Source organism: Sciurus vulgaris (genome assembly GCF_902686455.1).
Source record: "Sciurus vulgaris genome assembly, chromosome: 10".
Lineage (NCBI taxonomy): Eukaryota > Metazoa > Chordata > Mammalia > Rodentia > Sciuridae > Sciurus > Sciurus vulgaris.
In genome coordinates, this window is record NC_136470.1 from 83,712,737 (window position 1) to 84,261,117 (window position 548,381).

Below are 548,381 nucleotides of genomic sequence, written 5' to 3' on the forward strand. Positions count from 1 at the left end.
GTCTTTACAGATGAGATGATTCAATATTGCAGTTTCCATTTAATTTAATGTCATTCAGTGAATATTTTGTGGACAATTAAAATGTCTAAGGGAATCAGAGATGCATCACCCATGATCCTTCTTTTTGAGTGCTCAGAATATAGTCATGAAACCCTGCAGGGTAGAAGACATTAGTATGATAAAATTGGTTAACCCTTGACAACTTAATGAGACTAGGGTTTTTTCCAGGTAAGAGGAATCTGGAAAGCATACTGGAGAAGTCAATGATTAAATCAAATCTTACTTAAGACAAAAGGGCAAGATTTATAAGTCAGCACTAGAAAGGGAGAAAAACTTTAGGCAAGGAAAGGATGATGAATAGGAGCTTAAAGATGAGCAAGATCGGAGGGCAGCAGGGAACTGAAGAAAGCAAATGCACCAGAGAGGAACTTTGAAGAATGGTGCTCCAGATATCTGAAAAGGATAAACAGGAATTAAAGATTCTGGAAGCCGGACCATCTAACAATATCCTATTCAATAATCTGGTAGAGATGTAGTGAAGACATGAATTATACTGCTTTCAGTGAAAATAAAAAAGAGAAAATTTATCTCATAAATATCATGAAGGAAATGTTTATCAAGATTTGAGAACCCCTTCATTAAAGATGCATAAAAGTGGGGAAAATTGTAGGAGAAATGAAAGAGCAGGATGTAAAACAAATTTGGGTAGGAGACAGTTTGGGCTTAGGCACCATGAGGATTGTTTTATTATTATTATTATTATTATTATTATTATTATTATTATTATTACTTTAGTATTGATGGGAATTATAGCAGACCTCTAGCAGTGATTTGATACCATGGGACAGGAAACAAGGAGGAATTTAAGTTCTAAAGATACACTGCTGGAAGCCACACATAGAGCACAAGAGCTGACTCATTTTATATTCCTAATAAACGAATGTTAGCCAAAACTTTAAAAGTGGATGAGTTTCTCTAATGAAAAGTGTGGAAGGAGGAGAAAAGGGGGTTGAGTGGGGAGAAACACTTGTGTAACAAATTACTTTTAGGAAACTTTATTTTCAGGAAAGAAAAGATTAACAGGGAAGAAGGAGAAGGAGGGATGTGTCTTGGAAGCAAGGAGGGAAAGCCAGACCAGGGTTAGGGAAAGAAGTGCATGTGACTTGGTAAAGATGGTATGAAATAACTCCAAGACCACTGACTGTGGTTCTAAATCAGTTCATATCGAGACCCTAAAATTTCAATATTATAATACTCTCCCATAGTAAGCTGAGATGATTTTCTCAGAGATTTTCTGATAATCTTTACCAGCAACATAACATTTAAGAACCCGCATCATAACCTGGTATTTGTGCACACACATGATAGATGAGCACTTAAATTATTCCTTGTGAGTCCTAAAACAAGCCTTTGGGATAGATCCTTTAATCCCCATCTTCAAAGGTAAGAAAACTGGAAATCAAGGAAATTGAATTACTAATTGCATGGAGGAGAATAAATTGAAACTCTTCTGATAATCTAATTTACATACATCACATTAACATTATCTTTCACAATGGGGTGATATGGATATCTCAACACAGGAGGCATTCCCTTTTAGGTATTAGTACATTGGGACCTCTAAGAAACAGGATAATTGGGTAATATTTTTTTTATTTAGCTTTTAATTTTTTACAGACTCCATTTTGATTCATTGTACACAAATGGGGTATATCATTTCATTTCTACGGTTGTACACAATGTAGATTCATACCATTTGTGTAATCATACACGTACATAGGGCAATGATGTCTGTCTCATTCCACCATTTTGGGTAATATTTCAAATGAAGAAATATTTGGACATTCTGAGTTTCTGGCAAATGACAATATAATCTCATTTGCAATAGTTTTAGAATTTAGAAAGTGCTTTTTCACTTTAACATGATATTGACATCTTATACTTAATCAGAATTATTAGCCTCATTTTGCAGGCAAGGGAAATGAGGAAACCATATGTAAACTACTCATAGTCATATAGCTGGATCAAGACTACATGCAAATACAGCTCTTGACTTTCTTGGTATGGAATTAAATTTTAAGAGGATAAGGAAAAGAAAGCCATTATTTTATGATGTTGCGATGAGAATTAATGGTGGTGGCAGCAGTACTAATGTGTTGAAGATGTCTCCAAACTTATACATAGTCTGCCAAAATAATTAGGGGAGTAAATCATGTTTACCACAGTGCTGGTCAATATGATGGGGCTTTGAGCAATGTTGGAGGTTCAAACACTTTTGTAGATATTAGAAGGCTGGAGAGGGACAGATAAAGTCTCCTATCAAGTTATTTTGGTCCCATATGGTTTTTGAGTTACAGGAGGCCACTTCTTAATTTCAAGATGGAGTTGGGGATTAGGAACTGATCACTATCAGAAACAAACGACTGCCTCCTTTAAACCAAAATGAATCTTTTATGAGGTAAAGGACCTTATCTAGACCGATGCCTGAATAATTTAATGGTTTTCTGGACTAATGGTACCCAGAGGCATGTACATTGAATAAATTAAGCGAGATAAGCTCTCCTTATCCTTGTGTTGCTAATACATCTCTTCTTCCTACCATCTTCTTTTGCTGTCATCATTCTGAAAAAGTGACTCAGTCTCACCTGAAGGGAAAAGAAGCTAAGTGGTTGGTAAGGCTGATGACATGTGGTATGACTAAGTATTCCCAGAACTGAAGGGTTGATCTTTTCCCCTGCAGCAAGGCAAATGTGGCAGCTGTTTTCCTGAGACTCCCCTGACTTGGTTGCCAACTTCCTTAATCCAAATCCAGTCAGTATGTAGAAGATGCTGTGTTGAACAACAAGAAGAAAGTGGTCTGACAGTTCGCTCCTGTTCATCATAAAACACTGCTGATTTATGGTGAGAGTAGAGTTGATCACTTAATGAATTGACTTTCTGGCAGGGATTTATGAGGGTTTGGTTGTTTCTAATAAAACTGAACCATTTACCAGGGTAAAAATGTAAGGATTTGTCTAATCTGGCTCTGGAACTTGGCTGTACATTAAAATCACTGGGGGAATTTTCAAAAAAAATATTAATGCCTAGGCATCAGATATGTTCAAAGATCCCTAGTTCTAATATGAAAAGTAGTTTGAGAACGACTAATCTTATAAATACCCTTTTATTTGGGGATTTGGTGTTCAAAGCCTTCTCACTTTTATTATTCACTTCATTTCCATAACCACTTCCTGCACTGGTCCAGACAGGGTTCCTTCTCTCTGTTTTATTGTCCTGATTCCAGTTCAGCTTTCTTCAGACTTGATTATGTGAAAGTTAATCATTATGAAGAACACTTGAACTCTGGAGTTTTTTCATTGTTTGCTAAACATCCTACATTAAAATGTTAAAAAATTCTGCAGGGCTTCAGAGAATTGTTTCTAATAAGCACTTGCATCAAAATCATCAGGAGGTCTTGCTACAATGAAGAGTCTAAGCTCCAACCCCAGAGGATATGCTATGGTCAATCAAAGATGGAACTTGGGAGTCTGCATTTTAAAACTCTTCAGTGATCCTTAAGCCCATGATACTAAAGAAGCATTGCAGCGGAGCCCTCAGTGTTGCGGGTTGTCCCACTCTCAACATAGATTCCTGGGATGCTTTTCACTGAGATTTAAAATTAAGATTTAGGGAGCCATTAAGGTTTTTCTATCAATTCTGTTGCAAAGTGAGGACCTGAGAACCTTCAAAATCTGGTAGTTGAGGCATTAGAAATATTTTTTCTAGAATGTAACTAAGCCTGAGGGTTCAGCTAGACAAACCTGGTAAAAACCAGAATTGCAACAAAACCAAAATAAACTTTTGTATTAAAATCTAGTTATCAATTATGTATAGTCAAGAGATATCCTATACTTTTTATGCAGGATCATCAATAATGTTTCCTCTTATAGAAAAATTTGATGGGAGACCACAGTTCTAGTGGGAAGACCATTGATTGAACTTAGGGTCAGTGGAGTGGCATCTTGGTTGCACCACTAATTATCCAGGTGGCATTTGGTAAGTCACTTAACTTCTCGGATCTCAGTATTTTCATTTTTTTTAAAAATATTTTTGTAGATGTTGATAGGCCTTCACTTTATTCATTTATTATGTGGTGCTGAGAATTGAACCCAGAGCCTCTTGCATACTAGGTAAGTGCTCTACCACTGAGCCACAGCCTCAGCCCCAGTATTTTCGCTTTTAAAAAGCATTAGTGTCAGATATGTCAATGCAATAGTGATTTTGAGTTTCAAGAGGTATATTCAGTAGGAAAGGGAATTATAAATTAATCTATATGGATGCAATCATTTTATAGTAGATTCAATGAGGTCTTCTTTGCTGGCCCTGGTGGCTTATTTATTTATTTATTTATTTAGTAGAGATAGATATATAAATCTTAAGAGAAAATTCCCTTTATAGTATTTATCAATAGGGTGCAATGAGATATATTTGTTGTATTTTATTACATTCTCCATCTCCTTATTAACATAATAAAATAATATGAAGTCACTTAAAATGTATTTTCAAAGGTTTATCGATATGCTAACAGTGCTAAATGGAAAATATACTATATAACATATATATATCATCATGCCAATACTATAAAATATATGAAATATAAATTCATAAAATTTATGTACCAAACACAACAGTAAAATATGCCCACTGCTTTTGCTCATAAACACAATTATCAGATAAAAATTCTAATATATATTTATATCAGGATTTGATCCATCTCTCTTTTTTGGCTATTTTGGTTGTTCTCATGGTTGTTGTTATTATAGTGTGAGATTTCAGCAAAAAGCCTTATACACATCAGAGCTGCTGCTCAGGGTCTTTTGAGACTACACTGCACATTAAGCAATAAATATGAACTTTTGTGTATATGTGTTTGTGTGTCAAAAATGACAATATCCAGATTATAAATTGACACACAGATGTGTATATGCATACATATATCTATATGTGCTTCTGTGTGTGGGTGTATGTGCACATATGTGTATAAAGATAGAGAGGAATTATAAAATTGGCAAGTCATTTTTAGTTAATACGTTAGACATCTCTGGAAACAACCTAAGATGATGGAACGAAAATTATTGGATAAAAAGTGAGCTGCAACATATATGATTACATGAATGGTATGACTCTATATCGTGTACAACCATAGAAATGAAATGATATACCCCATTTGTGTACAATGTTTCAAAATGCAGTCTGTAAAAAAACAAAAAAGTAAATAAATTTTTAAAAAATGAGTTGCTAAATTGAGATCGTGCCTGGTGTCTGAAGAAGACGGATGAAATGAGCCCAAGAAGATACAAATAGAAAAGGACCCTGATCCCAACAAATAGTACACCATCTGAAACCTAGAACCTGGCTTATTGTTGGCACTTTCAAATCAACCCTGTGCAGAAGTGAGTGGATCAAATCTTCGGTCTACTGTTGGAAAAGTTTCACTGAAGTTTGTCCTCTTTGAAACTCCTTAAGGAACATAACTTTTTGTTGGTGTTCGTGCTTTCGGTGGGCTTTTATTTTGTGTGTTTGTTTTCCATTTATCTGCCTATGAGCTGAGAGCTTCCCTTACCAGTCCTGCCACAAATAGGGGACTACTTTCTTTGTTGGTTTAAAGAAAGGCAAAAAAACCAGTTGTATGTTTCTTTCTCTTGGTGGGAAAACTAGGGAACAATTTCATCTCCAAATAATTTGAAGGTAAATAAATAACTTTCTAGAATGAAAGTTAAGGAATCTTCATTATCAGTGTGTTAAAGTTTGATCTCATTTCATGGTTCTACAAATAAAAACAGATTATTGCGTGAACTTTCTTATACATAAATATTTACCCGTATCTTTGATAAGATCCTCTAGTAGATTCCAGAATATGAGTACTCTAGGTCAAAGGATATGGTAATTTTAAATCTCTTTGAATATGTTGTCCAGTTAATTTCCCGGAAGACTATACTAATATATATTCCTATTAAAATGAATAGATGGTTCACTTGACCTTGCCTGAACTTAATTGATCTCAATTAATAAGCAAGAATTAAAGAAATAGTTTTCTTATTTTCTTCAAGGCATTCTTTATAAGCAGTGCAGTTCTGTCAGATTATCTTCTACCATTATACAGGAAGTTAGCTTTTACTTCCATTGAATGCCCTTCATCAGGTTGAAGAGATTGCCTTCTGTTCCTAATTTAATGAAAATTGCTTTTTAATCATGATTGAGTATTGGATTTCAAATGCTATCTCTACATTTATTTAAATGGCAATCTCACATTTATTCCATTTATATTACAAATTCTTTTGATTATATGTCTAATCATCAACCATTCTTACATTCCAGGGATGAACCCCATTAGCATTGACTTTTATCTTTTTTTTTTTAATTTATCAACAAGTTCAAGTTGCTCATGTTTTGATAGAAATTTTACATTTGTTTTCCTGAAGAATATTGGTCTTTCCTATTCTTTTCTTGTAATGTTTTCATCTGGTTTTCATATCTCTATAACTTTGACCTCATAAAATAAATTAGCAAGTTTTCTGGCATATTTTATGCAAAAGTTTGTGTAAGATTGTTTAATTTTTCAAATTTATATAATGTAGAATTCACTAGTGAGGCCATGTGAGCACAGAATTTCATGTGGGCAAAGGTTTTAAATTACAAGTTAAATTTCTCTAATAGACATAGCTCTATTAAGGTTTTCTATTTCATTTTTGTTGGTTTTGATAATTTGTGTCACTTAGGAATGCTGTCCATGTCATCAGCTGAAAGATGAAGGAAATATACTAACTGGCATATATATACATATTTTCTATATGTAACCATCTGCATCTATGATTTAAGCTGAACATGAGTTCAAGCCAATGTCTCCAAATATAATTCATGACCATATGTATAATTTTAGCTTCCTTCCTTGCTAACTTGTTAATTCCCATTTCAACCTTAAGAAGCCAGGATCCAACCATCTACCACCCATTTACTTAATTGTTCAATTCCAGTGTGCATGTACAGCACTATTAATCACTTATTCCACCACCTTCCACTCTTCCTGAGCATGGTCAACCACTAATCTTTTCTTTTTATTTTCAGTTCTCTCTATAGTTTTGCCTGTCTGAAATATATAATAGGAATCATAATTTCAGCATTTTCAGACTTGCTCTTTTCACATAGCCGTCAATTTTTAAGGCTCTTCCATGCTTGTTTACCTTATGATTGAATAATATTCAGTTAAATGCCTGTATTACAATTTTTGTAACCCTTCACCTATTGAAGGATGATGTAGTAGCTTCCAGGATTGGCGAGTGTAAACAAAGTTGCTATAAAAATCGGCCTGCTGATTTTTGAGTTATAACTCTTCAAATCAATGAGGTAGATACCTAGGAATGCAGTTGCTATATCATATCACAAGACCAAGTTTCGTTTTGTGAGAATTGTACAATCCATCTTCTAAGGCGAACATGCCATTTTGCATTACCAGTAGAAATACATAAAATTTCCTGTTACTATGCATTTGCACAAGTAATCAGTATTGGTAATAATTTGTTTTGGTTTAGCCACACTAATAGATGGGTAGGGATACTTCATTGTTTCAGTTTTCAATTCCTAATGACAAATGCTTTTCATGTGTTTTCTGACATCTGTATATCCTCTTTGATGATATACAAATTCTTCACTTATTTTTATTGGTTTGCTTATTTTCTTTATTTTTTAGAGATCTTTCTACATTTTGAATATAAACCTTTTATATGATGAGTGTTTCAAAAACATATTATCTGAATCTGTAGCTTATATTTTTGCTTTCAACATTGTCCTCAGTAGAAATGCTCTTAATTTTTTTTTCATACTAGACAAAGGTGCCAAAAATATGCAATGGAGAAAAAATAGCCTCTTCAACAAATGATGCTGGGAAATGCAACAGAATGCAAACTAAACCCATATGCAACAGAATGAAACTAAACCCCTATCTCTCACCCTGCACAAAACTCAACTCAAAATGGATCAAGGACCTCAGAATCAGACCAGAGACCCTGCATCTTATAGAAGAAAAAGTAGGTCTAAATCTTCAACTTGTTGGCTTAGGATCAGACTTCCTTAACAGGACTCCCATAGCACAAGAAATAAAAGCAAGAATCAATAACTGGGATAGATTCAAACTAAATAGCTTTCTCTCAGCAAAGGAAACTATCAGCAATGTGAAGAGAGAGCCTACAGAGTGGGAGAATATCTTTGCCACTCATACTTCAGATAGAGCACTAATCTCCAGAATCTATAAAAAACTCAGAAAACTCTACATGAAGAATACAAATAACCCAATCAACAAATGGGCTAAGGATATGAACAGACACTTCACAGAAGAAGATCTATAAGCAATCAACAGACATATGAAAAAATGTTCACCATCTTTAGTAATAAGAGAAATGCAAATCAAATCTACATTAAGATTCCATCTCACCCCAATTAGAATGTCGATTATCAAGAATACATGCAACCATAGGTGTTGGAGAGGATGTGGGGAAAAAGGTACACTCATACATTGCTGGTGGGGCTGCAAATTAGTGCAGCCACTCTGGAAAGCAGTGTGGAGATTCCTCAGAAAACTTGGAATGGACCCACCATTTGACCCAGCTATCCCACTCCTTGGACTATACCCAAAGGACTTTTTTTTTTTTTTTTTTTTTTTTTTTGTGGCGCTGGGGATCAAACCCAGGGCCTTGTGCTTGCAAGGCAAGCACTCTATCAACTGTGCTATCTCCTCAGCCCCTCCAAAGGACTTAAAAGCAGCATACTACAGAGATACAGCCACATCAATGTTCATAGCTGTTCAATTCACAATAGCCAGATTGTGGAACCAACCTAGATGCCCTTCAATTGATGAATGGATAAAGAAACTGTGGTATATATATACAATGGAATATTACTCAGCTATAAAGAATAATAAAATTATGGCATTTGCAGGCAAATGGATGAAATTGGAGAATATGGTAAGTGAGATAAGCCAATCTCAAAAAACCAAAGGACGAATGATCTCGCTGATAAGTGGATGATGACACAAAATGGGGGGTGGGGGGACAAGAATGGAGGAAGGAAGGACTACATAGAAAAGAGGGGTGGGGGGGAGGAAGGAAAAAATAACAGAATGAATCAAACATCATTACCCTATGTAAATGTTTGATTATGCAAATGGCATGCTGTTACTCCATGTACAAAGAGAAACAACATGTATCCCATTTGTTTACAATAAAAATAAATTTTAAAAAAATGAGCCAAATGACCTGGAATACAAATAAAAAAAAAAATTCCAATTGATCTTTATGTTTTTATTTCATGAATTGTGCACATGTAATCTAAAAACTCTTCACATGCTTTTTCTTCTCTATTTTCTTTTTAAGTTTTGTACTTTTTTGTCTCTGATCCATTTTGACTTAATTTTTGTGAAAGGTATAAGTTTCATCTAGTTTACTTTTTTTTAGAACACGGATATCTAGCATGATTTGCTGAAAAGCTATACTTTCAACATTGAGTTGATTTTATACCTTTCTCAGTTGGTTTTATTTGCATGAAACTATTTCTAGCTCCTCTCTTCTGCTTCATTGGTTTTATTCCTGCAACTTACATTTACATTTTGTGGGGTTGGGGATTGAACTCAGGGCCTAGTGCATACTTGGAAAGTGTTCTATGACTGAGCCACATCCCTAGCCCTATTCTTCTTTCTTGAGTAATGCTAACTATTCTAAATCTCTAGCCTTTAAATAGATACTTAAGAATCATTTTAACTGATATCTACAAAATAATTTGCTGCAATTTGATTGAATTTTCATTGAATCTATAAATCAAATCGAGTACAGCTGACAACAATACTGAGTACAGTTGACATCTTGACAATTTTGAGTCTTTTTGTTCATAAATATGGACATCCCTATTTATTTACCTATTTGATTTGTTTCATTACAACTTTGTAATTTTCCACAATTATGTTAAATGCATATTTTGTTGTAGTTATACAAACTTACTATTTTTTCAATGTTACCGAAATGACATTGTTTTTATAAAAACAATTTCAAATTCCTAGTTATAGAATTTTTTCTTTAGCATTTTGATGTGGTGGATTAAAATGCTGAAACAACCTTGCATACCTGGAATAAATCCCATTTGGTCATGACATATATAATATTTTCTATACATTATTGAATTTAATTTGCTAATAGTTTGTTGAGATTGTTATACCTATTTTCATGTGAGGTATTACCTTGTAGTTTCTCTTTTTTTGTTTTCCTTTTTTTTTGTAATGTCTTTATCTAATTTTGATATCAGAATCACACTGGCTTCTAGAATGAAGGCATTTCTTCTGCTTTTATTTTCAGAAATTTTGTTGAGAATTGCTATAGTTTTATTCCTTAATATTTGGTGGAATTTACTATGAAATAATTTTGGTCTATTGTTTATTTTATTGGATATTAATTATTGCTTCAATTTATTTGATAGGCATAGGACTATTCAGACTATTTGCTTCTCTCTGTGGGAATTCTGTAAGATACTCTCATGGACTTTGTCATTTATCAAAGTTATTACATTTGTAGGCCTAGAGTTGCCATAACATTCCATTATCATTCTGTTAATGTCCATAGGGTCAAAAATGATGACCACTTTTATTTCTGGTATTAGTAGTTTGCCCCTCCCTCTCTTCTTAATTTCCTGGTCATAAGTTTTTCAATTTTTAATCTTACCAATGAAACAGTCTAATACTGTGTTTTCCTGTTTTTAATTCTATTGAGTTCTACTTAATTTTTTAGTACTTCTTTTCTTCTGTTTGCTTTCAGTTTATATTAAACGTTTTTATTTTAAGTTTCCTAAAGTGAGTAATTAGATTTCTGATTTTACATCTTTCTTATTTTCCAATACATGCTTTATAAATTTTTCAATATGTACTTTATAAATTTCTCTTTAAGCACTGCTTTTATGTAACTTTCCAATCTTGCTATCTTAGTTCCATTTTCATTTAGTTAAAAATATTCTAAATTTCTCTTGAGACTTTTTAGACTCAAATGCTATTTAGAATTGTGGTGTTTAATCTTCTCATACTTGCAGATTTTTCACCTTTTTGTTATTAGTTTCTGGTTTAAATCTGTTGTGGCTTGAGAGCACATTTTGTATAATTTCAGTTCCTTTAAAACGTGTGTTTTATGGCCCAGAGTGTGATCTTTCGTGGTGAATGATCCACGTGAGCTTGAGCAGTGCGTGAATCCTAGCATGGTTGGTGGAGTGTTTTGTAAAAGTCCATTAGATCACATTGATGGATAGAGCTATTCAGGCCTACTGTATCCTTATTGAACTTCCATCTATTTGATCTATCAATTTTCAAAAGAGTTTTGTTGAAATATCTCCCACTGTAATAGTGGATTTGTCTACTTTTATTTGTTGTTTTTTCAGTTTTACTTCATATATTTTGATGCTGTGTTTTAAGACACACACACATTAAAAATTGCCTCCTTAGAGAGTTGACCTATTTCATTAGGTAATATTTCTCATTATCTCTGATACTTATCTTTGTTCTGAAGCCTGCTTTGTCTGAAATTCACATATCTATGCAAGCTTTCTTTTAGTTAGCATTATCATAGTATATCTTTATTTTCAACCTGAGTTTTTATATTTAGAGTGGGTTCTTAGTAGAGGACATGTAGGTACATCTTACTTGTCTATATTCAGTCTGATGTTCTATCTTCCTTAGTGTTTTTAGACCTTTCATATTTAAAGTGATTGTTGACACATTTCGATTGGAATCCGATATGTTTTGAATGGTTTAGCATTTGTTGCTGTTTCTTTTCCCCATGTTTTCCTGACTTCTCTGATTATTTATATGATTACATTTGCCTCTTTTTTTGGCACCTCTAGTATGCTAATTTTAAATTATTTAGTGGTTTCCCTAATATTTTCAATATTACTTTAAAATTAATCAAGTCTACCTTCAAATAAAACTATACCACTTCTCATGTAGTACAGGTATTTTACAATAATTGGGTCTCAGTTCCTCCGTGTCATCCCTAATAACATTGTTGTCATCCATTTCACTTATCCATATGCTATACTCACCCAATACATTGTTATTATTATTAAAGTTATCTTTTAGATTAAGGATAAGAAAAATGTAAAGATCTTATTTTACATTTCTTTGCTCTTTCTGTGTGCTCTTCCTTTTACAAATGTTTAGGAAGATTTACTTTCAAAGTTGTCTTTGCCGGAAAATTTATCAGTGACAAGTTTTGAAACTAAAAACTTTTTTTTAATCTATAATCTCTGATTCTTTTATTATCTTTTTAAAAATTTTTTACAGACTGCATTTTGATTCATTCTACAAAATGAGGTACATTGTTTCGTTTCTATGGTTGTGCATGATATAGATTCATACCATTCATGTAATCATACATGTACATAGGGTAACTGTTTTCATACATATATGTTTCACAATGAATTTGTTCACTCCATTCCATTTAGAAATTTATTAGATGAAAATCACTCTTAACATTCTCTTGTCTTTCTAATATATGTTATCAATAATGAGGCATACTTTTACAACCTTAAATTGGTAATTGATCTTTTTTTACTTTCTTGATTACTATTGCAAAAAGACTTATTCATGTCATTATTATGTCAGAAACCAACTCTTGGCCTTTTAAAATCTTCTGTTGCACTTTTGCTTTTCAATCATTAATTTCTACTCTTATTTTATTTCTTGTTTTCTTTGTGTTGACACTGTTATTAATGTTTTAAAATAAAAACTTGTCATGAAATATAATCTTTCTTCATTTCTAGTACATGATTGTAAAGCAAAATCCTCCTTTGTGTCAGCTGCATACTAGAAATTTTACTGTCATAATTTTATTCGCATTATATTAAAAATATTTTGTAAATTACATTGATTTTCCCTTGATTTATAGATTATTTAAGAAATATAATTGCTACTATTTACATATTAATATTATAATATTAAAGTACTTAATATGTAAATCTTAAACATTTTTGTAAAAATACTGCAACATTTTTCTAGGGGACATACTATTAATATTTTTTATAAAACATTAAGATCAAATTTGTTAATTATATGGTTTAAATTTTCCCTATTTATCTGATTTTTATCTGCTTGTTCTATTAGCTATTGAAAGAAAACTTCAATTTATAAAATCTCAATTTATTTGTGTCACATTTTCTCATTATATATGGAGATTGCGTTATTAGGTAAAGACGTTTATAATTGATAAAAGTTGTTTTGCATATTATTTCTAATAATGCTTTTCATCTTAATGCCTACTTTCTCTGATATTAGAGTTACCTTCTATAAATTTTGATTAACATTTGCACATTATACCTTTTTCCATTCTTTTATTTTTAACCTCTCTGCATTTTTACATTTAGGTTGTGACTCATAAACTGAATGTGCATTTTTATTTTTACCAAGTCTGAAATGTGTACTGTTTAGAGATAATTATCACTGATATTTTATGTTGAAATCTACCCCCTTGCTATTTGATTTTTGCTTGCTCCAACAATTCCTTCTTTTCTCTTATTTCTTGCCTACTTTTCAATTAATCATTTTTAAATTATCATTTTATTTTTTTGTTTTCTTAGTAGTTTTATCTTTTCTTCCAGTGCTTACCTTGAAGATTATAGGAAGAATCATTGAATTATTAGTGTCTCCATAAATTAGTATTTTGCTCATTTCTCAGAAAGTACCAAGACTTGCTGACTCTTAAGTTTCATTTATCACGTGAAGAATTCAAACTTTTTTGGTATTATTGTCAGGTATTTTAATGTTACATATACTTTAAACACCATATTGTATTACCATTGATGTTTCGCACTATCAGTATTCATATCTATTTGTCAGTATGTTTACCCTTTCTAGTAATTTTTATTTTCCTACTTAGGTTTCTCTTTGGGATAATTTCATGCATTTCTATCTAGGATAATTTTTCTTCCATTCAAAGGACATCCTGACTATATATTTTAGTCAAAGCCTGCTGCTGCCACTGACTTTTCTCATTATTTGTCTGAAAAATTCAATTATATGTAATTTTGAAAGATATTTCAATATTTTAACATTATCAGTGTGCTGTCTTCTGTCTTTCATAATTTTTTTGAAGTTATCTTACTAGTTTTTTGTCATTGTTGCTGCTTCCCTGAAAGAAATGTCTATTTTATTGATTGCTTTAACATTTTTTCTTTTTGCCTTTGTTTTTTAGTAATTTTTATCTAATGTATCTGAGGGCAGTTTTATTTGTAGAAGTCTTTACTAAGGTACTTAGAGCTTTTGGAATCTGTAAATTAATTTATTTAGTCACTTTTGGGAAATTCTTTTCTGTATACATTTCACCCGTTGGGCTATTTCTAGGGCACTTTTCCCTCTCTTGGTCATTTTGTGTTATTCTAGAATAACTAGTACTTGGGAAGTGAATGCTTGACATTGAATATAAAAATTATACTATCTCTGAATATTTCTCCCTTTGGGAGATATTTTCTTTTCTTTTAGTACACAAATAGATTATTGTTTGATAATCATGATTCTATGATGGATTAGGCCAATCTGAAGCCAAATTTCAATCTTTGTGAGTACTGGTCTGTTTCGGGTTTCCCCTTACTCCTAACTAAGTCATAAGATTTATTTAGTCCATTCGTTACCTTTTTTCATGGGTCACTAGGAAGCTCCATGTCGCTTAATGCTCAGTTAAGGTATTGATCTTGGTTTGCATATTTGTTGTTTGTTTCTATAACAAATGTTTATTCTATTTACAGTTTGATTGTCTTATTATATTGAGATTTATTATTTTAAAGATTTCTTAAATACTTTTTAAAAATACTTTTTAAAAAATAATTCACTCTTTTATTACTAATAATTTGCATTATTTGGGGCTTCAAACTGGATTCTAACTAGGTCTATGTAGATGAATTCCATATTCTCTGACTTGCAATCTAATAATAAGATAATAGACAAGCAAATGGCTGGAAAAGGAGAAAGAAGAAAAACTCTGAAACAGTTGCACAAAGCTTGGGCAGCAGGAATGCAGATGGGGGAATGGTCCAGTTTGCCTAGAACAATGAGGCTTGGCATGGGGGTGCTGGCATAGCAGTAGATACTTAAAAGAATGAGTAGAATTGCCAGGAAAGGGGTGTTACTTCAGGCCGAGGACACAACGTGAATAGAGATAAAAGAAGAGAAAAATAGAGTATTCGGAGAAAAGAGTCTGCTCAAGGAAGGGATGAATGATGTGAGACATATTGTTGTGGGATGAAGGTAAGGAAAACTAGCCCCTGAGATTCTGAAGCCAGTCCTTCTCTGCTAGAAATATGACCAAATGTTATTGTTTATTATTTCTTTGTTGATCTTAATATTTGTGCAGGTTCTTTAATTACCTCCCAAGAGATTTGTTTACTAAGTAAAAGACAAGAAACAATTGCTGCCTTTAGGCCTAAGAGTAACCAAGGAAAAAGAAACACACCTGCCTTTTTGGTCACCAATACTAATATTTTACTTTCTTGCATCTTGAAGTTGAAGCCAGAGTTGGAACGGAATGCAGGCTGCTCTAGGGTGATGATTCAGGATGACTGTTAGACTTGCAAAACTGAATGTGGGTGGTTTTGTTGTGTAATCTTTGGCCTTAATCTTTTTGCCTTTAATGAAGTGCTTTGACTGTCTCTTTATGTGTGTACCTGTTAGAAGTGGGACACGCATGGCGTTTCTTAATGGAACCTCATCAAATTTAAAGTCATGATTGAAAAATTGTTTGCCTTAGGTTAAAGAAGTCCTCTTTAGTTAGTGTGTGTGTGTGTGTGTGTGTGTGTGTGTGTGAGAGAGAGAGAGAGAGAGAGAGAGAGAGAGAGAGAAAGAGAGAGAGGAGAGAGGAAATACAAATAATCAAAGCCAGACTTAGCAGTTGGTGCTATTTTATTTGGGGATTTAAATTCCACACAATAAAATAATTTGGTCAAATTTGCTTCCTATTTTAAGGACATTTTGGAGAAAGGATTTAATACGCGAATAGAACTAATGTCTATCTTGCACTGTTGGAGAGAAAATACGAATATAAAGGGCAAAAAAAATATTTTGACAGTAATTAAGTCACCAACAGAATATTTTGTTTACCACTTTGACAGATAAGAAAAAAAACAAGCATTTTTCCAATTAGTATGCTATCACTTCAACCGTTTCTTAATACATCATTTAGTCTTCCTTCAGCCAACACTTACTAATTGTATACTATATGCCAATTCTTTGCTAGTCTCTGGAGACCTTGATTACAGGCACCGTTCTTAATGCTTCAGAGATTAAAATTTAGTTAGAATCCTCAGATATTTGTCATATAATCCACATATGAAAGGATAATTCCAGATTAAGAAAATGCTTTGGAAAAAAAAGCACAATTTTATGAGCACCAATAATAAAGGGAATGTAAAAAAATAAACAAAAAGACCTCACTGTTTTCTGACTTCAGATTGAGAGGAATAGAGGGATTTGGAGTTATAAACTCATTGGTTTTGTGGGAAGAACAATAAACTTAGAGATAGATTCTTGTTCTCTAAATAATTATGTCTTTTCCATGAAGATCTGCAAGTCCAGCTTTCCCTAAGAGGTTCCTGAAGTTAGATTTGTCTTGCTCCTGTTGGACTAGTCCTTTGGTTTCTTCCAGTCTATATCCATGGTGCTTCCAGAGGGACATTTTTAAAACTTGGTTTCTAGACTGCCTCACTCCTCCTCCACACCTGAAATTTCTCCTGTACACGGTTACATTTCTGTGCTCCATGTCTATATAAAATCAGGCTCAATATCTTGGCAGCAGGCATGCCCTGATCTTCCCAGACTCCAACCAGCCTTACCAGATTTGTCTTTCATCACTCCTCTCCACACCCGATGCACCCTGAGTTAGAAACTCAGTTAATATTTTGTAGCAAAATTATTTACTTCCCTGAAAGAGGCATGTATGATTTCCTGTTCCTGGGAAGCATCTGTTCCCTTCTTTGACTGGAAAAAATCACAGTTCAGATCAAATGTGACTTTCTCACTGAAACTTTCTCCTACCCTCAAGATAGAGTTAGTTGCTTCCTTTGTGCTGTTCCTTCAGCACCGGTATCTTCAACAGTTATAGCTCTCTTCACATTCTACTGTTAATGACTTACTTTGGTTTTATTTCATGAATTAGCTCGTGAAATTTCTCAGGGTGAGGACTAAGGTCTGGTGTGCTTCTAGTTTGGGCTCCTGCTGGGAGGGTACTTAATACCATGCTTGCGTTTTTGATAACTTCTCCTGGGTTTATTGGAACACAGAAAGCTAGGAGGAGAGCCTTGGGAGACCTTTTTTCCAATGATTGATAGGCATAGGATTATGAAATCTCAAGCTCTCTGACCTCAGGTTGGGACCTTTTTGAGATAATTTCATCTTTCAGAATTCAGTTTAAAGTTTAGAATGAAGCACACTTTCTCCAGGTCTCTGGCTGACACCGTGCCATTGCTTGGATGGCTTTTTCCCCTCTGCTTTCCTGCTTCCCCCACTTACTGCTTTCCATTAAGCACTTTGTAAATAAATCAATTGTACATTATGATTTTTGTTTCTGATCCCATAGTGAATCAATTGGTTCCATTGATGCCAAGGAGAATAGTGCCTTCTCATGTGCACCCAGTCCTTTTTCTCCACTCACGTTCTTTCCAGATTTCTAAATGGGAGGTTATTGTTCACTGGTACCAAGTTGTAGGGGAGACTTACAGTAAATCAAGTGTATTTTGCAGGAAATGCACCCTGGTGTGTATAGATCCTGGTTCTTTGCTTCATGGAGCTCTCACATAGATTTGACCTAACTCATTTCCTCACCACATTTCTGGCTGGTAGACAAGGGCAGGGAGGAAGGAGGAGCTGAGTCATGGAAGCTTAATTCACTTGTCTATTTCTTGGCCCCTAGAGCTCGGTTTAATTGAAGAAGATTTCAGTGGGATTAACTTTGCTGCAAGAAAGCATGCTGGATCTCCTTTCAAGGCAGGCTTTGGCTGTATTGGAACAGCATGAATACTTAAGGTCTTTGAAGAATGCAGGTATTTTCTAATTCCGATGGGGCGGGCTCCCCAATTATGCCCACAGACATTACCCTCTCCTGTGCCACCTCTGCTCTGCATTAGAAATCTTTTAGGAAGATCAGCATACGGGTGCAGTGGCACAAGATAATCACATCAGGTGACCAGAACAGTCTGTCCTCCCTGAGGACCAGGTGAACATCCCAAACATTAGGGAGGTTTGGGAAGAACCGACTTGTCCTTATACCATATAAGACCCAAACAGAAGTTTCAGGACTCACTTAATAACCTAAAGGGTAAATGTCCCTCTCAGGATCTTGCTAGTGTGCTATTTGCTTCACTCAAGCTGAAATGGAACATGCTTTGCTCAAGAAATCAGGGAAATATTTGGGGATATAATTGTCAGGAGGGATGAAAAGAATATTGTAGAGTGTAAAGAAGAGACCTCGCAAATCATCCCAGCCCAATTATTGACTAGCTTCCTGGCCTTTGGGGATTAACTCAAATTTTCTGGGTAACAGTGTCCCCGTCTGTGTGGTGAGGGTTCACTCTTGTTAGTATTCTACAATTCACCACTCTCTCATTTACACCATTTTCTACTAAAATAAATGGTAAATGGGTCCTGTATCACCTAACCTTGCATAGAAGACTGGGAAACTTTCCATATGGCATTCACACCAACACATTGGAGTCTTTCTGATACTTGTCTTAGAGTTAAAACTGTAAGTTGCTTGCAGGGTAAAACTGAGCTGCTATCTGAATGATCTGAGGGGTGGCGAGTCCCACTAGAAATTTTTAGATGTTTAGCTGAGGTGTCAAACACGAGGAAAACAGTCTCTTCTAAAATTATGTAATCCTTTTAGAGGCAAAAGTCCCCAATCTAGATCCCGTTGTTTCTTTTTTCTGGGTTTAGCTGTATGGGAAGATACAGGTTCCCATTTATGTCTCAAGTCCAATGAAGCCACATACTAATGTGTTCACATTAACATACCATTACAGTGTCACTTGTGATGTTCATTACATTAGATAATTCTAAATGCTGCTTTTCTGTAGCATGACTCCATATCTCTCTAATCAAAAGCATCTTTTCTTCCTCTGGACTCTACCAATTAGTTCCTACTGCAGTCTTACTCTCAAAGACCTTACTGATATTTGTTTATGTGTCTGTATCTTCTACTACCTTCTCTTTGAACTTTAGACTATGTCACCTCAAGAGCAAATCTCCATTATTTCCTAGTTGGAAATTACGTGTCACCCCACTGCCACTGTTTTATCACTTCAGTGATAGACAGTAGCTTGAACCACAGACGCTGATACATACAGTGTGACTGAAAAGGCAATCTTCACAGAAAACAAAATAAATGCATGTGAAGATAAATTTTGAATATACCCCACTAGTATCTTTTCATCTGATTAGTTTTTTATACTGAAAGCTGTTCAGATAAAGAAAACCATATGTCCTGTTTGCCCATTATTTATTATAACTTGATAAAAGAATCCAGCAAACCTTTAAACACTTTGTATATTTGAGGCACTTTATTTAGGGGTTGGGATAGAAAACAGTATATTAAATGGTCAGGTCATTGTGCAGGAGGAACTTTTAAGATATATGGCCATAAAATGAAAAACACAAAGCAAATTGTGATGACATGCATAAGAACAGGAATTATATTCAAACTATTTAACAACTCACATGAAATGGGCATAGACAACTCAGATTACAGACATTAATCAGTCGCAGTGGGTACCTTATCCTGTGTCAAGGACCCCCTAGTATTTTGTAAGGCATTTTCAATGAGTATGAAGTATAATTGGAAGTAGCTAAGGGACATACATATTTTTTTCTTTTCGTTTTTATTTTCCTTCTATTTCTTCCTCCCTGGAAAATGGGGAAGGTTCTGTTCATGTTTTTCCTCACAACAGTGAAAATACTTATTATTCAGAAATAAGCCAAACTGAATGGTAGAGGTCTTCCATACTGTTCATGAAAACAGGAATAGAACTAAGTGCTACAGAGTCACTGCACTGGTAAATAATCAAAGAAGCGTTGTTATGGAGGTGTGTTTGAGTTTATTCTGGAAAGATGGGTAGAAAGAGGCAGATTGAGAAGAGAGAGGGTAGGGTCAAGGTACTCTGTTGAAAAGACTAGTATAACAAACCCACAGAAGGCTGAAGATCCAAGGGTTGTTTGTTCATTCTACAAATAGTTATTGGATGACTATTACATTGGGAGTCATCAGTGAACAACGCAAAGAATATTCTTTGCGTTGGATTCACATTCTAGCAGGGAATGTTGAGTAGTCAAAATTGGTTGGAGCATCTGAAGACATCAGACTTTGAGTAAATAATTGAAAGAGTTAGGCTTTATCTTGATGGCAATGGCCAGCTAGTGAATGATTATCTCAGTCACAAGGAACCTGAGGGACCTGCACTTGTCGGTTGTAATCTAAAGCAGACAGATTCTGAAAGAATTTCTCTGTCTTCATATAGCACAAGATGATAGCTTTAGATTCCTGTGGGTATATGTGTTCAGCTCAAGGGGGTGTACCATTGAAAAGTTATCTGCTGATTGAGAACAGTAGTGCCATGAAAAAGAAATCTACAAAGGCATGTTGCACCTGATTCTACCACCAACACACCTTATGAACTTGAACGTGCATGTTATTTCTCAGACACTGTGTTTGCTCAAGCTTTGTATCTGATAATATTCACTTTTTCTGTTTCATAGAGTTGTGAAGTCAAAAAGACTTTGTACAAAATTTCCTTAGAAAACTGAATCAGTATACACAAAGAATATAAAGATCGAGCATGTATTTTTGCAGTGTATGTAATTATTAGGCCTCTTACCAGATTTTCTTTAACTTTGTTTTTCTTGGTAATATTCTTTTTTGTAAAGATAATTTAGAGATTTGCCATTTCTTTTCCCCTGTGGTGACACTGTCTATTCAATTTTCTGAGAGATTAGTGTGAAGGGATATTGTCATGGAAAATGCCTAGAGTTGTTGCCTAGATCTTTGCTTTTCTCCCAGAAATTCCTATTAGCATTTACCACAATTTTTCCTTGGATGCTATTAATTCTTATGGCCTCTTGATTTTAGTGACCTAGTATCAGGATGTAAGCAAGCCCCTATTGTCTTCCTTAAATGGTGGACTACCCCACATAGAGCTACAAGTATCCAGAAGACTGAAGCTAGAAGAGAACTTTGAACTCTTCTACTCTGTCTTTCCTCTTAGAGACCAGAACACCAAGCCCCACATGTCTTGTTTGAGGATACATATGAGTTCAAAGGAGAGGGAGGAGGAGATCCTAGGCTCTGTGCTCTCCAGCCCATGTCCCGCCCACTCCTGCACACAGGTTTTCCCACTTCTGTACCCATTATATCCTCAATTGCTCACTTCGGTTTGCTCTTTGATGTTTCTGTAAAGGAAAAACAAAAACAAAAAAAAGATTGAAAAAAGAAAGCCTAATGCCTCTGTTGCAAATGTGGATACCATTTAAGGTGAGAAATGTACCAGGGAAAGATTGATTTCAGCAATACTATGCAAAAGGGGTCTTTCTCACCAAAAATCTTTGAAGCACAGCATAGGAGATTTCACTTGGTAGAGTGGCAGGATTCATCCAAGATATACAGAAGTCTTCCTCTTTAAAATAGAGTAAAATTGACATGAAGGAACTCTTGACAATATTTTAGTCCTGTTTAAAATGATTTGCAAGCTTATCTAGATCCCAGAGTGATGTTATAAGTTACATAATTGTCTTCATTATAAGGCAAGCCAGCCCATGAAAATTTAAATAATTTTTCCAAGATTACCAGCTGAAAACTAGGATAGAAACTTAGGGGGTCACACTGCAGAATCTTAACTCTCGATTACTGTTTATTCAACACATATTTCCTGCACTCTCTCTTCCATGTAAGCACTGACTGCCCTATAGCATGAGAGATATGATAAAAATCATGAAGCCCAAGTTCTTTTCAGGATTCAGCAAATTGCCCTAGTCCCTCTAAGGGGTTCCAGGTTCAAAAACGAATTGGTGTTTCTGTTCTTGTTTTTCTGACAGGCCATGTATAGGTATAGATATATGCACTATATATACATGTGTGTATGTGTGTGTGTTCATATATGTATATGTAGTTTTAAATATATGTAATATATATGCATATATATAAACTATATATATATATATCTAGTTTGTTTTATTTCATTGTAGCCAGAGATATTCATCATTAATCCAGCACCACAATGAACATTCTTTTCTTCACTCAAAAACAAAAGCAGAAAACCAAAATGTCAAGGCGAGTGGAAGATACAACAGGAGATGATTTACATAGCTCCAAGGTTTTACAATCCATAATTGGTTCAGATACCCCTATTATGTGGCTACCCGTGTTCTTCATGTCATGGGGGCTTGTGGGTAAAAACCAGCATGGGGGCAGAAAAAGTCAGCAGTAGGAACCCACTTGTAAGCAGGACTCCAAAGTATTCACTGACACATTCAGTTGAGAAAGAGAGAATGGGAGCAATGATAATAACACAGCTTTGTCATGGAAGAGGACTTTTCTAAATAGAGGTCAGGCTGGTTGCAGTAAGTGAGAAAGGAAGGTCTGGACTGGCTGCACCTTGCTTGCTATTGGCTAGTTGAATGCAGCCTTCCTGTGAGACTCCAGTTCCCTTTCCTGCCTGGATCTCAGTTTCCTACTCCATACAATGAAGAGTTTAAACTAAATGATTCCTCAATTCTTTCTTGGGTTATCCTTCCAAAGCCAGAGCTGCATCTTTCTCAACTCTGAATTTCCACAGTGCCTCACACATACCAGAGTATCAAAAGAAGCTGAGAAATCCTTTGGACTGGAAGCACAAAAAAAAACCTTTCAAAGCATCAAAACCCATGTGCCACCTCTGTGCAGACCTTTGCTGAGCTCCATCTACCCGATCAGTTTTCATACTTACCAACCTTTATCATACCTGGTTTCCTCACCATGAATGCACTCAATCCATCTAACATGAGGTAGAGAGGCTGGTATTACACAAGAGTACCATGGAAATAATTGGAATGAAGTTTATAAGAAAATAGTCTTCCAGCCAAGAGACTGGGAAGCTCTTTTCCTCAGGGAAGGAAAGAGCGCATTACAATCATGGGAGAGGAGACAGGCCTTCACCACTTCTGCCACCCTCACCAGGGGAGGTCAAAGTGTTACAGAGGCTGTGATGATGAGCAAAGGCTGTGGTATTGTACCGCAGGACAAGAAGTAATGAGGCTAAGGAGATGAAAGACAGAGGGAAAGCCAGCCAAGTGGCTTCTTATGAATAGGATATTATACCCGGGAAGAAGAAGGGCAGTATCTGAGAAGACAGAACTCTCATTGACTGCTAAATGCTGACTGAACACTAGCCAGCCATGGGACAGTGTGATGCCTTCTGGTGAGCCTTTGGCGAGACCAGGCTTAGACGTGACTTCCTGCCTTACATGTGACTCTTGAAAGCATCATAGGCCGGAGGGTAAGGGTCCATAAGAACGAGGGGACAGGCAACTGCCTCCAAAGAATAGTTTTAAATACCTGGCAAAATACAAAAATCCCTTGTGCCTTTCCATCATAAAAAGAATCTAGGAGTATAAGATTTGAGGAGAGAATGGAATACAATGTAGATGTCTTCTGCAGAGAGGAAAAAGGAAACAGGGAAATTAAATGATCCAAAGACAATTTTGACATGATTTTTCTGAGAATTTGTGCTGGTTTTGAGAAAATTACTTAGGGTGACAACACCATAGGGGACCCAAAACGCAAAGGGGAAAGGGTAAACCACACACACACACACACATACTTCCCAGTGGCCCAAGAACCCTTTTTAACAACGTGTGTTAGGTACATATTTTCTAGGGCTTCTACTGCATGGCTGAGTTCATGATAGTATTTCTTGAATTCTCTTGTGGATACTTACAAATGTCAGCATTTGTTTAATATATCAAATGTGTTGGTACCCTGATGCCACTATAATTCCAGAATTCTTGAGAACAAACTTTCTTAACATTTCCAAACTGTTTTTGGCAGGAGGCCCTATGGAATGACACAGCAGAATTTTCTATTCATTTTACAGCTCAGAATCTGACGGGGTAGATCTTTGTGTTTTCTCCTTTCACTTTCTTTTAAAATTTCAGCATTCTGTTCCCTAGGCATTGTGAGTGCTTTCGCGCGTTTTCTCCAACTCTTAATTATTAACGGGGCAGAGTCGCATTAGGAAGGCGTTGATAAATTGAAGAAATACTGGATATGAACTTAACTAAGAAATGGAAGAGCAGAATGCTCAGCTTATAGAAAGTGGTACCTGGAGTTCAGGAATATCCAACCATTATTTAAAATCATAATTATTTATCTTCCCAGATTATAGAGCAAATGTCAGCTGAGTTAAAGTGCTCATAAAATTGTTTTCTCTTGTTCCTGATTCCAAACTCTGTTAGTACTTTCTGTCTCTTGTCTCTCTATATCTAACTTTTATTTAAATTACAAAATGCTGGTCTTCCAGGGCCCTAGACCTAGAATTCTGATCAAAACCACAAACAGGAAGTTTGCCTGCTAGTACTTGCCACCCACTTGGCATATCCACAGACTCAGGATTAGTATGAGGAGTAACAAATCCCACAAATTTCAAAGACATACCCAATGTAACCCTAAAAGCACCAAACTAATGAACTACACATACCTGAAATATGTACATGTGTGTCTATAATGTTGAAGGCTCTAGGAAGTTCTCTAGAGAGGAAAGAAGTTTCCAGATTTGTATTTAATGTAGAGTGTAGCTTTAGACCATGATTTTGCTGTAAAATTATGACCTCTTTTCTATACTGGTAGAATATGTTTTATGCCACCATTCTGCTATTTTCCAAAGACTATTATTAAAATACAAGTTATTAGTCCAAATCCCTCATTTTATAGATATTATTCTGAGCTTCAGAAGACTGAATATCTGGCCCAAGTCACCAGATTTTGTTTTAGTCTACTGATCTTTCCACTGCCTATGTCCATGAAAATCTACAAATCAACATAACTTATTTGAAATAAATCTAAAGCACCAAGAAAAATTACATAGTGTCAATCAAGTTATTAAAAATGATAGTGGACACTGAGCCTTCTGTGGGTACAAATAAGATACTGGGAAGTCTATACTCAGGGTTCTAGTGCCCTGTGAACTTGCTACTTAGTAAGAGAACTTAGAATATTAATGAGGAAGAAGGACTCATGGGAAAATGGATACTGACCTTTGTTAGTCTGTGGAAGTACTGACTCAGAATTATGGCTATATTCCCAAGTCTGGGAAGACACCAGTGTGTACCCACTATTCTTATACAGTTCATTATTGCATACTTTTATTTTACTAATAGAAATGCCTTGTACATCAATGAGGATCCCTGTGTCACCTTCTTAGATAATGTAAAAGTGGAAATGTAGCTCCTGGATCTCAAATATTCTGTGCAAATTTTAGGTAAATGCAAGCATGTTTATTCAACATTAGGTCTTTGGTATTTCATAACTATTAATAGTAGTTAAGTTAGTCAAAAAGCTGTCATCATAATAGCATTGTCATCATCCATTATTTTCTGTGTCTAATTAACCATTTTCATTTTCCATATATCAGTAACTTTATGAATGAGATAGAATGAAGGGATAGCAAAAGACAGTTTCATAAGAATTTTTTTCCAAGATTTTTGAGGTCTATACACACAAAATGGGAAATATCCCCTGAATGCAACTAACTGCTCATGAACCGTTATGCAATGTGGGACATATCAATCTTATATTGATTTCAATTGCATCACTAACAGGCTCTAGCTTATCATTACTTCTCATTATTCATCTTGCATTTGCAATATCTGAATATAATACTTGAAATGTTTTTTGAACATTTGATGGCTCATAAATTTTTTGTGTGTGTTTGGTACTTGGGATCATATCCTGTGCCTCATGCATGCTAGGCAGGCCCTCTAGCACTGCGCTATGTCCCCATCCCTAGATGGTTCATAATTTTTTTGACAAAAGATGACTACGTTCTTTGCTCCTAAATTTCAATTTTTTTTTTTTAGATTTTAAGCACTAATTGGAATGGTCAGTTCCTGAGTTAAATTTTTACTTCATGTATTTACTTCCAACCATCTTCAATACATACGTACCATTAGCATCTTCCCATCTATGAAGCATATCATACATTTTGGGACACAAGAATCATTAGGGCTGAAAGAACAAGGTCATATATCCTTTTAGGAAAATACAGTGGCCAGTTTTTTGATGAAAAATACATTATATGGTCAAATTCTTCCTTTTGAATGACTAATCTGGATCAAAGTACCATATATCCTTTGAACCACATTGCTTATCCATTGAGCCTTGTGTTTGGAAAATTTATTTTAGGATACCATCAGATGAAGACTCAGTCTGAGACTTAAACAATAATTTCACCATCATCAGAGTCTACAGTGCCACTGTCTCTTTATATTCACTTCATAATTTAACCTCTTTAAAATATCTCATTGATTTTAATATTTTTGCCACTATGGGGAGAAGATGAAAAATTCTGAAAACAAAGATATCCTATATTCTTCTATATCTCCTTAAAAGATGATGCAATATTTATGGATAACAGTATGATAGTAAGTTGCCTTTTAAAAAAATTAGTCATTTAAAAAAAATTAGTCATTTTTTTCTCACTGGAATTGCTAAGTAAAGACAAAAAATAATTCCTAAAATGGGTGAAAGAAGAAAAAATTTTAAATGTCTCAAGATGTGTAAAACCAAGATCATTAACTTTCCATAATGTATTTTAGGTTTTTAAAAGGGATTAATAGAGCCTCTGATAATAGGAAGAAAATAAATTTTATTCTTATTTTTTAAACTTATTTTTCTTTGTACCTCTGAAGAACTGAGAGAATAAAATCAGTGAACACCAATCCATGCAAATGGTTAGCACTTCTCCAAAAATAAAAATAAAAAAACTAAAGTTGAGCTGCCTGAACATCTGTGATTATATATCAAGGATTGGTGATTTTCATAGATGTTTAGTTTTCCTTGCCTCACATGAATACCACCACATCAATCATTTTATTTTGGGCAATCTATCACCTAGGCTTCAAGAAATTAAAATTGGGGTATCACTAATTTTAGATTCACAATGTCTTCATAATGTGATTATATCTATAACTGAGAAAACAAATTGATATCACTAAATATTACATATACAACATGGAGTATGTGTATAATGTCTATACACATATATGTATATGTGCTATGTTTTTTCTGTAAAATTCTCTGTAAGTCTAAGTTAGCATATTGTTTTCATGCCATCTAATGTTAGCCAATGGTACAGTAGATAATTCATAACTGAATCTATGTACATAATTGAAAGTCAATATCCTTGAGTTTAAAAGGTAACATGGCCAAATCAGAGCCCACTGTCTGCAGTGTTTCCCATGTACAATCAGGGTGGGCTGCATCATATTAGGAAGTTCTGCATTTTAGTCCCTGCTAGATAGCAAACTCTTTCTGTCCGTAGTTAAATAAAGTCTACCTGTAAATATATTATGTATCAAATAAGGATACCTTTCTGGTATTTTCTATTTTATAGATTGGGAAATGAGAAAACAGTGATTATTTGTGCTGCAATGAGAAAACATCAATATTTGTACCTCTTTAATGCTTCCCTCAATGTCTCTTCCTCTATCCAATTGTATAAATAAGGATCAAGGTTGGAAATATGGAAGACCTAGTACACATACACACATACACCAATATAATTTCTCAATGCATTTTTATTTTTTTTAAATTTTATTGCATGTCTTGGCAAACATAGGTGGCTTATAGATTTGCCTATGGCTCACCAAAAGCTCAGAACACAAAAATACCAAAAGACAAGCAACTGAAGCTTAAAAAACAGTATCATGTCTATAAGAAACAAACTTTTGAAAACATTAATAAAGCATATAAAACTTTTGACATGTGCTTAGTTTTTGTATAATTATAAAAAATAATAAAAAAATCCCAATCTCTTTAACAGTCAACATCCCACATACTGTATTTTAGGGGAATATAAGAAACAAAAGTTAAATGAATTTAAGGAAAAGAATTCTACTCTCTGTTCCTCTTTATAACTTTTTCCCAGCAAAGACCATTCTGTTATTCAGCTAGCTGCACTGAGTTGAGGTCACAGAAGGCCACTGAACCTCCACTCCCAGCTGTATGTATGCCTTGCCTTTTTCCCCATCCTGGCTACTCATACACCCAAGGAATCAAAGTTGACACCTGTGTATGAGGCCAGTAATTGTGCCAAGGTATGGGTACACCAAACCCATGAGATACAGTACAGGCATTTCTGAGTCCCTAGTGCCACTTGAATAGCTCAGAAGTCCTAGGTTCATTAAAAACTCAGGACAGTAGAGGAAGTCATTTATCTTCCTAATACCCCTAAGGCGCAGCTTCAGTTTTCCCCTAATGAATTTTCAAAGTTGCAGCTTGTTCCAGAAATTAATAGTGCTTACAATCATTTAAGCACAAAATGTTGAAATCAAGGACTCTCTTTCTTTAACATGCAAAATAAAAAAAAAATAAAAAACAATAACTTTCCCTTCCCCCCATCTTACAATTATGGTGTTATTATTTGAGAACTGCCTTCTTACTGAATAGTATTTCCTTTAAAATGTAAAAAAAAAAAAAAAAAAAAAAAAAAAAAAAAATAAAAAAACGCTTTTAACTGTGGTTCTAGAAAACCCACTATCCCAAGAAGAAAATACAAAGTATGCAGTTTCACATACAAGTCTTATATACACTTCTCAGATGAAATTCATACATTTTAGAGCTCTATTAGCCCTTTTGCACTTTAAAATAAAAATGGAAGCTTCTGTGCAATGATAACCCTCTACCAGAATGCATGGGAAGATTTTAGAGCTCATTAGCATATATACAAAATATTTGTTTTATATTTTGAAAAAAATATATATATATTTGTTACAAAGTATGTTTCCAAAACATCTGGGGGAATACTGTCATTTACATGTTTCCCCAAAATTCTAAAACAAGTCTTTGTTGAAGCAACAGCTTCCATGAAAGGGTCACCCCTTGATCTTTGAAACATGTGTAAGTATGTGCACAGTCCCCAAGGGACTGAAGGGAAACTGGGTCCTCATGGTTACTTTCTAACAAACTCTTGTTGATAAAAAAAGAAAAGTAACACAGTGATGCAACCAATGCCATAGAAAAACTGATTTCACAATTCTGTATTATACAAATCACCATTCCTATTTTAAAAGTTGAAAAGAGAAAGATAAACATACCTGCATGTGCAGTTTTATAGAATAGTAAGGTCTTTAAAAGAAACATTTAACAAATATTATTTATGTTTCAAAAGACCATGAAGGAATTTCAATTTATTGCTTAATGATATATCTATTTATTAGAGACTCAATATTTCTGAATCATTCCTGTTATCCTGGATATTACTAATAGTGATTACAACCATGCTGTAAGAACTAGATAATTGCATTCATCCCAACTGAGTCAATCTGAATTGTAAAAAAGAGTAGCAAATGTGTACTGAGTTACTCAATTCAGAAGTAAAATTTAGTTTTAAGACTTCTGTGATGGCAGCTAACATTTCCCCAATAAAAAGTAGGGTATCTGGCAAGAAATCTGAGGAGGTTACTGATATATCCAGCTTTAACCTGGCTTCCACAAATCTTTAAAAAAATTTAGCTGTACCTACATTCCTTGTTCCCAAACAAAAGCAAAGGAGGAGATGGACTTTCCTGTAGTGCCTCACAAAGTGAATATAACCATCCCAAAGTGAACAACAGCCTTATACGGGATGCCACCAACAAAAAATAGGCCAACACAGAGAACCATGTACATATGTAGTCTTACCACATTAATAAGTAATGATAAAGATGACTGACTCTATCCAAAGTTTTGATATGGCATGTGTTGAGCATCCAAAGAAGTGGAAGGACCTACACACCATTGTCACTCACACACACAATCAAGCTCTAGATACCTATCACCATACGTGATACCCCTGAGAAAAGGGGCAAAGGTAAGCCATCCAAAACAAGTAAATTTTTAAAAGGTTGATAAGTGCAACTCAATATCCATTCCTTTAAGTTATATCTTAAACAATATTCAATGCCCCCACCCAAAAATATATATTGTATATTTATATATTTATATATATTTATATATGTATATATGTATATAGTCTTAGACTATAAGAGTGAAAATGCTTTATAAAAGTCAATGAGAGATCTCTGCAGCTTAAGGAGACACCCACTGCTTTTTGCTCACTTCTACCCAGCCCTGACAACTCAGTCCTGCAAGCAAGAGATTTGAAGGCTTAAAGCCAGAAGAAGAATCAGATGCCAGGTCAGATGTTAGCTAAGAGGTAGCCTCTTACTTAAGAAGTGAGACAGAGAAGAAGAAGGGGTGGAGCTAGGGAGAATGCTTGGAAGATCACGCGAGTGCCTTGGAGGGGTGGAGGTGGCGGGAGGAGCCCAGGAGAAGCCCACAAAACGGGGCTTACTCCCCCTCCTCCTTGATGCGCTGCTGCTTATTGCGACGAGCATCCATATCAAAGTTGAAGTCATTCCACTCATCGCGGGGTGGGAAGGAGATGGTCTGGCGGAGGGTAAAGCGCACGGCATCAATCACACGCTCGCCACGGGTCTCACTGGAGCCCACGCTGACCGTAGAGGCACCACTTGGGGTCCGCAGAAGATGGGGAGGGGAGGAGAAGTCATGGAGCTGCCGGTGGTCCAGAATGCCCTTCCAGATGGCATGTCGGAATTGCTCAGGGATTTTTAGACTTGCCAGATCCTGTGCCATACGGGAGTCCAGAAAAATGAGAACAGAGAAAAACTGACATTTATTCCATACCATTTTACCATTTTTATCTAATTGAACAGAATTTACTGATCTGTAACCTAGAAAATAAAATATCTTGCATTTGGTTTCAACACTGTATGTAGCTAAGGCACAGCCTTGAGGTACCACCTTAGCTTATGGTTAACGATTCATTTATTCTCTGCTAGCCCTAGTTTCTTCATTAGTAAATAGAGGAGAGAGCAGTAGGATGAGGGCAAAAATTTTAAACAGAAATATCAGGTACCTTCTCGCTTCCAAGTCTATTTGGCTCTAGCAATTAGGAGAAATATGTTAATGGGATGTCACTACCACTGGGGAGTAGATGAGAAGAAAAGATTACTAACAGAGATTGAGCACTTTCCATGTGCCAGGCACTGAAGTAATTATTTTATATGCATGATCTCATTTAATCCTCTGTTTCGAGCTGAATAGTCTTACACCTTTTTTATAGGCAGAAAATCTAAAGATCAGAGAGGATGACAAGTCTAACATTATACAGCTAGGCAAATAAATTGTGGACTCAGGATAGCTTCTGAATCTAAAATTGACCTATTGGCCAAAGGGGCTCTTGATATTTGCATAAAACCAGGGAATCAAAATAAAGCACTATTGTGTCCATGTTCTACAGATGTGGGTAGAAGTCATTTCAAATAGGGTCTTAGGTTAAATGTGGTTGCATCTCTTTCATTTGTCTGCATTACTCTGTTTCACTGATAGTTCCCATTTTTTATGGAGAAGCATGGTAGGTAGAAAGCATGCTGTTCTTGGAATCTGCAGACCATGGCATAGGTTTTTATTCTGCTACAGCAGCCCTGGTTTCAGTTTTTTCATTGGTAAAACAGGATATGATTAATTGCTCTTTTAAGGTCCACATACATTGTGGACTCAGGCAAGTATTCCTTTGAAAGTATTATATAAATTACTAAAGACTCTATAAAATGTTAACCATTTAAGTTATTATTGTATTATTAACTCAACTTTGTACCTCCTAGAAGATACTAATGAAGACCAATATTTTAATCTCGTTCCTCTTTCAGCAAAAGATGCTAAATAACTTGACTGATGTGAAGAGAAAAGCTGAAAAAGAGGTGATTATTCCAGAAATGAGCAGGAAGAAGCTGAGGCGAGGATGAGAAAATTCTATAGGTTTCCAACATTTGCCAATTCAGAAATTTGCAACATAGTGTTATATCTTCCCATGGTGTGAATTTCCAGGCCATTAGAAGTACTCAAACTTCCTACTGTAGCAGAGGAACAGTGTAATAAAAGGAATCCAAAAATAGATAAGCAAGTATGCTCTTAATGCTTCTTGTACTTTTTATACTTTTTAGACTCTCAATAAGTCCAATGCTTTTTGTAAACTAGACTCCATTAACTAGTCAAAACACCAGCAGAGATGGCCTTAGAGAGCATCTGCAGATCCAGTGGAGCCTCCTGCCATACTCTCAGTGGGAGCAGATAAGCAAGTGGTAAGCATGACTTTAAAAATATAGGAAAGAGCAGATTCCCTGTTTCCTCAGGGAGGGTTCTACTACAGAAGACTCTCAAATAGGACAGCTCTGTTGAGTGGATGGAGGTGATTATAAAGCGATGTGAATCCTGTTGGAATGTACTCTTTAAGTTCTCCCTACAATTTTCACTTATATTCTTTTGGGTAGCATCGGGGCGATGTATGGGATGGCTAGGGGTGGAGAAAAGGCAGCACAGTAGGTACTTGTCACCATGGGGCTGGGACTCTGATGCTATAGGGACATCTCTAGCATCGGTGCTCAAGGAGGGGGGTAAAGAGAGGTCCCAACTGTAGAAGCAGCGGCAGAGGCAGAGACTATCTTCTCCCAACAGTGCAAAGTGCCCTCTGGAAGCTAGAGAGAGTCCAGAGAACCCCAAAGAGAGCAGCAGCATGAAGAACAGCCTGGAAGAAAAATCAGATTGTTGGGCCCAGAATACCAGCTCCTGAGTGAGCAGTAATTCAGGAAATGAGGTAGGAAGCAAGTGAAAGTTCCCTCACATCCAGATTCTTTCGAAAGACAAATCAAAGTAGGGCAAGATTTTGAACTCAATTTGTTTAGCTGAGACCCAGAGAAGCAAAATGATAATCCTAAGTTTTCACTGCTACTAGAAAGCATGGCTAGAACTAACCCATAACCAGGGATCATTCTCTATGATCAATTAGGGATGGCTGGGCCTATTCAGATGAATTGATGAATGAAGTAACCTAGTTTGAACTGAGAGGAATGGCTGAATCTTCCTTAAGTCCTACTTTAAGGTGAGGGAGAGAAGGCCAGTTAATTGAGTTAGAGACTGGGCTTACGCTCCTGGCTCTGTTCCTGGTTCAGTCATTACTCACTGTTCCGTCCTATCTCCACTTCATGCTTTTAAGTGAGAATAACATGGCCTACTTTCTGCTATCCTCCCTGGGGACTTATATAGATTAATGAGAACATTTGAAAAGTTCTCTGAATTCTTCAGATTATAAATTTCTTCCTTTTTTTCCCCTTGTTTCTTAATTTTTTTTTTTTTTTTTTTTTTTTTTTTTTTTGGTTTAAAGTCAATCTTGCTATGTTGCCCAGGAAAGTCTTAAACTCCTGAGCTAAAGTGATCCTCCTGCCAAAGCCTCCCAAGTGCTGGGATTTATAGGTATGTACCATGACACCTGGCTTGAGATGGTCTCTTGATGGTGGGAATGATCTTTTTCCTATTTTGCATATAGTATGGGCACAGTAGCCAACTGTTGATGGATCAGACAAGCTGAGGAAGATTGATTGCTGAGTTTTACTATGTCTAGGTGGAGGCCTGGGAATCTTCCTACTGTGGTTATGTGTTCTTTCAGAATTGAGGATTAGGGCCATGACAAAAACAAAATTTAAAACTACCAAGGATTGAACTACAAGTCATATGTCACCAGAGGGAGAAAATGAAGAATTAAAACTCAAGAGAAAAGTCTAACAGTTACTTACATCCATGGAGTAATGCTCAATCTGATAGATGGTGGTCAGCCCCTGGGTCGTGAAATAGTCCAGACATGATGAACAGCCCAACCTCGCTAAGAAACTGCAGAGGGAGGAGGGAAGAGGAAGGAGGAAACAGAAAAAGAAAGTTCACCCCAACTGCATTGGCAAGATAAAGGAAAACCCAACATTTTGTCCTTGGATGCCCTACATAAGAGACTAGGGGCAGATAAAATATATGTGGGTCTTAGATTTGAGGTTTAGGAATTTTAACTTGAAATTTAGGTCTACAGAAAATAAAACCAACTATGTGGATTGCACAGATCGAGATTTTCAAATGGTGATCTGTGGTATTCTAGGGTTCTGAATGCCTTAGGAGCCATTGCAGGGGGTGAAATGAAGGAGTCTAGTGGTCAGGTTCCTAGCCCTCTTGCCTCCTGGCTCTTCACTTCAAAATGAGTATCTGTACATTGTCTTGTACTTGGAATTTCTGAGAATGGTTCATATGGTTAAAAAATTGTAGGCCACTATTTTAGAAAGTCATTAACACTTTTGGATATTCTTCCTCCACAGAAACACCAATCCTTCCCTTTGTGATGCTAAGAGTGATGTTGCCGACGTCATCACAGAACCAATGCCTGGGTGAGATCAGTCCTGCATTTTGCCATCTCTGTGATTGACACTGCATGGAGACTAACACATATCATTCTAGCAGCCACAAGGAAGAACCATTCTGCACAAGAAGCAGAGGCAGGAGACATGTACCGGCAGGAAATTTGGGAACTGACTCTTGCCACTGTGGGAAAACAGATCTTTCAGGCTTCATGCATTTCTATTTTCTGCAATTTGCACTCCCCTCGCCTGAAGGGAACCCGTGTTCTGTATGCAGAGCGGTAGAGCTGATCCACTTCTTGACTCTCTCATTTTCGTTAACATTTAATTATCTTACGGACATTCAACTCCAAAATAATGGTTTCATGGTGGCTGAGAGCTATGAGGCCTAGAGAGCAGGAAAGGGAGCAAGATAGCAAGTACTGCCCTTTTGGAAAACCCAGCCCTGAGCACCAATTTGGGGTCCACTGACAATGTACAAACAGGAGGGGGGAGAAGGGAGTAAGTGAAGATGAGGGAACAGGAATGAACCTGTACGCACAGAAACACACATTCACTTCCTCCCAGGCTGACTAAAGTAGCTCTCTTTGACTAAACTATGTTGATCGCTCCACAGATCAGAGAATAGTGGCTGACCTCAGCCACAGGGCTGCTTTCTTGCTTTTCAAATGTATTATCAACTTTGACAGTGTCCACCCTCCATCACCCAGATATGCTGAGGACAGGTCCCCAGGAGCACATGCTGTGGACTCACCTGACAATGCTGCAATCTGTGGGATACGGAGGTGGGGGGGTGCAGTGGGAGGTGGATGGCATGGACAGTGGGGGAGGGAGGGCCTGGGTGGGGCTGAGTCCATTCATGTCTCCAGCCATTGGCATGTGGGTGCCCATCATGGGAACTGAACAGAAGCAGGAGGAACAGAGAGGGTTACTGCTGTTATCATATACCAGCACCCCAGTGGTCCATCTTGCCTGGTTTTATGTTACCAAGGGCCAAAACTACCAGCCTTGTCTTTCTTTCTTACCTCTCCCTATACTTGTTCAAATACCCTATATCTAGTCAAACAGATTAGTCACCAGACTCCAAACTAACCACACACTTCTTCATTTTTGTTCTCCTAGGACAATCTCTTCCCATTCCTTTCTCTACTTAAATTCTCTGCCCAATGGCTAATTTCTCCAAATGTGGACAGATTCCTCCTTGTATGGGTCTTTATGGGTTATATTTCTGTTTCCCTCAATAGACTAATCTCAAGCAGAGAAATCAGGTCTTAGATATGCTTGCCTAGATCTCCACAGACCTTAGCACAGTGCCTGGCACAGTAAGATGCTCAATAAACTTAGGTTAAGTTAACAAATGAACAAATATGTGAGTAAGAGAGAGACCTTTGGAATATTCATTTGTGAATAGAAGGACATATTGAAATATTTGTAGGAAACCATATTCCTAATAAGGAAGGGAAGTAATTAAAGATTCTGTTTTCTAATGGTCTGTCAGCATTCTACACAAGAATACCACCAATATTTGCTGGCATTTTACTTAGCCATGAACTAAAGACATTCACTACTAGGGAATATTTAATATTTGTGAAACACAAAACAATAATATTTGTGAAACAAATATTACTTTCAGACCCCAAAAGAGCAAAATAATATATTTATAAAAAGATGAATGTAATTTGTTTCTACTTCAGTAAATGGAAGTGTACCCAAAGGGAAATGTCACTAACTAGCTAACTATAGCATATAGCCCTATTTCATTGCAGTCTGTTTCCCCTGTGACTTTCCTAAATACATCAAAGGATAACTGTGAACTATAAATAAGAAAAGGCAGGCAAACTGAAAGTTGTACTAATGTGAATCATCATTCCCAAACCCACTGTTTTATCTTTCCAAGATATAAGTTGGGACTGTCATAAGATGTAAAATAAATTAGGAAATGAATGTTTCCTATTCTTTTTGTTGTCACAGTAGCAGGTCAGGTTTTGACTCAGGATGTAGTTATCACTAGTGGGCAAGCAGTCTGGCTCTAAAGTCTGTGTTGCTGTTCTAGGCAATCACTCCACACACACCTCTCTCACTAAATATAAACACGGGCCACAATACCACATCTGGTCACAATCCAAGCCTCAGCTTTTTCAAAGGACAGTATAGGATACTTTTGCAGTGTTTGGTCTTCAGCATCCCTGAAGATATTCTCCATCCTTCTGTATTTTTACTATCATTTTTTCTTTCAAGTTTGTGTATCCATTTTACTATATTTAGTTCTAGTGGACAAGATAATTATACTTATAGCAAAGCCATATGCCAATCATTATCCAATTAGAGCCAAATTTTTTCATTGCCTTTTATATTTATACTCAGTTAATATGTGAATTTATGTGTGAATAAGGAAAAGTCAGCTCCTTCTGCAGATCAACTTCCTACTGACTGTGTTTGAGATGGAGATGAGTCGAGAAGGCTGATAATCAGAATACAGACTTATAACACATTGAATGTGCAGAATGATATTTTTGTGGATGCAAAGTTGAGTATTAGTGCAGAGAAGTGACTTGTCCATAATTTTGTAATAGACTCTAGACCAGAATCCATTTCTTTATATTTTAAGTCTACCACACCATGCCACTTCCCACATATTGGATACATTCCCTTCTGACTAGCTCAGAGGTGGCAGGAAGGTGGATTTCCATCCATGTTCGCAGGAAGTGCACTGTTTGCCTCACAAAACTCCTCATCAATATTGAAGGATCAGCCTCCTGCATCACTACCAGTGTGTTCTGTAATGAAATATACCTCTCCAAAGTGAGAGGTGAACTGTAAGAAAGCTAAGTCACTCAACTTTGGTCTGATCTGTCCCACTGTGCCCCTGGCTTGGCTTAGGAGAAAGACTTCCCCATCAGAGCAGTCTTCCCTACACTAGCCCTTTGGTCCTACAGCTGCAGCTACAGAAGATGCTTACTGTTGGCTCCCATGCCGTCAGGAATGGTGGTGGGGGTGAGGGCATTGCGCTGCTGGGGGTTGATCAGCTGGCTCACGGAAGGCAGCTTGTTCATGCTGTTCATTTTGTTCAGAGGTGGGGAGCTGTTACCATATGAAGACTGAGACTGCATCGAGCTCCTAGGAATACAAACATGGGAACCATGGTCAGCAGGGACACTAAGGAGTTGGGACTGGTCATTTCCAATAGGTCTCAGATTAAAATATGGCCTCCAACCTTATGTTGCCAATTATTCTCCCAGATTGATGATAAGAAGTTATTTGTGTTTCCAGCTGAGAATATTTCCAAGACTAGGGAGGGAGTGCAGAGCCCTCACCAAATCATATTTTCCCTGAATGTGCAGGGTACAAAGTGTAATATCTTTATCAGGTATCTCTTTGTGAAAGGGAAAATAACTGTATCCTCCTTTTGCCCATTGTGTTTCCCTCCATCCTCTTAGTCTTTCTCTCTTCAACTCAAACAAATTTGAAAAACAGTAAGGGAAAAGAATTCAGAAAAGACACAAAGGCTGATGAAAGACATGGAGATGCCATGCTCAGATTGTAGCTCAGTTGCTCCATCTGTAGCTTCCTAGGCCTATTGGGATATGCAGAATATAACTGCAAAGCCAATCAAACAGGACATTTGGCAGCACATCTACCAGCATACCCAGGCCCCAGGTTGGAAGCATGCTTTCTCAGCTGAGATGTTCATGGACCATGAGAGGACATGCTGCAATGCCAACAGCTTTTCTATGCTGGAGGTATAGAATGCGGGCCAGATAATCCAACTTTTAGCTCCCTCCAGAAACATTAGAAAGCTATAGTCCCTACACAAGTTGCTTATTAACAACCTGGACTTTTTTTTTTTTTTTTTCTTTAAGAGAAAGCTATATAAACCACAGCCACATATGTGTACCCTTGCTAACATCTAATGATGCATTAGATGTTAAAGCTAGGAAAGCCAAAGAGAAAGTCTCCAACTCTGAGATGCTCATAAAGTAGCAGTTACAATGGGGCTAATAATTCATCCCACCATGTAAGGCTATACAAAGAACTGAAAAAGAAGAGAAAAACAACTTTCTAGATTGCAGCATTTATGGCGAGTAATTATTTGGACCATGGCATGAAGATTTGAATTGAAGCATGTTTCTAGCCTGTAGTGGGGAAAGTTCCCCTTGAACATTCCTCAAACAATATATATTATTTGGTTCCTATTTTCCTCCTTTCTATTGCAGCCATATTTACATTAATTAAAGGACAAATTAAAAAAAAGTCTTTGAGGTATATTGCATAAGTATGTGATACAAATTTTAGAGGCTTTATCAATGAATTCAAGTTTCAAACAAGCAGAGCATAATGTTTGAAGAAATAATATTATAAAGTGACTCTCAGCACTTGAGTGTTAGAGTGGGGTGGTCTTTGAAGATCCCATCCTGTATCCTCCACAATTTATAACTGCCTGTATATGGGAAGCCTCCATTCCCTATTGCTGAAGAGTCACAGTAAGGGTAATGTAAACAATATGCTGTACATTCATTTGCATTAAATTAGCATGTTCATGAAAAATTAACAAATCCATTACATTGTAAAATCACTGCTTTTTAAGGTAAGAGATCACTGATTTTTCTCTTTATCTTTCTCATGTACTCACAATTATAGATCCAAATTGCATGAACAGTTCTTGATAAAATAAATCCTCTTAATTGCAGACTACTTCAGATTATTCTCTTTCACACATGTTCTTAAGGACTGTGACAACATCTGTGTGGACACACATCAAGTATAACAGAGCAGGGATGGACAGAGCTTATTATTACTATTAACAGAGAAGAGCAGGTGTGAAGATTTAAGAAAAAAAAATGTGGCAAAGGTTGCACATTGCTGAATAGATGGGTTTCAAGTACAAGTACAGCTCCTGGCACCTGGTTCAAGAGCTTTTGTCTGTCTGTTTTCATTCTGTGACACCTCCGCAAGAAATATGGGCAATAGGTTACAGGATCAAGAAATGGGTTAAGTGGTAAGAGAAATGTGGGAGACTAAGATAGGCAGGGACCGAAGAATGTATTAAAGAGTCACTCTGGCTGCCACCAAGCACTTCCTAATCCACTCCACGCCTGTGCAGGAGCCTGGTAGAAGAGCCAGCACATTTATACCTGTGTAAGAACGTCTGTAAGTCCACATTAAAGTACAGAAAAGCTCAGGGCAGGGAAGTGAAGAGATGCTTTGCCCCCTATAAATTACCCATTTTCCAGATGTGGGCTGGACCTCTCTAATCTAAAGAGAATTCCTACTGTCTCCCCTTCCCCAAGAGTTCTTGTTAAATGTACAGCAAGAACTTATGGAAACTTTGTTTGAACCATAATTAGGAAAATAAAAGTATATTTACAAGATTTGCATTTCCTCTGGGCCCTCAGTTGTAGTAAATGCCACCTTCTATATCCTGTTACAACTTCCTCTCCCTCATGGTCATTATCTTTTACGATTTTATTAGTTCATTTATGATTTATTGTCTTAATTCACTTAATTTGATGAAGATAGATCAGAAACCACAGGTTGAAAGGAAGGAACATGGATTTTGAAGCATGTTGAAATTTCTAGGTCACCTGGATCTGATGCAAATAAATTGACTTTGGAGGTTATACAAGTGTCTCCAAAAATTGCATTATTCTTAATCTTTAGAAGAGGCACGAAACTCACTCTGGAAGGTTCACTATTAAGACTGAAGGAGGTCAGGTAAGTTGTGCAGCAATATCTTGGTACTCAAGGAACACTGGTTCTTCTCACTCTTCCTCTCTGACCCCAAATGATGAATACTGTAGTGTTTGGCCGAGATGATGAAAGGGAACAATTTAGGAATTAATAGAAGTGGCCAGAGGTCACACAGATTCTTTTTAATTGAACAAATTCAGAAATTAGGGTGAATAGATGATTGATGGAAATTCTGAATGGCTTTCCCTATAACTCAGAAGTGAGCTTTAATGCCACAGATCATCAGGAGAGTCTGTTTATTACCAAACTCACAGTGTCTGAAATAGAAGGATCTCACTAATAACCTCTACACATTCATGAAAAAGGAGTGAGTCTGAATACATTCATGGTTAATTTATAGGGCATGAAGGAACAACCATATTTTTTTCCATTATAAATATAATGTCATGGTTCTTGCCAAACAGTCCCCCAAATATCTGGGAAAATTAAAGAGAAAGAAAAGCATTTGAGAAAACAGGCCCTGTGCAGTGTTAGTTTTCTTATATCCACTCCACTGTACTCCCATCATCCCGACGGCAAAACAAATAAATAAATAAATAAATAGATAAATGAATAAATACATAACACAACTCTGTCAGAAAAAATAACAAGGTTTACGCCTGAGGTTGTTTTCTCTGGAGTCTTACTAAATATTTCTAAGAACTCAGTGTTACGGAATATTGAAAGGCAAAACTCTTGTATTTCTGGTTTTGAGGAAAAATCCTAGTGAAAATTCACCCCAGTTCTTTACTCTAACAATATCAGCTTCTGTGCTAAGAAAAAAATTCAGAATTTCAGAACTTTCAGTTTTCCATTATCCAGGATTAGAAATCATGTTTCTACATTCCAGCTCTAGTGACTGTCTATGTTAAACATTATGTGAATGTTAAAACTCCTGATAAGACACAGCTACACTTTGTTTTAACTTCCAAAATAATTACACAAGATTTTTTTTCTTTTGACTTACATCTTCCATTACTAACAGGAAAAAAAAAAAAAAGAAAGAAAGAAAGAAAAAAAAGAAAAAGCAACTCTAGAAGAACTTGGGCGAAATTTATTTTTTCCAAACCATTTCTTAGAATGTGAGAAGCAAAGGGAATATTGAGTGTTGAGAAGAACACCCCATATAATACAAGAAGGTAGTGGGGAGACTGCCCTCAGAAAAGGAATGATCCCTCTTCCACATTTGCCCCAGTACTGCTCTCTCTGTGACCTTTCTAGCCCAGCAATCCTGCTACTACAGACAAGCGCAACATTGATTCTCTGGATGATCAACATTATTTTCAAATATGTTTCATGGTTTTAAATATGTGCATTTATATAAAATTTACTAAAAACATATCAAAATGTATATAAAAATTGTCTTAAAGTAAAACAACTCCTAAAAGAAAAAGAAAATGTTAAAAAGGCAAACATACTTGCCAATCTTTTAAGGGATTTGTGAATCAAAGTTATTAGACAAAGTGAAAACTCTTTCCAAATGTAACAAGACCATCTGATTTTACTAATATGTTTATCTTAAATGTAAAGATATATTTTCTTATAAATTTATCTAATCTACTAATTTTATTTCACTTAGAACAACTTTTGTAGTTTTAAGAGCAATTACTCAAACCAAGGACAATAGGCCCTACTACAGATTTCTGGTCAAATATTTGCTAATGCCTATGTCATGTTGGGATTTAATTTAAATTCATTTTAGAAAATTTGGCAATAAAAGACACAATTTGAGACTTATTCAGAGATGTCAATAAACAATACTATGGACCCACCAGGGTGAAATTAAACACTTGCAGGACCAAAATATTTTTAAGCTACTTGAGATGTTGTAATTAAATTTTCAGATTGGTGACCTTGAAACACAGAGTACCTTAAATAAAAACATCAAGTACATATATAAGAAATATAGACCAAAGTGATGGTTACATTACACTCATTCTTTAGACCTACCCATGGTACTTCATGCATTTCTGTGAAAATATTCTAGTATTTAAGAAAAATAAAAGCAAGAGAGACAGAAACGGAAACTGCAAGATAAACCAAGATGCAAAAGTTTATTGAAAATTAAAATCACACATCCATAAAGCAACAACCTCAATAACAAGAAATCATTGTCTTGGTGACAGACTGAAGTGCTGGTGACCTGTGGGAAGATGGGGGAGGGCGGGTAAAGCTTTTACACTGTATCTTAAAATGGAAAGAAACGGATTCTCAACTTTTTGAGTCAAAAAAAAAAAAAAAAAAAAAAAAAAGAAAGAAAAAAAGGCCAGAAATATTGATTTTAACATGTCTGCTTGGACAACAGTTAACCAAAACATCTCTCTCCTGGATAAATGCATTTGATCAAAATCAGTAACCTGGCTGGTTTTATGATGGGTAGGATTGAGGGTCAGGAGCCCCAATTAAACAAATTAATCATAGATTTGGTAAGAGGACTTTGAACTCCATTTTGGACACTGAAGAATGATAAACAAGTACTTGGGGCAATATTTATAGGTGGTTTTATCTTCCTATTAAAACCACAAAGTTAGTTTATGTGCCTTGGGGTCTAAACAACCATTTGCAGGGTAAGTCTCTAGGGTTTCGTATGCAAACAACACTATCATATCAGATGGTGACCTATGGTGCAGAAAAAGATCTGACAGAGCATTGATGAACTTTCTACTTGTACATGAAGAGAGAATACTAATAATGCAAGTTCCCAAAAAGAGGAAAAGAACACGCACCTTGCCCCCAATGTAGGCTACTCAGGATGATCATCACCTCTCTGCCCAGCAGTGTACATGGCGCCCTAGATTGTTACTATTTGCAATATAACTGCATGACCAGCATTAAAAGGCCCCGACTGAGTCCCTCAGCCGCCTACACGTTACCTATGTACAGACAATAACAACTTTTGTCTCCTTTTCTTAAAAAGACATCTTAAGTTTGAGACCTGCTCAAAAGCTTCTTTATGAGTTTGAGAAACACAAGGGAAGGGAACAGAAAAGGGTTCCAATAAACATCCAAATGTCCCCTTCTGGGCTTGACCCCTCCCTCCCTGGAAACAACAGAAATCTCACGGACATACACAGTAGTTCCTGTCTGACTAATGTCAGATCTAAGGATACACAATCTGCAGAAAGCATCCTTTCTTTAAAGTTTTGAGTCCCTTCAAAAGATTCTCTCACTACTGGCTGTGTGCCTTTGAGCAGTTGGGTCTCTGAGTCAAAGTGTCTTCAAGTTCTGTTTTCAAAGGCTGGATACACACACACACATACACACATGGAAACACAACAAACACACACTTGAAATACAGAGACGCAGCTCTATGGGTACACTGATCGGTTTGGGGGGTTGGAATGTCTAAAGAAGACGTCAGATTGTTTCGGAGTTTCTCTCCGGGGCTCCACAAGTTCATTCCTGAAGCAGGCTGAAAGGAGACTGCAGAGAGGAACCAGAGAAAAGAAAAGATGAAGGCTTGAGACTTCACATGTCCAAATCCAATGAATGCAGAAACACCCTCCTCACACCTTCATGATCATAGTATAAACAGGACAGAATGCCTGCAAAGTGATTTTTGTTCCTTCCTAATTTTCCTCCTTTATGTTACCCAGAGATTTCTTTTCAAGAATTTTATGAAGAAGAAATGAGGTAGGGTTGTAGTAGGTAGCCACACATATATATCAGAATCATCTGTGGAACTTAAAAAAATTGCATTTCTCAGATCCCTTCTGAGACCAGGTTGGGGCCCAGGCATATGTATTTTTTAACAAGTTCCACAAAGGGATTCATTTGAGGATTATGGAGACAGGGAAGGTCATGGTGCTTCATATAGTGCTTGGCATAAGGGTTACTTGACTCAATTAATTGAAAAAGGGAGTGCAAAAACAAGAACAAACTTTAAGCTTTCACAAAATGTCATCTGCCCAATTATTATACCTCATTACTGTTCATGTCTAGCCAAACGATGAAGTATGAAGAAATGTGATCTTATCTCAGTATGGGGGCTGTGTCGTCATGCGTTTGTGAACTATTAATGAGCATTTTGTATGTGCCCAGATTGAGATGGATAAACACCTTAATCCTTTCAGTCACAAACTTGGCCTATAAATGTGTATATCAAATTCATGAAGGCAACTTTTGCATAATTAAGAAATCAATTGTGCCACAAGGATGCCAGGACAAACCCTTTTATTTTGTTAAAGGTTGTGCAACTGCATGAACTGTTCGGGAACTGTTTCCCAGACTGGCTCTTTGAATCTTCCTTGTTTACTCCTTTCAAAGGAACAAAGCCATTTTTACTTGGTTAGTACTGGGATTTGGTGAACCATCAAAAATTGGTACCATCTCAACAAAATCTGACAAAATACAAATTGGTGTGGAAGTGTGGAAGCAACTTACTGCCAACTAAAGAACTAGAGCTTTGACTCCTTGTTTGGACATGAAGGTTTGGTGCTTCTCTCTCAGCAAACAGCATGAAGCAGCATGGGACAGCATGCAAGACTCAAAGAATTGTTCCAGTCATGATAAGAGAATACAGACCATAGGAGATCCAACCTGTAGACCTAGAACTGAGACCATCCTATGATGGGATATGCAATGCAGAGAAGTGATTTAATCTGAGTTTCATTAATCTTTGAGTTTATCCTTCATAACTGAGTTAGAGCTAATAAACCTCAGCCCTGAAGATGTACTAATAGAGCTATGAAATTCAAAGTAACATTGTATTCTGTAAAAACCTATGCATTTTCATGATAGCTATCAGGTTTGAACCATGTGAAACTGCCTGTATTTATGGTTTTTAATCAATAAAAGTGACAATTTCAAATAAATATTCTGTAAATGTGGTGGATTTCTGACCAAACATAGAAAAATAGCACTAATAACTTCTATAAGTTTGTATATTTATGTCTTTTACCTTCACTTATGTCATAGCCTTGAATATATTGCTCGCTTCTCAAATCAGATACATGAAGCTGTAGAAAAATATTAGCATTCTTGAAGATAACCATAAACAAATGAGATTAAAGAGATACACCTTTAAATCAAAACAGCAAGAATAAATGCCAACTGACAGGTAAAATGGGACTTGATACTTGCTTTAGTTTTAGTATTACAAGTTACTTAACTAATGAATCAGACCAGACCATTGTAAAGAGCTCTAGGTTCTAAATTTGATTCGTTCTGATCAATATTATGAACTGGCTATGAAATTCCAGGTGTAGTTCATTAGGCCTCAGTTTCCTCACCTGTGGTGCAAGGGGTTAAAACCGTGCTCTGGCCAATCCTGCTCTGTTGCAATATATTCTGGCTCCTGTTACTAATGAGGCACCAACATTGAGTGGCCCTGAGAGTGAAGGAACCTCAAAGTGCCCCTCAGGATGTCTCAGATTTATACTTAGATTTAAATGGAAACTAGAAAATTAATTTTCCAGAGGAAAGTAAGAGTTAGGCTAAGGAAAGGTCTAACAGTCACGTTGGCCTGAGAACAGAATGGAAGCTAAGAAGGAAAGTCAGCTACAGAAAAGAATGAAAAAGAAATAGCATGAGTCTGAGATATAAAAGTCAAAGGATTGCTGAATAGGTGTCAAGCAGCTTGTGCACAGCTGTGCTATGAGTTAATGCCCCTTAGAAATACAAAGGTAAGGAATCTAGCGTAAAAATGGGGTCCAATTTGTGCTCCCATTAGAATCAGTCTTTATAAACATAATGGTCTGTATTTATACCAATGTGGGCAAGTTAATGAAAATCAAATTTCCTCTTACAAAGCAGAAAGACTACTTTTATCTGTAACAATTTGACTCACAGCAACTCAGTATAAAATCCATCTTCCATAAAACCTATGATCATGAAGGTAATTGTGAAGGAATTTATAAAAAAGGAAAACCATGCACAAATGAAAAGCAAGCAGAGAGAAAATACACAGTGGGAAAGCAATAGATGTAATTAAAGTGGAAATATTTTACTGCCATCTTGTAGAAAGTATATTCCCTTTCCACCAATTTTCCTTCTACTATAAAGAAAAATGTAAAATTGGTTCCTTACCAGAATAAAATTAATGCTATGTTTTGGAAAGGAAATCATGAGCTATGATAGGCATTTTCCAAACTGATTTACTCTTTTCAAATTATTGCCAGAAAGTTAGATTTCCATTTTTCTTTGTCATTCACACTCTTCCTTGAAGATTTGTGTGAAAATAAAAGAGCTGAAAAAAATCAGCTGAAAATAAAGCAACTACAGATTTTATAATAGATGCTTATAAATCACTGGGACTCAAGTATATATAATGTTACAGAGGAATAATTAGACCAAATGTCTATATTTTGAAAGATTTCATTTTGTAGTCTGTTAGATATCCATGCCCAAGTTATCACAGCTGTAAGTTACCAACTCAAAAACATGCATATCATACTTTCAAATAAACAACTGGAAAAACTATGAAGCTACTAATTCCTCACTATCAATCTGTGGTCATGTGTGCAAAAAGGTAAAAATAAGTCCATACTCTCTACTGAACTAATTTTATGAACACAATTTTAAGATGCATTTTCTTCTCTGATGAAATAGATCATTTTATAAAACATAGATAATAAAAAATTCCCTTTAGAGCAAGCAAATCAGACACAAGCATGGGATAACTCATCGTATAGGGATACAGGCTAAGTATTTTCAAGTATACCATGTAAACAAATAATAGCACCTGTCCTTGATCGATGTCAATCCTACTGGCTTGACAGTCTCTAAAACAACACCACCAAACTACCCCTTCTCTTGTATAACCTACACAAGCTATTTAAAATTGCCCTATTATTTTATACAATGCTGAGAATGAATTTCCAGAGCTTTCTTCAAATTCAAGGAATTTTGGTTAGGAATGCACCACTGAATTGCAAACCACAGGAAGGCAGGAGCCCCATTTTTCTCATCTCTCTTTTAATGCTTTGACATAACAGATCTTCAGCAAGAACATGTGATCAAGTCAACTATTGTAGTCTTATCTGATAAAGGAGCTGGTGTCATTACACATTTTATATTTGGATAGACTTTCTAAGACAAGAGACCTCAGTTATAGGTTACTATAGGTTTTGTTAGATTAGGCGACGTCATTTTAAAACTCACTTTAGAATTTTCTAAATCCTTTAAATACCTGTCTGACAATATACATCTAGCTTTTGAATATACATATCCAAACAAAAGTTGCACTTCAAGAAACCGTGAAAGAGGGACTACTTATTTATTTATCAGAGTATTTGGCAAACTATAGTGACTGGGTCAAATCTGGCCCATAAGCTAATGATGGATTCTGCATTTTTCAATTGGGGAGTATTAAAAGGAGAATACTATTTCATGACATGTGGTAATGATATGCAATTTAAAATTCAGGACCCATAAATGGTATGGGTAACAGCCGTTCTCATTCATTTAGGTATTATCTGTAGCTGCTTTTCTGCTACAACAGCAAAACCAAGCAGTTGCAAGACACCATCTGAACTAAAAGCCTAAACTATCTCCTAACAGTGCTCTACATAAATAATGTTTACCAATCCCTGTGCTAAATGATCAGAACCTTTCCTGTTATCTGGAGAAACAAACAAACAAACAAAACAGTAGCACAAAACAACTAGTACAGCATGACATGTCACTAAACTCTTCCAGAGTGAACTGAAAGCAATTTGGGACGTTTCATAGTTCCATGAGGGACATGTCTTCGGGAAGGCACTTATCCCTCTGGGTCTTTAAACGATGTTTCAGTTCTCTGTTACTTTGATCCCTATTATATGATTTTATAAGAACTAAATTGATTTTGTACTTGAATATATTAACATATATTTCCATCTGAGACCAAAAAGAAAAAATCCATATGATTGCAATAGGAATTCTGTCTGCAACTCAGAGCTCTAATTCTCCTTTGCAATACAGTCTCCAAGAACCACCTGATTAAACTTTCTGTCAGCTTTATGTAAAACACCATATAGCTATGAAATGCAAAACTTTCATACTGGAAGTAAATGATGGAATCCCTTCCAGACAAAAAGCATATGAAGTGCTCAAATAGCTTAAAGCCCTTTGAAGAGAGAGCATGAATGTTTCTTATCTCCTTGCTGTTCCCCATCAACTGAAGACAACCAGTGCTCAACAAGTGCCTCCTGCCTATCAGGGCTACACTCCAGCCTCCTCAACCACATTCATGTTGATTAAAGAAGGAATAAGGAGTCCTTTTATTATACTTACCATATTCCTGTAGGAGTTAATAACACCAGAAAAAATATTATTGATTGTTCAATTACCTTTTATTTGAAAGGTCATCTTTGCCTTAAACAAGATAATTTTTGGTTTCATTTATTTTTGCCTGAAAGGTTAAATGTGCCCAGAATATATATGTTTTACATTTTACATTTATCTGAAGAGACTCTGTCAGTAATTCCAGCACACCTATAATATCTTAATTCAATTAACAAATGATGATTCTTAACCACAAAAAGGTAAGTGTAAACAGAATCCTGATTGGTCAACTTCTTATCCTTTTATGAGAGCTATTCTATTCTTGTTATTCATAAAACAATTAACATCATCAAAGATCCAAGAGTCAAGGTAAAACTTAACATATAAATAGGTTGTGTGTCTATGCTAATAGGCTGCAAAATCTCTCCTGCTCCTGTAAAACTATGTTGCAGAAAGGTAGTGTAGAACAGGGATGCTGAAACTTGGCCACATGGTGCTACATTGTCCTTCTGCACTGGGACATTTTCCCAAGGAACATATGGTGGGTCTCAGAATCCTTCTCAACAAAGCACTCAAACAAGTCATGATGTAGTAAAACCTCTTTACTCTCTACAGTCTATGGTAGTATTGCTAAACATGGATTGTGCATTTCAGGAGATGAATAAAAAAATCTATTAGGATGAAATAAGATTTTATGTTGTAAAATACACAGGTTATTACTATAATCAAGCATTAGTAACTGTTAGTATGAGTCTCTGTTTAATTTTAAAATAGATAAAACTCATCAAAGGGAAGGTTATGATAAGACACACAGAAAGTTGAAACTGAAAAACAAATGTCACGCCAACTCCTCTGAAGCCATTTATGCTCTGCTGTCTCACATCATCTTCTACACTGCCCATCGACATTCTGTTGCTGGTGTAAATAAGCAGTCACACTTGCCCATGCGTCCTTGAATGACAGATGGACACACTCACTGTTTCTGAAGTAAGTGCTGGTGCTGTTGCTGCTGCTGCTGCCTGTATGTTTCGATCGTGTGCTGAGGAAGGTACTGCATGAGCTCCAGGGACTCTTTGATCTTCAACAGCATTTCATAAGTCTCTCGGCCCCTCACCTATGTAAGGAAGCAGAAGGAAAGGGGACACTGAGAACTGCAGAACTGTTAGAAATGCAGTCAATCCTCATTATGAATGGATTCTGCATTTGTAACTTCACCTGCTTGTTGACATTTATGTGTAACATGAAAATCAATACCCCTGGCATTTGCATGGTCATTCACAGACATGCATGGTGATGAAAAGCTTGAGTCACCTGTGCCTGCTCCCAGCTGAGGGTGAGCAAGGAGAAGGTCTGCTTTCTTGTTGCTGCTCTCATGCTGTGAACAAGTGTCTTTTCATGGTCTGTTTCGTAGCACATATTCACATTTTTGTTATTTTTGTTGGAAATTTGGTGTACAAAATGTCCCCAGCACAATGCTAAAGGGCTGTTTTATGTCCCCATGTGCAAGACCATGCTCTGCCTTTTGGAGAAAATACTTGTGTTAGATAAACTTCACTCAAGGCATCAATTACATTGCTGGGGGCCAGAAATTCAATGTTAATGAATCAAAGCGTTTATTAAATAGGGTGTCTTTTATATAGAAATACGTGCAACACCTGGTTATGTACTGATTTACTGATGTAATGTTGGGACCAGAGACTCACAGGAACCTAATCTTTTATTTCCCCAAGGAGCAATGATTAGTATTCATGATTATGGTTTTCATAGCAGCTTTATAAAACATAAGTAATTACCATAAAAACTGAGAATCAACTCTGGGAGGACAGAAAGTTTTCAGCAGAGATGAAGTATGCTTCTTTTTTAAAAGAATTTCTCAAAAGCTTAAAAATGTAAGAGAAGGGCCAGGACCAGGGTGTGGCGAGCTACACACTGGGGAACTGCAGGCTCCTGAGAGTGAGTGCCTATTTAAATTCGCTTGCTAGACACTTCACCCGCTTCAACCCAGTCCCCAACCTCAGCACACAGTGCAGAATTGATCAACATTCAAAAATGAAAAGAAGCTCTCTCTCTTTTGCTGGGTTACACTCCAGCCCCAGGGACTCTTTACTGAGCAGTTTTGTCTGCCTTTCCTCCTTTGGTCTGCTATCTTACTCCTTCCTGTGCATCCACAGCTCCTGCCTTCCTCCAGGGAGGCATTTATTTCATTACTTTGTAACTGTCCATGTGCTCAGTAGAAGACAAGTTCTCTGAAGGCAAGAATGTGCCCTACTACTCTCTAATTACCCAGGGTCCAGCCCATTTGACCCTTAATGAACACCACAGAACACATGTTGAATTGATAGAGTTGTTTTTTCCCCACACATTTCAGTTTAGCTTACTTTTCACTAATTTCAAGATGTAACTCATGTCAGGGTACTTCCTTTTTTAGTTCAAACTAAAATTTCATTAACTTTTCAGAGAATTCCCAGCTTATAAGCTGAAAACATACTAAGTCTTTTGGGATATTTAATACATGGGGGTAATGTTTTACCTAAAGGTCACAAATCCATTGCCATAAGTTGCCTGAGAAACAAGACATTGAGAATCTCAGTTGATTTACTGTTTGATTGGTTGACCGGTTGTCTACTGCCCAAGGGCCAGGGCCCAGGGAAGGTGGGGAGCAAGATGTGGCACACCCAAACCTGTTGAGTGGCTTTAGCTTCGATCCTAGGGCGGTAGCCCACAGTGGCTCTCCTGGCCCAGCTTGCCTGTCTCATGTCACTGAGATGGCATTGAGAGCTCTACTGGGCACCAAACTTTATTGCCACTCTAGATGACAAAGACCTAAGACAGTAGGAATTCAATGAACTGCAACCATAATCTAATTAAGTAACCTTGTTAGTGACCCTGAGAATTGGCCAAGCCTCTGACTATTCACATATAATTGAAGATTCTGCCTTGCTTGGCTATTTTTTTTCCCCCAGTACTAGGGATTAAACTCAGGGATACTCTACCACTGAGCCATATCCCTGGGTTCTTTTCATTTTATTTTGAACAGTCTTGCTAAGTTGTCCAGACTGGTTTTGAACTCATGGTCCTCCTGCCTGAGCTTCCCCAGTAGCTGGGATTACAGGTGGGCACCCACTGTACTTGGCTGCTTTGCTTTCTATATTATACTCCCTAAAAGAAAATGAAAGTTCCTGACACCTAGAAATGACTAATGCTTGAGGAGATGGAGCACTTATCACCCTGATTTGATCATTATGCACTATACAGAATGTATCCATTTATACTGTACCCCATAAAGATGTACAAATATTATCTCTCAATAAAAAAGTAAATCACATTTGATCCTCTATAGCTGCCATATTATCAACTTTGTGAAATTTTTCTGACAAAATTTTCATCCTAAATTGTTATGTTTGTGCTGTGAATGATAATCTTATCATTCACAGATAATAAAGTACAAGTTTATTTTAAAAATCTGGGATACAAAAATATCATTAGGAGGGTAGCACTGTTTGGGTGGAAAGGTAAGTAGAGACACTCATGCTATTAAGATATTCCAAAACTGTAAAGAGGAAGACTAATTTCTTGAATTTTTAAAAAATATATATTCTTTTTTGCTTTATTTTGATACCTCTGTCTACTATTATGAACTGAATATTTATGTCCCCTCCCAAAAATGTCATAGGTTGAATCCCTAACTCTCAAAATGATATTAGGAGGTGGGGCTTTTGGTAGAATATACAGATCACTTAGGTGGAACTTTCACAAAGGAGATTAGTGCCTTCATGAAAGAGACCCTGGAGAGCTCTCTGGCCTTCTGTCCCCCTGTGGGTCATGAGAAGATGGCAGTTTGCAACTAAAGAGGGCCTTCTCCAGAGCCTGACCAGGCTGGCACTTTGATCTTAGACTTCTGATCTCCAGAACAGTGAAAAATAAATTTCTATTGTTCATAAGCCATCTCATCTATGTAACCTTGTTGCAACTCCAAATGACTAAGATAGATTCTATCTCACCACCACAGATAATTGGAAGATGACCATTTAGTAAAAGCTTGGTAGGAGATTGTTAAAATGAGGCAACCATGAACATCTACAGGAGACTCACTGGTAGATATAAGAGCTCATCATCTGGGGATCTTCGTTTCTTAATTGACGTCATCTGGATGCCATGTGTGTTCTGACGAAAAGCTGGTGGAAGAAAAATGCAAGTTTCATCCTGGGAACGTTTGTGAAGTAATGATATACGTTAATCATATTTACTTATTAAATATCAATATTCATAACATTTAATAACATGCTAAACAGACAGTAGCACTAGCATCACCTATGAGATTGAGGATTCTGGTCCTAAACATCCATTTAATTGGTGATGATTACTTTCATGTTAAATGCAATCTTAACAATAATGGGGCAGGGGAAAGGTTGGGAATAATAAGTGAAAGAAGGAAATTTGGGATGTTGGGAAATGTCCTTTAGCTTAAGTTACGAGGCAGAAAACCTCTGCCTTGCCAATTTGTGAGTATCTGTGAAGAGTTATTAAGAAAAAGAAGTTAACTCAGTTCTGCATTCCATATTTTAGGTCATTTATTTCCCAAGGAGGTAAATGCACATTACATAGGTTGTGTTGATAATAGTAAAGTGAGGGAATTAATGGGTAATCAATTTCTTAGATTTCAAAAATTAGACGTGACACCCAGCCAGGATCCAGTGTACACAGACTATCCTTTTAGCAAAAGTCAGACAATCTATTCTTACTAGAAGTCATTAGTTTATAGATAGATTACTCAGGAAAAGAGTTAAGAACTATACTATCAGGAACACTTAAGAGTAAAATTAGAATGGAAATATCTATCTATCTATATCACATATATGATCTTATTTTTTGAGGAATGATCAGAACAAGGGAGAGCTAAATAGAAAAAACATATCATACTAAACAGAAGTTGATGGTGATGGATTTGCTTGTAAAGCATAATGCAAATTTTATTTTTCTGGATACTAGTCAGTAATAATATTAAACCCCTTTTCATAAAATAAGTCATAGGCTGGTGTACTTTAAAATACTTGTAATGCTATCCAACTTAAGCAAGATACCTTCTAGAATCAAATTTCACCACAAGTTAGCACACAATGGATCAGTGGTTTTCAAACACTGTTATCTTGAGTTCTAGGACTCTATGGAAGTGGCTATGGGCAGACCTTGGAGCTAGAGACCATCCCTTCACCTGGAATAGCTCTGCTTTCATTGATTCTGTATTATAGGTTTCTTGAAATATTTCATTTTTTTAAAGCTTCCAATGATTAAAAACTAAGTTTGAAAACTTGTGAGGCAACTGAGGCTCCAACAAATGAAGTAAAAACTCCATGAGACTCAAATCTAAAGAGCCCCATGCTGTGCTTGGTAAAATTTGCCCACAAACCTCACTGTTCTCATAGAGTCATGACATGGGTGGTGCTATTTTAGGCTTCATGCTTAATAATAGGAAGATAAATTGATACCAACAGGCTAGATACTGGTTCTCAAGTTTTTGATATCATTAGAATCACTTGGATTGCCAGGTTGCACACCCAAAGTTACTGATACAGCAAGTTTCAGGCCTAGGAATTTGCATTTCTATCCAGTTTTCAGAGGATGTTGCTGCTACCTATGTGGTAGTCACATTCTGAGGACTCCTGTGCTAAGAAACGTGAACACCATGTTTGTAAAGCTGTAGTGTTATACTTTGAGGCCACTTCGGTGCCTCCATCAAGGCTAAGCCTTCTCCCACTGACTCTCAAGTCCTGCTTGCTGCTGAGATCTCATCCTGCACCTTCTCCAATGTCACCCCAACCCCTACAACTGGAGAAGACTCGCTGCTAGCCCACGGGCCACTACATCTACTTACGGCGCTTCGTACCATCACCGTTCTTTGTGCTGTCCGAAACTTGCTGCTTTCTGATGCTGTCTTCATCTGCCTTCCTGTCTCTTCCTGGGCAAGCACAGATCCGGGCCTCAAAGCAACGGCGGCCCAGGACTTGCCCACTAGGAATCAGAAAAGAGAAGAAGAGGTTCAAGTCAGAGAATTTTAAGGCCTCCTGAAGTTCTCCCATTCCTGTCCCCACTGCACCTGGGCACCATCACCACCCGTTCAGCATGGCTGCTCTGAGGAAGAACCCGAAAGCACTTGGCAGAACACTAAAGTGCTTCCACGCCACAAGCAATATTAGTGAATAACATTCCATTTGTTCTGCAAAGAACCTCCAAGCCATTAGCAGAACAGCTGTATTTAGCTACATATTTTGAAGGAAACTTGAGTTAAGCTAGTGCATGTCTCAGGATAAAATCCCCTCGGGCAGCTTAGACTTACTCATAGAAACTGTTAAATGCCTTGGGGCCACATGAAGACAAACACTGTCTAATCAAAAACAATTCCAGTCAAATGTCAAGAATTCAGGTATGAAGGGACTTATACACCTTCCCAGCTCTACTTTCCCTTCTGCTTTTACCCACCCTCTTCTGCCTCCACTTGCTTAGATCTTTCATGCTAGTGTTTACAGCAAGAATCTAGAGCACAAAGGACAAAATGAAGGACAGCCCTCCACCTGCACGCCAAGTTAACCATAAAACAGACTCAATTTCACTGTCCTCTGCCTGTGATTGTTTGTAGAATGATAGTTCTACACATGTCACTTACTCTCTGGTTTCCAGAGTAACAATGATTAAAATTGGACGGCGGTTCATCCCTCCAACACAACTGCTGTTACACATGAAATTGTACAAGACTGTCGTGAATTCAGTGCCAACCTGAGCACAGGAGAAAAAAAAAAAATCTGCATTAATGATAGTTTGAACTAATGTTCTTCTTTTTCAGGTTTTCCCTTTCTTGAAAGAACTCCACTTCTAAAGAAGCTTCCTTCTAGGAAGGAAAACTCTGAAATCCATTGCAAATTCCTTTAGGCTTTGCCTTCTGGAAAGCTTCAAGCTAATGTCTGCAACATTGGACAGGACATAGGTAAGGTAAGCTTTAACATCTCTTTGATCTTTAATCCTGTTCATATGCAAACGGAACCAAATCACCCGATTCAAATAGGCTATATCCAATACATTAATATCCCTGAAAGGGAAGAGCTAAAGAAAAAAAATCACCCAAAATAGCAGCTCTGCTCCAAGGATATTTTCCCTTTATAGATGAAACAGTATGACACAGATTTGATTATACAATTCCATAAATAAAAACCCTGGAGGTTCAAAGGTTCTCGGAAGTAAATAAAGTAGTCTAAAGTGCTCATTCATGGTTAAGGTAACTGAAGCCCAGAGTAGAAAATTACATGCCAAAGATCCTCACAGCAAACCAAAGAACTTGGGTCTAGTCACTCCTATATATTTTCTACTTCACTACTCTGCTTTACACAACAGATTTACAAACTTGCCGTCTGTTAGTTGAACTTCAGCTAAGAGATTCCTCTTAGGGCCTCCCATTTATAGCCTAGTGTGAGAACACTTGCATTCATTACTGGGGCACGTCCACTACAAATTACCAGTTGGATAAACCAACATCATTGATAAACCCAATTTCCTGTTCAATTATTATCTGGATGGGAACACGAATGGGAACATGGGTATAGAGCCATGTTTCCAAGTTAATTCAGTATGTATTTAGGAGTTATGAAGGGGAGGCACATAGAAAAGAGAGACAAAAGAAATATAAAAAGTCACATATTTGAAGATAAGGACCAACATAATGATAAGTGCCTGAAATACCCTGTCACCAAAACTAATGCTATCTCAGAACTAATGCTACCTCAGTCAGTAAGTCTATCTGTTTTTCTTTTCTTTTTTTACCTGGGGTGGTTCGTAAGGTACCAGCACGCTCTGTCTTCCTGTGATGGGGTCTTCTACATATTGGGCATGGCTGTTCCCTTCTACTCGAATCAAATGACTCGGAGGGGCTATCTGTCCTGCAGAACAACAAAGACAAAACGGTTAGTTTACTTACCCTCACAAGAAAGAAGACAAAATGAAACTGCATGGACAGAATTTTGGTGGTCAAAGAAACAGGAAAAATACATCCTTACAAAAGGAACAGATCCTATTGCTATATATTGAACACAGGAAGATATCCCAACATTTATAGCAACAGGAAGGGCTGCTGAGCTCTTCTCTAATTGAGGGAACAGTCCTTGCTTTGAAGTTTAAGGTTAACTACTCAAGCTGTTATGAAATTCTGTGACCACATCAATGACCTCATCCATGGAGGGAATTTTACCTGGAAGAAAACCAAGCAATGCTATCTGAAAGTTTGAGTAGCAAAGATAAGAAGTAAGGGATTGGGGATGTAGGTCAGTGGTAGAGCATCTACTTGGCATGTGCAAGGCCCAGGGTTCAATCTCCAGCATGGCCAAGAAAACAAACAAAAATACTAAATAAAAAGCAGAAGATCACAAGGACATGACCTTCACTTTGCTTATTCCTTTCTCCCTTTCCATCTTACACCTTCCTTTGGTTATAAAAGATAAGAAACTTGCTGGAGAGACTGTGTTGAAAGAGTCTCAGGCTGGAGACAAGAAAAGGCAAGCAAGTCTTAAAAGGAGCCTAGGTTTACAAAATTGTAATAGTTGACAGGGCTCCAAAAGAAAAACTGCTCCAAGAATTAGCCACCATAAAGCTGTTCTCACCCCTGCCTGTGCAGTCCCATTCTATGCAAAGTACTGAATGAAAGTAAAAAACTAAGTGTATGAAGATATTTGCTGCAGCATCATCTATCTTGATCAAAACAAGACAACTATTATGTGAAAAAGCAAGAAAGTAATTTTAGAAGTTAGTCATTTTGATGGAACACAAGCAGTTAGGTAAACATAATGAAGCCTATCTATATGGAATGTTCTTTATGCTAGTTGTCAAGCAAAAGGCAAGATATGAAGGTGTGGCTAATGCAGTCACGTGGGCAAGAGCTAGGAACTAATGTGCAAAGAAAAGTTGTGTGAAAGAAGATTTTGAGTTTATTTTCTTCGTTTAAATTTAGCCATTTTCTTTCTTCCTCCATTAATTTTCTCTACACTCTATTACCTGCTCTATATTGACACATTCTTACTACCTACCAATATTTGTTTCTAATATTTTTTCCATGAAATATCCAAACTCCCAACCCCTTCCCAGGCTTCGATGAGTCCTTATGTTTTCTCTTGTCTTTCTTTTCTACTTCTCAGCCTTCTCTACTAAGTTTTCCATAAAGCAGATCCAAGAGAACCCTTGGAAATAGTGACTTCTTCTCCAAAGCTGTGGAGCTCAGAAGATGGGGCCTGGTGCACGCATGGACACAGAGCTTAAATGGGGCCTCCAGAAACCTGTCCTTGACTCCTGATCCTCCATCTGACCATTTCATATTAGGTTCTAGATCTTCCATTTCCTCCCCTTACTCCTCTTTCCCATTATTTTCCTTCTTATTTCTTTTTCTTCTCCATTTTCTCTTTCATTGTGTTCATTATTTCTCTCCAACCTGCTACCCCCTGTTGCCGCTTCAGTTCTCGACTCAGCTAGACTTCAGAGTCCCTTGGGGAAAAACACAAATATTAAAGGACACTGTGTAGCATGGGCAAAGCAGAACAGCTATCACGCTGTTCTGCTTACACCCTCTCATAAAACAAAACAGCAAGAAAAACAAAACGGAACAAAATAAGAAAAAGGAAGGAAGCAGTAGGGAGTACAGAGACCAGTCCAGGTCATTCAGTAACCACTAATGTTAAATTAAGTAGTTTAAACACTGTAAAAGCCACAAATTTATTTGTCATTATGCTCAGATACTCAATCAATCACAAAGGAGATTGAGCTGACGTTGGATTGCAGAAGTCTAAACCAGGTAGACAGGAACCAAATAGAAGGTTCACAGGACCTTGACCTTCAAGGAGCGCATTTAAAGAGTTACAGACACTAATCGCCCTCACCCTCGTTGAATTCACGGCTCAGCTCATGGTTGGGGCACCGCTTCACCACTTCAGTGACATGTTCGGCTTTCTTGTAGACAGGCATGGCACGGATGACAGCGCCCTGAGGAGGTGGGGTCATCACCTTGATCTGGATGGGGCATGTCTTTGCTATTTGGCAGTACAGTTTCTTCAGCTCGGTGGAATACTGCTTAGAGACGGGGCCAGAGGTGCAGGGAAGGAGAGAGCCAACAGGAGATATTGTTACAATCCAAATCACAACAAAGTATATCCACTTTTTATAGACTTTACAGCTGCATGATATTACTGTTACTATATACATGACATTTGACAATCTTATTAGAGGAAGTTATATTCATTAATCAAATTACATTTTTTTCTCTTTTAAATAAAATCCTATCTTGCCCGAGGTACCATATTTGTGCCATTATTTTCTGTTACATTCTCTTTAGGATGAAGAAACTTAGGTTCAGAGGGGTTAAACAATAATGCCATGGGCTGGGGTTATAGCTCTGTGGTAGAGTCTTGCCTAGCACATGTGAGGCACTGGGTTCAATCCTCAGCACCACACAAAAATAAAGGTATTGTGTCTATGAATAAAAATATTATTAATAATAATAATAATGCCATGACAACTTCACTGATCACCCGAAAATGAACAGAAAAATAATACTTTCCCAAATGGCGTGATACCGAACAACAAACTATAAAGACAGCTTTGTGCTTAACAGATTATAATTAATTCGGCCCTTATACTCTAAAGAGATTCATAGGAATTCGGGTTTGTAGAATGTTTTTCAAGACAGAATATCTGACAGAGAATGAAGGTAATTTATCTGATGTCAACCAGTTAGAAAACTGTGAAGCATGAGAAAATCCCAAAATACTACACTTATCTTCTGATGTCATAAACAAAAGAGAATGCAGGAACTGGGAGAAGGCCTTCGTTTCTATGCTCCTCAAGATGACAGGCCTAGCCTAACAAGGCTGATCATGGCAATGAAAGGAGTCAGATGTAGCACTTTTCCCTCAGTGAATGAAGTTTCCTCCCCACTCTTACTTCTTCAGGGAGAGGATGTTCAGGGGAGGTTAGTTGATTGGAAAACAAAAAATTGGGGGCAGAAAGCACAAGACCTAGAACAACCGCAGCAAAAGTCCCATCCTGTGTTGCTGCCCTTTCCCACCTCTAAGGCAGAATAGAAAGCCTCCATTCTAATCCTTCACTGTACTAAACCTTGCTCTCTGGGTCTTCATTCTGACTCAGATGCTGGGATAAAACCACCCAGGCACTGGAAATCCTGGCCAAAAGTGGGGCACCTAGTAACATGTAACCAAACAAAGGATAAACACACTTACAGGTTGCTGTCATCAGTCGGCAGCAACAGCCTCCCAGGAAAGAGACTCAGGGGAGCCGTAGCCAGAGTGGCAAAAGGATTTGTTATTGACAGGTCTCACCCTAAGTCAACCTATAGGCAAACAGCCGAGCAAAAAGCACATTTAAAATGATCGATTTATCTCTTCCTTTTAAAACATAATGTTTATTTAAATAATAGTTCTTTCTCTCCCAAGTATTTCAGCATATGAATTTTCAGTTAAAAATTTCCCAGTGCTAGAAGAGTATTGCAAAATCAGTCCTTCATGCCCACAGGCTAAGGATTAAACACAGTATAAAGGGTTTTACATAGCTGGGAGAAATAGGAAACATTCCAAAAATCAACCACAAAAATAAAATTCTACTTGGGAAACACTGAATGAAATGTAAATGTATATGTTTTGCCCTTGTGTTTTTTAAATCATTACAAAGACATTGTTTTCAGGCATATTAAGAGTTCACTTTTATGGAAAAGTCCAAGGCAATAAAGTACATCCATCAGCATTTTAGTTAGGAGATAAAGAACACATAATTTTAACCATGAGTTTTATCAAATGAACCTTACAAAAGATGACTGAAAAATCAGTTTGACAACTAACACCTGAAGGCAAATAAGGCATTCTTTCAAGTATGTAAAGATTGCAAAAGAGAGTAAGTGTTCAGAGTAGGACAGTTTCTTAGGAGAAGCATTCCATAGCAATAATTAATATACTATAAATCAAATTTGACAGACTAAAGTACAAAAGTACCAAGAATAAGGTTAGGCATCATCAAATACAAACCCTTGCTCATTCTCAGGGATTGGTGGGGAATCTAACTTATAAGTTAACTAATTATCAATAACAGATTCACTGATTATTGAGTTGTGATTAGAAATTCAGTCCTCACACCACACCACGAGGAAGATATTACAGGTATACAATATCTTATCTGTAACTCTTTGGGTCAGAAGTTTCAGAATCCAGAATTGCTTAGCATTTAGAAAGGGAGTAAAGTTCATATGTCATATATGATAAACACCTCCAACAGGAATTAGGGTAGCACTCCATCATATACAATGTTAACATTTCTGCAGGATTCATAAATATTCACCTGGACAGGGAAACCATGATAAAACCTCACACACAGTTCAGGCTGGATTTCACTGCCAAATGACGGTGCCACAGAGTCAGAAAATTAAAACAAAACAAAACAATTTTGAGTTTTTGGAACTCTTTGAATTTCAGAATTGCAGATAACAGATAATGAACCTGTATTATTATCTCCCTTTTATAGATAAGAAAATCAAGGCATAGAGAAGACATGCCTGAGGTCACAAAGAAGACATGCTTGGTCTTTATCATGTAAACAGTAGGTCACCTCTCCATTCTTTTAGCTCAGCAGTGCAAAATTTTGTACTTGTACATTTTTCTAATTTACAACATTGTGGCTCTTTGAAGTTTGAACTTCAAACACTTATGATCTTCTCTAATGTTAAAAGTATCCTACCGAACATCAACAATTTTGCTCTATTTCTCAGTAAAACATTTACTTGCTTAATTTCAGGAAGAGGAAGTAAGTCACATAATTTAAAAAACCCTGGGGCAGGTAGAAGTCTACCTGGGTTCTAGTGATTTCTAGGTATAACTCTGGGGGATTCAAGCATAAGATCCTTCTTTTATCAAGGTTTAGTAAGGACTTTATAAAGTATCATAGTCCTTTCTATCTCTCATCCCCCCAACCCCTTCCCTTCCACTTTCCACTCCCTGGGCTACCCATACAAACTTCTCATTGCAAGTTTTTAAATCATATCCTATATTTGCCACCCACAATTCCAGTGTGCCACCTCTGTAGGGTACTCCTGTTTTCCCTCTGCTCTTTAGCCCTGACGGCATTGTAGATATTACACCTAGTGAGGACTACATCTCACACTCTAGACCACCATATTTTGCATTATTGGTGATGAGAGTTTCATATCTGACTAAATCAAAATACCTGACCAAGTACAAGATGCCTTACATGTGCTGCTATTGAGTAAACTAGAGGAGGTGAAGTGATCTGGTAGGATCTGTTCTTTACAAAATCGAGTCTCTGCCCCTCAATTTAGCAAGTCAGTTTTGTAATGACATTTTATATTTTTTCCAGTATGAAATTCAGTCTCCTTGATCTATACTATATTAATAACACCTAAGTCTTGACCACATCATTTATTCCTTAACCAATAGTCCTCCTCATCTTTTCCAATTTTCCAGACTACTGGAAGATTGCAAGAATCGGAAACTGATTTACGTCAAAATTTTTAAATAACTTGTTGATTCAAGTTGACAAAAGCTGCAAATTTGAACACCTATGGATTCTTTTAATATCTGTCTTTCTCTTTGGGATTTCTAAAATTCACCTCAAATTTGCTTCCCAAAGTTGACCTGAGATTCTTTATTTCTAAAGCCTAATTTGCTTTCTTGCAAATTCTACTTTCTTTCTGGTGGTTTTGTTTTAATCAATTTTACTGATGTATCATTTCCTATAAAAGACACCAATTTTTAAGTATACAAGTTGATGACTTTTGACAAAAGTGCACAGTTGTAGAATCACCACCACAATCAAGATTCATAATGTTTCCACCCTGTCCCCAATTATCCTTGCCTCTGAGTTAGCCTTCTTTCAACCCGTGGCCCCAAGCGACAGGTGCCTGCTTTTCACACTGTACTTTTACGTTTCTAGTAGCTTATATGATTGGAATAATACACTACATAATTTTAGTGATGATGCTTTTGAAATTGGTCCATGGTTTTGCATCTAGAGTCATTCTATTTTATCTTTCAGTAGAAATTTGTTAATTATCAATTTACCAATTATTTCCAGTTTTTCTCTATTATGAACATTCATGCCCAAATATTTGTGAAGACATACATTTTCTTTTTTCTTGACTAAGTACCTAGCTGTATGATTTCTGGGTAAGTACATACTTACTCAACTGTATAAGAAATTGCTGAAATGTTTTACAAAGAGACTGTGTCATTTTACATATTTCAAATCCTTACCAACATTTTGTAATGTCAGTTTTTTTTTAATTCAAGTCATTTTGTAACCTTGCTAAGTTTACTTATTTGTTGTAGAGGCTACTTGTAGATGCCTTAAGATTTTCTATATATCAATTGCAAATAGAGTTTTACTTCTTTCCAATCAATGTGCCTTTTAATTTTAAATCCTCACCTAACTGCAAGAATTGATCGAGGGTTCAATTTGCTATAAATTTATTTTTCATGGTAGAATCTTAGATCATTGATATCAGTTGCTCCTTTTTTTTAATATAAATATTTAATTCTATAAAATTCCTTCTAAGCACACTTTAGCTATATCCATAAAATTTTGATAGATCTAATTTTACATATTGAGGAGCATGTGAATTATTCCTTTTGGGTATTCTCATATTCAATATGTCAAGTGACAACACTTCACATTTTTTGAGAATTCTCTAAATCTCATGCTTGTATGATAGGTTCCATTTCTAACATATTTATTTTCCCCATTGCACTTTTCTTTAGCATTTAATACAGATTTTTCATTGCTATCCCCAGGGTTCTTATATCTCTAGATAGATTTTTCCTGCACACAGGAGAAATTAAGTAAAATATTCAGTTGATTTTATAACTGAAAAGAGAATATTTTAAAGCTAAAACCTTCTTTGGTTTCACAAGCCCATTATATTGAATTTCCAATAGCTCTTTGGATGGATATTAAACATTTCAAACCATATCTGCAGGCTGGAAGTAGCTCACCCTACAATGTTATCACTAAGAGAAGAGTTATGAAGGATTAAAGACTTTTATTAACCTCTTTCCAACTTCTCTTTCTACATTCTATCTGCTTTTTTTTTTTTAATTATAATGATGTGCACATAAAAACTCTGGCAAAAAATTATATTCCCTAACCTACAGTCATATACCATTATCATTTTACACTTTTCTCTATTTTATTACACATATACACACACAACACTCTTATATTAACTGGGAGCATAACATAAAAAATTGGGTCTTCTTTATTTAACATTGGATGAAAATGTTATAATTTAAAAATATAATATAAAGGGGTTGCTATTAAAGTACGTAATTATACTGTTGTTATACAGTATACCAGTTTAAAAATACCACCAGTTAGTACATTTTAATACATAAATCTTTGGTACATAAATAAGTTTTAGGTGGATCTCTTGAAATAAGGTAATTACAAAGACAGTGTTGCAGAAAAGTCTGAGACCAATCTAAATTCTCTTCTGTAAAACTGCTTGTTCTCCCTAGTTCCTTACAGAATCTGTTCATCTTTTTTGAAAAATGATAATGTTTTTCAAATGTGATAGTTTCAATTGGAAATTGGTGAGTTCTTTGAACTCATAAGCTTGAACTAAACTCAAGTTAATTTTTCTGTTTTTTAACTTAAACTTTTGTTCCATTTGTTCTTTTTAATTCCTAAGGACAGGTAAATCTTACTTCAGATTCTCATTTTCTATCTGTCATACATTTTTGTACTCACACCTTAATCATTAGCATATTTTCTTTTTGTTTGCATTCTGAGAAAGCTGAAGCATGGCCTCTAGATCAAGTACGTGGCTTTCCATCATTAATTCTCCTCTATTATACCATAAATACTACTTCCAACCCTTCTGCATGTCAAATCTCCTTCCTTATCCCATCTGTATCCATTTTAATAGTTGACCTTTTCATCTCAGCCTGCTATTCTAGGTTTATCATTTTCTTCTTCAACGTAATAGTACCTATCATCTTATACTGAAGCAACCTTCTAAATATTTCTTAGAGATCTCAGAACAATTTATTTGATTCTTTAAAATGATTCACTATGGTCCTTTTATGTGATTTATTTAAATACTGGCTCCTCATTTACTTTTGTGGTTTTCCAGAAATGTAGCATAGCATAGTCAGAGTTAGTGTTGCTTGCATTTTTTCAGGTCCATTTGACATTTTCCAATTCAATCCTATCAGGCTTCCCAGCCCTGGTTCTGCAGAATGGAACCCAGGACCTTGAGCATGCTAGGGAAATGCTCTAAAACACTGAACCACACCCTGGGCCCCATCAAGCTTTTAATTAATAAAACTGCTACAATAGTCTGTCCACAGCTTGAGTGCCCAATTTAGTCCAGCACTGTTCTGGATTTCATGTTATTTGAGTGGAAACTTGGGAGTGACAACACTAGAAGTTGCTAAACAGTCATCATTGTAAGCTGGAAATAAGGTCTAGTTCTTCTCTATTAGAAACAGAGCTAAAAGATTTTAAAACCCTGGAATGTAGGATCTTGTGCATCCTCACTGCCTAGGATGGTACTTGAGATGGAAAATAAGTTGAAAGAAAAAATTTCTCAATATTTGCATTCACATAGCTCACTGTCTAGATAGAGGCAGAATGAATCAAAACAAAATACACTGTGTATAGCAGAAGTATGTAGAAAGTGTTATTAGGCTACAAAAGATAGAGCAATTCACTACCACATAATAACTTTGATATTTATGTAGATTTTGTTTTAGGTTTGGAAGTTCAGCAAAAATGAGGTACATACTCTAAAAGTGCTGACATGTGGACCAAACGAATGCTGTGTCAGACAGGAATACCTGCCGTAAGTAAAAGTAAATCAAGGTACATTCAAGGGAGATAGAATTAAGATCTAGGAGTTCAGGTATCTAGTGTGAGGAGGATGTTATTTTATCCAGGCTTATCAGAGAAGAATTCTTTGCTATGATGATATTTAAGATCTGAAGACATACATACCTGTGGAAACAGTGTTCCAAGTACCAGAGAGAGCAGGTGCTAAGGTCCTGGGTGAGTATGTCTATCGTGGAGGCCAGGATACTTTGGAGAGCAGGATGCAAAGTCTACAGTGGTAGGGATAAGATCCAAGATGAGAGAGAACAGGGGGCCCAGATCATGCAAGACCTTATAGGCCAGAATAAGAGCTTGAGCCTTTGTCAGGTGAGACAGGAAACCACCAGAGAGTTTTGAACAGGTGATGTGATCTGATTTTCCTTCTAAAGACATCATTCTAAATGTCTTGTAAAGAATACTTTATGGGGCAAAGATGGAAGCAGGGAAGTTCCTACAAAAAATCCAAGTGAAAGATGAGAGTAACTTGAATCAGCAGTGGAGGTGGTGAGGAGAAGCTGGTTTCTAGGTATATTTTAACCAGATCTGCTGAAGGATAGGTTGGGATAGGACAGGAAGGGAAAAGAAAATGTATTCAACTAAAACAGAGAAGGAAAATGTCATAGTGGTAGTGATATTTAAACTAGGCCTTAAAAGACAAGTTATCATTCATCAACTGGATTATGTACCCCAAGAAGGGGAGATTGGAAGAACCAAGAGGCAGGCAGCAGGCTTTCCATGAGGAGAGCACATCATGAGTGAAAGTAAAGAAATATGTACTGTGGGGAAGTGTCAGGGGGCTGGGGAGAGAGACAGGAAAGCAAAGCAGATGACAGCGAGGCCAAGTGAAGAAGGCAGGTCCAGATTCTGAGGAGCCATGGATAGTTCAAGAAACTATGAAAAAAGTCAATGAAGACTGTAAGGTGGGGAAATAAAAAGCTGAAGTAAAGAAGCAGCAGGGAGACCAACATGAGCTAGACAGGCAAGAAATCAGCCTAACGAGGTTGGTGGGAAAGAATGAAAATGTGGAGAAATGGGAGAAAACTTTGGACTCAATAAAATTCAGTGTTCTGGTTATAAGATACGCATAGATGCACCAGAAACACACACACACACACACACACACACACACACACCCCACACAAAAAACTGTTATTATTTACAGTAAAAGCTGGTTACAAAAACAATGCCAGTTATTTGCTTCCCCCTTCTGTAAAACCAAAATGGAATGAATGAGTTCATTTTACCATAGGGCTCCTGATATTTAATAGTCAGCTAAGACCTGGCTTAGTCAATGGACTCATCAACAAATAGAAGAGAGTTTTAATTCTGGACAAACAGAATAACATAAGGTAGCCCTGTAATTAATAGATTGGTTTTGTTGTGAAGGAGGAAAGGGCTCAGTTCTCAAAGCCAGGAAAACCATAACCTATAACTGTGGGCAACATTTCCTAGATTAGGAGTCAAAAAACCAAATATAAATTCTGCCTTTTCTATTTATTCCCTGTGTCTTTATGCCATCACCTTGCCTTTCACAGATATGAAAAAATTATGATATATATCTCTTAAGGTACAAGAAAAAAGTAATGGATATGAATATCCTTAGTCAACTGAGAAGACCAACACAAGTCATGCATTTTTATTATGGAAGCCTCATATTTCTAAGACCCTACACGCAGAGTGTATAATGTAGCTTAAGTAATTATGAGAATATTATGAAAACATCATTTCTACCTGACAAGAATGTGGTTGTTGCCACATAATAAAAGTCTGTTGAAGTCTGAATATTAACCATTGATGATTTATTTGTTAGCAGTTATCAAGTTCTGAATCATGTCAAGAACTAGACTCATTGTTTTAAAAATGAATAAATTTGGTTTATTCACTTCTATACTTTTTACCACACATCCATATACCGACAAGCACATGTAATATAATTTTGTCTTTAAAATGTACCTAAATTACGTTTTTCTATATTTATCCTTAGCAAACTATTTTTGCTCCCCATGCTTTCAAGATTAATCCATTTCATATACACAGATACATTTCATTCATACTAATAGTTGGAAGGAGGGAGATAAATGAGATAAGATGGCAAGGAAACTTTTGCTTCAACTATATTTTATTTAATGAAAAGATTTGAAGTAATATACCAAAATACTAACAGTTTAGTATACTAAAGTGTTAATACTAACAGATACTCAAGTTAATACTAACAGATACTCAGTTAAACTATTAATACTAAGAGATACTACTTAGGTGTCTTCATTTACATACCTTTTTGTATGTGTTTAAAATATTTCCTAATTTAAATTTTAAATGAATAAATGCAGCACAAACAATGCCAACATCTAAAATTGTTGCCAACTCATGATTTCAGGGGATAAATATGATGTTAGAACCCAACAGGGACATGACAATATCTTGCCCAAGCCTTATTCTCCCCAATTTCCAGATGTAAACTTAAGGCTTACAGAAGTGAAATTGTTCATTAATTCAACAAATATTGACTGAGCTCATGTTTCATGCCAGACTTTGTCCTGGGTCCTAGGGAACCAGCAGTGCCCCTTTTCCTAGAGGAGTTGGTTTAAAGGAAGCGCTGACATTCAATGGATCACATCTAAAGCTGTGATATAAATTCTGGAGAAAAAGCAGATACAGAGAAGGTGACAAACGGAGGTCTATTTAATATGAGGGTCAAGAAGTCATCCCTGAAAAAATGTTTTCTAAAAACTGCACCACTAAATCCAGGCAATGAGGGGGTGGACTTCTGTAAAGGTACTGCTTCTGTACTATATCATAGTCTAATCACAGAGTTTCCACAGAAAACCAACCTGCATTTTAACCCAAGGCCTTGATTCTATGTTTCTATTATTGAGTCATCCTAATTCAAAGCTTTTTAGTTGAAGATACCTCCATTAAGATTTTCTTAAAAAGTGAAATCAGGAGAATTTGAGCTTCCAAATCATTTGGTTCAGATATTCCATTTACAGAAAGCTAAGCTCCAGAGAGGAGATGAGATTTGCTCCAAAACACTTGTTAACCAGGACCATCCTGACGTGCGACCAGTGTTCTTCCTTGTGTATTATGTGGTCTTAACATTCATAACATTGGGCCACAGCGGGCCTGGGATATTTTGTATCAGTGAATTTACACAAACACACAACTGGAAAAACATATGAATAGACAAACAAGTGTAAAGGTCAGAGGTCATCTTTAAAAAATATGATCACCAACTTTCTAAAACATTACAAAGGTACTGCTTTTTGCCTCAGGGTCACACTCATTTCCGTTTAATTAAAAAAGTCTGTCTAGGCATTGAGACTTTCTTCCTAAATGGTAAACTTATTCTCTGAATGGGAGCTCAAAAGTAAGTAGAACATAAAATATCCAATAATCATTTTAAGAACTAGCTCTACTCCATCAGACCTTGGGGTAAGATAAGTCCGCAGTGGGTTCCACTAATCTTTTTACGTACTTAGCTAAGACATCAGGTCCAGCTGTGACTCTTTAAACCACGCACCTATGAATGTGAAATTAGAAATAAAATGTTGTGATAAAGAAAAAAAAAAAAAAAAAAGCAAGCACATTTGGAAGAATTGCTTCTAATGATGAAAGTGATTAACCTCTCCAAAGAAGTCCTGAACATCTGACACTCACAGAGGAATTTCAGTCAACTCACACAACCCCTCGGGAATCTTGAGCTAATAATCCATAGGTTCAAAAATGAAAAAGCTATAGTGTTTATTCTACTTTGAATAGTTCATGATTTAGTGTAAACCACTTGAAGAACCCTGTTTCCAAGTTCACGATGCCCAGGTCACTCTTTAAAAATGAATGTGGAAATAGGAAAGACAGTAGAATAAATCTAACATAATTTTCCTATGAACACATATGAAAATACCTAAGTGAACTCACCATAGTGCCCACCCACAAGAATGTGGTCCTAATTAGTATAAGATATATTCTATGCTTGTATAACTTTATCAAAATGGATTCTACCATCATCTATAACTAAGGAGAACCAATAAAATTTAAAAAAATGGGAAAACAAAGAATGTGGAAGACAAAGTTGTAACAATCTTTCTGATCTCTGATGAGACATAAATAGAGTAGGAATTCATATATTTTCTTATGTACATGTGTGCATAATGTTGTTTATTCCAAGGAAGTGCTAACCCATGAGCAAGAATGAAGAACCTAATTTTTTGTTGCACTCAACCAAATTTCCTCATACAAGAATGACAGTTTTGAACATCAGCATGAACAAAATACTTCTTTAGTGGCATGGAAGAGAAGTGCCTGAAAACTAACAAATGAACTCAACTCTTTCTTGTTATCCAATATCCTTAACAAAATGGAAAAGCAAGCTCTGCCTAAGTTTTGTTTTGTTTTAGGAAGGAGGGGAGGAGGTTTGGCATACTGAGGAGTGAGCTGCTTAAAGCCAAATATCATGTTCAAATAAAATAATTCCAGGGGATTTTGGAAAACAAGAGCAAATTCTGCTCCTTTACTAATAATATGTTGCAAAGAGAAGGGAGGGGGAAAAAGCATTCCAGTGATTAGGACCCCACCATCACCACCTGCCTCAGTGACATACTATATTACACACTGCTGGCTGCCAGACTGGTAATTCAGTATCACAATTCATAGAGATGCCAGCTGATAGCAGCACACACCTGCATAATTTTTTAACAGCTCCCTTTCCTGAAACTACAAGACCCTACTCTCCCTCTCCACTATATTAAAACACACACACACACACACACACACACACACACACACACTTCTTTAAACCTCTTCCAGAAACACACACACACACACACACACACACACACACACACTTCTTTAAACCTCTTCCAGAAAAAGTACCATATTGTATGCAAATCTCAAACTAAATATGGATAAAATGAACTTTCAGGGAATGAATGAATCAATAATTATATAAAACACCATGTTACTCAACACTTCCCAGCAATTGTACAGGCCAATGCCAAAGCCTCATGCTACAATTCGAGATTGATCCACATCTGACATTCTATTATACTAAAAGAAACTGTTTTAATACTATGTACATTGTGGCCTATTGAAGTTAACCCACTGAATAAATAGCATTAGTCTATAAAACCAAATGTATTTGTGGACCATTAACACTTAGGGAAAATTAACTACCCAGAGAGAATGGTTGATCTGAAGAAGAGAGAAAAATTTGGATGTTCTTAAATACCTCAATAATCATATTAGTTTCATTTTCTTTCTGACCTTCTGATTGAATTTGAGTTCAATTAAAAAACAGGAAAGAAAAAAAAATAACAAGATTTGCCAATAATCTAAAAGATAACTACCATTCACTAACAGGAAATGCTAGATGTTCCTCTAATTTATGGTTCCTATTTTAAGAGAGTTCAAAAGAATGAAAGAAGTAAAATATGGTCTGTACTACTTCAAATAACCTAAAATACTTGGGAAAAATGTCAAACCCAAAAGCTGTCATGACAACTCCATGAATCCCAGTTTAGCAATTATGAAGTACAAAGCCTGTCCTAATGGATTTTAGTGTTATATTAAAACATTCAGGGACTTTTTTCTCTCTTCTCCACTGTATACCTGGGAATTGCTAAATTAAAATTTTCCTTTAAAAGATTATGAGGGCAGTAAAGTTAATAACTGTAATTGGTAAAGGAGGCTTTGGAAAATTAGCCCCAATATCTCCATTTAAATATAAAAAGAGTCCTATTCAGAAAAAGCTAGACACAGCTGCAGTTTGGTCTGCTTCTAACATACTCAATAACTATCACATTGAATTGTATTGAGCTGATTATATACCAAACTCTGGATTTGTTTTCTACAAATAAACATACTTGAGAAATACTACAAATTTCACATATGGAAAAATATAATTTTTAATTATAATGATAAAAAGTGCTCACTTCCAAGTTTAAGTATGTGTACTCTAAACAAACTTCAGGTCAATGCTCTGTAATGGACACTGTGCTGAAATACCAAAAATGAAAAGGGAGAGTGAATGGGTATATGTGGTTTGGGAATGAGACAAGAGTGTTCTCTTGATATGCAAGAGGCAATTGATTGTCCTTTCTGTGAACAGGACCATGGTTTTATCATCCTATTTCTAAACTGCATGCATCTAACTGGGCAATAATAGCCTGGTGTATTAGGAACAGGAAGTCAAGAGGACAGGATTCTATTTGTTGAGCTGCCCATGAATTGCTGCTTCTTCATGGACAAACCATTTCCCCTCTTGAGTCCCAGCTCCGTGATTCATGTACAAAGCATTCCACCTCAAGACTACATTCACATCAGAGGAGGGGTAATTTGCAAATGAACTTGCAAACAGGTACCAGACCACCATATCCTTTTGAATCTACAGTAAGGATCAGGCAGAAGCAGATCCCAATACTGGCCCCCAGAGTCATCTGGCAAGGTATTCTCCTCCCCACCTCCCTTCCTGCCACAGCCGTCTAGCTGCCAGACATGTACGAATTGTGCTCTTCATAGTTTAAAAAAAAATCCTTCCTCCAAGCACTTTTCCTGACAGCCCCAGCCAAAGGGCCGCCTGTTGCCACCTGTCAGTTGTGGGGATTAATTACCTGAGCCGAGGCTGGGAGCGGCACATTCTTCCTGGGGCCTCACCCACAGATGTTGACATCAAGCAGGTGGGCTGTCTGCTACCCGTTTACCGTGAAGACCAGCGGGGAGCTCAGGGGGCCTGGCAGGTGGGGGTTCCTAGGGGCACTTTCATTGTACCATAAAGCAGCACAACCTCTGCGGTTGAGGAATGTGCACTGGGGCCTCTCCAGGAGACCACAGCCAGTTCTGTGGTTGGTCCTGGGCATCAGCTGAGGAGGCAACTCTGGGCTCCCTGCTGGAGGGCAGCATGCTGGCACCAACCTTGGGAAGGGGAGGGGGTGGAGTCTGTCAGCCTCATTCTAGTTGCCTGAGGTTATGAATTTGGTAAGCCAGTTTAAAAAAATTTGACAGACTTGATTGGTAATTTTGCAACTTTATCTCCCCAGGAGAGTAAAACGACCTTTCAGGTAGTCTCCTGCCAGTGCTACCCCTGTTAACCCTGCCTGACCAGTAATATCATTCAGTGACCTCCATAAAGTAGACCCTGGAAGACATTTGTCAGAGTGACTGGTATACAGAAGGTGCTCAGTAAATATTAGCTTACCTTCACATGTCTCCTACAGTCATAACAACCATGAGGCTAAAGCCAGAGTGAGAAGACCGTTGTTTTACATGTGAAACAGAAAGAGAAGTTTGAAGTAACACTCCAATAAATGGTACAGTTAATTGAACTGTAGGGAGTTGTCTTCTCATTACTGATCAAACACCTTCACAACCCTTTCCTGACTACCTAACACACATGTAATTTATTACATTACATAGGTCTGTCCATATGTAAACAAACTTGGGGAGACACAAATATCTGTTGAAAAAAAACCTCTTCTAGCAGGAATCCTGACGAAACAAAGAAAATTTACCCCCTACCTTCATGGCGCTTACTTATTTAAACTCCCTATTAATGAGACCCAGGGAAAAGATCACACCAGAAGTTAGTAGGAAGATGGACTGAGACTTCTCAATTCACTGTAAATGTATCTGGACTTCTGCTCTTCAAAAGGATGCTCTCTGGGGGGCGTGGTGATGGGCAGATAAGAAAACTTTATGGATAGACATGTGTGCTTCTCTCTCTCACACAGCAGGAGACAGTACATGCTAACCCTCCAGCTACCCTTCCACCTTGGAAGCAGCACGTCCAACTAGGGGCACTGCTAAGCATTTTAGCAATCATTTGCCTTTAGGGTAGAGAAACTGTTATCCCTCCCCCTCAGGGTGACTCACTGCTCCCAAGAGCCTACAAAAAACATAGGCTACTACAACTACTGTTTCTGTTCCCTCTGGGCCCAAACTTGTTGCCCCTGCTCCTTCCTCAACTTCACCTTGGCAAACCAAGAAGATGGCTTTTGGTTTCAAAGGCAAGAGCTCTGCTCAGAGCTCAGGTCACCCACTGCCCATAAGGATATGTCTTATTCTCTGCTTTAAGATGAAGCCTTGCACTCAAACTAATAGGAGTCCCTCTGCCCTCACTTCCCCTGTAGCTGTCCTTCTTCAACCTCTAGATGCTAGAGATGAAGTCTACTGTCAATACTTCCACTCATTCTTTCGCTAACTTGTGAAATGACTCATGGTAAATATTCCTTCAATCTCTGGTCCCTAAATAGGGCCACATCATTCCTAATAGAAACATTCAGAAATCATTGCTGAAGGCATTTACAGTCTTATTCTTAAATCATGACCCACACATCCTTGGCAAGATAATACCAAACACACATGCTCTTTACTTTTAGATCTTTTGCTTGTTTTATATGTTCATTCTCAAAGTGAGCCCTCTGCTCAAATAATGTAATTTATTTTGTATCTGTGGGACACTTTTTACACAAAGGCTAGATAGGTTTAAGAAGAAATGGGACTGTATATATTGACAGTGTGGAAGATAACAGCATTTATTGATTTCTATAAATGACACTGTAACTCACCAATCTGTATCATCCTTAATAGTTCACAGAGCATTTTCATATATCCCATTCATTTGATTCTCAGATACTCTATGAGAAAATCTTTTTTTTTTTTTTTTTTTGTCAACAAAGAATCAGATTCAGAGGCTTAAGTAGGTAGACTAGTTTGCTCACAATAACACAACTGTAGAAGACCCGTTTAAACCTCTAATCTAGGTTTTAAATTCAAATCCAGGCCCGTAATGTACATACTTGCATAACGTACATGATGTTTCCCTGTGGAGTAATGGAGTCCTTGCTGTGTTCCAATTATTGTACCACATGCAAAGATGGGAAGAAGTGGGACCAAGTCTCTACCCTCCATTTGGAAAAGATCAACATATGCATATTTCTGGCCTATGCTAGAATATAAAATATAAAGAATTATGACACAGATAAAGCAGAGCTTGCAATTCAAAGTGCTTTCTGGTTTAAAATTCAAGATTGAGAGGACTTGAAAAACTTTTAACATTTCTCCTAGATGTCGGACTGCACACACTGCAATGAACACCTTCCATGCCCTTACTGTGTGTGTTCACCCTCCCTCATCTCTCCATCTCTCTCTCTTTCCTCATCTTTCCAAAAAGTGTGCACAGTTAAACAATTGTTCTAAAAAGAGCTTAACACGATTTGTCTGAATCTGGAGAAGAAAAAATAAACAGTTCAATTAATTCCTTAACTGTTTAGCTTCCCAATTCAAGTTTTAATTCATAAACTAAATCATGGATAGATACCTCATTTATGAGGATTATCGTTAAGATAATAAAAGCATTAAGATCTGCATCCTTTAACAAGTCTCAGCATCCCCCACCCCAGGGGCATCCTCAAGTACTCTGTTTACAAAGACAGATGTAGAAAATAGGAATCACGTTTGATATAACACATAAAAAGCTAACCCCCATTGAATATGAGGTGCAGTATCTGCACCTTGATAACTTCTTTATGTCTTATATGATTTTCATAGTTACCTGTGAGGTGAGATGCATCAACTCCCATTTGACAGTTATTTAAACTGAGAGGTCAACCGGTTAAAGACTTCCTGAACTTTCATAGCTACTGTGTGCCAGTGTGAGGTTTGAACCCAGAGCCTCCAGTTCACAATGCCCTTGTTCCTCATCTGTATAGGCAACATCCAAGGGTTCTGGGGAAGAGAATCCTCCTGCTGGCTGCAAGCCTCTATGTGACTTTAGCCAATTGATGTGCCTACTGAGCCTGAGTAGGCTAAGTAGCCTAAGATGGAGATCCTAGAATCAGCCATTACAATCTTGTTGCGTCAGCTCAGAGAAGTTCATGCCATCCTGACCTTACCCTGCTCGTTCAGGGTCACTGCTTGATGAACAGCAGCTATCATTCTTGCATCGTGTTGTTTAGTCTCAGTAGTTATTCCCACAATACATTTTTATTGCCAGGTCAGTAACTGGCAAAATTATTTCAAAACAAACTTCTAGGGATCCTTCTTTACCTAGGTAATAGCTAGTGTTACCATATGGGAGCATATGGTTCTGGGATGATTTAGAAAACTAAGAAAAGAAAATAGGGACAACGAAAAAAATCAGAAGATCAGTTCCAGTACTACAGATGAAATCAGTTAACTGGACTCTCCATTCTGTTTCTGCAGTTCCCATAATGCACTATGTTTCATTATTTTTTCCAGGGTAGGCGGAAATAGAGGTTCCACTCTCTGCTTCTACTTACGATATATCAACTCTAATCCTAATGCACTGTCCTTCTGACAGGAACTAAGACAGGCAAAGAGTTTTAAATCTCTCTATGAAAGAGTTCCAACAATAATTGTTGAGAATCACTATTACTCTGATATTTTATATCCTTTATTCTTTTTACCTCAGAGAAATGGCTGCCCAGGTGTAAATATAATAGGATTTAAAAATGAGGGAAATGAGTAGCAAATGCATTTCAAAACATAAACAGAGACAATGCTTGTTGATCTCCCTCAACTTACTGTATTTCTTTTCAAACTTAATGATATTGGGTGCTTTTTCATGTGCTATGAAAGTGAACTTACAAATGCTAAGAAAAGTTGAAGGGACCTTGAAGTCCCCAAGTTTCCATGTGAACAATGGTGAGGTAAATTTCTTTGAAGGCTACACCATCTTACAGGCAGATTGTTGAGTTTCTTTATTTCAGATAAGTACAGGAAGCTAACATGCTGAAATGTCTAGATCCTAAGGTTATTGTTAAGATATTGCCAAAAAGGAAAGGTGTAACTTAATAAATTAGATCAGATTTGCTCTTTAATGCTTTTAAGCCAACTCTTAAACTTTTGCTCTCCTCCCTCTTTTTAAATAAATCCTTAAGAACTAAAATGATTTGCGATGTCTATTTCCATGGTTGTTAATTAGGCACTATGTAGGCCACTATTATGTAAGTATCTGTGTGAGTTGCAGGTGGGGGTTGGGGTGGTGGAGCAGAGATTTAAACCAACCCTTTCCTCTGCTTGGAACACCTCTTAAAAGCTTATCATAATGTTACTTCCTACTTCTTTACAGTTCATTTGTTTAAGATGGAAACATGCTTCATCTTGCTCGCTATTTCTTTATTCTCTATAAACTTAATATTCTAATTGGCTCCAACAAGGAAAAGAAAGCAACATACCTGTTTTGATCATGGCATGCAGATACAGTATATTTATTGCAATATTTTAATAATAACAAGACAAATAATAAAGCAAACCTTTAAGGATCAGTTGCCTATGCCAATGAATTTGAAACATTGGACCAGGCAGAGTAGTGCACTCCTGTATACAGTTCTAGCTATTTGGGAGGCTGAGGAAGGAGGATCACTTGAGCCCAGGAGTTCAAGATCAGCCTAGACCATACACTGAGACACTATCCCCCAAAACAAAACAAAACAAAAAAGACAAAACGAAACAAAACAAAACAATAGAATGGAACATTATAAGGAAGGATAAGGGAGAAGGAAACAGAATAAAGGGGTTGCAATGAAAAAGGAAGGAAAGAGAGGTAGACCCATGAGGCTATGAAAAATGAAATAGCTTAGCTTATACTAAACTCATGTGCTAACTTTGCTCTCTGATGCTGAACCCAGGATGATGAGAGAAATAAAAAAAATTCCCTTATCCTTAGAGAATTGTTGCTTGAAATGGGAACGGGGATGCCAGAAAATATCTAGCACACCCAGTTACAGTTCAATTTTTTTTAAAAATGTGGATACTGATTTTACCCTAAGTACTAAATACTGCAAGAACTATACTTATGCTAAATACTTTTCTCATTGTTTAACTGAAATTAAACACTCAGGATTTTAACTTGCTAAATCTAGCAATACCAGGTTGAAAAAGATAAAAACTTTCTTAAATTTTTATTACCTGCATTGAAAATGTCAAATTTAATAAATTATATATATCTGTCATATATTCAATAATTGTAATATTTCCCATCCTATTTCCAGTAAAGGGGGTTCTTGGTCGAGAATGACAAGGGTAGGGGAGAGAGAGAGATTTCTGGCAGAGGCAACAGCAGGAGACCCTGCATGGGATGGGAAAACAAAATCTTGTGATGACTGTAAAATACCTCTTCTGTCCTTAAGCAGAGTATCTGGAAGCCCAGCACACTGTGAAGAACACAGTGCTCACATGGGCAGAAGCTCACACGCCTACTTTCCAAATGGATGTATAATCTCAAGAAAAGTTACATAACCCTCCATCTGAGAAGTGAGGGTAATACCTGCCAATATAGAAGGTTTGTTATAAGGATTAAATGTGATAATATATACATGTGTGTTTTGAAAACTATAAAGCATTTTACAAACAGAAAGGGATTAATTCATAGTGCGGGATTGGGTCAAAGAGGACTACTCTCATGGGAGTGTGATATCCTTAGAGGTCAGTATACAGTCACCAACAATGGTTAATATTTGATCTGAGTTGTGTTAAGAAGTTCCTTCAACCTGCCACTGTAGACAAAGAGTTGGGGAATAAAAGGTCCAGAAGCATTGATGGGGCTAATTTTACCAGTTGCATGAGAGGCAGGTGCACAGAAGGGCTAGATATGAACAGAGAGGGTGAGAACAGGATGAGAGATATTGCCAAAACCTACTGATCAGGATGCAATAATTCTGTTTCTTAGATGTGTGATAAGAGATGGCAGTATAATTTGGCTAATCAATGTCATTATTTCTACAAGTCACAGGGCAATAACGTTGGTTTGCCAGTCCTAGAAGAGTTATGCTTTCCAATGCTACAAAACATAGAAAATAGAAAACACAGACCTGATGCTAGAAGGTATCTGCTAAGTGAGTCCGTCTTCCCCAGGTGAAAATGATCATTACTAAGTGGTGATTGTTCCTGGGAGCCTCCAGCACTGCCTACATTCAGTTTTACATCTTATGCCAATGGTAAGAAAAGCCAACTCTTAAAATGGCTCTTTGACATTCTAACACATATATTAACTTCATTTCCTTAGAAAAATCAAGTAAAAATGATCTATTTTCCAGAATGGATGTTTTCTGGAATGTGGAATGCTGATAGAACCAAGAGCAAAATCTCTTGAAAATACCCAATACTCATGGACATAAACCACTCTCCATTCAATCAAAGGGACAGTAGCTCTGAGCACCTGCTTCAAAGACAAACCCAATGACAGCAGACCTGACCAGTGAGCCAGATCTTTCTTCACCTGCTTCTATGGAACTCCTTAGGATGGTTTAAACCCAACCTTGTTCTAGTAGTAGCCAAGTAGCTGCTGACAAGGTGGGGACTCCGCACATAGTTAAGAACAGACTGCAATGCTTTCATTATGTTAATTCCATCTGAGATACCAGAGGCTGGTACAAACACCAGAGTCAATTTTTCCACTTATTTTATCTTATTGGTCACCAGATTCCTTTCCAACTAGGATTCATCCAAAAAATAAAACAAACCAAAATAAAATAAAAAAAGAAAGAAAGAAAAAAAGAAAAGAAAAAGAATGAAAAAACTCAAAAAGTCAAAAATTTAGAAGAAGTAAATGGCAGAGCTTACTTGTTTTAAATGTCTTCATAATTTATAATTTATTTCCCCACTCATTTAGTCATTCAGCATTTGAGGTTTAAATTTTATCAAATATAACAAGCTATCTATGTGCTTTCAGGCTGTATAAGTCACTGTCTAGTTTAAAATATATATATATGTAGAATCTGAGAATATAAAGATGGAAGGAATTTAATCCTAAAAGCTTATAACTTTACATGTGAAGGATCCCACTGTAAGTACAGGATATGACTCCTTCGAGGTCACAGTAAACTAGGGACAGATTAAAACACAGATTTCAGTCTCACAGGCCTTTCATAGGACCAGGATACCCACCTCTATCCCAATGAAGATGAAAATATTTAGAAATGCCTGACCCTGTTCTAGAGATAGAAAGTAAAATATGTATCCTTTATCCTTTTAGAAAAAAAAAAAAAAAAGACAACAAAAGGAAGAGAAAAACTTATAAAATCAATTCCTATTATTCTATTTTAACAAAATATCAAATGTACTTGATGTTTTCTTCTAAACAGTGATATAGATATATCCAAGCAAAGATATAGATTCAGACAAGAATTGTGTTTCCCACAAACAGGGTGTGCCTGCTGTGTCTGAGGCAGCAAGTGCCTTCACCACACCAGAGGGTTCATGGTCAAAATCAGCACACAGAGGAAGCAACCCACAAGTTCAGGAAGCTACAGGCAAAGTGCTGGAACAGTGTGATCCGTGGAAACGACGCAGTGTGATGGCGGAGACCCATTGCACACAGAAGTACACAGAATGAACACCCATGGAGCTCATGTGTTTGTTGATGTTCAGTCAAAATTCCCTTTGGGAAATTTAGACTTCATGGAAAGGGGGGACAAACCCATGAATTTAAATGGTAACCCCCCTCCCCCCTTTTTTTGACTCTGATTGGCAGGAAGGCAAGCCTAAAAATCTATGTTGTCCAAACCATGCACTAGTCATCCCCCCGTCTCTCCTCCTAAAACTTAGAGAAAAAAAAAAAAAAATCTGTCAGACTATCAAAGCACGGCTAGTGCCAGTAAAACACATCATTAAGGTGAGTAATTTTCCTGTTTACTTCAAACACTTTTTTTCCCAAACTCCAACCTGGGCAGGTCTGATCAGGTAAGGCTTTGGAACGAGTAAAAGCGTCCCCAATTTCTACATAAACGCTGCAGGCCATGGGGCAAAGACAAGTCTCAACTGAGCACTCCACGGTAGTCAAGCTTCCCGGCGCCTCTGGTCTTGTCTCCCTCATACCTTACAAGTAGCGTCATGTCTCCCAACCTTCCAACTCGGCTTTATCGGCAGCACACATGCGCACAGACATCCCACTTATTTTCTTACTTTTACTTGCAATTAATATGTATGTACAACAAATCTGCTTTGTAACAACTGTTTCTTTCAAATTCAAATATTTTCAACTCTGAATTCATGAATTTTTCACATGAAGACAGCAGAGTGCAAAAGAAAGATCTTTTCTCATTGCTAAATTGCTCCCCTGTGAAATCCAGTACAGGCAAGAACTTAATAGAAACAGTTACTGTTGTCAATAAAATAAATGTTTTCAAGTTATACCTTTATGCAAATATATCTACCGTGTAATTTGTATTTTCCTTCTTAAAAGAAAGAAAAAAGAGAAAATTGCTACCCTTAAGGTAAGATTAGTCTTTCAGTGTGGTCTACCTTCAAGGAGACAGGAAGCCGGAGTTACAGTTTAGTCTCAGGTCTATTTTGTAAATCTAGTCAGATCAGTAGGTCTCCTTGAGTTTATTTCCCGATCTATAAAACAGAGCATTAAAAGTTTTGTCCCTCTGCTACACAGGGATTGTGAGTTCCAGTGTTTGCAAAGAGCCCTGCACTCTTTGGGTGAAAGGTGTTGGGTTTGTATGAAGACGCTCACTTACATAATCCTAGACATGCTTGCAAATCGGGAAGTCAGCTTTGGAGCCAAAGGCACAGGGAGTTTTACAATAGAGATCAGCTTACAAACTGGTCTGCAGTACTTACTTGCTCTTACACATTCTCCCTATTTCCTTCTTGGTGCCATCACTGTCATCACTGTTTCTTCCCCCACCATACATAATTTGTTTAGGTAGAACAGGAAAATGGCAAGGAAATTAAATAATGAGTGACACAGTCTTAAACTAAGCAGAAGCTCATGTTGCTTCCCAACTCTGGGGTGGTGAGGGCAGAGTAAAGGAAACAGGAAGTAGAGATGACCTTAGCAAAGTTGCTCAGTGGGGAGTAAGCGAAGATCCAGTCACACCTACACTCTTGCTCTGTCTCACTGTAAGTGCTTAAATTTGAACAGGCAAAAAAGAGAGCTACTGCATAGTCTTCGGTTGACACAATGAATGTCAGGATACTACCAGGAAAAGCCCTCATTCCAGGGTCATTCACTTCTGGACTTAAGCATAGTTCTGTATTTATTTGGAAGGTGACTTTATTCTAATAAGGTAAGTAATTCTGCAACAGTAAAATGGGAATATTAATTACCTAGCTTGGTGAATTATTGTATAAACCAGTTACCACAATGAAAAGTGCCTTATGGAGTTCCTTGCTTCACACTCAGTAGATGATGACTACCAATTGCAGTTCTACCATCTAAATTTCAGAGTCGGTCATGGGTTGCCAACTACTGATACAGGAATAATATATGCAGAAGAATAAACATACTTGATTTTAGTGTTAGAGGTTAAAAGTTAGGTCAAATATTACATGATATTAGAAAATGAAGGAAGGAGCAAAGAGCTTATTTTACCCTTTCTAACTATTGAACTTTTGGTTTTAGCTGGTGAGCTATCTCCACCTATAGCTATTGACCTTGAACTATACTGAAGCCATTCTACCTGGGTACTACATACTTAGAAAAGTTGGCCCCAAACTACCTAACAGTTATCCTACCAGTCCCTGGGGTTGATTATAAGAAGAAAAGGGTAGTTCATCAAGCGTTATGCAGAGGAGTCTCAGTTAACTTTCATGTTTTCCATTAGCCAGTCATTTAGCAAAACCCAGAGGGGTAAAGAAATTAAAACGCTCACATCATCTGAAGATTCATTTCCCTCTAATGAGAGCATGATAGTTTTCCTAGCACACTGAGTTCAAGGCCAAGAATTATAATGCTAGCCCTATATATTGTAAATCAAAACCTACTACTTATCAGCCAAATGCCGCTTCTTTAATTATAGTGCTCTTGTAATAGAGAAATAAGATTGGAGGGAAGGCTTGAACAGGGTAGACTGGAAAGAGTTTCATGCTGCTATTGTAAAATGAGCACCTGAAAAGAAAACCAGGATCCAAACTTCAACACCTGGTAGCCTCGAGACTCAGGTTAACACTTGACCTGTGTAATTCTGTGTCCCTATTCTCAACATGAGGACCATGAGAACAACACTAATACTGTGCTCAGAGTGTGTAAAGCTCAAGTGATTTGGAAGTGAGAATGTCCTGTGCATTATACATGTATAAACAGAACCATTACTTAAGAATAATCTGAGAAATACCCTCAAAAACAATTGGGAAATTTCCTGCCTATTTAATCTACCTCTATAAATACACACATTTCAATCAGCTGAATTGAAAATAAATAAATAAAAACAATCCATTCAAGTAGAAATATTTAACAGTCACAGAAAGAACTCAGAACCCAAGGAACCTCACCAGCAGATTATCCTCTCCACCAAACCCATTTCTGTTGTCACAGATGGGACAGCTTGATCTCAGCTCACTAGACTCTGAACCCCTGGTACTGGTTGGGTAGATGGCAGGTAGTTAGTACTGGGTTTAAAAGAAATATAGCTGCTCCTCTCAGGTAGCTTTTCAAGACCATCTCAAACAGCAAAGGTTGAGGTAGAATCTTTTTTTTTTTTTTTCATTTCTCTTATAATGTACATGAACATTTTTGAACATTTTAAAACCTCATGGAATTCTGTGTTGGAAGTACTCTAGACTTTATATGTGATGTTTATTTCACTTCATACACTCATTCCTTTATTCAATCAATATTTTCTGAGTGTATAGATACTCCTTTCTTCTTTCAAAGTCCCAGAGGAATTTATTCTTATTTTTTCCTATTGGCTTGTGTCTTTTTCTTTTTTTCCCCTCCTTACTCCATTCTTGCTCCCCTCTCACCCCCCATTATCTGTCATCATCCGCTTATCAGCGAGATCATTCATCCTTTGGTTTTTTGAGATTGACATCTCACTTAGCATGATATTCTCCAATTTCATCCATTTGCCTGCAAATGCCATAATTTTATTATTCTTTATAGCTGAGTAATATTCCATTGTATATACATATACCACATTTTCTTTATCCATTCACCAATTGTAGGACATCCAGGTTGGTTCCACAATCTGGCTATTGTGAATTGAGCAGCTATGAACATTGATGTGGCTGTATCTCTGTAGTATTCTGATTTTAAGTCCTTTAGGGGGCTGGGGATATAGCTCAGTTGGTAGAGTGCTTGCCTTGCAAGCACAAGGCCCTGAGTTCCATCCCCAGCACCACAAAAAAAAAAGAAAAAAAAAATGTCCTTTGGGTATAGGCCAAGGAGTGGGATAGCTGGGTCAAATGGTGGTTCCATTCCAAGCTTTCTGAGGAATCTACACACTGCTTGTCTCTTATTGTGACCTCTGGCCTTTATTTGTCTCCCCTGCCAAAACTGAATTTCTAGATGGCGACCTTACTTTATTCATCTTTCACTCAATGGTAGGCACAATAAATAATAGCAACAACAAAAGTTGTATGCATGCTATTTTTTCTACAACAGAAAAAATACATTCAGAATAACATCACTAAGATCTATGATTCAAACTCAAGAATATAATAGGAATCAAGATTTTCACCCCTGCTACTAAACTAGAAGTTATTCACTCTGGTGAGATAAATGCTGATATTCAACTTCCAATGTTCAATAGGTCATGGAAATGGCAGGGGGATAGAGGGTATCTCCACAAATCAAATAGTAGCCTAGATGGTTTTTGTTTTCTTTTTCAAAACTATAAGTTATTGATCCTTTGTATGGGGAATGGTGACAGACAGTTACAAGGGTAATTCATAACTACAATTTTTAAAAATATAGTTTTATTCAGCAACCAGATTTTCCTGGTCAGATCTAGAATCTGAATTCCAGATATGCTTCAACTATCTTTCTATAATCAATAGTTCAATAGTCTCTCAGTAAGGTCCCCTTCCCCTATCTTGTTATTGTCCCAGTAAATGGCCATGAGCTGAAGGTACAGCTAAAATTTAATCAGAATTAATAACTCCTAAATTGAATACCATTGTTATATATCTGGTGAGATGTGTCTATGAGATAAGTACAAATATACAAATTTACTTCAGAAAAAGTTTATCTTGGTTTAAAAAAATTGCTTAAATTTTTGGTTTTATGATTAAAGAATTACAGGACAAATTAAACAAAGCAATATAGAATTCTCTGAAGCTAAATTTAGTTAGAAGTGAGATGATCTAATTTCTAAAGGAGCTGTCCCAAAGACTGTCTAGCTATAACTGTAAAATAGCCATGGAAGCTCTTTTCCAGCTCTTCCATTCTCTCCTATAATACTGGGTCAAATAATTAGGTGAGGAAAGAGGAGAAGCTGATTTTCCTAAAATTAACAATGGACTCTAACTTATTTGCATGGATCTGACTTTGAGAATAAATGCTTAAAGCTCTTAATCATATTATATTTAGTGGCAATTAGAGCAAGCTCTATATTATATGTCTTGAAAATAATATATTTTAGGTACTTGGAAGAAAGATTTAACTGATTTCTTGAATTTTCTTTTCAAAACCTTGGGTCCCTAGTCGGATGATTTACAAAATCTCTCTTGGTCTGGCAATGATAGCTAGATTTAGTAATATGATATTTGTCAAGAATTCTAAATCCTTCTTTGGGAACTAGTAAAAATAAAAGTAGATTATTAATAGCAAATATCCTTTCTAATAAATTCATGATCTCTTAATAATTCATGATTATTCAGCAAAAAGGAAACATTTTATAATTCAACTTACTGAATATTCATTGGAACCCCACCATGGGTAGAAAGACAAATACAATTTTCCAGTGACTGATTTTATAAAATAGCACTGCTACTTAATATTGTGCATTTTTTTCGTTATGCCCCAAAGCTGAAGTGAAAGATGCTTCCATTTTCAAAACAATTACTAGAATTTTATTTTTGCCAGAAGTGTACATTCCTGTTAGGATAAGAAACAGGAAGAGGGCTTAAAGATTTTTAGCCTAATATATACTTTTATAGACAAGAAAACTGAAGCCCAAACTAGGAGAATGGCCTAGCAGAAGCCACTCAAGCCTGTCACTGGCTCTTTGGCCAGATCTCTCCCTTCCTTAATCAACAAAACTTCTTCCCAAACATTTCCAATGCATTCACAGTCCTAGATGTAAGGTGCTCTCTCCTTTGGCCAACTATACACACACGGGTCCTGTCATACACGAAGCAAAAGAATAAATAGCCAAGGTGAATCTTAAATGAAGACAGTAAAATATGACAATAAAGAAGTCCCCAAACACTTGAGGAAAATATCCTTTGACCTATTTGTTAGTGCAGTCCTGATAAGAAGCAGACCTAAAACAAATGTGCAGGAAATGCTACAATTGCGGGAGTCAAAACAGCTCCAGTCAGAAGTGGGTTTTGACCTATGAAATATACACAGCCATTCTCTCCCCAGCTGCACACTTACTCCTCCCTATGTTTTTTCTCCTCTGAATTCTACCACCACCTACCAGTCAGCCTACCTGCCCTCTGTCTTCCAGCCTCTGAATATCACTAGTTATCTTTCCTACAACCGAAGGTGACATCATTCCCCTACTCTTGTCTTCTCAATGCTTATGCCATCAGAGTCAAATGCCGTAGGATGGAATTCTGAGCCCTTCTCAGCCTAGCTCTGTGGACTTCTCTTCAGCCACATCTCCTCCCTCCACACATTCTGAGCTCCAGGTATCATAAGACGGCTTCCTACTCCTGGGTATATATGACATAGTCACATCTTCACACCTTTACTCCCTCTGATCCCTCACCTAGAATATCCTTTCTGTTTTCCCCAATGCAAAATCCTGTCTATCCTTCAAGAAACATCACTAAATGTTAAATCCTATGTGAAATTAGGTAAATTAGTCTGTTTTCTACCTGGCATCATGTTTTGTTCAACAACAAATATCATCTGACAACTGTTTGTTGTGACCAGCGGTAAGTGCCAGCACCGAGACAGGAAGGTGAAAAGACAAAGCTACCCTCTCTGAACTCCTGCATGTGTGTGTATATATGGTGGTAATGTTGGGAGTGTAGCCTGGGAAGTTTTTTATTCACAATTAATGTTTCCAGTGAGTTTAAATGCATGAGTAGGAGTCTGCATGGAGACAAAGGTAATAGTGGATAGAGGGATATTCCAGGCAGATTATAGATCCTGTCACACTGAATTACAGCTAGGTGTATCAGTTTGCCCAATTGACTGTGAGCTCTTTGAAGAAAGGCTAACATTATCTATTAATATGATTGCTCTATAGCATCTAGCTTTAATAATAACTAGCATGATTTATCGAGGCTGGCCCTGGACTATTTTCTTCCTATACTGAACTCTCAATAACCTCTAAGGGAGATTATTTCCATTTGAGCCAGGAGGAAATTGAACAATAGAGGGCTCTTGTCACTTGCTTATTATACCAGCTAATAAACTGTGGAGTTCTAACTGTTTTTCTTCAAAGTATACTTTCTGGAGCTCAAGAAATATACTTTAAAACTACCAGGTGCATGCCTGTAATCCCAGGGACCTGGAAGGCTAAGGTAGGAGGATCTCAAGTTCAAAGTCAGTTTCAGCAAAAGTGAGGGGCTAACCACCTCAGTGAGGCCCTGTCCCTAAATAAAAATATGATGTGGCTCAGTGATCAAGTTCATTCTCCCAGAACTCAAAAACAAAAACAAAAACAAATTTTAAATTGACGGTTCTATTCAGTGAACAGTGACAACTGAGAGCTAATAATACAGGACTTCAACTTAGCTTCAGCTAAGGCGTCACGGCATGGGTGTGCACATGCTTATGGTGTGAACCATTCAAGGTGGCAGTTGGGCAAATCCTGTGAGAACCATTGTGAATGTCCACTTGGTCATGTCAGTTGGGATGGCTAGGAATTTTAAGGTTTTTGAGAAGATTTAAATATTTCAGGCAAAAATTTTAACAGTGTCTTTTTTGTGTAATTATGGAGCTCTACGCATAGCTGTTATTTCTTGAAACTTACTGATATATTTTTAAAGGATTTTTATTGGGGAATTGCCCTTAGATCTAGACTTCAGTATAGTTGTTTCATACTGCATTTCATAAAATTTTCTCTCAAATAAAAGTTGTATGTGTTTTAGAATGCCAAAAATGTAAAAAATAAAATGGAAAATATGTATCATCTTGCTTGCTATAGAGACCCACTGCTAACATTTTGGTATCCATAAAATCATTTTCAAATTATGTATGAATGAAAGGGGAATTCAATTTCTGGTTGTGAACTAATAATGCCTTTTCCAAGAAGCTGATCAAATATAACCAACATGGCTTTACTTAAGTGACAAAATACTTCTAAATTTTCCAAGCCAGAGGACAGCATTTGTCCTTGATATATACAATACTAACAGTTAGCTCAGACAGTATGGAAAGATTTGGGTTTATGATCTAGAAAAATTTATTACAAGAACTCACCCTGTGGAAGTTTGATTCATTTTACTAAAAAGAACTACTGAACTTCAAGTTTCCTTAATATTTTAAGGAACAACGGGGAAGGGGAAAAGCAGCTTTTCTTATAAACTGGATATTTGTTACAAATTACAACGCATGCCTGTAATTTTCTTCTCAAAGTGTGTGTAGAGAAGTACATCACTGTCATAAAACATCACTGTTTATTAAAGCATGTAGATTTAAGAAGATACACAGCAACGTGTATTTAATAAAAACAACTAAGACCCTCCCCTCATTTTTCCCACAAGGTATCTGCTCTTACATATGATAAACAAAAGCACAAAGAGTGGTAGACAGAATGAAAAATCCTGTTATTTTATATTGATATTATTAAAGCTTATTCCCCCTGATTTTTGCTATTTTTTAAAATCAACTTTTGAGCAATACCTCAGTGTAACAGAGAGCAAAGATCCAGGTACTTCTGAGATTTTTTTTTTTCCTCCAAAATATCTACCATAAACATTTAAAAACCTGGAAAGCATAATATATCTTTGGCCTACTGCTGGATTAATAGGTAGATAAATGAACTACTCCTGATGTTTCTAATATTATATCCACTTCATACTGATAACCATTTTTTTGTACCACTTAGGTCAATGCTGGCACTGTCTGAATTTTATGAGGACATATATTTTAACCAGGCTATCAACACATATGCCTTTTACACAAGAAAAAAAATACTTTAAGAGGAATCCTCTAAAACTTTATAAATCATTTTTAAAATTAGACATGTTTGAACAGGCACTGAAGCACAAACAAGTCTTGGCCCTATCTCATACAGAATGGGTTAGTTACAGACGTTTTCCTGCAAGCTACATCTTGCCTATTACAAGAACATTCATCTCCCAAACACATCATTTCACCTACTTTGCCTGAAGCAAAACAACACACACATACACACACACAAATCACAGGGTTTTATTCTTCTTCTTCTTAACTTTTAACCTCTTCCATTCATACTACGTTCTGATAAAGAGGAACCAATACCATATTTTTAAAACATCAATATGTGATGATAGCTCAGCTTGCTTTCCCCCTGTACCAGCTAGTGCCAAGAGAGGAGTCTAACCTGCATTATTCTCTCCCTCTCCCTCTCTCTCTCTCTCTCTCTCTCTCTCTCTCCTTTTCTAACCTACAAAACCAATGCCTGGGCTAGCACTGACTCATAAAGCTGGAGACATTAGCTCATGGAAATGATTCAGTCGTGAGAATTCTGACCAGGCCGCTCCCCTCACCCGTGCTTCAGGAGGAAAATCAGTCCCTAGCAGCTATGGCTTCCAACTTAGGCATAGTCATGAATGTACCTGTGGCCAAATACTGTGGGATAAGGGGTCATGAGGAAACAGCTGTCTCTCTAGGGAAGCAGACAGCTTAATAGCCTCTGCAGCATACACCAGTTAGGAGAGTCTCACAAAAAGGCCCTTCTGTCCCTCAGCCAGCACTTCCAATCTGTTTAGGAGAAAAGTGTAAAATCTATCGTCTAGACTGCTTGTGATTCTACTTTGAGAGAGAGGAAAGGCAAAAGGGTCAAGTTTTTGGCAGTTGTAGGCTTTTGGCTTTTATTACCAGGGGTGAGAGAGAATGTGGTAGGAAGTTTTGAAATAGGTTGGATAAGAATCATCTTGTTCAACCACTACCCAGCCTGGACCCTGGGTGAAAGGATGTGAAGTTCATTTTGCAAGACAGGAAGCTACAAGGTTTACCTGCTGCTTGTATCCCAAGGCAGCAGAAGCAGTTTGCATGAGGACAGGCTTCCTAGTTCACAAACCACTTTCACCTCATTATCTCATTTGATCCTTAGAGCAACCCTGGAGGGTAGGCATCATTATCATCATTTTAAGATGAGAAAACTGAGGCACCAGGGAGGTAAAACAATCTGCCAAGGTCCCAGCTAGAGAATGCCAGTCCATTATTTTACTAGTAGCTCTGCTGGAAAGATGATCTAATCATTTTGCCTCTTTTCCTGGCTCTCAATTTCTCCTATGGTCTTATCCAGCCCCCAGAAGCAGTGACCTCAGCAGCTAACTCTTGCCCTCTCTAATCCGTCTTTCCCATGTCAGGGAGCCATGTCACAAGTGTGCTCAGCCCCTACACGGTGTACCTGCCCTACTGTGGCATTTTCCAAAGCACTCTCTTTTACTTCAGTCTCCCCCAATGACCTGCAGACACCATCAGATTAATCTGTTTTATATACAGATTTGAGCATAATAATTCCTGTGCTCAAAGAAGCTATTCAGATTCAGCACACTGCCCATAGGACATGGTCAAATATTTTAACCTACATAGGCTTGCCTAGTCCACACTGCCGCCAGTTCCCTATACTGTACCATGGCTTCAGGCAGAACAGTAGAGTAGCTTGGGAAAAGTATGGGTTTGTCCTGTGTTTTTTCTTTGGCTGTCTCCACTGTGCCTGTGGATAGTCTAGTCTCTTCTTCACTTTACCAACATCCATGCAAAACAGGTTGATTGCTGTCCTTCTGTCTTTCTGGCCACAAAAGACTCCTCTCATGATGTTCAGAACTCTAACTCAGATGGAACTTCAGGGATCACTTGATTCATTTCTCATCTAAATCTTGAGTCAAAGATCTCACCTCCATTTTCACACTCTCCAGAGACAGAGTGCTCACTACCCGAGCACTCCACCCCATGTGCCCTGACAAATCTTCACTTGGAGCCAGAATCTACCTCCCTGTGACTTCCCCTCTTATGTGGTCATTGTGTCCTTCACAGTCATCCCACACAAGTCCAGAATGTGGCTAGTTTCAGGAAAGCTGGTGATAAGGAAGGAGCTCTGCATAACAGATGGATAGGGTCACAATTCCTTAGCACAGAGCCTCCTCTGTTTGCATTTAAGGCTATAAAAATACCACCCCCACACTGTTTTCTTCCAGAACAGTTGAATTTATCTCAAAGTTGTGCTTCTTAAACAATTGCTGAAGGTACTAAAATGCAAAACTGAAATACAATTTACAGAAAAAAAAAAAGATTATATGTCTTCTATGGACCACTTCAGATTATACCCTCAGGATATACACTTTCATTTTACTGTGCTCTTAATTGAGGTAAAAATTAAAAGTACTGCTCTAATCTTGCCTCTACCACATAGTCAAAGGCTTGTCACCATAAGCTAGAGGTTCTCCATGGAGTGAATTCTCTGCATTGGTTCCCACCATATCTGTGAGTAAGGCATGACAGTGTTCTAATCCTAAATCCATGACCCATTCTGATGAAAGTCAGCATTTACTAGGCCCTGTGTTAAACACTTTCTATTCATTGTAAAATTCTACCAATAACACTGCAACCAAAAGGAGCATAATCCTATTTCATGGATAAGGAAACTGCCCTAAAGATAGTGTTGTGTACCACGCCAAATAAAGAGAGAGTGGTAGAATTCAATCCGAGGTCTATCTGACCACAAAGGTGAATTCTGTCCCCTACACAACCTGCCTCCTCAGACAATTTTTTTTTTTTTTTTTTTTGTCCATTGTTAAAGGAACTGAAGTCCCTGCTTTCACAAAAAGTAAAGGATATGCTGGATACAATATCTGTAATCTTCAGTCTTGCAAGATATAAAAAGATACACTGAAAGAATTTCCTATATTTTACAGGATTGCATACTTTATGAAATCTCATTGTAATTTAGGAGGGAGCATTTTTGTTTTGAATCAGGAATTTATGGAAGGAAGATCATTCAAATATTTCCTTTTCTGTTTCTGAAGACTAAATTCTAATGGCAAACAAATTAAGGAGGCAGTGAACTAAGGGTTAATCTAGGGCTGGGGAGATAGCTCAGCTGGTAGAGTGCTTGCCTCACAAGCACAAGGCCCTGAGTTCGATCCCCCATACCACAAAAACATAGAGTTAATCTATGCCCCACAACCATATGCTCAAGTGACAACTCCAAAACAAATTTTCAAACCTTTTGAAAAAGAAAATCTGCTAGCTTGAAATGCTCTTAAGCAAGTCTTAAAAGGATATAACCTCTAACTATTTGTATTATTGTGTGGGTAGTAACCAGGAGAAAAACATGTCCTTTCTCATTCCTCCTTTTCTATTTTACTTTGTCCAGTAAGATCCTCTATATGATGACCAAAGTTGACCCTCTATTGTGACCAGCATGGAAAGATGATGATATAGCTCTGGCCATTTCTTCTTTACCTGAGGACTCACTGTCTCTAGGAGGCAGATATCACTGTGGTCAAGAAGACCATCAAAAGCAGATAGCATAAGCCTAAGCACCAGATCTAAACTCTATGAGGTTGGGCTGTGTTCTGTCTGAGTCATTAGAAAGAAAAACCTATATTCCAAAATAATTATGATAAAATAATAGTGTTAAATATTTAAAGGTCATATAAATAAAAATATGATACATGAGAATACTGCTTCAATTATATAATGACATTAACTACTGAAGTAAAACTACCACTACATCTAATGGAGAAAGGGTTTTAAACAATTTATTATCTTATTTTCCCGATAAAATACAGGCAGATATTGATGGATATTGACAGAGCTCTTCTTTTTTAGAAATTTCAAAGCATTTTAGAAAAGCATACAGAATTTTGTATCTATTTATAAAGACTACCTAAAGTATATTTTGATGAAAATGAACAGTTCTCAAAAAGAAACAAGGTTTGCTAGGCAAAAGTAAGAAATGTCCCTTCCTCTGCTTTCCTGAAAGCAGCTGTCAACTCTCCCAGGAAGACAACTGAAGGAAACAAGAGGAGCTTGTCCTCACACACACCCAGGAGACTACAGAAAACAGCAATAAGGATGTCAAGAGTTTAGGCTCATTTCTGCATTCTTTTAAATTGGTTTGGGTCTCTTCCTCAAATTAGAAGTCTATATCTACAAAACTATATCATCAGAGCTACAAAAAGTTAGAAAACACCTCACTAGACAATTTAAAGCATTTTTTAAATATTTTTTGTAAAATGCTTGGCTAGAAGCTGCTATTAACTTTTCCCTTTCCCTCTTTCCTCCTCTTCTTTCTGGCTATCCTCTCCATCCCTACTTCTTATACCAAGGTATCTAAGCAGATGACTACTCTTGTGTTGGGGGTGAGAGAAAAGTCTATAAACACTTAAAAGACTGTTCCTAGCACAATTCTTTCTTTTTCTATTTTTAAAGTAGAAACACATTTATTTACTAACTAAAGGAATGATCTCAGTTAAACCACTACTTTGAAATAGCTGTATGTAAAATGTTTGGGATAAAGACAGTTGAACATAGTGCTGAAAAGAAAGGAGAATGGAAATTTGCTCATTAAACTCAGCTTGTTTATTCTTGAAGGGAGTTCTTCTCCAAAGCAAGGATGAAATTTTTATTCTACTTTTTCATAAATCGAAATACAGCACAATGCAGTATTCCGCTAGTTTCCCATCTTTCTCCTTTCTTGCTAATGTGCTTTCCTTCCATCCTGTTCCTGATGGTGAACCAATGCACCACTTGAAAGGTGCAGACGGAGTTTTTCTGCAGTTAGCTGTAGTTTCTTCAAATTTCTCTTCCAGGGAATAAGAAAGTTGTGTTCCAAAGTGTTCTCAATTTTCATGAGGAGGTTTTTGCCCTCACCAGTGTTGACACTATCTGGTTGGGCCACTGTACCTGTGTTCTACACTAGCCCACTCCTGCTTCCTTCATTTGTTCACTAGGTGCCATCTTCCTTCCCACTGCCCAGTGGTGGCCAGGGTGGGCAAGGGCAGATAAGCCCAGAGAGAAGAACAGGGCTCAGCACCAGAAGTATGCTAACTCAGCACAATTATTACACCTGTTAACACCTGTACCTACAAACTTGTGCAAAGAGAAGTATTATAACTGAAAATGATGTGCTAGAAAAATATCTACTCTGACACATGAATGTATTATAGAAACTTACACAAATGGCCATATATTTTTTCTAGAGTAGAAACTAGACAGGAAGTCTATAATTTCTTCTGGTTCTGATGCAGAATGAGCTGTCTTTCTCATCTACATCACTTCCTAGGCAATTTTTTTTTTTTAACAAAAAAGGTATACAGATGATTAATACTTAGTAAATATATGATTCTTCTCAAAATATGCCTTGTGACTTTTACACACAAGTATAAGTTGAATTCTTATACAATTCTTATATAAGTTGAATTCTTATAAGTTGAAGATACATAAAAATAAAATATAACCCCTTACCATGAGTATTATGGGAGAATAACAAAAATGTAAAGAATGAGTTTTCTTACGGTAACCGGTGAAAACTGACAATTCTATTTTTAAAAGACTGATTTGGGCAATATTAAAAAATAGCTATTTACTATGTATCATCCTAAACTCAAAGGGAACAAAGTTAAATAAAAGCCATTTTAAAACACTGTATATTTATTTACACTTGTATAATTTCAACACAGTCTGGGTATGAGATTAAGTAAAAGAGAAGGAGGTATTTTTGATGGTGGGTTAGTTCAAAAGAGATCCATTAATCATCACAATGGGGCACATTTTCTAAACATCCATTCTAACTGGGAAAGTATAGAAAAAGTTATTCCAAACTCTTATTAAGAAAAATATTGTTTTAACCTATTGATCAATCTGCTTTATCTAATGGTCAGCTACAAATCATTTCCAAAAGTTGTTATCTGCTAGCTCCATGATTTTTAAAAGAGGAAGTACAGGTGAATTTTAGTATACGATGGGTAAAACAATGGATCTAATCTATGTGTGGTTGCTTATATTTCCCCTCTATCATCATGGCAAAGGACTAGAAATCTCACTCATATTTCAAGCCCTTCTCAGATCCCTTGCCTTCTCAAGACCACTCTATGTTGGGAAGTGGCAGGCAGGAATAATAAATACACAAACTACCTTTTTGAATTCAGTAAGATACAGGTTTTTTTTTTTTTTTCTTTAAAGCTAAATCATTAGTAATATCATAAAAATAATTCAATTTCTTAGAATAAAGAACAGTCTACACTATGTAATTCTTTATTTTTTTCCTTAGTATCGTTCCCAGCAATAGGAATACACTATATAAGTATTCACCCTAATTTTCTGTAGAAAATTTGGAGAAATGTATACTTCTAAAATTATTCCATATTAAATGCGCCAAAATTATGACATATCAAAATGTCAGTTAAAATATTTATAATAGATACCAGCAATTCATTTCAGCTAAGTCAGTTTTACAAAAGCAACCACTGTAGTTTTGTTACAAATAAACGTATTTCAAGGAATACAAGATATTAAGCAAAGTTTATAGGACTATGAGAGTCATTCTGCTGTTTTAAGTGACTACAGGGGCTCACATTAGTACTAGTCTTGCATTCATAACATGTGGTTAATCATATCTATGACTTATTTCATGGTAATTCTTTGGTCAAAAGTATAATCCATAATTACATTGTTCTAATGATAAAATGCGATTCTCTCTCTCAAGAATACAGAATAGGAAAACAAAACAAAACAAAAAGAGCAGAGGCAATTTATATTATCTCCTCAGCTCTATATTCACTCAACATTCATAAACATGAAAATCCTAAATTAGTGTACAGAAGGAAAAAGTAAGAAGGGTGAAAGATGGAAGGTATATCTTTCTGACTCGTTATCAATTTATAACTAGTTTTAATTTCATTATTACTACATAGTAACTATATATATATGGATATTAATTTTTGTACTAAGAAAAAATAAATTTTTATTCTCATGATCCAGTAATAGTGATTTACATCTAATATCTTCTAAAATGTTACCAATAAAACACCAAGGAACTAAAAAATAGCTGATTAACAGGTAATAGGATCTAATTACTCATTTTTAAAGAAGTAACATTTTTACATTAGAAAAAAAATGTATTTTTTCATCCAATAGTTATGTCTAGGAACTTTTATATCTATATTGTTTAACATCCTCTTTTTGTATAAAAATGGAAAACCTCAGAAAACTGCCAGAACTATAAACATAAATATGATGCAGTATTTGAGAAGTTAAATCTACGCAACGAAAACCCAGGATGAGTTAATAACATATTAGGTTCTTAGATCTTCATCTCTCAGGCTCCTAAAGCACATTATAAACTTTAATTAGGCCTCCAGACATCATACAAAATAAATATTATAACACCCATTTAACAAATGCACAGAGACAAGACCACCTGCCCCAGTTCACACTGCCAATCAGTACCCAAAAGTGATCCTTCTGAATGCTGTGTTCTACTTACTGAGCCATACTCTTCAGGAGTATCCTCAAATTCAAACAAGAACCATTAAATAATCATTGTTCTTCCTATCTACTGAACTTTGGAAATGATTTAAAGAAAACTTCTTTTGTAAGTCTTCTCAACCTAGTCATTATATTTTTTTCACAAGACTTCACAACAAAACATTTATATTTTCACAGATGATATTGGTCAAACAGCATAAAAAGAAAATCAAAAATAAAAGTTGACAAGTAACCCAGGAAGGGAATTCCTATTTGATTGATGACTTCATATTTCAGTATTGACTCTGAATAAAGCATATAGAATTTATGTTACCTATGTTCAGACCATTCTGTTATAATAACAAGGTGGTAAGTTCAAGTGTTTTTACACATAAATCTTCATTAATAGATCAAACAAAAATGAGGAGGCTCATTCTATTTGTAAAGTAAGACTCCATTCCCTAATTTATCTCACAATAAATTAAATCTAGAGTCTATGTCTATTATCAAATTTTCTTTAAATTTCAGCCAAGAGGAGTCTGATACTGGTATCAAGATCTTTATTAATAGCAACAGGAGAGACATCTGCTAAAATCAGAACCTTTAGACCACTGTCTGCCTAATTACAGGACCCCTTATTCTGAAAACCATTCTGTATCTACAACACATCTGCAGGGCTTCAAAGTACGTAAGATTTACCTTTCTATTCTACAATAAACCCTTTAATCTAGAAGGATTGGAAGGTGTTGGGCAGAAAAGCTGTTATTTCAGGTCTCCTCTAAGTCACAGTGATCCAAGTAAATATACTAATTGCTGCAAGGTTTAACTTTATATGCAATTGCTTTTGCTCATTAAATGACAACTGAATGCTAAATAACTTCTGTGAGAATTGAACATTTGCCCTTCACCAGAAGAGGTGGGAACTCTTGCAGACTTGGCCACACTGTGGAAATGGTTAATTTTCGGGGGATGGAAACAGGAGAAGGTGCAAGCTCAGATATGAGAATGTACCAGGAGCAACAATCCCATAAATAAATGGCTCACAACATTCAGAAATGATTTAAGTACACATTCATTTTAAGGGATATCCGTTGACTTAATGATACATCATATTTTTCTTGAGTCATTAAAATCTCTTATGATACTGTTCTGTTTATACATTATTTTCAAGTGATTTTGTTATAGCACATTTTCTAGGTGCCAATAAAATAACAGTAAGCTGAGAAAATTGATTTGAAGCCTTTTAAATCTCAGTGCCCTTTGTGATTATAGCTTTGGTCAATTTTAGACTGTTAGATACAGAGTTCCATAAATTCCCAATGATAAGAATGAAAAAAAAATTTATGCAAGTATTCAACACTGCATAAATGACTTTTTATAAATAAAATTTTTAGGAATAAGAAAGTAGGGAGGACATTTACTGTAAGAATAAATTGAGAAAAATATATTCTGATAATGCATTGCTTAGTTAAATGTAGCAAGGGGTTAGTTCATATTTCTTTTGAAAGGAGTAAGAAATTATTATTTCTGAATGAAATATAACTCCTAGTAGGCCTTCCTAGGATGCTGGCTTTAGCTTGCAGTTATTTTGTTTGAACTTCAACCATCCTTAGTTACTGTTAACACATTGCACAGGATGGCATACAGTTTGCCTACTGTTTGTTACTCCTGGAGTGTTTTAGAACTTAAAGAATTCTTTATTGTTATTTGGAGATCTGGAGAAATCACACACATATCCAAGTTCTAAAAAAATCGATCCTTTAGAGCTAGGCCAACTTTTCCCTACACAATAGTCTGGAACTGTAAAGCTGATGACTCTAAAAAGCAGGTATGCAAGTTCCTCCTGCCACAGTCCTGTGAACTTACTTTGGCTCATTTTTGCTACCCTGCTTGCCCCTGTGGCATTTGAGCTTTCTACCTCTGAGCAGCCTATCATTAGTTAAAGTGATTTGTTGAATGCAAAGAGCCGGATGATCCAACTCCTGATCTTGGTGAAAATGTCCATGGTGATTAATTTATATGATGATCTCCTCCATATTAATCCACCTTCCAGGAAAGTGGAAAAACAAGATATCAAGTGGTTGATGATACCTACAAATACCAAATTGGCTACTACTAATAACATAAATGAGGAAAGAGGAGAAGGCAGGATGGAAACATGGAGGGAAGGAAGAAAGGATGGAGAACTTGGAGAAGGAAAGGGAAAAAAAACAAAAAGGACTTTTGTAGTAAACAAAAAAAATCAATAGCTTCATATAAATTTAAAAAAATTATTTCTGTTGAATCAGTAGTCAGTCATCATAATATTCATATGCAGTAACTCATATATTAAAGTTTTCTTTAAAAGAGAATCCCATGGTGCAATCAACAAATCACTCAGAACAATGGTGGTGGGGGGGTGGGTGAACATTAGGTGAAACTGACTTCTCACGAATACCTTAACTTCCAGTCAATCTAAATGAATTCAGGCAAGTGTGCCATAGTTATCTTGCTCTGGACCAGAAAATCAGTAGCCGGCTTTATCATCGACATTTATAAATGTGGATTTCTTTCTAACCCTAGAAACAACACCAAGAATCACTACTTAGACATTCTTTCTCAGTATTCTGTGAACTGAGAAATAGCATGGATACCAGATCAACATGTCAGTGTCACTATTTTCATCATTATAGTAGGGGTACATAAAAGCATCTCTGCACATATCTCAGGTTCATTACAAAACAGCTATGGCAAGAAGTGAAAATAACCTTATTATGAGCAAACTTATTACTGACATGAGTTACTGATTCCTCTCCTGTCCTGCACCAGTGCAATCTAATAGCCACTCAACTGGATTAGATCAAAGCCCTAATTAAGGCTCAGATTTTGAGGGGAGTAGTAGTCCTGTTTTCTTTCTCTTTATTTTTTTTTCTTTATTTGTTTATTAAATTTTTATTTATTTATTATTTATTTTGGTGGTACAAGGGATTGAACTCAGGGCCTCATACACGCTAAGCCTGCTCTCTATCACTGAGCTACATCCCCAGACCAGAAGTGCTTCCTTTGTGAAAGGAAGCTGATAATCATATTACCATTGAAAAGTCTGTATGTACATCATGTCCTTTGATGGGCTATTCTTAAGAGTCTACATTCCAGAGGACCATGCAATGTGCTGGCTTGCATTAGATTTCGGCAGAGCTGGCAGCCTTTCTCTAAAAGTCTTACATTACAGGTAACCTGATGACAGGGAGGGTGGGCCACACATCCCAGCAGCCTGTCTGCAGAGCCAAGGGGAGCAAGCTTGTGAGAATGCAACAATATGCTGGGATTGATGGAACTCTCCCAGGAACTGGCTGTTCCCCTTTCAAAGGACTAATCTCTCCACTTGCTCAAGGCAGATTCTTCAATGCTCTGAACTTGACAGGAGTCTGGCATCATTAGGAAATGCAAAGGGAGAATGCTCTCTATTAATCATGGGCAGAGGCAGAAGAGACCCAATTCATGGACAGTTAAGAGTCAGGGTCAGAATTGAAGGTTCCTGCTTGAAACTACATTTGTTTCCTCTAACCATGAAGAGAAAAAAGAAAGCTTTTAAATCTTCATTAAGGATCTATCCTATATCTGACATTATCTGGACTCTAGTCAGAGAATCTATCTTAAAGAACTTGAAGTTCAAGACAAGATAAAGACTGAAGAGCAAAAGTGATTTTTTAGCCCAAAGGCAGGTTCATTACCTCAGTCTGCACACAAAGACATAAAAAACACGAACTAATCTGAGGATTTCACAATGTGTACACGCAAAGAGCTCTGTGTGCTGTGGGCTGTGAAAAAAACAATTCTCATACTATTAAAGGTGGTGGGAGACCAATAATGAAGACAGACAGACTGACACAAAGCTTGTCACTAGGAGACCAAGACAAAGCACTTCTGCCCACAGGAGTAGGGTTCCCTCTTCACTGCTCTCAGATCTCGCATAGGGTACCACGGAAAGATCTTCCAGCTCCTCCCAAAGCATTCCAAATCAGTATGCTTCTGTTTATGGCCTCGCAGCACTTTGATATATGAATAGGCCACAGTTTATTGAGCTAGTCCTGCAATGGTGTTTAGGTTATTCTACAAGTTTGTCACTAATACACAGACTCTTCAATAATTGAGGCCTAGTTGTTCTCTTTATTTAATACAGAGAATGCAAAAGATTCCCTTAAATAAAGCAAAATTAAAATCAAAGAATAGATACTTTGAAGTCACAGGTCTTAAATCCGGGAAGGGCCCTTCTTGGTGCTGGCAAGGAGGACCTGCATCTGCTTGGGGCAGGGCTCAGAAGTCAGTGCAGCCAGTTTCAGCTCTGTTTCAGGAGAGCCTGTTATCACCCTATATCATCTAGCCATGTGTTTGTATAGTGGGATGGTATCACAGTTCTTTGGGGATGGAGTTTGCATATTAATGGCACAAAAGCATTTAGAAAAAAAAAAAAGATAGTGGACATTTTACTTTACATTCTCTCAGATTATCACCTGTTATACAACTGAACCCTCAGGAAAACTATAATAAATTCATGAAATAACAGGATTCAAATTCAGACTCAATGAATACTTGTATATCTGTGACTAGTCAAGCACTGAGAGGTAAATTTACTGGTTGTGAAATTGTCATGACAAAGAAAGCATTAACATATTCATTTGTAGGTGAGAAAATTAAGGTTTAGAGAGACTGAATTTGGAGGGAAAGTCTACCTGCTATTAGTAAATTTCAAAGTTGAAGTCTACACTTGTGTTTCTTGCCATCTCCGAATATCATTCTTTCAACTGTCCTGAAGCTGATGATTTCCAACTAAAATACGATCAGCAGGGCAATGTATTAAGTGATAGGCCTCTATGACTAGTGATAAACTGTGGAAAAATAAAAATCTGAAATTAAATCTTAAATTGAATGCTAGTTTGTAAGTATATGTACGTATAAAATTGAGAATATAGAAAATGTTATTGTTTTACTTTATTTCATTGAAGGAAGTTTAAGATAAACATATTTTCATAGAACTAGAACCATAAGCAAATGTATGATTCAAATCAGAAAAAAGCAAAGGAAAATGCATACATGCTTTAAATATGTCAGTTATATTTTGACAGTAATTCTGAGAGAAAAAACAGAAAATTCAACTGACAGGATAACAAGTGATAAAGGGTATTGGAAAGATTCTTCAGAATTATCAGAAGACTAAGCAAAAAGCATGGGGTCGCTCAAACGACAGCATGTGGGCAATTCCAAAATGTAATATTTTATTTTGAAAGTTTGCTTTAAAAATGCAGATGCCTAAGGAATAGGTGTGTAATGTGGCACAAAAAATGTCCTCCAAAGCTGGACTTAAGGACATAAGAAGTCAGATCCATACTACACAGGGCCTGTCTGCTCCAGTGTGTCCCCACCCTTCCATCAGTCAAAAAGAAAGTCCAGACAGAGACTGGAGAGGGAGACTTGAACTGGAGAGGTAGGCCTTGGGTTCATCTTCCTCCTTGGCTGGTGATTAGCCTTGCAACTGTTACTTCTTGAAGTTCCTCACTTATAAAACTGGGGATAAGAGGCAGGCATGGTGGCACACACCTGTAATCCCAATAGCTAGGGAGGCTGAGACAGGAGGATCACAAGTTCAAAGCCAGTCTTAGCAACAGTGAGGCACTAAGCAACTCAGTGAGACCCTGTCTCTAAAGAAAATACAAAAAAGGGCTGGGGATGTGGCTCAGTGGTTAAGTGCCCTTGAGTTCAATCCCTGGCAATCTTTCCCCTGTGCCCTCCACAAAAAAAAAAAAAAAAAAAAAAAAACCTAGGGATAAGAGACTTAGTCCCTAAGGCTCAGCTGAGATAAATATATATGAGAAAATATTTTCAACAATTTGGAGCCTTCGTATATAATGTAAGGATATATAATCTTGCTCAAAGGACTACAAGATGCTATGTACAAGATAGAGGTATTCATGACTAAGACTATAATATCTTCTTAGGTGCAGCTACGCAGACAAAGGTTCAAATGCCCTAGATTTAGAAGAAATTCAACTAAGCCTAAAATAAGCCTGCTTGTAAGCAAGAAAGAAACTTACTAAAAACATAAACACCATGCAATGTACTAGAAGGAAGCTTATTCTCTAGAATCTACAAAGTAGGCAGTAGAAACAGAAATCCAAAAGATGCAAAATTACTTAGCAAAGGCTGCTTGTGAATGGCAGACCAAACACATTATTAGAGTCAACTTCCTTTTAAGAACTTTGTGCTGATTATTAATACTATCAGAAAACAGAGTATATTCATTTTTCTCATACTCATCTGATGCACACATTGAATGCCAGAAAGATGAAGTGATTGATTAAGATCACATAGAAGATCAAGACTAGAATCCATGTTTTCCAGCTCTCTATCTGTACTCTTTCCCCATCACCCAAGTGCCTATGCCTTTTTTTTTTTTTTTTTTTTTTTCATGGTACTGACATTACTGCTGTCGTTTGGAAGGAAATTTTACCAATGCATTGCACCAAAATTGTTTACTTTCTTCCTAATATATTATTCAGGTGGAGATCCCCAATGCTTTCTTGCAGGACGATTTACTCTCTGAGGGGGGCTTTGAGTGAGGATGATTGGAGACTGTGCTGACTGCAAAAAGGACCCTAAGATTTCTATATGGAGGAATGGAATTGATCTGATGTACTTGCAGGCAGCTTCATCCCATGGTTCTTACATGATTTTAGAAGGGAAGCAGTTATTCTTTTAGTGACCTCAATATGTACCATCATCCCTCGACAAGCCCACTCCCTTTACAGTAGAGGTCCTGACTCAGTAAAACGCAGAGCAAGTGGCTGTTAGCTTTGAAAAACTGTGATTATAATGTCCAACTGGTGATCACAATCCTAAGCCACATGTGTCCCCTTTATTAAATGGTCATCCTAGTCCCTCAGGAAAAATCTTACATAGATCATCAATCATCTATGTGAGGCCTGTAACCCTCAAGTTACTCACCTGCAAGTATCCAGCTCCAGATTAGGAACACAAAAGAGTCTAAAGTTATCACACAATTGATTAGCAACATGTGGAGGAAAGACTGAGCTTTCAGCTACTATTTATTACTTTATGGTTGAAATATGAGTCATGCCAGAACTGACGTTTCACACCATGAAAGGGAAAGCACTAAAATAAAATTAATTTTAGGACAATTTTGTGACAGACATCCTGATGTAAAAATAGTGGAGAAAGGAAAGAAATACAGAATCCAGTGGAGAAGGGAAGACATTGGAAAATCCATCCAGCTACATAAAGACTAACTTCAGGAATCCTCAAACTTAATTTCTTGTTCTTCAGCTTTCTTCACATAGCTCAACGGAGTTATAAAACTGTCCAAACCAACTTCACAAAGGATGTGAGACTCAAAATGAGGGAATAGATGTGAAATTGTGCTGGAATGTCATCACATTGTGAGTACTGTATAATTTTAAAAAAAAGCTTGGTACCACGGGATTCAGTCTATGGTGAACTAGAACACTGTATGTGGATAAAAATGAAAATATTACCCAAAGATTCATATTTTCCAAAGAGAAAAAGACTGTGAAAATAATTCTAAAGCTATTTTCAATAAGATGATGATCTTGGAAGCATTTTTATAATCCTGTCAAACGTTAAATTGTTTGATAAACATCATGCCACTTTGGTCTTGGGCATTCTTTGATCAGCCTGTTAAAACCAGCTTTGTAGGTTGCTCCCTTATATTTGGGGCATTATTTGTGTTAGAATGATTATAAACTAAAATAGATAAAACATTTTTTTAATGTTGAAAAATGTCACGTATTCTCAGAAAAGTTATATATAGAAAGGTTTTCTTTCTTTTTCTTTCACATTTTACATCAGTATCCTATTTGGACTAACTCAGGGTGCTGATGTGCAGCTGCGGAGGTAGGTTTATTGGGCGGGGTGGTAAATGGAACAGGAAACCTCTCAACTTGAAATTGGGAGAAACCCCTGCGGGTGAAGACCTTGTACTGGGCAAGGCGAGATGGCAATGTGCGCCTGGGGCTCTTACCGTCCAGGTGGCCGACTTGGCGGTGCTCGACTGCTGGAAGGACACATCGAAGCTGTGCGGTCCTGGGTAGTCGGTGTTGGAGGGGGATGGCGGGCGACGGCGACAGGGCGTCGAAGGTGGAGCTAGGCTGCGCATAGGGCGAGGGCGCCGTCACGCTGTTCTGCGCGTGGTCTGTGTTGTAGGGGCTGGTGGACGAGGAGCCGTTCTGAATCTGCTGGTCCATGCTGTTCAGGAGCCCCAGATTCGTGTACTGTGGCTGCAAGGACACCCAGAAACCCTGACATCAGCCATCTAAGCCACAGATCACTGCTCTAAACAGGAGTCATTTGATGCGTGTATTCTACAGAAGTCCCCCTCAGGTATAGAAGGATTCACATGCAAGGTAAACCGGGCAATCTGTGTTACACAGAAACACTAAGAGGAGTTGGAGGCATGTGTTTGCAATGACCTTCACAGTTCCCAGGGCTCTTATGGCGCCTTTGGGTGTCCTCAAGGGTGTTGAAAATAGAATATACGCCTATCCACAGAGTAGGCAAAAAGGGCCCCTGCTCAGAAGCTGCTTAGGAATTCTTCAAAACAAAGAAGTACTATACTACAGCTGTTACTCTGTTTTTTTGTCCCCCTGGCCCCAGGGAGGAGGGATATAGTATTCAGAATGAGAAAGACCACTTGGTACATTTAAGAGGTTTAAGCATCATATTGTTATATATATATGGGCAAAATGAGACGATCTTCAAGTTTCTTCTTACTCTTGTATTTCCAAATGCTATCCCAGAGTACCAATAATGCTCCTCCTGATCCCAAACCAGAAACTTGTGTCACAAAGACTAGAGGGGAAAGGGTAGGTAGCAGGATGAGGGGAAAACTTATATAAATATTTTTTAGTTAGTTAAGCTTATTAACTATTAGATAGGAGGCTCTAGCTATGTTGCCCAGACTGGCCTGGAACTACTGGGCTAAGGGGATCCTCCTGCCTCAGCCTCCCCAGTATCTGGGACTAAAGGTCTGCACGCCCTATGCCCGAGCTTCAACTATATATTTGTAAAAGTAACATGCTATTTAAAAATTTTAAAAATTGCTTTGCAGGCACTTTTTTTTTTTTTTGTTGTTTTTTTTTTTTTTTTTTTTACAGTAGTAGACATGTACTAAAGAAATTGGGAAGAAAGATTGGGAAAGAAATCACAATGTAATCATGAATAAAATCTTCTGCTCCATATGGTTCAGAAGTACATCACTCAAGTCACTCCGATCTTCCATCTTCTTTCATGTCTTCTATGTGAATGGCTTGAGCACAGAGTCAAGTACTCAGTAAGATGTTTATGAAAAGAGCACATTAATTTCTTCCCATTTACTTGGCAAAACAACTTCACTATATGACTATCAGAGGGGGGGGGGGTGAGAGAAGCATCGGTTAATAAGTAGAGTAGAAATTTAGAGACGAAACTCTGCTTGGTTCTGAGTCCAGGGCTCTATCACATCAGGCTAACCACACCCAGAGGCCTGATCAGCTGAGTCAGGGTCCTAAGCCTAGTTTAATTGAGCGTGTTTCCAGAAGGAGCAACATTTTCCTTTGTAAAACCTTCTGACACATGGGAATCTCATATTTCCTTCAGTTATTGAAATAGGGGAGATCAAAGCAATAAGAAGGCCAGCCCTGTTGGCCACATTTGCTAAAGAGGTGAGGAGGCTGGCTCTTCAATTGAAATATCTCTTCAGCTTAGGGAAACCATGACAGCAAAACTTACTAAGAAACAGGGACTTGGATAGTTTTAAAATTTTAAACTTTAAGTAAATAAATTATTTATTCAACTTTATTCTTAAAGGGAGGAGAAACGAACTCAGTCATTCCAGTCAGTCCAGAGAGCATCTGTCTAAATGTTAATAGTTGCACGCCCATTCCATGACATTCATGCATTCACATTCCACTGCTGAATGCCACCTCCCCATTTGCTCTGCAAATAACTATTAATCTCTTTACACTTATCCCCATGCTGACAAGAGCAGCTGTTTGTCTCGCCTTCTCTCCCCTCTGACTTCTATAGCCCCTGCCCCTCTCCTATCCTCCATCTTGGGCTTCCCCTCCTGACAGGTGTGGCAGAACTACAGGTAAAGCAACTAGGAGAGGAAAATAAAACCTGAGGCCCAGGCTGGTACAGATGTGTCTTCCCACTGGCTGAAATAAAGCTCTTAGGTATCCAAGCCTGAGGCAACCGCCTGGGAAGGGGGTTGAAAAGATATTATTTGTGTTCAAGTTAAGGGTCAGTATACAAAGCACTCCCTAACGTCCTGTAGGAATCAGATAATGCACCCAAAGGCACGTGCTTCCCTACAGCAGTACAATTAGGGAGGCAGCCGTCCCTGACAAAAAAGGACACAAGAAAACGGCGGAGTCACTTTCTCGCAGGCAGTAAATGCTGTTGGGCCACCCCTTCCTCCGCCTCCTTGCTACAGGAAGGAACTCACAGCTAATTGTGGGCTTGGACGAGAACAAAGAAGCAGGGGCCCTTGGAGATGTTTTATTCCCCAAATATATATAAGAGAAAAGTTGGGGCCCAGCTTTAAAAGACAGTGATTAAACACTAACCCATTCTCCAAAGACTTAAGAGAAAGGTGAAATTCCATTTACCAAAGAGTCACAAAGAAGACCCCTGCCACCACGCAAACTGAACTTACTGGGTGGCACCAAAGAGGCAGAAATTGTATCCAAAGCTCAGTAAGAGCAGGTGTCGATGGGTCTACTATTAAATGCCATATTTTAAAAGTCTTTATAATTTCAGGTAACTTAAAAACAGTGGGACTTTTCCTAATGCCTAATGCTTCAATTCACATAATAAAGCGACATTTCTCAGTATTGCAAAAATTAGCTTATTATCCAAAATAAATGTGGGAAAGCACATTTCAATTTAAAATGTTTTCAAACTAACATTTTAAAAGACTGAACCTGGAGCATTATTCTCATTTTTTAAGCATTAAACTAGTACTCCTAATTTAGTTCAGAATTAACACAAACAGCAAACACATCAATAGTAAGAACTATATGATTGGAAATCTACTTGAATACTTTCTTATGTACTAAAATCAGTAAGTCAAAAGCCTGCCATAGGAAACAGTTCTTTGAAGTTAATCATTTAAATATCTAGTTTGTAGAAAGGTTTGTATTTGCTTGATATCTTTGATTAAAAGAGAGATTGCATGTTTTGACAAAGTATGATTATAGGCCAAGGGCCCAGCAACATAGCAAAGAATAACACGTGTTGCCTACATAGGCCCAAGAAATAACTTTAAGTGTTCAATGCAAAAGGAATACACAGGCTCTCTTGTTCATCAATTATTAAGAATGTTGAAACATGATAGCAGGGCTTTCAGCAAAGCATATCACTCTTTAGGGGACAGTCTCTGTGTGAGTAACTCCAAGGTTTGAATCCACATGAAGCTAGCCCTCACAGCCAGGTCAGTGTGAATAATAGCTACCTTTCATTTTTCACCAAAGCAAAGTTGGTAGCTGGAAGGCAGCACTACCTGGCCCCCTTCTTAACTGCTAATACTTTCATAAACACAGAGGGGGAGAAAATATCAACTTGGGATGTTAAGGCAATGCTTATTGACAATGACAATTAGAGTATCAGGATTCAAACATAACACTTTCATACCAGCCATAAAAAACTACCCTTGGAAGAACTCTGGCCCACATGTATTTCTGATCTAACAAAGTGTACTAGAACTTTGAAATGAAAAGGAAGTAATTCTCCCTTTCTATCGACAAGGTACCTTGATCTCAGAATAACCTAAGCACCCTCTGCGGCATACAAATAATGATGCTAGACAATGTAAGATGCCTATTCTATCATATCTGAAAAAGGAGGGCAATCTCTTCCACAAAGTATGGGAGACAAAAATGAGTACAATTTGTCTAATAGCTACTATAATCCCAAAAAAGTAAAAAAAAAAAAAATTCTCTGATTTCAAAAAGATGCTTTATTTGCTATTAAGAACTTAAAAATAAAACTTGTTGCCTGGCTCCTAGACTATCAAAAATATTTACTAACCAGAATATATTCAAGTTCATCATAGACGAGGTGGATCTTCATAGGGTATGGAAGCACACCTCGTCACAGGGGACTTAGCATATCCTAGGCCTCACAGAGCACCTCAGAGTGTTCTGAAAACATGGGTGTACCCAGGCCTGATCTCAAGCTGTTTGCTTTCACCATGAAAAAACATATAAGTATCAATTCCCTAACATAAGGAAGAGGGTTTTCTTCATTATTTATTTTGCACTCATATAGTGTTCTTTTCGCAATTCTACAGACTAATCTGTTCACTAAATTTCAACTCAGGATGCTGGGAATTAAAATAGCAATATAGAAGAACATGATTTTCTGTTTGATCTTTAAAGTATCCTATAAATATTGTTCCTCTAGTTTATTTTATTTATTGTTGTCACCATTATTATCATAATCAGTATTATTGTATGTAGTACTGGAAATTGAACCCAGGGTACTTTTACTGTGCCAAGCTACATCCCAACCCTTTACTTTTTCCTTTTTATTTTGAGACAGGGTCTTCCTAAAGTTGCCCAGGTCAGTCTCAAACTTGCAATCTTCCTATCTCAGCCTCTGGGGTCACTGGGATTACAGGTGTACTGCACTATACCCCGGCTCACTTATTTTTTTCCTGGACTATGCCTTTTATAATAAATTCTGAATATATTATAAGCCTGATTTTTCTTCTTATAAGTACCACCACAATGTGTTGGTGTATATCATTATAAACAAAATTCATATTAAATAACTAGATTTATTCTTCCTTAAAGCTGATGGTTTAATCACATTCTTATAAAAGAATTGAACATCAAAAAGGAAATCCAATCAAGCCATTTGAAGAATGTAGTAGAAACAGGGACTTAAGTACAATTGCATTCCTGAAAATCTCTCCACCAATTTATCTACATAGAGAAGAGACTATAAGTCCTCTATGACACCATATTACTATGTGCACTAGCTAGTTTACAACAACATGGCAACAAAGTGAACACAGAGGGGTGAAATAGTAAAGAGGTTAATTGAAATGGAGATGGGAACCAAAAGAGGGATAGGGGAGTTTACTGTTGGGATTTCCATTGTCATTTATCTCAATTCATAATGGACCCTTGATACAGAGAAACATACCTTGTACTAATCTCATTGGGAAGGAAACTGTATTTATAATCCTTGAGTGACGGTTAGATGAGACTAGGGAATGGAATAGTCTTCAGTAGTCTTACATTCCTCTACTGATCCTGGTAATGTGGAGAGAACTCTGAACTTAGACTTGGTGACATGGAGTCCAAGACCCGACATGGCACTATTGTGCTGTGTGCCCCAGGGCAATATAATTGAACCCCTTAGACCTCAGTTTCCTAAAAGGTAAAAATCAATGAAAAATTGAGGAGACTGAATCTGATGATAGAATGTAAATAATATATCAGTTATAATACACAGTTAGTTCATCTGTGAGGTTACTTAAAAACAAATGCCATGAGACCACTGTGTAAACAGGTTCATGAGATAACTTTTTTTTTTTTTCTTTATACACAAAATGTCCTGAACAAAACTAAAACTCTACATCTCAGGAAGCATGTATGGTTTCCTCAGCTGGTATGACCTTTTACCTCGGGCTTCATGGAGGAGCTTTTGTGAACATTCTGGAGCCCCTTCTGGGAAAAGAAAACAGCTTTCTTCATGACCCTGGCTTTACAAAGTGTTCATTTGATTACACTCTAGCAGACAGTCCCTACATTTCATTCCCTAATATTAGCAGGATAGTGATTTCAACAAGTACTGCCTAAGGGAGAAAATATTGTTCATTTTAAGTCTTCAACCACCTGCCCCACCTCAAAGAAAGATGGTTGTTTTATGCTAGAATTAAACACAATTAACTTGAAGCACTCCTTTGAGGTCAAGAAGATATTTGTATTCTGTCAAGTTAAAGCACCAACTTTCCACCTTAGAAAGGCATTTACATCACATTTTTCTCAAAACCAGATTTTGTTAAAAATGAAGTATTCTACCTCTTTGTCTTCTAAAATGATCCTACAAAGGTGAATGCTTAGAAGTTAAATAGATCCACACCCTATAATGAGCAAAATGTAAGAATAAAGCATTTAAGTACACAAACCTCTAGAAGAGAGTAGGCATAGGGGTTACAAGAATGTGTTATGTTTCTTATTAAAAAGTGTCAAGATTCCAAAAGGACTAAGATTCCATAACTTCGGAGAGAGTTCCCTAAAAGTCCTAACTGGCAGCCAGAAAAGTCAGCTAATCGTGTGGACAAGCATGTCAACAATTGAACTGGGATTGCAGCTCAGTGGTAAGCACTTGCATAGCCATAGTGTCAGGCATGGGTTTGATTCTCAGCACTATATACAAATAAATAAATAAAGGTTCATCAACAACTAATAAAAATATATTTAAAATGCTAATATTATTACACATAGCATTGAAAGACAGGAATTAGAGAAATCTATTGAAGACAAAGCATAACCCCAAATGTAGTTAAATTACAATGTATAGAGCTCAATTAAGGAAAAGTAAATTTTAAATTTAGGACTTTGGGAAATGCTCCCTCTATTCATCCATGATAAATGGACAAAATAAAGAACCTCAACTCTGACATACATCATTATTTAGCCAATCTAGTACAGTCTTAACGAAGCAGAAGTCTATTGTTTTAATATTTCAATAAATGTATTGATCCAGATTTAGAGAAAAATATTCAGTTTCTTGTTTACCTCAAGACAAAAGTATTTTCTTGAAACAAAAATACATTTCCCTATTTTGTCTTCTGAGCGCATTTTTCATCCATAGCCATCAATTATTTTACTGGCTTTATTTGTACCATGGTAATGTCAGAAGAAACCACATAGTAGCAAAACCTTTAGTGAAAGCTCAGCCTTCTATATGGAATAATATATTCCATGACTGTAGAAGCTCAGCAATAATGCTTATGCTCATATTTAAAGTGAGTTTTAAATTGCCCTAAAATTAATAATAACAATTTTGTTAGTGTATCTGTCCAATCCTATTTTCAGAAATCATGATTAACACAATATAAATGTGATTAACAGGTTTTCCTCACCATTACATGAAGCTGAAGACCTATCAATTCCAATGAAAATAATGACGAACATCAAGAATAAAAACCAAAAGTTGACACATACTTAGCATCCATATTCAACTTTTCTGTAAGAAGAATTTTAGCTTTTTTTAGCTGTTATAACTATGATTATCATTATTCGTACTGGGTCCTTACTGGGTGCCTTATAATATGAAGTGCACGCATTTTCAACTGTATTTACTTATTTAATACTCAGGAGATAGGGATCATTATCATCCATGTCTTACATATATTTTACAGATGAGGAAACTGAAGTACCACAAGATTAAGTAATTTGCCCAAGGTACTAACAAGAGGCAGAATGTGAAACCAGTAAATCTGGCTCAATTGCCCCGCTTTAGGCGCCTTCTTTCTGATTCATGTGAATGAGAGTCACTCAAAACGTCTGCCTGCAATTTTTATCTAAGAGTTATATTAAAGGAAAGCACAACCTCTTTATATGTAAGATTTTTTTTTCTGCCCATTGAAGACAGGGTATAAAACTTTAACTGGTGGTTAAAATGGGGTATATCTGCAGAGTTAGAGATCCAGCTCCTCCAAGCCACCACCTTCGAGAAGCACCCAACTTGGATCGTGTCACTCTCAAGCTGGAAGGCCTGTCTTTTAATGGTCTGGGAGGTGCAATTTGAAACTCCCCTTCAGCAAATAGGGCTTCCTTAAGTTTTCTGAAGGTAAACTACTTCCATCCTCAATTCTTGGCAGATCTTGACTGTTTTCAATTCTTCTTTAACTTGCTTCAGTGTCATCTCCCAGGAGCCTTCATTCCCTGCCCAGGTAGATTACGCTCTTGTGTTCACATTTTCATAGCACATTCCCTATGTATCACATAATCATAATTAAAATCAGCTATCTGTATAAATTGTTTCTGCATGTTTGTCCTCTCTCATGGACAATTTAAGGGGACCATATCTGGGCATATTTAGTGCTAAATCCCTAGTACCTGGACCCAATCTGAGATATAGTAGATGCTCAGGAAATAGTTCTAAAAAGAATAAAATGAAAAAACCCTAAAAAATAAAGTCACTTTCAGAAAAGTATCCCTTTTATTCTCGAACAAAATGGTGTTGCTTTTTTTAATCATGAAAAAAAAGTGTCTGTCCAAATTAGATTTATCTCTTCATATATTATTATTGCCAGGGTGAACATTACAGAGTATCCCCAAATAATCTCTAAGACATTTCCTTTGTGTTTTACTTTGTCTTGTTAGGTGGCAATGGTGCTTTTAGCTTTAGCTTTATGGGAACTAGTAGCAGAATAGCCAGTCTTGTCACTCACGATGCAGTGAGTAATACCTGGTAGCTCACACCTAGCTGAGAAGTTATTAATAAGCTTCTACTTCCTTAAAATGAACACATATGCACTTTTGTGCCAAGGTAGTGTTTTTTACCTGATGATCTAGATTTTGTTTCTAATGCATCTAGGTCAGCAATAAGAATCCAAAACATTGTGGTCATATCATTCTTCATTTCCTACCAATGGCAACTGTGGCAATGCAGGTTGCTTTGGAAAGAAATCACCTGGAAACACACTTAAGAGTGACATTAGTTCTTGTATATAGGCCACAAAATTGGGGCCCTCCCTGTCTAATTTCCATGATTTCTACCCAGTTAGCCAGAATTTAGCTTAGAATAATGAACATAATTAATGGCTTACAATGTATGTTTTGAGGAACTAAGATTATAGCTTTTCCAACTCACAAACCATTTCTCGGAAATGATATAAATTCATGACATCATTCCCAGACTTTAAAATACACATTCAGAGGCCAAAATGGGAGCTTTTCTTTGCAAGGATACTGAAGCATGAAACAAGGAGTATGCTACTCGGTGTTAGGATTCTAAGTGTATTCGATTGAGGAACGCAGGTTCAAGAGTTCTAATTTACTTTGGCTTGTCATTTCCTGTTTGATTATTTTTTATTATATTTGAGGCACAGTTCTCAATTATTTAATATGCTTTGTAATTAGACATGGAGACTAACATAACATTGGAGTGTTCCTTGAAGCTGTAACTTTTAACGCAAAATAAAACTGAGGTTTGTAGCTGTGTGGAAGACATACCTGACTCTGAAAAGACACTTGAGCATTCATTTCAATCTGTTTACCCCACTATAAAAGTAACAATCAATCAATCAGTTTAATAATCATAACAACTCATTAATGCCTTCAAGAAAAAAACAAAAGGCTGGGATACTATGTTTAAGAACAAACTCACTTCAATACTTCACAGGCATCCATCAGTAATAACACCAAAGAAAATAAGGGGAGAGTGTTTGCTAATCATCAAGCTTATTCACCCAGATCAAACCACCCACATCTCTGGTGATGATCGGGAGACATTCAGGGAACAAACTGAATCAAGTAAACACTTTTAAAAAGTGATTACAATGCACGATAAAAATCTGATCTGTTCCTTTTTTTTTTTTTTGTAAATCAAACACATTCTCTATCCTCATGGGTAATCAATTATGTGAAAGCAGCATACACTTCACATTCTTTACCTTTTAGAGTACAAGTTCTTTCTTACTCAGTAAACTATCCTGTATTTAATTTTTTTTTCCCACTTGAAGTATAATGAAAATAAGACTGGACTCATCAATAAGGGGGGAAAAAAATCTTGCAAGATGTTGATGAAAACCATATAATTTTAAAGATTTGTTCCAATTAGTTATAAATGATAGTAGAATGTATTTTGACATATTTTACACATATGGAATATAACTTCACATTCTTCTGGTTGTACATGATATAGAATTACATTGTTTGTGTGATCGTATAGGAACATAGGGAGTAATGTCTGATTCATTCTACTATCTTTTTATACCCAACCCCACCCTTCCCTTCGCTCCCCTCTGTCCAATCCAAAGTACTTCTTTCTTCCCCAGCTCCCCCCACCCCTTATTATGAATTAGCATCTGTATATCAGAAAAAGCATTCAGCCTTTGGAAAATCATATAATTCTGTTCTCTGCAAAACATGCAGGTGAACAAGGCTTATGTAATGTGTGGGAGCACTTTACTTCTTTTTACACAGGTTAGTTTATAGTCTCTCTTAGTATGTAACATATACCATATGATATATTCTTTCTGAAAATACCACTTCAAGTCACAACCCATGTTTGTCCTTAAGACATCCAGGGAACATTATAGGATACAGAGATAAATAGACATCCTCTACTCTCCAAGAGCCTTAGTCTAGGGACAGGGAGAAAGCATCTGGTATACAGAGAAGTAGAATGTGTACAGGGTAGAGATCTTATTATGAAGGGAGGGATCTGAGAAATCTTTAAGGCAGAACCTTAATGACTGGAAAGGACTTGACCTGGAGATAATATTTAGATGTGGCAATGTTGAAGGAGTGAAAAAGGCAGAAAAAGAGTCTTCCCTGAAATTTCACTATTCTGAGTTTGAGTTTGAAGCACTGGACATTGTTGAAGTAATTTCCCTAAGGCTTGTAAGAGCTATCCCTCAGTCAGTGTGGCCATTTCTCTCTGTGTGTCTTGGGGAGTCCTCCACCTTAGACTGGTGACAGTTTCATATGGTCTCTTTAAAAGTAATCAAGCCATTCCCCAATATCTGATGTCGCGCTTTTAGAGGGTAATGGTTTTCCTTTTAATTCTGATTCCATCAATACAGTGACACTAATCCAGACTGATTTGAGTAAACAGGACACATTCCCCATTGTCTCTGTGATCTGAGAAAGAATAAACTTGAGAAAGATCACTGCCTGGATTGGAAATGGCCCCTTTGGGTGTTTTGCGCAAGCTTAAAAGGAAAAAGAAAATGCCTGTGCAGAGTTCTGTCCAAAGCGAGCTCACTTTTGAGGGTGGTAATTCTCATAGAGGTATTATACTAAACTGCACCTATTAGTGGCTTTAGCACCAATAAGAAAGTAGAACTGTTTCTTTTGTAGTGTTTCCAGAATGGCTGACAAGAGTGTTTCATAAATTTCCGCCTCTGGCAACACACCATAGCTTGACTCAAAAATTCTCTCTTTCAGCTTTTATAAAGATTTTTTTTAAGAAACTCAGCAAGATGCTATCCTGATTACAAGTTTTGCATGAAATCTCAATTTATCCATTTATGTACACACATCCACTGACATTCCAAAAATGCTTTATTCTTGCCAGTTATTTCCTCACCTAGAACATGTGCTTTATCTTAGCACCAGTTGCTGAATTTTAAATGGACAGGTGAGCATTATCTGGTGAAGCCATCTCAGCTCAAATCTCTATGGCAGTCCAATTTTACATTGCCTTTAGTAAAGAAACTTGGACAATTTTATTTATAAATCACAGTGTAGAAAGTCATGCATTATCAAACTAAATATATTTAGAAACAGATTTCAAATATTTTTTTCTTCTTTTGTAGAAAGGAATGTGTTTTGAGTAGTGTAGATGTGTTACATTAGCACACTAAAAAAGAGAATCAGAGGTGGAAAAGTCTAAAGCACTGTTTCTGAAAAGTATAGACAATTCAATTTAACTACTTATTCAAATGAAGCTGAATAGCAATGTGGCATTTGGTAAAAATAATGGTTTCCATAATGTCTGCAAAGAGTGAAAAGCAGAACAATCATATACTAAGACTGGATACTTTTAGAATCTGTTTTGTTCAAGTGGAGGAACAGGTTGGTAAGGAAGAAAAAGAAATGAGATACAAGCTTGGATGTCTCCCTGTTTAATCAGCTTCCTCCTTCTACCCATTCTCTTTGGCTTTAAATCAAATCAGTGAACCCCAAAAACTACTGCTGCCACCTATCTGTGACCCTGGCCTCTGCCTTAGCCTATTAATGCCCTCTGGAATTGCCTGTTTTCTTCCTGGGTGAGTCCATGGAAATGAAGGAAGCTGTGCCAGGAGAGGATGCTAATGTGGGTAAAGACATGTGCTCTCCTGATATTTCCCTTCAAATATGAAGTCTTAAAAATTATTTATTGTTCCAAAATGATATTCTAAAAATTTTTGACAATGATTTTTCATTTGTGATACGGAGGGTCTTTGTTGCTGTTGATGACTTAATATGATGGGATTGTTTTTTGTTTTGTTTAAAGAGTCATTCATATTTCTGTCACAACATTACTTCCCAGTGGGGATTCTCTTTTGAACAAATGCCATACTTTACTCCGCATTACTACTTGCATTTAGAGCAGTGACCAGAGAAAAAGGTTTTTTTTATCCTATATCTAAGATGAATATTTAATGAATAAAATTAACTCCTAATTACAAGAGAATCAGCCGACTTTGTTCCTAATTTCAATTAACTTTAAAACATAAACAAGGCTTAAAAGGATAAGATGCCTTAATTGGTCTCTGGTAAAGTCTAAGAAACTGAGGCAGGAAATCCTCTAACTTCTCCCAGTCCAAGCAATCATTTGGGCTCATTAAGATCTTCATTCTCCCTTGTATTAGGCCCCTTTTTGTCCCTACAGAGTGCAACACAAGTTTAGAATCTTGAATTCTGAGTACCGTCCATGCTTTAAAAACACAAAGGTCCTAACTCTTAATAAGATAACAGCCCCTACCATCTTGTATTGCTGTTTTAATGGAAGCTTTCCTTTTTGCCATACATATTAAATGCATACCAGTGTTTAACTCAATACTTTCCCTTTTCAAATAATATACTATGTTCTTTCATCTGATCAGCTACAGTTTTTATTTGTAGTTGTGTGTGTGTGTTGTGTGTCTTCATTAATTTCTACCTGCTACACAGAATGGCCTTAATTCTCTCCATTCTCAGATGAATTCTGGTTCTCTAACCATATGAAATATGACCTTCATCATAGAGCTTAAACTCTGTTTCTCTGTTTACAACCTCTGGTGTCTCTTACTAGTCCTATTTTATACTGGAGTCATTTATGAGCATCTTACATCCTCCTTTGATTGGTGGATTCTCCAAGATTCAAGGCTAAAAGGCACACTTTTCTACTTTCCTCATCATGCCCATCACCCAGACTATTTCATGAGCTCTCCAGCAGTGTTGGGTTGTAAGCAAATGTTTCTTACAGGGGGAGAAATCATCTAAATGGTTCATGGCTGGTATATCAAAATCTTCATATTTGGTTACAGGCAAAGTTAGACTACTTTTTCATTTTGGAATGGTGTATTGGGGAAAAGAATGAAACAAAGAATGGCTCTTTATTTTTAAAGTAATCAAGTAATTTGTTTGAACTGGGATATTTTTGAAAGTGAAAAGAGATGTTACTAATAATTATGCTGGAACAGCAGGTGTAAATAAGTACAAACTAAGACCAACAGTTCCCAATTTATCTATGGGAGGGACCACAGTTAAAGAGAGCTATGGGCAGAAAACATGAGTTGTGTGAGTTCTTTGAAACAATCCATTCCTCCTTTTCTAAAAGTTCCAAAAAAGTAATGAATATTCCTGCAAAAAATGGCAGCCAAAGACCAAGTGGAGAAATGCATTTTTTATATTTCTAAGTAGTCCTAGAGTTAACTAATTTATCTTCCCCAAGAGCCCTCTAACAGAGCAAATCACACCACTCCCTCTCTGCAGAGTCCTTCTGTTGTGTCTTTGACACCGTATTAAACACATTCTCAGTATTGTAGTCCACACTGAACACTCTTATATTACATTTTTCTGACTTTATTTCCTAATTATTTTATATTTTCAAATTGGATTGGAGCTAGTTGACATTCTAAGTGCACAAGCCATCACTCAGCCCCTGTGCCTCTACTGTTTATTTCTTTACCTGAAACTCTCCTTCTCTCTCATATTTCAAGGAATCAGAAATTTCTACCTCTCCTTCCAAGTGCAGTGGCATCTTACATATTTATGTGGATTTTTTTTTTTATCTTCCTACTTAGAGACTTTCTTTCTTTCTTGCTTGCTTGCTTTATATGGCTCACACTTCTCACATGACACGATCTTCCCTGGGTTATAATTGTATGTATATGTATAATTGGCTTATTCCCACAATGAACTATAAACTTCTCAGTATAGAAGTATTTTTAATCATTTTTAGGACCAAACATCACATACATAACTGGTGTTAAACATTTATTTGAGAAGAATAAGCAGTTCTTCTAACTTGTGTTTCTTCTCAATACTACCTCAAATGAATAATGACAAAGCATGACTAAACTAAAAAGTATAAGTGAAAATTATAAAATATTCAGATAATGGACACATTAAAGAGTCATATTTTATTATTTTCTTGAGCCTCTGAAATGTGTTTGAAAAGATTAGAATTAAGATTAATTTTTAGACCAACTTTCTTCTCTTGACAATTCAACCTATTGCTTTCCAGACCAAAATGTTCAACCCTACTGAGAACATAGGCTCTCCTAAACTGACACTGAACAATGACACTGTTGTCAGATACCTGACCTTTTACTCATTACACATCAAATGAAAATTGGCAGTCCACTGGACTTGCAAATTTTTTAATCTTCAAAATAGTAAAGCTTTAATAGCAATTACAAGATAAGTTCTTTTTCACTGGGATATAATTTGGTTATCTCTGCTCATTCTTCCTTAACATAAAGAAGTTAAAAAAATATTTATTAGGAGAAAAAAGTTTGATTTGATCATCATAATCTGAAGGGAAGATTTTTTTACCTATATGTTTCTCCTACCAGCTCAGGTCCCACCCAAAGCAATCACATGAACATCAAAGAAAGCTAGAGTGCATTTGTGGCAACACATTTCTCAACCATTTGACCCAAATCCTTCCTTGATAAACAAATCTTGTGACCTTAGAGACATACACCCTTAAGCAGAGAACAGAATCTAAATTCTCTATATGCACATCATCTAAGAGGTTGACAAGTTTGTGTTCAGAAAATAAATAGGATAAAAAAGCAACCAGTACATATATACATATATATATATATAAATATAATTTTTTTTGGTTGTTACAGATGATCTGGCATTTATTCATGCTGTACTTTCTATACCTCCGTTGAGGATCACTGCCCTCCTAAAGAACAAACCAAACATACTTTCATTTATCTAGATAAAGAATAAGTGATTCATTATCACCAAATCATTTTTCCAATAGTAGTGAAGGAAGGTACGATCTATGATCTGCAATCTAAGATCTCTTTCTCCCAGTCCCCTCTCTGCTTGAGGGCACCCAATTGGAAAACAAGCAGTGTAATCTAATGCCACAGCCTGGAGTTAGGGATGCAGCCTGGTTGACACCTGAATTAAACCTGCAGTTTTTGCTTCTTGCCCACTGCTGTTTTTACGAGGAGGCTGAATATCTCAGGAGTACAACATGAGAAAGCTTAAGATAATGCATTTAGTTAGCAAACACAGTATTAAGAGAAAAATCACTCCCACTTAAAACAAGATGGTTCAGCCTGTATGAACAGTACTGGGGTAGGAAAGACTATCTCACTTGACCATGTAGGCCCAGAGGTCAATTAAATGACAATGACCTGGACTCAGAGCTCACATTGCTACCTCAGCACTTTTGCTCTGGCATTCAACTAGCTTTTCATAATGGGTTTTCCACAGAATCTATTTTGGAGCATCCACTATGAATTGCAACAGCCTTCTTTAGGGCCTTCAATTCTCCTTAATATTGTGGAGAGAAGTGTTAATAAGCAGAACTCAATCTATTCCTAGAGCATCTTTCAAATATAGAAAGAAAAATCACTAACTCCAATTTGTAAGAGGAAGTGTGTTGGTGTAGGAACCTTGAATTCTACTTAGGATCATAATTATTAGACAAAATGTCTTTCCTTCTTCATACAAAATTCCAGATGAGGACTTCTGGTAAAGATCTCTTCTAAAATGGAGTTTGGGTGTCTGTTGCTCACATTCACACATGTGTGTACACATATTCACACATGCACACACCAATCCAACCTAGGTTTTTTTTTTTTTTACTTTTTTTTGGCAAGAAAGTGGAACTAAAACTCAATCTGTGAAGAAACTCCTTTTTTTTGGAGCATGTCTTTCTCCAGGTCTGAGCTGGGTCCCAAAGCAGGCAGTGGGTAGCAGGGCCCACATTAGAACCTCTGTAACCCCAGGGTAGAACCTCAAGCCCAGCTTGTTACATCCTGCCCAGAGTTTCCTCCCTTCCAGACCTTTTCCTGCTCATTACAATTCCCCCCATCCAGCTCTGTTGGAGTGATAAAAACTGAAAAATTGTGAAAAAAGGGAGTAGAGGAAGAATACGGTTCTTATGTCACTTTTTACTCATCAACTCAAAGAAATTGCTTGCAAATTAAACCAAATAATTACTTGAAGTCAGAGAATACACTGTAGTTTTCAAGTAATTTTGACTCTTGTGGGACGTTCTAAGCCTCTTTTTATTCGTAACCTGCCAATTTTGTAGAAATTCTTATGGAATAATAGATTTATTTCTGTATTGATTGATGCTAGTAAATATGAATCCCCAAACAATATAACTTTTGCATTTAATTTCAGGATTCTCAGGACCATGAGGACCCAGGAATTCCGTATACTATTATGTAGAGTTGCATTTGTATAGAGGATTGGTTATGAAAGCACACTGTGCATGGAAAAAGAAAACTCCTCCTAAGAACTAGAACAGAACCTGTTCACAATACACTGGCGGAAAGATATGAAAATCATGAAGTAAATACACCAAAAGACGCAGGGAGGGAGGAAAAATTCAGCCATATTTTTTCATAGATTCCTCGGTGCACTTAAGCAGCATTCCAATAGGAAACAGATAAATGCTGCCTTTTGAGCTCCTGACCACACATTTACCTAAGCTTTTGAAAAACAAACTTTTGTAAAGGTATTTTCTTTCATCATAAGAATGCCATATTTTCATATACAAACAACACTTTGCCTCTACCTACAAATATCTTCTAATCACAGTGTTCATGTAGTTTTTTCATGACATTATATCTCATTTTAAAAATAGCATTTTCCCCACTTTCTACATCCTGAGCTTTTCTTATAGATATCTCTGAACCAACTTTTGCTTTTCTTTTATAAAACTTAGATACATAGTCAGGTCTTAGACTGATTTTAAATGCTATGTAAAATAGCTCATGAAGAAAGGCATATGTAATAGACGATCTTAATGATTGAAAGTGAGCAAAATTGGATCCAATAGAATACAAAATATCATAAAAGTTATCACCATTTTAAAAAAATTGTTGATGATTTTAAGCTTTCAACTAACTTTTAAGCTAACTTTCAATATTAAAGCAAAACAAGAAACTCAAGTTTCTCTACTGAGGACAAGTAAGACTGGCTTGAATGTTTTAAAGGAAATAGACACTTCCTTTTCCTTCTTCAGATAACTTGATATTTCCCCAGTTATATTTACACAGTTCAGGTGTCTAGACAATAGCATGGTCAACGTGATAGTGCCGGCCCTGCTCCGTTGCCCTCTGTTCACCTCTTCCCTTTGCGATCTGAGCTGGAGTACTATGCATTTTGTTTTTGATTTTTAAGGAGCTCGGTTTGAGTACTCTAGCCTACTTTTCCAAGCATTCACCTGCAAGCATTTTCATCGGAAACACTGAACTCGCCACAACCAGCACCCCCAATCTGATTAGTGTCAACACAGCTGCCCTATTCTGAGGAATGTAAACTAATATTGTTGTTAGACCTCCTTCAACCTTAGGAAACTTCCTCAAAGCCTTACAGTCTCTTCAGGGTTTTTTTTTTTTCCTCCTTATCCCTTTGCCGGGTGATTTAAATCCCTAAGTCAAACTTAAGAAATCAGAGAATCATCAATTCCTTAAATAAAATCTTGACTGCTATGATAAACATATACATGTATGCATGTGTAATATTTAATAATGCACTTGCTCTGAGAAAACTCTGTCATTACAAACAGTAAACAATCCAACTCAATCACAAGACAATAGGTACACTACTAAAAAACTCTTCAGGACTTAAGTGGTCTCTGGATTGATCAAATTAAAAATGAAGATGACTTTCAAAAAAAAATCTCATCTGATTATTTTGAAACAAGCAAACAAACTTCATTTGCTTTTAGGATGAACTCCGGCTATAGAACTAAGACATAGCCAACTAATTTATTTCCCTCATACATCAATATAAGCCAGAGCAGTCAATCCAGTGTATCTAATAGAGTGTGATCTGCTTTAGCAGTCTGTTCTTAAAAGGAGTGGTTTTCTAAATTCCTGAATATTGGATTTCTTCAAATACACAATGCTACCCAGAAATTTTTCTTTCCCTTTTCTCCTACAGTTCATCTCCTACTTAAAAGAAAAAAAAAAAAAAAAAATCTTACAGCCCCTACACAAAACATTAATCAAGAAAAGGAGATTCCCATATACAATCTGCAAAAGCATTACGTTGGGTGACCGAGAACCGCAAATATCTAAGTTTTTATATAAAAAAACTAAAAATAAAAAGCATCTCTAAATGAAGTGCTGAAATCTCAAATCCTTACCTCACTAAATTGAGTCTGGGCATTGTTTTCCAGGTACAACATGTTAGCTGTAAGATTGATCAGTGCTGCTGTCCTCTCTTCTGGTTCCAGGATTTTGCCAACCCCCCCCACCCCCTCTGAGACCCTTACAGTATGAATCTACTAAGAAGATAACAGAACTCAGGTCCCTCTCTCTCTTTCTCTCTCTCTACATACTTTTAGGTTCCCTAATATATACCCAACTATAGGCATGAGGGGCGGGACTCTTCTCTTTACCTGTCCAATCCATCAACTTCCACCTGGACTCCTCCACTCCAATGGAGTGAGGCCTCTCCCATCTCATTAAGTAGTTAGAATTCCTTATCACCAATCTTTTAAAAAGAAAAAGAAAGAAAGAAAAAAAAAAAAAAAAAAAAAAAAACAGGAAAGAGACCGACAGGTAAAACTTTCCCTGTCTCTTTCATAAGAAAGTGCACTCTCTCCCCAAAACAAACAAAATCTTCCAAAGAACCCGAACACCACCAGGACTTACGGGAGGCATTTCAGAAAGTTATTTTATACTTTACAACTGGAGAGTAAAATGTTAGGGGAAGTTTTTGAAGTTATTTTATTTTTTTTTTCCTTTCTCTTCTTTTCTTGACTTAAAGTCTAGATTTAGGGTTTTCAAGAATGACCAAACAAATTAGAAAGTCAGGGAAAAATACTAAAATCCACTGTTATATTTCCTAAATAAAAAAATCAAAATGTGCTGCCTGAAAACTGGAAATTTTCCACCTATTCTCTCCTGAGATGTCAGTGGTTTCATACCAAGCAATGCCAATAAAGCAAACTTCATTTTTCTGAGAATGTTTCAATCACAATTTAAACCATTGGTCCCATTGCCTTGTAAAAACAAATAATTATCCATATTACATGCAGGAAATAGAAATCCTTGGAGATAAGTCTAGTTTTCAAAAAGCTGCTCTATTTGAATATTTATTTTCTCTATTTTATTGTACTTAATTTTTATTAAGACCTCAGACAATATTATTTCATGTAAATAAATAAAATTGAGTATTTACATGATGCCTCTATTGAAATGATTAATAGAATATATCCTAAACATGACAGATCTATTAAACTTTTGCCTTAAAAATGTATTTACATAAATACATAGAAACGCTTATGTAGGATCTGGCCTTGGTCACCATGATTTAGTAAAGAGAAATATACACTATGTTATGTGAATTATTAAATACTCTTTCATTATGCTCAGTATTTGGATTCAGTTAGATTTATATCTATCCTTTACCCTCTAATCAGGAAGCCAATTCCCTCGGTTCTGTCTGACACTTACAAATGGCTAATATTATTTTTCCAAACTTAGAAGATAGAAAGATTAGAAGAAAATTAGTAATCAGAACAGATTAGTACATAGCTTTCAGAAATAAAGTTTGTAAATATGTTTATACTCTTGGATTTCCTTCTCCTTAATTGAACTTTGGCATCCATAAAATGCATGCATATAAAGGATGATATGGTCATTGGGATAAAAGTTATTTTAAGTTTCCTGAATTACTGTCAATAATACTGCTGCTGCTTTTTCTTTATGAAATATTTGCTTTTATATAATTTGATCTCCAGTATCCAAGAACATAAAAAATATATAAATATGGCTACACACATTATATGACATGAAACATTCATTTCTTCACTCAAATATTAAGAATGATCTCTCTTTTACCTGCAATTAAACAAATGAACACTAGCTAGAAAGAAAAAAAAAAACCTGCCAAATATTTGCACCATGTATTTTAAATTTATACCCATTGGCAGCTTAAGGGGCAATAGCAGAAAGCCGAAGCCCGCTTCCTTAAAACTGTGCTCTATTACAGAGTCTTGAAAACTTAGATGACCCAGAGAATCACCCAAGGTTCTTTTTTAAAATGGGTACTGGACCTAGCCCCCATCCAACTGAATCAAATTCTCCAGAGCTGCAGAACCCAAAATGGTGTTTTATATAGCTTGCTAGGCAGTCCTAAGTAAGTCAGGCTTTGGGGTCGGTGCTCTAGAGTAGATACTGTTAGCACAGCTGTCCAGAAGGTCATTATTTCATTGCCTTATTTTTATCCCTCATGGAATAGTGTAACCATTTCAACCCCTAAATTCAAGGTCTCTAGTGTTGATGATACACTATCAAATATTAAACTTCAGTTTTCACAAAGTCAAGATTCCCAGAAAGTGAAAAAGTCAAATTCCTTCTATGTATCAGCTCAGCAAGAACAAATCTGACTACAGTCTTGATCAAACATAAATCTACCAAGATTTCAGACAAACTCTCAGACGATATAGTACTGTGACTCCTTGAGGGACCACAGGTAGTTGAAGAGAAGAGCACTGGACTGGGAATTAGAAATATTGGCCGTGTTCCCAGTTCTGCCTTCAGCTAGGTCTATGCCCTAGGGGCAAGTTACTTAACCACTCTGGATTCAAATTCCTTATTTGCGAAATGAGGGGCAGAACTAAATTATTTCTTAAGATTATTACTAAGATAAGGGTCTATATCTTTGTCCCAAAATTCAAAGAAGTGACTTAGAGGATTACTTATGTTTCTCTTATTTTACTTTGATATTTACCCCTCAATTTGCTCATCTTCATATTGTATGAATAAAAATAGTCAAGTTGCATAGCTACTTAGATACTTAAATGCCATAAAGCAAAAGGAGCAATATATTGGTACAAATATTGTTGTTGTTGTTGTTGTCTGTTTTGATTGCTTTGCCTTAAAATGAAAAATTAGCTATAGGCTCTATAAATTTGAACTTAACACAAACATTTCTCATAAGACTTAATTAAACTACATCTTATAATGTATGGTTTCTGAATTAGTGTGAATACTTCATGGAAGTATCATGCATTTATTTGAGCATGAATTACAAATAAAATAACAATACTCTGTGCTCACCACACAACATGCTTATCCATGGATCTCAAAGATTTAGTATGTGTATTCATTTGCGCAACAACAGTGATGTAGGTCAAGTACTATTATCCACAATTTGCAAATACTTGAACAAAATAAATGTCCTTCTGTGAATGTCCCCAAACCCTCAGGAGTCAAACAACTCTCTTAAGAGTTTATAACTTTGCCATTCCTCAGCTATTTCTCCAGACGACTTAAAGATTCTTGGCCTCAGAATTAAGGGTCAGTAATGTTCCCTGGATGAAATATCATTGGTATAAATCCACAGCTTTGGAAACAGATTTCTTAGATGTGAGATTATCATGTATTTCCAGAAATAGCAAAATGTTAATATTTTACTGAGAATCCTTCTTAACAGTTTTTAGTTCTTTATCATAAATGTTACTAATATTTTTTCTTTCCGCATATATCTGACCTTTCTAGAACATGTTACGTGGTTTGCTTTTGGTACAGAAAATTTATAATTTTTTCAATAATCAGTTTATTATTTTTCTTTTTATATGACTTATTGGCTTTAAGACAGGTCCGTAAAGGCCTTTCCTAACCCACGGTTATAAAGTACTAAAAATATATACAGTGTTAGAGAATTGTTTTTTAAAATATTTTTACATGCCAATTTTCTAACTTGCCAGAATTCATATTTGTATGAGAAGCAAAGGAGGAAGCCTACTACCCATGAAATAAATGATTTTCATCATTTATGGCGTAATATGTATTTTTCCCTAATTTGAAATGCCATCTTCCTCAATATACCAATGTCAAGGGTTCCATATCATATTCCTCGGGTGAGAAAGCTAAGCAAGTATATGAGGCCCTTGGCACCCAAGGTATTTATCTGAAGCTCCTAATTCTACCTTTTAAGGTTGGATAGGGAACGACTTTAAACAAGCAACATTCTAGAAAGGGGGTGGATGTGATTTTGTTGCTCTTGTCTATGCCTGCATTCAGGTGGAGGAAGGGAAATGCTGAGGTTTCATGAATTCAAGTAATGTAGATAATGGGCTTCCTCGTGATGAGATTAGTTCTACTGAATTGAAAGAGAGGTGAGATTAGAAGAGGCCAAGGGTTTGGGTAAATTTGGCTAGGATCAGGTAGTTATTAAAAGAAACAAAAAATTGGTGACCTGCTTTTATAGCAACAGTTGAAACTCTAAGAAATAATGTGTAGCTAGGGCTAAATAAATCACTCCTTCTATGCTTAACCAAAAATCTACCTGAGGGAGGTAGAAGGAATACACCACATCATCTCCCCTGTCCTGCCTTCTAGAGCTCCCTCCTCATGACCTTGTCTTTCCTAAAGAGCAACTCTGATCATGTCCCTCCCCAGGATGCCCTGATACCAGTGGGAGGAAACCGAACTACTTAGACAAGGATTCAAATGCCTTCAAAATGTCACCCCAGACTACTCTCTGTTTCTATATTCCTTTCTGGGTACTACATGTTGACCCCAGCTGACTATTCCTGTCCCTCTGCTCAATTCTGGTTTCTTCTGTTTTAGATGCCTTCATTCTCTTTACCTGATGTAGTAAAACATTTTTTAAGTTCTTTTAATGCTACACTCATAAGGACTTTTTCAATTTCCTGGCTGAATTTAAATCTTAGTCTACATGAAGGTTTATAAAGCAGTAAATAATTTCTAACCTTCAGCACAAAAGATTGTATACTGTCGGTCCCCCTCATCAGACTATGAGCCTACTGAAGGGGAGGAGTGGATTTCTGTTTATATCACACTTAGCATCGTAAAGCTCAATGAATATAAGGTTTAATTAGAACAGTTTAATTTGTACAAGGAAGAACTAGAAAGTTAAATAGTACATTCTTTCCCAAAGTTTGTTATGGACAGATACTTCAGAGATGCCTTCCTTTAAGAAGCTAAGCATGGATCTAATTAAAATAGAAGAGAGAAAAATGATGCTTTCTATCCATTCCATGCTCAGTAATCCTCAAACTCAATAATTATTTTGTCAAAAGAGAAACTTGTCAGCAGGATAAACCTGTAATTGTCAAAAAGAGGTTGGGGTTTTTAGAGCATGTGTGAAAGAATCAGAATTGTGGGGACTTTCCAAGCTGCTGCAGAACAAAATCAATTAGATCCTCTTTAATGTCAGCTACCATTAAGTTAAAGGATGATCAGCAGAGCACACTGAGTAACGTTTTGAAGCTCTGATCTTCCCTGAGCTAAGTGATTTACTTTGCCTCTTACCTCACATGAGTGACAAAAATAAGCATTTGTGGGAAGCTACTGAAGGCAACTAAATTAATTCACCAAATCAATTTTTTCTGTAGTCCAAAGCTAAATTCCAAAACAAGATATAGTACCATGTTCATTTTTAGGATCACTGGCTAGGAAAGAAAAATGAGTTTGGTCCTCAGTCCTCACAGCTGTACTCAAGTTACAGCGTTTTATTTGTGTGAACGTTCAAGGAAAAGTAAAATAGTGGACAGGGTTTAGATTCTCTCTCTCTGAAGTTTTTATGAGTTGAATGCTCTTCAAAACACTTTACATATATTAAGCTCACTTAATTCTCATAAAAATTATGATTTAAGGGCTATTTTTATCATCCTTTCAGAGACACAGAGATGTAGGCTGATACCAAGTGGTGAAGTCAAGAAGAGAATCCACACACAGACTGTGCTGTTTGATTAGATAGCATCTTTCATATCCCCCCAATCCTGTCCATAGCAGCCTAGCAGCTCATTTCCAGAGAGCTCACGCTATGATTATAATAGTAACAATATTTTTACTTATATTTTTACTACTTCCATGGATTTAGATAATGCTTTGTTTTTAAAGGGTTCTAAAACAGCCCTGAAGTAAATAAATGCAGAAATATACAGAGACACACATTTCTCACATTGATTTCAATATGCATTTTTTTAAACTAAGATTACAAAATAATGTGATATTTAGAAGTAAAAAAAAAAGAGAAAAATTCAAATTAGAAATAAAAGCTAACTGTAAACCTACCACTCAGAATTATTGTGCAAAAGTTTCCATTGGCATCCTTCTATGTTTATGTATGAAACACATTAAGATCACTGCAATATAATTTTTTGTTAGTTTTCACAGTATTATGGCCACTTCCTTTTAAAAATATTCATGCAACTAAAGGTACTGGTTCAAATATTGGGGACTTCAATCACTAGATGGGTTCAATCCCAAGGTATTAAAAAAAAAACCAAAATACATTGAAGGAGGATAGCTATTATAGTACTGAGGATAATATTTTTCCAACTTTATAAATGAAAAGTCTTGTTTTATATTAACTCCTGATTGCTAGTGAGAATAACTGTGTTTCAATATATTCATTAGTTCTTTGCATGTCTTCAATAACTATCTATTAATATCCTTTGCCTTCCCCCCAACCTCTGTCCGCATTGGATTAGTACTGTCTTTCTTATTAAAAAATATTAGAGACTGAAAAGTTTGTCAAAACCTTCTAGGTTATTTTCTTTTTATTATAAATACAAATATGCACTCTGATTATTACATAAAAATGACTTTTTTAGGATTTAACACATGTATTATTGTATATAGCATAAGTATATTATTTCCAGCAGAAAAACATAAGAGTATGTGGAATATAGTACAGTCATATGTTCCAGAACCTGTAGGTACCACTATTAAAGTTTGATATATTCTCTGCCAGAGATGCATATATTATATACAATTATATATCTTTATAAACTGAATATATACTATTAATATTAAAGATATATTTTGTTAAATGTACATATATGTATTCATATACACAAATGTTTATTATTTATTTGTATATGTTCATGATACAACCTACTTTTAAAAAATTAACCTGCTAATATGAGTACCTTCTAGGTCACTAACCATATTTTCAAAAAACCAACATTAATGATTTTAAATTGCTACATAGTCTTATTGAATTAGCTATTTCCCATTAATTTGTCATTCAGTTTGCTTTCAGTTTTCTTAATACTCTAAAGGTAAAATAAAAAAGTACCATCTTACTAATTAATATTAATTATTCAATAAAGAGATAACTTCCAAAGTCTGATAGATAACATTACATTGATTTCCAGGACATTATATCAGTTTATGTTTAGATCAACAATCTATGCTGTTCATTACCTTACTACAATAGCACTAGTACATAGTATTATTTTAAAATAAGACTGATATTTTAGTAATAAAACTCATGAAAAAATTTACCTTCTGCCTATTGATGTTACATTTGTCATTTAAATAAACATCATCATCTCTACTTCTCCCATTGATTGATCAACTTTGGAAAAAGTAAGTCTTTAAAATCAAAACCCATTTATTATTTTAATACTGGTGTGTTTATTTTGCTTTTGTGAACCTTCATCTTGAAAATCAAAATATCACTCCCATATTATAATATTAAACTTTCCTAACCAACCCTTTTAGTAGTTATATATGACAGATTCCAAATAAATTTCAGTATACTTTGTTATTTTATTTATTCAAGTCTTTAATTACAAACTTGGCTATGAAACACCTTCCACAAATTATTTGTTAAACATTAGATTGTTTTGTGCTTAATGACTAATTCTCCACTGTATTTCTGTCGTTGGCCTTCCTACTTACTGCCACATTCTCTTGAAAGCTGCTCTATGGCGAGTGGTCATAGGGATGCCACAGTTCACTGCTAGCAAAGAATAGTGAAAAGCTCTGGAGTTGACAGTAGAACCCTAGGATCCAGGTCTCATTTACATAATTTTCAGTTCTTCCTTTTTGTTAAATGGACAACAAATATTTGTTCAAGCTAATTATATAACATATCATCTTTCCTTCTAGTTCCATACTGAGATGTTGCCCAATGCAATTCCCAGATTTTAATTATCTATTATACTACCTAAAACCACAGAAGAGGCAAACCCTTCTTGTCCTGTATAGATGGTACCATGAAAGGTCATTTGCCTTAAGAGTCATGGACTTAGGTTTAAGGTCTTGCTCTTAAATTGATAAATTGAAAGCACAGTACTGCAATGTTTTTGTCCATTGCCTCAGTTTTTCAATCTGTTAATTAGACTTAGTGGTGTTGTATATTTGGCATCCTATACAACTGTGATTCCAGTTTCTTGGACTTTTTCCTTGTCTATTTAACCCATGATCTGAATTTCATTATTGATGAAGATGACAACTTCCCTATTAGCTGATACCAGGACATCTGTCCCTTCTAAAGAGGGATAGATGTAATTTCCCTTCCTAAAGAGCCTGTGAAGCAGTTGATTCTGGGACCATCTTGATTTCTATCAAGTTTTTAGCCCTGACAACTTTAGGCTTCACTTGCAGTTCCTCAGAGAGTTCCAACATCCTTCTCCAGCTTCAGCTTCTGCTGGGCTACACCTTTCTTGTAGGCTATGTGTCTATGGGCAGCCACAGTTCAGCTCCCTAAAATAAGAGAAGTCACAGCCTTGTGACTTTGAGGATGCTTGAATAATCACATATGTGAATTTCCCATCTGGCATGCATAACACCTTTGCATTGTGGATTATAAGTGTCAAATTAATCCACTCTGAGACCTCTATTTCCACTTATGCACTCTGCTGTACTGTTCAGAACTGTACAACCTCTAGATACTAAATATCATTTTAAAATGATGTGCAAAGTGACTTGACTATTTTTTTCAAGTTATGCTTTACTCACTCACTAACTAACCCTCTGTCCTTGACATTGCTACCTAGCCTGTCTGTTTCCTAGCTCACTGTAAACATAACAAGGATTGGCTAAATCCCCTGTGATTTCTAGAGTCCTTATTGAGACTGACACTGTCAGTCTCTACACACTTCTGAGGGACACGACTTCCTTACTATGAGAATGCTTTCATAATGACTGTTGTAGCAGAAAACAACCTTTTGCCAGAAAATACACATGAAACAAAAAGATAGACAAAAAGAAGATAATCAAAATGATCAAAAAGAGAAAGACTGAAATCTTAGCTGGATCCAGGATAACTGACATCCCTACTACTCCAACAGAGGGATTGAGGTAAACTAGGCAGGACAAAACATGGTGTTTTTTACAATAGGGGAGAAAGTGTGCACTGGCTACTCTCCCAGGCACAAATATCACCAGACTGGTGTAATCTTCTGTTTGGGACAACAGATCATGGGAGGAAAAGCACCTGTCTCTAATAACCACTTCCACTCACTGTAAGTGTAGGTTAAAGGAAAACTTGGTCCAAAGATATAAAACTAAGTGACTTATCAATATCCTTTTTGTCTAAGGGACTCCAAGTGCAGAAGACAGTGAAATTTATGTAAAATTATAAAAAGGGGTGAATAATGTAAGCTTTGGAACTTACCACTGGACATTGTTTTCCCAAATGGTAAAGCAAATTCAACTTCAAGCATATATGAAAATGTTTCTGTAAGAATTCTGTGATTGATTCAAGCTTTAAAATATTCTATATTTCTCCCCAGAATAGTCTTAATTGAGTACTTCTATTGGAAAAGCCACATTAATGGGCAAAGAGGATGCAAAGATTTGGAGATGTATAATAGCATTAGGATGTGTATTGTGTATTAGGGCTTACAGAGCACACTTATCTTATATTTCACAATTTTGCAGCTTTGTATATACTAGTTCCTCTATTTTCTCCAACAGGCAAATTCAAGTGCATTCTTCAACACCCACATAACATATTATATCCTTTACTCAACACTTAGTGATTGCCTGCTATGTACTTAGCATTGTGCTCAGTTCTATCTTTTGTCTTTTTTCCCCCAACTCCTTGGTTATTTCTTGTCTTCTCTAGGCAACCAGTTGCTCTCTCCTCTAAATTTTCACCCAGTTCTTGGGATGCCTATATCATAGATCTCATCTCATTACTTTTAAACCATGTTTTCATGAGTTCCACATAAAATAGGAACTTGAGGGCAAAGGTAATGCCCAGTTTGGTTCTATTATTCCTGCAGCGTGGAAACTCTTCTGGTTTGATCCATACTGTAAGTCTGTGAAGCACACATGTCCTCATTACCTCAGTTCCCAAATAAGGAAATCAGGGTTCAGGGGGGTGAATATTATAATGACATTCACATAAATTATGCTTAAGGCTGGAACTTAGAACCCAGGTCTGCTGATTCTAAGCCACGTGCTTTCTGTGCACAAAAGTTGCTTGCCACAGAAGAGATTACTGTCTCATGCGTGCTCCAACAGTGAGTAGGAACTGAGTCTCAGAGTAAATCAATTTTTGGGTTTGCATGCTCTGCAAGGGGAAATGAAAGGCTTTGTTGCCACAAATGACTCCTACAGATAGTCTTTTTCCTTTAGCAACCTTTTTTCCTAAATGTTGGTCCCCTGAGTTTCCTACTGTTACAAAGACAATAACAGTTTAACTCCAGCTTCCCAATCCTGATTCACAACTCGATTAAAAAGTGGTGCAACCAAGTAGGTGTGTCTCTGTGACCCAAGTGGTTAAGCAAGATATTCTGGCCCATAGAAGCCGCTGGTTTGATTTTGTAAGAAAACATTATCTGCATTGATCAAACTGGACAACTCTGTCAGCAGAGATTTTAAAACATCATAAGAAAAGTGAAGCATATGAAAAATAGGTGATTTCCAGCAAAGATTGAAATTTACTGTAGGATTAATATATATGTCATTTGAAAGTAAAGGAAAATGAGGTAGAGAAGGCAATTCCGTGCCTAAGTTTTTGCTTAGCAAGTGTGAGACCAGGAATTTGATCCCCTTGCACCAAAGGGGGTAAAAAAAAAAGTACGGCAAAACTAAAGATTATATCTTCATATCCTCCTAATAGACAGTGAGATTAAATCATTTATTCAAAAGGAATCTATTATAGTGTGTTACAATTACAGAAAAAAACAAGTTGCCAAAGCAAGGCTTCCTTATATATAATCATATATATATATATATATATATATATATATAAAGATAGGTGTGCACTCACACACAAACAAATAGGAGCTAGTTGGCAGTTGGAGCTAACTAAGGGCTGGGCACATAGATCAGGGGCAGACCTCTTGCCTAGCATGCGCAGGGCTCCGGGTTTGATACTTTGCACCACCAAACAACAACAAAACAAAACAACAACAACAACAAAAACCCTTGAGGAATTATTTGTAATTCACTTGTTAAGCAGATAAAATGACAATATTGCTCTCATCTTAATTCAAAACTTATATTCTCTTCTCTACTTAATCCCATTTTATTCACTGGGCTTTGCAATTAAGACAGATGCTCCATGGGTTAAGGATTTGAAGCTACACTGTCAAAGGGCTAAGTGACAGGAGCATAAATGGTATGGCCTGAGGTTGCCAGATTATGACCAAACTAGGACACTAGGGCTTCATTCTTAGCATCTCTTTAAAAGACAGATTCAGCTTCTTCTCTCCTTACTCACTCCCCAAAATGTCATTTTGAGAATTTTTATTTAGCAACCATGATGAGTTCTTAGTCATGGTCAATAGCTAGAAGATGATTTTTGTAAACTAAAATTTCTGTGCTCTCCTCAAATATTTCTTGGTCATGGTCACTAGCTAGACAGAAAAATCAAAGTTAAGGTTAATGTAAATAGTAGCTGGATAAAATTAGCTGGTCTGATTTGATTCTGATATCAAACCATAGATGAGAGATATTATGACTGGAAAGTGTATTACAGATCACCAATTAGAGATTTCATTTCTCAGAATACACTTGTGCACATACATGTTTCCTTTCATCAATAACTGTATATTGTATGTAGTCCTGCACTAAGACCTATACAGCTAATGCAGGAGGTAAATACACATACAGGGAAGGTGAAGAAATCCAAGGACAGGTACAGAATTTATATCTATAGTTATAAAGTTATAGGTAGAGTTATCTATAGATACAGATTTTATGTTTATGAAATTTTTAAAAATATGTGAAATAGTGACCAAAATAAACCTTAAGTATTAAGTTATAAATTATAGTTCTTTGGGCAAACAGAGGAAGAATTAATTCCCCTTGGAGAGATAAGGAGTTAAATCTTTAAGACTGAGAGAATGATTTGGAAGGAAGAGGAAGGGAAAGAGCACTTTCCTAAATTAAAGCAACAGCACAGCAAAGACAGACATAAAACTGTGTATTGAGAACAAGAAGGTAGAATCAGGTGAGCACGGGGATACTGGGAGATGGAAGATAGGGTAGGAAAGACTTATGTTAGAATAAGATCGAATTTTCTGTATCTTCTGCAAGGTAACCTCAGGCTTCCAGAAGACTTTATGACTTAATTTTCCTGAATATAAAGTAAGGACTAGATTGACTCTTATTTCCTATAGTTAAGTTTCTAACACCTGGGGTTAGAAATGCAAAATCTTCATGTGAACTAAAAGAAGCTTAAAAAGACCCTAGAAATTTGGGAACTGTCTTCTGCTATTGTTATCTTCAAAGATCAACATCAACTCCTCTTTGCCCTCTCATCTTCCCCCAAAGAAGTGTGCCAAGCCCACCCAACTGTCACAACAGTGTTTGCCCTCTGACCTTTGGCAAACAATTACTCGGGATGCCTTTCTTACACTGCTGGATGCTATACTCTTGTTTCCTTAAAGACTGACCTGCAGGACTAATTAGAGAGGTAAACTCTGCCTATCTGGGACTAACATTTACATTTAGACCTGTAAAGCAAAACCAGGCCTCCTAATAGATCTCTGCCTTGGAGGATTCTAACTCAGTAGAGGCTAACCTATGTTCTTGGAATAAATTCAGATATTCAAATGCAAGGATCCATTTCTTCATTACTCTTCTGCAGGGCTATGAGTCTTTAGTATTAGTTTTCAATTAAACATTCACTCGTAAATTCTTTTTCCACTATTTCCTAGAACTAGACAGGGACACATCTATGATAGTTCCACTTTCTCTTCTTATACTCTACCAATAAGTGCAGGGAAGGCAGGAAGGGCTCTGACACCATCTCTGGAGGGAAATGTACAATTCCAAATATAAAAAATGAGAAAGAACATTTCATAGTGATAAAAATATGAGCAGCAATGCTAAGCACTGGTAAACAGTAGAACTAAGAGATTATTTCAGAGTTTTAAATCCTCAGATAAATGTTAACACCAATTTCCAGGTTTTTCCTCGAGGATTTTCCTAAATCCTTAAATTTTATTTAAGGATTTCAAAAATCTTATAACCAAACCTTTTCATTTTAGAAGCAAACAATATGAAACCCAAAGACGGAAAAAGGAATGTCTCAATGCTTTGTAACAATTTTATGCATGTCAAGTGGTTTTCCTTATCATCTCCTTAGTATTGCATGCCATATTTGAAAGAATTGCATGAAATTGCAAGAAATACATGGATTTCCATATGTGGCCTATGGCTGGTGTTCTAAGGACACTTCAACTGGTCATCACACACCCATTCAGATGCCTCAAGTTCTGTTTGAAAACCTGTTAAGTTTTCATGATGATAATAGGTTTCTAATAAGCACAGTCTAATAAAAGACAACCTCTGTTGCTCTCTGGTGAAAGTTTTTGTTTTTGTTTTTCCATTCTAAGTGTGGGCCATATAAAAGATAAGGGAAATATCTGAATCAAATGAAAGAGGGTAAGATGTGAGGAAAAAAAGATGACAAGATGCCTCAGTCAAAGGAGTGTAACAGAGCCCAAGCACATTGAAAGACACCTTATTAGAAAAACAGAAACAAAAAGTACCACCAAGCAAAAACATCAAATTAAGGGAAACAGGAAAGAAAATATATGGCACATTAGGTCCTAGATGGGTGTGTAGAAAGTAGTTTTCACCTTATACTGAAGGGATAGAACCTGAAATCTAGCAGGAAGAGCTAGAGTCTATGCTTGGGGTTAAGAAGGAAATGAGACTGATGGGAAGGATGATTTTGGAGTTGTAAAGACCTTATCAGAAGTGGACTCAGTCATGGCAAATGGAATCTTTATATGCAGTTTATAAGTTAATTTCCTCTCTGAAGGAAAGATAGGCACCCCAAATGGTCACTGAGTACCTAGGTCTTGAAGATATATTTGATAACAGTACTTACTAACATTTTGTACAGCACTTCATCTTAACAGATTTATTTGCTATAACTGATGCTATATTTGATAGCATATCTATCTTGGCTTGGAATAAAACAGGTCAGTCTGAAATTCTGGGTTCTGCCACATACTAGGTCTGCAGCCTTTAGGAAAAACCTGGAAATTGCTGTTTACATTTATCAAATGGGCATACCACCACCTCTACCACCTCACTTACAAGTAACCATGAGGGTTGTCAGATGAGAGATATACTGTTTTATAAATTATAAAGTGGAAGGGAAAAATAAAAATTAGAACTAGCAATGGTATACTGAGGTTGTCAAAGCAGAAAGGCCAGTGTTTTTTTATCCTCCAGATAAAGACACACCACACTTTCACATTTTGTTTGTTTGTTTTGTTTTTCCTTTGGATCTACTTGTGGTTTTTTTTCCCCTTCAAATATTCAGTGATTTCTTTTAATCCCATCAGGAGATAGACTAGATGAATGAGTGTCCTTTTACCTCCTAAGGGAACTAGAGGCGGGTAACTTCCATATTGTAATTATGGAGTTAAAGGCCAGACTGCTTGGGTGGTTAGATGGTGACCTTTTAGATCTCTCCTAAAGCAAAGATTTCTATGAGAAAAAGAAGAAAGAAAAAGCATAAAAACAAAAACACAACATAGTTAAAACAGAAAAAAAAAAAAAAACATAATGGAGAGGATGACTTAACAATATTTTTTAATGTCACTTAGTATTTATGTTTTATGGTTTAATGTCTAGAAAAGTCATTCTTGTCTCTGATAAATAAAGAGTCAAGTTACCTAAAACATGTGGCAGCCAGTATTGTTCTCTGTCTGAGGAACTGGCTCCTGAATTTTGAGTCATGGTCTGCTATAAGGAAACAATTTTGGCTTGGCAACTTACCCTCTTTTTCTAAATTAACATGATGTGTACAAAATTAATGGAAGGCATGCTCAAAGAGATCTCTAACAGGGTCCATCAACCTTATTAAACACAGATCCAGTTCACAATGGTTTCTTGAAGCCATAATGGCCTGAAGCTGTCTTTAAGATTTACTATCTAAGGACTTTGACCTAAAAGAAGATTTACAAGGGAAATTTTTGAGGAGTAAAATAAATGCAAGAATGAGGATTACTCTGAGGAACTGAGTCCCACACAATCAGAAGGGATTAAATAATACAGTAAATGCCTTACTTGGTAGAGTGGAAGTTTCTTTTTTCAGATGCAAACAGTGTAGGGGAAAGTGCATATAAAACATTGCATTAAGATCAAGATAACTTTTAGAGTGATTGCTTCACATCCTAGTGACTTAACTTCCCAGAGACGGGGGTGGGGGGGGGGGGGGGAGAAAAAGAAACAAAGAGAAAAATAACTCTTTACCAGGAATTATCTTTTGGAAATTTTCTCACTGTTTTATCAATCATAGAGGAGGACCACAGAGTAAAAGGAGAGATCCCCCATCCTCCCCTTACACATCCCCTTGATGTTTGAGGATACAGCTGCCTTCAGATGCTCAGATAAAAGACCCTGAGTGCAAAGTAGCAGTATTATCTACTTATTACCCCACTTATCTGCTTATTCCTTCCTTGAAGTCCTACTTCTGTCTGCAATATCAATCACTTCTCTGGCAGCTTGTCTTACTACAAAGGGAGGATTTGATCCCCTGCTGAGCCTTCTAGAAGTCAAAGACTTGTGCAAAACTAATTCATTACACCACCAAGGCTGTAGGTAGAGTCGCCCAGACAGAAATAGCACAATCTTACAGTCGATTCCTGAAAATGAGGCAGAAATTCAATCTGCTTTCTGGCCAAACACAACACAGTCTAGGCACTAAACTTGGCACTAAGTAGGCACCAAACATATCAGAAGAAAAGTCTTGATACCTTCTCCAAATAGTTAGGAGCCCCAGTTACACAAAATGACCATGTGAGGGCAACTGTAACTATACTGAAAAGTTCCGTAGTCTCAAGTTGGTATGTTTTGATTGATGAAATATAGTTAGTTTCCTGATATAATATTTAGGTACTTGATCTTTTAAAGGAAGCACACTATACTCAGACAACTTGGGTTCATAGCTGGCTCCTTCATACACTGGTTGTGTGATCTAGGGCTTATCACTTTAAGCCTCTCTATTTCAGTTTCCTTGTGGGTAAAGAAAAAAAAAAACTGGCCACTTGAGGATTTTTAAATCAGTTCCAGCACAGACCATCTAAATGAGTGAGTAGAACAGTAGGTTATGAAGAAAAACAAGTGGGCTTTCCATTAAATTTGAAATAAGTATGTATGTATGGAAAGATACACATGAATGTTTGAGCCAGGGACAAGAAACAAATTAGCAAAATGTCTGTATGAACTCCTAGACTCATTATAATGGTTTGTTTATTTAACTGTCTTCATTTAGTACTCTTACTACATCAAAGGAATGTGTCCAAACCCTCACAATTAGCCATGTAATAAAAGCACAATTTATCACTTTGTCATATTCAACAAACAAGGTTTCTGATATGCTATCAAATCCTACTGAGGATAATATTCATATTAAAACCATTAGGCTGGGCATAGACACACAAACCAGGGATTATACATAGAAAGTTCCAACACATTTTAAAAAGAAATGCATCAATCAAGAAATCTGCTGAATTTTGATCTGAATTGACCCATAATGAACCTTAACAGACATTGTCCAGACTTCTGCCACATGAGAGCCAGGGCCTCGCTCCCAGAAAACCAAGCAATCACCCAAACATACGCTGGTTCAGTCATTAGTTGTACTGCTACTACTAAATATGCGCAGCTATTCAACTAAGGAGGTCTACAAATGCTCTTGTAATATTACTGATGAGAAGGTAATCACCAGTAATTAAAGAAAGTGAAGCTATCTTCAAGGCTAGCCAGACAACTAATGCTAAAAATACCTTTCTCCCTCAATTTGCCTTTTTTTCTTTATAAATGTAGACTAATGTGACAAAATTGAAAAGCATGTTTTCTGTGAGATCCCAACCATTTAACTTGGAACTCTGGAATAAGAGCCATATTTTATTTGCTTAACATTAGTGTAAAATATGATAGATGCCTTTTACTTAGTCATACATACTAACCTGACATTAATGAAGTTAAGTGGCTTTTAATAACACTTAATTAAACCAAAAATCTAAAGAGTTAATGCCCTTGGAATAGTGTTGGACGTATATTGTATATTGTTGTGAAGATCAAGGGTAATAATAGATGTGAATAACTTAACTGTAGAAAGTTAGGCAAACATAGAATGTTTGTTTGTTTGGTTTTGATGAATAGGCATCATTTTAAAAATCCTTATTGCAATTAGCTTTGGTTGATTCAGTGGAAAATCTCCGACATATTACGACTTATACAGTGGAAGTGACTCATTAATTTCAAGAAAAAACTTGCAACATCAAACATTTTGTTCTAACAATCTGCAGGGATGACTTGGATCAGCCTTTTTAAATTTGCATAAACTCAGAGAAAAGTGTTCTTCAAAACAAAAAAAGAACAGCCTTCTAGGCACAATGCTTTTTGATAATTCCCCAAATGGCTCAACTTCTGCTGCTTGATTCTATTAAAAATTGCTTAATAGATGTCAAATAAGCATTTTAAATTAATATTTACACATTCCAGATGAACAGATAAGCAACAGATAGCATATGGGAGTGGCATAAAATCCAACAAGGATGGACAAGATGCACTGGAAGGATTGTCTAGTTTTCAAGACTTATGTCGAGATGATGTGGAGGGACTGAGGGTATAGCCTGATGGTAGAGCACACGCACACCACGTGCAAGTCTGTATGGGTTCAATCCCCAGCACCGAAAAAGAAAAAACAGAACACTCAGAATATACCACTTTCCTGAAGGAGTTAACAAATTTAAAGAGATGATCCTACTAACCCCACACCATTCAAGAAAACATTTGCTGAGCACTAATGGGTGCCAAGCTTTGTAATGTGTTTAATAAGAAAGAAAAGTATGATTTTTGCTTTCATGGAGCTGTAAGCCTGGGGAACAATCTGCTGGAATTTATGAATCAATCTGTGACTCATTATTGGAATATAATCAATGGTGACAAAATTTCATTCTTTAATATATGCCTTCAGTCACAGTCAGTGTATAAAATAAGTGATCAAATTGGGTAAGACAATTCTAATTCAGAAAAGTTTCTCATTAAAGTAAGGACACTTTTGTGTGTACCTAATAAGCTTCCCTGAAGGTCAGTGACAAGGAGAAAACTGAAGCAATGCAATTGCCCAAGCTGGACCCTTGCAAACATGTTTGAAATTCTAAAGGTATCCAGTCATTTAAAGTTTATTCATCTTTTGATGCATCTTTTCAGAGTGTTTAAACCATCTATAGTATATTTATTATAATGATAATCTTACTCGAAGATAATATTAATGCTCTATATTAGATAAATTATGAACAAATTATTGCTTGAAATGAATATCAACTGAAGAGAAGAATACCAAGTAAAGATAAAACAACTCCTCCATTTATTGAGCACATAATTTCTGATCCAAACAGATGGTGAAGCTGGCTTCTCTGGCATAAATCACAACAAAAATGTGTATAAATAATAAAATCTACAGTGCTATTATTATAGGAAATAAAATTTGACTTTCCTTTTGACGCCAAATAAATTTCTATTGTGTTATTCAGTTTGTTTATTAGATGGAATCAAAGTCTTAGAAGATAGCAGAATTTATTAATGTCCTTCATATTAAATATTTTTAAAATTATATATTTGCATCCAGTGAGGTGGTACATGCCTATAATCCCAGTGATCTGGGAGAGACTGAGACAGGAAAATCACAAGTTCAAATCCAGCCTCAGCCACTTAGTGAATGCCTAAACAACTTAATGAGACTCTGTCTCAAAATAAAAAAGTAAAAAAAAAAAACAAAAAACCAAAAAAAAAAACAAAACAAAAAAAAACGGACTGGAGATGTGGCTCAGCGGTTAAGATCCCCTGGGCTCAATCCCTGATACAAAAACAAAAAAAAAACTACATATTGCATAAATGCAATCAGGGAATAACAAATAGTGTTAAGTACTTCTTAAGGCAAGACATGATTCTTGGCATTTATATACATGGTCTGATTCAATACATCAGCCTGTGAAGGATGGAGAAGCAGCATAAAGAGATGAAATGATTTGCCTGATATTACACTACTAGTAAGTGGACAAGTCTTCTGCAGACACATTGACTTGCTTTTGAGATGACTTTCGAATGAAACAATGATTTCTTATAACAATGATTTTTTATCCATATGTTGATTTGTATCCATTACATGCATTAAAACCTGTATACAAAGTTTCACTATGACATCCATATGCCGCTGACAAACAATATGCTCTTGCCACAACCTAACATTAGGTCAAATTTATCCAATAATAAGTCAAACCTAGTGCACAGTGGGTGATATTACATCATGGGTAGTTTTAGTGCACATGCTAAGTTTTGGATGTTTTGGTCAGAATTGCTTATGATAAAGAAGGAAAAACAATTGTTTGATAACTGTGTTTGACTTTAAAATCATTTCTTACTCTTTGCCATTCAGGATTTAGGAGTAGTTTTCAATAATTATCCACAGATTGCAAATAAATTTTTAAAAAGCAATTTGCCAAGACTTACATTTGTGATTCAAGATATTTTAAAAGAGTACCTTTTGCTATTTCTCAATGATAGAAAATATTGCTACCAAAATAAAGGGGAATTGGAATTTGAGGCTTGTAAATCATTTTAACATCTATAAAAAATGCTCCTTAAATTGCGTTTGTTTAAAACCACCCACTCTGTTCAGTAACTGACCAAAGAAAAAGGATATCTGAAAGGAAAGGCAACTGTGGTTAGCTAGCTATTGTGATAATCTCTTTCTTTATTTCTCTTTCCTCTCTTTTCCACTCTCTCTCTTTCTCTCTCTCTTTTTTTTATTTTATTTTTTTTATTGAGATGGGGGTCTCACTCTATATTGCCAGACTGACTTCAAAATCCTGGGTTCCAGGAATCCTCTTGCTCTAACCTCTCACCACAGGTGCACACCATCACACATAGCAGTAATAAGCTCTTCATATTCATATCTCATTTAGTTTTCACAATAATTGTATTAATCCCATTTTAATAAAATAAAAAAAATTCTGAAGTTAGAAAGGGATAGTTGATAGTTACTCCTACATCTGGGGTACTTGAACACAGAGCCTAAAGTACTTAGCTTTTAAAGTAAATCTCTAACAGTACATTTGATTTTGCTTTATGTATTGGCATAGTATATGTAATTACATATTATGACTTATTCTATATAAAAAAAAAAACCTCATCTAGATTTGATATTAATTATGTGGATTATTTTATAACTGACAAAACTAAAACTAGAGAGGTTAATGATATGTGTCAGGTCACACAATTAAATGATACAGAATTTATGACCAGAATGTAGGTTCCAAAACATTTTTTTCATTTCTTTAAATTTATATATTTTTAAAATTTTTACAGACTGCATTTTGATTCATTATATACAAATGGGGTACATCTTCATTTCTATGGTTGTACGCAATGTAGATTCATACTATTTGTGTAATCATACAAGTACATAGGGTAATGATGTCTGTCTCATTCCAGTCCCAAAACTTTTAAAGCAACTCTTTCTCTATTACAACAATCTGCTCATAAGCATATGAATATCCTCTCTAGGTGTAATTCAGTCATGAGATGTTGGTTTGTTTCTATTGCCCAGCAACAATTAGTATACACAAGTGCACATAATTAGCCTGGATGCTAATGGTTTTCCAAATGTTAGCTACTATTTAGCTGAACTACTTCATAGATGAATGATACTGTTAGGGGAGGAGCTAGAAAGGAAAATCATACTTCATATTAATTCTGAGAATTTTTCCAAAAACTGAATCATTGAATAAAAGTCCAATTTCATCCTTTGCCATTCAGATATTAAGCAGAGAAAGCAAGAAATTCAACAATGAACTGTTCCTATTTGCCCTGTACAAATTGAGAGACTGACATCTTTTACTTTTTTCCTTCCCTGAATTCCAATCACAAACTATCCCTATTTAGTTAGAAACTATACATAACCAGAATAAGAAAATGTAATGAGTCATTACTACTCAGTTATTTTTTTTTGGTAGGACTGGATGAACAACTGGCTCAGAAAAGGAGAAGAAAATTTTGCTGACACCTCAGTTATTGCCTAAGATGCTATTATACACTGAAGATAAATTTTGAAGCATATACTTCATAATCATTAAATTTATCAGCACAGATTAAGAATGTTTTATATTTGCATGAAAATAAAACTTGTTATGTGGCAAGATTTTTGTCCAACTGCAATTCATATCTTTGCTTCACATTTTATAATTTGTTAATCTAAAGACACCAACAAAGACAACATATACTTAATATTTTCATAAAATCACCCTAGGCTGCAGGTAGAAGGATAGAAAGAGGTGTGTAAGAGGAGGAAAGATTACATCAAGAGAATTGAATCCTTGTTAACACCAAGAACAAATGCAACCAAGGAAAATAAGTTTTCTCTTTAAAAGGAATAAGGTAACAGATGTCCTAAATGATTTTGCTTTTGCTTTTGTTTTGTTCTTTCAAAGTAGTAGGTAGGTCTGGGCATTTTTTTTTTTTTTTTTAAGTCAAAGAAGAAATTTTGGTGTGCAACATTTACCACTTTTTTTTTTAAACATGATTTATGCTTTTAGGGAGGTTCATTTTCAGAACTCTGAATGAGGCGACAGTCTGAGAAAGACATTCCAATGAACTGGTTAGGCAAGAAGTTGTTTGGAAGGAACAGTGCCTGGGGCTTACCAGGTAGATGGAGGCAGCAGGTTGGGAGGAGGAGTGGGAGAGCAACAGAAGGAGTTGGTTACTTCTCCTTTCACTAGTCCCAGATAGTATTCAAGGTTGTGACTAATCTTCACTGGGATAATCCTTTGCCACCCACCCTGCCTCCACAAAAGGTACTGATGAGGAAGTGCTCATTTTCTCAGATATAAAACTGTTGCTTTTGTATTTAAGTTTTTGCAATACTCTTCCCACTCCCACCCCAAGAATAGGAAGAAAAGAACGACATAGTCACCAACTCTTTAGATTCCATGCTACAAAAGTCTTACTTAGAAGAGATTCTGTTTTACAATATTTCATACAGGTTACACTGGTTGACATGTCCATTTTTATTTTTGTTTCTTTTTGGATTGAGAATGGAACTCAGGGGTGTTTACCATCCCCGACCCTTTTAATTTTATAATTTGACACAAAGGTCTTGCTAGGTTACTTAGGATCTCACTAAATTGTGGAGGTTGAACTGGAGCTTGTGACCCTCTTGCCTCAGCCTCCTGAGTGTTGGGATTATGTTATTAATGATCCTGAAAATGCGTTTGGAATGGTCATCCTAGTCCCTCAGAAAATCTTACTTAGATCAATCAATCATCTATGTGAGGCCTGTAACCCTCAAGTTACTCACCTGCAGTATCCATCTCCAGGATTATGAACACAAAAGAGTCTAAAGATTATCACACAATTGATTAGCAACATGTGGAGGAAAGACTGAGCTTTCAGCTACTATTTATACTTTATGGTTGAAATATGAGTCATGCCAGAACTACTTTTCACACCATGAAAGGAAAGCACTAAAATAAAATTAATTTTAGGACAATTTTGTGACAGACATCCTGATGTAAAATAGTGGAAAAGGAAAGAATACAATCCAGTGGAGAAGGAAGACATTGGAAATCCATCCAGCTACATAAAAGACTAACTTTCAGGAATCCATCAAACTTAATTTCTTGTTCTTCAGCTTTCTTCACTAGCTCAACAGGAGTTATAAAACTGTCCAACCAACTTCACAAGGATGTGAGATCAAAATGAGGGAATAGATGTGAAATTGTGCTGGAATGTCATCAACATTGTGAGTACTGATAATTTTAAAAAAGCTTGGTACCACTGGATTCAAGTCTATGGTGAACTAGACACTGTATGTAGGATAAAAATGAAAATATTCCCAAAGATTCATATTTTCCAAAGAGAAAAAGAACTGTGAAAATAATTCTAAAGCTATTTTTCAATAAGATGATGATACTTGGAAGCATTTTTATAATCCATGCAAACGTTAAATTGTTTGATAAACATGCATGCCACTTTGGTCTTGGGCATTCTTTGATCAGCCTGTTAAAACCAGCTTTGTAGGTTTCTCCCTTATATTTGGGGCATTATTTGTGTTAGAATGTATTATAAACTAAAATAGAATAAACATTTTTTTTTAATGTTGAAAAATGTCACGTATTCTCAGAAAAGTTATATATAGAAAGGTTTTCTTTCTTTTTCTTTCAACATTTTACATCAGTATCCATTTGGACTAACTCAGGGTGCTGATGTGCAGCTGCGGAGGTAGGTTTATTGGGCGGGGTGGTAAATGGAACAGGAAACCTCTCAACTTGAAATTGGGAGAAACCCCTGCGGGTGAAGACCTTGTACTGGGCAAGGCGAGATGGCAATGTGCGCCTGGGGCTCTTACCGTCCAGGTGGCCGACTTGGCGGTGCTCGACTGCTGGAAGGACACATCGAAGCTGTGCGGTCCTGGGTAGTCGGTGTTGGAGGGGATGGCGGGCGACGGCGACAGGGCGTCGAAGGTGGAGCTAGGCTGCGCATAGGGCGAGGGCGCCGTCACGCTGTTCTGCGCGTGGTCTGTGTTGTAGGGGCTGGTGGACGAGGAGCCGTTCTGAATCTGCTGGTCCATGCTGTTCAGGAGCCCCAGATTCGTGTACTGTGGCTGCAAGGACACCCAGAAACCCTGACATCAGCCATCTAAGCCACAGATCACTGCTCTAAACAGGAGTCATTTGATGCGTGTATTCTACAGAAGTCCCCCTCAGGTATAGAAGGATTCACATGCAAGGTAAACCGGGCAATCTGTGTTACACAGAAACACTAAGAGGAGTTGGAGGCATGTGTTTGCAATGACCTTCACAGTTCCCAGGGCTCTTATGGCGCCTTTGGGTGTCCTCAAGGGTGTTGAAAATAGAATATACGCCTATCCACAGAGTAGGCAAAAAGGGCCCCTGCTCAGAAGCTGCTTAGGAATTCTTCAAAACAAAGAAGTACTATACAGCTGTTACTCTGTTTTTTTGTCCCCCTGGCCCCAGGGAGGAGGGATATAGTATTCAGAATGAGAAAGACCACTTGGTACATTTAAGAGGTTTAAGCATCATATTGTTATATATATATGGGCAAAATGAGACGATCTTCAAGTTTCTTCTTACTCTTGTATTTCCAAATGCTATCCCAGAGTACCAATAATGCTCCTCCTGATCCCAAACCAGAAACTTGTGTCACAAAGACTAGAGGGGAAAGGGTAGGTAGCAGGATGAGGGAAAACTTATATAAATATTTTTAGTTAGTTAACTTATTAACTATTAGATAGGAGGCTCTAGCTATGTTGCCCAGACTGGCCTGGAACTACTGGGCTAAGGGGATCCTCCTGCCTCAGCCTCCCCAGTATCTGGGACTAAAGGTCTGCACCCCTATGCCCAGCTTCAACTATATATTTTAAAGTAACATGCTATTTAAAAATTTTTAAAAATTTGCTTTGCAGCACTTTTTTTTTTTTTTTTTTTTTTTTTTTTTTTTTTTTTACTAGAGTAGAACATGTACAAAGAAATTGGGAAAGAAAGATTGGGAAAGAAATCACAATGTAATCATGAATAAAATCTTCTGCTCCATATGGTTCAGAAGTACATCAGCTCAAGTCACTCCATCTTCCATCTTCTTTCATGTCTTCTATGTGAATGGGCTTGAGCACAGAGTCAAGTACTCAGTAAGATGTTTATGAAAAGAGCACATTAATTTCTTCCCATTTACTTGCAAAACAACTTCACTATATGACTATCAGAGGGGGGGGGGTGAGAAGCATCGGTTAATAAGTAGAGTAGAAATTTAGAGACGAAACCTGCTTGGTTCTGAGTCCAGGGCTCTATCACATCAGGCTACCACACCCAGAGCCTGATCAGCTGAGTCAGGGTCCTAAGCCTAGTTTAATTGAGCGTGTTTCCAGAAGGAGCAACAGTTTTCCCTTTGTAAAACCTTCTGACACATGGGAATCTCATATTTCCTTCAGGTTATTGAAATAGGGGGAGATCAAAAGCAATAAGAAGGCAGCCCTGTTGGCACATTTTGCTAAAGAGGTGAGGAGGCTGGCTCTTCAATTGAAATATCTCTTCAAGCTTAGGAAAACCATGAGCAAACTTACTAAGAAACAGGGACTTGGAATATTTTTAAAATTTTAAACTTTAAGTATAATAAATTATTTTATTCAACTTTAATTCTTAAAGGAGGAGAAACGAACTCAGTCATTCCAGTCAGTCCAGAGAGCATCTGTCTAAATGTTAATAGTTGCACGCCCATTCCATGACATTCATGCATTCACATTCCACTGCTGAATGCCACCTCCCCATTTGCTCTGCAAATAACTATTAATCTCTTTACACTTATCCCATGCTGACAAGAGCAGCTGTTTGTCTCGCCTTCTCTCCCTCTGACTTCTATAGCCCCTGCCCCTCTCCTATCCTCCATCTTGGGCTTCCCCTCCTGACAGGTGTGGCAGAACTACAGGTAAAGCAACTAGGAGAGGAAAATAAAACCTGAGGCCCAGGCTGGTACAGATGTGTCTTCCCACTGGCTGAAATAAAGCTCTTAGGTATCCAAGCCTGAGGCAACCGCCTGGGAAGGGGGTTGAAAAGATATTATTTGTGTTCAAGTTAAGGGTCAGTATACAAAGCACTCCCTAACGTCCTGTAGGAATCAGATAATGCACCCAAAGGCACGTGCTTCCCTACAGCAGTACAATTAGGGAGGCAGCCGTCCCTGACAAAAAGGACAAAGAAACTGGCGGAGCACTTTCTCGCAGGCAGTAAATGACTGTTGGGCCACCCCTTCCTCCGCCTCCTTGCTACAGGAAGGAACTACAGCTAATTGTGGGCTTGGACGAGAACAAAGAAGCAGGGGCCCTTGGAATGTTTTTTCCCCAATATATATAAAGAGAAAAGTTTGGGGCCCAGCTTTAAAAGACAGTGAGTAAACACTAACCCATTCTCCAAAGACTTAAGAGAAAGGGAAATTCCATTTACCAAAGAGTCACAAAGAAGACCCCTGCCACCACAGCAAAACTGAACTTACTGGGTGGCACCAAAGAGGCAGAAATTGTATCCAAAGCTCAGTAAGAGCAGGTGTCGATGGGTCTACTATTAAATGCCATATTTTAAAGTTCTTTATAATTTCAGGTAACTTAAAAACAGTGGGACATTTTCCTAATGCTAATGCTTCAATTCACATAATAAAGCGACATTTCTCAGTATTGCAAAAATTAGCTTATTATCCAAAATAAATGTGGGAAAGCACATTTCAATTTAAATGTTTTCAAACTAACATTTTAAAGACTGAACCTGAGCATTATTCTCAATTTTTTTAAGCATTAAACTAGTACTCCTAATTTAGTTCAGAATTAACACAAACAGCAAACACATCAAAGTAAGAACTATATGATTGGAAATCTACTTGAATACTTTTCTTAATGTACTAAAAATCAGTAAGTCAAAAGCCTGCCATAGGAAACAGTTCTTTGGAAGTTAATCATTTAAATATCTAGTTTGTAGAAAGGTTTGTATTTGCTTATATCTTTGATTAAAAGAGAGATTGCATGTTTTGACAAAGTATGATTATAGGCCAAGGGCCCAGCAACATAGCAAAGAATAACACGTGTTACCTACATAGGCCCAAGAAATAACTTTAAGTGTTCAATGCAAAAGGAATACACAGGCTCTCTTGTTCATCAATTATTAAGAATGTTGAAACAGTGATAGCAGGGCTTTCAGCAAAGCATATCACTCTTTAGGGGACAGTCTCTGTGTGAGTAACTCCAAGGTTTGAATCCACATGAAGCTAGCCCTCACCCAGGTCAGTGTGAATAATATCTACCTTTCATTTTTCACCAAAGCAAAGTTGGTAGCTGGAAGGCAGCACTACCTGGCCCCCTTCTTAACTGCTAATAATTTCATAAACACAGAGGGGAGAAAATATCAACTTGGATGTTAAGGCAATGCTTATTGACAATGACAAGTAAGAGTATCAGGGATTCAAACATAACACTTTCATACCAGCCATAAAAACTACCCTTGGAAGAACTCTGGCCCCACATGTATTTCTTATCTAACAAAGTGTACTAGAACATTTGAAATGAAAAGGAAGTAAATTCTCCCTTTCTATCGACAAGGTACCTTGATCTCAGAATAACCTAAGCACCCTCTGCAGGCATACAAATAATGAATGCATGACAATGTAAGATGCCTATTCTATCATATCTGAAAAAGGAGGCAATCTTCTTCCACAAAGTATGGGAGACAAAAATGAGTACAATTTGTCTAATAGCTACTATAATCCCCAAAAAGTAAAAAAAAAAATTCTCTGATTTCAAAAGATGCTTTATTTGCTATTAAAGAACTTTAAAATAAACTTGTTGCCTGGTCCTAGACTATCAAAAATATTTATAACCAGAATATATTCAAGTTCATCATAGACGAGGTGATCTTCCATAGGGTGGAAGCACACCTCGGTCACAGGGACTTAGCATATCCTAGGCCTCACAGAGCACCCTCAGAGTGTTCTGAAACATGGGTGTACCCAGGCCTGAATCTCAAAGCTGTTTGCTTTCACCATGAAAAAACATATAAGTATCAATTCCCTAACATAAGGAAGAGGGTTTTCTTCATTATTTATTTTGCACTCATAAGTTCTTTTCCATCATCTACAGACTAATCTGTTCACTAAATTTCAACTCAGATGCTGGGAATTAAAATAGCAATATAGAAGACATGATTTTCTGTTTGATCTTTAAAAGTATCCTATAAATATTGTTCCTCTAGTTTTATTTTATTTATTGTTGTCACCATTATTATCATAATCAGTATTATTGTATGTAGTACTGGAAATTGAACCCAGGGGTACTTTTACTGCCAAGCTACATCCCAACCCTTTACTTTTTCCTTTTTTATTTTGAGACAGGGTCTTCCTAAAGTTGCCCAGGTCAGTCTCAAACTTGCAATCTTCCTATCTCAGCCTCTGGGGTCACTGGGATTACAGGTGTACTGCACTATACCCGGCTCACTTTATTTTTTTCCTGGACTATGCCTTTTTATAATAAATTCTGAATATATTATAAGCCTGATTTTTCTTCTTATAAGTACCACCACAATGTGTTGGTGTATATCATTATAAACAAAATTCAATATTAAATAACTAGATTTATTCTTCCTTAAAGCTGATGGTTTAATCACATTCTTATAAAAGAATTGAACATCAAAAAGGAATTCCAATCAAGCCATTTGAAGAATGTAGTAGAAACAGGGACTTAAGTACAATTTGCATTCCTGAAAATCTCTCCACCAATTTATCTACATAAGAGAGAGACTATAAGTCCTCTATGACACATATTACTATGTGCACTAGCTAGTTTACAACAACATGGCAACAAAGTGAACACAGAGGGGTGAAATAGTAAGAGGTTAATTGAAATGGGAATGGGAACCAAAAGAGGGATAGGGGAGTTTACTGTTGGGATTTCCAATTGTCATTTATCTCAATTCAAATGGACCCTTGATACAGGAAACAATACCTTGTACTAATCTCATTGGGAAGAAACTGTATTTATAATCCTTGAGTGACGGTTAGATGAGACTAGGGAATGGAATAGTCTTCAGTAGTCTTACATTCCTCTACTGATCCTGGTAATGTGAGAGAACTCTGAACTTAGACTTGGTGACATGGAGTCCAAGACCCGACATTGGCACTATTGTGCTGTGTGCCCCAGGGCAATATAATTGAACCCCTTAGACCTCAGTTTCCTAAAAGGTAAAATCAATGAAAAATTGAGGAGACTGAATCTGATGATAGAATGTAAATAATATATCAGTTATAATACACAGTTAGTTCATCTGTGAGGTTACTTTAAAAAAAATGCCATGAGACCACTGTGTAAACAGGTTCATGAGATAACTTTTTTTTTTTTCTTTATACACAAAATGTCCTGAACAAAACTAAAACTCTACATCTCAGGAAGCATGTATGGTTTCCTCAGCTGGTATGACCTTTTACCTCGGGCTTCATGGAGGAGCTTTTGTGAACATTCTGGAGCCCCTTCTGGGAAAAGAAAACAGCTTTCTTCATGACCCTGGCTTTACAAAGTGTTCATTTGATTACACTCTAGCAGACAGTCCTACATTTTCATTCCCTAATATTAGCAGGATAGTGATTTTCAACAAGTACTGCCTAAGGGAGAAATATTTGTCATTTTTAAGTCTTCAACCACCTGCCCCACCTCAAAGAAAGATGGTTTGTTTTATGCTAGAATTAAACACAATTAACTTGAAGCACTCCCTTTGAGGTCAAGAAGATATTTGTATTCTGTCAAGTTAAAGCACCAACTTTCCACCTTAGAAAGGCATTTACCATCACATTTTTCTCAAAACCAGATTTTGTTAAAAATGAAGTATTCTACCTCTTTTGTCTTCTAAAATGATCCTAAAAGGTGAATGCTTAGAAGTTAAATAGATCCACACCCTATAATGAGCAAAATGTAAGAATAAAGCATTTAAGTACACAAACCTCTAGAAAGAGAGTAGGCAGAGGGGTTACAAGAATGTGTTATGTTCTTATAAAAAGTGTCAAGATTCCAAAAGGACTAAGATTCCATAACTTCGGAGAGAGTTCCCTAAAAGTCCTAACTGGCAAGCCAGAAAAAGTCAGCTAATCGTGTGGACAAGCATGTCAACAATTGAACTGGGATTGCAGCTCAGTGGTAAAGCACTTGCCTAGCATGTGTCAGGCACTGGGTTTGATTCTCAGCACTATATACAAATAAATAAATAAAGGTTCATCAACAACTAATAAAAATATTTTTAAAATGCTAATAATTATTACACATAGCATTTGAAAAGACAGGAATTAGGAAATCTATTGAAGACAAAGCATAACCCAAATGTAGTTAAATTACAATGTATAGAGCTCAATTAAGGAAAAGTAAATTTTAAATTTTAGGACTTTGGGAAATGCTCCCTTTCATCCATGATAAATGGACAAAATAAAAGAACCTCAACTCTGACATACATCATTATTTGCCAATCTAGTACAGTCTTAACAGAAAGCAGAAGTCTATTGTTTTAATATTCAATAAATTATTGATCCAGATTTTAGAGAAAAATATTCAGTTTCTGTTTACTCAAACAAAAAGTTATTTCTTGAAACAAAAATACATTTTCCCTATTTTGTCTTCTGAGCGCATTTTTCATCACTAGCCATCAATTATTTACTGCTTTATTTTGTACACATGGTAATGTCAGAAGAAACCACATAGTAGCAAACCTTTAGTGAAAGCTCAGCCTTCATATGGAAAATATATTCCATGACTGTAGAAGCTCAGCAATAATGCTTAGCTCATATTTAAAGTGAGTTTTAAATTGCCCTAAAATTAATAATAACAATTTGTTAGTGTATCTGTCCAATCTATTTCAGACAATATGATATAACACAATATAATGTGATTAACAGGTTTTCCTCACCATTAATGAAGCTGAAGACATATCAATTCCAATAAAATAATGAAGAACATTCAAGAATAAAAACACAAAAGTTGACACATACTTAGCATCCATATTCAAACTTTTCTGTAAGAAGAATTTTAGCTTTTTTAGCTGTTATAACTATGATTATCATTATTCTTACTGGGTCCTTACTGTGTGCCTTATAATATTGAAGTGCACTGCATTTTCAACTGTATTTACTTATTTTAATACTCAGGAGATAGGGATCATTATATCCCATGTCTTACATATATTTACAGATGAGGAAACTGAAGTACCACAAGATTAAGTAATTTGCCCAAGGTACTAACAAGAGGCAGAATGTGAAACCAGTAAATCTGGCTCAATTGCCGCTTTAGCGGCCTTCTTTCTGATTTCATGTGAATGAGAGTCACTCAAACGTCTGCCTGCAATTTTTATCTAAGAGTTTATATTAAAGGAAAGCACACCTCTTTTATATGTAAGATTTTTTGTTTCTGCCCATTGAAGACAGGGTATAAACTTTAAACTGTGGTTAAAATGGGTATATCTGCAGAGTTAGAGATCCAGCTCCTCCAAGCACCCACCTTCGGAAGCACCCCACTTGGATCGTGTCACTCTCAAGCTGGAAGGCCGGTCTTTAATGGTCTGGGAGGTGCAATTTGAACTCCCCTTCAGCAAATAGGGCTTCCTTAAGTTTTCTGAAGGTAAACTACTTTCCATCCTCAATTCTTTGGCAGATCTTGACTGTTTCAATTCTTCTTTAACTTTGCTTCAGTGTCATCTCCAGGAGCCTTCATTTCCCTGCCCAGGTAGATTACGCTCTTGTGTTTCACATTTTCATAGCACATTCCCTATGTATCACATAATCATAATTAAATCAGCTATCTGTATAAATTGTTTTCTGATGTTTGTCCTCTCTCATGGACAATTTAAGGGGACCATATCTGGCATATTTAGTGCTAAATCCCTAGTACCTGGACCCAATCTGAGATATAGTAGATGCTCAGGAAATAGTTCTAAAAAGAATAAATGAAAAACCCTAAAAAATAAAAGTCACTTTCAGAAAAGTATCCCTTTTATTCTCGAACAAATAGGTGTTGCTTTTTTTTAATCATGAAAAAAAGTGTCTGTCCAAATTAGATTTATCTCTTCATATATTATTATTGCCAGGTGAACATTACAGAGTATCCCCAAATAATCTCTAAGACATTTCCTTTGTGTTTTACTTTGTCTTGTTAGGTGGCAATGGTGCTTTTAGCTTTAGCTTTTATGGGAACTAGTAGCAGAATAGCCAGTCTTGTCACTCACGATGCAGTGAGTAATACCTGGTAGCTCACACCTAGCTGAGAAGTTATTAATAAGCTTCTACTTCCTTAAAATGAACACATATGCACTTTTGTGCCAAGGTAGTGTTTTTTACCTGATGATCTAGATTTTGTTTCTAATGCATCTAGGTCAGCAATAAGAATCCAAAACATTGTGGTCATATCATTCTTCATTTCCTACCAATGGCAACTGTGGCCAATGCAGGTTGCTTTGGAAAGAAATCACCTGGAAACACACTTAAGAGTGACATTTAGTTTCTTGTATATAGGCCACAAAATTGGGCCCTCCCTGTCTAATTTCCATGATTTTCTACCCAGTTAGCCAGAATTTAGCTTAGAATAATGACATAATTAATGGCTTACAAATGTATGTTTTGAGGAACTAAGATTATAGCTTTTCCAACTCACAAACCATTTCTCGGAAATGATATAAATTCATGACATCATTTCCCAGACTTTAAAATACACATTCAGAGGCCAAAATGGGAGCTTTTCTTTGCAAGGATACTGAAGCATGAAACAAGGAGTATGCTACTCGGTGTTAGGATTCTAAGTGTATTCGATTGAGGAACGCAGGTCAAGAGTTCTAATTACTTTTGCTTGTCATTTCCTGTTTGATTTTTTTTATTATATTTGAGGCACAGTTCTCAATTATTTAATATGCTTTGTAATTAGACATGGAGACTAACATAACATTGGAGTGTTCCTTGAAGCTGTAACTTTTAACGCAAAATAAAACTGAGGTTTGTAGCTGTGTGGAAGACATACCTGACTCTGAAAAGACCTTGAGCATTCATTTCAATCTGTTTACCCCACTATAAAGTAACAATCATCATCAGTTTAATAATCATAACAACTCATTAATGCCTTCAAGAAAAAAACAAAGGCTGGGATACTATGTTTAAGAACAAAACTCACTTCAATACTTCACAGGCATCCATCAGTAATAACACCAAAGAAAATAAGGGGAGAGTGTTTGCTAATCATCAGCTTATTCACCCAGATCAAACCACCCACAGCTCTGGTGATGATCGGGAGACATTCAGGGAACAAACTGTAATCAAGTAAACACTTTTAAAAAGTGATTACAATGCACGATAAAAATCTGATCTGTTTCCTTTTTTTTTTTTTTTGTAAAGTCAAACACATTCTCTATCCTCATGGGTATCAATTATGTGAAAGCAGCATACCACTTCACATTCTTTACCTTTTAGAGTACAAGTTCTTTCTTACTCAGTAAACTTCCTGTATTAATTTTTTTTCCCACTTGAAGTATAATGAAAATAAGACTGACTCATCATAAGGGGGGAAAAAAATCTTGCAAGATGTTGATGAAAACCATATAATTTTAAAGATTTGTTCCAATTAGTTATAAATGATAGTAGAATGTATTTTGGACATATTTTACACATATGGAATATAACTTCACATTCTCTGGTTGTACATGATATAGAATTACATTGTTTTGTGTGATCGTATAGGAACATAGGAGTAATGTCTGATTCATTCTACTATCTTTTATACCAACCCCACCCTTCCCTTCGCTCCCCTCTGTCAATCCAAAGTACTTCTTTCTTCCCCAAGCTCCCCCCCCCCTTATTATGAATTAGCATCTGTATATCAGAAAAAGCATTCAGCCTTTGGAAAATCATATAATTCTGTTCTCTGCAAAACATGCAGGTGAACAAGGCTTATGTAATGTGTGGGAGCACTTTACTTCTTTTTACACAGGTTAGTTATAGTCTCTCTTTAGTATGTAACATATACCATATGATATATTTCTTTCTGAAAATACCACTTCAAGTCACAACCCATGTTTGTCCTTAAGACATCCAGGGAACATTATAGGATACAGAGATAAATAGACATCCTCTACTCTCCAAGAGCCTTAGTCTAGGGACAGGAGAAAGCATCTTGGTATACAGAGAAGTAGAATGTGTACAGGGTAGAGATCTTATTATGAAGGGAGGGATCTGAGAAATCTTTAAGGCAGAACCTTAAGACTGGAAAGGACTTGACCTGGAGATAAATATTTAGATGTGGCAATGTTGAAGGAGTGAAAAAGGCAGAAAAAGAGTCTTCCCTGAAATTTCACTATTCTGAGTTTGAGTTTTGAAGCACTGGACATTGTTGAAGTAATTTCCCCTAAAGGCTTGTAAGAGCTATCCCTCAGTCAGTGTGGCCATTTCTCTCTGTGTGTCTTGGGGAGTCCTCCACCTTAGACTGGTGACAGTTTCATATGGTCTCTTTAAAAGTAATCAAGCCATTCCCCAAATATCTGATGTCGCGCTTTTAGAGGGTAATGGTTTTCCTTTTAATTCTGATTCCATCAATACAGTGACACTAATCCAGACTGATTTGAGTAAACAGGACACATTCCCCATTGTCTCTGTGATCTGAGAAAGATAAACTTGAGAAAGATCACTGCCTGGATTGGAAATGGCCCCCTTTGGGTGTTTTGCGCAAGCTTAAAAGGAAAAAGAAAATGCCTGTGCAGAGTTCTGTCCAAAGCGAGCTCACTTTTGAGGGTGGTAATTCTCATAGAGGTATTATACTAACTGCACCTATTAGTGGCTTTAGCACCCAATAAGAAAGTAGAACTGTTTCTTTTGTAGTGTTTCCAGAATGGCTGACAAGAGTGTTTCATAAATTTCCGCCTCTGGCAACACACCATAGCTTGACTCAAAAATTCTCTCTTTCAGCTTTTATAAAGATTTTTTTTAAGAAACTCAGGCAAGATGCTATCCTGATTACAAGTTTTGCATTGAAATCTCAATTTATCCATTTATGTACACACATCCACTGACATTCCAAAAATGCTTTATTCTTGCCAGTTATTTCCTCACCCTAGAACATGTGCTTTATCTTAGCACCAGTTGCTGAATTTTAAATGGACAGGTGAGCATTATCTGGTGAAGCCATCTCAGCTCAAATCTCTATGGCAGTCCAATTTTACATTGCCTTTAGTAAAGAAACTTGGACAATTTTATTTATAAATCACAGTGTAGAAAGTCATGCATTATCAAACTAAATATATTTAGAAACAGATTTTCAAATATTTTTTTCTTCTTTTTGTAGAAAGGAATGTGTTTTGAGTAGTGTAGATGTGTTACATTAGCACACTAAAAAGAGAATCAGAGGTGGAAAAGTCTAAAGCACTGTTTCTGAAAAGTATAGACAATTCAATTTAACTACTTATTCAAATGAAGCTGAATAGCAATGTGGCATTTGTAAAAATAATGGTTTCCATAATGTCTGCAAAGAGTGAAAAGCAGAACAATCATATACTAAGACTGGATACTTTTAGAATCTGTTTTGTTCAAGTGGAGGAACAGGTTGGTAAGGAAGAAAAAGAAATGAGATACAAGCTTGGATGTCTCCCTGTTTAATCAGCTTCCTCCTTCTACCCATTCTCTTTGGCTTTAAATCAAATCAGTGACCCCAAAACTACTGCTGCCACCTATCTGTGACCCTGGCCTGCCTTAGCCTATTAATGCCCTCTGGAATTGCCTGTTTTCTTCCTGGGTGAGTCCATGGAAATGAAGGAAGCTGTGCCAGGAGAGGATGCTAATGTGGGTAAAGACATGTGCTCTCCTGATATTTCCCTTCAAATATGAAGTCTTAAAAATTATTTATTGTTCCAAAATGATATTCTAAAAATTTTTGACAATGATTTTTCATTTGTGATACGGAGGTCTTTGTTGCTGTTGATGACTTAATATGATGGGATTGTTTTTTGTTTGTTTAAAGAGTCATTCATATTTCTGTCACAACATTACTTCCCAGTGGGGATTCTCATTTTGAACAAATGCCATACTTTAGCTCCAGCATTACTACTTGCATTTAGAGCAGTGACCAGAGAAAAAGGTTTTTTTATCCTATATCTAAGATGAATATTTAATGAATAAAATTAACTCCTAATTAACAAGAGAATCAGCCGACTTTTGTTCCTAATTTCAATTAACTTTAAAACATAAACAAGGCTTAAAAAGGATAAGATGCCTTATTGGTCTCTGGTAAAGTCTAAGAAACTGGAGCAGGAAATCCTCTACTTCTCCCAGTCCAAGCAATCATTTGGGCTCATAAGATCTTCATTCTCCCTGTATTAGGCCCCTTTTTGTCCCTACAGAGTGCCAACACAAGTTTAGAATCTTGAATTCTGAGTACCGTCCATGCTTTAAAAACACAAAGGTCCTAACCTCTTAATAAGATAACAGCCCCTACCATCTTGTATTGCTGTTTTAATGGAAGCTTTCCTTTTTGCCATACATATTAAATGCATACCAGTGTTTAACTCAATACTTTCCCTTTTCAAATAAATATACTATGTTCTTTCATCTGATCAGCTACAGTTTTATTTGTAGTTGTGTGTGTGTGTGTGTGTCTTCATTAATTTCTACCTGCTACACAGAATGGCCTTAATTCTCTCCATTCTCAGATGAATTCTGGTTCTCTAACCATATGAAATATGACCTTCATCATAGAGCTTAAACTCTGTTTCTCTGTTTACAACCTCTGGTGTCTCTTACTAGTCCTATTTTATACTGGAGTCATTTATGAGCATCTTACATCCTCCTTTGATTGGTGGATTCTCCAAGATTCAAGGCTAAAAGGCACACTTTTCTACTTTCCTCATCATGCCCATCACCCAGACTATTTCATGAGCTCTCCAGCAGTGTTGGGTTGTAAGCAAATGTTTCTTACAGGGGAGAAGAATCATCTAAATGGTTCATGGCTGGTATATCAAAATCTTCATATTTGGTTACAGGCAAAGTTAGACTACTTTTTCATTTTGGAATGGTGTATTGGGGAAAAGAATGAAACAAAGAATGGCTCTTATTTTTAAAGTAATCAGTAATTTGTTTGAACTGGGATATTTTTGAAAGTGAAAAGAGATGTACTAATAATATGCTGGAACAGCAGGTGTAAATAAGTACAAACTAAGACCAACAGTTCCCAATTTATCTATGGGAGGGACCATCAGTTAAAGAGAGCTATGGGCAGAAAACATGAGTTGTGTGAGTTCTTTGAAACAATCCATTCCTCCTTTTCTAAAAGTTTCCAAAAAAGTAATGAATATTCCTGCAAAAAATGGCAGCCAAAGACCAAGTGGAGAAATGCATTTTTTATATTTCTAAGTAGTCCTAGAGTTAACTAATTTATCTTCCCCAAGAGCCCTCTAACAGAGCAAATCACACCACTCCTCTCTGCAGAGTCCTTCTGTTGTGTCTTTGACACCGTATTAAACACATTCTCAGTATTGTAGTCCACACTGAAACACTCTTATATTACATTTTTCTGACTTTATTTCCTAATTATTTTATATTTTCAAATTGGATTGGAGCTAGTTGACATTCTAAGTGCACAAGCCATCACTCAGCCCCTGTGCCTCTACTGTTTATTTCTTTACCTGAAACTCTCCTTCTCTCTCATATTTCAAGGAATCAGAAATTTCTACCTCTCCTTCCAAGTGCAGTGGCATCTTACATATTTATGTGGATTTTTTTTTTTTATCTTCCTACTTAGAGACTTTCTTCTTTTCTTGCTTGCTTGCTTTATATGGCTCACACTTCTCACATGACACGATCTTCCCTGGGTTATAATTGTATGTATATGTATAATTGGCTTATTCCCACAATGAACTATAAACTTCTCAGTATAGAAGTATTTTTAATCATTTTTAGGACCAAACATCACATACATAACTGGTGTTAAACATTTATTTGAGAAGAATAAGCAGTTCTTCTAACTTGTGTTTCTTCTCAATACTACCTCAAATGAATAATGACAAAGCATGACTAAACTAAAAAGTATAAGTGAAAATTATAAAATATTCAGATAATGGACACATTAAAGAGTCATATTTTATTATTTTCTTGAGCCTCTGAAATGTGTTTGAAAAGATTAGAATTAAGATTAATTTTTAGACCAACTTTCTTCTCTTGACAATTCAACCTATTGCTTTCCAGACCAAAATGTTCAACCCTACTGAGAACATAGGCTCTCCTAAACTGACACTGAACAATGACACTGTTGTCAGATACCTGACCTTTTACTCATTACACATCAAATGAAAATTGGCAGTCCACTGGACTTGCAAATTTTTTAATCTTCAAAATAGTAAAGCTTAATAGCAATTACAAGATAAGTTCTTTTTCACTGGGATATAATTTGGTTATCTCTGCTCATTCTTCCTTAACATAAGAAGTTAAAAAAATATTTATTAGGAGAAAAAGTTTGATTTGATCATCATAATCTGAAGGGAAGATTTTTTTACCTATATGTTTCTCCTACCAGCTCAGGTCCCACCCAAAGCAATCACATGAACATCAAAGAAAGCTAGAGTGCATTTGTGGCAACACATTTCTCAACCATTTGACCCAAATCCTTCCTTGATAAACAAATCTTGTGAACCTTAGAGACATACACCCTTAAGCAGAGAACAGAATCTAAATTCTCTATATGCACATCATCTAAGAGGTTGACAAGTTTGTGTTCAGAAATAAATAGGATAAAAAAGCAACCAGTACATATATACATATATATATATAAATATAATTTTTTTTGGTTGTTACAGATGATCTGGCATTTATTCATGCTGTACTTTCTATACCTCCGTTGAGGATCACTGCCCTCCTAAGAACAACCAAACATACTTTCATTTATCTAGATAAAGAATAAGTGATTCATTATCACCAAATCATTTTTCCAATAGTAGTGAAGGAAGGTACGATCTATGATCTGCAATCTAAGATCTCTTTCTCCCAGTCCCCTCTCTGCTTGAGGGCACCCAATTGGAAAACAAGCAGTGTAATCTAATGCCACAGCCTGGAGTTAGGGATGCAGCCTGGTTGACACCTGAATTAAACCTGCAGTTTTTGCTTCTTGCCCACTGCTGTTTTTACGAGGAGGCTGAATATCTCAGGAGTACAACATGAGAAAGCTTAAGATAATGCATTTAGTTAGCAAACACAGTATTAAGAGAAAAATCACTCCCACTTAAAACAAGATGGTTCAGCCTGTATGAACAGTACTGGGGGTAGGAAAGGACTATCTCACTTGACCATGTAGGCCCAGAGGTCAATTAAATGACAATGACCTGGACTCAGAGCTCACATTGCTACCTCAGCACTTTTGCTCTGGCATTCAACTAGCTTTTCATAATGGGTTTTCCACAGAATCTATTTTGGAGCATCCACTATGAATTGCAACAGCCTTCTTTAGGGCCTTCAATTTCTCCTTAATATTGTGGAGAGAAGTGTTAATAAGCAGAACTCAATCTATTCCTAGAGCATCTTTCAAATATAGAAAGAAAAATCACTAACTCCAATTTGTAAGAGGAAGTGTGTTGGTGTAGGAACCTTGAATTCTACTTAGGATCATAATTATTAGACAAAATGTCTTTCCTTCTTCATACAAAATCCAGATGAGGACTTCTGGTAAAGATCTCTTCTAAAATGGAGTTTGGGTGTCTGTTGCTCACATTCACACATGTGTGTACACATATTCACACATGCACACCACCAATCCAACCTAGGTTTTTTTTTTTTTTTACTTTTTTTTGGCAAGAAAGTGGAACTAAACTCAATCTGTGAAGAAACTCCTTTTTTTTGGAGCATGTCTTTCTCCAGGTCTGAGCTGGGTCCCAAAGCAGGCAGTGGGTAGCAGGGCCCACATTAGAACCTCTGTAACCCCAGGGTAGAACCTCAAGCCCAGCTTGTTACATCCTGCCCAGAGTTTCCTCCCTTCCAGACCTTTTCCTGCTCATTACAATTCCCCCCATCCAGCTCTGTTGGAGTGATAAAAACTGAAAAATTGTGAAAAAAGGGAAGTAGAGGAAGAATACGGTTCTTATGTCACTTTTTACTCATCAACTCAAAGAAATTGCTTGCAACTTAAACCAAATAATTACTTGAAGTCAGAGAATACACTGTAGTTTTCAAGTAATTTTGACTCTTGTGGGACGTTTCTAAGCCTCTTTTTATTCGTAACCTGCCAATTTTGTAGAAATTCTTATGGAATAATAGATTTATTTCTGTATTGATTGATGCTAGTAAATATGAATCCCCAAACAATATAACTTTTGCATTTAATTTCAGGATTCTCAGGACCATGAGGACCCAGGAATTCCGTATACTATTATGTAGAGTTGCATTTGTATAGAGGATTGGTTATGAAAGCACACTGTGCATGGAAAAGAAAACTCCTCCTAAGAACTAGAACAGAACCTGTTCACAATACACTGGCGGAAAGATATGAAAATCATGAAGTAAATACACCAAAAGACGCAGGGAGGGAGGAAAAATTCAGCCATATTTTTTCATAGATTCCTCGGTGCACTTAAGCTAGCATTCCAATAGGAACAGATAAATGCTGCCTTTTGAGCTCCTGACCACACATTTACCTAAGCTTTTGAAAACAAACTTTTGTAAAGGTATTTTCTTTCATCATAAGAATGCCATATTTTCATATACAAACAACACTTTGCCTCTACCTACAAATATCTTCTAATCACAGTGTTCATGTAGTTTTTTCATGACATTATATCTCATTTTAAAAATAGCATTTTCCCCACTTTCTACATCCTGAGCTTTTCTTATAGATATCTCTGAACCAATTTTGCTTTTCTTTTATAAAACTTAGATACATAGTCAGGTCTTAGACTGATTTTAAATGCTATGTAAAATAGCTCATGAAGAAAGGCATATGTAATAGACGATCTTAATGATTGAAAGTGAGCAAAATTGGATCCAATAGAATACAAAATAATCATAAAAGTTATCACCATTTTAAAAAAATTGTTGATGATTTTAAGCTTTCAACTAACTTTTAAGCTAACTTTCAATATTAAAGCAAACAAGAAACTCAAGTTTCTCTACTGAGGACAAGTAAGACTGCTTGAATGTTTTAAAGGAAAATAGACACTTCCTTTTCCTTCTTCAGATAACTTGATATTTCCCCAGTTATATTTACACAGTTCAGGTGTCTAGACAATAGCATGGTCAACGTGATAGTGCCGGCCCTGCTCCGTTGCCCTCTGTTCACCTCTTCCCTTTGCGATCTGAGCTGGAGTACTATGCATTTTGTTTTGATTTTTAAGGAGCTCGGTTTGAGTACTCTAGCCTACTTTTCCAAGCATTCACCTGCAAGCATTTTCATCGGAAACACTGAACTCGCCACAACCAGCACCCCCAATCTGATTAGTGTCAACACAGCTGCCCTATTCTGAGGAATGTAAACTAATATTGTTGTTAGACCTCCTTCAACCTTAGGAAAACTTCCTCAAAGCCTTACAGTCTCTTCAGGGTTTTTTTTTTTTCCTCCTATCCCTTTGCCGGGTGATTTAAATCCCTAAGTCAAACTTAAGAAATCAGAGAATCATCCAATTCCTTAAATAAATCTTGACTGCTATGATAAACATATACATGTATGCATGTGTAATATTTAATAATGCACTTGCTCTGAGAAAACTCTGTCATTACAAACAGTAAACATCCAACTCAATCACAAGACAATAGGTACACTACTAAAAACTCTTCAGGACTTAAGTGGTCTCTGGATTGATCAAATTAAAATGAAGATGACTTTCAAAAAAAAATCTCATCTGATTATTTGAAACAAGCAAACAAACTTTTCATTGCTTTTAGGATGAACTCCGGCTATAGAACTAAGACATAGCCAACTAATTTATTTCCCTCATACATCAATATAAGCCAGAGCAGTCAATCCAGTGTATCTAATAGAGTGTGATCTGCTTTAGCAGTCTGTCTTAAAAGGAGTGGTTTTCTAAATTCCTGAATATTGGATTTCTTCAAATACACAATGCTAACCCAGAAATTTTTCTTTCCCCTTTTGCTCCTACAGGTTCATCTCCTACTTAAAAGAAAAAAAAAAAAAAAATCTTACAGCCCCTACCACAAAACATTAATCAAGAAAAGGAGATTCCCATATACAATCTGCAAAAGCATTACGTTGGGTGACCGAGAACCGCAATATCTAAGTTTTTATATAAAAAAACTAAAAATAAAAAGCATCTCTAAATGAAGTGCTGAAATCTCAAATCCTTACCTCACTAAATTGAGTCTGGGCATTGTTTTCCAGGTACAACATGTTAGCTGTAAGATTGATCAGTGCTGCTGTCCTCTCTTCTGGTTCCAGGATTTTGCCAACCCCCCCACCCCCTCTGAGACCCTTACAGTATGAATCTACTAAAGAAGATAACAGAACTCAGGTCCCTCTCTCTCTTTCTCTCTCTCTACATACTTTTAGGTTCCCTAATATATACCCAACTATAGGCATGAGGGGCGGGACTCTTCTCTTTACCTGTCCAATCCATCAACTTCCACCTGGACTCCTCCACTCCAATGGAGTGAGGCCTCTCCCATCTCATTAAGTAGTTAGAATTCCTTATCACCAATCTTTAAAAGAAAAAGAAAGAAAGAAAAAAAAAAAAAAAAAAAAAAAAAACAGGAAAGAGACAGACAGGTAAAACTTTCCCTGTCTCTTTCATAAGAAAGTGCACTCTCTCCCCAAAACAAAACAAAATCTTCCAAAGAACCCGAACACCACCAGGACTTACGGGAGGCATTTCAGAAAGTTATTTTATACTTTACAACTGGAGAGTAAAATGTTAGGGGAAGTTTTTGAAGTTTATTTTATTTTTTTTTTCCTTTCTCTTCTTTTCTTGACTTTAAAGTCTAGATTTAGGGTTTTCAAGAATGACCAAACAAATTTAGAAATTCAGGGAAAATACTAAAATCCACTGTTATATTTCCTAAATAAAAAAATCAAAATGTGCTGCCTGAAAACTGGAAATTTTCCACCTATTCTCTCCTGAGATGTCAGTGGTTTCATACCAAGCAATGCCAATAAAGCAACTTCATTTTCTGAGAATGTTTCAATCACAATTTAAACCATTGGTCCCATTGCCTTGTAAAAACAATAATTATCCATATTACATGCAGGAAATAGAAATCCTTGGAGATAAGTCTAGTTTCAAAAAAGCTGCTCTATTTGAATATTTATTTTCTCTATTTTATTGTACTTAATTTTTATTAAGACTCAGACAATATTATTTCATGTAAATAAATAAATTGAGTATTTACATGATGCCTCTATTGAAATGATTAATAGAATATATCCTAAACATGACAGATCTATTAAACTTTTGCCTTAAAAATGTATTTACATAAATACATAGAAACGCTTATGTAGGATCTGGCCTTGGTCACCATGATTTAGTAAAGATGAAATATACACTAATGTTATGTGAATTATTAAAATACTCTTTCATTATGCTCAGTATTTGGATTCAGTTAGATTTATATCTATCCTTTACCCTCTAATCAGGAAGCCAATTCCCTCGGTTCTGTCTGAAACTTACAAATGGCTAATATTATTTTTTCCAAAACTTAGAAGATAGAAAGATTAGAAGAAAATTAGTAATCAGAACAGATTAGTACATAGCTTTCAGAAATAAAGTTTGTAAATATGTTTATACTCTTGGATTTCCTTCTCCTTAATTGAACTTTGGCATCCATAAAATGCATGCATATAAAGGATGATATGGTCATTGGGATAAAAGTTATTTTAAGTTTCCTGAATTACTGTCAATAATACTGCTGCTGCTTTTCTTTATGAAATATTTGCTTTTATATAATTTGATCTCCAGTATCCAAGAACATAAAAATATATAAATATGGCTACACACATTTATATGACATGAAACATTCATTTCTTCACTCAAATATTAAGAATGATCTCTCTTTTACCTGCAATTAAACAAATGAACACTAGCTAGAAAGAAAAAAAAAACCTGCCAAATATTTGCACCATGTATTTTAAATTTATACCCATTGGCAGCTTAAGGGGCAATAGCAGAAAGCCGAAGCCCGCTTCCTTAAAACTGTGCTCTATTACAGAGTCTTGAAAACTTAGATGACCCAGAGAATCACCCAAGGTTCTTTTTAAAATGGGTACTTGGACCTAGCCCCCATCCAACTGAATCAAATTCTCCAGAGCTGCAGAACCCAAAATGGTGTTTTATATAGCTTGCTAGGCAGTCCTAAGTAAGTCAGGCTTTGGGGTCGGTGCTCTAGAGTAGATACTGTTAGCACAGCTGTCCAGAAGGTCATTATTTCATTGCCTTATTTTTATCCCTCATGGAATAGTGTAACCATTTCAACCCCTAAATTCAAGGTCTCTAGTGTTGATGATACACTATCAAAATATTAAACTTCAGTTTTCACAAAGTCAAGATTCCCAGAAAGTGAAAAAGTCAAATTCCTTCTATGTATCAGCTCAGCAAGAACAAATCTGACTACAGTCTTGATCAAACATAAATCTACCAAGATTTCAGACAAACTCTCAGACGATATAGTACTGTGACTCCTTGAGGACCACAGGTAGTTGAAGAGAAGAGCACTGGACTGGGAATTAGAAAATATGGGCCGTGTTCCCAGTTCTGCCTTCAGCTAGGTCTATGCCCTAGGGGCAAGTTACTTAACCACTCTGGATTCAAATTCCTTATTTGCGAAATGAGGGGCAGAACTAAATTATTTCTTAAGATTATTACTAAGATAAGGGTCTATATCTTTGTCCAAAATTCAAAGAAGTGACTTAGAGGATTACTTATGTTTCTCTTATTTTACTTTGATATTTACCCCTCAATTTGCTCATCTTCATATTGTATGAATAAAATAGTCAAGTTGCATAGCTACTTAGATACTTAAATGCCATAAAGCAAAAAGGAGCAATATATTGGTACAAATATTGTTGTTGTTGTTGTTGTCTGTTTTGATTGCTTTGCCTTAAAATGAAAAATTAGCTAATAGGCTCTATAAATTTGAACTTAACACAAACATTCTCATAAGACTTAATTAAACTACATCTTATAATGTATGGTTTCTGAATTAGTGTGAATACTTCATGGAAGTATCATGCATTTATTTGAGCATGAATTTACAAATAAAATAACAATACTCTGTGCTCACCACACAACAATGCTTATCCATGGATCTCAAAGATTTAGTAATGTGTATTCATTTTCGCAACAACAGTGATGTAGGTAAGTACTATTATCCACAATTTGCAAATACTTGAACAAAATAAAATGTCTTCTGTGAATGTCCCAAACCCTCAGGAGTCAAAACAACTCTCTTAAGAGTTTATAACTTTCCATTCTCAGCTATTTCTCCAGACGACTTAAAGATTCTTGGCCTCAGAATTAAGGGTCAGTAATGTTCCCTGGATGAAAATATCATTGGTATAAATCCACAGCTTTGGAAACAGATTTCTTAGATGTGAGATTATCATGTATTTTCCAGAAATAGCAAAATGTTAATATTTTACTGAGAATCCTTCTTAACAGTTTTTAGTTCTTTATCATAAATGTTACTAATATTTTTTCTTTCCGCATATATCTGACCTTTCTAGAACATGTTACTGTGGTTTGCTTTTGGTACAGAAAATTTATAATTTTTTTCAATAATCAGTTTATTATTTTTCTTTTTATATGACTTATTGGCTTTAAGACAGGTCCGAAAGGCCTTTCCTAACCCACTGTTATAAAGTACTACAAATATATTACAGTGTTAGAGAATTGTTTTTTAAAATATTTTTACATGCCAATTTTCTAACTTGCCAGAATTCATATTTGTATGAGAAGCAAAGGAGGAAGCCTACTACCCATGAAATAAATGATTTTCATCATTTATGGAGTAATATGTATTTTTTCCCTAATTTGAAATGCCATCTTCCTCATATACCAATGTCAAGGGTTCCATATCATATTCCTCGGTGAGAAAGCTAAGCAAGTATATGAGCCCTTGGCACCCAAGGTATTTATCTGAAGCTCCTAATTCATACCATGTAAGGTTGGATAGGGAACGACTTTAAACAAGCAACATTCTAGAAAGGGGTGGATGTGATTTTGTGCTCTTGTCTATGCCTGCATTCAGGTGGAGGAAGGGAAATGCTGAGGTTTCATGAATTCAAGTAATGTAGATAATGGGCTTCCTCGTGATGAGATTAGTTCTACTGAATTGAAAGAGAGGTGAGATTAGAAGAGGCCAAGGGTTTGGGTAAATTTGGCTAGGATCAGGTAGTTATTAAAAGAAACAAAAAATTGGTGACCTGCTTTTATAGCAACAGTTGAAACTCTAAGAAATAATGTGTAGCTAGGGCTAAATAAATCACTCCTTCTATGCTTTAACCAAAAATCTACCTGAGGGAGGTAGAAGGAATACACCACATCATCTCCCCTGTCCTGCCTTCTAGAGCTCCCTCCTCATGACCTTGTCTTTCCTAAAGAGCAACTCTGATCATGTCCCTCCCCAGGATGCCCTGATACCAGTGGGAGGAAACCGACTACTTAGACAAGGATTCAAATGCCTTCAAAATGTCACCCCAGACTACTCTCTGTTTCCTATATTCCTTTCTGGGTACTACATGTTGACCCCAGCTGACTATTCCTGTCCCTCTGCTCAATCTGGTTTCTGTTTTAGATGCCTTCATTCTCTTTACCTGATGTAGTAAAACATTTTTTAAGTTCTTTTAATGCTACACTCATAAGGACTTTTTCAATTCCCTGGCTGAATTTAAATCTTAGTCTACATGAATGTTTATAAAAGCAGTAATAAATTTCTACCTTTCAGCACAAAAGATTGTATACTTGTCGGTCTCCCTCATCAGACTATGAGCCTACTGAAGGGAGAGTGGATTTCTGTTTATATCACACTTAGCATCTAAAGCTCAATGAATATAAGTTTAATTAGAACAGTTTAATTTGTACAAGGAAGAACTAGAAAGTTAAATAGTACATTCTTTCCCAAAGTTTGTTATGGACAGATACTTCAGAGATGCCTTTCCTTTAAGAAGCTAAGCATGGTATCTAATTAAAATAGAAGAGAGAAAAAATGATGCTTTCTATCCATCCATGCTCAGTATCTCAAAACTCAATAATTATTTGTCAAAAGAGAAACTTGTCAGCAGGATAAACCTGTAATTGTCAAAAAGAGGTTGGGGTTTTTAGAGCATGTGTGAAAGATCAGAATTGTGGGGACTTTCCAAGCTGCTGCAGAACAAAATCAATTAGATCCTCTTTAATGTCAGCTACCATTAAGTTAAAGGATGATCAGCAGAGCACACTGAGTAACTTTTGAAGCTCTGATCTTCCCTGAGCTAAGTGATTTACTTTGCCTCTTACCTCACATGAGTGACAAAAATAAGCATTTGTGGAAGCTACTGAAGGCAACTAAATTAATTCACCAAATCAATTTTTTCTGTAGTCCAAAGCTAAATTCCAAAACAAGATATAGTACCATGTTCATTTTTAGGATCACTGGCTAGGAAAGAAAAATGAGTTTGGTCCTCAGTCTCACAGCTGTACTCAAGTTACAGCGTTTTATTTGTGTGAACGTTCAAGGAAAAGTAAAATAGTGGACAGGGTTTAGATTCTCTCTCTCTGAAGTTTTTATGAGTTGAATGCTCTTCAAAACACTTTACATATATTAAGCTCACTTAATTCTCATAAAAATTATGATTTAAGGCTATTTTTATCATCCTTTCAGAGACACAGAGATGTAGGCTGATACCAAGTGGTGAAGTCAAGAAGAGAATCCACACACAGACTGTGCTGTTTGATTAGATAGCATCTTCATATCCCCCCAATCCTGTCCATAGCAGCCTAGCAGCTCATTTCCCAGAGAGCTCACGCTATGATTATAATAGTAACAATATTTTTACTTATATTTTTACTACTTCCATGGATTTAGATAATGCTTTGTTTTTAAAGGGTTCTAAAACAGCCTGAGTAAATAAATGCAGAAATATACAGAGACACACATTTCTTCACATTGATTTTCAATATGCATTTTTTTAAACTAGATTACAAAATAATGTGATATTTAGAAGTAAAAAAAAAGAGAAAAATTCAAATTAGAAATAAAAGCTAACTGTAAACCTACCACTCAGAATTATTGTCAAAAGTTTCCATTGGCATCCTTCTATGTTTATGTATGAAACACATTAAGATCACATGCAATATAATTTTTTGTTAGTTTTCACAGTATTATGGCCACTTCCTTTTAAAAATATTCATGCAACTAAAAGGTACTGGTTCAAATATTGGGGACTTCAATCACTAGATGGGTTCAATCCCAAGGTATTAAAAAAAAAAACCAAAATACATTTGAAGGAGGATAGCTATTATAGTACTGAGGATAATATTTTCCAACTTTATAAATGAAAAGTCTTGTTTTATATTAACTCCTGATTGCTAGTGAGAATAACTGTGTTTCAATATATTCATTAGTTCTTTGCATTTCTTCATTAAACTATCTATTAATATCCTTTGCCTTCCCCCCAACCTCTGTCCCATTGGATTAGTACTGCTTTCTTATTAAAAATATTAAGACTGAAAAGTTTGTCAAAACCTTCTAGGTTATTTTCTTTTTATTATAAATACAAATATGCACTCTGATTATTACATAAAAATGACTTTTTTTAGGATTTAACACATGTATTATTTGTATATAGCATAAGTATATTATTTCCAACAGAAAACATAAGAGTATGTGGAATATAGTACAGTCATATGTTCCAGAACCTGTAGGTAACCACTATTAAAAGTTTGATATATTCTCTGCCAGAGATGCATATATTATATACAATTATATATGCTTTATAAACTGAATATATACTATTAAATATTAAAGATATATTTTGTTAAATGTACATATATGTATTCATATACACAAATGTTTATTATTTATTTGTATATGTTCATGAATACACCTACTTTTAAAAATTAACCTGCTAATATGAGTACCTTTCTAGGTCACTAACCATATTTTCAAAACCAACATTATGATTTTAAATTGCTACATAGTCTTATTGAATTAGCTATTTCCCATTAATTTGTCATTCAGTTTGCTTTCAGTTTTCTTTAATACTCTAAAGGTAAAATAAAAAAGTACCATCTTACTAATTAATATTAATTATTCAATAAAGAGATAACTTCCAAAGTCTGATAGATAACATTACATTGATTTCCAGACATTATATCAGTTTATGTTTAGATCAACAATCTATGCTGTTCACCTTACTACAATAGCACTAGTACCTAGTATTATTTAAAATAAGACTGATATTTTAGTATAAAACTCATGAAAAAATTTACCTTCTGCCTATTGATGTTACATTTGTCATTTAAATAAACATCATCATCTCTACTCCCATTGATTGATCAACTTTGGAAAAAGTAAGTCTTTAAATCAAACCCATTTATTATTTTAATACTGGTGTGTTTATTTTGCTTTTGTGAACCTTCATCTTGAAAATCAAAATATCACTCCCATATTATAATATTAAACTTTCCTAACCAACCCTTTTAGTAGTTTATATGACAGATTCCAAATAAATTTCAGTATACTTTTTGTTATTTTATTTATTCAAGTCTTTAATTACAAACTTGGCTATGAAACACCTTCCACAAATTATTTGTTAAACATTAGATTGTTTTGTGCTTAATGACTAATTACCACTGTATTTCTGTCGTTGGCCTTCCTACTTACTGCCACATTCTCTTGAAAGCTGCTCTATGGCGAGTGGTCATAGATGCCACAGTTCACTGCTAGCAAAGAATAGTGAAAAGCTCTGGAGTTGACAGTAGAACCCTAGGATCCAGGTCTCATTTACATAATTTTCAGTTCTTCCTTTTTGTTAAATGGACAACAAATATTTGTTCAAGCTAATTATATAACATATCATCTTTCCTTCTAGTTCCATACTGAGATGTTGCCCAATGCAATTCCAGATTTTAATTATCTATATACTACCTAAAACCACAGAAGAGGCAACCCTTCTTGTCTGTATAGATGGTACATGAAAGGTCATTTGCCTTAAGAGTCATGGACTTAGGTTTAAGGTCTTGCTCTTAAATTGATAAATTGAAGCACAGTACTTCAATGTTTTTGTCCATGCCTCAGTTTTTCAATCTGTTAATTAGACTTAGTGGTGTTGTATATTTGGCATCCTATACAACTGTGATTCCAGTTTCTTGGACTTTTCCTTTGTCTATTTAACCATGATCTGAATTTCATTATTGATGAAGATGACAACTTCCCTATTAGCTGATACCAGACATCTGTCCCTTTCTAAAGAGGGATAGATGTAATTTCCTTCCTAAAGAGCCTGTGAAGCAGTTGATTCTGGGACCTCTTGATTTCTATCAAGTTTTTAGCCCTGACAACTTTAGGCTTCACTTGCAGTTCCTCAGAGAGTTCCAACATCCTTCTCCAGCTTCAGCTTCTGCTGGGCTACACCTTTCTTGTAGGCTATGTGTCTATGGGCAGCCACAGTTCAGCTCCCTAAAATAAGAGAAGTCACAGCCTTGTGACTTTGAGGATGCTTGAATAATCACATATGTGAATTTCCCATCTGGCATGCATAACACCTTTGCATTGTGGATTATAAGTGTCAAATTAATCCACTCTGAGACCTCTATTTCCACTTATGCACTCTGCTGTACTGTTCAGAACTGTACAACCTCTAGATACTAAATATCATTTTAAAATGATGTGCAAAGTGACTTGACTATTTTTTTCAAGTTATGCTTTACTCACTCACTAACTAACCCTCTGTCCTTGACATTGCTACCTAGCCTGTCTGTTTCCTAGCTCACTGTAAACATAACAAAGGATTGGCTAAATCCCCTGTGATTTCTAGAGTCCTTATTGAGACTGACACTGTCAGTCTCTACACACTTCTGAGGGACACGACTTCCTTACTATGAGAATGCTTTCATAATGACTGTTGTAGCAGAAAACAACCTTTTGCCAGAAAATACACATGAAACAAAAAGATAGACAAAAAAGAAGATAATCAAAATGATCAAAAAAGAGAAAGACTGAAATCTTAGCTGGATCCAGGATAACTGACATCCCTACTACCTCCAACAGAGGGATTGAGGTAAACTAGGCAGGACAAAACATGGTGTTTTTTACAATAGGGGAGAAAGTGTGCACTGGCTACTCTCCCAGGCACAAATATCACCAGACTGGTGTAATCTTCTGTTTGGGACAACAGATCATGGGAGGAAAAGCACCTGTCTCTAATAACCACTTCCACTCACTGTAAGTGTAGGTTAAAGGAAAACTTGGTCCAAAGATATAAAACTAAGTGACTTATCAATATCCTTTTTGTCTAAGGGACTCCAAGTGCAGAAGACAGTGAAATTTATGTAAAATTATAAAAAGGGGTGAATAATGTAAGCTTTGGAACTTACCACTGGACATTGTTTTCCCAAATGGTAAAGCAAATTCAACTTCAAGCATATATGAAAATGTTTCTGTAAGAATTCTGTGATTGATTCAAGCTTTAAAATATTCTATATTTCTCCCCAGAATAGTCTTAATTGAGTACTTCTATTGGAAAAGCCACATTAATGGGCAAAGAGGATGCAAAGATTTGGAGATGTATAATAGCATTAGGATGTGTATTGTGTATTAGGGCTTACAGAGCACACTTATCTTATATTTCACAATTTTGCAGCTTTGTATATACTAGTTCCTCTATTTTCTCCAACAGGCAAATTCAAGTGCATTCTTCAACACCCACATAACATATTATATCCTTTACTCAACACTTAGTGATTGCCTGCTATGTACTTAGCATTGTGCTCAGTTCTATCTTTTGTCTTTTTTCCCCCAACTCCTTGGTTATTTCTTGTCTTCTCTAGGCAACCAGTTGCTCTCTCCTCTAAATTTTCACCCAGTTCTTGGGATGCCTATATCATAGATCTCATCTCATTACTTTTAAACCATGTTTTCATGAGTTCCACATAAAATAGGAACTTGAGGGCAAAGGTAATGCCCAGTTTGGTTCTATTATTCCTGCAGCGTGGAAACTCTTCTGGTTTGATCCATACTGTAAGTCTGTGAAGCACACATGTCCTCATTACCTCAGTTCCCAAATAAGGAAATCAGGGTTCAGGGGGGTGAATATTATAATGACATTCACACATAAATTATGCTTAAGGCTGGAACTTAGAACCCAGGTCTGCTGATTCTAAGCCACGTGCTTTCTGTGCACAAAAGTTGCTTGCCACAGAAGAGATTACTGTCTCATGCGTGCTCCAACAGTGAGTAGGAACTGAGTCTCAGAGTAAATCAATTTTTGGGTTTGCATGCTCTGCAAGGGGAAATGAAAGGCTTTGTTGCCACAAATGACTCCTACAGATAGTCTTTTTCCTTTAGCAACCTTTTTTCCTAAATGTTGGTCCCCTGAGTTTCCTACTGTTACAAAGACAATAACAGTTTAACTCCAGCTTCCCAATCCTGATTCACAACTCGATTAAAAAGTGGTGCAACCAAGTAGGTGTGTCTCTGTGACCCAAGTGGTTAAGCAAGATATTCTGGCCCATAGAAGCCGCTGGTTTGATTTTGTAAGAAAACATTATCTGCATTGATCAAACTGGACAACTCTGTCAGCAGAGATTTTAAAACATCATAAGAAAAGTGAAGCATATGAAAAATAGGTGATTTCCAGCAAAGATTGAAATTTACTGTAGGATTAATATATATGTCATTTGAAAGTAAAGGAAAATGAGGTAGAGAAGGCAATTCCGTGCCTAAGTTTTTGCTTAGCAAGTGTGAGACCAGGAATTTGATCCCCTTGCACCAAAGGGGGTAAAAAAAAAAAGTACGGCAAAACTAAAGATTATATCTTCATATCCTCCTAATAGACAGTGAGATTAAATCATTTATTCAAAAGGAATCTATTATAGTGTGTTACAATTACAGAAAAAAACAAGTTGCCAAAGCAAGGCTTCCTTATATATAATCATATATATATATATATACATATATATATAAAGATAGGTGTGCACTCACACACAAACAAATAGGAGCTAGTTGGCAGTTGGAGCTAACTAAGGGCTGGGCACATAGATCAGGGGCAGACCTCTTGCCTAGCATGCGCAGGGCTCCGGGTTTGATACTTTGCACCACCAAACAACAACAAAACAAAACAACAACAACAACAAAAACCCTTGAGGAATTATTTGTAATTCACTTGTTAAGCAGATAAAATGACAATATTGCTCTCATCTTAATTCAAAACTTATATTCTCTTCTCTACTTAATCCCATTTTATTCACTGGGCTTTGCAATTAAGACAGATGCTCCATGGGTTAAGGATTTGAAGCTACACTGTCAAAGGGCTAAGTGACAGGAGCATAAATGGTATGGCCTGAGGTTGCCAGATTATGACCAAACTAGGACACTAGGGCTTCATTCTTAGCATCTCTTTAAAAGACAGATTCAGCTTCTTCTCTCCTTACTCACTCCCCAAAATGTCATTTTGAGAATTTTTATTTAGCAACCATGATGAGTTCTTAGTCATGGTCAATAGCTAGAAGATGATTTTTGTAAACTAAAATTTCTGTGCTCTCCTCAAATATTTCTTGGTCATGGTCACTAGCTAGACAGAAAAATCAAAGTTAAGGTTAATGTAAATAGTAGCTGGATAAAATTAGCTGGTCTGATTTGATTCTGATATCAAACCATAGATCTGAGAGATATTATGACTGGAAAGTGTATTACAGATCACCAATTAGAGATTTCATTTCTCAGAATACACTTGTGCACATACATGTTTCCTTTCATCAATAACTGTATATTGTATGTAGTCCTGCACTAAGACCTATACAGCTAATGCAGGAGGTAAATACACATACAGGGAAGGTGAAGAAATCCAAGGACAGGTACAGAATTTTATATCTATAGTTATAAAGTTATAGGTAGAGTTATCTATAGATACAGATTTTATGTTTATGAAATTTTTAAAAATATGTGAAATAGTGACCAAAATAAACCTTAAGTATTAAGTTATAAATTATAGTTCTTTGGGCAAACAGAGGAAGAATTAATTCCCCTTGGAGAGATAAGGAGTTAAATCTTTAAGACTGAGAGAATGATTTGGAAGGAAGAGGAAGGGAAAGAGCACTTTCCTAAATTAAAGCAACAGCACAGCAAAGACAGACATAAAACTGTGTATTGAGAACAAGAAGGTAGAATCAGGTGAGCACGGGGATACTGGGAGATGGAAGATAGGGTAGGAAAGACTTATGTTAGAATAAGATCGAATTTTCTGTATCTTCTGCAAGGTAACCTCAGGCTTCCAGAAGACTTTATGACTTAATTTTCCTGAATATAAAAGTAAGGACTAGATTGACTCTTATTTCCTATAGTTAAGTTTCTAACACCTGGGGTTAGAAATGCAAAATCTTCATGTGAACTAAAAGAAGCTTAAAAAGACCCTAGAAATTTGGGAACTGTCTTCTGCTATTGTTATCTTCAAAGATCAACATCAACTCCTCTTTGCCCTCTCATCTTCCCCCAAAGAAGTGTGCCAAGCCCACCCAACTGTCACAACAGTGTTTGCCCTCTGACCTTTGGCAAACAATTACTCGGGATGCCTTTCTTACACTGCTGGATGCTATACTCTTGTTTCCTTAAAGACTGACCTGCAGGACTAATTAGAGAGGTAAACTCTGCCTATCTGGGACTAACATTTACATTTAGACCTGTAAAGCAAAACCAGGCCTCCTAATAGATCTCTGCCTTGGAGGATTCTAACTCAGTAGAGGCTAACCTATGTTCTTGGAATAAATTCAGATATTCAAATGCAAGGATCCATTTCTTCATTACTCTTCTGCAGGGCTATGAGTCTTTAGTTATTAGTTTTCAATTAAACATTCACTCGTAAATTCTTTTTCCACTATTTCCTAGAACTAGACAGGGACACATCTATGATAGTTCCACTTTCTCTTCTTATACTCTACCAATAAGTGCAGGGAAGGCAGGAAGGGCTCTGACACCATCTCTGGAGGGAAATGTACAATTCCAAATATAAAAAATGAGAAAGAACATTTCATAGTGATAAAAATATGAGCAGCAATGCTAAGCACTGGTAAACAGTAGAACTAAAGAATATTATTTCAGAGTTTTAAATCCTCAGATAAATGTTAACACCAATTTCCAGGTTTTTCCTCGAGGATTTTCCTAAATCCTTAAATTTTATTTAAGGATTTCAAAAATCTTATAACCAAACCTTTTCATTTTAGAAGCAAACAATATGAAACCCAAAGACGGAAAAAGGAATGTCTCAATGCTTTGTAACAATTTTATGCATGTCAAGTGGTTTTCCTTATCATCTCCTTAGTATTGCATGCCATATTTGAAAGAATTGCATGAAATTGCAAGAAATACATGGATTTCCATATGTGGCCTATGGCTGGTGTTCTAAGGACACTTCAACTGGTCATCACACACCCATTCAGATGCCTCAAGTTCTGTTTGAAAACCTGTTAAGTTTTCATGATGATAATAGGTTTCTAATAAGCACAGTCTAATAAAAGACAACCTCTGTTGCTCTCTGGTGAAAAGTTTTTGTTTTTGTTTTTCCATTCTAAGTGTGGGCCATATAAAAGATAAGGGAAATATCTGAATCAAATGAAAGAGGGTAAGATGTGAGGAAAAAAAGATGACAAGATGCCTCAGTCAAAGGAGTGTAACAGAGCCCAAGCACATTGAAAGACACCTTATTAGAAAAACAGAAACAAAAAGTACCACCAAGCAAAAACATCAAATTAAGGGAAACAGGAAAGAAAATATATGGCACATTAGGTCCTAGATGGGTGTGTAGAAAGTAGTTTTCACCTTATACTGAAGGGATAGAACCTGAAATCTAGCAGGAAGAGCTAGAGTCTATGCTTGGGGTTAAGAAGGAAATGAGACTGATGGGAAGGATGATTTTGGAGTTGTAAAGACCTTATCAGAAGTGGACTCAGTCATGGCAAATGGAATCTTTATATGCAGTTTATAAGTTAATTTCCTCTCTGAAGGAAAGATAGGCACCCCAAATGGTCACTGAGTACCTAGGTCTTGAAGATATATTTGATAACAGTACTTACTAACATTTTGTACAGCACTTCATCTTAACAGATTTATTTGCTATAACTGATGCTATATTTGATAGCATATCTATCTTGGCTTGGAATAAAACAGGTCAGTCTGAAATTCTGGGTTCTGCCACATACTAGGTCTGCAGCCTTTAGGAAAAACCTGGAAATTGCTGTTTACATTTATCAAATGGGCATACCACCACCTCTACCACCTCACTTACAAGTAACCATGAGGGTTGTCAGATGAGAGATATACTGTTTTATAAATTATAAAGTGGAAGGGAAAAATAAAAATTAGAACTAGCAATGGTATACTGAGGTTGTCAAAGCAGAAAGGCCAGTGTTTTTTTATCCTCCAGATAAAGACACACCACACTTTCACATTTTGTTTGTTTGTTTTGTTTTTCCTTTGGATCTACTTGTGGTTTTTTTTCCCCTTCAAATATTCAGTGATTTCTTTTAATCCCATCAGGAGATAGACTAGATGAATGAGTGTCCTTTTACCTCCTAAGGGAACTAGAGGCGGGTAACTTCCATATTGTAATTATGGAGTTAAAGGCCAGACTGCTTGGGTGGTTAGATGGTGACCTTTTAGATCTCTCCTAAAGCAAAGATTTCTATGAGAAAAAGAAGAAAGAAAAAGCATAAAAACAAAAACACAACATAGTTAAAACAGAAAAAAAAAAAAAAAAACATAATGGAGAGGATGACTTAACAATATTTTTTAATGTCACTTAGTATTTATGTTTTATGGTTTAATGTCTAGAAAAGTCATTCTTGTCTCTGATAAATAAAGAGTCAAGTTACCTAAAAACATGTGGCAGCCAGTATTGTTCTCTGTCTGAGGAACTGGCTCCTGAATTTTGAGTCATGGTCTGCTATAAGGAAACAATTTTGGCTTGGCAACTTACCCTCTTTTTCTAAATTAACATGATGTGTACAAAATTAATGGAAGGCATGCTCAAAGAGATCTCTAACAGGGTCCATCAACCTTATTAAACACAGATCCAGTTCACAATGGTTTCTTGAAGCCATAATGGCCTGAAGCTGTCTTTAAGATTTACTATCTAAGGACTTTGACCTAAAAGAAGATTTACAAGGGAAATTTTTGAGGAGTAAAATAAATGCAAGAATGAGGATTACTCTGAGGAACTGAGTCCCACACAATCAGAAGGGATTAAATAATACAGTAAATGCCTTACTTGGTAGAGTGGAAGTTTCTTTTTTCAGATGCAAACAGTGTAGGGGAAAGTGCATATAAAACATTGCATTAAGATCAAGATAACTTTTAGAGTGATTGCTTCACATCCTAGTGACTTAACTTCCCAGAGACGGGGGTGGGGGGGTGGGGGGGGGGAGAAAAAGAAACAAAGAGAAAAATAACTCTTTACCAGGAATTATCTTTTGGAAATTTTCTCACTGTTTTATCAATCATAGAGGAGGACCACAGAGTAAAAGGAGAGATCCCCCATCCTCCCCTTACACATCCCCTTGATGTTTGAGGATACAGCTGCCTTCAGATGCTCAGATAAAAGACCCTGAGTGCAAAGTAGCAGTATTATCTACTTATTACCCCACTTATCTGCTTATTCCTTCCTTGAAGTCCTACTTCTGTCTGCAATATCAATCACTTCTCTGGCAGCTTGTCTTACTACAAAGGGAGGATTTGATCCCCTGCTGAGCCTTCTAGAAGTCAAAGACTTGTGCAAAACTAATTCATTACACCACCAAGGCTGTAGGTAGAGTCGCCCAGACAGAAATAGCACAATCTTACAGTCGATTCCTGAAAATGAGGCAGAAATTCAATCTGCTTTCTGGCCAAACACAACACAGTCTAGGCACTAAACTTGGCACTAAGTAGGCACCAAACATATCAGAAGAAAAGTCTTGATACCTTCTCCAAATAGTTAGGAGCCCCAGTTACACAAAATGACCATGTGAGGGCAACTGTAACTATACTGAAAAGTTCCGTAGTCTCAAGTTGGTATGTTTTGATTGATGAAATATAGTTAGTTTCCTGATATAATATTTAGGTACTTGATCTTTTAAAGGAAGCACACTATACTCAGACAACTTGGGTTCATAGCTGGCTCCTTCATACACTGGTTGTGTGATCTAGGGCTTATCACTTTAAGCCTCTCTATTTCAGTTTCCTTGTGGGTAAAGAAAAAAAAAAAACTTGGCCACTTGAGGATTTTTAAATCAGTTCCAGCACAGACCATCTAAATGAGTGAGTAGAACAGTAGGTTATGAAGAAAAACAAGTGGGCTTTCCATTAAATTTGAAATAAGTATGTATGTATGGAAAGATACACATGAATGTTTGAGCCAGGGACAAGAAACAAATTAGCAAAATGTCTGTATGAACTCCTAGACTCATTATAATGGTTTGTTTATTTAACTGTCTTCATTTAGTACTCTTACTACATCAAAGGAATGTGTCCAAACCCTCACAATTAGCCATGTAAATAAAAGCACAATTTATCACTTTGTCATATTCAACAAACAAGGTTTCTGATATGCTATCAAATCCTACTGAGGATAATATTCATATTAAAACCATTAGGCTGGGCATAGACACACAAACCAGGGATTATACATAGAAAGTTCCAACACATTTTAAAAAGAAATGCATCAATCAAGAAATCTGCTGAATTTTGATCTGAATTGACCCATAATGAACCTTAACAGACATTGTCCAGACTTCTGCCACATGAGAGCCAGGGCCTCGCTCCCAGAAAACCAAGCAATCACCCAAACATACGCTGGTTCAGTCATTAGTTGTACTGCTACTACTAAATATGCGCAGCTATTCAACTAAGGAGGTCTACAAATGCTCTTGTAATATTACTGATGAGAAGGTAATCACCAGTAATTAAAGAAAGTGAAGCTATCTTCAAGGCTAGCCAGACAACTAATGCTAAAAATACCTTTCTCCCTCAATTTGCCTTTTTTGTTTCTTTATAAATGTAGACTAATGTGACAAAATTGAAAAGCATGTTTTCTGTGAGATCCCAACCATTTAACTTGGAACTCTGGAATAAGAGCCATATTTTCATTTGCTTAACATTAGTGTAAAATATGATAGATGCCTTTTACTTAGTCATACATACTAACCTGACATTAATGAAGTTAAGTGGCTTTTAATAACACTTAATTAAACCAAAAATCTAAAGAGTTAATGCCCTTGGAATAGTGTTGGACGTATATTGTATATTGTTGTGAAGATCAAGGGTAATAATAGATGTGAATAACTTAACTGTAGAAAGTTAGGCAAACATAGAATGTTTGTTTGTTTGGTTTTGATGAATAGGCATCATTTTAAAAATCCTTATTGCAATTAGCTTTGGTTGATTCAGTGGAAAATCTCCGACATATTACGACTTATACAGTGGAAGTGACTCATTAATTTCAAGAAAAAACTTGCAACATCAAACATTTTGTTCTAACAATCTGCAGGGATGACTTGGATCAGCCTTTTTAAATTTGCATAAACTCAGAGAAAAGTGTTCTTCAAAACAAAAAAAGAACAGCCTTCTAGGCACAATGCTTTTTGATAATTCCCCAAATGGCTCAACTTCTGCTGCTTGATTCTATTAAAAATTGCTTAATAGATGTCAAATAAGCATTTTAAATTAATATTTACACATTCCAGATGAACAGATAAGCAACAGATAGCATATGGGAGTGGCATAAAATCCAACAAGGATGGACAAGATGCACTGGAAGGATTGTCTAGTTTTCAAGACTTATGTCGAGATGATGTGGAGGGACTGAGGGTATAGCCTGATGGTAGAGCACACGCACACCACGTGCAAGTCTGTATGGGTTCAATCCCCAGCACCGAAAAAGAAAAAACAGAACACTCAGAATATACCACTTTCCTGAAGGAGTTAACAAATTTAAAGAGATGATCCTACTAACCCCCACACCATTCAAGAAAACATTTGCTGAGCACTAATGGGTGCCAAGCTTTGTAATGTGTTTAATAAGAAAGAAAAGTATGATTTTTGCTTTCATGGAGCTGTAAGCCTGGGGAACAATCTGCTGGAATTTATGAATCAATCTGTGACTCATTATTGGAATATAATCAATGGTGACAAAATTTCATTCTTTAATATATGCCTTCAGTCACAGTCAGTGTATAAAATAAGTGATCAAATTGGGTAAGACAATTCTAATTCAGAAAAGTTTCTCATTAAAGTAAGGACACTTTTGTGTGTACCTAATAAGCTTCCCCTGAAGGTCAGTGACAAGGAGAAACTGAAGCAATGCAATTGCCCAAGCTGGACCCTTGCAAACATGTTTGAAATTCTAAAGGTATCCAGTCATTTAAAGTTTATTCATCTTTTGATGCATCTTTTCAGAGTGTTTAAACCATCTATAGTATATATTTATTATAATGATAATCTTACTCGAAGATAATATTAATGCTATATATTAGATAAATTATGAACAAATTATTGCTTGAAATGAATATCAACTGAAGAGAAGAATACCAAGTAAAGATAAAACAACTCCTCCATTTATTGAGCACATAATTTCTGATCCAAACAGATGGTGAAGCTGGCTTCTCTGGCATAAATCACAACAAAAATGTGTATAAATAATAAAATCTACAGTGCTATTATTATAGGAAATAAAATTTGACTTTCCTTTTGACGCCAAATAAATTTCTATTGTGTTATTCAGTTTGTTTATTAGATGGAATCAAAGTCTTAGAAGATAGCAGAATTTATTAATGTCCTTCATATTAAATATTTTTAAAATTATATATTTGCATCCAGTGAGGTGGTACATGCCTATAATCCCAGTGATCTGGGAGAGACTGAGACAGGAAAATCACAAGTTCAAATCCAGCCTCAGCCACTTAGTGAATGCCTAAACAACTTAATGAGACTCTGTCTCAAAATAAAAAAGAAAAAAAAAAAACAAAAAACCAAAAAAAAAAAACAAAAACAAAAACAAAACGGACTGGAGATGTGGCTCAGCGGTTAAGATCCCCTGGGCTCAATCCCTGATACAAAAACAAAAAAAAAAACTACATATTGCATAAATGCAATCAGGGAATAACAAATAGTGTTAAGTACTTCTTAAGGCAAGACATGATTCTTGGCATTTATATACATGGTCTGATTCAATACATCAGCCTGTGAAGGATGGAGAAGCAGCATAAAGAGATGAAATGATTTGCCTGATATTACACTACTAGTAAGTGGACAAGTCTTCTGCAGACACATTGACTTGCTTTTGAGATGACTTTCGAATGAAACAATGATTTCTTATAACAATGATTTTTTATCCATATGTTGATTTGTATCCATTACATGCATTAAAACCTGTATACAAAGTTTCACTATGACATCCATATGCCGCTGACAAACAATATGCTCTTGCCACAACCTAACATTAGGTCAAATTTATCCAATAATAAGTCAAACCTAGTGCACAGTGGGTGATATTACATCATGGGTAGTTTTAGTGCACATGCTAAGTTTTGGATGTTTTGGTCAGAATTGCTTATGATAAAGAAGGAAAAACAATTGTTTGATAACTGTGTTTGACTTTAAAATCATTTCTTACTCTTTGCCATTCAGGATTTAGGAGTAGTTTTCAATAATTATCCACAGATTGCAAATAAATTTTTAAAAAGCAATTTGCCAAGACTTACATTTGTGATTCAAGATATTTTAAAAGAGTACCTTTTGCTATTTCTCAATGATAGAAATAATATTGCTACCAAAATAAAGGGGAATTGGAATTTGAGGCTTGTAAATCATTTTAACATCTATAAAAAATGCTCCTTAAATTGCGTTTGTTTAAAACCACCCACTCTGTTCAGTAACTGACCAAAGAAAAAGGATATCTGAAAGGAAAGGCAACTGTGGTTAGCTAGCTATTGTGATAATCTCTTTCTTTATTTCTCTTTCCTCTCTTTTCCACTCTCTCTCTCTTTCTCTCTCTCTTTTTTTTATTTTATTTTTTTTATTGAGATGGGGGTCTCACTCTATATTGCCAGACTGACTTCAAAATCCTGGGTTCCAGGAATCCTCTTGCTCTAACCTCTCACCACAGGTGCACACCATCACACATAGCAGTAATAAGCTCTTCATATTCATATCTCATTTAGTTTTCACAATAATTGTATTAATCCCATTTTAATAAAATAAAAAAAATTCTGAAGTTAGAAAGGGATAGTTGATAGTTACTCCTACATCTGGGGTACTTGAACACAGAGCCTAAAGTACTTAGCTTTTAAAGTAAATCTCTAACAGTACATTTGATTTTGCTTTATGTATTGGCATAGTATATGTAATTACATATTATGACTTATTCTAAAAAAAAAAAACCTCATCTAGATTTGAATATTAATTATGTGGATTATTTTATAACTGACAAAACTAAAACTAGAGAGGTTAATGATATGTGTCAGGTCACACAATTAAATGATACAGAATTTATGACCAGAATGTAGGTTCCAAAACATTTTTTTCATTTCTTTAAATTTATATATTTTTAAAATTTTTACAGACTGCATTTTGATTCATTATATACAAATGGGGTACATCTTCATTTCTATGGTTGTACGCAATGTAGATTCATACTATTTGTGTAATCATACAAGTACATAGGGTAATGATGTCTGTCTCATTCCAGTCCCAAAACTTTTAAAGCAACTCTTTCTCTATTACAACAATCTGCTCATAAGCATATGAATATCCTCTCTAGGTGTAATTCAGTCATGAGATGTTGGTTTGTTTCTATTGCCCAGCAACAAATTAGTATACACAAGTGCACATAATTAGCCTGGATGCTAATGGTTTTCCAAATGTTAGCTACTATTTAGCTGAACTACTTCATAGATGAATGATACTGTTAGGGGAGGAGCTAGAAAGGAAAATCATACTTCATATTAATTCTGAGAATTTTTCCAAAAACTGAATCATTGAATAAAAGTCCAATTTCATCCTTTGCCATTCAGATATTAAGCAGAGAAAGCAAGAAATTCAACAATGAACTGTTCCTATTTGCCCTGTACAAATTGAGAGACTGACATGTTTTTACTTTTTTCCTTCCCTGAATTCCAATCACAAACTATCCCTATTTAGTTAGAAACTATACATAACCAGAATAAGAAAATGTAATGAGTCATTACTACTCAGTTATTTTTTTTTGGTAGGACTGGATGAACAACTGGCTCAGAAAAGGAGAAGAAAATTTTGCTGACACCTCAGTTATTGCCTAAGATGCTATTATACACTGAAGATAAATTTTGAAGCATATACTTCATAATCATTAAATTTATCAGCACAGATTAAGAATGTTTTATATTTGCATGAAAATAAAACTTGTTATGTGGCAAGATTTTTGTCCAACTGCAATTCATATCTTTGCTTCACATTTTATAATTTGTTAATCTAAAGACACCAACAAAGACAACATATACTTAATATTTTCATAAAATCACCCTAGGCTGCAGGTAGAAGGATAGAAAGAGGTGTGTAAGAGGAGGAAAGATTACATCAAGAGAATTGAATCCTTGTTAACACCAAGAACAAATGCAACCAAGGAAAATAAGTTTTCTCTTTAAAAGGAATAAGGTAACAGATGTCCTAAATGATTTTGCTTTTGCTTTTGTTTTGTTCTTTCAAAGTAGTAGGTAGGTCTGGGCATTTTTTTTTTTTTTTTTTTTAAGTCAAAGAAGAAATTTTGGTGTGCAACATTTACCACTTTTTTTTTTAAACATGATTTATGCTTTTAGGGAGGTTCATTTTCAGAACTCTGAATGAGGCGACAGTCTGTAGAAAGACATTCCAATGAACTGGTTAGGCAAGAAGTTGTTTGGAAGGAACAGTGCCTGGGGCTTACCAGGTAGATGGAGGCAGCAGGTTGGGAGGAGGAGTGGGAGAGCAACAGAAGGAGTTGGTTACTTCTCCTTTCACTAGTCCCAGATAGTATTCAAGGTTGTGACTAATCTTCACTGGGATAATCCTTTGCCACCCACCCTGCCTCCACAAAAGGTACTGATGAGGAAGTGCTCATTTTCTCAGATATAAAACTGTTGCTTTTGTATTTAAGTTTTTGCAATACTCTTCCCACTCCCACCCCAAGAATAGGAAGAAAAGAACGACATAGTCACCAACTCTTTAGATTCCATGCTACAAAAGTCTTACTTAGAAGAGATTCTGTTTTACAATATTTCATACAGGTTACACTGGTTGACATGTCCATTTTTATTTTTGTTTCTTTTTGGATTGAGAATGGAACTCAGGGGTGTTTACCATCCCCGACCCTTTTAATTTTATAATTTGACACAAAGGTCTTGCTAGGTTACTTAGGATCTCACTAAATTGTGGAGGTTGAACTGGAGCTTGTGACCCTCTTGCCTCAGCCTCCTGAGTTGTTGGGATTATGTTATTAATGATCCTTGAAAATGCGTTTGGAAGTATGAGGTACCAGTCACAGCCACACTGAGACACAGGAGGAATCCTAGAAAGGGAACTCTGAAGCAAGGGATGGATTGACAATTGATCATTACAGAGTAGAACTGAGTTTTCACCTAGCCCAAACTCCAATCTTTTACCCATAAGAAAAAAGAACAGAGGGAGAAAGTACCTGTCTATCAATAGAAAACCTGCTGTGGACAGCAGTGTGGAGACTGAAAGCCAGAAATCCTGCCTCCCAGGCCAGTGCTGTATCACTGTGCTTCATGACAATTTGGATTGATAATGTTTGAGTACTTTTAAAAACGCAGGGACAGTATATATCATAAAGATCCAAAGAGAAAGGGGAGAGGGAGGGAGGGAGGGAGAGGGGAAGAGGGGGAGGGAGGGAGAGGGGGAGAGAGGGGGAGAGGGAGGGAGAGGGAGGGAGAGGGAACGCGGGAGAGAGAGAGGGAAAGAGAGAGAGAGAGAGAGAGAGAGAGAGAGAGAGAGAGAGAGAGAGAGAGAGAGAGAGAGAGAGATCCAATTTTTCCCTTGCTAAAGGATCACCAAAGGACTTGATCTTACACATGATGTGTTAATCCTTAATTTCAAGAGAAGGAGATAACATACTGGGATATTTGTTTCCAGGAAGATTTTCCCCCTCCATATCCTTACATTCTTTTCCTATCAGGTTAAGTCCAAACAGCTGATTTTTTTTTTTTTTTTTTTTTTTTTTTTTTTTTTTTTTTTTGCTAAACAGACTTATTGTTGAAAAGCAAATAAAATATGTTCATTAAATAGGAAGTTGGTTGCACCTATTTAATGCAGTAGCAGAGATGGTTTATACTGATTCTGTTCATCAGTGTAGACAACATCACTAAATCTATAATGTGCCAATAAAGCTCTATCTAGTGAAAAATGGACTAATAACCCACCCAGACATTTAAAAGAGAGGTCCACTTTTAAAGTCACATGTTGTAAAGTCATGGACTCTTAATTTGAAGGAAAGCAGGTAGCAGCATTCACTGGAGCAAAGTGCAGTCCATTCCCAGATGAATCATATGGGTTTTATTTCTTATTTTCTATCTCATTATTCTGTACTACGGAATACAAAATTCAAATGTTAAAACATTTTCTTTCTTTCCACCTTTCTAAGATGGTGTGCCAAGAAATGACTTACATAATATCTATCAAGAGCTCTCAGCTTCTTGGGACAATGGTAAATAAACACAAGGAAATTAGCATTTTTGTTTTCTGTAAGTGAATTATATGTCTTTCCCAAACCCAAAGAAAAATTTGAAAGACAAAAAAGAATTAAGCTCACATCACTGCAGGCAAGATACTTCTGAGGGGCACTCCATGTCCACCAATGAGGTGCAGAACCAAGAGAGCATCTTCAGAATCCCTCCCAGTGAGAGGTGTACTGCACAGGGAAAAGTATGACATACATGTACCTGTGCGTGTTCTTAAATTTTTTCCTGTATCCTGATGATGACTTCTACAATCCTTCCAGTCAGAAATAATATCACAGCTGCTGGTTTCATCAGCCTTGTTTTAAATCTCTTTTAGCATTTTACAAATATGGTTATTGTTTTCTAGCTAATGAGATTCACACCTGTATCCTCAAGAGACTGAAAACCAAGAGAACTCTTGTTTTTGTTTCAGTTCCTACTCTAAGAAATGACCGTTGTCTATTCTAGACAAATGTTGGGGAAGAAAAAATAGACAATAGGGCCTTATCTGAAATGAACATCAGCCAGAGGGACTTAACCCTAATCCCAGGACACCCGCTACTTTTGTCTATAAAGCATGAGTGTGCAGAGTCAGATCAAATGCACACACAGGATCCTCCACACCTCTATTCACCCATCTTCCAGTTATTGATGATCAGCTCAGCAAGAAAATGTTACCATTTCCCTTAGGCTGACTCCCAACTCAACTATTTGTCTATGCCCACACTCAGTTCCCGTCAAACCAGGCTGATCCTCACTCCCTTACATAATTTACCATACTCATGTCTACTCATTGGCTGAGGTCTTAAACTGACAGCCCATATATATATTTTCTGTGTCCAGAAAACTTTAAAAAATAATTTAAAAGTGAGTCAAGTATTTTTCAGTTCTAAATATTCCTATTTCTTGTTATCTTACCCTCAGCTTTTCCTACAACCTTAAATGATTATCTCTCCCTAGAAGAACCTCTGTGCCTTCTTTTTCAAATGTCCAAAATTATTTACTGAATTTTCAAATAGAAATGATCATCAGAATTCCTGCTGAAGGTTGCACTTACATTTTCCTCTGATGCTTAGTACTTTTTATCTTGATAAATTGTTTCTATAATCTCCTGTCCCATTATAAACTAGGAGGATATTTAGGAGAATTTTCTCTTCACTCAATCATTTCCCAGATCATCTCAAGTATAGCAAGAATCAAATGCTAGCTGCATGCAAGGCCATTGAGCTGCATACTGCCAATAGGTACCATTCATATAAAATATAATGTGATTACTGTCCCCAAACTTAAGCAATTATCAGTTGTTATACATGACTGAACTCTGGTCTGTTGTTCGATGATGGATGCTCATTTCTTGTCTTTTCCATTCATCCCTTAATATTTAAGCAATAAATATTTTCCTGGGTACAATCACTTGAATAATAATAGTTAAGTTCATTAACTTCATATCTGTGCCCCTCCAACAACTCCGAGTTACAGAGAGAGAGATAGGCTCTGCTCTTTTATTTAAGCCTTGCACCCCCTACCAGAAGGTCTTGAACTTTGTAATCAGTAAATGCTAATTGAATTAACAAGAATGTAAGCTTGACATTTTAGCTTTTTACCAGGGGAGAGATTTTTATGGATCATTTCTCACTTCATTTCTAAGGAAATGAAGTTAAGAGAATTCATTTACTATCTTGCAGGCTCAGTAGTATAGTGCTTACCTAAGATGTTCAAGACCTGGGTTCAATCTCCTGCAGCACACAAAAATATCAAATCTTGCTTATACAGACACACATGCCCAAATACTTCTAACACTTAATAAACATATGTACATATTAAATATTTCTCCTCATTACACTTTACCTTTTAATTTTCTTTTCTTTTCTTTTTATTTATTTTGAGACAGGGGTCTTGTTATGTGGCCTAGGCTGGTCGTGAACTCCTGGGCTCAAGTGATTTCCCCTTCTCAGTCTCCTGAGTAGATGGCACTACAGGCGTTTGTCACCTAACTTTAGCTTTTATTGTCTAAATGGCATAACCCAGTGAGCCCTTGCACACGTTTTTTAAGCGAATCACAGCTAGAAATATTTAAAGTAGAGACTGGCCTAGAAGTTTCTTTTCTGTTATCACAGGTGCATGTGCTTGGTCTACTCACACGTCAAAGTCTGAGTATCCTTACATAAAAAAAGTTACACTAAATTATGATTGTTTTAGTGGTTCTGCAATACTATAATCACCTAAAGGGCTTGCAGAAAGACTGCTGCTCTACCCTTTCTCCAGTTTTTTATTCCAGTTCTGGCATAGTACCTGAGAGGACTAATTAATATTGATGCTGCTGATTCTGAGGCCACACTTTGATAACCACTGAATTAAACTGTGTTGAGGTCTATGCAACTTTGTCTTCATTATCATGCTAAGATTTAAACCTAGGTATATAGGTATATCCAATTCCAAAGTTTGTGCTCTTAATCAGAAAAAAAAAAATACTTCCTTATGTTAAGATGACAATAACAGTCAAATAACAATAATAATAATGATAATAATGTAAATTACACATAAGATTTTGTGAGTTCTATGAGACATGAACAAACACAAGATTACATTGATGTTTAAAAGAAGTGTCTACTTCAAAATTGATTGCAATTTGAAGAAAACTCAACTTCATCTTGTTTCAAATGGGAAAAGATGATCAAGTCCTATTTTATAGCAAGCCAAGACATCTTCGAATAGACCTTATCATTTACAAAATCCCAAATGCAAATCTATCAAAATTTCATTTTTATTCCTATGTTAGTAATTGTCATACTTAGGAGTAATCATTCACTGTTTCTAAATTTACCATATTCTAAAGAACAGCAACCACTACCACTGAGGACTTGGCTCCATCCAAGATACTGTGCTGCTGTACCAGACTTATCTCAATTTTCAAAATAGCTCTTCCACAGGACATAACTATCATCATCATTTTCATTTCGCAGAAGAGGAAACTGAGGCTCAGAAATGTCCTTTCATTTTTCCAATGGCAGCAAAACAATGAATGATAGAGTTGGATTCAGACATAGGCAGTCTGCTATCTACCTACAGAACACGAGCTTTTTATACTACTTCCAATCATAGATGGAAAAGCAGGTCTAGAAATCCAGACAACTGGGTTTAGCTCTTGTTTCCTTACAAATTTTATCAGAAGTGTTGGAGAACTCACCAGTAATCTTGATTTTCCTGACTTTAAAGAAAGGTTGGACTAGAAGCTCCGAAGTTCTTAAATATAATATTCTAGGGTTTTCCAAGTTTTGTAGATTGAAACTATATTTCCTTGCTGAAGAAAAGGACAGGTGACTAATAGGAGTAGTATTACTTTAAACAAATTGTATTCTTTTTAAATCCAGTGTGCTAGGATTTCAACCCGCTCAGTTTTTAAGAGGATGCAAGGTTAGAATCAGCGCCTGTATTTCTGCTGAAATCCCTTTCTGTTTATCTGCCCTCTTCAACTTTGTCATTCTGCATGCATATGCACTGAGCCCGGTGTCTTAAGTAACATTGCTGAGGTTACACTAGAGACAGGTGTTAGGGGAACTATTTCCCCCAGGCTATCATTTCCAATTCTCCCTCCTCAAAAAGAGAAGGAGGGGATAGAAGGAAAGGGGTTGCTTTTCAGATTAAACACAGGGACTGCAAACACCTTCCCCTAGGCAATAAATTCTCTGCCAGTGTGTGCTACAGTTTACCCAAACACCAAAGCAAAAAGCAAACAGCCCCTTTTGTATGGGAAGAGCTGTCACCTGTCAAGTGATATTTGTGAATTTCTAGAGAAGAGAAAAAAAGAAAGCCCTTTCCCTTATTTTATTAAGCAGTCTGTTTGTTCAAGGTTTGAAATGCATACCTGTGTTTAAGTTAAAGTCCCTGAGTTGGCACTCTTGAACAAAGTGATGCTTTTCTATTGGCTATGCTATACAAAGAACAGAACAGAAAAAGTCTGCTCTTAAGGAGACACTGAACTTAGTCTAAACAGTATATAGTGGGCTATCTCAGAAGGGGCATAGGAAATTACAAAAATAAGAGGGTTTTGCTATGTGGAAAATGTTTTTTTTTATTTTGTTTGAATGTGTTATTTATATTCATAGAATAATACACAAAGCCTACATACAAAGCCTACATACATCATATATGTTTAAATGATACTAGCCAAGGAGTAAAAATAGCAGGATGCTATAAACAAGGTTTAAGACGTGCTAGAAGGAAAAGGAGAAAATGTTATACCTATTCCATTGTTCAAGGTTACTCTGAGGTGAAAGCTGGAATATACACTTTGTCCCTTTCACCACTTCTTTCCTGATAAAGTTCCCACCCAGATGGGTCTGCTCATCCTACAACTAGATGCTCCATTGCCAAGAGATGCTTCTCATTTTTAGTCCAAATTACTATCCATACCAGTCCTTTAGAAACCTCTTTGATTTCAGTCAAAGGGGTGTCTAAAGGGATAATTTTATCTTGATGAGCAAATGACCAGGCATCATGCATTCAATCATTCATTGACCTAGAAGTATCTACCTTTTTCTTTTTTTGGTACTGGGGTTTGAACCAAAGGTGCTTTACCACTAAGCAACATTCCCAGCTCCTATTATTTTTCATCTGGAGACAGGATCTAAGTTGCTGACACTGGCCTCCAACTTGGTATCCTACTGCTGAGATTACAGGTGTGTACCATCACTTTTGGAGTATTTGCCTCTTTAAAAAAGACACTGGAAAACCAAAACTAATGGCATGTCTGTGAACACTGCTAAAGTTAGGGGAAGTGTAAATAGACAACAATTAATGAAGAAAAAAACTTATGGAAAGAAATTTGGTAAGATTGGTGTTCATAAAATTTTACCCAAAAATTATACCTTTAAGTATCCAGTGTAAGTAAACATTCTGTACTTAAATATTTCTCTTAAAATCTATGTAGAACAGTTAAAAATTATGGGATATCTATGCAATGATATATATATATAAAATATATACATATATATAACAGAAATTAACATTGATATGAAGAGTAGTAAATGAGAAAAAATATCTACCATATAATGCTAATAAAAAGGAGCATATTACAAAATTTATATAAGACATAATTCCAAATATGTTTTATAAAATTTCTTGCAGAAAAAATTCTGAAGAAAAACTAGTGTCCATAACTGTTTTCTTATAAGGATGTGAAAAATGCTTTTCATAATTCTAAAGTTTTTTTTAATTGTACTGCTTTTATAATCAGAGAAATTTATTAATTCATATTTTATTTAAAAAATCACCTCTTTACCTTCTTTAAAGAATTTGTACAGAATTAGCATTTGACAGAAAACTAATAACAAAAATAACAAATTTTTCTTTGACTATATATTTTATATTCCAGGAATTTTGAATGAAATAAATCAATAAAAAAATCAAAATTCTTTCATATATCTAAGATAGGTATTATGTTGATCTGTACAAATGAGGAAAGACAAGTTAATAAAGATCACCTAGGTCACACTGCTGAAACTGGGAAGCCAAAATTCTAGCTCCAGTGTGTCTAACAACAAATTCCATAAGCTTTATATTAAATATAAGGTATTCATCAAAATTTTTAGAAGCTTTTAATTAATTCTACCTACACTGAATTATAGTGGTTTCCTGCACAGTCAGAAATGTATGCAGGAATCATGGGGGAGAAATAAGAGAATGTGAACAGGAATGAGGGAAGGTACAGGAGGGTGAACTTCATGGTATGAGTAGCTCTGGAAGCTTGATGGACCAGTGTAGGAAGAGAAGGAAAACAGAGATGCCCTCCTGAGCCTGAGCTCTTGATTATGGTGTCAGACTTACAGCTGGTTAACACTGCACATCACAGAGAAGACTTATCACAGAAAATGGCTGTACATTTGGTATGTGGTGCAGCCAGGAGCAGATGTGTAGAGAAAGACTTAGAGTGTGTTAGTGACTCACATGGTAGTACTGTTAACTAGCTTCTTATAACTTGACTGTGGTTAAGTTAAAATAATGTTTAGTGAACTACTGAAAAATACTTTGTTCACAAAACATTTGCTTAATCTATATTTGAAGGCTACAATGTATCAAGTGAAGATTTATAACAATTTGCCTACCAGAAACTATCATGATCTGTATCCCTAATATTAGAATGTATCTATAGGTGTGGTTCAGTTGAGTTATAGGTAACTGAATGTGTGTGTACGTGTGTGTGCATGTGTGCACATACATGCAGACACAGGAAGAGAGGGAGGGTGTTTCAGTTAGCTCTTTTTCATTGCTGTGACTAGAAGACCCAACCAGAACAAATTTGGAAGAGGAAAAGTTTATTTGGGGGCTCATAGTTTCAGAGGTCTCAATCCAGACAGTTGGCTCCACTCCTCAGGGCTTGAGGTGAGGCAGAACTTTATGGCGGAAGAGTGTGGCAAAGGGAAATGATTCACCTGATGATCAGGCAGCAGAAAGAGAGATTCCTCTCACCAGATACAAAATATATACCCCAAAGGACACCCTCAGGGACCCACCTCCTCCAACCCTACCCTACCCGTCCTTAGTTGCCTCTCAGTTAATTCCTATCAGGTGATTAATTCACTGATTGGGTTAAGGTTCTTATAACCCAATCATTTCTCCTCTAAACCTTCTTACATTTTCTCACACATGAGTTTTTGTGGGGCACCTCACATCCAAACCATAACACAGGAAAGGAGGGGAGGTATGGAGGTAATGTGTGTAAAATTTGGATCAGTTCAAAATTCAGCAAGAAAGTTTTGACTTGGTTTATGGTCCTGTTGAGAAAATAGAGCATCATTTTCTTTGAAAAAAAATTCACTTTGATGAGCAAAAGAATGACTGAGGCTCCAAAGTTTTCCTGGTAATGCCCAGTGAAAATCAAAGCTTTGGTACAAGGAAAGAGCAATGGTACCGATAAATACTTTACTCAGTATAACAGACTATAATTCTTCTTTTGAGTTCCTTACTTTGACAGTGGAAAGTAAAAATTATAACATTCGCTGATGTGATTTTTCAATGTGTACAGATGTAATACGAATGACAGCTATAATACAAAGGAATGAAAATGATGAAACTGACATTATGCAAAAGTCTCTGCATTTCATTTGAAGTGGTAAGATACTAATTCTCAGTAGATTATGGAATATTGATTATAAATATTATGAAAGCACATCATGAGTCCGGAGATCACTATAGCAACCACTACAAATATGTAGTGATATAGCCAAACAAGGTAGATAAATTAAAATTGAATACTAAACACAGATCAAATAATCTAAAAAGGCAGAATAAACAGAAACAGAATAATAATGGAGGGGATTAATAGAAAACAAACAAATTATAGTACTAAAATACCAGTATTGATAATCACATTATATATAAATGATGTAAATACAGCAAATTAAAGGACAGGGATTGTCAGAATACATAAAAATGATCCAAGTCTATATTCTGCAAAGAAATCATTTTAAATATACTGATAACAGCACATATTAAAATTAAAAACAGACAAAATTTATCATGAAAAATGTCAAAAGAAAGATTTGCTGTATTAATTTTAATACAGACAAAGTCAACTTGCGAGAAAAGTACATTACCATAAATAAAAAGAAATACTATGTAATGGTGGCAGGGTCAATTCACCATGAAAATATAAGATTAAACATAATGTGTCCAACAACAAAGCTTTGACATACATGTAGAAAAACCTGATAGTTTTGAACAGAGAAAGAGACCATCCATAATTATATTCAAAAACTTCAACACTCTTTACTCAGTAGCTATTAAAAGGAATAGATGGAAAGTGAGAAAAGATATAGAAAAACTGCACAATGGCTAAACTAACTAAATCCAATTGACATTTATAGAACTTTCCACTCAACATAACCAAAGTATGGTCTTTTCAAGTGCCCATTATAATTTCCTAAAATAATCCGCATCCTGACTCCTGAAAAAAACTTTAATAAATTAAGAAATTGAAATCATACAAAGTATGCTTTCTGATCATAATGAAAGTAGAATTACAAGTTAGTATGGAAAAATAACAGAAAATATCCAAATGCTCAGAAATTAAACATGCTTCTAAATATTAATGGATCAAAGCAGAATTCTCAACAGAAATAATAAAATATTTTAAAATGGACAAAATTGAAAATTCAGAGTATCAATATTTATTAGAAGCATCTAAAGCAGTGTCTAATGAAAAATTTCTTGAAATTAATGCTAAGCTTTCCTGAAAAAGAAAATTCTCAAAAATATAGAATTCTAATCTAAGAAAGTTGAAAAAGAAGATCACAATAAATCCAAAGGAGAAGTTATGAAATCTGTCAGAAATAATGAAGTTGAAAAAAGGAAAATAATAGAGAAGAAAAGTAAAACCAAAGCATGAGGTTTGCTTGAAAGATAAATGAAAAAATTGATGAATCTCTGGTAAGACTGACAAAGAAAAGGAAGGTTACTAACATAAGAAATGAAAATGGATTATAATATCATTATAGATCTTACAGACATTAAAGGGATCAGAAAGGAAAATTCAAAATAATTCAGTGTATATACATTAACAACTTTGATTAATCAATTTCTCAAAAACCACAACTTTTCAAAACTCATCCAAGATAAATAATCTCAATATAGTCCTATACTATTAAAGAAACTGAATTCATGCCGGGCAAGGTGGAACATGCCTGTAATCCCCGCAATTTGGGAGGCTGAAGCAGGAGGATCGTGAATTCAAAGCCAGCCTCAACAGATTTGGGAGGCACTTAGCAACTCTAAGTCAGCAAGACCCTGACTCTAAATTAAAAAAAAAAAAAAAAAAGCTGGGGATGTGGTTCAGTGGTTAAGCACCCCTGGGTTCAATCCCCGGTATCAAAAAAACAAAGAACAAAAAACAAAACAAAACAAAACAAAACACACACACACACACACAAAAAAAAAAAAAAAAACAAGTCATAATTACAGAGCTCCCCAAAAAGAAATCTTAGGCCCAGACAGTTTTGTTGGTGAATTTCATCAAACTTGTGAAAAAAAACTTAATATATACAATATTTTCCTAAAACAGACACTTCACTCAAAATAGAAATACAGAAATCATACAGAAGAAAATGAATAGGATCATCAGGATTAAAATGACTATACATCATTACTAATATCTCTCAATGGTGGGATTGACACTTTGAACTGTGGTTTCTTTCCTATCTATCAAAGTCTGAAGTTCTGAAGTCTACAGAATTTTGTCTCATTGTTTGAGTTACTACAAATGGTGCTGCAGCAAAACCTTCATTTTTCCATCTGTGTGTGTGTGTGTGTGTGTGTGTGTGTGTGTGTGTGTATGTATGTGTGAAGTTCATTTGTGTCCATGCACATAAGGCTGTGGGTGTTTGTGTGTACCCTTTATATCTAAATTGTTTTATGGAATAAATACCTAGAACTGGAACTTAATGGCCAAAGGAAAGTTTCTTAAAAATTAAATAAATTAGAATGGGCAAATTAACCTCCAATATATCAATTTATGCTCCTGCCAACAGTGAAAATATTGTTTTTCAGCAATCTCACCAGCATTAACTATTATCAATCATTTAAACTCTTGCTGATTAGAGAGATATAAGTAATCTTATTGTTTCAACCTATAAAATTTGTATTTGTTAAGAAGTTGAAAAAAATTATGTCCATTGAACATTTGTATATTCTTCATGTGTTGAATACCTATTGCCCCTGGGGGAAATTCAACTTTCTTGTATTAATTTTTAAGCATTTATTTTATTAGGATTATTAAACCTTCATCATTAATTATAATTTTTAAAGTTTGTATTATTTTTTATATATAAAAATTTTAGTCAAATTTTTCAGTCTTATCTTTTAAAACTTCTAAGTTTCACATTATATTTTTATAACAACAGTTATCCAAACTTGGACTACTTTTTCCCTTCCCTGATTTGATCAATTTTAGTCATACTTCAAGGTGTCCATACAAATCACCTTCTCTTTAAACTACTGCCAGTCTTTCTCAGGTAGAAGAAATCAATACTTTTTAATGAATCTTTTCAAAATATATGTATATCTGAGTTGCTTTTGTAGGTAACTTTATGCACATTTGCCTTTAATGCTGTATTCCTGTCTTTGTAAAGTAAGAGACTGATTTTTTCATCTGCATCATAAAGATCACAGCATACAGTAGGTGCTAAATAATCATTGTGGTTATATCAGCATGCACGATCGAAAGCATGTAAATCTACATCATGTAAGAAGCAGGGTATTATGCTAGGTGCTACAGCCTATGCCTTTCCAGGTATCTTGATATTGACCTGTTGATATGTAGGGGTGGGACCCTTCACATATATCTGGGAGAGTGCAACAAGGATTTGCAAAAACAGATCACTAGGTAATTATCACTCAACTTCTTAGGGAAACATATAATGCAGCCTTAAAGGGTTTCCCTCCATGTTCAGGGAATATACAAATTAAGAGTGACGTGGCCAGTACCGATCATTTCAGGACATCTAAGTGTTAATATCATTGTTCACCTCTTGAAAATAGGACAGGCACACTTACACAGTTCACAAGTAATCCAAAGCTGAGATATAATTTATTATGTAACAAACTCAAAAACCAACAAGGTCTTGAAAAGATAAATTAAAACAGGATTTTTTGAGAAACTTCACTCACCTTCATTTACTGTTCCAAAGAACTACTTTCTCAGTGACATTAATTAAGAAGACACACAGACAATTCCCTGTAATTCATTTCAACTCTCCTTTGTTAATCAGAATAAAACACTTTGATTCCATTTCATGACTAGTTATTAAGGTAAAGGTTATATCAAAAATCAGCACAAAAGGGAATGAATTTCCCAGTTTCAATATTTCTGTCATTAATAATCTGACATGTCTTTTCATGTCCATAGAGTTATGTTTCTTGCATAGGAAGAAACATAACATGGTTGAGTTTCCCAACTTATTAAAAATATTATACTGAAGAGGAAAATAATTTATGAGCAGCCTTTGGAAACTGTTTAGCAATTAGGTTATACACACACACACAAAAAGAGAAAATCTGCTATTGAGTAATGGAAGAAAAACTCACACCATTTGTAGTAAGAGGGTAGAAGGACTAGGAATCTAAGAGGAGCCTTTTAATTTACAAACTGGAATGCTAATTAGTAACATCCTGAGCAGGTCTACCTTTTTGTTGCTTCTGCTGCCAAGGACTATTGTGGTCTAGCCTCATCTCTGTGACAGTCACATGTAGACACAAATGATATGAAGATATTGGAACAGTTCTAAGACAAGGGAAGACCTAGGATTCACATAGGAATGTAATTTATGAAGAAATGCCTCTCTTCTTTGGAGACAAAAACAGGGCCACCACAGATAGGCAAGCTTGTTTATTCAGTCAAGTTCATTCTCACTCTAGTTTCATATACCTTTCAATACCATTGCCCCAAGTGCCTTATTTTGTTTCTTTCACCCTATTTCATTTTTCCTAGCTGTTCCTGAATCCCTTATTATAGAGACCTAGTATATAACCTCAAGCACTAGGCATGATGAAATAGGGTCCCTGACCTTTGGAAACAGAGAAATAAACAATTCAGACTGGTGGGAAAGTGTATGGAAGGGATTCACAGAGAAGGAGGGCAAATAGGACGATGAGGGACAGATAAGAACTAGAGAGAGAGCAGAAAAAAAATGGAAATGGTATTTTCAGGAAGAACATTTCCAAGAATACAAAAAGTTAAAAACAGCATGATACTTTAAGAAGCCACATGACTCAGTATGTAAAAAGATAATAATGATAGAAAAAAAAACTTTAAAAGCTTGTAGTGTTAAGTCGTTTATTTGTTGATTTCTACTTCTTTTGTTGAATGCACCCCATGAACTACAGAACACTAAAGAAAGAAATTAAAGAAAACCTTAGAAGATGGAAAGATCTTTCATGTTCATGGATAGGCAGAATTAATATTGTCAAAATGGCCATACTACCAAAAGTGCTATACAGATTCAATGCAATTCCAATTCAAATCCCAATGATGTACCTTACAGAAATAGAGCAAGCAATTATGAAATTCATCTGGAAGAATAAGAAACCCAGAATAGCTAAAACAATCCTCAGTAGAAAGAGCGAAGCAGGGGGTATCGCAATACCAGATCTTCAACTCTATTACAAAGCAATAGTAACAAAAACGGCATGGTATTGGTACCAAAATAGACAGGTAGATCAATGGTACAGAATAGAGGACATGGACACAAACCCAAATAAATACAATTTTCTCATACTAGACAAAGGTTCCAAAAATATGCAATGGAGAAAAGATAGCTTCTTCAATAAATGGTGCTGGGAAAACTAGAAAACCATATGCAACAGAATGAAATTAAATCCCTATCTCTCACCCTGCACAAAACTCAACTCAAAATGGATCAAGGACCTCGGAATCAGACCAGAGACCCTGCATCTTATAGAAGAAAAGGTAGGTCCAAACCTTCAACTTGTTGGCTTAGGAGCAGACTTCCTTAACAGGACTCCCATAGCACAAGAAATAAAAGCTAGAATCAACCACTGGGATAGATTCAAACTAAAAAGCTTTCTCTCAGCAAAGGAAACTATCAGTAATGGGAAGAGAGAGCCTACAGAGTGGGAGAATATCTTTGCCACTCATACTTCAGATAGAGCGCTAATTTCCAGAATGTATAAAGAACTCAAAAAACTCTACACCAAGAATACAAATAATCCAGTCAACAAATGGGCTAAGGAAATGAACAGACACTTCACAGAAGAAGATGTACAAGCAATCAACAGATATATGAAAAAATGTTCACCATCTTTAGTAATAAGAGAAATGCAAATCAAAACTACACTAAGATTCCATCTCACCCCAATTAGAATGGCAATTATCAAGAACACAAGCAACAATAGGTGTTGGCGAGGATGTGGGGAAAAAGGTACACTCATACATTGCTGGTGGGGTTGCAAATTAGTGCAGCCACTCTGGAAAGCAGTATAGAGATTTCTCAGAAAGCTTGGGATGGAACCACCATTTGACCCAGCTATCCCATTCCTTGGCCTATACCCAAAGGACTTAAAATCAGCATACTACAGAGATACAGCCACATCAATGTTCATAGCTACTGAATTCACTATGGCCAGATTATGGAGCCAACCTAGATGCCCTTCAGTTGATGAATGGATAAGGAAACTGTAGCATATATATACAATGGAATATTACTCCACCATGAAGAATGATAAAATTATGGCATTTGCAGGCAAATGGATGAAATTGGAAGATGTCATGCTAAGTGAGATAAGCCAATCTCAAAAAACTAAAGGATGAATGATCTCGCTGATAAGCAGATGAGGACATATAAGGGGGGTGTAGGAGGAGTTAGTGTTAGGGTTAGGTTTAGGGTCAGGGATAAGGAGGGTGGTAAGAATGGAGAAAGGAAGGACTGTATAGAGGGAAAAGAGGGGTGGGGGGGAAGGGGAAAAAATAACAGAATGAATCAAACAACATTGCCCTATGTAAATTTATGTTTTTTAATTAAAATAAATTAAAAAAATTTAAAAAAAATATTTTCTCTGATAAGTGGATGACAATATATAATGAGGGTGGTGGCGGCCAGGGGGTGGGGGTAAGAGAAGAATGAAGGAACTTTGGATGGTGTAGAGGAAAATGGGGCAGGAGCAGGGGTGGGGGGGAGGAAAGATAGTAGACTGAGACAGATATCATTCCCCTACGTGTATGCATGGTTACATGAATGGTATGAATCTACATTGTGTACAACCATAGAAATGAAAAGTTGTACCTCATTTGTGTATAATGAATCAAAATGTAGTCTATAAAAATCAAAATTTAAATAAAAAATAAACTAAAAAAACTGTTAAAAAAAAGCTTGTGCTTCTTCACTTTAAACTTATAAATTTTTTTATCTACTGCTATGAATCCAAGAGTCATAACATAAAATATCTACAGAAAATACAAAGACAGTTTTGCCAAGGCATCTACTACCCATCAAAATGCAGTATTTTATGTGGACTGAGAATGTCCTAATTGTTAAGATACAGTCAGTCAAATAAGAGTTTACACATCTTCACGTTCACTTATAATATATCCCAAGACCTTGAATGGCCTAACACTGGGATTATCTGAGAACTTCAGTAATCCAAGGATAACTGGGAAGATCTGTATTGAAATTAAAGGGGCCAATGACATAATGTATTTTTCCTACATCAATTTAGTGACAAAATGTCACTGTATTTACAGAGGTTGTTTTCTCTTTCTTTTCCCACTTTACTTTCTCCCATATTAAGAAATATATTTTATGCCAAAAAGGGTTTTATTGTGAAAATAAATAAAATCTTATATCAAATAAGAAAGACAAGCCTTTTCTAAGAATTCTTATTAGTTATGTCAACAGGCATTCTAGAACACCCCACACGCTTCCTAGGTCTTTACCCCATTTTTATAGAATTTTTAATATAAAAAATAGCAAAATTTATAAAATGAATAAATGATTTTTTTAAAAAAGAAGAAAATCCGTCAACACTATCTACAGTATAAATAGTCAATTTCATCTAAGTCACCTACACATCTCAGAAAAGTATATTTGTTATCATTAACCCATTATGCTCCTTAGCTTATCTAGGAGGTATGTGACATATAAGGGAACCATTTCATAAATGAGAAACTGAGTTCGAAGGTCAAGAGTGACTCAGTAGTAAAGCCAGGAAAAGCTTATCTTTATCTCAGTTATCTTCTTTCTTCTTACTGTGTTACCAGGTTCTCAAATCTGTGTACGTGCATAGAATTGACTTTCTTCTTCATCAAAAGTGAGTTCAATGAGAAGGATTATTTGCCATAGTGAAAAGTGCTCTCAAATTAGATCTAGATGCTCTTTCTTTCCTTGTCTCTACCATTTGGAAAATCTTGAGTGGTATCATCTGCTCTAAGTTGGGATTGACATTAGAGAACTCATATAAAATATGCAAAAGATTCTTTCCAACCTCCTTCCCACACATTATAGAGAGTTAAGGCAAATCCAGAATCCATGAACTACTACTAATCATGCCTTGACTGAATAAATTTGTTCTTTCCAAAGGTCTTATCTATTCAGATCCATCTGCCTTTTTAGATACCTTTAATAAAAACAGGATTTATAGAGTTGAGTACAGCATGGCCTACTGATTAAAGAGTAAATTCAGGCCACTCACCCACATGGGGTCACTGAGGTCCGAGTCTTGCATACGGATACAGTCCATGCTAATCTCAATCTTGTTTGTTGCACCATTTTCTGATGGTTCATCCACAAAGTTCAAGTCAATAGGCTGAACTGAACATATAGGCCTAACATAATAGAAAGAAAAAATGTGCATTAGCCCTGGGAAAGGACTAAAATACACTCACCAGGTTGGTAACAATGAGTGCTTTCTATTTCAAAGTTTGCAAGGTCATTACTTGCTGAGAGTCAGAAGAGTTTGAATCCTGGCTCAGTCTTTACCAGATGTATAATTTGAAGCAGTTTAAATCTAAATCCTATTTGTTAAATGGGAATCATGACCCCTGTACTCTTCAAAGAATTGCTGGATGTAATGCAGGACAGGAGAGATGGATCAGTGATAAAGTATTTTATATCCTATCCTGCAGGATTCTCAGTGCGCTGATATTCTCTTCAACCATCTCCTTAATTTATTACTTATTCAAGCTAGCTTTAAATAAAGATCTAATAACATTTTTCATAGCAAGAGAAGAATGATCAACAAAATTGGGTGTTTTACCTTCTCAGGTGATAATTGCATTGTAACATTGGATAAGTCTTCAAGACAAAGGAGGAGTAGATTTTGAGTATCAGAGAGACACTTTAAAAGTGATTTTGGGTTGTTCAGGAGATCCTTATAGACTTTCCAAAATTTTATCTCTTTGGAATAATAATGAACTTTTGTGATTGGAAACTGAACAAATAACCACAAGATTTTGAACATAGAGATAATATTGGAGGCAAGAAATTTCCCTGACAACATTAATTTTTTACTAATTCTAGAAACATGCCCTAGTGAGTTATATTTTCACTATCCATATTTACCTATCTCTAATGGTTCAAATACAACATATTCTTGTTTTTTTGATACTTACTGTTCCAGAAAATCCCAGATATGCTGGAAAACCTCTGGACTGAGGAATTCACTCGTCTGTGTGCTCTGGGACATGGTGGATCTGTAATAACTTTCTTTCCAAGAGAAATGCGCTGGGGTTTCTACAAAGCTAAAAAGGACAAAAATGAAGCTAGGATTATATTTCTACAATTATGATACAGAATATTTAAATTAAAATGTTTTATCAAAACATTAAGGAAGTCTATAAAATCATACAGGTATACATAGTACATTTTTCAAGTTGCACAATGGTGTTTCTTTAGGAAGCACTGTGGATCCATTTGGCTATAAACTCAGACAGACTTCCCATGCTAGACAATCAACCCTTTTATCAAATTGGTCTTTCTTAATTAATAATGTTGTTATGTGCTATCATTTCCTGGTCCAACATCTGTGTTCTGCAGATCTCAAAAAGAAAATAAACATTCCCTCATTAAATTTGACAGCAAGTCTGACCTATTATTAAACCCATTTTATAAGTGTCTCAACTGCTTATCTGCACATTCTGCCTCTAGCAGGTAAGAAGTAGAATTAGGAAATAGAAATGAGCTCACAGAACTTCACCTTCAGGTTAATCACCCCTTCCATTACTACAATCTTAGCATCACACTCAGGGACAATAAACTCAAACCTCCAGACCCAAATTTAAATCACTAGCACCTTTGGGGGGTGTGTGTGTGTGTGTGTGTAAGTGGTTGTTCTTAATTAGAGTTTAGAATTCTATGTTAGACTAAGAGATAAGCAAGCAATTGAACACTGCGAATTAATAACATTTTTGTTTGCTTCATTTTGCTCCTAGATCTTCATATTTTTTACTTAAACATTTTTAAAACTCTGCTCCCCACATGCCTGAAGTGAAACACCAGCTTTCTCAGATGACACAGTCTCCAAATCTGAATATTATTATCCATGCAGATCATCTTAGTAGTGATTAACTACTAAGTGGACTTGTTTTACTCCAGGACAAAAATTGGCTAAGCTTTTAATCATTATTGCTCATATTATAACAATTAAATAAATAGTACCCCAAGATAATCAATCATCATCTTAAATTTTCAAATGTATGTTCTAGTCTAGTAACATAATAGTATTGGATTTATTAATAATAAATTTCTAAGCTACCTGAAATAGTGCATTCATTTGCTCAAATTACACATATAGAGAACACTTATTATTTTCCAGGATGCATAATGGCACTAGAAATAAAGAGTGAATAAGGACTGTCCCACACCTCGGGGAGGTCACAGTGTAGAAATAAGGCAGGAAAACAAGCCTCTGCTAGATATGATTAACAGTATAGCCAGTACTGTAAAAACAAAGATGAAACAGGTAACCTTATCTTCAGGACTAAGGAAATTAACAGATGATGAGATGAAACTAGCCCAGGCCAGGTAAGGACCAATGATACAGAGTGGGTGTTGTGAGGCAGTAGCATAAACAAAATACTAAAATAAAAAGTAGTTTGGTGCATGTAAGAAATTGCCAAGGGACTCTGTTAGTAAGGTATAAAATTTGGGACAGATAATATTGCGAGATGGAGCAGGAGAGAAAAATAGAAACTTAGATGCTATATTAAAAAGTGTTTGAGTACTTCAATACTTGTATTGAAAGGTATATTCAAAAGATATTTTTAAATTAACTTTTTGAGATAGCTGTAGATTCACATATAGTTGTAATAAATAAAAGCACAGAGAGGTGTCTTGTATCATTTACCCAGTTTTCCCAAGAGCTGTAAAAACTATTATACCTGTCACTATGTAATAATGACATTGATAAAATCCACTGCTCTTATTCAGAAATCCTTAGGCTTACTTATGCTCATTGTGTAGTGTGAATTTCATTCTCTACAATTACATCACATATTTAGGGTAGTAAATCTACCTCCATGCTATTAAAGGATTTGACACACGAGATGGACACATTTAGAATATGCTCTGCATTGATCAATATTGATCAATATGGAGGTTCTACGGAGGAAGGATTTATATTAACATGACAGTTCATGGCCAATGTGGGTTATTTAGGAGGCTGTTTCACCAGTCCAGCTAAGACAACAGTAGAATAGAATCAGTAGGAATGGAGAAGATGGAGACAAATGAAATCATTAGTGGAAAAGGTTAAATAAGTATGGGTTTGTTACTATTGGAGGGAAAAGAAAGAGTCAAACACATTTCTAGCTTGCTTGAACAGAGTGACTGATAATTCCACTGAAGACAGTTTGAAATTTGGCATGGAGAAGGAGGAGATTCTGAATTGCATATGAAGTTTGAAATACCTATGGGATATATAAAAAATAAAATTGACTATTGAATAAGTCTTAAACTTTAGTCGAAAAATGGACTTGGTGTTTGGAAACATAAATTCTTATCACAGGATGAAAATGAATCCATGCTAGTGGATACAATGATCAGGCAAAACATATAATGAGGAGAGGAGGGACCCCATTTGGAGAATCTGAGAACTAGCAAACTGAGAAGTATAGGGTATCTTAGAAACCAAGGTAAAAAACAGTAATAAAAATTATCATCACTACTAAGGGATTCAAGAAAATAAGACCCAAAAAACAGATTTGACATTAAAAAGTCATTAACCATCTTGATACTTGTACTTTCTATTTATTAATGATGGCACAAAAAAATTCAGTACTTTGAGGAATATCCAGAGGTATAAAGGGAATGTTCTTGGTATAGATGATTATGCCCAAAAAGGTAAAGAAGAACAAATGAAAAATTCAAGATATTGGAAAGAAAGGGAATGGTATGGAGAAAGATCCTGGAAGAGGCATGCAGGAAGGAGTCGAGGGCTTAAGTGGAGAATGTGTCTAGAATTGAAACCCCTTGACCCTTCATTCTAAGAGGAAGGAAAGAAGATGACATGTGCATTTCAATGTTTTCATTCACCATAGGACTTGTAACACAAGCTTTTTTTTTTTAAGAAGGATGTTTTTCTATACAAAATAATTTACTAATTTTGTCTCATCACAATGGCCTTCCCGTTTCAACAAGATGAGCAGAAAATGGCATAGGAAAACTAGTAATGGTAGTTGAAATATATTTATAGAATGTCTAGTCCTTTTGCAGATTCTCACTGTCACAGAAGCAGCTGATTCTCAAATGTAGCATAAAAACACACACACCTGATTTTACTATACTCAAGGGAAACTTACCACCCAAATACTCTGACAGCATCCCCAATCCTTAGATGAAAGCGGTTCAGGACTCTGAATATGACTTTAGCTTCTTCTATTCATTCACACATCCATCCATGTATTACCCATCCGTCCATCATCCACCCATCCATCAAATCTATCAACTCATTGAATTATTAGTTAAGCCTTTCTTACCAATCTCTCTAGATAAAATGTCTTTTAATTGGCCCTAGGCACATTCTAAACCACATAAATCCTTTACATTTTTAGTTCAGAAACCATTCACATCTTTGAATTTTCTCTGCTATTATAATCATTACTGATATTGTCAGATTGTGTTTTAAAGATGCCAAAGTATACCTTGATGTATTTCAGTACATTACCTCTTCATAGCACCCAATAGCTTCTAAGGGTCCTGGAGGACTAAATATATCCATGGGCTTGCTTTAAATCCACCTTCCCAAATCACTCACCTGCTCTAAATCAGACCTATTAATATCTTTCCTTCCTTTTATGGAAATTTTTCCATTTCAATTTCTTGTTGAAAAATGACCAGTTGGTTTTTTTTCTCTCTCCATCCATCCCAGCTCAAACCTTTATGTCAATCTCACTCTTGGCAAACAAAAAAGGTCAAAATGCATTTAGAGCACATCTTATGCCTTAATATTCCAATTTATCACAATTTAAACAACAAAGTATCATAGCCAACAAAGTCCTTTTTACATATCACTGAACTGTTAAATTCTTAAAAGAATCTCCATTTTTTACCTATTTCTCTTCTGTTCTACTGCCCCTCATAGTTAGTGGACTTCCTTTTCATCTTCAGAACACTTTTCCCTCACAATGACCTTTCTTAAGATTCGATTGCTCTCAGTTTGACTCTGTCATGACCCACATTTCTCTCTATTCAGAGAGAAATAGAACAACTCTATAATAAGTCTATAGCTTCCTTTTCTCATACTCTCCTTCCCACTAAGTCTTTTGTCAGAATTTTCTCCCAAACTATGTACCTATATGAGGACCGGTCTTCCCCAAACAGCATTTCTTTAGGTTACCCCTTCCCTGACTCAGAATTTACAGTCACTAACTTTGTGCCCTTGACAAAAATCTAGTAACGTCTTTGCGCCTTATTCCTTTAGGCAAATCCATTTGTCCAAATTATTCAGCCAGATTTATCCTACAGGTGTTTCTTTTCACCCTTTAGCTTTTCCAGATTGTGACCTCTTAACTTTACCAGCATTTCCAAATTCTTTACATTTGTCTGTGTCCAGTTCAAAACTCCGCTCACCAAGAAAAAGTACACAATTTTTATTTTTTTGTTGTTTGATTTCACTGCCTCAGTTAGGTATGCCTTAAGTAGTCTTGTTCTCAGTTAATTCTAATGTAATTTACCCATGTTGAAATGGTGCTTCCATTTTGTATATACAAGTCTATTGCTCTAACAAGTAAGGAACTAGGAGTGAAAAAACATTATTTTCCTGGGCCCTCATATGACAGAGCTGTAGAATGAAGAAAACTAGAAGACAGAACAGAATCCCTGACATAATAACAGGGCATTCATAAACACTTGTTGAATGAATGCTCTTAGAGTCATGTAGAATGGCCTTAGGGCTAGTATGGAAATACACATTCAATCAACTCCTACTCTCTTTGATTTTGGTGGTGCTGGGAATCGAACCTTGCTCATGCTAGGCAAGTGCTCTTTCATTCACCTAACTCCCCAACTTTCTTTTTGTTAAACATAACAACCTCAGGGAAAAAAATGCATATTTTGCAACAAAACAGAAAAGAAAAATGAAGACCAAACACAAGAACCAAGAGATAGGTACTTCTCAGAGATGCCTAAGGACTCAGGTATGACACCACGACCAGTGAGGACCTGAAGGAGATCCTGGGGGATCAAGAGAAATGTACTTAAACCTGCTGTTCTTGCTTCCAAAATGCAGGAAAGTATGCAGTGTTTTCAGAAGTATCTACCTTGCAGTACTTTAAAAAAGAAAGAAACTGCTACTTAAAAAGTTTATTTTCAAATTTCTAGAACACCTGGCTATCCAGAATGTCATATTTCCTAACAAGTCCTGGTAGAATAAGTTTTAATTTTACTAAATCATTATAGCACTTTTTGTTCCTTTCTGATCAGTGTCACATTTTGTCATGTGGTCTAGTTTTGTTTTTTGTTTTTCAATCTATACTATCCATAGGCCTGGTTGGTTCTCAGACGAAAAAACTATCATGAGTTTCTGTCCTTTGTGGTTTTACATTCTAGCATACTATCTGGCACAGAGTGGGTGTGAAATAGTTGCATGTTAAATAAAATATGTAAAAAAAAAAAAAAAAAAAAGAAGGGTACAAATAGCAAAATCAACATCTGTAGCAGAAACAATACTGCCTTCTGATTGCTTCCACAAACAGGGTACTTTGCAACCTGCCTGAGAGTCACTGTTTAATTTCACAACATCCTGTGAGGTGGATACCAAAATTATCTCATTATACAGAGGAGATAATGCTCAAGATCACAAAAGAACTGAGGAGAATGGAGACCTCTGTATAAGGATATAGCTTCAGAGTCCCTAATCTGCCATTTTCAAGGTTGATGACTTTGGGTAAGCTAGTTGACTTCTTTAAACCTTCATTTCCACATTGACATCAGTGAGGATATAAATAGCACCTTACCAAATAGGGGGAGAGAAAGTCTTGTATCATTACCTTAGAAGGTTACCCACTTCTCCAGTATGGGGTAATAGGCATCACACTTTATAGGTCAATAGAATCACTTCGAGTATATTTGGAAAATGCAAATCCCCTGTCCCTACCTCCTAGAGATTCTTTTTCTAATAATCTGGTGGTGTGAGACCCACGACTCTGCACTTTCAAAAATTACACTTGACTTCAGTATTTGCCTAAATTACAATATGTTCAGAATTGTTTATTTTTTTAAAAAATTAGAGTGCCTGATAAATCTGCATTGTCTCTAAATAACCATCAGCAAATAGAAAGGAATCAGTCTTGAATAAAAGAGTGCAGTGTAATAATTACAATATTATAAAACATATACCACATGCTGGACATTGTCCTAAATGCTTTGTGGATTAACTCATTTAATCCCTCCAACACCCCATCATAAAGTTTTACTATTACAATCTTCACTTTATAATAAAACCGTATGGCAAGAGAGCTAAATAACTTTCCCAACGCAATCAATCTACCTAGTTAATGGGAGGAGCGAAGACTCAAGCCTGGCAGACTGGCTACATAGCCTTTTTTTTTTTTTTTTGGTACAGGGATTGAACCCAGGGATACTTTGTTACTGTGCTACAACCCCACCTTTTAATTTAATTTTGAGAAAGGTTTTTGCTAAGTTGCCCAGATTGGCCTTGAACTTGCGATCCTCCTGCCTCAGCCTCTGGAGTTGCTGGAATTAGGGCATGTGACACTGTGGCCGGCTAGAGCCTGCATCTTTAACTGTCACGCTGTGCTCATTCTCCTAGGAATGGACATAGGTCAGAGAGGTCAGGGCTGTGGGCAGGGGTGAGAGTCCTGCCTCATGGGCCAGATACCATCGCTGGATGGGATCTTAGGCAAGTGCCTCCCCTTCTTCGGGGCTCAAATTCCTCCTCTGTGAAGTGAGGCGGTTGACTCTGATGAACTCTTAAGACCCTCTGGTCCAAAGATTCTATCATTCATTTTACAGGAGACTAAGGCCCAAGGGTTGCTATTAGCAAAAATATACTCCCTCTTCTAGTACGGCTCCATTATTTTTCCTTTACCTGCCAATTCAAAACACTTCCTTCTGAGTCATTCGTCCTTTGTCCTTCCTTCTTGCTGAGGAAACCGAGTGTACGGCAGCCTAGCGAGGGTAGTTCTGTCTTCCCTGATCGCCTTCTAAACTCTGTTTAATCTGGCTCCCAGTACTTCCACCTGAGTCTATTTGAGTCCCATGTCTCTCCTGGGGAGGTCCATCAGCTTTCAGCCCCTCCTTTCCCACTATCCTCTGCAGCAATGGCCTTTCCCGCGACTAATTCATCTTCAGTGATCTCTGCTCTATCTCGGCTTACCTCCCACTTTCTCGCTACAGTCCCATCCCAGGCTTGAGCTCCCAGGCTTCCCTTCACCCTGCATTTCTCAAACATGGCAATGCTTTAGAATACCTTGGATGCTTAAAATACAGATGGCTGAGCATGACCCCAGTGCAATTAAATCAGAATCTTAAAACGCAGAATCAGGGAACGAGTATTTTTGTAAAAGGTTGAAAGTTCCGCCAGGTTTTAAGGTGTGGTAAGGTAAAGAGTCATTGCTGTCTAGCTCTGGTGATTACCAAGTGGAGAAAAGAAACATCAAAATCACCTGGGCAGCCGAGTATACCTTACTCCAGTGAGAGAAGTCTGGGCATGTGAAGCCTAACACCTCCCAGGTGGTTTGAAGAAACTGCTTTAGGAAATAAGATTCTAGGCAGGCATGGTGGTGCACACCTGTAATCCCAGCAACATGGAAGGGTGAGGCAGGAGGATCACAAGTTTGAACACAGCCTTAGCAACTTAGTAAGACCCTGTTTCAAAATTAAAAATAATAATAATAATAATAATTGGGAATGTAGCTCAGTGGTGAAGCACCCCTGGGTTCAATCCCCAGGACAAAACAACAACAAAAAACACCACCGAGTTTCTAGCTGAACCTCTAAGTCCCTATGGTTCACAGTATCCCTCTTCTTAGCCGTGTTTGCAAAAAGCTCCAGGCTTCCCATTGTGTCCTGTGCCAAGTTAACCTTTCTAATCATGAAGAGCTGTGCAGAGATAAAAATACTTGACAGGAAGGGCCATATTCTCTGTCTGAGCCAGCTGGCCTGATAACTCTGGGGAATGTCTTCCTCTAGGTTTCTTCCCTCCTATGTCTAAAGGAAGGAATATCGGGCTACTATACAGTCACTAAACTTCCTTCCTATTTTATTATTCTATTATTTTGAGGTCCACAACCTATTGCTGCTAATGATTACACAAGCAGTCCCAATTCTTTCTACACTCAGCAGACAACAGGCAACTCATCTGGTCAAATCTTTCCCCACACCTGGGACAAAGGTCCACTGTAAGCTGATACATGGCCGGAGACTTCTTCAAACTTCTTTATGACACCAACTATGTCTGCCCAAACTTGAGTTCAGGTCTCTGAATCTCCTGGGAGATTTTCCCTGTCAGTGCTCTCTGAGGGTCCCATATGACGGCGATCACCTCTTTCATTTCTGGGCTTCCATCTCCTGCAGGCAGATACCTGCGAGGGTGGTTCCAGAACCTAAGGTGAACGAACACACACAGAGCCCTGGGCTCTTAGCCCTCCAACTGTCAGCCATGGGCAGGAGGTGGTTACCAGAGGGACTTCAGAGCGGCTGCCACAGCTTGGTCAGCTTTGTTTCACTGAGAGATGGCTCAATTTGTCAGGAGGGGCTGAGAGATGGCTCACTCTGTCAGGAGGGGCTGGGTGGCAGAGGTGAAGAAAAGGAGGAGTGGCAATGGTGGGGTCTTCTCTGCCCCCTCCTCCCAGCTTCCTGTCTCCCTTGACTTCAGATATACTACCTAAAAGGGCTAGAACAGGTTGACCTCTCAGGTCGTGTATCTTGCCCACATTCTACATACTGTGTATTTTTTCCACAAGTAAATAAAATATGCTTAAGCCAACAATGATAATAAAAATAATATTTAACAGGATAAAAAAAGTGAAACCAGGGGTGCTCAGGGAGTTTGGTCTTCCCACCAGTGATCTGTAATCTCCCTGCTTGGCCTGATGGCCTGATTTTGTATCTGAGAATGGAGGAGGGGAAAGAGGGAAGAACAAACAGATGAAGCAAGGGTATTTTAGTCCATCTACCAAATAAAGGGATCTGAGACAAAGGTGGAAGGGAAAAAATGAAAACCTTGTGGGCTAAATATGCGGGGGGTGGGAATTTGTGGCAGGGTTTAGAGGAGGAAAGATGAGTGGATTGTAGTTTATGAACACAGGAGAGAAAGATGAAGAAAAAGAAAGTGCTACCCGAGGTTATGAACTGGGTCTTTAATGTCCTGCAGACAGAGAACAAATGAAAATGTTAAAAGTAAAGAAAAAGAATTATACTTTTTTTTCACTTTCTTTTCTTGTATTTCTTTTATGTAATACTACTTAGAGGACAAACCCATGCTGGCCAGAGATTCAGTAGTGTACAAAGCATTTTGTATATACACACACCCTGGGCTTGAACCTAGGGTCTTGCACATGCTAGGCAAACACTCTGCCACTGAGCTACATTCCCAGTCCCCAAGACATTATATTATTTAAAAAATATATCTACATTACAGGAAAGGAGATTTTTTTGTTTTGTTTTGTCGTTTTGTTTCTTTTAAGTTCAGAAAGAAGAGAGATTATGATTCCATGGAAAAAGGTTCTTACAGAAAATTTGGTTCAAGAAAACATTCTATTTTAAAAAGAGTTCTAGCCACAAAAACAAACTTGTAAGATTTTAAAGCAATGCTCATTTGCATAGATACAGCTGGTGGCTTTCAATAGTTGTGACAGAGCCCAGCCTACAAAACTGAACATAAGCACTATGTGTTTTATGGAAAAGTTTGTTGACCCTGACTAAAAACTCAAATATTAACTATGTAATCATGAATATTTTGAATTATAAAGGAGGGACCTGGTACATGTGCTCACTGGTCACATAGAATATTTATAATAATGAATTGGGGGATATAAAAAGATTTCTGATAAATGGTATGCAAAAGGGTCAGCCACAAAGCAGAAAGGATGAGCAAACACAGAACAAGCAGAATATCATGATCTGCCAGAACGTATCATGAAGCTTATAGTTGAAGAGTGGGTTGAACTTTTCAAAAATGGTCACAGTTTATCTTTAGGTAGCTATGTATACATCTTATAAAAGAAAGTTGCAATTGCCAGGAGGGTCCTGGCTTCCTGAAGAACAAATCCTCTCACTTCCACCAAACTAAATGGGAGCACTGTTTTCCATGGACTGGTGGCTTTGTCTCGGCACTCTTTTCTTCTTACCGTGCATGCTCTTCAGTTTGGCAATGGAGAAGTCTCTGCTTTTTCTTGCTGTCATGCCTGAGGCCGAGAGACATCAGAACTTTTCACATAGACCACTTAACCTGGAGATATTCATGCATTCAAACACTTTATTCTTTATGTTCTTATTTTTGTTAAATATACCTTTCCTGGGCTGGTGACAGCGCATATGCACAAGGCCTGGGGTTGAATTCCAAGCATAAAAAAAAGAATGCTTTTCTCTTTATAAATAATTCTTAGAGTATTTTTGTTTTATTTTTTATAGGTAAATAATTAATAGTAAACTTCAAAAATTATTTGTGTCACCTTTTCCACCTCTCCAAACTCGTCTTCTGTTCCTAGTTTCTCTGCCCCCATGGCAAACTGAATCACTATGGTTCTTGGCTAACTTTAAAATGTTCTAGGCCTGTATATTTCTTTGACAATACAACACTCTTCCATAGTAACCATAAAATTTCTATATAACATGACAAGGGTCTTCACCCTTGGTCAGTTTAATGTTATTCATGTAATATTCTCAGGTTTATTTCTTCTCTTTAAAACATTCGTTCAAAAGATAAACACAGATCACTCCTGTCCCAGGAGCCTCATCCTCATTTCGTCATCACTCCCTGGTCATTGCAAAACCATCCCTGGGGATTGGCTACGGTCGCTTAGTGATCAAAGTCCATTACGCACAGATTCCTGTAGTTTATTCTCTTAAAAATGACCACTTTCTATTTTTCTTCTACTATATGTCCTTTGTCTACTGAAGTATCCTCTCAGTTGTTATCTGTCCTACTGATTTTCAGCGTCAGCTTTTTAGAGTCTGAAATAGCAGGTTTCATGGCAAACTTTCTTTTCCCAGGTGAACACATTTCTTTAATTCTATGCCCTGCATATATATTCCTATTACTACTAATTCTATGTCTTCCCTTCCTAAGCTCAAGGTAAAAACTGACTTTTGAAAACTGGATTTGATTTCAAGCTTAAAAGTAAATAAATATTTACCTAAAGGAAAGGGTTAATCTAGTACAGAGCAATTATTGTCCAGCCTAAATCTCAGATTTTACACAAACAATACACAGCTTAGGAATTGAAAAAGCATGATTAATTTTCATTAACAAGACCAACCTTATTTAAATAAGATGTCTGCAACACTGATTTTGGATTTTCTCTATAACCTGTAGGCTTGTGAGGTCATGTTACTAGGGCACAGAGCATAGAAGAATTAAAATTCAGTATAGCTGTGTAAAAATAGTACAGCTGTTCTCTCTTCCTATCCAGCTGCTTCTAGGAGCTGTTAGCTCCCCACATCTTAGTTATCAAATAAAACTTCATATCCATTTATTTTCAAAGGTGTTATGTTTGTCAAAAACAAGATGACTGGCTTTCTCAAACTGATCTCTTCATTGATGTGAATGATATTTCATATATGGTTTATTAAGTGATCTGTATGAATCCAGATGAACATTTGTGTTTGTGTGTTTGTGTGTTGCATTTAATGTCTACTATTTCAGATATGTTGAAATGTGGGAGCAGCTTTGGGACAGAAAACAGTGTGAATGTGTGTGTATCCACAGCTTAGTTTTGCACATGTGTACATTGACATTTTAGGAAGGTGTGCCAATCAATAGTATAGGTCTAAGACTCAAAGAGTTTCTGACAACCCTTCCTTGGAGGAGACACATGTTGTGATAGGAAGATGGACAGACTAAAAAATGCAGAAAGAGATGGGTGTTACAGAGGGAAAGGAATGTAGATGAGAGAACTGTTATTTTATTTGGGGTCCTTTAGAAAGATTGGGCTATAAAACTCAGGATATCATAAAATTCTTCACTCTTGTACAAATAGGAATCAGGAATTTCTTGCATCTTTGCTGTTTAGTGATGTGAGGCTGAAAAAGTTCCTTTTCATTGCAAGTCAGGAACTGAGTGAGAAAAAGGATTAGCAAATTCTATGTCTTTGAAAGGATCATGGGAGTATCTTTCCCAGAATTTTTTGAAACTGAAATTCCAAATACATAAAGGATAACATAAACTGTAAATTATCACCTTGTTTTCCATAATGTCCTCTAAGTCGAATGAAGAATAATCTCAAGAAACTTTTATAATGTAAATTAATTAAAACAAACTGGTCATAAGTAAATATGCTATTCCTTGGGGTGTGACCTTATTAAAACATAGTGGGCAGAAATATATTTTATAATAAAAAGGCATTATAAATAAAAGGGAGGTTTAATATGATTAAAAATATAGACTATTCAAGTCAATAACAGAACCACTGAGTACTGGTTAAGAACATGAACTTTAGAGTTCTAGTTTTGAGTCACTGCTAATGTCTGACTTTCAGCAAGTGACTTAAACTTTCTAAGTTTCTAAGTTTTTTCATATGGAGAAAGATAAAAATGCCTAATTCATTATGCTAAGAGTAAATGAGATGTATGTAAAGTGTCTAGAGTAGAAACTGGCAGGTACTGAACAAGTGGTCAGTAATGGTCATCACTCTTTTAAGCTGTGGTCCAGAGTTAAATGTTCATAGTCATGAGAATAGTGAGCCCTGGGAATTACAATGAAGAATGTGGTTCCACCTGGGAGCCTCAGTATTCTGTAGACTTAAAATTATTTCTCAAATAATCTTATGGTCTCTTGATTTTTTAAAAGATTTTTTATTTATTCTAACTAGTTGCACATGACAAAAATGCATTTATACATTTTGATAGATCATACATAAACGGAGTGTAATCTCTCTTTTTTTTTGATTATACATATTGGAGGATCACATTGGTCATGCAGTCATATATGTAATAGTGTCTGTTTCGCTCTACTACAATTCCTTCCCTGCACAGAAATTTATGCAGAGATAAGCCTTTCCTATTTCACAGTAAGATTCATTGCAGTTCATATATGGTATCTGAATTCTTCACATAGTTAGTTGCTCTAATTTTTTGGTATCTGATTCATATACCATAAACAACACCCCAAATGACCAAAGGTTTGGTCTCAGACTCAGTACCTGTGACCTAACAGTAAGTAAATAGATGCATTTACCATCACTGTCAGTATGTAATTAGAATCACATTTTGTTGGCATATATATGCCTAATAGGTCTTAGTATTTATTAAGACATATTCCCTAGAAGAACAGAATTTGTACATTCATAGAAAGACCAACTGTGCCAATCCTGCAGACTTCATCTTCTAGCAGATGAGAACATATCCTTAATGAGCCTGTTTTAAATTAAACACTAACTACAATAAAAAGTGAATGCTGTAATCCAAACAAATGTCGCCATCAAATTTTGCTTCTGTCTCACACCAAGTCTTATGAGGATGCTTCCCTGCTGGCAGCTTTTTTTTTTTTTAATTAATTTTCTCTTTAATTTTTACAGACTGCATTTTGATTCATTGTACATAAATGGGGTACATCTTTTGGTTTCTATAGTTGTACACAATGTAGATTCACACCATTCCTGTAATCACACATGAACATAGGGTAATAATGTCTGTCTCAGTCCAATACCTTTCCTTCCCCCACCTGCTCCCACTTTCTCGTTCAGTTTTATTGTAAGCAGTGGCTCAGAGATCTAGAATCCTTCCATCTAGTAGCTCAGCTCTCTCCTCCAGCATCAAAGACTTCCTCTGGGTCCTCTCTTTCCAGTCTACTAGTGAAGAGAGGAGGAAGGACAGAAAAGAGAACAGGTTGATGGGGAGAGGAGAGCAAACTAGAGAGCACATGGAGGATGTTAAGGTATTTTAAGGGACACGACTGAAAGGAGCATAAAGAACTCCTGTCCGTATTTCATTGGTCGTAACCAAGTCACATGGCCATGCCTGATTAAAGGAAACTCAAAAACATATGTAACTCTGACCAAGAGGAAATACAATAGTTTGTTGAACATACAGCATTGCCTCTCTTCCCATGCCTCTCCCACAGCAGAATTGAGTTCTTGGGTTTTTGCTTTGTTGTGTTATAGATTTTATATTTAGACTGAACTTTTTTTTTTTTAAAGATGCCTTTGAATGTGTGTGTGTGTGTGTATGTGTACGAATGTATGTTTGTGTGTATATAAAATGACTAAGAAGGATGATGAACTCTTTACGTCTTATTTATCTCTTTTCATATTCCTTTCTGAGAAACTACAGACCTTTCATTTTTGAGATAACCTTGGAGAGATACAAGGATGATTCCCAACCAAGGGTCTTGAAAACTTTGTAGAGAGGTTCCTAAGACACAACTAAGTGACCAAACATCACCAAAGTGCAGAGGAAGCTTCTCAGGATGTCCAGGCAATTGGTTATATGCATATACCTTAACACATCTCTGCCAAATGAGATTGTTTTCTGTACTGCCCTTGACATCTCTGCATTATTCTCTTTTCTGATCTATGCTTGGGTAGTGCTCCTGTACTACTTAAAGGAATGACTTCCGAGATCATTCTAAGTACTAATCTCTTTGTATTTTTCTCTGTAAAATTTCAGAACAAACACAACGCCAGGGTTAGCAGGGAGCACTGAACACATGGCCACCTCCCCAAAGGCCATGGAAGAGAGCGTTTAAGCCTGGACCTGAAGAGAGAACGTTTAAACTTGAATAGTGCTTTTTCCAAATTCCACCTGTGAGTTGCCTGAGTTTCATACATCACACACACACACACACACACACACACACACACACACACACACACTTCCATTCAAAGGGTGTCTTTAATTCAGGTGACAATCCTACACCACTGAGTACCTGTGAAAAAGCCATATGATATGGAGAGAGGGAAATCCAACCTTGTCCAAGTTGCTTTTGGTTGTCAGTGTTTCGGTGTTAAGGATAAATGAGAACTCTTAAAAACGTATCATGGAGAATGAAGACCCAGGTTAAACCACCCTAACCACAGTAGATAAAAAACCTTCTGCTTGATCAAACACTTTCTGATTTGTAATTTTAAAATTTCTCAAAAAACTTAGAAATTAATTTCTTTCTAATTATATTATTATCATTGGCTTGTTTATTAATCTAATAAGCAATTATAAGTGTTGAGAAAGCATCAAGCACAGTTAATATAACATTAAGATTTAAACATTGACTCAATCAATAATAGATACGAACTTGCAAGTTAATTGTTTAATTGTGATATATATGAGAGAATATTTTTGGAAAAAAGACTCTATTATTTTATGCAGTGTTTAATCTCTGGTCTTTTCACAATTCAAAGAATAAATAAATCAGGGTTATGCGAAGCTTCACTTTCTGAAGTTAACACTGGATCTATCCCCTGGGGGTGAAGTACCTTCAAGACTGCTCCCAAAGGTTTGGGTAGGATGGATATGTCTCAAATTAAGGGAACTCATCCCAGGAAGAGGAGCTATTTATTCAAGAACCAGAAGACCAAAGGGAAAGCATCAAAGGTTAGTTTTCTCTCCTGGGCAATACCTGATATTCATTTGTAAATTATTTACTCAAGTGCTAGTAATGATAGTCTTACCCACACTGGAAACAAGTTAGAAGTTGTCTGTCCATTCAGCTAACATTTGCTGAGTACTTCTGACTTTCCAGGCAGCATGTTATTTGTTAGAAATACAGAGAATAAGGAGAATGCTATCAGAGCCCAAGGGTGGCGGGTAGAGGTGGAGATGGAGGTGATTAGATCATAAGATTAGTGCCCTTATAAAACAGGCCCGGGAGAGCTGCTTTGTCCTATCACCATGTGAAGGCAAAATCAAGAATGTGCCATCTACACAAAAGAGAGCCCTCATCAGGCCGAGAATCTGCTGTTGCTTTGATCTTAAGACTTTCCAGCCTCCAGCTCTGTGAGAAATAAATTTTGTTGTTTATATCCACTCAAATATTTGGTATTTTGTTACAACAGCCTGCACGAGCTAAGATACTTATCAATAAGCAACATGAAACTTCAAGACTCCCCTCAATAGTATTTTTCAAAAACTTTCCTCCTGATCAAAATAAATTTCTTTCCCCACATTTCTATGACAAACTGCTAGCTCTTACTGAATTCAGCCCTGTGCAATAGTTAGTTGCTGATATCTCCCTTCCTCACAGTTGGGGAAATATATTGTATCACCTCCACCATTGTGCCCATAGTAGTTTGCTCGAAGTATGTGCTCAATAAAATACGCATGAGTTCACACTGTTCTGTTTTCCTTTTTTAGATTGAGAACCCAAACTCTCCAGAAAAGAGGTGCCTAGCAGCCACATACTACTTGTCTTCCAGGAGCCTCCAGATTCTCTCTGCTCTGATTCTTCACACCCTTGCTCTTCATCTGTTCATCTACCAACGAAAACTCAAAGTAACAGCTTCCAAGTGTGGAAGCTTCATCCGTTCACTTCTCTCTTCCTCTGATTCTTTACTTAAAACCTGACAAGTCATATAACATCAGTGTAAGAATCCAGCTGGTAGAAGATAATAAGAAGGGAGGAAGCTAACTGGAAAAAAATTGTACCCATTTGCAGGTTAACAGGTTATTTAATTTTTGTTAGTTGCCAGCCCAAAGGATGTTGGACTTGCAGTTAGCATGGTAGAACTTCAGTACAAGGCAGCACTGAGTTCTGACAATCCACCCACCTTCTCCCTTCTCTGTACCTTCCTTCCTGTCTTTTCCCCTCTACCTGGAGCCTCTCCACCTTTTCCTATTAAACTCCCCATCTTTCAAAGCCTGAAGCAAGTGTTACTTCCACTTTGAAATTTTTCTCATTCCTTCGGATGGAATTTGCATCCCCCAGCCTGTGTGTCCTATTGCATCTTTTAAGCAATTCTAGTATACCACTCGCCAGTGCCTCCCTCACATCAGCTCTGATAGTGAATGTGAGCCTTGTCTTTGCCAATCTTTACTTCATCCAGCACAGGACCTTGCACACAAAAACCCTCACTATATTCAATAAAATGCATATCCCTGTTGAATTTAATGCTCATCCCTGTTCTATCTTTCCTTCGCGATAACAACTGCACTCTTGACTCTGAGTTCTACAAAGAAGTTTCTGAAAAGCTAACTGTGAATGGGAAAAGGGTCTGCTTCCAACGATTAATGGTCCCTTGCTCAATCAGAAGAGCAGTGGCAACACCAAGACTTACCTCTGACAGCGCATGACCCAGGCCATGTGTGTTGTCCTAGACATGGGCACTGTTACCAATGTCTCTACATACTATTTCAAACTTCCAAAGACAGCAGAGAGGCAATACAATTGATGAAAACACTCTCGATATTGAACTTATTTATAGTTTTTGGAGGAGAGAGAGGCAGTTTGATGAGTGTGCTGTTAAAACTCTAGGAACTTGGCAGCAGCCAGTGTACAGGAATTCCCCCTGCTCTGCATTTTAACACTGCTGTGATTTGTAGACATCACTATTTAATGAAGCACACAGCTGTGCAAGAAGAGCAGGAGGCAGGGTTTGGCAATTAAGAGCCAGCAGGAAATCTGGCAATCCTTGTCATCTGGAATTTCCCTAACTCTGTCAAGCCACCCCTCCTTCCATGGCCCTCCTGTAGCTCAACCTTCAGGCACTCTCTGAGAAGACCATTTTAATAACACAGATAACTGAGCAGAGAGATTGCTATATAACTCCTTCCCTTTAACTCATCTTTAGCAAGTATATTTTTGTAAGTCCAGGAACTAGAGTTGGGCAAACCAGCAAGATAAAATAAGAAATGATCCAAATCTCCAGCTAAAACGGTAATGGAAACATTGAGGGAAGCCAAAAAAGAAATCTCTTTGGTTAATGTTATAAATTATGTCTTTTAATTAAATTAGCCCTGCCCTTTCCTATTTTAGCTGCAAACAGAAGTTTCTAAAGCAGCAATCTGAAAGCTGAGAAACTTTTTTGTGTCCTGTAAAGTTGAAGTTTGTAGCTGAGTTCGAATTCTAGCTTGGGAACTTACTGATTCTGAGAACTGGGCAAGTTATTTAGCTTCTTTGAGCTATATTTTCCTCTTCTGCCACATGGAGATAATAGCATATACTCCATAGGCTTTTTAGAAAGGACATTCAATTAAAGTATATTTTTTCTTTTTCTTTCCTCTCCCCACTTCCTCTCCCAACACATACACAGATCTTCACAACTTAATTGTAGAGTCTAAGTCCTAGTGAAAAATAAACTACTCTTGAAAATGTAATAGATTCAAATAAGTATGTGACAACTGGGGTGTCACATAGCACATTGGTTTTGCTATTACTAAGTAAATGATATAATTATAGTATCTTGATTTCAAATAACTCAAAGCATTTATTGATATATGTATATGTTTAATCATTTCCAGAGTATTATTATAAAGCATAAACAAGGTAAAATGTGTCTGTATTATGGATAGAGGAAATGGGAACAAAGGTTAAGCTGTATGACCCATGCCTTCAAGGAGAGCTACAACCTGAGTCCTGCAATCCCTTAGTGTAAATTTTCTCATGTTATACTGCCTTACACGTGTGCCTCCTCTTTGGGGTTATAAGTCAGAGAACAGGACTAATGCATGGGAACATTTATTAGATAGCATAAGTTTTAAAAACAACTGTAATCCTGTTTAACATTTTGGCTCCATAGTGGAAAAATAAAAGAAATAGGAAGGAATGATGAATGGGGTTAGCTAGAGAGAAGATCTTGATGTTTGTTAAACCTCTGTGAAGCAATCTACAATAAATTTGTGAATTCAATTATTGAAAAAAGGCTACTTAGAGTAAAAGCAGGAAAACATCAAAATAATTTGTTATAACAACAAATTTCAAATCATACCAAAAGAGATTGGTAATAGTTTATTTAATATCATATCTTCCTTGTTGTCAATAAAGTTGAGTATTAATTATTAAGGGAAAAAAATCCACATTTCAGTTGACATGCACTTAAATGATGATGAATAATATAATCAAATATGTTAATAATTTACTTATTAATGATGTTAGGGTAAGTTAATAGGTTAAGTGACGATAAATAGGAAAGAAAAAGAGATGAAATCTACATTATCACATAGGGTAAGTTGAGATATAGTATAGTAACGTACCTTTCAGACATATAAAAGGATTACTTTTTGTAGGGACCATGAAAAAATAAACAGGCACTCTAAAATTTCTTAAACAACATAATGGTTCTTAACACTACTATTCTATATGTGTCTCTGAACCATGGAGCAATCTGTGGGAATAAAGAGGTCTATGAAGAATAATCATACTTTAAGAATTATAGAAAGTGAAAGTTCTCCTTCCTTTGCCTATTATATTATTTTCTAGAAGTTTGGGCAATGTTCATTATTGAGTCTAGTAAAATAGTAGATGATAAAAGATCAGTGAGTGAAAGATCAGTGCTCTTGTGTGCCAGGTGACCTGGGGTGGTTAAACCCTCGTTTGTCTTTTCTAAACACATGTGTCTGTACTCACCTCCATAACCTGTTCCTGATCAGCAAACATGTATAATGGCCTCTGTTTACGTAAGGCACAACTAGACTCTTTGACAAGCTATTTCTCAACAATGATATGCCATTTGTATTCTTCCCTAGAAATTAGATTTATCTAGGACAGAGAAGAAATTAATCAACTAAACTAAATGCCATTGTATTCACCAGAATTTAGATTTGGGAATAAAGTGTACAAATGACAGAACCAAAAATCAGGCTCAGTTAATGAACTAAGGAAAGATAGATTGTGGTTTCTTTTACACTTTGTTTCAAAAAACAACAGGTTGGTTTCCTTAAGTGAATATATTTCTCATGACAACTACAACTGGCAGAGAAAATGTTTGCTGTAAGCGGATCCAAATTTGAAGTCAAAAGATAGTACATATAGCTATTTGGATTCAATGTTAGTAAACACTTTTTAAGCTCTGGATATTGTCAAGGCTGCTTTAGGATTCTTTCTCAATCTGCTGATCCAGATCATGAAAGCAACTCAGCAGTTTAAGCAAATAAAGAGGAACTAAAGAAAGAAATTATAGATGAGAATGAAATGGAATAAAATGAAATAGAACAAAATGGAATAGCTCACATCCCATTGTATGTAACATGGAAAAGCAATGTATAATAAGCTGTGCTCTTTAATTTATAATTATAGATATTTGCGTGGGGTTTTTTGTGTGTATGTGTGCATAGTGTATATAAGCTACATAAGCAGCATTTTATTATAGCTAGTGGTCAAAAATATTAAAAAGTCATTCTCGATAATAGTTAAATCTACTTGTAATTGACAATAAGTTTACTTAAGTAAAATTTTAAAAGTTCTAAATATGTGTTCTAAATTTGCCTTACCAACTTATAATTTATTATACTATGGTAGTAATACTTATAATAATATATTATATATATAATATATTAATATATAATATATATTATATATTATATTATTATAATATTATATTATTATTATAATATTATATTATTATTATAATTATATATTATATTATATATTATTATAATATATAATATATTAATATATAATATATATTATTATATTATATATTTATAATATTATTATGCTTTTTAAAGTAACCATTTCCTAGGATAATGATCTAAATTTCAAATCAATGGTTTCTGCTTAATAGGGTTATATTTTGAAATATGTAAAAGAATAAAAATTTGATTATGCTATAGCTATAAATACATACTTAGCCTCTGACACAGCAAACACTATGTCTAGAATTGTTGCTAAAGGTAAACTTTTAAAATTAAAATACACAAATGTACACAGATGCTGACTACAAATTTTTTAATAATAGTAGTAAAAATGTATAACTCACCTAAAATTGAACATTAAATACTGGTTTTAGTATATTCTGGCAAATCTACATAATATAATATTATTAAAGTGATCACACTGTCACAAATTAAGAAAAATGTGTATAGAGTGAATTTAAGAAATACAACTGTGCTGTGATTACTTATATACAAATATTGTGCAGGCATCTAGTTAGATTTTTGGAAGAGAACAGGAAATTAGAAATATTTAATTTGGGTTATAAAACTAACAGTAGATGCTTTAAAATAATAGATAATGTTATCATAAAATAGCATTAAAAGCATGATCATATGGTTCTGAATGTAATCAATGTTGAGAACAATTAGCAAAACTAAAATGGTTAATCTGCATGCATACTGTAAGAATCTTAAGTAAGCTAGTAAGAGAATGCTTTCAAAGAAACAAGCAAAATAAGAAAGTATATGCAAGAGGTTGAGGATGGTCCTCCCTGGATTCTCCATGCCTATTTGGTTCTCCACTGAAATATCAGGGGTGCAGAGTCAGAACTACTTCTGCATTAAGTTAGGTTGCAAGATTTCTCTCTGGTCCTTATCTACCAAGGCTGGTCTTAGAATTTTGTCTTTCACCTGGCTGATATGTAGGAACTAGCTAATTTTGGGCCTGATTTATTGGTTTGAATGGAGAATAGGTACCCCAGAGTCAGATGTATAGTTGAACATCACAAAATGCTGAAATCCCCCTGGCAGAAAAGAGGAATGGTCTCCAGTGCAGGACAAAGCAGAATTAAGGACTACGGTCTGCCAATCCATTTTCTCTAATATATGTATTATATACCTATATAACTGTTATCTGCTATCTAGCATTTAGCATCTTTTATAGTGTTATAAAATATATACATAAATATATACATATATTTTGTGCAAGATAATGCTTGCCATAATTGTCAACTTGAGTGCTATTTATAAGGGTGAGGGGACTGAGGAGCTGAAGCAAAGCAGCATTTGTGAAATATTACAGTGTTATATGATGGGAGAAGCCCATGCCTTGGCAGACATTATATCTGGATGAGCAATGCAAAATTAATAGATTCCTTTTCAGTTCTGTAAATCATAATGATCTTAGCCTTTCTTTTGGATGTTCTAAGACCCTGAAGTGTCATTGCTATTGTTAAAAAACTGCTAGTATTGTTAATTCATCATAGATGGGTATTTTCTCCCTAATATGAGCAATTTAAGGAGGCAATTGGTATCTTTTCAGGCTTAAACCAGTGATCTTTTCTACTTTTTGACATACAAAAAATCTGGATAATTCAATGTATTCCCAAAAGGATTTTTCTTTTACACAGCTTGAAAGCAACAAATCCCTTTTCAATTTTCCAAATGTAAAATTATATATTGTAATAAACATGTTTGTTAAAAGCTGCACATGCTTTCCCACCTACTAAGGTTCTGGTTTAACTTGGGAAAGAGAAGCATGCCCCTCCAGGAAAGAAAAGTAGCTCTGAGCTAAGGTATCATAATTCCAGGTGTAATGACATGTGGCAGGTTATCACCGACCATAGCTAAGAATGAAAAGTACTGAAATTTCAAAAAAGAGAAGAAACAACGTGATCACTATTTTTATAAGATCTAGTCATTTATCCTATAGCAATAACTTTTAAAATTACATGTATGTTTAAATATTTCCAATCATCTCACTGAACTATATTAGGCACTTCAGTGCTTCATCTTTAGATTCATACGGAAGGGTGGGGAGAAGGGATGTGTCAGAGAATGAGTTTAGCTTACTGAATGCATGTTAGATTCAACTGGAAAGCTGTTAAAAAAAAAAAAAATTTACCAGGGTACAGGCTGCAACCCAAACATTAAATTGGAATACTGAGGGGTTGGGTTAGAATATCAATATTTTTCACAAACTCCCTGCATGATTTCTAATAGGGAATCAAGAATGAAAACTCCCAGGCTAGCAGATCATAGAATGTTAAGAGGGAGAGAAGTCTTAGCAATAAGCTTGTTCCATGCCTTTCCCTTTCTCTCTCTCTCTTTTTTTTATCTACCCCCATCGAGAACAGCAGCCAGGTTTGTATTTATTTAAGCTGTCTCTGTTTCTTAGTAAAATTTTATTTGAAGCAAAACTTGGAAGTAAGGGGGAAGGAAGATGGAAAACTCAGACCAACTACCCTTCCTTTTCTAAGTAAGAAAACTAAGACTCACATAGAGTCATTTTCTTGCTATATTCCCTATGTTCCACTTCCTAGCAGTACCTTGATCTCTCTGTATCTGCAAAAATATGTAGCAATTCATAATTCCAACTACCTCGCAGTGATGATGTCACGGTGGTCCTGATATTCTTAATACAGATTAGGATTTTACAGTATGGAATAATTTATGGAATAACTTGGTATTTGGCATAATATTAATTATTTGAAGGAATATGTATTACATGCTGACTAGAATGAATATCCTTAACACCAGTCAAGATAGATGACTTACATCTATATGATATCATGGTTCCATATTTACCTGCTACAAAATTCTTAAAACACCACACAGTTTTAAATGCTTTCATTGTTGCTGGGTTTGTTTATTTATTTATTTATTTATGCATGCATGATGGGGGTTGAACCCAGGCCTTTGGGCTAACCACATACTCTACCACTAAGCTACACCAAGTCCTAAACTTTTAAAAAATATTTTAAAATATCTGCTACTGTGAGAATATTTTTTTTGAGAAACTCAGGTTATAAGATACTCATTTTTTGGTTTATTTTTAGTTTACAGTTACTCACCATTTACTAAACACATGCCAAACACCATGCTTTATCTCATTTAACCTTACATCCTATAAATGAAGTTTTATTATTATCCCCATTTGTCACATAAGGAAACTGAGACTCAGGCTAGCTTCCCTGAAGGACACATCTGGTAAGCGAAGCTGAGACCATAACTCATTCTGATAGAAAAGTCCAAGCTCTTGAGCCTATGCTTTCAGCTTCCCAAAAAGCTAGGGCATTGAAAAGTCTCTGCTGCTAATCATCAAATAAATTTTGTAATAATATCAATAGGTATAAAAATCATAATACATATGGAAAATACTTGGGGGAAGTCCTATTTCTTAGAAAATATTGTTTAAAAATCACAGTGTTTTACAACTATTTGGGACAGTACATTGATACAACTTTTATACTTTTTCTCTCAAGAAGTGATATCATCCCTAGGAAATCTTTTTTGCTAGTTGACCGGATTTTTCAGATTTTATGAAAGTTCTAATGGTCAAGGAATTTAGCATTTTTTATTCATTTTATCCCTTCGAACTTTTCTACATTTTTTTTTTTTTTTTTTTTTTTTTTAGCATTTTCTAGTTGTCCCCACCACTTTATTAAACTCTAAGGAAACAAAATTTTGTGAGGGTTCCCAAAGTGTGAGAAGTTATATATAATACAAAGTCATAAATGCAAAGTGACACACACTACTCATATAGTCAAGGAATATTTAACAAAAGTCTGTTCTGTGCTATGAGGAAATAGAGTTTCAGAAAAAAGGTCTTGTCCTTCCTTGGACTTGCAGCCTAGCAAGGCAGACAGACTTTGCTCAAGCACAGTAATTACCATCATGAAGTTCATGAGGAAAAAGAACAGAGGGTACAATGAAAGCATGGGTTAGGGGGGCCTAAGCCTGATATCAAGGTACATTTCCCTGAGAGGCCAACATTTAAACTGAGGTTGGAATAACAGGTAGATGTTATCTAAGCGTCAGACTCTCCAGAAATCGGCAGGAACCACTTTGCAAGTTATGGGTGGTTTCACAAGGGAAGTAATGGAAATTGAGGTTTGCAAAGACAATTCAATATTATCATGCAGAGAACCAGTAAAAGAACATTTGGTAAGGAAAAATAACATGAGCCAATCTGACCTCACCAGTCAGAGCCGGGCAGACACCCCATGAGGCACCCTGCATGTACAAACACACACACTGCTCTTCTGCCACCACTGTGACTTTCATCATCCAGCAGATTGTACAGACTGGAATGAAGTGTAAGGAAAATCCAGTTGGTAATTAGAAAGAGGATGAATATAGGATGTTTGTCCAAAGGTGAATCCAGAGAAATGTTCTCTGGGAGAGTTAACAACAAAATGCCGTTTATTCACAGTAAAGTGTAAGTGATTACTCTCAGGTCCTTTGCAGTAGATGGAGTTTCACTATAGATCTTGACGCTATCTCAGTGACTGCACTTCCTCCTTTGAGGCCAGGGTGAGGTTGCATAAGGTGTGGTGGACTGGGGCACCAGAGAATTGTGTCCTGACTCAGTTCTCCCCACAGCTCTTTCTGTGACTCTAGGTAAGTCATGACTGTTTTCTGGAGTTCTAGTCCCATCTCAGAGAAAAGTATAAAGTAGCACAGCTCTACATTCCCCTATGGAACAATGACAACGCAAGACCAAAATATGGAGTGTTAGTGAGCTTCCTGCCTTTTTGTATTAGGATTTAAGAATCTGGATTTTGAAAACTACTTTTGCTTAAAATCCTCAAAACCTGCCCTTGTTCACCTTTTCTTTCAAACCCATCATATGCAAACCCTAATGACTGGCAGCTGGTTGCCTTTTCTTTTATGTTCATCGAGGCAAAACTTCTGGACGAGTAGTCAGAACATGGCATCAGTGAGAAGGGCTTATGAACCTGGTCCCACTTCCCACTTTACTACTCATCAACTTCTTTGGAGCAAGTGACTTAGCCTCATCAAACCTAGTTTTCCTCATCTGCAAAATGGAAATGATAGTGACACCTACTGTATACATCTCTGGAGGAACATGATCTAATGCACGTGAAGTAGGAGCATGATGCCCAGCATGCATTGTCCGAGTCAGTTCCTAGCAGCTATCTTAATGATGTAATTTATTAGCTTCCTGCTATTTATACTTGCTTCATTTCCAATCAATAATAGTTTGATTCTCCACTTATCAGGGAAAACATTTAGCCTTTGGTTTTTTGGGATTGGCTTATTTCACTTAGTATGATATTCTCCAATTCTATCCATTTATTTGCAAATGCCATAATATTATTCTTCTTTATGGCTGAATAATATTCCATTGTGTATATATACACCACAGTTTCTTAATCCATTCATCTGTTGAAGGGCATCTAGATTGGGGTGGGGGGTGGAAAGGGAGAGAAGAATGGGGGAACTTTAGAATATGTAGAAGGAAATGAGAGGGGGGTATGAAAAATGGTGGAATGAGACAGACATCATTACCCTATGTACATGTATGATTACACGAATGGTATGAATCTACATCATGTACAACCATAGAAACGAAATGGTGTACCCCATTTGTGTACAATGAATCAAAATGTAGTCTGTAAAAAAATTCAAAGATAAATTAAAAAATAGTTTGAGATGGAAATTTCAGACATTTTACAGAAAAGACAAACAAACATCAGAGGGTTTTAGTAGGTTTCCCAAGATCACTTTGCAAATGACAGAGCTTAAGACTCAAATTCAAGTCTGTGCTTTTTGGTCCACTCAGTCCTGATATGTTACCTTGTTAAAGACCTTGTTAAAAACAGTGTAGCAGCCATAGTAACCTTCTGCACTGCTCAGCTGTGGCTTTCTCCTTTGGCTCTTTCCTGTGGCATCTGCCCTGCTCATCACACCCTTGGCAGGGCCCCCACTGGTTGCCTTGGGACCCAGGCAGGGCAGAAAGCTTTGTGGAATGCACTGTCAGAGTCCTACTTATCTTCTGAATGAGTAAAGAATTTCAGGCCTTAGGGAAGAGGCGACTTACCAATCAAACTTCCCCTTCTACAAGTCAAGAAACAATGGAGAGATAATCTATGACAGCCAGGAAAAAGCTCCCTAATGCCCTCAAGTTCCAGAGAGGCCCCTAGAGGGTTTCAAATCTGAATCATTTTGGCTTACAGGGAAGTTGGTTTCAAATGAACCTTTGGAAAGTTGAGATTCATTCAATAAATCTTCCCCACAGTTTCTGTCTGATGTTTCACATTCAGTTAAAACCTTTAATTCCCCCAGGGAAGCTACTAAAACAACAAGAGCCCACTGGAAGCTTAGTGAATAACCCACTAATGCAGCTCCAGAACTAAGGAACCCCCAAAGGCCAATTCAGCAAGTCCAAGTGTCAAGCACAGGACTTTCAGTGCTAATTTGAGGAGTTCTTTGACCAATTAAATACTATTAGGGATGCCCATGTCCCCCCAAAATAATGCATTTGACCTCAAAAATTTCAGACTTGCAAATTAGGCACACGGTTATTCAATCAATTAGTCTATTGAGGCTAAATTGTGTATGTGGTATTCATCTACATAGGAAAAGAAGAAGACAAGGGAACAAGCTAGAAACAAATTGGAGATACTTCAGATTCATGAGTGATTCAACTAATATTAATGAAAACAACTGAGTGTCAGACTTTATTGCCACTGCTTTCACAAAACAGGTGAGTATAGAGACAAGGAGCAAGCCATCCAGGGTCACTTAACTAGCGAATGACAGAAAAGGGGTTGAACTTTGTGCAAGTTCAGGTGTAGGCCTCTTTCCACAGGACCTGGTGAATCTGTGAACCTTTTGCTTCCATTTTCTTTGGAGTAAATATTATCCACATCATTTCTGTTTTGCATTCCTTCCACGTTTCTGCTGAGCTTAAAGATGATATATATCTTCAAGTTACAGCAGAACAGTTCTCATTTACCTTTATCTCCAGGTTCCTGAAAGGTGGTTTCCAATACTCAGTTGGACATTTTTGCTCATTCGTGGGGGTTACACCTCACTTAAATTCCGACTCTACTCTCTTTCCATCTATATGATCCTTAAAAACACCAAAAGAAGCATTTTCATAACCTTCACATCCTCACAAAATAGAAAAATTGCTGAATCCCTTTTGCTGCATATAATTGGTGAGGAGCAAGAACTGGAGTGATATCTCTGAAATACGAAGGTTTTCTTCAAATGTAATATAATAATGATAGCACTAATAGAAATCATAATATTCAATAACATTGACTGAAGCTAATTCTGTGCTAGACTCAAAATATTTTCATATACGTTTGATGATTTAATCTTCATATTCACCATGACACAGGTATAATTTATTTTCTCCTTTTTCAAATTAGGAAACTGAGACCTAGAGAGTTTTCAAAATTTACTCTAAGCAACCAATTAGCTAGTAGCAGAAGGATGCTTTAAACTGGACAATTTTCAAGGTCTCTTGTTATTCAAACTCCTTTATCATAAGCCTTGGAAAGATAATAGTCCCACATTTCATCTCATCTATATAAACATAATTCCGACTTCTAGTTTCAAAATCTTTGTATTAGAAAACTTGGAGACTAATATTACTTACCCCTTCAGAAATCACATATCACAGATATTCTAGTTTGGATAGGTTTTAGTAATCTGTCTACCCAGGATACTTTAACATCACTTCTGTGATATATTAACTGTCAAAAAGATTTGAATGATATTAATATGACTCAAAACTTCTAATGCTCCTAGTATGGGATGTTGGAATTGTTTACAGTACCACCATCACCTCTAAAACTGTCCCCTGTAATAGAAGATGTAAAAGAACTCACTATCTTGGCTTCAAGAAGTGGAGAAGGCAGTGCTACAATGTATGCCTGTTTCCAGTTCTCTGTGTATCACCTCTTGTCATTAGAGCACATTGGTATTATGATGAAAATGGAAGGTTTTACCTGCCACAACAAGGGACATAGACATGCCAGTGTGTCACAGCTGCCCAGGCAGTTGTTCCCATGTACTGTGATCCTGAATGTCAATGCTACTTTCTTGCTATGGTGTCTGTCTCATATTGAAGTTCCCTAACTTGCAACTAGGAATTTGACGTGTAATTTATTGGCCCTCATCCTATGGGCTTCCATTTCTTATCTGTAATTCTGAGATAATAATAAATACTTATAAGGCAGTATTAGAGTGAGAACCAAATGAGACAGAGTCCAGGGGAGCCCCAAACATTGGCCCTGGCTCACTGCGTGGTAGTCAAGAAACACCTGTTGAAATGAATCTCTGAAGGATGGCACCGTTTCTTCACAATCCCTAAACTACTTAAGATGGAGCCATATCAGAAAACCATCCTGCTAGTCTTCCTGCTCTTCACAGTGCTGCCCTACAGCTGTTGTTTAACAACGTCAATTAGAAAAATCAAAAGGATCATCTTCAGGAGCCTCTGGGAAGACATTTAACCTCAAGTTATTGCACAACCTGTCCATCTACCTTTTAGCGAGGCTCACTCCAGACACTTCAAATGTCCATGCAGATTAAGCGTCTAAGTCTTCTAAAAGGTACAAGGGGATTTATCTATTCAGCACCACAATCAGACAAGTGTTCCCTCGTCACCAAACAACGTCAGCACATATAACCTGTCTCTAAAACAAGATATGGCTAAAGCTGAGATAACCTAAAATCCATTCCTCTAGTAGCTAAAATCTGAATTGGTAAACATTTGTGTAAGGAATATTCACTAACTACTTAATATTATAATTTAAATATTAATGTTAGTTTCTTATTCTTTTCCTTTCAAGTCAAGGGATGAATTTAACTTCTCTATAATAACAGAGCCAACTTTCAACAAAAACCAATGCTCTTGGGAGATGTAGATTTATAGTTTTGCAAACTCTAGGAGTTTTCAAAAACATGTATATCTGATGCCATCATTTTCACCCAAAGACCTCAACTCTATGTTCATGAAGTACAGGTAAGTTCTATTTTCTAATATTTAGTCACTCTAGAATCTTTACATCATTGATTTGGACAAAAGAGTTGAGAAGATTATTAATTATTATTAATTGATTCATTCAAATTCAATGTTTTATAATCATTTGAATGCAGTCTCTAGATGCCTCTCCAACTCACTGCAAAGTAGCAAGGATATGTTTAAATTATTATTATTATTATTATTAGTGGTAGGGATTGAGTGCTCAGGATCCCACACATACCAATCACACGCACTGAGTTTCACACCCAGCCCCATGTCCAAACTTTTGAGTTTTTAGTTCAAATTTCATAGGTAAAAAGTTAATAAATAATTTTGCCAGATATCATGTTAGGGTGTAGAAGGTGGAGAATTGAACATAAAGAGCAATTGTTTTGAGTCAGGAGAAGTGAGTGTAAATCACTTGTTAATTTTGGGACCAAAGCAAATCTCAACTCATGTCTTAGTTTCCTCATCAGGAAAATGAGTGTTAGTAGCAACTTCTAGCTGTATGAGGTGGCAGACACCTGTAATCCCAGACACTCAGGAGGCTGAGGTAGCAGGATCCAGAGTTCAAAGCCAGCTACTGCAATTTAGTGAAGCCCTCTCTCAAAACAAAAATTTTAAAAAGGGCAAGATTTTGTCAGTGGTAGAGCACTTGCTTGGCATGTGCAAGGCCCTGGGTTCAATTCTCAGTACTGCTAGAGAAATAAAGGAATAAATAAATAAAAGCAACTTCCAAGGGTGGTTGTTAAGTGATAAAATGAGTCAGTGAATTTGCAGCAGCTGGGACAGAGGAGATGCATCTCACCTAGCTAGAAGTTACTACTAACACTCATTTTGGTGTGTTGCATGAAGGAGAGAATTGACAGAAAAATTGATGTATTTCATTCCCACAAGAATGTAAGCTCTGTGATTAAGAACTAGACTAGATACTGCATCATGGTGTGCTTGGGAGCTAAACATGGTTAGCACTTGGTAGGTGTTTTTGAACAGGTAGGGTGGTGCATGCCTGTAATCCCAGTGGCTGGGGAGGCTGAGGCAGGAGGATCTTGAGTTCAAAGCCAGCCTCAGCAAAAGTGAGGTGCTAAGCAACTCAGTGAGACCTTGTCTCTAAATAAAATACAAAATAGGGCTGGGCATGTGGCTCAGTGGTCGAGTGCCCCTGAGTTTAATCCCTGGTTACCACCCTGCCTAGCCCCCTCCCACCCACCCACCCCCCCCAAAAAAAAAAAGATTGGGACCAAGGAAAGAAAGTATTCAGACATCAATCCTATCCAACACTGCTCTGGAAACCCTAACAAATTGAATAGGACCAACAAAGCATAGAAAAAAGTAGAGATTTGAAAGAAAGAAATAAAGCTCATTATATTCATAAATGACTTGATTGTTTATGTAGAAAATCCCAAAGAATCTGCAAAAACTTCATTTAACTAATAGGCCACTACAATAAGATCATAAAATACCAAGCATATAAAAGTTGCTTCCCTTTGTATCAGCAATAAGCAAGAGAGAGTTAAAATTTATAAAATTCTACAATGGCACTAAAGAAAAGATATTTAAGTGCAAAACTAACAAAATACAGGATCCATATGCAACAAAATTCAAAAACTTATGAAAAAATTAAGAAAGATCTAAATCAATCTGGAGATTTTTGAGTTCATGAACTAAAAGATTCAATATATATTATCTCTATATTAGTTCTTCTTAGCTTGATATATATACTGAACATATTCTAAACTAAAATCCTGTAAAGTTATTTTTTAGATATTGGCACATTGATTCTAAAACATGTGAAAAGATGAAAGATCAATAACAGCCCACAAAATACTAAAGAAAAACAAAATTGGAGAATTCACTGTACTTGATTTCAAAACATTTTGTAAAGCTACAATAATTAAGATGGTGTGATCCTGGAAAAATAATTCACATATTAGATCAAAGTAGCAGAATAAAGGGTTCAAATATAGACTGACACAAATATCATTAATTAACTTTGGAGGAAGAAGTAGAAGGACTTTAGTGGGAAAATTATTATCTTCAGCAAATAGCATTGTAACATTTGACATCCATGTGCAAAAAAAAAAAAAAAGAAAACTTAAGCCTTACAACTTTCACAAAATTATCTCAAAAAGGATGATAGAACTAAAAGTAAATTTTTTTAAATATGTAAAAAATTTATAGAAGGAAATATAGGAAAAAAATGTAGATGACCTTGAGTTTGGAAATTAATTTTTAGATAAACTTCCAACAGTTATCTCTAAAAGAAAATAATTATAATGTGAACTTTACTAAAATTAAAACTGCTTTATGAAGGAAACTGCTAATAGTCACAGATTGAGAGAAAGTGCTTGCAAATAATACAGCGGATATCCCAGTGGCTTAGGCGGCTGAAGCAGGAGATTGAGAGTTCAAAGCCAGCCTCAGCAACTTAGCAAGGTCCTAAGCAACTCAGTGAGACACTGTCTCTAAATAAAATATAAAAAAGGACTGGGGATGTAGCTCAGTGGTAAAGCACCTCTGGGTTCAATCCCTGGTAAAAATAATAATAATAACTATACAGTGGATAAAAGACCTTTATCCAAATATACAAGTCAATATAGAACTAAACTCAACAATGAAAAGCCAAATTTTTAAATAGGCAAAAGATGAGAATAGATACTTCAACAGAGTCCACATACAGAAGGAAAATAAGCATATGAAAAGATGCTTAACATCTTTCCTCATTAGGAAAATGCAAAAACGGGAAGATACCACTGTCCACTTACTGTAATAGTTAAAATCTAAACAAAACAAAAACTGCCATCTGATTGCTGATGAAGATGTGAAGCAATAGGAACACTCATTCATTGGTGCTGGGAATGCAAAATGGTACATGCATTTTTGAAAACAGTTTGACGATTTTCTTAGAAAGCTAAACATTGCCTTACTATAAGATCTAGCCATTCTGCTTCTAAATATTACCCAACTGATTTGAAAAGTTATTTCTACATGAGAATGTGCATTAAAATGTTTGCAACAATTTTATTCCCCAAATTTGAAGCAACCAAGATGTCTTTCAATAGGTGAATAAGTGCCATATTCATTATGCTATTCATTCTACATAATATATTATAGTGCATTTTTCAGCAATAAAAAGAAACAAATGATCAAACCATAAAAAGATATGGAGAAATCTTAAATGTTTATTGCAAGTCCACATAACCAACCTGAAAAGAATATACAGTGTATGGTTATAATTTTATGAAATTCTGGAATGGAATATAGAATGTGACCAAACAATGTCACTGTATTACAAATGTATGAAACAACTTCAATGCAGAGATGGAAGGGGGAATGATGCTAACCTAAGAAACTCTGGAAATTAGTGGAGTCTATAAGACTTAAGGCAAAAAAGAATCGTACCTAAGCACAATATTTAGTTGATAAAATTGTTTCTCACAGGTTTCCTTTTAACAATTCTGAACCACTATACAGGTACACTGGAAGTAAGTAAATGAATGACAGATGACTGGGGTCCAAATTTCTCACTGTTAGAGGTGGAAGATCCAGATAAACAAGGTGAGGAGGCTGGAAGGATCCATGTGGTATTGGATAAAAGTGGGAGAAATCAGTCTGAACTCATACTACATATACAAGTGGTTCCATATTGAAATATTTGTAGATATGTGCATGTGCATGGGTAAGTGTATATCTATATTTTTCCTTGTTCTGTGAGCTGAGAAAACCTAGAAGCACAATCCTCCTGCAACAACAAGACCACCCAGAGCCCTAATCTTGGGTTCTAATACTCTTCCCCAGTAAATGGAACCAGGGTTCATTGCATAAATATCTTATTCTATGAATGAGGAGAGAAACATACAAGATGAGTCTGGAACATCTTGTAACATTACAAATATACAATATCTGAACAGCACTCCTTAAAACAATCAAGGTCATCAAAAGCAAGAGAAGTCTGAGAAAACATCACAGCAAGGAGGAACTTCGGGCAACATGATGATGAAATATAATGTTGAATTCTGGATAGAGCTCTGGAACAGCAATAACATTAGGTAAAAATTTAGGGAAACTGAATAAAATGGACTTTAGTTGAAATAGTATATCAGTATTAGTTCATTAGGCAAATGCACAATAATAATGTATGATATTTGTAATGGAGGAAATTGATATGGAGTAGGCGGGGACTCCCTGTACTATCTTTGAAATTTTCCTGGAATCTCATACTATTTTAATATTCAAAGTTCATAAAAAAATGAAATAAAATAAAAGAACTAAAGGTTTTACTATTGAGTTGCTCTTATTTAATTCCTTAGTCACATTTCTGTTGCTTGCTTCAGTAGTCTGGAAGGAAAAAGATTTATGGATTCAGAGTCTTAGGCATACTGAATAAACCTTTTTAAAATCTTCTGTAAAGATTATATACTTTTATGTATATATTGTGCATGTTTAAAGCAATTTAATCATATGATAAGAACACACCTAAATGATGTTGCTTAGATGTCAGAAACTCTTCTGAATGATCTTCATCTATTCACTCAGTGGACCTTCCCAACAACCTTGTGGGTCTAGAGGTATATATTATCCATATCTGTCACCAATATTTTATATATGAGAACACCATCATTGGGAGAAAAATCAATCTGGCCAAGATTACACAGCTAAGGACCTGAGAACTATCAATTACATTCTGTGCTCTTTATTGCTACCTTGTATGGCTTTCCACTTTACTATGACTTTATCCATTCAAATAACCCAAAAGCAAAAACCTAATTTCTATCACAATTCTCTTACCTTTTAGATTAGTACAAATACAAAACAATTGCCTCTTTCCAAATTCATTCAATGATTCCTTTTTAGCAGACATGATATTCTATGCTTATGCAATAAGTTGTTGGTTACTAATGCAAAACCACATGTGGATTTAGCTATTCTCATTCCCCAAAGACTCATACTTCAGGTATTTTATCATGTTTACTTCATTCAGAAAAATGGTCACACCTTGTTCTTCTCTCCCTTGTTTTTGATTAACATGTCCTTTGAGGGAAAACAGTCCCTAGGTGTCCATTCTAAGGACCTTGAATGTAGGGATGAGTGACTAACATTCAATAGATTATTACAAGGAATTGAAGAGTTAGTTCAAATCCTAAAATGCAAACATTTAGAGCTTCACTTTATTTGTTTTACTTTATCACCTTTCTTTAAACAGCAGTAAGATATAAATTTCTGGAGTCAGAGGAACCATAATCCTGCCTATTCCTGTTACTTTATCCATGAAGTCTTACAGGAAGAGAATTTTTCAGATAGGCTATAAATCAAAGATGGGATGTAATGAATCCCTGTGACGTAGTTACTCTGAAAATAATGAGTTTTTTTTTTTTTTTTTTTTAAAGGGGGAGGAATAGTTCAAATATGTTCTTTTCTGAAATTTTTCCTGAATCTTTTCCATTTACAGGAAGGACATTGATCTTTTGTATTGGTCTTGAGACCATATTAAATAGAGTACAATTCACTTGCTAATGGTTCTAATGGTTATCTCCAGGGCGATTTAATCCACATTCTATCTGCCTAAAGGAGGTGGAGAGGATACACACTGAGCTGGATTTCAGCAGAAAGATCAGTCACTCAGCTTGAGTGCCTTTAGGGGTCATTGCTCCCAGCATCTCAGTATCTTTCTCTCTCACAGTTATAAATGGGGTCTGAATCAAAGATTCTGTAGACACCACCCTTCTGCCCCCACAGCTCTATTTCTCCTCTCAAGTTCAGCAATGAAGTGCATGCACATATCACTGTTTATAGTTTTCTTACTTTGCATTTTAAAATAATGCAGAATTCGCTTTCACCTACAGAATGAGGAAATGCTCTGTTTTCTAGCTATGCCTATCTGTTTTTAGCTATTTAGTGTAAGCTATATCACATTTCTTTTGGAATGAGATATAACCTATATGTAAAATAAAAGGAAGGAGAGGAAGAAGAAAGGAAAAATAAGGTGGGGGGGGTACGAGAAGGAAAGAAAGGAAAGGATAAATAAATAGAGAACAGAGGGTGGGAAACGAGAAAAAGGAAAACCAAGAGGCATGTAGTATGAAAGCAAAATCCATAGAAGCTTCAAAAGCATTTTGTATTTGTTGAAATCCCTAAGGAAACAGCCCTTAAGAAGATAATACTAGTATGTGAAATGAACTGAGGTGACTTTGAATAATCAGCCACATTGGAATCAACGCGCAACTGCGGTATGTATGTAAAATGGGGCTAGACATATGCTTCTAAGATAAGATTATAGTTGCTTTCAGAAATCAGTCCACATAATACCAGGATTTGAATTGTGGCAGAAAGAGTTAAAAATTATGTGGTTTTGTCCTTGTATTCATTACTTTGATCTTGAGCAGCTCACTTTCTGTCACTTCTTGAATGTTAGTGTCTAGGACCAGATGATCTGACAATCTGGTTTGGTTCTAGCTATGATGGTCTGTGCTTTTATTAGTCACCAATTAAAACAACAACAACAACAAAAAAAAACACTGGTCAGTTTATATTTTAAATAGTAATAAAAACCCTAAGGGCAATAAGAGCGGAACAAAATTTTACCAGACAAAATAATGATTTTCTATTACATTAACAAAGTAGGAGGAATCTTTCTGGCACTGTAGACATCAGAAGACAGCGATTAGGACCCTTAGACACCTAGAGTGGGACACAAGTTTTCCTCTTCCAGACAGGAACCATGAAACTTAAATAGAAAAGGGGATTATTTAAGGTAGTGTTTTTTAAAATTAGAATTGACTCTGTCCCTTTGGGGATATTTGGAAATGTGTAGAGGCATTTTTGTTTGAATCAGCTTGGGTAAAAAGGATGGTACTGGCATCCAGCTGCAGAGGCCAGAGATGGTGCTAAATGTCTAAAAGTGCACAGGAGTGTTCCCCACCTCCACAACAAAGAATAGACCATCCCCAATGCCAGTAGCCAAAGTCAAGCAACGCAGTTGCCACTTACAATGAATTACCTTTCTGTATGTCTGTCAGTAATGGAAAAAAAAAATGCTACTAAATATACCATGAATAATTTAAGTCACTTTGTATCTGGCTTGTCATGATGACACAAAGACTAAAAACTCATGATAGTGACAACTTCAGCTAATCTTCTATTCTATAAACACACACTGGGGTCAAGGGTCCAATCAAATAAGCACTTTCAGGATAAACTTCAAACACATGAGAAAAAGTTATTGCAACTCTAGTTGAAAATGCAAGGGTCAGGTAGAAGAATTAAATAAGCTTCTACAAACAGTTCTGTAATTATCAGAAACTGCATCAATAGAGAGATTTCACAAAAATGATTCATACCCACATAGAGCTGCTCAGGATAAAAGCCAGGAGTAGATAACAAAACAGTGAAGCATGACAATCAGGGTCCAACTCATCATTCCTTAGAACCCCTCATTCGAGTTGGGATTGGGTTCCTTCTAAAACAAAAACAGCAACAACAACAAAATAACTCAGTTCTTGGCCTGTGAGAGTTTCACTTAAGATTAATCAAAAGAACTGTGCAGAAAGTTCTTCAAGGTATTGCTGTGGGGGAATCATGGAATGACAATGATTTCAACGGATCCCAATGAGATCTCAGAGACGGGTCAATGTCAAAGCTAGAAACACAAGAGCATGGACTCATTTTAACTACCTCAAGTTTCAGACAAGAGAAAGAGAGATCCTGAGATGGGAGCAGAGGAGGCTTCCTGGTTCAATACCAAACAGCAAGTTAATATCAGAACCAGAATCCTGGTCCCCAAAGAAGCTGCACAACTGAAAAGAGCTGTATAGATTAAGTAAATATATACTGTACCTTCTTTATATTTTCTTTGTTGAGTTCTTTCATAGCATAGATGACTTAAACCCACAATACTAGAAAACATTTTATTAAACTCTACTGAGAAGGTTTTCTAGGAGATTAGGGTTTGGAAAGAAAAAGCAACCTTACCCAGGTCACAAAACTAACAAGTGGCAAAGTATGAATTTAAGCCCATGTCATCTCACATCTGTTCCCCAAATTAAACTCTTTGGGACTCTATGTGGCAGAGAAAGTGATGAGAAGAAGGGAGGCAAGCATTCTCTTATGCTGGAGATAAACAACCCAAGGTCTTTTCCTGCTAAAAATATCAAGATACAACACATAAAAAATCAGAAGAGTAAACTACTTTACCTAGTCTCAATATCCACCCTCCTCTCCTTCCATTCTCTGCCCCATAAAGTGACTGACAACATCACAAGTGGAGTCTTTCATATAAATATTACTTTCTTAAGGAAAATTTTCCCAACAATTCAAGACACTCCTTCTGTGTAGGCTATTAAGACATTGATAAAATATGTTATGACTGCCCTGAGGAGCAAGGAAATTGGAAAAGAGAGCAAAGTCCTTTATTTGGGTCATGACCTTTTTGAAAATCTAATGAAAAATGTCAACACTTGGAACACTGCACACCTTTGCATACAACCTGGATGTACTATTCACGTATACATGATTCACGAAGATCTCAGACCACAAATCCATTAGGTGACAATTTTTTGTCCACAAATAGGTGATTGTCAAGCATATGTGTGACCCTGAACAAGTTAAATGAACCCCAGGTCTCAGTTTCCCCACTCACAGGAAGGTGGACTTGGACATTGCCAACTCATCTTATGTTGCTAATGGAAGTGGCAGAGAATGGAGGAAGGTATTCCAGGACTCAGAAAACTCCACCTGCCACCGCCTTGTGGTGCAATTTAACTTCTCTCTGGAGCCTCATGTCTACAGTTGTGAAGTGAGGAACAAATACAAGATGATTTGTGAGTTCCTTTTGGCATTAGTATTTTGAGATTCTTAATTTAAGGAAGAGTAAATGGTAAAGGAAACAATTTTATCTCCCTAATAAGCAGTTAGGGTTAGATTCACCTGCTCTGACGGGGCCTCTCAAACCACACTTCCATAGACGAGACACCACACTGCTCCTGGCAAAGTCCCAGGGTGTGGCAGACCAGGAGGGATGCGGTAGCAGAGGCTATCGGGTTTTTCCATCAGCTCCCTTACTAAGGTTAGTGACCGTAAACCTTTGAAGGGTTGAACCCTATCAGCAGCCCCATCTTCACTTGCAATAGAGCACAGTGATAAGGACTCAATTGGATTTTGAGAGAATGAGTCAGGAAGCAGCTTAAGAACCAGGGGAGACTGAACAGCTGTTTCTGGGACACGGGGGCGTTGTAGTCAATTCTCCCAGTGTCAGAAGTGTGTGTGAACTGCATCCTCTTAAGCAGCTGAGTGTCTGTTTGTAATCAGGGAGCTCTCCCCAGGCACCAAAGGACTGGAATAAATCTTCCTTATCTTAGGAAAGATCACACCCTGTAGTCCCATTCACTGATAGTTTCTGAATTTTTTGTGACATGGTGATCTGGAGATTTGAGTTAAATTGTATCCTTTGTGTGGGTTTCAAGTTACTCCTCTCTAAAAAAGTGTATACCACGGGGATTAGACAAGATTATCTCTAAGGCATTTTATAGTATGAAGACTTTAATTTGAGTGCATTTTTCTCCCAACTAAAATATTTCTTTAAACTCAGTTCTCTCAACCCCCAGATCAGTGTTGAGAGTCATGCACTGCACCTTATTTCTGAACTTGTTGATATAATCATTGATTCCTTTTCCCTCTACTAGACTTATAGTGCTATAGTAGAAGAGGTAAGTTGTTAGGTTTTGTCCGGAGCACATTATATGGAGGGTTTCTTTGAAATGAAAGGGAAATAAAGAGCCATAACACAATCTAGTCTTGATGGATGTCCTGCAAAGAGATCTCCAACTGACTGCTTCACAGTTGTTATGCTTATTCAGTTATTTAACAGGTATTTATTGAACATCTGCTGCATTCCAGAGCATTGTGAATCAGACATTATTTTTGCTCATGGTGGAAGAGACAGTAGGGTGATGATACACAGTGCCCATAGTCACTCACCACAGAGTTGTAGAATTAGGTGGGAGCTTACAGGGGTATCTCATCCAAGCACTGATCTGAAGCTTGATATTTCTTTATAGTGGACTTCCATGTGATTGTCTTGCTGCCCTTTAATCAACCTAGATTACTGGGAGTCCCTGTTCCTTGTAGCAGCCCATTTCATTTTCATTTATAACTCTACATTCCTTTGAAATTACACGGAGCAAAGCCAGGTTCCCACAATACGAAGGAAGTACAGACTTCAATGAAGGAAGAGTTCAGGGTCACTGAGGGCATGCAACATGCTGGCATCAAGGGTCAAATAAGAGCTGATTTCTGACACAGATGAGATTGTCCAACAGGCAAGTGTTTACCCATTTCTTGCTTGGTTCTCCCATTTCTAAAAGGAAGAGGTTGGATTATATAAAAGGAAAGCTTTGTGTTTATGTGAACACTGGCCTAGGAAATATAAAATCTATCTAATGTTTCATCTAACTGAGTCATTGAATCAAGTGATACTGATCAGGGACCATGGACTTTGAGTGATCCTGGTATGCCAGATTCTAATGAATCTTTAGACTCCTTCCTGACCAATGAATAAGGAGACTTATTCTATGCAACTGTGCTCATCTGTAGACTACTCCATTGTACAGAGTGCTAATTTCATTTCTTCATTAGCCCAACCACTATAAAACTACTCTTTCTACTATAAAAGCCCCGATTCTTTTCTCTCAGTCAACTTCCCCCCCCTCCCCCCAGGCAACTTCTCAATGCAATGTTTCACTGATATTGTCTACCCTTGCCTGGAAAGTTAGTAAACTTTATTATTTTATTTCTTGGATATTTTTAAAACTTATTCTTATCAAGCTCAAGTAGTCCAGGCATCTATGTTCCTGAGGAAGCCACAGTAAACAGCCGTCTGCCATTCAATCTTTGAGGGCCATGATGCGGAGGTCTTTGGACCTAAAGAACTGAGGATACTATGCTGTGCCATATCTCACTTCCGTGGACAACATGACCACCCTGCCTCTGAGACAGTTGGGTTCCTAGCCATTATGTTCAGAACATTTCTCACTCATTCACTGTTTGTATTCGTAGCCTCAGTATTGAGGAGAAGAAGCTACGAGACTCGTTCTAAACATTTTCTTTTTGACTCATTAAAGAAACATGCAAAAGTTCAGGGGACAAACCAAGAAATCAGTGCCCAGGATGGAGGCCTGGCCCTGGCCTTAGAGCACGCATTCCTCCTCCTCTTCCTTTCCTTTCCTGGAACGATGAGTCACAGCTTTGCTCCCTTTCCTTGTCCCTCTACCACAAAGTCAAACAATTTAGAGAACTTCTAGCCAAGCTCCTCAGCTTGCAGGGGAAGAAGCTGCCACTCAGAAGTGTGAGGTACAGTAATCAAAGGGCACAGCTGCTTGGTGCCTGGTCACCATAGGCACACCAGATGTCCACTTCCAAAAGCATTGATCTCAATGCTCAGTCTTCCTCCCTGTGCATTTATTTTTCAACTAGTTTTTAAGCTCACATTCTCTCAGGGTTGTTGTTTTATGAAGGAGAAATGCATGACCTCTGACTCACCTGTTATCCCTTTAAAGGTAAGACTCCTGGGAAGATACGAATGCATTAAATCTCATCAGAATGCTATAGAAAAACCAGCTGAAATAGAATGAGAATTCTTTTCCTTTCCCCCATCCTACCCTTCTTCTTTTCTTTCACTGAATACACACTTACTGGAGACTTACTGTGAACCAGCTCTGCAAATTCACAGATAAATCTGGAGCTCACAGGAAACCATGCACTATGAGTGTTATGAGTAACATATCTTTCTTTACCTTGTTTTGGTATACTTTACTATATGGAATATTATATGAATAATGTAGTGTTATGTGTGACTGTGCAAAATCCAGTGATGTAACTCTAAAAAAGTGTAACCAATTAGAGAGCCCCACAAAAAGGACTAACCAATTAGAGATAGTTTAGAACAACCACACCCGACACCCCCAGTGCGATCCACCTTATCAAGCCATGGCAGACACAAGAAGAACTATAAGAAGACCGGCCAGAAAGCAGGAGACCGGACGGTGGAGAACGGAGACAAGGGTCAGACAGTATGTCAGAGAGCTGAGGACACCAGAAAGCTGAGAACCTGGATGAGCTGAGCTGAGAGCCAGACAAGACCCTGGAGAAGTTGGCTGCCAGACCCTGATTCCCCACTGCGGTGAATTCTCCATATGCCTGCCCTCTGGGTTGGATCAACTCCCAGAGAAGCTGGACTTAAGACACGTCACATGGAATATTATTCAGTCATAAAGAAAAATAAAATTATGGCATTTGCAGGTAAATGGATGGAGTTGGAGAATATCATGCTAAGTGAAATAAGCCAATCCCAAAAAACCAAAGGCGAAATGATTTCTCTGATAATGTATCTCTGATGATGATACATAATGGGAGATGAAGGAGGTAAGGGAAGAATGGAAGAAGGATGGATTGTGTAGAGGGAAATGAGGGTGGGGAGGGGGCAGGGGGAAAGAAAGATAATAGAATGAGACAAACATTATTACCTTATGTACATGTACGATTACACAAATGCTATGACTCTACTTCATGTACAACCAGAGAAACGATAGTTGTACACCATTTGTGTATAATGAATAAAATTTTAAAAAAAGATGTCCCTGGTGAGCACTGGGATGCTTGCGTGAGACTAGGGTTAGGCTAAGACCAGAATTAGATCAAGTTCAGTGTGTGACTGTGTACAGTGAATAAACCAGCATTGAGAAGCTACCTGCTCACGTCTCATACTTTAACCGCTGGTGACAATGAGAGGGATTCAAAGCAAGCACTACAGGAATGCAGAGGAAGGAGACCTAAAACCAATGCCTTGAGACTAGGAGGAGCTGGAGCAAAATGAGGAAATGAAAGGAGAGACTGAAGACAAAGAAGGAAAATGCTGGAAGTTTTTAAAAACACAAGTGAATCCTGGGAAAAGACAAGAAGCAGGGACAAAAACAAGAAGAAAAGACTCAAGCAAAAACAAAAGCCAGCATCTCCAATCACTTGACTCTTGGTCTTTAAAAACTCCAACTCTTCCAAGCATCAGCATCCCTTCTACCCCCTCTTCATGGGCCACCTCCTTGCAATCTCCTCTCCTTTCTGAAGTCCTTCCTGCACCGTGACAATCTACTCACTATTCATATCTTTGGTTACTTAAAATGATCTTATACGTTTTTTTTTTGTTTGTTTGTTTTTGGGTGCTTATACGTTTTGAGAATTCTTGTTTCTCGTTTCCCTGGGACCTGTTATACTTTCACGGTCTTCTTTATTTTCTTCTACTTTCTCCAAAATTATTCTATTCTCTATTATTTGGTTAATTGTCTCTACTACAGATATATGAGTACACTCTCCTTATAAAAATTATAAAAATGTGGATGATTACAGAAGAAGTCATGAGAATCTTCCATTTTCTCACACTCCCAAATTAGCATTGTTAATAAATGTTTCTATTTTTACCTTTACATGTACATTTCTTTATAATTCCATTTCCTCAGAGTAGATAATTGTGTAATGTCTTAGAAAGGCACAGATTAATTCTATACCCCTTACCATGGCCCACATTTTCCTTCTGCCCTACTCTGTTCCTACTTCCTGTTCTCACTTTCAGAAACACTAAAGTGTCACAGTTTTGAAAAGACTGCCTTATTAATGTTTTTATGCCTCCATGAATTTCTCCCTTTCAGAAATTCCCTTTTGTACCCTTTTCTTGACTTTGTAATGTAAAATTAGTCACTCTTTGAGCTCAACCTCAAATATTCTGTTGTCTACTACAATATTTATAAGATGTCTGACAATTTATAAGTATCTCTCTTCCTCACAGGATGTTAAGTTTTGAAACAATGAAAGTATCTTGCTGAGCTAAGTATTCCTGGTACCCAGCAAAGTACCCAGCAATACCATAGATACCAAATAAATGTTGAATTATGGAAAGGAAGAATAAAGGATGAAAGGAAGATTTTTGAGGGAAAATATAACTCCATAATCTTGAGGTGTGGTCATAAGTCTACAGAAAGTCTACGCCATATTAGGGGTTTTCTTCCACCCAGTGACACCTTGTTTTGCAATCAGAATGATATTTCACCAACTGCTTTCCTGCAGTTGCTGCAGCTGCAGATGTCTAGGACGTAATCAAATCTTGTTAGACTCAAACTTTGTAAAACTTTACTAAACCTATTTTTCATCCTAGGTGACATGTCTGAATTCTACAGATTTCCGTCTGGTGAGAACATTGGGCGCTTTAACACTTCGAGAGCAGGTGCTGAGTTGTTGTTATTCCAGGTCATGCAAGACAGAGATTCTATAAATTCAGAAGTAGTGAGCAGGGGGTATGGCTGGCAGCCTACTGCGATGACTTCATGTTCAAGTATAAAGAGGAGACCAAGTTCCCAACAAAGGAACAGAGGATGAAATCATCATCTTGGCTGTGTTTGAGAACTGAGATTGTCCAACTATATGGTGGGACATTCAATATGCTAAATATGATAGGGGATGGAACTGACTCACCGGATGCTAGGGAAGAAATACAGCTCTTCATGTTTTGGAGATGGCATTTTTTTCCCCTACTGCCTACTGTGTCTGCTTCTCTGGCATCTTGTATTTCAACAACTGAGTTGTCAAAGAATGATTTGTTTCTAAAAGGAAGTGAATAAATCAAACATGTGCTATAAATTGTTTTCAGAACATCACATAGATAACAGGGACTTCACAAAGCACTAAAGGCTAATGCATGTGACTTCACTTGAGCTCTGCCCTTAGTGGACAAAGGCCATGGGCAATGTACATAGTTGCTTTGTGTTGATTTTCTCATCGGTACAATGGGGATAACAATAGTATATCTCTCACAGAGTTGTTGCAAACTTTAAATGAATAGGTACATAGAAAGCACTTATAATGATGCCTAACACATAGTTCAAGTGTTAGATATTGCTGTTTACTATGGTAATGGCCTTATAATCATTAAGAGTTTGAGTCATGGAAAAATATAAACCTCGGCTTATGTCTCAACCTCATCACTTAATAGCTATGTGGACCTGGCAAGTTCATTAACGACTAATCCCATTCTTTCTCATCTGTACATGTAGATCATTAAAGTCTCTAAATCATTAGATTTTCATGAATATCAAATGAAATAACATATGGAAACTGCCTAGAATGATCCCTGGTGCATTTAAATGTTCCCCAGTATCATTTCTAATTCTCCTGAGTCATCTAGTAACTGAGGCTCCAGAGATCCAAGGATTCCATCTCTTAACAGTCTCAGTATAGGGTAGGAAGTACACCCATGATTTGGGAACAAGAGGGTAAAGAAACTTCTAGCAGTATAGAGAGAAGACCCTTGGTCACAGAGAGGGGAGTAGGAATTTTAAGAGCAGGGGAAAAAAAAAAAAAGAGTTTAAGAAGCTTTCTAGGTGAAGCAAAATAGCTAAAAATCATTATTCATTTCCTTGGGTTATTTTTGGCTACTAAAATATATACTTCAACCTTACACATAATCTATACTGATTTTTTTTCCTCCTTAGGGCCAGTTGCCAGAAGTGAAACTGCTAGGACAAATGGTGAACATTCTTTAGTTTTTTCCAAAATATTATCCTAGTTTCCCCCAGGATGATGTGACAATTGTAAACTAGCCGTCTAGTATTGATACCCACTTTCTAGAAGCCTCTACAACACCAGGTATCACCTTTAAAACAGAAAATAAAGTGTCCAATCATTTATCAGAAAATGGTATCTTGTTCTTAATTTTTCTCTTTTCTTTCTAGCAAAACTAAGCATTATTCACATATGCCTTGGGCATCTGCAGTCTTTCTTTAGGGAATTACCTATTAATGCTTTTGTTAGTTTTCTTGAGACAACTTCTGTTTTGCATTGGTATGTGGATATATGCATTAAGAACATCAACACTGTCATATATTAAAATATTTTTCCTAGTAAGCCTTTTCATGTTAAATTTACATGATAGCATTATTTCAAATTATAGGCAATTTGAATTTTATACGACCAAATCAATTATTTCTTTTTTTACGACTTGTATATTTGCTTTTTTGTTGTTGTTGTTATTAGAGATTGAACCTAGCAGCACCTAACCACTGAGCAACATTCCAAGCACGTTTTTATGTATTTTTTTTTTTTTTTTTTTTGAAAAAGGGTCTTGCTAAGTTGCTTATATCCTTGCTATATTGCTGAGGCTGGCTTTGAACTTGTTATCCTCCTGACTCAGTCTCCCCAGCTACTGGGATTATAGGGACATGCCACTGTGCCTGGCCTCCCTTTGCTTTTATACCTAAAGAACACTTCAAAGTTTGAAAAATGTACAACTATAGGGAATGGTTTTTAGTGTGTTTGGTTTTGGTTCGTGACTGTTTAAACTTTCCTTCTAACCAGAAATGAGAACCAATAATCTTTTAGTAGCATTCTGATTTATAAAACCAAATAGCATAATTCACCCCTTAGATTCCTATCATATTTGACCAATTTGCTTGTCTAGTCTTTCACTCTCATTTACTATACAATTATATTATTATAATGCTGTAATATGTTTTCATATCTGGTCATAAAAATCTAATTTCTATTTTTCAAATTGTTTTCTAGGCCAATTATATCTCTAGATTATTTTATTCACACTCTAACAACAAAATTAAATTTGTTAGAATTGGAATTCCATTTTATTAAATAGAAGTGGCAGGGAATAAAAACTGAAGTCTTTACACTATCAAGTATTTCAATTCAGAAAAGACTATCTACATTTGTTCAGGTGCTCTTAGGTTTCTCTGTGAGAACTTCCTCATATGTATCTGGTACTTTTCTTGTAAACTTATTTTCAAGTAATTCATGTTCATGTTATTGTTCTAAATAAGATATTTTCCCATTAAAAATTCCATGTAATTTTTATGACATCTGAGAAAACAGTTAATGTATAAATATTTAAGTAGTGTTTACCTAAATAATTTTTAACTTCAAAATTCATACTAATGGGAGTGACAATCCGTAAGGTGGTGAAACAGGAGATTCTGGCTCTGTCCCTCACAATTTGAACAATATCATATAGGAAAATACCTTCATAGGGTCTGATGAATCCAGGTGATAGATTATAGCAATTTAGTGAAGTACAAAAATAAAAAATAAAAAAAATGCATTCTAAAGGTTAGAAAGGGCAGTTTCACAATACCAGTATCCCCTCTGCCTAAGCCTGGGCAAGGCAGTGTGAAAAGAGATAATATCCACATAACGGAAGGATAGTGAAGCCAGCATTCAACTTTGCTGTGGACCCAAGTACCAGGCCTGCCCCATTATGGCCTAGCACCAGGCCACCCACTGAAGGCTCAAGGTACCAGGCCCACTCTAAGGACAGAGGCTACAAGATTAACTCAGCACCAGTCTGGCTGTACAGACTCAGGTCAAAAGGCTACAAGTTGGATCCCCTGGACTTAGGGTTCATAATATCCCCCAAAACAAAAATCTCCAGGACTACCTTAAAAATATGCAATCACCAGGCCCACTGCAGTAAACCCCAGCTCCAGGTCAGCCATGATGGAAACGGGGTACAAGTCTTTCCCTGTGGAACAAGACCAGATCCCAGACCTGCCTGCTCCTCTGAACTCAGACACTAGGAAGATCCCTGTGGGCCCAGGAACCAGGACTTGTCTACCTTCTGACATACTCGCCAAGCAAGTCTGTCTGAAGACTCCAATAGTAAGCCTAATGCAAACCCCACCAGCATTCCCATTCATAGACTCTGATTGGTGAAGGGCTTTTCCTTGCAAAATCAATCCATAAAATCTGGAAAAGGTGCCCACATCTCAAATGTGTAGACACCAATAATCACAAATTATCAGAAGAACTTGATACCACCAAAGTAACAAAGTATAGCACCAGTATCTGATCTAAAAGAAGAAAACCACCACCAACAGTAAAAAAACAAAGATAAAAAAAATGAACTGATTGACAAAAATCCCAAATAATCATTGTAAAGAAACTTAGTGAGCTACCAAGAAAACAGATAAACAGCTAAATGATGTCAGAAAAACAAAACACAAATTACAAAGTTCAACAAAGAGATTGAAAAAAAATAAATAAAAAATAACCAGAGACTCTAGAACTGAAGAATACAATGATTGGACTGAAAAATCCCAGAGAATTTCAATACTAGACATAACCAATCAGAACCAATGGGGAACTTAGAGGAAAAATAAATAAATAAAATAGGGTAAAGAAATCCAGTGGAATCTTAAGAACTCAATGAAGGGAACCAATATAAGTTAAGTATATGAAGTACCAGAAGGAACTAAAAAGAGGAAAGAGGCAGAAAGCATACAGAAAGAAATAATTACAGAAAACTCTCCCAAATCTGGAAATGGAAATGAGTCAGATGAATCCCAAAGGCAGAGTAAATGTAAAGATATCTTCACTAATATACATCATAATCAAATTCCTGAAAGTTAAGGGGATATAAAAAAATTTGAAAGCTGCAAGAGAAAAGCAACTTGTCACATAAGGAAATGCCTCTCCTCCATAGTACTATGATAAAAATGTCTTTCAAGATTAAGGAAAGACATTTCCAGGAAAAAAATAAATAAACAAACCAACCTAGTGAGTTCATTACTACTGGCACAACTGGCTTTGTTTTACATAAAATGTTAGAAGGAGTCTTCAAGTTGAAAGGAAAGATATTAACTAACAGCATAGGAACTTACAAAAGTTTATATTCACCATACAGGTAAGAATACAGTCAAATTCAGAATATTTTAATACTGTAATGGTGGTGCCTAAATCACTTGTAATTACCTTGCAAAAGCTAAAAAGTATTAAAATAATTGTAATTACAATAATTTGTTCATGTATACCAAATATATGAGCTGACACATCCAGAGTACTATATTAAATAGAACTGGTAAAGAGGTCATCCTTGACTTGTTCCCTATTTTCAAGAAAAAGCTTTCAGCTTTTCACCAAGTAAGATGTTATCTATGGATCTGAAATATACAGGCTCTTATTATGCTGAGGTATATTCCTTCTATACCCAAATTTGTTGAAAGGTTTTTATCATAAAAGGATGTTTATTGTCAAATGCTTTCACTTCTTCAGTTAATTATATTATTTTATCCTTCATTCTGTTAATGTAGTATATCATGTTTATTGATTCATATATGTTGAACCATACTTACATTTTAGAGATAAATCCACTAAATCATGATTTATTATTCTCTTAACATAGTGTTGAATTTGTTATTTTGTTGAGGATTTCAGTAACTAAATGCAACAGGAATATTGGTTTGTAGTTTAATTTTCTTTTAATATCTTTGCCTTGGTTTATTAGCATAACGCTGGTATACTAAAATGAGTAATCTACAAGTAAAGACAATTTTATTTATTCCCTTCTGTTTAGGTTTCTTCTATTTCTTTCATGGTTGGGCTAGTTTCTTCTGATAATTTAATAACCCCTTTCAAATTAAAAGGGGGTTATTGGGACATAAGCCCCGATAACTTGAGGAGCATCTGTGTATAAGAAATTAAAACAATTCAATATCATGGAAACAAACACCCTGTTTAAAAAAAATGGAGAAAGGTTCTAAATAGACTTTATTTTAACAGGAAATTTGCAAATGGTCACTAGGTACATAAAAAAATGTTAAGAATCCCTAATCATTAAGAAAATGAAAAGAAAACCCACAATGAGTTATCCTACACCTTACAGAATTTCTAGTATAAAAAATATAAAAGATAGCAAGTTTTGGAAAGGATATGAAGAAAAGGCAGCCCTTATACAGGTTAATGTGAGTGTAAATTGGCATAGCCATTAAGGAAAATAGTACAGAGAAGGACATTGAATCTGCTGGTGCCTCCTGAACTGAGAAAAAAATTCTGTTGTCTATACAAAATCATATATATATGTGTATTATATATATATATTCCCTTAAAAAGAAGGAGACCCTGTCATTTGGCAACATCATGGGTGGAACTGGAGAACAGTATGATAAGTGATACAAACCAGGCACCTAAAGATACTAGTGCTTGACAAGGGATGGGGGGAATGGGGAGATGCTGACAAAAGGCTATGAAGGTTCAGTTATGCAGGATGAATAAGTACAGAAGATTTGAGGTACAGCATAGTGGTCATAGCTAATAATTCTCTATTGTATCCCTGAAATTTCCGAAGGGAGTAAATCTTAGGTGTTCTTACCACACACACACAAATAGTAACTATGTAAAGTGAGGGATATTTTATTTTGATTGTGGTACTCATTTAATAATGTATACTCACATGAAACATCATGTTGTATACCAGAAATATGTATAGTTTTTATTTTTCAATTACACTAATAAATCTGGAAAAATATAATAAAATCAAATTTTGTATTTTTTCATAATAAAATAATGAATTTTGAAAAGATACAGAGTTCTTTTGGATACATGTGTTAATGGCCACAGGCAAGTCTGGCTGCACTGGACATGAAGAATTCTGGATTTGCCAATTTTGTTCCTCCGAAGAACTAGTTTCAGTTAGTGGAGCCACTAAAGCTCTGTCTTCAGCCTCTTAAATGGGGTGACGTTTAAGAGATTAGAAGGCACAGGCCGTGGTTGCAGTTTTTTTAAAGATTGCAGACCACCCAGCCAATTGGTGGGTGAGGGGGAACAGAACACAGTCACATAATAGCATTCTTCCATGTAAACCTTTTTATATGTTAAAATTGATTTAGATATCAAGGCAGGTGATGTGAATATAGGCTGAGCAGACTAGTGGAAAAATCTATGGGCTGGAAATATGGGTAATATTTCTGATATCTAAATTAGTTATGTGACCTGGTACAAATAGTACTGCCAATCGGGACTTATCAAAATATAAATTTAGATTATGTTCCTAAATAAAATCCAAATTCCTTTTGCATTCCCTATTTTATGACCTTCTGAAAAATGACCTATGGGCATAGCAATTTTTCTATTTAACATGATAATTAAATATTATAATTCAGTAATTATCCTTTGATGAAAGTCCTTCTGCTATGGCTTTCCTCCCCCACAAATTCATGTTGAAATCCTAATGCCCCAGTTGATAGCATTAGGAGATTGGACCTTTGGGTGGTAATAGGTCATGAGGCATTTGCTCTCATGATTAGGATTAGTGTCTCTATAAAAAGTGACCCCAGGGAGCTATGTAGCCCCTTCCACCATGGGAGGACACAGCGAGAAAGCTCCCATCTATGAACCAGGAAATGGACAGTCACAGGACATTGAATCTGCTGGTGCATCCAGACAGAAAAAAAAATTCTGTTGTCTTCAAGCTATCTAGTTTATGGGCTTTGTTATAACAGCCAGCACAGATTAAGACATCTTCCAAAGCACATTATCTACTTCCCAGCATTAGTAGAGTGGACAAAGCCTAACCTGTTTTTATACTTGGTGTACTAGATTCTTCTATTTAATGTCACTATCAACTCAGCTCATCTCTGATTTCAACCTTAGCAACAGAGGACAGGTCTTTGCCAGTTCCAATCTACTACACATGGATAGAGCCTCATCTCAAATTCACTTCATGTGTATATCTGTGTTCTGCTTCATTGCCTTCTCTGATGCTGCAGTAATTTGCTCAGCCTGGTGCAAGGTAGCCTGAATAGGCACAGAGTGTTAGGGTAGTTAATGTCCCAATGCAATCGCCAACTAATGAACCTTGTGGGTAACTCAAGCCTTCTGTCCTGCTAAGGAAAAGTTGTGGGAGGCATTCTGTATATTCCTCAAGAGATTCTTTGGGAAACAAGCCCTCATGGCCCATAGCAGTAACCTCAGTAAATCACTTTATATTGACTCTTTCCCTCTTCTACTTCCTCTGCTCCTTCATTCTTGCTTCTTGAGATCATCACCTGAATAAAGGAACCAGCATCCAAGTCCTTGTCTCAAGCTATGCTTTTGAAGGAATCTGAATTAAGACATTTGAGATTAATGTTCCAAACAATCATGACAATTATGCTTTTTTTTTTTTTTTTTTTGAGTTATGCAGAGTTAAGTGAAATGGTTCAGGATTGAATGGATCCTAATCAGAAGTTCTGGAACACTATCTCCTTTTCTTAGGAAAATATTTTCTCATACTGACATATTCCTGAGCCATGTGATACTGAACTTCTGTATACTGAACTTCTGTAAGGCCCAAGTTCTGTGCCAATTGCTTTGTATATTATAATTTTAGTTCTATTACCAACCCAACTGCAAAGTGAACTTTCAAAATGGTGACAGAAATTTAGAAACTTGAGTGTAGGCTAACTAAATTGTAGAAGTGAAACAACTACAGAAAACTGAACTGTTATAATTTTTAGCCAGGTATGTTTAACACTAAAACATGTGCTTAAATTTCTCTCATCGGTGTTTCAGTATAGATATCTTCCTATATTTTGTCATTTTTATTGTTAAATAGTTGTAATGTTATTTTTATGGTATAGTAATACTGTTTTTTTCCAATTGTTAACTATTGTTATTCAAAAATAAAAGTGACTTTTTAATAGATTATGTAAACTTGCTAAATTTATTGCTTAAGTCTAATGGATTATTTGGTTTTGCAATTTTCTTAGGAATTTCTTTGGTTTCCTTTGTGTATTTCCAGTACTTATGATGTACATTTATTTACTTATTCCGTTTATTGCCCTGACTAGAGCTTCCCAAGTAACACTAGATGTAACTGTTCAGTGTAAATTTTGCTTCCTACCAATGCTAGGAGAGCTCCTCATGCTGAAGAAGGATAGAGCTGGAGCTGGGCGTATTTGCAAGGGTCACCTTTATCAGACTGAGGAAGATTCCTTCCTTCCTAGTTCTTGGGAGTTATTACCATGAAGGGCTGTTAAATTCCTTCACTTTTTTTTTTTGTATCTATTCAAATGATTTTGTGATTTTTCTCTTTTATTCTATTGGTGTGGTGAATTAAAATGACTGATTTGCAAATTTTGAATAAATCTTGCATTTGGGGAATAAAACAACTTAGTCATCGTGTTGCTATTTTATATACTCAGACTGATAGGATAATATTGTTTGGATTCTTGCATCTATGTTCATGAGATTTATTGAGGTAATTTTCTTTCTTTCTTTGTAATGGTTTTGCCATATTTTGATGAGTAGGAATATGTTGGCTTCTTATAATAAGTTAAGGAGTGCTTCTTGCTCCTTCCTCCTCTATATTTTGGGAAAGTGAATGTAAGATCGGTATTTATTTTTGCTTAACAGTTCAATGGAAATTACCTGTGTTGAAAGATCCTTGGTAACAAAGGACCTTCCATAACAAATTCAGAAATATTGAAAATTTTTATCTCTCTGTGAGTCAACTTTGGTGAGCTACAGTTTTCAAAGAATATGTCAATTTCATGTAGGCTTTTTGATATATTGACAAGATTTTTCTTGATATTATGATATTTTCCTTTTCTTGTTTATAGGATTCATTGCAGTGGTATCACATCTTTGGCTCCTGACTTTGGCTTTTATGATATTTTTCTCGTTTCTTGGTTAGTCTTGCCAGAAGTTTAATCATTTTTATTAATTGTATTGAAAGAATAGACTATAGGTTTTGTTCACTTTCTCTAATGTTGATTTCTGGTTGTACCTTAATTTCTTACCTTTTACTTACTTATGCTTTTGTTTGTGCTTTTATTTGTTAGTGTTTTAGGATAGGAACTTACCTCATTTATTTTAAACTTTTATCTCTAAAATAGATATATATATATATATTTTTTTTTTTTAAAGGAGAAAAAGTTTATTTGGGGGCTCATGGTTTCAGAGGTCTCAGGCCATAGATGGCTGACTTCATTCCTCAGGGCCTGAGATAAGACAAAACATCAAGGTGGAAGAGAGTGGTGGAGGAAAGCAGCTCAAGACATGGCACCAGGAAGCAGAGACCAAGAGAGTTCTGCTCAACAAGGACAAAATATAAACCCCAAAAACATGCTCCCAGGGACCAACTTCCTCTAGCCATACCCTTCCTGCCTATAGTTGCCACCCAGTTAATCCCCATAAGGGGATTAATGCACTGACTGTGGCTTTGGCTTGCATTGCATTTCCCTAATAAGCTGTTATATTGGCCCTCTTTTCATGTACTTATTGACCATTTATATATTCCTTTTTTTTTCTTTTTTCTTTTTTCATTAAAAATCATAAATTTACATAGGGCAATGTTGTTTGATTCATTCTGTTTTTTTTTTTTTCGCTTCCCCCCCACCCCTCCCACCCCTCTTTTCCCTCTATACAGTCCTTCCTTCCTCCATTCTTACCCCCCTCCTTATCCCTAACCCTAACCCTAACCTTAACACTAACTCCTCCTACCCCCCATTATATGTCCTCATCTGCTTATCAGCGAGATCATTCATCCTTCAGTTTTTTGAGATTGGCTTATCTCACTTAGCATGACATCTTCCAATTTCATCCATTTGCCTGCAAATGCCATAATTTTATCATTCTTCATGGTGGAGTAATATTCCATTGTGCATATGTATCTAGGTTGGTTCCACAATCTGGCTATGGTGAATTGAGCAGCTATGAACATTGATGTGGCTGTATCTCTGTAGTATGCTGATTTTAAGTCCTTTGGGTATAGGCCGAGGAGTGGGATAGCTGGGTCAAATGGTGGTTCCATTCCAAGCTTTCTGAGAAATCTCCATACTGCTTTCCAGAGTGGCTGCACTAATTTGTAACCCCACCAGCAATGTATGAGTGTACCTTTGTCCCCACATCCTCGCCAACACCTATTGTTGCTTATGTTCTTGATAATCGCCATTCTAATTGGGGTGAGATAAAATCTTAGGGTAGTTCTGATTTGCATTTCTCTTATTACTTGAGATGTTGAACATTTTTTCATATATCTGTTGATTGCTTGTACATCTTCTTCTGTGAAGTGTCTGTTCATTTCCTTAGCCCATTTGTTGACTGGATTATTTGTATTCTTGGTGTAGAGATTTTGAGTTCTTTATAATTCAGGATATTAGTGCTCTATCTGAAGTATGAGAGGCAAAAATATTCTCCCACTCTGTAGGCTCTCTCTTCACATTACTGATAGTTTCCTTTGCTGAGAGAAAGCTTTTTAGTTTGAATCTATCCCAGTGGTTGATTCTTGCTTTTATTTCTTGGGCTATGGGAGTCCTGTTAAGGAAGTCTGCTCCTAAGCCAACAAGTTGAAGGTTTGGACCTATTTTTTCTTCTATAAGATGCAGGGTCTCTGGTCTGATTCCGAGGTCCTTGATCCATTGTGAGTTGAGTTTTGTGCAGGGTGAGAGATAGGGGTTTAATTTCATTCTGTTGCATATGGTTTTCCAGTCTTCCCAGCACCATTTGTTGAAGAGGCTATCTTTTCTCCATTGCATATTTTTGGCCCCTTTGTCTAGTATGAGAAAATTGTATTTATTTGGGTTTGTGTCCGTGTCCTCTATTCTGTACCATTGATCTACCTGTCTATTTTGGTACCAATACTATGCCGTTTTTGTTACTATTGCTTTGTAATAGAGTTGAAGATCTGGTATTGCGATACCCCCTGCTTCGCTCTTTCTACTGAGGATTGTTTTAGCTATTCTGGGTTTCTTATTCTTCCAGATGAATTTCATAATTGCTTGCTCTATTTCTGTAAGGTACATCATTGGGATTTGAATTGGAATTGCATTGAATCTGTATAGCACTTTTGGTAGTATGGTCATTTTGACAATATTAATTCTTCCTATCCATGAACATGAAAGATCTTTCCATCTTCTAAGGTTTTCTTTAATTTCTTTCTTTAGTGTTCTGTAGTTCTCATTGTAGAGGTCTTTCACCTCTTTTGTGGGATTGATTTCCAAGTATTTTATTTTATTTTTTTGATGCTATTGTGAATGGGGTAGTTTTCCTAATTTCTCTTTCTGAAGATTCATAACTTATGTATAAAAATGCATTGGATTTATAAGCATTGATCTTGTAACCTGCTACTTTACTGAATTCACTTATGAGTTCTAAGAGTTTTCTGGTGGAATTTCTAGGTTCCTCTAAATATATAATCATGTCATCAGCAAACTGGGATAGTTTGAGTTCCTCTTTTCCAATTCGTATCCCTTTAATTTCTTTGGTTTGTCTAATTGCTCTGGCTAGAGTCTCAAGAACAATGTTGAATAGAAGTGGTGAAAGAGGGCATCCCTGCATTGTTCCAGTATTTAGGGGGAATGCTTTCAGTGTTTCACCATTTAGAATGATATTGGCCATGGGCTTAGCGTAGATGGCCTTCACCATGTTAAGGAATGATCCCACTACCCCAATTTTTTCTAGTGTTTTGAGCATGAAGGGATGCTGTATTTTATCGAATGCTTTTTCTGCATCTATTAAAATAATCATGTGATTCTTAACTTTTAGCCTATTGATATGGTGAATGACATTTATTGATTTCCGGATGTTGAACCAACCTTGCATCCCTGGGATAAAACCCACTTGATCGTGGTGCACTATCTTTTTAATATATTTTTGTATGTGATTTGCTAAAATTTTGTTGAGAATTTTTGCGTCGATGTTCATTAAGGATATTGGTCTGAAATTTTCTTTCCTCGATGTATCTCTGTCTGGTTTAGGTATCAGGGTGATATTGGCTTCATAGAATGAGTTTGGGAGGGTTCCCTCCTCTTCTATTTTATGGAATACTTTGAGAAGTATTGGAATGAGCTATTCTTTAAAGGTTTTGTAGAACTTGGCTGAGAAACCATCTGGCCCCGGACTTTTCTTTGTTGGTAGGCTTTTGATGACCTCTTCTATTTCATTGCTTGAAATTGATTTATTTAAGTTGTATATGTTTTCCTCGTTCAGTTTAGGTAATTCATATGTCTCTAGAAACTTATTGATGTCTTCGAGGTTTTCTGTTTTGTTGGAGTATAGATATTCAAAATAGCTTCTAATTATGTTTTGTATTTCACTCGTGTCTGTTGTGATATTTCCTTGTTCATTCCGAATTTTAGTAATTTGAGTTTTCTCCCTCTTTCTCTTTGTTAGTGTGGCTAAAGGTTTATCAATTTTGTTTATTTTTTCAAAGAACCAACTATTTATTTTGTTAATTTTTCCGATTGTTTCTTTTGTTTCAATTTCATTGATTTTGGCTCTGATTTTAACTATTTCCTGTCTTCTACTACTTTTGGTGTTGGTCTGCTCTTCTTTTTCTAGGGCTTTGAGCTGTAGTGTTAAGTCGTTTATTTGTTGATTTCTACTTCTTTTGTTGAATGTGCTCCATGAAATAAATCTTCCTCTCAGTACTGCTTTCATAGTATCCCAGAGATTTTGATATGATGTGTCTTTGTTCTCATTTACTTCTAAGAATTTTTTTATTTCCCTCCTGATGTCTTCTGTTATCCATTCATCATATAATAGTGTATTATTTAATCTCCAAGTATTGGAGAAGTTTCTGTTTTTTATTCTGTCATTTATTTCTAATTTCAGTCCATTATGATCTGATAGAGTACAAGGTAGTATCTCTATCTTCTTGTATTTGCTAACAGTAGCTTTGTGGCATAAAACATGGTCTATTTTAGAGACGGATCCATGTGCTGCTGAGAAGAAAGTGTATTCGTTCTTTGTTGGATGATATATTCTATATAAGTCGGTTAAGTCTAAATTGTTGATTGTGTTGTTGAGATCTATGGTTTCTTTATTCAATTTTTGTTTGGACGATCTATCCAGCAGTGAGAGAGGTGTGTTAAAATCACCTAGTATTATTGTGTTGTGGTCTATTTGGCTTCTGGAATTGAGAAGAATTTGTTTGACGTACATGGATGAGCCAATGTTCGGGGCATAGATATTTATGATTGTTATGTCTTGCTGATTTATGCTTCCCTTAAGCAGTATGTAATGTCCTTCTTTATCCCTTCTGACTAGTTTTGGCTTGAAGCCCACATTATCTGAAATGAGGATGTATACTCCAGCTTTTTTGCTGTGTCCGTGTGCATGGTATGTTTTTTCCCATCCTTTCACCTTTAGTCTATGGGTATCTCTTTCTATGAGATGGGTCTCTTGCAGGCAGCATATTGTTGGATTTTTCTTTTTAATCCATTCTGCCAGTCTATGTCTTTTGATTGATGAGTTCAGGCCATTAACATTCACAGTTATTATTGTGATATGATTTGTATTCCTAGTCATTGGACTCATTTTTGTTTTTTGACATGATTTGGTTTCTCCTTTATTCCTTTAGGCTAGTTCCTCCCATTGCTGATTTGCATCATTGTTTTTCATCTCTTCCTCATGGAATATTTTGCTGAGAATGTTCTGTAATGCTGGCTTTCTTTTAGCAAATTCCTTTAGCTTTTGTTTATCATGGAAGGATTTTATCTCATCATCAAATCTGAAAGTAAGTTTTGTGGGTATAAAATTCTTGGTTGGCATCCATTTTCTTTCAGGGCTTGGTAAATGTTGTTCCAGGCCCTTCTAGCTTTTAGGGTCTGGACTAAAAAATCTGCTGATATTCTTATTGGTTTCCCCCTGAATGTAATCTGAGTCTTTTCTCTCGCGGCCTTTAAAATTCTGTTTATTTTGAATAAATTTATTTTGAATGTTAGGTATTTTCATAATAATGTGCCTTGGTGTAGGTCTGTTGTAATTTTGCATATTTGGAGTCCTATAAGCCTCTTGTACTTGATTTTCCATTTCATTCTTGAGATTTGGGAAATTTTCTGATATTATTTCATTGAATAGATTGTTCATTCCTTTGGTTTGTTTCTCTAAGCCTTCCTCAATCCCAATTATTCTTAAATTTGGCCTCTTCATGATATCCCACAATTCTTGTAGATTCTGTTCATGATTTCTTACCATCTTCTCTGTTTGGTAAACCTTGTTTTCAAGAGTAAATATTTTGTCTTCAATATCTGAGGTTCTGTCTTCCAGGTGATGTATCCTATTGTTTATGCTTTCTATGGCGTTTTTAACTTGGTTTATTGTTTCCTTCATTTCAAGGATTTCCATTTGTTTTTTTTTTTTTTCAGTATCTCTAACTCTTTATCGAAATGCTCTTTTGCTTCCATTAATTGCTCTTTTAACTGTTGATTAGTGCGTTCATTTAATGCCTGCATTTGTTCTTTCATCTCCTCGTTTGCTTCCCTGATTGTTTTAATTATGTACATTCTGAACTCCCTTTCTGACATTTCTTCTGCTGTGCTTTCATTGGGTTTTATTGAGATAGTATCTAGGTTTGTTTTGGACATTTTCTTCCCTTGTTTCCTCATAATTGGTCAGATGTCAATGGGACTCTGTGATATTGTAGATTTCCTCTATTGGCTTGTAGTGACCCTGTAGATTTCCAGTGTATCACCTACCAGCCTTCAGTAGCCAGAAGTCTTGGATTAATTTGATAATGCAGTGCTTCCGAAGAAAGTTGCCCCTAGCCCGCTACTGGTTCTAGGGAGAGAGACCTGGAGAGGTCTCTTGTTGCCCAGCCCTGGTCCCAGAGGCTGGTTGTAGGTCGGAGGTCTCCACTGTCTTGGGGACTTGTGGCTGGCTCTGTGTAGTCAGGCTCTCACTGGGTGGTTTGCCCTGAGAAGCTAGCCTAGAGAGGTGCTTCCCGCCGGAGGGGGCTGGGCTGCTTGGGGCAGTCCCTGGCGCCCTATGCTGGTCTCTGAAGCAACCTGCGGGCAGGCCGGAGCTGGCAGGCCGGAGCTGGCAGCGGGGCGGGCTGGAGCTGGTCGGGGTGGGCCGGAGCTGGCCGCGCTGCTTCTGTGCAAGAAGGGCTCTCACTGGGGGGCCTGTTCCGAGAGGCTGGAGGATCTGTCCCTGTGGGCGGAGCCCACCGCCAGACTGCACAGAGCTGCCTGGAGGAGACGCTATCTGCCCTGTTCCACTCTAATAAGCCACTCGAATCCGGACCTGCCACCCAGCTGAGCTTCACTGGGTGGGGGAGACTCACCCCATAGTTCTATTTTAGTCTGAGTCTCTCAATGCCTCCCCTTCTTGAATTCTGGGTTCTGGGGCAACTGGAGATGCAGTCACCCTCTACTTCACCATCTTTTATCGCCTCGTGGAAAAAGCCTGCAGCTAGAGGGGGACAATGCTGCCTGTAGAGGTCTCTGGCTGCCCAGCCCTGGTCCCAGAAGCCACTTGTGTATCGGATGTCTCCGCTGGCTTGGGGACCCGTGGTTGGCTCTGCGTCAGGAGGCTCTCACTCCTTAGGGTAGTTTTGATTTGCATTTCTCTTATTACTTGAGATGTTGAACATTTTTTCATATATCTATTGATTGCTTGTACATCTTCTTCTGTGAAGTGTCTGTTCATTTCCTTAGCCCATTTGTTGACTGGATTATTTGTATTCTTGGTGTAGAGTTTTTTGAGTTCTTTATACATTCTGGAAATTAGCGCTCTATCTGAAGTATGAGTGGCAAAGATATTCTCCCACTCTGTAGGCTCTCTCTTCACATTACTGATAGTTTCCTTTGCTGAGAGAAAGCTTTTTAGTTTGAATCTATCCCAGTTGTTGATTCTAGCTTTTATTTCTTGTGCTATGGGAGTCCTGTTAAGGAAGTCTGCTCCTAAGCCAACAAGTTGAAGGTTTGGACCTACTTTTTCTTCTATAAGATGCAGGGTCTCTGGTCTGATTCCGAGGTCCTTGATCCATTTTGAGTTGAGTTTTGTGCAGGGTGAGAGATAGGGGTTTAATTTCATTCTGTTGCATATGGTTTTCCAGTCTTCCCAGCACCATTTGTTGAAGAGGCTATCTTTTCTCCATTGCATATTTTTGGCCCCTTTGTCTAGTATGAGAAAATTGTATTTATTTGGGTTTGTGTCCGTGTCCTCTATTCTGTACCATTGATCTACCTGTCTATTTTGGTACCAATACTATGCCGTTTTTGTTACTATTACTTTGTAATAGAGTTGAAGATCTGGTATTGCGATACCCCCTGCTTCGCTCTTTCTACTGAGGATTGCTTTAGCTATTCTGGGTTTCTTATTCTTCCAGATGAATTTCATAATTGCTTGCTCTATTTCTGTAAGGTACATCATTGGGATTTGAATTGGAATTGCATTGAATCTGTATAGCACTTTTGGTAGTATGGCCATTTTGACAATATTAATTCTTCCTATCCATGAACATGAAAGATCTTTCCATCTTCTAAGGTTTTCTTTAATTTCTTTCTTTGATATTTAAAACTACAAATTTCCCTTTGCACTGCTTTGACTCCATTCTACATAATTTCATGTTTCTACTTTCTTTTACTTCAATATACTTTCTTCTATGAGTTTTTTCAGTCACCTGTTTGTTGTTTAGATGATAATGAATTCCAGATATTTGGGGAATTTTAAAATCTTGTTTCTAGGACTTAAAATCAGCATACTATATTGATGTGGCCACATCTATGTTCACAGCAGCTCAATTCCCATTAGTTAAGCTATGGAATCAATCTAGGTACCCTTCAACAGATGAATGGATAAAGAAAATGTGGTGCATATACACAAGGGACTATTACTCAGACATAAAGAAGAATGAAATGATGGCATTTGATGGTAAATGGATGGAACTAGAGGCTATCATGCTAAGTGAAATAAGTAAATCCCAAAAAACCAAAGGTCAAATGTTCTCTCTGATTTGTGGATGCTAAGTCACAATAGTCGGGGAGGGGAGAAGGGAAGAATGGAGGTTCACCAGATAGGACAGGGTGGTGGGGAAAGGAGGAAAGTAGGATGAAAGGGAATGAGAAAGACGGTAGGATGAATTGAACATAACTTTCCTACATTTATATATGAATACACGACCAGTGTAACTCCACATGATGTACAACCATACTAATGGGAAGTCAAAATACATTCTACTGTTTTAAATAACTAAAAAGAACAAAAATATCTTGTTTTTATTGATTTATACTTTATACCACTATAGCCAAAGAATATGATTTGCATGATTTCAAGAATTTAAAATTTATTGAGACATTTTATAGCCCATCATATGGTCTGTTTTGGTGAATATTCAATGAACACTTAAAATACTGTGTATCCTGCAGTTACTATTGTCATGTGCTACTCAGGCCTATTGGGTCAAGTTAGTTAACAATGTTCAGATCTTCTGTATCTGTGCCACACCTTTGTTAGTTGTTCTATCAATTACTGTGAGAGCATGAAAACAAACAACATGACTGTGGATAACTCCATCTCTTCTTAGATGTATTGGGTTCTGCTTCTGCTCTTTCATACTGAGTTATTAACTACATACATATGTAGACTTGTTATTTCTTCTTGGTTAATTGCCTGTTTATAATTATATATATGTTTTCATTGTTTCTACTTTGTTTATTCCAGCTTTCTGATAAATGTAGTTTGTGAAGTATGCCCACCTTTTAAAAATTCATTGTATTGATCTCTACTTTTTAATCAGTATTTATTGGCATTCAGTGTATATGTTGATGTGGCTACATTTTTCTATGTGTTTTCCACTTGACCTTTCTGTTTTTCTTGTTCTCTTGTTCCTTTCTTGCCAGTTTTTCTTTCGTTTTTTTTTTTTTTTTTTTTTTTTTTTTGGTTTGATCATCTACTTTTAAAAGTATTCTATTTTGTTTTCTCTACTTTTTTTTTTTTTTCTCTCTCTCTTTTTAACATGCACTGATACTTGCTCTAGGTCAATATTATGGATCCTTAACTTCTAAGCCTGCTGAGAGTCAATACATATCACTTCAGACTTAAACTTTAAAGTCCACACTGACATTTGCCACTTTCAACTTCCAAAGATAAAGTAAACTTACAGATGTATGCTTCCATTCTCCTTCTCCTTTGTTTGTATTCTTGTCACATTTTTACTAATAAGTTTAAGGAAATCCCACTTAACAATGCTTTTATTTTTTGCTTCAATCAGTAGTTTTCCAGGGAAAATTACAGAAACAAAAATATTTTCTATTTCTCCAATTATTTCTCATTCTGGTGGTCTTGATTATTTCTTATAGATTTAATTTCATCTGCTATTATTGCCTCTCAGTATAAAGAACATCCATGAACTTTTTTCTTTATCAAATAGGTTGGCTAACAACAAATTCTCCCCAATGTACTTTTCTGAAAATGTTTTCAGTATTTTTAAGAATTTTACTAGATAAAAAAACCTAATTCGACGAGTTTTTTTTTTTTTTTTTTCCTATTTAGAAGAAGTCATTCCATTGTGTTTTGGCTTCGATTTTCCTGATGAGAAGTCAGTCATCACTTGTATTTGTTATTGTCTGAATAATTTTTTTCTTCCTTCTCTGGTGGTTTTCAAGTTTCTTCCTTATCTTTGATTTGTAGAAATGTATTTTTAATATGGCTCGGTATGATTTTCTTTGTAGTTTTTCTGCTTGGTGCCTGTTGGGTTTCCTAAAGATTTGTGAATCAATGTTTTTCATAAAATTTGGGGACATCTCCATCATTACTTATTTAAATACTTTTTCATCCATTCTTCATTTATTTTCTCTGTAAAATTTCTAGTAAACATTCCTAAGATCCCTTGTTATTATTTTCTTCTTTAATATTTTTATTTGTTAAAGTTGGACAAATTTTGTTCAGTTGCTTCAAGTTAATTGATACTTTCTTCATTTATCTTCATATAAGTATGTATAATGGATATTAAATTTTTTCAGTTACTTAATTTTCGTTGTTTATTTTGTTTAATTTCCTTTTATACTTTTCATTACTTAGATTCCTCATCTGTCTCATATAAAGGACATATTTTTCTTTTATTGCTTGAGATTATTAATAATAATTCCCTCTTTCTAAATAAAGTTCAGGGCTATCTCTAAGTATGTTTTTATTCATTGTTTTTCTCTTCATATAGTAATTTTTTAAGTTTTAAATGGGGCACTTTGATTTAATATCTGATCTAAATATACTGAATTTTGTTACTTTACTTTGAAAATTTTATTTTTGCCCAAGCACACAGCTTAATTTTTGATTATTTGCTTTTTATTTGTATTAGCTTAGTTTTATTCTTTCTGAGGTCCTATTACCTAAACACCTAAAGTGTTTCTCAGGTCCTTCTAACTCAGTGGTATTTGGACTCTAAGCTGCTCTTCTGTGGGTATTATCAAAGCTGAGTTTTAGGTTTAATAAGTAGGTATAGCATAAGCTTACTCTACAACAGGAGTCAGCAAACTATGGCCTGTGGGTCAAATTTAGATCAACACCTGGTAATTTTATAATTAAGGCTTTATTAGAACAGAGCCACACCCATTCACTTATGGATTGTTTATAGATGTTTTCACACCATAAAGCAGAGTTAAAGTAGTTGCAACAGAGGCCTTATGGATCAGAGATTTTATAGTATTTATACTTTGATCTTTACAGAAACATGTTTGCTGACCCCTGCTTTGTGACATGGGCACATATGTGGCATGACCTTTCTGATGTTTCAGCTGAATACTCAGGATACTAACAAGATTACTCCATTCTAGCTGAATTGTAGCATGAAGGCCACCCAGCACTGTGCACTCTTGAGCGTCTCTGTTCCTCTCTGGAGTCTATGGTATTTGCTTACAGTTTACTCTCCCATAGTCTCTTCTTGAATTTAGGAAGCTCAGCCCTTAGCCAGACTCTTGACAGAGGAACCTACACAAATTCTGGCGTCTTCACTCAGCTCAGCTGCCTCCTTTCTAGTGCCCTACCCCATGGATTTCAGCTCCTTCAGCAACTCTTTAATTCTTATCTCTGCTGTAACTTTAGAGAGAATGTTGAGCTCTGCTAGGGCTTCAACTCCTTCTCACAATCTAGGAAATTGTTCTCAGACAAACAGTTGGGACAATTACGGGTCACACTCCAAGTGTGTTTCTTCTTTTGAGAGAATTGCAGGCTTGTTTAATGACTGAAGAGTTTTCTCCTATTTCTGTCCAATATTGGTGTCTTTCTATGTAATCTCAAGTATAAGTCCCTCTACTGTTATTTTAAAATACCAATTCCATTTTTTTCCAAATGCGTGTAATAAACATATTTACACATGAAACATTTCACCTCTTAATAGATAATTGTGAACGATGGGATTATATTCATATCATATTACTTGAGAGATACTCATATAGAATCCTATATATAGAATAAACTTAAATTTAGGAGACTACATCACCAGTTTTTCATCTAAGAAGCTGCAAAGAGTCTCTTCAGCTGCCTTTCATGTGTGAGCTTACATCTCACAAAGTAAACCAACAACAGATTTACTAATATTGTATTATCTATTATTATTATATGTGGTTTATCCATTCCACATCATTTATTAATATGCATCTAGCTCATCTCCTCTATTTCTCTTTTTCTAGTTTAATTCAATTAATATTGGAATTCATTCAGATGGCGCATGCCTATAATCCCAGCAACTCGGGAGGCTGAGGCAGGAGGATGGTGAGTTCAAAGACAGCCTCTGCAACTTAGCAAGGCCCTAAGCAACTCAGCAAGATCCTTTTTCTAATAAAATATAAAAAAGAAAAGGCTAGGAATGTGGCTCTGTGGTTAAGCCCCCTTGGGTTCAATCCCTGGTATCAAGAACAAATAAATAAATACTGGAATTCAGACTGTAGGTTGTTTTTGAACACTTCCAATTTTATTATTTTTGCTAGAATATGCAACATCTGTCCTTCCTTTCACAGAAGGAATAATACTCCATAATCATTTTTTTTATTATTTTGTATTAGTTTTATGAAACAATCCTCAGGGGATTTTGAGTTACAGTATGGTAACTTCCTTTTTATTCAGCCAAAATAGAGCTTCTCTGTTAAATGGTCACATTTCTAATAGTATAAAATTAGGACACTTTGTGTTGTTTCTATAATTATTAGAATTTCCAAGGAAGCCTAAGAATTGTGTTTAATTAAATGCCTCTCTTAAGTTTATAATTGGATACAAGCTTACTGATGATGTATTTGATAAGTGTGGTATGGCTATAATGACTTCCAAAAATAATAAAGGCTTTATACATATTTGAATAACTGGATTCTGATGTCACTTCCTTTGCTAAGGAAAACTACTTTAAGTTAGGTATTAGATATTCATCTTTGTCATTAGTGCTCATAATTATATGAACACATATTTGGAATGTTCACACTTTTTAAAAGTTCCTTTCTGGTTGCATTTCACATAAAGAACCTAGGTTCAAATAACACTTTCATATACTGGAAGCTATAATTAAGTCAAAGTTGTACTTAGAATTAAAAATAAAAAGACAAGCCTTTAAAATAGAAGTGCTAATAAGACCTTAAATGAACTCTCCTAACTGTCTTGGCTGTAGAAATTAGCTGACTTTTATCTATAAAAAGGGTAATTGGTATATTAGTTAGGTTACTCTATGCTGCAAATAATAGATATTCCAACTAAAAATGGCTTTAAAATATTTAGGACAAAAATGCCTAAAGTATGATTCCACAATTAATTAATCCAATGGGCCAGTATCATCACCAAGGACTTGGATTCTCCCCTTCTTTGCACTCTGCCATTCTGACTTTTGTCCTCAGACATGCCTCCTCATAGTGGCAAGCAAATCACAATGGCTGCAAACATCATATACACCTCATCCTCAAATTTCTTAGACTGAAATCTATCAGATTTTTACATAGAACATACTGTATGGTAACCTGATGATATACAAAAAGCAGTTTAACAAGCATAAACACACCAGAGTATGACTCAAACCAAGACTGACTCTGCAGGTAGCAGGACCTGACTAGTATTGTGATATTCCTCTGCTCCCAGGGGTATGCCAATACTTATTTATTAAGAGGATTTCTGGTTGTTGGGGGCTGTGCCATGTTGGCGGCCCCAGGATGGTTCCTGATCACATCGGCAGCGAGGAGGTTAATTGACATAAGCACACTCAGGTGATTTTCTGGACCACGCACACAATGTATGCGCATGTGTTCTCGAGCACTAAGTGCCTGCTCCAAGTGTCTTGCCTAATCTTTGCGTAAGAGGCGTGGCCCTGCTCTCCGCGTCCTGGAGGTGATATAAGCGTAGGCGGAGTGAGACAGAAGCAGCAGCAGCCATTACCAGAAAAGCTAGTAGAAGAAGACACACGTGAGGCAGCAGCCAGAGGGAAAAACACACTACAGCAGCCATTAGCAGAAGAAAAGCAGTAGCAAAAGACATGCCACAGCAGCCATTAGAAGCAGTCAGAGGGAAAAACACAGCAGCGAGTAGGGGCAGCTGTGGAAAGCAGATTGCAGAACGGAGAACTGAGACGCATCACTAGGGCACCTTAGGTAGACACACCCTCAGTTCACAGGATGCAGGACTTTAAGGCGTGACAGGCTTCTCTCCTTCTAAGCTCTAAGAAAAGCCTGTCTTTCTTTCAAAGTTTCTCTCTTAAGCAAAGTTTCTTTCTCTCTGATAAGCGGGGTCTCTCTCTCTCTCCTCTCAAAGCAAGTAAACCTCATTTCCTCTATCCTCTATAAACAAGCAAAAAGCAGTGCACCAAAGAGAAAGACAGAAGTGCCTCAGTTTCCACTCCACCACCCATAAGACCCGTGCAAGTTGTTGCTGCAAGCGGTGACAAATATCCACGGATCTTTGGAACCACAAAGAGCCAGCGACACTGGTGAGGGGGGACTGTATCATGTGTTACCCTTTGTAGCATAATTATTCCCCTGTGGCCAACTGAACTATGAAAATGATGTTACTTAATGCAGAGTAGAGAAAAGGAGAGCAGTAGCACACTCTTATAAGGGAGAGTTCAACTATGAAAATGTGATTCATGTAACATTACTGAACAGCTCAGATAATAGTAAAATGTAGTAAAATAATTAAAGAGTGATGTACTTTGATTTTGATTATAGATATTTTCATTTTAATATTGTCTATATAACTTATTTTTAAATAATAGCTATTTTTCACCATGATTTTGACAAATTTCTAAAAATTTAATACCCAACTGCTATAAGCTGGTGTGAGCTCACTCTAGCACACCACCTTACCAGCTATCCCCTTACCAGCTATCTCCTTCCTGACTACATTAACATCAAAGTTTTACACTTGTGCACACCCAAAAGGTTAGATTTTAAACAAACATTACGGAAAATTAATAGTACTATTTTGTTCACTATAAAGGTAAACAAAACTTTTTCATATTGAATATGTACTTCATATTGAAGTGCAAAACTGAACAATAGCCTGAGATCACCAAAATATTTTGTGAAATGAGAGAAATAAAAGGAATAAATAGTAAGACTTACTGCCACATTTTGCTGAAATTTGATAAAAAGAAGGAAAAGTGGAAAGTGACATCTTCAATAAAAGATGGACTAGTAATCTTGAATTCTGTGTCATTGTTTCTCAGCTTAAGCTATGGTCCTGTGTGATCCCAGTCAAGGCATGTCACATTACAGGGAAATTATCCCTACCTGGAAACTAGGTAGGAGGTTCCAGATAATACTGAATGTCTATGCTAGCTATAGAGTTTGTCATTTTTAATTAAAATAAAATTCTAGAACTAGGGGTATAGCTCAGTGGCAGAGTACTTGCCTTGTATGTGTGAAGCCCTGTATTCAATTCCTAGAACTGCAAATAAATAAATAAATAAATAAATAAATAAATAAATAAATAAATTCTTTGTGATCTTGGGCATAGTTATTTACCCTTTATATTTCCACCTTAAAAAATGTTAGTGAATGAGACAGGTCCTCAATACATGATATCAAATTTATGTTGAATAATATTGCTGAGTATTGTGTTACAGTTGTTATTTACATATTATTGTTGTTTTACATGTTTATCCCCCATGCCCCTAAGTTCTTGAAGGACAGGTCTTAAAGGGTGTGCAGGTGAGGTGAAAGAATCTGGTCTTAGGTGGCAGTTAGCTCTAAGTTTGAAGCTCAAATTAGTACTTTTCTAAAACCATACAGATTTTACACATGTGATTTAATCTCTCGTGTCATTAAATCTCAAGATTTGGGGACCTTTAAAATGTTTTTTAAAATTCATTGAGCTAAAACAAACTTAAAAAGCATTCAAGAAATTATAGTTACTTTTTTTTTTTTTTTTTTATCCAAAGCACCTAATACTGTGCTTGGCACATATTAGAATCTTATTTTCCCCAAATGCATAAGCAAATGAAAGAATGAAAATAAAGAATGAAATAAACATTCAAATTACAAATAAGATGTTTATGTTGGTAATTTTGCCTGAAACTGATGCTGATATTCTTCTAGTTCTTTAGCAACTCATCTCCATGGACTGCCAGGGATAGGATAGCACAACCACTTTAAATTGAGATACGATCCTGTAAGATGCTTTAAGATGATGTTTCTCTAGATCTCTTCTTCCAGGTCTCATCTCAGTGTCCTTCAGTGAAGAAGTAGGGCTTAAATGAAACAAACTCTGTGGTTCTTGACAGCTCTAAGGCCCTTCCAGACCTTATTCTATACCTGTAACTATAATCCCTATTGTACAGAAGTCAAATGATTTTTTTAAAAGCATATTGATGCTGATATATGTAAACACTAGTCAGGAACATCAACTTTCAGGTCTCCAAAGAATCAACACCATAGCTACAGAAGTTGTATTCATTCTCTGACAGATCCAGAAAATATGTTGATTTGTTCAGCTTTTTCTTGTTATAAGAGAGGTAGTGATAACCTCGAAGATCCTTATATTTTAGAGCTAAACCAGAAATCTCCCTAAATAAAATTTGAAGACTTTTATAGAAGCAGATATCTCAATTTCCAATATCCCTAAAGAAGTTAAAAAGTGATGATTAACATTCTTTCACTCTCCCAATTCTGTGTGTCCATCAATAGGTTTGCTCTGGCATCTCTGCCTACTGATCTTTGTAGTGATTTCAAGACTAAATCACTACAAAATTTACTGCAGAATGATAGTTCAAGGGTTTGTCTCATGATCTTCCCACCCAGGTGTTCTCAGTGCAATACAAAAGCTAAAATTTGGCTTCTCTCCACTAACCCAATTAAGAACGCTTCCAGCTCACCAAGCTGAACAAGAAATTACACTGAAGGAATGGGACAATGGAAAATGGAATGACATGACATGAAAGAGTTGGGCCAGGAAATTTTATGTTGAAATCTGAGTGCGGGGTATAGTGGTACACTGGCAATTCTGAATTACTAAGTAATTTGTACCCACATAAAACGGACTTGTAATGTCTAGATTTTTCAGTTTGTTTATTCTATTGACCATTTCTTTAGTTTGTTTTGTAGATATTTAGACATTTTTGTCAAGTGCTTTTAGAGCCTTGCTATATCTGAAAATCTCAGTTTCTCCAAAGATAAACATTGATAATTTACTCCCCTAAAAAGAAACATGAAAAATATTCTAAAAATTAATTTATACAAAAACAAAAGTATATATGCTGAAAACTTTCTTACTTTTTAACTTCTTAGAAAATTTTTAAATTTATATTGAGACACTTAGTATTCTAATATCAAAGCTGGTGAACAAAATAATTATTTAATCTAGGATTAAACTATTTTTCTCATCCTATACCAATGTTATGTCATATTCTTTCATATACATTTCAGTTTAATGATTTACATATATATTTTAATTTTGTCATAATTCCTATCATTTTGATTTTTTGAAATGAAGGCAAAATTTTTTTTAAATGTCTGGTATTAACATTCTTAGGAAAAAGTAATAAACATTTATTTCATATAAATGTTAGAGGATATTTCAACTGGCTTTATAGTTGAAGACATTTTACTGGCAAAGGGGACAAATGCATTCCCAGCTGTAGCTAATAAGAACAAAGTTGTCTCACAAATAAATGGAAGATTAAGAATATAGCATTTGTTATGAATAACATAAACACACATTAAAAGGATCATCTAATTATCATGTGATTCTTTAATCTCTTCAGCCCTACTGGAGGGTGGGCTGAAATTCAACCATTTCTCCCCCAAGCACAAAGGACTACATGAAAGATTTGTGATGCTTCTCCCTAACACACTGTATTGTCATTAAAATAACAAAGAATAAGAATCTATTTAGATTTATTCCCTTAAAAATATAAAGGTTATAGAAAACTAAACAAGTATCCTATTATAAATTAAACATGGTTTAGAACAAAACCTTTAAGAAAATTAAACACTCAAGGAGTTTTGCTTAATTATAGCTCATGAAAGCTTGACTACCACATACCTAAAAAGGTTTGATTTTGGGTAGACTCAACCCAGACATCCAGAAAATTAGTTTGAGTAAAGTGACTGAAAAAAAAAAAGTGAACTGAATGAACTATGATTTTAAAATAAAACTGTGCTTGTTTTGATGCACTTAGTATAAACTTAGCAGATAACTCTTTTGAGTAGAATTTTAGAAGGATTATGTATGATAACTCAGAAACTGAGAAACAAGGTTGACTGTTCTTTGTAAGTAAAACAAAAATACAGTGGCATTGGTTGACAAAAAACACTAAAGAGACAAAATGATTGCAGGCCAAACTATAGCAAAACCTACAAAATATATTAATATAGCAAAAGGAAGAATGTGCTAGCTAGGTCAGTGGAAGTTGCCTTTGTCATTACTCAGGGTGAAGGAAATAGTCTGACCTTAGGGGCTCCAGTTCTATCCCATATCCATATGCTCTGGAGCAAGAACATGTCTACATGCTCCCTTAATGTGTACATTTTTATGTTGCAGGAACATGGATACACCCAGCTATCATGCTACCCATCTATCTTACATTTTTCTTCCATGTCATAATCTAATCAGTAACATATTGAATCTATTTTGGTGTCTCCTACAATATGTCTACAGGAGAGCCAGTGGAATCCAACAGAAGTTTATTCAAGATAGCCATATTTCTTACCCTCAGAGATAACGCACTGTCTCTCTCATTTCCATATATTAATCTGAGTGTTTTGTTGAACAAGAAAACTTCCTTTTGGTGGCTCATTAGGCTTCAAAGCTTTCATGAATGAAGTCCAGCTTTGGTTTGATATGTCCATTCAGATACTGCCCTGCTGTGGGAACCAGTTGCCCTTTGACTCATGACACCCACACCTATAATAAGGCCCATCTATACACTCTTCAATAATCTTATTGTTCAAATTGTGAAACATCCCTGATATTACCACTCTTCACCACCTTAGTACACAGTACCATTGACTCATACAGAACAACAGCCCCCAGACAGGGTCCCTGCATCTATTCACCACACAGCTAAAGTGACTCTTTGAAATATAAGAAAATAAAATCCCTTATCAGAGAAAAATCAATTGTCCTGTACAACCATCCTCCATGTTCTTCCTCCCAAACAACAGACCTCATTTCCCATCATCCTATTCTTATTCACTTGGTTCCATTCACTCTGATCTTGTATTCCAACCCTAGAATGTTCTTTCTCTGCAAGCTTAACATCCTCATTCCCTTCAAATCTTCACCCAAAGGTCAAAGTTCACTTTTGATGAGAGGATTTGTTAGATGACCATCACATTTTAGATACCACTCTTTCTAACCCTGTCATTCTTTCTCTATATCCCTTGACTCATTTTTATGCAGAAACTTCTCATGAGCCAGCACATCAGGTGCTTCTTTGTGGAATGAAAATATAATTCCCATGGTAGCAGGTTAGGGTTTGTTCACTAGTGCCTGGAATACAGCTTGGCACACAGATGGTATTCTTCAGCACCTTTTAAAATGAACAGTAGCAAAAGAGAAATATTTAATATCTAAGCCTAGTTGATTAAGTCCTAGGAATCTAAGCCTACCTTTGCCATTTGTGTGATCTTCAGCAAGTCCCTACCTCTCTAACCTTTTCTTTATCTATAAAAAGAAAATAGTGGTAGTTTGGGGTCCAAACACTGTTTTCTCATGACAAAATCCTACATCTTTATGAGTAATGTGGGCCAATAAGACATTTAAACTTACAAAGAGCATAGGTGGAAAGGTTTAGTGAGAACATGAAATTCTAAGGGTGACATATTAACTATTAGTATTGTTTCTCCTACTAACCAGCTGTGAAACTTAGAATACTATCTGAGCTATTTAAGCCTCATTCTTCTGATGAGAGAGAAAACACTTTTTCTTTCTCAATAAGATTGTTTTTCACTAGTATTAAATAATTATATCTTCATCATTAGGAAAAGCAATATAACCAACTGTGACTACACATTTTAATAACCATTTCTCCATAATTCATTCAGTCAACAGTTATTTGTGCTGGATATCTCTGTGTGACAGGCTCTGTTCTAGGTACTTGGGATTAGACTGGCATAAAGAATATAAACACTCTGCCTCATGCTGTTTACTTCCCAGTGTAAAGAAACAGATAGGAAACAATAATCTTAATAAATAAATAAATAACTGGTATTTTGAAAGGTGATGTGTATTACATATGGGAAAGATAGCATGATAAGGAGGAGGGGCTCTGGAAGGGAAGGGAGTGACACCTTGAAATAAATATGGTGTCATGATATTTAGCACAGTCATTCAAAATTGTTCTCCACCCCTCTTCTTCCTCTTCCTTCTCCTTTGTATTAGTCAGCTTTCCTTCACTATAACACACACCTGAGACAATCAATTTTTAAAGAGAAATGGTTTATTCGGGTTCATAGTTTTGGAGATTCCAGTCCAGGATTGGTTGGCCTGTGGATTTGGGGCCTGTGGTGAAACAGCATATTGTGGTGGAGGTACATGTTGAAGCAGAACTGCTTATATCTCATGGCCAGGGAGCAAAGGAAGATGAGAACGAAGGTTCCACAATCTGCTTCAAGGGCATACTCCAAATGACCTCAAGACCTGCCACTAGGCTGCATCTCTCAAAAGCTTCCACCACTTCCCAATAGCACCAAACTGGGGTCTAAGCCTCTAACACATGGGCTATCTAAACTATAGAATCTTCCTTTTCTTTCTCTTATTTTTGGCTTAAAATTTTGAAATTATATTATTTAAATTATAATATTTTATACATTATATATTTTATACATATTTTAGTTATATAATTATGTAAATTATAAAATTTGAAATTATTATATTATATAAATATGTTTTTCTTAAAATTAAGGAAACTATATACTGTTATGGTTTGAATATGAGGTGTTACCCCAAAGTTCCTGAGTAAGACAAGACTATTCAGAGGTAAAATGATTAGCTTATGAAAAGTGTAACACAATCAGTGAACCCACTGCTGGATTAACTGGGTGGTAATCATAAGCAGGTAGGGTGTAGCAGGAGGAAGTAGGTCACTGAAGGAGTGCCTTTGGAATTTATATGTTGTTCTCCCTAGTGGAGTTTCTCTGCTTCATGGCCACCATTCCTTCTACCATGATGTTCTCCCTCACCTTTGGTCAGAGCTGTAGAGTCAGCTGACCATGGACTGAACCTCCGAAACCACGAGCCAAAATAAACTTTTCTTCTTCTACATTGTTCTTGGTCACAGTGATGAAAAATCTGGCTAAAAAACATATTTCTGTTGGAATAGGCGATTTTAATAACATACTTTTAACAGATACTACTCTAAAAAAACTTTGAAATTAGTTTATTTGCTCTTTCCATGAAAAAATTTTTGAGCTTCCTAATTATGAAGTATGATTGAACTCATAGGATACCCTAATGTCAAATTTTTCAAAGGAGCTCTATTTCCATTGCAAATGAAATAAATAGCAGTATCTTTAAAAGGAATAAATACTTCGCAGTCCGCTTGTTTTGAAACTCATGGTTTTTATTAGACTTTTCTATTCATGGGAAGCTCTATAGCAAGTGAGGAGATACAGGTTTGAGGCCTGTTTTTCTTTTCTTTCTTTTTTTTTAAACAATAATCCTTCACTTGGCATATGTCTTTCTAGGATGACTGCAAAATATACAATGACCAAGCAGCTGTACCTTGCAGGAAGAGATAAATGAAAAAAATAAAAATAAAAGATGACAGGCTTCCTGAAAGACACCATTCCCCTAAGAACAAGCCATGCAGGATTTGCAATTGTTTTCCAGGAAAGCACAATAAATTGATCCACTGTCAACACTCTAGATTATAGTGTGTAACTAAAGAAGGCAACAGAAGAAAATGTGTTGAGTTGGGCTATTTCTAGGGAAGGTTGCTAACATAAGAGTCATCTTTAATGCCTTGGGTTAACTCTTCACCACAGAATTTAAATAAAGAACGAGTTATTGTCTTAGCTCAGATATTCACATTTTGAAGGTGTTGGTACTCCAGTAAAGACCTACTTTTTAGGGCAGGAGTCATTAACAAAAAGTCTAGAATGAAAGAAAAATCATAGTTAGCTTAAGATTTTAAACTGAAGGGGCTCATTGGGCTTCTTTTTAAAAATTTGTGTTACAGTCTGGATTATATTGACTCTCCTCACTGTGTATTAAAACCTATCCACATGCAAACTAGCAAAGAGTATTGGTATTTATCACAGGGCTATTGGGAGTTCTTGAAGGTGACAAAGTGAAGAGGATCCATGAGAGTTAATAGCAAAACAAGATTAACATTAGTTATCTAGCCTGGCAATTTCACTCAGGGTTTCAACTGGTTGAAACTGAAAGACATTCTTTGGTCAATGGAAATCAATCCAGGCACTGCTTTATGATGAGGAAGCCCATCTGAGACCCAAGGAGCCCTCAGCTTCCAACAATGCTGCATCATACTCCTCCTCACACATTGCCACATTCAGATCAAAGCCTTTTTATCAAAGAATTAAATTGTGGGCATGTCCAGAAGTCATCTCTAGCTCAATCCAGATTCATTCACTTCCTCACTTTCATTTTCAATTGTTTCCTCAGAATTATTTCTGTTGTTATGAGGAGACAAATTTCAGCTCAGGTTTCCACCTTTCTTATATTTTCTATTCAGTGTTTCACTTGACCTGAAACAATGTGTCATGGGAAGAAGCAGTGTGTGTGTGTGTGTGTGTGTGTGTGTGTGTGTATAGAAAATACAGAGCAAAATCATTTAAATCAAAGTGAACATTTAGTGATTTCCTACTTATTATGTGTAGGACTCAATGTGAGACAAGTATATATTCAGAAATAATTAATCAATTAGTCACTGAAGTCAGTAAATATACTTCATAAAAGAAGTATAAGTAAAGTTCTGTGGTCACCAGAGAAAGAAATGAACACCTTATTTGTTAAGATAAATGAAAGCTTCATTCATTCATTGTTCATCTATTCACCTATTTGATTACTATGAATCTGTAAAATACCTACTCTATGCCTACAGAAATGCCTATACAAACCATCCCCTTATCAGATATATGGTTAATTTCTCAAACTTCAGGGTGCCTCAGAATTTCCTGATAAGTATGTTAAAATACAGATTGGTTGGGCCATAGCTTCAGGTTTTTGATTCAGTTGGGCTCAGATGGGTCTGAGAATTTGCATTTCTAACACATTCCTGGGTGCCTCCTCTGCTATGTTCTGATGATCCCACTAGGCTAGAGTACTGTTTCTCAAGTTCAGCATATTCATGAATCACTTTGAGTTTTCTTGTTAAAATGCAGATCCTCACTTAGTAGTACTGATATGGGCCCCCAGATTTTGCATTATTTAGAGTAGTAAAGTGATCATTTAGAGTAGTAAAGGTGAATAAAAACTTATAACTACACATGCACAAAATACATTATAAATAGAAATAAATTAAGATAAATCTTAAAGAAGGATTAGGTTTCCACAGGGAAGCTGATGAAGGTGTTCAGGGGACAGAGAGTTGATGCAAGCTGGGAGTGAGAGAGATGAAGGGGAGAAGAGATAGTGATAGAAAGTGTAAGATGGTGTGATCTGGGACTGGAAGGTTGTGTGGGTTGGTGACTCAAATGGAGAGGATATGGGAGCTCCTCAAGCTGAAGAAGCAGTGAAACTATGGAAAATATCATGGAATGGTCATCAAAGGATAAAGAAGTTTCCAGAGTCAGCAGAAACCACAATAAAGAGAGAAATGTAGCCACCTTACAGAGGAGGGTTTTCCAAAGGTCAGTACACTGCCATCAAGTTCAGGGAATCATTCTGATGCAGAGATCTCAGAAAACACAAAATGGTTGGGTGAAGAGGTAAAGGATGATCTGAAAACAGCAGCATTGCCCAAGAAATATGCTCATTTCTTTTCTTGGCCTCCTGAATGAAAAGACGTACTTGTAGAAGTCCTGGCCTCTACTGAGGGGTGAGGGGCAACAAGTATTTTCAGATAGAGAACAGTTTCCAACTAACATGGGCAGGCAAAGCAATGACAGAATGAAGAAGAAAAGAAAAGCTTGTTCAAGCTGGTGGTGAGTCAAATTACCACACTGGGGAAAAGATATCGCATCAATAGAAGGGAAATAGAATAACAATGTAGGATTAATTCGAAAGGGTTGAGAGTAAGGGGTAAGGGCTCTATGTAAGTCACCAAATTTCAATAGCAGGGATTGGTAAACAAGATTTGTGAACTATCTGCAGATGAGGGAGCAAACTATTATGGTTTAAAAAATTAGTTAAAGGGTAGCTTTTGAAATAATCATCCCCAGATTTCTAAATTGGGCAAATCCAAGTCCTCAAGGTTGAAGTAAAGTCCTTAGTATTCTATTGGAAGTGTTTATTTTCCAGGTAGAAAAACTATCCTCAAATTTGGCTCTGTGGGATTATACAAATGGTGAGAATGATGCTTGAAAACACATGCCCTCTTTAGATTCAGGCCATTTCTTTAGAATGTGAAATTATTCATTTTTAGGGTCCCTGTCCTAAGTGTTGTGCTTAAAACTCTTAAGAATTATTGCTACCTGCAATTCACTATGAGTTACGGCGCAAACCATAAAAATGATAATGTAGGAAAAATCAGGGCCCTGTGGGCCTCCACCAGTGTCTAGCTGTTCTACTCTGGGTAGATTTCATAGCCTCTGGGTGCCTCAATCTCTTCATCAATACAATACACTTATATAAGGTTTAATATTTAAATATTGCCTTTAGCTATTTCTAAAATTAACTCATTTAATTCTCAGAGCAACCTGATCTGTTAGGTCATAATATTATTGTGCTCATTAATACATGAGAAAATAGAGAGATTAGGTTAGCAGTTCTAACACTTACTAGAGAGAGAATTGAACCCAGGCATGGGTCCAACATGCATCCTATCTCTTGATTGGCAGTAGATAATACCAGCAACTACATCTGAAGTAGGTTAAGGAGAAAATGTGAAAAGTCTAAGCAGAGCGCATAGTAGGAATTCAAAGAATACTAGATTTTTAGCTATTTAGTTCTCATCCCCACTTTCTAAAAATACAGGATTCCAAATTGAGACATTTTAGAATGAATAATTGTGGGTTTTGTAGTTGTCCTACTTAATAAAAAAGCTAATTTGAACCATATGTCATTTTACATTTATAAAATTAGCAAAAATTTAAAGAATAATATCCAAAGCTAAATCTCTTGGCAAAATATATGGGCACACTCATTTAAATAGTAATATTTTCAGGAGGCAGCACAACATGGGAAAGCAAAGCTTTGTATCAGATGGGCCCAGCCAGCCTGAGAATGAAGGTTCGAGGAAGTCTATCCACTTACAAGTTAGGTTGCCTTGGTTAAGTTAGTTATCTCTGAGCACCATTTCCCTCATCTGCAAATCAGGGATAATACTTAGTGAAAACGTTATATTCTATGAGATTACACAGGTAAATTACATGGCACCTTGTATGGGTTGAACATGGTTGCGTTTACTTTCCTCAAATATTTGTTATCTTGAACAAGCAAGGAAATAACTGAAAAGAAAGTTGATTGGATAACAATAAAATTTAAAATTTATAATAAAAATTGCAACCAACTATAATGTTCTAAAACAAAGAAAATAATAAATATGTGAAGTTGCATTGATATGATAAAAACCTCACGCTGTGACTGGTATGATAAATGTAAAGACACATGACAACTGGAAAATGTTTATTATACTATTTTATAATGAATAATACAATGAAATTAGTTATGATTATAAATTCTCTGTATAAGAAATTTTGTACCTAGAAGGAGACGTGGAGAAGAACTATTTTATTAGACTTTTCTTCATTGGCTTCCATGACTATTGAAAACACAAAATTTGTCTAATCAATATGAAGTTATGCATGTTTCATCTGAGAATACATAAAGTACTCTGATATTTAGGTTTTCCCTGAGCTTCAAGGATCTTCCTTTACCTCACACTTAATTCAAACAATTCTACAACCAGATTTGCTCCAGTAAAAACACACACATGAAAACACTGAATTTCATCATCCACTAATCAAGGAAAATGGAGGAACTTTAAGTTACATAGAGGGAAATGAGAGGGAGGGGGTATGAAAAATGGTGGAATGAGACAGACACCATTACCCTATGTACATGTATGATTACATGAATGACATGAATCTACATCATGCACAACTGTAGAAACAAAAAAAGTACCCCATTTGTGTACAATGAATCAAAATTCAGTCTGTAAAAATAAAAATAAAAAATTCAAATAAATAAAATAAAAACAGGCTTTGGAAAAGAAAAAAAACACTGAATTTTTAAATTTCTTATCATGTGTCCACCAGGTAGCACTTAATAAATCTTTGTTTAACATCATTGCATAGTTTGTACTCTATAGTGAAGTTGAAGGCATTCTTGTCTCCCTTTTCTATTGCTCCTTATTTTACCAACCAATCTTTATCAGTTTATGTAAATATTAACTAATTTGCAGATCTTCTTTAAAATGCACTTAATAACTCAGGTACTAAAAAGATCATTCCTATAGTATCAAAAAGGCATATATATTTTATGAGTTGTATATATGCTTTTATTTCATTTTTAAATTTTATATGATTTCATTTTTTGTGGTACTTGTGTTTGAACCCAGGGCCTGCACATGCTAGGCAAGCACTGTACTGCTAAGATACGTACCAGCCCTTCTATTTAATTTTTATTTCCAACAAGTTGCCCAGGGTGAACTCAAACACTTGTATTTTCCTCCCTTAGTCTCCAGAGTAGGTGAAGTTATATCTTTATGTCACTGCACTCAGTTTATGTGTTTTTATTTTTGATCCATTATTGTTACAACATCTTACTTTGGCTTACAAAGTAGGGCAATTTCAATTTTGCAAAGCAGAGCTTGTACTGCTTTTATTTTATTTTTTAAAGTAGTCTGTGATATGTTGAGCTTTTCCAGGTATGTTCTGTATTACCAAGAAGCAAAGAAATGCAGAGCTTCAGTGAAAGAAAGAAAAAAAGAAAGAAAGGCAGGGAGAAGTAGTATAAAAGCTAAGTTTTAAATTTCATTCTTCCGAAGGATTTAGGACTCAGAGGAAAAACTGTATTTGAGTTTTATGTAGGAAGATAAGCTGGGGCTTCACATGTCCAATACAAAGGCCAGCAATGCATTCACAGACAGAGTGACTCTGTAGGCTTTTTCTTTCAGTGAGCAGACATAACTCAACACGAAACTGTAGAAACTGCTAGTGTGAACAGGACATCTAGGATGACCTGTGTGCACTACAGACTAACTAGAAAATAAGCCATGCATTAATTATCAAGTTTTAGTGGAGAATTCAATGAAAGTCACATTAGCCGCTATAGAAAACTAAAATATAGCTTATGCAGGTACAAAGATTTATCATATCATATGGCATCAATTAAGATGCTAGAAAAAAGCCCAATTTGACTAGAACTTTTTTGATTGCTCATAATTTTGTTTGAAAAATCCTGTCAAGCAGAAACTTCATTCATTGCCTGAGATGGCAAAAGTATTCAAAAAAGAACAATAAAATGGGAACATACATCTTATTTAGCATTCTTTATTTGCAGGCAGATGCAGTATTATGGAAAAATTGAAAGAAAACAGGTTTCCTCACTGAAAACTCTAATGAATATACTCTAATTATTTATGTAGTTAAGAAGTAAATGATGCTATTAAATTCAAGCATAAAAATAGAAGTTTCACTGAGCCAGAAAAAATATATTCAAAAGGAAAAAAAGCTAATGATTAATTTAAAATAAAACATTTTAAGTTTGGTATTTTTAAGGAAGCTCTAAATATTGACCACTTAATGAAATGTCAGGATATTCTGGGTAGTTAAGTTAAATAGACTCAACAAATTCGAGGGATAATATACATAACCTTAAAAGCAAGAGTCTCTATCAAAGTCTTCTCCTTATCATGAATTTGTATGTGCTGTTATTTAATTCAATTTATGCCAACATCTATGGTAAAGAAAGAGCTTACATTAAAAGCTACTCTAGGTAAGCATGTGGCTGATTGAAGTATCACACTAGCTTTCATTCTGTCTCTTGACTCCAAAGACTTTCTCAGTCTTAATATTATTATGAGGCTGGTTTCACCCTTAATTATGAGAAACTGCCTAAGTTAATGGAATTTTAGAATGGGTGTTTGCTGTCCAATTTGACAGATTAAGCTTGCTCATTTGAAACAAAAGGAAAAGGTAATGGGAATTTGAAAGTTGCAAGAGATTTGGAGCACTTGCATTTCTGCTTCTAAGCTTTATCATTTCATTCTATTCTTCAGAGTCTAATTCATAATAAGAGAGTCAGACATAAGTGGAGAATGGAAGGCAGACAATAAGAATAAGGATTAGAATGGAGTGACAATTAATTTTCTCCATCCAAATTATCCCCCAAATATTATGGCTTAAGGAAAAACAGAAATGTTAATAACTGTCATTTCTAAAACCCTGACTAACCAATAAGTACACATCACTCATGCCCATTTCTCATCCTATCTTAAATGGAACAAAGTGACTTTCAGAGGCTGGGAAGTGCATAATTACATAGAATGGAGTCTTTGGACTTTGATCATAATTACAGTGCTTTATCCATCCATCACTTGTTGCTTGAGGACTAGTCCGTGGTGAGTTCTTTAAAGGAGATAGAAACCCTGTCAGGACAAATTTGAGCTTCAAAACAGCTAATCAGAAACTTGGCTTTCTTGTCCTGAAATAGAGATTGAAAATTGCCACTTTAATCTGACAATCCATTTGGCTTTTAAGTGAAGTGAGAACATGAAATCTCTCTTTGAGAAGACATGTGTCTCCGTTGTACATTATCTCCGGGTACCTTTTTATGAGCTTCTGTTGAGGCCTGGGAGCCTGTCTCAGTGTAGGTAGTGGTTTTCCAAATTGGGTGTACAAACAAGCAAATCATCTGGAGTGCCTGCTAAAAATGCTGATTCTGCATTCCTTCCCTTTATGTCCAATTTCTCAGAGGAAGACATCAACCTCAAACTAAAATCCAGAGAGAATCTTAGAGCACCCAAAGGTCTGCAGTTGTTTCTCTAAGTGTGGTCTGATAATTATACCAGTCAAAATTGTTTGATTTTTGTTTACAGTGCAATTCCAAGGTTCTACCCTAATTTATCCAATCCTTCTCTCAAAGACTCGATATAACATTTGTCTTCATATCTGATAACATCAGAAGTGACCATGTGTATCCCTGTGCTTCCCAAATCTAAATCTGAGCTCCCAATAATATTAGAGGTATCATCAAACAGTCAAATATAATATCTCTATGTAAAACAGTTTGAAGAATTTTAACAGAAGCTACTAACAAAAGTCCCTGTTCCAATTTGCTGCCTGGAGAGCAGGTGCTTGTACCTGCTATCCTCAGATGACTTCTCCAGAGTCCTCCTAATTTCCTTGCATTTAAATTACTTCTACATAAGTAATTCTATGTTGGATTTCCTGAGGTCTAAGGAGCTTACTTGTATCTTCTATCTTCCCTAGGTCACACCATAAAAATAGTAATAAATTCATGAAGTTGTTTAGTTAAACCAGCAAGGCATAGTTCTGGTGTTTCTCTATCTGATTTGAGGACAAAAGTTCTTTACTTGGTCAATTACTTTCCTCTGGCTGTTACAACAAGATTGTTACAAATGTAATGGCTTATACCAGCACTAATGTTTTATCTTACAGCTCTGCAGGTCAGAAGCCTGTATAGGTCTCAATGAGCTGAAATCATGGTGATAGTGGGGCTCTGTGTTCCCTTGGGAGGATATAGGGGGAAATCTGTTTCCTTGACTTTTCCAACTTTAGAGGCTGCCCATCTTTCTTGGCTCATGATTCCCTTGCATCTCCAAAAGCCAACAATTGTAAAGTCTCTTTTTCTCATCACATAACTTGGAATCTTCTACCTCTCACTTCTACTTTTTATGATTGCACTGTGCCCACATGAATAATCCAAATTAATCTATTTTAAACTCAGCTGATTTGTAGCCTAAATTCCATTAGCAGTCTTAATTTCCTTTGCCATGTAATATAATCTATTCACAGGTTCCAGTGATTAGAACAAGGCTGTCTTTGGAGGCCATTATTCTGTCTACCAAATGAGCCCACCTCCCAGGTACATCAGGTGTGTAATCCATTGGAAACATTTTCTTAAGTGCAAAGTTTTACACAAATCAAATAAAATTCTCTGTTCTGTGGTAGACATAACATTAAACTGGAGTCAAGACATTTAAATTGGTTTTGGTAGTACTTTGCTGTGTGATCTTTGGCAAATCACTGAACCCCTCTGGGATTCAGATATCTTAATTCTAAAATTTCAGAATTGAGAGAGACAAGCCAAGATGATGTCAAGACCCACGGTGATTTTTGTTCTAATTTAAAGTTGATAAACAGAACAGTAGAAATCAAGATATGTCTATATGAGGTCACAATTATTTGTGGGAATGAAGCCTCAGCCCACTAGCACACAGTAGAACTGAGCAATACACTAAAAATTTCATATTTTCATTGGTTTGTTAATTCTTGATGTCCTTGTGAACAGCACATCACAGGTTATTATCCCTACTTAACTTATGAGCAACTTTGGTTTAGATAGCTTAAGTGATTTCATGAAGATCATCTAACCAGTTAGTAGTGGAAGTAAGACCACAATCTAGATCTTTGACAAGTTCTATGCATACTACACTAACATCCCTTTTTCTCTGCCATTTAAATGTGAAGCTCATTGACAGCACACAGGATTAGAACAGCATTGTAGTATTAGTTATCTACAGTTGGTCATGAAAATATTTTGAAACATTTTTTCTTGTGCAAATTGAAGTTTGAAGCACTTTTGTTTTGTTTTGTTAGACCCTACAGATAAATTGTAACAATATTTGTCTAGTTAAAGTATATCTAATTCTTCCTGTCCTCTGTCTTGTTTCATTTCAAGTACTGAATTCAAACAACAGACAGGTTGCCGCATGGTGGTTCATTTCTTCCCTTCAGATAGGGAAATTCGGTCATCAGGGAGATGGCTAACACCTGGTTTTCACATTGAACTAGAGGGATTCAACCTTTATCTCACAATAGAAATTATATTAGTGTGTGTTATATCAATTATTTAGAAAGTCTTCACAAAGCACATAAACTACAGTAAGGGCATACTTTTTGGTTTGTCTTGCAATGATCCTGGCAGATAAAAAGGATATTAAAGGTAAGGGAGATGATGTGGCTCTCTGGAATTAGTAGTGATTAGAAATGGTTACTGACCCTGAGATTGAAGGAAAGGGAGGTGTGAGGGGTAGTAGTTGCTACAAATCAAGAGACCTGAACTTATGGCAGGTGCCCTTGATAGGATGTATAGTTTTAATAGAAAACCCAATAGCAAGTCAGTCAGAGAAACTGGTATCCCAGCTTCACTCTCCTGCTGGAGGTTCCCATTAGTTGAACTCAACAGGAAACCAGAGGAGGGAGGAAATGTTGAATGCAATCTTTAGAAGTCAGTTTGCTGGGAACGGAACAAAAAGAAGGATGCAGGTGGATGTGGAGGGTGAGTGGAGGATACCCAAAACAGAGCTGTGTGTGCCTTCGTGTGATTTTATCAGAAACTACAAGCTCATTGTCACCTCACTTCCTTTCAGGATGCATTTAGCAAACACAGTTAATAAAGCTGGTCTTTAGCAAAGCACAAAATTCACATCAAATGTGTAATTCACACGAGAAACCCTTTACTCTTAAAGAGTATTTTATCAGTTTGTTGCTTCTTTGATTAAAGGGGGACTGTGAAAAATAATACAAAATATTTTACAATGGATCAAATTGTAATGGTATTTACTTTAATTTTATTCTTACACCCTGGTTATCCCATTATTTCAAAGTTTAATCTTAACTCTCTTGTCATTTGAACTGGTTTATTTTTTGAAAAGATATTTGGAAAGAGTTTGTCTCAGAAATACTTGGTTCAATTATCTATTTTTAGAAACTAGATGGCAATTCTAAAAACTAAAGATTACAAAAAAGGTCCAAATAATATCCCCAAAAGTAAATTAATAAATATTTAGCTTCACAAAATTAAACAAAAGAAAATGATCTCACAGTGTACAGTTTTTGTGTGTAAGGAAATGGTAACTAATTCACTGAATTATTTATTGATTTTGCATAATTTCACCCAAGTTTTGATGTTTTTGTGAGAATTAAGTTAGTAATCAAATAAAAACATGTATGATTTTACCCATATCACCAAAAGAAAATCTAAAAATCACCAGAGTTTTGATTGCTTTTTTGATTTTCAGAAAAGTTTTTGCAAAGACCTAAGTAAATTAGACTCAATCCAGAACATATCTGAATGCATAATACATCAATACGTTCAGGAAAAAAAAATAAAACAAGGTGAAATCTCAATTTTAACTGAAAGAACGATTAGCATAGTACATTAAAATGTGTATTAAAATGGACTTTTTTGAAGTGACATTAACATTCAGTAATTAATGATAATAACACGTTATTTATTCTATTTTATGATAAAAGGAGATTCATGAATTAAGGTAGATTGCATTTAAAAATATCAAGATATCCAGGTCTTTCTTTTTTTAAGAAATCCTTTCATGACTTCTTTCTAAAGACAAGGTCAGGAAAGACAAATTTAAGTATGTAGATGACTATGATTATGGAATGATTAAATTTGGTCTTTCTTAAAATAGATTTTGTAAACTGAGAACTACAAGGGTTGTCTGCTTATAAAAACCAACTCAAACCCATTCACTCATTGAGCATCAAAGAGAATATTGTATTCTTGCTTTGACAATATATAGTATCTAAATCTCTTATAGTGATATTTCATTTATTCATTATTTATTCAATGAGAATAGATAATAGTAATAATTCAGCCCTTAAACTGACAACACAGTTTAAAATACTTGAAAAAGAATCTTATATAAAATTTATACTTTAGAGTTACATAAATGAACTTTATTTTTTTGAATTATATATTTTTTTATTGTAGGTGGACACAATACCTTTATTTTATTTTTATGTGGTGCTGAGGATCAAACGCAGGGCCTCATGTGTGCTAGGCGAGTGCACTACCTCTGAGCCACAACCCCAGCCCCACAAATGAACTTTATATGCATATCTTATTCATCTTGTTCTTGCTGTGTCTTATGCACAGCAGATGTTTAGTGACAAATATTTCTCCTCTTTATCTGATGATACAATTTTCATCACAAATGAGAAGTATATATTCTAACCTAAAACAATTTATTATGCAAATAAATGTTCTCTGACCTTCCTGAGCTGCAATCTCACAGCTCACCACATGTTCCTGACCTTTTCCCAAAAGTGACACTAGCCCTGATGGAAACTCAGGGTATTCTAGGAAAATTTAAAACTATTTTAAAATCCTATTATTGCTTATAATGTTATGGTATGTTAAAAACTGGAATGATATATTTCCCACAAGATCACAGGTTGTCAGGGCAATAAGAAAAGTCATTTCCCCATTTATTTATATTTATCAGCTTCTATCAATCACTAGACATGCTTCTAGACAAAGGTGTGCAGGTTTGAAGTGTGGGTTGCTAGTCAGTAGAGGAAAGTGTCTTCTAAAGCTGCTGTGGATCCAGGTACCTACTTTAGGAAAGATGTCTTCATGGAAAACATTCAGGGGTTGATGTTTCATCACAATTATGTTCTTAGAAATATTATTTCAAAAGATGTTCAGTGGAATAGTTTTGAGATAGGAAAAATCTCTGAGAAGTAGAAAATTTGGGGTGTTTTGCCTTTTAATCAACACATCAATAACTAAATCTAATTTTCAAGTCATCTCAGAAGATTAACTGCGGGATGATTTGTTTGTGCTGTAATTGCTGTTTGTGGCAGAGAACAAGGCAGGAATCAAGTCACCATTCACATCTCCCAGTCCAGTCTGGGAGACCAATTACTTTTCCCTTTCTCTCCCTCTTCTTTCTGTCTCTGCCATTCCATTTACCTTTCTGCCTTGCTCTGCCTCTTCCACTTTCTCACACATCCCACCAGAAACCTCACAGGAAGAGTAACAGTCTGCATAGTCTGTATCAGTGTTCTACACAGTGGGAAATCGTATTAATGAAAGCAGATCACACATCTTTCATAATCTGTGGTAACTGAGTCCTGTCCAGAGCCATCCGACGCCACTTCTAGTACAGGCTCCAATAGGCACAGGTGGCCAATGTCACGTTAACCCCTTTCTATCCCTGCCGTTTTTAACGCTCGCAAGATCTCTCTCATTCGTCTTTAAAATAAAGTATGAAATTCCAACATCAAATCTCATGCTGTTAAATTAACAACATCACACCGCTCCATATGACTTGAATATTTCCCATAACTTTATGACTGGAAAAACACTGTTCAGATTTCATTTACCGGTTTAAAAATAGCCAACTCTAATTTGAAACACTCTCTCTCTCCCTTTCTTTCTCTCCTACACACACACACACAAACACACACACACAATTGTGCACTATCAACAATATTTCCTCTCAGTGCTAGGCAAGTATTTCTTTTCTTAGTACAAACAGAAATAAAATTCAGTATAATTACAGGTTGAAAAAGTCAAATATGTCAAAAGATGATGTTTGTTATGAAACAAATCAAAAAGAAAATATTACTTAGAGCTAGAATGACAAGCCACAGTCTTTTTTGTATAACAATGGCTGTTGATCTATTTTTAATATATAAATCAAAACTATTTAGTGTTTATTTTTTGACTTGAAGATTATTCATAGATTATTATATCCCTGCCCAGTACAATTTCTTTTCTTGAATGGTGGTTGCTGAGCAAGGCAAATAATATATTTTAAACATCTTAAAGTGGTGTGATAATTTAAAAAAATGAGTTGTTTTCAAACTTTGTCATTTTGTAGATCCGGAGATAAAACTAAATGAGAAATTTAGAAAAGATGCCCACAGATCACTTTAAGTCTACATAAAATCCAAAATAATATCACTGTGCTGACCAAACAAGAAGGGGTTCCTCTTTGTACACGGCAGAAACACTCATAATACACAAGGCACTGAAATTAAGCTTTGATAGAAGTTATGTCACATTTAAACTCACCGCTGGATGTAAGGGTCGGGGCAGTACTGTAGGGTGGCACACCGTGAAGTTTCAAAATTCATTTCCTTCAACTCTCCTTGATACCAACCAACTATATAAAATATACACATATACCTGTGTATATATAGATATTTAGCCAGAAGGCTAAAAGCAATAGGGTCAAATGCCATCAGACATAGAAGTTTAGACACTTCCCCCCTTCACACATATTTGCAAAGAGGCGGAGCATTTCTTCGTTTTAGCCAATGAAATCCATCGAGTGACTAAAACATCATAAACAGTTGATTCTTACCAGCTGGGCATCCTCTCTAAAGTTGTTCTTCCCCTTCTATCACGGCTTTAGAGTCCTTGATGTATGGTAGCCACACTTGTTGGTAACGTGGAGGCATCTCTGAACTTCTGCTCTCTCTCCTGATTGGATGTCGGCATGAATGGCATCAGAGTTTAATTTCAGCAGCCTGGACTTTTGTGACAGAACTGAGCTGAGGAGTGTCCACCTCGCTCCAGCTAAATATCATTTCCTTATATCTGGATTCTGACTTGATTTGAGGACTTCTGTGACTGCGTCTAGGGCTACAATGTTTTGCAGGGCTGCTTAGGGAAGTGTTTTTTTCTTTTTAAATCTCTTCCCCTCCTCCCCCCTTCAGCCTTCCTTTCTGCCAACCGCCTGTTGTGGTCACAATCTCAAATAGCAAAGACAGGGAAATTCCTTGATTATATTTAACCTAGAACTCACTCTTCAGTCTCAACGAACAGAAAGAGATATCCATTCATATCTCCTTAGAAAGTTTGCCTGCCCCGAATAAAATAAAACAACTTTCATTGAACTGTTTAAATATTCTACCTCAAACACACCAATACATGCATATAAAATAATTTTCTTAAAGTGATATTAAAATGGGAAATCATATTTTATTTTGGAACATTTTGAAGCTTACAGAAGTATTTCAAATTGTTTGTTAATAGAAATATTCTAGTTTATTTCCATCTATCTCACTCTCTTATGTCTCATATTTGTTATTTTTGATTTTGCTTTGACTTGACCTACTTTGAAATAAAACCATAAAATCATTCATACATTCAAGAATTAATATCAGGAAAAGTGTACATACAGAATAATTTCCTTCCTGTTTGAATGTGGGTGGTAAAACCTATCCCGGTTCTGTGGATTTGGAAATTGAATGAAATATGATTCAGAAGCTAAATTAGAATAGACTCCAACTGAAAAAAAAATTGTGTTCCCAAGTATCATTAACATGGCAAATTCACATCTTCCATTTGTCCCCTAATTATAGGACACCTGTAAACTAGCGACATCAGAAGATGTCCAAGTTGTGAGACAATCCAGTCATTTGCAAAGAAATTTGACATTTCCCTATAAGAAATTCTGGTTCAAAATGTGTTTCATAGAGATGTTTTATTTGTTGCTTCAGCCAGGATGGAAGGGAGAAGCTATTTAAAACTTGACATTCTCTTCCTTTACTTAGCCTGAGTGTGTCTAACATCTGTGAATTGTGAAATTCACAAACATGCCGGCCTGAGCTTCAGCCAAATCAAACAGCTTGTTCTACAAAATGTGAAACTTGAAGCGAAGATCATTTTACTAATTAATTATAGATTTGTTAATTGGAGTTAAAGGGTTTGGCTTTCTTCCCTGCTATTGGCAATTATAGGTGACCTGGAAACAAAGTTCTTAAGCTGAGGATAATCAATATCTTGTGACAATGGCCAAGTGGCTCAGTTGCACAGGTCATTAGTTTTCTCATTTATAAAATGAGGGAAATGATGGCTTCGAGTACAGAGGTCTCAAATTCTAGTGTGCCTGTGAGTTACCTGGAACTCTTGTCAGTGCAGATTATGGTTCAGTAGGTCTGGGGTGGGACCTGAGGCTCTGAATCTCTAACACCTTTCCAGGGTGCTGTATGGCTACACCCTTGGGAGTAGCAGTGTCTAGTGATCTTTTCTAGGTCTGATATTTATAATCCAAAGTTCTAGGAAGTAATAAAGAACTATTTTAAATATTTAAAATTACCATTCAGGATTATAGACTCCTAAATAATCAATATGCAAATATTCCTACTGTCTTTTTAATTTTAAAAGACTTATAGTTTAACTCACATTAAAAATATTTAAAATATATCCTATGAAATCAGTAGTTGATGTAAAAAATTCTAAATTTACTTGGCTCAGAAGTACAGACAAATTTTACATAAGTAATTATGAAAAATATTGGTTCATAATGCATAATGGAAATAAATGGACAGTTAATTTGACCAAGGAGGAAAAAAAAAAAAAAAAAAAACTCTTTAGATTTCAACACCATCCTAATATCACACAACCATCCACAACCTGGGAGAATAAGTGACAATTATACTATAATTACCACAACTGCCTTATATTTATATTGCATCCTTTCCCCTGCAGGAGACTCTGGTTACTACTTAAATGTATGAATTATTTCCTTGGTACACAAGTTAAATACTCTTGAGACCGCAAGTCTTTTAGGCAGAGGTTATAATAGACTAAGTTACACAGAAGCCTAGAAGAAGGTAATTGTCTTTTTAAACTGCCTGTTTGATAGATATCTGTGAACATGTTTGATCTATATGAGACAAAGAGAAAGGGCTCAGAGAAGCAGCAGCACTTAGGGTCTGGAACACTAGACTCAACACTTACTCCTTCTCAACTTCCAGTAGCCAAGAATATGTACTCTGCCATACTCAGGGATTCACATTGCAAGCTCTTCTCACTTATAGTCATGAAATATTTCACTACTGCTCTGTTTTATGTAGTCTTTCCTCCAGGTTATGTACTTTTCTGGTTGATCTCCTGCCTTAAATTATAATTTGTTTTCCACCAAAGATTTTTTAAAACCTCAAATGCACATCCTTCAAAAACTGAAAAATTTCCTTCATCCCTCTGGATAAAAGAAATTCCTACCATCATCATATCTGCACTTGTTTGTGTCAGGGAATCTACACCTTTCCTCCTGGATTCTAGCTATTTTTGAGTAAGATTCATCTCAGTACTAGACCACAAACTTGAAGCCAGGCTTTCTATCTGATTCATCTAAGGACCAGCAACATATTGCACAGTGGATGAACAACCTCCTTTATGTTTGCAAAAATCACCTAATAATAAGTATTACAGCTGATTATAATTAATTTCTATAAAACACTTCACTTTTTAGATTTAGCCTTATGGTATTCAATTTGCATACAACAAAATTCACCCATTTGGGCTGGGGCTGTAGCTCAGTGGCAAAATGCTTACCTATCACAGGAGAGGCACTGGGTTTGATCCTTAGCACCACATAAAAATAAACAAATAAAATAAAGGCATTCTGTCCCCTACAATTCCCCCAATTTTTTTTTAAATAAAAATAAAATTCACCCATTTAAAGGGCTCAACTTGAGGAGTTTTGATACATTATACAGCATGTATCCTCCATCATAATCAAGATATGGAATACTTCCATTACCCCCGAAGCCCTCATACTCCTTTGCAGTACATCCTCCCTCACTGATATCCTAAGGCAAGCACTCTCTTACTTTTTGTCATTATAAATTAGGTGCATATTTTCTAGTAAAGTGCTATCCAGTAGAACTATCTGTGAGGAAGAAAATAGCCTATATTTGATATTTACATTGCCTGCATGGTACCACTAGTTATGTGTGGTCAATGTTATTGAGGAACTAAATTTGTATTGTTATCCAATTTTTATCAATCTAAATGTAAATTGTCACATGTGGCTACTGGCCACCATTTTGGATAGCACAATGCTAAAACGTCATATAAATTGAGGCACAAAGTATATGTTCTTTGCTGTTCAGTTTTTTTTTTCCTTGATGATGCTTTTGTTTTTGAGATGTGTATAATTATGTTAACTACATCAGTGACCCATTCTTTTTATAGGTGTTGAGCATGTGGATTCTTTTTTTTTTTTCTTTTTTTTTCTGCAATTAAGAACAGTCTGGCAGGGCTAGGGTTGTGGCTCAGTAGTAAGGCGCTTGCCTAGCACATGTGGGGCAATGGATTTGATCCTCAACACTATATATATATATATATATATATATATATATATAAAGTGAATAAAATAAAGGTCTGTCGACATCTAAAAAATATTAAAAAAAAAAAACAAAAACAAAAAACAGTCTGGTTGACTTCTCTCTGAAACTTAATTATGGCCAGAAGTTGAAGTTCAATAATGCTTTAAGATCTCAGTGATAATAAATCCAAGAACTTGTTTCTGGTCCTATTGAGTTTCCTAGAAACGTAGCATTTCCTTCCCTATAAGACTTCTGCCACACAAATTAAAAGAAGGAAGCATGTATGTTGAAAAGCAGTAGGCTAACCTGGGTTCATCTGGACTCTGATCCTAACTTACTCCCAGACGTTAGCTTATTCTCTTTGAATTGTAGGTTCTATCTTTAAAGGAGGAGGTATATATCAATTTAGGGTCTTTTGACATGAACAATAGAGATGAACTCTGCCTAGCTAAAATCAAAAATATTAAAACAAGTAAAGAGAAACATGATAATTCAGACTGGAAGAGAGAAAGTTGGAAAGCTTGGTTTTACAAAGGGCTGGAACCAGAATTGTTTTAAAGATCTAATTAAGAGGAATGATTAAAGTGACTTCAACAGTACCACTGTAGGCTTAAGTCAGATCCAACAGGTTTTTGAACTTAAATTTCTCAGCTTAAGATTCAAATTCCTAGAAGGGAGATGTCTTAGTTTTTCAGGAAAATTTTGAATACTTTGATTGACAGTCCACCAAGATGGAACAAAGAGTTTTGAAAAGGAACTAAGTGGAGGTTCTGTGAACCAAGGAAAGGGCAATAGGCATAGGGTGATAGAAAGGACAGATGCCATCACAAGAGGTTGAAAACAGTTGACCTTGCACCTTCCCTATATCTCTGGTGACTGTATGATCTCTGCATGATCAGAGAAGCTGAGCTCCTTTATGTCAGGGTAACCTTGGTTCTTTCCAGATCATCCCAAGCTACACCACTTTAACAATATAGGAATCAGGAGAGAACCTTCTACCATACAAGATAGTGAAGTAAATTATACAAATGTTGTTCAAATTGAAAGAACTGAAGAGTTTGATAATTTTTAGCTTTTAATACTTTCCTGTACATAACTTCAGTTTAACCACCTAATATTTTATAGAGATGGAAAAACAAAGCTCTGCTTTAGGTGGGATCCTACTACCCTTTCAACTTAGCAATCTAATATTTGCCACAGTCTACACTTAGGAGTGAAGCTAGACCTAGAAACTAAGTGTACTGGATGGTGGCCTTTTCTCTTTAAATTCAATGAAAAAGCAAATTCAGTGCAAATTTAGCCATCTGCTCCTTCTGAGTTGACTTCCACCTTCTTGCAAGTCCTGGAATACATCAAATGGAAAAATGGAAAAATGTATAGGTAAGCTAATGTCATAGAATCTGCTAAGAAGGAAGATGCTTCAGGGGCATGTCCCAAGGAAAGGGACACTTTTCTATTTGGAGGACATGCAAGGAAAGGCAGAGGCCAATTGGGTAGGGAAGAAAGAGGTTGGCAGTTTCTCTAATAGACAAACCTGATACCCTCTAAGTCACACCCAGTGTCCAAAAGCAATGTGGGTGGGCTTCTTTACCAGACATCCCTGAACAGCTGTGTGTGGGCTGCTCCTCACTCCCACCCCTCCTTTGCTTGAAGCCCATGTGAGTGGGAGATAAATAGGGAAACACAGGAAGTCCTTATTTGGAGTTGCCCAAATTTCTTTTTCTTCTTGAACCATTTGTCAGTTGCAGATGTGATGTACCTTTGCTCTAAATGTTTCGGTGTGGATTTCTGAACATGAGGAAATCTTTTACGTCATCACACTTTAATCACAAAATCAGGAAATTAACATTCATAAAGTATTTTGTCTATATGACTTCTTCAGATTTGTCAGTTGTCCCAATAAAGTCTTTATAGCAAGAGAAAATCCTGGAACATGCTTTGCATGCAGTTGGCCTGTTTCTTTAGTCTCTTTTACTTAAGAACAGTCCTTAAGGTGTCTGTGTTTCATGACATTTCATGACACAAATATTTTTGAAGAGTGCAGGTGAGGTGTTTTGAAGATCGTACTTTAGTTTAGGTTTGACTGCTATTTCATGATGATTAGATTCAATTATGTTCTTTTGGTAGGAACATCACAAAAGTGATCCTGTGTCTGCCTCAGTGTATCATATCAGAAATTGTCTGGTTTTTTGAAAACCACCAATGGGTTTTCCCCAAGGCTTCTTTCAGAAGCAGATTTACTGTGCACCTAAAAAATTTAAATGTCAAAATTTACACGATCCCTTCCAAGATTCTGGGTATCTTAGCAATTTGTTTATGCTGTCATTTGATTTTGTGAAATGTACAAATGTGAAATGTTTTAACTATAATCGTTTATTATTGTTGTTCCTTTATACTCCAGTTTCTCTTCATTACATTTAATCTCTGAATGAGTTGTGATAGAAGAGCAGCTGTAGGATTTTTAGGGGCCAGCCAAAGGTAAGTTGAATCAGAGATGATTTTAGCTTGGGTTTGAGAGAATACATTTAGGCAGTTTGCTGTTATGTTTGTGAATAATTAAATTATTGTTACTCATTTGCTGTAGGAATAGCGTCCAAGAATACTTCTCATGTCAATCTATTCCTTTCTATGTATGGAGTCACTGAAGACTTGGGGCTGGAGGTCATATCACTACATGAATATCTCTTACAGTAACTAGCAGGGTATGCATTTGCATGTTCCATTTTATTATGTATGTATACTATGAGCATAAAAATAGTAACATAAATTTATATTCAAAACAGAGGTCCCTCCTGTCTATTATTCAGCATTTGCAATTATAAAGGCTTCATAGATGATAGTGTAATTTATCATGGGAATGAATTAAATAAAGTTTATCATTCTTCTTATCTTTCTAGGAACACAAGAATGTGTAGTACTACAAACAATATGTCTGTCAAGTCTTGGAATGGGATTGTGGAAGAAAAGGCTACATGTGATTATTAAAGATTTGGACTATCCCAGGAGTCTATGAGTCTTAGTATAAAAGTTTTAAAGTCTATTATACGTATGATCCATCTATTTACTTATCTATATAAAATCACACTGTTCCAAAATGATTTGAGGTAGCTTATAAAGTACTCATAAGAAAAAAATTACACATACAGAGTTATCAGGATCTAGAGGATGGAGACTGGTGGTTTAATGGAGTTAACTGGTAGTTTAATGATAGTTTAAAAGAGTTTCAGTTTTGCAATATGAAAAAATTCTGGAGATATGTTGCATAACAACGTAAATCTGTTTAACAATACTGAAACATACACGTAAAAATAATTAAGAGGGTAAACATTTTTACCATGCTTTTTAAAATTTTTAAGAGTGTAAGTAGAATAAATGAGGAAATCAATAATCAGAATAAACATCAAAGGTAAGAAAAACAAGAGGAAACCATGGAGAGTATTTGTTTACAAATGTATAATATGAAGTTCTCACTTGTGTTAAAGGGCCATGGATTTGTCTGTGAACTTCTAAGGAGGATTTTTTAAAAATATTTTTTTAGATGTTGATAGACCTTTATTTTATTCATTTATTTATATGTGGTGCTGAGAATCAAACACAGTGCCTCACACATTCTAGGCAATCGCTTTACCACTGAGCCACAACCCCAGCCCCTAAGGAGGATTTTTATGTAATTTTAAAAACCACAGTAATAGCTTAGAATTTGTTAGATTTAGTACTTGCTAGGCATAAAACAAATATTTATTGAAGTAATATGTAAAGGTGATAACATGAACTGAATCTTCCAAATAAATTGACCTTTAGCTTTTAGTTTCTTTTTCTAATGCATTTGTTTGATTGCTCATTGCAAATAACTGGCCATGGATGATGTTGTGACAAGACCCGGATTTCTGGTATTGTCTCACAGGGCTTTTTAGCAATCATTTACGTAATATTTGATTAATAGAGGCAATATGAATATTTCTCAAGGGCTCATCTCTGTGCCAGGCAATGTGCTAGGAGTTGTTGGTAACAAGCAGATCAGTAAGAACCAATCCTTATGTTCAGATAGCTCCCAGGAGAGTTATAAATTATTTTCTTTTCCTCTTTGCTTCTTAAGCTTCCTTCCATAACCCCTGAGTTACAGATGACCAACTGGTAGCTGGGCTTTTAGTCTGGGGTATCAGGTGCCTGATTAAAACTGATGAGATAAGATGTTTCCTAGCATTCATAATGTACATGTATAGGTGGGAGCGAAGAGAATATGGCATTCTTATTTGCTTTTCTGTGGTTAGTTTGAGCCCATGAGAGACAGCTGTGGCTGAACCTGTCCCCAAACACACATTCACAAATTTGTACCTTCTTGTTTGGGTCCTGCTCATCAGGAAGTCATAAAAGACCTAATTTCTGGCAGGAAGGGAGGTGGCTGAGAGCTAGGATCTGTATATTCCAAAGCCTATGGCAAGATGATTTCTTTTTGGTGTGTAGCATCCTTGAATATAGTGTTTACCTGTGGAGCACAGCTTTCAAAAAGGGCTAAAGAGACATTCATAAATGTCTTTAAAAAATTAACTATACTCAAAGTTAAAAAGGAATTTAGAGATCATTTCTTTAGAAAAATTCCAGCAAACAGAATGACTTAAAACTAGAAAGCCTTTCTATAATGGTTTGAGTTTTACAGAGCACTTTCACAGGCATTATCTCATCTCAGCCTTCCAACTGTCAAGTGAATTCGACGACTGGGACAAGTAGCATCATTACCACCATTTATGTGTGAAGAAGTAAGACTCAGGCAGCATAGGGAACAAACTCAGTCACAGGCTGGATAACCATCAGTAGCTGTGGCCTGTCATGAACTGAGCTCTAACACAGAATTGAAGCCATCCACTCAATAAAACAACATAATTAAATGCCTTTGATATGCCTGATATTCTTCAGTGCTCTGGGAAAATAAAGGTAAACAAAATACAGTCCTTCCCCTTCTTAGGTAGAATTTTCAAAGCCAGGATTTTTATACTGTTTGCCATTTACTAAATACTTTATGTCCATTACCTCCTTAGATAACCACTAAAATCCCAGGGAGGTAATCAAGGTAGATATTCTTTTCTCCATTTACATAGGAAGAGACAGTGGGGTGTCTGCAGGAATCATTCAGCCAGATAATATTAAGCCAGCATCTGAACTCAAATAAACCTATTTCCCTGAAGTTATTACCAAACTTTGACTCCCCCCAAAAGGCTCCGAATACATTTGTAAACATTTTAAATCTTGCAGATCTATATGTGGTGTCTCGCATATGTCCCTCAGGATGTTCTTGGACCAATTAGCCTGTAATAACAAAAGCTCCACAAATTCCAGTCCCCAAAGGAAGGCATGAGCTCATGGTGAGCACCCACATTTGGGCCCAGAGTCAAGAATGTTAACTCTGCTTGTTTTGAAATGTGGGTCGTGCACAATGTTAAAGCTTGTGGGGGTGGATGCACTGATAAAATGCTTCTGTGGGATGGAAATCCTAATAGGGCCTCCATACAGGGGAATCCCCGTGGGATGACCCCTAAGTGGGTCTTGTTTACAATAATATCTCTGTGCCAAGTTCCTAAGGGGTAAATTTAAAGCACTACCTTGGGAGAATAACATCACTCTGAATACAACTGTTCTTTGTCACATTTGGGTAATAAACACTGTTTGGCTACTCAGCTGCTGATCCATTTAACCCATTTGGACTCCTGGTCAGTTATTTCTAACATTATACTTGTGAATAAAATAAATAATTTTCCCCATGGACCTGGACTCCATTAATATTATGATAATGATTATAAGAAAATTATTTTCAAAGTAAAAATCATTCCTTTTTTATATCATGAAACTCTGACTATATGTATGTAGAACAATGAGAAGAGTGAATAGATGACAATGATATTTTTATAGACTTGCATGCATAAATATACATATGTGTGTAAATATGAATATACATGTACATATATGTATTCTCATAAAAACATATACACATGTTTATGCATCATATAGAGTATACATATTTATATGTATATAGAGCATACATATTTGCTTACATACTCTATATGTACAACATATCATATAATGTTTACATACATATAATAAGTATATATAAACATGTATATACAGAGAGAGAATTCATTAGCCAAGTTTCTCCTCTATTTTTTCTTCTGCATTCTGAATAAAAAAATTAAAAATTATTTTAAAAAATAAAAATAAATCTAATGGAAGAAAGAAAATGTTCTTGTGGTGCAGAGTAGGCATATGCACACTTTAACATAAAGGCAAAGCAAAGGAAAGGAAATTCACAAACTCTTAATATTAATTATTTCTAAGTAATGGAGTATAGAGAGTCTCCTTTTTATTTTATTTATTTTTATTTTTTAAGTTGTAGATGGACACACTACCTTTATTTATTTATTTATTTTTATGCTGTGCTGAGGACTGAACCCAATACCTCACACGTGCTAGGTAAGCACTCTACAACTGACCTACAACTCCAGCCCCTGTCTCCTTTTTTAATACTTTCTGTTTTTTCAACCTTTATAGAGTGTATATGTGCAATATTTTTATATCAACAAATACCCTACAAAAATAACTATGGAAAACACTCTTCCTGGAGAATTTTAGTCATGGAGCAAATGTGTATGAAAAGAAGTGTGTCTTAGTTCCAACCTATGAAAAGCTGAGAAATTAAAAGTCATTGTCTCTAGAAGGTGTGCTGACTGGTAACAAAAATTATATTGAGATGAATGACCTCTGGAAGAATGTATCTCAATTTCCTGATAAACTGCCTTGGGATCTACTTGGAGTTTTCACACTAAGAAATGGGAAAGTCTTAGGTTCACCCTAAGTTGAAATATGCCCCAAAGTGTGGCATATGAGGTTGATTGGAGTGTTTTCATGGGCTGGTGGATGATTGTGGAACTGGGTGACCCAAGGTCACCAGATCAGGGTGTAGTGTTTCCTACTGAGTTCTCTCTACTGACAACCACAGGCTCCAGAGAAAACACAGCCCTGTTAAAACATGAGTGATGCAGAGTGTGGATGTGTACAGTTTGGCTCTCTTGAAGAAGAGACATAAATGACTGCAACCACACTGCTGTTCCTGGGCCACTCTGCTTCCACACCTAGGTCACACTCCTCTGGTCCACTCCCAACCAGTGACTGAACCTGGGGGTGCTGCTAAAGCAGACCCATTGCAGCCATACAGGAATACCTCCCATGGGCGGTCTTGACTCACAAATGTCTCACCAGCCTGGCCAAACATTTCTAGCAACTGCACTTCAGTCTGAAACTCTTTTTATTGAATCCTTTTCTCCTCTTCAAGGTTGTCGGGGGAGCATTCATTACCTTCTTGGGCTTTCTCCTTCTTTATTCGTCACATTCTCCCTTATGCATCTTTTACATATCCAATCTCTTGTTTGGTTCTGCTTCCAGAGAACACAAAGTGCTTCTCAGAATGGAGAAGGAAGTTGGGGTTTTAGGACTGGCTCACTCACTCATCAAGCAGTAGGATGCCCACTTGAAGTGTGTGGAATGTGAACAGCTTCAGGTTTAGTGTGGAGCTATGGATTCCACTGATACCGACTTAGGAAAACGTCAGTTGGAGGAGTTGACTCTAGTAGGTGCTAAGATTCATGCAGACTTTGTGAAATAAAGGAGCAGCAGTGCCTATGAGGACAGCAGTGCAGTATGGTTATTCCTGAACCGTATTGACACCCTGCAGAGAGAGATTGAGAACCTGAGGGCTCTTAACATGCAATTAAAGGTTAAGTAGAAGAGCCAGATGGTCTCTTTGTAGCTTACAAAGAGACAAGGGCCTCTTTACAAAAACAAACATAACTAGGCACCAGACTGAGAACCTGGTAGTTAGAGTCGCAGCGCTCCAGAAACATTTGAGTGCTCAGCTAAGGCTGATGGGGAACACCTGTTATCCTTTTATATAGGATAGCGGCATTGAGTGGATTGCTCTGATAAGTTGGTTATGCAGGCTCTCCTACACTTTCAGAAATTGTAGGAATGGGGCAGCTTTCCTAGCAGAAGCTAGCACTTCCCTCGTGTTGAACAATGTTGTAGAGGCCTTTCTCCATGATGTGCAGGTATCCCACTTCAGGAGTGCCTTCCCCTTCTCTCTTGGCTGTCAGGCTCCAAACTTGTGTTTGATTCTACCAGAACCCAGAAAGAAATGTGCAAGTCAAAATAAGGAAAAGCACAAACAATATACCAAAAGAGTTATCAGAATTAGATATCACGTACCTAATTAGCCAAGAGATATCCAGAAGAGGATTTTGAGAGTACTACATTGAGTGGGTTGAAAAAATAAGAAGACATAATATAGAGTTCATTGACTTGGGTGCATTTTCTCATGGTACAGGCTTTCATGCCCTAAGAAGTTCACTCCTGATTATACTCTGCAGCTCAGGGATGGTGGTAGAAGAGGCGATCACAGAGGTGCCCTCACTAATATCTGTATGGACTATGCTTCTCCACCTTCAAGTAATAGAAGTCAAATGGTGGCACTTACCTGTCAGATAACAGAAAGATATAATTACCATAATGACCAGCAAACAAGATTGGAGGCATCGTTAATGGGGCTTGACTTTCTAGGAATTGTTCAATAGAACAAAACATCCCTAGAGTAGAATAAATGGACAGCAATCAAGAATGCATAGTCAGAAAAAAAAATCAAGAATAGGAAATGATAGGTGAAGGGTAGTCTTCCAAATACAAAGTTACAATCTCTTAATGCATTCTTTGACTTCAGTATATCTTCAGATCTAGAATCCATTGAATGAATAATCTGGGCCCTTAGAAAAACGCAAACCTGTAACACTTGCAAATATATACTGTGGTAATTCCTTTAGGCCTCTCTAAAGAGATCTACAGGCAGTGATGCTTTAGAGATACATTCTGAACTCTACTCTTAGAAGTTCTTTTCACTTGGTTTAATGTTGTATTGTTAACACCTTCAAATCCTTAAATTCTTTAAAAAAGTAGCCCCACATTTTCATTTGTACTAGATCATGACAATTATACAGATATTCTTGCTTTTAGTCATTGACTATACTAGATACAGAGGCTCAGAGCTGGCATTGAAATCCAGAGGGCCTAAGTGTAATTGTGGACTTCTATTGCAGTGAGACATCATTTGATTATGTAACAAATGGATTCCTGGTTAAAATCTAACTTATAGTAGGTCCACTGTGTCTGGAAATCCACCCAGTAGCTATTTTTCTAGTTTCCAGGTGTTTCTTTTTTGGGTACCAAGGATTGAGCTCAGGGGCACTCGACCACTGGGCCACCTCCCCAGCCCTATTTTGTATTTTATTTAGAGACGGGGGTCTCATTGAATTGCTTAGCACCTCACTTTTGCTGAGGCTGGCTTAGAACTCTTGATCCTCCTGCCTCAGCCTCCTCAGCCACTGGGATTACAGGCATGCACCCCCATACCCAGCTCCCTAGTGTTTAATGAAAATATACATACTTAGCAGTTAGAGTGATGACCACATTGGTTTCTTGAGTTGTAGAGTAAGAGCTATCAAATTGGCTAAATGGAAGCCACTGTATCTTGCATCTACTCACTCACCAAGAGTAAATAAAGAGTAATATCATACTCCAGGAAGGATGGTGGATTTAAGCCCCACCATTAAGCCAAAGGATATGGAATGGGAGCCAGGGAAGTATCCTTATCACATCTGTTTAACATTTCAGTATGACTCCTGAAGAATCCAGGTGGGTCCTAGAGACAGTGTAGACTTTTATAAGCATAAGTAATAGCCTGACTGCAACTGCATTAGGGAAATCATATCTTTACTAGAGCAGATTGACAAGATTTCTGTTACATAATATGCAATCATTGATTTGGCGAATGTATTCTCATTTATTTTGATCATAAAGGATGATCAGAAATAGTTTATACTAATGTGGGATAGGTTACAATGTTCATTTATAGTCTTGTTTTAAGGTTATATTAATTCTTATGCTCCTTGCCATATTATGGACTGAAGATATCTGGGATATCAATAACTCAGGCTGATTAGACAGGACAAACAAGAAATGACTAGTATATAGAAATTTCTTTCTTTCTTTCTTTCTTTCTTTCTTTCTTCCTTCCTTCCTTCCTTCCTTCCTTCCTTCCTTCCTTCCTTCCTTTTGTACCAGGGATTAAACCACATTCAACCACTGAGCCACATCTCCAGCCCTATTTTGTATTTTATTTAGAGACAGGATCTCACTGAACTGCTTAGTGCCTTGCTTTTGCTGAGAATGGCTTTGAACTCTTGATCCTCCTGCATCAGCCCCCTGAGCTGCTGGGATTACAAGTGTGCACCAATGCCTTGGCAGTATACAGAAACTCTTGAGAAGACACAAACTTCAGAGGGTAAGGAATAAATCCTATGTGGATTCAGCCCTAAAACTTCAGTGAAGTCTTTAGGAATCCAGTGGTCAGGGGTTTGCCAGAATATATCTGGAAAAAAAAAAAAAAAAAAAAAAAGTTGCATCTCGCATTCTCTACTACAAAGAAAAAAGCATAGACTACAATTTAGTTTTGAACTCTGGAGGCAACATATTCCTTGCCTAAGAGTAATGGTTGGGCCCACGTACTGGGTGACAAGGATGGATTCACATTCATACAGCCTGGAACTTATGGAACGCCCGGGTGTGAGAATCACAGTGGAAGTCCTGATATCTAGGACTAAGTCCAAGCCATCTATAGCAGAGAAGACACCATGTTTTTTGGTTAAACATCTCATTGTAACGTTGGAATCTTGATCACGAAGCACTAAAACATCATATATCTGGGATTGCACATCACAAGCTGGGTTTCAGTTATGTCAAATAATAAAGTTGGTCCAGTGTGGGTCAACCAAAATATGAAAATAATACACCCAAACAGAGCCAGAGTTTGAGCAACTGCTTGAGCAGGTAACTCAGACATCCCTGTCACCCATTGCAGTTACACCAGCTATCCTCCTATACTGTGTACCTTGGACCGGAAGGAGATAGAAAAAGCCTTCAGTCAAAGACAGTTACATCTGTAGCAGAACAAGTTGGACTTATTATTTATTATAACAAGGAAGAATATACACCATGGGGATATTTGGAACATCTCAATAAGCTATGAGAAAGGACTTATTATAGGGTTTAGGTTTGGGTTATCTTGTTTGTGGAAGAATTTAAAGATTGGGATTGTTTATCTGCACACTGGGTATTGTTATAAAATGAGGCAATTCTGTGACTGGGTATCTTAAGTCATATACATAAGGCAGGCTATATGAAGTAAAGCAAACATTATAATGGGGTAAAGAGGAAGCAGTAATTCACATTAGCTAAAATCTGAGGATATGTGGTCATTTTGTGATTCAAGAACATTCATCTTTTTGACTATATACATCAGTGATTACGAACTGGTCTTGTCTTGATTCATTGCAGTCATGGAGAGGCTTTGTGTGATACTGATTATATCAAATTGTATTTATGTTCATTAGAGAACACCAAGGTCTAGGGTGAGTTCCAGACTGGGTTCTGCACTGCCAGGCTCAGCTGACAGGAGAATTTTCTAACTGTTAGGGGCTGCTTTTCTCCTTCTCAAGGTCAGAGACTTGGTTTATGAATGAATCAACTTGGTAAGTAGATGATGGTTTAGAATGGACAGAAACAGCCTTCAGGAACCTTTGAAAGACATTGGAGAAAGGAGATCTTCCCAAAGGATGGAGTTGTGTATGATAAAACTGGCCATCCACTTAATGAGGAAGGACAAATTGCCCAAGGTGATTAAAATAAATAGATTCTTGAGCAATAGCCAGTGGTATGCTATATTGTTTGAGGCCAAGAAAGAAAGGGATGAGGAGGTTTAAGACAAGGAGGTCCAGAGCCTGGACACGTGAGAGTGAGAGTAGAGTAAGAATTTTTGTGTCACCTGTTAACTCTTATCAGGACCCAGGCAAAAAAAAAAAAAAAAAAAAAACAAATAAGTAAATATGTAAAACTATGTCAAGGTGACCAGTGCCATTCATAGAATGTAGAGAAGCTGAAATTATGTGAAAATGAGTGATAGAGGTAGTAGAGGTAGAGGTGAACCCAGTTTAGATTAAATAGGAAAGATCTTTCAGAAGAGGAGATCTTGAGAACGAGAAAGGAGTCATGTGAAGAGGGAGTAGAAGAGCAAGCTGGGTGTGGAACACAAGGTGGGAAGGCCTAGTGGTGTAGAAGAGACTGGAAAAACGCAGCACACATGGGTCAACTTGAGTGAGGGGGAGATGGCAAAGAGGAGACTGACATATGCAAGAGCCAGATTATACCATGCCAGGGATTCATTCAAAGAGTAATGGGAAATTTTGGAAAGGCTTTGCTCCTGGATGTGATATGACCCAATTAATGTTTTAAAGAGATTATTCTGGCCTGTCTATAGGTCAAAAGTGGAATAGGAGGATCAGTTAAGAAGTTACCAAGATCATCATTTGGATTAACAACAATCTAAATCAGGACAGGACCTCACCTACCCCATGAATAGGTTACATTGTCTGCTTTGAATGGGGAGTACCTGTGTAGGTGGGTGACACAGCCTTTCTCTCACAACTGACATTCCAGTGTCTGACATTCTGACCTACTCAATTCCCAGAACATACATGGCACGGTATACCTAGAGTTCAGCAGGATCAGTCCTGAGTTAATAGTAAGAGATATGCCCCTGTGCCACACTGATCAAATATCTGTCCCCATTCCTTGTTTCCCAAATTCAACTTCTATAGTCAATTTTGGATTAAATGTACTCCACATGAGCTTTTGTCCTCAATCTGATAAAAGCAAGAGAATCAAACAATGGTGGGGAATTAAACCTGTGTATGCACATAGCCTGTATACATATAGTTTCCTACAAAGAAATGAAAGCAATATAAAAGGAAAAGAGTTAAAGTTCCCACTTAGACTTGTTAAACCAGGCAGTTTCCTGGGGTGCTGTTAGTATAGGGCAATACTTCCCAAAGACACATAAAGCCCTAAAGAACATTTGTTACCCTGGACATAGTCCATCAGATTGCTCTTCTAAGAGACCATCAAGGGGTGCTAATGACATCCTTACTCCGTTGGTAGTATGATAACTAAATTCATTTTTATGCTTTATTAAGAGTGTCAACACATTGAATATTAGTATCTTCCACGAGTAAAAGCATTCACTTAAAGAAATTTGTTTCAGATTTTGCTCAATGCTACATGAAATTCACCTGGCACCCTTGTATGGAAAGACATCTAAAATGAGTTTTAAAGAGATAATGAAAATGTATGCTAAAATGATTTTTCATTTATAGGATGTATTTTTGTCAGAAACTTGCCTAAATAATTATAAATTCCAAAAATGCAAGAATATTACATATCCACAATAGCCATAATTATTATTTTAACTACTTTATACCTATTGACTTGAAATGCTTCTTCTTTGTCATTTATATTAAAATTTGTTTTCAAATTTCACAATTGGGAAAATCGTTATTCATAATAACACATAATGCTGCAAATGTTTACTAATACCCTTTTTAAAAATCTGTTAACTTTTTTAAAAATAAACTTTCTAAAAGTTTGAAATAAATTTTGACTTTCAGAATTTAAAAAATTAATATCATAATATCATCAGGTGTGGTGGCGCACGCCTGTAATCCTAGCAGCTCTGGAGGCTGAGATGGGATATTGGAGAGTTCAAAGCCAGCCTCAGCAAAAGCCAGGTACTAAGCAACTCAATGAGACCCTGTCTCTCAATAAAATACAAAATAGGGCTGGGAATATGGCTCAGTGTTTGAGCACCCCTGAGTTCAATCCCTGAACCCTCAAAAAAAATTAACAACTCAATTACAGATTCTACAGAGTTCACCAGTTTTTGCACGAATGTCCCTTTTCCTGCTCCAGTTCTAACCAGGATATCACAATGCATCTATCTCAAGGCCTTCTTTGTTAACTGTGACCTCGTCAGCTCCTCAAAGTCTCATAACATTTCAAGATATTCAAACTTTTGAAGACTCCTCCTCAGGTATTTAATCAAACATCAATCCAACTAGATTTGACTGTTATTTTTTGTGAATAGGTTGGGTGACTGGTGAGTTAACCCTTGTAACTTTTGGACATGGGGTAGGAAAACTGACACCAACACTTAGTTGTTTAGGTAGCAGGAACTGGTTTGCAGAATCCAGTGAAGGCAAAGCTTAAACCGTTCAAGATACTCTCACCGTAGGTTGCATAGCATAAAAGCTATTCTCCAAAGACATGGGAAGACCAAAAATAAATTCTGTACATACATTAGCCTTTTTGAATATGATAGATATTTTACCTTATAATCTTACTTCATGGATACTAATGTTTATATATGTTTTTCCTCTCCATTTTGTCCTTATGAATAAAGTTTCCAAGATTATTCAATTCTAAATTTTCTGCAGTAAACTGCACCATTTGATGACAGTGATTTTTAATTCACAACTCTCTGTCTCTGAAGTTTCATTACCATTATCTGAAAGTTGGATTTTTTTTTATTCAGTCAATTTTATATTCATCCAACATCTTAAAAGTATTGGGTATCTTTCTTCGGTACCAGAAATTATTAACCAGTATCCTTTAAAATACTGAAAATACCCCATTCTGCTTTTCTTTCAACTTCTTTTTTCACATTTTTCATCTCTCATCTTCTAAGTTGCACTTTGGGTCATTTCATCAAGTTTGTCCTCTAATTTATCTCTCATTTGCTCTGTCAATTTGCCACTACACTAATCTGCTGAGATTTTAAATTATTTTTCATTATTATTATTTTTTTTTATTTCTGAAAAGATTCATTTGGTGCTTTTCCAAAAATGGTTGTTCTATATAGTTTTAAATTTTTTATATGTATTTTTCATGCTTCCTTCTATTTACTTCATTATATTAATTTATGAATTATCTATTACACATTACTTGAAAACATAATGGCTTTAAACAACACCCACTGATTATTTCCAGTTTCCTGTGTGTCAGGAATCTAGGCACAGTACAGCCGCATTCTCTGCTTCCAAGGCTCTTAAAGGTGGTGGTCATGGTATCAATCACAGATTGATCGATCATTGTATCAACTCATAGATTTTGTGCTAGATTCAGTTCCTTGCCATCTTGACCACCTCAGCTTCTCACTGGTACTTGACTGGAGGTCACACTTACTTCCTTGTCACATGGGCCTTACCAGCATCATTAGCTCATTTCATCAAAGCAAGACAAGAACAAAGAGGACAGAAATCACAGTTACACATAATCATGAAGATCATTCCATCAGATTCATTAAAGCAAGTCATCACATACAGGCTGCAATAAAGAGGACAGAATTCCACAGGGAAGTGAACACTAAAGGTGGGTTTACTGGGGTTCATCTTTTGTTTTTTTCCTCTCTAATCCCATTTTGTTAGAGAAACAGTAAAAAACACCAACCGTACTTCATGGCAGGTTGAATGAACCACATTCAATTTTTCCCTTCACCCCAGTTCCCATATTCCCACCCACATCAGTTTAAATCTTTAGGTTCTTTGATTGGGAGTACCAGTAGGGAGGGAGTTGAATGAGCAGAGGAACCTTTAAATCCAGCTGTCTCTAAGTCCCAGGAGAAAGGAGCTGCAGGCCCACTCACTCAAGCAGAAATTTGTTTGGTGGATCTTGTGAAGTCCTTGTCCACATCCCTGTGTTCTGTGTTCAAGCCCCCAGGGAAAGGTCTGGCAGTAGAAGATGACCAGGTCCAAGCTGCCCAGGTCACAGCTACTGAAGCATGGTCTGTTCACTGATGCCACATATCTAGAGAGCAGTGAGCTGATTCTCCAATGGGGAGCAGGGGGTAATACACAAATTGGGACCTGCAGGCCAATGTATCCCTCGGCGGTGTGAAGTAGGTCTCACAGGAAGTTTCCAGCTAATCCGGTGCTGTATTGAGCCTCAATCTCCCTGTGTAGCTCCATCAGCACCCATTCTGCCAGGCTTCCAGCCCCTGCACTGGAAATAACAATTTGCACCACGAACTTTCCTTCTTTAAAAAGCAACTGAAAATAAACTACAATAGCGTCAGGCGAGCACAGTGGCCTGTGGTCAAACTGGGGTTCATCTTAGAAAATTGCTTATTAGTTAACCAGTTATTTTATACACAGTATTTGTTCATTACAATATTGATATCTCTGTAGACCCAGTTCTACTTCATTGTTTTTATTGCTTTTCACCCACAGTGTCTTATTCCCTCATATGCTTTGTTATTTTTGACAGTGAATTGTTTATTTTAATCAGTTTTGTATGTGGAGTTTTTCTTTTTTTGAGGTCTGTAATGGAGGTGAATTTTCCCAGGGAAGATTTTTTTTTTTTTTTTTTTTTTTTTTTTTGCTTCTATCCAGGTATCTATGGAAATTACTATGGAACTTATTAATCAGTATCTGATAAATTCTCATCTTGACAAGGTTGGGTGAATAAGGTGGTATGAATTTATGCTGAAAACTTAAATTAGAGTTAGCTCAAGAGTCAGAATTATATATCGTGATGTTTTCTTCCTCAATCGAGTTTGTTTATCCTTGAAACATCTTTTTTGTCTTAATGTCTCCTGGATGAGAGAGAGGATGGGTTTACTTTTGTTTCAATATTTTATATTATGTACATCTTTGACATCTCAGTTTTATGGCAGGAAAAGATCCTGGTAGGCCCCTTATGTTGATTAGGTATTTTGTTTCACGTTCTTTAAGCACTTTGAAACTATAAACACCAAAGCTCTAATTGGCCCAGGTCAATAAACACCCTCAGAATGAAATGTGCCCTTGGTATTCTACCACATCCCATGATTACTACCTAACTTGCTCTTCATCTAGAGGATATTTTATTTTTTTCTCTAGTTCATTGATGAATCTAACTTCATTTATTATTTAAAGATATATAGATAATTTTATATTTTGTGAAAAATCTGCTAATCCATTATTGTACAATTATTATATGGACTAAAATGTTGTAGTTTTATATTTAAGAAACTGCCCTTTTTTTTTTCCCTAAGTGTCCTTGCCCATTTTCTTCCACGTTGTCTGTAAAATTTACTTGTCTACTTCTTTTTTGGAGAGGGACAGGAGATTGAAATCAGGGGCACATCTCCACTGAACCAAATCCCCAGCCCTATTTTGTATTTTATTTAGAGAAAGAGTCTCACTGAGTTGCTTAGGGCCTCGCTTTTGCTGAGGCTGGCTTTGAACTTGCAATCCTCCTGTCTCAGTCTCTCAAGCTACTGGGATTACATGTGCCACTATGCCTGGCTACTTGTCTACTTCTTTTTTGATAATTTTATTGCAATTACATTTAATGCATAGATTAATTTAGGGAGAAGGTAACAAGGTTCATGTCCATTTATTTCAACCCTTTTTTAATCTGTTTTTACTTTTTATTTATTGGTTCTTTTTAGTTATATATGACCATAGAATCTATTTTGACATCATTATAAAATTATGGAATATAATTTGTTCTAATTTAGTCTCCAGTGTCTCACCTTCTCCTCTCCTTCCACTAAGCTGTTCTCTTCCCTCTACTGATCTTTCTGCCATTTGCCCATACTTTTTTTTTTTTTTTAAATTTAGTATCTTGTGGCTGTACACGATGGTGAGATTTGTTGTAATATATCCATATTGCACATGACTTTTAAAAGAATTAAGATACTTTGCTGTTCTGATGATATCTGATCTCATTTTCTAGACCACAATATTACTAGAAGTAGAAAACTTGAGTATCTTTAATGCTTTATTTTATTTGATAAATATTTAGTAACCAGATATCAGTACTAGGATGTACATTGAGTTTTAGAAGGTCAGACATTGTTCTGTCTTCAAAGTCCTCACTGTTTGACAGAGAGACAATTGTGCAAATTGTGATATAAAACAATGTAAATTCCACATTTGAACAGCAATCTGCACAGAGAAAGGCACAAACAACTAAGTCCAATAAGACTCCATGGTATGTGTCTGGCTTTCACATTTTGAAGGATAACTGAGATAATTTTCCATTTTCGTCAAACAGCAGTAACCTCTACACAGATGTTTGACAAAAACATACTTATAATGAACTGTTTACTATGACTGTAATGTCAGTTGAACTGTAACGTCATGTTAAGCTTCTTGTCAAGTTTAAATCGTTTATTTTCTTGGACTCATCAGTGTCCTAACATCAGGAACCTGAGTTTCCTTCTTGGCTTTAATAATATCAGTAGGCAAGTAATCATCTTTGTTTACATTACGTGTAGGAAATTGAGCCCCTGGGAGGTCATAGCCTCTTTCTTTCCACTGTGTGTGTGGTCTCAGTAGGAAAAGACACCACTGGAAGAAAACCAAGCTGCCAGAGAGAGCTTCGGATTCCCAGCAGGTGTCACGGGGTGAGGAATATCACACCAGAACCTGGCCATTCGCAAGACTTACTGGTAATGGAAATAGGAAACAGGGACAAGGAGTTATGTGTTCTAAAACATGTGTTCTAAACATATGTAACTAAAACATGAAGCTGAACTATGACGTGACTTTTAGAGACTCTTAGAGAATCATATAAGGTAAGATAATTAATGTGAAAGCTTTCAAACAGTTTTACATACTTGAAAAGTGGTTTTCTCATAATTTTCCCTATTTTTGCCTAACGGTTAACATAATATGTTGAATTAAATGGCTCATTTCTCAAATTGAATTTCAACCTTCCTCACCCCCAAATCAATCTAAGCCCTTTCAGTTCATGGTATAGTTTGGCCCTCTGATAGTTTAGAGCCCCTGGTCCACAATACACCCCCCCCCCCCAGACTTATTTACATCTCCATAGAGGTTATCTTTGGCAAAAACAAACAAATGAACAGGGAAGCAGAGACGGAAGGAGGGAAGGATGAAAGAAAAAGAAAGGAAGGAAGAAAATAAATATAAAGAAACTTAAGATTCTCCTTTGTCCATTAGAATTTGTGTGGGAAATTTGCAGCCCTAATTTTACTTTATAACTTTTACTGAGAGGACTCTCAATTTAGCTAGATGGGTAAGCATTTTATGGGAGATGGCAGGGAAGAGTAAAGGCATATTAAAAATATCTATTACATGAATGAATGATAGCTAAATAGCATACAGAATTTAAGAAGTACTCCTCCATCAAGCATATTATACTTATTAGTTCTTATTAGTTCTAATTTTTCCATTTACCTTGAAGTCTATACTTAATTTAATTTTTTTTTAATTTTATGGGTGAGGGGGAAAAATAGAAAAGAAAACCTTGTCCAAGTTCACGTCACAATGATTTGTCCAATCTAAAGTTCAGATTTAGGACTGTCTAAATTCAAGGGCAGTGTTCTTTGCGAAATACCACTCTAGAGTGATAGAACAATTTTATCTTCTTTACTAATTCTTTCTTGAAGAAAACAGATATATTTCTTTTCAATTCTCTACTAACACATTCATTCAGTTATTGATCATTTATTTAAGATAACTTATGAAGAGAGACTTGGCTGGAGTACTAACTTTTGGGCTGATCTTGGAAAGATAAAAGACTTTTGTTTTTTGTTGTGATTTATTTATTTTGTTTGGTTTTTCTGAAAGGCAAATGAAAAGGAAATCATTTTCTTTTCTAGATGAGGCTGAAAGCCTGGGACTCAGAGCAATGTATATATTTTCCTTGAATTAACCAGATAGTAGTTTAATATTTAAAAGAAAAAATAAACTGGTGAAATGCTGAAGTAAATCAGTAGAAAGGGGGAAAAATTCTCTGACTCCAGGACTGTGCTTCTTTTTTACAGTGATGGTAATAACAACTAGGAAAAAATAAATTCCAAGAAGTGACTATGGACTGCTGGCACGTCTGACCGAAAAAAAAAAAAAGCAGAAGCAGAAATCAGCATGAGCTACCAATCCTACACCTTCCTTGACAAACAAAAGAAAACAATGGTTTGAAGAAGAAATCTAAATGCTTTCCATGTTCCTCTTAAGAGGAAGTAAAATTAACTAGAGTTTTTTCAATACAGAGGAAATTGAGGGGAAGAATAAAGAAACTCAAGGAAAGGAGAGAAAGAAGAGGGGTGTAGGAAGATGAGGCGAAGAAGGACAAGAAGAAAACAGAAACCTGAAAGGTCCACAACTTATCATGTAGTTCAACTTTTTCAGCTTAGATCTTAGGGAAGCGAAGCCCAGAGATAGGCAGTTACTGGTCTAAGAACACCCAGGCAGTTGGGACTAAGATTACTGCCATCTGCTTTTAGCCCACTGCTGGGTCCACTACTGCCTTCTTGCTTATGTATAGAGAAGAGAAATATATCTTTAGCATTTTAGGAATCAGTCTGAGTACCTACTCCACTATAAACTAGTTTTCAACCTAACAACTGAGCCCAGGGTAAAAGTGATTCTGTTCTTTTGCAATTGATATGTATCCTTCTTATTTACTGGTGCAGCTAAAATTTTATAAAGGAATTCTCAATCCAGGAGGGTATCTATTGCAGCCCACCAGCTCTGTGCTATTAAAGTGAGGCATGTGCCTCTGTATTAACAATGGAGTGCTCACTGTTAAATTGCAGGCTCTATGAGCTATATAATTTAACACGAGGGGCAATCCAGAATTTACAAACTTCTGGTACAAAAAGAGTGGTGAAATCAGTGTCATGATGCAACAGCCATTCCCTGCAGCTCAGGGAAGAGGCTTGAAAGCGCACTCAAAGAGAATTAATATTTTCTGGCTTGGATGCATCACTGGCTGCACAAGGTGATTTTACTGTGCATTATACTTTAATTATAACTGCACTGTAGCCATCTGCTCCACTTCATTCCCTAATTATAGATGCAAAAAGCATTTCACAACTCCCACCCATAAAAAAGATCTGAGGGATTTCATGGCAGGCCTGCTCTGAGCTCCTCCCTTCTTTCTTGGCCTGTGGACTCTCACTTCAACGGTACATCTAAACAGACCGGGAAAACGTTTGTGATGCAGTGATCACTCCAGAAGGTCTGAGGTGTCTGAGCTTGTTCCATCCATTAATAATTCTCCTCTACCATTATTACATACACTTTGGCATATACACTCTGGTCAGACTTTCCTATGCCATGGTCACATGTAACTTCCTGTTCATATATACTTTTCTGCATGTATTCCCCCCACCATTTTTTAATTAGTCATTTTATTTGCAGTGCAATAACTTCAAGCATCTCTCTAACTCCTGAGAATTTTGTAAGAAAGCTGTACTCATTTTTCAGTGGAGAGAAGAGATTCACAGTTTTAAGGTTTTCTTCAAGGTGATACAGTTGGATCAGTGTCAACATCAAGGCTGAAACTACCATTTCATACTCACTACTTTCCTGTATCATTTTAAAGTGTGATTCAAATTCCCATCTGAATTTGGGAGCAGAGGTGTGCTGGAGTCAGTTCACACTGCCTCACAAGAGATAATTTTGGGCATAACTTCTTTACTCCCCCATTTTTAGGGATCTCACATTGGTAAAGTTGTCCATTCTGGGAGCAGGAAATAGACACACACTACTAATCAGAATTTTGTCTGCTTTCCTAGGGTGATAGCTGCTGATAAGTTACTAGAATCCCAGTGAATATGGGAATCAGATCTATGTGTTCTCAGAAAAAAAAAAAAAAATTGGCATTTGAAGCACAGACTCTTCTTTATCTCTGAACTTGAATAATGTGAGTATAAAACAACTCACCAATGAGAAAAAAATATGTTATTAAGTTAGGCTAGTTACTCTTTCAATATTCTAAAGATAGGATACTAACCTGAGAGAATGAGGGGACTTTCTCCAAGTGGTAAGTTCTGCACTTTTGAATAAACCTTTGCATTGAAAAGTTTCCAAGATTTCTAAAGCAACTTGCAAAGTAGGAATTTGGGTGTCTATGGCAGCTGAAGGTGAGGCCCAGAAGTTCTAAAGCTGAAGGATCTAATAAGACTACCAGTTCTTGCCATCCAACTTTGCTCCAACCAGACACTGGTATGTGAGTGAATGCCCTTCTGGAAGCTAGATATGGATATTTCTGAAATGGAGTAAATAAGCATATGAGGCCTTTTTCAAGAACACAAAAAGGGAAACAATCTATAAATCCAAAGTTTCCTTTCCCTTGTAATTCTTGAGTTTTCTAAAAATGCAAGTTCTAGCTTAAAGTAACAAGTTTGCAGTACAAGTCCAACAATAAAGTCATTAAAAGAGCATATCCAATCTGAACCAAAGAAAGGTCTACAACATCATTGATGGGACCAAAAATAAACAGTGACTTTCTAGGCAGAAAATGAAGTGTAAGCTTTTTACCCAACATCTAGTGAAAATATCAAATCACAAGGTAATAGAAACACAACACTAAAATTCAGCACATGATTAGAGGTTCAATTAGGTTCTCTATATAGCAAAGACAGCTGCATCAGATGGTATGTATGCTTCTTAATGGACATTCAAATTTATATATGTGCTGATCTCAAAAAATTTATTTGTGGTGACCTCAGAAGTATTTAGTCAAAGCTGATAGGAAGATTAAGTGCTAATATGTAATTGCCACATTCTGCAGATGTCTTTTTGCAACTCTTACTTGATCTACCTTTGGAAAGTCCCTCAAGGGTAAGTTAATTCAGTTAATAGGGCATTAGCCTGGTAGTCAGGAGTTTTAGTAGTCTTAGATCTAACATTAATTCTAAAAAGTGCTTTTGAGAGCATGTAAGGCAGTAGAGAACAGTATAAAGAGGTAGTAGGCTGCAAAAATGAAGAGTGGATCTGCTGGATTCAACTCCCACCTCTGCTACTTACTAGCTGTCAGACTGCAGGCAAAGTACTTACAACTTATACACCTTGGTTTTTCCATCTGCTCCATAGGTATAATAATATAATATAATACGCATTCTTCTTCAGGTTAGTCTAAAAATTAAAGAATTATCACTATAAAATTCCTAAAAGTTTCTAACATGAAACAAGTGTACAATTTGAGTTATTTTTAGACTGAGAAACCACTTGATTTACAAGATTAAAAAAATAGCCCTGAGAGTTTAAATGCTTATTCAAATGCATATGGCAAATGAGGGGTAGAGTTAAGATTAGAACATGTTGAATGGGGTCAGTTTATTCTTTAAGTGCAAACCTTGTTGCTTGATCACAAGTGACTTATTTTAAAACTGACATTTTCAATTTTCCTTTCCTTCTTCCCCCTTTCCTTGTCCCTAACAGCAAGGATAATAAAACTAACATAGTTTTCTGTTCTAGGCTAAGTATCTTATCCTTCACTGCCTGGAAGAGAGTCTCTGCTCTCAAGAATAAAGAAACTCCAGACCTGGGAACTGGAACAATGATTCTTTCATGACCACCAGATTGGCAATAATTCATTATATTTACTGATAGCATTTGAATCCCAGCCCTTGTATTCCTCTTTTAAAAGCCCACTGATCCCCTTGGCAAAGACAATCATAACCTCTGGGAAAGAAGTCCCCTGTGTTTCTCCTTTGCTACAATATTAATTAAAAAGTTTTATTTTCTCTCAAAACCTGTCCTCATGTTTAGATTGGCAATAAAGACAAGGACCAAGCTTTTGGTATCAAATGGGTATACAACATGGGGACTAAGAGCTGCCCTCAAACCAGCCTTCTTTGGCAGGTCTGGTATTCTGAGAGATCCTGCCCCTTCCATGCAGAGGATGCAAGGTAGCCAGAGCTCTTGGAGAGCCAACTGTTTGAGAAGTCAGAGATGGAATGAGTTCACCTTGAGTTAGACATTTTGACAGAGGTTCCAATCTGTAAAAAGGGGAAAAGGCTGAGGGACATTCCCTGCATTGACAAGTCTCCTTTTTCTTCAGGAAAGTCCTGCTTTCACTCCCTGAGTATGGTTTACTCTACCGTTTGGTCTACTTTGAGATAGAGAAAACTAAATACAGTAAAGTTGCAACAACTTGACTATCTGGTAAATCTTCTGGTGTGCATGCCAAATTGCCCAATTCCATATATCTGATTCCTTTTTGTAAGAACATATGGTTCCCCTCTATGGAAACATTTGGTTCCCTTTGTGGAGACATCTGGAACTCCTTTGTGGGAATATACAGTTCTTCTTTGTGGGGGTCTTTGGTGATGCCCCTGATGTAGGAATCATGGTTTAGTGGGGCTAGGGAACCTAGAACATTTTCCCCTATCTGGTCTTTCTATTTAAAAGCTGCCAGACTTGTTTGGGGAATTCCTTCTGGTTGTTTGTCTCTCCATGTGTTTTGTTTCTGTCTAATACTGATCCTATAAGGTATCACAATGCTGCATCAATCCACACCAGTAGACTCTTGGGAAAGATCTTGGCTGAATGGGTCATATATAGCTATAAACCTATTACTAAGAAAAAGATGGTATTTTACTGTAACACAGTCTAGCCATCGAATGGTATTCAGAATCATCATACAATCTTGTATTTGAAGTTGGTCTGTCAGAGGTCAAAGAAATGAAAGAAATTCTGTATGTGCCACCATTTATGAAGTTACATGATAAAGAATTTGAACAACCAGAAACCAAGTTAATGATGCAAAAAGAAAAAAAAAAATGCACAGCCTCTGGTGTGCAAGGATAGCAGGTCATCAGAAAAAAACAAAAGTTGAGAAAAATTTAAATCCTTTTTTATCTTAATTTTATCCCAGTGCTGGCTGGTCTGGCACTTCCTTCAGCTTCAATGGTCCCCTCTTTGCCTGCATGTGGTGGAGAAGGCTCACCACTGAGAAGAACAGGGCAGCACCAAGTTCCCTGCTGTCAGTACTGCTAGATTATGACCTAGGGACAGGAAGGGTAACCACTTTTAAGACATGGCAGGACACCCCATTTGACCAGGGGACAACAGTTATCAGAGCAAAGCAGTCATGTCAGTACCTCATTAGCATGAATGCACAGGCAGAACAATAGGACATGCAACTGCAAGAAGGAGGGGAAAAAAAATAAAAACCAAACAGTCTAGAAACACCAAACTGCTAACTCTTCCATCAGTCTTTGTGAGTCCCAGGCAAGGGTAGTGACTGGGCATCCTTGGAGACCTTTAGGAGAATGGAACAAATCAGAAGACAAAAGACCGCAGATGTGAGGATGAAATTATGGCTCCAAGGGAACCCTGGGTACACCTAACAGTGGGGACCCAACTGAAATTAACACTATGGTCATGATAGGAGTGACAAGTCATGCTCAACAGCTTTCATTGATCCAACCAATCCCTTGAATTCAAGCTGGGAGGGCAAAGATTAAGGCATTACTTTTTTCATATGCCAGATTGTTCAACCCTCTCCTATAATGAGATTTGAGATTTGTTGTGTAAATTAAGTGCTCAAATGACCAACCAAGTAAGGAAACCGAGCCCACTCTGGTGATGCTCTGCTAAAAATAGTGAGTAAGGCCATATGGACCAATAAGATCCTGGGAAGGGTGATCAGTGTTGTCTCTATCAAGGTTTTACTTAAGGGGGGAGAGACCTGCCCCAGGAAGAAAAGACTGCCTCCACTTTATAGACATTAATACGGATTCAGCCTCTTCCAGACAAATTTTTTACAACATAGATTGCCTTGGCCCTACTGGTCCTTCACAATACTCTAATTCTGCCTGATAAGAAAGCTCATATTGATGAGTATTGATCTGTGTAAGACTGGAGAGCTATAAATAACACTGTCTGGATATTCACCCTACACTACCAAATCCCTACACTCTGCTAACTGCAATGCCAAGTAAATCTGACCGGTTCACAGTGCTTGGTTTAAAAGATGCATTCTTCTGTATCCCACTGGAAAGAAAGTTCCAATTAATATTTGCTTTTGAGTAGCAGGGGCCTAATACCAAAGTAATCACTAAGTGTTTCTGGATTGTCCTACCTAAGGGATTTAGAAACTCTCCCACGTGGTTTAAATGGGATTCTAGCCAAAATCCTGCAAGGGTTACAGCAGGATCAAGGTCAAGGAGTCCTTCTGCAATATGTGAATGACCTGCTTACAACCAGCCCTGACTATGAACACTGCCTTTCAGACACTATAACTATCCTGAACCACCTTGCCTCGTGTGCATATGAGGTGTCCCCCCAAATGGCTCAGATTTGTAAACAAGTCCCTTATCTGGGATTCCAGATTAGCCAAGAAGCCTTCCAGATCAGAGGCAGGCTATCTTGAGGCTTAGAAAACCCAGGAACCAGATGTAGTTATGTGGGTTCTTAGAAATGGCAGAATTCTGTCATATGTAGATGCCTAATTTTGGACTAATAGCCAACCCATGTATGAGAACTTAAAAGAAACAGAAATAAAACCCTTGATTTGGACCCCAGAATGTTACACTGCCTTTGAAAAGTTAAAATAAAGCCTCATAATAGACCCTGCCTGACTTAAAAAGGGAATTCAGACTGTATGTGCATGAGTATCCAGGTATAGCCCTTGGATTCCTCCATAAGTATTTGTAAACATATTGTAAACAGTAGCCCATTTATCACAACAGCTTGACCACAGAGCAAAAGGATTTACCCCTGCCTTTGGGTGGCAGCTGCCACTTGTGATATTCTACAAAATGATAAAAGTTTCACTCTAGGACAACCGTTACTGTATTTGTTCCTCACTATGAACTTTAAAACTGTGTCCACCTTAAACCTAGAAACCCTTTTGCTAGCATATGATAGTGGGTCAATCCAACATGATTGCCTAAAAATCTTGGAGACTGTTTAATTTTGTATGTTAGATTTGTTTGATCAGTCTCTCAGAGTTGGACTGGGACCTCTTCACTGATGGGAACAGTCTCATGGCTAGTGGCCAGTGGAGAGCTAATCACAGGCATTATAGTCTACTCTAAAAGGAGTAAGATACATGAAAATACATGCTTTGGATGACTGACAAATAGATTCTACTCAAATGTTTCATGCCATGGGAAATTTAAGATATTTGCTTGTACAGATAAACAACTTCTCAGGATATATTAAGTTTTATCCAAAATAGCCAAAAAAATGTCTCAGAGATAATTAAATGAGCCAATCCCAAGATATGGACACCCCTTCTCCATGCAGTGACCTAAGAAGTGAGCAAAGCACTGGAAACTCAATGGAAATGACATACTTCCTGGAGACCCAACTTACAGGGAAAATGGAAAAGAAGAATCAGACTTTAAAGAAAATGGTGGCTAAGTTATACCCCTAAACTTATTTACAATGGGATAAGGAGTGTTGCTAACTGCTCTCCTCAGAATGTGAATGACCACAGAAGAGCTTTTAAATTGAGGCCCTATAAAATAATGTATGGGAGACACTTCCTATTACTCCAAGGGGAGAAGGGAAATATGATGATAGCATTAAAAGTCCTAAACTTAAACAGTATTACAACAAATCAGTCCAATATTAACTGCTATACATGATGAGTGTGCTTTTTCCAGGTTCTCACCAAAGATGGAATCACTTCTTTCTCCCTTTCAGTAAAAGACCAGAAGGCAGTGACGATAACAGGTAAACCCTTCCATTGTAGAGCCCCCTTTTCACCCATTTTCAGCAGGAAGCAGCAAGAGATGTCATCACTCATCTTTCCATAGAAATGGAAAATAGAAATTGACTGTGTGGAAATGCAGCTGGGGTCCGCTTTATGCTTTGAGTACAAACCCTGCTGCTGGAGCATAAGTGGCTTATTTTAAAACTGATAATATTTTTTCCTTTTCTACTTCCTCCCTCTCTTCCTCTCCCTAATAGTGGGGAAAATATAGACTACTATTTTTCTATCTTGTCCTTCACTGCCCATCAGAGTGTCATTGCCCACAAGATTTGCAACAGAGACAAGGACCAAATTTTAGTATTAATTTGAACCTTTTTCACTGTTCTACTCCCTTCCCCAACAGTGATTATTAAGTTATTTGCATTTATCTATTTAACAAATATTATCCAACCCTTCAGGTGATTTGGAGGTATTCAAAAGGATTTTTCCAATAAAATAGTGACAGATTCAATTCTCAAAGAACACTTTTGCCTGTAGGTAAATTGTTTTTGCCTCTTCAATATTCACTGTATGAGTTTTTAGAAAAGTTTTTATTCGTTTCTGAAACAGGAAAATCATTGTTATAATAACAATAACAGAAAAGAACCCATGATTGATATAAAAGGGTTTGAATTGTCTTCAGAAGGAAGGTTAACATGAGGCAAACAAGTCTGAAATTCCAAGCATATCATATGACTTTTAATATGTAAGTGACTATTATTTCATAATCCATGTACAATTAAATTTATTAATAATCTATATACAATTTAATCAACTTTATATTTTAATTAAGCAGATTTTGAGGCAGTTTAGAAGAAGGGCCATTTGTGAAATTTATTAATTAAATAGAAACAAAAAATTCAGTATCAAGCAAAGGTGAATTAAGCAAACATATAAATTGAAAGTGTTCATGAGAATGATCTTCATATTTGGATCTGAGTTTCTAAGTCACCCAGATAAAAAAATGAAATGTTTGTAATTGGTAAGTTTCATTTTCAAAAAGGATAGGAAGTGTATGCCAGTTACATAGAAACATATGTTTTTCATACTACAAAATTTTAAATAAAAATATTTTATGCATGACATCCTATTAAGTATCTGAAGTGCTGAAGCAGTTGAGTATTGAAATGCTAAGTTGATGTCATGACACGAAAATGAAATATATTTGTTTTCATTGACACCAGATGACAATAGTCAGATTTATCAAAACCTTAAGGATAATATGAACTTCTGTTTTTTCTCATTTCCCCTTTCTACTTTATTAAGGTCAATTGTAAATAGAAGTTTTGTACACTAAAAGTATAGAAAATGTTTTGGGGGCTGGGGTTGTGGCTCAGTGGTAGAGCACTTGCCTAGCATGTGTGAAGCACTGGGTTCGATTCTCAGCACTGCATATAAAAAAGTAATTTAAATAAAGGTCCATTGGCAACTAAAAAAAAGTATAAAAAATTTAAAAGAAGAAAATGTTTGGATACGTGTATGTTCTGAAATGAGTACCATAATCTAGCTAATTTACAAGTCCATCACCTCGCATAGTCACCTTCTGCATGCGTTTGTGTGCTGATAACATTTAAGATCTACTCATTCAGCCAATTGCATGTATGCAATGCCTTAACTACAGTCACCATGCTCTACATGAGATCTCCAGAACCGGCTCAGCCTGCATAACTGAAACTTGGTACCCTTTCAAGTGGTGCTTGGTGCCCTAGCAACCATCACTCTACCCTCTGCTTCCATGAATTCAACTTTTGAAGATTCCACACACAACTGAGATCATGCAGTATTTGTATTTCTGCATCTGGCTTATTTCATTTAGTATAATTTCCTCTAGGTTTATTCTTATTGTAACAAATGACAAGGTTTCCTCATTTTTAAAGGCTGAATAATTCCGTTGTGTATGCCTATCCTATTTTCCTTATTCGGTCATCCATAGATGGGCACAAGTTGAGTTCATATCATGACTATTGTGAATGTGACCCTGAACATGGGAGTGCAGATATCTCTTCAGTTTATTCATTTCATTTCCTTTGGATATCTAGCCTACTGGGTTAAATTTCCAGATTTTAGGTAGTTTTATTTTAAAACATTTTGGGAACCACTATACTGTTCTCTATATTAGTTGTACTAATTTACATTCCAAATAACAGTGTACAGGGTGCCCTTTTTACCATATCATTACCAATGTTTGATATCTTTTGTATTTTTGAGATAGCTATTCTATCAGCTCCTAGGTAATATTATCATTTTGTGTTATGTTTTCCTGATAATTAGTGGCATAACTGTGGATTATTTTATGTTTTCTATTAATAAATGTCTATTTAAATCTTATGTCCTTTTAATAATCAGGTTATATGCTTTCTTACTATTGAATTATTTGTGTACTTTATGTGTTTTGGATAACTCCTCATCAAACACATAATTCAAAATTATTTTCTTCTACTATGTAGATTATCTTTTCACTCTTAATCATTTCCTTGGCTGTTTAAAACTTTTTAGTGTGATGTAATCCCATTTGTCTGCTTTTACTTTGGGGGAGATCTTTTGGGACCATATCCAAAAAATATTGTGTGAACTAGCATCAAGAAAATTTTCACTTTTATTCTGGTGGTTTTGTAGCTTTAAGTTTTATATTTAAGACTGCCATGCTTTGGACTTAGAATGTTCTCCAAAGACCCATTCCATATAGAATTTGTTCTTCTAGCCTATGGAACTATTGGGAGGTAGTAACACTTTAAGAGGTGGGGCCTAATAAAAGGTCTTTGGTTATTGGCTGTGCGTCACCAGAGAGGACTGTGGGAACCTATTTTCTTCCTCTCTTTCACTTCCCTGCCATAAGATGAATGGACTTCCTCTGCCACACAACCCTACCATAATGTACTGTGCTGCTATAGACTCAAAGCAATAGAGTCCATTAATCATGAACTTAAAACCTCCAAAACTGAGCCAAAATAAACCTTTCTTCTTTTTTAAGTTGATTAACTTAAAAACTCTCAACCATTTTCAGATTATTTTTATATATTTTGAGAGATGAGTCTAGTTTCTTTCTTCTGCATGTGGATATTTGTTTTTACCATTATCACTTATTGAAGAGACTATCTTTTGGATATTGTGTGTTCATACCACTTGTGTGGAAAATCAACTGACTATAAATGCCTTGATTTATTTCTGGGCTTTCTATTCTTTCCCATGGGTCTGTATCTCAGTTTATATGCCAGTCCCATGCTGTTTTGTTTGCTGTAGGTTTATAGCATATTTTGAAGTCAGGAAAAGTGATATCTTCAGTTTTGTTCTTCTTGTTCATTGTTGTTTCAGATATTTGGAGTTTTGTACTTTCATATGAATTTTAGTGTTTATTTTTTTTCTATTTCTGTGAAAAAATGACATTGACATTTGATGGAGACGTTTCAATATGTAGATTGCTTTACATAGTATGGACATTCTCACAGCACTACTTCTTTAAATTTATGTACAAAAAATTTTCCATTTACTTTTATCTTCTTAGTTATTTTTATCAATATTTTATAGTTTTCTGTGTATCAGTCATTCACCTCCTTGGTTAAATTTATTCCTAAGTATTTTATGATGTTATTGTAAATGGGTTTTATTTCTTAATTTGTTTGTTGAACCATTCATTTTTAGTGTATAGAAGAAACTCAATTGACTTTTTCTGAGATAATTTTTTGTTGTGCAGTTTTACTAAATTTACTAATTTTTTAAAATTTTTTGTGGAGTTTTTGTTTTCTCTATATAGAGTATGTCATCTGCAAGTAGAGATAATTTTACTTTTCTTTCTGATTTGGATATCAACTGATTTTTTTCTTGGCTTATTGCTGTGGCTTGAATTTCCAGTACCATATTAGATAGAACTATTAAAAGTAGGCATCCTGTATTGGTCCTGGTCTGAAGGGAAAAAAAAAAAGTTGAAAGCTTTTAAACATTAAATATGGTGTTTACTATGGGTTCTTATATATGGTGTTTATTACACTAAGTTGCATTCCTTCTATATCTATTTGTTGAGAAGTTTTGTTATGAAAGATATTGTCAATGCTTGTGATCTGTCTATTGAGATATATGATTTTCTTTCACTTTCTTAATATGGTGTAGCATATTTATTGATTTGCATGTGTTGAACCATCCTTGCAAACCAGGAATAAATCCCACTTGAGTGTTGTACATATTCCTTTAAATGGGCTATTAAATTTCTTCTGCTAGTAGTTTGTTCAGGATTTTTTTTACATCTATGTAAATTAGAAACATTGTCTTGAAATTTTCTTCTCTTGAAGTTTTCTTGTCTATGATAAGTTGTGCTAATCTTATTAAATGTTTGGAAGTGATCCCCCCCTCTACAATTATGGGAAAAAGATAAGAATTTATATCCATTCTTTTGTGTTGGGCCAAATTCAGCAGTGAATCCATTTGGTGCTGGGTTTTCTTTGTCATGAGTTTTGATTATTGATTCAATTTTTCTACTTATCATTGACCTTTTTAAGACTTCCTATTTTTTCATAATCTAATATTGATGAGTTGTATATTCCTAGGAATTTATCCATTTCTTCTAAATTATTCAATCTGTTGGCATATAATTTTAGCCCTATTATTCTTATGTGATCCTTTATTTTTTTGTGGTAGCAGGTGTAATATCTTCTCTTTCATTTGTAATTTCACTAATTGGAATCCTTTGTTTTCTTAGTCTAATTAAAGGTTTGTAAATTTTATTTATCTTTTCACACTGACTCTTACTTTCATTGATCTATTCTATTGTTCTTCTTGTCTTGATTTCAACTTCTTCTTCCCTGGTCTTTATTATTTCCTTTCTTATGTTAGTTTGGACTTAGTTTGTTCTTCTTTTTCTAGTTCCTTGAGGTGTAATGTTGACCGTTTATATGAGATCTTTCTTTTTTCCTCAACTAAGAATCTATCACAATGATCTTCATTTAGATGTGATTTTGCTGCAACTCATGAATTTTGGTATACAGTTCATTCTTTCATTTGTTTCAAGACTTTTTAAATTTCCCTTTTGATTTCTTTTTTTTACCCATTAGATGTTCCAGTATGGACTGTTAATTTCCACATATACTTGAATTTTCCAAATTCATTTTTATTATTAATTTCTTATATGTAACATTGTGGTGGAAAAAAATGATATTATTTAAATCTCATTAAATTTTAAGACTTGTTTTGCAGACTACCATCTAACATGTCCAGGAGAGTGCTCCATGTGTGCTTGCAAAGAGTGCCTGTACTTTTGCTGTTAGCTGAAACATTTTGTCTATCTCCATTTGGCCTGTAGTGTTCTTTGGGTCTTCTATTTCATTATTGGTTATTTTTCTGGAAATCAATCCATTGCTGAAAGTGGGTTATTGAAATCCTCTACCCTTATTGTATTGCTCTTTAATTTTCCCTTAGTTAAATCAATATTTGTTTATATACTTAGACTCCCCAAAGTTGGGGCATACATATTTATAATTTTATAGCCACTTGATAAATTGATATTCTATCATTTTGATCTTCTTAATCTCTTATGACAGTTTTCAACTAAGTCTACTTTGTCTGATGTAGTCTTAGTCACATTGGCTTTCTTTTTTTGCTACCATTTGTATAGAATATCTTTTTCTATTCCTTCACTTTCAGTCTATCTGTACCATTAAAGTTATTCTCTTGAAGGCAGCATATGTTTCACTTTTTTCTTTCAATTTAGCCTAGCCTGTGTAAATTTTTCATTACAAAATTTAATTCACCTACTTTTAGGTTTTTGGTAGAAAGAAATTACTGTTCCTATTTTGTTAATTATTTTCTAACAGTTTATTTTTTTTTCCTTTCTTCCTGTCTTCTTTGACGATTTGATCATTTTTCATAGTGACTTGTTTTGATGACTTTCTCTTCATCTGTTAGATATCCTGCATTGGTATTTTAAGAAGTAAGCACCTGCCAGATGGCGCTTGCCTGTAATACCAGCAACTTGGGAGGCTGAGGCAGGGGAATCACAAGTTCAAGACCAGCTTGGGCAACTTAATAAGACTCTAAGCAACTTAATGTGACCCTGTCTCAAACTCAAACTCAAAAAAAAAGCAAAGAAATGAAAAGGAGAAAAAGCCCAGTGGAAATAACTTAGTGGTAGAGCCCCATGGGGTTAATCCCCAGGACAAAAACAATGACAACAACAAAAGAAGTAATCACCATTTTAATTTTTATATTCTGAAAAGGACAAAATAAGCCCTTCACCCAATTAGCTGATTCAAAAGTTCTGGGTGGGTGACTGGTGACTGTGGACACGCTTGTCGTTTGAGTATTCATGTGGGCTGGCCTGGTGCCGAGGTCACCTCATGGTAGTATGGAAGCCAAAGAGAGAGAGAAAGAGACTGGGTCATTTGAGGGCATACCCTCAGTGACCTAAGACCCCCCACTAGGCCCCACTGTTTAAGGGTTTCACCTTCTAATAACATCATGCTGGGGACCACGCCTTTGCCACATGGGTCACTGCAGCAAGAAGGAATTTCTTTCTACACCATGCTGCAAAGATGGATGACATGTGCAATAATGAAACCATCTTCCTGATCCTTGTCTGTCCTCCTGTCTCTGTCCCACATGTGTTTTGATCTCATACTTGGATTCTTTCACTCTTGGGAAGTTATTTTCCCACGTGGATGGTCTACCAAACTGATGCTTCTGTGAGGGATATATGTGAAAATTTCTATTCCATTATCTTTCTTATGTCACTGTTCCTTCTGCTATGATTTTTTCTTTACTATATTTTCTTTCTTACATATTTAGAAATATCAAAAAGTATAAATAAAGATTTGAAATCCGTATTTACTTCATTGTGTGTTTAGTTTTTAGCAACAATATCTAAAGACACTTAGGCCTTGTGGAAATTTCATTTATATATCACCAGTCTGAAAAAAACCTAGACATAAGTGTATTAGTAGGCTGTCATCAATTTAGTGCTAATGAAAGATTATATAGAGGAGGTTTGGTCTTATTGCATGCTATCATAAGACTGTCTTGTCAGTAGATGCAGCTGATTTTCTAACAAAAGTATCCTTGTGATTGTTGCACAAATGTATGAATAAATGAATGAATAATTGAAAAAAGTGAATGAATTTTGGCTACATATTTTAGGATAGTACTCCCCTCATAGTCAAGTAACCCCAGCTGTGGAATTTGGAGGGCTCAGTGGGTGATGAACCAGACAGCTCAGTACTTGACTTTCCAATTTCATCAGCATCTTTTATAAGCCATCTGTAACACTGCAGTGATACCTCAATTAACACAGCCTTTGGAACAAAGCTCCTTTATAATCAAGTTGGCAGCATTGACAATAGCTCATAAACATGCAAAGCATGCTACCATGTGTCATTCAACTCAGTGACAATGTTCTAATTAAGCTGCATGTGTGCACATGGCAAATACTGTTGTGCTTAGCTCCCGTTGGCACACATAGTCAATAGAGCTGATCTCAGAATGCCCATGGCATTATTTAGTTTGTTGTCTCCTCTTGGCTTTTTTTCTGATCTCTTTTTGACATTTAATGGCCATATCTCCTCCCACTCAAGTGTCTGATGCCTTACTGTTCTTTACTTACTTATGGTTCCCTATCAAAATTTAAAAAGGACGGGGGGAGTTTCCTGTGGATAACTATTCATATGTGTGGTTCACCTTATGGACTTTGGCTAGTTTTGAGGTACTACATATTTATGCATTATCTGTTACACAGTATAAAATTGCATCTGCCAATAGTGCAAGGGATAGATAACAAAGACTTAAGGAAAAGCTGGGTAGACTTCTGCATGATCTAAGTCATGAAGGCTTCCTTGCTAAATCACTACCAACTCCTAAGTAAGTCATTTTTGCTGAGCTTTGCTCCATTCCCGCATTTTAAAACAAGAAGTTTGGTAACTCCAATAACATTTCCAGACCTAGCTTTCTGAAATTTAAAATGTAAAACTGGACACCTGTGACTCTCTCCAAGAGTTTGGAGAATTGAAAATAAATGTTTTGGTTGATCTGTTTTATGACTTGAGTCACAAAAGAAAACAAATTTCCTTGACAATATTTCTGTTTTACTGGGCTTGGTGGTGCCTGCCTCTAATCCCACCAACTTGGGAGGCTGAGCAGGAGCATTGCAAGTTCAAGGCCAACGTGGGCAACTTAGTGAGATTCTGTCTCAAAATAAAATGTAAAATGACTAGGAATACAGCTCAGTGGTATAGCACTCTGGGGTTCAATCTCTAGTACCAAAAACAAAAACAAACATAGATTTGTTTCAGTATAAAATAAATTATCTCTGGAATTCTTAATAATCTCTTAGAGGGAAGAAAGAGCAGAGAATTACAAAATCAAGTGGTGTGACTTCACTTCTGTTCCCGGAATCCGTACAGACATTTTAAGCCTCAGGAAAGGATTCACTGTTTTTCATCTGTGACCATGGATGCATGTATCCAAACGTACCTTCCATCAACCTTTGTTCTTGAGTCTCTGGGATGCGTATTGCTCCCTTGGTCTCTCCCTTTGGGCACATACTGAAAAAAAAAAAAAAAAAAAATTCTAGCATTAAGCCGTTAAAAACCAAATGAATAAACAAAGGAATTTTAAGTATCACCTATTGTCAAGCCCAGCTTCCTCCTACTCTAATTCTCCTGTCCTGTCATCATCCCTAGACACTGCGAGAGTGGAAGGATGAATTTAAAATACATAATTTGGGATTGCTAGATTTACCCTTCTCATAAACCAACACTGGGCATTTTGCCTGTAACTGAAGAGAATTTACCAGGGACTGTCACCAAGCTTAGAGTTTTGCTACCATGAACTCAGGGGGTTTAGAGATAGAAATGGTCATGTCCCTTGATGCTAAAATATTTAAGGTTCTTCTCATTTCTCCTTTCTGGTTATTCTGTCTTCACAGAGTGCTGGAATCTCAGATTCATGAAAACTGTCTAGGAGATTTTAACAAGTGTTTCCTCTGCTGAGACCCTTCAATGCCTTCTCCAAGTGAGAGTCAATTTCTGCCTGAACCTTTGCTTCCTGATGAGAAAGGAGTCAGCTCTATTTCTGCTCAGCATCAACTTTGAATTCTTCTCTGTATGTTGGAGTAAAATATACTTCTCTTCAATTTTTACCTGATAAAATTTTTCATTCTGCCTTTTGGGGCCACAGATTATTCCTGCCAATCCTTAATAGCTTTAAAAATATTTGAAGAGAGCTATCATAATCTCTGAAATAAAGTTTCCTGAATTCTCTCAAAGAAGGAACTTGAGTCACAAAATTGGTTTAGAGAAGAAATGATAATTATAGGGATATGAAATGATTTCCAGGTGGTCACAATATTATTATCAGTACAGATGAAGTGAAAATTAGGTAGCAGGATAGAAGTGAAAACCTCACGTCCTCAAATCTTAAATAATGAATTGATGAATCTGTCAGATTTATTAAAACCAGCAAGTCAGAGCTCCATTTTGGTAGGAGGAAAGCTAAATGTCACATTCCTTTTTTTCTACTTCTATCTTCTCAGACTCCTTCTGTTGCTAATTATCTACAATGAAAGTCTTGCTGCAAACTTAACAAGGACTAGAAAAAGAAGCAAGAGATAAACTGGTAAAGTTACTAAAGCCAAACTCAGAGATGCACAGAGGATGACATGGAAGATGACACATTCAGGGTACAAAGGATCATTTTCCAGGCAGGAAAACAACCCCACTTAATACTTCAAAAGTGAAAAGGGACAACTGAACTGTTCTGCATTTCACAAGGCATAGAAATACAAAAGGACAAAGTGAGGGTGTGGTGATCTGCAAAACACAGTTTCAAGACTTCAGAGGTTTTTAAAATTTTATTTATTTTTCAACCAGAGTAGTGTGGCTACTAGGGGAAAAATGTTCAAATAAAGTCTACTTGTGCGGAAGGGTGTTTCTAAACAGAGGACTGTGATGTTCAGACCAAGCCAAGGATATGGTTCTAACTATCAAGACTCTCAAGAAATACAAACATCCTGGATTATTTGGGGAAGAATTTTGTTAGACTGGGCAAGTAATTAAACCAAGTCTTTAGAAAAAGAGATGGAGATATTTGAGAATGTTCAACTTGAATCAGAGAAATGGCAAGGCTGTTAGGGTAAAGAGGAATTAGAACAGTACAAGGGAACAGAAAACTCAGGAGGCAAAATAAAGTTCACTTTATGAAGAGTGAGGACTCTCCAACTATGAAATTGGACTTCTCAGACAGGCAAGAAATCGAAGCTTGAGTTCATTGCCAACGATGCTTCTGGGGAAGTTCAGGCAGCTGATGAACATTCCAACCTACTAGGTCCTTAAAATAACAAACTGACCTCAGAACAAGACAGAATCTTGAGATTTGGATTTGCTCTAGTTTTAAGACAAGCATCACTGAAGTAAGAGAAAAGGATCTACATTAGAAACCCAAGTTCTCATTTGAGCTTTCCATTAAACATTTTTGACTTTAAGCAAATTATTTTTCTCTCTAGGCTTGTATTTTCTTTTACAAAAGGTAGAAATCTAAGCTTGGGTGAGTGAATCTCAAACTTAAAATCTTACCCAGAAACATAAATAATTACAATAAGTTAAATATTTATACCTGAGTTAAATGAAGTTGGGATGGATTCTTTCTTCTAAGGCTTCTGAAAGCAGCCTCTGAAGGGGCTTCTCACATTTCTCAGATAGTCCAAGCAGCATTGTGTGCCATGTCCCCTCTGATCCCTGGGAGCCTACACAGAGCTGGGTGCTCTATGTGTGATCCAGCACTTCCTATCTCATAGAACCAGGAAAAGAAATTGGGGCTTGGAAGGTCATCAGGGAAGTTAGTGATTGAGGCATTTAGAACGCATTCAGATACAACCCCCTGAACGTACTCAGCATCCTCCTATTTCTGAACCTCTGTCAATTATTTTTCTTAAGACTAGAATATCTTCCTGAAGTTTTATATTGACCCAAGTGCTATATACGCTTCAAAATCCTGCTCAAATTTCCTCCAGAAAAAAAAAAAAAAAAAAAAAAATCCTAGCTGGGTGCCACCTGCATGTTTGTAATCCCGGTGGCTCAGGAGGCTGAGGCAGGAGTTCAAAACCAGCCTCAGCAAAAGTGAGGTGCTGAGTAACTCAGTGAGACCCTGACTTTAAATAAAATATAGAATAGGGCTGAAGATGTGACTCAGTGGTCAAATGCCCTTGAGTTCAATCCTTGGTACCCACTTCCACAAAAAAATTCCTGAACCTGCCCCCACACTTACCATTTCTTTGTAATCTCTTGGAACACTACATTGTGCACGTTTGCTGCGTCATCCCAGAGACAGCAGAGTGATTACGATTGGGATTAGGAGTGGTAGCTTTTCTAACTTGCAAATTATGTCACCTTGGGAAAGTAACTTAACTTCTTTGAATCTCAGTTTCCTTGTTTGTAGAATAGGAGTGAACTTGCCCAATGAAGAGGGTCTTTGCAAAGATTAAATGAGATCATTCATGCAAAATATAGAGCACAAAGGAAAAAAAAAAAACCTCATGAGATTAACCCCATCCATTCTTTCCTTTGGCCTGGGGGAAAGAAATTTTAAACACTTCTTTGGGGAAGAGCTTCCTACTTTCTGTGACTTGGTTATCTCTGCTCCCTATTTTTCTTTGACTTCATCATCATTCAATATTCTTAATACTGAAATGTGGGGGAAAAAGTTAAGTAAGGAAGAAAGTGTGTTATCTCTTTCATTAGCAATGCTTTATAGAGTTTGTGTTTACTTCTCTGATCTGATTTGATCCTCATAGCAACACCCTGTAGAAGACATTGTTCTCTTTTATTGATAGCTGAGAAAAACTAGGTGAATTATTAAGTATCTCACTCAAAGTCACTCTAGTTGGAGAGAAACAGATTCAAAATTAATCCTTCCTTATTCTAAAGCTCAAGACTTCCCTACTTTGTGTTGCTACTTAAGTGAACCTTTTTGGTTTCAGCCCACAGAAGAGTGAAATGCTTCCATTGGGTGTGAGTACTGGAGAAAAGGAAGTGAGGTCTCACTCCACATCAAAGGACTTAAGAGAAGCATCTTGATCCTGCAGGAAATAGCCTGATAGAGTCTTTTTTAATTTCACTTCTGAGAATCCCTCCTGGTACAGTTACTATGAAACACCAAGATTTATGACCCTATTCTGTGGGAATATCTATACTCCTTCCTCACTCTCAAAGCCTGTGTCTGAGATGTGAAACTTTTCTCTGGGAGTGTTTTTTCATTTTCTAGCCCTGCCCTTTCTTGTCTCCAGATAGATCCACAGCTCACTCTCTGCCTCCCATCCCTGTATTTTGCAATCACCCTCAGGCCTTTTGAGAAAGAGTCATGCTTCCTCATGGGGTTGTCCCGAAGTTCACCAAAGGCTGTTTCCTTGGCACATCAGTTAAGAAGTCCCCAGAGCTTTTGGCTGAGACCCACAGTTCCAGGAAGAGCATTGAAATAATCAATTCAATTCACCAATCTCAAAGATAGGTGTTCTGGGTACAGAAAACCCATAAAATTCTTGATGCAACAGTTGCCAATAGAATTCACCTACTTCCTTTTCCACATGCCCAGCTGCCTCAACTCACCTTGATATGTAGTTCAGAGTGATACACATGCTTCTGAAGGCAGAGCTGGGCAATAACCTTTCTTTCCTCAAGGCATGACTTGGGTTTACATACAACCTATAACCCACCACTAGGGATGCCTCACATGAGGACAACCATTTCAAGAGAGGGATAGTTTCCTCATTCTGGCTAAATTCATAACTGAAGAATAGATGCTGGTTCTACTCTGGCTTCAACAGAAACACAACAACCTTCCTCTCTTCCTTGAAAACATGGCTTCTTAAGTTAGAATTGAGACAAATTGCATGGATTTTGCCAGAGTCACTCCTTCCTATCGAACTCTGACAGCTGCATAGTACTGGAGATATTTTGAAGAGAGAGGATGAGAGAACAGAACAGAGGATGAGAGAACAGATTAGACATGGTTCTTTATACCTATCTCATATTCTCAATGAAGTTGCCAAGAATTTATATAGCACCAGGGGTGTTAGGGTCATTGCATTGCTAATACCAGTGGAGGTTGTGGAGGATTTTTACCTCTACACTCCTAGTGGAAGCTAGGATTTATTGCTTGGGTACCTATTTGTAAGGCATTGTGCAAGTGGCTTTTGCACTTGCTTTATTTAATTACTATGGAAACATGGTGAAATAGGTATTAAAATGACCATTTTCAGCTGAGAAAATGCCAGGATGCCAGAAAGTGATCAAGTGCATGAGTTTCGTTTCAAACCCTGCTCCCTCTGACTATAGATATACTTCCATTCTTCCACACTTAATAAGTAGCTTCCACTTTCTGGTTCTCTAAAATTTGCTAATCTGTTTCATTCCAGGTCCTTTGGAAATCACTGTAGTGAGTTTGTACTGAACATCTATGTCAGAACACCAGGACACCAGAAGACATAATAGAAGAGAGCTGAGATTTCCTCCTTGTGAATGACCACAGAGAGGTCGATACAGGGATTTATAAGGAGGTACAGAAGTCTATGACAAAGTACAGGCTGCACCTAAGTGACAAGGGAGCACCAAGTGAGGGAAGGATAACACAGGCCCTAGGAAGTCTTCACTGAAGAACTGGTCTCTGAAAGAATGAAACTTATCCAGGCAGAGTGCTGGGGATCTGGAAGATTGAGGTTCAGTCTTATGCATCAGTTAACTTTGTTCCCTCCCATAGAAAAGAGAAATCACTTGACAAAGTCTTTGTTTTAGAATACTCAGTAGCCACAGAGATGGTGTGTGAGACACATCTTCACATCCTGATGCTTTAACACGAAAGTCTGACCCACTTGGTAGGACTTGCTCCAGAGACTATGCTATGGTACAGAGATTACTAGGATGAATATTTGACCCTTTCCTGCATAGCCCAGCTATGGGATCCTAACACATTTTTTGTTTGTTTGTTTGTTGGTTGGTTGGTCTTCAGTGGACCTCGAATTAAAATGGAAATGGAAACGTTAGAAGGTTAATCTATGATGAAGGAACTTCTGGTGCTGGCTTGCCATAGTTCTCTCAGAAAGCTCATGCTTCTAAATGTAGGGGAATGCGCTCTGGAGTGAGCGTCAGGAGTTATAAGCCTAACTTTAATGAGGTGTGTGATCTTGGGTAGCTGCTTTTCACTCCCTTGGTTTCAGTTTTCCCATCTACAAAATAAACAAGCTGGAGGGGCTCTCCCAAGTCCCTCTCCAGTGTGACATTTAGTGAATCTAAATTTTCTGTCTTAAATTATTTCTAACAAAAGTTATCCCTTTAGATAATAAAAAGAGGAGACAAAATAGACTTCCTGCAGGCACCAAGTTGAGTATTTGATATTATTCAATTAAATTGGTTTTGACTGGAATTTAGCATCTTTTGCACAATGACTCAGAAAATTAATTAGCTCTTGCTTTAATTAAATAATAATTCTGTTTAACGCCAATTAAAATACCACATCTGAGTCCATGTGCAGCAGCAAGGTGTAGTTAATGCAGGAAACATGCTCCTTGGCCATGTGGAGCTGGGTTGATGACTGAGGTGCCGGGGCTCCTGATTTCCAGATAGGCACTCAGGGATCCAAACCACAGCACAAAAATTCCCAGAGGCCATGGGTGCAGCCCTCTCTGATGAAATCCTGCATACCTTAGCTTTCTTCATCATATTATTCAACTTGTCTTATTATTAGCATTAAAGACACAGGGAAAAAATCTAATAACAGTGCTGAGTTTTCCAGAAGCTAAGTCATTTTGCATAGTGTAGCATTTGTCCAGAAAATTCCAGTTATGCCTGCACTAAAAAGACTTTTGGACTTCTCTGAACATTAGTGTGATATTACTCATTAGATTTCTGCATGATTGGAGTAGTGGAATTATTAAATAATAATCATAAAACTTGCCATGCTATTGTGATCAGACTTATTTTTTCTCTCTTTTTAAATGACATGACTTTGGTTTCTGTTAGTGTAAGTCAGCTACATATAATGTGTTCAATTTCAGTTCTATGTATAATTGCATCATATCCCACTTCTATTATATCTTATTTTCATGACTTAATAGACTTATTAATAAAGGTTGTTGTGAAAAAAGTAATGTTTAAGATCCTGAAGTATGCATTCAAATCCTAACCCCCAAAGTGATAGTACTAAGAGGCGAATCCTTTCTACAAGTGACCAGATCACAATGGCAGACCTTTCAGGAATGGAATTAGTGATCTAATAAAAAAGCTCAAAGAGCTCATTTGCACTTTTTCCACCATGTGGGAATACAGGGAGGAGGGGTTGTTTATGAAACAGGAAATGGGCACTCACTGGACACCAAGTTTGCAAATGACTTGATTATGGATTTCCCAATTTCCAGAACCCTGAGAAATAAGTTTTTGTTGTTCATAAGCTACCCAGTCTATAGTATTTTGTTAAAGCAGTACAAGCACAGATAATTTCCACTATAAAGAAATGATAAGTGTTTGAGGAGATAGATTAATTTAATCTGATTTAATAATTATACAATGTACACATATATATCAAAACATCACATGGTACCCTATTAAAATGTGCAATTTTTATATTTCTGTTTCATTTATAAATAAAATTTTAAAAAACTTCACAAGAACACAGGTGTCATTATTTCTTTTTTTATAGATAAGAAACTTGAAATTTAAAGCATTTAAGTGGTTTCTCCAGCATCAGAGATCTAGTCCTTCTACTGCCTGTCTCTGGGCACTACTCTGTGCGTAATAGGAATTCAGTAAGCATCAAATGAAAAGATGAAAATTTTGTTCTTCCTTTCTGTAAGTCCTCCAAGGAGCAAGAAATTTAGGACTATATAAGGAAACTCTTCTTTGTTGTCTCTCCACATGAGCAGTCAATTCTAAGACCTTAAATGAACTGCCAAAACAAAATGAGAAACAGCCAGTACAATTTCAACAACATCCCCCACCCCCACCAAATATATAACCAAGTTTGTCTGACTAAAAATGTCCCAAAACACTGCTTTTCCTTTGAAATATAGAGTCTACTCCCACCCCTGAGCTGGCCTCAAGATTTTCCTGGCTAATAGAATGTGGTCAAAGTGAAATCCTGGGACTTGCAAGAATAAGAATAATGAGAAGTCTTGCAAGTGATCTCCAGGAACTTTATTCCCTGGGAGTGCTGAGTTGTCATGTAACATTAACCTTCTTGGGATCTGAGATTGCTGTGCTTACAATGTAGGTAGGTGCCCTTGTCAACAGTTCCAATCTCCCAGCCATCTCTGCCAAGGCATAAGACATGTGAATGAAGTTGTCTATGAAACTCTAGACTGGCCATCGACCATCGAGATCAACCATCTAAATACTGTAAATGACTTTGGTCAATGCCATGTGGAGCAAAAATATTGCCTGATTGAGCCTTTCCAGATTTCTTGAACCACAGATTTATGAGATATAATAAAATGATTGTTGTTTTAAGTCACATTTTAGCACGGTTTTTTAGTTAGCACTAGATAACTGGAATACCAAACTACAGAGGAATAGGGAAGGGAGTAACTATGATACTTCATAATATACTGTTTATTTCTTCAGTCAAGTTAGAAACTGAAACTTATAAGTCATGGCACTGTATCTACTTCCTCTCCCCAAAAAGTTCAGAAATTAATTGCTATTGCCCTATGTGAGTCCCTTTTTCCCTCTTTCTATGAATTTGAGAAATCTGAAAGTACCATGTGCCAGACTCTATATCAACTACTGCCAAGGAATGGAAGAATCATATGAAAAAAAAATTAATAATTTCAAGAGAGATAATTGCTACAGAGTTTAAGTAAGTATATGGACTCTGGAGTTAGGCCAGCAATTAAAGTGATTATGACCACAATTTTTAGTTGATGGAATTAGGTTTTAGCTTTTTATAGATTCATTTTCCTTAGTTCCAAAATATTGTCAGGAACTATCGTAGAGAATTATGTTGAGGATTAAATGAGATAAGGCATATAATAATGATCAGCTATAAATTATTATTCATGTAAATAATTGCCACACACTATAGATGTAAGTGGGGCACACAGATCACTAATGGAATGTCAAGGAAAGACACCTGGCCACACTGAAGGCAGGTGGCTTCAGGAACAGTGTAACTAGCTACATTTTTGAATGCAGAAAAGTAAATCCATGCCTGAAATAAGTACCTCTGTTTGTGTGACAAACTTCCATACTGGGAAGGACCTGAGTCAAACTGCCCCAAGTGGTCAAATTGGTCTCCTGGAGAGGAATAGTATCATACCAGAGGATCAGTGTTGGTCTCCCTTGCTGACACAATAGACATTCAGAGGCAGCAAGAGCTAAGACATCCTCAGCAAGTGGGAATCCATGTCATTAAGCTGATTCCTAACCTTCAGTTCTGCTACCATGGCCACATCATGAACACTTTGTGCCCAACTAAAAAATAACTAACTCATTTTGTCTACTTCTTTGTACTTCCTTAATGGCAGAAGATCTCTGTTGCATGTTAATATGTGATACAATATATTCATATCTGTGCTTATCCTTACACATGTATCCACATATCATCATACAGATCTCTTTTCTCTGATTTGTTGATTGGACATCAAGACCATTAGCCACTACCCAGAAATCAATCAGCCTGTCTCTATATCAGTTTATCTACCTCTGTGTTCTTTTCTTACATCACATCTCCTTCCACATGAAAGTTTTTAAAAGTGTTTTCATTGTTCAAATTCATCTATTGGGAAGAATTTTCTTCTCAACTCTTTTTTGGTGTTACCACTTAGTGAAGCCCCATCTATTCTTTAGATTGTATTTAAAACTCAAGGTGAAGCATCCTTACTCTTAGTTTGGAATTTTTCCTCCTCTTTGAGGATTCCCATAAGGTTATAGGTTTAGCTTTGAAAAGTTGCCAGTACAAGCATGGTAGATGACATGGAGATTTGGACTACATACTCATGTAGTTTATCATGCCCTCTGGTGCTGCTCAGTGCCAATCTCATCTTCCCCACTTTATCATACCGTCTGATTCTTCTCAGGCTCAAATACCCTTTTCATCTTATAATGGACAACTGTTAGACCCATTTGACTATTATTTCATGGGTGTTTCAGAACCCAAGTCATAATGAATATTTCAGGCTCATTGTCACTTGCTATTCCATGTTAAAACATCTTTCTTTACCATTTATCAGTAGTATGTCAAGAGCTTTTTCACAAAAGATATAATTTTCTAATGCTATAAACATAACCAAGTTCTAGAGTCTCAGGGGGCTGTACTATAATTCTTTGACTAGAGTTTTCCATAGGCTTTATACTATATATTTTCCCAACACTGACATCATAGAGTCTACTGAATAATTTCACCCAAGTGTCAGAGCAGATTGGACTATGGATAGATGGGTTGCCAAGCTCTTTTCTACTCCTGGTCCCACTGAAGGTTGCCAGACAATCATGTGACTCATTATGTAGGCTAGAGTACTGTTCCTAAGTGTGTAATATTACCTAAAGAAGCTCACCAGGCACAAAGCTTCCTTCTTTGTAGGGCATAAGTGACAAAAATTTATCTTTTACTTAGAGGCTTTTGTGTATGATTTTAACCAACCCCAAATGAAGAAGAGAGAGAAAGAAGATTAATTGTGAATTGTAAGGAAAGTTAAAGCTGTAAGGAATTTTTGAGCAAATGTATTTCTTCAAAGAGCGTAGGATACCTCCCTTTGTGTCCCAGAAGTGCTCAGACATTAGGGAGAAGAAGCTAAAAAGTGTAGCCTCAGTGCTATTGCTATAATGCATGTCACAGCACACAACTGAAGCCTATGTCACCTATGTTCCTTACAGTTAGGATTAAAACCCCCAAATTGTTTCTTATTGTTAAATATTTTTCAAAGTGAATTGAATTCAGAGACAGTTATCAAATCAGATTAGCACTCTATGACTACGAGCCTTGACTCAACAGGAATTGTTTTCATATTTGTTGATGGAACTCCAGTATTTCCTAGGTTTGTTCCAACCAATACCTGCATCTAAATCAACTTCATTCATTGTCTTAATTGTTGATAGAAAAGTCAAGAAAATGCCTTGTGGAAGTTTCAGGCTAAAAAGGAAAGCTGGTGTTTTTCCCTGCTTCCAAGTTTATGACTTGAAAATAATTTCCATAAGGAGTTCAAAAACAGTATTTGGGCTGTAGTATACGATTTAGCAATCCTTTCTATGAAAGATCAGAGACTGAATATTTTCAGATTTGCAGGACATATGGCCTCTGTTGCAACTAATCAACTCAGTCATTGTAGCATGAAAACAGCCATAGATAATACATAAGCAAATAGATATGGGTGTGTTCCAAAAAAACTTTATTCATTAAACAGGTGGATGGCCATCTCTAGCCCTATGGGCCAGAGTTTGCCTCTTCTTGATATAGTGGAAAAGGATAAAAATTTGTGATCATGATTCCTATTTTTAACTCTTCTAATCAACCAAATATTACTCTGGAAAGGGTGCCTTTGCCTGTATAGTCCTCAGTCTTCCCATTTGTAGCATATGCTTATATTCACAGTCCTAGCACAGTGTCTGAGGCATGATAAATTTTATGGTTTGCTGAGTCAACACATGTATAACTCCATGATAGACTTTGGCTCCATGGCTGACAGTTTACTTCCAAATCTAATATTCTCTTTAAAATGTCAACAAATCCATGGAGTTAAATTTATCTCCAGACCTCTACAAATCATGAATTTTGCATGTCCCATGCTAATGAGATTAAACAAAAATGCAAAGAGTTCTATTCATCTATGTCAGGCAAGTGTGTGCCTACATTCAAGGGCATTGTTGAAGGGTTTGAGATGTCTCTTAACTTGCCAATCATTTAGACTCAAAGGAATCCCAAATGAGAAAACAAGCCTATTTTGGAAATCATCAAGACCATATTCATGTGTTTCTTGATTTTACAGCCATAAGTCTATTTGGTGATATGGATTTTATCTTGTTTGCCATGATTTATTAAGTCAGTTCACCTCCATCTCTCTCTTATATAACAAGTTAGCTCAAACACTAGAATTTTACCTATGTCACATGCATAATAATAATAAGCCAAATACAAGATTAATTTTGAGAATTCTGTTGCAAATTCAGGAGCATAAAACCATGGGATGTGGAACTGCTAGGTACCATAGGTTTCTTCTAATCATCATTTCACATTGAGGAAACAAAACTCAGAGTGACCTAAAAAAAGTACACATCAGATCAAGTTACTTCTCTATTTATAATATTTCAATGACTTCCTAATCATTCATTCACTCAACAGATGTTTATTTAGCATCTGGGATGTACACTGGTGATTTATTGCTGCACGAAACATACTTTTTCTTCTTTTGTCAAGCTTTAATTCTGGTGGGGGATGAAAAGCATTTAGCAAAGTAATTAAGAATAGTTATAAAGTTTTTAAGGGCTTCAAAGAACAGAGAAGTGTGTAAAATAAAGGTGAGCCACCATTCAGACTGGCAGGCATGGAGGACTTTTCACTTAAGGTGTGATCAGGAGGATGAGTAGAAGTTTCTGAGGCAAAGAATGGGGTAGGAGTACATGAGGAAGAAGGGATAATGAAATATGGAAAAGTCCTCAGGAGGAAAAGAAATTGCCTTCTGGAAATCTAGTTCAGAGTGACAGATTAAGGAGAAAAGCTGTGTAAAATGAGGTTAGTAAGTCAGACTGCAGCCAGAACATGCAAAATCTCATGATTATATTAAAGATGTATATTTAAAGAAGGGTTTTTATCATGATAGCTCTCTGGTCAAATTTTCAGCAAGCATGATCTACTACTCTGGTTACTTTTTGGAGTCTGTTAGCAGGAGGCTGTAGGTTTGGACTGCCGTAATGCATAGGAGATGGAGGATCGTGTAGACCTTGGGTCATGGCAGAGAAAATGTAGAGTTATGAAGACTTCGGGTATATATGTGGTGAATCACTAGAGACGATGACTTATGCTATGTATTATCAGATCTATGTAAGATGACTCAAAAAAAAGGTATTAAATAGGTATGCATTAATTCAGTGAAAACCAAAGAGGAAATGTAAAGTTGCACGGTCAAGAAATAGAGCTCAAGGTAGAACCCAGGTTCCTTAACTGTTACTCAATGCCCTTTCTACTTTATTATTTTACCATTCTGCCTTGTCAGCAGTACAGCTTTGGCATGGTAGATCTCTCATACAAATAAAAATGTATACAGCTTGATATCAACTGGACCTGAGTTTAATTTTGTTTTCTTGTGTTGTTATTTAGGCCATTTCTTAATCTTTCAATTAATTAATTTCTTCACATACTTAATATGGTGATAACTAATTGAATAAAAATTTATTAATTATTAGGCTGTGCTTTAGTGATAAGAAAACAATAGAGAACAAAACAGTCAAAATCGCTTCACTTGTGAATTTTTTTTGTTGTTGGAAAAGACAAATGTGTTAGTTATTATCTCTGCTCCATTTGTAACATAGAGGACTAGAAGCCTACTGCTTTGCCAGCAATTCTCTCTGAAGCTCTGCAAATGATGGAAGGAAGGCATTGGTGGAAGACTGGAAAGCAGAGGGCAGAAAAGGCCTGTTTGCCCTGACTTTGGAAGTCTATCAGGCAGTGGCAAAGAATATGTTTGTTATCTCAAGCTCAGACAGCTGTCTCTTGTATACCTTATCATTAAAAGTTCATTCAGAAATATAGGAGTACTCTAGATATTTCCAACAGAGAAAATTTGTTAGAAGAATTTGGTTATTTAAAAAGTTGAAATGCCTGGGAGATTAAATGAAGAATACTTTATACAGGATGAAGAACTGCCTTTCCAAGAACCAGAAGACTGAAAAAGCAAACAGTTGATACCAAGAGCAAATGTTCCATCCGTGTTACCTGTGTCACTTAGACTGCTGGATGCTTGGTCGCCACTGAGAGCCTCTACTCCTACTGGCATTATAGGTGCCACAGAACCCAAAGTCTATTGCCAAGAAGCTAAGCTCAATTCCAGGAAAGCTCTGCCACCAGGGCAGCAGGAGCCTCTGCCTCTGTTGGAATCACACTGGACAGACACTCTGGAGCCCTCAGTGGCTGCTACAGCTATTATTGCTACTCAAGTCAGGTTAGAAACAAAATAAAATGGTTTTTCTTTTTCTTTTTGTCTGTTGACTTCTAGCAGAGCCTTCCAATGGCAGAATCTATCCAGAAAACAGTTGGTAAGAAAATCTGGGAATTGTGATTTGTCCACTTCTAGTCTTTTGTCACATAGCGGAACTGGTAGTCAGGGATACAAAATATGTAAGTAAATTTTATAGTATGCTAAAAGGTAATAAATGCTAAGGAAAAATAAATCAGGTAAAGAAGATCTTTTGAATAAGATGATCCCTCTGGGCTAAATTGAAAAGGTAACATTTGAGCCAAGAGGGTATGATGGAGTGATCCATGGAGATAACAGGGGAAAGAGTGTTCCAAGGTGAAAGAACAGTCAGTCCAGGCCTCAGGACCAAAGTTTGCCTGGAGTGTTGGAAAAGCAGCAAGATTGCTAACATTGCTAAAGCCCAATGAAGCAAGAGGGTAGGTGGAAGGATGGAAGGACCAGAGGTCAGGAAAGTAAGGGAAATGGAAGAAGAGAACAGGAGGGCTTCAGGCCTCATAGGCCATCCTGAGGATTTCTTCTTTCACTCTGAGTTAGATTCAGAGTACATGGAGATTTTTAGCTGAAGAGTAAGATTGAGAACTGAGGTATCAATCTCAGAGAGTTACTATAAGAATTAAAGTAAGTAAAGATGTCTTGTATCTCTGTAGAGAAGAAATATGAAAAAAGTTATTGCTGATTCCTTTTTATGACAAAATAGAAATAGAAATTAGCTAGAAGCTGAAAATAACACCTTTTGATGGAAATTGCCTCTGACCCTTCATTTACTCTTACATGTGTAAGATCTCCTTATTCTAATTAAGATTTGGTCATTCTTACTGAATTAGGCTGTGGAATAGTTATGACATAGTGATGACAACTCCAAATCATTTAACAGTAATCTTGTTCAGAAACTTCTTAAATTAGTTCCTCATCCGAGGCTTAATAAACTATCCTCAAATATGTCCAGAACCATTAGGCAGAAAGGCTTATGTCACTTTTTTTTCCCCATGAAAATTTAGCTGCATCCTGTTTTCCTCCCTTGAAGAGACTCAGAATTGTGACCTGCAGATAATGAGGCAGAATGTTTGGCTGAGCTGAAAGAGCAGTGTACATGGGGTCCTGCAGTGCCAAGGGGGCAGGGAACATTCAGGGAATAGGCTTGTAGTGGGTCTTGAACAAGAACCCACCTTAGCCTTGGACAAAAGCAGAACACATCTGAGGTGTCTGAGGCACACATAGAGGTGCTGAGGTGTAGGACATAGGTCATGTTGGGGACAGTTCATTTCTAAGTGCAAGGGGACATGCTTAGTAGCTGAGGCTAGAGAGAGAATTCTTTTGTTTTCTTTTATTTTCCTCCAGTAAGAGTGAGGCTCTTTAGATACAGGGTCAACCTAGTTTACAGAATTCAGGCAGAAAACAGATATTTACTAAGAGCCCCCTTGGTGAAACTTTAGGGGATTCAGGGTTTAAAACCCAGCAAACTACCAATTCAACTGTGTCTATGATCAAATTCAACATGTTCTATATGCGTATTTCCTATATTTGACACTATTAGTAGCTACCTATTGATCTTTTTAGTTTTTTTCCAGTTAATGACAGACAGATGTAAGAATCTATAGATACATGGGAGAAACATAGGTGTGGAATTGGAGAGACCTAGTGTCAAATCTCACCTCTGCCAAATACAAATGAGATGATTCTGATTTGATGTGGTTTCCTTGTCTATAAAATGGGTAGGATTGAACCTACATTCTAGCACAGTATAAGGATGAAATAAAATAATGCATATAAATTAATGTATTTTCTAATAATATTAAAGACATTAATATGTATTACAAGTACAGAATTCATAGGGTGCTTATGAAGATTAATTTTCAAATATATAGCATAGCACCTCATACATAGTAATAGATCAACAAATGAAAGAGATGGAGTTGATGACAGTGATTATTATGTTTGATGACAAAGAAGATGCAAATGTGTTTAGCAGAGAAAAGATTTTAACTTAATCACTACGATTATTGCAGAAGCTCTGAAAATTGTTAGGCTAGTAAGCAGAGGTTACCACAGAAGTCTATGTGACAAATCCATTGAATTTGTCCCTGAGGAGACAGGCTTCTCTCACTCTTCTAGCCTAATTAGCTGTCTCACCCTTGAGGGGAGCCTTCATTTATCCCATTAACTGAAGTTTACATTAGCATGTGCCTTTAGTCTAATTCTCTCTCTGATCAAATACTTGAGGCAGTAGTTTAGTGCATTGTCAGGATTCAAATGGACAATTAGAAAATTATTTCAGTCAGCTTACCCAAGAACCCAATTGTGTAGACACTGAGCCTTTTGGAAAAACTTCTGCTGTGCAATGAGACTCAGAAATTGCTGAATCACTTGCTCTTTAGACAAGAGTCTAGACTCTTACATTACCTCAGCATAGAGCTATGACCAATCCTCACACCAACACTTCATATAGGTTTCTAAAGTCCACATTGCTCAGAAATTGAAAAAAAAAGGTGCTAAGACACTTTGAAAATATTTCTCAAAATTTAGCTTGCCTCAGGGTCACTTGGAAAGTCTGGGTGGGGACTCCAGAAGACAAATTCTGTGTGATGCAGAAGACACTACTCAGGAGCCCAAACCTTTGAGAAACACTGTTCTAAAGTAAGGTGAGACCCAAAATTATATACAAGTATACACACACACACACACACAAACATATATGCTATTTTACTTGTGTAACAATATAAATTATACACATGTGTATAAGTACTACAAACTTCGAAGTTCATGTTTGGGTGCTAAAAATGGTTGAGTGATTCTCTGTAATGCAGTCTGGTGACAGCAAATGTAGCCCTAGTCAATGCTTAGTAAACTGTCTGTAGATTTAAAAAATAAAAATTAAAAAAGGTATTGTCCTTCAAACAATTTATTAGCAATTAATATAATTTTGAGAAATAATGTACAATTGTTATTTTTTAAAAATCTGTAATAAATTGAAATAGTTTCAAGATAATAATTTCAGAATATTATAAATATTGACATTGCAAATTACTTTATGCAAAATAAAAATTTTAAATGATTGTTAGGATATAAATACCACAATGATATGATATATCAACTCACCTTTTTTAAAACACACCTGAGTAATCTCATTCTCAAATTTGGAAATATTATATAATTTTTCCCTTTCACTCATATGTTCATTCCATAGTCCCTATGTTATTTTATTCTCAGGAATATACTTTTATCTATGAGAGTCTTTTGTATGATCACTCAGTCCTACATCTATGCCATAAAGCACATATGTAAATTTATACTTATTTATAATGCCCCAGGTCCATAATACTTAAGTGATAAATATAACTAAATATCAAGACAACTATGTAAAATGACTAAAGCAATTTATTTAAGTACATTTCTTAATAGCAGTATTTTAAATTATTCATTTTGGACGATTCCTGAGGAATTTTATAGCTCAGGGCCTTGGATCATGAGTAGATAGGGCAGTTTCCCTTTTATTGTTGTTTATGGGAAAATTTTCACAGTGAAAGGGCCAAGGTGAAAGAAGATGCTGCCTGGACCTTCTTTATAGAGAAAGCGTGAACATGGGTACTAAGGATCTAGGACTCGCTTTGTTTAAAAATCCATATTCCATGGGCTCCTTATATGGCTTTGTACAACCTAGGAGTTTCAGACCCCTGTTTGAAGAGAGCTTCTCTAAGGGTATTGTCAGTTTTCACTTTCTACATTTCACATGTAAATAAATATATATTCTTAAAAGTAAATACCTATTCTGTCTTTATTCATAATAGTTATAAGTAGCATTTTAAGTCACTTATCAGTATATGTCATTTTACTGCATAGTACTTCATTTTAGCCTCAAAAAGTATGTAGATAAATGGCTGCCTATCTACCAGATATTATTGTTCTCATTTCTCAAATGGGAAAAGAATTTCTAGGAAAACTGAATTTCCCAGTGCCACATAGCTGGTAAGTAATAGATGTAGTTTCAAATCATCTGTGACTGTAATTCCATGAATTTTCTATTGAATTACACCAGACCCAGGGCTTATTTAACATACAATACAGTTGAATAATGTACAGTCTTCCTCCTACTCAAGAACAGGGCTTCTTGGACTTTCCTTGAGTACCTGTCAATGAAAAACAGGTAAGAGGGAGAGAGCATCAGTGAAGTCAACAGAGACTGGAGAGGAGTCACCCCAAAAGAAGATCTGGCCATCTCTTCACCACTTAAGAGAACTTCTCTTTGGAGCTCATCCCCAAAACTTCACTTTATAAACTTTCTGACCCTCCCTAAAATCAATAGTGAGGTTTGCTCTTTTATTATTTTTTATTTTTAAAGGTCTGGGGCATCATCCTCTCTCTATGTCCCCAGTCCTTCCTATTTTTTAAATTATTTAATTTAACGTAATTTAATTTTATACACAGGGTCTTGCTTAATTGCCAAGGCTATCCTTAAACTTTCAATCCTCTTGCCTTAGCCTCCTGAGTCTCTGGGATTACAGGCATATGCCAGTGAGCCCAGATCCAGAAAAATTTATTATTGGAGCAACTGTGTTACTTCTGTAATGTTTCTTTGCTTCCTTTATTACCTTCCATAATGAACTTCTCCAGCACAAAAGCATTCAAATAGACATTTGATGAGCTTTGACTAAGCCCACAGGAAGATCTAGTGGCAGTGCAAGGATGGACTTGAGTGTCACGTAGGACTCATGGTTGATGTGAAGGCAAGAACAGAGTTGATGAAGACCTGGATAGTGGAAGGTAGGCAGATGTAGAGAGAAGAAAAAAAATGTCAATGGCACGTGTGCTTAGAGTGCATAGACCTTGGTGTTAAAAAGCTGTGGGATAGCCCCATGTGCAGGGTGTAGAGATGAGGAAGGTAAATGGATATTTGTATAAGACTTCAGGTCTACTTGGAGTGAGGTGTTTATTGGGGGAAAACTAAGGCACTGTTCTCACACCATTTTACATGACTCTTCATTCCTGTCTTGTGCCTTACTCAGGCAGCTTTTGCTCCCCACCCTGGGATTCAGGGAACGGCAAAAGCCTGTGCATGGAACACTCCCCAGAGTACAGAAACGCCTCTCCAGGAAGTGGCTTGGTCTGGCATTAGGAAACATGACTGCATGTGTATTGGTGCCACCATTTACCAAATGTCACAACCAGAGTTCACATGGCAATGGTTAGGGTGAAACAGATAGGAAGTAAAATCAACTATTTGTGTTTCCTATAAATATTACTAATTTGTATAATGCTTATAGTTTATTTAGAATACAAGACAGATACTTTGAAGAAAAGACAAAATAAGCAATATAACACTTGATTTGATCAAAATGAAATTCAAGTAGTATTTTTGTGTAAGTCCTGACAGGTTACCCATCAGCTCAATGATCCTTCATAGCCCACAACAGTGAACTATAAGTTTTCTGATTGAGGTTCCTTCAAGTTAGATTTACTGAGGAATTGTAACATGACAAAATAACAGCACTGCTTTGAAGGAAGCCGACAGCGTCGCTGCTGGATCCAAGTGAACGGATGCCATGGACAAGCCCTCCTTGTCATTTCCTTTTCTCAGAGTGCTTTTCTTTGCCTCCCAAAAGTCAAAACAATGGTAACTGAGAAGCTGGCATCAGCATGAGTGACAGTAAGTGTTCCAAGACAGCTAGTTGATTGATTGATGGACGATGATGAATGTTGTCTAAGAGAACAGAAAGCTGTGTTTCCTTTTTGAAATCATTCAAATTTGGACAACATAGGCCAACAATCAGACATTTCTAAATTTAATGTGTATACCATTTCTAAATAAGCAAACAAGGATCAAAACCACCACCCACCAGAAATCACATATACTAATAAGTGTCAAAGTAATCCAAACATCAGAAAGCTCCTTCTTCACCTGCACAGGTGCCACAAGTCCCAGTTGATGAAATGACAGCAAAGAGAACACAGGTATGCAAATTCAAGCTAATGATAATCATAGCAAATCTATCGCCACAGTAATTTCTCTTACTTTATCCTACTCTTGACCCTTTAGCTGGTGACTAGAGAAGGAAGCTATAAGATCACACATTCCAAAACTTCCATTTTATTATAAGTGGGAAACACTGAAGCCTCAGTGGGGAAAGTCCCATAGCCAAAATGTGATGAGTTTTTGTCCACATTCCCAAAGTCCAGCTTTGTGTTTTGTTTTGTTTTGTTATGCCATTGTTGAGAAAGATCCCAGTAGGACACAGATTCTCCACTCAAATTAGGATAATTCAAGGTATGTGTATCCACAAAAAGAAAACACAAAGGTAGAGTGTAGGGAAGATATTAGAGATAAGGCTGAACTGACATCAGCTACAGTGGCAGTGTCCCATCCCAAGGCTCAAAGAGTCAGAGGTGGGCGAAAAGGACCTGGAAAAAGTGAGACCTACACTGCTGCTGCCTTAATGAAGAGTAGTGGACCTTCTGTGAAGGGGTACAGGCAGGGGCTGGGAACCAGAGCAATAGAGAGCCTCACCTCGTTCCTCCCCACTCTGACCTCCTAATCTTCCCACTGATGGAACCTCTTTGGAAGGTAGAGAGCATGGTGATACAATCTGAGGAGCCAGGCTTCTGACGAACAGAGCTGGTGGAGCGTGGGTAAAAGGATACCTGTCACAAAGGCACAGATTATGATTTTCAATTCATGTTATATGATAAGTACATCATATTTTATCTATATGTACAAGCAATAAAAGAGACAGGAAAAGACAGCAAAAAAGAAAGTGAGAGAACATAACAGAACTCTGGAAGGCAGGCTTAAAAAAAAGCTGTGCAGGGGACTTATGGGAATTTCCCGCTGACCACCTGCTCTTGAATGCACAGGAGGGAAATTTTAAGAGGCAAAAACAACCTTTAACATTGCAGCTGTAGTTTATTTTTATTTGAGCATTTGATACACAATTTCAACCAATGGTAAGGCTTGCTGCCTGCCACTACCAGACCTAGAGCGTCAGGCTTCAGGTTGACACCCATCTTAGAGGCTTCCAATATCATAGAAAGGAAAGTAACTATTTAGAATAATGCTTATTTGAATTTTATATCTAAAGTGTTTCTGTATTCATCATCTCCCAAAGCCAAGATAACTCAATCAGGCATTTTCTTTTATTAATTTCCATTTCATAGAGAAGGAAAAAGGCCAAGCAAGAGAAATGGTATCCTAATGTTGCACAGCCAGGGAGTGGTTTCAGACCCACACCTTCTCAAGTTGTGTCCTCTGCAGTCTACGTCAAACTTCCTCACTTGCACATGTTCATCAAGTTGTGATCTGACTTGCTCTACCTCAATATCTGCTGTAGATGACGTATGTACAGGCAATTGCTCAGTGTATTTGATTGACCTTTCATATTATCCTGGCAGAGAACTAGAAAGTTTGAACTAGCAGTTTTCAGGTTGGAAGTGCCAACTGGAAATGCAAGAGAAGGCAGTTTAGTTGTCACAAGGACTAGGGCATGTTACAGCATTTGGTAGTCAGGGTCAGGGATTCTCAACATTTTCCAGTGTGTGCATCAATATTGCACAACAAAATATTTTTCTGACCAGGTATAGTGGTTCATATCTGTAGTCCTAGTGACTCAGGAGGCTGGTGCATGCCTGTCATTCCAGTGACTTGGGAGACTGAGGCAGGAGGACCAAGAGTTCAAGGTGAACTTTAGTTACTTAGTGAGACCTTGTCTCAAAATAAAATAGCAAAAGGACTGGAAACGTAGCTCAGGGGTAAAGCACTCCTGAGTTCAATTGCTGGTACTAAACCAAAAGAAAACCATAAAACTTCCTGTTCAAATATATACCAAAAACATTATCTCAATTAGAAACCCTTCAATTCACATCTATGTGCTACAGTTAGCCAGGACTCAAACAAATACTTTTTAAACTTTAGTATATGTCAGGTTCTCCTGAAACATGCATAGAAAATGCACATCACTTGATCTCCCCTCAAAAGATACAGATTCAGTATGCAGAATCTACATTTAAAAATATATAGTCCCTTACATTTAGTCTGTAGATAATATTGGTGAAACGCTGGATCAAGCTTATTCAGAAGTCCAACCTTAAAGTTATCAAAACTGTAGATATTCATTGTTTTTAAATTTTTTTAATCATAGATGGACACAATACCTTTATTTTATTTATTGGTCTATTTATTTATTTTTATGTGGTGCTGACGATCGAATCCAGGGCCTCTATGTGCTAGCCAGGCGCTCTACCACTGAGCCACAGCTTCAGCCCTGGTTTTCATTTTATAGCATTCTAATGTCTTTGAATCCATTGGGAGCCCATCAGTCTGCTAATCGGTCCACTGTCTTCACTTACGACCTGTATTTTATTTTTGTTCTGAGACTGAGAGCCTATTTTTTGATGATATGTCTTCCTGATTACTTCTTCTGTCTTCTGATGAGAGTTCTGTATTAAAACCTCCCAGCTACCTCCATCTAAATCAGACAATCAGTGGCTTAGAATTTTGCTACTCAAAGTGTGGTCTGCAGACCAGTATTATATAAATCATCTAGATAGTATTGTAAATTGGCAATTTGGATTCATTAGGCCTGAAGTGAGGAAGAATCTACATTTTTAAAAAATAAATAAATAAATAAATGAAGTCAAAGTGATGCCAGGTGACTCTCTGAGACCCCTTTCTCGGTGTCTGTCCCTAGACTCTGTACTAGGGCTTTGATCCTCTTCACACTCAGTCTTCCTCCTGGACTTTGGACCAGGCCTCCAGATCTCAGGCTCAAGAAATCCTGTCACCTGACTTCAGTCCTGCAAAGGACTATTTCAGGCACTGTGCTTCACTCTGTAGTCTGAGGTTTATGCTTATTTTGTAGCATTGGAAAATTGTAGGCACATCCACAAATTATCAAGTAGGCACATCTCTGTTCTGTCCTTCGTGCTTTTTAAATGCAAGGCTGCCCCTCCTGTTAACTGCCAAGGCTTCTCCCTGAATGTTTATTTTATTGGCTGTGTTTCCTACCACTATCAATCCGATGATTGTTGAATTTTTTCCTGCCAGAAGCATGGTCATGAATGGAAGAAAATGGACTCCGCTGTGTCTCTAGTTGGTTTTCAGTACCTGGGCTCTCAGCCTCAATAAAAAAATACTCTTCCTTTTGATTTCTTGGAAAATTCTTGTGAGCTCTGTCTTCAAGCAGGTCCAGGGTCTAGCCCTCTCCCTTCCCTTCCCTTCTCTCCCCTCCACTCCCCTTCCTTCCTTCCTTCCTTCCTTCCTTCCTTCCTTCCTTCTTTCCATCCATCCTTCCTTCCTTCCTTTCTGTTTTTAGTATTGAGCATTGAACTTAAGTGCACTTTACCATTGAGCCATATTCCTAGCCCTCTTTATTTTTTATTTTAAGTCAGGGTCTCCCTAAAGTTACTTAGGGTCTCACTAAATTGCTGAGGCTGGTCTTGAATTTGCAATCCTCCTGCCTCAGCCTCCCAAGTTGCTGGTATTACAGGCATGCAACATTATGTCCAGCTTCTATTCCTCTTTGTAATGCTGTTTTCTCTCCAAGCAATGACCTTCTTCAACTCCTTCACCATATGAACATCCATTCATCCTTTCTCTGTGGTCTCCTTGAGGTGAAATTAGTTATTCAGTGGAATATAGGGTCTGACTCTATATCATCCCTTATTTTATATTCAACAGTTACTCATAAAACCTGCAGACATAAATGTGATTACATCACATTTGTATATTGGAGGTGTCCTTGACTTTCTGCATGTATTATGTACATATGCCTGTGTTTCCAGATTCTATAAAGACTCATTTATTCACATTAACCTATGTGGACTCTCTATGACCAGAGTTCAGGGCTTTCACAAATTCATTTTACTATTTTCGGCATCTAGCACAGCTTTTGGCACATTTTTGAAGTTACTCTAGGTTATCAAATCGAAATGTGACTTGATTGCTTTTGACGATGCCTTTATCAGTAGATTCAATAGAAGGAATGTTAGGGGTACTGTTCATACAGAACACAGACCCTGACAAATGTCCCCTTAAGTGCAAGCTTTCCCATTTTTTCAGGCAGCAAACTTCAGTCTCTTATCTCCAGAGGTAACTTCTGGGTTGGACCTTTCATGGCAGATGGCTAGAGGCCTCTTCAGGGTAGTCTTAAAGAGTAGAAATACGGAGATGACTGAAATATGAGACATTGCCCTGTAGTCAAAATTCCAACTTTGAAGTCAGAAGCTTGAGGCTTTTTGCCTAGAGATGCCAAAGAAGGATACAAGTCCAAGAGGTCAGGTTGCCCCAATCCTTGTAAACTGTAAACGGATATACATGAGAGGGTGTGGTCCTCTTCAGTGTCATTCACAACCTTTCACTTGGACTGGAAAAGCCTCTGTTAATACATTAACATAAAACTTCCCCCTGGGGTACCCAGTCACGGCAGAAATGCCTGTGGGTAACCAAACCCAGAGTCACATCACCAGTAAAATGATTCAGTAAAATGAGTCAGTCTCTGCATTTTCGCACCAAGGCAGAGGAGAGGAGCCACCTGTGGGCTGCTCCAGTCAGCAGAGCATTTGTACAGCCAGAAAAAGTGCAAACACAAGGAATTCTCCTCCCTCCAGGAGTGCCCTCCTAAGTTATACTTACCCTGTTGAGCTGCTTCCAAATGCATCTCTAAGCAAAACAGCTGCAGTTCTGAACAATCTGAGCACTAACAGCTCTTGAGTCACCTGATTATGAAACTCATAAGGTGCTGAAATAGTGTGAGACTGGGTTTTCAAAATCTATTGTATATCATCCTGCATGCTTAATGTAGAAAAATTAAATACAAATAAGCAAACTTTAGAAGGAAACAAACAAACAAAAAAAAAACCCACCTGGAATAAAAGCTGAGTTAGTGTTATATCCTGCAAAATTTTATCCGTTGTATACATATATATACACAAAAGTATATAAATGTATATATTTTTGTCAAAAGTGAGATAATATTGTGTAAAGTTTCAAATCTGCTGCTTTTCACATCAGATTTACATGTCTTTAAAGTCATTCCATGATGATAAATATAATTTAATTATATATTTTTATGGTTGCTTAGTTTTCTGAATATGTATAAATAGTTTAAGCAATTCATCTTTGTTAGACATACCAATTATTAAAAATATGTTATTATTATAAACAAAGTCATGGCAAATATTCTCTTAACTATGCCTACCCACAGGTCCTTAAGTACCACCGTGAGCTGAATGACTAGTAATGAAATTGTGAGGTCTCTTGAGATAAGCAGGGAAACCTCCAAACAGCTCCCCAGAAAGTGTGTGCCAGCTTACTCCTACAAAGAATATTTGAGAGACCCTTTATTTCCCAGTATCACCTTCTCCCAAATTTTCATTTTAGAATCTTAAAATTTGAAAGTTAAGCCAGACTCAGAAAGCCAAGGATCAAATGTTTTCTCTCATATGAGGAAGTTAGAGAGAAACAAAGAATTTTTTAAAAAGAGGATCTCATAAAAACAGAAGAGTGGAGTACAGGAAGGGCATCGAAAGGGATCCAAGGGGAGGAAGAAGGGATGGGAAAGGGGAGGAACTGCAGAATAAAATTGACCTAATTATGCCATGTGTGTCTATAAATATATCACAATGAATTCAACTTTTATGTATGTATCAATTAAAAAATAAATTAATAGAAGGAAAACCAGTAGAGTTGAGGAAGATGATTTTGGGAGGGAGAAGGTAAAGGAAGCAGATAGCACTGGTGACTAAAATGGACCAAATTATGCAACATGCATTTATTTATATCAGAATGAAGCCCTTAATTATGTTAATTATAATGCGCTAATAAAAAATAAATTGAAAAGAGAAAAAAATGAATTGTGTATCTTATTTTAACTTTAATTGTTTTGAGTACTGATGAGACTATTGCTGTATAACATGGGTCATTTTGATTTCCTGGTGAAATTTCTCTTCCTGCCTTCTGCCTATTTTCTCATGGTATTATCTTTTTCTTACAGATAGGTAAGAATTATTTACAGATTAAAGGTACTAACTCTTTGAAATATCACTTCCATATGTTTTCATAATTTATATTTAGCCTTTTAATTTTGTTAATCATGTTTCTTATGGTATAAAAGCGTTGCTTTTTTATTGTAGCAAATTTAGCCATGCTATTCTCATGGCTTCTACTTTTGACATTTTAACTTTGTGACATTTTATTTGTGGCAGCTAAAAATCTAAATCTAGGAAAACTGCCCTTTCAAGAGTTAGGGAGTGTCTTATTTTTCTGTGTGCTCTGCTTTAATATTTTTCTAATAACCTTTAGTTTTAAGTAACTTTAATTATGATGTCTCGGTATAATTTTCTTCACAGATCTTGTACTTTAGGTTCATTGAATTTTGGATTGTGGGAATCTATTTTTTCTATATTTCCTTTTGTATAATATTTTATTGGTAGTTCTTCCAATTCACTATTTTATTAAATGAAATGTCTAATCTATTCCTAATCCCATCAAGTATAGTTTTCAGTTCTGATGTCATGTTTTTCATCTTAGAAGTTTTTATCATTTTTCTATCATCTGTGTCTCTGTTGACATGTCCTGTAATTCTTCTATCTTCTAGAACATATTGAATCCAGTGATAATAAATATTTTAAAATAATAATTCTAAAATCTGTACCATCCTTGGTCAGTTTTGATCAACTGATTTTTCTATTTGCGATGGGTTATATTTTCTTGCTTCTTTGATTTTTGGAATTTTTGGGGGGATGGGTAAAGTTTGACATGATGAATATTGGGACAGTTTTGTATTCATAAAATATATACCTTACTTTTGTTCTGATACACAGTTAAGTTACTGAAAAGCTTTGTCATCCTTTTGGGTTTTACTATTAGGCTTTATTAGGTGAGATCAACATAGCATTTAGTCCAGGGTTAATTTTTTGTCCATTACTAAGATAAGACTTTTCTTAGTTGTCTGATCTCCCCCCCCCCCCAAATTATAAGGATTTCTTTTCTGTCTGCTGAGAACAGAGACTATTATTCTGTGTCAGTTCTCATTCTTTTTCCCCCTAATACTTTCTGATATCAGCCTGATCCCATTCACTATTTCAAGAGGTTTTCTCACATGTGCTAATCAGTGCTCCGAAGAATGCTTGAGGGAAATCTCCTGAGCATCTCCTCAGTTCTCTTTCTGGGTAACCTTCTTTTCTCTGGTATTTTGCCTTTTGAACTTGAACTTTATTGCCTTCCCCGGATTCCCAACTTCATCTGCTCTACTCAGGAGACCTCTGGGTATAGAATGAACTCTCCTTTCTTGCAACCCAGCCAGGAAACTCTCAAGACAGTAAGCCAGGGTAATTGTAGGGCTCTCCTCTTCTACTTCCTATCTCTAGGTATCACTATCTGATTAGAATGATCAATAACCATGGATCTCATCCTACTTAGTCAAAAGAAGATTTTTGTAGTTCTAGATCCTAGCAAAATAGCAGGACACATTAGGATATTATGTTGCACATTAAGAACAGATTCAGTTCATCTTTATTTTTCTCTCTGCTTTCTTTCCTTTCTCCTTCCCACTCTTCCTTCTCCTTTATTTCCTTCCTTCATTCCATCCTTTCTATTCTCTCATTTGTTCTTTGATGACATTCAATTTTTGTTCTGTTTCCCTTTTGTCTCTTTTTCTCCCCTTTCCCTTCTTGTGCACTCTCTTATGAACTCTGGGATAAGTTTACTTTTCCCAAAAGTATTCTGAATTTGAGCATCTGGACTTTGTTCCGAATCTTCCCTTATATTGGAATTATCTTTCCAGTGCTACCTCCAGTCCTTAAGAACCAGTTTAAGTGTCATTTTCTCCATGTCATGTTGGATCATCTTAGCCATAAAGTTCCCCCCTCATATCCAGTGCAGTTTTATGTCAGACAAGGTAAACAAAACATTATTGGGGTAGAAACTCAGCTCTGCCTAATTCTCTGCAATTTCAATCAATCTGATAACTTTGAGACTACAATATCTGTATTAGTCGGGGTTCTCTAGAGGGATAGAACCAACAGAATATGAATATGTATAATTATTAAAGGGACTTTGTTAGATCAGTTTACATGATCGGAAGCCACATGATCCCACAATGGTCATCTGCATATCAGAGATCTGAGGAACCAGTAGTAGTTCAGTCCAAGAAGCTGGAGCCTCAGAACAAGAGGGATGGATGGTGCACCCCAATCTAAGTAAGACTGAAGGCTTGGTAACTCCCTGTCTAGTCTCTGGTCGGAGTTCATGTTGGAAGAGTGAAGGAACTAGAGTTCAAAGGCAGCATTGATTGATGCACTTGCTCAAGAAGAATCGAACTTGCGTTCACCCTGGTTTCTTCTTTCTTCCACCTTTTGTTCCATCCAGGCCCCCAGCCTATTGGGCTTCTGCCACCCACATTCAGAGAAGGTCTCCCCACTCAGTTTGTTGTTCCCCATCCTAAACATCTCTAGAAAACACCATCTTTGACACACCAGGAATTTCTTTATCCTAGGCATCTCTTAATTCAATTGAGTTGACAGTTCAGATTAACTATCACAATGTCTTACCTATATATGGAGAAAGTAATTCTGATATATATTTTTATTTGTTCTTTTTTAGTTATACATGACAGTAGAATGTATTTTCACACGTAACCCATACATGGAGTATAACTTCCCATTTTTGTGGTTGTATATGATGTGGAGTTATGTCCAATTCATTCTACTGTCTTTCCTATTCCCATCCTCTCTCCCATCCCCCTACCCGCCCTATTCAATCAGGTGAACCTCCACTCCTCCCCCACCTCCCATGTATTGAGTCACCATCCACATATCAGGACATTCAGTCTTTGGGTTTTTGGGATTGGCTTATTTCACTTAGTGTGATTGCCCACATTTCCATCCATTTATCAGCAAATGCCATAATTTCATTCTTGTTCATGGATGAGTCATATCCCATTGTATATATGTACCACATTTTCTTTATCCATTCATCTACTGAAGGGCATCTGGGTTGGTGCATAGTTTAGCTGTTGTGAATTGAGCTTCTGTGAGCATTAGTGTGACCACGTCACTATAGTATGCTGATTTTTAAGTACTTTGGGTATATGCTAAGGAAAGGGATAAATGGGTCAAATGGTGGTTACTTTCAAAGTTTTCTTGGAATGTCCATACTGCTTTCTGGATTGGATGCTCCAATTTTCAGTCCCACAAGTAATGCTCACCACGTCCTAGCCAACATTTATTGTTATTAGTATTTTGTTTTTAATTATTTATTTTTTAAATTTTTTACAGACTGCATTTTGATTCATTGTACACAAATGGGGTACCTCATTTCATTTCTATGGTTGCACACCATGTAGATTCATACCATTTGTGTATTCATACTTGTACATAGGGTAATGATGTCTTTCTTATTCCACCATTTTTCATATCCCCTTCACTCTCATTTCCTTCTACATAATCTAAAGTTCCTCCATTCTTCTCTCACTCCCCACCCCCGGGCCTCCATTATATATCATCATCTATTTAACAGGGAAAACATTCAGCCTTTTGTTTTTTGGAGTTGGCTTATTTCACTTAGCATGATATCCTCCAATTCCATCCATTTATTTGCAAATGCCATAATATTAGAACCCAATCAATAAATGGACCAAGGAACTGGACAGACACTTTACAGAAGAAGACATACAGGCAATTAATAATACATGAAAAAGTGTTCAACATCTCTAATAATTAGAGAAATGCAAATTACAACAACTATAAGATTTCATCTTACTCCAATTAGAATGGCTATTATCAGGAACACAAACAATAATAGATGTTGGCGTGGTTGTGGGAAAAAGGTACACTTTTACAATGCTGATGGAGTTGCAAATTGGTGCAGCCACTCTGGAAAGCAGTGTGGGGAATCCTCAAAAAACTTGGAATGAACCCACCTTTTGACCCAGTTATCCCATTCCTTGGTTTATACCCAAAGGACTTAAAATTAGCATACTACAGTAACACATCAATGTTTATAGTAGCTCAATTCACAATAACTAGATTGTGGAACCAACCTAGATGCCATTCAACAGATGAATGGATAAAGAAACTGTGGTGTATATACATAATGGAATATTATTCAGCCATAAAGAAGAATAATATTATGGCATTTACTTGTATTCATGACAATTCCCAATCTGACTGGAGATGAAATTTCAGTGTAGTTTTAATTTGCATTTCTCTAATCGTGAGTGATGTTCAACATTTTTTCAAGTTTGTTGACCATGCATATTTCTCCTGTCAAGTGTCTTTTTAGTTCCTTTGCCCAGTTATTGATAAGGTGTTTTTTTTTTTTTTTTTTGGTGTTAAGTTTTTTGAGTTCTTTACATATCCTGGAGGTTAACGTTCTATCTAAGTTGTAGTCGGCAAATACTTTCTCCCATTCTGTAGGTTCTCTTTTCACATTCTTGAGTGTTCCCTTTGTCATGAAGAAGCTTTTTAGTTTGATTCCATCCCATTTATTGATTCTTAATTTTACTTCCTGCACTTTAGTAATCTTGTTGAGGAGTTCTGTTCCTATGCTGACATGATGGAGATTTGGATCTACTTTATTTTCTAGTAGGTTCAGGGTCTCTGGTATAATGCCTAGATCCTTGATTCACTTAGATTTGAGATTTGTGCAGAGTGAGAGATAAGGGTCTAATCTCATTTTATAACTTTTGGATTTCCAGTTTTCCCAGCAACATTTGTTAAAGAGGCTGTCTTTTCTCCAATGTAAGTTTATGGCACCTTGGTCTAGTATGAGATAACTGTACTTATGTGGGTTTGTCTCTGTGTCTTCTGTTCCATTGGCTTCATTTCTGTTTTGGTGCCAATACTCTGCCATTTTTGTTACTATAGCTTTGTAGTATAATTTGTATAATTTAAGGTCTGTTATTGTGATGCCTCCTGCTTCACTTTTCTTAATGAGGATTGTTTTGGCTATTCTGGTCCTCTTATTTTTCCAATGAATTTCATAACTGTTTTGTCTATTTCCATAAAGAAGGTCATTGGAACTATAGTAGGCATTGCATTAAATCTGTATATTGCTTTCGGTAGAATGGCCATTTTGATAATATTAATTCTGCCTATCCAAGAACATGGGAGATCTTTCTATCTTCTAAGATCTTCAATTTCTTTCTTAAGTGTTCTTTAGTTTTCATTATAGAGGTCTTTCACCTCTTTTGCTAAATGGATTTTCAAATATTTTGTTTTTTTGATGCTATTGTGAATGGCATTGTATTCCTAGTTTCTCTTTCAGTAGATTCATCTCTGATATGTAGGAATACAATTGATTTATGTGTGTTAATTTTATATCCTGCTACTTTGCTGAATTCATTCATTATTTCTAGAAGTGTTTTGGTGGAATGTTTTGGATCTTCTAAGTATAGAATCATGTCATCAGCAAATAGTGATAGTTTGAGTTCTTCTTTACCTATTTTTGCACCTTTAATTTCTATCTTCTGTGTAATTGCTCCAGCTAGAGTTTCAAGGACAATGTTGAATAAAAGTGGTAAAAGAGGGCATACTTGTCTTGTTCCCATTTCTAGAGGGAATGCTCTATTTAGAATGATGTTGATCTTGGGTTTAGCATATATGGCTTTTACAATGCTGAGGTATGTTCCTACTATCCCTAGTTTTTCTAGTGTTTTGAACATGAAGGGGTGCTGTATTTTGTTGAATGCATTTTCTGCATCTATTGAGATAATCATGTGATTCTTGTCTTTAAGTCTATTGATATGATGAATTACACTTATTGACTTCCGTATGTTGAAGCAACCTTGCATCCCTGGAATGAACCCCACCTGATCGTGGTGCACTATCTGTTTAATATGTTTTTGTATGTGATTTGCCAGTATTTTATGAAGAATTTTTGCATCTAGTTTCATCAGGGATATTGGTCTGAAATTTTCTTTCTTTGATGTGTCTTTGTCTCGTTTTGGTGTCAGGATGATACTAGCTTCATAGAATTAGTTTGGAAGGGTTTCCTTCTTTTCTATTTCATGAAATTATTTGAAGAGGATTAGTGTTATTTTTTTTTTTTTCTTTGAAGCTCTGGTAGAAATCAATTGAGAATCTGTTGAGTCCTGGGCTTTTCTTTGTTGGAAGGCTTTTGATGGGATCTTCAATTTCATTGACTAAAGTCGATCTGTTTAAATTTTCTATGTCCATCTGATTCAATTTGGGTAGGTCATATGTCTTAAGAAATTTGTCAATGTCTTCAAAATTTTATATTTTATTGGAGCATGAATTTTCTAAGTAGTTTCTGATTTTCTTCTGTATGTCAGTAGTGTTGTGATATTTCCTTGCAGATTTTAGTAATTTGAGTTTTCTCTTTCTCTTTGTTAGTTTGACTGCGGCTTATCAATTTTATTGATTTTTTTCAAAGAACCAAATTTTTCTTTGTCAGTTTTTTGAATTGTTTCTTTTGTTTCAATTTCATTGATTTCAGCTATGATTTTAGTTATTTCCTATCTTTTACTGCTTTTGGTGTTTATTTGTTTTTCTTTTTCTAGGACTTTGAGATGTAATGTTAGTTCTTTTTATATCTTGATTTTCTATTCTTTTAATGCATTAGCTCAATGCAATGAACTTTCCTCTTAGTACTACCTTCATAGTGTCCCAAATAATTTGATATGTTCTTTCCCTATTCTCATTTACCTCTAAGTATTTTTTTAATTTCATTCCTGATTTCTTCTGCTATCCATTTGTCATACATTAGCATAATATTTAGTCTCCAGGTGTTAGAATAGCTTCTATTTTTTATTTTATCTTTGATTTCTAATTTCATTGCCTTATGATCTTATATAATGAAAGATATTATCTCTATTTTTTGTATTTGCTAAAAGTTGCTTTGTGGCCTAAGATATGGTCTGTTTTAGAGAGGGATCCATGTGATACTGATAAAAAAGTGAATTCAGCATTGATGGATGAAATATTCTATATGTCTGTTAAGTCTAAATTATTAATTGTATTTTTAATTTCTATAACTTCTTTATTTAGTTTTTGTTTAGAGAATCTATCCAGTGGAGAGAGACATATGTTCAATTCACCCAGTACTATTGTGTTATAGTCTATTTGCTTATTGAAATTGAGAAGGGTTTGTTTCATGTACATAATGCTCCATTGTTTGGGGCATAAATATTCATGATTGTTATGTGTCATTGATGTAAAATTCCCTTAAGCAGTATGAAATGTCCTTCTTTGTCTCTTTTGCATAATATTGGTTTGAAATCCACTTTATCTGATATGAGAACAGAAACCCCTGTTTGTTTATGTTATTCATGTGAGTGATATGTTTTCCCATCCTTTTACCTTCAGTCTGTGGATGATTTTACCTATGAGGTAAGTCTCTTGGAGATATTATATTGTTAGATATTGTTTCATAAGCCATTCTGCCATTCTATGTCTTTTATGTGTTCAGGCCATTTACACTCAATGTTATTATTGAGATATGAATTTTTTCCCTGTCGTTTTGATTTATTTCTGGTTTCTTCATTGATTCACTGTTCTTTGTGCAGTTCCTCCCTTTGCTTGTTTTCACTTTTATTTTTTAATTCTTCTTTATGAAATATTAAGTTTTGTAGTGCAGCCTTTCTAGTTGTGAATTCTTTTTACTTTTGTTTATCATGGAAGGTTTTCATTTCATTGTCAATTTTGAAGCTTAATTTTGCTGGGAATAGTATTCCTGGCTGGCATCTATTTTCTTTCAGAGCTTGGTGTATATTATTCCAAGACTTCCTAGCTTTGAGGGTCTGGGTTGAGAGATCAGCTGATATCTGGACTGGTTCTCCTCTACATGTTACCTGTCTTTTTTCTCTGGGTGCCTCTAAAATTCTATCCTTATTCTGTGTGTTAGGCATTTTCATAATAATGTACCTTTGTGTGTGTCTGTCTGTTGTAATTTTGTGTATTTGGTTTCCTGTAAGCCTCCGTATTTGATTTTCCATTTCATTCTTTATGTCTGGGAAATTTTCTGGTATTATTTCATTGAAAAGATTGTACATTTCTTTGGTTTGTATCTCTGAGTCTTCATCTATCACAATAAATCTTACATTTAATCTTCTCCGGTTATCCCATGTTTCTTGGAAGTTCTGATAATGGTCTCTTAACATCTTTTCTCCACAGTCAACTTTGTTTTCAAGATTATATATTTTGTCTTAATTGCCTGAAACTCTGTCTTCCAAGTAGTCTAGGCTGTTGGTGATTCCTTCAATTGAATTTTTAATTTGGTTTATTGATTCCTTCATATCAATTTCTGCTTGTTTTTTTTCTTTTTCAGAATCTCTCTATTGAAGTGATCTTTCACTTTCTGTATTTTCTGTCTGATTTCACTCCTTATACCATCATTTACTTTGCAGATCATTTTAACTGTGTATATTCTAAACTCCTTCTCTGACATTTGTTCCACAGTGGTATTGATGGATGCTATTATTGGAGTATCTTAGTTTGTTTGGGGCAATTCGTTCCCTTACCATTTTATGCTTTTGTGTGTCCAGTCATCTAACAGTATGGATCTGAGGCAGTAGAATTTCTACCCTGTTGATTTATAGTGTCCCTGAAGGTTTCCAGTGCCTTACTGATTAGGGGGAGACAAATAATAACAACCACCAAAGCAAACAAGATACAGCATTAAACCAAATAATTCTTGCTATGACATCTACAATGTTTATTGTCAAAATAAACACACATGATGTGATCAGTTACAGCCCAGAGTAATAATACTAAGTTTGAAAATGAGTTTGCAGTTTCAAATGGTAGACAGGGAGAGAACAAAAGTGATGTCAGATGTAATGACTATGAGCAAGGAGGAGAGAATATAGTAGTAAAAAATTAAAGGAGGACTGAAAGAGAGAGCAATGGAGATTGATTATTAGTGGAAGAAAAGAGAGAAAGAGAATCAAGGGAAACAGGTAAGTGAAAAAATATATATAAAGTAAAAATTTTTCAAAATTAAAGATAAAAATAAAAGAATACAAAAGAAAACTATAATCTGTTAACAAAACATCATAGTCCTTAAAAAAACTGATTGATGAAAAATAACTGGTTTAAAAAATGCTAGAAAGGAGGGAAAAAAGCAAATATAAGTATGTATAAAGGTCCATGTACCATTAAGATCACAATTAAACAGTGAGAAAAAAAAAAAAAGAGGAAACAAATCTCAATGAAAAGTTACAGAATTCAGAATTCTTTCCATTGGAGTTCAAAAGATTCTCAGCTTCTCTTCTCAGCAGTTTTAGGTGGGGTTGTCTAGAGAGTGATGCTCCAACCTCCAGATTGCTGAAGTGAGAGAGGTAATCCCATAGGAAGAAATCCTGGGGGCAGGGTTTAGGTATAGGTGGGCTCCAGGCTCTTCACTGAATGCCATTTGGTCTGAGGATTTTAAATCAGCACACCTCAGTGCACAGTGATTGCTGGTCCACACTGGAAGACTCTACCCAGGGTTCTACTTATGTAGTGGAGGAACCAATTCTTAGTTCCCTATGTCACCTGCATCCCTCATGTTTCCTGGACTTGGATTCAGTCTCCAAACTCAATCACTCTTGCCCTGCCCTTCCAAATTCCAGGCCAGATGCCTCTCTCATAATTGGTCCTGAAATCAGCTGGATTGGAGAGGGAGGAGTAGATTTGGGTGGGTTTCCACGACCAGTTGTCCCCCGTGTAAACTTCCCTCCATGTTTGATTTTCTCCTGGTCACTTAAACACATTCTATGTCATGCTGTGTGTGTTTACTGGGTCTATATTTCAGACCAAACTTGAATTTGTTAGGAATGCTCTCCCTCAGCTGCTTCCCTCCACTGCTGCAAAATGGTTCCTTCCTTTGTCCTCTACAAACCATCAGGAGAGGTGATGGCTTCTTTCCCACAGAAGGATATCATGTAGTGTGCTGTTCAGTTTAGTAGGGCAATGTCCTTGATCCCTAAATGCACTGTACCCAGACTGCTTCAGGCCTCCTAAAGATGTGGGTTCCTTTATTTCCCCTGTCCCCTCATTTGCTCACAGAATAAACACTGGGCTGGTGCTTCCAGCCCAGCTATGGCTGTGACTGTGATGTTGGGGATTCCTTCCTTATTTTATTGTATCCCACCTCATGAGTCCCTAATATGTCCTGAATATCCAATTTTAAATTCTAGTAAAGACCCCCCCCCCCTTTTTGTTTGTTTGTTCACCCACCTTGCTGAGAAGCTGCCTGCATGCTTTCATGCCCTGGTACAGCCAGTAAAGTGATCTCCTCTATTCTGCCATCTTGAAGTTAAGGGGAAAGTAATTCTTATACCACAAAGTGGTTATGTTGGATAAAAGTAACTAACATTGGGAGGGAGAGGCGGAGACCAGTAGACTAGTAACATCTCATATATATTAATTTAATTTCAGAAGATGTACAGAATGTAAGGAAATTAATAGGATGAAAATGAAGTGAGGGATTCCTGTTTGTCTTTTGTCAGTCTCAGTTTCTGAATGTTCTAGGTTCCAGAACCATCTCACAGAACTGTATATGAGGCTCATGTTTTAAAATGTATACATGCTTGATGCTGAAAAGCAAATTAGCTACTTCATCTGATAGCCATGTGTTTAAGACCTGGGTTAAATTTTGGATGTGTTGGACCTATTGAGAAAGAGAAAGCTAGTCTCCCATCTTAAACAAATTTAAGGAACACATTATGATTTCAGACATTAGGTATAATCTCTGCCTAAGGTGCCCTATCTCTAGCTTAACTAACTGAGTGTGGACAGAAAAGATGACTCTTAGGATTTCCAATTTATGGCATGGCAGTCTGAGTAGATAATGGTATAGTTATTATTTTTTTTAATTTTTTTTTGTGGTGCTGGGGATTGAACCCAGGGTCTTGTGCTTGCGAGGCAGGCACTCTACCAACTAAGCTATATCCCCAGCCCACTGGTATAGTTATTAGAGATAAAAAATACATGAAAATAAGTAGATTTGAATAATGTAGCAATAAAAAACAGAAATGGGTTCTGACAGAAGCTGTGAAATGGACTGCAGACAAATTTTTTGATACAATTTTGAGAAACAGTGGAAAGGAGGAAAATATCTAGAGAGACTGGAAAATAGTATGAGAACTAAAGAATAAAGAATATGTGAAAGCCCAAGTCTTCATAGAAATACAACAGTGACCCAGAAATTTCTCCATTCCAGAGATGTAGTCCTACTTTGAAGTATAAGAACCAAAGAGATATTTCAGATGAAGAAATCACTGTCTATTTTCCAATAAATTTGTGTCTGGCATTGTACAAATATAATTGTTAAAGGCATGGAATAGATGAGGATAGAAATTTCAGGCTTTTGCTTTTGCTGTCTCCTTCAGATTCTAGTCTGCTTTGGTTACTCTTACATTATTCCTTCCAGATTTGCTCTTTTGACAAACATTAACAGTGGAAAATCAAAATAAGTAAAGAGTCACCAGTAGGAAAAGATGTAACTGAGAAACTTTATCCAAAGTTTTGGTGGGCTTCTTTAAGCAGAGGGTAGGAATCTGTGGTAGCATAAAACTTTTAAAAGTTAATGCAGTTATGATAGAAAATGTCTTGCAAATGTAAAATACCACCAGTGTATTTTTCTGTGTGGCTTCAGAAGAAGAGAGTGATATAGTCTAGGTTGAGAGATTCTGATGATTGTTTTACACATGAAGGAGTGGAGAGTTAACAGTTGTAACTGTTAACATTTTTCTGTAGAAAGTGATGGGTATTTCAGAACTTAGTCTCACTTTTTGTCACCAATGTGAAAAGAGAAAGAGGTCAAATTTTATAGTTCAACCACTGCACTGACTTTCATAAGAAGTAACCAGTCAGTTGTTTGGATAAATTTAACTGCCTTCTCAATTTTATTATTCATACAGGCTTGTATGTGTCAACACAGTCATATCAAAAGAAGAATCTAAAATAAAAAAATCTTAAAATAGATTAAAAAGAAAACTACAAAAGCTTGACCAATATTAATCTCAAAACACAGTATTTATAGTAGAGAAAAAATAAGAAATTTTAATATCCATTCATATTCTACATGAATGTGGGATGTGTGAAAACCTTGACTACACCTACAAAGTACTTAGACAGCAATTCTTTGAGGAAAAAATACATTTTTCCCCCTAAACATGATTTTTATTTTTCTTTCTTTCTTTTCTCTCTCTCTCTCTCTCTCTCTCTCTCTCTCTCTCTCTCTCTCTCTCTCTCTCTTTTAGGAGTTAGAAGTTCTTTTTTAGGATTATTTCTTTGATGTTGAATGGGACCTGTTCTTGACCATAGCTAAAATTTTGCTTCAGGATCTATGATATTTTGGAAAGTCTATTTTAACACAAAACACAGAAGAAAATATCATATATTCTCAAAATGAAACATTATAACTGCTCTTAATTTATGCTAAAATGAAAGAGTAATGATATTAGTTTATCAATAGAAAAATAACTACTGTTAACTGATGGATAATATTTTAGATTTTTATTGATTGGGAATTATATCCTTTATTAATTGTGAATATAATTTTGGAGGCTCAATTCCCAAACAGGCCACTTAGTATGTTTTGATCTTGGCTGCAGACAAAATAGTATCTCAAACCTTTTGCATAATTTTGCAGCTATGCGGTCCTAGGTGCAGACATAACTAATGTGGGATGCTTTCTAGAAATTCATACCATATTTGGTAAATTATAAGTTTATAACAATCTGATGATATCTATATGTCTTTGAATAAGATAGAATTCTATAGATGATGGAAAACAATAAAAGAAGTGTTTTGGCTTGTCTAGTATCACAAAGTCAAGTAAGAGAGAGAACTGGGACTGAACTCCCTGACCCAGTGATAAGTTCCCACCAAACCCCATTGCTTCACTCAGTGATTAGCATTTGATTGTGGCTAGCCACTGGATAGCATGATATAACATAAGTACAACAGACTTCAAAGTCAGAAAAACCTAGACTTGAATTCTGACTTTGTACTTACTAGCTGTTTGGTTTGAACAAAGCTTTACATCTCCTGTGTCTCAGCTTTGAGTCATAAATCTTGTAATAGTAAATAGTAATACATACCTCATAGCACTGCCATAGAACTGAGATAATGCATGTAGGACTTTTAACAAAATTGCACATACCAGGATTTCAACAAATACTATTTTTTCCCTCTCTCTCTTTCATATATATATATATACATATATATGTGTATATACATAAATATGTGTATATATATAAATATGTGTATATATGTGATATATATAAATATGTGTAAATATAAATATGTGTATATGTATATTTAATAGGGTGATAAAATTGATTTCTAGAGACAGAGGTCCAACAAAATCTAAGTAGGATGTAAAGAACACTAGCAGCCCATTTTATTTTAATTCTCATTTATTTTCTACAAGCTGCCATGGCTTCTTAAATTCAGCACAAGTTTGGAATAGAGTAAATTTTCCTTACCTGATTTTAAGGTATTACAAACTTTCATTTATAAACTTGTACATATTAGTTAACAAAGAATTTCCATTAAAAATTTCTTTTACTAGGTTAGTGTTGCTCCCAACTCTAACAGCTGTCAGAAGACTGGGACTAAGGAGGGTAGCACTGCCAGTTCTGTCTCCACCTTTTCTCTCTGACAACTTCCCTGTTCACTCAAATCACATCTTCCTCCTTGTTAAAATATGGCTCCTGGCAAATCTGCACTTCTATGTTCCTTCTTTGTCACTGTAAAGAGACGAAGTCTGCTTTCCTGGTCTCAGACTATAATATCTCATGGTCAGTCCAATCCTGGACCAATCCCTTTAAAGAAGAAAGAAGATTCCATTATTGCTTCCACTGGGATATTTTCTCCCTAATTTTGAGAAGGGACTTGGGGCCATTATTAAAGTGTTCACTATGAAAACACAAAGAACTAGAATACCGGGCACTAAAATAAAGGTTGATTTGTTGATAAGATGTTATAATATTCAGTAATCTCTTAACACAACAAACATGAGAGGTTTGATCATCAATTCCTGAAGAATATGGACAATCTTGCTTTGTGAAAAGATCTGGAGTCAAGTAAATATAAGAAAAGATACAAACCTCAGATTAAATTTAAGAAAAAATTCACTGCTGTCTGCCAAGAGGTAGAGAAAACAAACAAGATACTTTCTTCACCATAAAATGAAACAAAGGGAAGCAGGAAGGAGGCTTTTACATGAATGATAATTCTATATCTTTTACATGGTTTAGCAAAATGTAGAAGCAGAATAGGGGAGTGATAAATTTTATGTTTACAATGGGCACTTTCCATTTTAAGCAAACATTATATAAAATTAAATGTGTAACTACTGAAAGAGATATTTGTATTTGTTTGTTTTATAGAAAGACCAAGAGGAAGATTTTCTTATAAAAATCTTCCTTAATGCATTGAACATTATTCAACAGCACCATGGATATGTACATACTCCATGTCTACCCTTTTATTGAAGAGACAAAGTTAAAATATATGAAACATAAGATCCAAGTGGAGGGTTAAAAACCATTCAAGAGATGAGTCTATGAAGACTTTGGGAAGCTAAAGGAGAAGCTTGAAGGATCCAGAAACATTAGTGTGTAATGAGCATGCGAGTTTAATATACGTACATTATTCCAAATATAATTTTTGCCTAGTATGTCTTTAAATACAATGAAAAGGTTAAAAATATACAAAAAGAGCAATTAGTTCCTTTCCATGTTGTTTACTACATGCTTGTGTATATCTGTGGGGGAGATTGTACTCCTCTGCCAAACAATGTCTTTCTACCTCTCTCAAGGAGATAATTGCTACCTTTCTAATTTTGGAGCCCTGGAGACTCATAATGTCCTGTCCTGCATTACACATCATCAGCCTGAACAAAGCCTGAACCTCATAAACTTCCCTATGATGGTCAGGGATGAAGAGATTGCCAGCTTCTCAGACCAGAACTCAAGGCTTCAAATATGTCTTGGGTTTTGTTTTCTCTCAAGAGTCTAGCACAGTGTCTGGCTCATGATGGATGTTAATTGAAATTTGTTTAATTAATTAATTGATTAATACATGAAGAAAAATGCACAGCAGTGATTTTTCAAAGCTCCTGTTGAAATAGATCTTTTCTTGGCATCGTTCATGCATCAATTCAAGAAGGATTTCATTAATGGACATTACTACATGCCAAGGTATTTGTAATGTGATAAAGGGACTTTTGCCTCTAAGACACCTGTTTGAATCCATCCCAAGTCAATAGGGGCTGGAAGTTACTGCTGCCAATATGAAGGGAGCTCACAATGGATTATGGTTTAGATCCCAAGGAACAGGTGTCCTTGTCATAAAATCATACATAACTATGAACCAGATGGGTCAGGGCCTGAAAGAACCACTGAAGAAAAAATTGGCATGTAAGGAGGAAGTTCATTGTCTCACTATAGTGCCTAAACTATGCAAGATGCTTAGAGGACTGGAGTTATTAGACCCAAGTTCTATCCCTGATTCTGTCATATTATGAAATCTTTATTATGAAAAATTATTTTAGACTCATCTTCTACATTTCTTGCCTCAGTCCTGGATTTATACATTTCTCTAAATATCTGTCGTGTTTCAATGCAAGTGTTATTTCTGCAACACAATCTGGGTAGTAGCATTGTTCAATGCTACTTCATTGCACATTGTTTCAGGATCTCTTCAATGGTAAAAACTAGAAAATATACATGCATTTAAAAAAATTACCAAAGGATTTAACAGAGCAGATTACAAGCATCTAGCACTTGTCTGCTTCTCCATAAAATAGAATTGAAACAATGGGAGAGCAGCTGTGTATTGAGATGGGTGATAGTAGTGGATTTGGGATCTGCCTGGCAAATTGACACTGTAGAAGTTCTCCACACTTCCCAGCTTATTGTCATTGTTCTGTAATAGGGAGCTAACTCGAGAGGGTCTTTTCTGAGTTTACTGCTCTGGAGTAAAAAGACACTGTGTCTTCCTGTCCCCAAGTCCCCATGGCAATACTACTATACTGGTTCAGTGGGTGACTGTCTTGAGAGTCAGTTTGGTTCCATGAAAGAGCCTCTGACAAAATCGTTCTGAGAGTTCTATGCAATAGGAAACTGGACTGGATTGTATAAGGAAATGGAGGATATTTTCACTTTAAAACTGTGTTTCAGGAAGTCATCTAAAGCAGTATGAGAGAATGAGTGGTCCCATGTACTTTTGCATGGGAGAGATAAGTCTCAGAATTGGAGTCATGAGTAGTGGGATCCACCACCTATTCACCCAACACAGATAGTTGGGAACCCCTGCACTTGAAGTACTGAACACTGCTATGTCAGAATCTGCCCTGCTCTCAGAGTGTGCATCCCAAGTAACTCCAGAGTAAGACTGCCTAGAGAACTCTGAGTTCCACTCTTGCTCCTTTTGGCATGCGGGAGAACTGAGAGGTATTCAAACTGGCTTCGGACATACCACTCTTGCTGGTCTCTTGGTGAGCAGAACAAAGGAAAGAAAGTGGTGAGTAGCCCCCAGTCCTTGTTCTGTCTAAGGGATACACAGCCTAAGAAGATATGGAAAGATGCTCTACTCAGCATATGTTGCAATTGATCATCTACATTTGCCACACAATTGGGCAACTTGTCAGAGAAGAAATTTATTTTTAAAATCCATTGTTTTGTTATTGCTGGTTTTCATATGTATATATGTAAATATGTATTTTTCCTTTTTTCAATCTCCTTTTGATATTTTATTTTATTTTTTTCTCTTTTCAGTCATTTTTAATTTTTTCTCCCAAATGCTTCCCCATTTTTTCTTTTTTATAATTTAAAAATTTTCTTCTTCCTTTTTTTCATTTTCACTTTTTTCTTCAGTTTAAAATTTTATTTTAAACATAATTTATTTTATTATATTTTTTACTTTTTAGTTTATTATTTTCCCCCTTTCTTTTCCATGGCTATTGGTGTTGTTATTTGTATTTGTTTTGCGCTTTCTTTCTTTATCCTATTGCTGTTGTTATTGTTTTATTGTCTTCTGTCCATGTGCTGCTGAAGATCAAGTCTTGCACACTGAGCACTTTAATGGGTGCTCTTCCACAGAGCTACATTCCCAGCCCAGTTCAGTGAAACTGCACCTTATTTCCTGACCCAACTATGCTTGACTTTTGGTGGGTCCTTAAACTTAACAGGGGAAATAAAAACCCCCAGAAATTGGCAAGGCCATAAATAGGCACAGCTGGGTGGACTCCTCAAACCCCACTTGTGAATATTAACTCACATATCAAGAGCAAAGAGATAATATATTGTGGACATTGCATCTGTGATGGGCCTCAGCATAGGTTACCTCCAAACTATCGGACCACACATTACGGACACAACTGGAGGAGTAACAACAGAGTCCTCCTCATATATTATTTTGTCTGTACCATACCACTCAAACTACCAGTGGTATCTCTCTCTTAGGAGTTCTATAGAGAAAGTGTGTCCTTCAGCTCTGACACAATATGCATGCATGCAAACCCTCTCATCACAATTAATGAAGCCAGAGGGAAACCCACTCTGAAGCCCAGATGGAATTAACTTTATGCAATGAAACAACCAAATATACCAGGGCACATTATCAGCAGAAGATGTATTACAGAGGCCTTCACATAATAGTGGAAGAGAAATTCATCCCAATAGATGCTTAAGTCTTTGCAGAGAAACACATGAAAGATGAAAACCAAATCAGAGCAAAAGGGCATTGTGACTCCTCCTAAAATTCATAACTTTCTATAACCAATTCTAAAGATCAAAGAGATTGAAGTGGATGGAATACTAGATAAGAAAATTTTTAAAATGATTTTTAAAAAATTCAATTCCAAGAGGGTTCAAATAAACAGGTGAATGAATTCAGGAAAATGATACAGGATGTGAATGAATAATTAAATAAAGAGAGAGATTTAAAAAGAAACCTAAACAGAAATATTGGAACTGAAAAGTTTAATAAATCAAATTAAAACCTAACTTGAAAGACTCACCAATAGACTAACTGAAGAGCAGAAACATATCGGGGCTTAAAGACCAGGCTGGTCTTTATCATATTCAGAGAATAATGAAGAAAAATTTAAAAAAGAACAGAACATACAAGTTCTCTCTGACACTATTAAAATATCAAATGTATACATAATTGTAATAGGTGAATGAAAAACTACAGGCTGAAGTCATACAAAAATATATTCAGTCAAATAATAGCAGAAAATTTCCCAAATCTTGGGGAACACATTTAGTCAGGTTTTTTGTTTGTTCATTTTGTTTATTTTTGCTGCTGTGACCAAAAGACCAAACAAGAACAATTTTAGAATATGAAAAGTTTATTTTGGGGCTCAGAGTTTCAGACAGCTCAGTCCATAAAGGGCCAACTCTGAGCTCAAGTGAAGCAGAACATCAAGGTAAAAGGTTTGTGAGGAGAAAAGACGCTCAAGACATGACATCAGAAAGCAGAGAGAGAGCTCTGATCACCAGGGACAAAATATATATGCTAAAGTTATGCCCCCAGTGATCTAGCTCCTCCAGCCACATCTTACCTCCCTACAGATACAACTCAGTTAACCTTGATCAGTGAATTAATGCACTGATTAAGTTTAGTTTATGATAACCCAATCATTTCACCTCTGAACTTTCTTGCACTGTCTCACACATGAGAGTTTGGGGGACAGTGCATATCTAAACCATAACACACATGAATATCCAGGTACAGGAGGCATTTAAAACCCCAAATATATGACTGGAAAATAAAATCTTCTCCATGACATATTGTAGTTTTAAACCACTCAAAGTACAGAAAAAGGAATATTAAAATCTACAAGCGAGAAGTGACATGTCACATTTAAGGGCATATACATGGAGAATACTAGCACATTTCAGCAGAAATGTCAAGGGCCCAGAAGGCAGGGTATGATGTATGTTAAGTCCTGAAAGAAGATAAATTCAAATTTAGATTACTATGGCCAAAAAAACTATCTTTCAGAATCGAAGCACAAATAAAGACCTTCTATGAAAAGCATAAACTAAAAGAATTCATAACCACTGAACCAGCATTGCAGAAGATAATTAAGGAAATTCTACACCAAGAAGAGGAATAAAGAAAAACACAACTATTAGATCATGGAAAGGAGTAAAGTTTGCCTGAAGAATAGATGAGTAAGTAAGAATTAGGAAAAAAAAGATTTTATTAATATAGAAACTGTCAAACCTCCAAAATGAGTAAGAGACAAAGAAACAAATATAGACTAGTCAAAACAACCAGAAGATAAACAACAACAGGACAAGAACAAGTGCACACCTTTCAATAATAACCTAGATTATAAATGGTCTTAATTACCCAATTAGAAGATGCAAATTAACTGGTTGAATTAAAAAGCAAAACACAGCAATACACTGCTCACCAGAAACTCACCTCGCTCTCAAAGACAGACTGAAAATGAAAGGATGGAGGAGGATCTACCAAGTAAATTGAATCTAAGCACAGGTAGGAATAGGGATACTCAATCTAACAAAACGGACTGTAAGCCAAAATAATTTAGAAAAGACAAAGGTCATCACACATTAATAAGGGGAACAATTCATCAAGTAGATATAATTATTATAAATATATATGTACCGAACATTGGAAAACCAGATTTTATAAAATGAACATTACTGGATGTAAAATGAGATATAGGCCCCAATACAGTAATAGTTGTGGAATTCAATACCCCACTTGCACCAATACAAACATCATCCACACAAAAAAAGCAACAAAGAAACAGCAGAGTAAAATTACACTGTAAATCAAATGAGCTTAACAGACATCTCTAGAACATTCCATTCAATAGTTGCAGATTATACATTCTTTTCATCAGTATATGGAACTTTTCTGAACTATATATTAGGCCATACAGCAAGTCTTAACATATTTGAAAATTGAAATAATTGTTTCCTTTTATCAGACCATAATGGAACGAAACTAGAAATCAACAATAACAGAATCTACAGAAATTATACAAACACATGGAGATTGAACAATACACTTTCGAATGAGCTTGGGGGCATTGAATAAATCAGGGTAAAAAATTTTTTAAATACTAGAATCAAATTAAAATGGAAATGAAACCTACTAGAACCTGTGGGATACAGTGAACGTAGTTAAAAAAGGGATGTTTATGGTGCTGGGAAAACTAGACATACCCATGTAGATAATTGAAACTAAATCCCTACCTTTCCTTGTGTACCAGAATTAACTCAAAATGGATCAAATACCTCAAAGTGAGAGTTGAGACTTTGAAATTACTAGAAGAAAACATAGGGGATATGTTTTGCTTAGGTTTCCCTCATGCTCTTTACATTTTTTATGTTTGTGCTGCATCTACCTTAACCTACAACTATTACTTACCATGTTCTCCTTTTTAACTCCCCTTTAGTCTTAGTTCTCCTAGTATCTGCTTAATAGTCAATCCTGATCTTACGATAATGTCTCTTCAATTCTTTTGACTTTCTGAAAGCTATTCTCTAGCAGAATGTTTCGTGGGGAAAATAGTCCCTGAATTCTTACATATTGATAAGTTTATGTTTGCCTTTTCTACATATGTCAGTCTTGCTGGATATAAAATCCTCAGATTGTATATTCTTGAGTATCATAAATAAATTACCCCATTTTTTTTTTTGCATAGTAATTGTTGCCAAAAATGTTTGATGTTGGTTAGATTTTCTTGTAGTCCTCAAACACTATTACTAGTTTGTTTCATGATACTTCCTTGTTCTGATTACCTCCTTGCATTTAACTGCCTGCTCAGTTTTCTTTGTCTACACTCAACTTGGTTCCATTTTGGTTGGTGTATCTTCGGTGTAGGGCCTTGCCAACCAGGACCTTACTTTCTATTAACTCTCACACTCACCTGATATTAGATTCTGCAGATTTACCTAGTTGTGTGGTTCTCAAAGCTGGTCTAATATGATTTACTATGGATATTCATTGTCTAGTTTAGAATTTTCCTCTTTTCAGGTCTATCAGGTTCCCTCTGTGTTCATTCACAAGTTGATATCATGCTGGTCATTGATATACTCTATCCTTCATGGTATTTGTCACTTAATTTGATTTTACATGTTGTTCATGTGCTTTTGCATTTTGATGTTTTTCTTTGACTTTCTATCTGCTCTATGTCAGAGGTGAATGTGATCGAAGAACTGTGCTGTCATCACTGTCTTTCCACTAAGGTATTAATTTTAAGTGACTAAAGAGATCTGAAGACTTCTGAAGAAATATTCCCAGCCCTTTCCTCAAATTATATTGTGCAAGGGAACTGTCTGGAGCTAGAATAAGGATAGAATTTAAATACACCTGGTCACTGAATTGCCAACTGAACTTACTGAATAAACTTTGCAACATAACAGCAAGTTATCATGTCACCCATGTCTTCACGGGCAACATGAGAGATTGAGAAACATTTTAAGCAATGCCCTGTGGAACTAGACAAACACAAATGAAGGACACTCTACAGGAGCTCTAACCCAGATTATGTGAAAGAAATAATATATAAACAAATGCTGAGAAAGAGAATCTTTACTATATTGAAAGAGATATTTCAAAACCAAAGCATTGTCAAGTGTAATAAAGTAGCTTTTATCCCCAAATACCACTGTAAATGTGTATTTTTACATGCTAGTATTCAATTGTGGATGAGACAAGCCAAGTAAAAGACAAGGGAAAGGTCCCAATGCAAGATTATTATCCTGGGAATGATGCTTTGATTCTGTAGTGGCTATTGATGGAATGTTGGAAGGGGAGGAATATCAAAAGTCTGGGACACCATAGGTCATCTCCCACAAGGTGTCTTCTCTCACATATTTATTGTTCAGAAAGACCATTCTGAAAACTCACCTTAAAACAGCATCTTTCTTTTGGCTATTATCATTTAAAAAATAATTTTAAATTCAATGACAAGTTGTAAGAATAGCCAAGAACTTTCCCCCTGAACCATTACAGAACTTATTCCTGTGAGTCTATTCTACCCCTGCATATTTTAGCATGCAATTCTGATATTCTCAGAATCTAGTCATCAATATGAGGAAGTGGATGTTTATTCTTTAATACATTTAATCCTCAGATCCAGTTTATCTTTCACTTGATTGCTCCATTAAAATAGTTTTTTAAAGATACTATGTTGTCTATAGTTGCCATTTTTCTTTTATCTTCCATTTCCTTCAATCAAGACCAGTTCTTCAATCCTTCTTTCTTTCATGTATATTCATATATGTATTTTTTATTTTTTATTTGTTCTTTTTAGTTATACATGACAGTGGAATGTATTTTCACATATCATTCAGACATGGGGTATAACTTCCCATTCTTGTGGTTGAACATGATGTGGAGTTACAATGGTCATGTATTCATATAAGAACATAGGAAAGTTATGTCTGATTCATTCTTCTGTCTTTTCTATTTCCATCCCTACTCCCTTCCCTTCATTCCCCTTTGTCTAATCCAGGTAACTTCTATTCTCACCCATCTTGCGTACCCTCCCCCCCTGCTTGTTATGAGTTAGAATCCACATATCAGAGAAAACATTTAGCCTTTGTTTTGGGGGGATTGGCTTATTTCATTTAGCATGATACATTCCATTTGCAGGCAAATGCCATAATTTCATTCTTCTTCGTGACCAAGTGACATTCCACTGTGTATATGTACCACATTTTCTTTATTCAATCATCTATTGATGGCACCTAGAGTGGTTCCATAGCTTAGCTATTGTGAATTGAACTGCTATAAACACTGATGTTGCTGCATCTCACAGAATGCTGATTTTAAGTCCTCTGGGTATATGCCAAGGAGTGGGATACTCAGTTTTTCTTTCATTCCCCTAACCTTAACATATTTGAAAATCAAGTACAGTTTTAATCTATGTCTCTTGACATAGTCATTGAATAGCCACATTATCTTGAAGGCAGAGGCAATTTCATCTTCTTGAATGCTAAATTATCTTAATTTGCAGTGGAGTAGGACTTGATGACCTCCAAAGCTCTTTCCAGCTTTAAAATTTCCAAGATTTTTCTTGTGCTTACTCTGTTCCATTAGGCTGATTTCATGCCTAAATCCAGTTATTCATTTTTTCACAGGAAGGGCTCATAGATGGTTACATATGCATCCATTCACACTGCCAGAATGTGCGTCAATTGGAGGACAATAGTCTACCATCTAGAGGTGGCAACACATACTTTTGATCCTTCTCAATTAAAAGACGACAATGTCAGAGGCAAAAAAGTAGAGGAGGTTTAATTTCATAAGAAGGCTTAGTCAACAAGTTTAAGTCCAAGAAACTAAAGACTTCTTGAAGAAATCAAAACCTACTGACTCTAGCTGAATTCCAGATAAACCTTTTGTATGACCACGATACTCTCCATGACTGAGTTGTTTCTAACAAGAAATTTTCATATCCTGGGGCAAACACAAATTCTAAAAGCAACCAATGCCCCGCTCCTCCTCACTATTTTTTTTTTAAGGACTCTTCAGGTTATATTCAACCTGAATGCCTGGAAGAAAGTTGTTTCCTCTTCAAGTAAACTACTTCCATGGCCCCTCACCTTCCTTTGGCACTAGTTTTATATCAAACATTAATGGAAAGCAAACAAACCCAATTATCAAAGCCACTGGTTTTATTTTACCAAAGTTATCCTGAAGCATGCTATCCTGTTACAACTTTAAAAAAAGAAAAAAGAAAAAAAAAAGTCTAAGTCAAATCAATCTCCAACCCACATACACTTCCTCAAACCAAAACACAAAGTTAATACAATCCCAAGGTGGTCGAGTGGTTTGACCACAAATATCCTGGCCGTCACGTGATCTGATTCAGTTTACACAGCTGAAATGGGATGGTGAGGCCCCTGGTTAGCACTAGGAAGGAAAGAAACTGTGATGGATGCGTGCCCACTGTGGTCTACTATGGTCGAATCTGCCTTTAGACATACAATGGGGGTTCCATTTCTGAGCATTAAAAAAAAAAAAAGGAAGAAAGAAAAGCCAAGGAAAAGAAGTGAGGCATTCATTCTGCAAAATATCTAGGACATGCTGGAAACTTCTGAGTTGGGAAGGGGAAGGGAATGAAAGGAAAATAAATATGAATAAGACATAAATATTTTTCTCTCGGCTAGGCAGAACACAAAATAGAAAATGCTACATGTGACAAGAAATAGAGAAAACTCTATAGGAAAACCATAATACATGGCTTAGAGGGTTATCAACTTCTATCATGTCAGAAAGAAGGAAAGAAAGGACAAGTAATAGGCTTAGTTCTCCAAGCACAAAAGGACAAATGTTCTCACTCACATAGGAATCTAAAAAGTTTGATTTCCTAGAAATAGAAATAGAAGAGAGGACACTAGAAGCTCAAGGAGGGTAGATGGGAAGGGATAGAGAGCAGTCAGATAACAGGAACCAAATTAGTTAGATTGCAGGAATAAGTACTAGTCTTCTACAGCACAGCAGAGTGATTCGAGTTTGCCACAGTGTATTTTGCTTATGAAGAACTAGAAAAGAGAAGTGCAAAATTTCTCGTCATAGAAAAAGGCTATTCATCATTACGCTGCATTCATCATTACGCTTTGTATCCATGTTAAAATTATCACACCTTATCTCATAAATATGTGTAATTGTTAAAAAATATTTAAAATTTTAAAACCATTTTAAAGTGCTAAATTTTGGTTGGAGGAAGAGGACTGTCAGGGAGATGAAAAGAATAACATATTAGAGACCCTAAACTAATAAAATAAAAACTAGTTGAACTCGGGTATAGTTATTTAAAAAAAGAACAACACAACAATAACAACAAACTAATGTGCAGCCACTTGGTTTGTAATGAATTATCTTGCTCCGTGTCCCACTGAGTAAAATCTGGTAGTCTCCTGTGAGAGGAAGTGCACGGGTCACTCAGACACAAGTAGAGCTTGGTTTGTTTCAAGGAACAGCCATCTTTACCCTAGAGTTGAGATTAGCGTCTCTCCTGAGAATCCAGCCCCAAGGTGTCAATAGTTACACTATGGACACCAGACTAGGCAATCATATCCATCCTTCTGCAATATGCCCTACATTTGCTTGCTCTGGGACTGTTTACCCCACACCATATTCTAGGGGCTTCATCTCTACCATCTCAACACATGCAAACCCTGCCCATCCTTAAAGGCATGCTCTATGATTACATCCTTTCGGAAATTTCTATGGAATTTTAAGAGGAAGTCATTGTTATCTATTAAAAGTCCCAGCTCTTTAGTTTGTCCCTGCTTTAAGGTTCTTACTTCATACTTGTTTCATAGCTCTTGGGACATGTTGTATTCTCTGTAAGCCCTGGAGGGCACAAGATCCGTCTTATTCATTGTTACCCACCCAATACCAATCATGACTGAACAGGACCTCTCGGGAGTTCAACAAATTTGGTAACAAGTGAATAACTATGCTGTTGTCATATAGTGAATAACTCTGATAATTGCATAACCAGAATAAGTTAGGTTGTACTACTGTACAAATCATTCCAAATTTCATTGACTTCAAATTGTAAAGGATTACTTCTCATTCATCATGAAAATCTGTTGTGAATCGATTGAAGGCTCTCTTCTAGATCATTCTGACTCAGGTATGCAAGTGATGAACCTCTGATCCTGGAGAATTGGCAATTACTACGGAGAGCTGAAGAGAAAATGGTGAATCAGGAGCCAGTCTGTAAAAGGCATTTTCCTGGAAATGACTTTTAAAACTTACCATATATCATTGTCATCACTTCCTATTGTTCACAGTTAATCAAATGCACAGTCCAATTTTAAGTGGTTCAAGGAAACTCAGTTATGCATGTGACTAGAATAGTCACTGAACATCTCTAATGGTTACTAAAAAGATCATAAGAAGTTAATTCTCAGTCTGCAAGTTTGAGTGTCTCATTTTATAAGTGTGGAAGCATAAGCATGGTCATGTGTACCAAAAAAAACCCAAAAAACAAAAAACAAAATCAAAACAAAAAAAGCACAAAGTCCTCTAAAATCATTTGTCAATAGGCCTGGAGTAAAAGTCAAAAAATTGTAGGAATCCATCTTAACAAGAATTCATCTTAACTATTTTTGTATTATAAATAGATATATAGATATAGATGATAATAAAATGGAGCTATTGATTTACTATGTATTAGGAACACTGGAAATAGAAATATTCCTGCTCTTAAGGAACGAAACTCATGAAAGTAAGGGAATGTTTTATTTAATAGAGCAATCATTAATTAAACACTATTTAATAAATGACCTTTTGGTTTTTGCTTTCCTGTCACAACATCGGTCATCAGGGAAGGAAGAAATGGAGGAAAGGAAGAGAAGACTGTCTTAGTATTTGTGAGTCTGAGGGATTTAACCTTTTAAAAGAAAAGATGTCTGTCAAATGAAGGGCTCATGATAAATATACCTCATATAGATAGATAAATGGTTATAGACATATACCTGCAATTATGGGTTGTTGAACTAGTCTCCAAACAAGTGACCACCAAAATAGATATTTCTATTTCCCAAAAAAAATATACGTAGATAAACATGCATTGCTGCATCCAGAGGCAGAGAAACAAATGTGGAAGGTGGGTAGCTAGGAGTGGGGGAAATGGTAGCTAGGAGCAAGGCACAGGAGGTGGCAAAGGCAGTTGGTTCAGGATCTAACACACAACTCAGCTACTGTCATCAGGGCATACTACGCAACTCTTGGAGCAGAGGAAAGTCCTGATTACGCAGAATCTGAAAAATAGATGAATCCTTAAAGTATCTAAACAAGAACAGAAAGTCACTTTTTAGGAAGAGAGTAGAGGGGTCCGGGGAAAGGGTGATGATCAAAATGCTTTGAATCCTATTTATTTACTAAGTCTCGTGTAAGATGCCCAGGTCAAGGTGCCATCCAGGGATCCCTGAATATTTCTCAAAGTCCCCACTGTGGCACTTAAGAGTGACAAAATTATCCTTTAGTCTCCCAGTGGGTTCCACTAATTCAATAAGATGTAACAGAGACATAACATCTTAAGAGGCTCACAGAGTCACTTTATTCGATTACAAACCTGCAGTGACACGCATCAAATCAGCATCCTCATTCATGTGCCTGCCTGGAGAAGGCTCTGAGATTGTTGTAGCTCTCCTCCTAATCTTCTGCTTTCGACCTCACTCCTCCCATTATTTTTTATACTATAAATGGTAATAAAACAAGAGTGTCGCATCTTGTGACTGTTTGATTATACTCAAGGGTTGATCTTGGTTTTTAGCCCTGGTGAGGAGAAGAGAGACCTCCCATATCCTCATGGGACAGAGGCTCTCTCTGCATGTCCCCACCCATTGCCAACCATTCAACATATTGAGACTTCTCTGAAGATTTATTTTGTAATGATGTTTCTACTGCTTAAATATAATCAGTGTGCCTATTTTAAAACCTTACTTAGAGAAAATCAATTTCTTGACTCCAAGGAATCATTAAGATAGATGCACAAGGAATATTAGTCCATTTTCTATCACTGTAACAAAATATGTAAAGCTGCATGTAATATTTTAGATCTAAAATGTCCTCTGATGGTCCAGGTGTTGAAGACTTGGTCCCCAAAGCAATAATATCTAGATGTGGGACTTTTGAAAAGTGATTGTATTATGAGGGCTTTGATCTCATCACTGGATTAATCCATTTGATGGATTAATGAAGTGAATGGACTACTGGGAGGAAGTAGAAACTGTAGGCAGGTGGGGCATGGTTGAAGGAAGTAGGTCTCTGGACCCATGCCTTTGGGGGACTATATCTTGTTCCTGGCTCCTTCCTGTTCTCTCTCTCTCTCTCTCTCTCTCTCTCTCTCTCTCTCTGCTTCCCAGCTACCTTGAGTTGAGCATTTTCCTCTGAGCATTTTCATCTGTTTCATGATGTTCTGTATCACTTCAGTCCAGACCAATGGCATCCATTGACTATGGACTGAAACCTCTAAAACCATAAGCCAAAATAAACCTTTCCTCCTTTAAGTTGTAATTGTCAGGTATACTGGTCACAGTTATGAAAAGCTGAATGATAGATATACTGGGTAATTTTATAAAGAAAAGATGTTTATTTAGCTCACTGTTCTGGGCATTGTGCTGGCATCAAGCATCAACTTGGCTTTGATGGTGATTTCAAGGTAGATTGCATTGCAATGGCCGGAATGTGTGCTAGAGGAAGAGCTAGCATCACAAGACAGGAAAACAAGGAGGCCAAGGAGCAGCCAGCCTCGCTCTTTTTTTTTTTTTTGGCGGTGCTGGGGGGATTGAACCCAGGGCCTTAGTGCTCTTTTATATCAACTCTCTTTCAAGACCTGACTCAGGTCCCCAAGAGAACTGCATTAATGCCTTCCAAAGGTAGCATGTTCCAGGACCAAAGGACCTCCTCCTAGGTTCCACATCTTACAGGTACCACAACTTTTTATCATTGCCATATCCAGGACCAACCTGTCAATACATTGACCTCGGTGGGGAAAACAACCAAACCATGGTAAAGATGCATAATGAAGGGGGCTAGGGACTTCAGGACAGGGGAACTTGCTCCACTTTCTTCTGTTAAGCTGAGTTCCAAGTGCAGGTCTCTTGAGAGCAATGATGACGCTGCAGTGGGGCGACAGGTGTTCTGAATTGACTAAGTGCATATTACTTTAAGACATCGTGATATGAGCCATAACAAATAATGCTAGTAAATTAGGGCTTGGTGCACTTTTGTCACGTTTGGAGGTACAGGACTGGTATTTATGGTCAATAGCTAAATAATTTTAGGGTCTTTGTTTATATAAACAATTTGATTTTTAAAATGTGTTACCAAAGTCTCAGGCCCCAGTGATCACATTGATAAACATTAGCATACTAAGTAGAAAAGAATTATTTAGTGTATTTGTTTATTGTTTAATAAATATATTTGAAGATTCTTAGGCTAAAGTCTGGTTCCCCTGAGGAAAACTGAAAGACACCAAAAGGACGTTTGAACAACTTTGAATACTAGGGTCATTGGTAAAGACTTGTGTTTTCCTTTCTTGGCACTCAAACTTCCTGGGGAGAAAAATCAAGAGGGAAAAAAAGAATCTACCTCATCACTATACTCCTAGTAAAGAGGTCTTCTTTTTTTTTTCTTCTTCAGTATTGGGGATTGAACCCAAGGATGCTACACCTCCAGCAGTGACCTACATCTCCAGTCTTTTCTTTTTTATTTTGAGGCAGGGTCTCACTAAGTTACTTCTGCTGACCCCAAACCTGTGATCCTCCTGCCTCAGCCTTCCGAGGCTCTGGTATTACAGATATGTACCAGAAGTCTTTCTTTTTTTTTTTTTTTTTTCAGCTTCTTGTCACTACTTAGACTCTCCAATTTATCTCCATTCAATAAATTACTTGTTTTGTATTTAACCTTCCCTGTGTTTCCCTGGTCTGAATGTGAAAAATCTCCCAATTTCCAATGGAAAGCTTCTGACCAAGTTCATGAAGAACAGAAGAAATAATATCATCAAGCTGGTATTTCTTCTAAGGTACCTGGTGTGAAATTTAGTCATTTAACTCTCTTGATAAACTTAAGATGGGCCTTATTGAACTCAGATTGTAGAGGAAATATTTGAACCCAAGAAAAGTTTTCCTGTTCAGGTAGGTCTACTTTTCCTACTAGACAATTGCATTTCTTTAGCTCTTTATCTGATGTTTCCTAAAATTTCAAGTGAGGAATTACCATTCATTGTAAAATAAATTTAAATGTATACGATGTCACCAGCAATTTCTCAAATACAAGACAGCAGTATTTCCACATCTTTATGGTTGTTTAAATGTAACATGAAGATGTGTGTGCTTTGGTATAAGTGTATTTTTCTGGCTGACAGTTAAATTTCTGAAATAAACTATGTTTTTTGATGTAAAGGAAGCCATAGTTTAGACTGTTTTCTTTTTAAATTATCTTTTTATAATTTATTTTTATTTTTTAATTTTTAATATTTTTTATTTGTTCTAGTTAGTAATTCATGACAGTAGAATGTATGTTGACACATCATACATAAGTGGAGTATAACTTCTCATTTGATCGGTTGTACTTGATGTAGAGTTACACAGGTCACATAATCATATATGCACATAGGGTAATAATGGCCAATTCACTCTACTATCATTCCTACCCCCATGCTCCCTCCCCTCCCTTCACTCCTAGACTGGGGTTATTTGAATGACTGAGGCTGCTGCTCTGTGATAATGAGTGGAGAGTCTACGCTTGTTGATAGGTGACAATATTTTGCAGATGTCCTGCTACTTACACTGTTGGCTTCTGTAAGCTCCTGAGCTTGAACCACAGGAAACAGGAAAAGGGGCAGAATACGAATAATTCAGGCCTGTGCTGTACAGATAGGGAACATCTCCCTGAGTGAACCTACCAGGTCTATTTTACATTTGAGCACAGACTTCATTCCTTGTCTTTATTTTCTAGATAAGATTTCCAAAGATATTTCTATGAAATTACTTTTTAACTACTTACACATACTCATACACACACATACACACACACACATGCATTTAACATATAGATAAGTACTTACATAAATGCATAGATATGTATCCATATTAGACTTCGCTTCTTAGTTTCAACTGTCGTTTTACTTTGAAGGTAGTTGAACCATGTGGTCATAGGATATTCAAAATATAAAAATGCTAAGTCTTCTCTCTGTGTAGAAAATGGAATTTGATTAAAGAATGGAGAGTGAGGGCAACTTACATATAGATGGTATTTGACAAAGAACTTTTATTCTTATCCAATTCAATCCTTCAGACAGACTAATCAGTAGGCAGTAGAAATATTAATCTATTGCATAGATGAATAAACAGAAGCTTAGATTCATGTTCAATCTTGCATATATGGTAATAGAGCCAGAACTGAAAGCTAGATCATCATAATATAAATTCAGTGTGTATTTTATCATATTTTTTCCAGAAAGATACCATAGTCCTGACTATCTGGTTTTCATCTGTTCATATATCTATACCTATCTATTTATTCACCATCTATCCTCTAGTTAGCTTACTTTATATTTTGCTAGGTTTGAGATATTTTTCGAGAATACCAGAGATGCTTCTGTTTTTCCATTTTGGTAAAAAAATAGTTTCAAATCTTACTGCATTCACCAGGGCCTGACCTACAGAGTCTACTCGTGCCCCTCAGAACTAGAAATCTTCTCTACTTCCCTCAGTCACTTTGATGTGTTCAGCCCACAAGTGTTATGCAGAAAATTTAAATACAAGTCTTTAATTTAGCAGATCCACCCACAAGGTTCCAGAAGCTTAAGTCAGCATGAATCTTTGGGAAAATATCACCCTGGAAAAAAATAGTACATGTGAGAAAAATACTGTGAATTTAGAAGCATTTGTTTTACAAACTACAGATGCAGAGTGAAAGAAAATGACATCTCACTTTGATATTAAGCATTCCTCCATAACACATCCATCTGTAGCATGTTCTGTAGTCACTTACCCGCGAAACCTCACCACACACAGATTTGCACACGAGGCACAATACAGCTGACCCCGTTTTGCAGATGGAGAGAACAGAAACACAGAGAGATGAAATGAACTTCTCAAAGTTTCCAATCCATTTTCAGACATCTGCCATTGGGCAAGAGTGAACTAAGTAAGCCACATAGTCTTTTATTAAAGTTGAAAGAAGGAAATTGTATCAGTTCTGGTTTTTGCTCTATAGAAGGAGATCACTGGCCGAGATCTCATTAAAAGGACAGTCAGAGGACTTGTCTTTTGTGTAGCAAATCAGTCTTTAATGAGCTTGTGTAGACCTCCTGGGGTAGGTTGAAGAGGAAGGCAGTACCTGGACTGTCATTGACATAAAACTGACACGAGTAATCTGAACACAGTGGCCACTCCAAGGAGCAAAGCAGTTGTGTAATAGAGGAAGCCTTGAAATGGGAAAAGGAAGACTCAGCTCTCCGTCATGGCCCTGCTTTCTTGGGCAACTTCCCTTGCTACTCTTTGCTTCAGTGACCTCCCCTTTAAAATAAAGCAGGTGGACTAGATTAGTGCTTCTCAACGCCTGGCTTTCAGGTTGGCAAGGGCAGTGTCATTGTATCACTAAGGACTTGCTTGAAACGCAAATTCTCAGACCCCACCAATTACCTACTGAATCAGAAATACGAATAGGGGGCCCTGAAATCTGAAGTCCTTCATTTGATTGTGATTTGTGATAACTTTGGGGACTTCTGGCCTAAATGTTCTCTAAAGACCTTTTAGCCCTAAGATTAGAACCTATCATATTATAAACAATTACATCTTTCAGCTAATTCTAAAGATACTTTTGAGTTCTTCAGAACCCATATTAGTTTATTTTCAGACTTTGTGAAGAAAGTAGGTATGAATCCTCTCTATTCTCATGACAAAGATGAGGAACAGATTACAGAAACTATAAGAATCAAGATATGAGATGGTATTGCATAAAGTCTTTCTCCTCTCAAATAAAATGCACTTACCTTGTCTTTCTGCAGCTCACATTTTGGAACCACAGTTGGAAGAAAAAATAAAAACCATCAGCAGACATGGAACTCAGGGCTATTCCTCATTTACCTATGAACTTTGTACTGAGCTGTGTCTTGCAGCCTCCAGATAAAATGTGAACAAATATTAGTCACTTGTTTCAACTGTCTGGAATATTTGAATGATGCATGAAATAATGCAAACCAAATATTTTATAGTTCTTCAAAAAGCAATACAATTTAGAAACATTTCAAGGTAGAGAACTTGCAGGGAGATGCCTGAAGTCAGGGTCCTAAAACTCTCTTGCTTGTTTAAGCACATAGTCTGACACACAGTAGGTGATGGGAAAATGCTTATTCAATCAGACTGGTCTATCCAGATTTCTGTGGAGATAAAACAAGACTAGTGTTCTATTATAACCAAAAGAATAATAAATTATACTGCGAACAAAGTAGAGTAACCAGACTTGAGGATAGAGGAAACATAGTCAAAGAGAGAACAATAAGACAATAAAAACGTTTAATCCAAAGAATAAACAGAATTGGTGGAAACTATGGGCATCTTGAAATAGCTAAAGAGCAGAAAGGCTTCTATCCATGTAGAAGGAGCAAAATATATAACAAAAGTACAAATGACAGGAAGGAAATTGTTGGACATTAAAAAAAAAAGTTTTCTAACCACAAGGTCTGAGCAGATTGAACAGATTCAGAAGATAGACATAATAGAGGTGACTCGTTAAAACAAATGCATGTTTCATGCTTTTTGAATTTTGTTTGCTGCTCCTATGGCCACACAATTCTCTGCAGATTTCCACCCCATTCTGTGCCCTGAGAAGTTGATCTATCCAGACTTTATCCCCTGGATATATTTGCCTTTCCAATTCTGATTGGGATTGCCAAGTGGAAGACACAGGAGAGCTGTTGGAGGGTGGGAGAAGAGAACACATCTTCTATTTATTCTGTCTCCTAAAACTGTCTGTGTATGTCTGTGAGGGAAAGATGGTGTCAAATCCTAATACATGACCACTCTTCCACACTCTAGCTCTCTTATGATATTGTTCCCTCCCTTCCCCTATTTGTCTTGGGGAGGCAACCACTTCTAATGTTCCTAGTACTGGCTGCTTCTTCCCTTGTTTGTCCTCCTTACACTGCCCACACCTATTCAATAAACTCAGTAAATTTTTCAGTTACCAATGTGGGTGTGCCATCTGATTAACTGGTTGGTTGCCTCAGAGAAGTGGTTTCCAATTTTTAGCCTACATCAGAACCACCTGCAATGTTTGCTCAAATCCAGGTCACTGGATCTTACCTCAAGAATTTCCGATTCAATAAATCTAGAATGGGACCTGACAATTTTGCATTTCGGACAAGTTTCCGAGTGATAGTGACATTGCTAGTCAGAGGACCACATTTGAATTATAACTGCCTCAGTGATTTCTAATAATGGTCACACTTTAGAATCACTTCATTAACTACATACAATTACAGATTACTGCAATTCTCTGGATTTACTAAAACAAAGCCTGAAAGTTTGGCATGTGTATTTTCTCCAGTTTCTCAGGTAATTATAATGAAGCTAGACTACTTCTCCGAGACTCTTCCATCCACGAGACAATAAGACAGCAAGATGCCAGTTATTCTGACGTTTCTTGGCTTAAAGCTAATGAGAATGTTGTGATTCTGCCTGGAAATGAACAGGAAGCTTATTCTTCCTCTTTCTCCAAATCCAGTTCAGCAGCTTTCATGGGAAGAGAGGTGTCCACCACGAGGAGATGAGATCACCTCATTCTCTTTGTTTCCCTTTGACCCTTAGTACACATCTTCTGAATGAGTGTACCCAGCACAGTGGCTGAGCTCCTTGAGGACAGGAATTGAGTTGTACCAATTTTGAATCAAGTGTGTTAAGCACTTAATGCATTTCTATATCATCAGCACACAGAACCTGCCTGGCACTTACTAGTGGGGGTGGGATGGAAGATTGTGAATAACTGATTTAAAGGATGGAATGAATGAATAGATGCTGCTTTTCCTCATCTTTTCTTTCAACACAAAGTAATAATAAACTTTGAGTTCATCCCCAGATACTGATTTTAACAAATAGATTTGCCAAAGCAGAGGGACTGGAAGTGAGTTGGGTGGACTCATAGATCTTTCTCATCTTTTAACTTCTTGGTTCAACAAGTAATTGAAAGGAATCAATCTCTTGCTGACTGACAGTTTTGACAGCTGCTGTTCTCAGGATGTCAATGTATAATCTGTTATTCTACTTACCAATTTAAAACTGAACAGAGACATATGCACTGTCAGTCTCATTTCTCTGATCTTGCTCCTGGCCCCCATATCCCCCTTCTGCCCTGTTTTATCTTTTCCCTCCTTCATGTCAGTGAAGTGCCTTTAAACTCTGAACAATTCCAAAGCTCCTCTGCCTAGAGCTGGAAGCTGCATAAAAGCTCATCTTCCCTGAATATTATTACAGCACTTTCACAGTGGAGTCTCCAGCTTTGCAAACTAATAGGGCATCATAAATTTGAAACTGTTCAAATAATAAATGAATCTTTTCTCTATGCCTAGCCAAGGAAAGGGGATATTAAAGTGAATAAGAGTAATAATAAAAAGTAAGTTAGCAGCATGGGTATAATTAAACTGAATAGCTCACACACAAAAAATAAAGCTCTGAACATTGACTTCCTCTGGGACACACCCCAGTACACCCAGACCTCGCCTTAGAAAGGTATGCACAACTTGTCATCCTAATGTAAAGCAAACACCTACATTCAGCCTCCCATTTACAATAGGGAGACCAGTTTGGCTTCCTGAGTCAAAAACTCTTCCAGGCTTTTGGAGCAAAACACACCTATATTTCCTGTCCTCAGAATTCAGAATACTCAGTACAGTTTCTTGAACTGATAAGATGACACAACCTGATGCCAGGGTCTGTTACTTTTATGTAATGTAAATGCATTTTCATCCGTTAGAATGATTAACCTTCTCCATGGCAAGGCCATCTTGGCCCTCCAGAGCTGCTTTGCAGATCACCTGGGGGCCTTTTCTTCCGGAGCATTCTCTAAAAAGTGTGAAGGAGCTCAGTAGCTTTGAGTGGAGTTGTTCCCATCTGCACTTTCTCCCCTGGAGCCATTTAAACCCTAGGAAGAACCAGTCACCCAGACTGAGTTACACCCACCCACCTTCCTTTCTCAACAGTTCTGGGTCCAAGTTACCCATAGATGAATATTAGGAATTATTTCCTTATCACTCTGGATAAGTTGAGTTTGTGGGAATACAATCTCCAAGTTACTTATCATCAGGGAACACTGAATCTATGTAATCCTCATCCTTCAAGCAGGCTATTGAAACAAAGAACTCTCTTAGGATTCCTTCCTTTTAGGGGGGAAAAAAAAAAAAGATACTCTATAAAATAACTGTGTGTACCTTGTATATGATTTTGAAATCTCTTTAGCTTCTATTTTTTGAAGTTTCCTTTTCCTTTGCTTTGGAGACTTACATATCCTGTATCCAGAGAAGCACATGGAAAAGACCATTTACTTCCTTGGACATGATGGGTTCAATCTGTCTTCCAATTGTGTTGTTCAGTAGTCTTTCTCAACTTGACAAAAATCACCTTTAAGGTGGAACATGGCTTAAATATGGAGAGCTCCCTTCCGCCATTCTGTAGTCACCAGGGACAGAAGGGCTCTCATAGCTCCTAGATTCATAGGAAAGAATGACTTTCAGAAGAAGAGCCCTAAAAGTATTGTAGTTGAGTACCACACTTGACAGCTGGTAGAGTTGAGAAGCTGAGAAAGGAGCATATTTATTGAGATCACTAAGAAAGTTGAAAGGACACTCTTTGAATTCTTTTAAAAAGATTTTCCTCTTTTGTGATATATTTGGTATTGATAGTGTTAACCATATTTGTCATGAAATTCTGAAACTATTATGCCTAAAATAAAACAAGATTAATTGCTCATAGTTGAGTCTTGCTTACCATCTGAATGATTTCGAGAATTCAATTGCCTTGTGGAGACTGTTTTCCTATTAAGAGGAATGTTGTTTCCCTGAGCCTCATTGAATTAATCTGTGAAGTGGGAACAAATGTTAGGGTAGGGAAAGAGCAGAAATTTTATATTACATATTCTTCAAGAGATCTTCTGGCTCATCATTCCATGAAAGAAATCTAGAACACTTCCCTAAATATTCATATCTTTGCATATGGAATTATACAGCTTCTTTGGACATAGAAAGTACAAGATTGGGATAAAGAGAGTTGGAGACATTGGCTACAAGACGGAAGGTCTAGGAAGTGTCTCTCTTGTTGAAGGAGGTATGTTAGAGGAAGTGTAGCAGCATAGAAACCATCAGTAAGAAGCCAGTTTTAACAGAAACTTTCTGGTTTTGAGATTTCTGCTTCACCCTTACTGTGTTCCAATCTGTTTCCCTTAGAAGTTAAAAGTCCCTGAAGAGTCATAGCTAGTGCTCCTCACATAAGCACAATTATAGTCCCAGGAAGCCATGTTCTTATTCATAAGTGTATATACAAAATCAACCTTACAACTTCTTAATTTAAATCAAATTTTCTTAATCAAATCCATTCCTATTAATAGTGACTATAAATGATTTTCCTAATAAAAGAAAAACGTCAAAGGAAAACATGTGAACTTTCGTCCAGACTTTTGAGTTATAACTTTATAGTATTGAAAGCACTCTTTCAATAGAAAATCATTAAAAAACAATTAAATGGTAAAATTCATTACCAAATATGTCCTATTTCTTGGTGAATATCATGTAGAAGCAATGACAAAAACAGTCAATTGTGTCCTTGCTTCTGGGCTTCCAAGAAACATACACAGATCAGTTTTGATCTCTTGGCACAAGGACGGAATCATCAAAAAAATTTTATTTGTTGAGAAAGTTGCCAAAAAACTCATACTATACCCTGCCCCCCTATACCTTCCTAACCATCGAGAAAAGAGGACAGGCGCATACAGAATCCACAAGAGAATTCTCCTCACCATGCCACACTAAGGGTCAATCCATTAAAATACCTAGCAGTGCTGGTCACTAGAATGAGTCACCCTTCTAATATACAGGAGATGTCCTTGAAGCAGGAGGGTGTGGCAGTGTGGTCTACCTCCACACTAGTTTTCCTCCTCCCCCAGCCATAGACACACTCCTTATGGCAAACTGGAAGATTCTCATTTCATTGCAGTAAACAATGGAAGTTAGCACCCTATATTTTGGGACTCAACTCCCACAGATGATCTGGTTTACTATGTGAAAAGCATAAAAATGCTAATGGATAATAATGGAGCATAAATAACTACATATAGTCATTTTAATCAACCATGAGACAACATGTGTGGTCTAAGAACCTATTTGCTTAATGACCTTTAGGAAGATACTTCCTCTTTTCAGGTATCAAAGTGATTGAACCAGATCAATGGTGCTTGACATTGGTTGCACATTAATATACCCTAAAGACCTTTGAAAACTACTGATGCCCAAGCCTTCCCTATACCGTCAACTAAGACCTCTGCTCATAGGGTCTGGGCACCGCCATCTTTAAAAACAAACAAACAAACAAACGACTTCCCAGGAGATTCTGATGTGCCTCTAAGTCTGAGAAGTAGAGGTTCTTTCTGAAAGCAAGGGGGGAGTCCTCAGGGAAAGCAGAAAATCAACCTTAAATTTTGAACTCTGGGATATAAATAGGAAAGGTAGAAAGGGACATACTCAAGTTGTTCCTACTCATGGGGGTCACGCCCCCAAATCTTGCCACTGTGCAGATGGCAAACTGAAAAAACCCCTGAACTAAAATCATTAAAAAACATTGAAATGGTAAAAGTCATTACCAAATATGTCCTACTGACAAAATCACTCCTTTTATTTGAGGAAAACTGAGATTGCTATTTCGTATGGTGATATTCAGACCCTGAAGCTTTTTTAGCTTTCCATGAGTTGGGTTGCTTGAGAAATAATACACAACTCAACAAAATAGCACCCCAAAAGTGCTATTGCCTCATTCTGGCAAAGAGAACTGTGTTTTCCCTTAGGCTTTGCTCCGTAGGCTGGAGTTGCCATGGGAAGCAAGGCTTTATTGGGATGCCAGAACAGACAGGTTCTGAAACCACCCCAGCACAACTTACAGAGCTGCCTATAAATCAAAGAGAGCCCTAGGGTCAAAGCCACTTAGAGACACACACACACACACACACACACACACACACACACACACACACATACACACTCCCTTTCTCTCTCCACCCCCCCTCTCTCTCACCCCGAAAAATATTACAAAGGAGAAGGCGTGTCAGGGAAATCCAACTAAAATTGCAGTGCATAAGTAATAATAACAGAAATTTATGTGTCTCTTTCATCCACAGTTCTCAAAAGACAGAGAATGTGCTAAGATGACATGTCTTTTGAAAGCTTTCCAATGCTCTGAGGGGTAAAGGAGGAGGGATATGGCATATAAATTCAAGCCAGAGGATGTGACTGTCAGGGGCCATCTATCCCATTCTCCTGGCTTCAGGCAGAATTATAATGATACCAAGACATGTTTCTTCTCCCTTTGGCAAAGTCCATTCTCCTTCCAAACACCCTTCCAAAATAGTCTTCCACCCCACCCACTGCTTTTTTCTAGAGGATGTCCTACCAGTTGATTACCCTTCTGGATGGAATTTTAAATCCTTCTAGTCATACTACTCAGGTGCCAGTACAGAACCTCTTTTCCCCATCTCTGTAGTCACTTAGTTTCTTCTTTTACCAAGAATGCCCATTCCTCCACTGAAGAGCACTGTCACTTCCTTAGGAAACTAGCAAAAGCCACCTTGATATTTTAAAATATTGCTATACTAACACCATATTTCTGAAACTAGAGTTTGAGACCATATGAACTTTCTCTACCATCTGTGGTCATCTTCCACAGTTAGAAGGAGCTCAGTAGATACTAGTTCTTGCCACTTCTTTCCCTCAAGCAATTATCACTTAATGCAAAACTGAAATGCAAGATTAACACTTACAAAAAAATTAGAAAAGAATTATACTTTTCCATTTAATGAAGGACTGTTTTGCTGCATAAATGATGAGGAGGTTTGCAGGTTTGAAACCTGCCTGGAAGGTATTACACTCACCTGTGTGCCCTCCTATCACCAACTTATGTAACAGGTACCCCAACCTGTAGTGTACAGACTCAGCCCCACTCAGGGTTCTTGGGTCAATCCACATGCTAGCCATGGAGGTGATTTGCATCTAGTTCAGTATCCTCAAAGGGACATCGTGGTCATTCTAACCTTGACTCTGTTTCTGTCCTGTCCTTGACACCCAGTCACCACCACAAGTCTGTCAGGGTCCTTGTACCAGCTTTGTTTTCTTTGCAACCTGCTTAGCAGACCAACCTTCCTGGGACTGTCTTCTTTTACTCTCTCTCAAATTTGTACCTTCTACATGATGCCAGAGTATGCAGAGCCTGTGAAGGAAGAGGGAGGAAACAAGCTTGGAGTAACTCCTGAGTCAAATTCCAGATTCTTGCAACTGTATGCTTTTTTTCCATTCACATGGTACTTGTTTATTTTTTATTGGATATTAGTCAATGTGGAGCTTAACTAGATGTAAATGCTCAGGACTAACACACTTTTTTTTTTAACTCTTCACTTTCTCCTCATATCATCATGACTAGATTTGTGTCTCCTTTCCCTACCTCTGTGTTCGCATGCAACTTCTCCAGCTCAGTCATGGACTAAATGTGCAAGATAGCTATGCTGTGCTGAAAGGTATCCTGCACACATCTGATTGAGATCCAATTTCTCTATTCCTTGGTAGTTGAACTATTGCTGTTGTTGTTTTCATGGGACTGGGGATTAGACTGAGGACCCCACACATGCTAAGCAAGTGTTCTACCACTGAGCTATACCCAGCGCCCTTGGATGAACTATTTTACTTCTCTGAACTTCAGGTTACTTAGGAGAGTTTATTTGGCTCAAATAAAATGTGAAACTGAATTGCACTGTAAATATGTAGGCTGTTTTCTCTTTTTAATGTTATGAGAATAGAGTGGCAATACATTCAAAATATTCTTAAGTACTTCCTTAGAACAATTTTAGAGCAATTTGGAAAAATCTTTATGGTCAAGTGCTTTTCAGGTTCATTTTGGTCACAGTTACAAAACCACAGTTTTACAGTTACTCACACACTGCAAAGGTTCGATACCTATATTTATTTCTTTAATGTACATTTTCCCAGGTCTTTGCTGGAGCACTTTAGCTAAAACACATCAAAGAAGTCCTAAGCTAGTGGGAAAGCTTCAAAGGCTTCCTTCAGGGCCAATTAGCACCTATAAAATTTATCTCTGTTGTCACTAATGGCTATTAAAGTAAAGTGAGGGCTAATGAAGACTGATAACCACCAACCACCTCCTGGGATTGTTGCTATTTAAATGGAAAAATAACCCTTAACTCTCTACACTGAATATTCAATGTGTGATTGTTTTAAGATTCAGTAACTATTGTAGATTTGAGGATCTTTTTAGGATTCAAGTGGAGAGCATTGCTGTGTCCTTAGCTTTGGTGCCTGTTTGTCATTAAAACACATTGACATGACAGCCTGATAAAGTGTGAAATGATCTCTATGTGTGTTCTAAAGGCTGCTAAATACAAGTGGGCACATCAGCACTGATAGGAGAGCAAACCTAGGCTACAGAGGGAGGCGGGTCAAACCCTACCTCTGCCATTTTGCAGCCTCTTGATATTGGGCCAATTAATTAACCCAACTATGCCTTTGTTTCCTCACTTATAAGGGATGGGGCTAATGCAAGTACCTACCCCAGGCATGGTAGTAAGTTAAAAAATGAATATACAGTACTCTGTAGTCACTAGCATTTGGTGACCATGTAAATTGATTTTTTTAAAAAAAATTTAACAAAGGTAAATGATATTCAAAGTCAATGGTAGAAATTTTCAGCTTTGTTATTACATTTAAAAGATCTTTTCTTCTATGAATAGTTCCCCAATTATCACTGTAATTATAGGTGTATATTTCTATATAATGTAGATAAAGTGTTACAATGTGCAGATTCTTGCCTTGTGTCTTATTTATATCTTCTGATTATAAAATTAACACATTTTGAATCTGTTTTTGAAAGAATAAAAAAATATAAAGGAACATTAAAAAAACTCCACCTATATACAGTTACCCAAAGGCATCTGTTATTTTGTCACATTCTCTTTCAATTTTTAACTTCAAGAATACTACTGAAATCAAAATAAAAACAGATATTTTGGTTTTATATAGGTATATTTGGTATATGCAAAATTTCCTATACAAAAATTGATGGTTATGTGCTTGTATACTTGGCTTTTTAAAATTATCATTTCTACTTCAACCCCTTTCAAGCAGGATTATCAGCCCTGACTACATATTAGAAGCATCTGAAGAGTTTTAGAAAAACACTAAAGCCCAGGTCACATCCTGAATCTATTACAAGAGGATCTGGAGTAGGGGTGTATATTCATGGTTTTTGTATTACTCCAGTGATTTTGATTTACAGCCCAAGCTGGGAAACACTGCTTCAGAGGGATTTCTTTCCTTGGTTCAGGAAGAGGACTTCACCCATCTTGTCGGAACCTACTCCTCAGCTCTGCTGTCCTGCCAATCAACCTCTCCTTAGCATCAAATTCCTTGGAAAAGCCATTAGAACTATGGGCTTCAGCTCCTTTGCTGCCTTGTGTATTATGCCTCCTCCTTTCTCACTGTTATTTGGAAGGTTGGAAGTCATCACCTACCAGATTATTCAGGGACCGCCCACCCCACCAAACACACAAAATCATTATTTTATCCTTATAGCATCTTCCTGCTAAATTCTCCAGCCCTAAGCGTCATCCCTCATTTATCTATGTATCCCCTTTGACACTACCCTCTCCCAATATTCTAGGCAGATCACTCATGCAAGCTAGAGAGAGAGAGAGAGAGAGAAAGAGAAAGAAACAAAATGTTCTGGAATGGTTGGGGTCTCAGCCCTATCACCTCTGGGATAGGAGGACTTAAGGGGTAACAGCATAAGCCCCTGGGGCCCACCTTACCCTTCATAGGAGGAGCTTCTCGTCACTCCCTATTTCCCCTCTCTACCTCTTCTTTTGTTCCTTTCCTATAAAAAATGGATGATTTTACTCAACTAAGTGTCCTGGGAATATTTCTTGGGGAAAAATTCCTGCTCCAGAGTGGGAAGTCAGCTATGCTCTGTGTTCACTCAGTAAGCCAAATCACAAAAAAAAGAGTGGGAGGGAGGGCAGAGGGCAGGAGGAAGAACCCTTCTGAACATTTCAGTGTGCAAGAGGCTCTGGGGATTCCTGTATGATCCCTTCAAGAAAATCCCCTCTAAATATACATCCCTTCCAAGTTTTCCCATGTTGAATTTTTGGTTTGATTGGCTGACTGGTTTGAGGTTTGGGGAAGTGTGGATGGACAGAAGCGGTCCTCAGGGCAGCCAAACTGGGTTCCCTTTCTGCCTAGAATAGCTCTTTCCTCCAATGGTAATTGCTGGGGTTACTGTTTTGAGGACTTACTATATGCTGTTCTCATTTGGTAAATCTCAAAATAGCACTCCGAGGGAGAAGATTCTCGAGCAAAAGGAAAACACTTGTGTTTCCATGTGTGTGGCACTATTTCCCACCCCCACAGCCCTTGCTTATTCTTCTTTTGGAAAGTTCCCCTCTTCAACATCTCCTCAACAACAAATTCCAAACAAAACATCTAGTTTTACTGAAAATATACACTCAGGCCATTGACCTATAGCTCTCTTCTGGTCTAAACATTTTTTTTTTAATTTCCATTTGAGTTCTGATGTCTGATGTCTATTAACATTTTATAAGCTCTGCTCCTATAAACTCCATGTGTTTAGCACAGTGACTTGGACATGATACCCACTCAATAAATATTTTTGGAATTAATGATTAAATTTATTCACAGTAGACTATAGTTGTCTTTCTCTTATTCCCTTTCCTTACCCTGGCTCCCTTTAATGAGGAATGTAAATTTATAGATGTGGTGTACCTAGAGAAATTAGCATTTATCTTGATAAAGTATTTCTTATTATTAGTCTAATTCTTAATATTCGATGTCAAACAACAGTATTTTCATAGTGTTTTCTGAAAAGTATAAAAACAAAGCATTCCTCTTAACTTTGGGTGAGCCACGTGCAAGAAAAAAAGGATGGGCTAGAGAATCACGAGAGGAAAGTTCTTGTTATCCTTAAAGTAGTAGCTGACACTGTAGTGAGGACTATACATACAAAACACAGCAAGTTGGGATTCATCTGGTTAAAAATAAAACTCCAACTTTCTTTCTTGTGGTACTGAATATTTCTCAGACATGATTAAAAACCAGAAACTTCATAGTTGACAATCATTTTAAATAATCGTTCTTAATATTAACAGAGTTCTTTAAAGTTATAAATCACTTTTTACCCATGGATGAATATCCTGAATGAGAAGGGAGGATACAAGGATATAGACTGGATTGTCTCAGTTTATCAGGCATTCAAGTACTGATGTGGAAGAAACTGGCATAGGTACATTGAAAGGGTATCTATGAAAAATGAAGTTTTAAAAATTAATTCATTAAACAAGTATTGAATTACAAAGAAAAAGAAGAAAAAGTTTCTCTTAAGCTAATACTCTGATAAATAAGTTTTAAATATTAGTATAGTACCTTCTGTTATATAATATACATGTTTCTATTAATATGATCTACATGCACATTTATTAAAATATCAGGATAATTATAAATGCACCATTTTTATATTATGCTTTTGTACTTTTGTATCATGTGTATTTTCCATGTCAGTATATATCAGAAAAAAAGATTTTTAATGGTTGTGTAATATAAGAATGCTTAAATATATCGTAAAATTATTCATTCATTTTTTTCTCATTGTTGATCATTTAGGTTGTTTCCATGTGCTGATTTTAAAAATTTCTGTCATGTATGATCCTTCAGTGAATATCTATGTTCATATATTTTTTGCATATATCTGCTTATTCTCTTAAGGTATAATCCTAAATTTGAAATGTCTCACATATTCATGGTGGTAAGCCTATAAAACTGAAAGGAGGATAAAGTTATAATTTATCTTTAGAATTCAGTTCTTAACAACAGTGGGGTTCTGAAGTACAATGTAATGGAGATAGTCGTAATCTGGGACCCAAAAGAAATGAATTCTAACCCTAGATCCATCTCCAGCTTGCTGGAGGCAGTGGGAAATCTGACTCTACCTCACAGGTCAAGTGTGGAACTCTTCTTCGTTTTAGGATCAATTGGAGCAGGAATTTTTTTTTTTTTTTTTTTTTTTTTTTTTTTTTTTTTTTTTTTTTACTGGAATTGAATTCCAGTCCTTTATCCTCAGCCCCTTTAAAAAAAAAAATTCAATTTTGATACAGGGTCTTGCTAAGTTGCATAGGGCCTCACTAAATTGCTGAGGCTAGTTTCCAACTTGTGATCGTCCTGCCTCAGCCTCCTAAACCACTGAGGTTACTGGCATGCACCACCCAGACTACTTTATATTTAGACAACTGTACTCTTAGAATCTGCATGCTGCAATCTTTCCCAGTACACAATAAGCTGCCCAATAAATGTTATTTCTCTAATTTTTGTCTTGGTATGTTCATCTATCAATCCTAGAGTCAACGCTTGGTATCATACAAGGTGATTCAAAGACCTAATTGAAAACCACTGAGTACTCAGAGACTGAATATTTTGATTTCCTTTCATCAGTTGAACTGTTGACAGCTTCCTATTCAGAGGTTGAACAATACCATTGCTCCCTTCCACACCAGCCTAATTACTATAGACCTACAGGTCTTGTCACACACATCCTAGGACTGTGTTATAATAAAGCCGTTCTTCTACTTTGCTATCTATGTATACACGGTAAAAAACAACTGGGTGTGGGGTGACATAGGTGGGGTTGACCCTTTATCCAAGTCCTGGTAGTTTTGTGAAAAAGGAGTGTGTTCCTTAATCCAACCAAGTGGGTTGGCCTTATGTAGCTTCAGTCATACAGTAAAAGGAAGACCTCAAACAAGGTGAAAGACCTATGGTTTCAGTCATAGGGAGCCAAACTGGACTCCAGAAAACAAGGGAGCAGCTAGCTAAAAATCCTAAGAGACTCTCCCAGGATCATATAGTTTCAATCAAACCATCCAGGGAGATTGGGTATGAAATGGTTCATTCCTACAATTTCTTGGAGATAGTGACCTAAAAGAATGGTCAGATATGCATGCCAGGTGATTTAAATGATTTTCTTACTCTTTTCTGTTTTCCAGTTCATCCTTAATATTGTAATTTTGAATAATTTCATCTTATCTCAGCTGTTTTTAAGGGAACCAAAAAGATGGGGTGAGGAGCAACATTTCATTCAGAATATGAAAGAGAAAACACCTCATCTCTGAATTGTGGCATTCTGGGGGACCAAACAGTGATCCTCTCTCCTGATATTTTCCAGAGAAAGGTTCTGCTTTGATTCTTCCACTTTATGTATCATCTTAAACAAATGAGGGCATTACTGGGCATCCTCTCTCTCCTGGTCTCTCTTCTGAACATATCTCTAGTTCAGTGGTTTTCTAAGTGTGACTACCATCTGAGAATTGTTAGAAATGCAAATACTGGGATCCCAAAAAGGCCTCCTGAAGTTGGTACTGGTGAGATAGGTCTGAGCAACTTCTGTTTAGCAAGCACCTCCCAAAGATTCTGGTGCATATTAAAGTTTTTAAAAAAATCTCTGTTGAAGCTGGGCACCTGCTTCTAATCCCTGCAATTCAGGAGATTGAGGGAAGAGGATCACAAGTTCAAAACCAGGCTCAGCAACTTAGCGAGTCTCTCAGCAACTTAGAGAGACCCTATCTCAAAATATGAAATTAAAAAAAAATAAAAATGGCTGGGGATGTGACCCAGGAGTTAGATTAGCCTGTGTTTAATACCTGGCACCAAAAATAAGAATAAAAATAACAACTAAATAAAAACAAAGTAGTCTGTCTTAAAAGATAATGGGTTGCCTGTCTCTGGAGGCATTGCCAACAAATGCATGTTCACTTCTTAGAGTAAGCCTTCTGGTGACTTCTGTTTTCTGGATCCTTGTACTCATTTCATTTTTCTAACTTATCTTTCTGCTTCTATTACCCCCTTAAGTCTCTAACAGCTAGAGTAATACTTTTATAATGTGGCACTTACCTAGCATGTGCAAAGGCCTGGGTTAGATCCCTAGCATTTCATTCCAAATTGTGAAATATATAATACAGCGACTTAAAATGCATCACAGACTTTCAAATACACTTTGAATAAAAATTGAGCGTCTGTCCTCACTCCTGCCTCTCTTCTCCATATTCTTCTGCTCTAGACATGGAGGCCCTGCTTGTGTTCTGTGGACAGGCCTTGCTCATGCTGTCCTTAGCCTCTGGGCTCTTGTTTTCCCTTCTGACTGTGATGCTGGACCTTCTGAGAAATATTAGATCCATTTTATCATTCAGACCTCAGCAAAATGACTCTACTGTAGAAAAACCCATCCTAACCACCATATATAAAACGTGAAAACTTTCACTCACAACCAGTCACGTTAAAACTCATTTATCCAGTCAGGCATGATGGTGCACATCTGTAATCTCAGTCACATGGGAGGCTGTGGCAGGAGGATAACAAGTTCGAGGCCAGAATGGGCAATAAGCAAACCCTGAAAAATGAAAATATAAAAAGGACTGGGGATTTGGTTCAGTAGTAGAGTACCCTTAGGGTCATCTCCAGCACCACACACACACACACACACACTCTTCCACTGTATTCTTTTCATGGCCCCTATTAACATCTTATTTCTTGGGATTATTATTATGCCAAATGTGTGCTTCAAAGAAGAGAAATTCAGTAGATAAGGAAGAATGAAGGGAAGGGAGAGGGGACAGGAAGAGGAAAGACAGTGGAATGAATCTGATATGACATTGAATCTCCATATCATGTACAACCACAAGACTGGGATCCTAATTAGAATAAGATCTACTCCATGTTTGTATAAACATGTCAAAATATATCTACTGCCATGTGTAACTAAAAAGAACAAATAAAAATACATGGAAAAAAAAGTAAGTCTTGAACTGGAGATGTAGCTCAGTGGTAGAGTATATATATGTATATATACGTATGTATATAGCATGCGTGAGGCTCTGAGTCCAATTCTTAGTACCACAATAGTTAAAAGAAAGAAAAAGATGTCTTATCCATTTTATCCATAAGTATATCCTCTGCATCTAGATGGAAAGAACAAAGGAAGGAGGAAAAGAAGAAAGGAAGTAAGAAGCATTAAACTGTTTTACACTACCTATTAAACTGTTTTACACTACCTGTTCTGAGCAGTTCACTAACCAATACATATTTGTCAACTATTGCAAATTTTAGTGATTAAAGATATTGTGTGAATTTTAAAGATCGATAAATTAGTACATATTTTATTTCATGTGCTCTTTCCTCCAATCAAACTGTCTTATTCATGACTCTGTTTTAGAAAATAAAATAAAATAAAATAAAATAAAAGGTCTGCAAGGTTGATTTGCTCAAGGTCATGTGGAGAAGGGAGACAGGTTCTTTCCATTGCACCACCCTGGAATTTCTTAAACACTCCAACCAGACTTACACCTTTTCTCTAAAGAAAGCAAGAGAGAGTTCAGGGACCTTATTTTTAAACCTGCATTAAATGGAAACCTTTGGAAGAGCAGGTGGTTGGTAATGCCATGAATCTGGCTCAGCAAGGGAACACTGAGGTCATGATATTTTTCACATTTAGTAACTTCAAAAATATAGGGATGATGTAAACTTCCTCCAACTTGTTGCCAGCCTAGAGATACTGGTAACTCTGGGCAGGAGGGCACATCATTGGTTATGACAGGCACGTGTGTGGCCAATGAGCTCTCTCTAGTCAAGAGAGATGCTCTGATAATATTTTCAGATGGCTGTGTTGGATTCACATCCTGCTTACAGTAACACTAGCAAGGCTACTTAAATTTCCTATTAGATACATGACAAAAATATCCTATGATGTGAAGAAGTCGCTAAGACCAAATAGTACCTACTTCACAGAGTTGAAAGATTTAATGAGCGAACACACTTAGCTTTTGCACACCCTCTGGCACCTAGCAGCATTCATTAAATGTCATGTATTAAAATTTAAAACTAGTCAAAATGAGAGTGTATTTGAATGTTTGGTTTTCCAAATTGAATGAGGCTTTTCATTACTCCACCTGTCCTGGACTCTGCATAGAGTGGCACTCTCAATGAAAGAACCACACCATCGCACCATAGACCTGGAAGAACACATATAGAGAAAACCCGGTTAAAAATGAAGTGTCTAAAGCAAGAAACAAAGCAAAACAACACTAGATTGAAAGACTTAACCCAGGGCAGAGACAGAACTCAGATTAAAGCCAAGATCTCCTTTATCCCTGTCCACTTTCTTCTTTGATCCAGATAGCAATGTTTATTGCACTTAGCATTTGACTCATTTAATCTTTTAAAAATTTAAGCATATTTAATTGACATTTAAAGAGTGAATGCACTCGAGGTATACAGTGTGTTGATTTGATATTTGTACATATTATGTAATGATTACCATAATAAAATCAACACCTCTATCGTCACCCCTTTTGTATATTAGGTCAAAGAACATGTTCATCTTGTCACTGAAAGTCTGCCACCTTCGACCAACATCTCCTTATTTCCCTCACTACCCAGGTTCCGGCAACCACTGCTCTGCTCTTTGTTTTGATGAGTGGGTTCATTTAACATTGTTTCTCCTACATTAAATACTTTCAGCTCCCTGAGGATAAGATAGCTCCATCTTTAGATTAGGGGTCCCCAGCAGGTTTTTTTTTTTCATTCTTCCTATCTTACCAGAAGTTCTCGTGACCATACTATACATATTTCATCACATAGGGAAACACAAATAGAAGATTATACGTAAGGACACTCTAGGTCTAATATTCTATGCTTCATTATTCATAATGATGATCCCAGTCCAGATATTCTTAAATACCTCCCAAATATACTGTTGAAGACACCAGGGGAATACGTACAACTCTTAACATTCAAAATGACTTTTTAAATGGCCCTTAAAGATAAGTATCAATAATCTAGAATTAAATCCTGGATAACATTTTTTTCCAAGCAAAAAGGATAAATGATGAGTTTCTGTAAATGGCAGAGGATTATAAACTTACAGAACTTTTAGTTGTTTTAGTAGTAGTTCTGTTGATAATTGGACCTCAAATTTGAGGGAATTGATATTTTCCTATTAATGTGGAATGATTCCTCAACTGATTCTAATTGGCAGCAGTTGGTTCAATAGTTTGTAAACAAATCCCCACAAATTTGTACTCAAAACTAAGAAAACTGGAAATTGTCTTGTCTGATTTTACTCTAGCAATGTGCTTCTGCAGGTCTGTATGCATATTTTTTCGTAAATCAGTTTTTTTTTTTTTTTGTACCAGGAACCGAACCCAGGGGTCCTTTACCACTGAGCTACATCCTGATTCGTTTTTTATTTTGTACTTTGAGACAGGGTCTTGCTAAGTTGCTGAGACTAACCTTGAACTTGGGATCCTCTTGCCTCAGCCTTCCCAAGTCCCTGGGATTATAGTCATGTGCCCAGCTGTAAATTAGCTAATTTTTAAGCTAGATTTATATATAAACATCAGGATGATTTATCTAAATTCGATTGACCTTTAACTGGCATTTAAGCACTAAAAGAAAAGCTAAACAATTTATTTTATCTCTGTAGATGAAGTAGGGCAAAAGTAACACTCAATTCTTAGCTGTTGGGGAGGTACTAGATGATTCAAATCCCTTTCCCAAGATGACAAAGATTTAGCTATAAACACCAAAAGGTTGAAGAGATGGCACAATTAAATTCCTTCTACACCCTCACGTGCCTGTGAATGACTTAGCAGCAGAAAATAGCTTGTGTTCCTTCAATGTGGATTTAGACTTCTCCAGTCCTAAGCAGCTGGACAAATAGGCAGACCCATCTGTGCTACTGCAGAAGAAAACACAAAGTTGCCTGTCATGTAGGCAAGATAATGCAGGATTTTTCGCTCTCATGTTGTGGTGGTCTCCAAGCATTGCCAGTCATCTCTTCATTACATTTCTCTTGTGTCCGTTCCTTCTTTCTAGCCTACAGCCAGTACAGAGTTCAAGTCCCCAACCTCTCTGATGTGGATCACTATAGTGGTCTTCCAGTCCACCCTCCATCCATCTATCCTCTTTCTTGTCACAGGCTAATTTCTCCAGGACATCAATCCAACTATAGCCTAGAGCTGCTTGAAAATCTAGTAGCTCCTGATTGCCTGCAGAATAAAATCTAAATTTCTTATCTTTACTCTCACATGATTCGCTCCAACCTAACTTTCTATTCTCTGTTCCTTCCTTGCTCCCATTTATACCCATCATACTCCAACCCAAAGAAACATGTTACTTTAGAATAATATTAGATTATATATTTGAGCATTCTCAGGGTGCTGGACACTTTTACATACAACATGTTATTTAATCAAAGAATAACATTTCACAATAAGTATTATCAGTTTACAAGAGAAGTTGAATAACTTGTCTGAATTCCTCAGCCACTGCAGGATTGGGCAGGATCCAAACCTAGGTCTCGGCCTCCACACTCTTTCCTCTCACCCAGGATGCCTTCTCAAAGAAACTACACTTTCACTTTCGAAATGTCATTCCATTTCTGTTAGAGTTCCATTTAACTTTTAAAATTCATCCAAAATGGCATGTCCTTTGTGATCTTTAAAATTATTTTATCTTATGAATGATAGTAGAGATATTTGTGTGCATGTCTTAGACTCCTGGGCAAATGCAACCTCCTGAAGGACAATAGCTAGGTCAACTTCACACCTGGTTTTGAATACAGTATCTGAAACATAGTAGGTCCTTTGGAATAAACGACCATATAGACAAAATATTTCCTTTTATTTGTATATGCTCACTTATTAATTTAGATCTCACAGAAATCTTGCAAAATGAAATCACTGAGTACTATACAGTACTGGGGGTTGGCAAGAAAGAAAAATTACAAAAGAGCATAGCTCAAACTTCAAAAATAACTAATTTGTACCCAGCTACATTAGACTTCTCACGATAAAACTGATTACTCCTAAAATAAACTGCAGCCATTTTCCTGTAAATGACTCAAAAAAAATTTTTTTTTTTTTCAAATGATACCATGATTAAAAATAGCCATTTTGTCTAAATTGCTCAAACATTAGTCTGCTTCCAATCTTGGAGCAAAATAAACTTACAGTCTTTCCATGGAGATAGGTTGCAATGTTTTCCTGCATGAACTCACAGCTAAGCAGAGTGTTGGGTGTGCTCCAGATCGAGTGCCACATTTTTAGTTTATTACAAGATGACAATTACAAAGACACAAAGCACATGGCTTGATCTCAGGCTTTTGTGGAAAGCACTGCAGTCACACAAGATGTTCCAGATCCAGCCAGACGTGCCTATTTATCTGTCAAGGGGAGAAAGTGTCTGGGCAATCTAACATGCCAGGAAGATTTCATTTCTGTGAGACCTGCTAGCTGTTATCGGAGAAGGTAAATAAAGGTGAATTAATGCCAGCAAACTGTGCTTCATATCTTTGAAATGGCATTAACAGAAAAGAAAGCTTCCTGATTGTTAAACACATGGAAAGGCGCCCCAGAGGCCTCCAGTTCTCTACCTTGTCACTCCTCTCTAATCTCTGTTTCTTCCTAGTGGAGAAGGAACCGCCGCTGCTGCTCCTGCCATGAGCATCCTGCCTCTAACCCCTCAGTCTGAGGTCTGAGTGTTACGCCTTCAGTACAGGTTGTATCTGTGACCAGTTTTCACGTGAATCTAAGTACCTCACTGCTGAGGGTAATGGAGCAAACTTCAGTGGCCTGCCTCACTTCCGGCTGATGCCTTTCCTGCCTTTCTGCAACTGTGACCCCCTCCTGAGCCACTTTCTTAAGGTGCAGCTCAATCACCACTTTCTCAGAGAAGTTCAACTCAGGTGAATCCTTTCCATGAATAACTAAACCTCTTTCTTTTTCTTCTGTGCTTTGTATTGTGTTCTATGAATTTAAAAATTTCCAAAGGAGGAAACAAGGTTCTATTTACTTTCGTGTCTTGCAAGGCATCTTAGCATATGGCAGATAGAGCAAGATGTTATGCTTACTGAATGAATGAATGGAGAACAAATGAGTTTCTCCTGCCCACCTTTTCTTTGGGGAGTGGGTACAGGGATTGAAACCAGGGGCACTTAACCCCTGAGCTACATATCCAGACTTTTAAAATTTGAGACAAGTTCTTACTAAGTTGTTGGGAGTCTCACCAAATTCCTGAGGCTGGTCTCAAACTTATGATCCTCCTGCCTCAGCCTGATAAGTGGCTGGGATTACAGGCTTGAAGAGAATTAAAAAAAAAAAAAAAAAAAAAAAAAGGTTTTAAAGTAAGATGAACTTCTTGGTACAAAAATCCCTAAGAAATGGTACCCATGCTTCAAAACGGTACTCTTTTCCTGTCTCGGTCTTTTAGAATCTCAGCATCCTCAATGTTTCATGTTATAGTTGAAGAAACCAAGGTTCAGAGATGGGCTCACTCCAGGCATGGGACAATCAGTGGAGAAGGAGTAGGAAGTATTAGTCTGACAATGGACTCACACAATGATCCCTTCATGAAGGTGTCTTCCACAACCTGCTCTGTGGAATGAGAATATCTGCGTATTTTCTTTGTGCCTATAAGAATAAATTAAAAATGAGGTTTTTGACCCTTTCCCAAACTCAAAACCCATGCAAGGGCCTATAACTCTAGAACCTGTTCTTAACATATTAAATGGTGGAGTGAGACAGACATCATTACTCTATGTACATGTATGATGACATGAATGGTATGAATCTACATTGTGTACAACCATAGAAACCATGAGGCCTCAAATAAACCTTTCTTCCTAAAATTGTTCTGGTCGGATCCTTTAGTGACAGCCGTGAAAAAGCTGACTAAAACACACACATACACATAACTCCACCAAAGAAGATAGGAGGTAAATAGACAAAAATATAAACTACTCCATTCCCAATTGTAGAATTATAGATTAATTTTTAACTCTATTATTTTTCAGAATTTTTTCCAACTTTTTACAATATGATAAAGTGGATTTCATAAGAAGTGAACAAGAAATAGGTATCATTCTTATAAAGGCTTATGCCACAAAGATTGCACATGTGTGCACTGTCTCTAGATGGGTCAATGAAAGTTCCAGCTTCCCTTCTTGACTCTTTTCTAGTTTGCCACACATTCTGTCTCCTCACTGTTGACATTCATTCAAATTCAAACCCTTCAAAGATTGTTCACTGCTTGTGAAATGGAGATTGAAATCTTTGACATGAGTAACCACCCTCTTCATTTCTATCCCTGAGTGTACATCTATAGTTATCATCACTTTCTATCTAAACAATTTCCACATTCAAGCCAAACATCACCAAATTCAACTTGTCACCTATGAAGACTTGAGTCCTGCCATAAAATCATTTTCTACTTGTCATTTATCAAAATATAATTACAATTTTCTCTGTCCTTCTTGTTTTAGGTGAATAAGCAACTTGCTTATGTATTTTTATGACCGTCATATCATATTGCCTTCAGTTGTAGTTATTCATGTTATTGGAACATATTAAGTACAAAAATAAATTACTCTGAAGAGAATTCAGTGTATGTATTGTCTATTTCCATGCTAGTACTCTTTGAGCAGTGTGTCTTATCCAGCTCTGTGAGCTGCTATCAGGTTACTCAGTGAAAGCTTGCATGGAGCGGGGGCTTAGCAAGAGAGGATAGAAAGGAATTATTAAATAAACATTTCCTTTTCCAACTCATGCTGCTTTGCTATCCTAGAAATCTAGATCATTGGTGTTTTTTGTAAAATTACTCTTTGTCTTTGGAACTGACACTTACCAAACTTTAATATTCAAACTCTAGAAGGGAAACACGCATTTCCCTGTTTGAGTGCTATGAGGGGTTGAGCCCATTCCATGAAGCCAAACCTGATAGAAAAGGTCTCTAATTCACACGTGTGGGTGACAACAAGAGTGAAGAGGAGGTGTGTTTGGGGGTAAGGAGGAATCTCTTCAGTATGGTACTGTTATGGTTTGGATATGAGGTGTCCCCCAAAAGCTCATGTGTGAAATGACGCAGGAATGTTCAGAGATAAATTATTTGATTATGGTAGCTGACCTAATCTATTGCCCAATCCATTTGATGTATTAATAATTTAAAAGGACTGTATTACCTAGAGGTAACTGTAGGCAGATAGGGTGTGAGTGGAGGAAGTAGGTGGCTGGGGGCATGTCTTTGGGGTTTATATTTTGTCCCTGGTCCCTCTCTTTCTATCTCTGCCTCACAGCAGCCAGAACCTGAGCAGCTTTCCTCTACCCCACCATTTCACTATGATCTTCTGCCTTACCGCAGGCCCAGAGCAAAGGAGTTGACTTGACTGTGGACTCAGACCTCTGGAACCATGAGCCCCACATAGACTTTTCCTCCTCTAAGTTGTTCTTGTCAAGTATTTTGGTCACTACAATGAAAAGCTAAATAACACTTATTAAAGCTTAATAAGCATTAAGCATTGTTAGGACAAAGGACATGGCCAAGTAACTAGACACCAGAGAAAAAGAGCAGGAGAATCTGGCAAGTCTGAAGTTCAGTCCTTAAGAAACATCCAAGAAATGTGCCACAGCCCGTGGCATGATGTGTGGAGAGCTGGCAGCACTTGAGAGCCAATTACGATGCGATCTCTTCATATTTATTTTCACCTTCCATATTAATAATGAGGGATGCATTAGCTCCCTCTAAACAGTAGTAGAACATATTTTCAGTATTTAATAAGACTTCCATTGAATTAAAGTCAATCTATCCTTGAAATTCATGCTTTACGAAATCTGAAAAACATAGTCCAAGAACAAAGTCATAATAACGTCTGATTCAAGCTATGAGATGCCAAAATGGAAGGGAATGGCTGAGCCACATACTGCCTTTGTCATGGTCACCCTGACCAGTCCCACAGGCAACATCTGATTCTGCAGACGCTGAAGGAATGAATTTCCCTAAAACTGTCAGAGATGCCCTGCTTTCCTTGAAACCCACTTCAAAGAAGTGGTGAGAGTGAAATCTTCCTATCTCACCACAGAAGCCAACAGGAATTTAGTACAAGAGGACTCTGAATTCTAACATGAGACTACTTATCTCTTTAAGGCCTATGGTGTATAGGTAGTAGTAAAGATGGAACCCAGGGAACCTAAACAAGCTTGCATACTACGAAGGAGAATATTTAGCCAGTTCTAGGTAGCAACCACTCCAAAGATTCTGGAGAAGAGAAAAAAATCAGTGACGGGTTCAAAGTGATGACATCAAGCCAAGTTCATGAATGCAAGAGTGAGATAGTCTTGGAGGTTCCTACAAATAATAGGGAAAAGCTGAAAGGGTTATATTCCTATATATTTAGATGTGGGCAAGAGTCAAAAGTCCACTAATGGTGTCTTTAGGTTAAGAACTAAGGACATCAAGTCAGAGAACCTCCTTTTGAATACCTTTTCTAACCATGTGATTGTGGGCAAGAGATTTAACCTCACTAAGCTTTGGACTCTTCCTCTGTAGAGCAGGGGAGGGGGACATACGTATGTCCCTATTCATGCATGCTTGATCCACATTAAGGGATATCTACTTTGTTCCTTACCTCACACTACTCTGTCATCTGACCTCACTAGAACCTTCCCAGGGAGCAGGAATGTTAATCTCCTTGGTCAGAACCTGAGCTCATTGGGCGTAACAGCAGTAACTTAAGGTGAGATTTCAAGACGTGTACTTCAAATCTCATATGGCACTTTGCTCTGGCCTGTGTTCAGGCTGAAGCCTTGCTGAGTAGATGCTGGGTCTGTTCTGCCTACAAATCTTCTACTCACTCTCTTAAGGTTCAGGACTAAGCAGTTTTCTCCAGTTCTACTTTGTAAGAGTTTTCTGTTTTGAACTTCTCCAGACATTAACAATATCAGCACTTTCTCTTCCATTTGGCTGCTGCTCCTTTGGGGAATATGTTCTTTAGTTGAGAACTCTGGAGAAAAGGAGGAATGAATGATGGGATTTGGACACCACATCAGGTACGCCCTAAACCACACCCAGAATACATCATTGCAACTTTTCACAGGATTTGGGAAGGATTACAGAAGAGAATGCATGGAAAGTGCTTAGCACAGTCCCTGGCACATGGTACCTACTCCATAAATGTTAATTAGTATTAACAATACATAAAGATCACAGTTATTTGTCTTTGTCTCCATGTACTTAATTAGATAGCTCCCAAGTATTTTAGGACTAACTGAACATCTGAATATTTTGATTAACCGAAACTGGAAAAAATGAATATTCTATGCTTACTGTAAATTTTATTCTTGTGGTTTGGCAAAGAAGCAACAATTTTTCCTTGAGGCACACTACTCTCTCTTTTTTGAGGGGCTCTGCAGAATATTCTGGTGAAGCACTTAAAAGTGACCTACTCTTTGGTCTTTGAGTAGCCAATACTGGTGAAAAAATATGAATGTAAACTCCTCAGAAATGCCTTGAGAGACTGTGCTTAAAGAATAATGAAAGTGGGGAGTGAAACATATCATCCCATGATATCGTTTTTTAGACTTCTTGCAGAACTCAGGTATCAGGTCTGATAGTAGCAGCAGCTCTGAAGATCAGGCTCTAGCAGTGTGGGTAGCCAGAGGCTGCAGAGGGACCTAGGCAGCCATAGCCCTCTTCTGATGTGGCTTGGCAGGGAGGTGCCAGGAAGCATTGCTATTTGACACTCAATTTTAGTTTTCCCACATTTTGGCTTTTCAAGTCCCTGTTGCTCTCCTCAGGCTTGAGCCTCATGCTCAATGCTTAGAGAAGGGCAGAGAAGAAATGTCCACTGTTGAAGGAATTCCCAAGGGGAGGACAAGGAGACAACCAAAGGGGCTGTGAAACTCCAGAAGATGAACAAAAGCACCAGCTTTAAGTAGTCTAGTTAAATGAAAGACCTATACATTTCCAAGGAATGTTCACAGGGCTTCAGAGGGAATATTCCTCCTGCACTCCTGTAGCAGTGTGGTTTGGGGCATGAGTTATTTTGTTTAGATATTACCCAATGGAATGATTTGAAAGTACACAGAACCTGACTAATCCTACTCCTGCATATTTTTTTTTTTCTGAAGAAGAAGCTCAGAGTTCCTGTTAGAACTGTAAGTTCAGACTTCTCAGAAATATGAGGGTCAAATTTTATTATCTTTCTATTACCTATGATACTATTTAACTCTGTGTTGATTAAACTACATTCAACCAACAATACCATCAGACATTTATGTATACTATATTCAGTATCAGAAAAAATAAGAATGGGTAAGATGTGGTCCTTGAACTCAAGGACCTAATATCTAAGGGATGTGCCAAATGCATAAATAGAAAATTTAAATACCGTGTAAATGTGTATACAGGAGGGTAAGGGGACCTACAGAATGGAGTGGTTGAATTCTAGGTTGAGGATATTAGACATAGTTTCCTAGAGGTGCCCCTCAAATTGATTTTCAAAGCTACATCAGGGGCTGGGCTTGTGGCTCAGTGGTAGAGCGCGTGCCTTGCACGTGTGAGCACTGGGTTTAATCTTCAGCACCACAAAAAAATAAATAAATAAAATAAAGATATTGTGTCCATCTACAAGTAAAAAATATTTTTTCAAAAAGCTACATCAGATGGTATATTTGATTTGTGAACTCCCTTTTCTCAATTTAGTGAAATATCACGAGTATGAGAGAGACTCCATTTGCTGATAGTCTTGCTGGCAGAAATACATGTGAGGCAAGAACAGATTGCTAAGCCACAGTCGCCACAGAAATATACCTGTAGAGAGCCAGTTACGCTGAAGGCAATGGGCTAGTTTTCAGTAAACTCCAGTTCTCATGTGCATGTGGAAAACAGGATCAGCAGAGGGTGAAAGACAAGAAGGAAGGACAGTGTCAGCAAAGGTCTGGATGTCACTTATCAGTCACCATGACAGCTGCCAGGGCTCAGAGGGCAGCAGAGCATAAGGACGGCCGCTGGACGGGGTTCGGACGCATTCCCCAGGCTTTGCATCACATACCCAAGATGGTGGGCCTTGCTCATCTGAGCTCGCTGGCCCTGCTCAGCCTCCCTGAACGTGTGCTTTCCAGGCTGCAGTATCTGCTTTCCTCCCAGAAAGGATTACTCATCTGTCCCCCCACAGCCATGCCGTCAACACCAGGACGAGCTGCTGCCTCCCTGCGGGGCCAGAGGATCTCCACCCACAGGTCATGAAGCACAGGAGCTCCACAGTCAGATTCCCTGGAAAGTGGACAGGGCTGTGCGGCATGTACCGCACACCCCAGGGTACGTAACACCTCGCATTTCATCCGTATGTAATGAGAGGAGCCGAAAAGCTGGGTGGGGAGGGGGACTGGACCTTGACTCCCTCACCTCAGATCACCCGAGGAGAAGGGCGATTAACTGACACAGAAACTACTAGTTACTGTCTGGTACACTGGGGCACACTCCCAGATTTTGAAAATTAACCCCGAGAGCCGTGCTTTGAGGTAGATACCTTAGCACAACATTTGGGATGATGGTACAAAGGTACAGAGTCTCACTAACTTGTCTATATTACTCAGAATTAAGAATCGACCAGAAATCTAACCTGAATCAGAGCATGAAAAAGCCTATGCTCTTGGTCCCACCACATCTAGAGAGAGAGAGTAGGGGTGGTGGTGAGTGGGGTTGAGGGGGGCTCCCTCTATTTCCAAAATTCTATGGTCCTTCTTAAGTCAATTGCTCTGGTAGCAAATTATTTCATTTTTTTGAGCTCTAAAGACCATGCACATCATATCACCCGAGAGTGATCATTTCCTGGCCTAAAACATTATTAGTTAAATTGGATTGAACTGCATTTTCAAAACTTTATTTTTTTATCTTGAAAATAATAGTTCCAGCTTCACCAGTTTTAAGAGGTTGTTAAAGAGGCTCAAAATCAATTCTTGTGTTTATAAGGTTTTTAAATACAATATTACAGTACAATACGCCTACATATCAATTCACACATATATCATAACTATACTCAGTGATTACAATGAAATGAACATCTGTCATCTAAACTGAGAAACAGACTACTGCAGATTCCCTAAGTCTCCTTGTGTTTCCTTCTAGGCATCAGACTCCTCCAGTCCCAAGGATAACTATCATCCTGACATCTAACAGCACAGGAAAATTTTACCTACTTTTGTATAATACTAAAGCATAATAGTACATAATGCCTGTGAATGACTTCTTCTACTCCATTGTTTGTGAGATTCATTCACATTTTGATATGTAATCCTAGATGGTTCTTTCCTATTGATTTGTAATATTCCATCATGGGAAGACATTACAATTATATAATGACTGATAATAGGGATTTACAGGAATATTTGTTCGTTTTCCCTATTCCTAATAGTTCATTTATAAATATTCTACTACATTTTTTTTTTTTTTTGGACATATGGGTGTATTTTGTTTGAAGGGATCCCTGGAAGTAGACATTGCTTTAACTTTAATAGATATTTTTCCAAATAATTTTCCAAAGTAATTCTATTAATCTGAACTATATAAAAATAGTCAAGAACATTTTTTGAAACAGGATGTCCCTATGTTGCCCAGGCTGACCCTGAACTCCTAAGCTCAAGTGATCCTCCTACCTTAGCCTCCCGAGGAGCAGGGATTACAGGTACATGCTATCATGCTTGTCTTAAAAATCTAGAACATTTATTCACCAAAAGACAACATGAGGAGAATGAGGAAACTACTCACAGTGGAAGAAAATGCTACAAATAAATGTTCTTGACAAAGGACTTATGTCCAAAAATACATAAAGAACTTCAATTTGATTTTAAAAAGGCAATATTGGAAAATAGGCAAAATATTAGAGTAGATACTTCAAGAAGAAAATTGAAATACAACGAAAATATGAAAAGAGAGTCAATAGCATGAGTTGTCAGGGAAATTCACCATAAAACCCTAATGAGGAACTATTATTACACATCCACCGAAATGGTAAAAGTATAAGCACCTTTAAAACACCTAAACCATCCTAATTCAAGAAACTATAACTTAACTGCTTCTAGAAACTAAATATTGCACATATGTAAGAGAACTATAAAAATTTGCAAAGGCTAGAATTGCACACAGGATGGAAAGAAATAAAGACTTTGGGCATACCAGCTCTTCACAGGAAACCTCCTACTAAGCAAGAGCAAAGTGAATCAATCACTAAGTTAGGGCAGTATTCACAATTCAGGTTCCCCACAAAAGAGTTGGACATGGAGTTTGGTTTTTCCCCTTTTTTTTCCCTTTTAAATCAAGATTTTTATTTATTTATTTTCTTTCTCCAGATGAATATTTATAGAAGAAAGTTAATTGAGGAATATTCTGGGGAAGCACACCTGTGGAGAATCAAGGAAAAGAGGACTGGGTGGAAGGGGATTAAATAACAATGTAGGTCTTCCCAAGACTAAGTTAATCTGCAGAGAGCTCTGGACTTGGTTGACTCTCCAGAGGTGTCCCAATTAGAATGAAAGGGCTAGACACTCAAGACCTCTACTTTGACTACTTATCTGATGAAGTCTTTTCCTAGGAAGGTGGAGGGAAGACTTTGAGTGAGGTATCTGTGCTTGGCCCTTAGGCAGTCCTAGGAGAGGGTCTGGGCTGAGAGTTGTCAGCTTCCAACACTCAGACCCAGGGAGGGAGTGCTCACTTCATAAGTCCTCTCATAGTGTTCTTCAAAGTGGCTCCACCATTTTACATTCTCATGAACCATGTAAGAAAATTCCACTTATTCCCTATCCTCACCAACACTTGGCATTGTCAGTCTTTTGAATCAGAATTTGTCCATCTCGTGTGAGTTGTTAAATTTACTGACTAGATTTCTTTTTTACTCCTGTTGTATTTTTATTTTCCTGCATATTACACCATTGATATTATCTCAATATTTGTCACCTTTGACTTTTCCTTCTTTTGATCAGTATTGTTAGATATCAATGTTATTGATTTTTTAAGTCTAAAAACATGTATAGGAATTTTATTAGAATGAAATATACATTAAAAAGCAAAAACATATAAAATCCATGTAAAAAATATCATTCGTTCTGTAAAAAAGAAGAGTATGAATGTAAAAGGTGAAACCTCCCACATGAGACCAATAGAAATATCCCAAGAATTAACAAAAGCTCATTTTCCAAATGCGCATTAACCACAATTATTTTAAAACAACATATAAATTAAGCCAAATGCAGATTAGAAAGATATTCAATTCACCCATAGACCCAATGTGACTTAAAATGAAAGAGAAAAAAAATGTGTGACCTGATTTGATTGAAAAAGGCATTACCTATTAAACTCATACACTATTGCTTATACGGGCAAGCTGATGTTCTCATTGATGTTTCTGTATTATTTGGTTTTCTGTCACTACTTTCCACTTTCCATTTTACTGTATCCACTTAGTTTTGGTTTCATTATTTTTTCTCCATTTTCTCATGGAAATTTAGACATTGCCTTTATACTTTTTTTTCTTTTTAAATTTAAGCATTTTAAACTGGTAATTTCTCTCAAGTTCTGCTTTAATTAAATCTCACCCACATTTTATTCTGTGTTTTTGTTATATGCAGTTCATAATATCTTCTTGTGATTTTCCTCGTAGTTTCTTTTTGATCAGTGATTTATTTGAAAGTATACTGTTAAATTTCTAAACATTCGAGTATATTCAAGATAACTTTTTTTTGGTTACTGATTTCTAATTTAGTTTTAATTTTAGTCAAATAAAATACTTTGTGTGGTTTCAATGCTTTTGTAGGTGCTAAAATTTGGTTTATGGCCCAAACATATCATCATTAATGCTCCATGTAAACTGGAGGAAAAATGTATTCTGCTGGTGTTGGGGAAAATATTTAATGGTATCAATTAGGTCAAGTTGATTTGTAGTTCCTCTATATCTTTATTTATTTATTTTTTATTATCCGTTAGAATGGGAATGTTGAAATCACCTACAGTCAGATGGACTTGTGTGAGAATATGAGCTTATATACTAACTACTACTAATGCTTTTTGCTTTCTTGCATTACTCTATTCTTTTTTGCTTTTCATGTACTGAAGATTAGTTATTGAATAAATATATATTTAGATGGCTGCATTTTCTTGCTACATTTGCCCTATCTTTATGAAATATACCATTCTATCTTAGTGAATATTATTTTTCCTAAACTCAAACTTGTCAGATATTAATCTGGTCACCTCAAAATTCTTTATTTGTGTTGTGTATCTTGCTTTCAAATTTTATTTTTGTATTTTTTTATTTTGGAAAGATATAATATAAAATGTTCCTACACACCCTTATTTTCCATGTCTACCCTGATATCAGTATCTTACATAACTATGGTATATTTGTTCAAATCTTAAATCCTTACACTGACACATTACTATTTGCTAGACTCGATGCTATTCAGATTTCATCACTTTTTTCCAGAATCCAATCCAGGACATTGTCTGCAATTATTGATTTTATCTCTTTCACCTCTTCAGGTGTCTGAAAATATCTTACAATTCTTTTTCATGACGCTGAGTGCTTTAAAGAGTAATGGTCAGGAATTTTGTAGAAGTCCTTCAATATGAGTTTGCCATTTTTTATGATTTTTCTGGGGATTATGGATTTGGAGAAAGAAAACCACAGAAATTATTTGTGTTTCTCCTCACCTTGTATCATGGTAAATAACAACAACATAACTTACTGCAGTGATGTTAATCTTGATCATTTGGTTAAGTTAGTGTCTATAAAGTACAGTGAAGTTACTATATTTTCCCTCTCATTTCTTTGAATCAAACTTCTAAGGATAACTTTATACACTCCTAATTCTGTAAGGAAGAGTAGCAACATACATTGCATGGAATTTTTGTGTAAGAATGATTGTTGAATATCTCTCACTTTTTTATTGGTTTCATCATTTATAAATATCAGTAGAGACTTGTCATAGTTATTTTATGCTTTTAATAATAATTCAATATTACATTGTTTACTCTGTTGCTCAGTTAATTCCAGCTTTGCCCATTGGGAGCTCTTTCATGTTAGGCTCCTATGACACTTTGACATGTTCCATCTTTTGTTTTTTGAATACTTACTTACCTTGTGGCAGTACAAGATGCTTCAGGTTCGTTTTGGGTTTTCCCTGCTTCAGTTATAAAGCACGAAATTCACCCAAAAGGTCTGGTGGTATTTTTATCCAAGATTCTAACCTATGTAATTTTCCCTTGGTCTGAAGAATTTCTTTTCATATTCCTTGCTGGAAATGAAATATCTAAGTTTTTCTTTGAGAAAAAAATCTTTATTTTCCCTCACATTTGAAGCATAATTTCTCAAGGTATTGATTCCTGCATTGGTGTATTTTTCTTCAACACTAAAAACATTCCATTCTCTTCTACCTTACACATTTTCTGATGATAAATCTGGGTATAACTTTTATTTTTGTTCATCTGTAGATAAAAAACCTCCCCACCAACCCTGGAACTCTCCCTACCCACCAACCCTGGCTTCTTTCAAAACACTGTCTTCATCTTTAGTGTTCTGAAATTTGAATATGACATCCTTAGGGATGTGTTTGGGTGTATTTTTTGTACATTTGTTAATTATTTTTCATGTTTGTTCTCTAAAGTGCCTGTGATTTGGTGTGTTTATAATTAATTTTGGAAAGTTCTAATACATGCATATATATGTATTGTGTGTGTGTGTGTGTGTGTGTGTGTGTGTGTGTGTATTTGATTTCCCCTGATTCTGTTTTACTTCTGGTATTTCAGAGAATATCCAATCTTTCTTGGGTTCTTAGGTGTTGGTCTGCACTTCCTTTTTTTCTTTCTTTTTATTTTGCCCCTTTGAATTTTAGTTTGGAAAGTTTCTATTTGCCTATCTTGACACCTTCTGATCCTTCAGCAATGAATGTCAAGTTTACTGATGAGTCATCAAAGGCAGTCTTCATTTCTGTTTCAGTATTTTTGATTTCTAAAAATTCCTTTTGAATCCCAGAGTTTTCACCTCTTTACTTACAATACCCATATATTCTGACATGTCATCTGCTTTTCCCTTAGAGCTCTCAATGTATTGATCAAATGTATTTTAAATTCCCTATGTGAAAAATCTCAGCAATCATATTGTAGATCACAATGGATCTGAGGATGAATTGTCTCTTCAGACTTTGTGTTTTTTTTCTTTCCTTTTGGCATGCTCCGAAAGCTGGGTATATTTTATCGAGTAATAGAAACTAAGATTAATAGGCCTTTAGTGTGAGGATTTAAGCTCATCTGACTAGAAGTTGGGCTGTTTAATGTTTGCTCTTCCGTAAATGCCAGAAGATTCAAATTTCTTTAGTGCCCTTGTTTTTGTCTCCCTTTCTGACTTTGGGTTTACTTAAGTACTACTCTTCAAAGAAATTCTGTGTCTTGCAGTTCTTTCAGCTATAATCCACCGTTATTATCTTGGAGCCTGTTGGTGTGGGGGTGAGGTGTGAGGGAGAGGAGAGTTCTGTAATCCTCTGATTAAATCTCAGTCTTTTAGTGAACCTGTATTTCAGGACTGTGGGACTTTACAAATGCTTCTGCCATGGCATAGCTTTTATTATTTTTTGAATTTTTTTTTAACTCTACACCATATTCCTTTCCTTGGCTACAGCATCACTAACCTATTCTCTTCAACACTCTAAAGCTTATTCAATATAGTCTATTATTTTTTCCTCTTAGGTAATTCAAGAAGGCTTGAAGGAAATGGAGTCAGAGGAATTCTTTTACTTGATATGGGATAAGACCCTGGAAACAGCGTTTCTCCTGAAGAGTTAGCCTTTATTATTAAGTCTCTGGGTGTATTTCACAATGGTTATTATTATGAATTGAATTGTGCCCCCCCCCCCAAGAGATATACGGAGGTACTAACTTCTGGTTCTTGTAATTATAACCTATTTGGAATAAGGGTCTGGTAGATTTAATCAAGTACAGGTCATTAGGATGGTGTCCTTGAAAAAGAGATCAATTTGAGCACAGGTGCCACTCAGAGAGATGCTTTGCAATGACAGAGACATGGATTAGAGTGAAACAGCCGCTGCACAGATCAATGGCACTACAAGAATACAGGAAAAGACAAGAGGGAATTCTCCCCTACAAATATCTGAGTGGGTATGGCTCTGGCAACACCTTGATTTTAGGCTTCTGGACAATAGAAGGGGGAGAGATTAAATTTCTGTTGTTTAAAGCCATACTACCTGTGGTACTTCTTAAATAACAGCCCTAAAAATCTAAAGCAATTGCTATTCCCCTACCCCTGACAGACCTATTTATTGGATCCAGCTGGGTTTTTGAAAATAAAGTTCATAAAACATGTTTGGATTTCCCTATGACTGCAAGACCCTCATGATAGTCCATAGTCAGTCTCCAGTAATGTGTTAAATGTTTTCATTTAAAAGTTCATTTAGATGGCCCTACAAGTTTGTGGTTCCAGGGACTTTTCTTCCAGGAAAGCAGATCTTAGTTTTCTTTGTTTTGTATTGTACCTGTCTCTCCTTATACCAGGGTCCAGTTTGTCTTTTGATGTCAATTCTCAGTTAGGTTCAAGAAATGTCACTGATACTCAGTTTGAGGAAGTTTTTCTTGTTATGATGATGGAGAGATGAGTTTCAAGCTCTTGATGTGGCAAAATTGAAACAGAAGATGGAGAAAATAACATAGAAAGCCAAGAACTAGGTCTTCTCATTGCTGCTAGGTCACTAGATGTAAGTCATTGTAATGGGTATAGCTAGGAAATATGTATAACTGCATGTGTGCATGTACATTCTAATTATTTATTTACTTATTATCTTTAAAAACTTTGTGTGTCTACTTCTAACATGCTTCTTATAAACAGGGTATGTTTGATTCTTTTTATCTGGTCTGGTAATCTCTATCCTTTAATTGAAGTGTTTAGATCATTTATTGTAAATCAATTATTTATATGATAGATTTGAAATCTATTAGTTATTAGTGGTCTGTTTTCCTCTTTTCTTTTTTAAACCATTTTCACTATCTTTGGACTAATTAAATTTCTTTTCATCTTTATTCCTGATAATAAGCACTATTGGTTTACTGGGTATACCCCTTTTTTGGCTTATTTATTGTTGTGCTGAATTTTTAATAATAGACCTTTAACTTAATGCAGTCTGTACTGTCAACACTGTATCACTATAGACACAATTTAAAAAATAAACAATTTTATTCCAGCCATTTATTTTTGTTTATGTTGCTGGACATCTATGTCTTATGAACTCTTCAAAATATTATTTTCTTCTACATTGCTGTTCTATAGAATAACTTTTAAAAAGATAAACCTCTTTGATATTTATCATTTTATTTATAAAAATTCCTGGGCTTTATATTCCTTTCTGCATATTCAAATATCTTTCTGATAACATAATTCTTTTGCCCAAACAATTGCCATAAGCTCTTCTTGTAACACATGTCTGCTGACAATAAAATATCTAAGTTTTTGTATGCTTAGAAATCAAAGTATTTTACTTCATTTTTGAAAGATATTTTCAGTACAGAGAGAATTCTCGGTTGGCCTCCCCCACCCTTTCTTTCTCACTGTTATAAATTGGATCTGAGATATTTCCCAAAAGCCATGTCTTGAAGGCTTATTTGCCTGTCTGTGGTGCTTTTGGAAGGAGGTGGGAATTTCAGGAAATGGGACATATTAGGAGGAAGTTAGGTTATTGGGAACATGCCTTTGAAGGCGATGTTAGACACTCGCCTCTTTTTGCCTTTCTTTTTACTTGCCAGCCACAAAAAAAGGTAAGTACCCTCCTCTGCCAACACTTCTCACCACAATTCATTGTCTTGCCCATAGCCCGAAGGCAAGGGAGCAAGTGACCATGGACTAACACTTCTGGAAACGTGAGTCAAAATAAACCTTTTCTTCTTCATAAGTTATTTATCTTTGATATTTTGTCATAGTAATGGGAAACTTATTAATATACTCACACTTAGATATCACTTCATTGTTCTCTAGTTTCTATTATTTCTGAATATCAGTCTGTGATAATTCATATGTTGGTTCTTTTGAATGTAAATTCTCTTTTTCTCTGGCTTAATGTGAGTTTTCCTTTTTATCATTCGTTTTAGGAAATTTAATTTTAATGTTTTCTAACTTTGATGCTAATATTGAAGTCTGGTGTGGACTTTGTGATTACATTATTGCAGTGCTTATTGACTTATCTCAGACTGATCATCTTAAATTAATTCCAAGCTTAATACAAAACTTTTACACAAAATAGAGTGAAATAAATTTCTACTCTTTCAAAACCAATGTTACTTTGTGATTATTATTTGTACTTGAACTTAATTCTAACTGATTTAAGATAAGACTCAGAGATTGAGGCTCACATGTAAGATAAAGGTTTCCATTTCAAAACACGCTCACCATTTTTAAAATTTAATATTCTTTAATATTTTAAAGCAAACATCTCTGCACCAAAGTAGATCAATCAATGTGCAATATCAAAAGTAGGTGTTCGAAATATCTCCTTCCTTTTTGGCTAGCCACTTAACTAGACCGTATTTTGCAATCTCCCTGAAGTTATTGTGGCTGGGTGATTGAGTTCTGGCCAGTGGAAAATAGGCAAAAGGGATGTGTATCATTTTCGAACTGGTGCATTAAACTTTCAACAGATAATTCTATGCCCTGTCTTTTTCCCAAGGAGAAAACTTCAAAGATATAGCCTGGTACTGGCAGATAACAAAGGGATTCTAAGTTCTTGGATGACTACATAGAAAATCTCTAACCTTGAATTTTATGTAGAGGAGAAACAAACTTCTATTCTGTTAATCCATTGAGATTTGCAGTTGTTGATAAAGTAGTTGGCTTGCTCTAGGTAATTCAGTGGAATTCAAACAGAAGAGTCAATAAGCCGAAATACTGTGCAACCCTATACATGAAAAGTGCTGAGGTGGAAGTCTGAGCTTTGAAACTCATTACTTATATAACCTGGGGAAATAATCTCTCTTACATTTAGTTCATCATTGGTAAAATGGGAGAAACATCGCCTATACTAGGTGATTGTTGAAAAGACCTTCTTTTGAGTTTGTAAAATTTCTTATGTAAGCTGTAGGCAATAATGCAAACATCAGTTATTAGCAACATAAGAGAAAATGAAGGCTGGGGCAAAGTGCAGCTGCCAAGCGAATGCAAAAGAGATAGTGTGCAGAAAACCCACTGTAAGCGAAGTGATTTGCTCTTGGTTTCATTCTGCTTACATTCCTTTTGGGGAAAAAAACTGTTCTGGCAAAACATCTTTATTTTTTTTCTGGATTTCTCTAGAAGAAATGTAGGGAATAATTAAAAAATGATATTACACCATATAGCTATTCTAGTAAATGCTGCAGGTTGCAAAAACCAAAGCACTTTTTGTCACATGCATGTTCATGTAAAGTAAGCTGTACCCTAAAACGAACACTCATTGATTCTCTGGCAACCATGGCAAACGAATGCTGTGAGTTAAATGTTGGCAATAGCCAGGAAAACTAATGAGAACACTCACCCAGAGTTCTTTCTCTTATCTTTGGCATTACCAACATGAAAATAATGCTTCATTTCCCTCCTAATATGAGCAGTGGACAACAGAGACATTTCAAGTAAGATTTTGATTGGAAAAAGTTCCTAAGGAATAAAATCAGACAGGATACTGCTTAATTTCTAACTCTGGAAAAAAGCCTGATGATTTCAGAAGATAAAGAAGATTATTGTAGCATTAACTTAACACATAGTCCTGACTAACAAGCCCCAGGTCATCGTGGTCCTAAACTCTTCCTTAATATGCTTTCCTGAATTTATATCTTCTTGCTAAACTGTGTTGTATTCCATCACAATGAAAACTCTATATGTCTAAAACTAACCTCATTGTTTTTTTTTTTTTTATTTAATATTTGTAAGGTTGTACACAAAGAAAAATCTAACATTAACTGACTGGAGAAAAAATGGGTATTAATAAATCCATTTAACTGGCAAGTCCAATAAAATATTTGAAGTGACTTGATTTATAGGTAATATAGTGAGAACTTCATTTCTCAGTCCTGTGAGAAATTTTCAGGTAGACCGTAGCTTTGTGGAAGAAAAAATAGGCAGCAGCTCAATATCTGTGTATCATTTCCCAGTAACATCAATCACAAAGTAACACTTTAAAAAATTCAAATACAACTGGGCACAGTGGTGCACCCCTGTAATCCCAGCAGCTTCATAGGTTGAGGCAGGAGGATCATAAATTCAAAGCCAACCTCAGCAGCTTAGTGAGGGTCTAGGCAACTTAGTGGGACCCTGTCTCAAAATAAAAATAAACAAGGGGATGGGGATGTGACTCAGTGATAAACAACCCAGGAATTGATCCCTGGTTCAAAAAAAAAAATTCAAAGAGTAACATATACTACTGAATGAAATTAGAAATTAATATCAGAGACATTAAATTCCCCCTATATCAATAAATGAGAAAAACACTTCAAAATAAATTATAAATTAGATAGAAATTTGATAATTATTAAAAATCAATAATAGGCTTCTTTTTGGATATAAAAATTGAAACTAATAAACAGAACAATTTATATAAGCTAAAAAACATACTTTTTATAATTTAGATGCTTGTAAGTATGAACATACCAAAATACACAACTATTTTGTAAGATAAAAGAAAACACCCCTAAATCCATGTCTGGCAGGAGGAGGAGGATCTTGACATAGATGAGGGGAGGAATCCTTTGTACTTTTCATGATTTATTTTTATATATGTTGTAAAAGAAAACTCTGAGTACATTCTTATGATTTTTGCCTTACTCATCTAAGTAAATTTAAATATAATTGATTATATAATAAAAATCAATAAAGATCCTTTGTATTTTTCCCGAATGTTTTCAATCCTTCTTGAAAATCTGAACTTCCATCTGGCATAGTTTTCCTTTCTTCTAAATAATATATTGTTATCATTTATTATAGTGCCAAGATAATAATGTATCACATGTTTCATTTCATATAGTTTATTCACTCAAAAGATGGCATGACAAAATTAAGAGAAAATCAAGAACAGATGACAAGGACTGTAGATTAAAACACAACCACATCAATAATTATATTATATATAATAGAGTTAAACATGTCAGTTAAAAGGCAGAGATTGTCAGCAGTAAGATATAAGGAGTAATATACAACTGTTGGTTTTTAAAAGATTATAAAGCTATGAATTTATCTCAAATGTAAGAAAAATAAAAATCTCAAGGAAAATTTTTAATAAAATGTGACAGGTCAGTCTTTCAAGTCACATAAAAGAAGAAAGATCCTTGAAATGCAAAATTTGGCACAGGGAGAAATGTGAGGGACATGTCCATGGTTTATCTAGCATGTTCACTGAGGTGAATAAAGTGGAACAGATTTAGGAGGAGTGTGTAGGAGCCATTTCCCCAGCGTATATTTCTACTAAATACTTAACCGATATAAGCATCTTGAAAACCATATGATAATCAGCATGGAGAAGAAAAGACAACATACTTCAGAATAGTGTAAGAGACATGTCTGAACCTAATTTTCTTGATTAATGATCTGCAAAACCGATGCTGGCAGCTACCTAACTCCTGACTTGTCTGCAAAATAAATAAACCTCAATTTTGTAATCACTGCTATCCAGAATTCTTTTGATTGCCAACATGCTTATTTCTAACTATTCTAATTTCTACAAAGAGAACTACAAACTAAACAGTAATTTTAATTCCCCTATCATCATAATGATAAGATTAGCAAATATTATAATGTAAAAAAGGAATTATGTCAAAAAAGGCAAAAAGATTATCATTCTATGTATATGGGTTTACAAATTGGCACACCACTTTGGAGAAAAAAATAAGAATATTTAATGATATTTATGGTCATGTAGATCCTACGATATAGGATATGACTTTGAATTCTCAAGAGAAGCATTCTATATATTACCCAAGAAGATATGCGGTTTTGTTTATTACATTTCTCCCAAGACCAAATAATTATAAATCTATGTATTTACCAGTTAAATAAATATTCGAAAATTGTGATATTATCCAATGTATGAGAGATTAAACAGTTAAAATAAATGAAGTAGGTGTATATGCGCTAGTATGGATAATTTTTAGTGAATAAAGTAATATACAAAAGGATGCACAGAAATATACCACTTGTGGAAATTCTTTTCTTTTTTTTAATTTTTTTAATTTATTTTTTTATTGGAAACAAATGGGATACATGTTATTTCTGTTTGTACATGGAGTCAAGGTACACCATTTGTGTAATCATAAATTTACATAGGGTAATGTTGTTTGATTCATTCTGTTATTTTTTCCCTCCCCCCCCACCCCTCCCACCCCTCTTTTCCCTCTATACAGTCCTTCCTTCCCCCATTCTTACTACCCTCCTTAACCCTAACCCTAAACCTAACCCTAACCCTAATGCTAACCCCTCCCACCCCCCATTATATGTCCTCATCTGCTTATCAGCAAGATCATTCGTCCTTTAGGTTTTTGAGATTGGCTTATCTCACTTAGCATGATATCCTCCAATTTCATCCATTTGCCTGCAAATGTCATAATTTTATCATTCTTTATGGCTGAGTAATATTCCATTGTGCATATGTATCTAGGTTGGTTCCACAATCTGGCTATGGTGAATTGAGCAGCAATGGACATTGAAGTGGCTGTATCTCTGTAGTATGCTGATTTTAAGTCCTTTGGGTATAGGCCAAGGAGTGGGATAGCTGGGTCAAATGGTGGTTCCATTCCAAGCTTTCTGAGGAATCTCCATACTGCTTTCCAGAGTGGCTGCACTAATTTGCAGCCCCACCAGCAATGTATGAGTGTACCTTATTCCCCACATCCTCACCAACACCTATTGTTGCTTGTGTTCTTGATAATCGCCATTCTAATTGGGGTGAGATGGAATCTTAGGGTAGTTTTGATTTGCATTTCTCTTATTACTTGAGATGTTGAACATTTCTTCATATATCTGTTGATTGCTTGTACATCTTCTTCTGTGAAGTGTCCGTTCATTTCCTTAGCCCATTTGTTGGTTGGATTATTTGTATTCTTGGTGTAGAGGTTTTTGACTTCTTTATAGATTCTGGAAATTAGTGCTCTATCTGAAGTATGAGTGGCAAAGATATTCTCCCACTCTGTAGGCTCTCTCTTCACATTGCTGATAGTTTCCTTTGCTGAGAGAAAGCTTTTTAGTTTGAATCTATCCCAGTTGTTGATTCTTGCTTTTATTTCTTGGGCTGTGGGAGTCCTGTTAAGGAAGTCTGATCCTAAGCCAACAAACTGAAGGTTTGAACCTACTTTTTCTTCTATAAGATGCAGAGTCTCTGGTCTGATTCTGAGGTCCTTGATCCATTTTGAGTTGAGTTTTGTGCAGGGTGAGAGATCGGGGTTTAATTTCATTCTGTTGCATATGGTTTTCCAGTTTTCCCAGCACCATTTGTTGAAGAGGCTATCTTTTCTCCATTGCATATTTTTGGCCCCTTTGTCTAGTATGAGAAAATTGTATTTATTTGGGTTTTTGTCACTTGTGGAAATTCTTAATGCAAATGATAATGATATAGTCTTTGTGGACATAGAAACTACTAGTTATTTTCCAAAAACAATTCTGTCTTCTTCATAGTTAAAAGAATTTTAACTGTGTGTGGCCTCCAACTAGACACTACATTTTCCTACCTTTATTATGCAAGACCTCAAAGACCTTCTATTTATGCTGAACTACTGGTATTTTTCATACTCAAAGTTAAAATTGAAATCTTTAAGAAATTTATTTATTTTATTTTTGTAAACTACAGTAAACCATTGAAATAATGAATTTTTTTTTATTAAAAAATACAAATAGAGTGAAAGAACATCAGGCACCTCTTTACATTTTTGCAAATTTTTTTCATGTCCAATCTAATTCAAGACAAGTGGAATTCATATCTGTTTCTGCATTTAGTACTCAGCAATGATATTTTATTGAAATGTGTGAAGAAAATTTGACCTCACATGCATTTTCAGGTAGAAAATGAAAAAGTTTGGAGATCCCTAGAAAGAATCCCCAGGGACCCTAGGAACCCTAATGTTGTACTCAGAAAACTGTTGCCTTGGATAATGCTGAAAATATAAAATTTTGTAATTCAAAGCTGACTACCTAACCTGGACATTCTTCTTCCCACTGAACCACTGTTAGAGTAAGAAATAACCCTCAGTCTTCTCTGAGCCACTGTGTTTTGGTGACCTGTAGTTTAGAGAAGTTTATTTAATAAATATCATAACAAATATATATGTAACATAAGCATAAATATATAGCAAGGTATAAAATGTGATCTGCAAATATAGATACCTGACACAAACTGTGGCTTAGAAAGTGTACCAGAATGGACTAATTGTTCCTTACCAAAGCTCAGGTAATGAAATCCTCATCCCAATATGATAACACAAAGAGATAGAGCCTTTTAGAGGTAATCAGACTATAAAGTGGGCCCTTATGAATGGGATTAGTGTCTTTACGTAGCGCTCTTTTCATCATATCACTGCACGAGGAAAAGAAAAATGTCAGTCTACAAAGTAGAAGAGGACCCTTACCAGAACATGACCATGCTGGCACCCTGATGTCAGACTCCTGGTCTCCAGAAATGTGAACAATGAATTCCTGTTGTTTATCAACTACCCATATCATGGTAGTTTGTTATAGCAACCCAAACAAGAGAGATACAAGAGACTTCAAATATACTAATTTTTTATTTATTCTAAAAATATACATGAGGAAAATATGTCTAAATTTTGCCCTTTGTTAAATACGCATAGTAGATGCTTGATGATTGCTACGTTATTTTCTATATGTCTGAATTTTTTTTTAACAAAATGAATGTTTCTTTTGGAGTACAGCATAAAGCATCTGAATCTGTATTTACTGCATCTGTCATTATGTTCTCAAAGAGCAGAAGTAAAGATCTCAATTTCTTTTAAAAACATAAGTTCATTGAGTCTTATTAAACATGCAATTCTAAAATGGGTTTTGAAGAAAATTGTTATCATTTGGATATGAGGTGTCTACTGAAAAGTTCACGTGTTAGGCAGTGAAGGACTGTTCAGAGGGGAAATGGTTAGATCATGAGACCTGTGACCTAACCAGTGGATCAATCCACTTGATGGATTAATAATGTGATTGACTGGTGGTCATTGTAGGCAAGTAGGGCATGGCTGTGAGTGTATGCTTGGGGATTATATCTTGAGTCTTCCTCTTTAAACTCTCTCTTTCTCTCTGCTTTGTGGCTGCCATAAACTGAGAGACCTTCTTGCCCACACCCCTTTGTCACGATGTTCTGTCTTACCTTGGGCCTAGAGCAATAGAGCCAGTCAACAATTACTGAACCTCTAAAACCAAGAGCTCCAAATAAACTTTTTCTTTTCTAAGTTGTTCTTGTCAGGTAAGTTGGTCACAGTGATGAGAAGATGACCAACACAATATGAAAATGAAAATAAACTGAGCATGCATAAATAAATACATAGGATATTTTTTATTTTATTTATTTATTTTTTATTTATTTATTTATTTTTTGTGGTACTGGGGATTGAACTCAGGGCCTTATGCTTGGAAGGTAAGTACTCTACCAGCTGAGCTATCTCCTCAGGCCTACATAGGATATTTTTATACACTATTATGTTTACTTTGACTCTTTTTACGTAAGAACTTTATTTTCCTAGAGTCAGAATATTAACATACACCTTCATGATATAGCCGATTTATTTGCAGATCAGTTTTTAAATTAAAGATCTCAAAATTAATAGTAATTATTTACAGAGTAGATGCATTTACAATTGAAAATTTCACTAACATCCATTACTTTCCGTAATACTAACATGTCCCTGTTTAACAGGCAGTGCAAGAATGACTAATATATGGTAATATGATGGGGAAACTGAGAAGTTAAGTGACATGACAATGACCACATAGCAAGTTATTTTATCCATTTAAATGTCAGATAAATTGTGCATTTAAAGCTTAAATCTCAAGATCCTTTATTTGGGATTTCCCAACATATTTTCCCTTATTTTCCAGTGGATGGAACGGGGTTGCCTGCCACCCCAAACCAGTCACTGTCAAAGGAGGAAGCACTAGCACAAGGCTTATTCTTAAAGCAATCAAGATCCATTCTCTGGGATTGTTGAAGTTTGGAGGCCCCACCTTTCCTAAGCACATTTTTATACCTCTACCAATTTAAAAACAAATTCTGTTAGAAAAATACATTGAAATGACTGCAGGATGGGCATCTAACAGTCTCTTCCACAACAACTATCTTATACTTTTACTTTATTTGAACCCTTCCTTTGTGCTAGATGTGATAAGGTTTACAAAAAGAAGTCCATGATGATGCAGATGATGATCTCCAAATATAATAATAATGAGAGAATAGCCACAGTTACCTTAGTTCCTTGAATTTGAATCTGTTCAACTTTCTTTAACTCATTTGAATATACACCACTTTGTAGAACATATACACACACACACACACACCCAATGTATCAATGGACAAATATATCGTATCGGCCCATTTGGGATTTTAGTGAGCAACATTATACTCATTGAACTCAATTAAATTTCATCCTTCTGATTGTAAATTCTTTGAGGGCAGGAATGTAATCTATTTTCTTTATATAATTCATTCCTGAATCCTAAGCCAATACCTTGTATCAGACACACTCCTTGTGCCTGGTAAATTGTTAAATCTTGTTACTTCATACCATTTCTTAGTCATCTATTATATTTTCCTTCTTGTCCCCATGGACACTCCTTTCTCTAGACAAAAAGCTTTGGTTTTGCATACAATGTCAAAGTAAAGTCAATATATTTCTAGTAGTGTTGCTGTGCCAGACACTCATCTGTTTTATTTCTATTGCATGTGTATTTCTACCAGTTAAATCAGAGTAAGCTGGAAGTCACAAAGTTGCTGTATTCAGTGCATTCTCAAACTTGGAACCAGCCATTATTGAGAGAGGAAGACAAGACTAAACACCGTACCAAAGAATTCTGTATGTGTTAGTAACCTATTGAACAAATAGTACAGAATAGAGAAATGTGTTTATTGAACATCAATATATAAATTCTGGAACTCAGCCCAATGCTTTGCTTAGTGATTTGTGTCCCAAGAGCTCATTGGGCCAGACAGTTGCCTCACAGTAGACACAGGACACCCATGTCTGTGGAAAGTCCCTTGAAGTCACTGGAACATACACCAGAGTGTGTGTCTATGGATATAAATATAGAATGCTTCACTCACGTCAGCCCCCATGTCTGACCTTATTAGTCAGTGCTACCTTGGCTGGGTCTGGAGGTGAAAGAAGGAAGAACATCTTGACCAGCTGATGCATTGACAGATGCAGGAGGGGCACCTGTGCCAGAGATGTGGAAGAAACTCGGATGTGACCATCCTGGTTTCTCTGACCACTCTCTCAGGAACTTCCAGACACTTCAACTGTTGGTTTATTTTTTGTTTGTTTGGTCTTTCTCTAACATAATTGTTTCTTATAAAAATTGCATGATCTCAATATTTAAAATATAAAATAAAAAGGAGAAAAAAATCATAGTCTTTATCAGGTAGCATAACTATTTTAGCACTTTGAAATAAATCTCCTACAGTCTTTTCCCTATGCTTTAAAAAAACTGTTTTTAATCTCTTACCTCTGCTATGGAACAAAGAAGTCATATGGTCAAATGCCTACACTCCATCCAGGGTGATCATATAATATACTCAGTTCAGGACAATTTTGAGGATAAAAGAAAAACTAAAGTAAATTGTAGAAGGTTTTTAAATTTCTATATATTGACAAATATATTGGTTATATAGTATTGCTATACCAGAAATTAAAAATGTTCAAACCCTATTTTTAAAGCTAATATTTATTCTGAAAAATTAAAGTAATACATGCATGTACATTAAAGTGTGGGGGGAAACTATATTAACTACCTGAACTCAGCAACTGAAATAAGTGACTACTGTATTGAATGTATTCACTAAACTTTACTAACTCTAAATTTGTATCTGTTTCTAATACCATGACACTGGTATGTTTTGAGTAATTTATTTTATCAATAATTTTATCACTTTAATTTTTTCAGAAAATAATCTGAAACATGTCTTTAAATGTGCATTCTACAATTAATAAATTTGAAATTGCTATAGTTTTCATTTAATCATCTTTGTAGATATATTTTTATTGAGGAAGTCCTCTCTTCAAAGCAGGTGACGTCTTTGATAAACTGCAAGATTTTCTAAATGGAGAATATTCTCTAATATGCTTCATAAAAAATGTGTGGATATTTAAGCCCAAATATCTGTATCATTTTTAAGCTCCATTTAGAGGACCTCTTCAATAACTATTTTTACAAGTCAAAATTCATCAAATAAATTGTCTCATTTTCATTCATTTGAAAGCTTCACCAAGCTTAGCTATTACAAAATAGGATTTCTCAATTTTATTTCATAGTAAAACAGAATATAAATTTATCCAACACAAATAGGAGCTTCATTAAGCCTTTCTCTGACTTTACATATTCTAAAGCACAACTACATAATTTCAAACTTAATGTTTTATACATCGTAAACTTTCATCATTTATTTGTTTCTGTCTTCTCTTCATAGGGATACACTTCAACATCCTCTTGTTTATAGATTTTATTTTCAATAATTAAACCTCTTTCAAATTTTCAAAGCTGAAATTTTTGTCACTCCATTCATTGAATACTTAGATTAAATATTTCCAACTGATTTTAAATGAACCATAAACAAAATGGAGAGGACTGATTTATAAAATGTTCCATGCCACCGCAGGACACGTAGGTTTCTTTACAAAATTTTTTCTTAAAAATTCAAACCCTTTAACAATCAACGACAAGCAGAATGAAATAAAAAGGTGACATTTCCATGCTACTATGTTTTATGTTTTCAAAATCAGCTTTTTCACACAATTTTCTGTGGAAGGTGACATCTCAATTTATTTGAACATTATTTTATTATTCACTAGGTGGGCGATGTGTAACTTTTTTGCATTTTGAGAAGAGTGTGGTGAGCATATTTGTTCACTGCTGGTGCATCTGCCTTCCTCATTGCTGGGGTGTAGTCTCGTAGTCCTAACAGTGTGCTAGACTCAGTGTGCTATGAATTTGAAAGCAGACCATAATCTCAGCTGTCTTTGGGTTTCCCCATGTGTAGTAAGATAGTTTTAGAAAAATCCCTAGATCTCTTAGCCTATAATAGTGTAGTCTGTTCCCAGGATGAGGAAGAAAAACCTGATATCTGACCCTGGTTTCCCTTTTATCTCACAATTATTGGGATGTGCAGGAATGAGAATCCCCTCCTTTCCCCCTATGACCATTAACTTAAACAAAATGTTATGATCAAGTCATTCAGGGCTTAGTCAAAGTAGGAGATGGGGAATTGAGGAAAATTTTCTATAAACAAGTTTATTTTAAATGTAATTATTGATCCATGGACATAAAATTCCTATTTTGGTTGACAGAAACTGAATATTAACATTTTTTTCTCTTCATTCCTATTACTACATCATAATTATCCTCTGAACTTTGATGCTCTGTATCCCCATAAACAGTAACTAGATGTTTCAGGCTAACTTGGGTAAAAGTCAGGGATATGAAGATGCAAAAGAGACAAGTATATACATACATTTCCAAAAATATTCCTCTGCTTTATATTACATTATGAAAGAAATAATTATAGATTCAAAAGTATATATGTATGAACATTGTCATCTGATAATATCACAAGCTGAACAAAATAATTTCCTATCTCTACTAAATATCTGTGAGAGAGCATTGGTTTCATGACATCTTTTCAAGGATTACCATTTTGAAAATTTTGCTAACTAAAGAATAATATTTGTAATGTTTTCTTATCTAACATCTCTAATTTTTCAAGCAAGTAAGCTTGAACTAATGAGAGATGCAATTTAATAATTTGATCTAGGGATGTAACATGACCAGGCCTTGAGCAAAATCAGGACTGAAATTTTGTTAATAAGATTATTCCCCTTTATTTCAATGGAGGATTTGGTTGCCTGGAGTACTAGCTTGGTTATTTAATAATGGAATAATCTTCTAAATTTGTTAAGCTCTTTTAGTTTCCAAAATTGCTAATATTTTACAGACATGATTTTAATTTTCCATATATACAATGAAGTGCTAATAATCCCATTTTGTAGACAAACTGAGACCCAGAGAAGTTAAATAATAGGTCAATCAGTCTGACTTAGAATTCTAATTCTACCACTAACTGTTTTGTGATTTCAGAGAAATTTTTTAACAACCCCAAGCTGTTTCCTTACTATCAATGAAAATTATGAAAAGACTGTAATAAGGAATAACTATCTTTTTTAAAATATCTTACATTTTATTTGTTCTTGCAGATGTAAACTGTGGATTATTAAGTAAAATGCTAGTAATAAAACTAAATAATCAAAGAATAATATATATAGATTATGATTTTGAAAAATGTGTAAGAAATATGAAAATAAATGTGGTCCTTGAAGTAAATGCAGATTAAGAACAATTTCTTACCTTTCAATTATATTTAGGTTACTCTATTTTTGCATATTCACAAGATTTAATTATAACTTAAAACTTGAAAAATCAATACCTATTTTAAATTCACTGTTTTATAAAATCATTGACATGATTTCAGGTAAAGTCTTGCAAGGCCTGCAGGTACATTGTCGTATCAATCCATTTTTTTAAGGAATAAATATCTTGATACTTATTAAGTATCATTTAGAGCTTGGAAAGTAACAATCAATTAATGAATAGTATTCTCATTGAATAAGAGCACCAGGCTCTTTCTCAACTATTTCACTGGGTTTTCTTTCCTAAATCTTTTTAAGTGTAGAACAATGACTTAATGTTTTAAATGTTGTTATGTCAAGGATTTACTGAGATAAGGAAAGAGAAATCGAACCAAAGGGATTTTACATTTGAATTTACCCTGCAAATAATGGAAACATAACAAGCAAAAACTATGAGAACCTTATATATTAACCCCTCTAAGCAACCACAGGAAAACAGTGTAGAAAAGTGTAGTACAGAAAGAACTGCATTTCTCTCAGAATCCTAGTCTCTCACATCAGCTCTAGGGTTCCCAACACTATGTGTGTTTTATCCTTCCTCTAATCAGACAAGCGGAGCCATAGGTTTTACCAATGATAAATGAGAAGCCCTGCCAAAATCCCAGCCAACCCTGCACACTTTCTGGGCATCTACCGAGTGCTGGGGCCCAAGCCAAGTGCTCTGGGGGATAGAGTTGAGTAAGTCATGGTCACTGCGCTCTCATTTAGTGGTGAAAGCAGGCACACACACAGGTAACTCGATTCCAGGTCAGACTGTGATAAGAGTTATCTTAGATCACTGGAGGAGACAGGTCACACGACTGGAATAGCATGAAGTCAGGCCCGAGGCTGAGGGCATGCTGTTATTTAGGAACCCTATCATGTTCATCTTACCACCTGGCAATGGTCCCAAAACCCTGTAGCTTCTTGTCCTGGGTGTGCTGGGTCATAGGATGCTTCCATCTACCTCTCCTAGAATCTACTGTCAAAAGCTGCTGGAGTCTGAGAGTGCATCAAGTCAAGGGGAGAAATTTGTTCTTTTTAAAACAAAATTATTCTGAAATGCCTGGCATTATGGAAAAATGGCCTGTTTAAAAGCTACCTTTCTTCTTTCTTAGCATATCATGGGAAGTAGCAAACTTCAGAACCCCCAATTTTCCACACATTCAGGAAGTCAACTACACCAAAAATGTTAAAGTTCTTAATTTTTCCAGGTTGGTTCTTATCCTGTTTTACCCTAGCTGTCTGCCTTCCAACAGAACTTTGAGGCTCTCAGATTCACCTCCTGATCTTCTAGATCATCTATCAGACACTTAACTATATTTAATATTTAGTTAAGTTCAACTATTTACTACTACTCTTTCAGCTATTCCCATTTCCCAGTTTGCTGAAAACTTTCCCAAAAGCCTTTAAACTTAGAGCTAAAAGTGAAGGGGAAGAAATGAGACCTTTATCTACCAACTGTCACATCACACTGGATACACTGCAAAGGTGAAAAGAGGAATTAACTTGGGTGACAAAAGGAAAGAAGAATTGACTGGAAATTCAGAGATCTGTGGTCTCCCCCTGGATGACTTCCACCAAACTGTCCCCTATTTTGATTTCTAGTCTCCTTGGCTGTCAAACAAGAGGGCTCAATGTTTGTTGGCAAGACTTTGTTTTGAGTGACTTATCATTTTCATTATGGTTGGTCTTTACGCTATATCAACAATAATAGCAATGCTATCATATTTATAATTTACAAAGAGCTTAGAGATATGTTATTCTTCAGTAAACATGCATGAAACCATACTTTTGACATTATAATTCTATGGTCAGGACCTGATTATACTGAAGAGAGGGTAAGTTGAAGCTGAAGGGTCCTCCACTCCAGTCCCTTTCTGAGGCAGAGTTGACCTCTAGAGCTTATTCTGGACTAAATCAGATTCCTGTGGTCAAACATAGACCCAAACTGACTGCCGGGGCTTTGGAAAGGACTAGTCACTGGTGTGAATGGATCCAAGAAAGCCACAAATCTGTGCTTCTACATTCACTAGCCAAAATCTCTAGCCAGAGCTCAAGAAAAACTTCAGGCAGAAGAGTGTTCCTCTTCTTTCCTCTTTACACAGACCTCACTGCCTACCTCTCATGCACACTATGTCTTCAATCACCTCCTAACAGTGATGATTACAGCTCAGGAAGTCGAACCTGAACAGGAGTTGCATCTCTGCCCCTGCGTTTCTAACTGACTAATGTGCATCTCCTTTGTGTCCTTAAAGTTCAAGATGACCCATACTATTTTTACAGCCTTCTGTCACAACAGCATCTCTCTGACTTCCCTGGGTTTTTCACAGGGTCAACATTTCCTTTGACTATCAGAGTCAAATATTCTAATTCAACCCTGATGTCTTTTCTTGACTTCCATTGCTAGTCAAGGACCAAGTCCAATGTTTTTTCTTCTTGTGATATGAATAGACCCCTGGAGTACTTAGATCTCATCAAAACATACTTGAACAAATTCCATATCTTTTCATTGTATGCTCCCTGAGATAGTTCACCAAGCACATGTTCCTCTCTAATCAAAAAACACCTCCATTTGGAAACTCACAGAAGATCTCTATAGCTATCACCTATTCCCTTTTATTAAACACTGGTATCCAAGGCATTCCGTAATCTGGAATAATGAATCATGACAGTTTATGTCCTACCACTAAGTGAACTGAGCATTATCCAACTGTTTCCCCACCAGTGCATTTACCTTTGTAACACTGCTAACTGGTTCAGTATGTCCTAACCTATTCTCTACACCATTTATATTTAATTTTAATTCCATTCTCCAAGATGCAGTTTGAATGACCTCTTTCCATTACACATAGCTTAGGCCAGATGTCTGTTCATCTTCTCATCAGCCCAGGCTGCTGCCTTTTTCCTTCTAAAGAAGGGGACTATCATACTATATGTCCTAATTATGTCAGTTGTTTACTCCTGTACTAAATTCTCAGCAAAAAGAAGGGAAGTCTGTATTTGCTCATCAGCATGCTCCATGGTGGGTGAGAAAGAATCGTGCTGGACCAGAAGCAGGGCTACATGAGTGGTGTTCAGTCAAGCTGAAAGAAACTGGGCAAAAGATCAGTGGCCAAATAGCTGTGTCAAGCCAACTCCTGAGTTCCTGGTTGATTGTGGAAGCACACTTCTGGTATTATATTTGTCATCCTAGACTACACATTACTGGGGAACTCAATACAGCAAATCCCTCAATAACAGTGGAATTGAGTGGTGTTTCATGGGGAATCTAAAAAAAAAAAAAAAAAGAGATAAGAAAGAGAAGAAAGAAATCAAGAGCTGTCATGATCTTTTATCTGTGATTCATTATGTGATTTCAGCTGGGAAGATGCCAATTATAACATGGCTACCCTTCACTGACTTTCATAGAAATACTGTTTGTATGATAATTGGAAAATTCCAGAACTAGGTGGAGCTTTAGAAAAATGCAGTTCAGAACAAGGAAGTAGCTTCCTTCAAGCTACAATCTCAGTCAGTCACTGAAGTAAGACAGAGACTATTTTTTCAGATATTTATTGTATCCTATAACTACTATTATTCTTCTAGCCATCTCTTTACTGACTTAAGCTACACAAGAACTCAGAAGGCCAAGATGTCTATGTTTAAATGGTATTGATCTTAGAACAATAGATGACAGATTGGATCTTGAAATCCCACCCCAGTATCTCCCTTTCTTATTGTGAAATCATATTAGACTTAGAGGTTTGCATGTCTGTCTCCAGGCAGAAACTATAAGTTCCTGGAGGACAAAGCTCTTCTGATTTGCTTGTTTATCTCATAGCACATGGAAGGGATTTGCCTCATTAAATATTCAGTCAATGGTCAATGGAATTGATGCAAGCTTCTGCTATTCCTCAACTCTTCCCCATGTCCTAGTTTTCATAATAGTCACTAGAGGGTTTCTGATTCGCTGTTGCCAGGTAGTATACCTCTTACAAAAGAATTGATTTGTTCCATGCATTCCTAAAAGTTATTCAGCCCAAAGCACAAAAATCTGGCTCCTCAATTCAAATACCCAGGCTTTTGGACACAAAGTGAGCACACCATGCCTAACCAGCCCTCAGTGCAGGGACAGTATGTGCCCTGGGCCAAGGCCTGGCCTTCCACCCCAGCAGCTGCACCCTGAGTATGAGGACCAGGAGCATGGCCATCTGGGGCTTATCCTCCCCTCCCACCTGACAGGAAGATGGTTTAAGCTTTCTCTTGTACAATGCACTGGAGGTGGAGAAGGGAGGGAGATAAAAAGAAGTGGTCAGGTTGATTTCATCAGTCGTAGTAGCAGCTCCTCAATATTTCTTTGAGAAAAGATGTTTGGCAGCTTTAGCACAGCATGCTCAGGCAGATTCCATTTAACAGGACATCTGAGCAAGCGGTCTTTGAGCTCCTCCTTCTTGCTTTCCCCGCTGTCTTTCTTCGATTCCCAGGAAAGATTTCTTTTTAAAAATCAGATATTAACAGGGAAGGTTTATAGATTTAATTTCAATAAATGTGCACTTTTCTTCAATTTTTTTATTAATCATTTCCTTTATTGATCATAATATGCTGTGTTTTTTTCAGTTGTAGATGCATACAACACTTTTATTTATCAAACTCAGTGCCTCACACATGCTAGGCAAGCACTCTACCACTCAGCTACAACCTCGGCCCCAATATTAAGTTCTTAACAGTAGATGCTATGAAATAAGTACACAATGCATTGCCCTCCCATTTAAAAAATGCTTGTCGTCTGGTTATGTTTTTTACTGTATATAAAAATAATCTGCTCATGTAGAAATTTTATGATATATATGTATATATATATGTGTACACACAAATATATGAAATATATACACACATAAACATAACTATATTTAAATGTTCTTTCCATATAAGTTACATATAGGTTTTAGTTAAACATGCATTAATTATTTTCATCAGTACATTTTCTATCTCAGCATAATTATTTGATCACTTAGGAATAAATTATAATTATTAAAACTTTATTCAGTTCTATACTTTTGGACATTTAATGTCTATTTTTTTGGGTTTTTTACCTGCAAAGTGATGCTAGTTATCTTTTATACATCTTCTGTGGTAGATATTTATGTAGAACAAAGTGAGTGTATAACTCAAAGAATGTATTCTCTTTCTAGGGTAAGAAATGACACTGAATTCTGCTTTTCAAAATTTGCCAGTAAATTGAGGATTGGACTATGGGAGGTTTAGGAGTCTCATAGAGAATGAGGGAGAAAGAGTATAGTACTGAAATTACACTTGCCAGCTCTCTCTACTTGTTGCAACCCACAGTTTGCCATTGCCAAAATTCCTGCTTATTAAACAATCTGCCTTGAGACTCCCTCAGACTTTAATTGAGCTATAGTTTTCTTTAATTCTCTCATTCCTTTAATTACAATCCTAAACCATCCAGAGACCCATGTGGATCAGTACATGCACCAGATCAAGTTCAACCAGTATAGTTCAACAGGTGAAAGTAATTAGAGGAATTTTATCCATATATGGACTTTGAAAGACACCCAAATAACCAACCCATAGCAAGTTAAAAAATTTTTGCAGTTTCCCTTAATAATAAGACAACCATAATACCATTATCTTAGGCCCTTTATTATATAGACTAACTTAGTGTCCTCAAGAACAAAAATCTTTCCTCAGTAGAAGAATAAAGTGAGAAAGGGAAGATAGGATTCTATTTTAGGGACTGGGGTAAGAACTCAAAAGTTAGTAGTATTGATCTTGTCACATAACCATTCCTCAAATAATTACTGAAACTTGGACAAGCTACAAGCTCTGCTGGTTCCTATAGGATCATATTTTTAAAAAGAAAATTTCAGTACTGGAAAAGATACAAGTCAGTTGAGGATGTAAGCAAATGGTGAACTGTTTAAGAAAAGAATTAGTCTTCTACCACAAAAAGACAAGTATTGCAGACTGGTCACTAGTTCCTTATCTCAGTGGGTTCATGGGGATAGAGATATGACCCAGATCTTTAATGTCATCAACATCCACTTACCTAAAAATACAAGCAAGGAAAGACCTGTGGAGGGTACAACCCCATTTGACATCTAAGCTTAACCTCCAGGAATGCAGGAGTTAAATGATAAATGTATAAAATCATGACTGAGTAGTTATCAAATTAATCAAATAAGCAACAAGTACCAACTTATTTTAAAATAAGGAAAGAACACTTCTAGTGGAGTTGGTTAGCATGGGCTTCAGGAAGGGAAACAGAAGGCAATTGGACTATGGAGAATTTTCCTTTCTGGTAGTCCAAATATAGTTGCTAGGGGTATAGAATTTGAGTTTCAGGGGTGATCTTGAGGTAACACCACTTACATAAATGGACTGACACTCCATTTGAGTCTTCACAAATATTTGGTGAGGGTCTATTTTGAGCTAGATAATATACCAAATTCTAGGTATATAAAGATTCATTAGACAGGGAACTCCACTCAAGTTACTGTGAGGCAAAGAAAAGCATATTTATAAATCTGCTATAGTTTACAAACCTTATTTGTATCTATTGTATGAAGCTTAAATTAAAAAAAAAAATTGTTACCTCTATCTCATCTATAAAAACAACACAGAACAAAGCAAAAGCCAAACAAAAAGATCAAGGAGAGTTTGTTATATTTCCTAAATTGAAAGGATATTTGTCTTATTCTTATTTTAGAAATTTAATATTCCAACAATTAGGTAACACAGATCCCAGCATCTGGGAATAAATTGTCTGCTTTCTATGACATTTACTGAGAGCCAAGGAGTTGGTTTAACTTATTAGTCAGTTATGCATAATTTCCATGTATTTTCATCAAATTTTGTATTGAAACATTTATTTTAGTTTTTTGCCAACATTTTGTAACTTTGTATAAGTTTTAGTCTCCTTTGTCCTATTATTTATTACAATGTGTAATACAAGTCATTTTCTTTTAAAACTACATTTTAACTTTATGCTCACTAATAGAAATTAAATGATTATTAATATATAATCCAAATGACTATGATTTGGATGTGGTTTATCCCTGCCAAAACTCATGCTGAAATTTGGTTCCCAGTATAACAGCATTGAGAGGTGGTGGGCCCTTTAAGAGGTCTTTGGGTTATGAAGGCAGGGCCCTGATGAAGAGATTAATGCTCCTTCATAGGATTGGGTTAATTCTTGAGCGAGGGATCACTTCCTCTCTCAAAGGACTTGATTAGTTACTGCCAGAGTGGACTTTTATAAAACAAGACCACCACTGTGTTTATCTCTTCTCATGTACTTGCTTGTTCTTCTGTTTTTCTGTCATAGTATGGTGCAGTTTGAGGCCCTCACCAGATGCAGCAACTCAGTCTTGGATGGGGAGCCTCCAAAACTGCAAGTTAAATAAACTCTTTATTTATCCAGTTTTTGGTATTCTGTTATAACAACAGAAAGGGAAATAAAATAAACATGTAAAAAAGTAAAGATCTGTGAGGTCCAATGATATCTGGCAATTGCTAAGAAATTTAAGGACAGGCTGCCATGTATATTTTAGAAAATATTTTTAGAGAAATTATTGTATTCAATCATTGTGCTTGATACTTTATGCATTTCTTGCTGCATTTAATTCTCAAAACTCTAAGTTTGAAGTACTATATTCTATTTTGCAAATGAGAAAATGCTCTCAGAAACATTTACAAACTCCCCTAAGATCATGTTCCTGGAAATTTAAAGAACCATCCAAATGAATGCCTTTTACTCCAGGATTAAAACTAGAAAATGTAGTTGTCCACAACATTGTTTTACTTCTTTTCTTTGCTGAAGTGGGTCGCTATGACCAACCTAAACATCTAGAATGAAATATTGCTTCATTTATTTATGTTTAGGGGTGCTGGGGTTTGAACCAAGGGGTATGTTACCACTTAGCTACATTTCTAGTTGTTTGCATTCTTTGTTTTCAGATGGGGTCTTGCTTAGTTTCTTACAGTCTTAAGTTTGTGAGACTGGCCTTAAACTTGCCATCCTCCTGTCTCAACCACCCCAGCTCCTGGGATTACATGTGTGTACCAAAATTCCATTTGTTGTTGTTTTCCTCTTTGTGTATTTGCTGATAGAAGCAAGTTTTGAAATATTTTAATGAAATAATCTATAAGACCATTGCTACTATATCGAAATCCCTATGTTTTTCAAGATGGTAGAATAGAGGAGGTTGCTTTCCTGGCTCCTCTGTGGAGTGAAATCAAGAAAGCAAATAGGTATCTTCTCAACAAGGTGGATGGAAAAAAAGGTGGGGGGCTTTACTGGGACTTAATCCTGGACATTCAAAGCAAATTTGGGACACAGGAGTTTGGATATAATAAAATAAGAAATTCCCAGAGACACCGTTGCTACTGTGGCTGGAAGCACCAGTCAGAACGGTCCCTCCAAGAGCAAAGGGGAGGGATAATGGAATTAAAGGAACCTGCATTTTTAGGAGGCCTGAGGCGTGTCTTGGTATGGAGAGAGCAGAGATCAAAGACACTGCCTGATTGAACTGAAAGGTGTGCTGTACAATATCCTTATGCACAAAAGAAACCACATCTGCCCTAGCTGCCTGCAGAGGACTGAAGAAAACATTTGCAGCTGCAGTGTGGGGCAGGTAGCTGGGGGAGCTGCTACTTGGAAAACCCAAGTTTGGTCAATACAGGCAAACCCACACTACATGACAGAGAGTCTGCCTAAGTGATCAAGAAAAAACAAGTGTGAAGAGGGTTTACACAGGGGAATACTGATACACAGGTGGAAACTCACCCAGCTTCCCTCTCCCTTTCTAATCCTGCTGCTGGTAGAACCAGCTGTGAGAGACACACCTGGCAGGGAATTGGAAAGGGTGGAGAGGGAGAGATTGAGTTTGGAGACTGAATCCAAGAGACCAGGAAACACAGGGTCTTCAGGTCATGGAAGGGATTAAGAATTGGCTCCTCCACTGCACAACTAGAAACTAGGGGAGAGCCCTGGGCTCCGGTTGTCCAGTGTAGAATGGCAGCTGCTGGACCCTGGAGGTGTTCTGATTTAAAATCTTCAGACCATTTGTCATCCAATGAAGAATCTAGAGAATACTGAAGCCTAAACCCCACCTCCAGGAATTCTGCCTACAGGATTTCCTCTTCTACTCCAGCAACCCCATTTGAGGGTAGAGAAAGTATCACTCTCCAGCCCGCACAACCTAACTCTGCTCAGAAGGGAAACTGAGAATCATTTGAACTCCAACAGAAAAAATTCTTTAACTTTCCAAGACCTTTTTTTCTTTAAATTTTAATATTAATGAATTTTTTCTTTTTTCTTTTCTCTGTTTAATTGTAACCTGAATAGTTTCATAGACTCTCATACATATTCATATGGTTTTTTTCTCATTTCCAACATTTTTGAAGCCAGTTATTTTTCATGGATCAGTACTTTGAGAACTAGGATGTTTGGTATATTTCAGTTTTGTTTTGATTTCTTTCATTTTTATTTTTAATTTTATATTTTTCTCTCACTTATCTTTTTCCCTTGATTCTCTTTCTCTCATTTCTTCTGCTAACAGTCAATCTCAAATATTCTTTCTTTCACTCTTCTTTAAATCTTAGTTCAATTTTCTCTCCTCCTCCATCATAATCATCACATCTGTCATAACTTTTGTTCTCTCCCTGTCTACCAATTGAAACTGTAAACCCTTTTGCAAACTTACTGGTATAACTGTGAGTTATAATGGATCACATGATTTGTGTTTTCAGTGACAATAAAAAGTGTTGATGTCATAGTAAGAATAATTTGGTTTAATGCTGTATATTATTTGCATTGGTTGTTATTATTTGTCTCCCCCTAAACAGTGAAGTACTGTAAACCTTCAGGGACACTATAAGTCCACAGGATAGAAACTCTACTGCCTCAGAACCATACTGTTAGATGGGTAGACACACAAACAACAGGAATAAGCAAGGGAACAAATCACACCAAAAAAACCAAGATACTCCAAAAACTGAATCCATTGACACCACTATGGAAGAAATGTCAGAGGAGGAGTTTAAAATGTACATAGTTAAAGTGATCTGCAAAGTAAAGGATGGTATAAGGAGTGAAATCAGACAGAAAATACACAAAGTTAAAGATCCAGTAAAGAGATAAAGATTATGAGGAAAAAAACAAGCAGAAATTCTAGAAATGAAGAAATCAATAAACCAAATTAAATTCAGTTGAAAGTATCACCAATAGACTAGACTACTTGGAAGACAGAGTTTCAGGCAATTAAGAAAAAAATCTATAATCTTGAAAATAAAATTGACCATTGAGAAAAGATGGTAAAAGACCATAAACAGAACTCCCAAGAAATATGGGATAAACTGAAAAGATCAAATATAAGATTTATTGGGATAGATGAAGTCTCAGAAATACAAATCAAAGGAATGCAAAATCTTCTCAATGAAATAATAACAGAAAATTTCACAAATCTTAAGAATGAAATGGAAAATCAAATATACAAAATTACAACAGACCCACACAAAGTCACGTTATTATGAAAATGCCTAACATGCAGAATAATGATAGAATTTTAAACACTGCCAGATTAAAATATGGCATGTCACATTTAGAGAAAAACCAGTCCAGATTTCTGCTGATTTCTCAACTCAGACCCTAAAAGCTAGGAAGTCTTGGAATAATACATCCCAAGCTCTGAAAGAAAATGAATGCCAACCAAGAATATTATATCCAGCAAAATTAAGTTTTAGAATTGAAGATGAAATAAAAGCATTGCATGATAAACAAATGTTAAAAGAATTCATAACTAGAAAGCCTGCACTACAAAACATAGTCAATAAAATGTTTCATGAAGAAGATATGAAAAATAAAAGTGAAAACCACCAAAGGGAGCATTTACACTGGAAGAATAGTCACTCAAAAGAGAAACTAATTCAAACTAAAAACCAGAATTAAATCAAAATGACACAGAATAAAAATTATTTCTCAACAATAACATTGAATGTAAATGACCTAAAGTCATCCATTGAAAAACAGACTAGCAGATTGAACTAAAAAACAAGACCCAACAATACACTGTCTCCAAGAGATTAACCTCATAGGTAAAGACATCCACAGACTGAAGGTAAAAGTATGGGGAAAACTTATCATTCACATGGATCTTGTAAACAAGCAAGCATATCTATCCTCATATCAGATAAAGTGAACTTCAAGTCAAAGCTAATCAGAAGGGACCACAAAGGTTGTTTCATACTGCTTAAGGGAATCATACATCAACAAAGCACAACAATCATAAATATTTATGCCCCAAACAATGAAGCATCTACATACATCATACAAACCCTTCTCAATTTCAAGAAGCAAATAGACCACAACACAACAATATTGTTACCACTGGATAGATTCTCCAAACAAAAATTAAATAAAGATGCTATAGAACTAAAAAAAAATGCAATTAATTAGGCTAACAGACACATATAGAATATTTCATCTATTGATGACTGAATACAGTTTCTTTCCAGGAGCACGTGGATCCTTCTCTAGAATAGATTATATCATAGGCCACAAAGCAACTCTAACAAATACAAAAAATAGGGATAGTACCTTGCATTCTATTAGATCATAATTGAATGAAATTAGAAATCAATAATAAAATAAAACATAGAGGCTACTCTAACACCTAGGGACTAAATAATATGCTATCGAATGATGAATGGATAGCAGAACTCAGGGATTGTTTTAGTCACCTTTTTTCACTGCTGTGACTAAAAGATATGACCAGAAGAATTTTAAGGAAGAAAAGTTTATTTGAGAGTTCTTGGTTTCAGAGATCTCAATACAAAGAAGCCTGCTCTATTCCTCAGGACTCGAGGTGAGGCAGAACCTCATGGTGGAATAGTGTAGCAGAGAGAAGCAGCTCACATGATGATCAGGAAACACAATGAGGTCTCCACTTGCCAGATACAAATATATACCCCAACGTCATGCCCCCAATTCCAACCTCCTCCAGCCACATCCTACCACTTCAATTACCATTCAGTTAATCCCTATCAGAGATTGATACACTGATTGATTTAAGACGCTCACATCCCAATTATTTCTCCTCAGAACCCTCTTGCATTGTCTTATCTGTGAGCTTCTGGGGGACTCCTCACATCCAAACCATAACAGGAATGAAATTTAAAAATACTTAGAAGTAAATGAGAATATTTATCAAAATATCTGGGACACTATAAAGGTAGTTGCAAAAGGAAAGTTCTTTGCATCAAGGCTTATTTCTTAAAAGAATAGAAAGTCACCAAATAAATAACCTAATATTACACTGTAAAACCCTATTTAAAAAAAAAAAAAACAAATAAAGAAACAAAAAAAAAAGCAGAAGACTGGAAATAATTAAAATTAGAGCTAAAATCAATGAAATTGAAACAAATAAATTCATAAAATCAATGAAACAAAAAAATGGTTCTTTGAAAGAATACATATAATTGATATACCCTTAATCATGCTAACAAAGAGAAATAGAGAAAACTCAAATTACTAAAATTTGTGATAAAAACAGAAATATCACAATGGAGACTATAGAAACACACAAGGTAATCAGAAACTATTTTGAAAATTTACACTGCAATAAAATGGAAAAACTTGAAGACATTGACAAATTTATAGAGATGTAAGTCCCACTGAAATTTTATCAGGAGGACACAGAAAATTTAATCAGATCAATTTCATGCAATGAAAAGAAATGCCCATGACCAGATGGATTCTCACCTGAGTTCTATCAGACCTTCAAAGAACTAACACCTCTCCTCCTCAAATAAGTTCATGAAATAGAAAATGAGGAACCCTTCCAAAATCATTCTATGAAGCCAAAAGTTATGTATGTTAACCCAAGGCCAACACCTTGTAAGTGGAAAAAAAATTGAAAGCATTCCTTCTAAAAACTGGAACAAGGCAAGGATGCTCTCTTTTACCACTTCTATTCAAAATAGTCCTTAAAACTCCAGTCAGAGCAATTAGAGAGAAGAAAGAAATTTAAGTGATACAAATAGGAAAAGAAGAACTTGAATTATCCCTATTTGCTGATGATCTGATTCTACATTTAGAAGATCCAGAAAACTTTACAAGAATATTTCTAGAACTCATAAATGAATTCAGCAAAGTAGCAGGATATAAAATTAACACCCATAAATATACCAACGATGAAAGAGAAATTAGGAAAACTATCCCATTCACAATAGCCTCAGAAAAATAAAATATTGGGCATAAATCTAACAACATAAGTAAATAGAGAACAACATACATAAATAAATAAAATACTCAAGAATATATCTGACCTAGGAAGTGAAGGACCTCTATGATGGAAACGACAGAACACTGGAAATCTGTATGTCGCAGAATGAAATTGAACCCCTATCCCTCACCCTGCACAAAACTCAATTCTAAGCATATCAAGGACCCAAGCATTACACCAGAGACCCTGAGCCTCCTAGAAAAAAAAGTAGGTCCAACTCTCCATCAAGTCAGCGTAGGAACTGACTTCCTCAATACGACTCCTAAAGTATAAGAACAAAAATAAAAAATCAGTAAATGGTATGGTATCCAACTAAAAAAACTTCTTCACAGCAAAGGAAACAATCAAGAATGTGAACAAAAAACCCACAGAATGGGAAAAAATCTTTGACACTTGCACCTCAGATAGAGCATTAATCTCCAGGATATAAAAAGAACTCAAAAAACTTAACTAAAAAAAAATAATAACTCAGTCAATAAATGGGCAAAGGAACTGAACAGACACTTCATAGAAGAAGAAATATGACTGTTCAACAAATATATTAAAAAAGTTCAATATCTCTAGCAATTAGAGAAATACAAATTAAAATCATGCTGAGATTTAATCTCACTCCAGTTAGAATGGCAATTATCAAGAATCCAAGCAACAATAAATGTTGGTGAGGATTTGGGAGAAAATGCTCACTCATACATTGCTGGTGGGACAACAAATTGGTGCAACCACTCTGGAAAGCATTATGGTGATTTCTCAAAAACCTTTGAAGGGAACTACCATTGGACCCAGTTATCTCACTCCTCAGTATATACCCAATGGACTTAAAATCAACATACTATAGTGACATGGCCACATCAATGTTTACAGCAGCTCAATTCACAATAACTAAGCTATGGAACCACTCTTGGTGACCATCGATAGTCGAATGGATAAAGAAAATGTGGTCTATATACACAATGGAATATAACTCAGCCATAAAAAAGAATGAAATTATAACATTTGCCAGTAAATGGATGGAACTGGATATTTTCATATTAAGTGAAAAAAAGCCTATACCCAAAAACCAAATGTCAAATGTTTTCTGTGATCTTCAGGTTCTAAACACAATCAGTGGGTGGGGGAGAATAGAAGTTCATTGAATTAGACAAAAGGAAAGGGAGAGAGGATGGGAATAGGAAAGACAGTACAATGACTCAGACCTAACTTTCCTATGTTCATACATGAATACATGCCCAGTGTAACTCCCCATTATTTGAACCACAAGAATGGGATCATAATTAGAAAAATTATAACCCATATATGTATGTGAAAATACATTTTACTTTCATGTATATCTATATAGAACAAATGCCCACCCCTTTTCAGCTCAAGGGAATTTTTTTTTTTAACTTTGCAACTAACATCAGCTGTTTTTTTGCAAATATGTCACCTTATCATCTGGACTGCCTTTGCCTTCCATATTCCACTCCCACAATGTACCTACTTTCAATGAAAACAACTGCTCTAACAGAAGGGCCTGGAGCAAATCTATCTCAAATAATACTACGAGATGATAAAATGACACCTTTTTTTTTTTTTTTCTGGTGAATATGAAGGAATTCTTGCAAATGTTATTATTAATAACAATGCAACATCACTTAATACTTACAGCAATAAGTAGATGACCTGGAATCTGTCATTCACTGAGCTTAATTTTTCCCAATTTCAAGTTCCTCATTTTTATGAGAAGACTGTTTACAACTTTACTGTCTACAGGCCATTTGAGGAGATCACAGATGTTAATGGATGGGAATTAGAATATTTTGCACAAAGATTGTTTTCTCAATCTGTCTAACGCATCTCCCTTATAATGTGACTCCTGTAGAGTAGGACTTCATTTTCCTTTGACACAGCCTCCTAACTTTCAAAGCAACCAAGGAACTCTAATTTAGTTTCAAAGGCATTGTCAGGGTAATCAGCAATACAGAATCAGTTTTGTTGCACCTCACAAACCTGACCACTACCACTTACGGTTACTAATCATGGATGAGGTAGGAATTGTTCCAGACTAGGGACATCCAGTGTTTTTCCATGCTTTAATTTAACTACTTAGAGTTAACCTCACCTTCATGTGAGATGGTGTTTGGGAGAAACACTTCTTGTATAATTGACAAGGGGGAAGACAGTGCACCGTAAGAGTCAAAACCTAAATTCTGCACATGGCTTTGCTGCTACCTTTCTGTGAACTGGGCCTCATTTTTCCCATCTATAAAATGAGCAGGTTGGATTAGATAATTGATATGTTTTATTTAACAAGCATTATTTGGAACCTGCCATATGCCAAGTCATATTCTTGGAGTTGATGTTATAGAGATGGATGAAACTATGTTCCCTGTTCAAGGATGGAAACATCTGGTGCCAGAGACAGGCACAAGCCAATAACAATATTTCAATGTGATGATCTCTAATGACTATTCCAACTGCAAATTAAAATGAATGTTTCCCTTCACTTTGTAAAATATGTGTATATTAAATGCACACATACACACACATTCATGAATAAATTGTAGGAAAGTTTAAGAAGAGACATGCTCTAAATGATAATTGTCAATTAAAGAAAAGCTATCACAGAAGATAAGAATTATAATATTTTCCTATTGGATTTCAATTACAATTACTTTGCCCATATAGAGAGAGGCTAAATTGTGAAAGGTTTATAAATGACTTATTGATAGTGCATAGGAAATAAAAATATTTTCTCTTAGTTCCATAATTATTAGGCTCTTTCTGAAGCCAACTGGATCCTCATTCAGACCTCTGCACTTGAATGTCTCTCACAGTTATAGCAGCTGTGCAGGAAAGAAATAGAAGGATTCTCTAAGAACAATAACATAGAAGGGTATCAAGTCCCAGGATTCAAACTCAGAGTCTCTAAGGTAAGTCCTGCCTCTGCTACAAATGTACGTCTCAGATAATAAACTACCTCAGGAAAGTCACCCGATCTCCCTGTGCAACGGTTTGTTTTTTCCTTTAATTAAAAAATGATCATTTTTTCTACCTCACAGGAAAGCGGGGAAACTAAGAATATTTGTCGTCTTTCAAAATTGTACACATGTTCATTGGGGTATACATTTCAGGGAAAAAATGGGAAAGAGCTGTAAGTGTTAGGAGTAGGAAGTCTTAATGCACAATGTATTCTCATCAGTTCAGAGCTGCAGGGGACTTAGAGATACCTTAGTCTCATCTTCTTACTTTGCAGATAAAAAAAACAAAAATCCATTGGAGGAAATACTAGGCAAGGTGTGCCCTATATTGATTGTACATGTACATACTATAACCAAATGCTAACAAGTGGAAGTAATAGCCACACAGGCATTTCATAAATTTGGGAATGTTTAGGACAATAACTGTTTTCAAAGACTTTTATCATGTTTTGACATTTCTACCTTGAATACTTATATAGTCTACTAAATCACTGGGCAGTTTCTTTGTAGATTTCTTCAAGCATGTATTTCCTAATCAACATAGATTATCTTTGCCTACTTTTACACTTATTATAAATAAAATAATACTCTACATATTGTTTTATTATTCTAGCTTCTTTATCAATATCTATGTGACACTCATCAATGTTGTTGCATTAACCTTCCATGCTTTTATTTGTTTGGTTGCATAGTATTCCATTGTATGAATATCTTACCATTTATTTATTCACTTACCTCTAATGTCATCTCTGTTTTAAATCAAGCATCCCTTTACATGAAGTCAGTTCCTAAATTCCTCAGTCTGTTCATTCAAAGGATGAATTAGAAAAGGATAGCAATGACTTCCAGAGTGAGGTGATAACTGGGATAATAAATAGTTAACTCTGTGGATGTAGAGGTGAAAACCATTCAGGCAAAAGACAGAGACACTGTTTGTAGTCGAGGAGATGTAGATTTCAGCCAGTAGAATGAAGTTTGAGAGGGCAAGGAATGTGCCAGAAGGTTAGGCTGCAGAGGCAGGCAGGAGACAAAGCAGAAGCCTTTACTGCCAAGGATGCCTGGGGCAACAGGAAGTCATGAGAGGGTTTTGATCAGGAGAATGAGGTGATCTGATGTGCACTGAGCAAATTGAACTGAGAACTGCCCACTTTAGCATTCTTTGTCATCACCCCATTCAGAAAAGAAAAATGTTCCTTTTTACAGTAGACCTATATCTTCGGAAGATTTATAGACTTCTGGAGAAATTCCAGTGTAAAGCTCTAAGTTCAGAACCAACTGTTCTTCGGAGAGAGGAAGATTATAAACAACACTTCACTTTTAAGCATATGTGTGATTTCCTTTTTGGGGGGTGGGGAAGAAAGAGACAACCTTAGATTTTTGGAAAATCACACTGATTACAGAGGCAGAGAACATAATTACTTCAATAATGATCTGTCTTAGAAACCAGAATTTCCACTAAGAAAAGTGGTCATGAGACATTACAGGAAAATCCTCCTGAGTTGGAACACTGAACACCAGCTCTGCAAAGGAAAAATCATAAACAAATAACTTAGATCACTAAATGCAGTTTGTTCCCCAGTCAAAAGTGAGTCCCTTCTCTGGGATCTTTAAGGAAAATTTGCTCAAGGACAGCACTTTCTCATATGTTTGGACTTTCAGATTCAAAACCCAGGTTTCATTTGAAACCTCAAATCATTGATTATATGTATCTTCTCCACTGTTTGTTCCAGCTTACCTTTTGCATTTTCAAATTACTAATCTTTTACCTTCATTACGCTTTTATCAAACTGGTCTTTATGTCTATCTGACATGATTGCAAATCTCCTACTAAGTGAGAATTTTGAATAGATTGGAAAAAAATGGAATTTTAATCAGAGGGACCTTGATTCTATTCTGCCACTTGCTGGTAGACTAAGCAATGAGATCTCACTGGGTTCCATTTTATTTTCTATGATTTGGAGACATAAAGTCTCTGTTGGAATACTCTGTTCTTTTAACAAATTGCTCTCAGCCATAGTCAAACATTAGAATCATCTGGGGGAAGTTTTTGCTTTTTAAAAAGATCTTCACCAGGGGTCTTACCCACAGAGATTCTGCTTTAATGAATCAGAGCATTTGGAGCATTTGGTGTTTTTTTTTTTTTTTTTTTTTTTGGTACCAAGGATTGAACCCAGGAGCACTTAACCACTGGGCCACATATTAAACCCTATTTAATTTATGTTTTATTTTGAGACCAGGCCTCATTAAGCTGCTGAGGCTGGCTTTGAACTTGCAATCCTCCTACCTTAGCCTCCCAAACCACTGGGATTACAGGCGTGAGCCACTTCACCTGGAAGCATTTGAATTTTTTAAAAACTCAAGTGATTTTAGTATATAGCCATAGCGGACAACCACTGCCTTAAGCCAAACCATTTCAGCTACAAACCACAGAAAAGTATGGAATTGAAATAGACATGAGGCACGCTGCACTGCCTTTCACACTGACCTAGCTAACAGATCACAGAAGTAGCTGAGAGGAAATCTCAGAAGAAACATCAGGTTATCTTGCATTTCTGTCTAGTGCTGGCATTAGAATTTCCCAGTAGCAGCAGAACAGGGGGAATCCCACTTCAGGATGGCAAATCTTCCTTCCTTCCTCTCCCCTTCTTTCCTTTCTTTCTTCCTTTCTCCCTCCCTGTCTTCCTTATCTCCCTCCCAGTACTGGGGATTGAAGCCAGGGCCTCACACACTGAGCCCCCAGCCCTTTTTATTTTTGAGACAAAACCTTGTTAAGTTGCTCAGGCTGGCTCTTGTAATCCTTCTGCCTCGCCTCCCAAACAGGTGGAACTACAGGCATGCACCACTGTGCGTGGCCTGGAAAAATTTTATCAACTGAAGCAAAGAATACTGGAACAGAGGAAGGAAGGAGTTTGACCCCTTTAACTTCTTATGTGGCAGAAGTACCCTGGGAAGGGCATCCTGAATCCCAGAACTGCTACTTTTAAAAGCACACCCTCTTTTGGGAAATAATGAGCTTTTCCAGGAATCTTTCCTCTTTGCCTAGGGCCCTGGAAAAACATCTCATGTTAAGATTGAGAACTACCATTTTGTGAATGCTTGCTGGGAGTTGAGTGCACTGCTCAGCTTGCACACAGATAACATCCAGTCTTTCAGTACTGGTCTGTACAGGGGACTTTGTCAACTTTGCACAGGAGGGTGAAGCGGGGCTTCCACTGAGGATTATGGAACTACCTGCCTGCCTCACATTGACATTTCTCAGCCACTACCCTGCTATATGCCAAATGATTCTCAAACTTTAGCACACATCAGAGTTACTTAGGAAGTTTACAGTTTAACTACATTCAAAGTCACAAGGAGTGCTTTGTAAAGTTTTAAGAAACATAAATCATATAGATAATACTAAACAAATACAAAATATAAACAAGTAGGTAAAAATGCTTACCCAACTAAACAAAGGCTTCTATGTTGTCACCCTAGAAATTCTGATTCAGTAGGTCTATTGAAGGGCTCTGTATTTCCTAGCAAGTTCCCAGGTGGTGTTTGCACACACATGCACACTTAGCAACATCTGTATATCTCTGGACACATCACAAATATTGTTACACAGATTTTTGTTAGTAAATTGCTTCATACTCCTTTACCCAATATTCAATTAGGTAAGAAATTTTAACCTTTCTAAATGATATAATTTTGTATTTGTTTAATATAAAAGCTTTTCCTTCAAAAAGTGATGGTGTTGTTCATATTATAAATTTCTTGGAGATTTCAGAAAGCATTTTTCTTTCTTGTATTTAAATTGGATGCATATATAATAATTTATATTTAGTACCTATTTGATTATATAGTGCCATTATTTTAACATCTTGTTCTATTTAAACTGATAATGTTATATTAAAGTCTTCCTAAACAATTGTTTCCTGTTCTACCTGGAAAACTAATAATTCTTGAAGCAACAACTGACACAATTTTTATCCCATATTCTAGAACTTCTTTTAGTAATGATTTCTTCTGTATTGCAAATATTTATATTGCATATGTGTTGAGAGCTTTATGGAAAACCAAGCCTCACAGTTCATTTTGGCAATATTTTTGCTGAAGATCATATAGAAGAAAAAATATTTCAGCCAGGCATGGTGTTGTGTACCTGTAATCCCAACAGCTCAGGAGGCTGAGGCAGGAGGATCTTGAGTTCAAAGCCAGCCTCAGAAACTTAGCAAGGCCCTAAGCAATTCGGTGAGATCTTGTCTCTAAGTAAAATACAAAAAAGGACTGGGGATGTTCAGTGATTGAGTGCCCTGGGTTCAATCTGTAATACCAAAAAAAAAAAAAAAAAAAAAAAAATCAGAAATATTTTAAAAAATAGATAAAAGTTTCAAGTTACTAAATAACAATGGGAAAAGCAAGTAATTATGAAAACACATTATCAAGTCACAATGTGAGGGGCTGGCAAAATAGAGACATTCAACGCTGGTCTTCTCCATGGAATAGAACTGAAATAAAAGTCTGTAGCTGCATGGGCAGGTGAGTGGCCATGGATGAGCACTAAGAATTGACCACAGAGAAAATGTAGCCTGGTATAATCCAGAGAGGAGGAGAATAATAAAGCAATAGAAGTGGAAAGCCTGGGCACCTGGTACCTTGATGGGGAAAAGCATAAAGGTGAAAGAGAAATTCACACTATGGGCAGAAGGCTGCACCTTACAGATAGATAGCTTAAACAAATATGTGACCTGAATTCTTTATGACAAACTAGCTTTAGAGAAGAAATTCAATGCATCTTTCTAAAATCTTAGGGTGTTCTTGCTGGGAGCCATCTCACGAAGGGTCCTACCATCTGAGACTGTACATCCCTGGGGGTCAGAAAGCCCAGCATAAACACACCTAAGAGTTTCTGTGAACACCGTGCTGCATTGGCTGGGCAGGTGGTGGCTATGCAAGACAGTCTTGGCTTTGGGGGCCGCCTCTGACATGCACTTGCTGAGAGCCTTTATGTTGTGCAGAGCATAGGCTGTGGCGGAAAGGGAGTGGAGGACACTGCCCTTGGGAATCAGAGGTTCCATAAGCCTTCTGTCTGTGGCCTGAAGCAACACTAGTCATGTGTGGTTTCAAGTGGGGGGCCAGGCCTGAAGTTGCCAGGATAGAGGATAGCAAAGCACTTGGCCCCTACACCACTCCCACCTTCAAAGAACTCAGTGGTTCAATTGCCTGCCCTGCCTCACAGGCTAGCAGGGATGCTTTCAGGGTTAAGCATTTGCCACGCTCCCAGTGGACAGACTAAAAACCTCCTGAGAGAATACACCATGTTGGGGCCAGCATTCCACTTATCCCATGTAGCGAGAAATGCCTGCTGCAGTATTCATTCTGTGCTACCTCATTTGTTGAGATCTGAGAGGGATTTAAACAAGCTGCCGCCATTCCCATAAATCCACCCACAATTTTTTTCTGGTGGAGTGCTATGTTAGAAGACTCAGACGGAAGATTAAGATAGGCATAGCCTGAGATTGTCTTCTCTCACTTGCGTTTTCAAGCACCTTGGCTATGAAGAGATTTTTACTCTTGCTTTCTCTGTTTGTTCTACTCTTAACTTTTATTTATCTTCTTTTTGAATTTTGTTTACTTTATTTTTAATTTTTTTAATTTATTTTTTCTTCATTCTTATTTTTTCCTTTTATTTTTCACTTTTTTCTCCTTTTTATTTAGTTTTTTTCTTATCTATTTTAATTTATTTTATATTATTTTATTTATTCATTCTAGTGTTTGAAATTGAACCCAGGACCTATGTACATTGAGTATGTGTTCTGCATCTGAGCTACACTCCTAGATCAACCCAAAGAAATTAAGCCAGCTCAGGCCACAACCCAGTCCTGCTTGTCACTTCTACTTAAAGAAAAAGGGGATAAACTCCCAGATGTTAACCCACACTCAGGTGATCACAGCTGGGGAAGGAAGAAGGCTGAGGACCTGCTTCTTGGCAGATACCCTCACTATAGCTGGAGAGGCAGGGAGGCGGGCGGAACACAATGATTGCTAACACTGCACCTGCGGAGTCCCCTACATCAATTGTGACTGCACCTGGTCACATTGCATAGGGCTCATAAGTATCAAGGTGAGTTCCATAGAAGAGGAGCTGTGATTGCATGGTCCTCCCCATGAAGCATCTAGATCTGTACCAGTCTTCAATTAGAGGGCAAGAGCTTCAGGTACCTCAATATGACTCAAACAACCACCATAAGGATTGCTTTTAAGTAACAGAACTACTATCAACATTGACTGTGGAAACGCCCTATTTCTGAAAGAGGCTCCCACTTCCATAGCAGGAGTAGTGTATCACCCATAGTCTGATTCCTACCTACACCACATCTGCCTGAAGTACCAGTATCCCCAATCTCACAAGACTTGCAGAGAGAATGGGTCTTTCCTAATCTGACAGAATGTTCTGCACTCAAACCCATGAATCACAACAAAAGAAGCTACAAGGAGATCATACTGCAGATCCAGATGGAGATAAACCTAACATTAAACAACAAACCGACACTTCAAGACACTCTGCCGAAGAAAGCTTCATACCATGAAGGCCACTACATAAAGAGAGATAGCCATCCCTGCACAAATCTCAACATTGAAACACAAGAAATATGAAGAAACATGGGAATATGTCACCTCCAAAATTGCATAATACCATAGTAACAGATTCCAAAGGTTTTGAAGTGAACAAAATGCTGGAAAAAGAAGATAAAAGAGTGACTTTGAAAAAAAAAAAAAGTCTTAATGAAATCCAAGAGAATACAAATAAAAAGTTGAATTAATTAAGGAAGACAACACAGTATAAGAATGGATAAACCAATAGTTAGAAATGTTTGAAAAGAATGAAACCAAAAGCTTGGAAATGAAAGACTCAATAAATCAGATAAAAAAGAAATCAGTTGAAAGCCTTCCCAACAGACTAGATCAAAGAGAAGAAAGAATTTCTGAGCTTAAAGATGAGTTTGATGAAATATTACATTCAGACAACAGTAATGAAAAAAAATAAGAAAGAATGAAGAAAGCATGTAAGGTCTCTGTCACACCATTAGAACATCAAACATCTGCATAATTGACATACCAGAGGGAGAAGAACTACTGCTGAGGGCATAGTAAACCTATCAAGTGATACAAGAGGAGAAAATTCCCCAAATCTTGAGAAACACATGAGTATACAGATACAATAGGAATTTTAAACCCCAAATAGACTTGACCAGAAAAGAACCTCTCCATGATATATTATAGTTACATGGCCAAAAATACAACACAAAGAAAGAGTAAAATCTGTGGTACAGAAGTGCCAAGTCACACTTAAAGGCAAATGCATTAAACTATCATCTAAACTCTAAAGACCAGGAGGGCATAGAATAATGTATTTGAATTCCTGACAGAAAACAACTATCAACCAAGACTACTATACACAGCATATTCTTCAAAATATAAGAAAACATAAAGACCTTCTAAGATACATGTAAAATAAAGGAATTTATGACTATTAGACCAGCATTCCAGAATATGCTTATGAGAATCCTACACACAGAAGATAAGTAATCATGAGAGTATGTGCCAGAATAAATTCCACTGGAATAAAAGATATGCAAATGAAAAATAGGGAAGGATCCAACATTATCAATACAGTAAACCATAAAATTTCAAAACATGGCTAAGAGAGGAATTAATAAGCAAAACAATGAGAAGAAAATCAGATAAATAACAGGAAATGAGTACATAACTTTCAATAATAACTCTGAATGTTAGCAATCTTAATTCTCCACTTTGGATTAAAAATACTAACCAACAACATAGTGCATACAAGAATCTCACCTCACCTACAAAGACATACACAGACTGAAAGTGAAAGAAAGAAAAATCAATATTTCAAGCAAAGAAGAAGCCACAAGCAAGTAGGAATATCTATACTTATATCTGACAAAATAGACTTTTAGACAAAATCATTTAGAAGAGATATAGAATGTCATAATATGTTGATCAAAGGAATATTACAAAAGGAAATCACATATACATGTACATATATTTGTATACATATACATATATTTGCATACACACACACATAAACACACACATATACACAAATGTAGGAGTGTCAATTTTATGAGACAAACACTAGTAGACTTATAGGGACAGATAGGCCCCAATACAGTAATAGTGAGTTATTTGAATACCTGACTCTTACCAATACAAAAAAATCAGCAAAGAACATCATAGTTACATTACACCATAGATTAAATAGACTTAACAGACATCCACAGAATATTCCACTAAGAGTTGCAGAATACACATTCTTTTGTCAGCACGTGAAACATTCTCTAAAATAAACTGTATAATAGGCCACAAAGCAAGTCTTAACAAACTCAAAAATATTGTAATAATTTCTTGTATCTTATCTAATCACAATGGAATGAAACTAGAAATCAAGAGTAAGAGAAGCTGGTAAAAATTATACAAAGCACATGGAGATTTAACAACATACTGTTAAAAAATCATGGGTCTTTGAAGAAGTCAGAGAAAAAATTTAAAAATTCCTAGAGTCAAATGAAAATGAAAACGTAGTATACCAACTCTGGGTATATAGTAAATGCAGTACTAACAGGGAAATTTATAAGAATGATTGATTACATTTAAAAAATAGAGATATCAAACAAATGATGCCTCTCAAGCACTGAGAAAAATAAAATCCAAGCTGAAAATGAGTAGAAAGAAAGAAATAATAGAAGATCACAGCAGAAATAAATGGAATAGAGACTAAAAGAATAAAAAAAAGCACTAATAAAATTAAGACTTGGTTATTTGAAAAGATAAACAAAATTGACGAAACTAACCAAAAGAAAGAGAGAGCTGATAGAATTAAATAAAATGAAAAATGAAAAAGGAGACATGACAACAGATACCACTAAATTTTAAGGGTGATTAGGGAATATTTAGAAAAACTATATGCCAATAAACTAGAAAATATAGAAGAAATGGACAAATTTCTGGAAATATATGGCCACCAAAACTGAACCAAGGTGAGGTGAGATTCTTGTATGCACTATGTTGTTGGTAAGTATTTTTTAATCCAAACTGGAGAATTAAGACTGCTAACAAATAGATCAATAGTAAGTAATGAAACTGAAGAATAATAAAATGTCTCTTAAGAAGGTAAGTTCAGAACCAGATGGATCAAATCTTAATTTTACTGGATCAATGCTATAACTAGTCCTTAAAATATAAATAAAAAGCATCCTTCTAAACTCATTCTACAAAGCCATTGTACCCTGCAACCAAAATCTGACAAAGATACAACAAGAAAAGAAAATTATAGTATGATATCCCTAAAAAGATAAATGTAAAAATCCTAAACAAAATATCTACAATTCAAATTTAACAGCATATTAAAAGTATCAAACCCCTTGATCAAATTAATTTTATTTCAGGGATGCAAGGATAGTTCAATATATGCAAATCAACAAATATAATAGATGACATAAATAGAGGTAAAGATAAAAATCCCTTAATCATCTTAGTAGGTGCCCAAAAAGTCTTTGATAAAATTTCACAACCCTTCATAATAAAAGTTCTGAACAAATTAGTTATCAAAGAAACATTGTTCAACATAAATAGAGGTTGTGTTCAGCAAAAATAGCTAACATTATACTTTATTGGTTAAAACTGAAATAATTTCCTCTAAAATCAGAAACAATACAAGAGTATATACTCTAACCACTCTTAATCAATGTAGTTAGTGCTTGATTGTTTTAATCAAAGTAATTAGGCAAGAGAAAGAAGAAATGATACATATAGGAAAGGAAAAAGTCAAATAATCCCTTTATGGATGTAATTCTGTACTTAGGAAACCCCAAAGACTCCACCAAAAGACACTTGGAACTGCTAAACAAATTCTGCAAAGCAGCAAGATACAAAATCAAGTAGCTTTCTACAAATCAATAATTAACTTGATGAAGATGAAATCAATTCCATTTAAAATAGCCTCAAAAAATAAAAAAACACTCAGAAATGTAAACAAGAAAATGAAAGAAGATGAAAAATATTAAACACTGAAAAAAGAAATTGAAGAAACCATTAGAAGATCAAAAGATCTCACATATTCAAGGATTGAGAATTGGTATTGTTGAAATGGCCATGCTACCATAGCAAATGCTCTGGTTGAGATATGAGGGGTTCCCCCAAAGCTCACCTGTGCTACAATGCAAGAATGTTCAGAGGGTAATTAATTAGATTATCAGAGTTAAAATCTAATCAGTAAATTAATCCACTGATTAATTGGGCAGTACCAGTAAGCAGGTAGGTTGTAATAGGAAGAAGGTCACTGGGGTGTGCTTTCAAGAGTACGTATTTGTCCTTGGTGGGTGGAACTTTCTCTCTTTCTGCTTCCTTGTGCCATATACTGAGCTGCTTTCCTTCTTCACACCCTTCCACCATGATGTTCTGCCTTATCTTGGGCCAAAAGAAATGGAGTTGACCAATTATGGACTGTAGACCTCTGAAATCATGAGTTCCAAATGAACTTTTCTTCCTCTGCAAGTGTTCTTGTCAGATCTTTTGGTTACAGCATTGCAAAAGCTGACTAAAACAGAAATTGGTATTGAGAAATGAGGTCATTGCTGTGACTAACCTGACCATGTGATTGAGAAGCCATTGGAACTCATTGGTGAAGAGATGAATTTTGAAAAGTTTAGAGATGCAAGCTGGAATAGCTTCATTTATAGTTTTTAAAATTGAGGGGAAATTATTCTAAATAATTTAGTTTAAAGTGCGTAGTTTTGAAGAGAGGCCTATCTAGGCATCACAGATTTCATGTGCCCTTTCCACAGGGTTAACTTGATACTGAAAAGTGGCTTCACAGTTCCTTTTACATTTAGATGAAAGCCTTTAGGTTCCAGTGAATGGAATAGGGGAAGAGTTAATGTAATCTACTCATAGGACTGATCTGACTCTCTTGCTTCAAAGTTTATTTTTCCATTACCTTGAGTAAGTTACCTAACACTTTGTGCTTCAGTCCCTTGTCTGTAAATTGTACAATGGTGCCTACCTCAGAAAGGTAAATGAGTTTAAAATGAGTTCATGCATATTCATTCTTGGACATTATCTAGATATCAGTAATTCAGAAAAATATAAGGATCACCAACTCCATCAGGAATGCCAATATAGAGCAGAAGTGTTGTGCTTTGATCCATGGGTTAAGCCCTGGGCAAATAAAGGAGACTCAGACTTCCCAGGACACACCCTATTCCTGGAAATCAGGAGAGCAGTGTTGAGATCATGGAGATGTTCACAGTGGACTGGAACCTGTACTGTTAGTACATTTGACCCTTCCAAGGTCATCTGGTCTTCACCGAGCTGGGGAGACCAATCTCCATAACCTCTGCAGAAACCAAAAATAGAGCCATCTGTTTGCATGGTTTCAGAAAGTTTAGAGGTGAACTCTTCTAAGGTCCCTGAAGCTGAGCTGTTTCTTATATGAGTAAAGGTCTATGGCTAGAAATTAAAATGGGAAGACAGTAAAGATGAAACCTTAAGAAAACGCCCCTCTGCCCTTGTCATTTATATATATATATATATATATATATATATATATATATATATATATTTGCTTTGAAGTAATCAATACATTTTAAAAACATTAACAAGCATTTGATACAGCACTTACTATGCAAAAGGCATCATTCTAAATTCACTACAAACACTATCCAATTTAACCTTCTAAATAAAAGAATAAGAGAGAATCTCTTATCTATTATTTATTTATTTATACTGGGGATTGCACCTGGGCACACTCTACCAGTGAGCAGCATTCCCAGACCTTATGTTTTTATTTTATTTTATTTTATTTTGAGCCAAGTTCTCACTAAATTGCATAGGCTGGGCTCTAATTTGTGATCCTCTTGCCTTAACCTCCTTAATAGCTGGGATGTCAGGCATGGGTCACCAAACTCAGATCACCTACAATTTATTGATGAATTTAAGTAGCTTGCCTAAGGTCATACAGGTAGTAAATCATAAAACCTGAATTCAAATCCAGACAACACGACTCTGCATTCTGTTCCCTAAGCCTAAGCTGCTAAGCTTTGCTGTCTCTCTCACCACACCAAGGGAGTGATTAATGTTACATTTAGTACTACTTTATATTAGTACAATGCATTTAGTCCTGTAGAGTAGCCACAGTGATTGACCATCCATTCGCATCCTAGTCAAAGGAGATAGACAAGATGGATATTAATTCTCATTTTATGTTAAGAGAAACTGAAGATCAGAGAATCACAATAACATTCAGAGGAGCACATAGTGGAAATTGAGGTCCTTATTATTTTACCATTGGTGCATGATTACTTTCTTCACTCCGCACTACTTTTCTCAATTCTCTATGTACTCTTAAGGACAATATGAAAAAAGAATTTTTTTTATTTCCTTCTAATGCCAGCAGAGTGATTAAATCAAACAGATGAACTTAAAAAAAAAAAAAAAAAAGAAAGTTAAGCAAGTTTTTTAAATTACAAGGAATGCTTGATTTCAATCTTTCAGGTAACCCATTTACTTATTAAGAGTCATGAGGGCTTTTGAAGCTTGACACAATTGTACAGGATGACTGGGTAGAACATGGCAGTCCCTTTCCCTTCATCTTCAGCCAGCACGCTGGATCGCTCTTTTGCCAGCTAGTGAGGCAGGCATGTTGGGACATTGTGTAGGCAGGAACCAAAAGATCTGTTGGAAGAGACCCTGGGGCTGAAAGAAGAGGACCTGGGTTCAAATCCCTTATGACATAAAATCCCAGTCCACTGGGAGAGCCTCACATCCTCTATCCCTTTATATCTCACTTTTCTCATCTCCTGAGTATGGATATTTAAACAGCAAAGGCTGAAGTCCCTCCTAACTCCTCAACTCTTTTAGTGGTCTGAGCTCTTCCCCTACCTGTCTGTATGACTTTGAGCAAGTTGAGTGTCAGTTTCCTCACCAATAATCCACGACTAAAAATATTTGTCATGAATATCTCTGTGGATTGGTAAATACATAAAAGAAAATACTAAATACAGATATTTTTTAAATATAAAATGTGCTATGTAACTTGTAAATACCACCATTAACTAATTAGAAAACAAATTTTAATTAAGATGTCAGCAAGTGAAAGAATTGCTAGCGATCCTCATAAAGCCCTTAATGGGTTAAATGCTTGGACATCTGGTGAAATATTAGCCTCAGCTGTTAAAGTGACATCTTCTTGGGTCAAATTTCTCTCCTCTCTCCAGTCCATCTGCTCACAGCCTGTCATGATAAACACTTCTGAGTTACAAAGCAAAAAGTACACAGCAACAAGACACGCACAGCATCTTGGATCTTCACTAGACACTAACATCAGAGCAAAAACAACACCCAGGCATCTGCTTTTCATCCCCCAATCCCACCACACAGTCCATCCACCCCTGCCCACCTTCTCTGCCCTGTGTGTTGCAGCCAGGTTCCAGAAAGGAGAAAAGCTGAAGGTAAGAAATCAAAGCCAGGCACAAGTGATGGAAAAGAAGGGACAGACCTAATGGGTGAGAATAATGCCAGGTGGAAAAATCTAGGTAGCACTTGCCTTTGGTTCCATGAAAGTAGGGTATGCTGTGTGATTAATACTCCCTAGAATAGAATCATCTCAATGTAGGGTCCAGGGCATCAGGGTGCTTGGCCTGTCTATCCAGAGTACTGATTTGTTCTGAGACATCAGCAAAATTCTACTGAATGTTTAGCCTAGTTTCTTCATTTTCCATATCACTGTTGTCCTCAGGCTTAAATTTTTAAAAAATGTTCTGCCAGAGTTTGGACCACATTGACGATAATTTTTTTTTTTTTTTTTTTTATTCGTAATCTGGTATTCTGGAAAGAGCACCAATCTGAGAAACCCATGGATATGTGGTTGAAAACTTTGACCTTTTAACTTTCTGGTAGTGAACTATAGTTTCCGAGCCCAGAAGCATCATCATAAGAGTTGAGATTCATACTCAGCTCTGTTTTTTTTTTTTCTTACAGAAAATAAGGGGCTCTTACAGATGCTTTGTAAATCTCCCTCTTAATTTTCTGAAAGTCCATGTGCTATTCTGCTCCCTTAAATGTTGAAAGCCATTGAATGCCCAAATACTCTGTCATTCTATCCACATTGTGTATCCATACACATTTTCCAAAAGCACTTTCTTCAGTCTTGAAATCACTAGCATCAAAATGTCCTCAGTAAATATTAGCTAGATTATAATACATCTATACAATGCTAATCACAGTTATTCCTTAATGGTGTAATTTCAAATGGTAATTTTAAAAAATTACCCTTGACTGTAGTTTCTTGTTCATCTCCCTTAAGTATTCATTCATTATGTAATAAAACTAATGAAAGAGGAAGTTTTGTCCAAGGCAAAAGAAAAGGAAGGAATGCTGTCAGCAAGAATCAGAGGACAAGACAGAAATCAACCCATCATTTAATCACGTTAGCTGCAAAAAGTAAAGAAATAATTTTGCCTACCATGTCATTCTTTATCAATAGTCATCTGTCTCTTCTCCCTGGAAGAAAAAATAGGTTCATTCCGTAGCAATCAATAAAAGACCTGCATCGTTGTATTCTGACTTTGCTTAAATATCATATCTCACTCATTTATTCATCTGACCAACAAATACTACAGTGAGACTCCCATCTGTCCAGTACTGTGTACTATGGGATTAGGACATAGTAATAAATAAGATGGGTTCTGTTGTCAAGGATATGAAGTAATGTAAATTGTCACACACTTCTAGTGGGAGAATAAATTGACAAATCCACTACGAATAAAAGAGTTTGATTAGTTGTTACACTTAAAGGTGTGATTGTATATTTTAGGACCCAGCATTTCCACACCTAGATGAAACTCTTGAACATATGTGGATGCGTGCAGCCAGAAGTCACATACAAGCACATTCAGAAAAGCACTCTTTGCAGTAGAAACTGATGAACGGAAACAACTTAAATGATCATGTGAATGAACTATGGTTACATGGATCAATATCAATGAATTTCAAAAACATAATGGTGATTTTTAAAAATGGTCACAAAAGATGACATCTAATATGGATTCAATCATATGAAGGTTGAAACACTCAAAGCTAAATAATACATTCATTTAAGGACACACATCTTTGATAAACTACAGGACATTCAAGGAAATAGAAAATTATTAACATCTTGGATACTAGTTATCTTTGGGGGTCAGAATGAGAATATCTGAAAGATGAAGGGCACTTGGAGAACTTCAAAGGTATTGGGAATATGTTGGGTATGGAGTAATACGTCTATTATTATTTATTATTATTATTATTTGATTCATTTTACACAAATGGGTTACAATTTTCATTTCTCTGGTTGTACACAGAGTAGAGTCACATCATTTGGGTAATCATACATGTATGTAGGATAATGATGTTTGTCTCATTCTATTATCTTTCCTTCCCCCTGCCCCTTCCCCACCCCTCATTACTCTCTACATAATTCATCCCTCCTCCATTCTTCCCCTCCCCTCTCCCCTCATTATATATCATCATTCACATATCAGAGAAATCATTTGGCCTTTGTTTTTTTGGGGATTGGCTTATCTCACTTAGCATGATATTCTCTAACTCCATTTACCTGCAGATGCCATAATTTTATTCTCCTTTATGGTTGAATAATATTCCATTGTGTATATATACCATAGTTTCTTTATCCATTCATCTATTGAAGGGCATCTAGGTTGGTTCCACAATCTAGCTCTTGTGAATTGAGCTACTATAAACATTGATGTGGCTGTGTCACTGTAGTATGCTGATTTTAGGTCCTTTGGGTATAGACCAAGGAGTAGTATAGCTAGGTCAAATGGTGGTTCCATTCCAAGTTTTCTAAGGAATCTCCATACTGCTTTCCAGAGTGGGTGCGCCAATTTGCAACCCCATCAGCAATGAATGAGTGTATCTTTTTACCCACATCCTCGCCAACATCTATTGATGCTTATATTCTTGATAATAGCCGTTCTAATTGGGGTGAGATGAAATCTAGTATATATAGTATTTGTGTATATGATAGCATTTCAAGTAAATAAATGAAAACGTACAAAAATTGAATAAAATCCATACAAAAAATCAATCTTCAAAACACAAGTCAAATATTTTTGACTACGTAGAATCACTATTGATATCACTGATACATTCCATCCCCTGTTTTACTATTCTTTCTACGTTTCAAATTTTACGTGTATTTAATAGCCTTCCATTTCAGCTCTATGTAAGCATTATTCAGGTACAGATCTTGCTTCCTGGGGACTGAAAACATCTTGTGTGTAATATTGGCACCTCTTCATCTCTGCTTCATCTACAGCCACTGTCTTGGGAATCAGTTGTACTATAGTCTGTAAATATTGAGATTTACCCTTAAGAATTTTTACTTCGAATCTTAATTTTATGATTTAAAACTAATGAGATCTTGAGCATAAATTTATACTTCTATGAACTGCTAATAAACTCTGCTTTTAAATTTTTTTAAATAAAAAGTTCAGGAAAGTCCTGAGAATTCTTTAACATAATATTTGTTTACTTGCATTAAGAAATATTACATGCATTTATATTTGGGGCTTCATACACAGAAGGTACTCAACAAATTTCTATTGATGATTTCAACAGAGTCTTACTTCATTATGTGTCAGGTTCATAATTATGTGCCAGTTCCAAATATACAGGGCAGAGATAGTAACTTGAAAAGCTGGAAATGACCTTCTCCAGGAAAGGAAGGTTCTGAGACACGGTGGAAGGACTCACTTAGGAACACTGAGTTAACTAAAAAATGGGTGGGAAAAGCATTGGGTCTTCTGAGGTACAAGAGGCTGTTGATCATCTGTTTGCAATCCTTTGTAAGAAGGAAACTGTGGAAGTCTTTTGGACCAGTGGCAATGAAAGCACACTCTAAGACTTATGAAGAACATCAATGAAGACAATGAATGATGCATGACAGATTTGATAGCCATTGAAGTAAACAGAACCTACTTTTACTTTGAAATGAAAGCACTAATTGTCAACACAGTCTTGAATATATAAAATAGTATTTTTGAGTTACTCTTCTCCTAGACAGTGCAAGAAATTTTTGAAAATTCAATTCCAGTTTCATAAAAAAAAATTTAAAATATGTTCTAGAGGTATTTACCAGTGTTCATCTGAATAAAAAGTTTGAAGAGAAGACATGCATAAAATCGACTTGTTTATTTTGTATGTATATTAAAATGTCTCTTTGGTTAGCATCTTCTTATTTAAATATCTATGAAGTGAATATTATAAATCCCACTGTACACAAGACAGGTTAGATGTTGAGGCAGTAAGTGACAGAACCGCTCATCCAGCACAAGATTTGTGCTGCCACATCTGACCCACATTTACCTTCAACAGGTACCATGGAACAGTTACCTTTTTAATGCTCAAGCATTTTCTTCAAAGTTTAAAACTATAGTTTTGTAGTTTATATATATTTTTATATGTATTATATATATTTTATATACTTTTATATTTAAAACTATAGTAGGTATGCAGTACGTAACTACAGAATGCATGAGCTCATATTTTCATTCATCTTCTAGGACCTGCTTGTGTTGAGCACTCAGGCAGAATCACAGATTATCAAAAGACATGGCACAATTTTCACATTTTCTTTGCCTCTACCCAGCAAACTACCCAGGAAATTAAAATCTCAAATATAAGAGATGATTTTTAGTTTTTCACCTAGAAGGTAGGCCCTTTGATTTATTCCATCCTGCAAAAGATAAACTACCAGTTTAGCAGATGTGAATCACACTGCTTATATCTATCAAAACCTCACTTGGTACCCCATAAATGTACACAATAATGATGTATCAATACAAATATTATTAATGATAATTTTAAAATTTCCTTTAAAAATTTCCTTTTTAATATAACACATTATAGACATAGACTAGTACCTTCTGTATACTTCCTACACTGCTACTACCATCATCACAAAGGAGTACAAAAATCTCTTATACTTTCAGCATATCTCCTTTGCGATAGTAATCAAAACCCTGTATTTTCTCTACTTTTTACAGATTCTGTTGAAATAACAGTATTTAAATTTTTAAGAAATATCAAATAATGACAAAAATAATGGGGAATTCTGAGAGCTTTTCAGACATATTTGGGATACTAAATCTTACAGACAGACAGAACCTAGTAGATTAAAAACTCTGTCCATGGTACCTACAAGAGAGAATTTTCCTGAAATAAGTTAGAAGTTTTCAGGTCAAATGATTCAGATTAGGTCTCTCTTAATAACTACATAGAGTAAAAATTTTCATTAAAAAATTGGGAGCTATTTCCTAAAGAAAATTAATCCCTGGAAAGGCTAAATCTTCCAATATGAACCCAGAATAGGGTCCTCTTTTCTCTTGCATTTTGAGGCTAGACATAAAGATTGGTAATTTTTAAGCTTTCTTAAGTACACTGTCATCCTTCCATTCAGAAAAAAATCTACCAGGAAAAGAGCTTGAATTTGCAAAAGCAGGAAAGATTCCTACAGCAATGAATGAACAATGAAGTAACAAATGAATCTCTAATTTTTTTCTGTGAATAGAAATAAAGTAGCGTAAGTTGTATGGGAAACATCATCAATAATATAAAAGACATAGATTATAAAAGAATGACCCCAAAGTATAAAAGTGACAAGGAAAGAGCAATAATTTTGTATACTTTATTTATATTACCAGAGAATGTTGAGAAGATATTTCATTTATGAAATAAGAACACAGGCAAAAAACAAATCAGCAATTAAAGAATTCAAAAGAGCTCCTGGGAATTAAAAATGCATTCATAGAAATAAAAGTTCAATAAAAGTAATTGAAAAGTTATAGAAAAAATCTAAGAATGTAAAAAGTAAAGAGAAGAGAAAAATATGAGAGAAGATGGAAGAGACAGTCTGGAACTTCAGGAAGAAAAAATGATGGGAACAAATAAGTGGACACCAGTCTTCATATTGAGATGATTTACAATGTCTATACAGAGAGGAAATTAATGAATTATCTAATAACTAGCTATGCCTTCCTAATTTGAGAATGTCAGGGTTAAAGAGAATATCTCAAAATTTCACAAGTGGAGAGAGAAAAAAGGAAAAATACCTAAAGGAATGCTCATGGGACTGACAGCGGACTTTTTAACATTACCTTTTTAAATTGAAGGCAGTGGAACATTGTGAGAGAAAATTATTTATAATATAGAACTCTTTGCATTTTCTTCAAAGTTTAAAACTATAGTCTGTTCTATAGTCTGCCAAATAGTTAGTGCAGTGTTACTGTAAAATAAAAAAAAGTCATATATGCAACCCCAACATTCTCTTTCATATACCTTAAATGAGAAGGTCAATTCTTACTCATTAAAGAAAGAAAACATTGAATCTAGGAAAGAGGGTTTCCAATGTAGGAACACAATAAAATTCCAGAATGATAGCCCTACAAATACATTTAGAGGATAAGCAGTCTCAATTGTTGTGGGATGTAATGGGGCCTGGGACAAGAGATTTTAAGGGGTTGGAGAGACAAGAACTGTGGAATTCCATGCAATTAAGAGAAATATGTGGATATATGGTAATCCAAGTGACTTGGTCTTCAAGAAAAAAATAGATTTTAGGAAAAAAAAATTTTAAAAAGTGATGATATAGGTATAAACTAAAATGAAGCCCAACTTTGACTAATTGATGAAGTATCATACAAGTGAAGGTATTTAAAACAGATTCTTGGAAAATCACCCACCAAGTCATACAGAGGCTCATTACATTCACTTTTTAGAAAACAAAATTAATTTTAGAACATGTTACATTATCTAGTCCCTATTGAAATAAATAAGATTTATAGAATTATCATAATAATGTTTATTGGCATTAAACTTTTAGAGCCAACTTATGTTCAAAGTACAAAAGCAGTATATTTAGCTTCTAAAGATAACGCAAATGTTTACCTTCAAAAAATGCACATGAGGTTTAGCTGGCAGTTATGTTCTGATAGAAGAAGGTGGTGTAAACTAAGGATAGGGATATTATTGTTCTCACTTTACATAATGAGAAGCTGAGCAGTACTGCCTGAAGTTGGTGAAAGAATAAACACAGGTATAGGGATTGTATTTACATGATCTTGAGTAGTATAACTTACATGTTACATTAAACATTATAAAACCAAAAAAGGAACTAAAATAATAATGTTACTTAAATATTGGGGAAATAGGAAATAGTATGATAATGCTAAATCTTAATCTTGTACAAATGGGAAGTCAATAGGTATCATTAACATACTAATTTTTAAAATAGAGGTATTAACACATTTTTTAGGATTTTGGAAGTAACTAGCAGATGAAGTAAAATCACAAGTGGTTAAATATCCTGAACAATATAAATGTATAGACCAGAGAACTGCTGATCTTCATTGAGAAGATTTTATTATATTTTTATAATATGCATATAATTTTTAAAATTATAAATATACTTTAGTTGCAGAATATTTAATTTCTAAAAGCTAAAAATATTAACATACACATAACATTTGTACAAGACTGTCAGTCACGGCGTATTTGATAAAGTTTCAAATTAGTTTTAAAAAATTGTATCTATCCATCAATAAGAAAATACAAACACCCCATGGAGTTGAACGTAGCCTTAAAAACAAATATTTAGGCAAATAGTATTGGCAGGCATAGATGTCTAATACCTTTTGTTGGTGGTAAGGGAAAGGGGGAAGCTCCAGAATATGTTCAATGTGATAAGATGTTTTAAAAATGTAACTTTTTCCTTTCTACAGATGCCAACATACACAACTTCAGAGAAAGGTTTGGAACTGCCAGCACTGTTAACGGGAAATGGCAGAGGAGAACTTGGTTGTATTGTAACATTGGTTTGTTTCTAGGACTTTGGTTTTTGTAACTCAGTCTTTTATCCACTTTTGATGAGGGAAGGTGAGTCTGTATGATGATCCCTCCACCTTGTCTGAATCTCCTAGTCTCAATAATTGTTGACTCAAAGTCAATCTTATTTATTTCCCTACCCATTTTCACACTTTATAGAAATTATTGAAGAAAATCTTAGATATCATCTATGAGAATTTTACCATGTGTTGTAGTTTGGGTATGAGATGTCCTACCAAAACTCCTGTGCTAATACAGGAATATTCATAGGTGAAATGATTGGATTATGAGAGTCAGAATCTAATTAGTCCATTACAGTTTGAATAGACTGACTGGGTGGTAACTGCAGGCAGAGGGACATGGTTAGAGGAGATGGGCTCACTAGGGATGTTCCTTTGGAGATTACATCCATCTCCATGATGTGCCTCACCTAGGGGCAGAGCATTGGAGTCTGCCAACCCCAAATATTTCCATTTCATTTAATATTTTCTCATTTTTAGGGAGTTCTTCATAAGTTGTGGATGCAATTTTTTCTCATTTGTTATCATTTACTAGAGTAACAGGATCTTTTTCCAGTCATTGGCTTAATTTTAAATTTTGTATACTGTCATTTGGGGGAAAAAAAGACATTTTAAGGTATAATATACTCAATTTTTGAAATTTTTTCTTTCATGATTTGTGTCTTTTGGAATTTGTTTATGAAATTCTTTCAATTTTCAATGTCACTAACATAATCCTGTTTCTTCTATAACTCTTAAAATTTGCAGTTTTATACTTCTGTCATAAAACAGATTTTTTTATAATTATATATTCCATTATTAATAACATTATTTAAAAAATACAGAAAAGTAAAAATCTTCATAATTTTAAGCCCTCAGAATCCAACTGTTCATATTTTTCTATTTATTTCCAGTTTCATTTTTATGTGAGTGTTGTTTTGTTTTATGTGAGATGAAAAATTATCCACAATTTTATATACATTTTTCCTGAACAAAATGTAAGAATATATTTTTTTAAGTACATAGTATTTCCCAGGAAGAGAGGTTGAGGCTGAATAATCCAGAGTTGAAAGGCTTATTACTCCACTAATGATAAGATTATGGCATTTGCAGGCAAATGGATGAAATTGGGGGATATCATGCTAAGTGAGATAAGCCAATCTCAAAAACCTAAAGAACGAATGATCTTGCTGATAAGCGGATGAGGACATATAAGGGGGTATAGGAGGGGTTAGTGTTAGGGTTAGGGTTAGGTTTAGGGTTAGGGATAAGGAGGGTGGTAAGAATGGAGGAAGGAAGGACTGTATAGAGGAAAAAGAGGGGTGGGAGGGGTGGGGGGAAGGGGAAAAAATAGAAGAATGAATCAAACAACATTGCCCTATGTAAATTTATGATTTTTAATTAAAATAAATAAAAGAATTTGCATGAGAATTCTTTTACAGTATGTACTTAGTATGTACTTCAACCCAAACCAAGGACATTATTACCATTTTTGTTTTTTCACAGCTTTTATGTGTATCTCAGCTGTAGAAATGTACATAATTTTCCAATTATTTATTGTTTATATGTCTACCTCCTCTACTAAACCATGAGCTGTATTAGATCAGAGACAAATCTTCCTAACTTTTGAATAACTAGATAATTAGAAGTTGCAAGTAGTAGGTGCTAGAGAAATATAGAAAGGAAGGTCAGGAGGCAGGCAAACTTTGAACAAGTAGTGAAGAGAACTAAATTTCAGTTCATCAAGTAGCTAGATGTTTGGGAAAATTTCTTCTAAAACTTTGTCTCTTCATCTGCAAGTTGAGGGGTCAGGACTAGATGATCCATGAGTTTCTTTTCTCCTCTGCTATTCCAGACTTTGATCCTTTGAGAAGTGTTTAAAGTAGTCCATAAATATTCTCCAAAATATTAATATTTCATGATCCTATTAAGGAGTTCAGTCTTTCAACAACCTATGACATCTAACACTAACAGGTGTTTACTTAAATACAAATGGAAACTGTGGTCCCTTAAGACTGCCAATTTTCAGTAGAGACGTCCTTGCAGGTTTAGATGGATGAGCTGTTTTTTGGTAAGTAGCCATCAGAATACCAACAAGTGAGCTTAACATAAGATACCCATTGGAGCTCTCTTGCTACCGTGATTTCTGGCAGGATATGGGACCATGACAGTTCTTGGCTAGTTTGTCTTTCTATCAGCCCCATAGATGCCAACCTGGTAAAGGGAGCTTGTGATTACATCTCCCTCTAGTGACTAAAGTCTTCTCATTGTGCAAGTCTCTGGTGGCACAAAAGCAAGAATATTTGGCTAGAAAAATAAATCAAAAAGATAATCTATTATTCCACTAATAACGCAAGGAAAACTGTCACTGCTGTTTTGTGGAAGATACAAGTACATCACCTATTCCACTTTACACTGAAAGAACTAAAGCTTAGAAGGTGTTTCTAGAGTGTCTAAAACTACAGTCAGAAGTCTGCCCCTTTAATACAATGCATCAGGCCTGCCTATCATCCCCCAAAGTCTCAAACTAACACATGATAACATAATCCCTCATCTATTCATTTTAGATATAATCGCCCACAAAATTGGTTCTGTTGAAATAGTCATGAAATATTTTTATACTAAAGAAAGAAAAATATCAGGAATGCAAACTTTCAACCTAACAAACTACATATGTTAGAAAAATTAATAACAATAGTTAGCCAAACTAAACTTAAAGTCAATGGTTGGGAAGGAAATAAGTATGCCAAAGAGAAGGGCTTCATCTTACTTCTGTAACTCCTCCCAAGAAAACTGGTAAAAATGCCACCATCCATTTTATTAGTGCTTGTATTATCCTTTCTTTGCAATAATTCAATATAGTTCAAAGGAAAATATGAGAACAACAAATAGCTACTTGTCCAGAACTTGAAACAAATAAAATAAGAAAAAACATATTTTGCATTGACATAGAACTTGCATGAGGTCTCATAAATAAGGGGCCAACTTAGTGATATCATCTCAAGACTAACCTCAGAATGTATCACATTTCACATCAAATACTCACCCCCATCCTCTCTATTAACAACTTCAGGATATGGTATTAGGGTGTCCTGGAAGTTACAGAAAGTATTTGCAGTCAAAAATACATGAATTTAATCAGCCTTCTTTGCATTAAAGACTGTTATACCAAAATACAAGCAGGTGATTGAACTTTGGGGAAGAAGGGATTTTCACCAACTCACTGGGAAGTCCCTGTGGTTTCTAACTTCCATTTTCAGTTCATTTCATGAAGCTCTTAATACAGATGGCCCTATCATTTCAGACCAACATAATCACATTTTCTCACCATAGACTTCGAACCTTCTCTACAAGTCTGCAACTTCTCTACAGTTATAGAATATTGGATTGATTTAGATGTTAGAAACTTATCTATTGATCTTAAGTTTGCAACACAGAAAACTAAGACCCAGAGTGAGAAACAAATTGTCTAAGATTACATAGAAAAGATGTAACTAGAGGCCAAATTTCAAGATTCCAAGTAAAGTCATTTGTACCACTATTATGTGTGGCTGGGTTTATGTGTGTGGGTGTTTAAATCTACCAGAGAAAACATTTCCAAATCAATGTAAACTCACTTTATCCATCATATTTTATCCTCTTAAAAGTTTTCAGTTATTTTAATAATGCTACTATAGTTCAAAACATTTTTAGGATTTTTCTTTATGCATTATACAAAGTTAATGGCACATTCTTAATGGTTTTCTTAGCTGCCAGACTGTTTGTTGCCTCTTTAAGGCCTCGTCTATATTTTCTTCCGCCTGTCTCCAATCCTTAGCATCACACATGGCACAGTAGATTACCAGAAACATTTTTTGTTTAAAATTAGCTAATGTTTATCTTTTGATGAAAGATTTAATTTTAAAGATAGCTGATGTCACAAAAAAAATCAGGTTCATAAAATTAGTGGTTGAGCTGGATAATAGGCAACATATAATTCTTTGTCCTTGTCTCTTCCTCTTAGACCCAGAGTGATGTGAACAAAGAGATTATTCCTTATTTACCTTAGAATCCCACTGCATCACTCCCAATGCTTTCAAGGAAAGAGAACTGTCATACGTATTCAGTCGTGTCTGATGAATAATAGAACATTAAGGAGTAATGTGGATGAAGGTAGAGAGCATTTACATAGGGGTGCTGAAATAAGAATGTGATAATATTATTTTTGCTTGAAGAATAAATATTAACTTGGGATATCACCAAAGTTGTAACACTCAATTAACCACTTGGTACTATTATATGAAATAAAAGTAAAGTATGTGCCTAATAGACTATACGCAGAACTGACATCAAGATAACTTTAGTTGCCAACATAGTAAACCCAAGGTATTTCTAAAGAGTAAGTTTTCTTTTTTGCAAAGATCTCATTTTGCTCATTCCAGGATGCAATATGTATCCATGTCACTGTCCCCTGACCAGTAGGACTTACACATTAAATAAGGGATACTTATGACCACGGTGAGTTCTCTGATACTTGCTGGTGTTGTTTGTACTTGGTGTTGTAGATATTAGTTACATATATTTATGTTTACCTACATGTCAGGCTATTAACAAATGCCATCTGAGAGTAATGCCTTATGGGGGATGTTCTGAAAAACAATAGCACACTTTAGTCACTGAAGGCTGTTTATTAAATGTATTTTGGAAAAACCAATGAGACCTAACTACATAGCAGGTGTTTCCTTTCAAACATATCCTTTAATAATGAGGCACAGACCCATATTTACATCCGATCTTAGATTCTTTGGGGAATAGGATTAATGATCCCTACATTTTGCCAAACATTATCCTGATGAAGATTAGAAGTGAGTTAATTCTAGAGGTAAATAAACTTCAGGACTTTGAAGCTTAGTAAGTGTATAAAAATAGCTTAAAGCTTGCAGGTAACTACGAAGGATAGTCAATAGTGCTTTGGAGTTTTCTTACCAGCCCAAATGATTTTTCTATATAAGGGAATATAATTGAAAGATCATGTTTCATTCTTTAAGGAGAAAATCCCCTATTTGAGATTCTTATTTTATTCTACTTTAACACAGAGAATTTAATTTTCACAAAGTCTGTTGTATCACTGCACTGCTTTTTTGAAAAGGATTATAAACTGGTTATATTCAGTTCTGTCCACATACAAACAGGGTGTTTGTTGATGGGTGGGAGAAACTTTGTCTTCCACAGTGGATCTGTCCCTCTAGGTGTCCTGACATGGTTTTTCATCTAGAAGGCTTGTCAATATTCTGGGACAAAAAGATGAGTGTCCCTATATGGGGCAAGTCTGATGGGGGTTTTACAAAAGTGTCAGGACAGATAAACAGCACTTCTGTTGGGCAGCCATTGGGGTAACTTGCTGACCGATGTGTCGTTAGCATTTAGTTAATAAGGAATACAGTAGCAAGACCCCTCACCTCCGATGATGTACATCCTCATTCTAGTGCAAAGCAAGTGAGTGAATGTGACTCTGGCTCTACTCTCACGTGATTCTTACGCCCCAGCCAATGACAGCCCTAACCTGAGAATGGGCACAAGCGGGAGTCGGGGTCTTCAGCAACTGATGCTCTTGCTACCTATACCTCTCCAGATCAATTCACAAGACCTTTGGAGTTCCTCGTTCACTATGTCAGTAATTCTCTTCTTCTCCACAATTCAAGGGGAATTTTTAAGTCTCCAGTATGGGTAATATTTTCCTTCCCCATTCCATCCTGTATTCTCTCGGTTTTGTGACTTTAAACATGTAAATCCCATAAAGTCTTTCAAAATTCAAAGCCGAGCCCTGACACAGTTTGTTGTTATTGTTGTTGTTTCATTTCTGCTAAGCCATCCCTTCTTTGAGGCAGCACAAATAATGCTTATCTGGCTAAATGGAGCAGGAGTCCAAGAGGAAGCATCAGAAGTAAAAATTTCATCATTAACACTTCGAATGTATTATCTCACAATAACTTCTATGTGCACCAGACAGAGGAAGGAAAGGATACAAACTCCAATGAGTGTGTTAGTAGCTTGTTACTTTAAGATGATGATAACAAGTAGAGATCATTTGATTAATCCTTCCATTTCTAGTGAGAATAGACAAGATCAAAGGAAAGAAGTGTCTCACTTAATGTAACAGTACAGTAAGTTGTTAGAAAAGAGTAAGATTCCAGACCAATAGTTGATATCATCTTGGTTGAGTTTAGAGAAAAGAACTGTATGAAATTTAATGTTTGAGAAGCCCATATTTGGGGATTTCTATCTGAAAAAGATTTTTTTGAAAACTCATAGAATTTTAAACTAAGAAAATTTGTCATTTATTAGTTTGTATGATTGTAGAGAACTACCAAACACCATAAGCGCTATCCGTAGGGACTCAAACTATCTAATAGCGGGAATATTACATTGGTAAACTTGTTAAAATGAACCTGCATGAGAAGTATTTAAACATTTGGCGTGATATATGCTCAAAATTCATACCTATGGTTTCTGGTATGATGGTATATAATAAGTCTATTTTATATGTGTAGCTGTAGATTGTCACTGAATTTGTAGATTAAGGGCACTAGTTAGATATTGAAATAAGTAATTCATGAGGAGTAAGCTGTTTTAAAGGCCAGAGTATCCCTAAAGTGGCAATGAACTTGAACTTCTATTATTCACTTCTTCCCAAAAAATTCTGTTAATAGCATTGAAACATTTATAAATAGGATTTGTTAACATTTTCAGTTAAGGCAGTTCAACTAATCAGACTATTTACTATTTGAAAAGGAATAGAAGAAGAAAGACAGATTAACTGTCTAATATACTTTTTATCACACAAGAAAATCAAGTTGTGCAGAACAGAGTGACTTTCTTAAGGTATTCAGGCTATCCCTTGTAGAGCTGGGTTTATAATTCCAACACCACGTATCCAGACTGGGTCCTGTTACCCTCCCGTCCCATTTGTGACATAGGCTTGGGAGTCATAAAACTCAAACCTCAAAATAATCCAGATTCTTCCTCTGACTGCATATTACACCTCACAGCAGCTGTCAGAGGTTCCACAAATTGCCTTACATATTACACCCTTCACGTATTTTAATTTGTCCAGACCCTCCATTAAGATTTTTTAAAAGCGTTTGCTCTTCTAGTTTGTGAAGCTATTCCTAAAATAAAGTGAAAGATGATTTCTGATTGTTTCCTTAAACAGTTGAAAAAATAAACAAATGAAGGAATGATTCAGGGCCAACAAAAGGAGCTTACCCAAACAATCCCCATCCCAGAGACACAAAAATACTCATTAAACATAAAGAACAGTGAGAACTACCTTTGGCATAAATACAACTTAAATTTATTTTCTCAGAACTGTCATGTTCAACTTAACAATAGGTATTGAAAACTGATGTTAGAGTATTTTTAGTGAAGATTTTTCTTTTATTAAACCTCACCCACTTATAATCCATGTAAAGAGACTTAAAGAGAAAACAGAAAACTCAGTATCATTAACCTCTGGTAAAAACACAGAAAAAGAACAAGTGAAAATACCAATAAAGAAACTCTCAAACAGGTTCAAATACCATAAACAGTTCCTTGAGACCATAAGAGCTGTATTATATGGTTAGGAACAGGGAATTAAAAAAAAAAAAAAAAAAAAAAACGAGAAAATACGTTTATCAGTGTGGAATACAGGCAAATGTTGTTATAACAATGTGTGTTAGTGGGGGGGGGGGGGGGTGTTGGGGATCAAACCCAGGGCTTCACAACACTTCTAAGCTCCTTTTGTTGGCCTTGTTGGCCTTGAATTAGTCCTGCATTCTTTTATTTTTTTCAGCTCTTTAAGTAAACAATCAGAAATCATCTTTCACTTTATTTTAGGAATAGTTTTACAGACCGGAAAATCAAGTTCTCTTTCACTGAGCTGTAATCCCAGTCCCCACATGTACAATATAATACTACTGAAGAAAATTTGCAAAAGGGGAAAATCTGAATAACCAAAAATATTCCTGTTTACATTTATTTTGCAAAATAAATTTTGACTGTATAAAGTTGGTTCTATCTCTTAACCTGCTTAAGTCTCCCCAGGCTCAAAAATAACATTGCAACAATATCTACCACATCTATATTCTGATATAAATGATGAAGAAAGAGCAAAGAAAATTCCCTACAGGAGAGACTGTAGAGGTGAGAGAAAGAGTGATGTTAAGAATTAATTCAAGCTCCATGCGATGGTGCATGCCTATAATCCCAGCAATTGGAGAGGCTGAGGTAGGAGGATCACTAGTTCAAGTCTGGTTTCAGCAATGTAGCAAGGCCCTAAGTATCTTAGCAAGACCCTGTCTCAAAATAAAAACATAAATAAATATGGCTGGGATTGTAGTTTAGTAGTGGTAAATCATCTCTGGGTTCAATCCCCAGTACAACAACAAAAACAATAATAATAACTTCAACTATTTTGGCCAGAGGAACTGGAAAGATAGAAGGATGGAGTTGCTAACAGCTGAATTGAGGAAGTCTGTGAAGAGAGCAAGTAAGTCTCTGTCTTCCTCAGCTCACTGAGCACATTTAATAGCAAAATTCTAGAAATTCAAAGGACTCAACTACCTAGTCAATCTATTATTTATCTGATGTCTAGTACACTTGGGTATGGTTTGTAGGATTCCATGGTTTCATGTAGCTGTTCCACATATTTCAATATGAAAAGAACGTTTTTCTAGTTCTTAACCCACCAAGAATATTATTTCAGAAACATGGGTTACAGTCATCTCAGTATTTTATTATACCATTTTTAACTTACCATGTTTGTGGGGAGAAATATTTTGATATGTATTAGAAGTCATATCCCAAGTACAATTTTTAATGTTTTTTTTTTTTATAAAGTCAAGATAAAATTCTGAATGGAATGAAGGAAACATTAATCGAAGTACCAAGGTCAAAATCTGTTTTAACATGGTATTTCCTATAAATAATTGCAAGCATGCAGCTCCTTCTCTTTGGCTGACAAATTCCTTCTCTTATAAACTGTAGGGGTGCTAAATTATTCATCTTTCCTGGTAGGAATTCAATGAATACCTAAAATGTACAAATGAAAAAACAGAAATTTCAGTCTATTATTTAGAATTATGAAGGTTTCTAACAGGGAACTAAGAAAATTAAGATCTACAAATTTGTGAGTCAATGTTGAGAGAAAGTATAATTTTCATAGAAGGGAGTCATTAGATGCTATGTCAGTCAGAGTATGAGCAGAAAACAGACGGTACACTGTTGAAGAGAGTTTAAGGAAAAATAATCTATAAAGCTGTGGACAACGTTTAGGTACAACAAAGAAGTATAACAGAGTGCCCAGATTCTAAGGGGCAGGATAAAGAAGAAATTGCCAGCACCTGGCAAGACCTATGGCTGCAGAGGAGAGTCAGGAGCAAGCAGTGGCCAAAAGGGGCTGTAGCCATAGGTTGGAGTCATTGTCCATTAATGGCCCAACAGGAAGTTATCCAGGGAGACAAATTTCCTCTCTGACTTCTTGATGATGTCTCCCAGTGGGAAGACTCATTTGAAAACAGATGACAGAAAAGTTATGCCAGAGTTCCATTGTCTCATGTTGAATTTTCTCTCTCCCCATCCATAGAAATTGTCTTCACCTCTAGTGGGCTCCAATATTGTGCTGGTTACAAAGCCTGCACTTGTACACCTCTTTTATGCTAGATGGGCTCTAAAATTCCACTCTCAGCTACCATGCTTTTCTCCTCTTCCCCATATGAACATGAAACTTATTTTTGCACTGAATATTTCAAAATGAGAAGCGAAAGGGACAAAAGGTAAAACCAATATGCTAACCTTTCATCATAAAGAAAAACCTAGGAAAAAAAGAGATAATTAAAAGAATAAAAATATTAGAATAAAATCATCACACAATGGGGGAAAATCAACACAGCAAAGTTAAATTTTGAATGCATACCTTAATAAGACTGTTAGAGAGAAATAGTAATATCAGTGATAAAAGAAAATCACTACGGAGAGTAAAAGAAAAATTAGATGATATTATAAATAGCATTATGCCAATAAATTCAACATATTAACTTGAATGGCCAAATTCCTTGGTGGATACATCTTACTAGCATAGTTATAAAAATAAATAGAAAATCTAAATATTCATATATATTAAATATTTTGGATTTTAGATTGAAAGTCTTTCCACAAAAGAAAGTCTTGTCACAGATTCTGCATAATATAGAGACTACTTAGATTCTGGAAGAGAATATCAATTATGAAGCATATATTTTGAATATTCTGCAAATTATTTTATGAAAACACATAACCCTGACAACAGAATAGATGTTAGAAGAAAAAAAATAATATATCTCACCACCAAAGATAAAAACATTAACAAATATCAGCGAATTTTATTCAAGAATATGTAAAAAAAGATAATATGTAATGACTAAGCAATTTTTAAAATCAGGAACATAATACTGCCACCATAAAAGCAGCCATTTCCCATATAAATAGTATATACGCATTTCAACAGGTACAGAAACAGCATCCATGATGTTCTTAATAAGCCAGCAATAGGAAGAAAGTTCTGCAATCTGGTTCTGGTCATCTAAGAAATAACCCCAATTAGCATTACTTTTAATTGTGAAGGTCTGAGCGCTTTCTCTGTAGAAAGAGAAATAAGGAAAGAACCTTAATCTTTTCAATATTTGCCTTTAATTTTTTTGTGTGGAAATCTTAAGTATGATAAGGCAAGGAAAATAAAAGGAGCAAAGATTTAAAAACAGAAATAAAATAACGTATTCATAAATTATTTAGTTGTTAATATTAAGAATACAATAAAATTCATAAAACATACTGTTAAAATACATGCAACCATCAAGTTTAAAGGACAAGAAATTGTTCATTAAAAAAATCAGTTATCCTTTTATATGTAAGCAATGAAGAGTTGGAAAACAAACTTTTTTAAAAGCATCATTTAATGTATCACCAAACCCATCACATATCTCAGAATACATTTAGCAAAAGATGGGGATGATATCTTTGTTGAAAACTACAAAACATTTTTGTAAAGAATATTGGAGAGAATATATGAATATACAATATTCATGGATCAGAAGACTCAATAGTGTTAAAATTTCCTGTCTCCCCAAATTAATCTGTAGATTCAATGCAATGCCAATTAAGATCCTAGCAGGCTTTTCAAATAAATTTATGTGAGAAGGCATCTAGAATGACCAAACATTATTACATTTATGTCCTTCTTGTATTTATATAATTTCAGCATCTGTGACACTTTTTACTATAACAGAATGACCCAAGGTCAGCACCACCAATAAGAGAAATTCAATAAAGAAATATACATAGTTATCCTCTTCATACTCCTTTTCGGGCATCATTTAGGTGCTTGATGTATACCTTTTAATGCTCACAACAATACTATGGGGCATGAATTATTATCCCACCTACTTTATAGAAGAGGAAACTGAGTTAAGTAACTTGTCTGAAGTAAAAAAATATTATCAGGGAAAAGCCACAATACCAAATGAGGACTTTTGTATTCCAGATATTATCCGTAAAAATTAAAAGGAACAGGTTAAAATGGCATTTAATTTACATATCCAATATAAACAAAGTGAACCATGTTTACCTTTCCAAGTTATTAATGATATTTATAAAAAAAAGCTGATATTTTGTTATAAAGTGACTCTGCCTTTCCTGGTACAGATTAAAAATATTTTTCTCCAGAATTTTTCAAATGGAGGAGTGGCCTGTATTTTGATGTAAAGATTAAATAACAATTGAAAGTATGAATAACATTGAGAGATGTGAGGGCCAGGATGAATCCCCAAGCAATTATTCCCAAATGATTATGAAGTAATAATGTCATGAAGTAAGTTATGAATTAAAGAGGATAGACATGGATATTTTGAGACTTACATTCACCCCATCAGTGTGGAGCTCTGAATGAAATTAAATTGCCAACCTATATTATTTGACAAAATGTAAAAAAAAAAAAAAAATACACAGGAAGCTTTTTTCCTGGATTATTCAGTAAAAAGAAAAGCATAGAAGTAACTTCCTTGCTTGCACTGGGAGAAATTTTTAAAAATATATTGTCCAATATTCATTCTAACAGTTTAGAAACAGAAAGATATAAAACCACAATTATAGAGTTGGAGGAGTCCACAGTCTTCTTAATGAACATGTATATAAGCTAATAACTGAAATTACAGTGAAGTGAGAATTAAAAGAAGATAGTCTACATTTCCAAAAGATAAATGATAGATGTCTGAGGAAGGGAATAACCCGCGATGGATGACAGACAGGACAAGGAAAGGAAAACATTGTGGACAGTGATAACCATAATCAGAGACATGGTGGCATAAAACATCATACCATGTTCAGGGAATTGCAAATAATTCAACATGGGTAAAGAAACATGAGGCATACTGGGAGGTAATGAGGCTTCTTACACATTGAGGAAATTTATTTTTAGTGCTTCAGTAATCCATCTTACATTAGAGTCAGGATGATAACTCAAAGGCTATTTATTGCAATAGTTCACAGAAAGGATGATATGAACCAAATCTAAGGACAGAAAAAAAATGATATTGAAAAGAGGATTTGAGGATAGCCAGCATTTTGAATTAAAAGACATTAACAATCAGTTGGACGTGAAGGACTGATGAAGAGAGGGATTTGTGGCACAGGCAGCTGGCTGAACATGGGCATTACTAAAGGGTGACTGATTTGATCATTGTTCAACTTGTAGACATCTGGAGTAAAATCAATAGGGGCCCACAGTACAAGTGGACCTTCTACTTTCTTAACAGAGGCTTTATTCACACTTCTTTTGTGAATTAAGCTTTGAAAAAATAGGAACGCCCCTGAGTTGTCGAGGCTTTGACTGTCACCAAATAGCAATGACTATTGTCAACTTTGCAATCCCAGTTTTACTCAGAGCCTGAGATTTCAGTTTTCCTTGCCATAAAAGACTCAGAGATGTAATTCCTTTCTAAATATTGTGAATGATTCACTCTGTCTAATGATCTGACGTTAGGTAAAAGAGGAGAACTTGCCATGAAACAGATGAAGGTAAGGTCGAGCAAATATGTTGAATTGTGAACACCTGCTATTCCACACGTAATGAGCTATTTTAGAAGTTTCAAGTTGAATGAGCACAAAATCCCCTGAAGAAACAGAAACATCTCCACCCAGAACCATCTCTTCTCTTACTACCCTCTGTGCTTTCTTTGTGCTGCTGAGAGTGAGCTAAACACAGTTACAAGTTGCACCGTTGGCATTATTTGCATATAAACCGTGACACTCCTAACACAGTGACCTCTGCTCATTTGTCCTCCTTTCTTCTCCACATTTGTTGATGATCCCATCTCCTGCTTCACCCACAATCTCAACCAAGCTCCAGAAAGTCAGCTTCACAAAGCATGTTAGACCTCGGGTCCTAGGTTTTAGGAAGACTCCTCTACCAGTCACATTTTACCTCTGAAGCATCCCAATACCTATCTCCATGGTACTGGGAAGGCTCAGGACTGAGGATCAAGAGACCTGAAACACTTTCCCTTCATTTTACTTCGCCTCAAATTTTCATTTCATGAAGTGCAAATAGTCATTTCTCAGTTACTACATCACAGTGAAAACTAAATAAAATGATGTCATAAAATCTTCTTTGTATAAGTACTATACAAATGTGAGGGATTATAATTGTGCTCTAGTTTTTTTTCCAGTCATTTAATGTTTTTTAAATTAAAATTAATTTCACTCTCTTCCTTTTTAGTATAAAGATAAAACTATTGCCTTCATAGAGTGGTTATGAGAAAAAAAAAAAGAAAAAGAACAAAGAAGCACATTGCAGAAGTCTTAGAAGCACTAAATATTGAATGAAAGGTGGTACCCTTAATAGAAGTATTGCTATTACTGATATTACTCTTATCAATACATTCCAAATAATCAATGTTTAATTCCAGCCTACATACAGAACACAAATGCACTGGTCAATAAAGACTCTGCAGATAGTGAACAGGAGATGGTGTGATCATGCATTGTGTGCAGCACAGAGCAGAAGTGTTGCTCATTTAAAAAGTGTCACACAAGCCACCACCCTTGCTTGGTACTAGTACAGCATTACTCACCACAGAGGAAGTGTAATATTGCAGGTGTCAAACAATAAGTCTAAGTTTTCCTAGAATCTCTGCCTTGATGGAAGAAGGACTAGGACAATCAATACCTTATATGCATTTTGAATCATCACTAACAGTAAGCTTGAGCTGTTTCTTCTGGCCCTTCCCCTAGGGATGGCAGAAAGTAACATTACCCTTTAAAATGTGGGAAATGCTTATCCTGCCCTTGATTTCCAATCCTAGAACTTGAAAATTGGATAAGATCCTGAGGTCATTTGGCTCAACCCACTAACTGCCCAGATAATCAAAGTAGACCCCGAGAGGAGAAGTGACTTGTCAAGTGTTTTACAGCCAACTGGTATAGAAATTAAACTAGGTTTTCTGACTCCCAGCTGAGGCTTACTTCCTACTTATTTTGCTCTAGGTTAATTTGGTCTCTGCTGGCCAAGACCACCTTGTTGCTAGCTTTCTGAGGCCAAGCACCTGGGTGGTTTCTTATCTGAGTCTTGGACAGCAGCCAGGCATATGAATAGGCAGGGATGGCTGATTCAGACTTTGGAACACTTTGTGCCTAAGGGGCCATGGTACAGCCTAAAAGAAGGGTGTGGGCTCTGGGCACTTCCCCATAGCTCCTAAATTTTGTCAGCATGATGAGCTGAGTAAGAGGGAAGAAGCATGGTCTTACCCTGCAGGGCTTCTGTTAATGAGTTCAGGGACATGAAGCAGCTTTGATTGCTCACTCAACTTGGGCTATGTTTGGCTCAGGTAGACAGAGCAGTGAACTAGAGGGTACTCAGTGTGGAAAGAGTAGAAAAGAGTTTTGCTTGGTAGGAAAAGATTCTTTATTATCCATGCATTCATTTATTTATGTAAGAGATATTCTTTATGCAAATATTCAGATATACAAAGGCAAGTAATATGACTGCTGTTCTCCAAATGTTTAGAGTTAAATATGAGAGGCAGCAAGGAGAGCCACATTTCATACAATGAGGTATGTGCTGTAACAGTAGTAAACCTAAGGCACTGTTAAACTTCCTGGGGTGCTGTCTGGTATGTGTTTGTTTATGTTGTTTGTGTGTTCAGAAAATAAATGTGTGTGGTGTTCAACAGGGTTTTCCAGGACATGATGTTGGAGCATCACAAACAAACCAAAAAAAAAAAAAAAATCACAGCAGTCACAGTACCATCCTTCACCAATTTTATCTTCCTGCTCTAATAATAATAGCAAGTAAGTCTTGTGCTCTTTAGCATTCCCAAAAATACTTTAACAACTTAAAAAATTAAGATAAAGTTGTTTAAATGTGAGTAATGGGTTAATTCAGTATAAGTACTGTGAAGAATCTCTGAGATGAGCTAATTTATTTATTTTTTCCTATAAAGATGAGCCAACTGAGGCCCAGAGAGAGATCTCAGCATGTTCAGGTTCAGGTTTACAAAGGGAGGCCGAGGCATATTCAGAACCAAAGCCCCTGGTCTGCTTGGCCCCCGACACAGCCCTGCCCGCCGCTTGGCAGCTTCATATTGCCGTTGAACTTGAGAATCAACAACTTTCATGTTCGTTATTCACCAAGCTCAGGGTTTGCCCAAAATTAGATTGGCTAAAGTATTTTGTATAAAGCCACAGTTTTTGCAACACCTGTAAACAGACCCCAGATTTCTTATATTCCAATTCTAGTGCTTTGAAGACTGTAAAGACAGTCATGCGGGATTTCCCAAAAAATCATTTGACCAATATATTAAGCTGAGAACTTAAAAATACATGACTCCTGAAGAAAATATCTTTTTTGGGTAGTTCCACATACTAAAAGCAAAAGCCCCCTAAAGTCAAAGCTATAAACAGAACTTTTCTCAGAATGAATGTGAAATGAGTCTTCTGTTTTCTTAAGATAGATCATTTTATATGCCCTATCACATAACAATTCAGAACATGTTAAAATAGGGGCACCCTTTACTAGTACAAATAATCTCAAACTTGGAGAAATAGTCTACCTCATAGGTGAAACTACAGCTCCATAAAGTTCACAGTTTTTATTGTTGTTAATTTGGGTGATGTCACTAGAACTTTTAAAAACAGCATGATTCCTATATTTTTTTTTTAACTAAAATTAAGCATTCGTACACATTAACTCCTTTGGTTTGAGCCTTCTATGGAACAAAGTGCTGGTATCAGCTCCTCTTTGGAGATAAGAAACTGAAATTCAAGGTAATAATAAATGATAACATAAACCTACATTTTGATTCTAAGCTCAATGGGATAAACATTACTTCTAGCTCATTTCCAACCATTTTTTTCTTGTTGTATTTGCTTTTTTCTTATGAAGAATCACATTTTGGCAACCATAGTCTCAAATAATACTTGCATATTTAAAGGTTGTTTGCTTCTAGGTACACACTAGCCCTATAGATTTCATAATGTTGAATCTTAATTTGTTGTATGGGGTTTTGCTATCTAACCACCACTGAAAAATTGATTTTCAGAATGTGTTCATGAGGATTGTCCTCCCAAACACAAATTCCAGTTAAATTTTCAATTTCAAACTTCTCCTTAAACATATGGAATTATGGCAAAAAATTAAAATATAAAATTTGTACATATTTCTTTGGACAATGACAATGAAAAGAAGGGAGACGATAGAAAATTTATTTCTTAAAACTCTGAGTACTTTAGTATCCTACATTTATCTTTTTTATCATTATTATTTTTACTAACCCTTTATATTTGGTCAACATAAAACATTCGATTTGATTTGCACAAGTCCATACTTAGCATATCTTAGTACAGAATATGATTTTCATTTTTGACTCTAAGCAAGCAGATTTATTCTCATTTGTCCTGAGTAGATATATCTCTAGGCAATTATGTATAATAGAGAAAAGCTCACGCCAGACTATTTTACAGTAACTCATTTTTATGTAGCCTGAAAAAAATACCTTGTCAAAGTTGTATGTTAGAGTTCAAACTAAAACACCCATGACCATTGTGACTGAAAGCTAAGTGAGGTCATTTTGTAGAGGTCTACTTTTAATTCCATTCTGAAGCTGGTCTCAGAATCAAATCAAAGCTCATTTTAAACCTTTCTCAGGTAGCAATAATTTTTTAAAAAGGACATTAATGAATGAAATAAAACATTCACATAAAACAAAATCTACTTACAAAGGTTTACTATCTCAAATGAAAAAAGGAAATTTCATTTTAATCAATAATTTTTTAAAAATAGACATTTTTGTTATTAGTATTTTTTTCTTTAAAAATAATGGAAAGACCATTTAACATAATTCAAATAGAGGTTTCAAAAATATCTCCTTATATGAAAGACTTTAAATTTTAAATTATGAGGGAAGTACCTCAGGATAAATTTAGGTGCAAAGCCAAGATATACCACTGCAAAACCACCATTAAAGTAGAAGCCAGAAATGAAATTAATAGAATGTAGATAATAACATAGTTTATTATAGACATTTTAATATTTTAATGGTGAAATATAACTGTTAAGATATTATATGTTATATCATTACTAATACATGCAATAAAATATTAACAAACTGCCATCATCTCATTAGATTTCTAAAATTAAACATTGGCTTTCTAACAAATTAAATCTAAGTGTGATTTCAATTATTCTAATGTTGATAGAAAGGTTATGAAAAATACAAGTCTATCTCTATTTTTGATTAAAGAATAATATTTATTCTACAAGATTTATTTTAAATCCTTAACTCACATGCTTGGTATATGCTACTTTGAATTCTTGCAATGACCAATATTTATAATCTTTCTTCTTTTGTATTAAGTGTAGTTTGAAAAATATGAGTTTTTAATGTCAATTTAAAGATTTGCACAGCTTTGCAAGGTGGCAAAATTTCATAATCACAGCATGTGAGAGGTCCTGGGGTTCAATGATCAGAACCACAAGGAAGAAAAAAAAAAGAAAAGAATATATAGAGTAAGAATAAATTAAGTGGTGAACTGAGTACATACATCTACATCCTTCTCACATTTTACAACTTTAGAAATTACTACATGTGTATATATTATTGATGCAAAATTATTGTTACATATAAAGTTACCTCTATTATATATATTAATTTTTTGTTAATAAAATGAGTAATATTGCTGAAAAACCAGGAAGCTCAATCTCTGTTGAACAGAATTTATATATATGTACATAAACGTGTGTTCATAAATGTATATATATATGTATATACAAATACACACACACATATTAGTGTGTATAAAATACACATACACACACAGAATTTGATGTCAAAGAAAATCCAAGCAAAAAGTTAAGAACAACTGCTTAGATCTGAGGCACAGAGTAGAATTTTGGATGAAGTCACATGTAAAAGGAAGCAAAAACACTCATAGCACAGCTCATATTCCTAAAAAGGCTAATAATTCTTAAATATGGAGTAAAGGAGACAAGTAGATTCATCAAACATTAAAGGAAAATCAATAAGGGGAGGGCAACGTAAATAAAAATAAGAACTAAAACCTAAGAAAATAAGAGTTCCTGTGTAAATACTTCAAAAAGCATAATTAGTATCATTAGAGTAATAAGAGAGTTTATCATATTGATGAACCAATAATTATTGTGAAAAATTACCAACTGGAGATCTCAAAAATTAAATGTGTTCACCAAATTTAAAATCACCATAAATGGATTTAATAGTAGAATAATTGTAGCTGAAGAAGAACCTGACAAATTCATCCAAATATAAGGAAAGGGCAAAGAAAAAAAAAAAAGTGTAGATTTGTAGGTTCCGATCCATCATGTAAGAAAGTTAGAATTATTCTGCATGCTAACAAGTTAAATTATAAACATGAGAGAAGTGAGGTTACAGGATAAAACACTGTTCTCCAAATTGAGAGAAAGACAAATGGACACAGAGAATCACAACTTTACCCATGCAGAAATTTCTGTGGAAACCAATGTAGGGTAAGAAAATTTAAACTGCAAACTGATGAATTGCTGGAGGCTCAGAGCAGACAAGCATAAGAAATGAAAACTCAAAGGGGACAAAGTTGGAGTTTTATCTCCAGGGCTCTACCAATTCCTCATAATTAATAGCAAAAACAACATCAACAATAACAAATCACATGCTTTTAGCAGGGGGAGAGAAAAAGGAATCACTGCACAAGATCCTAATATGTTGGGGTCATAATCTACCTAGGAGAGGGAAATAATGAACTCCAGCCCCGTCAGACTTACACACAGGGAAAGAGAAATACAAAAGTACAATCCATGGCAGCCATCCTGTTCCCCCTATGAAGGTCAAAACAAAACCAGACAGAACCAAAAATTGCAGGTGAAGCTCACAGCTTTGGGGCACAGATTCATCATAAGACAGAGCCCTGCTCAAAGGACTACAGAATAGTCACACTTTACCACTACATTACTAAATGCTCATTTACCACAGTTCTTTTTATTCAGTTCATCATGTCTACCTTTTAACAGAAAATTACAAGACATGCTAAACGGCAAAAGTACAGTTTGAAGAAACTGAATAAGCATCAGAACCAGAGTCATATATGGTAGGCATATTAGAAATATCAGATTAGAAAAAAATGTAAAACTATGATTAATATGCTAAGGGTTTTGATGGAATAAAAGAGTAGACGTGTAAAAACAGATGAATAATGTAAGCAGAGAGATTAAAAGTCTAAGAAAGGATCAAGAAGAAATGCAGAGAGATCAGAAACACTGTAAAAAGAATGAAGAATGCCTTTGATGGGCTCAGTAGAATGGACATAATTGAAAAAAAAAGTCTCAGCTTGAGGATATGACAATAGCAACTTCTAAATTTTTTAAGAAACAAAAAGAGTGAATAAAAACAATATCCAAAAAACTATAAAAAGTGTAACACATAAATATTAGGAAAACTACAAGGTGAAGAAACATAGAAAGGAAAGGAAACAATATTTGAAGCAATAACGACTAAGAAATTTCCCTTTAGAAAATCAAAGACAAAGAAAAAAATCTTGAAAGAAGCCAGAAAATGAATGCTTTACCCAGAGAAGCAAGTATAAGACTTATATTAAACTTCTTTTCAGAAACCATGCTAACAGGAAGTGGAGTTAAATATGTTGTGTTAAAATTTAAAGTCTACCAACCCAGAGTTCTGTACCCTATGAAATTATTATTCAAATGTGCAGAAGAAATAGATTTTCTCTGACAAACAACACTTGATGAAATTTATTGTCAGTAAGTCAGCTTTCCAAGAAATGTTAAGAAATACTATTTCAACATCAAGAGATACTATTTCAACATCAGAGAGAAGGAAAATAATAAAATTTGTAAATTTGGGTTTACAAAGAGATTCAGAAAATCAGTGAGGTGAAATAACAACTCTTTATGTTCTTATTTGATTTAATAAAAAAAATTGTCCAAAATAAAATCAACAATATAGTTGATTCAAAATATGTTCATGTATATATCAATAACACAAAGGCAGTAGGGAAGAATTAGAAATATTTTGTTATTATAAGACATTTGCATCGCTAGTAAAGCATTATAGTACTATTTCAAAGTGGATTCAATTTAGCTGATAAAGAATATTATAATTTCCAGACAAATCATCTTAAAAGTGATAAAGAAAAAAGGATAAGGATATGCTAGGAAAGGAGAAAATGATGGAATCATTTAAACTTGCACAATTAAAACAATAGCAGGCATAAGAAGTATAGAAGACAAAACTAGAAATAAACAAGGTCAACACATAAAAAATAGTAACAAATACAGTGGATATTCATTCAACTCCGCAAATGAACACCTTAAAAAACAGTGGCATAAATAAACAAATTAAAAGAGAAAGACAGTTGTAATGGATCAAAAAACAAGACTCAACTATATTTTTCCCACAAGAAACACACTTCGAATTTTAGCATGTATAGATTAAAAGTAAACAAAGTTTGTCTATGAACCTGAAACTACTTTAAAAAAAATAAAGTTTATTAATTTTAAAAAGAGCCAATGGGTGCAGAAATATATCTATACTAATGAAATCAGAAATAGATAAACTAATTTTGAACAGAGAAAATTTCAAATCCAGGAAAGGTATTTGTGTTTAAAAATGCATTGCATAAATCACAAAGGGGTCAATATGCTAAAGAGACATGTTCTTTCCTATGTATGCATCTAACAAGAAAGCATAAAAATATACACAGGAAAATCTCAAAAAACTTCAAGGAGTAAAAGATGAATTTATCATTATAGTTGGAGACATAATATTCCTTTTTCAGAAATGGACAGATCCAAAAACCAGTAAGGTAATAGTTGACCTCAACAGCATCATCAAACAACTGGATATTGTTGACATATACAGACAACTATATCCAACACCAGCAGAATACACATTATATTCACCAAGACAGCCCATATTCTGGGTCAGAAATACACCCTAACAAATTTAAAATAATAGAAGTCATACAATGTCTGATCTCAAACTACATTGGAATACAATTAGAAATTAAGAACAGGAAAATAGCTAGAAATCCTGAAGTACTTGGACATGAAAGCACACACTTCTAAGTAACATACGGGCCAAAAAATAAATTAAAAAGAAAAGCTTTAAGATACTTTGAATTAAATGAAAATTAAAAATAACTTATCCAGATTGTGAGATATAGTGATAGCAGTGCTACACAGAAAAACCTATAGAATTCAGTGCATTTACTAGCAGAGAGTAAAGAGAAATAAAATACACATTCTAAGTTTCTGCCCCAGGAAACTAGAAAAACAAGAGCCAATATTAAATGAAAGCCAAGAAGAAGAAAATTAATAGTAAAAATTAGAAAAGAAATAATGAATTGAAAATGAAAAATCAATAGGGAAAATAAACAAAGCCAAAAGCTAGTGTTGTGAAAAGATCAAGAAAATAAATAAGTCTCTAGCCAAGATGGTCTAGAGAGAAAGAGAAAGCCAGAAAGAGAAGACAAAAATTATTAATATTAGCAATTATATAAGGGACATTACTACAGACCCCAGGGACATTAAAAAGAAAATAAAGGGACACTATGAATAATTCTACAAATTTAATAATCTAAATGAAATAGACCATTTTTTTAAAAAAGGAAAAAATCTGCCAAAATTTACATAAGATGAAATACATGATCTGAATAGGCCCACATCTATTAAAGAAATTGAATCAATAATTAATCACCTTTGAAAACAGCAATTATGAGACCCAGCAGACTTCATTGGTAAATTCTATCGAACATTTAAGGAATAAATTATATTGAACATCTATAATCTCTTCTGGAAACTAGAATCAAAGAGAATACTTATTTCATTCTATGAGGTCATCATCATCCTATTATAAAAACTAGAAAAAGATATTGTAAAAAACAACTACAGATCAATTAATCTTACTAATATAGATGCAAAAATTCTCAAAAAGATATTAGTAAATCAAATCAAACAATCCATAAAAAACTCTACACCATGACCACTAGGATGGGTAGCCTTCAAATATTTATGCATAGTATGCTAGACCAATTCAATATTTGAAAAATCAACAAATATAATCCATCACATCCACAGGCTAAAAGAGGAAAAATCATATATACTGTCATATCAATAGAACATAAAAAGCATTTGACAAAGTTCAACATCAATGCATGATTTAAAAAAAATTTAGTAAGCTAGGAATATAGTGGAACTTCCTCAATTTGATTAAGAATATCTACAAAAACCTACAGCTTACATTATACTTAATCATGAGAAACTTTGTGCCTAATATCAGGAAGAATCCAAGAATACCCCCCTCATTCCTGCTCTTCTGAAAGTACTAGCTAATGTAATAAAACAAGAAAAGGAAATTTTAAAAATATATAGGTTATAATAAAAAACAAAATCAAACTTTGTGTTTATAAGAAACAAGATAATCTACACAGGAGAGCTGAAAGTATTGAGCAGAAAATTCTGAAAATTAATAAGTAGTCCTGGAAAGTTTACAGAATAGAATGTGAGTATACAATGTTCAATCACATTTTTATATTCAAGCAATAAACAAGTAGAAATTGAAATTAAAATTACTTTGCCATTTGTTAGCAACAGAATATGACAAACTTAGGTATCAATGTAATAAAATACAGAAAAGGCTTATATGAGAAAAATTCAAAATGCTGATGAAAGAAATCAAAGAAGAGCTAAATAGATATTCCATGTTAGTAGATAAGAAAATTCAATATTGTCAAGTTGTAAATTTTTCCCAACTTCTTGTACAGACTTACCATAATCCCATTTAAAATCTAGCAAAGTTATTTTACAAATATCAAAACCAGATTCTAAAATGTATACACAGAGGAGATTCATCTGCGAAGGGTGAGGCTCCCAGGCCCAGGAGGTAGGGCCGGGCCCCTGGGAACTTTGCAGAGGAAGGCAGCCCAGCCCAGGCGGTAACTGTAAATTGAGGCAAACCTCTAGGAAAGAACTGACCAGCGAGATCTCCCCACCGGGTGAGTCTTCCCTGCCGGGTGAGGTTTCCCCACAAGGACGGTAAAACCAGAGACTCAGGCCCAAACAGGCCTTGCCTCAGCCCGCAGCCTAGGTCCCCTTTGGATGACCATTGGTCAACAAGTGGAGGCACCTCTGCCCACTAGCAGGGAATATACGCCACCTGAAGGCCACCACTCCTAGAGAGGCAGCTTCCTTGTGGAGCACCGCATTATCAACTTCCTCCAAGACTTCAGGCTACTGAAGGCTAAGGGGGGATATATAGAGAAATCTTCAGGGACATTTTAAGTCAATAGAGGAAATCTGCAATATCTCAGCGGTCCACTGATACCTGAACAATATGAGAAAACAAGGAAAGAAAATTCTGCAAACAAATCTAGATATTACATCAATAAAACCCAATGACGGCATGGCAGAAGAAATGACAGAAAAGGAGTTCAGAATGTACATTTTTAAAATGATCAGAGAAGCAAACAATGAGATGAAAGAGCAAATGCACACACTGAATGATGAGATGAAAGAGCAAATGCAAGCATTGAATGATCGCAACAGTCGACAATTAAAAGAGCAAATACAGGAAGCAAAAGATCATTTCAATAAAGAGTTAGAGATATTGAAAAAAAAACAAACAAAAATCCTTGAGATGAAGGAAACAATAAACCAAATTAAGAACTCAATAGAAAGCATATCCAGTAGGATAGAACACCTGGAAGACAGAACCTCAGACATTGAAGACAAAATATTTAACCTTGAAAACAAAGTTGAACGAACAGAGAAGATGGTAAGAAATCATGAACAGAATCTACAAGAACTATGGGATATCATGAAAAGGCCAAATTTAAGAATTATTGGGATTGAGGAAGGCCTAGAGAAACAAGCCAAAGGAATGAACAATTTATTCAATGAAATAATATCAGAAAATTTCCCAAATCTGAAGAATGAAATGGAAAATCAAGTTCAAGAGGCTTATAGGACTCCAAATACACAAAATTACAACAGACCCACACCAAGGCACATTATAATGAAAATACCTAACATACAAAATAAAGACAGAATTTTAAAGGCTGTGAGAGAAAAGAACCAAATTACATTCAGGGGGAAACCAATACGGATATCAGCAGATTTTTCAATCCAGACCCTAAAAGCTAGAAGGGCCTGGAACAACATTTTTCAAGCCCTGAAAGAAAATGGATGCCAACCAAGAATCTTATACCCAGCAAAACTTACCTTCAAATTTGACGATGAAATAAAATCCTTCCATGATAAACAAAAGCTAAAAGAATTTACAAAAGAAAGCCAGCATTACAGAACATTTTCAGCAAAATATTCCATGAGGAAGAGATGAAAAACAAAGAAGGAAATTAGCAAAGGGAGGAATTATCCTAAAGGAATTGTCAAATAAAGGAGGAAACAAGTCGTGTCAAACAAATAAATAAATAAAATTTAAGAAATGAACCAAATGACTGGGAAACCGAATCATATCTCTATAATAACCCTGAATGTTAATGGCCTGAATTCATCAATCAAAAGACATAGACTGGCAGATTAGATTAAAAAGAAAGATCCAACAATATGTTGCCTGCAAGAGACTCACCTCATAGAAAAAGATACCCATAGACTAAAGGTGAAAGGATGCGGAAAAACATACCATGCACATGGACTCAGCAAAAAAGCTGGAGTATCCATCCTCATTTCAGATAATGTGGACTTCAAGCCAAAGTTAGTCAGAAGGGATACAGAAGTTCATTTCATACTGCTTAAGGGAAGCATAAATCAGCAAGATATAACAATCATAAACATCTATGCCCCAAACAGTAGCTCATTCATATATGTCAAACAAATCCTTCTCAATTTCAGAAACCAAATAGACCATAACACAATAATACTAGGTGATTTTAACACGCCTCTCTCACCACGGGACAGATCTTCCAGACAAAAATTGAACAAAGAAACCATAGATCTCAATAACACAATCAATAATTTAGACTTAACGGACATTTATAGAATATACCATCCAACCAAGAGCGAATACACTTTCTTCTCAGCAGCACATGGATCCTTCTCTAAAATAGACCATATATTATGCCACAAAGCTAATGTTAGCAAATACAAGAAGATAGAGACACTAGCATGTATTCTATCAGATCATAATGGATTGAAGTTAGAAATAAATGAAAGAGTAAAACACAGAAACTATTCCAACATCTGGAGATTAAACAATATGCTGTTATATGATGAATGGATAACAGAAGATATTAGGAAGGAAATTTAAAAATTCTTAGAGGTAAATGAGAACAAAGAAACATCATATCAAAATCTCTGGGACACTATGAAAGCAGTACTTAGAGGGAAATTTATTTCATGGAGCGCATTTAATAAAAGAAGTAAAACTCAACAAATAAACGACCTAACACTACAGCTCAAAGCCCTAGAAAAAGAAGAACAGACCAGCACCAAAAGTAGTAGAAGACAGGAAATAGTTAAACTCAGAGCTGAAATCAATGAAATTGAAACAAAAGAAACAATACAAAAAATCGACAAAATAAATAGTTGGTTCTTTGAAAAAATAAACAAAATTGATAAACCTTTAGCCACATTAACAAAGAGAAGACGAGAGAAAACCCAAATCACTAAAATTCAGAAGGAACAAGGAAATATCACAACAGACAGGATTGAAATACAAAACATAATTAGAAGCTATTTTGAAAATCTATACTCCAAAAAAATAGAAAATTTTGAAGACATCAACAGGTTTCTAGAGACAGATGAATTGCCTAAACTGAACGGGGAGGACATTAAACAATTTAAATAGATCAATTTCAAGTACTGAAATAGAAGAAGTCATCAAAAGCCTACCAACAAAGAAAAGTCCGGGACCAGATGGGTTCTCAGCCGAGTTCTACAAAACCTTTAAAGAAGAGCTCATTCCAATACTTCTCAAAGTATTCCATAAAATAGAAGAGGAGGGAACCCTCCCAAACTCATTCTATGAAGCCAATATCACACTGATACCTAAACCAGACAGAGACTCATCAAGGAAAGAAAATTTCAGACCAATATCCTTAATGAACATCGACACAAAAATTCTCAACAAAATTTTAGCAAATCGCATACAAAAACATATTAAAAAGATAGTGCACCATGATCAAGTGGGTTTCATCCCAGGGATGCAAGGTTGGTTCAACATCAGGAAATCAATAAACGTAATTCACCATATCAATAGACTTAAAGTCAAGAATCACATGATTATTTCAATAGATGTAGAAAAAGCATTTAATAAAATACAGCACCCCTTCATGCTCAAAACACTAGAAAAAATAGGGATAGTGGGAACATTCCTTAACATTGTAAAGGCCATTTATGCTAAGCCCATGGCTAATATCATTCTAAATGGTGAAAAACTGAAAGCATTCCCCCTAAAAACTGGAACAAGGCAGGGATGCCCTCTTTCACCACTTCTATTCAACATCGTTCTTGAGACTCTGGCCAGAGCAATTAGACAAACCAAATAAATTAAAGGGATACGAATTGGAAAAGAAGAACTCAAACTATCCCTGTTCGCTGATGACATGATTATATATTTAGAGGAACCTGGAAATTCCACCAGAAAACTCTTAGAACTCATAAGTGAATTCAGTAAAGTAGCAGGTTACAAGATCAATGCCCATAAATCCAACGCATTTTTATACATAAGTGATGAATCTTCAGAAAGAGAAATTAGGAAAACTACCCCATTCACAATAGCCTCAAAAAAAATAAAATACTTGGGAATCAATCTCACAAAAGAGGTGAAAGACCTCTACAATGAGAACTATACAACACTAAAGAAAGAAATTAAAGAACACCTTAGAAGATGGAAAGATCTTCCATGTTCTTGGATAGGAAGAATTAATATTGTCAAAATGGCCATACTACCTAAAGTGCTATACAAATTCAATGCAATTCCAATTAAAATCCCAATGACATACCTTACAGAAATAGAGCAAGCAATTATGAAATTCATCTGGAAGAATAAGAAACCCAGAATAGCTAAAGCAATCTTTAGCAGGAAGAGTGAAACAGGGGGTATTGCAATACCAGATCTTCAACTCTACTACAAAGCAATAGTAACAAAAACAGCATGGTATTGGTACCAAAATAGACAGGTAGATCAATGGTACAGAATAGAGGACACGGACACAAACCCAAATAAATACAATTTTCTCACACTAGACAAAGGGGCCAAAAATATGCAATGGAGAAAAGATAGCCTCTTCAACAAATGTTGCTGGGAGAATTGGATATCCATATGCAACAGAATGAAACTAAACCCATATCTCTCACCATGCACAAAACTAAACTCAAAATGGATTAAGGACCTCAGAATCAGACCAGAGACCTTGCATCTTATAGAAGAAAAAGTAGGTCCAGATCTTCAACATGTTGGCTTAGGACCAGACTTCCTCAACAGGACTCCCATAGCACAAGAAATAAAAGCAAGAATCAATAACTGGGATAGATTCAAACTAAAAAGCTTTCTCTTCAAAGGAAACTATCAGCAATGTGAAGAAAGAGCCTACAGAGTGGGAGAATATCTTTGCCACTCATACTTCAGATAGAGCACTAATCTCCAGAATCTATAAAGAACTCAAAAAACTCTACTCCAAGAATTCAAATAATCCAGTCGACAAATGGGCTAAGGAAATGAATAGACACTTCACAGAAGAAGATCTACAAGCAATCAACAAACATTTGGAAAAATGTTCAACATCTCTAGTAATAAGAGAAATGCAAATCAAAACCACCCTAAGATTCCATCTCACCCCAATTAGAATGGCGATTATCAAGAATACGAGCAACAACAGGTGTTGTCGAGGATGTGGGGAGAAAGGTACACTCATACATTGCTGGTGGGGCTGCAAATTAGTGCAGCCACTCTGGAAAGCAGTGTGGAGATTCCTTAGAAAACTTGGAATGGACCCTCCATTTGACCCAGCTATCCCACTCCTTGGCCTATACCCAAAGGACTTAAAATCAGCATACTACAGAGATACAGCCACATCAATGTTCATAGCTGCTCAATTCACAATAGCCAGACTGTGGAACCAACCTAGATGCCCTTCAATTGATGAGTGGATAAAGAAACTGTGGTATATATATACAATGGAATATTACTCAGCCATAAAGAATAATAAAATTATGGCATTTGCAGGCAAATGGATGAAATTGGAGAATATCATGCTAAGTGAGATAAGCCAATCCCAAAAAGCCAAAGGACCAATGATATCGCTAATAAGTGGAGGATGACACATAATGGGGAGGAGGGAAGCATTAGTGTTAGGGTTAGAGTTAGGGTTAGGGAGGGGGGCAAGTATGGAGGAAGGAAGTACTATATAGAGGGAAAAGAGGGGTGGGAGGGGTGGGGGGAAGGGAAAAAATAACAGAATGAATCAAACAACATTGTTGTATGTAAATTTATGATTACACAAATGGTATGCCTTTACGCCATGTACAAACAGAGAAACAACATGTATCCCATTTGTTTACAATAAAAAATAAATAAAAAAGTAGAAGGCCTAGAAATTTGGCCACCAAAAAATAAATAAATAAATAAATAATAAAATGTATACACAGTATGCAGAACCCAGAAGAGTCAACTCAATATTGAAAAAGGACAATTTAACTGACACTACCCAGCTTCAGCTACCATAATCATGATACTGCGATATTGATGAAGAAGTAGATAAACAGATCAATGGAATAGAAAAGAGAACCCAGGAGTACAGTTCCATAAATAGAGTCATCTGATCCTTGAAAAAGGAGCCAATCAAACATTCAGTTTTTTCAGCACATGGTCCTGGAATAATTGTACACTGACGTGTAAAAGAAAAAGTATCCAAATGCAGAACTTACACAATTCAAAAAATTAACTCAAAATGGATCAGAACCTCAAGTGCAAAACATAAAATGTAACATTTATAACAGACAATATAGGAGAAATGTGGATGACCTTGGGGATGTAAATGACTTTTTAAATACAACACCAAAGGCATGATCAATGAAAGAAATAACTGATAAATGGACCTCATTAAAATAAAAGCCTCTGATCTGAGAAATATAATATCAAGAGAATGAGAATATAAATCATAGGCAATAGAAATATTTGCAAAAGACATGTCTAATGAAGGACTTTTTTCTAAACTACACTAAGAACTCTTAAAACTAAACAATAGGATAATAAACAACCTGATTAGAAGTAGGAAGGAAAAACTGAATGGAGACCTCATCAAAAAGCATAAGCAGGTGGCTAGAAAACATAAGAAAAGATTTTCAACCACATAGGTCACTAGGGAATTGAATATTAAAATAACAAATAGGTATCACCATGCACCTATTATAATGACTGAAATACAAAACACAGACATCCCAAAATGGTGGCAAGACAAGGAATAGCAGAAACTTTCATTTGTTGTAAATGGGAAGGCAAAATGATACGGGCACTTGGTAAGACAGCTTGGCCATTTCTTATAAAACTGATCATACTCCTATCACAGGATCCAAGAATCATACTCTTCGGTATTTATCCCTAAAATAAAAAAAAAAAAAAAAAAAAAAAAGCCTGTCTACACAAAAACTTTACATGGATATTTATAGAAACTTTATTCATAATTGTGAAAACTTGAAAGTACCCAGTATATCCTTTAGTAGGTGAGAAGTAATAAATAAATTTTTAAAAGGTGGTACACCCAGACAGTGGAATATTAGTCAATACTAAAAAGACAAAAGCTATCAAGCCACATGAATCTGTTGAATGTATACTAATATTTCATATGGACTACTTAAGTTAAAAGCAGCAAATGCAAAAAGATCACTCCTACCTTCCTGCTGTTTCTTAAAAGCAGCAGATGAAATTGCATATGACTAATGTCCTCTCCAAGAGAAAAGGCCTCAAACACAAGAAAGTTGAGGTCAAAGGGATTCTGTACAAATAAGTTTGGCTCAGCTACCCTTCTTTTCCTAGTACCTTTCTGTCCAATTAACTCCTCTAACCCAAGACCTTCTGCCTTATTCTACTTTTACAGTTTATTCTTCTTTGTCTAATTCACTCAGATTGTGTGCTTCCTCAAGTCTGCATTTCCTTATGTGGACCCCCATGCCCTGCAAAACTTGTATTAAATAAATCCTTATGCTTTGCTCCTGTCCATCTATGTGATGCCAATTTAATTCTTTTGAACCTAGTTAGGACCCTAAGAGAATGGAGTTAGACCTTTGTCTCCTCTACATGTGAAAGGACATGAGGACCTGAAATGTAGATTACTAAGTCATAGGAGCCAATCTGAAGACTATGCATTGCATGATTCCAAACTACGTGACATTCTAGAAACAGAGAAAATAAAACTATCATCAGTTTTGCCAAGTGTAGAGAGGGAAAAAGGAATGAGTAAATGGACACAGGGGATTCATAGAGCATTGATACTATTCTGCGTGACACGTGACGAACATGTTATTACCCATTTGTGCAAACCCAAAGGAAGTACAACACGAAGAGTGAGTTCTTATGTAAACTGTGAACTATGGGTGAAAATGTGTCAATGTAGGCTCATCAATTATAAAAAAAAAAAAAAATGCACCTATCTAGTGAAAAACATGGATGGTGGAAAGATTTTGTGTTTGGTGGATGTGGGGTGCTAGAAACTCTGTGTTTTCTGTTAAATTTTGCTGTAAACTTAAAACTGTTCTAAAATAAAGCATATGAATTTAAGAAATGAAGGGAAGTCATCATGAGTTAACTACATATTTTGAATGTAGACAGAATGGTGGCTCACTTGGCCAAAAAGATGTGCATTTGAGATCGTTAACAGTTAACTCTACCACCCTTCCTCCTAACTCTGTTTCTATTAGTTTTACATTGGTTATACTTAAAAAACATGCATTCTGTTCTGTTACCATAATGAGCACCATTATTTGATGCTTGTTGTGTTTTCAGGTGCAGTCACTGCTTATTGAGTCTTTTTATTTTATTTTAATCAAAGTCTTCATTCCTGGCTTCTTCATTTGGATTCCTCACTTAATTGGCTAGGTTGTGCTGTGAAGAAATGTCTCACAAAGGGCTCGTGTGTGACGTGCTCCCTGCATTCTTCCATGTGTGAAAGTCTCTGCCTGTTCTGTCTTTATGCATGAATGGTATCTTGGCTAGTAAGATATTTTTTAATTTCAGCCTATTTCCTTAGTTACCTTGAAGAAACGGGTCCATTTTTCAGAATTGAATGTCAGCGGAGCAATGTTTGATTTGGGTCTGAATTTTTATTCCTCGTAAAAGTCTCTTTTCTGACTAGATGCTGGAACAATTCTTTTATGATTTTCCTTAAGCTTTTTTCTTCCTTCTTTATTTTTGGGGGGATAAAACATTACAGATATGATTCAAGCTGCTTATTCTTTTCTCCCTAATTCGAATCCCATTTCCCACCCACACAGAACTCTAGTTTATGTTGTTGCTGTTGTTTTGTTTTATGGTACTGGGGATTGAACCCAGGGAGAACTTAACCATTGAACTACATCTCTAGGCCATTTTATTTTTTATTTTGCAGGGTCTTACTAAGGTGCTGAAGCTGGCATAGAACTTGCAATCCCCCTGCCTCAGCTTCCTAAATTGCTGGGATTGTAAGCATGTGTCACCATACCTGGAAACATAACCTCTATTTTGACTATTATCTATTCTCTGTAGGCTGCTCTAATTTCCTGTACAAATTACATGTTATAGTTTTGAGAAGTAACCATATTGAAAAATGCAGATTGTGTTTATAAGTATTAAGCGTACATTCTTCTGATTGAGTTGGGAGGTTTATAGGTCTTCACTGACATGGTGTTGCATTGAGAAGTCCAGTTCACAGCTCTATGGACACAAATACAAAAGCTTATTTAGGAGAAGAATTGATGAGTCAAGCAATGCGTTATTTTCAGCTTTATTAGGTGTCCCTAACATGATTGTAAAATACTGTTTTTCTATCTGCAGTGCAAAAGATTTCCTCTTTTACAACTTCCTCTTAAAATAGTGTGGGACATGCAGCGAAGTGCCAAATAAATTTTACTAATTAGTGAGACTGGGGTAATAGCTATCTTGTAAAATAAATTCAATACTTTTCTCTACATACGCTGGTAATGTGTTCATAATATATTTCTTCAGCTGGGCATGGTGGTACATACCTGCAATCTCAGCAATTCAGGAGGCTGAGGCAGGAGGATTGCAAGTTTGAGGTTAACCTGGGAGACCCTAAGCAATTAAGCAAAACCCTCTTTCAAAATAATAAACAAGAAGAGCTGGGATGTATCTTGTTGGCAAAGTTCTCCTGAATTCAATCCCCAGTACCAAGAAAAAAAGAAAAAAAAAAAAATATATATATATATATATATTCCTTGAAAGTTTGGTTAAAAAAAATTCCATATACAATTCAATATTTATACTTTAATTGAGTTCATATTTATTTTTCTTGAGTTATACATATCATTTTCTAGATAATAGTCATCTCCCATTTTAATTCCTATTGTTTATCAGTTTATTATTACTGTTATTATTAAATTTAATATTTATTATTGAAGAGCAACATATTTATTCATTGTCTTTGGTATCTTTTTCTTGAGTAATTTGAAGAGAGATCTCTCTACTATTAATTTCATACTCTTCAGAAATTGGCTTTTGATTTTGTTGTTTTGTTTCATGTTTTACTTATTTTGGGCTCTTAACATTTATATTTCTTTCCTCCAAATTTGGTACTTTGGAATGATTTTTCCTTTGTAGTTTCTCAAGTCGCATGTGATGTACTCACTAACTTATGACTTATCTCAGAATATGTTTCTTCACTTGCAAACATAACCCTATTGTTGAGTGTGGAGGTATACAGTTTCTTACATAGATTATTTTTAATTTAGTTCCACTTGCGTTCATAATTCTACTTTATTAATAACATCCAGAACTTAGAAATGCCAAGAACAAGGCCTACATGATCTTGATATTTTAAAACTTGGTGCAGCTTCCTTTGTAACCAATTGCTTATTTAGTTGCAAAGAACATTTAGCGCACATTAGTTAATTCTGTCTTCAAATATTTCATATTTAGGGCTAAAATTTGGCTAGTAGATCAGTTTTTGATAGATGTATATTTAAAAATCTCCCACAGTTATGAATTTGTCCAACCCATCTAATGAAATGCATATTTTGAGGGTATGTGGTTTAGTAACTTACTTAGAATTGTAAACAATCATTACTAGACTGTCACATTCATCATCATTATTATGATGAGGATGATGAGGATGCCTTCCTTCATTTCATTGAACTAAAGTAATTATGAGCATTTTATTTTATAGTCAATATCTACAAAGTTACACAAGGTAGTTTAATTTTCAGACTCATCAGTATAACCATTCTCATTGCATTTCCAAGGATATAAGAAAGATTGTTATATTCCTCAGGAATCCAGAATCCAGACCAGGTGTGGTGGTACATGTCTGTAATCCCAGTGACTTGAGGATACTAAGGCAGGAGGATCTCAAGTTCAAGGCCAGCCTCAGCAATTTAGCAAGGCCCTAAGCACCTTGGTGAGATTCTGATTTCAAAAATAAAAAGGTCTGAGGATGCAGCTCAGTACTAAAGTACCTCTTGATTTTATCTCTAGTGCCAAAATAGATAGGTAAATAAACAAACAAATCAATCAATAAATAATTTACCGTGGCAATTCATGGAATATTGCTTTAGATCAGTGAGATGGTGATTCTGGTGTTTATGGAGTGTGTATGTGCATTTTCATGTGTATAAATGTAGTACGATTTAAAAAGTTTGGACTAAATTAAACTTCTTGGGCTAAAAGTTTTTGAAGTGTGGTGAAGTCATACTATAAATTCTCACAATTTTATAAGAATTTGTTTTGATAATTATGAGAGGAATGGAATAATTCCATTATTCCATGGAATAATTGCTTTCATACTTAGTAAAACATCCATTGGCACTAACTGTAATAAAAGTGACATTTAATATTCTTGAAAAGTCCCTACCTTATCCAAGTCAAACCTTTCCATTGCAAGTGGTATTAATTTACTAAAATGCTTATTTCTAAGTAGTTGGGTAAACTTCAGTGATGTCTTTTTTGGAGTTCTCATGATTTTTTACTAATTTACTTTTTCTGGCACCAACATGCACAATCATCATGCAAGTAATAATTCGATAGTATATGTACAGTATTTATTTGGAAAAGGACACTATCTAAGTCTCAATACAGAAAAAGACCAAAACACAATGTTTTATGCTCCAGAAGGTTACATTAATAAGCTGAAATCAGTTAATGATAATGCAATGGGGAAGCATGGCGGGAGCACAGAAGAGTAACTAGTTTCTTCTGCCATGGGTTTCTAGGAGAGGGTTTGGGTGAGAAGACTATACAAATGAAATGTCACAGGATCCAAACTTCAAAGGTTGAGGCAATCTCAACAAGAGATTAAGCGAGGGAGGTTGTTTGATGAGAATTGTGCCTTCCTTAGTTGGGAACAGCAGGTACTTAAGTAGTTGGGGCATGAAAGGCAGGAAAAGAACATTGGTTCATGGACTTAAATTAACTAATGCATAGTAATGATTAACATCATTATTATAGCCACAGCTACCACTTTAGTGATGCTTACTGTCTGCCAGGTAGCATTCTAAGTTCTGTACATAGGATAATTAATTTAAGCCTCAAAACACCTCAGTGAGATAGTGGCGATTATTACTTCCATATTATAGATAAAAGAAGTGAGGTGCAGAGAATTTAAAAGATTGCCCACGTCTCAGAGAGAGAAAGTACTAGAAATAGAATTAAAACCTAGGTATTAGATTCCAAAGCTGAAGCTCTTAAAGGCTTACAGATTATTTCAAATAACTCCATATTGAAGACATTTTTATAAGATCAACTGCTTTCATAGAAAGGCATACAAATGTAATTTGTTTTTCTATTTTTTGACATAAACGATTCCCCTGGATAAATAGTTACTTGTAAGTACCATCCAGATACAAGGGCATATACAACACAAATGGGAACTGACAAAAACCTAAAACTTAGTGAGCCTGTTATCATTTTTTAGAATTGACTATTGGTTTTCATTATGAAAAGGTGTGAACCTTACATGCCAAGAAAGTAAGACAGTGTACAATAAGGCCTCAGAGAAAAATCATAATTGACATTGTCAGCTGCTGCTGTCACTGTGGAAATGCAAACTTGTGAATATTTCAGGTCCTTACACTGTCTTAATGTTCCCGTGGGGAAATGGTTGTCTTTAAAATATTTAAAGTACTTTAAGTTACATTATCATGGTATTTCTAAGTTCCAGCCTGAAGCCAACATCTTCCCAGTCCTAATTCGGTCCCTGCTTGAATTCAAACTGTAAACTTCATGTTTCCAATGAAGTCAACCTGAATTTCATTTGTTTTTCTAGAGACTTAGAGGAAGCACCCCCTCCCACAGCTTTCCCAGTCTTAGGTGTGCAATACCAAAACATGCCAGAGTCTTTCTAAGCAGGGATCTAATTAAACCTGTGACTTAGGAGACTTGGCCCCTAAGCTCACCTCACTGCCTGTCTGTCCCTATCTACTATGCTGATTACTCAAACAATCCCCTCCTATCTGAGAAAGTCCAAATCCCAGAAATAAAATCCCCAGCTTTTCCATGATTCTGAACACCTAAGTATACCAGAGATTACCTCAATTTCTCTACATTCACTTTCTTTCAGATACTGTGGACAATGTTTGTTCTTTTGGAAAATCTTTCCCTATTCCTGCCACCTTAAGTTTGAGAAAATTTTACCTGAACTACAACACCCAGCTCAAATTATCCTATTTCCCCTGGAAATGTACTCTTTCTTTATTAAAAAATTAAAAAACATTAAAAAAAGGGTTTTCATTACCGTTACATCACAGTTAAACACAATAGTGGGATTCATTATGTCATATTCATACATGCCTGGAATATAATTTACTCCAATTCAATCCCCATTTCAATTCCTTGTCTGTCTTCTCCTCCTTTCCCTGTTCCTCTCTCTATTGTACTGTTCTTTCTTCTATTTATATATTGCTTTTTCAATTGGTGTTTTATAGATATGCATAAGAGTGGAATTCACTGAGTTTATCCATATATGTACATAGCATAATTTTGCCAATTTCATTCCAGTTTCCCCACTTGTGTGTTCTTCCCCTCTCCCCCTCCACACCTCCCTCTACTCCACTGATCTACATTTTCATGGAATGCCCCCATCATATTTTTCACTTTAGCTTTTGCATATGAAAGAAAACATTCAACCTTCAACTTTCTGAGTCTGGTTTACTTCATTTGGCATGATGTTCTCCAATTCCATCTATTTGCCAGCAAATGCCTTAATTTTATTCCTCTTTATGACTGAGTAAAAGTTCATTGTGTATGTATACTACATTTTCCTTATTCATTCATCTTTTGATTGGCACCTGGATTGGTTTCATAACTTGACTATTATGAATTACACTGCTACAAACAGGGGTAAGCCTGTAGCACTAGAATATGTTGATTTTCATTCTTTTGGATAAATACCAAGGAGTGGGATAAGTGGGTGGTTCCTATTCTTTTGGGGAATCTCCACACTGCTTTCCAAAATGGCATTACTCATTTGCAGTACCACCAATTAAATATAAGTGTACCTTTCCCCCCACATCCTTGCCAGCATTTATTATTATTTGTATTCTTAATGATTGCCATTCTATCTGGAGTGAGATGAAATTTCAATGTAGTTTTGATTTGCATTTCAATGATCACTGGAATGTTGAACATTTTTTTAATTTGTTTGTTGACCATTTCTTTGAGAAATGTGTTTAATTACTTTTCCCATTTATTGACTGGGTGATTTGTGTTAAGTTTTTTGAGTTCTCTATATATTCCAGATAGTGAATGCCTATTGGAGGAGTAGCTGGAGAACTTCTCCTCTACTGTGGGTTCTTTCTTCATACTCTTTTTTGTTTTTGTTTTTGTTTTCATTTTTCCCCTTAAAGAAACTTTTAAAATTAATGCTATCTCACTTATTGATTCTTGATTTTATTTCTTGACCTTTATGGATCTAGTTAAGGAAATTGGTACCTGTGCCAATATGTTGGAGTGTTGATCCTGTTTTCTTCTAGCAGTTGTAAAGTTTCTGGTTTAATTCCCAGGCCTGGATCCACTTTGGTTGACTTTTGTACAGGACCAGCGGAAGGGCTCTAGTTTCATTCTTCTACACAAGGACATTCAGTGTTCTCAGCACCGTTTCTTAAAAAGTCTCTTTTCTCCAACATATATTTTGTCACCTATGTTGAGTATCGGATGACTGTGTCTATGTGGGTTTGTCTCTATGCCTTTTACTCTATTCCATTGGTCTTCATATCTGTTTTGATAACAATACCATGCTGTTTGGTTACTTTAGTGTAATTTAATATCAGATATTCTGATGCATCTAGCACAGCCCTGCAATTGCTTTGGTTTTTCTCAGCCTTTTATTTTTCCATATGAATTTTAGGACTGTTTTGTTCCTACTTCTGTGAAGAATGCCTTTGGTATTTTGATGGGGATTGCATTGAGTCTGTAGAGCATTTTGGGTAACATGGCCATTTTGACAATATTTATTCTACTTGTCCAAGAAAATGGGAGGTCTTTCCATCTTCTTGTATCTTCTTAATTTTTTTTTTCTTCAGTGTTCTACAGTTTTATCATAGAGGTCCTTCACCTCCTCAGTTAGATTTATACTCGAGTATTTTATTTATTTATGTACTTTTAGGCTACTATAAATTCAAGACTCATTTTTGGAGTATAGAAAAGTTATTGACTTTCATTGTGGATCTTGTATTCAATCTTGTATTCTGCTAGTTTGATGAATTTTTTTATCATCTCCAGAAGTCTTCTGGTGCACTTTGTTTGTTTTCTGTTTTGGGAGGTCTTCTACATAAAGGCTCATGTCATGAGCAGACAGAGATAATTTTACTTCTTGTCCTATTTGTATCAGTTTAATTTTCTTCTCCAGCCTGATTCCTCTGGTTAGAGTTTTAAGAAGTGTTTTGACTAGTAGTGGCGAGAATGGACATCTTTGTCTTGTTTCTGATTTTTGGAGGAAATACCTTCAGTGTTTCTCCTTTCAGTGTCATGATGACTTGGTCATATATAGACATGCTGCTGAGGTAATGTCCTTCTATCTCTAGTTTCTCCAGTGTTTTTAACACAAATGGGTGCTGGATTTTGTTCAAGCGTTTTTCTGCATATATTGAGATGATCATGTGATTTTTGTCCTTAATTTTATTTATACGGTGAATTGCATTTATTGACCTGTGTATATTGAGCCAAACTTGCATCCCTGGGACGAAACCCACTTGATCATGGTGTGCCATGTTCTTAATGTGTTTTAAAATGTGATTCACTAATTTCTTTTATTAAGGATTTTTGTGTCTGTGTTCACCAGGAACATTGGTCTGTAGTTTTCTTTCCTTGAAATTTCTTTGTCTGGTTTTGGTATCAGTGTGGTACTGGCTTCATAAAAAGATTTTGGGAGTGTTCCCTCACTTTCTATTTTATGGAATAATTTGAGGAAGACTTGTGCTAGTTCTTCTTTAAAGATCCATAGAATTTGACTGATAATTCATTTGGTCCAGAAGATTTCTTTGTTGTAAAGTTTTTAATGACCTCATCAATCTTGATATTAGTCTACTAAATTTTTCTATATCCTCTTGGCTCAAATTGGGTAGGTAATATGTGTCTAGAAAATTCTCAGTGTTTCTAGATTTTTCAGTTTATTGGAGTATAAATTTTGAAAATAGTTCCTAATGATCCATGGGATTACAGAAATGTCTATGGTGAAAATTCCTTTTTTATCTCTACTTTTGTTCATTTGGGAATCATTTCTCTTTTGGTTAGATCGAATTAGGGTTCATCAAGATGTTTATCTTTTTAAACTAAATCTTTGTTGCATTGATTTCTTTGCAGTTCTTCCTCAATTTTATTAGTTTTGGCTCTGATCTTAATTATTTTCTGCCTTCTACTGATTTTGAAATCAGTTTGATCTTTCATTTCTAGGGTCTTTAGGGCATCATTATATATTTATTTGGGATTTTTTTGTTTGTTTGTTTTCGATTTTGTTTTGAATATAGTCACTCAATGCTTTTAGTTTTGCTCTTAGAACTGCCTTTATATTGTCTCAGAGATTTTTATATGTTGTATTTCTATTCTCATTTGCTTCTAATTTTTTCCCCTGATTTTTTTCTATAATCCATTCCTTCTTTAAAAGTTTATTATTCAATCTCCATACGTTAAAAAGGTCTCAGTTTCTTATCTTCTGATTGATTTCTAGCTAATTTTATTCCATTATGCTCTGACAGAATGCAAGGCATTATCTCTCTCTTTTTTATATTTTCTAAGACATGTTTTGTGTCCTAAAATGTGGTCTATTTCAGAGAAGGTTCTACTTCCAACTAAAAAAAGTGAATTCAGTTGTTGATGGATGAAATGTTTGATGGATGTCTCAGGTTCATTGGATTACTAGTATTTTTTAGTTCTGAAGAGTCTTTTATTAGTTTGGATGATATATGTATTGGTAAGAGAGCTGTGTTAAAATTATCTAGTATTATTGTACTAAGGTCTACTTCAGTGTTTATATTAAGTTGAGTTTGTTTTATGTATGTAGGTATATATTGTTTGAGGTATAAATACTTGCAATCATTATATCTTGTTGGATGACTTCCTTAACCATTGTTGAGTGACCTTTGTGTCATATAATTTTTGCTTGAAATCTACTTTGTCAGATGTGAGATAAGTTACTTCTACTAGCTTTCAGTTTGTTTTTATGGTATTACTTTTTCCATAATTTTGCCTCCAGCTTGTGTATATCATTTCTGAAAGGTATCTTATAAGAAACAGAGTTGGTTCTTATTCTTTAAACCTATTGGCCCATCTACATCTTTTGATTGGAGAATTTAGAACTTTTACAGTTATTATTATAGAGAGATAATTTTTATTTACTGTCTTTTTGATTTATTTCTAATGTTTAACTCAGGCTTGATTCTTCTTTAACAGACTGTTCTTTTAGTGAACTTCATCCATATACTGTCTTTAAAATTTTTTTCATTTCTTTTGTATGTAATATTTTATTAAGGGTTTTTGAGTTTTTTGTTTTGTTTATTTATTTCTATTTGGTATTGGGGATTAAACTTCAGGGTGACATATATATATGTGTGTGTGTGTGTGTGTGTGTGTGTGTGTGTGTATGCACATATATATGTATTATATATATTTGTAAATATATATGTATATATATATTAGAAACTGAGTTCCTCTTTATATATATGTGTGTGTGTGTGTGTGTGTGTATGTGTGTGTGTGTGTGTGTGTGTGTGTGTGTGTGTGTGTGTTAGAGACAGGATCTCAGTAAGTTGCTTAGGGTCTCACAAAGTTTGTGAGGCTGTCCTCTAATTTGTGATCTGAGGCACTGGAGTGACAAGTGTTGGTCACCATGCCCAGCTTCATTAAATATGCTTTGTAATGCTAGTTTAGTGGCTATGAATTCTTTTAGTTTCTGATTATCATGGAATATTTCTATTTTACTTTTAATTCTGAAGCATAGCTTTGCTGGATATAGCAAACTTGGTTGGTACCCATTATCTTTCAGGGTTTTGCTATATATTATTCTAAATCCTCCTGGCTTATAGTGTCTTGGCTAAGAGATCACCGAAATTTAAATGGACTTAACTCTAAATGTGACCTACAATTTTTCTTTTATATCTTTTAAAAATCTATCCTTAGAGGAAACAGACATATTCATTTCTTCATTTATATGTATGACTGCTTGACCAATGTGATTCTGCAATATGTAAATCAGAAAAAATGGAAGATTACACTCCATTTATCTAACAAAATGTGTAAATGCATTCTATTGTCATGTATAACTAATTAGAACAAATAAAATTAAAAATTAAAAAAAATCTATCCTTGTTCTATGTATTAGACATTTTAATTATAACATGTCTTATAGAACATATTTTTGGATTTATTGTATTCAGAGTTCTAAATGCTTTTGTATTTTTGTTTCCATCTCATTCCTAAGGTTTTGAAAATTTTCTGATATTATTTAAAAGGTTGTGCATTCCTTAAGTTTGTATTTAAGTTCCTTCTTGTATGCCACTGATTCTTATATTTCATCTCAATGCTATGTGAAATTCCTTGATTATTCTGGTCATGGTCTCTAAACATCTTTTGTTTACTTCTGACTTTATTTTCCATATTATATACTTTCTTTTCAAGACATAAAAATCTGTCTTCTATGTGGTCTAATTTATTGGTGATATTTTCCATTGAATTTTTATTTGATTTATTAAGTTTTATTCTTTTTAAGAATCTCTCGCTATTGAAATGTTCTTATACTTCCTGTATTTTCTGTCTTAGTTTATTCCTTATATAGTATTTCAGTTCATTGTACATTTTAACTGTGAACTTTCTGAATTCTTCATCTGAAATTTCCTCCACTGTGATGTCAATGGGATCAGTTGTTGAAGTGCGTGTGCTGTTTGGGTGGCCTGTTCACTTGCTTTTTCTTATTGTTTGTAAGTCTACCCATGTGCTGGGTTGATTATCTTTTCTACTTGTATAAAAGTGCCTACTTACTGATCCTCTCTCTCTTATGAGCCTCAGGTTGGGTAAGTATTCACGTGTTGATATTCCACTCATTGTGTATCCTCTGCTATGTCCAGTATCATCCCCATTTTTAGAAAAGATACTAAACCCTGTTAGCAGCAATAACTTTAGAGTAAATCCATGTACTAATAAGCCTTAGAAAAAACTTACTGAACATGTTCTCCATGATTCCTCTAAGTATAAAATTGGACTAATTTAGTTAATCGAAAAGTTGGTTATTAAAAATAGTAAATTTATTATTAAGTTACTTAGGAGATAAAAAGTGGAAAAGAGAAAAAAATTAGCAGACAAATAAGAAAGGAAAGCAAAAAGAAAAGAGAAAAGTAATACAACTAAGATAATAAATAAGAAAAATGGGGGTGGGAATTTGAAACAAGAGTAGGCAATGCAAGAGGGAAGAGAGATTAAGAGGAGCAAGTGTAAACCTGAGCTAGTAAACCAGATTTAATAAACGATTCCAGTTAATGCTTTGAAACATTAGAAGAAATATGATCAATTGGCCTGAGAACTACAATATAGAACAATAAGGGTCTGATATGAAAAGTAATATCTGTATGATCAAAATTGGCATTAGAGCTATTTATATTACATTCTGAGCTACTTGAGGTGGGGAGATACCTTACAGAGTCTTTCTTATGTGGAATTCATCAGGATTTGGGACCTTTAGAAGATGCCCACATCTTAAAAAGGTCATCTTTACCTCTGTTTCTCTGAGTGTAGAAGTACTGCTCACAATTCTAAGAGGTACCCTCTGATTTTCAGTGTGTGCAGGTAACTACTAACTTTTGGGTGGGTTAGAAGAGACAGTCCCTAATTGTCTGTGACATAGCAGTCAGGCCGCTCCCTGTTACGCGATGCAGTCTTGTGTGCTGTTCTGAAGAAAAGTTTTGTGTATCCAATGTCATTGAATCCAATGTGGGTTCCCCCAAGTATATTTCAGAGTGTGGGGGGTGTGGCAGTCTAAGGTAGAGGTACTATAGTCTGGTTGAAGTAAAACTGAGTGACCCATAAAAGATGCAGTGCTGCTGCCCCTTCTGGAGTGCACTGGTCACAGGGTGGTGGGCTTGTATCTGGATGCACTGGGAAGTGGCTGGTTTCTGTGGGAAGATCCTCATAAGACCCTTTGTGGGGTGTAATACCTTGCATATGTATGAGGTTCTCCACTGATTGATTGGGCTTTTCCCCAGGAAATGCCTTCTGTGGGTCCATGAGTCTCAATGAGAATTGAGTTAACTGGTGACTCTGGGACTCACAACTGTGAACCCTCTGAGGTTCCGGGGCACAGGAGCTACTTCCCTGATTCCAACAGTTCTCTCACCAGCTGATGCTTCTTAGTCAGTCCAGAGACCCAAGTCTGCAGATGAGGTGCTGCTTCTGTTGGTTATCTCTGTTGGTTGAGGCGGGTATAGAGCACAGGGTTCAGGGTTGTCACTGGCTGTTGTGGACTGGTGAACACCCACTTCCCTCTGCTGAGGCTTGTTTATAGCATCCTAAGGGCTCAGTGGTTGCTTGCAACTGTGGGGCCTGTGAATGCAGGCTCTCTGTGGATGGCTAATGGGAAGCACAGAAACCTTCACCTGAGCTGCTGCAGATCACTGGAGTCTTATGAGTCACTATGCTGGGGGTAAGGTGTCAGTTGACCTGTATTCCCCTGAGCTCCTATAGATGCTGTGGGGAACACTGGGTTGAGGTTAGCACTCCCTAAGAGTGGCTCTGAAATGACTTGTCTTCATAATCCATTTATAATAAACCTATAGAGGGATTGTTGCTACCTGAAGTTTACCCAAACCCCATCCCCTTCGCCATGGATAAGAGGAGTGAGGTAGAGCTAACCTAAATACAACATAAGTAACTGACATTCTTAGAACCCTGGAGGACAACAAAAACCCACTCAAAGAAACAATTTGAGCATAGATCTAGAATCAAAACTTCATTTCACAGAGGAAAAGCTGAGATTCAAAGAAACAAATTATTTTCTTAAGTCATGTAAATATTTAATAGTAGAACCCAGTCTCCAACCCAGAGTTTTTAATCTACCAGAAAGTTTCTTTTTCCAAAAGTTTAAATATTTAGCTGTGTTAAAAGACTGAGGTGAAGGTAATGAAGAGGAAAAAGAAAGAAAACAGGGATGTGTTTAGAGCTTCAACTTGTGTACTTAAATGTGGTGGAAATAATCACTGGGTTTTTGAGAAGCACTGTAATTGTAGTGTCTATGAATTGTTCAAATGTACAGGTGGAAAAAAATTTAATTTTCTTTACTTTCATAATTCAACCTAATATATATATATATATATATATATATATATATATATATATGTATGTATATATGCTGCATCCCCATTGTACCAGGTAATGGAATCTTATTCTTGATCACTTTAGGGTTCTATTTATTTTCCTAGATTTTCATGCTAATTTCAAAGGATTTTTTTTTTTTTATTTCAAGGCAACAGGAAGACTCCGGTTCTCTGCTGCCATCTAACTATCCACTGAAATCTCCACTGTGAATCTAATTCATGTCCCTCAGTCCTCACAGGTGATTGCTCAGTCCTCCTTCACTTCCACAGTCAACAGGTTCTCTTTGTCCCCACTGCCCCCTTTTCCTGCTTCTGAACCACATTGGGCCATACAAAACTGTAAGGCTAAGGCCTCATTTGCATCAAACATGCAGGTTAGTTTCACACTAGGTTTTGCTTCTTGGCAAAGAAGGTACAAGTCTTTTGACTCTCTGATTCCATTAATCTATATGAGGATTTGATTTTCTCCCCCAAGGTTTTGGTTGCAGTGCTAAAAGTATCAAGGTAACTTTTTCAAGGTTTCACAATATCTATATATTCATTGCTTTGGGGTCTAGTTCTCTCCTGAACCTAGGAAATATTTTACTTTGTCAAATATTTGATTCTAGAAAACTGAAAACAAATACAAAATAGAGAAAGTAAAATGAACCCAAATGTACTCATCTCCCATTTTCAACAATGAAAAATCTAATTTTGTTTAATTGATGCTATCATCCATTCTCTATCTATGTTGTTACCATACATTTTATGATTCTATTTGTAAACATTTAAGTAATCTCTAAATGATAAGGATTCTTTTAAGAAACACAGTACAGTATAATTATCACAGAAAACCAGCAATTTCTTAATATTATCAAATATCTACTTGATATTCACGTTTTACACTTTCTTGAATATTTAATGAATATTTTGCTATTCAAATAATTTGTTTGAATTGAGATTCAATGAAAAATAATTTAATACTGTTCATTAATATGTATTATAAGCCTATTTTCATCCATAGGTAATGTTTTCATCAACCGCCTTCACTGTCCAAAACCTTTCCTTGAAGAAACCAGGTCATTGGCCTATAGGTTTTTAAGAATAATGGACTTCCATATATATGATAGCCTCATAAATCTGTTCTTCAAATTCCTTTCCATTGCCACCTAAATGACACATAAACCTTATATTGAACTGTCTTAACATAATAGAAACTTATTTCTATGTTAAAATCAATACTACTGGTTCTCTGAACAGTGACTCTTCTCCATACCATTGTATGGAGAATCCTTGGGAATCCAGGATCTTTACTTTTTGTGGCTTCACCATGTTGAGTATAGGCCTTTTATGTCAGTTATGTAGGACCTTTCATTCCAGTCAGCTAGCAGGAAGTGGAATGGACCATGGATTATCCCATGTGGGAGGTGTTTATTTTTTAATGCGGCAGACATGGATATGGAGCATACCACTTCACTCATATTCCACGGCTACATTTAACTGTAAAGCAGGGTAGACAGTATGTTTAACTGTGTGCCAGGAGGAAGAGGAGATAGAATTAAAGTAAAAACATTTAGTTTTTGACTGTCTCTAAGTATTGGATTTTTAAAGTTCAAGAGCTTGAAGAATAGATTTTTTCATTCATCCTACTTTGTTAATCTGTTTTCTTAATTACTAAATTTGTATTTACCTAGTTTGACCAGATACCATAATAGTGAAAGGAAGTACCAGGGTTGAGGAAGAAAAATGTCAATGTAGAATTTTACAATATAGGTTTATAGTATAGTGAGATTAAGTTTGACTCTGATCTACCACTTCCTACTTGAGTAAACTTAGTTAATATAATTTCTCTAAGACTTTCTTCCTCTATTTATAAAATGACTGATAATGCCTTACTTCATAAAGTTATATATGGCCTTAATGAAACAGTTAAGAAGATTTTTAACACAATGCCTGATATAAGGTAGAATCTCAATTCAATGGTAAGTACGAAAAATAAGAAAACCATGAGCTTTTCTCTAACTACTAAGTCAAACCGTTATTTCAGGGCTGACACTCTAGACCAAGCCTCTACACATAAATCCCACTTTTTGAACACAGTCATCAAAATATACCTGAAAAGTTTTGAATACCCATATACTCATCCTGAATCTTGAACAACTAATAAATTCAAAAGCAATTGAGTTATATTATTTATAGAAAAATATAAAAGTTGTGCCATTTTGAATATTATAAATTGCACTATGAGTAAAATTCACACTTTTAAATGAATTATTTTCTTTTCAAAAGGAATTAGGTTGAATAACTTTTATTATTGTTCTGATTCTTGTCCTCTGTTTTGTTTTGAACTTGTCAGCTTTTTGCCCTAAGCAATATGTACAGTTGATCTCCAAATGCCTGGAAATGAGAATTTGTCAACGTAACTCTTACTTTGCCATTTTCACTGCCAGGCTGAGGGATCCAGCTGGAAATAAGAGCAGCTGCTGTTGGTGTCCTAGTTTAGGTCACTTAAAACACAGCTTTAGCTTTATCCTCTTCTAAGTACAGATATTTCAAGATCCCATGGAATGGGACACGACCCATCTACTTTATATTTGGATGCTACTTTTACTGAAGATAGATAGCAGGGTGGGGGTGGGATGAAGAAAAGATGGAGTAAGAGCCTATGGATGCCAGGTCAATGATATCTATATTTTTAGAATACCTTTCATTTCCAAGAATGTGTCTATGATATCTCACTATTCTTGGTCACATCAACCTTTCAAAAGTTAAGTGATTGGGGAAAATAAAGTTAGTTGGTGTAACCTTTGAGTTGAACAGGGAACCTGATTGGGAATCCGCCCTCTTCAGCTCCTTGAGCTTCTCACCTCTCAGAGAACTTTCTTTCTTAGTGTGGAAGGGAGCCACCATTCCACTGCCCTGCTAACAGCCTATTTTTATGTTCAGGAAGTAGTTATTGCAGAATCATGAGAATTGGAGATGGAAAGAATTCACTAAGCAATCCATTCCAACCTGAGGCCACTTAAGAAGAATTTTTAGTCTGCTTTCCAAAGGTGGCTTGGGCCACCAAATTCCTTTCACTGTGTGCTGAGCTGATTTCACCCAAAGTGAAAATTCTGTCATTTCCATAAACAAAAGTACAGAGGTGCTTAGGGTCTATTATATTCATTGGAATGACTTCCCATGAATTAAACTGTCTTTGCACATACTTTAAAAAAAAAAAAAAAACAGGGCACTTATCATTTTGTAAACAAGATCCAAAACCACTATACCTTGATGAGACTGTATAAATATGTAAACATAAAAAGTAAAAATTCAATATGAAATACATAAATCGATGAACAAGATAAAAATCAAAATTTGTGTGGTACAGATCTTGTCATTATAATCCTGAATATTTATATAATACCAAATTAAAATTGTCGAATCTGCAAGTCAGAAAATAATTGAAATCTCTAAATAGGCTTCATAACCAGAAAATTATTTGTAGAATTCCTCATGAGCTTACAAACCAAGGTTCTTTGTACTATCTTCTAATGCTGTCAATTGTTTAGGAATTTTGCAAATATGTGACTGAAGTTTCCAGGAATTATTTACTTCAGAAGAAATTGGCATGGTATCTGGTAAATTAGAACACTCAGATGAACTTATGATTGAATCATATTTGTGGTGAAATAAAGATGATTTGGAAAATTAATGTGCTGGAAACTTCCATTCACCTTAGGTCAGTTACAAGAAGGGAGCCTATAAAGATGAACATCAACAACATAATATTTTAGTGTAATCCTGACTATGAATTATTTGAGCAAGTTATGATAATTACTGGACTTCTATAAAATGAAAGGATTTAATTAAATCATTACCTAGTCCACATGAGAGCTCTACTAATTTACCCAGCCTAGCTATTTTCAATAAATATTTATTGAAGGAATTTTACATGTATGTTTGCTGAAAGATTTTTTTCATCATATTACTTTTAGAGCATGTCTTTCATAGAAAGAAATTCATGAGGAAATGTTAACTAGGCATATTGATTTATTTTGCGAATGACTATACTCTATATCATCTAAAAAAATACCTTTATGTAATCTGGAGTATAGTCATTACTGTTTCAGAATATTAAATTATGTTCTAATATTCTAGAATAATAAGTGTAGTTTATTAGTTTAAAAAAGAGTCAAACACTTGAAAGTCAATATAAAAATTAATAAAAATCCTGCAGTAGTCAGGGTTCTCCAGCAAAACAGAACCAATAGCAAGTATATACATAGGTATATAAGTAATAAATAAATATATTTATAATAACGAATTGGTTCATAAAAGTTACGGAGGCTGGCAGGTTGTGCTGGCAAGCTAGAGACCTCGGAGATATGATGCAGGTTCAGGATTTAGGAAGGACCAGTGTTTCAGTGTAAGTCTGAAGCAGGAAAAAGTCCATTTCCCAGCTCCAGGAACTTTAGCAGGTCAAATTCCACTTAACTGAGGGAGGATCATCTTTTATATTCCATTCAGACCTTCAACTCCTTGGATGAGAAGGGAAATCTCTTTTACTCAGTCTATTTATTTAAATGTTAATGTCATCCAAAACTACCCTCACAGAACCATACAGAATGATGTTTGATAATAGCTGGCTACTCAAAGATCCAGTCAGGTTGACACATAAAATTAACTATCATTAACTATCATGTTGGCCTGTTGAAAGGACCTATAGTCACAGAAGAAGTTTTAGTCTGGGAACTCACCAATATGGAGAATATAAAAGAAAGGGTAAGAAAGGACTATGCTTTGGGGGAAGTCTTCCTATTTAAGAGTTACTATAATGTCCTGAAAGCCCTGTGAAGGAAACGAGACTGGCTCACTTTAAACCAGCATCTTATTGCACAGACTGCCCAAACAGCCTACTTTCTTACTTATTTTTTGGCAAAATATTTTCTAAACCATATTTTCAGATGTCCATGGAGACGTATACATTTATATATATGAATATGTATATATTTATATACATATATGTTTGGTTTGTAATTTAAGGGATGCATTATCTTGCTTTAAAGAATGGGCAGTATTTCTAGGATGCTTTTATTCCACATAAGAAATTCTTGTTAGTATGCATCCTAGATATGGAACTGCATTAAGAAACAGAATTATAGCCAGGCACAGTGACACATGCCTATAATCCTAGCAACTTGGGGGGCTGAGACAGGGGATTGCAAATTTGAAGGAACTTAGTGAAACCCTGTCTAAAAATAAAAAGTTCTGGGGATGTAACTCAGCAGTAAGTGCCCCTGGGTTCAATCCCCAGTGCCAAAAAATAAATAAGTAAATAGAATTATATAAAATGCAGTTTAAGTATTTGTCAGACAGGAACCTCACATAACTTGGAGGTTAGAAAAGCTTGTTTAATTTCCTTTCCTCAAGTTTGCACTCTGTGTTCCTAACACAGTCTTTAAGTACTCTTACCATAATACCTGGAACTCAAGGTTGCCCCATTCAGTAAGATACTTGACTTTCACCAGTGAGCCTGTCTTTTAGGACAAAATCATCTCTTTTTCTTCACACATCCAGGTAAGTCCCAGTACCTGGACATATCAAAAGTTTTAAGTTAAGTAAGGGAAATGAAGATCTGCATTTTGGTGATTTAACCACATTATGTGGGAATTTAGCCAACTCTATCATCATTCTTGATTCTAGGAAAAGTGATGTGAAGAAAGAGAATGACAATGATTACTTCGCCACCTCATGGTTATTGTATTGATCAAATCAAATTGATGGTTTAATTATGCATTACAAACTGTACTTTGTCTTTTTAAAGTGATTGATTAATTATTAAATACAATTTTTCATTTTTTTTAGTGACCATCATTTAGTAATGAAAAATGTTGAGTCATCGAGGAGAGAAATACAAATTAGACTTACTGGAAAGCACCTCAGGTGTTAAGAAGGACTTTTTTTCTTTATAACCTATGTAACACTAACAACTTCCCAGACAGATTACCTAGTAGTGTGAGCAATCAATGTGACTGAATTAAAACTTTCACCAAACAGTATAGTAATTTCATATATTACATCACTTCCCTTACCAATATCTACATGATTCTCTGCTATTTTTCCTAAGTTTGGTTTCACTCAGAACATGAACATGAGGAAAGAAGATTGCTAAGACATACAGGGTCTAGACACTTTCATTCTGTTTCACAGTAATTCTTTTTTTCATATTGATTTCCTTTCCTCTGTATCTACTGCAGTTTCGTGACTTTTCTATCATTGGTAGAATTAATGCTTATCAGACTGCCTCTCTCAAATTTTCTTTAGACATGTTATTTACTGCATAAATCTTCATTGAATGATTTATTAGTTTCTTTCACTGTCCTAGTTTCTTTACCTGAAAATACTATGCTTTCCAGTGTTACAGTTACCCTAGTACACTTGAAGTCATCCCATAACCCATCCTGAAATCACTATGCATAATACATCACACCACCATGTGGGACCTACACTTTCAAGGAAGTTTTTATAATTGTAAAACTAACCTCCTCTGAGGACACAATATTGGAAATCATCAAGTCTGCTACTTTCAATTAAGAATTCATGTGAAACAAGAAAGAAAGAGAAGAATTAGAGATTGAGAGAGTGTTTGTGTACGCTGTTCAAGGTCACTTGGCTTATTAGTAGCAGAGCTGGAATTAGAACTTCATTTTCTTTACTCTTAATTTAGAGCTCTTTCCACTGAATGATTCTGCCTCCTTTTCTGGTGCTCAAGTTTTAAATACTCAAAATTTGTCAATATCTTTAAATGGCCCAGTGTAAATTCTAAAGACCATTAGGGTTCATTCCTCCTGGGGTCAGCCCCACACAGAGCACTGAGCCAGCCATCTGCACACCAACCTGGAGAGCAAGGAAGGTGTGTGTTAATAACTGTGTGTACTTTGGTGACTACAAGTATCTGCAGTTTTAAGGACTCTTCATGGATCACATTTCCTTGCAAGCTGCACTACAGTGACCCAGACACAACACTGACAGCTGTGGAGTAAATAAATAAAAACAAAGTATTTTGATCTTAATGGGGGGAGGGTAAGAGGTTGGGTATGAGAAAGGAGAGAAGCAGACAGAGTGAAACAACCACAGCTGTGAAAAGAACAGATGCTGGCCAAGAGAGAGGGAGAGAGTGAGAAGGGGAGGAGAGAAAAGATTAGGCTTCCGCCAATGTCAGAAATGTTGAGGCTTTTGGAAAGGGATACACATACTTGGGACAGGTGGGAAGTGTTTACATTAAAACCAGAATATCAAATGCCTCCCCAAATACTGGCCAGATTATTAAGGACCCAAGTTGACCCAAAGGAAAAAGCTAAAGTCTTCTCCCAGAAAGCTTATTACAGAGAGAGCTTCCAGAATTCTTCATATTCCATTCAGATTACTGAGTATCAGTTTTGTGTGGTTGGATATCAGCTGTGTGAATCAACATGACAAGATGTAAACCAGTAACTTTTAAAATGCAACACCCTGATCAGCAGCATGAGCATCACCAAGGAAACTGACAAAAGTGCAGATTTTCTGGTCCCATTCTACTTTACTAGATGAGAAAGTCTGGAATTGGAATCTGGATTCTGTGTTCTAACGAACTTTCCAGCAGACTCCAATGCACATTTGAGACTGAACTTATCTGATTTATGTGCATGACAGGGCTTGGTTTCCTTAAAATTCTATCAAGCGTGGGGGGGGGGAGCGACGGGGGGGGGGGGCAGAGATTAACACCTATCAGTCTGCCTCTCTCAAATCCTGCTTTAGACATGTTATTTGTTGCAAAAATCCTCACTGTGCCACCCCCAGACAAAAAGGCTGCACTTGATTTCATATCTTGTTTCATCAGGGTTCAGCAGGACCCATGCCCTGATATTATTAAGCCCGGTATCCAAGTAGGAAACTGAGGTAGGAGACTGTACAGTTTGTATCTCTAATGGCTAAGGCACCAAAGCATCTAAAGTTACAGGATAAAATCCTGAAATTCATGCACTGAAATTTGTATTGGTCAACACATCCCAACCAGAGACTGACCCAAGGCAAGAACAGTGTCCTTGGTTTCAAAGCCATTTTAAATAGCTTTTTGCAGTGTCTTTCACTTAAGGAATGCAAAGTGGTTCTTAAGTCATTAAATAATTGAACTTGAGCACACAAGTGTTAGCAAAGATTTGGAAATTGTGACTTGAAGGAAGTTCATTTTTACATGAAGAAAAACTCACTCTCTGTACCTTGACATTATTTGTAAGTTTTGATGATAGAGTGGCTAGGAGCTGAGAGAACTAGATTCTAGTTCTACCTCTTTTACTGATCTCTGGCTCATGAGCAGTCACTTTTACTCTCTCATACCAAGATTCCTATCCGAAAAATGAAGACCTTGGTTAGAGAGGTACTTGAGGTCCTTTCTCATCTCTAATAGACAAAGTCATTGTAATGAAGCTAGATGGTTAGTTGAATGGATTAGAACAATTAATTATGTAAGCATTCTAAGTTCAATTCTCTGTGTGGCCAGCAGTGCCTGGTGCAGTATTTTCCTTTTATAAACTTGTGCACTAGCTTCCAAATGGCTCTGGAGGTTCATGCTCCATGACATGGCACCAGTGTATCAGTCACATGTTGGAAAAAATCACTACCTGTTGCTTCGTACCCAGTGGTATTATGTCCCCAACTGGTAATTATTATCAAAATTATTATCAAGGAAGCTACTTTAGAGATAAACTAAGAGAATGTTTCTAAGTTTAGAAAACCATCTTTTAATTTCCTGGGACTTTTATCCACTAGATTTGGCCCTTATGTTAAGTATTTCAATATGTCTAAATCAAGTCTTGCTTGACCAAAAGGACAAAATTCTAAAACTATGTTCATTACTTAATAAATGTTAGCTGCCATGGCATTGCCTAGGTTAACCATCAAAATAATCTACTGATAGTAAGATTGTTGCAATGCTATCTCCATATATATATTTGTGTGTGTGTGTTAAGGAGACAGGAATAATCCTCAGTGTCTGCCTAGGATACCTGTCTTAAACCCATGAAATGAACAATTGAACACACATACAAAAGGTAAAAGAATACCTAATGTCAATCAAAATTATACTGATTTACTTATAGGATGGTGGCAGCTCCAAGGTGGGAACAAATTCATTTCCCCTCTGTTAAGCCTCAGTGTATGATCATTAAAGTGAGGGTAATATTATCCCCTTCATATCCTGTCTAGATTGCAGTGGGGAACAGTTACATCTACGAGTGTGAGCAAGTAAGAGAATTTGGTTTCATGGGTTCGTTGGCCTTGCTGGGTTTGAGGTAGACCTAGCTCAGGGACTGGGACTGGCATCTGCCATCCATGAATCATCATTCAAGCAACCCTCAGTCATAAAGTGAAAGCAAGTCTGAGCTATTCCTCGATTTGTTGTGGTTTATGCTGCTTAAAGCCACACCTACCTATATAAGAACCAAGAACTTATGAGAAATACATATGAAATGCCTGCTCTATTGGCTATAGCAACCTTAGGTCCAACCCTTTCATGGTAAGCCCAACTTGGTTTGTTAGCAGCTGGCCTCTAGTTTCCAAACTTGCCCTCATGTAACCCTCATGAGTCCTAATTCAGCCTCAAACTTTAATGAAGATGGAAACCTTGCACATCAGGGCAAAGTGCCCTTGTTCTTACCAACCTCCAATCAGCACATCTTTGACTTCCAAAGTTTCACAAAGGATGCTAGTGTTCCATCGGGGTAATGACCAGGCAGAGGAACCCAGACCTCACCCTGGGCTTATTACCGTAACACAGTTTAAGAGCACAGAGACCACAAAGCTACTGCTGTGTGAGATGCAGCAGGTACTGCAGTAATGCTAGGCTGCTGGATCATTGCAGGGCTAAGGAAATGTTAAAAAGCACAAGGCCTCCAGCAGCCTCTGGGGGAACTGCTGGAATGTTGTTTATCTTCAGACCGCAACAACTGCTCCAGTGTTTCACAACAGGAAGGTTTGACCTGGAGCTCAGACATGGAAGGCTTAGAGAAGCAAGGCCTGAAATAACCCCCACTTCTCTCCTACCTCTGTCTCCCTACCCTGATGAACCCCTCTCCCGCCCAACAGTTCAGTTAAAAAAAAAAAAAAAAAAACACAGCCAGGGCTGTGACCTCGAAATAGATACAGCTTTCTGAGTAGCTTGCACTTAACTTAATACTCCAGCTGAGATGGAGACCTCCTGATCCAACAAGACTGCAGGTGATTGGGAAACCTGAAACTATGCTTTCCTTCTTTTATTGTCTTGACCCCTTGGTCCACAGAATTAACCTTTTTCATATGGCATGTGTCTTTAGTTCTGATATTTTCTCCTGGATCTCTTATATGAAAGGAGAAGATGATTGTGATTCAGATTCTAAAATAATAAGCAATGTGTGATCTCTTTAATTTAGCCCCATGTGATTTGGGGGAGTTAGTTTTCAAAAGTCTGAATAAGTAGCTCTATGACCTTGGATGATCCAATTAACTTCTTTGAAACTTTGTGCGAATGTCTAAAGAGATGACAAGAGGCATATTCAGACCCATAAAGTAAGTGGATTGTACAAGCGCAGGAGATCTCTGAGTCCCCCTGGAAGAGAGTGCAGGAACTTTTAATGTGGTGAGAGCAGATCATGGTTGAGGAAAGAATTTTTGTACACCAGACCATGAAGATGTTCTTGAGCTCATCGGGACTTAAAATAGGAAAATGGTCTGTCATAGTTATGACTGAGTCTCGTCACCTCAACTGCTTTTACACCATGTGCTTCAACTTGGCTTTTTTTTTTTTTTTTTTTTTTTTTTTTTTTTTCTCCTCCATGAAGGGATCCAAGACAGAAAGGTGGATTCAAGAAAAATTTCATTTTTTCAGGACATGCCACAATGGAGATGCACTTTGTTTGAAGGCAGATAATAATTATTTATGAAAAACAGAATTACTTCATTCTCAATCCCTCTTGGAAACATTTAACCTCAGCACTCTGGCAGGTCCCAGTGTACCTACTTCTGAACAAACTGACCAATCAATTCATTCCTTTATTCAGCCAGCAACTACCACACCCTCTGATAAACATAAGAGATGAACGATGCTCATATTTTACACATTAGAAAAGATACAGAGAGGGCTGGGGTTGTGGCTCAATGGCAAAACGCTCGCCTAGCATGTGTGACGTGCTGGGTTTGATTCTCAGCACCACATATAAATAAATACAATAAAGGCCTATTGCCAACGAAAAATTTAAAAATAAAAAAAAAAAAAGAAAAGAAATGGTACAGAGAGAACATGTAGGTGGATAGTCAACTCTGATATAAGGCAAAATAAGATAAGGGCACAAGTAACAGTGCTAGAGAAAGAAAGCAGTGAAAAAATTCATTCTGACTATAACTTCCCCAAAGGCCTTCATGAAATTAGCACATCCTGACCTGTGCCTTGGCAGCAGAGAAGAGTACAGGTTAAGCTCAATTCCAGCAAAAGTCAAAGCAGTAGCAAAAAAAGAAAAGTGTGAAGGAAGCCTGTGAGAGACATGGAAAACAGTGGACAATTAGGTGAGACTGTAATGGATTACGGACCATACCCTTTGCAAACCCTCTGGAGGGACTTCTGGCACCCACCAAGTTGAAACAGTCCTTTTGAGAGCAGTGTAGTGAATATGTTGAAAACACAGGCCCAAGGGTCCAATTGTCATTACTAGTTGCTTTACTTTGAGTAAGTTATCTAACTTGTCTAAACCTCAAGTTCTTTTTCCATAGAATGGGGATCATCAAATTACCTGTGGTAAGAATTAAATAATAAAAATAATATGAAATATTTGGTGCAGTGCTCAGCACAAAACAAGAATGCAATATTACTGTTATTTGTCTATTTTATTTCTCTTACTAGGTGATTACCAGAAGCAAAATACTGATGTGCCCCTATTTTATCCTCATAGTCCAGAATCTAGTGGTTTTCTGAATTAAAATAGGGCTTCCATAAACATTTGGATGGATGAATGATTGGATTAAAAATAATAAGGTGAACAGCAAGTATCAGATCTAATCTTTTCCTATTAGCAGATTTGATTTTGACTGATAGCATGGAGCTGCGCATCTATTTTAAAGCATTTATATTTTACAGATGCAGCAGGCCTTCTGGCTAGAGTTTGGCGAGCACAAGTGGGCAGCTGGAGAAGACAGATGCCAAGACATGGGCAGAGCATCCTTGGACCCAGTTCCCTGCTGTTGCCTGTCTCTCTGGAGGACTTTGGTCTATGACTAAATCCCATCGACTGTAAAATAAAAAATAATTACAGTGACCCTTAGTAAGGTGGACTCATTAGATGACTCCAGGAACCTCTTTGAAAATACATTTTTTTAAAATCCAACTGGGTAATGAGGTGTCCCAGAATCCAGAGCTAATTGAAGGAAATAGCATTTTAAACAAGCCACCATGTGATTTCGGGATGTTCTCACCAAATTCTGAATTCTGAATGGAAAAGACAATAGTTAGCAGCTATGAAATAATCAAAACTCTCCGATAATTAAAATGCAAATTCAAACACTAGATAGATAACTACTTGTTTGGGGTAAGAAATTGGGTGCTTAAAAACACAAGACATTTAACACCAGAAAGATATAAAGGATTAAGGATGCAAAAGATAAAGCCTGTGCAGAAGGAATGGAAATTTTCACAGAAACACATGTAGAGAGTAACCGAAAACAAACAAAAAAAATGCTATGGCAAATATCTTGTACCAATGGGCTTCCAAGCCAATAGATGTTTCCATAAGATATTTTTGTATTACAGATCCTTAAAAAATGTGTTTAAAAAAAGTATGAACATTTAAAATTGTAATAGGTACTGCCAAATTGTCCTTCAAAAACTACTGTAGCAAGTTATGCTTACTACTTTGCATTTGAAGGGTCCTGCTCTGACCCCCCTGGCTATTGTAGTCTATTAGATTTTAAAGCATCCCTTTTTTCAAAAGAATAAGTGAACAGTTGTATCTACTTTCCATTAGCAGGTATGACAAATGTTAGTATGACCATAGGATAGACCACTTCTCTGCAGTCAAAAGGAAAGGAAATTGATACATTCAGCAATATGGATGAATCTCAAAAATATGCATACATGCTGAATGAAAGAAGTCAGACAGAAAGCCAGAGATACTGTGTGGATTCATTTATATGAAATCCTGGAAGAGACGATATTCATAGTTGACAGAAATCTGGAGCCAGAAGTAAGTGAACTATCTACAAAGTAGCATAAGGGAACTTTTGGAGGTGAAGGAAATTTTCTGTATTTTGATAGGGTGGATGGTTACTATTGGTTACTATATATATGTGTGTGTGTGTGTGTGTGTGTGTGTGTGTGTGTGTATACATACAAATACACACACACACACACACACACATATAATTGTTGTTCTTATTGTTGTTGAAATTCTAATCTCCTCTCCATAAGTCAACTAAAAAAAGAGAGGGAGAGTATGATCACCAGGATTTAAATGTAGTTCAGATTGTATCTGACCATGAATTCTAGTGTTTTTCCTGTAATCTTTTATTTTCACTTTTTGCCTTTCTAAAAGTTGAAATCCGACTTGTCACTTGCACACTTACAGGTCATTTGATGTCTCCTATGACTTTAAGAACAGTCTAACTCTTTGGAAACACAAGGTGATTTAAGATCTCTTGTCCTTCAGGAATTCCCTTCTGAAACTATCCTACCTCTCAAACTATCCATCAACTGCTCCCCGGCCAGGCTGAAATAATAACTTTTTCCACTCTTGCACACTCCTAGGCCTTCATATGTGTCTCTGTCTGACAGACACCTTCACCTTCTTTGACTAATACCTCATTACCTCTAAACTCTGGCTGTTTTCAACCCTGTGAAGCCTATACCTGCCGCCATTCTCCTACACACTTCTATTGTAGTGTGTAACATACAACATCCTTTTTCCTCCCACTGAGAGCTCCTTGAAGTCATCTCATCACCTCAAATGACCAACACAGCACCTGAGAGGACGTATTAAAAGAGCATTTGCAGCCCAGCGTGATGGCGCATGCCTGTAATCCCAGTGGCTCAGGATTGCAAGTTCAAAGCCAGCCTCAGCAAAAACAAGGTGCTAAGCAACTCAGTCAGACCCTGTCTCTAAATAAAATATGAGATAGGGCTGGGGATGTGGCACAGTGGTTGGGTGCCCCTGAGTTCAATCCCTGGCACCTACCCCTAAAAAGAGCATTTCCTAAATGAGTAGGTATGAAAAGTTAAATTTCTGGGGGGCAGGGGGAAAGAGTGACTGACTAACTTTTAAACTCTGAGTTGCAAACTCAAAGGAAGATGGAATGCAACTTGAAGCATGATTTTGAATTAGTGTTTTACATATGCCTTAGCAGCATGACTGCAATCTTTTTGTTTGTCAAAAAGGGTTCGAGGCCAACTCAAGGACGTGGAGACTATAATTCTGCATGTCGATTTTAGCTAAAACCAAGACACATTTGCATGAGACAGTAATCACTTAACTGCCTTGCTGCTAAGAACACTAATATTTCGGCCCTTCCAGACAGGCTCAGCAATGTGATTAGGAGATATTTGAAAAATGACACCCTACAGTAAAATGAAGCTTTGTGGCCTCCTCCTCGGTCCCATCTTCTGATCCTTTAAAACTTTCTTTAGAAATGTTTTCCCTCTTTTCTTATGTATGTGTATTAAAAAAAGAGAGAGACTAAGAACTCTCTGTACCTCTACCTGCCAAATGAGCCATTACTTATCTAAGAAATTTTAAAGCTGCTGTATTTAAAATAAAACTGAAATCTTTCTATCAAGTCGGTCAATGAAAGTCTGTGCTGGATTGTATGGCTAGTCATTCCTTATATAAGCATAAAATTACTTCATGAGTTTTTTCCTCCTGTTTGGTTTTCTTCATTCCTTGTTGATCTGTGATAGATGGCATTTGTCTCAGTCAATGTTTTCCTTCTGCCATTATTGGTTGATAGCATCTGAGGTTTGGAAAGGAACCTGATGTTGAAACTCTCTTACATATTTCTTTGTCCAATGACTGGAATTTCTGTTTGACAATTCCCCTGATACATTGCTCACTAGCTCCTAGGAGCATCACATCGCATTAATGAACAACACTGGCTATTTTACCTTGTGAAAATACTTTCCTGTAGCTTCCACAGTCTAAATATGTCATTTAGGGTTCAGAATGCGAGTACAATCTCTTCTCCATGTCAGCTCTTCAGATATATGAAGATGAACTAACTACTTAAAATAATCTACACAGAAGCACCCTGATCCAAGCCTCCATTATACCTCATTGGAATTAACGCAAAAGCCTCCTTAGTATAGTCTCTGCTTCTCCCCTGACAATCTATTTAACTTAGAGCATTCATAAGCTATCTAAGTCAGAACATCTAAAGTGATCCCAATAAAAATTAAGTCAGCCCATGTCATCTCTCCTTTCAAAATAGTGAAAGGTTTCCTATCTCACTTAGTTAAGCGTCAGTCAAGAGCCAAAGCCTACAGTGACCTGCATGACTCTGCATGGTCTGAATGCAGAAGACCTTTCTGACTTAAAGATTCTCTACTGACCTCTCATTTATCACACCATGGCCATACTGGTCTCCTTGATTCTTCCAACACTTTAAAAATTTTCCTGCTCCCAGGCTTTTCACTGGTTGTTCCCAGGTATGCCATTGCTCTGTTTCTCACCTTCTTCAAGTCTTTATTCAATGAGACCTTCTCTGAATTCAAATTTGACCGCCTTCATTCAACATTCTCCTCCTTTATAAAATTCTTTCTCCACAGAACTTACCAACTTTCATGTATTCCTTCAATTCATTTATTCCCATTCCTTTCCCTCAACCCCCCATCAGCAAAATGCCTGACAAAGGCAGGGATTTTCAGCTTTTTCCTTCCATCACGGTACACCAAGTGATGAGAACATTATACGGCACATAGAAAGTGCTCAAGGTTTGTGACTAATCAGAATCCCAAAAATGTCTTGCTAAGTGTTCCACAGCACTTTCTGCTTTGGATATGCCTTTTCCTTACTGTGATACTTTTCCAGGTCCACATGCTGTTGTCTCTGCACCCTCTGAAAAGATGTGTGAATATTCTGTATATCTTCCCTGCCACTCTGGGGCCCCTGTCACTTCTGACGTAAGTCTATAGTATTTTTGGCTCAGATGTGATACAGCACCATTCTTTGTTCAGTGCTACTCTCCTGTGCTTTATGGGGTACCGTAGGACCCCACCAGAATCCACTCATGAAGTAGGTCCAGATCAGCTGTAATCTCAGATCATCTCATTTTGGGAATGTTTATTATTTAACCACTTATCACCTAATTCCTTCTAGTTAACCAACTAGTGGGGAGATTTACTTTCTTAAAAATCATAGTCAGCTTCCATAGCTTATTCACTCTTCTTCCCCAACTCCATACTGGTTTTTTTTTTTTTTAATTTAGTCATGGTTAATATGAAAACTTTCTATGAATACCAGATCTATTATTTCTATGGCAAAATCAATCTGTGCCAGAACTTTCATTATTAATGTTTAAAATACCCAGACTTTCATCAGTCCCAAAGCATTTTCTCTGAAGGTTTTCATCTCTGCCAAGAGCTTTGAAAAACCTGTTTTGAAACTAAAAACTTGAATGTTTCTTCCTTTCATATATTTGAGCTTGTACAGTAACAAGCCACACTGAGGTCAGGAGTCTAGAGAGAATAGACTCAGTGTTCAAGAAATTGGAATGAAATAAACATGTTGATTAATTAATTAAAAATCATATTCAGCTTTCCAGAAAATAGAATGGTTTGGATTCCTTGCTAGGAAGAAAAGGTTAGCCAACCTTTATAATCCATTATCCCATATGCCCACCTTCAAAATCACGCTGTGTTCCTGCTGTAGGATCTTAAAGGGATATGCTCAGAACACTCTTGCAGACAATTGCACAGGATTATTTACTTTTATATTGCTCATCTCCTGTGCAGTTGAAATCACAGGACTATTATTCCAGTGACTTTTCTCTTGTCCAGGTGAGTTGAGATAATCACACATGAGTCACAAGAAATGCTTTTTGCACCTAGGATCTCAGGTGCTAGTTAGTTGCCACTTGAAAAAAATCAAAGTCCCAACACTGAGACCAAGCCATGGATGCTTGGCCAGCATGGCAAAGGTGATATGATAGTTCAGATGAGAGGCTGTGATGATGGAACTAGTGAGAAAAAGTATCTCCATGGCTGGGGGAGTCAAGAGGCATCAAGGAGGAAGAGTTTACCTGGGGTATTGCTTTTATTGTATTTCCAGCACATCATTCTTTTGCATCCCAATTCCACCATAATCCACTGTGAGCTCAGGTAATGCAAACTCATTTTCATATCAGCAAAAGGGATTAGAAAGGTAAATCTTCAGAGGAAAAAAATATTCACGATGTATTTTGAAGTTGAATGCTGGATAAATGATTTTTTTATCTACTCTTTTGTATTATTCATGCCTCAGCTTCCTGTCATGACTATGAATAAGTGGAATTTGACAAATGTTGTTCAGTCCATAGTACCTCAGAGTCACCCTAGAAGTTGAAAATCAGCTGCAACATGTTCCAGGGGTTTACAAAGGGGACTGTGAAGGCCTTCAAGATGATCAAAATCAAAAGACTTCCTCAATCTTTTCTTTAAAACTCCCTTTGATAAATCACACACCCACACTTAACTGCATCTGAAATCCAAAGTAAATTAAATATTGTGACAAAAAGAAAATCAGATCAATGGGAAGTGCTGCTCTGTATTTATAGACACATGTCTTCAAACGTTTGTAGACCCTCCTTTGAGTACCTCCTTGGTGTATGTTCGTGAATGGCAAAATACATCCCACCACCAATTTTTATATGACCCATGGGCTCAGGATGGTTTTTACATGTACAAATTCTTGGGGAAAAAAATCAAAAGAGGAACATTTAATGATTCATAAAACTGATAAAATTCTAAATTTTAGTGTCTATAAGTAAAGTTTCATTGAAACATAGCCACACTCGCTCATATTGTCTTTGGGCTACACAGCAATAGGAAAAAGTAGGTGCAGTAGAGATCGTGTGGCCTGCAGAACCTCAAATATTTCTTATTTGAAGTCTTATAGAAAAAGTAAAAGTTTGCCAATTCCTAGAGAAAACCAATGCCCTCTTTCAAAGATGAGTAAATTCGAACTCAAAGGAATGTAGCATCTCAAGTTCTCACAGCTGGAAGTGTTAAAGGTAACACTCGAACCCAATCATCTTAATCCCATCTAGGGTCTTTCTCTACGTTATATAGCCCCTGAGTCCCAGGGATTATGGGTAGGGTACCAGAAAGGGACTATACTATAAAAACTAGAGCCATTATTCAAAATGTTTCAGGAGCATAATGCACTTCCTAAAGATGGGAATTAAAAGCAAAACAAAACACTGACATGAATTATGAAGGTGAGTGTGGCGATTCATTTCCCCTTAGCAGATACCCTACTATGTGACAGGGCAAGTACTCTAACCTTCTAGTCTGAACTGAATGTTGATCAGAGTACCCATCTGTTACCTGTACTTAATCTGATCTTGCCACTGCACTCTGAAAGGTAGTAGATGCAGGGATGTGGAATATGTCATGTGATGGAGGTCATTGAGAAAAAAATCTAAAAAGGGAATCTGAAGTTGGGAAAGAGGGGAAATTGAACTCATTTTTCTGCTGGAGGCTACATTTTTATTTATTTATTTATTTATTTTCTGACTGGCACGTGTCTCCTTTGTTTTGAATAATGAAGATAATTATACATTCAAGGGATCACACTCTAAACCCCCTGAACAATTAAAAAATCTTATTGCAGACAATCTTGAGAAAACGTCAGGAGGATTACCAGAGAAATGATGAAAAGCACACTTCTTCCAGTCCCTTGCTTAGAACAGAGGCCTAATCACCAGTCTCCTCCCTTTCCCATGGCCTAATTTTTGATACTGCAGGTCTCTCTCAGGCAAGGCAGTGCTCTCTCCTAAACCCTGACCATGTAGAGTCAGGGGTTTGGATGGGTCCCGCTTGGGAAACTGCTACCTCCGTGGCTTTGACTTGGACCTTGAGGCAAAGCTCTTGATGGGAAGGTTCCCATTTACTGCAGCTAGCAATAGAGCAGAAGCACTCATTCTCTTCAGGCTACACTCTTCTCAGTGTAGAGAGAGAGGCACCCTGTGGCTCATTCACTCAAGTCAATAAATATTTATTGAACAGTTTCCACATTGCAGACATTGCTTTAGAAACTGGGAATGCAACGTGGTTCCTGATTTTAAGGACCACTTCCGTCAAACCAGAAAGCTAGATAAGGGAAGAGAAACTTTAGACCTCTGACTTAACTCGATGTGAAAAAGTAAGCACATATGTTGGGGCTGAGAGGCGGGGAGGCTACTTCATTTTCTGGGGCTAAGCAATAAGGAATAGGTAAAATTAACCAGGAAGAGTGATTAGAGGAGGCACTTGTCAAGCAGAGAGGATGAGTATGAAGGTCTGAAGATGAGGGAAAAGCAGGGGAGGGGAGGGGCAGGCAGGAGTCGGGAGGAACGATGGTGAAGAATGGGGCTGGAAAAGATGGTTAGTGCCTATCAGGGAGGGACCTTTGAGCCAAATTCCAAAGATGAGGCATAGAGCCTAAACCTCGGGCAATGCAGAGCCTCAAAATGTCCTTAATCATGACAATGGGTGACAGGATCAGATCCGCCCCTTTCTTGTCACCATAAAACAATACTTTCCTCTCCAGGTGTTACCCATTTTGGCCTACATTAACTACAGGTATGACATTAACAGTAGTTCTAGTAGCTCTTGTTACCATGTTGGTACGTACCTGTCACTGTTATACACTTTACCTGTATCATTTCATCTAATCGTTAACAGTACCTTATCAAACAGCTACTATTTTCTACAACTGACAGATAAGGAGACCAGGGTAGAGAGGCTAAGTAGCATGTCTAAGAATGCATGAATCTTAGAAGAGAATTTAAATTCAACAGAGTTTGAATTCAGAGTGCAAACTCAGCATGAACCTGGGAGTTACGAATCAAATTCAGTTTCCTACAGTGATTCCCAGTGACTGTGTGGCCATGGTCTTTCACTGTCTCAAGGTTTCCTGTATTTAAGTGAGAAGGATGGGTAACACTATCGTTGTCTTCAAGTCTAACATCTCCATATTTCTCATTGATATCAGTATAAAACTAGGAGTTCAGTTTATTTATTTGTCTCTTACTATTCAAAAGGCAAGAAACAGAGTTAAATAAATCAACCCTGATAGAAGACATGTGATTTCTGGGTATAATTCCAAATCTTCCCTTTTTTCTCCTCACCACCTCAGTCCTCTTTACCAAGGCTTGAGATGGAAGCAAACCCCAGAGTACTACTTCCATAAATACATGGTGACTATCAGAGGATCAGAAAACACAACATCACCGGAACTCTCCCCCACATGTCACTGTCATCAGGCTCTGTCTTCTTTTTGGTCCATCAACAGTGACAATAATCCAGGCTCTGTTTTCTCTCTGTCAATTGCACTTTAAGCTGATCAGGGTGAGACATTTCATAATGGTAATATCAACAGCTCTGAAAAGGTAGGTATTAAAATCAAACAAAAGGATTCAGTGTGAAAAATTGCTAAATTGTGTTTGCTGGATTTGGAGTGACCAACAGGAGCATTTTCCCAAACTTCCCACCATTTTCCATAATAAGGAATGGAATTCATGGTTGGGATAAACGACCAATGAAAGGTAAAGAACCATCCCACTGTGCTGTCCTTGGGTTACCAGGCAGTGTCAACATTCAGGTTGGCTTTTGACACTGGAAACATAACTCAGTGGTCTTAGCTTCAGAATTCTTAGACTTCTTGGAACCACAGGTTTAAAGTCTTGGCAAGCTTGAGTCACAACTTTAGTCTCTGCCTCCTTAGGAAAAAAATATGAACAGCAAGTGATTTATGGTCTGTTCTTCTTGAAGAGCTCTCCAACCAACCCCTGGCCACTCAATGGACTTCGAAATATGCCCACAGGGATCCTTTATCCAAAGACAATCTCTGGGTACTTATTATTTACTTTACTAGTGTAGAAGCTCTTTAATCATTGTCTCTATATTTGCTTTAATCTAGAAACTGTCAATTTATTAGCTCATAACCTGCCTGAAGCTTCTCACCATCTTACTGGGGAAAAACTAGTATAAATTTAGAAGATGATTTTTAAAAAGTCAAATTGGTGTGAGAGAGGGATATGCAGAGACAAAATAAGATAATTATAGTCCAGAATTACAGTTTCTGTCTAAAGATATGTGATCCAAATTTTACTTTAAGTGTAGGAAGAGATTTTTATCTCCAGCTTATAATAGTGGGTGAGTAATTATTATATACCTGAAGCATAACAAAGGATTTTAAACACCCAAGTTTTAGGAAGTTGCCCTGAGAGATGCTCCTGAAGACAAAAGGAGTTAAAATAAATAAATAAATAAAGACCATGAGTTGCAAAATTAAGCTGCATTGATAGAGAACAATCAAAGCATAAAGAGAATAATGTTCTGGGTACAGGGTTTGCTTAGGAGCCCAAAGTAGCACAGACAAGAGCAGTAAACTAAGCACATGCTAAAGAAAAGATGGCATAAAAGAGTTCAGAGAAAGGACTGAAAGGATGACTTCATCTTGAACTTGAGCAGCAGGATCCTTGGATGGACCAGAGCTGGTCTAATCACAGGAATCACTATGAGCCCTACCTTTTACATTCTGGATCTGTTGGTGTTCACCTCAGGCCATTCCTCCAGAATTGCCTTTTTATCAGGTAAGACACTTGTTTTTCTTATAGAGGATATTTCTAAATTCATCTTGTTCAACCCATTCACTTTAAAGATGAGGAAAGAAGGACCCAGAGAGTTTTAAGTGTGTTGGTCCAAAGTTACTCAGGTTAAAGTATAATAGACAGAATTAAATCCTGGATTATCTGATTATAGAGCCACTCTTCATTCCAAGAGCACATTCTTTCTTCCCAATAATCACCCCTTTCCTCTTTTCGGGGGTGGGAGTACAGGGGAGCAGGGATGGGGCTAGGGATGGAACCCAGAGCCTGTGCATGCAGAAACACATGACACTGAGCTGGAGTGACAGCTATTGCTAAGGCCGAGAAATACTGGAGGTGAGTCTCCAAAAACAGAATTTAAACCAATATTTGGGAACTAGATATCTGAATAGAATTCCCAGAAGTTGGGAGGAAGAGAAAACCATCCCTTTTGTTTTGATGGGGTCTCAACAGGACCTTCCAGCTTGCCAGTTTAAAATAACAGGTTCTACCTGCTTTGTCAATGAACCATCCCCGTTATTATTTTCTTACCAGAAATAGAATTTAGGGATTCAAAGGGACTTAAGTATCATCTAGACAGACTTTCTTTTGAAAAAGAAAGCTAAGGTTGAAAGAAGGTAACTTATAAAGTCACAAAGTATTAGAATTTTAAAGGGCAATAGTATTTAGTTTATTTTCTAAATTTAGAGAAATATAAGTACTAAAAGTACTTAATTATTATAGTGCCTTTGTTTCCCACCATCCATAATTAAAAACTGTTCATATTTTGTTATATTTGCTTTAAACATTTTTATAAGAAATAAAATTAAGCAGATAAAGTGAAATAATTTTCCTAACCCCTAGTTTCATTCTTCTCTTTATCAAACAAGTGACAATAAGATTATACATTTATTTATGAATTCATGCAATCCATTTTGTATAATTCCATAGGTACATATATAAACATCAGTAAACAATACATATTCTCTACAGGTGCCACTGGTTTAAAGACCTAATAATCAGAAGAATTCTGATTTTCTGTGATTATATGCTATTTTCTTCCTAGAAATATGTAGTAGAAAAACCACTGAAAGCTAACAAAATTGTAAACAATATTAATCTTACACACCCATTTAACAGATGTGTCAGAGAGGTTAAGGGACTCCCCCTGAGAACATAGGGTCACCCTGATGTTATATCAGATGTCCTCTCCCCAGACTCATCTCCCCGTTACATTTTTCACTAGAAAACTCCAGATTGTCTCATTCATCCTATTTATAACATTCTGTGGTTGTTCGTCATCACATCTTTCCCCCATGCCTCCATTCAGAAAGAAACAATTCTGGAGCTAAGAATTTCCTACCAGAAACAGTATACTCTTTGACTTTACACTTTGCTCTGAACAGCAGGGCCAGCCAGGCAGACACCAGACCTCACACACCATTATGAATCTGTCAGCAATTAGAATTCCCAACCCTATTCAGTTTTTACTTGCTTCAATCAACTTGTCACTGCAGTGAGGATTATCTACTTTTTCAACATAAACATCAACAGAAGTGAGTGCAATGGCTTGCATCCTTGGGAAGGCACCGCCAGGGAGAATGTTAAATAGTACATTCTGCAGACAGGAGGGATCTGGGGCTGTAATGGGCCATAATTAGAGAGGGCAGAGCCCTTTGTGTGAAACCTCAGAATTCTTTGCTTTAGGTTTGGGAGACATTTTTGAAGATGCAAAGAGACTGCCTCTGCTTCTCCCTTCTGTTTCCTGAGCTAGAGGAAAAGACACGAAAAAGAAGAAAATGCATCCAGTGAAATGTCAGCCACCTGGAATCAAAGGGTCTGGGGATCACATTGCCCATCCACTGATCTGGAAACTAAAATCAAGAGAGGAAAGCCTGTGGTCAAAGTGGAGCCTGAGACAAAGACGCGTGTCCTGACGACCAGCCTCCTGCTTTTCAACCTCATCACACTGTCCCCTGCAGGAGGGGTGGAAAGAATTTGAGTAATAAACCATATTCTCTCTCCCAAATTCTACCAGAAGTCCACAGCATTCAGTGGTGCAAAAGCCCAAGCAATACAGAACAAAAAGTGTGAGTATAGAGTAAGCCCTGGGTACCAGGAACACCTGGAGGAGAGTCACATTCTAACTCAAAATCCTGAAGAAGATAGTGTGTAAGTACATGAGTAGAAATTAACTTGATTCCTTTTTAATGAGCCTTTTTTAAATAATTGATTAAGGAAGCTAGAGTTAGCTGAGTGGGTGCAAAGGAAGTTTTGTATCCTCTACTATAGCAATAGCTAACATTACACAAATTAACTTCCTTAATCTTCATAACAATTTTACCAAGATGACTATTGTTCTTTATAGATGAGGAAACTGAGGTGGAGATACAGAAAAACTGAGAGTCAAATCTAGAGGGTCTGTTCCATCCAGCACCTACACTCCAACCACGTAAAGTGACCAACTGTCCTGGCTCCCCAGGGACTGAACCAGTTTTAGCAGTGAGAGTCCCATGTCGCAAGAGATCCTTCAGTTCTAAATAAAACAGAACAATTGATTACATGGTTATGTGGACTCTCATTCGTCAACCAATAAGCCTAAACCTCAAGATGTGATCCAGCTAGTCCAGTTGCCACGCCTCACTTTCAGCTCCTGGAAAGCTGGATGTGTAGAGAAGAATTTACATATCAGCATGTGTCGAGTATTACTGTAACTAAGAAATTTTCAAGCTTCATGTCATTCTAATTTTTGCATGAACCTTGGATGAGATGTATAGATAAGAAAATGTAAGTTCCAAGAGGTTTGGGTCAACTGCCTAAGGTTCCAGAGTTAGCAAGTGACAAAGCCAGAATTTGAACCTTGGCAAATAGGATGTTCTTGACACTTTGTTGTAGGGAAATCACTGAAATGGGGAAGTTTCAGAATATGAAAAGCCTAACCTGTTTGGTGTTTGCCCCTGACCTGGGAATTCATGGTAAGAAATTGAGGTTAAACTGAGAATTGTCCCTTTTGAGTAGCATTTGGTGCTTCCTCCTTTTTGCCCAGCCATGGGATACGCATTGGGCCACACATTGCAGGTGACTTTTTTAGCGCTCTCCTCAGTCTGTGCTACGTCCACACAACTCCTTGACTTCCATCACTCCCCTATCCTTATGCAAGTGGAAAAGTCCTTCCCATCCTTGGAGACCAATTCAAATACCACCTACCATGTAAAACTTCCCTGGACATCCTGGTTTTTAATGAATTTATATTATTATTATTATTATTATTATTATTATTATTATTATTTTCTTTGGCAGTACTGGGAATTGAACCCAGGTCCTTGTGTATGCACAGCAAGCAAGCACCCTACCACTGAGCTACCCTACCACAATCCTGGACATTGCGGTTATAAATTGACTCTTCTCTCTTCTTTCTTCCATCTACAATCACATATGTTTTAGAAATATACATCCCAATATGCCTTCTTCTAAAATCATAGCACTTAGAGATGGGAAGGAGGGCTGCTTTATGCTCTTGCTATGCCAGAACTCCATCTAGGCAGAATATTTGTTTTTGTTTTTTCCTCAGTTCACCATTGTACCAGAGGGAGCACCTACACTCCTGCTCTTGCATCGTCGTATTTAGTTATGACCTGTGATATGTCTACGTGGAGACTTGGATAATGAAAACAAATATCCAGGATGTTTGCATATGTCAGGAGATAATTTTCCTTGGTGCTTTTCTAGGTCAGGCTCTACTCTAAAATGAAAACAAAAGATAAAGAATTAGCTAGATGATTTTAGCAGGTGCTTACTTCTATAACACCTAAGTATCTTCACCAAACTATTTTGTGTTAAGAATCATAATTTTAAAATGATTTAATAGAAACAAATACAAGTCCAGGAGTCAGTTTCCACTTTGTTGGCTATGATCCAGCTCACGGTGAGATCTTTGTTCCTCTTTTTGCCTAACTGAAGGATGATATTAGAGTTACGTGATTTGTAGGATCTCCTCCAGTTCTGCATGCCTATAATCCAGTAATTCTGGTAATTAGAGTAATTCTTTTCTCTGCAAGGACATTCTGTTCCCTATTGGTATAACTTTGGCATTTGGAAAATTCTGAAGGAATAGTATATCAATAACAAATTAGTAAAGAACCAATTAAGGCTCTTGAGGAAGAAAAGGGTATTCCATTTGAAGGAAGGAAGCCAAAGATTCTGGAGGGATGTGATGTGTGAAATGTAGGCTGGGGGTTTAATGAGTTTGAGGCGTGAAAAACCCAAGCTTCAGGGCGGCATTCTCTGGCAGCGCTGAGCACGGCATGTTTCCATGCCCTCTGTGGCCCGGTGCTATTTTAGAATGTACTCTATGCCTGGATCCTCTCGCACAGCTGTGGCTGTCTGTTAACTTTTAGGTATGGACCTCCATTCAAGCAAAGGAATCATAGTCAAATGTTGACAAACCTGAGGAGCATGCAGCCAGAGGAGAACAGTAAGAAACAGTCAGATAGAGACAACTGTGGCCAGAGTGGTAACAGTTATTGTGATTGAGTTGAAGCAAATTTAGCCTGGTGGACCAGCAGGATAGAATATTGTCCTGTCAAAGTCAGCAGCAAGTAGTGTTGAGAAGTAACACAGGACAGCCCCACCCACTAAGAAATGTTTCATTCAGCATCCAAGCGTCCTTCAAGACTTCATCACTGTAAATGTTCCTTTCCAGCTAGGACATATCCCTTGAGACCTTAACCTGCATAAAAAATAAGAGCCAAGATGAGTGGTTTTGCTGTGCTACCCCTTCTCCATTCAGGAATCCCTTCCAGGGCCCAAAGTGCAGAGTTGTCAAGTCCTGCCCTGAATGCTTTGGCTAAGTGGATGCCCAGCCCAACTGAGGAAGCTATGTCAGGGTTCGTTAAGTCCTCCAGCTGCTAGGCACTACAGACATGGCCACCATGGAAACAAGCCCCTTGTCAATCATTTAGTGATACACAAGGAAATCACTAGGATGCAGAGTGGACTAAAGTCCCTAGAAAGTTTATTCCTTCATTCCTTAAAAAGAGTTGTCTGCATTCTTGAAAGACAGGGTAACAACTTCCTTGCTAGAGTTACCTGAACCTATAAAGGCAGAGGGGCCCCCTTATGAGGGTACTTTGCCATCACAGTCAGTTCTCTCTGATGTGTCTTATTATGGTTTAGATATAAGGTGTCCCCCAAAAGCTCATGTGTGAGACAATGCAAGAACATTTAGAGGTGAAATGATTGAGTTATGACAGTTTTAAACCATCAGTGAATTAATACCCTGATGGGATTAACTGAGTAATAACTGAAGGTGAGTAGGGTGTGACTGGAGGAGGTGGGTCACTGGGAACATGACCATAGCGTATATATTTGGTGTCTGACCAGTGGAGTCTCTCTGCTTCTTGATCATCACATAAGCCACTTCCCTCTGCCACACTCCTCCACCATTATGTCCTGACTCACCTCAAGCCCTGAGGAATGGAGTTAGCTGTCTATGGACTTAGACCTCCAAAACTGTGAGCCTTCAAATAAATTTTTCCTCCTCTAACGTTGTTATTGTCAGGTCTTATAGTCACAAAAAGAAGTTGACTAAAACATAACTCAATGTCATAGATGGTGTTACCTATTGAAAACACTTGTTTTTTTTTTTTTTTTTTTTTTAAGGAATTACTGAGGTTCACAGGGTGACTAACTTGCCCAAGGCCCACAGAGTGAGTTTGCCTACGTTATGCCAGTTCTAGAATCTTGCATTCTAAATGTATTAGTCCTCCAACAATTCTGCAGTCTGAGTGTATTTTACTGTGAATCCAATGAAGGTTTCAGAATACTTCTGTTTAATGGTCCTAAGGCTCTGGGATGGACCTTAGCAATGTGTTCAAGTGGTTGTCTTTTCTTTTCTTTCTATTTTTTCTTTCTTTTTTTCTTTCTTTCTTTCTTTCTTTCTTTCTTTCTTTCTTTCTTTCTTTCTTTCTTTCTTTCTTTCTTTCTTTCTTTCTTTCTTTCTTTCTTTTAATTTTTAAAAGTAAAGTACCTTAGCTATCAGTTAAGAAGACTGTTCTCCTTCAATCTGTCTTCCCTTCCAAAACTTACCTCCTCCTTTTGGGTGTTAAAGTGGCCACATGATCTGGTTTAGGGACTGTTGAGGTAGGCTTACATTTTGTTGGGGTTTAGTAGGATAAAATTATATGGTTCCCTATTGCTTTCATGAAGAGTTGGGTGTTTTCTTACTCTATTGTAAGCTTAAGACTGGCCTCCAAGAACACTTCCACAACCAACTATCATTCAAAGGACAGGGTCAAAGTTCAGTTCATACAGAAGAATGAATGAAGCACATGGCACAGGAAGCCTGAGGGTAGTGGCGAAATAGAAGATTGAAAATACACAAAGTCAGGTTGTCTGTGAAAATTCTTCCAATATTCACATATCATCGTCAAAGAAACTTGATGAAATGTTTTCCCGAGTTAAAAACATGTCTTAAATTTTACAATATTACTAATAATAAATAATAAAACTGAGTGAAAACTGCCTAAACTATCAATAATTTTACAAAAACACATTTCAGTCAACTGAGAAAAGTTTATCTATTTTCTTTATAGAAAATGATAATTTATTTTGTTAATTTTTCCGATTATTTCTTTTGTTTCAATTTCATTGATTTCGGCTCTGATTTTAACTATTTCTTGTCTTTTACTACTTTTGGTGTTGGTCTGCTCTTCTTTTTCTAGGGCTTTGAGCTGTAGTGTTAAGTTGTTTATTTGTTGATTTCTACTTCTTTTGTTGAATTCGCCCCATGAAATAAATCTTTCTCTAAGTACTGCTTTCATAGTGTCCCAGAGATTTTGATATGATGTGTCTTTGTTCTCGTTTATTTCTAAGAATTTTTTTATTTCCCTCCTGATGTCTTCTGTTATCCATTCATCATATAATAGTGTATTATTTAATCTCCAGGTGTTGGAAAAGTTTCTGTTTTTTATTCTGTCATTTATTTCTAATTTCCATCCATTATGATCTGATAGAGTACAAGGTAGCATCTCTGTCTTCTTGTATTTGCTAACAGTAACTTTGTGGCATAAAACATGGACTATTTTAGAGAAGGATCCATGTGCTGCTGAGAAGAAAGTGTATTCGTTCTTTGTTGAATGGTATATTCTATATATGTCGGTTAAGTCTAAATTGTTGATTGTGTTATTGAGATCTATGGTTTCTTTATTCAATTTTTGTTTGGAAGATCTGTCCAGCGGTGAGAGAGGCG

At 36.2% G+C, this 548,381-nt stretch overlaps 1 protein-coding gene across 2 annotated transcripts; it reads right to left on the reverse strand.

Annotated features, from left to right (window-relative positions):
- Nucleotides 1-27,841: 27,841 nt before the first annotated feature.
- On the reverse strand, nt 27,842-291,848 carry TP63 (tumor protein p63). Of its 2 annotated transcripts, XM_079156028.1 has the most exons (14): nt 291,741-291,848; nt 204,028-204,156; nt 203,109-203,241; nt 145,871-146,125; nt 58,357-58,543; nt 56,258-56,373; nt 55,110-55,219; nt 54,321-54,457; nt 52,541-52,623; nt 49,426-49,562; nt 37,476-37,633; nt 35,271-35,415; nt 33,914-34,007; nt 27,842-30,908 (listed from the first exon to the last, which is right to left on the reverse strand). In XM_079156028.1, exons 1-14 carry the CDS (start codon nt 291,800-291,802, stop codon nt 30,612-30,614), a joined length of 2,043 nt encoding a protein of 680 aa, XP_079012154.1. In that variant the 5' UTR covers nt 291,803-291,848; the 3' UTR covers nt 27,842-30,611. The 2 variants fall into 2 exon arrangements, with proteins under 2 accessions (XP_079012154.1, XP_079012155.1); XM_079156029.1 differs by lacking the exons at nt 203,109-203,241; nt 204,028-204,156; nt 291,741-291,848 and adding an exon at nt 164,357-164,529.
- Between the last annotated feature and the right edge of the window lie 256,533 nt (nt 291,849-548,381).

What these genes read in the sequence shown, in the direction of transcription:
- TP63 (XM_079156028.1), bottom strand. Translation starts at nt 291,802, where the DNA reads ATGAATTTTGAAACTTCACGGTGTGCCACCCTACAGTACTGCCCCGAC. An exon ending in ATCTGGGATTTTCTGGAACA is followed by an intron (nt 203,242 to 204,027) that starts GTAAGTATCAAA and finishes CTATTATGTTAG; the next exon opens with GCCTATATGTTCAGTTCAGC. An exon ending in CGGTGATGGTACGAAGCGCC is followed by an intron (nt 52,624 to 54,320) that starts GTAAGTAGATGT and finishes TTCTTCCACCAG; the next exon opens with CTTTTCGTCAGAACACACAT.